The sequence below is a fragment of the Cheilinus undulatus genome, linkage group 10 (genome assembly GCF_018320785.1).
Source record: "Cheilinus undulatus linkage group 10, ASM1832078v1, whole genome shotgun sequence".
Classification (NCBI taxonomy): Eukaryota; Metazoa; Chordata; class Actinopteri; order Labriformes; family Labridae; genus Cheilinus; species Cheilinus undulatus.
This window is the reverse complement of record NC_054874.1, coordinates 37,687,532-38,248,564: the sequence shown is the minus strand read 5'-3', so window position 1 is coordinate 38,248,564 and position 561,033 is coordinate 37,687,532. Positions and strand designations below refer to the sequence as shown.

Genomic DNA, 561,033 nt, shown 5'->3' with positions numbered 1-561,033 from the left:
TTGTAACAATGCTTCTTGTGATAAATCTTATAGCATTGGGAAGCCCCCCCCCCCTTTGAAATGGGGCCACATTTATAAGAAACATGCATTCATGGGATGAGCAGCAGAGCTGAGGATGTGGGTTCATCCATGAAAAAATTTGCCAAATCTTCTCTGCCAGTGGCAAACATTTTATTCTGCAGTTGACTCTTGTTTTGATCTTCTGGTAAATACATGATTTTTACTGCAAAGAACATAAAAAAGGAACAAACACATTAAAGAAACAACAGTGAAGTTGAAAATTAAGCAGTCAGTCCATCTTGGATGTTGTGATGATGAAGGAGCGGATGATGAAAAAAAAATTAGGTTAGCTCCAACTTGTTTTGGAAAAAGGGGTTTAAGATATCAAACTTACTCATTTAACAATTTTAATAGTTTTTTATGTTGTGTATTATTTTATGATAATGATTTTGGTGGAATGTGGGTTTTAAGAAGCTGCTGATTTTGAACTACAAAAATCACCAAATGGTAGAACAAATATCTCACATAAAATTCCCAATTTAAAGCAGCTGTGAGGTTCTCTGTGTGGACTTTGGCACTTCCAATCATCCAGACTGAATCTATTTCAACATCAGGTCCTGTTTCTGATCCTTGTGGGGTTTGAAATCTTTATTACCAGTTGTCACTGAAGGACACGTCTAACAGCCGTACTAAAAGCATCACATCCAGAGTTTGATAGTGAAGTCAGATCATCATCAAAACAGCACCTGCTGGGAATACCCAGAGTCCCCTCCTCATATGGGCTGCATTACCAGTTCCTCTAATTGGCTGGCTGCCCTCTGAGGCCTGAAACTTCTGCGCTGTGACTGGTGGAGCTACAGTTTGTCAGGATGCTCTGTTTGCAGGTATGAAACTGTCATAAGTGAGGTCCTGCATTGTGACTGTCCTCCTGCATATTTGCGTGGACATAGCCAATACACAGATGCAAAATGTCCTCTATCATAGATTCTTATGCTGTTACACTAAGAAACAATATTTTACATGAAATGAAAAAAAAAACAGAAAAATGCAAGAAAATCCACTCAAAATCTAACAAATAGACCCTTGGCTACTTCCTCGAGGCTGCAGCCATAAGCTTGTGGCTTTAAAAACATGTAAAATGTTGCTACATCATTTGTTTTTCACAATGAGTTTGCACCCCAGGATGAGGTCTGCGCAGTGTTCTGTGTAATTTCCCCATTCTGCCAGCCTCCATCGTCAATCTCATGATCCTCAGGGAGACATTCTCTTTAGCCCTCAAACAATATTGAGCCCCTCTGGTACATATTTTACAACCAAATGGTGTCATGTCCATGAAACAATGCCAGAACACATTGTGCAGGAGAAATTAAAAAAAAAAAGTAAAATGCATGTTTTCACTTGGTACGGGCAAACACACTCCCATTCACACAACGACAAACACACAATAAATGTCAATAAAAGTGTTTTAGGATGCTCAGGAGAGCCATGTTTTAAGACTTTCTTCCTGCTTTCACTCCTGGATACCCAACACTTAGGATTTCAATTACTATCACTCTGCCCTGTGTGTGTGTGTGTGTGTGTGTGTGAGTGTGGATGTGTGCGTTTACTTCAGGGTGTACGGCTAGAGCACAATTAACGACTTCTGTTCAGTGGTAGCCGGCAGCCAAGGTGGAATGGTTCGAGTTAGGAGGAAAAATGGCGTGAAAAGAAAGCTGAAAGAAAAAACTGTAAATGCACTCTGGCTCCATGCAGGTCTCCTGTGACAGCAGAGGCTGAAGCTTTCGTAAGCCTCATTTCCACCAGGCTTACACACTGAATTTAATAAAACACTTGTGGAATAAAGTGATTCTTTCTCCTTCACCTACTTGAACTTTTGTAGCTTACTATATTTCAACACTGCAAGAAGCTCAGAGGCCTATATGAGTCTTGTTTGATTTATCATTGTATATGAGCCAAAATGGAGCATTTATATGGTACATATGCTGATGATTGACACTTAGAGGCTGCCAGTGTAATGCAGGATACTAACACACCCTTTATACCTCACCTACAATATCGGATATATGAGGCAGAATGGAGCAAAGTCATTCCCCTCCTGATTTGCCGTTAAAGGTAATAGCAGAGGTGTAATGTTGGGAACACAGTGGCAATGTGTGACTTTTGGGAAGGATTCTGACTATGTGTGTGTGAATGATGAACTCCTGCTGTGTGTTTGCCTCACACACTTTTGCAACACCGTAATGTAAGGGTGGGTGAAATGGAAAAAACTATAATACCACAATTTATATATAGTAAGATCTAAATCTTAGTTTTATCATGGTTCTTTGTCATCCAGATTTTTAAGACTAATTTGTAACTTACTGGCCAAAACAACCAACTGCACAAAAACTTAAATCATCTTTAAAATGTACTAACTGCATATTGTGTTTACAAATCAAGTCTGTTTCATTTTTTGTCTTTATATCTGAATGGTTCCAAGTAATTTCAGCACAAAGCATGAATTTCCCTACATTCTGGTGTATTTTTATTGAACCTATTAGTGTATTTTCTGGATTATTCTAAAATTGTGATGTACAGTGCCAATAAAAGTTGGCAGGAATTTCCTATATGTTGCTGCATTCATAATACCCTCTACCTTTACAAGCCTTCCAGGGCCAGCTGCCTAGAAGTAATCCCACAGCATGATGGTGCCACAACCGTGCCTGAAAGTGGGAATGGCCAAAAAGCATCATTTTGGTCACATCAGGCTTAAAAACTTTCTTCCCCTTGACATGGAGTCTCCCACACATCTTTTAGCAAACTCTAGTGCACATTTAATGAGGTTAATTCAACAGTGGCTTTCTCTTTGCCACTCTCCCATAAAGCTCTGACTGGTGAAGAACCTGAGTCTCTCCCATCTCAGCTGCTGAAGCTCATAACTCCCTCAGAGTGGTCACAGGTGTCTTGGTTGCATCTCTCACCTGTTTCCTTCTTGCACAGTCACTCAGTTTGTGAGGACAGCCTGATCTAGGCAGATTTACTCATGTGCCATATTCCTTCCATTTCTTGATGAGATCAGGCCAGGTCAGATCCCTTAATGCAGGACGAATGTAAATAAATCAAATAAAATCAATGTTAATATGGTCCATACCTCAATGTATTGTGAAAATAATGTGCAACTGATGGTCACTACTGAGCCATGGGTTTTGAAGCCTCTAGTGGACACTTGAGCAACTGCAGCCCTTTCACACTGGTGTCATCTTTTTGTCTCTGGGGGATAGCGGGTTTAATGTTTTCAGGGTTTCCATTTGTACGTACATCCTCGCAGGCCAGTCTTGTGAATGTGGTATTTCAAGAGCATACCAGAAAATGCCCACTCTGACTTGAAAATCATCCTGATTAGATTTTGAAGGTCACAGAACAAGGTTAAAGGTCATTGAGCCTCATGCTCACCCCTTGCTCATGAACATTGTTTATCAAGGAAGCTGTCCACTCTTCCTGAAGGATGAACTAATTTTGGAAGTCTGGGCAAATTAAGCCCAAACCTGCACTTTTACTTAAGGAGACCTGTTTAGATTTTGTAGGTCAGAGGTCACTGTGACCTTACAGATTATGAGGCTGCAGTGACCTTGTATCATACTGCAGCTTCTAAGCAGTTATGCCTTCTTTAAAGAACTGTCTATTGAAGTGGCTACAGATTCATGCATATTTTAGATGGCTGTTCGTTAAATATAAAACACACAGAAGCAATTTCTTGACCTCACAGAGGCTTACAGCCACCAAGCTGTAGTTCCACATCAACACTGCAGGTTGCTGCATGGTAAAAACAGATAATAATGTCAGTTATAGACAACGGTGATGAAAGAAAAAGGAAACATTTGATCAACATTTGAAAATAAAATCCTGAGGAGAAATAATCTTCTCCTGTTAGAATCTACATTTTGCTTGCAGCTGTTACTCTTTAACCCACATCCAGATTTCTGCCTGTAATTCTGTGACCCTGAGTTGAGTTTACTGCTGCTGAAGCACAGTCAGACTCCAACCACACTCCACTGCGCTCTAACTTAATCACACTTTATATTTACTTTTATGGCTTACACAAGTAATGATATTTAATTGAGTAGAATGTGAACAGTTTAAGGCTATTTTTCAGAGTGTTTTTCTTTATTTGGATCATGTCCATTATTGTTTTAAAATATGTGGCAGGAAAAAGAACATGAATGAAGCTACACAAACAAAAACAGTTTATAGCAGTAGTAAATTGTGTAAGACTAATTATGTGAGACAAGGGAGGTGTATTCTTACTTCATTACTGCTCCATAGGAGCTCAATGAAAGAGAATAATGACAGAACATGTTTGAGACGCTTTTTTCCATCTTATTTAACAGGAAACATGCACAAAAAATATTTGGCCTTATTCTTTTATCATGTGGAGACAGTCCAACCAAAAAATAATTCAACTAGAACTAACACCTGGCAATTATATGCTCCACAAGGTATACAAGTGCTGCATGATAAAAGTACGGTAGTGTGTCAAGAAAATGGGCTGGGCTGGTTTTTGTTGATGTGGGATTTGTAGAAAACTTACTTCTTTAATGGTGCAGGTGCATACAGTATTGTGCAGAACTTTTAGGCATGCTTTAGCCAAAAATTGAGGCTGAAGTAAGGCGTGTAATGGTGGGTAAGTCCTCAGAGCACAATTGACACAGCACATGTCGTACTGTGAATGTCCTTGCATATCAAAAGGGGCATGGGAAAATAATCTGCATGAAAAATAACAAATTCCAGACCTTTAGGGTAAGTAAGGGGTTGATGTGGCGAGTAAGCATGGCCTAATGTACCGTCCAGGCAGGCAGTAAGGTTGCCATGAGCCCCTGGTTTTGCTGTGGATGTCCCAAGGGCCCTAAGGCCCCATCCACACAGAAACAAATTCAGGGTCCCAGAGTAAACAAATCGCTTACCATATCATCTCTGTGTGGACAGCCAACCGCGTCTTTCTAGGAACGATTACGTCATAGATAGCATAGTCCACTTAAGCCGCATGCACGGGTCAAGCCAAAACAACAATGGCAGCTTACAGGGTTGTGTTCGTGCTGCAGAAGCTACTAAGCTTATTATGGCTTTTACAACAAAATCTGATGCTCCTGTACCAACATTGCGAAGAGCAAATGGTCATGGAGAACAGCAGACACCAGATGTTCTCAGATCTGAAGTGGAGAACAATCAGAAGGGCAACAGTGTTTTCAGTGGTTTCATGCTTACGAAGATATTTCCTCTGTGACTGTTGAGTGGCCATCAGAGTAACTCTGTGACTGTTGAGTGGTCATCAGAGTAACTCTGTGACTGTTAAGTGGCCATCAGGGTCATTGCACAGTTGTTTAGTGGTCTGTATAAATTTGTCTAATATGAGAGGGATTTTCTCTATGTTTACTGTCAACAGTTTTTGCAGTAAGAAAAGAGGAAGTAATAGCATACACTCACTGAGTCAGTAGCATCCAAGCTTTTGCTGTAAGTGCTTCTGTGACGTCAAACCAATCAGTTGGTGTTGTGGGCAGTTCATTAGGTCAGACTGTTGGGAATAAAAACAGACAGCAGGGGAGACACACCTTACAGTGGAGTCAGAGACACTTTTGAATTAAATTATTTTACCAGCAGTACTGCAACAAGTACACTACTAGCATGCAATAAAAGATCTGCACTTTTACTGCTATTTTTGCCAGCACTGCGGATAAAACGTTATAGAGCTGGATTTTCTATCTTTGAAACTCCTTTATTTAGGTTACAGAGGTCTATAAATTAGCCAGTCAGTAATATGAAGGCTTGATTCCTGTGTCTGTTCTTTACATTTCATGAAATCAGCAGTAAGTTAAAGGCCAGCAGAAAGTAAATCCAACAGAGAGAAAGGAGAATGGAGGACTGTGAGGTCTTTTAAGGTTATAAGTAAAGATTAATGATGAGGTGAGAACAAAAGAAAAACAGAGAGGAAGTCTCAAACGAGCCCACTGAGGGGATGATTGTATTTCTGTGAGACTATAATTTTGAAATTAGTCTAAATCATACCAGTGTTGCATAAACATAATCCAGGACACACAAGTTTTGTTTCTGAGGTACAAATACTCTGTATCACTAAATTACCAGCTGGATGGAGGAAATAGATTATATCTTCCACCCACTATTTTATGAAACCAACATCAGTGCAGATATTTGTGAATAAAAAACTTAGAGATTGCAATCTTTTAGTTAAGATTTAATGCGTTCACCTTTTTAACTTTATTATTTTGAAGATAAGAAATGACAGGTCAGATAAAGTTATATTCTGCACAGAGAACACCTGTTTCTCATGACTTTAGTTGTTTCATTTAGTGATCTCTTTGCTCTGTCCAGCTCTTGCATTACTGAAAATGGGCCAGTTCATGTTGTGGCTGGATTGTGTCAGTACCAGAAAGTCGGATTACTTCCAAATTGGGTGTGGAGTGAACTCTGTTTGGGATAAGTCAGGCTATTAATCTCTGTCTGCCTAGACCCTCATCAGTGGACGTTTCTGAAACAGCTTTTGCCTGCGGTTCATTGAGCTTTCTGAACAGAGAGGCATTACAAAACATTTTCACCCCCAAGGGCACAGAAAAACTGTAGATTTCAAAGTCATACAGCTGCCAAATCCCAAACTTTTATTGCAAGGAATAACAAAGAGGTTATTATTTTTTCTCTTTGCCAATAGTCTCATATTGTTAGTTTTGCAAGGGCGTGACAACTTCAAATAAAAGCCTGCTTTCAGAAGATGAAGCTGTTTACAATAATTCTCCCATGTCAAAAAGACATAATGAAACCCAAATAGTGAAGTGCTCTCCAGGTTTATTTCCACTATCAACCTACATCTCATAGCGCCTATAAAAGTATTCACACCCTTGTTATAGATTTTATAAATCAATCATGGTCAATATAATAGGACAAAAAATACAAAAAAACTCTTTGATGTCTATGAAGTAATGTCAATAGTGATTGTGTAATAGTTACCCCCTTTAAAGTGATGGACCTAATACAACAGATGTCCAGCCAATTAGTGCTAGTAGTCTCACAATAAGTGAAATCAGGATCCCCTGAGGGCAGTGAATGTGTCTCAAGTGATTTAAGTATAAAGAAACCTGTGTCTGGTAATAACCAGTCACTGGTTATCAGTTGCTACCATTACACCATGAAGACAAAAGAACACTCCAAGCAACTCAGAGATAAGGTAATTGAAAAGTATGAGACAGGGAATGGATACAAAAAAAAAATCCAAGGTACTGAACATTCCCCGGAGTACAGTTAAATCCATCGTCCAAAAAAATGGAAGAAATACGGCACATGTGTAAGTCTGCCTGGATCAGGCCGTCCTCACAAAGTGAGTGACCATGCAAGAAGGAGACTGGCCACTAAGACACCTGTGACTACTCTGAAGGAGTTTCAAGCTTCTGCAGCTGAGATGGGAGAGACTCTCCATACAACAACTGTTGGCTGGGTTCTTTACCAGTCAAAGCTTTTGGGAGAGTGGCAAAGAGAAAACCACTGTTGAAGAAAACTGATATCAAATCTTAACTTTCGTCCTTTAGTGGAACAGGACCAAGATGGTGCTTTTTGGCCATCAGACAAGACGATATTTTTGACAGACACCAAACTGCATGTCATCACAAACACACCATCCCCACTGTGAAGCATGGTGGTGGCAGCATCAGGCTGTGGGGATGCTTCTCAGCAGCTAGCCCTGGAAGGCTCATAAAGGTTGAGGGTAAAAAGAAGGTGGCAAATACAGGAAAATTCTGGAGGACAACGGTATTCAGTCTGCAAGAGAGCTACAGTTTGGGGAAAGATTTATTTTCCAGCAAGACAATGACCTGAAGCATACAGTAGAAGCTGCACAAGAATGATTTGCAGACAACAAGGTGAATGTTCTGGAGTGGCCAAGTCAAAGCCCAGACCAAAATCCAAAATGTGGTTGGACTTGAAAAGGGCTGTTTACACAATATCCTGGTGGAACCTGACAGGGCTTGACCAGTTTTGCAAAGAAGAATGGAGTAACATTGCAGTATCCAGATGTGCAATCCTGATTAAGACCTATCCACACAGAATCATTGCTTGGATTGCAGCCAAAGGTACATCTACTAAACACTGACTTGAACGGGTAACTATTTATGCAGTTGCTTATTTTACCAAAATTATTGTGTTTAACTGGAATTACTTTGTAGGAATCTGTATTCACTCTGATATTAATGAGGATTTTCTTGTCAAAAAAGCCAAATTATATTGACCAAATAAACAGATCAGGGTTTGTCAAACAGGTCACTACTTTTGCATGACAATACTATACTATAAAATCAACATGAAATTTAACGAGATGCCAGCATTAAACTGATAAAACAAAACAGATAAAAATCTGTTACTGATATTGGTTAATGCAACATTATTTGCCGATGTGCCAATATCTTTAAAAAGGACCAATATTGCAGGTACCAATGTAAACCCGATGGATCGGTGCATCTCTGATGGAACCTGTGCATTACTAAGTTCATAGTTGGCCTAAAAAATACATCATTCCTGCAGCACTGTATTCCAATTCCCTACAAACAGATGTGTCTGGGGCACAAAGATTTGTGCTTGAGGGGAATTTGATACTAACCATGAATATTAAAGCCTCAGGTCACCTGCTTGGCAAAATTTAGGGACGTCTGTACACTTGTTCAGGTATAAAGTAAGTATTTATACAGAAATAAGCCAGTACATTTGTTACCTATTTTTAATGCTGACAGCCACTGACCCACTACCAGTCACACCGTACGCACTACTGTCCATGTTCAAGCAGACTCTCTTATCACCCTAGTATGCATTATTAACAAAGCATGGCTGGTCTTAGTAAAAGCAAAGCTCTAGTTCAGGAATATATGTCTTTGCAATAATGCCCTGAATAATGACAAAGAAAGGTTACTTTTCTGCATGTTAACCAAAAGCAAGATCTCCTTTTGATTAAGTAACCAAAACCAAACAGCACATTGAATTCTAGCCTCTATGGTGCAAACAGTGCACATCAACACACTGGCAGAAACAGTTGAGCAAAGAAAGAGAGCATTTCTTGATTGAGCCTTTGATGGCGGCTGTCCACGGGGAACAGATTCATTCATGCTCAAACTGATTGGAAAAGAGAGGAGTCATTTGCTCCAATCAGACCTGGAGCTGTAATAAAAGCCTCCTGGGGTTCCACTGTGTCGCTCACAATCCTTTACATTCTCTCTCTCTCCATCCATCTCTCTGACTTCTTCTTTTGTGTCTCATTTTCCCTTTACCCAAAAAGCAATTTAAACTCCAGTTGTGGGGGCCACATCAGCATGTCTCTACCATCTTCTCTCCGCGCTAAGATTTTATCTTTTGTTTAATCCTACTTCATCTTTGACTGTTTCTGAGTGTATAAGCTTGTCTCTCGTTATTTCCCTGGACCCCATCGAGCAGGCAATTCCTAGAAAATCAGCCATTGTTTAAACACAGTGGAAGATTGGCTGTCTAACTTTTGCTTCATGGCTGCAGGGTTCGAATGAAACCGCTGACCACATAATGACTTTGAGGGATGCAAACTTTAACAAAAGTCTACACTAAAAAACATAAAAGAGTACCTGACATGGATTCAGTACGTGAGCAGCCTATCTTTTTCTGCTCATCTATGTCACTACCTCTTTATTCCTTCTCTCTTTCATTCCATCTCGCAGCCAGAAAATCTATTGCTGGAAACACTGTTATTTAAAAAAAGCTGTTTGTTTGTCTTTCTCTTTGCCATCTCTCTCTTTACATGATTTATTTGACTGTATTGCGGCTCTCAGCTCCAGTTTCAGGCAGTTCGGCCAACGTAAACCCTGTCACAACTCTGAATTCCTGACCAGACTACAGCTTCCAGGCAGAGCTTCAGTGGATCAGCGCTGGATAAATACACGAGATTAGCTGCGCCAGGGCCATGCATAGCACATGAGTTAGGCAAAGTCCGCTAAACCCAGATGATACTGCACTGGGGGAGGGGGGGGGGGTGTTCATCTGGACTAAAATGGGTGACTTTAAACTGAGCCAATGATTGTTTTTCATGTCAGTCTGTCTGCCACGGCACCTTGGTATGAAGACATTCACAAAAGAATATCTAGCTAATGTTTGCAACATGCTCAGTGTAGCAGCACATTTACACCTTTACATTTCAACATAACAGTAAGTTTTTGACACACTTAAGTAGTACCTTTTTATTTTAGAGTACATTATGTGAGAAAGTGATGGTAAAGTTAGCTTAATTTTTATTCAGTTTGGGGCTCAAATTGCAACATTGTTGCACTTTCCCTTTTCGTCTCTTTTTTTTTTGCCTTTCACATCAAGAAAAAGGCATTCCCAGACCAGACAGGATGTATATGCTCACCAGCCACTTTATTAGGTACACCTGTTCAATTGCTTGTTAACACAAATAGCTAATCAACAAATCACATGGCAGCAAATCAATGTATTTATTCACATAGATGTGGTCAAGACAACTTGGAGAAGACAGGGGATTTAAGTGACTTTGAATGATACAGGGTTGTTGATGCCAGATGGGCTGGTCTGAGTGTTTCAGAAACCATTGGTCTACTGGGATTTTCACCCACAACCATCTCTAGGGTTAACAGAGGATGGTTCGAAAAAAGGGAAAATATCCAGCGAGCGCAGTTGTGTGGATATGCAGAATACCATCTCTGAACGCACAACACGTTGAACCTTGAAGCCAATGGACTACAGCAGACGAAGACCACATTGGGTGCTATTCCTGTCAGCTAAGGAAAGAGAGGCTGTAATTTGCACCAGCTCACCAAAATTGGACAATAGAAGACTGACAAAACATTTCCTGGTCTGATGAGTCTCAATTTCAGCTGTGACTTTCAGATGGTAGGGTCAGAATTCAGTGTAAACAGCATGAAAACATGGATCCATCCTGCCTTGTATCAGTGGTTCGTGCTGCTGCTGGTGGTGTAATGGTGTTGGGAAAAATTTTTGGCACACTCATACCAACTGAGTATTGTTTAAACACCAAAGGCTAGCGGATTATTTTTGCTTCCTTTTAAAACCATAGTGCACCCATCTTCTGATGGCTACTTCCAGCAGGATAATGCACCATGTCACAAAGCTTAAATCTCTCCAACAGGTTTCTTGAACATGACAATGAGTTCACTGTAGTCAAATGGCCTCCAGAATCACCAGATCTCAATCCAACAGAGCACCTTTGGGATGTGGTGGAATGGAAGATTCCAGTATGGACGTGCAGCTGACAAATCTGCAGCAACTGCATGATGCTATCATGTCAATATGGACCAAAATCTCAGGAATGTTTCCAACAACCTTGTTGAAACTATGCCACAAAGAATTAGGGCAGTTCTGAAGGTAAAAGGGGGTTGAACCCAGCCCTAGCAAGGTGTACCTAATAAAGAAGCTGGTAAGCGTAACCCCTCCAGGGTGTAATAGGTCTTCCCCAAGGTGTCCTTGCAAAGAAAAAAAGCACCCTCACTACATTGTTTTCTACCTAAAAGAATGTGTTGTTTTCTCTACAGTCCCTTGACCTTTCCATAGTCAGAAAGTGACCAACTTAGTGGACGACTTCACTTATGGTGCAGGAATGTTCAACACAGAAACAACAATAATTCATCAACAAACATGAGCGAAGGAATCCCAACAATGATCTCTGTACAACGCAAAACATCGAAACACATGTCAGTGCATCTAAAATATCTACACACATCTAAATAACCCACTAAAAGCATCATGGGAAAACTCCACCCCCCAAATTTGAAATGGCAGTGGGCGGAGCTTAGATCAATTGACCCCCTTCTGTTAGATTAACACTGAATGGATTAATGATAGGAATTCCAGGTCTTTTCAGTGATCCGGATAATTTGGCTTGACTCAGCAAAAGGAGACGGCTCTTTCGCCTCCCAAAACAGCTCTTTATTTGGGGATCAGTTTGGCTTCATCTGACCTGCCAAATTTAGCAATGTCATGACAAATGAATGATATTTCGACAGGTATTTTACCCCAACTATACTTTTTTTTTTTTTAATGATGAAAATATCATGCACTTGGTTTTCAAAATGTGCAGTCTCCCCAAAACACCTTTCAGACCAGATTGAATCTGCTTCACAGCTGACATGCTTGATATTAAACATTAATGTTACACGCATGAGCATGAGTCACTAATGCATGGTGTGCCTGTAGTAGAGTAGTATGGAAAAAAGTTCATCACTACAAATCAATCAAACAACACACAGACACACAATATATATAATTACCTCTGCCAAGGAGATAATGTGATCGGCAGGGTTTGTTAGTTTGTTAGTTTGTTTGTATGTAGCAACATAACTCAAAAAGTTATGGACAGATTTTCAGGAAATTTTCAGGAAATGTCAGAAATGGCATAAGGAAGAACTGATTGGATTTTGGGACTGATCCAGATCACCATCTGGATCCAGGAATTTTTAAAGGATTCTGTACTATTGGGAGATAGGGCTAATGGTGCATGTCTGCGCTCTCCGAATGCTTTTCTAGTTATAATAATGATAGTGATAATGATATAAAACGGCTCTCAAACAGGATCCAGTTCTTATCGTTCACATAAAAGAGCCAGCTCTTTGAAAAGGTTCATTCTCAAATGACCCATTACTAGAATGGATAAACTCTGTCAGATCCTGTATCTCCAACACTGAAGCCATTGACCTCTGAAAGGAGTTAAAGCTACACTTGGAGACTTAAAACCAACACCAAAATGTTTAACACTTAAATTTATCTTCACCTTTTTCATTTTGACACTACAATTAAACTAAAATCTAAGAATTATAAAAGGCAAAAAGTACAAAAATAAACAATTTAGATTTAGCCATATGACTAAAGCTGTAACTACATAGGCTGGTTAGTGCACATATTAGGTGTCTTGAACAAGCTGGACTATTTTTACATAAACCCAGGAGCAGTGCTGGCTGGTCAGAGGAGATAAAAACAGTCAAAAAATGAAAATGTTTTGCTTGCAACAGCCAGTTATGGCAGTGTCCCATTCCCCCATCCATTAAGCAACCCATTTTGCTGGGTCACTATTTCTGATCCAACATTTGGTCAAGCCTTCCCAACCCGTGACTCAACAGCCTTGACCCAGCTTTTTTTTTCTTTTTTGTCAAAATAAATAACCCAGCATTTTTAGAGTGAAGGAAAACAACCTCAACCTACACTTGTTCTTTCACTTGTTCTCAGCTGCCACAGCAGCACAAACCAATCTCTTACAATGTCAGTGAACATTGGATCCCTGAATTACAGAGATAGCCTTGTGCCAAACTCAGAATCTGATCAGTCAAAGGTTGAACTGGTTGTGGCTTCACAGAAGAACACCGCTGCCTAACATGATGGATCACAACATTTCAAATCAAATTTCATTTTTCACACTTCAGCCATTGCCCTGTATGAACCACAGCAGGGGATATTTTACTGAGGAGCCAAATCACCACCAAGGTAGCATTGCAGAGTGTGAGAGCAGACAGGGACATTTTATTGTTGAGAATGTGGCCAGATGTAGAAAAACAAGGATCATGTGTCGTTTCACATCACTACTCACACTTTCAGCAACATCCATCAAAATAGCGGGTGAAAGAGAGGAAGCTGGGCTAGCTATGCTGCTGACAAGCAAAGATAAAGTCCAATTTGCTAAACAAAACTGATCTAACAAAAGTTAGGCCAATTATTAACCCTCTCTGTCACACATTCTTTCTTTGAAATTTTTCTTAAAGACAAGTACCTTGTTAGCTTGTTTCACTTTAAAGGGTGAATATTTATGTATCACTTATTTAACCTTACATATTTTGTTCAATTGACATTACTTTGTAGAAATGTGTTTTCACCTTGGCATTAAAAAGGTTTTTTGTATTTTTTCTTTTTGTCAAAAAAAACAAAAAAAAAACAGATATACTGACCATTTTTGATTTGCGCTGAAGTTGTGGGCTGTCTAGATTGTCTTTCACTATGGCATACTCAATGAGCCAAACTACCTTTTTTCAGGGCAGAAGGTCTTGAAAACTTAAGGCTGCCAGATAAGGCAGGCTTTGAAACATGTCATTATACATCAGCACTAATCTTAGGTCCATCCCTTTCAAAACTAATGTCTGCAAAAACCTGGCAGATAGACCTCCTAAAATTCAATCGGAAAAAAGGTCCATTTCCAACTCTAAATCTCCTGTCCCTCACCTATTCATCTGCACAATACAGAGATCACAATAGTATGATTAGGCCAACATTTTTATCAGTTTCAATTATACAGTTTTTAGGTTAAACCAGGACAAGACTTAAAGTTCAGGCCTCAGATGTAGAAAAAAAAACCTTGGAATATGTTTATTATTGTGGTCCTTTGAGACAAATTTACCTAACCTTAACATGAACTATGACTTTGGACTTGTCTAAAGCTCCACAAACACTCCTGAGCTTTTCATTCAGGGGTCAGGCAAACCTACAAAGCCATTTCTGCACCAGTGAAAGATATTAGACAGGAAACAGCAACCAGGGCCAGCGGATTTTGTGTTCATCCGTGCATGTTAACGTGCATGGCTGCTGTGTTTTGAACTAAAAGCAGGCATGCATAAGTAAGAGCATACCTGATATGGGACTAATATGCATTTGTGAGTGTGTGTCTGCCTACTAACTGTGCTGGGTCTGAGCCCGGCTGGAAGGCCTGAAAGCAGCCGCTCTGTTTTCCTACGACTGTTTGATCAGGCTGACAGGACGCCATTGTTTAGGGGCTGGCTGGTTAAATCTTTGTGAGTGCTGCTTGGCAGAAAAATGGGCATTTCTAAGAGTTAGATACACAAATGATGGCTTAAATCAAGCCTTTCAACAATTTTCATTCCAGGACCTGAGCTAGACAAGTCACTGACCCTCAGAGCAAGGATAACAATAATCTCACTGTTTTTGTTATTCAGTGACCCTGAACAAAGTAATCCCAGTGATTCTTGTGACATGTCAGTATCAGTAATGAACCAGGAAAGCACAAACATGTTAAAAGCTAATACCCACCAATTTATAAATCAGTAACTTAACTCTTTTATGTAGCATTCTCTGGATTAAAAGGCATACAATTACAAACAAAAGTCTAAGTGTGGCAGTAATGGGGAAGACAATGGTAACATGATATAAAACATGTCATTAAATCAGTCATGGAGCCCACACCAACACCTCCAGGGCTGAAAAATTATGTCAACAATCAAGTCTCAAAAACTGCAGTTCCCCAAGTGGCCACTTGAGGCTGTCTCTAAAAGTGTGACAATCCCCATTAGATCCCATACTGAAATGCCCAGTTTAACAACAAACTGTAACAGGTTTACAGCTTTGTACAAAAAAGAAAGAAAGGTTTTGTTTTCTTTCGTCCATTTCTCTATCTGTACCAGCTGTAAACCGGGTGAATTCATGGCTTGTCTGTACTTCAAAATCAAATGTCAGCATCAAACTCATACAACACCACTGTAGTGACAATTTAACAAAATTAAGATTAAAATGCCACTGTGTTGGTAGAAGCCAATTCATTACTTTTTCGGATACATGTCTGAAAATAAGTTGTATTACTCACAGATCCATTGATTTCATTTATTTCTTGTCCTTTTTCCACATACAGTATTTTAGGCAACAGCCAAAACGTAGGTAACTAAAAGCACAATCAAGAAACGTTTGGCATGAAGCTCCTACCTACTCTACAACAAACAGAAAACTGATTGTTTTGCCACCTGTGCAACCTGCCCTCTATGAGTACTGAACTCCACCCATGACCGAAACACATACAAAATAAGTTTAAAATTAACTGATAAACAAACAAATTAAGTGAATATATTACATCATTTTATGCTTCTTTTCACGCTGGAAAACCCTCCAATAGGGCTGAGTTAAAACAATTCTGCAAAAAAGACTAGGCCAAAATTCCTCCATAGCGATGAGAAAGACTCATCACCAGTTGCAAATGTTTGATTTCAGTTATTGCTGCCAAGAGTGGCACAACCATTTATTAGAGTCATCATTTAGAAACTGCATTTTGTATTTACTTGGGTCACTGGTAAAAGTCAGCCTTTTTAAGACTTTGTAAGGCCTTAAACTTCAAATATGCAGTGTAAGACAATCTAAGACTTTTCAAGCATCTGCAGGAACCCTTCTTTTTCAATCTTTATTTAAATTTTTTTTTAACAAATTAACACGGACATTTTAAGCTGGAACAATGTACCATGTTTCTGGTTGTTGTGCCACCCAGTGTGGTGGAACACTGACTGTCACGTGCTGTAAAACCACACACTTTATGTTGAGCTCCAGAAATTCTCATGGGAGCCGTCTCTGAGTCTGAGGGACATCTCCCACATGCCTTGGTTAAGCATGAAAGCAGTTCAAAGTCAGACGACTTCCAGGAAGTCCAGATTTTTGGAGTCTTTCCAGAGAGTATGTCTGTGTGAGGCACAACCAAGGCCAGAGTCAAGTGCAGGTTAAAAGGGTTTAAAACTGTTGTGGCGCAGACTGATTTGCAGTGTGAAACTGGTCTTCTGTGATAAAACAAAACAGACGGTTTCTATCACTGGAGAACAAATGGGAGATCAGCGAGGAAGCGTCTGCATGTACACACACAGTGTTGCACAATGGAAGGATCTCCCCAGCGTAATTATCTGTCTGACTCTGGTGTTTGTAGCCAACATGGCCCACTCTGCAGAAACCACTTCCCCTCTGCCACAATGGACAGAAGCACAGAGGAGATAAAGACAAGATGGTAATACCTCAGGGGTGTATTTCTCTTTCCCTGTTTTTCTTACTCCTACCATCAGTAGTGGATCAAAAACCTTATAAATCTGCCGACATACATGAAAAACATGTCCAATAAATGTGTACTACCACAGATGATTTGATTTCTGACATTGTGGCCTTAACAGAAAATGAAAACCACATGGAGAGCTGAGAATGAAGAGGAAAGGAAAAGGGATGTAGCCGCCAAAAATGCTGAATTGTTATCTTTCTGCCCCCTCCTGGTGATAGCAGACAAGCTGACAAGGACGACCGAGGCCAGCAGTGATAAATCAGAGCTGCCAGGTTTGAAAAATTGGGGTTTGCCTTTTCTTTACCTCTTTTTATTTGGGAAAAGTTTGCCAGACATTCAACCTCTTCCCTATTCTTTTCTATATTTAGATCTACTGCAGCTGCTGGGGGTTACTTAACTCATCACAATATCACGGTGTTAATAGACGTGAGAGCGTTACTCATTCTTTCCTGAAGCACATCTAAAAGCACTGCTGTGGTCGTCCACATACAAACCACATGGACTTAACTGTGCAAGAACACTTGTCCTCATAAAGAATATTAAAGGTGCTACCTGTAACTTTTTTGTCGTAAAATGAAGACCACATTTCCCATAAACCCTTTTTCTTCCTGTGAATGTGTTCTAAAACTAAACAGCTGAAATATGGCCCGTTACAACCTGTGAAAACAGCAGAAACCACCATTCTGAATAACACTGGTGGGATTTGTGCTCAATAAAACTGCTTCTTTTAAACACCTTGCAGCCTTTGGTTACGCAAAATATCCCACTTGCACAAACTTTTAAATAGTACTCCCTACTATGCTCTTGCATAATCATTGCAGGTGTGTTTTCTGTTTTTTGGCAACCAGTTTGGCCCAGACTTGAGGGCATAGTGTGGAGCACCTCAGCACCAGTCTGTCATACCAAAATAAAACTTCCCTTAGCACACCGCCTCCCCTCATCACCTACCCCTCCCTCGGTTTCCTACTGACTGCAGTCATTTGTGGGTCTGTTCATTCTCCTTGAATTGTTATCTGGCAAAGAAAACCCTGCTGTTATGCCTAATTTCCACATACATATGTGTGATTGTCCGTCTACCCATAAATATATGAACAATGCTTCCTAGTTTCCAATGGATGGATTAAAAGTAGGGATGTCAAGAGATTTAAATTTTTAATTGCGATTAATCAAAAGTTGCATAGTTAACACAAGATTTATGACAATTCAATCGTGCAATTTTTTTTCTGTTCTAAATGTATCATACAGGAATATTTCTTAAGATTTAAATACCCTTATCAACACGAGTGGACAAAGATGCTTTCTTAATGCAAATGTTTGTTCATTGTAACAACCCAAAACGATGACAGATAATCCCCCCAAAAATGTCCAGTTTAAACTCAAAGACACTGATCGCTACAAAAACATGATGAGAGCATAACATGGTAAACTCAAGCCCAATGACGGATGGGGATACTAACCTTTATGTAACATTAGTGAATAATACCACACTGTAGTGTCCAACTTCTGACTTTAGAAGTGAACACCTTTGTTCTCAGTAGCTCAACACAGAACAACAGATCTCATCGTCACATTTGAACAGAAAGTTAAGTTTAAAATCTCTTAACGATCATTCCCTAGATTCTTCGCACTCAAAGCAAAGAATTTCAACCTTACATGGGGGAAATAAAGGCTCAAAGAAACATCCCTTTACACCAAGATGGCTCAAAACAGGATGATATAAAAAGAGAGAATATAAACAGTTACAGAATTACACCACAGATTACTGGGAGAAGTCTCCAGGGGGAGCATACATGAAGACAAGAGAGCCTTTCAGTATTTTAAATACAACGATGGCACTCACAGAAAGTTCATAAGTGCAGTCGTTGGATGTTAATTATTTCCAGCAGAACCTCTTCCACCATGTTTTCTGAGCATCTCTGTTGTACAATAAACAATCCAGCATGGCCTGCCTTTGGCTGGCACAGCATTGGTGGTGTGCTTGGCCAGCGAGTGGTATGGGGTATTTTAGGGTGCTTTCACATTAAGCCCAGTTGTTTCGAACCACGCCAAGGTTCAGCGGACAGCACTTTCTGTCCCAGAATATCAGGCAGACATCACGCGGGATCCCGCAGAGCTCCAGAATCCTCTAGATGACATCTCTACTCACCACGTCAGATGCCTACTGGAAGTCAACATAGGCTGCTAGCAGCCCTCTATTGAATTTCCCAAAGCCCTCAACGAGGACCGTAAGCGCCAGGACGCAGTCTACCTTAAACGTCTTAGGTGTAAAGCCTGACTGCCTAGGCCGCTTGTGCTGGATCAGTGGATCATGGATCCCTTTCAGCAGTATCAGACCAGATGAAACTGATTGGACACAGCAGATAAACACTGGTAACTGATAACTGTTCATTTCACAACATTTGGCCTGTGGGCAATGTTTTTGAAAAAGGCTGATACTGGCTGTTACCAATGTTAAACTGATGCAATAATAACAATAAAATATACTCCTCTAAATTCTGTGATTTAATGTGATGTCCTGAAAAGTTAAAAATCCCGTCATCATTTATAAACTAGCTGCTTATTCTTTTACAAAACCTACTTTGTGGTATGTTTTGACTCAATGAGATCATCATTGGAATGTCCACTGTAACAGAGAGCATAATCATGTGTTTGTAAGTGAGAATGAGCCTGTGTGTTCTTATGACTCAAGATGTGGTCATAAATTCTCACATTTCTCAGCATTACCTGAGACGATGCCCGTACCCTGATTAAAGGATAGCTGATATCCTTACATCAGTGGTTGCCGTGGCAGCTAATTGGCACAAATTACCCAGAGTGTGGCGGTCATTTCCCTGTTAAGTGCTCAGGGAGGTCACAGAGGCTAATGTTACACCAATCACATGGAGTGTTCTCAGTCAAGTCCTCATATTACAGAGCATTTCAGCACAGCCTGGGAAGGATCAAAAAAGGTTTTCATCTTTTTAATACCTTTTTTTCTATCTCATTGACCCAAAATTCTCTGTATTTTTTTTCTCTGAATAAGACATAGTACTTACCTTTTCTAGTTTCAGTTTATGTGCATCTGATTTTGGATCTCTTATCTTTAAGCCGAGAGAAATCATTGTGTCATCTATCTTCCCAAAATGCGCTTTTTTTCTTTTCTCTTCCTCTGATTCTGAAATTTTAACCTCATCTTCCTGCCCTCCTCTTAAACTATCCATTCTCTGTGTTTCCATTCATCCCCCTCTGTCTTCCTCCCCCTCCTTGATTGAGCATCATAAGGACTGCAGTTAATAACAAATGATTGCAGTTTTATGGTTATCCAAATGGAGATAGGTAGTTGGAGGAGGGCAGGTTTAAAATTCAGAAAAACTGAGGAGGGAGAGAGGGAGAAAGAAGACAAGACAGAAAAAAAGCTGGATCCCATGTAAGGGTGGCATCCTTCATAGTGCACATTGAAGGCTGTCCTTCTTTCTTAGGCCAACAAAAGATTCATCTGGTGCATGGCAGACCCAGCCCCAATATTCACCACTGATTCATATGGGATTGCAGACTCTGAAGGTGTAGCCTTAAATGTTTTAAATTAGTGATGCAAGGAATCCAGTTTTTTCAAAGGTTCATTTACCATCCATTTTTAGATCTTTTTCTCATGTAACTATGCTGATGTTTGAAAGTTTCATTGAAATCCATTATGCTGCAGTGTCCAATCAGTGAGAGAGATCTAATAAGGAGGTTTGACTATCAGTAAAAAGCCTTCTGCAAAGCATGCTCTACAAGTCCTTGCTTGTAGCTCCTTAGGTTTCAATCATCGTTCAGTCCGCGCTCCTCCATTCAGAGCTTTGGGATGATCCCTAACATCACAGGTCAGCGACTACTTCAGATTGGCCTGAACATCTGGTGGACTTTTGGTCCTTCAAAATGCTGCCACTGAATTGAGACACAACTTTGATGTGCCAAAGCTAGAATAGAGAGCAAAAGGAAATTTAAAAGATGGTTGGTAGATACTGGAAAAAAGGAAAACTCCAAAATAGTTGGGATGCTCTGTAAAATGTAAATAAAAACAGAAAGCAATGATTAGCAAATCTCATGAACCAATATTTTATTCACAATTCACAAACATCAGTGTTTCCCACAGGTCCGGAATCTATTTGTGGTGGGGGGGATATTTTTGCTATATCCTGATACACGATATATATCACGATATTTTGAAATGGCCTCTCAGCCGCTGTATTTAATTCAGCCGCAAGTAGCATGAGTTCGGTGATTAAAAATAGACTGTTCTATTGGATTTTTAATAAAATTGTGTGCAAAAAGTAAATATCAATATAAAGTCAAATTTAGCAGTCTTATTTTGAAAAGGACTTCATTCAATCTTTTACTAATAAGTCAAAAATACATAAATCATGAAATACTTGGTCTTTTACAGTGTATGGAAAGTCATTATAAAATGATTATTTTCCTCATTAAGGGTGACGTAAACCTACACAAAACTCACCAATTATGCATGAAGACCAAAACCCTGCAGTCTAGTCCACTATTCAGGCTCACAGCTGTGATTATATTAGTCCACTATCTGTGCTGATGAACGCTGGACCAGTTTCTGACAAGTTCATGAGATGAGAGTGTCTTTAGACCTTATTCAAGAATCTGTCCTGTGTGATCATGGGGGAAAAAGCTTGTCTGGAGGCAGGAACATTTTAACTCCTCGTTGTCGGTGTTTTGAACTGTTAGGCTGAGATAACTCTCCATTGTTGTGGAGATGTGGATCACATTTGTCCGCTGCTGGGCTGTTTTCTCTCTGACATGTATGACTCTGGCAGGGAGTTTTCAGCAAAATGCATCCAGGCAAACCTCGTATTCTGGGTTAAGTGTCTTTATGAGATATTCAAATCCTGGCTTTTCAACAACACTGGGCTCATGTCTTTAGTGACGTGTTGTGTTATTGCCGCCGTTATCTCGGAGTCATCTTGCGGTGTATTTGAACAAATACCACGGGAGTTAGACCTCTTGCTTTTCAAAGGTGAATGACTGCTCGACGCTGCAGATCCAGCGCTGTTTGTTGCTGTCTCAAAAGCTAGCTCCCCGCTAACTAGCCGCGCTGCTGCATTTACCTTCCTCTCCCTTGCTCCTCGCCGCTGATGTGCAGAGGAGTTTTCTGGATGGGCGCAGGCGCAGGAGAGAGAGTGAGCTCTCTGCTGTGAGAGATGCATTCAGGGACAATGGGAGAAGCTAAACCCTGAAGAGAAATGCACACTGGCGGCTCAAAACTTCCACATAATTTATACTTGAAAATTCGCAATATAGTCATTTTAACGACACGCTACATTCACAGAGCGAGGGCGAACAGGTAACAGGTCTATTTGTGGCGGGCCTAATTAATATGTGGCGGTCCACCACAAATAAATGAATGTATGAGAAACACTGAACATCAATGACATAGCAGATGTTGAAACCTAGACTTTATAACGTTTCACAAAAAATATTAGCTCATTTTGAATTTGATGGCAGCAGCAAATCTAAAAAAAAGTAGGGACAGGGCAACAAAAAGCTGGAAAAAGTGTTACTGATGAAAAATAGCTAGAGAAGAATTTTGCAACTAATAAGCAAAAAGGTCAGTAATATGACTGGATATTAAAGGAGTATTTTAGAGAGGCAGATTCAGAAGTCAAGGTGGACAAAGGTTCACCAATCTGCAAAAAAACAGTGTCTAAAAATTGTGGAACAATGTCAGAAAAATGTTCCTCAACATAAAATTGTGAAGATTTTGGATTCAACCATCTGCAGTGCATAACATCATTAAAAGATTCAGAAAATCTGGAGAATTTTCTGTGCACAAGGGACAAGGCAGAGGGTCTATATTGGATGCTCATGATCTTTGGGCCCTCAGGTTGCAATGCATTAAAAACAGCCATGATTCTGTGCTGGAAATCTCTACACAGGCTCAGAAATCATTGTCTGTCAACATGGTTTACAATGCCATCCACAAATGCAAGTAAAAGTTATGTCATGCAAAGATGAAGCCATATGAACACGATCCAGAAATGTCACCATCCCTCTGGGCCAAAGCCTATCTAAAATGGACTGAGGACAAATGGAAAACTATTCTGTGGTCAGATCAATCGAAATTTGAAATTCTTTAAGGAAACCATGGGCACCATGTCCTGCGGACTAAAGAGGAAAGGGACCATCCAGCTTATCAGCTCACAGTGCAAAAGCCTGCATCCCTGATGGTATGGGGTTGCATTAGTGCCTATGGTGTGGGCAGCTTATACATCTGGAAAGGCACTATCAATGCTGAAAAGTATTAAAGAGGCTCTACAGCAGCATCTGCTCTCATCTAGACAATGTCTCTTTAAGGGAAGGCCTTGTATATTTCATCAAGGCAATGCTAAACCACATGCTACAACCATCACAATAGCATGGCTTTGCAGTAGAAGAGTCTGGCAGCTGAACTGGCTTGACTGCTGTCCAGACTTTTTATAAAAACAAAAAATCCAGCAAAGGAGACCTGGTACTGTTGAGGAGCTAGAATCCTACATTAGACAAGAATAGGACAACATTCCTCTCCCAAAACTCCAGTGATAGTGTACTCACTACCCAAACATTTACAGACTGTTGTTAAAAGACGAGGAGATGTTTCATAACTGTAAACAGCCCCGTTCCTACTTTTTTGAGATGTGTTGCTGCCATCAAATTCAAAATGAGCTAACATTTTCCTGAACTGGTAAAATGTCTCAGTTTTAACATCTGGTATGTTGTTCTGTTGTAAATAAAATATTAGTTTAAGAAATTTGAAAATCATTGCGTTCTCTTTTTTTACATTTTACACAGCGCCCCAACATTTTTGGAATTAGGGTTGTAAAATAAGCATTTAAAAACACCAACTGAAAGATAATAATGCTAGAAAGCAATCAAGAAGATGGAGGAGAGCTGAAGTAGGAAAGCTGAACAGGCAGGATTAGAGGTTGCTGTTGTACCTGTTGGCATTCTGTCAAAAACTCAGTCCAACTGATTATTTCCCCCCAGTTGGATAATTTAAAACTCTTTGTGGCATTAAAAATATGTGAAAAACTCAGCTGTTGTCATAACATTAGCTCAGGAAAAATGTTTAAAAGAATGATGGCTCCTGTGCCCGCCCCTCCCAGACTAAGATTTAATGTTCACTGATGTCTGAATGACTAATGATGTTTTCATCACGGCTGAATTTATTTAAAAGAAACCGAGGATTTTTCCCCCTTGATTTTTTTTGGCTGGATTTCAAAGCTTTATCGACATTCTGTATCTCTTCAAACATACAGAATGGGGCATGCACACACTCACATGAACAATATAAGCCTCCAGCTACATAATGCATGCACGCTCATTCAGACATATCTCATACACATAAACAAACGTCAGTGCAGATTCCCAAACATATTTTAGTCAAAGCACGTGTACTAACACATCCTCACACACATTCATGTTCTAAAAATGTAGACATGAAGTTAGGTCTCATTTTCAGTGTGTTGAGTGATACAGACCACATAGGAAGGGAATGTTTCTGCTTTACATCCATTTTAAATAATGAAAAGTCAAACTGAAAGCCCATACGCATACCACCTACTAACACACCACACACATACACACATTGTATGATTTTCTGTACATGCTCATTCATATAAAGCACATGTATCTCCCCCTTTGACTTGATTTTATCATCCTCTTTGGTCTGTTCTACATTTTCTCTCATTCAAGCTGCAGAAGACCTGTAAAATAATATCAATGTAATCCATTCACTTTCTCTCATTATTGTTCCATGTATGTTTCCATCTCTAGACTGCATACAATGAGGTCTGCAATAATTATCCATACTGCCATCACCAGCACTTATGGTGCATGCAGCATTCTGCTTTGGTTCAGAACCCATAGGCACCGTTTCGTACATGAAACCCTGATTTTGCTTAGTGTCTTGCCCAGCTTTCCTCAAAGTGCTGGGAATTCTGGATTATTTGGCTCAGCTCAGCAATCAGAATTACTCTTTCAGCTCCCAAACAACTCTTTATTTGGTAAAAGTTTGGCCTTTTTATGTCTGTTCAACAAACCAAAAAAGTTTTAAAGGAAACCTGTCTTTCACATGGAAGACCCAGGTCATAGAACTGACCTGTTGGCAAATGACACAACACTACATCTCATAACTTGGTGTCTTGAATTGATTTGTCATTTTAATCTTAGCAATACCATATTAGACTTACAACCCCAATTCCAAAAAGTTGGGACGCTGGCTCATTTTGAATTTGATGGCAGCAATATACCTCTAAAAAGTTGAAACAAACCCTATTCAACACGGTATAACATCCCCTATTCTTTAAACAACCCCCCGTAAAATTCTTGGAAGTAAGCAGCCCAGTTGCTGGAGTTTAAGGAGAGGAATGTTGTCCCTTTCTTGTCTCATGTTGGATTTTTGCTGCCCAACAGTACTGGACCTTCTCTGCCAGATGTTTGGTTTTATGGTTCGGCAAACATTTTCTGTTTGGGAATGGTCTGGACTGCAGGCAGGCCAGTTATTCATCAGACTGAAAAACCATGCTTTTCTGATAGATGTAGTATGTAGTTTAACATTGTCTTGCAGCCTGACAGTCAATTTAACCCTCTGAGCCCAAAGCTATTTTTTTAACAATTTTGTCTCGCCTGGACTTATTATCTAAAAAGCTTGTAGAACAAGCTTTTCTGAACTGTCAAGCTCTGAATATCTTTTTTTCCAGGACAACCTGGGCTTTAAGAATATGCTGCAGTTACATCACCTGAGGACTTTTTTTTTAAGTTATAGGACTAAAAAGACACAAGGAAAAACTAAATGGAAATGAAAACTCAAAAATCTTTATGCTTGACAAACAGTAAGCAATAATGACTAAGACGTTTTTTTTTCATAAACTTGGTCTCCCATCTCTTTGGGACCAAGAAGTTAAAAAAAAAAAAAACATTCTGTGACAAAAGGTCTTTACAATATTCACATTTCAACAAAAACATAATCATTGCATTTTTTGTATTGGCGTCATTATTCAAAGCAGTTCCCGTCTGCAGTGACACAGAGGGCCACATCACAGGCCTGCATGAGCTAAGTGTGATGACATGTAGTTTGGCGAAGTGTTACATAACGATTGGTTCTCAAAGCCCGTCACAAATCATTGTGGGAAAGCAATATTGTGGGTTGCGGCAGAAACTATTCAAAATGTATCCCAGAAAATCTCCAGGCTTGCTAGAAAAGCTTCTGTAAGGGTTAGTTAGGCATGAAAGCATCGTTAGAATGGCTCAATGGCAGGCTGCAAGAGAGAAGAACAAAGTGGCAAAGATTTATGGTTCAGTTATTGAACTTTTTGTAACCCGTCTCTTCTTGTATACAACTTTGGTCTCAGACGGTCAATGCTGGTATACCTAACCACTGAATCAAACAAGAAACTTTCTTCTAGGCAGAGAAAGTCACATACTGGACAACCATTGATCTGTTTTATGGTCAATTATGAGAGAAAATGCTGGCATATTAAGAGTCTTGCACCAAAAGACGTGATGAAAAAAAATCATCTGTATGAGCAAAAGGGATTAGCTTAATTGTTCTTCTAAACATCAGTATCAGTCAGGCATAAGCCCTGGTTTTCAAATATGGTACTTCTCTGCGAGTACCTCAAAAGAAAGTTGCCAAAGAAAGGTCTGACAGCACACATCAGTTTTTTGGTACCCAGATTCTGACAGTGGAAGTACAAATTATTGTGTGGCACACAGAACTGATCTGAACCTGACAGTTTGGTGGAAACAGCTTTTATCTTTGCCTCTAGAGGGCCAGTGTGTCTGAATGTTGCTATTTTATGGACTTTTTCTCTGCATTGTGCAGACTTCTCTTCCAGTGAGAGCAGTACTGAAGGCAGAAAAAGACAGACTCACAAGGAAGAGAAATTAATGTGAAACAAAACACATTTAATCATGCAGTGCAAGGCCAATGAAATAACAGACATACCTCTCTATTTATCAAACATCTGATACAAGCTGCAGGGAGTTCTCTGACCACCCTGCAGATGAGTTTACACAAATACAGGTACTTAAGCTTTGAGTTTACAGCAGTATCTCTGAGATGATCACGTATATCAAAGAACTGATCAGTCTATACACAAAAACCAAAATCTGTAGAGAAGTTACAGCTGCCTGACCTCATTCTGTCTTTGAGGATCAGATGGAGAAGAACATGTTGACTTTCAGACTTTTCCACTCATCTCTCAGCTTGTAAATACTCTATTAAGGCTTGTGTGCAGCTATTTTTAATACAAAACCAATGTATTCAAGTGTTTTCAGCTCCGTTTTCTGAGTGCAAAAGTACTCTTGTGTCAGCTGTTTATTGTTGCTGAACCTTTCAAAACCAATCAAAACCAAAAGAAGGCAGGACCTTGCATATGGTCAAAACAACAATGGTAAAAGAGCAGTAGTGTCACATCCTGCAAAGGATGAAGAGTTCTTACAGACTTTTGTGTATTTTTTACACTTAAAAATAGGTAATTTGTAACTGCATATTGACTTTCAACTTCTGCCACTTGACCTAAGGTAGTAAAGATAATGATGAGGGAAGCTGGCTGATGGTTTGAACGATCTGCCAACATACTACGTGCTTCTATTATGTTGGGATGGATGTTAAAAAATTATTCCTCCAGCAGCCACTGTCTGACATGGACCACCACAACTCCTTTGTTGCTGCTGCGTCCGTCCTCCATACAGCTGTAGTGTTGTAGTCTGTCTCATTCTCAGCTAACATCGTATACATGTTTGAAGTTTCTAACTCACAAAGTAATCAACTGTATTTCCTCGCAAAGTTTGAGTAATGTTGCACCAATTTTCAAATGAATATTTTTCATTGTATTTAACTGCTCTGGTTTGAACTGTCAGCTAAATTGCTCGACACTGCTGCCATGATTGTCTGTGGTATTCCAATGTTTAGTCTGCATAAGCTTTGAGAGAACATGCAGAAATAAGGACAAAATGAATGTGGAGTAACAGACAGAAAATGCCATCCTTGTTTGTAAGTATAGGAGTTCAAACAAATAAATGAGCCTTAACTTTTCAGGGTAAAATTTCCAGGTCCAGTGGTGTTTCTCACAAGGAAGAAACCCTCAGGCCAGACCCGGAGCTGGCTGGCTGGATTTTATATCTCTTTAGGCATTGGAGCACCTGACCAGGAGGAGCTGGAAAAAGTTGCTGGGGAGAGAAATGCATGGATTGACATGCTTACCTGCTGCCTCCACACCTCAGCCCTAGATGAGCAGAAGATGAACGGTTCTTTTACATTACTTTGAATAATTAAAATATGAAGCACACAGGCTTATTTAAATAAGGGCATTATTCTGCTTATAAATACACTGTGTTTCAAATTATTATGCAAATGTGATCCCAATTAACCAAATATTACATTTTATTACAGTTTTTCAGTTTCAGTTTTCAGTTGTGCTGCTTCACCTGTCAGTTTCCATCACTGACATCAGTCTCATACAGGATTGGTCATTAGTTTGCCAGATGAGCTGAGTTAAAGGGAAACTACTTAAAGAAGTTTTTCCATATTATTAAGCAAGTCACAAATTTCATGCAATATAAGGAAAAAGAAAATTCTTTCTGCAGATGAAAGGTGTAAAATACTGCAGCATCTTCCAAAAGGTTTGAAAACGCTGGATATTTCACAGAGATCATTGTGTTGTGATCAAATTTGTGTGTGATTAAGAGTGTAGATGGGTTTGTTCAGATAAAGGCGTATTAGGGAAAGTTTAAATTCTCTGTATTAAGACATAAACTGTAAAAAAATCCGCTGATAAGTAGCAAACAGGTATTTGAGGCTGCTGGTGCCCCTGGAGTCTCAAGAACCTCTGAATGCAGGATCCCCCAGAGGCTTTCTGATGTGCGTAAAGCTGTGTGTCAGCCACCCTTAGCCAATGCACACAAGGTGAAATGATTGCAGTGGTCTCAGAAATACATGAAGACCAATTTTCAAACAGTTTTATTTACTGGTGAATGCTGTGCTACACTGGATGGTCCAGATGGATGGAGTTCTGGGTGGTTGGTGGATGGCCACCATGGCCCAACAAGGCTGCAACGTCAGTATGGAGGTGGTGGAGTCATGTTTTGGGCTGGAATCATAGGACGTGACTCGGTAAGCCCCTTTAAGGTGCCTGAAGGTGTCGAAATGACCTCTGCGAAATTTGTGGAGTCCCTAACTGCCCAATTCCTGCCATGGTATAAAAAGAAGAACTGTGCATTCTGGAGTAAAATCATTTGCATGTAAGACAACGCACCATCCCATGCTGCAAAAAAACCCACTGAGGCCTCGGCTGCTATGGGAATAAAGAGAGAAAACATCATGGTGTGACGACCATCATCCCCTGACCTCAACCCTACTAAGATGAGGGTGGACGGCAGTTTACCTCCAAACAGCAGCTCTGAGCGGCAATTCTGGCATCCTGAAAGGAAATACAGGCAGAAACTATACATGAACTTACAAGTTCAATGGATAGCGGAGTTGTTAAGGTGACATCAAAGAATGTTAATATGGAACTTGATCTTGAAGATGTTTTTGATTGAATTAGCTTTGATTTGAGAAAAATTACCTGCTAATACAAAAAAATTACAACAGATTCCTGTTTTCAATCCTTTAGAAACTATTGAGAGTTTTGAATCTTTATGTTGTTTAATAATGTGGAACCCTGCATTTTAAGTTATTTTGCAAAAAAAAAAATCAATTGTCATCATTGGTGATTTTGTCAATAGAATCCAGATTTCAATAGAAATGGTGGGGAATGAAAAATCCTATTAACTGCCAATTATATAGACTATTTAGGAGAAAATAAACAATACAAGGAAACACATAATAATTTTGAACACAGTGTGATCAATCTATTTAAAATTCAGCTCATCACACCTGCAAAAAAATGTGTAATGATAAATACCACTATACTGTATATTGATAGGACAGAAGCATTAAATGTGCCAGAAATCATCAGATTTGGGCGTTTATGTGCAAAAAAATGTATTTGTCATTGAATATTTCATAGTAGTATATCAAATCAGAAAAATCAGCCCTGGTCCAGTGTACCCAGAAATCTACCATGCCTTTTATTTTTGACCTTTTGCTGTGAAAAATGTTGAATTCATTTCTCTCATCTCAGGGTGTGAAAAGGTCTTTAAAAGTCTTAAAACTGATTTTCAGAAGAGTGTAGGAACCCTGTTGAAGGGTTTTCGCTGTGTTTTTCTTATGTGAGACTGATTGCTGCCATTAAAGAAAAATACTCTTTAGATATTGGGTTCCTAAACTACATGGAAGGAAATAAATGGTGTAACACACAAACTCATTTCCTTTGTTTTCTCTTCTCTCTTTTTCATATAATCAATCTGCATTTAGGTATTTTATTTTCTCATTACCCCACTCTATTTCTCTTTAAACCTTTCTTAAATTCCCCCATTTTTCTTGTCTTTTATGCCTTTTGTCTGGTTTTCCCTGCTTCTTCTCCTCTGATTTCATCGTTCCCCTGATTATTGCCATCAAAGAAACAATAACAGATTACACACAGATGTTAGCACTTAAGGGTTCAAGCGGCAGGGTGGGTACACGTTTAAAGATTTTGACCAGATTTATTCCCAATTAGAGAAACACAAATAACGTACATCCAAGAGTATGTCATAGTTTTCCCCTAGAGGCTCTACTAATCCAGAAATGTCTTGCCGAAGGGAACATTTGGTCCAATTAGTTCAGGGAATCTTGCGGGCCAAGTTTATGCTTTTGTCGGTGTTGAGGTAATATAAACAAATGGCTCATGAAGTACCTCTCCATTAAAGTTCACATCATAATCTGGTTTGATTACACGGCTGCCAGCGCTGAAACATCACTGACTCTGAATGTTAATGAAGCAGCAGCAGTAAACAAAAAGCTGCAGGAGGATAAACGCATTTATAAAGAGCATGAAATATCATGGAAACATGATCAAAGAGGCCAGAACGCTTACGTACATGTGTGAAATATGAAGAATGTCAAAACAAAAAACAGATGACACAATGACAGAAAACTGTGACCTTTACAGAGGAATAAGGTGTCACTAGTGTGTATGTAAGGCCTCTAAACTATGACACAGTATTAGTATTTTGATAATGGTAGAAAAAGTGGTAAATGCACAAAAATTAAACAGTGCATTTGAGCTTTAACCCACAGTTTTTATGTTTATCTGCTGTTTTTCAAGATACAACACTCTCTCCTGAATCCAGAAGAGAATTTTTCTTCACTGGCACCTAAACTGGCATCAGTAAGCAAAAGCTTTATTTTACCACACCAAAATGATGAAAACTTCTTCTGTAAAAGAAGAACAAAGAACAGCACTGAGCTGTTTTCCTTTCAAAAACAAATAAAGTCTTGTATTGACATGTCTACAGTCGCCATGATTCGCATTATGCGGCTCTCTATGGAGTTTATTCCTCGGAAGGGGCTACGGCGTCAGGTGTTTTGTTGCTCTGATTGGCCCTTGAAGACGTGACAGACAGAACGTTAATCCAGTCACCCTCAGAGTTCTTTTGCAAAGGCTCTGTCGTTTCCCAAACACCATCTATGCGAGGTTTTCCAGATGGATGTATGAAAGAAATCCATCTGGTGTGTCAGGTTAGCACTGAACACCCCCAATCCTGCCATCATTTATTGTGTTGCCAAATACATTGGCCATTGAACTAACATTACTGCCCCAGGACACTGGTTGAAAGTTGCAACTGACAATAATCATGCCATCATAAGGTAGTGTTACCCTGACTAGTAAATTTTTACTCATTTGCACTCATTTTATTTTAATAGTGGAACTTTACTGACCAAAAAACAAAATACACAAAAAACTGTCCTGTATCCTGCTCTCTGTGTAGTGGAAGGATTCCTCACCACTCTAGATATATCAGTACATAAACACCACTGAAGCAGAGGACTTTGCTTGTCCTAGGACCAATCCCATTTCTACCCCTTAACCCTTCCCCTTCATCTACCCCTTCCCCTTGCCCCAATAAACAGTGTGTTATCAGAGGTGACAATAAAGCTTTGACCATCTCGTTCATCCGATGGATCTCGATGTTGATCTTCTCCATATATTTGTACAGTTAATAGCCCTGGTTTACACATTTACATACCAAAATAACAGTAGAACCCCATCCCGTGTAGCTTAAGATTTAATATGTGAGAAAACACAACTGTTGTATTTTCTATAATCATTTATAAATGATGAAAATATTTACATTTATGTGCCTTCTTCGTAGTCCGTTGCGCCATTTTGCAAGTGAAAGCAGTGTGTGGTGGGAAATTCATCATACTCCTTGGTTTCAGGTGTGGTCCTTAAATATTGTCGTTTCAAGGGCTATGTAGCCCTTGGCCCTCCGTCCTAGCCCTCGATTCAAGAGAGAATTGGAATACTCCTTCACCTGACATTAACGCGCAAAACCAAGTGGAAGGGCTAAGATGAGGGCTAAGGGGTAGAAATGGGATAGACCCTAAAATTGTGCCCCTGGGCTGTTAAAGGGTTCACAGTGGCCAAAACTTTATCTGCTGTTGTTGGGACGTAAACGTCTCAGCTTAAGAGTTGGAGAATTAAAATACCAGTGTTGCAGCTCCACATAGTGGTCAACAATAGCTGACACTTAATCTTTTTCAGCCCTAAGCCTCTGCAACACATCACTGAAAGCTTTGAATACTGAGTGAGAAACTGTTGCCTGTTTAGACTGAATTATTTGTTAATCAGTGCAAGTTTAAACTTTTGCCATGTGTTTGAGGTGGATGCACAATAAATTGCGATAGTGATGAAATGGCAATATATTGTGCTGTCCTAGAGAATAAAAACAAAACATTTACACAATAGGTTAAATATACAATGGATTAACTGAGGGATTGGAAAAACAACAATGTCAACAGCAACAAAGCCTGGAGGCAAACACTGTCACCAAAACTAATGGGTTTAAGTTGAATAAAATAAATATGCTGAGTAGAAAGTGAATGGCAGAAGGAGGGGGAGAATAAGACAAACAGACAAAAGGAACAAAAAAAAAGAAACTAAAAGACTGAAGACTAAGACAGGAGCCGCATTTCAAAGTGTCAGATATTTTTCTTGCACATTTCAACACATATTATCCTTGTTATATTTTACAGTGACTATAAAAAGTATTAATCCCCTTGGGTGTTAAATTCTTTTCATGATTTTATGAATCCATCACAGTCAATATAATTTGGCTTTTTTGACAAAAAAAAATTGTAAAAAAAAAACTCTTAAATGTCAAAGTGAAAACAGATTTCTATAAAGTAATGTCAATTAAGCAAAAATATGTAGAGGAAATAAGTGATTGCACCACTACCCTCTTTAAAGTGACTGACCTAACTCATAGAGGTCCTCAGAACAAACCTAACACTGCCTGCTGACATTTAACCTGCACCTTTAGTAGAGACTTGTCCGGTTTGGCTCCTTGAACAAGGAGATTGCCATCAAAAAGATACCAGGTATGTTTGAGTAACATTCTGGATGGTCTAAAAGTAAGGGACTGAAATTACAGTACACATGGATGAGACTGAGTTTACAGTAATGTGCCAACTCTCTTACATCTTTCACAGTGGGAGGTCGAAAAAGCTCCATGACGGCCACGCCAAAGGATGGATCCAGGAAACTGCTGATTCCAGATGTCTCATGGGCACACGGCCTTACCTACAGCACACACGCAGGTTAGTTCATGCTTCTCGGTCTCGTCTTCCATCCTGTCGTCTCAGATGATGAGAAATGTGACTCTCGCTGTTTACTGCGGAAGTTTATACTTGGCAGGATGGAGAAGCCTTTGAAGCTGTGTTTAGACCAACCAAAAACATTTTAAAAACTCTGCTATCTTTTAAGGTTTTTAGTTTGAAAGGATGCTGCTGCAGTTTCCAAACGTACTTCCATGCTGCACAGGATAAAGCACTCAAAATCAGGTTTTTAGAGGGAAAAAGATGAAGTTTAGTTATAATGCTGGCTCAGGCACTATCCAGGAAGACAGCAGCACATAGAGAAATATGAAACACACCAAATGATTATAGTTGCACATAATATTACAGCTCCTCTCTAAGACTAATCAACTTATAATTGTTTGTAGATGTAAACAACAGTGCTGCGTTCAGCATCTGCAGACATGCTGCAAACAACCAGGCATGTCTGCATGTTTGAACCTTCATGGGTAAGTTAAACAGGCATGTGCAGGTGCAAGTAGTGCCCATCAGTCTTTTGAATGCACATGAGATGACAGTTTGTGTTTGTTTGTATGTATTACCTGTTGTCTGCTTTAATGAGAGCTGATGCAAGCATTTCTACCTGTTACTTAGGTTTTTTTCCCTGTTTCCCCTCTGAAGTATGAATAAATGCAGAGTAACAGCTGTTCAGCAGCATGTTGTCCTGCTATTAAATGACCTAATCAGTTTTTCTGTCCCAGAGAAGTCTATCAGACCTTTTTTTAAACAGCTCTCTGATGGTCTGTTTAGTTTTCGTAAGTTATTATTCAGCCAGAAGTGACGTAAATGTGATGCAAATGGGAGTAGGCACTAGTTGCACCTATAAATGTCATGGCTCTCATTTGTAATCAATTATATTTTGTTTTTGAGAAATTTTGTTTTGTTTTTTGTAGTTTTGATAGCTTGAAATGTCTGTAAATGCTACAGTGGACATGAATCAAAGCTTTCATTGCTTTAGAAAAGAAACCACTCAGAAGGCATAAATGAACACTGTAGAAAATTTAGAATGTGTTTTTTTTTTAAGTGTGCCAAAGAGACTAAATCTGCAAATAAGAAAAATTAAAACTGTCCTGTGAAGTTAGGTCAATATATCATTTTAGGTAGCCATAAGCCATACAATACCTGAACTTAAATCTCAGTGATCATTTCTTAAAATTGTATTTGTGGATTAGATTTTTTGCTGTACTTAGGGATGTTTCACATTAGAAACATGGGCTCAGATCGGTGCACATTTGACCCCAGATTTCGGTTGCTTTGATTGGTGTGAACACAAGTGAGCCGCACTTGGGCACCATACCTGAGTCCGCTTGTAGAAGTGGTCTCAGGCCTTGTTTGCAGAAGATGTGAATACAACCATACCTGAGAACAGGGTACTCGACAGCAAGTTAGGGCAGTATTAAAAACATTTCCTGTGTCTTCAACAAAACCCTGTATCGATCAAGTTCCTACTCTGAGATGCACAGTATAGATCTATTGGGCAGTCTAAAGTTGGAAGAGGGTCATTATTGGCATCTCAGAAACAATTAAATCATGAATAGTAGGCCACAAGATGGACTTTGTTATCTGCATGGAGCAAAAAAAATGCTGACCTTGAATGATTGTGTCTTCTTCTTTTCCTGGTGGATTTGCAGACCTGTGACACCACCACCTACTGTAGCTACAGTCTATAGCACTGATCATCAACTAGCAGCCCGAGGGCCATACCAGGCCCCCAGAAACTTCCTATCCGGCCCCCAGAAGATCATTAAATTCAGAAAAGGAGGAAAAGAAGATGTTGTGATTTTAAGAGTTTTGGCTTAAATGACTGAAGCTGTAAATCCACCCCAAACAATTAATATTTAAATAGTTTTAGAATGGCTAACATTTGTTCTGTTTTTACGGAAATTCACTTGTCAGCCATTATTTTTAAAAATTTTGAAAAAAAAATGGGTTAAGACTGATAGAAATGTTGCAAAAATGGCCAGATTAAGTGGTGAAAAAGGGTTAGAGAGTGGCAAAAATGGGTGATAAGTGTCAAAATGAGTAGGAATGGCACAAAGGGACAACAATTAGCAGGAAAAGGGGTGAAAAATGGTTAAAATGTGGACAAAATTGGTTAAGGAGAAAAAAGTATCAAAAAATTGGTTAAAAGTGGCAAAAACTCAGCAAAAAATGTATTGAAAAGGGGACAAAAGGTGGCAAAAATAGATGACAAGTGGCAAAAATTGATGTAAGAGAGGCATAAAGGGATCAAACATGCAAGAAAAGTGGTTTTAAAGTTGGGTTAGAGAGGCAAAAATATCTTGGCAAAGTAGTGAAAAGAGGTTAGAGTGGCTCACAGGGGCAATAATTGACAGGAAGGTTGCAAATAGGGGTTGAATATAGTGGCAAAATGGGTAAAAAGTGGCACAAATGATCAAAATGTGTTAAGAGTGGCAAAAAATGTTGCAGACATGGCCAAATGAAGTATTGAAAAGGGGTTAAAAAGGGTTAATATTGGTTCTAAATCACAATTGGAGAGGGACTAGTTTCTGGGATTTTCAGCAATGCTGTGAGCAGGCCTGTCTCCATGTGGCCTGCTGCATTATAGAAAATAGGGATAGATCTCACTGGTAATTCCTAAAAATTTCCTGCATTTTGAAAGAAAATACAAATATTAATACAATAATATGTTAATCAGACCAAAATGTTTTTTTAATATTTGAAAGTCCGGCCATGAGAGTCCCTCTTAAGACTAAATCTAGCCTTTGTGCAAATGTACTTGATGACCCCTGGTCTGTGGTCTAACCTTTCTCTCAGGATAACACCAGGTTGTATTTTGCATTGAGCACTCAATGCATCAACAACACACCTCTATGTTTGTGCACATGCTTACAACTTTATCCCTGGGGTCACCACGCTTTAAAATCAGAGAGAGAGGATGTTTTCTCTGCAGTTGCTAGGAAACTATCACTGTAGAGATGGCCCATCAGGGAAAAGACAGAGTTGTATTGTGAGAGGTGTGGCGTTAAGGAAGCCGATCTTTCCAAAATAAGGATGATATCAGTCAACAGATGGCCATCTCCCCACAGAGCAGAGCTTTTACGCAGGTGAAACACAGAAGAGCAATGGGTCTTTGTTGACCTTGAGAATGACAATGAGAAGTATTGTTTGGTGTTTGTGTGATTATGTGCAAAGATTAAGACCCAAAAGCAGATCAGGGTTGTGCAGGGTTGTATCATTTCAGTGTTTCCTAGTGTTTTCTTGGTTACCAGAACAAACAGGTAAGACATAACAACATGATCATGTTAAATCATAAAACTGCAATCTAAAAAACCTGAATATCGATGACAATTTTATTATCAAGTTCTGGGGGGGACATTTATCCAGCCTAAAAACGCAAAACTGAGGCTAACTGCATGAAAGAATTTAATTAGAGAAGTCTATTTAATACACCCACATACAGTTACAACTTGTCAAATACATTTCTCAATGTGTGAACTCAGATTAAAATTGCAACTATGGCTCAAACAAAAATGGTAAGCTGTTGATATACATTAACTATTGAAGTTTTAAAGTGACATTAACTCCGCTAAAGTTATTATCTATATAGAACACCAAATAGTTCTCTATCCTATCGACTACTATCTCTCCACTCAATATTCCATATCAAAGGGGCCTGACCCAAGGGGGCAGGTGATGTTATGGATAATCAACTTTAAGACAATCACCTGTGGTGGCTGACAACAGTATGCTTCTGTCACTGATCATTTTGATTCCACAAGAGTTGTGGTTGGTGTTCGTGTGTATTTAAGGTGTTTGAAAGTAGAAAGTAGTAGCCATTCCTTGTGGTGGTGATGTCTCATTTGAAGAATACATGGTTCACCTTATCTTATGAGGCTGGTGCTGCCATGCCTCCATGCCCCATGGGGGGTGTCTTACAGAGCAGAGACATATGATAAAGAATGTTTAATTACAGAATTTAACCATGGTGCAGGCTGTCTCTTCAGTCCACTCAGGGATTCATTACAATTTTTATCAGTGACAGTGAGGAATACAGCTGCTCTAATGCTGTCATCAGGCACCACAGGTGGATTGTTTTAAAGTTAATTCATGATGTCACCTGTGGGTCAGGCCCGTACATATGGAATATGTAACGGAGTGAAGACATACTCTCTTCAGTTAGAGAACCATGGTTCAATTCTATAACCGAAGGTTCTTGTGTCGTCAGAAGGAAAGGAAAACGTTTCATTAAAACAAACTTTATAACACATGTTGAAGCCTTAATAGAAGGCAGCTCACTGGTTCTAAATTAGCCCATAAAAACAAAGAAAAATGTAACAGAAACCTGAATCCAATACAAAAGCAGAAAGCTTAAATACATAGAGAGTGAAGGAGCCTGTAAATCAAATGATTAGGCCTTTACAGGAATGGTAAACAGTGTAAAAATTAATAGCTCTCTGCGTGGGCTCATGTGTGACTTCACCTACATTCATATCATGTGCGAACGCTCATGTGTCGGTGTGTAGGTAGTAATAGGCAGTAAGTCATACTTTGGGTAACTCTGTGGAATTCCTGTGGACCCGTAGAGCTGCACACAGCCAATAAATACTGCCTATTAACTCACCCGATAACTTCAGACTATGATGCTGATTTACAGTTGGACAAACACAAGGTAATCTGGAGCTCAGTGTTAGGGTAGAAAAAATACAGAACAAGATAAGGAAAATGTTACATATGTTAGGTTTGTCAAAAGAAGGAAAGGGTGTAGGTACTTGGATTTATGGGGACCTGATGCTGCTTTGATAAGTAAATTTAAATAATCAGTATAATGTGTTTAAAATGTGCCTTTTTTCAGGATTATTTTGGGGGGTTTTGCCTTTAGTAAACAGGACAACAGAAGAGACTGGAAATATGGGGAGAGAGTGTGCAGAAAGGCGTGCACCAAACATGCACTATGATTGGGATTTAAACCTACAACCAGTGTGTCGAGGACTGCAGCTACAGGAGCCAAATGACCTAAACTCACCAACTTTATTTTTGTCTAACTTCTTAAACAAGAGCACCATAATGATTAGTTTACCATAAATAACATCTAGTCAAGACCTGGATTATGAAATCTTGAAAGTTACTCTGGACATTGTTTTTGATTGATTGATTGGTTTGATAGTTTTCTGTTTTGATTTGTTCTTCGTAATATTTTGTATTTAATGATGGAATTTGTTAAAAGTTTTCTAATACCTTATAGGATGCACACATGTCACAATCAGGGCCAGTGCTGATACCAGTTTATAAAATAATAATTTAGCAGATGGCTAATTATGCAGATTTTTTTAATCATTCTTTTTATTATTCCTTTTACTGCAACACTACAACAAAGCCATCATTTCCTCTCCTGTTTGACCAAGAAAACAGATCAGAGTTTGTCAAACAGTTCACATCTTCTGCTGAATTATAAAGCTTTTCTTTAAATCAGCTTCTAGAACTGTCCGCCTTAAATTGATACAACTCAACAGATGAACATTACGAGCATGGCTGATGTTTGCTGCCTGACACGTGATTGCACTATTTCAGAACACCTTTTTCATTTACAAGTTACATGGCAAAGCACCTTAGCCAGCATGCAATCCATTACGGTTAAACTGTGACGTGTATTTCATTACTTCAGCGTGGTGCAAAGGTGTGCTGGTGTGTGTCCGCAACAGTGAATGAGAACATCCAGATCATTATCTGAGAATATTTTTTTTCTCTTTCATGTAAACAAGGCTGCCCCTATTAAACAAGGGGATTAATAGTAGCTTTCTATGGCCTAGTCAAACTGGGGTCCAATGAAGGTCAACAAATAATTTTAGTAATTTATGTTTTAGTCTTCTTTAAAATATAACTCCCATTGCTCAAAACAGAATTTAAATTTGCCAAAACTGGAAAGAAAGGTGGTGGAAAGGTTTTATAAAAGTGCCAAAAATTGATACAAAGTGGCTAAACTGGGCAGAAAAATGGGATGAAATAGGGTTAAAAGTTGCAACTGTAGGTTTTAATTGGGGAAAAAATGGGCAGAACGGTGGGAAGGGTTCATAGAGTGACAAAAATGCAAAAATAGGTCAAAAAGCGGTAAAATAGGGCTAAATAGTGGCCAAAATTGGTTTAAAGAGGCAAGAATGGTTGAAAGGGACAAAATGGGTTAAAGGTGATTTAAAATGGGTGATTTAAAGTGATGAAAATGCATTAAAAAGATGTCAAAAATGAGTAAAAATTGGCAAAACTAGGCAGATAGGGTTATGAAATCAAATTAATACTGGCTTAAATGGGTAAAAATGGGCAAAAATGCATTAAAAGAGGTAAAACACAGGCTGACTGTAGCAAAAATTGGGTCAAATGTGGTTAAAAAGGCAGAAAAAGTTGTTAAAAAAATGGGTTTAAAGTAGAGAAAAGGTAACCTTCCAAAGCAGATAGGTTTGCCAGATTCCATCTCTGTCACTTGGTGAATCCATCTTGAAAGGCTCGAATCTAAAATGTTTGTGCCGGACACCTTTCCGACCAACAAGAGGAGAACAAGGTGGTAGCTAGTTGTACTCGAAGCCGCTTTGTATGACTGCCTCCGCTGCGCTGATAGCTTGGATGTAGCTGTAGTATAGCACCAGTTTACCAGAACTGGACCACTTTTCTGTGTAAAATTAAGAGTAAAAACATCATTAAAAGCTCTTCATGATGGAAAAGATTTTTTTACTGAGAGCAAAGAGCCACGCCAAAAGCTTGTGTTGGTAGAGAAGACGTTTTTGTACGCCTCTCGACTTGCATTGGCATTCATTTTTAACAGTCTATGGCAGCTGTTGCCTGTCTACTCAAAAGTAGCGCATGTGTACAACATCATTTTGTCTTGTCACTCTGATTGGCCCATCATGAATGTGCCAGACAAACTGTCCTTCAGTCACCTTCCGAAAATGTTTTGAAAAATCCTGCCTTTACCAAATGCTGAATGTTAAATATATTCATGCAATGGATAGATTAACAATGTAGCTCGCATGTCAGGTTAGAAAAAAATGTGTGTAGAAAGCAAGAGATTAACAGTGGTTAGAATGTGGCAAAAATTGATAAATAAAAACAAGACGCACAAACGGTTAAAGAGTGTGCAAAAAAGATGAGAGGGCCCATTCTCTGGGTTTGTCAGAGGCCCAGCAAAATCTGTGGGTAGACCTGCATGGAAATATCTCAAAAACACTTTAAGTGTTTTCTGCAAACTTTTCACAAAAATTTTTCCAATTCAAATATGAACTGCTTTGATTTTGGAGGTCATGGGTCAAAGGTCAAGGTCACTGGCCATCATGTTCATTCCTTGCGTGTGAATGTGATAACCAAAAAAAGCCCTGAAGGATTTACTTAAAACTATTCACAACTTTCCACTGTGGCCAGTTCTTGTGTTTCAAATACGTGGCCAGACGTGGCCATCGAACAGGCCGGGTGGATCTGGCACCGTGTAGTTACTAGAGCAGAGGAAAGACAGTTTAACTTAAAATTAACAGGAAATAAAAGAAATATAACACGTCTTCTGTAATACACTGAAAATACTGTGTGAAAAGCAATAAACATGATCAGCTCTATCTGGACTTGGAGGAAACTAAATAGTCAATATTGTCACAAAGTACATCACCTTTAGCAGGGAAAGAAAGTGTAATGCTTATGAACTGAGTTTGAAAGATGGGGGGGGCAACATGAGCTCATTATGGCAGTTTTCATGTAACATTAGTGTTAAGTACTCATAAAAACCTTTTCTTTCCCAGCATTACCTCAGAGTGTGGGGGAGTTGGAGTGAAGTTAATAATATAACAGCTATGAAAAATGTTTATATGAAAAAAAATCTTAACACAGAGCTGGAATAAGTTCAAAACCAACACGTCAGAATGTCACCCGCTCCTGCTCACACCTACTCACACACAGACACGGACTATTTCCAGCAGCTCTGCAGATACTTAATGCTGTTCGCTGGGCTGTCAGTGGGCCACACAGGAGCAACTGGCATGATAATATTAAACTGTACATGCAGTCAGAGCTTCTCTCCCTCTCCTCATGTTTAATTTGCAGCCCTTCAATGTTAATAAATGTGACAGAATTACTTCAGTGAGTTAGTTTAAGAGAGGATGAACGCTAAATACTTGCCAGGAAGCTGTCTACATGGGTTTACTGATTCTTCTGCAGATTATTTTAACTTCATCTCCTGCCATCCTTTAAACTTTAAAGTTTCTATGGGGACTTTTAACTGCTTATAAAACAGTCTAAATTATGCATTAATGCTTCTATGGTCAAAATGATGAATACGTATTGATATTTTGTCCTTCTGTGTTCATATGAGTCTTATTATGAAAGAAATGTTTGCAACATGCAGACTGAAGGAGCATTTGTTTACATTTAAAGGTCACACTTCTTACCCCTTTAAGACAAGTTTTGGTCTCAGAGGTCCCCAAAGCATACCTGTGAGGTTTGTTGGTGAAAAATACTCCAGTATTGGATTTTTGCATGTCTAAAAACTTGTCTGTTTCAGCCCTGCTCAGAACAAGCTGTTTCTGCACCTGTGGCTTTAAATGTTAATGAGCTGTCTGACTCCGCCCCTCTCAGGAAATAGATGTGGCTTAATAGATGTGGCTCTCCTGACCTGAGAGGAGGGCCAGGAGAGGAGGGTGGAACTCTCTTCCAAGCAATAAGGGCCAACCAAACCTGGGGGCGGTGCTAACTCCTCACATGACATCATGAGGGGAAAATCCAAGCCGCAACCTCTGGTCCTGAAAAATGAAGCCAATGCGGAAGTGCGAAAAAATGCAATACAGTGAGTGTCCACTTGAGACTGGCTGCAGGAATACGGGAAAAAGCCATTTTTTTTACACAAGAAATAAACTGGTTTACAGCTTATTAGCTAATGTCCTCGTGTGCTCTCACTGTATGGGGGTGATTTTTTTGTACCACAATGGTTCAGATCATATTTAGAAAAAACTTCACTGCGGACTGGCTCATCTCATTTGATTGACAGATAGCTCAACAGGCAGAAGCCACGTTTCTGTCAACCAGAATGCTAGCTAGCTAGCTGACAGGAAGTCGAACTTAGTGGGTGGGCCGTTAGGTTAATGCAAAGTTCGGTTGAGATAGTGATTTTCAATATGAAAGCAGCCGCTAATTGGCTACAAGAGCTGTTTGTCATGGGGGGGGGGGGGGGATTTTTCTCATTCTTGGGGAGATTGTGGAAAGGCCAGGGGCACATATTTTTGTTGTCCTGAAGCATGAAAAGAGGCCTTTAGACAAAAGGATCTGCAAAGAAGCATGGGTCCACACTACCAAAGGTGCAGCAAACTGGTGCTGGATAGTCCAAAAATATTATTAGGGGATTTCGCACAGAAAAATGGCAATCAGAGGGACCACAAGTTGTACACAAGAGTAACTCTGGTGACCACTCAACAGTCACAGTTACTTTGCTTTAAAAAGCACCTTGGCTCTGTTAATGTAGAATATTCTGCACTGTCTCTTAGTGTTTTACTGTATCTCAAATACTGTAAGAAAGCTCACTATTGTAAAAGCCTCACCTAATATGCAAATTTGCACTGAATAATCAATTAACTGTACCTGCCAATTTTTTTTTCAAACATTTATGATTTTGCTCTGAATCTTATTAATGGTCAAATTTCAAGTTAATAAAATTAATGTAAAAAAAAAAAAAAAAAAGCAATAGACGTGGATGCCTGTTTGGCTCAGTTGGTAGAATATGCACCAATATGTAGAGGTTACAGTCCTTCACTCACTAGTTGTAATCTCAATCAATCAATCAATCCAGAAGTCTGATGCAGGTCCTCGCCTTCTCTCTCAGCCCATTTTTCCTGTATCTTTCAGCTGTTCTATTAAAATAAAGGCCAAGAGCCCAAAAAGATATTTAAACACACAGACCCTTAGTTATCACTTACGCTTATTGCAGTTTGGCACTAATTCCTTACTCCCTCCCCTTTTTATAACTCACTGTCCTACCGCTACACTTCAGGCACCAAAGCCCATAATGTGATTTTTAGTTTAAAAAAACCTTTATGTAACATTATGCATGTTGCAATCAAAAAATTAATGAAGATAAAATCAGCAGCTTTAACTCCAAATATAAATTTATTTTTAAAAAGACCCATGGGTAGCTGCCTTTGAAAACCAGAACATTCACATAGGGACTCCCAAAAGTTTTTTTGTTTCATCCTGCTTTAATCCTTAATGTGATGTAATTTCTGGCAAGTCTTAAGCCAGCGCTGACCCTGAATCAGTCACTTTACAGGTTTTGTTACAAAAAGTCTCTCTAGGTTAGGGAATGTCCTCTTTTATTCCTGTCTGCACAGTTCTGTGCTTTTGCAGCTGGTTCCATTACATTAGACTTTTTATTTCCACTGTCTGGAGGCGAAATATCTCCTGTTAGATTAACAGGCCCCCATGGTCACTTGTACCAATGTGTGAGTAGATATGTGTAAATGTCTGTTTCGAAGTATGCGTTAAAGTGAAGCAGGGGCTCAGGCTACCTGGCATCCAGATGTGGCTGAAATACAACTACTGTTTCCACAGGAAGTTGCAATGTGTTGATTCAGGAAATTCAATCAATGCCTGTCCCTTTATCATGGCCCTCTAGTTTTGGCAGATCTTCACTGCTTTTTTGCAGATTTCAGTAATCACCCTATCTCCATCACAGGGTTCACATTGTTAGTCAACATACAATTCAGTTCATTTGATAATTAATGATCTTCCATGAACATGTAAAACTCTTTAACTTCAAAGAAAAAAAAGATTTATATAAAGAAAAGTCAATTAAATGAAAATATTTACTGTAAAATAAGTGCATAAATATTCATCCCCTTTAAAGTGACTGACCTAAGCCAACGGAGGTCCAGCCAATTGGTGCTACTAATCTCACGATTAGTGAAATGAGGATCACCTGAGCTCAGTGATTGTGTCTCAAGTTGTTGTAGTACAAAGACACCTGTGCCTGGAAGGTTCAGTCAATGGTTAATCATTATTCCTGGCTACCATTACACCATGAAGACAAAAACACACTCACTGTCTCAATCAGGTCATCCTCACAAAGTGAGTGACCATACAAGAAGGAAACTATTGGGAGAGGCCACCAAGACACCTATGACTACTCTAAAAAAGTTACACACTTCAGCAGCTAAGACGAGAGAGACTCTGTTTACAACTGTTGCCCGGGTTCTTCACCACTCAAAGCTTTATGGAGAGTGGCAAGGAAAGAGAAAGCCGCTGTTGAAGAAAACGTAGGCTATATCTAATCTTGACAAGAGTTTGCAAGAAGGCATTTGAGATACCCTGTGGTCAAGTGGAAGAAAGGTCTTTGTTCTGATGTTGCTTTTTGGCCATCAGACAAGACGTTATGTTTGGTGGACACCAAACACTGCACATCACCACAAACACACAATCCCCACTGTGAAGCACGGTGATGGCAGCATCATGTAGTGGGGATGCTTCTTGGCAGCTGGCCCTTGAGGCTTGTAAAGGTAGAGGGTGATATGAATGTAGCAAAAAATAGAAAAATCCTGAAGGACAATCTTATTCTATCTGCAAGAGAATCATGGCTTTGGAGAAGAATTATTTTCCAGCAGAACAATGACTCAAAGTAAACATTGAAATCTACACCGAAATGGTTTAAAGACAACATGGTAAAGGTTCTGGAGTGGCCAAGTCAAAGCCCAGACCACAGTCCAAAAGAGAATTTGTTGCTTGACTTGAAAAGGGGTGTTCACGCCTGATTTCTGTGCAGAGCTTGAGCGGTTTTGCAAAGGATAATGCAGTGTCCAGATGTGCAAGCCTGGTTATGAATATTTATGCAGTCACTTATTTTATATTTCATATTTTTATTTAATTGACATTACTTTGTGGAAATCTGTTTTCACTTTGAAATAATTATTACTATTATTTTGCATTTTCTATTGCCATAACAGCCAAATTAAACTGACATGATTGATTTATAAATTCAATATAAGGGTAAAACATCTAAGGAGTGAATACTTTTTATATGCACTGTATATACCTTTGTATTGCCAAGGGAATACATAATTTCTTAAATTTATTTTAGCACAAAAGGATCCAAAATCTGCAAGCCTGCTGATGGAAATTTTCATTACATGTTAGCATCAAATTAACAAACTTACAGTACATGGTAGTCCATTTCTCAGAATATTGGAATTTTCTTTGAATAATTGCTAGTTACTTTAAAAGGGTAATTCATTTTATTCATTGATAAAGTTTTGAACTTTCTAACCTTTGGAGAATAAGAAGTAAGGGGAATTTCACTCTAGATACAAATATATAGTGTGTCCTTGAGAATCAGATTAAGGTTTACTGCCATGTTGGTAAATCTTATTTGTGTTTCTGACAGTGCACATGGTTTTGAAAAGAATGCACATACCTTCTTTAAAAGGTAGCTTTTTTGTTCACAATCCACAACAGTAAATCTAATACTGAATGTCTTTATATCCATTTTCAATCCCTTTTTGATTGTTCATGCCACTAGCAGCCAATGCCAAATGCCATTTTGTATCCCACAATCCTATGTGATAGGCTGTGACAACCAATGACAGGCTATTCCATCACAGTGTCATGTTTTGTCAAACTGTGCATGCCTTAACCCTTAGCTGATGCAGGAGACGGCCTGAATATCTCATAATGGAGAGAAAGAGAGCCTGTAATGTGACCCTCTGTGTCACTGCAGACAGGAACTGCTTTGAATAATAGCACAAATAGACCAAATACAAAGAAGCGCAAGGACTATTTTTGAAAATATGTCAGGTAATATAAAATAGACACCTATAAAAGTTCATGCTCTAACAGAATGTCGGTGTAAGAATCATTCTGCTGCGTGTTATTGTTAATTTAGCATGAAGTGTGTCATAAATACTTCCTGGTGAGCAGATAAAGGATAAACACATTTATAAAGCCTGAGTTTGAAGATTGTCCAAAATGACAGGACCACTAGAAGGTCAACAGTATAAAGCTGCCAACATGGAATGGATATTCCAACTCCAATCCTGTTTTCAGATCCCTGAGCAACAAAACAGCATAGAAGTTTTTAAATTACACCCTGAGTCATTCCTGCTCCTGCTTTTGGGGCCAAGACACTGTGTTCATGACCCCCATTAAGATTGATGGGTTCCACTTATGAACTTTAGTGTATCTCCTGCCCACTTTAACATCCGGTTTTCCAACTTTTTCCATTGCAATCCACAGTTTATCTACTTTTAAAATGACAATACAAAAAGTCTCAAAAAGAGCAAACATATTTGAGAAATCCAATGGCTGCCAAGTCTCTCTCTCGCTCTCTCTCTCTCTCTCTCTCTCTCTTTCTCTCTCTCTCTCTCTCCTGCAGCCGTTTTCCATTATCAGTGCCCAAACCAGCTTGTTAAAAGAGTGAAACTCAAACCACAGTTTTGAAAATTACAGAATTCCTTCATAAATGCCCGACCCTCCCCGCGGCTACGCTGGGTTCAGGCTTGAGGTGAAGCTGCCATGCTGCAAAACACTCATAAACACACACGCATTTTAGACGCATGAACACACATTTACACAATGCATACAAATACACACATAGATAAGTATACATGCATACAACGCAGTGCATTAAATAAAACTTTCATTCTTTTTCAAACTTTAACCAGAGCCTTACTGATGTAGCAGTTTGTCAGACATCTCCAGCAGCAGAAACACCACCTCTCTTCTTACTAATTCAAGTTCTTGTTTCTTACTTAACACTGTTTTTTTTTAATCAACACAGAAAATTTCAGAGGGAGTCAAAAACTAAATTTTCTTCCACTTGTGTGCAAAAATATCAAAGCATAAAAGTGAATTTGGCAACTTTGCGCTCGTTTCTTGATAGATTGCTTTCCAAATCATCAGTCTGGTACAGGTGGTAAATTGGTACAGGTATGATGCTGCAGAATAAATCACACTTTCCTGTCTCTCCACAGCTGCTGTTTAATTTCCCTCGTGTGCATGAGTGTGTGCCCTCCTATCACCAAACTCCCCCAACCTGGCTAATAAATAATAATTATTCTCAGCTGCTCCTGCATGTAAAAGTGTTCAAGTGCTTCAGTCAAACAGCATTCCTGATAAGTTAAATAAGGGTTTCATTGAAATTATGTGGAAAGCCAGTAATTTTACATAAGACTGTGTTTGCAGCTGATACAGACACAGAGCAGATAATATTGGACTTAGGAGTAAGAAAAACACCAAACCACAACCGCTTCACACATCCATGCCGTTCAGTTCGCTCCTCATGAGTAATTCTATGTTTTGCTTCTGAGGAAATTGGTGCACTTTGGCTGTAATTGTTTCAAAACTGCAAGCTGATTATGACCCTTTGAAAACAAAGTGTACAGATTAAATGTGACATTTCGCTACGCCTGCAGAATATAAACGCCCTCTCAGACTGGCTGAAGCCCAGTTAAAGCTAATAATGAAAATAACTGTGTCCCTACTTTGCTTTACTGATCTTGAAGGCTCTATTTACATGTTCCTGCCCACTGACCTCTAGTTGAAGAATGATACTGGCAGACTGGTGCTAGATGGCATAGCCTGTGGGCTTAACTTTGTGTAGAATTTTGAAGTTATGTTTGTGCAGCAATGGAGACATCATTCAAAGCACTTATTATCAGCTGAACCCCCCCCTCGACTCAGACGCATGCACTAAGCTGCTGCAGCCACTGATGCACAATTAATCAATATAAGAGTGAAATTTATGGTTAATGATATTGCCTGCAATGATTTTCAAAGTCAACCCTGCAAGTCCACATGCACAGAAAGGCAGGCAAATAGTCAGTGTTTGATCCACAGTTCTTATCAAAGTCAGCCTGAAACCTGGGCTGCAAGCAGAACTGAACAGCCCTTGCACACTGGTGAATGTCGGTTTGAGTCACAACTGCAGCTGCATAACATCAGCTGGATGTTAGCAACTCATGCAGTGTGACAAAGCACAGCAGAGAAACCTTTAAGATCCTACCAGACCTGTCATTTAATCCAAAATAATTGCACTTTATATGTGAGGTAGTACTGGTCATCAACAGTAGGTGGCAGTATGACAAAGCAAGATGCTAATAGATAAATGTGATCAGACCAGGACTGAGGTTTATCATGTCAAATCAAAAAAAAGACAGGATATACTGGCTTCTTACAATAGGTGGCATTACAGCAAAACCATGAACTCAACATTTAAATGTAAAGCAGAGCAGACCCTGATCATACATGTAAGATTTGAAGCCAATCAGATGTTTCATATGAGAGTTACACCAACTTCCTGTGAAATGGCGAGGAATGGAAATTCTGAAATTCTAGTTGGTTCACCAATAATGGATGTGAAGCTGAATTTATGTCAGAGTTTTGTAATTACGAAGCTTTAGATCAGTTGTTGCAGTGATTCATTACTGATTATTACTGGTTACCTGGGAAAAGATGGCTCAGTGGTTGTAAAGTCTTGGCTGTCTATCTTAATATTCTGTTTATCACCTATTAAACCTTCATTTTATGACCTGCCCAGTTCAGGCTGAACTATAAAGGGACTAATGAATGACACACACTAAACAAACAGACACAGGACAAGACGTAAATAAATAAATAAATAAAATACATTTAATTAAATAACACAAAATAAGATAATAATTGTAGGAGAAGAGTAAAAAGAGTGGGAGCAAGGTTAATTACTCATCACCAGAATCAGGAGTTAGATTAAGGGATTTTGGAGATGTCAGAATAGGATTCCATATATTTTGGAATGTTGTAGAAGAGTTTCTCAGCCAGAATCTGAGTTTTTCAAGCTTAAGGTTACAGAGGACTTCTCTGATCTGTCGATCATGTGACTGGGGGCGAGCTAGTTTCCAGTCAAGCAGGATCAACCAGGCAAGAGCTTGTTTCGGAGGCCGGCATCAGGAGGTATACCAAAAATGGCAAAGAGTGAGTTTGGGGGGGATATCCTGACTGTAAGCTTTGCTCAATGTACCAAAAATTTTGCCCCAAAAGGGTGTTAATCTTGAGCAAAACCAGAACATATTGCATGGTTGGCAGGGGATAATTTACATCTTTTACAGGCATCCTTAACAGTAGGGTATATCCTGGCTAATATTGTGTTGGTATAATGGACTTTGTGAAGGGTTTCGCATTGAATTAGACCGTGGCGAGCACAAATGGAGGATGAGTGAACAAGGTTTAAAACAGAATTCCATTTCTGGTCAGTAAAATCTGTATTTAGGTCCTTCTCCTAAGAAGTCCTCATTGTGGAGGAAGGCTTTGAAGTGGCTGACTTTAAAGTATACCGTTTTTTTTTCTATGTCAACTTTAAAAAGCTTATCTATCAGAGTTTCAGGGGGGCAACTGGGGAAATGGGGGGAAAATCTTCTTTACATAGTCCCTACTTTGTAAAAAAAAAAAAAAAAAAAAAAAAAAAGATAATTGGGTAAATGGTGTTTAGTTGCAAGTTCAATAAAAAAGAAATGTGGGGTGGTTCATCCCCCCCACAAGAATTTAGTAATGTTGGAAAAGATACAAAAATTTGGGGAGGATAACCGTTTTGATCAGATTAATCTGACCTATGTGAGATAGGGGTAAGGCTGACCAGCGCTCAAAATTTCAGGGACCTTCTTGTGAGGCAACAGCGCTAACCCCTGCGCCGCTGTGCAGCCCATCCCTATATTATTTTGTTATTATTGTTTAGATAGTTATTTGTAAATTTAACATCAAAATACGTTTCATCTGCTCTGACTATCAACAAGGGCTGAACAAAATTAATAAAAAATGCCAGTTTTCGCCATTTATTTTGTGATACACACAACATAAACAGGAAGTTATTCCAAATGAATGCAGTGAGTTTCTATCAGCCCTTAATATGAGCAGCTAACATGTGAGACATGCAAACAAAATTTCATTATTACATAGTGAGTTTATTTTTATCTTCAGCCTGCAACGTATGACAAGATTAAGTGAAGCACAATATCCTATTTTGATGCTGTGATATTAAGATGAAATGTGAAAAATAAACAAATATGAAATAATTTTCATTTGATTTAGCTTTGCTATTTGCAGCATGTTTCTCTTGCATCCTAAATAATGTTATCATTAGATCTGCAGCAGTTATTCTAAGGAAAGCTGATAGCTAGCTTGAGTTTCATCTTACTGCATGAAAATGGTGTAAAAGTGTATAAAATCTACCCAAACTAAGTGATACTATATTGCTTGTGTGCCAAAAATATGTTTTCCTATTTACTCTGCTAGATTTGGGCCTCAGTGATGTGTTTATTGGAAATGCTTTCAATGCAGTAACAGTGAAATTGCAGCTCTGTGCAGCCTATGTCATAAATGAAGTCCCCCACCAGGAGAGATAAATGGTTACCTTTACCATCTTGACCTTGCCTATGTGAAGACTGTCCAGTAACAATAGACTTTTAAAATCTGAATGTAGTTACTGAAACAATGTGAAGGGAACTAAGAAGTGGTCAGTCCTCGCTTTTTATTTATCTCTTTTTTTTGTTCTGATAAAAAAAGTCTGACTCCCAGCTGCAGAGTGACAAAAGTCACTGTGAGAGAAAGGAGGGAAGGGTTTTTGAAAGTTTGATCTAACTCTCTGAGCGCTGCTCAAAGTGTCCATTAAAGAAAACATACTGACTTGCTGCTTGTGATGATCTTTGTCTTTGCAACAAAGAAAATCTTACAGTACTGCAAAGATTGATCGAATAATAGAATGTAGTGAGAACCAAATTTGCCTCCTATGCAACTCAACTTCATCAGATAACATTTTCAAACATGTTATTGATATTTGTAGTTTGGAATATCTTTTTCCTGGCTGGCGAAAACTTTGGATAAAATTATGACACACACAAAAAAATGCCATAGTCCTCTCTTTCCCAATCTCTCTTAAACACACACACGCATACTCCCATACAATAGTCTTTACCAGAAAAAGTTCCAGCCTACTGCCTGTCACAGTGCATGGATTTCAATGGAGCACACTCAACCATATTCCCACCATCTGTCAAGATGATTTGAGAAGAAAAGCAAGTCCTCACTATTGCTGCACTTTAAGCAGAACACTGTGTTTTCATGTGTGTGTGTTTGCTGCTTTTACTCAGACCTCTGCTACCATCTGCTGAAAAAAACATGGAATCAAACTGCTCTCAAGACAATAATGCCTCAAATAGCCTGCTGTTTACTAAAAGTTTAAACGTATGACTAAATCCACAAAATGTTGGTATTACAGCATATTTAATAGATATTTGTTGTCAATAAATTGAGTCTGTTCCATTTAAATCAAAATAAGCATATCAAATGTATTCAAGATAAAACAAGCTAAAGTTGAAAACTGCTATACTCGGTGTGTGCTTGTTAAATCCCATTAGGGTTATTTTTCCCTCTTTACATATTTACCGGTGACATAACCATTCATATAAAGAAATATATTCTAAATATATAGAGAGTTAAAAAGCATTTTCAAAGGGTACAAAGCTTAATCTGTACCCAGACCAGCTGCATCATCACCTACTCAGACCACTCCTGAATCAGACAGGTCATTTTAGGTGCTTCCTGCAGAGCTTTCGACATTTGGTCCAGCACTACTAAGATGTTTGCATGAACCCTCAGCGTCCATCTGTTATAAGACAAGCTGGAATACTGATGGAACAATCCAGTTCCATCTGTACCTTCTCTGTGCCAATGATCAGAAGGACAGTTATAGCTTCAAGGTCGTCCATGGAACAGTACTAAGTGCTGACCTTATTTTTAAAATACAGAAACAGCCCTGTAATTGCTCTCTCTAAATCTAATGAATATTTCAACAGGGCAGATTCTATGTTTGTGATGAAATGGTGAATCTTTCAGCCAGTCAATAGAACAGAAGAGTGTCAATAAGTGAGACAGTAAGGAACTGTTACTTTGGGACCTCTCAGAAATAAATGTGTATGATACCTAACTAAACCAGAGCGTTTGGTGCAAATGCACCAAAAGGGGCTTTGTTTATTAAAATGGACCTCCTTTAATGATCCTATGATCAGTTAAACATGAAAAGGTTTCTTTAAGTGGCGATAACATGATAATGTGCCATAAAGGCCACACATGTTTAAGTAAACCTGGTGCCCTTGTCTTTTTTCAACTTTGTTCTCTTCTTCACAGTTTGAAGTTTCAAAACTTTTTAATAGCATTTATCTGGGGTGGTTTATCTTAGATTAATGTCTCTGCTATTTGATTTGGTCTCCTTTATTTTCTGGTAGCACAAAACTGTAATTAAGAAGTGTGTTTCTTCTCTTTTTCCCAGCTGCTCAGACAACCTAAGAGACTCCCAGGGGTGTACTCTACCTACCTCAAAGTTGGATTAAAACACAGTGGTTCAAGTCATGAAGCTGGAGCCCAGCCATGGGCAATACTCTGCAATGTTTCACCTTTTTACCATATCATGGCTTTAAAAACACTCTTTGAATGACTGTTTAACTCACATAACATACTGGATGGCCTTTTTGTTGTTTCAGATTAACCTGGGATTGTTTTGAGCTCAATAAGATATCCATATCTCAATAAGAAGTCTATTTCTGACAGTTTACCAAGAGATAAATAAAAGAGTGAATGAGGTGGAATTGCACTCCCAGTTTAATCTATTTATTACTTATTTAATCCATTTACAGTACCAACGACTATTTAAATCTATTCACCACAGAAGTCACAGATTTCATCTTTGCCGTACTTAAATGCTGTCAGTGATCAATCTAAAACTGTATCTTAAATACTGTAAAGAGGCTCTCTGTGGTAATAATCACCTATCTTAAATCATCCTATTTACCTCTAGTAAATTTGCCCACATCTATGCAGACTTTATACTTCTGATCATGTCTAGTTAGCATTCTTGCACATCTTGCAACCATACTCTCAATGCTTTGTTGCTTTGTTATAGTATATTTTTAAATTTTAGATTTAAGTATATTTCCATTTTCTATTGGCTCTTGATTATAGTATATTTTTAGATCTTAGATTGGTGTATTTTTTGTTAATTTGGTAAGGTTTTCAGTTCTGTGTAGAAGTTTATGTAAATTTTGTTATAGTTTATTTGGAGGGTAAATGTCAGATTTTTTATGTCATGTGTCTGTCAGCTGCTACTGGATCACTTCGGGATTATTAAAGATCTATCATCCGTCTGTCTATCTGTCTGTCTGTCCATCTACTCAACTTCATTTGCATTCCTGTTACAGGACTGAAATGATTACTCAAGTTATCAGTCAGGCCCTGATGGAAAACACATACAATTAAAGCTGCAAGCAGCGATGACGGGCGCTCGCAACCCGTTGCACGTCGGGATGTGCTGCGACCACGGGTGGATGGCGACCGTCGAGTGCCAGCAACAGAGCGTGCTGCCACATGGGGTACGTGGGTTTTGCAACACTCACAGTTTCACCGAAAAGGAAGGTGATCCCCCTCATTAATTTCCAGAGCTTGCCATTACTTTGGCAGCAAAACCAAATGAGCATGAGGCATGAGCCCTGAAAGTTTGGAAAGCAGCTCCAAAAAATGAACAAATCATTGGATTGTCAGCTCACAGCTCCTCTGTCTGCTCTACTTGGCTCAGTTGTTCTCTCTCTCTTTCTCTTTTGCATGCTTGCAGCCTCACTCCCTCTCCCTCTTGTTCATGCTCACTCCACAGGAGAAAAATGACTGAGTGGCTGAAAGTATTAACTGTTCTTAGATTGTTGCAATCATCAGTGTGGAAGATAGAGGAGAAAATACAGAGATACAGATGTGTAAAATTTCTTTCATTATTATCTTCAAAGCTTTGATATCTCCTCTCAGATTGTTGTTGTTGTTATTTTACCATGTATTTATGGTAAACAGACAGATACAAACGATACTCTACTGCAAATCAAGCACCCTCAGTATTTTATATTTCATGCCTGCGACACAAGCCGAGACTCCTCAGATTCCAACAGTATCCTTCTCCTCACTCTATGATCAAAACTCAAGGAGTATACAGCAGACAACCAGACCAAGCAAAAATCCCATTTGATAATCAGAACAATAAATTACATCCTAAGTTTAAAGTTTTTTTTTTAAATCAAAGGTTGTCCCAGTCAAATACATCCACCTGTAGCTGATACCCCAGTGTCTTCCCATCACTTTGACCCTTTAGAAGGTTTTGACCTTTATATTATACAATCCTGTAGCTGTAAAAAGAGGGTTTGGATTGACATGATGACACAATTGAAACGCAGGATTCAGAATTGTCTATGCATACATGGAACTATTGATCACAGTCTAAAAGATCTTGACTACAGACACTTTATAATAAACCCAATTCTTTTATATCCAGACTGTTGCTCTCTCTACATCATTTACTTTTGAAGATATTTTTCCAGTTCTTTTAGTTCCCCCCACCTTTTTTTCATGACTTTTAATGTTTTGCCATGATGACAGATGTGTAAAATAAACAGATATAGATGCATAAAATACAGAGGTACAGATGTGTACATGTTTGTTTCATTATTTTATTCAGTGCTTTTATATCTTATCTCACTTTGGCAATATACCTTATGCAATGCTGTGAATCATCAAAAGATGGCAGCAAAGCCTTAATTTCGGTTCCATTAAGAGAGGACAGAGTTTTGAACATTTCAACATGGAAAATGACAAAAATAGACTTGCTTTTGTTTTACAATTTGGGTCCAAGAGATCCTGAGATGACAGATATGCCGAAGCATTTTCAAACACCTAGGTAATATGCACTATAGGGGCTGATTTTTTGAACTATTGTAGGGGGCACCACTGAGCCAAATAGCCACGCCCACCAACAATCATCCTATCAATCTTCTCATTTCCTAATTTGGTATTTTTCTGCCAAGTTTCATGGCTTCGTAAGTTTTGTAAGCCTAGGATAATTCTACTTCCTTTTCATTGGGAAGAAAAATTCTCCATGGCCACACCCCTTTGAGTAATGAAAAATTTCTAATGAAATTTTCAACTTTGACATGTCTTCCTTACAATATCCCTAACATGATGGTGTTTGGATGAATTCCTCATGAGGAATTTTGAAAATTGTGAAGACTGCAATGTGCTACGTTTTGACCACAAATATCAAAATGGCGGACTTACTGTTTGTTTTGCGGTATGGGTCCAAGAGGCTTTTTTGTAGAACTTAAAATGATGTATAAGCTCAAGAATTTTCAAAATCCTAGGTTAAACCTGCTGCAGGGGCTGAATTTTCACAAAATTGTAGGGGGCGCCACTGAGCATAAAAGCCACACCCACCAACATTTATATTATCAATCATCTCGTGTTGCTACTGAGTATTTTCCTGCCAAGTTTCATTTACAAGTTTTGTAAGCCCTAGATAATTCTACATCCTGTTACATGGCGAATGAAAAATTGTCACCGCCACACCATTTTAGGTAATGAGTCTTGATCTTCGAGTTTCAATAATACCAACCTTGAGGGATGTCCCTGGGGTAATTTCAGCAGGATTTGGCCAATCTTGTAATAAATGGAAATTTTTTAGTGAGCACCAGCCACTTTTATCACATGATGAGGCATTTAAATTTAAGGGGCGGCCATGGCCATGCCTTTCGACTAATGAGAAAACCCCGAATAACTTTTGACCAAAGACATCTCTTCTTGCTCTCCACCAAAGATGAAGTAGTTTGGATAAACGCCCTAGGACAAGTTCGTTCAAATAGGACCCCTAAAATATGGCTCGTTTTACCAAAAAATTCAACATGGCCGACTTCCTGTTTGACTTAGATATGGCTCCAAGAGGTTTTTTTGTGTGTACTGACATGACGCATCTGCCCACACATGTTTTGAAATCCTAGGTCAAACCTGCTGGGGGGGCTGAATTTTTTGAAATTTTCTAGGGGGCGCCATTGAGCCAAAAGGCCACGCCCACCTAAAAACATCACATCAATTATCTCAGCATGCTCATGAGAATGTTTTTGCCAAGTTTTTTTTTTTGCTCTACACATATCACAAGCCCCTGAGAATTCTACTTCTTGTTTCATCCAATGAAGCTAGTGGACTTCCTGTTGAGATTTCGGCATGGGTCCAAATAGCTTTTTTGTAGGACTGATGATGACATATATGCACACCAAAATTCAAAGGCCTTGGTTAAACCAGCTGGGGTGGCTAAATATTTGAAAGTTTGTAGGGGGCACCATTGAGCCAATAGGCCGCGCCCACCTACAAAATGAATATCAATCTTCTTAGCAATCCAATGAGATTTTTTGTGGCCAGTTTCATTGCTCTACATGTCTTATAACCATTTAAAAAAATCTACTTCCTCTTTCATGGCAAACAAAAAATCACCATGGCCACGCCTTTTAACATAGACGTTTGACCATTATATATGTGTAAGGCCAACTCCTTGGGAACAGCCTGAGTGAATTTTCAGAATGATCTGCCCAACCATGTAGGTTCTGCTACGTGAAATTCAGGAGTAGTGACTTTCTGTTGCCAGAGGGTGGCGCTGTACAATTTTTCAAAATTTCAAGTATGGATGTGTTCTGGCCTGGAATGTTATCAAGCACATGAAATCTGTCTCAAATATGACCATGTATACAAGAGTTATGACTGTTTAAATCTTTTTGATGAGACAAAATGGCGACTCTTGACTTTGTTGCCCCGCCGAGGCCACGCCCTCTGATGAAAAGTCAATTTTATTTTTCACAAAGCTAAATGCACTTCTTTAGTCCATCCTGACACAAATTTGAAGTGGATATCTTGGATAGTTTTTAAACTGTAGCTTGCACCATAAGCCTTGACATTTCCTGTCACCACTAGGAGGCGCTTTGATCTGTATAAAATCTGATCATATAAATGGATGCAGGCCATGACCATCAATATACCTGAGCAATATGAGTCCAATCGAGCAATGCACGGCTGAGTTTTAAACTACTTCCTGTTTACCAGAATCTTATGCAAATTTGAGGGCTCGCCATGGCCACACCTTTCAACTTATGAGAAAACCCTGAATAACTTTTCATCAGCCATGTCTCCTCTAGCTCTGTGCCAAAGTACAAGTCCATCGGATGAAATCCCTCGAAATAGTTCGTTCAGTTATGACCCCTGGAAAAGGCCAAAAACAGCCCCTTTTTTGCTTATTTATTCAAAATGGCGGATTTCCTGTTGGAGATAGAGTGTCAGCCCAACAGGCTTTTTTGTAGATCTCCCCAGGCCACACCTGCACACAAAATTGCTGAATCTAGGACAAAGTCAAAGGAGGGGGCTTTAACTTTGAAAACTGTTAGGGGGCGCTATTTTTGCAATTCTGAATTTTCATGTTGGAGACCCAAAAAATATCTGAATTTTGGCGAGACTGGATGTACCTGCAAAGTTTCCTGCGAATTCATAAATGTTAAGGGCCTCAAAATGCCATGCAATGACGGCAAATGATATGTTGAATAATCCTAGCAGATACAATTAGGTCCTCGCACCACTCGGTGCTCGGGCCCTAATTATACATATATTAGTGTATTATCAGTTATTTGACTTTGGCAAGTGACCATGGTGTCCAATTATCAGGGATAAATAGATTTGAATGGGTTTGACCCCTCTTTGTCCATTTTCCCTGATAATTGCACATCTCCTCATCATTAACCCTTACATATACCTTGACACAATTTTAACTTTGGGGAAATGCACCATTTTCTCACACGAATGCATGTGAGAAGGAGCATGTGGAAGTTAATGTTTTTATTACAATTACTTCTTCTATTTGTAGCGTACCTGTTTAAGTAAGTTTGTATTTTATGTAAAATCCCCATATACTGTATAAAACAAGTAAATATCCTTTCATCACCTCATTTTAGAGCTCTTTCAATGTTAAAATATTATTATTCTGTTATTATTATGCTATTATTTGAATATGAATATGAACCTTTTTGCATTATTTGCAGACTGAAGTAGCCTTTGTTTTTTCCCTTTTTTTCAAATAAAACATAAAATGGGACTGCTTCTTCCAACACAATCCTAAAACTTCTAGAAGTAGAGTCAAATGTGATGCTCTTCTGCTGTTTTTATCCACAGAGTTCTTTTTTGTTATTTCAGTAAGAACAAAAGCAGTGACTGACTATCAGGACCAACTTTAGAAACTTTGATTTAAAACTATCATTCCCATGTTAAAGCAGATTTTTCTTCTTTACAGTGTGAGATCCATTTTCAAAGAGGACTTGTTGATGTCAGTGTAACCTTTTCAGTTATTACTATATCAGTGATTTTAGTTAACTTCATTGAAACCAATATCGAGGTGTGTATGCACATTAAGTTCTGTAGATTCTTAAGGAGACGGATTTCAAATGTGACAGCTGGATGGATAAACAAATATTCAATCATCCTTTCATGAGATTAAACCTTGTATTTTAAACCATGGAATGATATTTCTTATTGTATTTAAGAATGCAAATAAACAAACTTCTAGTAAATAAAGAAACTCAAACACACAAGACTCAGTTCTGCATCAGTGTATTACTAACTCACTGCTTTTTTTTTTTTCGCAGTGTTTGCTGGGAGGGACGGGTGAAAGATGGAGGAGATTGACAGGGCGGTTGGTAGGGGGCTGAAGGGTGGTGAGGATCACAGTGAGAGGGATATCCTTGGAGGGGTCTTGGCCTCATTGGGTTCCTTTGCCTCTCTGGCTCTCTCATTCCTGCCCGACGCTGATTCACTGCATTTTGTTGCAGTGTTTGCTGGTTGGGACAGGTGAAAGATGGAGGGGACTTACGGGGCGGTTGGTAGGGGGCTGAAGAATGGTGAGGATCACAGTGAGAGGGATACCCTTGGAGGGGGCTTGGCCTCATTGGATTCCTCTGCCTCTCTGGCTCTCTCATTCCTGTCCGACGCTGATTCACTGCATTTTGCTGCAGTGTTTGCTGGGAGGGACGGGTGAAAGATGGAGGGGATTGACAGGGCGGTTGGTAGGGGGCTGAAGGGTGGTGAGGAATACAGTGAGAGGGATATCCTTGGAGGGGTCTTGGCCTCATTGGGTTCCTTTGCCTCTCTGGCTCTCTCATTCCTGCCCGACGCTGATTCACTGCATTTTGTTGCAGTGTTCGCTGGTTGGGACGGGTGAAAGATGGAGGGGACTGACGGGATGGTTGATATGGGGCTGAAGGGCGGTGAGGAGCACAGTGAGAGGGATACCCTTGGAGGGGGCTTGACCTCATCGGGTTCCTCTGCCTCTCTGGCTCTCTCATTCCTGCCCGACGCTCTCCCTCTTCTTTCGGCAGTTTCTGCCATGGCATATCACACTGAAAAACAGTTTGTTAAATCGTGAATAAAAAAGCAAATTCAGCTGTTATCTGAAACATAACAAATACAACATTCTGTAGTCTTGAACATGTTCATTATGACATACCACCGTCTCTTTGGGGTCACTGACACGCCTCACTATATCACCCTGGTCAGAGTTGATCTCCTGCCTCAGAGCTTTGTTTTGCCCCAGATCTCTGATTGCTCTGAATGTCCAATGATGGCGATCAATGAGGTTCTGCAAAACACAAAATATGTTGATGTGAGTCACAGAGGGGAAATCAGTTATTTAACAACAGCAGCGGTCAGTATTGTTCATGAACACTCTCAAAGAGCAGCTTCACTGAGCATGCTCATAGTTTTTAGTGAACTGATTGAGTCCATTTGCAGCTCAGAATCAAGACGAGAGGATAGTCTCTACTATAGTTCCCTCTGAAGACAGTGAACAGCTACTCATGGTCTGAAGCCCGTTGCTGTGTTAAAGATCATGCATGTTTTCCAGTAAATTTTGCTGTTAAATCTCCACAAATGAACACAGTTTCAAAGGAAAAGCACAGACCAGAGTGAAACAGCTTTTTAAGCATGAGTACCACACACTTACCCCTTTTCTCCTCTCTCTCTCCATCCTTTCTTCTTTTTTCTCCTCCTCTTTCTCTCTCTTCCTCTCATCATTTTGGGCTGCTTGGGTCAGCAGCTCCCTCTCCTCTTGTCTATCTATTTCTTCAGCCCAACTCAGCTCCCTCTCTTCTTCACCCTCAGTTCTCAGCTCTCTTATCTCCTCCTCCATCTCTGGCTTCTTCTCCTCTTTCTTCTCCTCTTGGACCTTTCCGTCCTGGAGTTTTGGCTGCTCTGCTGTTTTACAGCCCAGTGTCGGTGGAGGGAACTGACAAACAGAAAAAGTTTATTTTAAATCAGCTGCTTCCTGAAACTTTTTTCTTTTAAAGTCTTAAACATGTTCTTTCCCTACATACCTCTTTGTTTTTAGTCAGAGCCTCAATCTCCAGCTCTTTTTTTGTCAGCTGGTCCAGGATGTCCATGTAGGCCCTGGTCCTGTCCTGCTTGTGCTTGACGGCCCTTTTTATGTCACGGTCTTTGGCTTGGAGCTCTTCTTGGAGTTTCTTTCTGGACTCTTTGAGCTCAACATTCTCTTCTCTGAGAGTGTTGTTTTGCTCTCTCAGAGAGTTGATCTCATCTGTGGCTCTTTGTTGAGGCTTTCTAAGGCTCTCATTGAGCTCACTGTATGTGAGCAGTGGGTTCATGCCATGAACGGCACCAAAACAGACTGGCACACGTGCCTGAAAGACAGAAAGAAGTGTGATGTTGGCAGCAGGGAATACAGAATGTATTTACATACACACAAAGAAACTAAAACCGTGATTTCAGCTTTTTCCTAAGGAATGTTTTAGCAACAAACAGAACCTTTGAAATAAAATCTAATTATTGGAGTGCCCAGTCATATAATGAGTGTTTTTTCAGTAACTTTTATTTAAATGAGGGTGCCAGTTTAAATGGTGAACAGCTACTCATGGTCTGAGGCCCTTTAATGTGTTAAAGATTGTGCATGTGTTCCAGTAAATTTTGCTGTTAAATCTCCACAAATGAACACAGTTTCAAAGGAAAAGCACGGACCAGAGAGCAACATCTTCACTTTAAGCATGAGTGTCACACACTGATCATAAAATCTCCAGTTGTTCTGAATCTTTACCTCCATCATTTCCTTCTTTTTCTCCTCCTCATCATTTTGGGCTGTTTGGGTCAGCAGCTGCTTCTCCTCTTCCTTCTCCATTTCTTCACCCCAACTCAGCTTCCTCTCTTCTTCACCCTCAGTTCTCAGCTCTCTTTTCTCCTCCTCCATCTCTGGCTTCTTCTCCTCTTTCTTCTCCTCTTGGACCTTTTCGTCCTGGAGTTTCAGCTGCTCTGCTGTTTTACAGCCGAGTGTCGGAGGAGGGAACTGACAAACAGAAACAGTTCATTTTAAATCAGCTGCTTCCTGAAACTTTTTTCTTTTAAAGTCTTAAACATGTTCTTTCCCTACATACCTCTTTGTTTTTAGTCAGAGCCTCAATCTCCAGCTCTTTTTTTGTCAGCAGGTCCAGGATGTCTATATAGGACTTGGTCCTGGCCTGCTTCTGCTTGACGGCCCTTTTTAAGACACCATCTTTGGCTTGTAGCTCCTCTTGGAGCTTCTTCCTGGACTCTTTGAGCTCAACATTCTCTTCTCTGAGAGAGTTGTTTTGCTCTCTCAGAGAGTTGATCTCGTCCGTGAGCTCACTGTCTGTGAGCGGTGCGTTCACGTCATGAACGGCACCAAAACAGACTGGCACACATTCCTAAAAGACAGAAAGAAGTGTGATGATGGCAGCAGGGAATACAGAATGTATTTACATACACATAAACTAAAACTGCATTTTCAGCTTTGTTCTTAGGAATGTTTTAGCAATAAACAGAACCTTCAAAATAAAATATAAATATTGGAGTGTTCTGTCATTTTCAGTAACTTTCATTTAAATTAAGGTTGCCATCTTAACTTTTCTAGAAAAATTCAGTAGATATCACAAAAAGTCAGAGGTGATTCATGTTGATTCATGTTTTCATACTGAGGAAACCACAACTATATAATCACAGCTACGGTGGCTCTGAAGTTCAAAGCATGACAATACTAAACATCACAGCAAAATATTGCCAGATGTGGAAAAAAGTGCACAAATATTGTACTTAAGCAGAAGTAGAGTTCCTCTGGTTCAAATTTACTTAAGTAAAAGTAAAAACGTTTTAAAGTGCCACACTGCTTATAAATTAACTGCACTTTAAAAGTCTCCAATATTTAACAATATGGTGGAGCTGCAGTAACTCTTGATAATTTTGGCAAGGTGGGTCACTTCGCAAGAGCAATGCACAGTCAACCTCATAGCACAGCAATGCATACTATCAAAAATAATATGCGCTCTGAAGGAACATTTTCAGTCACTAAATGGAACTCTAACTCAGTGGATAACTTCACTTATGATGCAAATGTGTCTCAAATCAAAAACAACAATCTACCAGAAACATGAGCAAAAGAACCCAAGAACACTGTACAACAGGCAACATCCAAGTACAACTAAACACGTACAAAACACAACTTAACATTCAGGGCATGATGGGAACTCAGCCCACACATCCCCACCAGCATCATTTCACTCACAATGGAGTTAAAATAGCATTTTGGGAGTTAAAATCAACCCTGAAATGTTGACCCCTGGGATATCAACACTCCAGTTTTGCTGTTTTGGGATGTGGAATCATCCTCTAACAATGTGCTACTGTGTAGCCAACACAAGCGGAAAGGTAAAAGAGTATTATACTCAAGTAAAAGCTCAGTTACTCTGGTTAAAACTTGCTTCAGCAGAAGTTTTTACATCAGCAACTTTATAAATTTACTGATTTCAAAATGTACTCAAAAATGCACAAGTAAAAAAAAAGCCTCTTAATTACAATAATCCTAGTAAATGTAATTAGTTACCTTCCACCCCTTAACACTACACACTTTAAAAAAAAATACAATAGGTCACAAGGCAAACTGTGCACAAATATTTTAATTCGGGATACACAATATTATTGGTATGATATCAGTTTTGGCAGATAAACTTACTGCTGATATTTGCAATCAGTGCTTTTTGGCTCTAAGAATCTGCTTGTATCAGCTGTAAGTATTGGCTATATGAACAAATAGTTAGTGGAGTCTTAGGCTGGACCAACAGACCTATAGCAGCTGAAGTCTTTTTCTTTATTCATCATAATTCCTTACACTTTAAAGTGATTTTAAAGGACTAACGTTTTAGGTGTGAACAACATCAGAATATTGGTATCAATATCAGTATTGGCACAAATTAATAAGTAAATATTGACAAATCAGATATCCTCAAAAATCCAGTATCATGTTTCCCTAATTTTAGCTTTTAACATGAGTTTTTGTGATCCTGTGTTGTCTTTTTAAGATTTTGTAGACAGCACTATCAAACAGAGAGCAACAACTTCAACATTTGACTATTTAACCTTACATTTAGATTGTAAATGCAGCTGAGTTATAAGAATGTTTAGTGAAAAAAAGTTCAAGTTTTTATGTCTTACCATGTTTCCCACAGGAAATCTCCGGTTCATGCCGACACAGAGGAAACAACAGTGAAGAAATCAAATGTGTTGACTGGAGCAGAACTGTCTGCACAATTAACTCAAAGCTGAAACTTTGTTTCTGAGTCGTAGACGTTGGACGTCGTTCACTAGTTGTTTTTCGTGAAGGTGAAGTTGAATTTCTTGTACACTGTTTCGAGAGAGTTGAAAATGTCTTTCCAAGTCACAAATGCAGCTGTCAGGTTCGAAGTTCAGAGGTTTCTGAGTGAGACAGAGGTTTCTGAGAAAGACAGTGGTCTGTAGAACATTCTTTAAACCACTGTGATGTAGTTTCTAGAATGTGATGAATGATATTTTCTAACTGAACATTCTAACATTCTAACATTAATTTGAATATTTATTTATTTACCTCTAATAATAATGCTGTTGTCATGACATCACACTTTCATAAATATACGTTTTATCTTTAAATAAATTCGTTTCCATTGAATCTACTGAAGCAGAGTGAACAGATTCAGGCTCTATAAGAAACAGTCCAGCATGTTTAAAGTCCTCTCAGTCTGAGTCTTTGTCCTAATAAATTAATGGTACAGCCAAGACCACACCTTTAACCCCATCAATAATAACTCATATTTTATACACAATTTTGGACCTCTACATTTATACTTTTGCATTAAAACCCTGAAAATTACTGCTAGATGCACTCTCAGAAAAATAGTGCTCAGCTAGTACCTTTAAAGGTACAAAAGCTTGTCACTGTGGCAGCACCCTAAAGGTACAAGTATAGGGTACAATTTTAGGGGGTACAATTTTGTACCTTTACATTTTGTACCCAAAGGTACATATACTGTACCCATACCCTTGGATTTTGTACCTTATGGGGACCAAATGATCTAGGTACAAAAATGTACCTTTAAGAAAAGGTAAGAATTTGTTCTTCTAAAGGTACCACCACAGTGACAAGGTATTTGTACCTTTAATGTGGCAAATTTGAACCCATTACAAGAAACAGTCAAAAAAAGTTTCATAATATTTATTAACATAAAAATTATTACATTACACACTTTGACAAACAATAGCAATATTTTGGCTATTGCAATATCACTTCAATTATTTACTGTAGAACTTCAACATAACTCACATTTAAATTAGCATTTCAAAAACAGTTTTTAAGAATAGTGCAAAGGCACACAAACAATTGATTAATCTTTTTTAAAGTCTCTGTTGTTAAAGGATTTCCCAGGCAGCATCAATGAGATCACTCATAAAAATCACATATAATATATTTTCCATTTTAAATCACACGCAACAATGCCATTAGGAGCAATGTAAAATAGAACAATGCACCATTAAGTTTAAACAAAGATAGAAGTGGGTCCATACTCTCCTACTGTGTTATATGTATGCTTCAGTACAGCAGACAAAATCCCAGCAATGGTCAGTGAAGTCCTTTAAAGAAGGTGTGTAATCTTCATGTAAGGTGTTTAAACCTAGGTGAAAACAATGAAGGTGCAGAGTGCTGCAGTTACCCAATCTTCAACTCCTGCTCCTCAGCACAGATCCATACAGTCCACCTTGACATAAACTGTAACATTCCTGGTATGGACATCTTCTGGACATTGTTGATTGAGGGTAAAAGCTGGGTAGGAACTTCCAGTTCACACTGTAAAAATACAAAAACAAAACAAAGTCAAAATGATGTAGAAGCAAAAGTAGCAAATGTAAATAGCACAGACCCAGATTTATTGTCTAAGTTCCAGATTCTCAAAAACAGAGTGTATTTACATATTAAAAATTTCCAAGTTAGAGACACATAAACATCTTCCCTTTCATTAAAAACTAACTCCATACCTGCTCCACTGTAATGAAATGGTCCTCAGTCCCTCCAGATATGGGGCAGCAGGACTAACACAACACAGAGGTTGATATCTGTAAGAAACAACAAAAAAAAGGTCCTTTGAGACATTCAGACTATGCAACACCTCTGGGGATTCCCAATAAATAACTGGAAGAGTGTTGAGCTACTTGTTGTATCAGCATGCATGAAAAACTTAGGTATAATTTCAGGACTATTATTTAATATACAAACAGACCATATTATCAATATGCTTGAATAATTTACTTATATCCAAAATTAAATAGCAAAATACCTGTTAGACCAAATCCCAGTGTTTCGTTGCCATAGAGTACTTTTGGCCATTGGAGATTTTCATCTTCAGCTTGATCACGTTAAGATGTTTGTGGTTACAGCCCTCTCACTGGCACTGGCACAGGTTCACAGCAAATGGATGGATTACATCAATCTCTCCTTAAAACTGAAAGAAGTGATAGAGGGAAGCTCTAACTTCTTTTCCACATCATCTTAACAAAGAGAGTAGGAACCAGATAATTTCAGAAACATCTTTCTTGCTTTCCTTGCAGCATTATCTTGTACTGTTAAAAGTGCTAAATTTGCTTACATAACACAGACTGTGTGCTTTCAACAGATGGAAGCAGACTGAAGTACCACAACTAGTGTCACTTACATGTGAAGCCAGACTTAGGAAAGGGCATTTCTTCAGTACATCATCAATTGTTATGCCATCCAGGATCTCCTTTTGCCACCATGCAAAGGTCTGCTGCATCTAGCCTTTGACCATGGAGAGGACTGGTTTCATCTTCTTGTATCCCATATGTAGATCATACAACTGCTTCTCAATAGAGGATGCAGTTGTATGATCTGCTAGAATTAACAAATAAATTATCACAATCACCAAATGCTGACTCCAATAAGACTGCTATTATCAGAGGCTGAAATACTATGTTATTTGCCCTGTAATTTTTATTTAGAAAAGATGCAAATGCAACTGATTTGGCCAGGACTCTAAAAAGGCAATACTTATCTTGTTGCAGTATTTTTTTATCATTTTAAAGTGAAAGATTACAAGAACAATTTTTATGATTATTATGGTAATAATCTATATTCATCACAGGGACATTTGTATCACTGACATAATTTCAATTCTTTGTTATTTTTATGTTGGAAGTTTTGTTTTAAGATCAATGTTAGATGTTATGGTAATTATTTAATGCCAACGTAACCACATGATAAACTGACTAATTAGAAAACAATCAATAGATGAATCTATGAAATAAGCATTGACAACCGAAAGCCCAAAACACACTGGCACTGTCAAATCCACATCCAAATGACCGCCCCATTACTTTCTATCAGCACTGAAGCATTTTAAGCCACTGCTCTATTCCCGGGTGCAGCCAGCTGCAGCTGGCAAAGTGTTTACCTGAGAGAACTGCTTTCGGTTACTGTTGTTGAAGGGTACAATTGATGGCATGGCAATTGAGGTGTGTCATATCATATAACACAATGCAGTGGTCTGGTGTTGGTGTTTTGGGCTTTAGCCTTGTCCCAGAAACATACAGTTACATGTAATTGTGCAAAATCATATCTACTAAATACATGCAGCTATATCAATCCACTCACCCCTGGCACATATCTGCAACAAGTTCTTGCAGCACGAGGAAACTCTTGGTGTTTGGTACCCAAATTTCTTTTCACTTCCTTCCACTTTGTCAAGAGTTCAAGGTATCTAAAACAAAATGGTAAAGCAGAATAAACATTCATTATCAAATGATAAAATAAATATATGCAATAAGTTATTCATGATGTTTTGAAATCACAATATCAAAAGATACCCATATATAGTTATACTGATCCAATAAAATATTATGCATTGCTGTGGGTTAAGTTACCCAGCAGTGTATAAAAAGTGCTAAAAGTATGTGAATTTTTTACTTTCTATAACATCAACTAAGAATGAAAATTAATGACACAGTATAATGGCTCTAGAATATCATTTTTACAAATACACCAGGAACCATTACAACTTATTTGTACATGTACTTTTCAGTGTTTTGCTGATGTTACCCCTACATCAGTGAGTTTTTTTTTTTTTAAGTAGACATGTACTTGCAGTGGAGTAGTTTAATTGTGTGGTGTAAATTCAGGGTTTGAATACTTACATATTTTAATTAGTAGTTAAAACAACAATAAATCCACCTTCTATTAAGATGAGACGATATCTTTCAATATATATAAAATATAGACAATATCTTTCCAGACACATAAGGATTTTTTTTGCATTACAAAACTTACCCTTCTCAAGCCAAACGCTTCATGAAGAATTCCCCAGGATCTGGTCATACTGTCCTACAAATACTGTTGGCCTGAACTTGGCTTGCTTCTTGAATGAACCAGTAAAAGAGTTGTGACACCAAGTGTTTTGTGATGCCAGACTGTTGTTTGCCATCTACTCTATGACCTACAAGAATGATCACACAGAGAGGGAGAGAGAATTGTAATTTTTACAACACACATTAAAGGTTAATTTATCACTTCTTTCAAAAACGTAGGGTTAAACTGCCATGTACTAGTATGTGTAATATATTTTCTTGATTTACTAAACACCTAACAGACTTTACTGATTGGAACACTGTTGATCTGGCCAATAAATCAAAAATGTGGGATATGGCAGCTTGCATTTGTAGCTGCTGTTGTGGTGTAACTGGTGACAGTGTTAACCAGTGACTTACTTGCTTTACATAAATGCATCACGGACTTTCAGCTGGTGTAAACGACTAAATCTGTCCCCACCGGTATAGTTTAGCGTGGGGAAAGTTTCCGTTATTAACATCCGTTTGGCTAAAAGTCACTGATTAACACGGTCGCTATTTACAACGTAACATCAGTCCGTGCAAATGCTACGTTTAATAATATTAGAAAGAATCTGCGACCAATAAACAAACACTGCATGAGCGCGGAATGGCAGGAAATTAAAAGACAAACGGCAACGGGTCCTTTTCTTCTGACACAGTCTCCTGTGGGAGGCGGAGAGGGAAACACATGGGAGCTTCACTCATATCAGTGATGTTAGCCTACAAGCAAACAAACACGTCAACTGATAGCATGCAAACGGTCCGATGGTCGACAAAACACTCCGATAAGACTCATATGTTTAACAACTGAACCATTAGTGCAGCAAAGAAGCGTTACATTTTATCAGTCATTTTATCAGTGTAGTTTTTAGCAAAGGGCAGAGTCAGCTCACCTGTCTGCATACACCTCTGTAAACAGTAACTGGATACCACTGCGATGACGCTATCACAACTACGTAAAATAACGTCACAAAAGATCCAGATAAACTACAGTTTTATTAATTTTAAGACGTGAGAAACTTTTAACAACCGATTTAAAACAGTAACAACATGAAAGGGGATATTTTAAATAACATGTGAACCCCTTTACTCATCAGTTCTCTACAATCTAACACAGTAAGTTAAAGCTCTCAGTTACTCTACACCAACTAACCAACGGTCGTTATAAACTGTCGGGACTTTAGAGGTACAGAAGTGTACCCTGAGAGGACACCTTCTGTCACACAGACACAAAGGTACAGAAATGTACCCTGGGGTAACATTTTAGTTAGTCAGGCTATGAGTTGGCATTTTTTTAGCTTGCTAGCTAGTTACTATTAAACCAAGCTACGCAAAGAAAAAAACTGAAAACCTGTAGATAAAACTTTAAACCTACTGATAACTGTCACAAAAATCACACCTGCTGCCATGGCCATAACTTATTCCTTTTCACAGCCTGAAGCTTAAGGACTGACTTAAGCTAATATCTAGACAATGCTAGCAAGCTCTTCAGTCATTCGGTTTATTCAGTTTAGATTAAAAAATGGGCTGCATGGAACATTTAAAGAATTAAATTCACAACTTTAAGTTTAAACTGACATTACCTCTGAATCTTGATGTCTTCCTCCATCAAGTTTATTCCAGACTCCTCTAGTTCTTCAGACAGACTCCTCCAGAAAAGTCTCCGTTTTCCAAATTGCGCGCCAGTGAGGGAGAGGATGCGCAGGCGCGTGCTTGTGCTGAACCAATGCGCATGTGTGAATTCCCTGGTTCAAAAGACCTTTCTAAATTTATCATTGCAGTTTCTCATTAAATTTTCTTTATCAAATATATTTTTTTAAAATAATGCTTGTGTCCACGAGCAATCTTATAACACAGACCATTAAAATTATTCAAAGCTGTCGGAAAATATGGACAAGGAAAATATAAAACATGGATTTATGGTTCTGATCAAAATTTCTGATCAAAATCCAGTCAAATTAAAGACAGTTTTTCTGCTACTGCAAGAATATAAGCTAAATGATTATATACTTTTTTTTCAGCCTTTTACATTTTAGACTATTGATTTTTCTCTGAGGTTAATACCAGATTTTCAGTCTTTGGCTTAATGAATATGAACTAATCACATTAAATTTAACAAGTTAAGATACATCACACACAATCCATTATTCATTGTCATTGTACCCCTAGTTGTATGTTGTACCCTGATTTGCTGATAAAAAGGTGCAAAAATGGACCCTTGATCTTTTGGCCCTCAGATGTACCCTTTATACCCAGAAAAGGGTACATATAAGTACCAAAAGGACACAAAAAGAACCTTGAGGGTACATAATCAGCGTTTTTGTACCCAAGGTAACATAAATGGACCCTAACTGTACCCTTATTTCTGAGAGTGTGCCCACAGTACACAAATAATTCACCAGAGAACTGAGAGCATGCCCCATGTTATTGTACAGTCAAATGAAACGGCACCAGTAAGGCCTTTGTGATTTTCATGAATGTTTTATCCACTGGTGGTGGACTCAGAGGGGAGCTAAGGGGGTGATAGTCTTCCCTGGTGCCCTAGTATTAAAAAAAGCCACAAAAGTGTCCTCTTGGACAGTCCTAGGCAGAGGTGTCCAAAGTATTCACATTTATTACTCAGATAGAAGTATAGATACTAGGGTTTAAACTGACTTCTGTAGAAGCTGAAGTATCAATTCAAGCTTTTTACTCAAGTAAAATTGTTAAAGTACTGGTTTCAAAACTACTTAAAGCATAAAAGTAAAAGTAATGTAAGGGGGAAAAAATGCCGTTAAGGACAAAAGCTTAGGCCACACCACAGGGGCCTTTAGTGCACTACCCCAGCTCCCAAAAAAAAAAACATTTTTCTAAAGGCCATAATGACTATAATGTTATATTAAAATGTTAATGTTGAAAACTTTGGGATGCACCTGTTTCAGCTGCATGTATGCCCATTGAAAATGAACACAATTTAGTACAATGCAAATACATTGTGTACTACTGAGCATTAACGTGTTTCATGGAGCAGAAGATATGATGACTAGTTGCCTGTAAGTATTGGTCTTCCTCACCTCCTCGCTGGTGCTTGGTTGGGACATTTCGCTCAAGTTCTCGAGTCTCTGCCACAGACATCTTCGTACTAAGCTACATACGTTTGCTATTTCCTTGCTGGAGTGTGACATGATTTGTGTCATGTGAGCAGGTGCAATAGATCGTGTACAAACCAATAGGGTGTCAGAATTGTATTATGTTTATACTTCTCATCCAACCACAATCAAATTCACGCATTTATCTGGATAGGGTTTTTTTTGTGTGTGTGTGTTTTGTTGAACGATGACAAGCCTGAATGAAAAAAAGCTGAAATGAAATAGGAGTAACGAGGCTATTTTTAAAATGTGGACTAGTAATCAAAGCTTTGATATTGTCTCATCTGGATTATTGTCCAGCAGTTTGGTCCAGTGTTGGATAAAATCAGGAAATTACAGATAGTACAAAACAGGGCGGCACAGATTGTACTTCAATGTGGGCACAGAACAAATGTTGTTTCTATGCATCATCGATTATCTTGGTTATTGGTAAAAAAAACAGGTTAATATACTCTTTACTGGCATTCCTCAGAAATATAATTGTAACAAGAATTCCGACTATATTGTTTAAAAAATTTGATGTTTAGCTCAAAAATACACACTTACTCAACTAGGCATGCAACAGGAGCAAATTTTATTTTACCCAAAACAAGAACTATTAAATGAACAGTTATAGAGCAATGTATGAATGGAATCTCCTCCCCAGACATATCGCACAAGAAAATAATAAAACTAAAGTCAAGCTTTTATTGAAGCAGTATCTTTTGACAGACCAGTGCGAATAACTGGACAAAATTGGTGGGTATTGATCAATACTGCAACTAATGAACTAGGTTAATGCAAATAATTAAAGGTTGTTGACGTAGCTGGGGAGTTCAGTCTGTATCTGTGCTCACAGTAACACCAAGATTTGGTTGTGTGTGCATCTACTTAAGTGTGTATTTGTATATGGTTGCATATACACATATACATATCTAGTACAAATATACTATGTGTGTACAAGAAGTTTAAAAACTAGAAATGAAACTGGAATTGAGGTCCATAGATACATTAAATGTTTGAATAGGATTTTCTCTTCAGGAGCTGTCCTTGGTTTTGTTTTGTTCTTGGTATTATTTTTGTTTTGTCTTGTCTTATTGTAGTTACATCTTTGATGTCTGTTAGTGCCGTAATGTCAATTGTGAAGGCAAAAGATGTCATTGAATGTTCTGTATTTAAATGTTATGTTGATCATAAGTACTAAATGTTTTGACGCAGTCACACTGTAAAACTGTTGTGGACCCCAGTAAGAATAGCTGCAGCAAAGCAGCAGCTAATGGGGATCCTCATAAACTAAACTAAACTAAACTAAACTAAAATGTAAGGAGTAGAAAGTACAGATAATTGCATGAAAATGTAAGGAGTAGAAGTAAAAAGTAGGCTGAAAAATAATTACTCCAGTAAAGTATAGATACCCAAAATTTCTACTTAGTTAAGGTAACAAAGTGTTTTTACTTCTTTACTTGATACCTCTGGCCCTAGGGTAGGTAAAATTGATATGGTGTGCTTCTCTTCCCTAACCAAGCTGTCCAAATACTGCCTATTGTGCATCACCAGTGACAGCTACTTCTCCCCATTAAATCTTTTCAAGACCCCGCTCAAGAATGTAAAAACCCACTGAACTTACACTGCTACCCACTGAGAAGGACATCCCAACAGACCCAAGCATGTCACTGATATCTTCAAGCACAAGGCCAAAAGAAAACTTGCAAGCCCAAAACCCACCACTGCCAAATTACTTACTCACTCAGTTACATAACCCACTGTTGAGGTAAAGGCCATCGACAAGGGCCCTCAAGTGGGTTCAGTCCTGAGCCTTACGTCTAGTTGGTTCCAAGTGAGGCCCATTCTTTTGGTGTCAGCTGGCAAGTCTCATTCCCAGGTGTTTTTCCTCTGGTCTCAGTTTCTCTTCCTTGTGGATTTCAGGAAAGGGCCAGTCTGGTGGTGTTTGTTGCTGGTTTTTCAGAGCGTGTGTGGCGTCACGTCCAGATTTGTCTTGCCACCACCAGTTTGGTTTTCTTCAGGGCTACCGTTTAGGTCCCAAATGTGGGCCACATCTTTGCTGTTCATTTGGCCTATGTCTGAATCAGGGGAGTTTTGCTATCAGGGTAGGTCTCAATCAGGCTTGTGTAACCACTACTTATACTGAAATGGATTAGATGCCAATTTAAATAGCAATACACGAACATCTATTAAGTCCACAGGAGGAGGTAAGTAAAACCATAACAATGACTTTATATGAAAAACAAGAAATGTTTATTAACAGAAAATTTACCCAGTGTACACTTTTAAAGTGGGTTTTTCTTTTAAAAGGTCATATAAATGAAATAAAATACAATAAACCTTTTCAGAGCTCTGTATTTTTTTTTACAACCAAATAAAGACAAAATGAAATGAACTGTCCAATCTATCTTTTCCTTATTGTACCCAGGTACTAGTTAGTTTTAGTTGTAGAAGTAAGTTCTTGTAAATAGTTCAAAGCTCAGGTCAGTCAAGTCAAACAGTTCAATGAAAGTCTTTTTCTGTTTAGTTGGTTAGTCCGGGGCCCCATATATCTGTTGTTACATCTCTTATCTGTGATCTGAGCGGAGAAGTGAATGAAGACTCTGGGTAAGGATCCTCGACCTCCCTCCCTGCAGCCGCCATGATGGTTGGAGTACCGCTCGAATTCTTCTTTAATGTCTCAGAAATCGACCATGATAAAAACAACCTGCATGCAAACAAAACTTAAATTAATGGCCACAATTTCTTCTTTAAGTATGCAAATGATTTGCACTAGTTTTCTCTCATTAAGTGTGTTCACTCAGAAAATAAACCTGTATGTGCTTGTAAATATTCAATTCACAAAAGCAACAGAATTTCACATTTTGCATTACCATTTTTACAATATACAATGTTGAATTCTTTTGGCAAAGAAAACAGTCCTCTGATTGTTTTTTTTTACCTTTTCATGGTCACCGAGTGAGCACATGGTAACATCAATTTAAGTTAGCAGTAGACAAAAACAGACACTCATCGGAGAAACGTCATCAAAACACATGGAAAAGCTGTCCTCCATAATCCCTTAGTGACAAAAAAGTATCAAGCAACTTCAACATTCTTCTTCAAAATAACTTTTCCTACCGGAACAACTTTGTATTTCTTCTTTCTAAGTCTGTCTTCAGCTAGCTGCTCTCTGCTCTCTCTGCCCCTCCTGACCTGTTTTTCCTCATCAGAGAGACTAGCATCCTTCCTCTTACTAAAGTAGCCTGGCGACACCCAGTGGACATTTTTACAAACTACATTGGTAAACTCTTACCAGTAACTGCTTAATTTATGGGGGTTACACTTGCAAATGTGGACACTGCAATTTTACTCTATTCTTCATTGCAAAACTGCTCACAGGGTTGCACAGGGATTGGGCATGAACAGCTCTTTTCTGGTCCAGCCCCAAATTCTCTATTGGACTGAGGTGTGTGCTTCAATTGGGCCACTCCAGAATATTCAGCTTGTTGTCTTTGAACCATTCCTGTTAGCTTTTGCTGTTGCTTTGGGCCACTGTCTAGTTGGAATATAAATCCTCTCCAAATTTCTCTTGCACTGAGTAAGTTTTTTCTGTAATTTTCCTATATTTTGCTGCATTTATTTTACCCTCTACCTTTACAAACCTTCCAGGGCCAGCTGCTGAGAAGCATCCCACGGCATGATGTTGCCACTACTGTGCTCTATGGTGGGGAGTGTGTGTTTGTGGTGTTGTGCAGTGTTTGGTGTCTGCCAAAGATAGCGTCTTGTCTGATGGCCAAAAAAAAGTACCATTTTTGTTTTATCAGACCAAAGAACTTTCTTCCCCTTGACCATAGAGTCTCCCATGCCTTTTTGCGAAATCTAGTTGATATTTAATTCTGAGTTTTCTTCAACAGCCTTTGCCATTCTCCATAAAGCTTTGACTGGTGGTTTTCCCTGAGCTGAAGCTTGTAACTCCTTCAGAGTGGTCTTTAGTGTCTTGGTTGCCTCTCTCGCTAGTCTCCTTCTTGCACGGTTACTCAGTTTGTGAGGACTGCCTGATCTAGGCAGATTCACACATGTCCCATGTTCCTCCCATTTCTTGATAATGGATTTAACTGAACTCTGGGGAATGTTCAGTGCCTTGGATTTTTTTTAGATTCATCCCCTGATTCATACTTTCAATAACCTTTTCTCTGAGTTGATTGTAGTGTTCTTTTGTCTTCATGGTGTAGTGGTAGCCAGGGATACTGATTAACTGGTGACTGCACCTTCCAGACACAGGTGTCTTCGTACTACAATCACTTGAGACACATTCACTGCACTCAGCTGATCCCAATTTCACTTATTGTGAGCACCATCAAATTGGTTGCACCTCTGTTGAATTAGGTCAGTCACTTTATCTATGCAATCACTTATTTAACTTTACATATTTCTGTCCATCTGACATTACTTTGAAGACATCTGTTTTTACTTTAACATTAAATTTTTTTTGTATTATTTTTGGTCAGAAAAGTCAAATAACATAGACCATGACTGATTAATAAAATTAATAACAATAAAGTAAATTATCCAAGAGGGTGGATACTTCTACAGGTACTCTAACTATAGGGAGAGTTATAGAGCTATGTTGCTTTCATCACTTTGCATCAATCATTACATATGATTATCATTTATCAAAGTGTGTTTACACCTGAGACTAAATCAGTCAATTTATGCAATAAGTAAGGCTTTGTAGTTTGATTTTTCTCCGAAAAATCAGAATCTCATCATGGTTGAATGACAGAAGTGCTCTGCTGAATGGAATAAAAATAGCAGGATAAAACAATAAGCTGCTGTTTCTCTTATTACCAGCAGATGGCATTAATGTGTCAGTTTTTGATAAAGTACGCTAATTGTGGTCAACTTTCTTTAAATTAAAAGGTTTTTTTACTATATACTATTTTAGAAGAGTTTTTCTTTATTTTTCATGTTAATCATTGAGTTGGTAGGTTAGTATTTATTGAGAGCTGTATTTGCAGGAGTACAAGATCGTCCAAAGTGGCTCAGAGAAATACTGTAGTAATCAACATTTATATCAGTATGGGCAATATGTTCAGTCATCAGCTTATTTATTTATTTATTTTGCGGTGTTTTATAGGCTATCAATGCTTTAGAGCAGCCTCTGAAACTTAATTTACTGTCACATCCAGTATGTGCAAACTCTAAAAGCAAACTGTTGTAATGCCCTATAATTACCATGAGGGGGCAGCGTTGATCATAACGTAACACTGGGCAGCCTCTCAGGGTTCACAGGTTCATGCATTTGGCTGCTTATTTATGATGGTTTATATGATATAATATATAAAAGATACTGATGATATAGAACAAATCTTCAATTTAAAAAAAACTTAGATTCTAAGTGTGAGAATATTTCCTTACACCGTCCGTTACTAATAAAATTATCCTTTTTGAAGTATTGATGCCATCAAAAGGCGTAATCATTATGTTGTTAATAGCGGTATTAATTGTGCGAATTACGGCAGCCAGGCTGATAGAAAGGCTCATATAAACCATCATTGTTCATGTTGACTCGTGTAGTCATTTGTAGATTGTCTTGGGAACAGTACACTCAATGTCATACCCAATTTCTGTCACTAACAAATGATTTACATTGATTTGAGTTAATGCTGTTCTCCTCCTCCCCCATAAACCGCTCCAAATTTGTCCAGCGCGGTCCTGCTCGTTGATTGGTCGGCTCTCTGATTGGCCTGCGCTCTGATTGGATGAAAGTTCTGTACTCCGACAGTCGTTCACCGCAGTTTGTTTTCTCGCCTGCGGCTGAAGTTTTGGACGGCGAACCGCTGGAGGCAATGTGGATATAGTATTGCGGTTATCATTGTGAAGAGTACAGGTATTGTAGCTTCGTAAACTGGCGGAAAATGTAGGTAACGTGTTGTCTTTGACTCTTACATTCTCGTCCCGGTGCTGTTAGACGTCTCCCTCGAGCGTTTTACATGCGGACTGTCATTCAGAAATACTACAGCCTGCATTTTCAGCGCTCACGTGTTTGACCTTACCGTCTATATTTCTTATTTTTGTCCCATTCTCTGTCACTTTTTGTTTTCATTTCCTCATGACTAAGCTTTTACACATTGTCAACGTCCACTTAATTTGATACAAGTAGACGTTGTCGTGACAGACGCGATTCTTCACATTTTTGTGTTTGGATTAAATCACGAAGTTCAGATAAATAACTCGAAAGGAGCTGAAACCCCCCCTTTTTGCTGGATAAAGGCATGTGAACGGGCTGCTGCCAGTAAGTATGAGTGGTTAAGGTCACGACAGTACTTAATATTAATGTATTATAAAAACGAGGTAAATGTTTGTCACATCTTATTGCGAAATATAGTTAACTTGTATTGACTTCCTGTTATCGTTCATGTCATGTCTTTTTGGTGCATTTTCCAGCAAGAGTTTTGCCCTAGGTTGCTTTAAAAGTTAGATTTGGGTTCAGTTTTGTTCCATAATTGAGAATTTTAGCAACTGCATTAATGAACAAACGGTTTAGCCAAAAGAACAGTGTGAATAACGGAGATTTTATTGTGTTAAAGCAATTAGAAGTTCACATTTACTCCATTAATCCTGTGCAATGTCATGCAATGATGGCAAACTGCAAGAATTTGTATCCTTACATAAAATTTTAGACTATTCATACAATTAAGTGGGTTCTTTCTATTGTACCATCATGCAATCAAAGTTTGTAGGCTGTACCCTCCTCAGAGAAACTTCTGCTCAGTACCATTGTAAATTATTCAATGTTGTGTGCATTAAAGTCAGAGATTTCTCTCCTGTGATAATTGCACCACTGCTCTGAATTCTTTTTGTAGTAATCCTAAAATTGGAAGGATTCAAATCCTAATATGATTGCCACAAATCAATTATCCCGCCTTTCAAGTGTTAACTGAGCCTCTAAGGTTGACAGATGCTGATCAAAGATGCAGCATGTGGAGTGCTGAAATAAGATCTCATAAGGTTCATGGAAGAATTCATGTGTCGGAAAGATTAAAACCAATGTAAGGAGAGACATGTAGACAGGTGGACATGCATAAATCTTTACAGAAACTAGTTCCAGGAGATTTTTTTCCTCTTGTGCAGTGAGTACTGTACTTTTCCTCTTAGCAAAGAGGACTTTTTGATCCAAGTAATGTTAAGAGGACTATACACTAATCCGTTTAATTCCTATTATTAAGGAGTTTTTTCTATCAGGCTATTACCACTTCTGCCTGTTCTCAAATCCTAGAATTTTGAATCAGTGTTCAGCAGCTGTCAGCGACTTGGTTATAAATGATGTTGTTATTCCAGCGCGCCAGCAGCGATTTTGGCAACAACTAATCAAAGAACCTCATCAGATGGTGAAATAATGAGTGTGGTTTGTGGATTTTGGAAAGATTTTTATAGTGTAGAACCCAGCCGCTTTGACAACTTGATGATTTGTATACGGCTATGTACTTTAAAGATTAAAATACACTTCAGTGGTGATAAGAAACCTAAATGTTTTTCTCTCATTTTAAGATCAAAGAGGCTGTTCATTTTGCTTCCTGAGTAATTCAACCAAAATGAAGCTTCAGTGGGTCTTTCTACTGCTGGAGATGGTGCTGGTGTCCACTGCTGCAAGGGGTAAGTAACAGAAGCCTTTATTTAATAAAGATTTACAGAAGTAGATAATGTCAGTGCAGTAAATCACTACATCTGATTTCACTATCTAGCATGGTATGCGTAAATGGTATAAGTAAATTTGCTGCTCTGTAGGATTTCCTGTTTTGGGGGTTGTCAGAAACATTGTTCTGTTGCCTGATGTAATTGCACACGTTTGGGACTTTAAAACTGCAAATTCAATATGAAGATGGTGTTTTCTGTCTTTGAACAGTTCTCACTTAAATTCGTCTTAATTTCTGCCCTATATAAATCTTGCTGCTGTTAAAATGTTCGTTCCCTTAACTAGCTCATTTTAACCTGTTGCGTTGGCTCAGAATTTGGAGTATCTGCAGAGACCTGTCCTTGCTTAAGCCTCATTTGTTAAACTTGTACTTTCTTCATAGTTGCTGAACCTCCAGCCTTCCTATGCTACTCTTAGATCATCTTGCACTGGCAGGGCAGGAGTCTGGGTTTCACCCCCAGTTATGTAGTAAATTGAATTTTAGCACAAGATCTAAATTAAACAACCCCTCAGGGAGGTCGGTCATCAGGGTCAGATACAGAATGGTCCCCTCAGTAGTTTGCACGCTACCTTGTTTCTTCCAGTGAATCTAATCATGATAAAAACAAAGAACAACAACTACATGGATCCCCATCCTGCAGGCATTGTAGGCAGACAGTCGTGGAATTGGCGCCCGTTCCCAAGATCACACCAATGATGAGTTTTCATGGGGAACAAAGCTGCATTCAGTGAGGCGAGGCCGGGCCAGCATGCAGACACGGGGCAGAAAGTAAACATAGGGCTGTAGACCGCAAAGAGATGAGATTAGATTAGCCTATTAGGGATGTTTGCTGTGCAACGCCACAGCGTTTCCTCCCCTTCACTGCCTGCAGTCTGTCAGTGAAACCAAGGCAGGCGGCACAGAAGGACAGGAGGTGGAGGAGAAGATGGCAGGGAGAAAAGAGGAGAGATACGGAGGGAAAGAAAGATTGTAAAGAAGGGAATAAAAGGAGAGAGCAATAAAGGTGAAAGAGAGGAAGTTGGGAAAGGAGAAGAGGGTGAGGAAGAAATGTGGAGGGGAAGGAAACAGATTACAGGAGAGGATGTGAGAGAGAGGGCAGGAGAGCATGAAGAGGACAACAGGGACAAAATGCTTTTATGCACCAATTAGAAACTTAAGTAGTCCTTACCTTGTGATGGGCTGGACTTACAAGTCTATATAGTTCTTTTCTCCTAAAGTTACAGTACGGGCACGGGAGAAATCCAACCAAAGCTTGTGTCAGCCAGTGTCGGAGGATATTGTGTTTTTGTTATCGTGGTTATTGTGATAATGCAGCATGCATTCATATAACAAATCAGAAGATCCATCCCAAACATGGAGAAAGTAATATAGTTGAATATTTAAATTAGGACTTTAAAACTCTTGTAAACTGTAGAGGTGAACTGTTGTGATTTCTACACACTGTTTCAGTCTCTAGATTATTTTAGAATCTTTTTTAAACAGCTGGTTTTTCCACACAAAGCTGTTTTAGAATAATCTTGAGTGCCTTAATATTAGCTGTAATGTTATAACATCTCTGTCAGGGCTCACATTCTTCTCTGAATTTCACCCTCTACAACTTCACTAATCCAGTGTGCTCTTGTATTTGTTTAAAGCTGTATCATTTTTTAAATTTTCAAGGCATTTTGCCACAATTGTTTTACAAAAATGTGTTGGGTCTTGCTAATGCTGTCAAAGTTGCAGATGTAGAGGAAGTTTCCAAGAACAAAAAATAAAGCATTGGTCACTAAGCTTCCGTTTCAGGCCTTGAACCAGATGGAGGAGGTGGTCTTTGGCACGGTGTGATTGCTTATTTGTGTGCAAAACCACAGGTGCTTCTCTCGCCAATCACATTAACCAATGGCTAAGTGTTAGAAGGTACATCTGACTAAATAAGCCACAAAATTAGTCAAGTTACCGTCATGTAGTTTGTGTATTTCTCCTTTGGGCTGACTGCAACTGAGTGTGTCATATAATGAGATGATGGATCCATGCTCAGATCTGTTGGGCCTGGAGCATTATGATGCAGACCAGCAGAGGTTAAGAGAAGAGGGAGCAAAGGGTGTTTCAGCACAAAATGGGGCAGCTGGTCCTAGTGTAAGTGCACTCCTAGGGCTTTTCTCAGTGACTCATTAGCTTCACATTCTGATTGATTTAACTCTGATCAGAGCTTTAAATTTCTCTGTTCACACTAAAAGATAAGATCCTATTCAGATGGCATTCTCATGCATCATACAGTTGATCTGAATGCAACTGCTCTGACACATGCAGTATTATCCCACTGGTCAAATCCACTGAAAATTTGCTGTAGAAGAAATTCTTCTTCTGTGCCTTTTTGTGCACGTCAGATCGCTGATTTTGTCAACTTCTCCCCACATGAAAATATTGGATTGTTCTCAGCAGCAGACCAGTTTTGTTTTGCCTCTGCTATGTTTCTGTATGTTTGGGAATTATGAAGTGAAAAGACTTAATGTCACATTGGGCAGGCACACACACTAAGACAAAAATCACTCCAAACAGGGAGAGACAGTCAGATCAGGTGGTTTCATGGACGCTGATCTGAATGAAAAATTAGCACCGATCAGAATAAAATTTCCTTCTAAATGAGCCGGATCAGAGATTTTTATTCCGGAGGAAGTTGTTTAATGAAGCGTTTTTATTTGGATCATGCATTTGTTCCAATTTAAAGTGGTCCATGTTAGCATAGCTATTGATAGTAGGTGTTGAGAAACCAAACATAAAACCTTTACCTTCAGGCCCAAAGTTTCTCAGTTTAGTCTGACAAGTCAGTAACTGTCCAAGGTACTCATCATTACTTGAGCAAAGTGGAACCATGCAATAGCGCTGCACAATTAATCTCATTTAATCATAGTCCTAATGTCAGGTTGTGCAATTATATAACTGCATAAAAGGCTGCAATTATTTATGTGTTGACTAGTACTTCTACAAAAAATCCTGCAGAAAAGCTGTTAAGTTTGCGATAGTGCCACTGCATGTGCATTTTGTAGAAGCCCCTTTATTTCTAAAAAAGGAAAACAATTTATGTTTTGTTATTTTGAAAGCAGTAGCATACAAATTTCAGTTTTTTAATGCTTCTTAATAAATTTATGTTTTGAGTAAAGAAATACACACTTCAAAACTATCACTATTCGTTTTCCTTATCAAGCAAGCAGACGCATGGTATCTGTCATGTAGCTATTATATTGTAATCACATTCATAAATTAAAAACAAGACAGATCACAATCGCAAATTGCAATATTGTCAAGTGCAATTGCAATCTCATGCTACTTTTATTCAGAAAGAAGACACTTAAGCCACTCTAATCGGTAAACTGTAAGCACATGGAGAGTATCAACTCTGACAAAAAAAATCTTGCTGTTGAAGCATTAAATGAACCATTCACAGAAGCTGTACTTGATCATATGTAACAATATTGTTGCACCATTAGTTAAAATCTATTAGGTGTACAGCAAAGTTGAACAAGCTCATAATTACAATTTCCAGTCTTAAGCACAAAACTAAATTAAAGAAAATTGGAAAATTCAATAGAAAGAAGAGTGTGCTTCTTGTGTTTGCTATGGCACTCTAGAAAACCATAACAGTGATGCATTTGAGGAAGTAGCATGGGGACTGCTGAAACATTTCAGAGAAATATGCATCCCAGACATGGTAACAAATGAAGCTTAATATCATACGAGACATTATGACATTAGAAATTGAAAACATTCTTTCTTTTATGACCCAACTACATGGAAATCCCCTTCAGTGGTACTGAATGTAAGGCAGCTATTGTGTATAAGCAGGAAGTTATGACAAACACCGCCTTTACAGCCAGACCTATGTCCCTGATGCAGTATAGTAGTACGGCTTATTATATGAAAAAATAGCTCATATTAAACATGGCCCTTTGTTAAAAGAGTAGAAGAAAGGTTTCCCAGTGCGTCAAATTTGATTGCATGACTGTCATTACTTTATGGTAGATGAAAAAGTATAAGGATTGGGGTATTCTAACAGGAAACAAGAGTGTAAGAAAGGGAGATAAAATACAGATAAGGAGGCAAAACATAAGGAAAGAGGAAGAATGGGACAAAGACAGATAAGCCCTGAGAAACAGACAGGGGAAGATAAAGATGTAACATTTATGCTCTTATTGCACCTCATTTAGATTCACCTAAACTGCACGCCAGAGGCTTACACAACCCCGCTGTTTGAACCACTGCCTGGGCCTCTAAGTGTGTGCATGTGCATGTTTGTGTGTGTAGTTGAGCATGAGACTGAGCAGCTGAGAGATTAGCATTCTCCCTGTGTTAGCTGAACAACACTGAGCTTGATTACTGGGGCCAGAGGCTGCTAGTGGGTCAGTGCACTCCGGTCCACTTTCAGCTCAGACAGAGCGAGATTCAAGTTTGAACAGTGTGATTGGAAAAAAATCATCCTGAAGTACTTTTTACACTGTTTAAAGAAAGCTTGACGTTTTAGGACTTTTTTTCCTGACAACTTGTAAGGAGCTACAGAACCAAGCAGAATAATATCAAGTCTTGACAACTTTATGTGAGCAGTAACAGGTTTTAGATGTTACCAGCAACACATTTTGGATTGCAATCACTGTTAACTATATTTTTTAACTAGATAATGGATTTGAGTATCTGAATATATAGTCCCTGGATTTTTGGCACCAAAGAAATAGCCTGAAGTGATTTAGCTAAGCCTATATCTTTCCTCTGCTTCATGTTTTCTCAAAGGTAGGAATGCATTTGACTAGCCAGCTGAACAATTAAACATCCAATTCCTATTCATTTAACTGATTCTTAATATTCTTATTGTTTCAGGCCTGAAATCCCAGTCAAATGCTCCATCGTATCTGTAACACAGCCACCCGCCACTCATAACCACTATGGTTAATGGCCTTACCTACTTTGCTGCCCTACTGCTGTTTAAACTCAGACGTGAACAACAGCGAATTAATTGCATTGGTCGCATCTCATTACAACAGCACGGCTAAGCACTAGTTTGATTTAGAAAATAGCAATAAAGTTGCCTGCTGGCTTGCACTCACAGCTCAATGTTCCATAATGACAATAACTGTACTGATTCTGATTTATCTCATGTCGTTTAGTTCAGATGCAGTTCTCTGACATGCTGCCAGTCAAAATGATTTTCAAGGGGAATGGTCATATCGATTGGACATTACATGCATGCTGCACACCTGTGCTTGTGCACATACATGCACAATCATACCATACCAAAGCCCACCTCTTCTATACATGCCAGGGGCAGGAAAGTTCACCCTGCTTGAGCTCAGTACGGAGCACTCCCACTGGTCAAACAATCTGGACTTTGGGGTCCAGTATGGCCCTGAAACTGTGCCCAACTGTGCTTATTATATTAATATATTATTGATATATTTACTAGCCATGCAAGTATAAAACATTTATTTTAGTTCATTGTACTGCAAATATTTAAAAAGAAAAGAGCAAACCTTTTGCGTTATAAATAAATGATTAGACTTTGTCTTCAGTGTAAAATCTCGCTAAAACTTTTGCTGCTTCCTCGAGGTAGGGCTGAGAGATTTGACTTGAAACACCTCTGATGGGCTGAACACATCAAGCGTGTGTTTATTGGTTGTGCGTGCCTGTTCCACACATACCTCCGCGCACACACACACACATACATACATTAATTGTGCATGTGATGTGAAGCGCCACGTGTGTGTCAGATGGCTATCAGCATGTCAGATGGTATTTATGTGATCCAGCTGTGAAACGCTTCACAGTCAATTGAAGCAGAACATGGAGGACAGGGATATTAAGACTGATCCTAATTTATTCTGACACATACCTGTGATGTTGGGTGTTTCAGAGATCCCCAACATGCATCATCAAATCACGTTTTTGTCTGATTTGCCCTTTTTTCTTTGAAGAAGACTCAGAATTGAAAATTGATACAAGTAATTGGCATGATGAGCAAGGTTATTGTTTCCTGATGCACAGGCCTGTCCAAACAATTGGATGTTTCCCGTGTGATTGTGGCGCATCGACCACCCATTATCAAAAAAGGAGACAGAGATGAGAGGACCCATTTGTTTTCTAAAGAACCACAAACACGTTTAAAAAGCATCTTTATTTTACTGAAGCTGCCAAAACAGAGACAAACATTTAACAAAAGAAAAACAAAGGCGATCATCTCCACTGCAATCAAAGAAAGGCTGACAGTGCAGAGAGTAAACAATGTTATACACAGATGCTGAAAACGTATACAAAAAGAAGATGTTGCCTATAAATATAACTTAACACATGTGAGCACACATAGAACCACACATGGCAGTCCCTTAACCACCTCTTGTCCCGCACTCTCATTACAGAGGAATGTAATTAGCATGCTAACACTAACAGTGATATGTAGGAGAGAATTGTGGTCGGGTTTAAAGGACGGGAGGAGGAGGCACAAAGCCACAACAGAGAGAAGTGATGGATAATTAGCAGAGCTTTAAAGTTTTAATGAGAAACAACCAAAAGTAGAACGACCAAACAGAATTAAAAGGTGTGGTTAAAAATACAGGATTGCTTAAATTACATTTCCCTATGAATTTAGATAAAATAGAAGATTCGTGTGGGAGCCATACAAATAGAAAGGAATGAAACACTAAACATGCCCTTTAAGTTTGACCTTGTGTCCACCAACTCTGGTCTTTAAAAATTATTTGGTGTTTGCTTCCTTTAAATGCAGGCGGTGCATGGTTTAGGGCTGTGACCCACTGTTATTTATATACTATTTAACAGTCTTTATAATTTAGTCCATATATAGTTTGAAAATTGAGAAAATGTGCATTCAAGTTTGACTAAGTCTATGTTTTCTCTCTCTCAAACCCAGAGATAATCAGAATTTAGCCAAATTATCACAGATAAGATAAGATAATCCTTTATTGATCCCCAGAGGGGAAACTGGTGATGCAGCAACACCTAAAGCAAATGGGTATACAAACTGAAAAAAAGAAAATATATATGATAAATCAATTAAAAGAAGGCACATACTGTATAAATGGTCAAAAGTGAACCACAGGATACTGAGATGAAATGTGTAGCAATAGTCAAAATGACACTATATCAGCATTTATTTGTATTTAATCTTGCATATCAAAATAATTTTGCACAAATGAGTTTACATTTTAAAGAACAAATAGAATATTTGTGTATGTGTATAAACAGTGCATTCACAAAGTATTCAGAACCCCTTCAATTTTTTTCATGTTGCAGCCTGATGCTACTGTTGAAAATAAACATTTTTATTCTCATGAATCTACACTCAGTACCCTATCGTGACAAAGTGAAAACAGAGTTTTAGAAATTTTTTGCAAATTTATGAAGAATAAAAACAGAAATATCACATTGACATTAGTATTCAGACAATTTGCAAAAACACTTGAAGTTTAGCCCAGGTACCTCCCATTTCTCTTGATCTTTGCTGAGATGTTTCTACACCTTGATGGGAGTCTACCTGTGGTAAATTAAAGTTATTGGACATGATTTTAAAAGGCACACCCCTCTCTATGGAAGGCCTCAATGCTGACAATCCATATCAGAACAAAAACCCAAGCCATGAGGTCAAAGGAAATGGTTGCAGAGCTCAGAGACAGGATTGTTGTCAGGCACAGATCTTCACATTCACTGAAGGTTACAAAGAACACAGTAGCCTGCATAATTCAACACTGGAAGAAGTTTCTTGGGAACGTACATTGCAGTGTCTAAGCGGTGCACTTAGATTTACAGTTGGTGACACACAGTAACATGATCATTCTCAGATACAGTAACAGTGCAAAAGCAGGTCAAATGAAGGACTGGCAAATAAGTAAAAGAGGGTTTGATATAGTGCTTCAAATCAGTTGTGTTTTTTTTCTTCACAAAGTTCTGAATGGAAGCTAGAATAATCCCTAATTAACTGCTGCATTAGAGCACATTGTGTTAGTTGTGGTGGGCATCTGGCTGTGTTTCCCTATGAGGAGTGAAGGAGGAGGAAGAGAGCATCTTGATTTCTCGTTGAGTAAACAGCTGCATACCACAGACAGATGCTTCAAACACAAGACTTTACCTCATTGTAAACAGACACACTCATAGTCTCACATCAGTAAATCCCCTCCACCCCACTTCTGGTTTTTAAGCATGAAACGCATCCTGAGTCACAGCTCACTATCGTAAATACCATTTGACATGCTGATAACCATTATACAGCCTGATGCTGGTGGAGGGCATCTGCTTGCCATCCTGTGTTTGAACTGAGAAAGCGAGATCCAGAATTCCATAGACGGATCTATAGACGGATCATATTTTAATCAATAAGAACAGAAACCTGCAGGTTCTTCAGCATGGGCTCAAAGCCTGATGTTACTACAAATGTTCAGGTTTAAAAGGACATTCTTCACGCTTGTGACCTACAGTTAAATTCTGTGTACAAGCAGCACTTTTAATACGTATTTTAAGGATGCATCTTATAAATAGGTAGGTCATTATACCTGTATGAAATGCTGAGATTGCAGTACCATTATTATGTAAAGGTTTAACATCTCTTTAGATTTAAACTCTTGAAATGAGCCACACTTAATCCTTTTCACGCATTGGAATGAGCTGATTTAAAATGTAAGGCCTTAAATGTATTTCTGGTGTCTTTTATTTTTAATTACAGTGTTCAATTTCCTTCATGTAAGAAATAACGCAGACACATGCAGTGTGTGTTTAGGTTGATTACATGGTGATTAGCTGACAAAGGGCAGCTTCAAAGGCCTTCGATGGCTCCTTCAGTTCCTCTTGTTAAAGCCTAATGTCAGGGCCAAATGTTGTCTCAGCAGCTGTGTGGACAAATAAAGTTCAGCTACACGAAATAATATTTTTTAAATTTGAAATCTGTAGAGAGAGGATTATTTAAATAGTCTCAGCAAGTCATGAATTCTGTAACTTTATTCTTGTTTCAGATGATTTGTTCAAATACATGAAAGCTTCATCTGCACAAGTCTCTCACCATGTAAGAGGCGCGTCAGTGGAGCCTCAGCCTAAAATAACATCACACATACTCGTCACTTTCTGTCCTTTGTGCTTTTTAGGTCATTAACAGCACTGACATTTGCTGGAAATGGAATGAGGACCTTTGGTTCTTCCCCCACACTTCTGCAACACCCCTGTTCTCCTTCCTAAAGTTTTACTGGGCCTGTTAATGTTAAAGGCTATTAGCCCACATTTAGATAAAGTCAATGTTTGCTTTGACTTTGCTAATGGTGGGGTATAATGGGGCCGTCTGGATGTTGTCAGCAGGGGCTGATTATCTGCCACAATGATGTGAAGATGTGATGTGTGTTTGTGGAGTTTAGGGGGAGGGGGCAGAGAGGGGCAACAGTAGAAGATAAGATAGCATTGTGGGAAGAAATTAAGAGGAACAAAGGCTCCTAGCTTATTGTCTTCTCTCTTTTCCCATGTAGTCAACATTTCACTAAGGTTAGATGATATTTACACGTAGTCAAATATTGAACCCTCTGACCTGATACCTTTACAGATGCATAATCACTAGAACAGAATGGCTCAAAGCACTTTTTACACTCTTGGTCACACTTACTCATTCATACACATTTAGCATTAACTATTCATATTCATATATTTTTAAACACAAAGCTGGTTAAACATTGGGAGCAATTTGGGGTTAAGTTTCTTGCCCCAGTACACTTTGAAAAGTGACTGTAGGTGTTGGGGATCGAACCCCCAACCTTCAGTTGAGAGACTGCTGAGCCATAAAATTCTACACAGTCCATGTCTGCAGCATTTTATACATGTCAGGGTTTTGTTCTGACAGAGAGCACACCCTCATCTTCTGGTTCTGTTCCAGAGGCTCAGTAGAGCCCTGAGCAGCTCAAGACAAGAGATCACAAGAACTTACAGTTTAATGGAGAATTGCCAGATCACACAATAACAACCAGATCCTAAAGTAACATGTAAACAAGTTACTCTTCCTTTCTGAGGTTTAGTTTTCTTTTCATTGTGATATTATTCTAATTTTTTTTGCCTCTACACTGGGTGATCACATTTAGAAATTCAAAGATTGATGTTCTATACAAAGTATGTGCTAACCTTGCAAAGCAGATGGCTTGGCCAGATTCTGCATCTGTCATCAGGCTGATCTATCTTATAATGTCTGAATCTGAATTAATGTGCCATGTCTGAGTATGAATCAGACCAATGAGTATCATTTAGGAGAGCTAGGTGGTAGCTATTGCTGGGGTTGCATTGTTGCAAGCCATTCTGCAGCCAGTGTAGCAATCAGCTGGGATATACAGCGGCAGTTTTATCAGAACGTGATCACATTTGTTTATCAAAACAAGAGCAAAGAACCGCACTGAAAGTTTTTTTGTTGTGAAAAGATGTTCTGCTCTTCTGCTGAGCTGCTTCAGCATGAGTTTGCAATATTTACTGGCAGGTTTAGTTGTACTGCAAGCCAGTACCAATGACTGCTGCTGTTGGAGTTATTAGCTCAAGCAAACAGCAGTTTTTATCAGATCTGGACCTCATTTCTTTATTGAAAGAGGAGCAAAGAACCACACTGAAAGCTTTACTTGTGGATAAAGATGTTTTTTTTCTTCTCCTGACCAGCCGACATGACTTAAATCCACCAACTGTTCATGAACTAAGACAGCGCCTTCCTGCAAAGTTTGTGTTTCTTACTGGACCTGCACATGGCTGCTACCTTGTTTTGTGTTGCTGTGATTGGTCGTAGTGAATTAACAAACACAAAATATATCCAATCATTCTACAAGAACTTTTTAAAGTCCTGCCCTTCCCAAACACTTTTCCATATGGATGTAAAATATGTCCAATCTAATATACAGTATACGAAACCATCTTTTTGGTGTCGGGTTACGGATGTGGGCCGTCATAAAAAATCTTTTGGTATTCCCCTTCCAAGTTGCGACATACTGCTGATACAGAGAGGAGATATACGATTGGGAGTCTGTGCATTGTGTTGTATTTCGAAACTGATGGAACGCTCATTGCATTCTCATTCCTTTTCTGCTCTACATGGATGCTGGCAGCATGATCCACTAAGAATAAACTAGATGTGAATCACGAGTGGAGCAAATCAGAGTGGCACTTCTGGACACGAATTGCGGCACATGCTGTGGAATTGTAAAAACCGTCTGGAAGGGAGCTATTTCTGCAGCACAGGGGAAACGCTGCACAGAGTACATGTAATTCAAGGCCGACTACTTCTGAGTCACAGCCGCCACAAATATGGAGACTATTTACTCTTTACAAATGTTACATTTTTTATATTTTTCCTCAAGATTATTATTAAGCTTTTGCCATATCTGGAAACTAGGGATGCGTGGATGCATCAGTTTAACATGGGTGCCGCCTATCTCAACCCAGGGGACAAACACCCGCCAAATGATGTGGCATGCAATGCTGTGTGTACTTAAGTGTTGCATGAATAAAGTAGCAATACACCATACCACTTTCTAGAAATAAAGGGGGTTTTATCGGTCAGGAGAAGTCATTCAGATTTATTTGTATAATCATGTGAAAGACGATGTCAGCAGTGTGAGAGCCTTTCACCATCCGTGGGAAAGATCAGTGACATGCAGTTTGTTGAACTTGTGTAACAGTTCCAGAAGGAGGACAACCAACATTAATTTAAATACATTAAATGTCGCAAGTCATATGAAAAGCAGCATAGAAAAAAAATAGGAATCAGAGTCAGCTATTGGAGTTAAATTATGTTGAACATCATATGTGCCTTGATTTTAACATTGGTGCCTACAATTAATAAGGTTTTCTATGCTGGGTTAGTGTTTTTCTATCAATTCAAGTTTATGCTAACAATGCTGGAAGGGGTTAACAATTTTTGAAAAAGACAGATTGAAAGAACCAGTTGTATTCACTACACTGCGAACACAGGACTGATGCTTACTGCAGTAGATGTGTGTAGGAAATGGAAAGAGCTCAGGGGGCGGATTGTCAGCAGCAGAGCACATGAGAGTTTGCTCTTTAAAGGAATTAGGAATATTTCCACTTCTTCAGTTTCTGTGTTTTAAATGTTCAAGCATGGTATGACATTCTTTTACAACAGCATCACGGCATATCTTTGTGACTTCTGTTAAACTGGAGCCCATTTACTTGAATTTGAATGAGGTAAATTTGGATTTGTAGTCTTGAATTTTGTTTAGTAGAAATGTGCCTCTGCATCCATTCCAGTGTGGTTTCCTTCTGTGTTCCTCATTGACTATGACCTTAACTTCATTTCAAAGTTCCTTCCCCTGTTCTCTCGTTCTGTCTTTCCCAGCTCCTCCGTCTGTCTGTCTCTCTCCTACATAGTGGGGTATTGTGTAGGTCGTGGCGCCACAGTGCTGTATTGTGGTCTCAGTGGGGTTGGGGTATGTTTGGTCAACGCTACAGCAGTGCAGGTCAGAGGTCAGCCAGCGAATCAGGGAGGGGTGACAGAGAGTGTGTGTGTGTGTGCCTGTGTGGGGTAGGGTGAGCTTGGTTTGTGTGTGTGTGTGTGTGTATGTGTGTGAGGGTCAAAGAAAGCACATGCCTGCACCAGAGGAGACTGTAATAACACACCAGGATCCCCACAGGAAAACACACACTCTGCTTTCACTGTTTTATCTCTGTGAGCCTCCCTGTGTCACTCTTCAATAACATCATTGACAAACAAAAACAGACTGACTTAAATAAATATGATCTGATAATGGAAGAAATCAGGTAATAATCAAGACAATAAAAGTAAAATATTTACTGTCTTTATTGTGCTTTTAAACATTGAAAATCTTTGTTTTCTGGATCTGAAATGGATTCAAATCAAGCCATTAAGAATTCAACGAGATAGAATAGAAAACACATCAGTGTGCTCTGCATGTGTCTGAGAATTGTATGTGAATATATGATAATGATTTATACTTTATGTATGATATCACTGGTATCAGGCAACAACCTCATATCTCCTAAATCAACATTTTTCAGAAACAGAAAAAAATGCTTCACTTTTCAAATGAATGAACACTACATGGTCCCAGTCAGCAATTTTTTTGACACTTTTTATTGATTTGAAATTTGTTGAAACCCACTGACACATGTAAAGGTTGACCAATAGCACTGATTTATGAAAAAATCAACTATAAAAAATGGAGATAGAAGGTTTTGGCCCCACTAGTGATAAAATACTTTTTGTTATTAAAACACAAGACAAAATAGCAAATGGCAAACAAGGGATGAAAATACTGAACACATTAAAAAACAACATAATCCTGATTTGTTTTGACTCTGTCAGATTTTAACAGATTTTTACATATAATTCTTACTTATTTGTGGAAAATAATTTTGTTAACAGTAAAAATATATACATATTTTTTACCATTAACATTAATACTGAGTAAGTATTATCTATGGAGGTAGGTATAAAAGCTGAAGCTTACATTTTCGCCAATCTTTGGATGTTCCCTGATGTTTATACTCCTTTAATAACATTTTAATCCAGTGTTTTGTTTATTCAGAGCTTTGATACTACAAATCCACAAAGATTAATCCATGATAATGTGATGATTTATTATGTTTTTTGCTATGAAAGCATTAGCAGTGTTGCTATCAGTCCACCCTTTAGGTACCAGAAGGAAAAGCTCCTGTTCCTGTTAGCCTATTGGTCAATCTTGAAGCTCCAGTTTCTTCTATTATTCTATTAGAGACCAATCAGGGCCAGCCAAAGATCAATAAGAAACAAAAGAGTTATCTGCCAGTTTGAAAAATTAAGAAAGAAAGAGTCCTCGAAATAAGAAAAAGAGGACGTTTGCGCTCCTAAAATAGGATTTGGGTATTTTACACACTGGAAGAATGTGCGCAAAATGTGATTTGTTTTGGTTGAATTTGTTTTACAGGGATAAATAGTGACCGTTTCTGTTGTGTGTTTGTTTTAAATTGTGGTTTTGTCTCCTGATCGATAAGACCTGTAAAAGCTAAATGCAGATGTGAAAAGGCTTGGTCATGATTGATCTGGGTGTGATTTGTGTAAAGTTCTGAGATCCAATCTCTGTTTTTTTCGTTAACTCGGTCTTTGTGGTCATTTAACTTTTGATACATTCATCTGAAATCCTTGCAGCACACATATTCTGACGGTCCAGGCTGTCCTGAAAAAAAAACAGATGTTTCTAACTTGATTTTGCTGAAAAGGGTTGAGATTCTACAGGCAATTTTGCATAAAAAATAGAGGCCGACCCAAAACAGCAAAAAAAGGATTGGGTTTCCAATGGCTACTTATGTTGTTGAGTCTGACTTAATTTCAAGAGTCATGAATAGTGTGCATTTGCTTTAAAGGGCTAATTCATACAACTTGTGAAACACAGGGGACATTAACAATATAATCCTAGCAATATGAGATTTTTAAGCACACAGTAACAGTTTAAATAGTGAATTTAAACAAAAAGCATCTTGGGTGGTCCTTTTTTGTATAACAAGATAACTTTACATTTATTTCTTCAGTTATTTTATTAAGGAAGATGCTGAAGGATGAAGAGTGATTTTGGTGCTCCCTTTGCCATGGTGGTTGGTGTGCTGGTTTGATTTTGAGTTTCATTTTGTTACTTGACATGAGCAAATCCCCGTTTCAGGTTCCATCGTTTGGCTCCTAAAAAACAAAAGTTGTTGATTTAATCTCAGACTCCCAGCAAACTAAACAAGTATATTCGTTTTTTTTAATGAACAGATCTTAACACTAAGTGTCACTGCCGTAGAGAGCTCTTTAGAGTGCATCAACTTCTACTACAACATTGAAATTAACTATTCTTTTAAAGATGAAAAATAATAACCAGCTCAGTCTACATGGAGGTCCATGTGAGTCACTTACCTAAATACTTGTTCTCTGCAGATTATCGTCATCTCTCTCTGATCTGCCTTTGCTCTCTGTCACTTTCTATCTCTCTCTGACATTTTAATTCCTCTGCCACTTTCTTTGTCTCTGCTGGTTTCTCCCTCCCTCAACTGCCCTTCAATCAAACCCTTTCCAAGCCCTTTAACCCCCCACCCACCACCCACACACGGTCTCCAGCTGTTATTCCTGATGGGATACAAATGAGACGCTGAAAGGTGATGGCTGGGACAGCAGACACAGACTCTTGTTTTCTTTGGGCTTTAGGCTGTCAGATCGGGTCTGATGGGGAACACTGCAGCACTCAGGGCAGCGCAGTGTGTGTCTATGTGTGTGCGTTGAGCTGTGTTATTAAATGTGATAAAGTGAACACAAGGTGACCCCACAAAAACAAAAATACCCCCATAATGACCTCTGTAAAACCATGATTGACATGTTATTGGCACTCTGTGTCCTTGGCTGTTTGTTAGACGTACAGATGAGCTTTGACCCCAGGAAGAGCAGGCTGATCAGGGGCAGGATGTTAAGGCGGGCAGCTTTAGGAAATACTTTGTGTAAGCTTTTGCCGCTGCTTCATGCTATGGCATGATGACCTTGCTCTGCTGAGCTCTTGTTCAAGTCAATTCAAAGATGTAGAGTGTTAAAAGTTTTGTAAGGAGCAGGTTGCATTCATCAATTTAAAATTAAGGGACAATTTTGTGCCTCAGTCTTGTTTTTCACTGCTGTGTCCTTTTTACAAAAGCAGGAAATGCACTTAGGTTCTTTCTTTAGATGATCGCAAGTCTTTATTTAAAGCATCACAAATGGAAGAAGAAATAGATCCAGGCTGTTGTTTTTTTTTGTTGTGGCTTCTTTTTCACAAAAGCCAAAACCTAAAACTAAAACATGGCACTAAGTTAGAAACCACAACACTCACAAGGGGACTCAATCACACTCGTCTTTTTCCTCTGTGCCAGCTGTCGATGTGGAATCTATACCGCAGGGGGAATGTGAGAGGAGTGTGAGAGAGGTAGGGGTGGGTTCACAAAGAAGGGGACTCCTAAGAGAGCAAATACTCTGGTGAATGTGGCTGTAAGGCCAAGAAGGCATTTCCATCATCTTCATTTTTATACTGTAATGTCAAAATCAAAGTAATTTATATGAATGTAATTTTAACATTTTGGCTGTGATGATTGCAGTCAGTGAGGCAACAAGTCAGTATAATTAGCTGTCTTTAAAGTGTGAAAGCTTTTAAAACCTGCAAGTGTCAGATTATGCTGAAAAATAAGAGTTGAAATTTAGCAGTTTGCATCCCCCTCTTTGGAAGTTACCTCCTACACCAGCCTGTAAATAGGGTGTAGATGTGTTCAAACCATCACTCTTTAAACAAGGAAAACCAACAGTGCGTACTTGGCGATATGTGCACTGTTTCTGCACAAAGAAGGTTAAAAAGAAAAGAGAAATAAGTGCTTTAAGGTAGACTGAACATTAAATTTACATGTTTGAAGAAATGGTCATACTAAGCATATGGAAAGTGGGGATGGTGGGGGGGACTTGTAGCAATATCAAGCACTTTTGGTGAGATAAACTCGTCATTTAGCTGCTTTCCCATGCATACTCATGGAAATACCTAGAAAACATCAGGCAGACTGAAACCTCCCTGAGTTGCTTGATCTTGCATACCCCTCACAGTGGGAGACTGTCCCTGTCAGAGAGGAGTGGGGGTAGGAGGGTGGTCTCCTGAGGCAAAACATGATGTTAAAACAACAACACAGAAGAGGCCGACAAAGCAACTCTGAGACACTCTAACGACAATATTTGCCTCTATAACGAAGCTGTGTGTATTTCTACAGAATCACAATATCAACAGAGAGCAAAGAAGTGTACTGGTGAACAGAAAACATAATGCATTTTCATTACAAGCTCTGAGCTAGCGCCTCTCACCTGCACACAATCTATGCTCACTCACTGATTACAGGCTACAAAGTCAATCATGGAAATTATCCTAAGTGTATCCTACTGCATTCTCATACCACTTGTGGGCTAGAAAGAGAAATTCCAGAGTCGGAGTGAAAATTCATCTGTTTGGCTTCACACATGCAGCTCACCTGAAGTTAAAAGGTGTGAAAGCAGCTTCTGTTGTTCTTTTTTATCTGCAACTTGAGCAAGAGAATTTCTCTGGATGCGACAAATAACTGTCTTTAAAAAGTGGCTGAGCCTTTTAACTTGTGAAATCTGTCTATGGAGGCTGTGAATAGCTACCAAAAATGATCCATGGAATTCTGATGGCAACAGATGTTGCATACATAGAGGATCTCTTGTTTGTACTTATTTGTTTGTGCACCTTTTGTTAGTCTTTCATAGATGCACATGTGGTAAGATTGTGAGAACACTGCCAACGGTGTGTGATTTTGAGTTCTTTGATATTTTTGATGGCATTAAAAGGAACCGTACATGATTAGACAAGTTTGCCTCAATAGATGGATATTTGTATCTCTTATATTCACCAAAACTCACTAGATGCCTGCATTTTGAGAAATTTTAGTTATTAACTCACCAGGAGGCTGCCATGTTTTAGTCCAATGGGTAGTGTGACAGCATGAGGCTTCAGCCTGTAGTATTTCTGTGCATTAGTCGCTCATCAAATCTTTATATTATGAACATGATCGCACTGTTAGTGAATTAAATCAGTACATGAAAATCATGAGGACATTACTCTGTTAATCAGAGAGGCAAGGGGGGCTGATATTATGGTGTCCATAGAAGTGCCTACAGAGAGAGAGCCTATATCAGTGAGCAGTCCTGACCATTGACACCCCTATGGCTTTAAGTCCTGCTATTCACATCTGATCTGATCCTCATCATATCCCAATGTCTCAGTGATCACCTGAACGCTTTCCTATATCTGCAAATAAAAACAGACCTCCATTAACCTTCATCGGCCTTTGGGAGTAGGAAATAACTAGCTTTATGAAAAAGCTTTCATCATGCAAATGCAAATAGTAATGCTGAATTTATTCAGCTTGATACAGAATTTAAACCAGTATGAAGTGTTTCATAGCACAATAAACTTATTTGGACTGCAGATTTAGGTTTTTATACAAATTATCATAATAATGCATACCTATTTTTTCAAGACACTTCAGGCTAATTGTATCACTACTTTTACTAACATATACTAGTAATCAAAAATAATTCTGGAAATGTGTATATTTTTCATGTTTTCCTCACAGACTGTATCATGTTTAACTCCTTCATATTTGAAATTAACTTGAGGGTCACACTGAGTGAGGGGGAGGGCCCCACATGTGGCCCCCCGGCAGCCAGATTTACTCTGCGGTCAAAGTCTCCATGATCTTCTCTGTGCAATCGTGTCCATACTATCAATTTGATGGGCAACTAGTGCATAGAAATAGTACAGGCAGAAGACCGCTGAAGCCCCATGACATCACACTACCCAGAGTGCAATGTGGACTAAAACATGGTGGCATCTCCCTGAGTTAATTTGAATTTTTTATATAAAACTTACTTAAAATGCAGATATATATAGTGAGGCTTTTTGTTCAATAAACATATAAGAGATACAAATATCCATCCAACATGGTGAATTAGTCTGATCATGCAGAGTTCCTCTAATAAATAAATTGACATATCAGACGTGAACATTTTTCAGCCTATGTTGTTTTTGTTGAGTGAAAATGATTTTTGGTCAGACACCTTCTGTGTTTCTTGATTTTTGAATTTAGTAAACTTGTTTTTAAATGAGTGGACTGGGTACATAATTTTATATTAGTCTTGGATATTATTTTGTATAACAATTATCATGTCCATCCTTGATTAATGTATAAGTTAGTTTTGGCTTTAGAACTTAAAATTTAACATGTTTTGAACTTCACTGTTGTGCCAGGCCTCAAGCTCACTAACAAATACCAGAAGTTTACAACCTTGGGACCAAGACAGTTTGTCTGACATTGCATTAGTCAAATATTTCTTGCCGTCATATGTTGCCAAAGTAGACAGTGCATCCCATGTTGATTATTGATGATCATTTGAGAAGCAGAAGAGAATGGCATGACTGGTATTTTTGTATTTTCCCAGAGAAGCAGGCCAAATATTGACTCAGTCTGTGAAAGATTAAAAAAATACACAGTATCCCCACATATTGGTTACAGCAACTGTGAAATAACCCATGACAAGAATCCCCTGCAGTCAGCACACACTGTGCTGATGACTAGCTGAAAGGTTCCAGACCAGTTAGCCGTGTTAATGATTTCCCACTGCATGGCCCTGTATCACACCGGTCAGATCAGCGTAGGTTTTATCCTGAGGTAATCCCTCTGTTGTGCTGGCACCATTATCACACAGGGACACAACAGGCCTATTCTTCCACGTGTAATTAACAAAGGTACTTATGGGCTGCTTTCTGGGATTTAACTGTTATGTTGTCAGAGCTTTAGGGAATGTGGCGGAAAGTTGGGGGGGGGGGGGGTCAGGGGATAGAAAGCTCTCAGATCAGCTGTGTGGTAGAGTTAAGGAGTGGAGCTCCAACCAGACTGGATTTGTATGAGTAAAATCCTGTCTACAGTTTAAGTTTTCAGCAGGGTGAATATACTTGGCTCACAAGACGAGAGACTACCTGAGACTGGGTTTGTGAGAATAAGCTGAGACAGGATTTAAACACAATTTTGAAGAAGAATAATATATGACTCTAAAAAGTTTTATTAAACTCCAGTTTTGAAATTTAACAGCCTGTTTTCAATGTTAAATCCATGCCATAGCTATGTCCTAGTGGTCCATGCTGTTATGTGTACTACATACCTGTGCTTTTGTGTGTCTGTATTGCTCTGCATTACTGTTCCAAAAACCTACTCGACAGTGTGACTTTCAAACCTGTTCCCTCTCACTCCATGACTATTCTTGCTTGTTTGTGTACAGGAAATCATGGCAGCTGAAAGTGAGTGGTTGATAGCAGTTAGATTTTATAAATATCGAGCAGCAGTAACCTCAGTTATTGCAACGAAAAGAAGAGAGGAAACACTGGAGGGGATGGAAAATACAGCTGTTGAATCAGCTGAGGCAGGTGATGGGTAATTTTGTGGGTTTTTTTAAACACTGAGACATTTGGAGAAGACAATGCACATTTGATGTTTACAAGTGAATTTGACTTGCCATATAGCCATCTGTAGTGATTTATTTTAGGGATGCACTTTATTGGATTTTTGCTGATAATAAATATACCAGTATTTACAAATTCATTTTAGCTGATATTGATTTTAACACCAACGTGGAATGGACGAAGAAAGAACATTACAGAGTGCCATTTTTAACTCTTTTTGAGATGTATTCATCGGCTACTTTGCAGATTTAGAAAATACAAGAGAAGCAGACACAGAGATTGTTCCACACTGACAGCTAAAAGTGACACGATGAGTGACTGATTTCAGCTGTAATATCCCGTGTGAGTGAGCAGTTGTGCGGAGGCAGAGTGTACATCATCATTCAGCACGTCTCAAACTGTGTTCCTGCTCACCCTGTGCGTCATGCCAGATGCTGTTGTTACCTGAGCACTTCTAATGACCAGTACTGATGAATAAGAACAACTCCACACTGAGAGTTTTTTATTGTGCACTGTGTGTTTTTTTTAAAAGGTTATCTGGGTAAGAGAGACAAGCTTTTTGATGGTGAGATAAAGGAGAGTCTTCTTTTTGTTCCTCCACAAGTCATTTCTGTACGCTTTCACAACTAAAGTTGACTACACCTTGTAATTTCCCCTTGCATTTATGCAAGAATTTTTAACCTTTCAACTAAATGAGGTGGTATAAAATAAATTTCAGCATTTTTTTGTTTTACCAATAACTGCAAAAACATACAATTTTAGAGCAAAACAATGCTTTTAGGTCCTTGAATACTCTCCCTAGCCATAGTTTCCTATCAGACTGAATGAAATTGTCCATCCAGAACTTTCCTATATTTTGCTGCATTCATTTTATCCTCTACCTTTACAAGCCTTCCAGGGCCAGCTGCCAAGAAGCATCCCCACAGCAAGATGCTGCCACCATTGTGCTTCACATTGGGGATTGTGGGGATTGTGTACTTGTGTCGATCTGCAGTGTTTGGTGTCTTGTCTTGTCCAAAAAGCACCTCTTTGGTCTCATCAGACCAAAGAACTTTCTTCCACTTGACCATGAAGTATTCCACATGCCTTTAACCTTAAATTTATTGAAAAGGGCCCCTGTTGACCCAGGTGCCGTTGTTTGAATAACCCTGAGATGAAATACTTATAACCAGTGTAACAGTCAGATATTTCCAACATTTTAAGACATATCCACATGTATAATCACATCCTAACTGATGTTTATAATGTAAATGAAGAAATCCTTCTGTTCTCTCAAACACAGAGTGATAGTAACTTAATAAGAAAGTAACATTAAAGTTAAATGGTTAAAAGAAAACCTGTTACCTAAACTTTTCTTTACTCTCAGTCTGCAACAGTCCATGCAGTTTGATGCTGCATTGTTCTACTCCTGACTGTAACGGTTCTCTCATCATCTCCCTCCATCCTCGCCGTCTTTCCATCTGCTCATGTAAGACTGGTATGTTAATGCAGACACATGTTGGCTCATTGAGCAACCAAAGGGAATGACAGCATCTACGGGAGGAATTATTAAGCTAATTGATACTCGAATGTAACATCATTTAGACTGCAGGACTTCATAAAACCTCAAGTCCGTCTGACTCGAGTTTGAAGCCTCCGAGGGGTGAGGAGGTCTTTAAGTTGTAAATTGTGCCTCACGCAGAGACACGCCTCACTCCCTCTCTGTAACTCTCTGGTGTGGTGAGGTAAAATAACTCGAAGCATGGATCAGTTTTCTTGAAGGTGCAATATATTGTCCCACTGTACCGCCCCATGTTAAGATGCATGATGTTTGCGGTGTTCTGTGCAGCTGCTTTGACATGCTTTTATTGTTTAGGAGGGGGCGGGGGGAGTGTTTGTGAAGTGAGGCACAAGTTCTGCCACACTTTAGTGACCCCCCGGAACATATTCCTCAGATATATGTTCCTCTTTCTAAAAAAACACAGCATTTTCAGTCAATTCCGCGATTACATCCATGATTACGTTAATGCAGAAATCATAGGTCCCTACATTAGGTCAGTCACTTTAAAGGGGTGAATATTTATGCAGTCACTTACACACCTATTACAATACATTACAACATGTAATAATTACATATTTATATTTTATTGACGTTACTTTGGAGAAACCTGTTTTCATTTTGAAACTCAATGTTTTTTCTGTAAATAAAGCCATACTAAGTGACCATGATTGATTTTATAAAATCAAATAGAGTGTAAAACACCCAAGGGGGTGAGTACTCTTTATTGGCCCCATATGTTCTCACCCTCCTCACACAACAATAGAAACTCTGCTCAGGCTCTGTCTTTTCTTAATGTGCCCATTATGTAACTTTAAAGGTTTGGTCCCATGTTAATGTCCAATGAAACCATCAGAGTGTAACTGAGATGTAGATGAAGCACAGTCCTCGAGGCTGAGGAAACCACCATTGTTCCAGCAGGTCAAAGGTGATGGTGTTGAGGTTCATGGAAGATGCTGAGGATGGTTTCATTCCCATTCCTTCAATCTGTAGTTTTCTTTCTTTTTGAGGCTTTGGAGGACATTTAGATGTCAATCAACATGGGTGGATCAGATTAAAGAGATGCAGGTTAAGCACATGCAATCAGTCACACACACACCTAATCCCCTCTGATACACACTCACAGGAGGCTAAGATGAGACAGAGACCTGAGCAGAACAAATGGACTTAGTCACGGCTGATGATTGGTGTGGAATGTGGGAGGGGGGCACGAGTGTGTTTGTGTGTGTCATAGTGTGTTATATGTGTGTGTGTGTGTGTTGTGTGCATGCTTGGAATGTCCGACTCCCCTCCCAATGAAGCAGAAAATACACAGGTGGAGAAGGAGGAGGAAATGTGGGGGAGAGGAGGAAATACAGGCAAAAGGAGGAGCACTGAGTTATCACATGATACTAGAGGTCATCATATGTTTAGATCAAGTTAAATCTCGGTTGTTGTTTTGATTCTTTGTCCTTAAATACAGAATCTTTTGACGGTTATTAGCAGTGGCTGGCAACATATGGTTCCTCTTTTTGTTTCTCTTCTGTCTTGTAAATTATTTGGGGTGGTTTTCATGCAGGCAAATAAACAGTGGGTTTAAGCTGTTTTCAAACATCCCTGGGCTGTCTGATAGCTCTCAATGCACCATTCCTATAAATAGGGTATAGTGTCATTTTTAAATTATGTATCAAGACTTATGTGAATGGTTGTCACTGAGAAGACAGGACTTGCAGACTCAGCAGTCCACACACACCCATGAACTTAAATTAAGCTAGTCATGAACATTTTATTAAAACCCAACTGAACTAAAAAGAAGCCTGGACTTGCTGCTCACTGCAATGCTGTCCAGAGCGAACAAGAGAGGCCCAGCTGACTTGCTTGCAGCTGAGCTTAATGGGGTTGTGTCTCCTGTTGTTTATTTATATTGCTAGGGCTTAGCTTATAATGTAGTGCACACTAGGGCTGGGAAATAATCAAAAATTACATTAAATTGCAATATAGCCTGCTGCAATTTTTTAAATCGCAGAAGGTGCAATGTTTCTTTAACCTGAAATCCATATCAAAATACCAGTTTAACACTTTTTTTTTATGCAGATATGTTATGCATTACATATCATGCTATCATCCACGGGTATTTTTTTTAGAAAAGTCTACAAAAATCCTACATTTTTTGTAATTTTTTTTTTATTATTAAATATGAGAATGACATAAACATTATAACTCTCTACAACTATTCCTATCCAAGTTGCAGTACGAGTGAAAATCATCACAGTTAGATATTTTTTTTTTTACTGTTCAGCCCTTGTTTTATCAAATATAGTGTTGCCTATAATATAGAATGATTTATTGCTTGTGTTTGTTGGAAAAAACACAAGATAAGATAACTTAAGAAAATATCACGTATTAAATTCCAATTGCAATACTGGGGTAAAAAATTGCAACTAGATTATTTTCCCAAATCGTTCAGCCCTTGTGCAGACCCACTGACACCCCTTTTCCATCAAGCCAGTTCCAGTGATGGCTAGAGCGGGAACTCGTTCAGAGTTGGTTCAATTTGAGAACCGGCAGAGAACCGTTTGCTTATCCACAGGCTAGAGCTGGCACCACCAGCTATGTTATTCCCACACAGAAATAAAAACTCACAGTGCTCTGTGAAAGTTTGCAACTGTGTAAAATCCTCCACCATGGTCACCATGGTCTCCAAGTTGCTGTAGCCTCCTCCTTAAGGCTCCTGTTGTTTAACAAGACCACCAGACTCAGAGCACAGCGCTGATCATATCATAATGTGCATTCAGCTTGTCACCTTCTCAGACCACTTTTTTTTTTTTTTTGTTTTTATGTCCATTTTAACCATAGTTTCTAAGTCTCCTGCAAAACCATTCACCAGTTTAAGGTGTTCAGCAGGTCAGTTTTGTTTCCAAGGTATTGAAACATGGTGTTTGATTTTTTCTAGTATTGTACAGAAATTCAAAATCCTGGTGTCATGACAGCTCTAGCGTAGTATATAGTCCTAAAGCACAGAGTTACTCATCCAGGAATCCCCCATGCCTGTGTTTGATGACTGTCCAGGACTGTCTACTGTAATAAAACCCTCTTTTATTTTTCATTTGCAATTATACTGTGAGGAATCCAAGTGCGTTTAATGGGGCAATCTCAGTGTGTCTCCTTTTTATATTTGTTATGTCAACATAAAAGGCTCCTTCACAGCAAATATACACCTCTTTATAACTAAAGAGCACTACAACAGGTGTGTGTGGTGTGTGTGTGTGTGCTATCACTGCCGTTAATGAGTAACGGTGTCTGCCTCTGAAAGGCTGATAAGAGTCAGGTCGAGGACGTTGGTTTGCTTCGCACACACTCGTACACACATGCACTGAAGCACTAACACACACTCAGGAGTGTTAACTGTTTCTTATCTTGCACCAGCTATGTCTTGCTTTATCTGTAAGGCACGAGTCACTCTGCAGACACACAAAAGACTCACTTACCCATACACTTAATATTTACGCTGGCTGGATGATTGTAGCAGCCGGTAGATGTTTACCACACAGAGTATGTTGAGCGGTTCTTCAGTTCAGAGGGTCATTGCTAAGCCGTGTCCACCGTTGCCCGACTGTAACCTGACAGTGACTGAACAACCACGCTGACCTGACCTCAGATTCCTCACATTCAAACACAACACCTGCTACTGCTGCACTTTTAGTCGAGACTTTTCAGTCTAACAAGTGTTCATAGAAGTCATTGTTGAAGGTTATTGCAGTCAAATGTTGAAGCTGTTTGCATTCCACAATTTTCTATTTAAAAATGGTTCTACATCCTCTTATGGTTATAATACTTATAGATTAGTTATTACATGTAAGAGCACACTCAGATAGTGCTCTTCACAAGCTCCCTCTTTATTGCTTTGTACATTTTAATGTTCTAGCATAGCTAAAAAGATAAAATATTTGCATTTTTTAAAAGATTTTTCTTAAACTAGAACTAGTCTGGAGCACCAATATGTGGTTATTAAGACGTACTAGTATGTCTACAAATATTTGAATATAATGGAAAAATATTAGAATATTACAAAACACCAATGGAGAAAATGCTGGTCATCTGTAAAATTATGCTCATTTTTCCACTCAGCACTTGGTCATGGCTCCTTTTTGCCAGTCAGGCCGTGGCACTGCTGGGGTGTTATGAAGCACACGTATTTCAGTACCCAATGTAAATTTTGTCCATATATACTAATAAAATGGTGTGGGGTTTTAGGCTGAACCAAAAGGTCCATGTCAGTTGAGGTCTTTTTCTTTATTTCTCCTCATTTTTTAAACTTTAAAGTGTTTTTTAAGGACTAAAGTTTGTTTCCTTGGTCATCCTCAAACCTTAAAGTGTGTCCAAAAGGATTGAAATGTCTTGTCCAAAAAGCATATTCAAATATCGGTATCGATATCTGCTAAAATGAATCTGTAAATATCGGCATATCGGATAATGGCAAAAAAAAAAAAACAATACCATGCATCCCTAATGTTAAAGACTAATTCAGTTCAAAATTGCATTGCAAACCTTGCACAACAGCCAGACACAAACTATATGAGTGATAGAAGGCGAGGAAAACTTGAGACTAAATGACATTGGTGTAAATGCTCTAGGTCTAGTTACTTATGTTGCTTAGAAAAAAAAGTAAAGGATCTTTAATTCACAGGACAAGACGCAGTATACAGGAGGACATGACAGCAGATCACAGCCAGCTGCTCCTGACCAGTCAGATGGATTTCTGGCATGTTTGATGATTCAGGCATGCCTTTTTGATGTGCCTTCCCTATAATAGAGGAAAGAAATGAACAGGAGATAGGCCTACCTGCTGGCCTCCAACTGAATTGATATCTTATACTTCAGTATTTACAGCTTTTCAAACCAGTTGCAACAATTTAATGCATAGGGCCATCATGATCAAAAAGTGACTCAGCAACCAATGAAAATGTGTAAATCTTCTGTGCATGCAAAATATAAATTTAACATTTGCTTCTTTTCTTTCTCAATCATAATAGTTTGATAAGATGTTTTATTGTGTGGGTAGAAAAAGGACTAATTTTGAGGACATCACTGGAACCTCCTGTGGACATTTTTACAACTGTATGACACATTTGAGACCGGAAGAAGACATTTACCTTGTAAATAAAATGTAAAATTGTCAACAATTTAAAGATTCCTAAACTGCTTTATTTCCCTTGTTGGAGCTTATGCAAGAAGAAGGAACGCTGAGTATACTGTCCCGCCTCCTGCTCCTTTTTCTGTCTGTATGTCTGGGCTCTTATTTTGCCTTAAAATGAAACCCAGTCCCCAGCCTCCATACATACTGACCAGCCAGGAATAATACTCACATACAAGCACTGCACTGGAATAGTACTTGTGTCCTTTGACCTACTTTCAGTCTCAGCTGGCCAGAGTAATCTGTTTATTCAGACTTTTTCCTGCTCACCTTTCTTTTTCCTTCCACTTTCTTTCCCTCCTTCTTTGTCCATTTGGTCTAAATTTAACTGCTGTAAGCTCTAGTTTAGCCAAACATGATTTGTTGATTCACAAAAGTGACACTGAAGCTTGCATTAAAAAGATACCCTCTTAAAAGAAGTGTGAAATAATCAGACAGTTCTTTCTGTAATCATATATATTCATTATTCACTTTATTAGAACACCTGTTCAACCATTCATAAATGCAAATGTCTAATCAGCCAATTACATAACAGCAAACAATGCAGTTAGGTGCATAGATAGGGTCCAGAGGATGTGTTGAAGCATCAGAATGGGAAGGAAAGGTGGTTTGAAGTGAGCTTGACGGTGCCGTGGTTGATGGTCTGGCTGGCTAACTGAGCAGCTGAAAAGTATACCTAATGAAGTGATCAATGGGGTGTTTATTGCTTTTGATGTTTGCTGGAATGGAAGGGTTGAGGTACAAAAGTGATTGAATATCTTGGCCTTTAATGTGAAAGAGAATTTCTCATCAATTGACATGGCTGTCTTGGAGACAGTCATAGCAGGAGAAAGGGGTGATGTTTCAATGTGCCCAATGTCAAACTGAGTAAAACCTAAATTACCCCTCGTCTCCATCTGTAGAAAACAGAAGACAGCGGAAAACATCCACCTCATGTGACAGCCTACCATATCAGTTTTCAACAAGTCATGACTGCAGGATGTTAATAGCCTACTAAGGAAGTGTCTAACTCTGTCAGTGTCTTTTTATTTCATCCACAGGATGTTAAACAAGGTTACATTCTTTCATTGTTTTTTAGCAAAGTAGTCATTAAAGTGTCACCTTCTTGTCCGTTCAGCAGTTTACCTGCAAACCCTCAAATGTAAGGAGGTAGTTGTTTGTGTGGATTAATTCCTCCCTTCCTGTCTCCATCCTTTAACTCTCTGCATAGGTGTGTGAGTGCATGTCTGCTGTCTTTCACACATTATTTTCCTCCCTTTTCTTCCCTCGCTCTACTTTCTTCACTTCCCTTAATCTGCATTTATATAATGGGTCCACACTGTTATTACACACGCACATAAGTGCGTACTGTGCATGATGTGGTTTCCATAAAAGCCTTTATAAGCTTTTAAAGAATGTTCTAGGTTCAAAACCGCCCTCAGGTTCCTAGGTGGTTTACAGAAACTTTTTTTTGTTCATTTTCTCAGTTTCTTGAAAAGCCTTTTTCCCACTTTTTCCCATGTTTGAGAATCCTCCATCTTTCCAGAGTTTATTTGTGGAGCTTAGAGTGAAAGATTCACAGGTTAGATTGGCATTTTGTAAGAATCTGGTTTTGGAAAATTAGATTATTGCAATTTAAAGACTTGAAAACCATGTGCCTGGCGTGAACAAACCTTGGTCTTTGAAAGAAGTAGCATTTTTGCTTCTTCCCACAAGACTGAGACCAGTTTTCTAGTCCTTGTGTTGTGTAAAGCTATGCTCAACACTTGCTGCTTCCAACTATAATACAAGCAACATTTTCTCAAAACAATTAGCTAGCTCATAGTCAATGGCTAACATTACAATCAGCTAGAACTTAGCTGATTTCTTTGATTTAGATTACTATTTGATTATACTATCTTTAATAAAAATCATAAAAGAAAGGAAATCCAAGGAAAGAGAGGGAGTGACATGCCAAAAAGGGCTCAAGGTTTTAGCTAATCGTAGCAAGTCCTTCTTGGGTTATCTGTTAGTTATACTGATCTATAGTATTAGCTTAGTTAGTCCAGTTACTGTACATAACCGGGGAGAAAATGCTTTTTTGACAGAATTATGTCTTAATGCCATGATTATCCGTAGTAATATACTTTTGCTGCTCAAGAACCTTCTCTTGTTGAAATATTAATTCTATTTTTGAAATGGACAACTTTGAAGCTCTGTAAGTTTCAGCAAACACAACATACTGTGTCTCACAATCTATCAACAAACTGTGGGTCTCACTCTAGTACTTTGCCATGTCAATAATCTTGTCATGTTTACTTCCCAGCTTTTTTCTACCCATTTATTTGATCAAATTTCTGTTTTAAAGTCCAGTGCTAGAACTGAGGAGCATCAAGTAATGCCTATGTTAGTTTGGGGCTGACTGAGATATATGCATGCAAAAGTTAATTGATGCACAACCACCTTATTTAGTTGTGCTAGTTCAGCTAGTAAATTCAGCTTAGCATGACATTAACCTAAAATGCCTTTGGAATATTTGATGCCTTTCGATGCCTTCAAATGAAACAGCAGTCTAAAAACAATAACAGTGGCTGATGATGTCACCACACACCAAATGTTGTAACTAGGTTTCAACCTGTAAAGGGCAGTCACTATGCACATTTCTTTCACAAATGTAGAATTTAATTACTTTGTATTCAATTAAGTTGGACCAGAATTGTTTACTACTACTAAATACTGATTTACATCACTTTACAGCTGAATAAAAGGTGGTCAGAGGTCTAGTTACACTACAGTTAAATTCAATGAGTATATTTTATTTAAACAACTTAGGAAGAACATGGAAATGAGCTACAGATACCAATCTAATTATTTTACCTGACTGTAAAACTATTTCAGTCTGCAGTAAAGCTGATCATTAATAAGAGCCTTTATGGGAATTGAAACTCTTTAAGTACAACCCTCAAGTGGACACCTCAAAGAACTGCAGTTTTTAATATTTTTCCACTGGCTTCATTTTAGCCTTGGAGGTTGCCTCCTGACACAAACGCTCTTACACTTTTCTTTGGCCTAGAGCTGAAGGGTACACATTAAGTTGTCTTCTTTAGACACAGTTACACACACTTTCTCATTCTGACCCAATCACTTCCACCTCAGCCAAAGGTTAACTGCTTCTTGTTACTCTTTCCTGACAGTTAACACTCGGCCTGAGGCTGGGGAGGATGTACCAACATCATTACGGAGCTACATGACAGACACACACTCTTACGCACATTTTACCTCAGGATTACACTTGTCTCACACGCTCACATATAAGAAAAACACACAGCGGCCACAAAAACTTTGAAGAATCTGCTGAGTGGTTGGTACAGCAACCTGATCCGCTGAACAACTCATATCATGGACTTTTAGAAAACATGCACATGTAGAGTATGAGAGAAGTGTAAAACCTTCAGTTATCCTATTTTCAAATTACTAAATCTATACTGTTATGATCTGATCATAATCTTCCTTGCTCTTAATTTCTACCTTTGCTTACTTTCCCCATCTTTACCTTTCTTCCCATCTCTTTTTCTCCCTTTTTCCTTTTATCGTGGCTTTTCTACACACTTGTCATTTTGTTTCACTTTTTCATCTGCCTTCTGCACCTTTCGTGTTTCCACAGAGGGACAAACTTTCTACAAATGGGATTAAATCAAGACTTAATGCTGTCGCTGAGAAAACCTCACCAAAGAAGTTGTGGTGTTAGAAATAGTTGAGGAAGTTTTATGCTTTAATACCGTGACAAAAAATGTAAGGTCATGTTGAGATTTTCCACAAGCGTCATCTAACTAGTAGAAATTATATAGAATTGCTATACAGTCATGCTTGTCCTTCCAAAAACACAGACCAGGGTTTAAATTTCATTTTAATGTTGTGAAAGTGGAAGGATTTAGGTACAAAATCTACCACTGATCTTTTCCTTGTGCGCTAATATCTTGTCAAGAGTAATAAATATGCCGGACTGACAGCACCATGAATCATTTTAATGACATACCCCTCCCAAATAAATACAGGGGAGAAGATTTATGGAAACGATTAATTCCACTAACTGAGAGAAAAGGAAAAGGCAATTACAGGAACATTTTACTACTTTTATTTTTCAACCAAGACTTGTTGCTTGTCCTAGCACAATTCAATGCAGCAGTTTTGCACCATCTAAAGCACCATTTTTACAGGATTAGTGTTACACTGAACCTCTGATCATATGTGAAATACCACCTGACGTCAGTGTTTGCTGCAGTGCATTTGCATGGAAAACGCACAGTGAGTTTTTATTTGTAACTTTGATACAAAAGTGCAATCTCATGCACACATTTGCAGGTGATGTTTTTTTTTTTCATGTAGCCTATCCTACACACTAACCAGAGTTTATAATAGATAACATGTGGCAAAGTGTTTTTGCATTTTTTATAATTTGTAGCAAGCATATTAATTTGGGATCAGTATGCACCAACTACAACCTTCCTCGTGCAAATCAGCTGTTGAAGCCTAACCACTGAATGTTCAGCGCAGTGTTGATTTTGGCAGCTATTTTTAATTTTAGTCTTAGTTTTAGTCTTTAGATGAAATACCTTTTATTTTTGATCCCATTTTAGTCATTTCAACCCTTTTTCGTTTCAGTCTAGTTTAAGTCGACAAAATCTCAAAAACATTTTAGTCTAGTTTTAGTCCATAAAAGGTCCTCACATTTTAGTCTGTACTTTTTGTCCATGCATTTATTTTCTTACAGCTGGATTGTTTTTCAACAAATTTACCCACGGCGGAGAAGTTTAATGGATTTTGAATGTCTGGCGAAAACTAAATTACATTTTAGTCCAGTTTTAGTCATCTTGACGAAAACCAAACTTACTTTTTGTCAGTTTTAGTCATCACAGATCTATTTTTGTTAGTCTTAGTCTAGTTTTTGTCATGGAATAAAGGCTGTCAATGAACATTTTTAGTTATAGTTTTAGTCGACAAAATTAACACTGGCTCAGCAACACATTTCAAAATGTAAATTGTGTTATTTATGAAATGTGTGGCTAAATAATACTGATTTAAGGTCAGGCATGGTAAAAACGAGGCTGACAGAGGCAGTGAAGGAGTGCTGTGTCTATTAGGAGAACAGCAGTGTGCATACATGCACTGGGAAATTAGTTTGAATTATTAAATTAAGCAAAATCAAGTCATTTGTTAACATAGTATTAAATTCACTGAAAGAAAAACACTATAATAGTACATACTGTATGTGCCCACACTTTGTAGATAATCCATGCAGCTATTTTTTTTTTATCAAAAAAGGAGCAGAAAAAGCTGCAGGTACCATTTTAAAAAAAAATACAAATACCAACTTATATTATGGAGATGCTGATTTGCACAGGATTAGTATCTTTTGTCGACCTTTGGTCGAGCTGAAATATGGTCAGTAATTTGGCCTGCAAGTTTTACTCCAGAATTTACAGACATGGTTGATTAGCATGTTGTCCCTGTGCTAATCAACCAGACGTCCCCCAAATTATTAGGTAATACTAATCCCATGTGAATAGGGCTTTATAGTATATAATACATTACTCTATAACTCTTCTAATTTAGCTTAAGCTAACCTCTGGCATTGCTCAAACTGCATCATCACAAAAGACTGAATTAGGCAGTGGTGGTTTAGTGGATATGGCCGACTGTCAGCTTAAATAATCGTTGAGCTAGCTAACTGTACACATTGTGCTGCGCCATACAGTGTTATATCATATCATACCCTGTCCTATTAAATCCTTTACATTAAAGTGTACCATTCTGTTCTGTTTGCTACTCTAGTGTTGTATGGAATCATATCATATTGTATTATATTGCAAGTAACCTTATGATTCATACACCTAGTCTGAGGGGTGTGTGTAAAGGAAAGGCAATCAGTGAGGTTTTTATTGGGTAAAATCCATCTGCATCAGCAGAATGAGTGAAGAAAGTACAATTAGGTTAAGCAAATGCGGTGTTACCCAACAAGCAGTCCCAGTGGTCAAAATCAATTCAGAGTTTTGATGTGATAACAGGATTCAGGCTGAAACAGAGAATTTAGATACAAAAGAAAAACAGCAGGGAATTACAGGGTTTCACCAAAAGCATTGCATAAATAGCCAACTTTCGGGTATTGAGGTAATTTGAGACGTGCACACACAAATACCAGAGGAAGCACAATGCAGGAGGATAAACCTTGAACCTTTTTTAAAACCTTTGAGCCTATCTGTAATCACAGGAGAGAAAGCAGGGGTAAATGTTACTTTTATAACAGATCCAGCAGTAATAATGATGACCTTCTGAAGGCCCAGTTGTCTTTCAGAGCTCTGAGAGAAATACGCTCATATTCATAGACACACATACACACCTATACCTTCTCAGTACATCAACGCTGCGTCCCGCTGTTAAGTGCTCTCCATCAAAAGCATTCCTCGGCTCTCCCTTCTCACTCCAGTCTCACTTTGCTGCCAACAACAACGTTGTGTTGGACTCAGCAGACTCATCTGACTCTAAGACCAGAGGAACGTTAAGGGCACTAAAAACCCGAACTCTAGATCCAAAAGGAAAACACAAAGGGCAGTCCCGGCCGCCACGCTCTGCCAAAATATGCATCTGAGAAATTGAGTAAATTAATGGATATATTTGCAGCACTTACCTCAGTGTTTGGATGCTAAAACAGTTTTGCCTTCAAGAAACCTCAGTTGTGTACTTATGATGGAGACTGGACATTTATAGTTCTCCCCTGTCAGCCAGTAATGGCGTTATTTTTTTCTCTTAGCAGAGATGGAAATGTCATTAGTGAGTCAGATTTGAACAAACAACTGTGACAGGCATTAACTGGCAGCAATATTTGAATTTCAGGGAAGTATGTAGAAAGACAACCCAAAGAAAACATACTAAAATGAGTTTATGCTGACCCAAAGTATATCTGCTGTTGGTAGCATGGGAAAGGGCAGAGCTGGACGAGATTGTCTGCAGTTTGGTATTATGGCTTTAGAATTTCCTTGATGAGAAAAACAGAAAAAATGTGAAAACTTTTACTGCTTGGCATGGATGTTTTAGGGTTAGAGTAAGCTGCTTTAAGAAATCAACACAAATAAGTAACCCATAATTTCCTTGTCTTCTGTGCCAGCAGCATTAAGTTCTGTCATAGCCGTATTGTTTGCAGGCAGATAATGTCACATATGGACAAGCTCAGTGTGCTATCTTCTGTCGCCAATCTTTTATATCAGATAGAGATGACAGTCATGTCAACGTTGCCATTGGATTCTCAGGAAGGGCATTTTTAGATGATGTCAAATTCAATAATTGAAGAACTTGCAGTTGTTTTAAGATTAAGCAGTGGTGCTGCACAGATGGTCACGTTTTGATTTCAGTTCAGTTAAGGGGACATATGCAAAAATCACTTTTGCAGGCTTTTCTGACAAGTATGTGCCCTTGGCCTGTCCAAAATCTCCCCAAGTACCAGAAAAATCCATTCCCTCCCCCTGCTCTTTCTCCACCTCAAATTCCCCCCCCCATGACCTGATGTGGGGAGTTAGCCCCGCCCCTAGGTTCAGTTGGTCCTCTCTGCTTGGAAGAAAGTTCCGCCCTCCTCTCCTGATCATCCTCTCAGCTGCCAGCTGAGAGGATGATCAGGAGAGCCACATCCACAAACCACAAACCACAAACCACAAACCACAAACCACATCCATTTCCTGAGAGGGGCGTAAAACTAAACCTACTGATAAAATTTTCAGTTAAGGCTCACCATCCTGGTCAGACCCTTCGTTTTAGCTGCAACAGCCGCCTGCCATTAGTAGTTAAAGGTTAAAAGCCACTCACTGCTATAGCAACAATTGTGCAGTACAAGCTAATCACTCCACTAGCCGCCATTGTGTACAACCACTCACACTTCAACTCACTCCTTCCCCAGTAACTCTCGCAAACTCATGCCAAAGCAGGTAGACAGAAGAGTGAAAACATCTTCTACTAATGAAGGTGAGCGCTTGTAGTGTTGTTTTTACTCTGTTGCTATAGCAACATCTGGGCTAATCACCACATTGGCAGTGGCCATTGCAAACAGCTTTACAACTTAGCCCCGCCCATAGCTGCTATCCCATTCTCCTTTATTGATGATTGGTACAAACGTTGCTTGGTTCAGCACAAACATTGTGGATTGGAGCATTTCAAGATGAATCTGCCTGATGACAGACAAGGCAAATCCATCAGCTTTGCAAGGATAATATTACACCTAATAGATAAAGTTCAAGGTCATAGGGCCTCATCTTCATACTTATTTGTAAATGCAAAATCTTAAGAGTGCTTTGAGGGACTGTCTTCAACCTTGTACAAATGTCCACTCTGACTCGAGGATGAACTGATCAGATTTAAGGGGACAAGGTCGTTGGGCCTCATCTTCATGCATTGCTTTCCAGGGAATGCTTGTGATTTCAAGAATTGTTTGAGCAACTTCTTTAAACTTTGTACAAATTGTCTATCCTGACTCACTGATGAACTGACTTCATTTTGGAGGTTATATCAAGGTCACCCGACCTTATGTCAATCCTTTGCTTGTAAATGCTATTTAAAGAATGCTTTGAGGGATTTTTCCTGAAATGTGATCCAACATCCACAGTGACTCAAGAACAAAGTGTTCAGATTTTAGATGTACAAGTTCAAGGTCATTGGGCTTTTTGTTCATCCCTGTCCTGTGAGTTTGTTATCTTGTAGATGCTTTTAGGGAATTTCTCCAAAAATTGCACAGATGTCCATTTTCACTCATGAATGTTGGGACCTTGAGTTCAAGAGTTATTAGGCCTCATGGTTAGTCCTTGACTTTAACTTTTCTACAAATCACATTATAACAGAAAACACCATGGCCTTTCATCTTAACACACTGCTGTATTTTCACTGAAGGATACCTTGTGGAGGCATAAAAGTTTTCTGTTTAATGTTTTTACATTACAATATTGTCATGTTTTTTTTCAGTTATGTATTTTTTATTCATTGCTTTGTTTCAGCGTGTTCATAATGTTAATGATGATAATCTTGGACATACTCAAGCAGCCCTTGTATCCAGTCAGAGAACACGATGTCTGCTCTGCTATATTTGGCCCTCACACCCTCCCACTGCCACCTTCCATGCAGGAGACTGCCCTGGGATTCTGCCTCTGAGGGGGTCACATGTCTCAACAGTGGAATATGTTTTCCTGTCATTAGGCACAACACTACATGCACATCAAACGTACCTACACATTTCATCTTTAAAATGAGGCAGGGCTGGAGGCTGTGTTTGTACTGAGGCAGGCAAACAATCTTCAAGGTTCTTAAGCCCCAAAAGGACTAAACAGACCGAGGCATTGAAGGACTGAAAAGACGTAGGTTTCCGTTACAGTGAGGGACAAAGATGATCAAACACAATCAGACAAAGACCCTGGTTAGTAATTTAGACTTTATGCTTCATGTGTATACTTCTACGAGCACATGAATGACACACAGAAAAACTGGCACATACGCACTGACCTCATGTCTCGTGAAAGAGAAGAATAGATTTTTTACTTGCTTCAGTTTCACCCCTAGAGACAGATTTAAAAGGACTTGACTTCGGTCATGGACCATGAAAGAGGAGGGGGAGAAACATGATTAGGAGGGGAAGGAAGGGAGGAAAAGAGGGGAGAAGAGGGGGAAGGCAGAGGAGAGGTTCACTGTTGAAAGTTAAGAGGTTCAGTTCGAGGTCTTGCTCCTGTCATTCTCAGGGGAAAGAAGCTGGAGAAGTTGAAGTAAATCACCAAGGGGAGGAAGAAAAAGATGAGATACTGCATTGAAGGAAGAGGATGGTGTGAATGAGGGTGATGAAAGAGAAAAGAGAGAGCGGGGAGTAAGAGAAAAATAGAGAGAGTGATGAAAAGGAAAGGAAAGGGGAGGTCTGGGGGGGGAAATGAGGGGTTAAGGGCTAAAGAGAAATAGGTAGCAAGGGAGTGGTTAGAGTTCAGGAAGATGAGATTTCAATCTGTTAGAGGAGGAAAAGAGAAAAGGAAACAGAGAAAGAAAGAATAAACTACACTAAAAGAAAATGCAAAAAAGGTAAAAGTGTGATGGAAGTAAGATTGAGTTAAGGTAGAAAAAGAAAAGTGGGCATTATAGAAGAAAGAGGGCAAAGAAAGAGAGACAGACCTGGAGGTGTAGAGCAGAGAAAACAGACGGAGTGAGCTGTCGGGCCCCTGATGAGAAAGCCATGCAGCTGAATGAACACGTTCCCCCATCCAGGAACGAGCAGGATGGAGGGAGAGAGGAGGAGGAGAAGCAGGAGGCTGTTGTGAATCCGTCTGTGTGACTAATGTCTTTTTCACACATTTCACCTCCATCCATCCATCATTGTGTCCACCTCCTGCTCTCCTGTTAAAACAACGGCCCATCCTGACAGAAAGCACTAGAAGGCTACTGTAACTGTTCTCCGTTTTTATAATCAGCTTAGTGTACATTGCTCTAACTCCCCATATTCATCTTCCACATCTACAGACGCACACTGGAGGAATTTATCAAGATCTTAGTTTTACTTTGGTGACAGTTGACAGCTGGCCATGACTGGCCTCTTTTATGAGGTCTGAGCCAGCATAGGAAGGCTGCAGCATTTTATGTGAAGCCATTGAGCTCACGCTGACTCCCTGCATCTTTGTTAAGAAATAACAAGGACATGAAATAAATGCATATGCATAAGACAAAAACACTATTGGAGGTACTTTTCTTTGAAAACTGAAAATTTGTGGGAAACCTTGCAAACATTGCAAAACCATAAAATCACGCCATTGCCAGTGCTTACGCCCATGTTACAAGTGCAAAAGAACTAGCGCACATTTAAGTATGTCACTGTTGATTTTGGCATCGTTTTAGATTTAGTCTAAAGCACTATGTTCACGGGACTACGATTACCTGTGGACCTCACCTGCAGGTGACGTTTCCTTCATGTGTCCTATTTAAACTGTTAACCAGAGTTTCTAATAGACAACATGCGCTCAAGTCTTTTTTCCCTCTCGCTGTATATTTTAACACTTTTTAGGTCTGTAGCACGCTGCCATGACTGATAAACTAGTGAAAAATCTCTGCTAACTACCATTAGGCATCGAGGTCGCATAAGTCTTCTGTGCTGAGGACAGAGGAAGTAAGAAAAAGTTGATTATCCCTCCAGTCAATGCATGGTAAAAGGAGACATCTAATGTAAAATATGAACCTTCTCTGTTTCTTTTAACAGGTAATGCAGGTGATGCTGTAAATATTATTCTGCACTCTTTAGATTTGGGATCATTACACATCCAAAACAGCCCTCCTCATGCAGATCAGCTGTTGCAGCCTCACAACTTAATGTTGAGGGACACATTTCAAACTGTAAATTGTGTTATGCATACAATATACGGCTGGTATACTGATACAAAGATCAGGCACTTGCAAAGAGAAACTGTAGGAAGCAGAGCAGCAGTATGTAGTAAGAGAACAGCTGTGCATGCACACGTATTTGGACTGCAGAGTTGAAATTAAAAAGTTAAATAAAATACACATTTTTACGCATAAGCTGGTATTAACTGAAAGAGAAATGTTATTTTAACCTATAAGGATTCAAACTTTGTTAACAATCTCCTACCCTGCCTCTGTTATTTTTAATCAATCAGAAAGAGGAGCAGAAAATCCTGCATGGAACATAAAAAAAAACATAATCACCACCCTAAATAACAGAGATGTACATTCGTACGGGGTAGGTATTAATTGTCGACTTCTGTGTGTGCTGAAATATGGTTGGTAATCTGCCCTGGAATTTTTACTCTGCAAATTAAAAACATGGTCAATTCGCACAGATTAAAAACACAAATGTCCTGTGCAATTATTACAAATGACCAGAGGTCCCTAGGTAGTTTGCCCCATGTGAATAGGGCATAGTCTTACATTTTCACAAGCTTTTGTCACATTTTAGTCTCACTTCTATTGTGATCTGTCGTATTTTTCTAGTTAAGCTGACAATAACTCGAAAACCTTTTGCCGACCAGTTTTGGTCAGCAGGAAGTCTTAACGTTTTAGTCTTATGTCAAAATGTGTTTTCTCTTTACCAAATAAGCTAAACTGTAAAGTTAGTGTTTAACACTCATATTAATACACAGTCACTTAGGAATGCAAATTACACTGCTACAGGTTGAACCTTCCTAAAAGCTTGTGCCTTCTCTTTCACTGCTTCACATTGGGACACACAGACAGACACGCCCTCTCCCTGATTTTGAATGTTTGACAGTTCAGCACAGACATTTTAGTCTCGTATTGTCCCCTTCACAAAAACAGAACTTACTTTCATCAGAATTTATCCTCAAAGATCTGTTTTTAGCTCGTTGTCTGCCTCACTGAAAAAAACAGCTGTCAATGAACATTTAAGTCAAACTTTGGATGACAAAGTTAACACAGTAAAGCATTGTCTCGTACATAAAAACTCAGTTTTGGAATGTATTTTATTTGTTAAATTGTAGTCAATCCTGTAATTTAACATTCACTCTGAGATTGAGTTTTAGTGTGGAGGGACCAGTTTGAGGAAGGCTCAGTGTTCGATACAGTGAGGGACTTTATTTGGAGCACTTTTGTTTTGAACAATCTTGCCAACATTTTTCTCAACTCTCCTGTTTCTCCCTGATAGTTTTCTATGTAATTTTGTAGCCGTGTGTCCGGAATGAAACATAATTTGGATAGTCAAATGTTTTCCCTTTGAGAACTGAATGACTGCCAACACTATTTGATGGGATAAAAAAAAAACGTAACAAGCTTGAATTACCTTCAAACTTTTTACGAAGTTGTTCAGGAGATGGAGTTGGCTGTTAGAACCATCTCTAAGCTGTCCATATATGGAAGTGTCTTTGAGAAAAGCACTAAATAGTTTTTCTCTTCATAATGAGGCCGAAAGGTTTGCAGCCATTCTCGTCATTATTGTGTGCACGCATGAATGAAAGGTTCATCATAAAGAGCACTGCATAAAGACATCAGTGCATTTATTGTTCCATGAAGTATCCCTGGTTTTTATTTTTAATTTGGTTGTAAAACTCTTTTATTACTATTAAAAAAAACATGCCACACATTTATTGCAGATTTATGCAGTCATTAAAAATACTATGAAAACTAGTCTCAAACTTTATCACACAACTCAGTGTTATTACTTTCTATCTATGTCTCATTTGCCTTCAGCTTAACTTCTAACTCCTTTATTCACAACATGAAGATCTGTATTTATAACTTGCATTAAGCAGTTTAAGTGCTCTGTGTTAGGTATTAGAGAGGAGGGAAGCGCTGCTCAAATGTGTATGCTTTAGGTTTGTTTACATGTTTTTAACTCTTATCAGACGTTGTGTGTATTTAGTTAAGCCTCTATCAGGTATATTGTTAGTCTCAAACCACCCTTTGTTTCCTTGAAATCCTCTTTAAACAGGAAATAACCTGAAGATTCTGGTGTTCTTATTGTTCTCTATACAATTGTCTTTTACAGTCTGTTAGGACACTTTGTTGACTTCATGGTGGCCTTGTATGTGTTCTGAGTTCTACATTAGGAGGGTGTTGTTTTAACCCAAAAGAAGATCTACAGTAAGCCCTGAACTTTGTTAACTCCTACACCCCTTCTGATTTTATCTCTCTACCGTCCTGTTTGACTTTCTTTGTTCCATTCTCCTCTTCACCCATATTTCATTTGCTTTCTTCCCTCAGACTTACTCCCTTAAATTCCATCCTCCCTTCGTTTTTTCCATTGTTTTCTTCGTTTTGTTCCTCCTCCTCATCTCCATTTGTTCTCTCCCTCACCCCCTACTCCTCTTCATCACTCTCATTTCCTCCCACCTTTTCCCAGCCAGCTCTTTCACCTCCTCCTGTTTTTCTAGTGTGCAGTTTCACAGCCGGGCGGCTACCGAGCGGTCAAGGTCACGCCTGATTTTATGTCTCAACACGACATCTCAGTTGACTTTGGCTGGCTCTGTGTTTACTCCCTGAGGGTTCTATTGTTGTCAGTGTTAAATGCCAGCATCTAAGCCAAGCCATTATAAACTCCTTACAGGTTAAAGGATAATTCCTGTGGGTTAGATGCTACATTTGGAGGCGTCTTTGGTTGTAGGAGTGGAGGGGGAAGGACGTGAGGCTGCAAACATAGAGATCACAAGAGGTCATCTTAACCTTCTCTCAAATGTCTCTATCCGTCAAACAATTGATTGTAGGAGGATGTGGCCTAGTAAAAGAGATGATTCCATTTTTTCTCTTTTTCATAAGCAAATAACTAAAGTACACAAGTCAACTAATGAAGGTGCAAAGACTAACTTTTTGATGCATGCTGTGACTTATCAGAGTTTTGATTGTGATGACGATGGAGCGTACGTAGGGAGGAGTCCATTCAATCATCTTTAGAGTGTCTCAGGTCCTTTCTGACAGCACCAGCCTCCATTTCTGAAGGGACTGAAGCTTGAGAAACTCTTGTTTTAGGATGGAGCCTTTCTCTGTCACATTTTCTGAATCCACAAATTGAAGTCTTATCTGAAATTAGTGGTTAAAAGACAAAACAACCAACCTAAAAATACTTTTATATAACACTTGATCATTGTGATTATCTATCTGATTAATATTGGTATTAGTAGTTTATTCAGTCATAACACAAATTCCAGACATCTTACACAGTAAAGACTTTTTTAACAAAGTCAATAGTCGTATATTGAGTTATGACTAAAGAGGCATAAGCAGAAGTAAACTGTTTGCCTCTCCTATATTCTTATCATATTGAGCTACCAACTTTGTGAGATGCAAAGAATACAGAAATAACTGAGCAATCAGTCAAACTTGTAAGCTCCATAAATAGCTTTACAAACCATTTAAATTTATACCGGCATCATTCCACAGTTTATTCCCACAATAGAAGCACATCTCCTTTTCATACCTTTTCAGCTTTTTGTTCTATAAATTAACGAAACCTCCAAAGTTTTATTGACATTCCTGAATTGAAAAGAACTTTTGTACAGAATCAGGGAGTATCTTTGATTTTGCTCTGGATATTATTTGCATTGTTTTGTGGTAAAACAAGTCATGGAATTTCATGATTACATTGTTAAATGGAAAAATACAGTGCGTTTTCTCCATGGTGATTTTGGAGGTACGAGGTTTTGGCCTGATACTAGCAATATGTTGTTTGTTTCCATGGTTATTAGATTTTGGGAGTGATCTGGATCACCATCTGGATCCAGGAAATTTTTTAAAGGGTTCTTTACTATTGGGAGATAGGGCTAATGGCAGAGGTCTGCGGTCTCCGAGTGCTTTCCTAGTTTGTTTAATATAACCATAAATTTTACTTTTGGCTCCCAAAAACTATAAATTTAGTTTTCTTAATATTTAGAGAGAATTTATGGACATCAAACCAAATTTTGAGATTTCCCAACTCCCTTTCTACACTGCACAAAAGTTCCTTTAAATCCTTAACAGAGCAAAATAAATTTGTACCATCTGCAAATATTACATATTTGAAAAAATCAGAAACACTGCAGATGTCATTGATATGAACAGTTTTCGACCAATGGCTGATCCCTCTGGTTCTCCACAGGTAATCTCTCTAAAAGTTGTCACAGTTTCATTAATTTGTACACACTGCTGTCTGTTTTCTAAATAGCTTTCCAGCCAAGAATACACAATCCCTCTATCCATACATCTTTTATTTCTTTATTAACAGTCTTTGATTTAATGTACAAACCAGTAAACACTTATCATGTTCATTAGAATTCAGTATTTTTTCCACTGTTTGGATTACAGCATAGTCAGTGGTTCTCCTTTCTCTGAATCCACATTGATTTTCTCCTAATAGTTTATTCTTACTAATGGAAAGATTTAGTTGTTTTTAATGAATACAGTAAGTACAATTTTAGAAAACTGTGGAGGAAGTGATATTGGTCTGTAATTTTCCATGCAGTGCTTATTTATGTGAACACTTAGTTTTGGAAAGTGTTATTGGTCTTTTTTTCCCATTATGACTTTTCATTCATTTAAATACTACAAAGGAAGAGCTTTTGGAGGTTAAAGGAAAATTAAAATAATCATAGTTAGGGGTTTTACTAAACCTACAGACATAAACTCAACACAGTGGAGTCAAAAGCAAGACTCCATGGGGGCAAAGTAAAAAGCAGGTACATCTGTATTTTGTCTGGTTCGGTACACAAAAATCCAGTTATCAGTAAACAAATCCAGAGGAGTAGAAGGAGGCAGGGTCAGCAGGCAGGCAGGGATCATACACAACAGTGAACCATGAGAAACATGCTAGGGCAGGGCACGAGAGAATACACAAGAAAAGAGCAACATCATAGATTAAATTTACCATCAGGAAAACAGGAAGTGGAACTAACTGAAAGGCTCGTCAGTGTTTGTTAGTGTAGCACATTTAAAGTGACCTCAGTGGACCAAAGTGCTTTACAGACTTAAAAGACCTCAGTATATATAAATGAAATGAACATGTAAAAGCACAAACCCTCTGTCAGCTCGGGTTTTCAGACTGTATCTTCAAACATCTAAAAGAATCTGGTGTGTTGACTGCAGTGCTCTGATTAGAGCTTGTTATTGCAAAAACTCAGACGGATAAGGAAGAAAATATGAACCAACAGAAAGTCTGTTAAATACAGGCTGGTACCCAGAATAACATGGTTATAACAACAACATTTTTTCTGTGTCAATGATGTTATTCAGTGATTGGATGTAACTCGATTAACATCACTTTATAACATTCCCTCCTTTCCCTATCATATATTTTCAGAGCTCCTACAATTGCAAGTACTCTGTGCTAGGCTCACCTAGTATTACCATCTTGCTTTTGCCCACAGAAATATCACATTTAGCCTTATTCACTCAGTCTGAATTTATGTGAATACAGCCTAAATTTCCTCGAGTAGAATCCCTTCCCTCTCTGTATTGCATTCCTTGCCAGGAAGACATTATCTCATTTCCAAAGAGCATGAATACTGGGGCAAGGATTGTCTTGCAGTTAGGTGGCGCATGGACTGTATAAAGTATCAGAATCAGCTTTACTGGCCGAGTTTGCTTACGTAACAAGGAATTTGACTCCAGTTAGCTTTGCTCTCAGTGTACAGGAATTAAACATTTAATAAAAAATAAATAAACAAACTGTAAAATTATAAGATTTGAGTATGTACAAGTTCTTGAAGGTATTATTTATAATATATACAAGTCTGTGTACATTGATAGTATGGTTGCAAGATGTGCAGAGGTTGGAAGAATGCTGACTAGACATGATCAGAAGTATAACATATGCACGGATGTGGGCAGACTTACATCTGGCAAATGTCCGCTCCCTGGCTATTAAGATGGATGAATTGCTGCTTCTCAACTCGAACATGAACCAATCCAAAATGACACTTGGTATCGGACTAAGTGTCACCCATTTGGCTACTGAGGCCATTTGAAGGACAATCCATGGTGGTCACTGTATAAAAAGTGCTGTCTTTAACTTATTGTAGGCCAACCTAGAAAAGAGAGTCAGAAAAGAAAGACTTCTTCCAACAGCTACAACACAGTGGCTTTAATACCTGGAACCAAAAGCCAGTTTTTTCTATTTTTTGTCTGCCTGTATTTTTTAACAAAAATGCCTGTAGAATCTTAACTCTTTTAAGCACAGTCAAGCTATAGACATGATGTGAAATAGTTGCCTATTTGATTATCTGAACAAACTCTATTTCCATCCTTCAGGTCCACCTAGGGTGTCTGAGCGAGTGGCCCACCGGCAGAGCATCCGTCTGGGTCGCACCATGAAGCTGCCCTGCCCCGTTGAGGGTGACCCCCCACCACTCATCATGTGGACCAAAGATGGACGCAACATCCACAGCGGCTGGACGAGGTTCAGGGTGTTACAGCACGCTCTGCGCATCAAAGAGGTGGAGACAGATGATGCAGGGACCTACATCTGTAAGGCTACCAACGGCTTTGGCAGCGTCAACATCAACTACACACTCATCGTCATAGGCAAGTTTTTATTTTTGATCAATGTCAGTGTGACAGGAGAGACAACACAGACAGTAGACCAAGTAAACAATGGTATAAGCTGGAAAAGGATGCTATCACTTTTCTTATGTTCTTGGTTATATTTTAAAATTCTTTTGTGGTCAACTTGTTGTCACTCAGGCAAGTTTGTCTTGATGTAGAAGTAAAGGGCTTTTTGGTGTGTGTTTTTAAAGTAGAACAATGTTATGGGTGTTTTATAACAGAAGAACAAAACTTAACCATCTTAGAGAAAAGCACCTGATTTTGTTCTTTTATTTCTCTAATCTTCCTGAATTTCCTCCCCTTTATTCAGCCCAAGTTTAGTCTACATTTCTCCTGTTATCTTTGATTATTTCTGACTTTTTAGTCCTCATTCTTATTTTTTGCATTTCATGCCTCCATTCACTCTTTGTTGTGAGTTTCTGGACTGTAATTAGCTTAGAGTTCAAATGGTAGAGACTCCATGCAGTAACCACTACACAGTAACTGTGTATTTCTTCTCCAGACAATGAAACCTTACATCTTTATGCCTGTGTGTTCATGTGACCACAGTTGTTGTGCATGTGTGTTTCTCTGTGATTATGAAGAAGACTTTGTTAAAGAAGAGGCTTTTGTTTCCCTCCATGGTTGTGTTTGTGTGTAGGACGTTGCATCACAGTGGTATGGAATTTCACGTCTGTGTGTGCATCCGAGTTTTAAAGTCCTTATGAGAGGTTCATTGTTGTGTCTTTTTCTTTTTTTATACGCCATAATTGTTTTCCAGATTTGCATCCAGAAAGCATAGGTTGTCAGTGTGTCTGGTTGTGTGTGTGTGTGTGTTCTCATCCCAACACTTCAATAATGGAAGCATTGCCCAAAATATGATGCTATAGGTCCCACTATGTAGCCATTCTGGATTCTGTCCTTTGTCTGATGGTTTTAATCTGCCAGGAAAATCAGTATGAAAGAGTAGCAATAAAGGGCTATGGAGTGGTCAAACGAACACAGGACATTCACTTTTTCAGGAGCTGGGCTTGGCCCCTTAGTTCAAGTAAGAGGAACTCTGAATGCTTCAGCAAACTAAGAGATTTTGGACAATTCCATGCTCCCAACTTTGTGGGAACAGTTTGGTTGATGAAGAGTTTGGTGTGGATGAATTTGACTGGCCTACACAGAGTCCTGACCTCAACCCAATAGAACATCTTTGGGATGAATTAGAGTAAAGACTGAGAGCCAGGCCTTCTCATCCAACATCAGTGTGTGACTTCACAAATGCGCTTCTGGAAGAATGGTCAAAAATTCCCATAAACACACTCTTAAACCTTGTGGAAAGCCTTCCCGGAAGGGTTGAAGCTGCTATAGCTGCAAAGGGTGGACCGACATCATATTAAACCTATGGATTAAGAATGGGGTGTCACTAAAATTCATATGCGAGTCAAGGCAGGTGAGGGAATACTTTTGGAAAAATAGTGTATAGCCGTTTTGACACAGAGATTCTGCAATAAAGGCGAAAAGGAATGCCCGTCTCTGTTCCGCAACGAGCAATTCACACAAAGGTGTACCAGAGCCATGCACACCCGAGATTACACACACACCCTGGCGTCCCATAATCAGACGGCAGCCACTGCCCGAGGTGCTGCTTTCAATGAAACTCGAAGCTCTGGTTTTCTCGGTTCAAAACTTTGTATTTTCTAAATAAAATACAGGGAAAATAACATGAACATTCATTTTGATTGATTATATCTTATAGACTTTTTTTCTCCATGTTTCTGAGTTGAAGGTCCAACTATAAGCAGTGTCACAGCGCACTATTTACGTTGGAGGTCAGAAACTTCAGAGTACTGAGCTCATTTGAACACATCATGCAACTTTTCAGACCCTGCTGTGAGCAGAGATGCGTCTGCTCTCTCCTCTCCTGTACAGAGTGTGATCAGCTTTCTAACCTCGCAGTCTCTTCAGTTAATCCACATTGTTCTTTGTTTTATCCCCCTGTTGTTTTCTCAGATGAAATTCCGCTCAATTAAACCTTGCTGGTTTTTAAATCTCCCATTTATAGAGACAGCAGCGCACACTCACCGTTGCGGAATGCCGTGACGTCCTTTCAGACTCGTTGCGGAAAAGTCTGTTGCGGCTCTGATACTTGGAACAGTCGCTTTCATACAGAACGGCGTTGCAGAATGAAGGCGTAACAGACACAGAAAAGAGAGGCAGTGTGAAAGTACCTTATGTGTACAAACAGCAAAGCTTTATGTAATAGCTAGGCATATTTTCTCCACATGTTATCACAATCATACCTCAAGTTCTACTTGATGGATAGCCAGTCCATATCGTCCCCTTCTTGATACTGTGGGACAAGTCCATAATTGTTTCTTGTTTCACAGTTGCAGAGACATTAGTGATGACAGCATACAATGAGCAGTCAGGATCACACTTGTAGAGTGGCCAGTCTGTCGGCCAAGACTGGAAAAGGTTTTTTTTTTTTTTTTTTTTTTTTTAAGATTTATTTTCTGGCTTTTTTGTGCCTTTATTAGAGAGAGAAGACAGTGGACAAGGTCGGACACAGGGAGGAGAGCGGGGAGAGACATGCAGGAAATATTTCCATGGTCCGGATTCAAACCCAGGTCGCCTGCGTACATGGTGCGCGCCTTAACCAATCGACTACTGGCGCGCCCCCGGAAAAGTTTTTTGTTGCATAGTCTGACATGTTGCAACTGTGAAAAACAGGAGGAAAAAAAAAAGCCATGAAGTCTGAGCCGGCCTTTAAAATACATTCCCCAACTTTAAAACTGTACATACCTCAGTGACAAGATGACATGACTAGGTCCATATGTTTATATCTGAAATATCTATTCTAATCTTAAATGAATTGGTTTGGTGCCTGAACCTAAGCCGGTTATGATAATAATGGCTAAACCTGGCTAATCCCATGCATGCACATAGATTTTTTGGTTTCAGATCTTTTTACTCAGGTGGCAGGTATACACCTTTTGCATTTGACATCACACAGTCAGTTCTTTCTAGACCCATTTTAATGAAACACTAAACAAAGAATTATTTACGAGGACAGCTATATGGACATTAAGGCTTTTGTATGCCTTAAGATCACTGCCTGTGTTTGGAGGAACACCTCTCACAGTCCACTCTTTACAAGTTTCCCTCTGAGTCCCCTTTAAGATAAATGACTTATCTTGACTTCAGCTGAGTCTCTGACATTTTGCTAAGTATTCTGTTGTATAACTTTATATCTCTCAAGCTCTCTGAACCATTTCATCTCTAGTATACACGTCATAATAGTGACACATCTGCAAAAGATCTGCACACCTCAGTCAGACCTAAACTGGACAAGGTGTTCTGTGCATACGTAACAGTTTCCCTCATGCATAGTTTTCCACCTTCAGATATAACCATAAGTGAGAGGGTTTGGTTGCATTGAATTTGTGCCAAAAGTAAGGTGTTGTGCATGTTTGTAATGGACAGAGTTGGAAGTGTTGTCTGTTTTTACCTGTTGTTATACAACAGGCTAACTGCTTATTAACCTCAACAGGAATAATTTTCAAAATAACTTGCTTAAAGGGGATGCATGGCCACCTATTGAAGCGGAATCAGACTTTTCCAATCAGTAAAGTGATACTTCTACTGTGCATGTATACTGGGAGGAGGATAGTAGACAAATAAAATGGCCTAATAAAACTGTAACTGTAGCTCAACCTTACTATGCATGTACACATACTGACTGTTTAATAATACATGTCTTAACTGCTTTATTTTAAATTTCTTAACAGACATTGCATTTTTTACTATTGCTGATGTCAGAGCTCTGAGCATTCACAGCTGACTCTGGAAAGGAACTTTATTGCCATGTTTTAATGCTTGAAGTTACTTAACAAGCTGCTACTGCTGATGAGTTTTAAGTGAGAACCTGTTGTATAAACTTTGAGTCGTCATCTGGTGGCTACTGCAGAGACCCTCTGCACTCTGACAACTTCACTGTTCAAATACAGAATATGTGTTTCCTTCTTCGCTGGGACTCAAATAGCTGCTTTCCTCAACTCCTATCCATGTAAACAAAATACCTCCAGGAAACGCAGTGTGTCAGTGTGCATATGTACACATGCCGGTCAGCGGGTGTGTGTTTGCTGTGTCTAGTGTATGCGTGTGTGTCAGGTTTGAGCCCTCCGGAGAATCTGACCGAAGCATCTCACTCGGCATGGCACCAGCAGTTCAAAAGCAGGCTCAAGTTAAATGCTTCCATACACATATCAGCAACCAGTACTTTTTACAGATGGCCTATGTTACGTGGTATGGTTTTCATGTAACAGTGAATTTATAAATCAAATCCTTAGATTTAAGTAAAATGTGTAAAGCTAAAAAATTTTGGCAAATGTTGCACATAATTGGGAATCTTTGATGATTAACTGTTGTTACTTATGTAATCGGATACAAATGATTCTTGCAAAATTATGCAAGAATTGCAAAAACACCCACTTATTGAGGGATTTTATAGTCTAGGTGTCAAATTTCTATCTTTGTTCATATCTCTGTTGTAGTTCCAAGAGTATTTTTTGTCTAGTTTATACACTAATTGGGCTTATAGGTCATAAATATATTTTTCATACCCCACTAATCATTATCAGTGTGTGATCAAAGCCTCTTCGGTCCTGACCTGAACTTCAAAGTGGAGCTGGCACACAGGGGGCAGCTGGGTGGTTGTGGTGGGTGTCGGGTGAGGGGTGCGGCAGCTGCTGCTGAGGTCACCCAGGCAGACAGCTGCTCTCTACCTCTCTCTCTCTCTCTTACCCCCTCTCTAGTTTTTTCACTCTAATTCACTGTTCGTTCATTCTCTTTCACATATTTGCACATGCATGCTTTAGGAGCAGTGGATTCGTCTCCCTCAGTCCTCCTCTTTCAGTCTGCCAACAAAGTCCATTAATCAAGGGTTCTATGGCACGCTAGTAAATGCAACCTCCAAAAAAGAATTATTGATGCAGCTGATCCAAAGATGATATTCTTAAGGAAAGATCGCTCACAATGGAGGGTCTAATTACTTACCAAAAATTTTAGATAAACATTTTAGGTAAAGTTCTCAACAATCCCATGAACTTGACTCAAAAATTAACCTTAAGCAAACTCCTGCACAAGCAGAATCATTAAATATGCAAATTACAGAAATGCTATCCAGAGATATTTAGCTGCTGCACCAGGTCGACCTTCAAAGACGACCCCTCCCTGAAATTTAACCCAGGAATCATGCCACAGCATCTCCTTTGAGAGGCAGTTAGCGAGGACAGCAGTGTTTTCATAGCTGGAACAATTTGCATAGGCAATGATGTTTAAGGCATGGCAGGAATGGATGTATGATTGAGTGCAGTTCTTTCTGCATAAGAGGTTACAGCCTGTTTCTGTCACTTTATACATAGGTCAAAATGATGACACTGTTTAAGGCTGCAAGAATAGATAAACAAAGAAGTTTAAAATTTTGGTTATTGATCTGTTTTGTCAAATTGTTATTATGCCGCTCATCATGGCGCTGAGTCATTAGATCACATGCGGACAGCTGAGTTGAGTGTTGGTTGATTGGTTGCTCCTTTCCTACATGTAATTCCCTACCATTACTCCACAGTTCTGACACTATTGTGGAAGGTCCGGTCACTGGTTGATCAGTATCCCTGGCTACCATTACATCATGAAGACAAAAGAACACTCCAAGCAACTCGGAGAAAAGGTTACACAAACTTAGTGACCATGCTAGGAGACTAGTGAGAGAGGCCACCAAGACACCTATGACTTCTCTGAAGGAGTTACAATCTTCAGCAGCTGAAATTACAGAGCCTCTGCATACAACTGTTGCCCGGGTTCTTCATTAGTCAAAGCTTTATCAGAAATTGGCAAAAAGAAAGCCACTGATGAAGAAAACTTGATAAGACACCATGGTCATGGTCAACGTCCTTTGGTTTGATGAGACCAAAGTGGTGCTTTTTGGCCATCAGACAAGATGCTGTTTGACAGATATTAAATTCTGCACATTGCCACAAACACACCATCCCCACTGTGAAGCACAGGGGTGGCAGCATTATGTTGTGGGGATGCTTCTCAGCAGCCATCCCTGGAAGGCTTGTAAAGGTAGAGGGTAACACAAATGCCACAATTTATAGGAAAATCCTCACCGCTTTCTTGCGAAATTTAAATACGAGGAAAGGGACAGTAGTCCCATTAAATAACAGAATTAAGCCTAACTCTGAAATACCTCACCACATGCAAAATGTGCATAATTTATGAGTTTGGAGTGTTGATAGTGCAGTAAAATGTGTCCTTGTCAAGGTCAAAGATACAGATGTGTGTTAGAGAAGAGTGTGGTAAAGGAAATATCTCATACAACTTGTTGTGTGGTATAGGTTTGAAATGCTGTATTATTCCATAGCTTCTTCTATTTCATGTACAAAACCTTAGCTTCGACATTTATTGTTTTTTGAATTATCATATATAATTTCAGATTATTTTCACACTCAAGGATGTCATTTGAACATCTTTGCTCTGTGAAAAAAGTAATGGAAGTAATTTATTTTACTCAATTTATGGTTGGAGCAGAAAAAAACAACACAGTAATAAATAGATTATTAAAATGATTACTAACTGCTGGCTGACATGACTTGCTTTGATTTCTCTGCTTCTCCCAGTCTCCTCCTTTCTTGTGTGGTCCTCCTTTAAATTTTCTCCGTTCCACTATAATGAGACCACACCTGTGTCTTATTGTCCTCCCCTCTCAATTTCTAACCCAACGTAACTTAAACACCTTTTTCACATTAACACTCAGCCTTCCTCAGTGGGCCGCCTTACTTTTCACCAGTCTGCATTCTTGATTTGTATCAATATTTTCGTAGTTTCCTATTTTTCCAGGATGTAATAAGGTTTGGTTGCCATAAAACACTCTTTCTCCATCGCTGTGGTTGGAAGCGATGGAGAGAGGGTTTTTTTCTTTGTGAAGGCAGGCAGGCTTTTGTTGGTGGTTGAAATTAGGAGATTCCTTCAAGTGTTTGTTCTTTTATTGTGTGTAAGTTGGCAAATGTTGGCAGGAGTAAATAGCCTGTTTGCGTGAATGTATGTGCTTATTTATCATATGCGTGCATGCATTGGTGTGCGCAGATTTATGGGACCACCGGTAAGGTGAAACTGAAAAATGTATATTTTTTCTGCTCCATAAACCTCGGTGTCCTTCAGAAAGCGAGTGCCAGGAGAGCTCTGGTTTCTCGCTCCAACTTTCATTCCCTTTTCTCTCTTCCCCTCCACGGTCTGTCCTTTCTACTTGCTTTATGAAATTATGAAATAGTTTCGCTCCTCCCAGAAGAGTGAATGATGAAAAATTTATAGTTCAAACCAGATGTGATGACAATGGGAGCGTGTCTGGAGCAGAGTTTGGAGGCCGTGCGTAACAAGGAAGGAAGTGGTTTGGATTTGTGTGTGAGTGTGTGGAGGTAGGTGTGTAAGAGGGATTTTTGGTGCATTTAAGTGTAGTTTTGAGTTGTAATGAAGGTGTTCTACAGCACTTTGAGTGTAAATAAGAGAGCGGTGTGATGATTTTTGGTGATTGAAGAGTTCGGCTGTAGCAGCCAACATCTGGTCATAATCTGAAAGTAAAGAAAGGCTGAGAAAGATATCAAATGTTAAACCTGTTTGAACATGTTTGATAAATGGGCACATAGATGATTCCTACCCTCATAAAGATGCAGTTACGTAATTAATGCTGGAATAAGATGAATGTTCGCCCTAGGTGAAGCTTGACAAAGTGAAATATACAATCAAAACAGGACTTTTGTTGAAGGGAAAGTGTTTAATTCTGTATTTTCTCAAATGGATCTCTGCGGTTTTACATCAGGATTATTGAGCTAACAGTGCCAAACTTCACTAAAATATACAATCGTTTTCTACAGGCTGACATCACTGACATCACGCGGCTCAGTTAAGTTTGTCAGAATGATTTAAAATGATACTGCACGCAGACTAAATTATTTCATATTTTGGCTTCAGTCTATTTTAATTTCACAAACCATCCAGTTCTTTAAAACAAACAGCACTCCATTCATGTTCATCCTCTCTGCATTGAGCTGTACTCCATGTGTGAGACTGCAGCTGTCCTCCAGCCAAAAACTAACACATGAGCTCAAGTTTCAAACCAACTTCATCTCCTTTCCCTCTGCTCCTCTGTCCTGATACCGCTCTCTGTTTTTGTGCTCTCAAATTACGTCGTTTTTAATTGAGATATCTGGTGCCTCGTCTGGAGAGGATGTAGAGGTGGCCAAGGTTTGCAGCCTAATTGGTGTGAGTCATCCACAGACTCACATTCACGCACACTCAGTTATTGTGTGTGTGATTGTACCGGGCCTCAAAACAATCTCAAATAACCCCGATCTCCTCCACACACACCCTCACCCTCCCACTTTCACACACCGGAGCAGCTGTGCCTGCCTGCTGTATTTTTTCAGAGTGTGTGTGTACATATATGTGTGTGTTGTGGACCCAGTGTTTTTACCGCCTCATTCTGCTGCTCAGGTTACACACACAGCACTTTCTTACTAATGGTAGAAAAATGCATGGAGAGAACCTGGAGGTTTGCAGGAACCACTTAGTTTGTGTTGAGTTGAAGGTCTGAGGCCTTACAAACGGATATTTTTTGGGGGGTCTTGATCTTGATTTACAGAACATGAACAAGATGCAATTTCAAAATCATCGAGTGGTTTAACCCTTTGGTTTTGAATTATATAGCTGCATGTAGTGGCCTAGATTCCTGTCCAAGTCTCTAAATTGTTCTTACTCTTTTTTTCTTTCTTCCTGGCAGTCTATAGTGAATGGTAAACTTGGACTTGGTATTTAGCACTTTTGTAGTCTTCTCACTAAAGTCACATTCACCCATTCACATACTGCTGGCAGAGGGTCCCATGTTCAGTGCCCAACTACTCAGCACTACTATTTCATTCACACTCATTCACACAGCACTGGCTATACTCTAGTCAAGATATAAGTTTTCTTCAACAGTGGCTTTCTCTTTGCTGCGCTCCCATAAAGGTTTGACTGTTAATGAACCCAAGCAATAGTTGTTGTGTGCAGAGTCTCTCTCATCTCAGCTGCTAAAGCTTGTAACTCCTTCAGAGTTGTCATAGGTGTCTTGGTGGCCTCTCTCACTAGTCTCCTCCCACGATCACTCAGTTTATGAGGACGGCCTGATTGAGGCAGATTTACACATGTTCGTTATTCTGTGTTCTTTTGTCTTCATGGTGTAATGGTAGCCAGGATACTGATTAACCAGTCATAGGACCTTCCAGACACAGGTGTCTGAGACACATTCACTGCACTCAGGTGATCCCCATTTCACTTACTTGAGAAATTCTGTGCTTACCCTTACCCTGCAGAAAACAAATAAAAAACAGCACAGCTTTTGAAGACATAAATGTTACACCTTGTGAAAGTATGAAAAACTGTCCATGACTGACTTTTTCACAGTTGAAAAAAGTCTAAATAGAGTTCAGAGATTTCAGAGGATGCAGTACCATTTGTCTTTTAACCATCACAGTCTTTCTGGGTATCAGATTTGTTCAGTTCATGCCGGTCGTCCTGTCAGAACATCACACCACCCGCACAGAGAGGTAGACAAAGCTGCTCCCCCGGAAATCAGGGTGGCATGGTGCAGAACAGAGACATAAACATGCTGGTGTCTGTGTATGTGCTCATACGGCTTGGAGGATGTGAGACACAAAGATTGGAATCAAGTTTCTTAATCTTTTCTTTGCCTTGTTGTTGAGCCCAGTTGAGAAAAACAAACTCAGATGCAAAAAGATACACAGTATGTGCTGCTGATCTTTGCAGGTATCTACAAGATGGGACAGGAAACATTGAGTTATTTTCCATAAACACCCAACAGACAGATGTGAACAAAGTACAGATGTGCACACACACACTTGATCACACAACCCTCAGGAGGGGCTCTGGCCTCCATTTCACGGCTGTCTGTCCCACATCCTCTTGTTCTGCCTCGTTTGACTTTCAGCAAAGACAGAAAGTAGATCGACGGCATGCACAAGCAGATGAAGAGAAGAATAAAGCTTCTGTTTTCAAAGAGATTTAGGTTTGAAGACCCAAAAAAGTTTAGAAAACACAAAAACACTGATGATTGAAGTATTAAACACCCATGCCCAGGATAGGTTGAGGAGTAATACCTAAATCCAAAACACTGTGGAGATTTAGCAAAGTGTATGTCCCAGATCCATGAAAAAGCATCACTAAAAGAAAAGAAAGGTGGAATGTGTACTTTCTTCACTTTGATAAAGAGGTTGGAATACCTTCCATTAAACACCTCTTATTTAGCATCAAATCAAATAACACAATATTGGGGCTGCAGCAAAGCTTAGTTGGTGAAGCATCACATGTATGAGGGCCACAACGCTTTTTATGCAGGTTGCAGGTTTGATCCACAATCCTCCTGCTCTTGGTGTACGGTGAACATCATGGAAGCATAAAGGAAGTGATCCCTCCTCTGCTGTCTCCAGAGGTAAAGTAACAGAGGCAATAACAGGGGCGATATAAAACGTGATTTGTGAAGCCTGCAGGAAAGCACAGTGCTCTGTGTATATAGTATCTATAAAAAAGGTATTCATCCTCTTGGATGTTGAACCCTTTAATTGATTTTATAAATCATCCATGGTCAATATAATCTGTTCTGACAAAAAATACAAATAAACCTATTTAATGTCAAATTGAAAACAGATTTCTGCAAAGTAATGTCAATTAAATGAAGTAAGTAATGTAAAATAAGTCAATGCATACTGTATATTAAACCCCTTTAAAGTGACTGACGTTACTGATCCAAAGTCCAGCCAATTGGTGCTAGTAGTCTCACAATTAGTGAAATGGAGTCACTTGAGTGCAGGGAATGTGTTTTAGGAGACTGTAGTATAAACACACCTGTGTCTGGAAAATCCAGTCACTGGAAAAAGAAGAGTATAAGTCAGGGAATCAATACAAAAACAAATTCCAAGACACTGAACATCCCCCAGAGTAAAATCCATCACCAAGAAATGGAAGGACTATGGCACATATGTAAATCTGTCAAGATCAGGCCGGTGTGATGAGACCAAAGTGGTGCCTTTTGGCCATCAGACAAGACGCTATGTTTGGCACATCACCACCATTCCCACTGTGAAGCACGGTGGTGGCAGCATCATGCTGTGGATATGCTTCTAGGCAGCTGGCCCTTGAAGACTTGTAGAGGTAGAGGGTAAAATGAATGCAGCAAAATATGAGAAAGTACTGGAGGACAATCTTGTTCAGTCTGCAAGAGAACTGTGGCTTGGTGGAAGATTTATTTTCTAGCAAAACAATGACCTGAAGTGTACAGTGAAAGCTACACAGAAATGGTTTACCGTTGTTACAACAATGAAATAATTGACCTGACCAACATTTTCTTACCTTTGGTGCTATTTATTATCATTTTAGCAGGCCTTTTAGTTATTATATTGTGTGATGTTTTCCCAAACCTTGTAAAGTACTTTTGCTGCCTAAACTTGACTTGTCATCATTGTTTGGTTTTATGATAGTCACTTTTGGGTAAAGCACAAGTATTTGAACTTCTGTAAATTTGGAAAAAGATCCCAGTTTTGTGTTGAATTGACATGTAAAAGTTGTAATATAGTTTCACATGAAACAGAGCAGTTGAAGTGTGCACTTATAGTCCTTAAAGTCTCACCTATCCTTGTTAAAAAGCTTATTAGGAAGGCTAGAGTTGTATGTTTTCTTTAGGTTATTTAGGTGTAATGATTTACACAAGTACATCTTATGTACATGTTTTTCACTTCTCTCATACCAGTCCCCTTTTTTGTTCCCCCTTTTACCTACTTTAGCTTTTCATTTCTCTGACATGAGCCTCCTGCAGTGGTATTCCTTGTGCTCCTCCAACCGATGGAAAAGGTCTTTTCTCTCCATCGTCTTTCAGCTCCTCATTGTTCCCTCGCCTGTTTGCCTTCATGCTCCATTTACAGATGCGTGTGTGCATCTGTGTGTGTGTGAGTGAGTAAGTATGACTTGCATCCACTGATTGTTAGCCAAGTCAACCTCTCACAGACCCCTAATGGCTCTTAAATACCTTCTGCTAGCTTTAACTTCAATTCTGTGTACGAGATGCAATCTGTCCATCAGCAGGCCTTTTTTTCTTGGTTTGAATTGTGAGTCATTCTGAATAAGAAATTCACGCTTAAACAGAAGTAATGGAGAAATTTTCTGTGATTTAGGAGACTTTAATGCTAATGAGTCTCACTGAAGCTTGAAATCTCTTTAATTTCACTTGCTGAGTTCAATCCTTCATGTAAATCTTTCATCTCCTCTCATATCAGTGTGAGAGTAAGCAGCAATTCTTTATGATAAAAAGATGTTAGTTAGTTTCTGTATGCTTCCATGCATTTTCATAGTCTTTTTTTTTTTTATTTTGGTTTAAAATTTCCTTAAATTTCCTCTAACAGTGATTTCCAAAATGTAAAGTAAACCTATTTTCTCTCAGTGTATCCAAGGCAACTCTCCCATAGCCAATCTGAGGTGCAGCTTTACTTCAGTGTGTGTGTTTTGGCACAGCAAGCATCCTCTGAGGGAAAAAATATAAGCGCAATAAGTAACAAATGAAGCAGATTTAACACGGCTCATTTGCAGCTCTGTTAGGGATATGAAGAACGCTCTGTCCTCAAGTAACTGAATATGTGAGGATGTGGGCTGTGTTAAAGTATCCCAGTTCTTCAGTTTGTTTAATGTAATTAAGACCGAACGCCTCAGTGTGAGTCCAACAGCAACAAAGACTGAAGAAGGGAGGAGGGTAAGAAAGGGGGAGGCAGAAACAGGAGAGGATGAGGACAAAACAGAAGATAATCAATGGTGATAATTAGAGAAAGTGTGCAGAAAAGAGGAGAGAAAGCAGAGCTACAGGATTTGAGTTCAGGTCAGAATTTAGCGTTCACTTCAAATAAAGTATACAGAAATATTTTATAATTTTTATTTTTTTTTAAATTTTGTGATTCAGAAAGGAGCTGTTAAAGCACCCTTCATTTGCATTTACACTCACCGGCCACTTTGTTAGGTACGCTTTGTTAGTACCGGGTTGGACCCCCTTTTGCTTTCAGAACTGCCTTAGTTCTTCGTGGCATAGTTTCAACAAAGTGTTGGAAACATTCCTCAGAGACTTTGGATCATATTGACATGATAACTTTACTGAGTTGCTGCAGATTTGTCAGCTGCACATCCATGATGCTAATCTCCCATTCCACCACATCCCAAAGCTGCTCTATCAGATTGAGACCTGGTGATTGCGGAGGCCACTGGACTACAGTGAACTAATTGTCATGTTCAAGAAACCATTTTGAGATGATTTGAGCTTTGTGACATGGTGCATTATCCTGCTGGAAGTAGCCATCAGAAGAGAAGTACACTGGTGATGGAGGGATGGACATGGTCAGCAACAAAACTCAGGTAGTCTGTGACGTTGGCATTTAAATGATGCTGGTTGGTACCAGGGGCCCAAAGTGTGCCAAGAATATATCCCCCACAGCATTACACTACCACCAGCCTGACGGTTGATACAAGGCAGGATGGATCCATGTTTTCATGTTTTTTACGCCAACTTCTGGCCCTATCGTCTAAATGTCACAGCTGAAATCAAGGCTTATAAGACCAGGCAACATTTTCCAATCTTCTATTATCCAATTCTGGTGAGCCTGTGTGAAATGTAGCCTCAGTTTCCAGTTCTTGGCTGGGAGGAGTGGCCTTAAGCTCATAAGGAAATTTTGCAGGGGACTGGCAGAAAAATGTCTGGTTTTGTGAGTGTATAAAGGCCTGAGAACAACTCTTTTACTTTCAAGTATATTTCTTAGGAAAATAAACTTCAAACACATATTCATTTTTCAATGATGAACATTTTTTATCTAACTAAAATGATCCCAGCCAAATGTTTTTAACATGAGAAAAATAGAACTAAGACCCAGAGATTGGATAATTTGGAATTTTACTCAACACCTAACAAGCTTCAGAAAGGGCATAAAACAGAGAGAGCTACAACATGTGAAAGGCTTCAACAAATCCTCTCAAGGAGACACTCATTGCTCTGAGTGGTGCTTAAAGGAGATGTGTCCTGCAGCCTGAAACTTAACAACCACCCACCACCAAGTCAAAAACCCACAATCACCACCCCACCCCCTACTACATCTGAAAGGACAGGAGGTGCTCCAGCATCCTCGCATGCCAGCTGCATAACTCCCTCACATCGCTCACACGCAGAAACGACCACATCACATTCTCACGGCAGAGGGGTTAACCTCTCCAAAACCTCATCAGTGCAAACACACACATGCACTCACTCAGACTGTGAACAACAAAAAGAGGGAGGAAAGAGGAGAAGATGCAAGAGGAGGAGAGGAATTACGGGAGAGGAGGGGAAGGCAGGGAGTGCAGCAGATCGAGGAATGAGTCAGAACTTTACTAAAGTAAAGAGATGCATGAATCCATATATCAAACTAACTTAAGGATCAAAATTTTGGTAGTCAGCGTTTGACAGATAATGACATATTATACACCTTTTTTGACACATACATCAGCTTACCTCTCTCTGATTCTCTCACCATGTCTGCTCCATCCATCATATGTTTAAAAATACAGCTAAAACCCAGCTTTGGTATTGTTTGTTGTTGTTTTATTTACACAACAGCAGGTAAGCTGGCATACCAAAAGAACCCGCTCTTGGAACTGGTCCAAAAATGACACATATAGGGATGGGTACCTTTCGCATTTGTCGGTACACAATGGTACCCATTTTAGGTACTTTTGAGTGTGAGCAATATGCAATAATAAATGTTATGTAACCTCAAAACTTCTGAATTTTCAATATTGAAACACTATCAAATATGAGTGTTTACAAAAAGTGTTTTTAAAAAATTATTCCAACATGGAAAACCTAAACTACTATAACTACCCAGTGTTTTTTCTTTATATTGCACAAACAAAAACCCAGCCCACTACATCCAATTCCTCTAATTTCCCCTCTTGGAAAAATGTGTGTTGTGGTCCATGGAGGGAGAATAAGTTTTAAACAAATGAACAATAGGGTATAGAGTCAAAACAAATAAATAAATTAAAGGTATAAAATTTTACTGATTAAAGTATTACAAATGAAAGTACACAAACTACTTCTTCTACCATGAACTACGTGTACTGCACATCTTCTTTCCTTTTGCAGTTCTTTTTCCAACAAAACTAAGATGTCATCTTTCCCTGGTAAGAGCAGAGTCTGCTCCTTACTCATCAATCAATCATGTGACCGTCCATGCAGAAGCATAAACATCACGCACAGGGTCCGTTACATTATATTTGGATACTGCATAACGTTAACAGAAAGTGCTTAAGTGATTCATTCTGCGATGAAATAAGCAGTGAGGATGAGCCTGTGGCTCTGAATCCATCCTGACAGAGCGCTTCAGACATCGCCAGCTGCGCCAAGTTAGAGAGATGGAGAGCAAGTTTTAGGACGCAGTCACACTGGGCAACCACACTGTGCCTTAATTCAGTGTCTGTGAGGTGACTGAGAGAACAAACATATCCCTTTATCTACTATATTTCCATGGTTGATATCCACATGATAAACGGACGAATCACAGTGTTTAAAGTGAGGATTCGCTTACAGAGAGCGAAAAGGAGGGAGGGAGGCACACAAGCAGTAAATAGCAGGAGCCGATCAGCCATGCTTGTTTTGTTGATTCAGGTAGCTGCTACCGATGTCATTACTCACATGCATGCAATGCTGTGTTTGTGTCCAGCATGGAAAATTGTCTATTCTTCTACTCTCTTGCAGTCACAAGGATGCATTTAGGTACTGAAACATGGTACTGTTTGAAATTTACGTGAATCGGTACTCGGTAGTACCGACGGAATTCAGTCGGCGCCTATAAAAGTACCGAATTCGGTACCTATCCCTAGACACGTAACATGAATTGTCATTTTGCTCCAAGCAGACTGAGAGCAGAAGAGGGAAAGGAAGATTTCTTCTGGTCATTAAGTCCCAACCTGCTGAATTTTTATCCACTTCTGCTAAATAGTTATCATGCTGTGATCACAGAAATTATATGATTAAAGGAGGGTTCACTCTAATAGTCCCTGAGTCAGTTTTTATTTTAGTACAACATAATGAGGTTAAAAATAACTGATAATGCCTCTTAAAGCTTGTGATGTTAATTTTTGATATCATTTAGACCAGTGGCTCTCAACTGGTCAGGCATCAGGACCAACCACCACCCCATTGTGTGAAATTGCAACACACATTTTCAAAAAGTTTAACCGCTCAAATGTATTAAATGAAAATGCCCAATATTGTAAATGGACATGCATGCATATATTTAATTCACTCAATTTTCTCAAGACAACTGGTTTAGACAACCAGACAGGTGCAGCGAGGAATCTGTCACACATTAAACTGATGCTAAGATAAAAGGAAGGTTCCCTTTTTTTCTGAACAACCAATTGATTCTTCGGTGTGTGGGTGTAATTTGGGTTGACATAGTTATTCTTTGGTTGACTAAACTTACACATTGTACCTTCAAGTCATATTGTTATAACAGAGCATGCATGCATGTTCTAAAGTGCACTCCCTTGATACAAGAATACCAGCAACACATAATGGAAGCTTGCAGCTAAGCATATGCACTTAGCACATGCATTTACTATTATAATAATTACACAGATATTTAAGTTATTTAATTTACTTAATGCAATGATACCTTATAGTATGGTACATACGATAACATGCATTACAATAAGACAGAAAACAACAGGATACAAAACAATACACTACAAAATGATACGATGAAATAGGAAACGATACAATATAATGCAATAAAAAGAAAGAGTTAATGGAACAAAAAATAGCAAATAATAAAAAAAAACTGACAAACGGAGAAGACTGAAAAGCGGGTTAAAAATACAGGAGTGGCAGAGGGGAAGTCAGTAGAGACAGTCAGTAGGAAAAGAACAAATCTGATTGAGCGAATAATGGAGCGAAGGGCGGAAAGGAGAGTGAATGGGAGAGCGTGGGGATTCGTGTCTGATCAGAGCGGTTAGCAGGGGAGCTGTGTACCTCTGAATAGACAGCTTAGTGGCCATTATTCGGTCTGGAGGATTTGTCCTGTTCACTATTGTTAGCCTCAGGAGGGAGCAGCACACACATGCACACCCGCACAGACACAGAACACAAACTTTCACATCCTCTCTTGAACTTTCTTTCTTTAATTTCCCTCCATTTTTACACTAGTTTACTTGTATTTTTTGTATATTAAGTGACATTTAAGAAAGGGTTCACCTACAACCAAAATGCCTAAAAACACACACACAGACTCTACTCCCCCAGCTGAGTCCCACCCCCCAGCTTGAAGCTCCATAATGGACCCATCTATTGACAGACCTGCTTGTTCACTGAAGGAGTCTTTTCTCATTAGTGCTGGGATTTTGTCGCGGGCCCTGCAGGCTCCATTGTCCCACTTCGGGGCAGGTTATTAGGGCCTTCCCGCTGTAACTACCCCCTCCTCTTTCCTCGTGAATAGACCTGAGAGGAGTGGAGAGCATACTGAGGGGCAGAGAAAGTTCTGGCAATTAGCAAAGACATGTTTGAAGAGAGGAGGGAGAGGAAAGAATGGAAGAATAAGAGAAAAAGAGAGCGGACCTGCGCTACAAAAAGGCTTCTTTTGAAGTTTTAGAAACTTTTGTCTGCTTTTTTTATGGCATCATCAAAGCCAAAAGCTGGTTCTTCAACATGCAACAGCCCTCCTCCTCCTCCTCTTCCCTCTCGTCTCTTTTTTTTCCCTCTCAAACGTTACTCCTCTCTCTGAGAATGCGTTTGTGTCAGCGTTGAAAAGCTCTATATCTTCTGCAGCCTCTTTGATGTCTTAATGACGACATGAAGAGCAAGTTTTCTCAGAGATTTCCTCCTTTAGTCTAATTTTGATGCTCTTTAGATTCCAGCAGTTACACCTGGCTTTTTCAATCACACTCTACCGGCAACAAGGAGGCAGGATGCAACGGAAAAATGCAGGAAAAAACAGGCTTAGATGGACTTTTCTGATTACCAAAATGTGTATCACAGGTTCATCTGTGTATCCCAAAGCTTGTTCTTTTCCTGATTTGATAGTCTTCTTATCTTGTCAAGCAGGCAGACTAGACTTGTTTTTAAAGTTGCCTCCGTTTCATCATAGCTCCAGGATGTTTGATAAAATGCTTCATTCCCCAGCGTTCTGGATATCACAGAGGTGAAAAGGCAGATAAAATAAACTATGATTACAGACAATGACTGCTGAATGAATTATCTCATAAAATTATGTGCAATTTGAAACAGACAATGTCGCTGTAAAACTAGAAACAAGCTCTGACAGACTGCCTTTGTTTGGGTCTGCCTGTGCTTACTTGCATGGTGTTGTTGCATTCCTCTGCATTATATTTCACACAAATGCATGTATAATATGTTTCCCCCTTGTCTCTGCTTGGATAAGGAGTCTGTGCTGTGTATAAGCATGCATGGGAGTGTGTCTGCAGTTTTTCTCCTTAGCTCTAATGCAAACCCAGCAGTGCTGGTGAGCAGCCTTTGCTATGAGCCTCATGTTTGATCATTGTGACAGCATACTGAAAGTAATATGCACACATATTTGGGCCATAACTTTTACCTCTGCTCTTAGGTGCATTTATGTGTCCAATCTAAGAATTTTCAGCCAAAATCTCAAATTTTTTAGGTAATTTTCTTCTTTCTGCATACATACACCCCTTTTTGCTCAGTTGCATGGAGTGCAACTTCTTTAATTGTTTTGCAGAGCTACAACAACATTGCCCAGGCTTCTGTATGCAGCTGCTTGGTGAACTTCATGGGGAAAAAATGGTGAGATTTAAGCCAAATGCACTCATTACACTTCTCTACTGTCTCTCCACTCTACCAGATGAACGAAATCTGAAGAATTTTGAGCTCAAAGGAAGTGAATATGCAGCCAGACATTACTGTTGGAGCTCAGTTAAGTCATTTAAACGGAGGAGTGTCTTTGCCACAGTATTAAAAGTTCTGGAAGAGAATTGATTTATTGATGAAGTCCAGCCCCAGTATAGGTGGAAATATGCTATGTAAATTTTTTTGGCTGAATGTCCTCAAAAGTGAACTTTGGCTTGTCAATGGTGCCGTCGTAGCTCTGTGACCGACTGACCTCTTAGTGACCCTTCGCTCTCGCTGCAGGATGAGACATAATGTTAATATAGTGATGTTTTACGATCATAGTCCTTACATTGTGTTGTATTTTGAAAGAACCAGATATTCTATGCTTGTGACTTCCTGTTTGGAGCTTTCTGTTCGACGGGAATTAACGTGGTTTGCCAGCAGCCTGCACTGAAAATAGACCTGCTGCGTATCTCTGACGAAGTGGAGTGGAGTGGCGCTCCAGGGACGTGCCGCTGCCGGACTGGAGCGCGGGGAGTGGAACTGCTATGACAGACAAGAAAGGGAGCGATGTGTTCCACAGTACGATACGCCGGCGGACCGTGGCACAGTCGCTGCATGTGGAAATTGGGGGTTGGAGCCCTGTATGTTTCTTACATAACCTACATTTTGTTTTTGGTAACATTCTTCATTGTGCCTTCCATTACATCTGAAGGTGCTTTGCATTTGTGTTGTTCCTGGTTAAAGCCTGACACAGAAAGTGTGGAACATGCTCAGAATGCCAGGGTAGTTTGGGTTTGATTGAGGTGTATATGTGCAAGAGTAAATCCAACCTGAACCACATCATCTGTCTGTTTGAAGAAGTTCAGCTTAGTCAGACTAACATGTTTACACGTGTATTAAAAGTCCAGTTTTAACCTGGCAAATCAACCTTTTTTAACTGCATGTTAACTCACTATAACACAATGCAGAATTAAGCCTCCAGTAATCAGTGTGACCTTTCTCTGTTACTCTACTAGTAATGCATGTCTTTTTTTGTTCATCTGACATTTAAAGCATTTAATAGACCACTGTGTGATATTTAGAGAATTATGGGACTTTTATTAAAGTGTGCGTTTCCAAAAGAGACCTAAATATTGTCTAAGCTTTAAATCCATGAAATTCTTCGAACCTGTAGGTGACCTTTTAAAGAGACTTTCAGACTGAAATAATGTGTGTTGCTTTAGGATTACTTCCAACCACTTATGCATACTCAAACACCTCCTTGTCACATTTTGCTACTCATCTTCAAACCATTGTTCTTCAACAAGGCCAGATATCTCCAAAAATGTGACCTCTACTTTGACTGAAGACTGACTATTCCAGGAAGGAGAGCGTCCCACTGTGTAGATAAAAAGTAGCTTTGTAATTACACCACAAACAGCCCTGAGTAACTCAAATGAGTGCTGAACAAAGCAGGCATCGGGGTGAGTCATGTGGAAACGTGGCCCAGCAGTACATCATGATGAGCAGGTTGGTTTTACATTGTAAAATAGTTCTTCATCAAAGGCAGCCTGTCAGCGTGTAGCCTCACACTGCAGAGCGTGCCAGCATCTTTGAAGTATAACAACACTGCCGCGTTTCTCAGTACACGCACTCACACACAACACATACAGGAGGGCGGGTAAACACATGCATGCACAGTTGTGAGCATGTATGCAAATCTGTATTGTATACACACACATAAGAGGCTCAGTAGTGGCTTTGATGTGTGGTTTCCTCTAAGGCTTCTCAGACATTCCTGCAGGGATCACAGTAAGCAGAGCATGGTCACAGAGAGACCACCAATAATCTATGTGTAGATTTTTGTAATATTACAGGGTGGGTAAAGTATGAAGATGCTTTAAGAGAAGCTGACAAATACTGAGAAATAAAAACTGTAAAACCTGCCTGTTGCATTAAGTTAATCAAAATCCGTCAATGGTTAAAAGTCAACACTCAAAGACAATTCTGTCCTGCAATTTACAGTATTCATAAAGTAGTGACAGCTTAGATTCTTTTCCGTCTATGAGACCCCTGAAGGCAGACTGTAGAGCAATTCACAGCCATTTAAAGCTGTAACATTATACCTCTGTGATTCTTCATTTTCATCATAAACTTCTCAGAGGCGTAAAGGAGGGACGGTATGATCTCTCCTCTGTGCTGTCTTTGGATTTGGTCAGAATCAGCAGAGCCAATGGGAGAGTACAGCACAGTGTTTGCAAGTCTGACTGTGGATGTGGAGCTCTTGCTGCGCCATGGTCTCTCACCAACACTGGACCACAAAATGATAGACGGGGACACATAATGTCACGCTATCATGTCTTTGTCAAGGGGGAAACTGAACTTGATTGAGGTTCTTGACAACATTTCACCTCTCCTCATAAGGGCTTCTTAGGACCTCAGTCAAGTCCAAGTGCCCCGTTAATGAAGATTTGGAAAACCATGACCTGGATGATTGAGAGTCTACACAGACACAATGCTGTCATGGTTTCAGTATGAATGTCTCAAGGCATATAAACATAACACAAAAAGGGAGGAAATTTGTGTTTGGTAGATTATTTCTTTGTTGTTACAATGCTTATCGGTAATTAATCTTGTACTGTTGAAAAGTCTGTTTATTTCCCTTTTAAATGGTGCCACATTTGTAAGGATCATGCATTTGTGGGACGAGCACACATTTTCTTAATCCATACTTGCAAACTCAGCCAATTTCATTGACTTTATCTACTAATAGAGTAACTGAAACAGTCTACATATAAGTATTATTGTTGTTTTTTACTGACTTTACTGACTTTACTGACTTCACTCTTGGCTTATGATCAAACATTTTGTGTCTTATAGTAATGGATCGTGTGATTTAACTGATGATGCATCTGATAAGAGATTTTATTTCATAGACTTGATTTGAATATGATTATTAAGCCCTTAACAGCACCAGGATTCATGGATGTAAAGTCAGAAACAAAAATAAGATGAGTCACAAAAGTAAGATATGTAATTGTTGAGAAGGAGGGCTTGTGAACTCTAGCAAACTGTCCTTTTCGTGTCAAAAATTGTGATTTCACCTCCAACACATAGTGCTGTGAAATTGAAATCAAGAATGTAAGATGAGACAAAAGGTCAAATGGGGGGAAAACCACTAAAGTACTAATGAGAAGATATTTAACTGGAGTATAATTTGATACCAGCGGAGCAGGGTGGGCGATGGAGAGAATGATTGAGAGTTCAAAGGCCCCATCCGAGGCCGGTGGTGTGTGTTTCAAAGGCAGCACGTGGTGGTGGATGTGAGAGATTTGTTAATTCAGTAAAGCGGAGTGCTGCCTTGATGTTTACTAGAGTTACACAGGCGGCAGCTGGATGAGCACACACACATGGATACACACACATATGAACTTTAGAGTTGTACGTTCAGACTTTAATTTGTTTTATAGAAAGGATGTCCTTCACTTCAAGCAGACACAAGGCAGATACACTCATTTAAAGTTAAACTTTAAACATTTAATAACAATTACACATAAAATACACATGTTTAAACTTTGTCTTGCATTCAACAGTGGACAAGAGAGGGAGTACACATTTACTGAAGGGGACATCATATATTCTGGGAATGTCACAACTTCTCATAAGTTCAGATGGTTTGAGGTTGGAGCGAATAACTAAATATATCTGACTCACTGCATCTTAAACAGACAGTGCCCCCTCTATAAAGTAGCTTGAGTCTGATCTACAGGAGCTGTTTGAAAAGCTTTTTGGCTTTCAATCACTGTAAATTCAGAGTGGAGGCGGAAGATGTACAGTGAATATTGAACGTCATACTTAAATTTGGAACAAGGATTATAGCATCTCCACAGGGTGCATGCTAAGCTGAAACAGGGCTAAACTAGACAGTTTTTTGAGTGGGACAGGCTAAGATTAGGAGGAGTTTTAGAAATAATTGTAGTTTTGTGCAACTCTTGCACTTTGGGCCTCATTCACCCTACCTTTTTAAGAATGATCTTAAATTTGATCTTAAGTTTCTAAGCGAAACCTACCTCTAATTTATGGAATGTTCTTAAACTGCTGAATTGTCGTTGTGTTACTAAATGAATGAATGCCATGTGCTCATAAGCTGGAATCTTGTGCATGTCACCTAATTAGCATAGAGAAATGCCCCGTTTATGCCCATATTAGGGCATAAGACTGCTAGTAAGACATCAGTAATGTCCAAATTAAAATTAACCATAAAACCACACACTGGACTTCAAGTATAGAAATGCTTAGATAGTTCTTAAACCTTCATTAATTTCAACAACTGATGCTGTTAAAAGATATGTGAGGGAGAAGGACATTTTTTATAGTTTCAAAAATGTGTAATCAAATAATTCTTTGTAGTGTGCTAAGTTTATATTCGTAATTTACCATTTTGCAATGAAGATCAAACATGGTAAAAATGAAAAGCTGACCATATGTAAGTTATTTGTGCCTATTACATTATTATATGAAAGTCCTAAATCGGCAGAAACGCATAGATTAATGTGGCATTTTTATGTCCTGTGCAATTTGGGTATCATCAGGAAACGGAAATAGCTGAACACATACAATTTCGGGAGTGTTAGTGTAAAAATATAACAGGTCATCAACTTATCATCATTGGTTTCATGAAAGGTTCCACTAGTTGACATGTTGAAGTATCTTTGGGCAAAAACTGGGCTACATTGTTCTATAAAGTAGCCAATTGTGTGTGCTTGTGTAACTGAGATGTATTTGAACCAGATGGTCAGGATTGCACCTGGTATGTCAGCCTCTAATTGTGATAGCAGTAGCAGCTATACAAACTCACCTGACAATCGATGTTGGCAAGTGAACTAAAGAAATAGCCAGTTAGATAGTGAGGAGCTTGTTAGTTCAGCTTGAACACTGTCTTATAGTCTCTGGCACATGGTAAATCCAAAGATGCAGCCATTTTGGGACTCCTTGGGTGTTGTTGGATGCAGTGTGACATTTCCAGTATCTGAGCATGCGGAAGAAAGTCAGAGTCTTTGGTCCTCCTGGTCTTACTATACTCTTGTGAGGCCTGGATGTTGACTGATGGCCAGAGGCACCGGCTTGACTCCTTTGTGACAACTTCTCTTCAGCACACTTTTGTGCATCATTGGTAAGACGATGTTACTAATGCTGTCATGCTCAGGAGAGCAGGGATGGGTCAGCTGCTTGATATGGGAATGGCAGCTGTGGTTTTGCGGGCACCAGATGTGCTTTTGTGGGCCTGATCCAGCTCACCACATACTGGGTGTCCAGGATCAGGTGGGCTAGTCCAGACGCCAGAGGCGGCCACGTGCATCATGGAGGAGCCAGCTGGGACTGTACCTGTAAAGATGGAGCATGGGCCTGGTGCAGGCCTGGATGATGGCCATCAGGAGGCCGTAGCAGTAGAGGACCAAGGTTGATGCATGGAAATACAAAAATACCTGACCTGACTTGACATACTATGTCATGGAGATTCCTATTTGAACGAATGGACTTCTCATTGACTTGCAGATGCACGCATGTGTAAAGTGTGAAAAGGTATAGTTGAATGTCATCATGTCATTATCAGTCGTCTTGTGTCTTTCAGATGCTGCGATTCTTTGCTCTGTTTCATCTTATTTTGGAGATCCATGTCTGTTTAGTTACTTTAGAACTACTTGCAGCCCCATCTGCAGCTCTTCAGACATACATTTGTGTTTAAATGTCCCTGACTTTACATATTAGCCGTGTGTCCAGAGAGTACTGTATGAGACACACAATGTTTCCATTCCTGTGATCTCAGAGGCCTCCTGTGAGCAGCGGACATGAAGTAATTCTTTATTTCCACTGAATCATTCCTGTCCTTGACGGCATCGCCTCCATCATGTTACTTTAGAGGGGACGAGGGTCAAGGTTTTCAGCTGTGGCTATTGATTTGACAGATTTCTGTGTGGTGTCCATACTGTCTCCATTAAAGGCAAATTTCAATCCGTGTTCCACACTTAACCCTGATGCTCCGTCAGTGAAGTGTGAACAGTGATGTAAAACAGCAACGGGAGTGAGCACTAGCCTGCACATGCATGTAGAAAATACCAATCAGGAGAGCAAGAAAGAAAAGAGAGAGAGGAAAAATTAAATGAATTTTAATCAGAGGCTTTTTGTTTTTCAAACACACATTCAGAAAACTAGATCCCTTACTCTGTTTTCAGACCTATAAACCCCATCACTGTGTGACTTTTATGAGTGTGTGTGGCCTTGTGGCACCACTTGTGCCTTTGAGTTATTTCCTCACTGTGTTGATATTTAACGCTCTGACACAGTCCATGTTCAGCCTACAAGTAGACCTAACTGCTCTGTATATTTTTTCACTGTCGATTTTTCTCAGCATTTTCCATGTCATAACCAAACGCAGGCCTTGTTGATAACCTAATCCTGACCGCCAAGGCTAAATGGCCTGTGCCTGGACACAGCATCTGAAAGCATACCAGAGCTGGTTCTGGGAGAAACTGCTGGAAAAATGATCTTGACTTACTAACGCTCAGTAAAAATGTGGCATGTTAATCACACATTGTGTATTTGGATAATATCAGATGAAGATGGAAAGGGGCAGAATTTGTGCTTTGTCAGCTGGAAACAACACAGATGAACTCTTTCTTCCTTCCCCTCAGGTCAGGGTTACTAAAAGATTATGTGGAGTCAGAAGTAGTTTTAAATGTGATATTTTTCTGATACCGTCTGGAAAAATGGGGGTTTTTTTTGCCTCTTTGCAGTGAAGATGGTCAGGGTTTGGCAGAAGGTTGATAAAAATTCGATTTCCTTCTCAATTTTACTTGAATGAAAATGTAATCCTGGAAGTTGAAATATTTCTTTAACTTGAAATTTGTCAAAATATTAGTTTAATACATTCATTTTTTGCAGCAGCAGAGATTTTATGTGCATTATGCAATAATTCAAGTTTTCATTTTTTAAAATGGTTTACGAGAATCCTCTTTTTTGTGTTGTATGTAAGTTTTGTTTAAATCAAAATGAGTGACATAAAAATGATAATCCCCTTCAATAATGCAATTGGTATCAAATTTGCAATATGAGCAAAAATAACTACTGTAGTTCATTTTAATATTGATGAAGCTTAGCATTAGTTCATACCCCAGCTGCACTTCCCCCACCCTAGATGCCTCCTTTACGCTTGTTGCATCCTCATATTCAGATTAATGCTACTGTGGATTAATTGCTTCTGAAATAATTTCTTTGTTTTCAATGTACATTGTCATTTATTTACAATCATGGACAAGAGTATTGGCAACCCTGGAATTTTTTTTACAGAAAATGCACCGTTCTTCCCGAAATTGTTGCAATTACAAATGTTTTTGGTATATATGTGTTTATTGCCATTATGTGCATTGGAACAACACAAAAACATCTGAAGAAAACACACAAAACTGACATAATTTTACACAGAACTCAAAAACTGGTCTGGACAAAATTGTTGGCACCCTCAACTTAATATTTGGTTGCACACCCTTGGAAAAAAAAATAACTGAAACCAGTCACTTCCTATAACCATCAACAAGGTTCTTACACCTCTCAATTAGAATTTTGGACCACTCTTTCAAACTGCTCCAGGTCTCTCAGATTTGAAGGGTGCTTCTTGCAACAGCAGTTTTGAGATCTCTACATAGGTGTTCAATGGGATTTAGATCCGGACTCATTGCTGGCCACTTCAGAACTCTCCAGCGCCTTGTCTCCAACCATTTCTTGGTGTTTTTGAGATTTGTTTCGGGTCGTTATCCTGCTGGAACACCCATGACCTCTGACTCAGACCCAAAATCTTTCATACCATTAGCAATTAGACTCTATAATTCTGAAGTCAACAGATGAGACTCCCAGATGATTGAATTTCCCTTCGGGGATAAATAAAGTTCTTGTATTGTATTGTATTGTATTGTTTTAAAAGGGTGCCAATAATTTTGTCCGGACCATTTTTTGAGTTCTGTGTAAAATTATGTCAATTTTGTTTTTATTTCTTCAGATTTTTTGTGTTGTTCCAATGCACATAAAGGCAATAAATACTTGTATACCAAAAACATTTGTAATTGCAACAATTTCTTGGAGAAATCATGTATTTTCTAGAAAAATTCCAGGGTTGCCAATACTTTCGTCTGTGACTGTATCTATTCATATGGGGGTTTCTAGCCATGCACTCCCTGGGTAGTCAAAGCGTGCTGCTTGGCTAAACCAGGGAGCATCTTTACAGCAGAGACTTCTCCACCAAGTTTAAGTGTATATCCATTTTTCAATAAACTGGTTAAATGTATGAGTGTTCCTGACAGAATGTAGATTTATAGTTCAAAGTTGTTGGAAAATGCATAAGTTGAGGAATATAATAAGAATTGCATATTACATTGCAATATCGGTGGGGGCCTTGTTAGATCCTTATCAGTTTAAAACAGTGGTTTTCAAACTCTGTTTGCCCAAGGCACACCTAAGATTAAGCCAAAATCTCAAGGCACACCATGTACATATAACCTCTATAACAGGTGTTACAGTAGCTCTCGATTTATCATTGTAGCAATAACATATGGTGGTGCAAATTTCCATGGCACACCTACAGTAAACTTGCCTCAGGGAACACCAGTGTGCCTTGCCACACCATTTGAAACACTGATTCAGAAGCACATGGAACATCACTTCAGTATTATATGGATTATTATTTTTATATTTCATCGTGACGATGGGGGAAAAGACTTTTGCACAGAGAGAGGAGAAGGGAAATGGAGGATCATTTCACCCTGATGTAACTCTGCTAACCTGTAAGGTGTGGAAACAACGCTTCAACTACAAATTAATTCCAGCACCCCTGAAATCAGCACTGTTTACTTTTTTTAACTAGAAGCATTTTGTTAAAGGATTAAATAAAGTGCCTGCAGAGGCACGCGGGCAAGTGCTTGTAAAACGTGTTTTTCAGCAGTTACATCGTATACCCTGGTAAAATTTGGGGAAGGTTGGACAGCATTATAAAAAGTGGATATCGTCCAATCCTAAGTTAAACTTGTGCATAGCTGGTGCAATGCAGTATAGTTGGAAATGTCTTTTCTATACACTAATCAGATTGCTGTTAGTTCCTAAAGAGATATTTCATGAATAAACATGTTACCTTGAGTGACTTGATTGGCATCAATTTGAGAAACAAATGCCTGACTATGTTCTGCTGTTCATCCTATTTCAGTGTGGACAATAATGGCATGCAGGTACTGCTGAGTTTAAAATGAACTAACACAGGAAAGGGTCATGGTTAGGCTCACAATGTAATGCAGCTGTGTAGTGGATCTATAAAAGAGGGCTCTGGAATTATTCCCAGCCTGCAGGGTGGTAGATTTTACTTTCTCGAACAGGATTTTATTGCTAAAAGTTTTATTCAACACTTGGTGTCCTGGCTTAAATTAGTTACCTGGAAGCATTTTCTTATCGAGGATTTTGTCAAAAGAACTGGAACTTTAGGGGCTTTACTATTCTTGATGGCATTCTTTATTATTACTCAACACTTTGACTACTGCCTGCCCTTCATCCCAAGCCAGCTGCACTCAGTTCTAGTCTGAGGAAGAAACTTTACAGTTTCATTGTTGAAGCAATAAAGTCACCAGACGTTTGATCCGGTTAATAATCACGTTGTGATAAAACTGCCTGTTTTATCTACAAGGACATGGTGTCCCTGTAGTTTGTGACTCCCTGATCGTGTGCCTCCTCATGTCAGCCTTGAGCTATACCATCACACAAGCTGACTCCATGACTGACAAAAAGTACAATTTATGGCTGAGATTTAACCAAATTATTTTCAAACAATAAGGGACACAAGGGGATGCACATGCACTTTCATACTTAAGGTTATCCTAAGACCTAAATGTGAGATGCTACATCTTTTTTTCCTCTAAATGTGAGTATACTGAACATTTTTGTGAGTGGAAACACACATGGGCATACAGTTATTCTCCAACACACATACTCTTAAGCACACACACTCACACAGGTGGTTGTAATTAGTGTGTTGAGCCTATTCATGGCTCAGGATCAAACTGCGGTGTGCTTGGCTTCAGGAAATACAGAGCTCTGCTTTGAGTTGGACACACAGACACACAAGTACACACATACACCTTCACACATTATTCCTCTTTTTCTCTCACTATCATGATGCCGGCATACAAAAGGTTTCCCCTGAAACTGTTAGTGTTTAGTCTGCAGGTGATTTACACTTCTGTTTGACTTCACTGGAGAAACTCTCACACTTGCTTTGTCAGTGTTTGTTTCAGCAAAGAGAGAATGCAGACAGTCAGAGTGGAGAGCAAGGGATTATGGGTAAAATAAGCTTCAAATGTTCGACATCTCCGATCTAACTGAAGATTATACACATTAGGTTTCAGGGTGCAGCAGTAAGCAGAACTTACAGATCCAGACCAGGTGGGTACAAGGTTATAAAAGCAGAAATAATGCCGCTACTTATGAGTCTCAGTACTCAGCTCTTCATACTGATGATCAGGCAGGTTTCTCCCCTCATCCCCTTGACTTATATGTACATATTTAAATACAAAAGACTGGATTATGGTTTTGGCTTTAGCATGTGTTTGAAGAAGAGAGGTAGTCTGCATTATCAAAACTGGTTATGCAATCTAGGTATGGGCAGGTTTTTGTCTGGAGACTGAACCCTACTGAGATTTGATGTGCTTGGAATTGGTGCTGCTATTTTATTTTGCTGTCTTATCATAATGTAATCACTAGCTCTTACCCAGACTTAAATGTGTATGTAATGTACAGTGCCTCTTGCAGACTGGATAAGATTGTCCCCTAGGATTTTCCTATATTTTGCAGCATTCGTTTTACACTTTACCTTACAAGCCTCCTGGGCTGCCGAGAAGCATCCCCACAGCATGATGCTGCCACCACCTTGCTTTACAGTGGGGATCCTGTGTTTGTGGTGATCTGCAGTGTTTGGTGTTTGCCAAAAATAGCATCTTGCCTGATAGCCTAAAAGCACCGTTTTGGTCTCATCAGACAAAAGAACTTTTGTCTTCTTGTACATGGAGTCTCCCACATGCCTTTAGGTGAACTCTTGTCACGATTTAATCTGAGTTTTCTTCCAATTAGCTTTCTTTTTGCCACTCACCCATACAGCTTTGACTAGGGAATAACCCAGGTAACAGTTGTTGTATGTAGAGTCTTGCCCGTTTGTTTACACTTTGACATTAAAGAGGTTTTTATTTTTGTAAAAAAAAAAAAAAAAAAAAAAAGTGAAAAAGCCAATTATATCAACCATGATTGATTTCTAAAATCAAAAAAAAAGGTAAAACATCCAAGGGGATTAATACTTTGTATAGGCACTGTATACCTTTCTCCCTTCCAGCCCGGTCCATGAAGGCCTCAAGGATTTTTTACTTTTTTGTATATTCCAGTTTAGATTCGCCTCTGAAGAAATGCTAAGACTTAGTTACTCTTGAAGTGTTCCTTATGCCATCCTTCTTCAGCTCTGAGTACATGGAACGACCACAAACAAAGCTTTTTAATTCCCTCTCACTTCAGCTTGATTCTTTGGATGCTTTGGCCCCCTAAATAAAGTTTTAGGCCTGATATGAATCAATGATGAAAGCATTTTTGGATCCAGTGACTTTGGCACTTTGGAAAAACTTAAAGTGCTTCCTCTCAAGTTTCAAACCATGTCAAGTGCAATTCTGATCAAAATGTTCAGCCACATACAGATTCCAATCAAAGAAACAAAACAGGAATGGTAGGTTTTTGGAATTCACAATCTTTAAAACCTCTTTATTGTGACATTTTTCTTACCTGAAACTGGAAGAAAGGGATAAGACCTGTTTTGTAATGCACACACTTTTATACTCACCTTGAGTCTCTTTAAATCTGCCTTTGGTCTGAATCTCTCGCCAGCAGAAACCTGTCTTTAATCAACCACCTACCCAGATTACTACATAAAACCATTCCATCATAAATGTCTATTTTTGTAGGGCTGTGTGAGTTTAAATGTGATTGGCTTACACTCACATTTTGTACCAAATAGGTCAAAGCTTGAAGCAATTCCAAACACAACACTGACACGTTTTAGTCATTTTTTCAGAGAGCCTGAGCCCTGAATGGGACAACTTGTAATCACATTTGTAGATAGCATCGTAAATGTTCTCTTGTAAAATGTTTGTTGTGTCTTGGCTGGGTCCACTGAGGCCAAGGAGAGAGGTTGTATATCTGGAGAAGAAAACTGTCAGGTGTTGGTGCATGAGATGAAATGTGCCAGAAACACTTTGAAGCAAAGGAAATTTACCTTATGAAGATATACTGATCTCTAAACTTGGTCATTAAATGTAATATTCATGTTTGAATATTTCATCATCTCAAAAACACATAACAAATGATGATCGCTCCCTGCTAAATGCACACAGACAGACACACAGGTTGTTAATCTGTCATGTAAGGCGGTGATGTTGCTCTCCAAGAGTAGCAGTTAACTGTAATGTACGATTGTCTGTTCTGTTGTTACACTTAATAAATCTCCCTCTGCACTGACGCCTTTCCCTTTCCAGCGCTGTCGTTTCATCTTTCTCCCGCTGCCTCCTGACCTCCTCTTAAAGTCAGTCAGTTCCCGTCTTGTTCCCTCTCTTTCTCCGTCTCAGGCCCTTTCAGCGTCTCTTTCTCATGCTGTTAATGGAGGACGGTGTAGCAACAACAGTTATAATGATTTCCATATGGCTACACAGCTTCTCCTCAGGCCAGAGTGTAAATCACAGTGACGTGTGTGTATATGTGTGTGCAGTTTTGTGTGTGTACAACAAGCCTTTCACAAAAATGTGTGCATACGTGGATGCTTGTGTGTAATGCACTCATTCTGCGTCATCCACTTGAGATTGTGACATAGTTAGGGATAAAAAATGATGATTATGATGTGAAAAGGAAACTAAAAAAAATTACGTTCTCTGTGTTGCGATAATAAAATGCAATTTTAATACAATGGTGTGCTGCAGTTACCTTAAATCTGAAGTATAAGTCGCACCAGTGTTTTGGAAACAGTCCGTCTTGGTCCTCCTGCTTGAAAAGAATCACTGGGGACTGAGGAAGATGATAGGAGGAAAAGGGAGGAAACTTGGTCTAATAATGTACAGCTATCTTCAGCTTTATAATAAAGGTGGTTATTTACAAAAGGGGTTCTGCAGGTTAGGCAGATACTCAATCAATGAAGCTTAGCGTTACTTCATGCAGGACACTTTGGTCATACAAGCCAGTCAAGATCAGCTGATGGCCAGCTGATCCCACAGCCAATCACAGCTCTTTCTCTCAACACAGCAGTGTATTTAAATATGACCTATTCTCACTAATCCATGCTTGCATTAATGCTGAATCGCCACACTGCTGCTGCTGCTGCTGCTGCTGCTGGCAAAGCTTAACCTCCTCCACCCCAGCCTCCCCATTTATAGCATAAAGCTTGTTGCACCCACATAGTTAGATTCATGCTGCTATGGATTATTTACAAAAAGGAGCAACCATGACTTGCCACAGTACTTGCAAATAAAGTCAGTGTTGTAAATAGCAGTTGAACCTGAAAATCCAAGGCGCTCTAATGTAAATGTGTTTTACATTAGAGTGCCTCGGGTGAGTTTATGCAAAAGTGACAAAGTTAGCTGAAAAGCATAAATCGTGATTTATATGTAGAATCTAAATGAGAGATCAACCGGAAAAAGTATTTTCTATCTGAAAACCAAAAGAATAGTCAAAGGTTTCTGCAATCTAGGATTGAATAACACCAGGATTTCTAAGGTCACTGGGAAATGTAAGAGGCTGGATGGAAACCAAAGGATTTGCAAACTCTGTTGAGTGTACAGGTGATGAGAACTGGATTTTTGAGTGTGAAGTAGGTCTGAATCCATGACAACACCCAGATTTCTTGCCTGTTCAGTGGTTTTTAACCATGATGACTGGAGCTGCTTGCTAACTTTTAAACATTCCTCCTTGGGTCCAAAAACAACTACCTCAGTTGGTCTCTGTTTAATAGAAGAGAATTATGGCATATCTTCTTGTTAATTTGTTCAGTGCATTTACCTAGTGCTTTTATGGGTCCATGGTCACCTGGGGACATTGAAATGTAGAGCTGTGTGTCATCTGCATTGTTTTGGTAATTTATTTTTTTTGTTTTCTATGATCTGAGTAAGTGGAAGCATGTAGATAAACAGAAGAGGCCCCAGGATGGAGCCCTGGAGGAGAAGCTAATCAAGGTTTGGTGTTTCCCCAACGATTTATTTGGATTGGCAGCCCACCACCTAATGCAATCTCTGGACCCTCCAAAAAACAGCGTGAAATACTTTTTTTTTTTTTTTTTTAATTGAAGTAATTTCTGAACACTGGTTTAAGTTTGGCATAGAAATTGCACTAAATATTGCTTTCCAAACTCCTTTAAACTTAATTAAAAGAAGGAGTGGCAGTGCAATAAACTGTCTGAATCTGCTTCATTTAGTTATCGTGTCAGGTTTAAAAATAAAGTGAATATGAAGCCCAAAAATGAATATTTAGGAGGATATCTTTCCATTTGTATTGACTGCAGTCAAAAAGAACAGTAACTTTGCTGAAAACTGTGCACACTTGTGGTTTTAACAAGAACATTGTTTCTGAATCAAAAATAAACCCTCCTGGGACTCCGGTTTAACTGAACAATGTGTCTTCTTCCAGGCTTTTGTAAAATCTGTTTACTTGCGGTAGCTCTCCTCTGAAATATGAAGCAAAACATTAAGTCTGGCTGAAATCTGAGGCAAGCTGCACTGAGCCTGAAGCTGTCAGTCAGTCCGTTTTAGAGGAATAACAGCGGTTTACTGGTTTGTCAGAAACACAAACTCACGTCAGGCTGGTTTTGGCCTCGATAATGTAACAACGAGCGGTCAGTCAGAGCTGACACAGAAACATTTCTCTATCCTTACGCACACACCCTTCACACATGCGGTTCTGTCCACATATCCAGTGTCTCTATATTAAAACCTGGAAGGACATGACCCTTTAGGAAAACACTGGCCCCCTGGACACGCTCACACATAGAAACACACACTTTCAAACACACGCATACACCCAGGACTGTTGGGACTCATATTTCTGAGCAAGCTGTCATCCGATTGCTTCCTTTTCTCCACAGACCTTAAAGTACATACATGAAGGGGTTAGACAAACACTCGCTCAAATAGGGGTACCCGGCCAGTGAATGTGTGAAATGTAGCACGCTGTTGAACCATTTCCCCCTTGTAGATTAAAAGAAAGCTGAATGAAAAGAAACACAGAAAAGAGGCTGAAAATGAAATATAAAGCACAAGTGTGAGGAGAAGAGAGTGAGTGAAGGCTGGCATGAGAGAGGTAAAGAAAAATAAAGAACAATCATTAAAGTTAGAAACAGCAGATATGCACAATTCCCTTTATGGTATTGTGCAGGGACCAGAGTGTAGCCAAAAAAATAAGCTAATATGCAATTGTACTGCCATGACACACAAGGCAAGGACCCAGAGCATCATAGATGGACTATAGGGGGACATCTACCACCTTTTAAATTTAGTTTTCGCATGGCAACATCAACAAAAGAAAGTCCACAAGGTCCTCTCAAAGTTAAACACCAAGTGATAAAGCTGTAATTTAGAGTAGAAAAATACCGTCTTTTGGCAAATATTTAAGCTGTATATGTATTATTTATAGGTCTGCACAATGGCACAGTAGTTAGTGCTGTTGCCTTACAGTAAGACCTGGTTTGAATTCCATTGACTCCAAATTTCCTTTGGATGTGAGTATGAATCTGGTTGCCTCTAAACATCAGCTCTGTGATTGACTAGCAACCAGTCCAGGGTCTACCCCTCTTCTGGTCTTGTGACAGCTGGGCTCAGCTGAAGCCCCTGGCGACCCCTAGCAGAATAAGCAGTATAGATATCAGATGGCTATCGGGATAGCCAAAGAGATAAACATGATTATTTTGATCAATATTGAGATCACAATTATTTTTTATTTAAAGGACATTTTTTATATTACATATTTTATAACCTCTTATACATCTTATATGTATTTTTTTTATTTTGTATCTTAACACCATGCTTTAAAAGGGAGTTTACTTTGATAAGGGATCATGGAGCAGGTGTTTCATCACATCCATGTGTGCCAAATGTTTCCCCATGGGAGTGTCTCAACAAAGTCCAGTTGTTTTCCAGCTCTATCACTTTCTCTCTTGGTTATGAAAAAAAATCATTCTTGAGCCCGCTGTACAGCAGTTTCCTCCTGTCAGCATTGTGGTGGAGTGAGCGTGTTATACTGGGGAGGTGAATTAATGGGGGACAGCATATTTGCAATTTATAGAAAATCTGGACATATTCGTGATTTTTTTATGGCATCAGTTTAAACTCAGCAAACCCTAGAAATCTTCTGAGAGGTATCAGGGACAATTGGAGCAATGGTGTGGCGTGCAAATTGAGGCAGACACACAGACAGACAGGCCGCCAATTATAGTAGTAAAATTTAGCTCTGACCCTGATCCCTTTATTTATTTATTTATTTTTCCAACAGTCATTACTTTTACAAGCATAGTAAGGTGGAGCTACAATAATAGCTTTATTAAGCAGTTCTGCTGTCAACTGATACTATCTTTGTCCTAGTATACATGCACAGAAGTAGAATCGATGTTTTTTTGGCCACCTGTATTACAGTAGGCTAGCTACCTTCTTCCTGTTAACCTTGCTAACAAGTTAGCAAACAGGAACTTGTATGTTCTACATTGTAAATATGGACAAACTTTGTTTGTTTGTTTGTTTTTTGTACATTTTATGCTCATTATTTTAAATTCAGAGACAGTCCTGAAAGGATCTAAATGCTCTCTCTGTTTTCATGCAGCGCTCAACTATTGCCTGCGGTTACGACACACCACTATATCCACCGAGGTGCGAGGGCCCTTCAGTGCTGCTCACAGCTCAAGTGAAATTTGATTTTGTACAGTCTTAGTCGCACAAACATGTTTACATGCATTTTAAAAGTCCATTTTTCATAAGAATAATAGTAATTCTACTTTTTCTAACTGCATGTACATGTGCTGTCTGTGTGAAACAAAATGATGTCGTTCAAATAGTTTCCTCAAAGGTAAATTTGTATTTGGCACATAGGTTAACAGCTACAGCATGTACTTTATTTTTGGACGAGCTCTGCAGACCAAATACTGAAAGCACTGGGGGGTTTTAAAATAGATTTGTAAGCTAGGTCGTTGCCATTATTCAATAAAAGATTCTTAAGGTACAAACAGCTCCATGTACAAACAAATGTAAAAATAGATCTGTTTAATGCTTAACTAAAATTAAGTGATCTCAGGAACATAAGTACATTTGTTTTTCATTTTTGGCAATGTGTGTGCACTTCTCATTCAGTTACTGTCTTTAAAAATATAATAACTCAATGTGTAGTTCTGGCTGTGTGAGAGCAAGGATTAGTTGTAAAGGAATAAAAAAGTCGAAGTATCTGGCTGAACATTAGAAGGTGGAACACGATCAGAAGAAAACACTTTTGTTTATTAAAGACAGCTGAAACATGGAGGGAAAAAGTTTCTGCTCTGTGTGTGTTCAGTTTGAAACAACCTGTGAAACATTCACTCTGCCCCCAACATGACATTATGAATACCCCAGCTTTGGAAAAGTCAGGTTATAGACACAGTCCAAGTCTGTGTACTTAATTGTGTTTTCAACATGAAAGCAGACATGCATGACTAAAGGCCAGAGCTGCTGAGAAAACTAGAGAGAGAGTAGTGGTGGGCGATCAACATAGATGTTAAGCAGAGAGAGAGAGTAACAAAGCAGTGATAGAGAGAAATAAGGTGTTAATTTCTGATTGTTTCTAAGTGGCTCGAACAAGTGTAGAAACACATGGACATAATTGTTTAGAAAGGTTAAGAGGTTTTTTTTTTATTTACTGTTGAAATTCTTCCTCCTTCTTTGTGTGTGTCTCTGTTCTGCTCTTCATCAGATAATTTCCATAAAATTGTTTACATTTTTAATACCTGGGCTTTTTATTCACTTAAATGATTGGGAAGCACTGCTTTAGTTGACTCTTTAGGTCAGGATTTTCCTACATTAGTCCTGATGATGCTCAACAGCCACAGTGTTTAATTAGCAAAGATGTACAAGAAAATGGCAGCATAAGGCTGTGTAAACCCTGCACAAAGTCTAGTGACCAAACCGGACAGGAGGTAAAAGGAATTTTGGTCACTGAAGGTAACTCAGACATTTAGCGCCAAAAACACTAGGATAGCTTGCAGTACAGATTTTTGTTGCCAACAGTGATGGGAGGTGGAGGCTGATCTGTTGTTAGGTAGCCCTGCATCAGCAGCATGGATGCACACTCATAGTTCCCACTAAAGTAGATCATAAAGCATGATAATCAGGTTGTGTTGGCAATAAGCTCATCACTGGAAATAAATAACTGATTGCCTGGGAAAGATGGATGTTTACAGACAAATGCAGACCAACATATCAAAATTATAAAAAAGTTAAATAATAAAAATGTTTAAAGATGAGACATAAATGTTTGAAGATATGGTTGTTTACATTTTCTATCTTGACTTTATGGGGGTAGGGGTCCACAGAGTAATTTATTTTCTCCTATGTGAGGCTCACTCTCCCACACTTTGAAAACCCCTGTCTTAAACCATTTGGCATTTCATAATCAGTAGATTTAATCAGAAAATTCAGTCATGGTCCCATGTATCAAAAACTCACATGCTTCTCACTTTTGACCATTTGCCATGTAAAAGTTGTTACATTTTTTTCCTCTTTTTAGGTCTTGAAAAGTCTTGAATTAGATTTTTTGAAGGGTGTAGGAACCCTGTGAGTAGAGAAGCAATTATGTCTCCTGGTCCCAAAAACTTTTCCTTTACATCCCATGTGGGATGTAAACACTGTATGCAGTTTGGACTGTGATCAGTCGTACTGTGGTTGTCAAAACCAGTAACCATTTCATCCCTATACAGCTGAAGAAAACATATATGTTTTAAATTTGGTCTAATTTACACTCATTCTCTGGATGTATGGCTGCAGTGTTTGGACAGTGAAAGCAGTCCAGCCCCCCTCTGTGAGCAAATCTGTAGGAGGTCTGCAGAGTAAGGTTTACAGGCTCTCACTAACCCTTGGGGGAGGGTTTGCTTGCTGCTAAGAGCGCTACACCTTGTTCCCTCTTTGCTTCAGACCCCCATGCCGCTGGTCTTCAAACACATCTTAGAACATGCCATGCATGTGGCAGGAGGAGTGGAAGAAGGGAGCAGGAGCGAGGTACAACCACAAAGTCAAGTTACCACTTAGTTAAATAATGTCAGAACACACATGCACTGACACACCCTTACAGGAATTCATATCACACACACAAATAGGGTCTGCCAGCGTGCTATTAATACCAGCCTGAGGATGCAGGTCATGCCTCGTATTAGCATTTCAAATGCGCCGTTCTTTCCATTATCTAAATAGTGATGCTTTAAGACACTTGGCTCTCCATTAAACACTCGGAGCTTTCAGGTGGTCTTCTAAAATCCACCCACACTGATCTGTCTGTGTACCAACAAGCACCATAAACAGATCCATTTACCATTACGCACTCACTCGCATATTTCCCCAGGTGATCCAAAGCTCTTCACTTCTCTGTTCTTTCTCTCCATCACTACCATCAGGTTTTGGTTGAAGTTTCAGGTTCAGGCCAAGTTAACCGCACACCCCCTCACCTTCATGTATTTTGACAGACTCAATATTGCACTGTATCAGGCCTTCCCTCCTCCCTGTGAAAGGGCCCCTCAGATACATTGGCTCCATCTTGAAGCAGTTGCTGGCGTGAAGGTCCAGACAGATGTTTGTATCTTTTTGATAATCAATGTGGGAAGACATGCTGAGGGAGAGAAACCGATACACCAGCAGGAGTTAAAAAGCAATATGATACACATAGATACAGCAAAGAGGAATGCTAAGAAGAGTTTGCTCTTTCTTCCATGGGATTTTTTTCCCCCTGAAGGGCAATTTTCATCGAAGTTTTTTTTTCCTCTAAAGTTTAATTCAAAAGGCAGCTGGTTCTGGTTTAAGTTCTTGAAGACATTTTGCTTTGGATCCAAATGGTCCTTAGTAATTTTCTCTGCTTTAAAATGTTAAGTTCTCACATTTATGGTCATGCTGTCTCAGAAGAGTGAACGGGAACTTTTTCATGACAAATGTTGAAAACAGAAGTATTTCAGGAGACAAGTTGCACTGATTCAAAGCTGTCATCACCAGTGGCTTGCATCGTTAAGTCTTAGCACAAAAATACCAATGGATAGTCACTGGCTCTTTCCTTTCTTTGATTAGAATTGTACGGAACGTTTTTTAAAGCCAGATTGTTGTGTCCTTATTATCACATTGCAATATGGCAGTTTGTCCAGAAAACTCCAGAAAATTTCCCAAAATCTTGTTGGTGAGCTTCATGTGTGAACACAAACCGCAATTGCATTATAACTTGACTTTACCATGACGTTTTTCCAAGCAGCCCTCTAAGTGAGGATTCATGTAAAGTCTGGGACAAGCTTTGTCCTTTCTTGTCCTGCCTCCTTAACTGAGATAGTCTTCCAGTGTGAGATGTATTCATTAACAAGTAAATGAGCAAGATTTCAGGGCGCCCTGTCCTCAGTTTTTGTATTGAAGTTTTCTTGCATATGTGGAAAAGGCAAGTGTTTTCAAATATGAGAGTAAAAGCAGTAATGCCTTAATGTTTGTGTGGTTTATGCTGGGCAAACATGATATATATTGTCTCTAAGCTGAATGGGCAGTATCATGCAAAACATTTATCTGATGATTGAAGAAGGCAAACTCCTCTCTACTCTGGCACACTGACACTTTAACTGGCACTACAGATGGGTTTAGAAACCAAAATTAGTTCAAGCTCATTTGGCAAAGGCAATTTTAAGGACTTGCAAGTGTTTAGTTTTATGTTTTCTCAGGATATGCTTAAAAAAATCTGACTGTTATCAGTTGATTAACGATGTCTTTTGTGGTTCTCTTTCTCCCTCACTAGATGACTCAGGTGCGAGAGGTGGAGCTGCGACGGCCAATGGTGACTCTGAAAATGTCCCGGAGCTGGCAGGGAAACTGGGTAACCCAATTAGAGCTCATTTATCTTATTTTAAATGACAGGAAGCCTAGCTGAGTGTGTGTTACATTTTTAAGTGCGGTAACAGATTGTACAATAAACACCTTGCACACTGTCAGAGGGAGAGGGGGCTCGTTTATGATCACAGACACAAAAACACAGACAGGCACACATCAGGGTGCTTGTTTGCTCAGATAATTGGCTCTGACAGAGTGGAGAGGAGTCTATTTGTGTGAGGTGTGATATGGTGGGACACATTCCTTCCTTTATACCCCCCTCCAAAGTGCCCCTGCTCTCTCCCCCATGTAACAACCCTTCTTTCTTTGCTTGATGTTTTTCTTTTACACACTTTTCTTTCCTCGCTCTGTCATAAACGTCCATGAACACTTACTTTTCAACAACAACAAACACACTTTTTGTATCTCTCCTTCTGTGTTTCCCTTATACATTCTTTCTTTTTATCTGTTTGTCTTCCCCTTTATCCTTCCTGCACTCACACACAAGTGAACACACACTGCTTTGGCTAGTGCTGTTTTCAAACCCACTTTAACCATGCATGATAAAAGAAAATATATTTATTTGAATAAGGCTTGTCCAGTGACACTACAGGGGCAAAAACATCGACAGAAACCCTAATTACCTCCAAAAATATTTATCCAAGTTGAACTTTTGACATATAAGTTGTCAAGACTTTGTGGCGAGAAATTAAATTAGGAATGTGAGAATAACACTTTCTGCCAGTTACCTTTTAATTTTTGCAATAAATGATAGATTTGTAGTGGATGTAAAAGTAGAACAGTGTAAAAATTGATTTATCTAAAAAAGTAGATATTGGACATATTCTAGATATCTGAGACATAAGGTAAGTTTCAATCTTGATGATTATGGTTTTTCGCTTATTTGAATCAAAAGTTGAGTATTTTAGAATTTTGGAAAATGACATCAAGATCAATCAAAAAAGATGTTCTAATACAGAAATGTCAACTTTTGAAAAAGTATTTAGATGTATGCTTTTAATGATTGGTCGATGCCTCATTTGCACACACAGTGCATTCGGAAAGTATCCGACTCCCGACTCTATTTTGTTATGTTGCAGCCTGATGCTGCAGTTGAAAAAAATATTCTCATTAATCTACACCCATCATCACAGAGTGAAAACATAATTGTTAGGATTTCTTACAAATGCATGAAATATAAAAAACTGAAATATCACATTTACAAAAGTATTTAGAACCTTTGCAAAAACACTTCAAATTTAGCTCAGGTGCCTGCCATTTCTCTCAGTCTTTGCTGAGATGTTTCTACACCTTGATTGGAGTCCACCTGTGGTAAATTAAATGATTGGACATGTTTTGAAAAGGCATATACCTCTCTAGAGAAGGCCTCACAGCTGACGATGCATATCAGAGCAACACCCAAGCCATGAAGTCAAAGGAACTGCATACGGAGCTCAGAGACACGATTGTTGCAAGGTATAGATCTGGAGAAGGCTACAGAAAAATTTCTGTCGCAATGAAGGTTCCCAAGAGCACAGTGGCCTCCATGCAATTCATTAAAACCCGTTTTGCTGTCTTTGGGAGATTTTTGCAAACTCCAATTCGGCTTTTATTTGTTTTGCAATGAGGAGAGGATTCCATACAGCCAATCTGCCATAAGTCCAGATCAGTGGAGGGCTGCAGTGATGGTTGATCTCCACAGAGGATATCTGGAGCTCAGTCAGTGACCATACTTTTCCTAATTAAAATTTCATAATGTACTACAAAACTACAAATGAACTAATGAGCAGCATTGCACATTAAAATGCCATGTCATACTTTACAGTATGAAGGGATATACAATGGGCCAGAAATGACTATTGAAGTCCACATTTGTGTAATTGAGTCCAAAAATAAAATCTAAACTTGGAAAAAGAGGCCAAAAGACTTGATCATGGTTATGAAAGGCTGCAGAAAAAGAACATATTGCTTTGGAGTTATCAGAGTATATGAAAGGAAATAAAAATTGCTGGTTCTTAAAATGTTTGCTGTTATAAAATCATGTTTAAAGACAAATATCCATAATTATATTCCTAATTTCAAGATAATTAAGGTCCCCCAATTTTGAGTTATTAAAAAAAATATTTGGAAAATTAAAAAGAATGGTACTTTAACAAAAACATAGGTCTTTATTGAATTTTTTTAACAGATTGTTTTTATAAATATAGCAACTTTGAGAAATGAAACTGCCAGAACTAGCTTTTTCTGTTACTGTGAGAAATTTGTGCATAAAAAAAAATCATCCGTTATTGATCCTAGGTTCCTATATTGAATCCAATTGAAATTGTTTTGTGATAGATTCTGTGATATCGGAAAATATTGTATCTTTGTCCAAAATATTGATGGCCTACCCTACAGTGATGACACACCCCCACAGTACATGTGAAATATATCCAATGCCATGGATATAACATGAAAAAAATCCAACATTGTGTTAATACTAGGGCTGTCAATAGAAATTTTTAATCGCGATTAATCTCACAAATTCCATAGTTAACTCGAGATTAATCGCAAATTAATCACACTTTTTTTCTCTGTTCTAAATTTTCCTTACAGTACTATTTCTCAAGATTTAAATACCCTTATCAATACAAGTGGACAAAAATACTTTCTTTATGCAAATGTTTGTTCATGTCAACAACCTAAAACAACAACAGATAAAGTCCAGAAAATTCTCTAGTCTGAGCTCAAAGATACTGAATGCTCCAAAAATGTGTTGAGAGCATATCATGGTAAACTCAAGCCCAACAAGGACAACAGATGGAGAGACTGACCTTATTGTAACATTACTGAATAATACCACAATAGTGTCCAACTTTAGACTTCTATAAGTTAAATCCTCTGTTCTCAGCTGACCACAGAACAACAGATCTCATCATCACACATGGGCAGAAAGAGCATGGTCAGTGATGTTTAAATCACTCAAAGATCATTCCTGATCCTTCACACTAAAACAGAGAATTTCAACCTTACATGAGGGAAATAAAGGCTTACAGAAACATCCCTTTACATTCCTTTAAGTACACTACAGATCACTAGGAGAAGTCAAGTCTCCTCTGAGAGCTCAGCAGTAAGGCACAGACAAAACTAATGGTGTTTTACTGTTCTGATGTGGTCAGAGGTGAGTAAGGTGGACACATCTGCCCTAATCAAGAGAAAAAGCAAGTAATTACTTAAAAAAATGTCTACTATTATTTATCATATTTTCACTTTCAAACTAAAAAATGCCCAAATTTAAAATAAATGCTGACAGTAAGAAATTACTGTCATCGGTCCAGTAGATTTACTGGAATAATAATAAACACACATGTGAAACTGCTTTTCAAACTCATGAACACACAAAGTAAAAGAAGTCTCAGTTGAGAACCTTTAAGGTGTAGTAAGAGGACTTGACTGTCTTTTCATTCTTCAGATCATAGAAGAGCTATAATTTTAATCTAAAACCATTTTTTTTTCTTCCTAAATAAAGGAGACCCACAGTCTAATCATGCCTTTTAGCTTATATTATGATACTCTACAGAGCTCATTCACTCTCAGGCTCACCTGTAACTTCTGCTCCCCTGTAACACACCAGCCTCTGCTGCTCTGTCTCCTCTTCCTCCTCATGATGCAGCTGTATTATCACCATGTATCAGACCATCTCCTATAGGAACTGCAGTCTTTACTTTTGCAGCATCTGGATTGACTGTTTTTTTAAATTTGGCGTTTATTTACAGTTCCAACCGATCATTTTAATAAGTTTCGTTTTTTTCCGAATACTTTCACTTTCAAGCAGGAGCTGAGTGTGGATGGGAGCGGGGGGTAAACGGACCTTTAGGAGATGTGATCGGACCAGTCAACGGTCAATATAAAGGGTCAGCGCAGCTGTAGTGCTGGTTCATAGCAGATATAAATAAATGAATAAATCATACAGGCCCAAAAGTGCATCAACACACCGGAAAATGCACAGTATGCCAGATAGCGAGTCCATCCCTGCTTGTCTGAGTGTCTCCATAGTAAACAAATCCAGCATGGAGGGGGCGGCTCTCTGCATTAGCGGTGTGCCCGGCTAGCGAATGGTACATGCTCCTGGTAACTCAGTTCATGTCAATTTCAGTCTTATCTGACATATGAAAGCTGAACCTGTCATTCAAAAGTCTCTGTCCTGTATCCATTTCTGCTCGCTTGTACCGCACCACGACGGGCCACTTCCTCATCTGGCAAGCTACAGGATGGGTCGAGGGTCACACAGAACACGCATGCCTTAATCATGCGACAAAAAAATTAGCAGCGTTAAAAGTAATTTGAGTTAACGCGATATTAACGCGTTAACTTTGACAGCCCTAATTAATACATGTTTATCTGAAAAGATGGAAAAGCAAAATCCTTCCTCTTAAATATATTAACATAAAACAGATATCAGTCAACTGGTCTTAATCTGAAGGATTTAAAGCTTCTTAGCCTGAGTGTGGCCTAAACTTGACCTAAACCTTCATCCCTAACTTCATATGACCATAATCCTTATTGTAATGCTAAACCTAAAGTCCTCATTTAAACCTCTCAAGTCAAGATGTGTCAAAGTTACCTCAGTTAGCAAATATCTCCTCAATCTCTGAGTCACATTTGGAAACCACAGGTCTCTCCCTCCCTCTCTCTGTTTCTCTCTCTCTCTCCCTCACTCTGTCTGATCAAAGGCGGTCAGTCAGAGGGTCAGTAGTATTTTTACACTGCGAAGTGTGGCGTTGAAGTGGCCCCTGAGACCCAGAACAAGCCTGCCCTTTTGCCCGCTCTGGCTCTCACCTTCTCCGCTTAACTCCTCTTTGTCTCAATCGTTGCTCTCTCTGCTCACCCTCCCTCCTCCTCTCTCTCCTGTTTTTCTTTCTTTCAACCTCTCCGAGTGGCCTCTCTTACCTAAGCTTTTTTTATCGTGTTAACTCCATCTTTCACTCTCTTTGTTCTCCGTCTGTGTCGTCATTTCAGTTTTATTCGTCTGCTTTAAGCAATCCATCAGCGCCCTGTATGTGCTAACCCTAATTTGAACTTCAATCTGTGTTTTTTCCGTTTGTTTTCTCCTGGACTTCTGTTTGATTTGGTTCACTGTAGACAATATAAATCTGATCATTCTAGTTGCTGTATTTTGTTCACTCTCCAATTTCATCTTCATCCAGTTCAGTTTAGCTGCACTTTGCTTTGGCTCTCTCTCTTTCTTTGCTATTAATTTCAGTGTAAAATCAGACATTGCCATTAATCATTTACGTCTTATTCCCCCTAAATCAACTACCTCCTTGGTCTGTTAAATCTATTGACTTGGTCTGATCACAGGTCAGCTGTAGTCCAATAGCTTTTCATAGTCATGGGGGACAAAATCAGGACTAAAGAGCCTTGGGGGTATGTTTGTTTTGTCATCCTGCCCAGCCTGCTGACGGTCAGCAGAGATCTATATTCTGCTTAGTAATGTAGCCACAGTGAAATCTCCACATTTGGCCACGTTAGCCTGTCACATAACTCTCCCAACTGTTTGTTTACCCAGAGCTGGAATAATAATTGCTTCCAAAGAAAGAGACGCCGCTGCAGTAGTTCCAGGGTGATTTATCTGCCCCAGTTGATGGCTATCTTCTCTGACCAGAACATAAGGGCTGTAAAATCAAGCGCTCCTGCGAATGATTTCCTCTTTTACCTCCTTACCCAGTAGCTTTTCTCCCTCTTTGATGTGCTTGCTGCTTGTTGTAGATGGATATGCGTTTGAATGGTTGCAAAGGTTCATGGTTGGTGGGGACAGCTGTGCAACTGTGTAGAAGTTTAAATGGATGTCTGAAGTTAACTTGCCATTTTATCTTTTGTAAGTATTTGCATGAATGAATGAATGAATGTTTGCTTTGGTGCTAAGTTTGTATGGCTTTTTATGACTTATGCAATAATATGCATTCATGAGTCGATGTTTAAAGTGGTTACATAGCTGTCACGCAGGTTTTGGGTTTCATGAATGCAGAGAAGTGGTTAAAAATGTTTCTCATAGCAGAAGGAACATACAGACCTGTGCCAGAGGTGCTGCATCAGTGGAAAAGAGGGAATGGAGTTTGATTGTGTTTGTTTCCGTACATGCATGTGTTTATGTGTGCAGGTTCCCAGTCATGTGTTTCAGGGAAAAGAGGAAGTGATTCAAACATGTTTCAAAAACAGACCTATTAGCTTCATTACAGCAAATTAGGGCTGTATATACCACAAGGCACACTGCCAAATGTTGTTACAGCACATCATGGAGCTGCCTACGGCCATGACCTCAGCCTAATGCAACCAACACTGCAAAATATAGTGTCCATCTCAATATCTTTACAGGTTTTCAGCTATAAAAAGTACTCTTAAGTATTCTTGACCCCTTTTTTCTTATTGTATACAATGCATGCCTGTTTGTTATGTAAAAATAAAGGATCTTGTGTGTAGATGCTGATTATCATTGACTCCAAATAAATTGATTTCATGGTGAGTAGTGGGAGGTTATGCTCCAGTGCAGCATATTTGTGAGGTAGAAAATTTATTTATAATCATATTAGTTGCTGCAGATGTCAGCATGCATTAAAAAGAGTTAATTCAATTAAACTTCAGAGTGAACAAGAAGGAAACAACAATTACACAGACTATAAAGCTAATCAAACATGCATAGAAAAATATTTGAGGAATGTAGAGGGCTTCAGTCTGTCACATTCTGAGTGAGGCTTCTTCTGCATTTGGATTGTAAAGATATTGAGCACAGACTGGTGACTTTGGTTACTGAGAGAGCTACATTCATTTTCTTCTCACTGCAAAGGGTCAATGTGTTAAAAATTGTAGGCACTCTCGATAAGATAATTACTAATGCTTATAATTCAAAAAAATGGAAAAATATTTGAAGCTTTGGCCAGATTTTTAATCTCAATGAGTACTTTTCCTATGTAAATAAAAGTAAGAAATAATTTATCACACCAACATTTACATTTTTGAACTCAAATGCACAATTCAATAAGCTAAACAGCAAATCCAAGATACTTCTTCAATGTAATGAACAGAATATTTACACATTTTAACCCTTAGAGGTCCACTGGCTATTTTGCCATTTTGTTCATTTTCTTTTGACAACATAAACCACTCAGAAAATGTATACCATGCTCATGTTTGTTATGATCTTTTTCAGCACTACCTCAGCTTTATAAAATGAAAACTATATTTTTTAACTTTAGTTTACTGTATTAGATATAGGGCCTTAAAATAACACCCCACAAAATTGGATTTTTAAAAATTGTTATTTAAGACAATATATTGTCATTTTTAAAAGTAATTATAATTTGCTGAAATCATGAAAAAATACCAGTACCAGTCCTGTGCAGCATGCTCCACTGTCTACTATGTGTAACATTAATTTTGATGTCAAATTAAAATGATCATATTTCCTGTTTTACTCGACCTATTGACATAAAAAAAACTCAAAGAAAGCTTAAAGGACATGCTTTCCACACAAAGTGATTGCAATGCAACATGAGGCTTTGTTTTCATGCTGTCATGTGACAAAAGTAGCGCATGATGAAATCACACCAACGTGATCGTGAACCCCAAAGAGCTACAGTATATTTTACTTAAATGTCCAAATTTTTCAAATGTTTTTCATACTTAGTAGTTTTACAAAAACAATTATTTTCTAAGTAGTTGCAAAGATATGAACAGTAACCAGAAACTGAAGTTTTTATTAGTAGCAGTACACTGCTGGTGCTACACCAAAACAAACAGTGCTTTTATACCAATACCTGTAAATGTATCCAAAGGTTTGACCCAAGGGGCAACTGGACTCGGTTAAGGTTCCAGTAGGCTTCTTGGATGAAACCCTTCGGATAACCATGTCCATGGCCTGGATGAATGAGAACCTACACAGACAATAACTGTAAATAGCTGTTTAAGAAGTTCTTATGGAAAAAAGGATGATAAATTCATGTGTATTTAAGGAAAATAACCATAAGTTACTGTGTGTCAGTTGCATTCAATAGAGTCCACATTGTGCATTTTTGGTGCAGCTGTGTAGCCCTTGTAGTGTTCTGTTTTTTTGCCATCAAGAGTTTGTGCCTCTGCCAGCTATGATATAATAGTGCTCAGCCTGTAGTGATTGTTCTGAAGTTGACAGACACACAATCTGTGACTGCTCAAGTCTGATGATCTTTAATTGTGGAGTCTTTTCAATTTCTCCATGGGTTTATTCAATTATCAGTATATCCCTGTTTATTAGCATGCAGAATTACGAGATAGTGGGGGAGAAAACCTGATTAAAAGTGGTGTCAAACCTTGTTGGTTGTGATCTGTGTGGCTATGATCACAGCTAGTTATGCACACTGAAACAGCTGCTTGTACTTGCAGTCATTGCAGCATGTTTCTAGGCACTTCATACTAGTATATTGTTCACACTGATATTGAGGTTGCAGATAGCTTTTATGATGTGAAAAATGGTATTAAAGGCGTGTCTTGTACACTGAAATTTTACGGTGTATGATTTGCAGTTGCATCAACCACCTTGCGTTCTTAAATGGTAGAACATGAAAGTTATCACAGAAGCTTAGCTGCCAGTATTAAAAAAGTTTAAAAAGTTACTAATAGCATTTTCAAAGTTCTGTTAGTGAAAATGTTTCTTGAATGGTTAAAAAGACATTTCTTTAGAGGCAGGGAGCTCACAAAAACTGTATCTCATGAGCCTTGAAGCTCACAACCTCTCCACATTACCCAGCTTTGATCGCTCTTTATGCCTTATGAAAGTGTCATATAGGACTCTCTTATTATTCCACAATCCATCCTCTTTCATTGGTCTGAGGAGAAGAACACTGCTTGTAAATATAAAACCTCTGTGTAACCCGTTTATCTTACACATGGTAATGTCTTCTGTCTGCTTTTCTTTCCTGTCATTTCCCTTCTGCAGCTGACTTAAATAAAAGATCTTCTCTGTTATTCTCCTCTTTACATTTGAACCAAAGTAACTTTGTATGAAGTTCACATATTCAGAAGGTAGTTTATTGCAGAATTATTTGTGTGTTTGTTTGACCTTGATGTATTTCTAAAGAGACTAAATTTGTCCCTTTCTCTTTCTGTAGTACGTCCACGTTTCACCCAGCCATCAAAGATGAGAAAGCGTGTCATCGCTCGCCCAGTGGGCAGCTCAGTGCGTCTAAAGTGCACAGCGAGCGGTAACCCTCGCCCTGACATTGTCTGGCTGAAGGACAGTCGGCCACTGGTGGACGAGGACAGCGGAGCAGCAGGAAGAGGAGACGGGGAAGGCAAGAAGAAGAAGTGGACTTTGAGTCTGAAAAACCTGACACCAGAGCACAGCGGGAAGTACACGTGCCACGTCTCCAACAGAGCTGGAGAGATCAACGCCACATACAAAGTGGACGTCATACGTAAGTCAGCATCCAGGCCCTGGATGCTTAGTGTCACAAGTACAGATCAGCTGAAATAGATTGTGTAGATGTTGTTTATATAAATCCATGTAAAATCAGAAAAAATAAATGCAGAAAAGATGTTTTTGGTCTTTTAAAGTTGGTTTCACACAGTTTTTTTCCTGCAGAGCGAACTTTTACCGAATGCTTACAGTACTCATAGAGGCAGTGCAGAATAAGAGATTAAGTGACTGTTTCCTCGTCCATTTAGTGACATATACAACTCACACAAACAGTGTTTTTATTCGCTTCAACCACACTGATAAAATGCTACTTGTCCATGAAAACACAGTCAGCTAATCACAGCACTGAACAATAGGGACTGAAAGTAAACAGAATTTATACTGGAATTGTTGTTAAATTTTTCTGTGGTTATTGTTTCCGTTCTGTGTCATAGTACAGTTATTATAGTGAATTATTGGGATCCTATAATCAAGAACACTATAATTATGCTTTCAGTGCTTCAAATGATGTTCTGGCAGACTCTGATAGAAGAGATCAGACTTGGTCTTTATAAGCAAACACTGATTGTTTTGTTTGAAAATGGTCAGGAGTCATACAAGTAGTTTGAAAAAATGACATCATGTAGTCTGCAGAACTCCAGATGGAGTTACTTCAGAGTCCATAAAGGCATGAATTATAAAAAGCTCATAGAGAAATGGCAGATATAGTTCAAAAACCTCCATTTAAATCTGCGCTGTTCATTACAATCAAAGACCATGTACGGAATGTGTGAACTTTTGGTGTGAAGTTTGTAGTCTGTTTAAGTCTGAGCTTCTGTTATTTCTGATGATTATAAAAAACATGAACGTTCCTGAAGGGTAGAATTGGTTAAATTTTGATTTATGTACTATTAAGTGTAACATCCTTCAGAATTTTTTTTTTTATTATTATTATTTTTAAACAGCAGGGCATGGTCAGTGCATTTTTCCTTTCCTCTGAGTCACACATGATCCTCTCATGAGCCAACATGTGTGCATTTCACTGCCTGTCTCTGCAGGAACAAGTTCTTGGTCTGAAAATTGTATTCTTTTTTTTTATTTCTGTCTCATTTTGTCATTGTGGTGTTGGTGCAAAGTCAGCAATGTGCAACTTGGCCTGTGGCAAAACACGTGCTAAATGCACATGTTGGTGGGCGTTTTTGCACCTGCGTACTTGTAGTGCAAATTCTTGGTGGATTCGGTGCAAAAGTGGAGCATATGCAGGTGCAAATCTCGCACTTACGTCAGCGCTATTAGTGCAGCACAAAAAATCATAGTGGAACAACCCCCTACTGTTTTGGACCTTGTGTCATCGAGATCCAGTAACCATAAAGAAGCCATATATAGCATGTTTAAGGTGCACATTTTTAGTTTTTGTGCAGATGTAGATCATTTGAAAACCATGGTGTTGAATGAGGAGCAATTTCTAGCTCAGTTCTCATTCTTGTTAAATCTCCCACCTCTACTTGTATCCAAGAAAAGTTAAGCCTTGAGACCCTTTAATAACCTATATAATTAGCATTGTATCATGATTTTTGTCAATATTTGCTTATCTAATTTTGACAGCCACAGAGTAGACAAAGCCTGAGATCTCTGGTCACAAGTTGGGAACCAGTGTACTAGATAATTTAACATTTTAATAGGATTTACATGTTTTAACTACAGAAAATTATCTACATTTGCTTCACACTGCTGCAAATGGCAACATGTACCATTGTGCCTGATAATGAGCGGCACCACCAAACTTTTTAAGTCTCCTTTACTTCAGTGGCATTTATTAATCAGCAGCAGGCCTGCTAGTAAATATCAGTGAAGCAAGTGAGGAGTGTTCAGCAGAATTTTTTTAAATGTTCCTTTCAGCTGGAAGCCAAAACAGCTGCAGTTAAAGTCTAAAAAAGGACAAGATTAACCGCAGGTTGTGCGTTATAATGAGTTGTGAGTGTTTTCTGATTTATTAGATTTTATCTGAAGGCTAAAGGAGTCTTACTGATGCAGTAAGATTTAAGCTGTTTGCAGATGAGTTTGTGCGTATGTACATACTGAATAGGATACCTCTGTGTTAGACTACCTCCTCTCACTTTACTCTGCACATCTGTTGTACATTAAAGTACAGCTGTAGTCCTTCCTGAAAAAAGACACACACACACACACACGGGAAGTAAATCAAACTGCTGCTAGCTGATGTCAAATGTGACATTTTCGCTATCAGCATGATTCACTCAACTGCCAGTCATTCACAGCTGTTGGAAACAAAACCAGAAAAAGGGAGTCAGTAAAGCTCTCTGATCACAAAGATGTACAAAATACATTAAAATAAACTCTGTATACACAAGCATGTACTTGTAGAGGTCAGATTCTCTGCCTAACAGTAGTGTAGTTCCTGTTAGGACCAGTTGAGTTGATGGACTTAGAGAAGTCATCTATTTTCTGCTCATGAGTGTTATGCATATTGAAGTAATGTCACACTACTGTGATCATCGTTAGCACTCAGCCTGTGGGCTCGTGCTTATGTCCAGATCACATCAGTGCTGATATTCAGAAAAACGTCATTCCTTCTGATATTGCTTAATTGCATAACTGTACATGCTGCATGTCTCCTCCCGAATCCTCCCTGCCTTGCATCCCCTTACCTGTAGTTTATTGCACACGATTTATCTAGAAAAAAAACATTTTCCAGTACATGGGGAAGTCAGAGATATGGAGCAAAAAAATACAGTGAGTCAGTAAGTCATATATATATATATATATATATATATATATATATATATATATATATATACACGTATATGTTTTTTTTTCTGGTTTTCACAGGTTTTTTACTTGTTTGACTGGAGCTCTGTATGTATAATCTGTTTGTTTGGCACTTCTTAGTTTTGCCTGGATGTAAAATGCCTCTGCGCCCTTACTAACTAATGTTGGTGTTCTGAAAGTATTCAGCCCCCCTTTCACTTTTTTTCAGTTTTCTTATGTTGCAGCCTGATGCTAAAGTTGGAAAATTCATTTTTGTTTCCATTATTCTACACTTAGTACCCCATCATGGCAAAGTAACAGCAGAATTTAAAAAAAATGCAGATTTATTAAAAATCAAAACTAAAATATCAAATTGACAAAAGTATTTAGACCCTTTTTGCACAGACTTGAAATTATTTCAGGTTCCTCCCATTTCTCTTGATCTTTGCTGAGATTTTTGTACGCCTTGATTAGAGTCCACCTGTGGTAAATTGAATTAATTGGACATGATTTGGAAAAGAGCACTTCTCTATAGAAGGCCTAACAGAAGACAATGCATATCAGAGCAAAAACCAAGCCATGAGTTCAAAGAAACTGTCTGCAGAGCTCAGAGACACGATTGTTGCAACGCACAGATCTGGAGAAGGTTACAAAAAATGTAATACTGAAGGTACCCAAGAGCACAGTGGCCTCCAAAAAATGAAAAATGGGAAGAGGGTCTTAAAACTTTCTAAATGCATTGGATCTCCTGAGAGGCTACAATATGTTACAAGATCACTGCAGCCTCACAATATTTAATGTCAAAGTAACCTTTGACTTCCCAAATCAAATCACTTCACTCTTATGTCTAAGTGTAAGTTTGTTCAAACTTTTTTGGCAAAAACCTTTCATGCATTTTTGAAATACTGTGCTTATAGGATTTGAGGTCACAGTGGCATTGAACTTGTACCCTCAAAATCCAATGAGTTCATCATTGAGTCAGTGTAAAGATTAATGCAAAGTTTGAAAATAGAGCGTGATATAATGTTCGCAAACAAGGGTTGAAAATGAGCCCTAATGACTTTGATCTTTGACCTATGACATCCAAAATCAAGTTACGTCATCCTTCAGGCAGACTTGACATTTTTGCTGAGCTGTTAGACATCTCTCGAAGTATTCTTGAGATACTACTTTCACAAGAATGGCACATGTACAGAGAGCGCAGATGGCCTAGTGCCTTGTTACTGCTGGGTCGAGACCCAATAATGGGTTGAGACACCATTTTCAGTGGGTTGTGGATCTTCTGGATGTCTGCCTGAAATGGGAGATGGTGGTAGAAGATATTACACTTTTATTTTGAAGGATGTGTTTTAATGCCTTTGTTTTGACAGTTTTTATTCCATTTCAAGTATAAACTGCATCAATTTTCATTAAAAACACTTGGTTATGATTGAAAATGTCCAGAAATTTGGGTCACAATTGTTTGATAAGGAGGTGGTGGTGGGCCCTGACTCCAAGCCAGGTGAGAACCCCTGGCCTAGTGGTGAGGTTGCACCTTACATCCAGCCTGGGGTTCAAGTCTGGCTTGTGGTTCCTCCCCCAGTCTTAAACCCTGTTTCTAACTCTGTCCACTGTCCTACCTTTTTTAACAAAGGCAAAAAAAAAGTTTTTAGAAAAAATGTCCTAGAAACATACTTGCAGCCCTGGCTATTGCTGGCACAGAGGCATAAAAATCCAGTACAAAGTACTTAACATAAACAGAATATTGACAAAAATAACCACAATAATGCAGAGATCATAGTATTCTGGGGGGGGGGCATGTTAAATGCAGCTTTTGGCATTCCTATCAAAAATTCCTTGAACAATAAAAAAAAAGCCTTTCTTAAAATTATCTGATTTTTGTTCTTGTTTTCTCAATGGCTTATAACAGTGTTGTTTTTCATGTTTGATTCCTTGTCTTACTTATTTGGTGTGTGTTCTAACTAGATGCTGCTCTTCTAAATACCTTACTTCTCTAAATGTATTTAATACAACAACATATGAACCTTAGATTTTCCATGTCTGCCTCTCTAAGAGTTAGTTAAAGTTTGGAAACCTCAGTCCTTTCAAACTGCACAAACAAACTTGATAAAAAAGCCAAAACGGAAGATGTCTTTTGAATTCTGCTGAAAAAGAAGTTCTGTAATTATCTTTTGTGAGACTGCAGAACACCACTGAATGAGAGAGCACTGAAAGTCTCACAGGTGTGTTTATTCTGCTGTATAAGCCGGGAAAGAAAAGGCAGGAGCTGAAGATAAGGGATCTGTTAGTGTGTTTTTAGGGGAGAGAGAGGATGTGGTGCTTGAATGCAGACAGTGCTGTGCAAATAACGCTTTAAAAAAAAACAAATTTCATTCCCTCAGGGAATTGTAAAGGTTCATTCAGAACAAACACATTGAATAAAAAGCTGCCTATGTACTCTTTCTCTTTTGTGTTTTTCTTTAATTTGTTACAGTTAGCATGTTACTGAAACACAGTCATACCATTTCTTCTATTTTGTGTTTATGAACTGAAACAGAAGCTTTTATCTAAAATGCTCTCTGTTTGTTTGTATTTTTTTCAGAGCGTACTAACTCTAAACCCATCCTGACTGGGACTCACCCTGTCAACACCACCGTGGACTACGGAGGAACCACGTCTTTCCAGTGTAAAGTCCGCAGCGACGTCAAACCGGTCATACAGTGGCTAAAAAGAGTTGAACCGGGTGACGAGAACAAATTTAACTCCACCATAGAGGTACAGAACATACACTTCTGAATGTAAACAGAATTCTCTAAAGGCAATCTCAGGTGAAATACTGTTACTAATTTATTTATTAATAAATTGTCCTGTGTTTATTTTATTTCAAAGGTTGGAGACCACCGTTTTGTGGTCCTACCTACAGGAGAAGTTTGGTCGCGTCCTGACGGATCATACCTTAACAAACTGTTGATAACTCGAGCGAAAGAGGAGGATGCTGGCATGTACATCTGTCTGGGAGCCAACACTATGGGCTACAGCTTCAGAAGCGCCTATCTCACTGTGCTACCAGGTAAGAGGAGGAAGGAGCTTAAAACCTTCCAAAAAAATCTTGTGTGATTTTCTTCTTGGCTTATTGCACTTGAGAGAAGATAGGACACGTAAAAGGTTTACCTACTGTTCTAGTACCAAGTATAGAAATATTTTCCTGCTGACGCAGTATCACATTACCAGATCATGTTGTTACCTGACAATCTTAAACCTTTTTTAGATTTATTTTGGACTTATGCCTTTATTTAGCTAAGACAGTGTGGATAGAATTGAAACTAAGGATAGAGTTTGGGGATGATGTGTGGGAAAGGATCCACAGACCTAATTGGGACCCTTGCTGCCTACTTTTAGATGTGGCACTCAGAAATAAGCAGGGGGGTTACCTGTGCCTCTCCTTAAGTGTAATCTTAAGAGACAGTGGCAAAACTATCCATGAGCTACTGTAAAGCTCTGCTCTCCATGGTGTTACACTGTCTCCTGAAAGTCCTTTTGAAAAGCTACAATTAAAAACCCTTATCTAGAAACATATACAGATGAGGACAAAATTATTAACCCCCTATTAGATTTCAGTTTTTCCAAGTATTTCTGTAGTGCTTTTTAACAAAGGATTTTTTAACACAGTTTTTCCAAACATCGTATTCTTATTTTGGATGCTTACATTATTTTACTTTGCACACACAAACAAAACAATTTCACAAAACTAAAAAATATACCAGGGTCTAAATTATTATCCCCCTTAAGAACAGACCTTTTTGTTGTGCCATAACACAAACCCCTGTCGCGCAATGATTTTCTTTAACTTTGTAATGCTCAAAGCTCATAAATTCAAGTGAAAACTTAGGCTTGTCCTCCAATTTACACACAATATAAAAACTTCAGTAAGGGTTTGAGCTGTCACTTGAGTGACACAGTGAGACCAAACTAGAGCTCTTTGGCCACAGAGACGTTGCTTATGTTTGGAGAAAGAACGGAGAGATGCATTACCCAAAGAACACCATCCCCACAGTGAAACATGGCAGTAGGAGTATTATTCCGTGGGGATGCTTCAGTGCGTCTGTAACTGGAAATCTTGTAAAAGTGGAATGAATTATGAAGAAAGAAGGATGTGTGAAAATTGTGAAAGATGACTTCAAGCAGTCAGCAGTAAAACTGGGTCTGGGTTGGCACTTTGTCTTCTAACACAACGAACTATAACATGCATCATTCCCGGTGAAGAACTACCTCCAGAAGACCAAAGTAAGAGTTGGGGATGTAACGATTACAGATTTTCTTGGTGCGATTATTGTCAGAAAAAGAATTGCGATTTTAAGATTATCATGATTATTTTTGCATTCATTAATTACACACTACCATGAATAAGTAAAATCACATGAACACTCCTTACAGGTCTTGTATTTTAATTTATTTCCATCCTAGGATGCTCTCATAACAAAATAATATATCAACAATGTAAAGTAACCAAAAATTACAAGAAAAATGATAATGATCCCATTTGGATGGACCGCTCGAGTGGTCTTAGCTGAGTAGTGTTTGAGTTAAAAAGCTATAATTCAGTCACATCTATTTTATATCCTATTCACAACTGTATTTATTAAAGTTATCAAGTTAATTGTCTCCTACTTTTTTGCAGATCTGAAGCTCCAAAACAACTTGGTCCCGACAGCAACATCCCCGAGCCTCCCCTGGCCTGTCATTATTGGGATACCTGCAGGTGTTGCCTTCATCTTAGGCACCGCACTCCTCTGGTTCTGCCAGTCAAAACGCACCTGCTCTTCCTCTTCTTCCTCATCCTCCTCCACCCTTCCTGCTGCTCAGCGTCTGCCAGCAGCCAATCGTGAGCGAGCCTGTGCTGCGGTGCCTCAACAACCAGCCAGTGGAGATAAAGATTGTCTTTCATACGAAGACTACATTGCCCATCAGCAGCTGCTCCTGGCTCAAGGAGGCACTGGACTGGCCCCCAAAGTTTACCCAAAGATCTACACAGATATACACACTCACACGCACTCACACGTGGACGGGAAAGTGCACCAGCATCAGCACATTCACTACCAGTGTTAGCAGAAAGGCTAGCAGAAAATTCAGCTGTTATAAACATGTTCCAGTGCATGGAGACTCTTTTACAACAGTCAAAACTAACTGTTGACATAAGAAGCAAAGAACAAGGAAAGACGCATGCAAGAGACAATGCAGATTCATATAAATGGAAACATGGGATCTGACAACTATTTTTACTCTGCTGCTGCCAGGAAAAGGACTTATAACAGACACAAAAATGAAGAATGTAAAGAAAGAAATAAAACCTTATTTTCAGCTGATCTGGAGGCAAATCCAGTGAAATCTATGAGAGAGAAACACAAAATCTATTTTATTCAAGCCTTTTTTATATAAATCTCTACTTTAGGTTTTTAAATCTCTCTTTTTTGCTTATTTGAAGCCTTGTGGTAATTTTAACCAACAATTTATCCATCTCTGTTCTCTGAGGGCTTTAAACACACAAACCACAACCTCCTCAGCAAAAGTAGAAACAATTCACCTTCGCTTCAAGGCTGCAACCACATGTACTCTTGTAAATAGCCAAAAACTGTTATATAGCATATAGCAGGCTACTTCACCATGGGTAATCTTTAAGAATAATATAGCATGTGTGTAACTTTATAGCTTAATTTCAGATTATGACTCAGGCATCGGCCAAACTGAGCCACGAAACACAAATCAGAGTCACCACAGGATGTGAGGATGAAGGCTGCTGGTGTTTGCTTCTGCCGGGCCGACAGCCATCCTGATAAATGTCCAGCTGCTAACTGGGTGCTATGTGAAAAAAGAGCCGTTTTTAAACCAAGTACGGACAGCGTGCAACTCGATTATGGCAGCAGCTTGAGCGTGATCTCAGCCTCTTTTTAAGAACATCTACTGACAGTTTCTGTTGCTTTATTCTGTGAAGAAAGCTGGCATTTATTGTCTAAATGTTTTAGCTTTGTTTAAAGCTCACTGACTGAAGAAGAAAAGGAAGCCGTTTTTTCATTTCATATTGTCTGCTTTTTTAGCCGACGGTGCAAAGGGATGATCAACAACGCCTCAAAGAATTGTTTCCAGACTTTGTGGATCACTGTGGGATCATTGGATATGTCACAGACTCTCCTTCATCCGTTGTGAGATTTAGTGGGCTTAAACTCTAACTTAAGGATGAGACCTAAAGTCCTCAACTCTTCTTCTTAAAGTGCCTCACTATATGACCTCAAGTGTACTGTAACAGGGTTTGCACGTGCTCCGTTCTCCACACAGCCTTTTGTTGTAAAGCAGAGGGGCTCTTCTTTGGTCTGGGTTTTGGATAAAGGGCTTTCTTCTCACCTGTAGATCCCTATGTCAAGCGCAGTGCTGCCGTAAAGCTTGTCTAAATGCTATAAAGGTAAAAGGACAGGCTGCAGATAAAATAAAATCAGATATCAGTATTTCTATGATAAAATATTGTGCCATATATTCTGCAGACCACTGTACCAGTGCACATTGTGTAGCTTAAAGTACATGCACTGCACACAGTGCTGTCATTTGGTTGTTACACATGAGTTTTGGATATGTTTAACAATATTTAATTGTGTTTGGATTATTCTTTTGCAGATTTGCCACTTCTATATACAAAATAGTTTGAATGCATTTACATTTGGGTTCAAGTTATTTTCTTGCTATTTGATTGTAGTCGTATGTCATTTTAGTGCCACTAAAATACACCACACAAGTTATACCTCCAAAACCACAATATATAAAAGGTCTTAGATTTTCTAACCTTGTTATAAGGATTGTCACAAAACTAGATTTATATACTTTAATTCTTGCAAAATGGAACAACATAGTAGACACAGCCATAGTGTCTTATGGTGTGTTTCCACCAAGTGTTCTTGTTTGTTCCTGTTTTCTGTACAGCCTGGTGTGGTAAATCCTGATTTTGTTTGAACTTTCAAACAGATGTCCATCCAGCCTCTCTCATGCAAATTCCAGCTCTTTTTAGTGATCCAGATCATTTGGCACGGCTCTGTGCTGTGGTAGTGGTATGACTAAGGATGTTCCTATGTGTCTATTTCCCTATTCGGCTACACATCCATTTAAATTGACTGGTCTAACAAGGAGAAAATACCTAGAAAACAGCCAAATTGACTGGGTCTAATGCGAGCCTGATAAACTCCGTACAGCGTGGCTAACATTAGCAGCTAGCTCCGCCAGTCTTCATTCCTCTTTGCAGATTAATGTCATGTTTTGATATGTGGCCTCTTTTCACTTCAGCTGAGAATTTATATGCAAGTTCAACCCTCACCAGTCTAAATACCACTTTATTTCCATTTATCACTAAAAAACTGTCATACTACGCCCTTCCTACTACATGCTAACTGCCAAGCTGCTAGCGGCCACAACTGAAGCTACAGTTAACTTGTAAATTTTGTGCTAATTTAATATTTGAATATAACCATTTAACTGCACACATCCCTAGTTACAACTCCTAAAGAACTCTTCATTTCATAAAATTTTTTGATTTTTATGTATATTAAATGATACAAAAGAAACAACTATGGAACGACTTATGAGTACAGCTTAAAACTTGTCTTTAATGGTCATTTCAGTCTGACCTCTATGCTTCATGGTTTGTTCACTGAATAATATATCCTGGTTTCCTATAAAAGCATGTCTACAGCAAAACAAGAGAGAAAAGCTGTCGAAGAGGCGTCACTACTAGAAACTGACAACAAACATGTTTCAGCACTTGGCCTTCGTCAGCCACTTTGCTTTGAGGACTCAGTTGTGGTCTGTACAAAACATGGAGAGTTTTTGGATTTACCATGATGTCACACAGAAAGTGGAGAATCTTTTGACCAATCAGTGGACTGCCATTTGTCTAGCTCATCTCATTAGAGTCAGACAAGTACACTCGATACCCCAACAGAAGAGAGATTAAAAAAGTAAATAGTTTACTTTTCCCATACTACACAGAGCCTAACTAAACCAGGACGCTTGGTGGAAATGCAGCTACAGGCACCCAACATCAGATAATCTCTTGTTTCCGACTGCCAAAAAATCAAAGTCAGCTCCTGCACAGTGTCTAAGCTTTTAAATATATTGGCAATATTTCGGTTACTTTCTATTTCTACAGTTGCACAAGCGGCAGCTTTTGGATCAAAATATTTTGGATTCTAAAGCTCTGGTACTTTTTTGATACCATTTTTTTTAATCAGAAGAGATTGTTTCACTTTATATGCTATTGAAACTTTTGAATATTGAAAGGTGTGAAAACCTTGCAAAACCATAGCCGTTACTGAAATTAGACGATGAAACACGATTAGTAGTTCAACCTTACATGGGTTCTTGTTGACCAATCATCACATACAGTATATTTTCTTTTAATTTAAAGATTTTCTTCTCTGTTGGAGGAATTCAAACCAAAGTTTACTCAATCTATGCTGTTTTTCTCTGAGAACTATCCTAAAATCAGGTATCTGCTGCCCTCTATTTCCACAAAATGACCCTGTGTATGTTTTATGTCAAAGCTAACGGACTGCCATGAGACTGTATACCTTCATTAGCATGTACATGGGTAAAACCTAGTGTTAGAATCACAACTATTAGATCATTTAGTCAAAATGCTTTGGATCATATAGTAACTATAAACAAACGCATTGGCCCACAGAAACAGATGGAATACATAAATAGTGTGTTTTTAATTTATTTTCATTTAAACGTGTTTGTTCTCTTTCATGTAATTGGGCATTATACTGCATGAGTGGATTGTGTTATAGTAGAAAGGTAAGCTATGTAGCAAATACCATGTTCATGTCATTGTAAGATACTGTATTTATACGTGCCAACTGAATATACGAAATTTATTGATAATCTTTGTATCGACAATCTTGTACAGTCTATTGTCATTTAGGCTAAATTGTTGTTTTCTTTCATTTTAATCATTTGGTGCCATTAAAAAAGTTAAATGAATACATTCATGTCTTGGATCTTATTCTATTCCAAAGAAGTAGTATGCATTGCCTATGAAAAGTGTTCAACCTCCTTGGAAGGATCAGTTGACGTAGTCAATCAAATTTGGCTTATTTGACAAAAATCCTAAATGTTAGCATGAAAACAGATTTCTGCAAAGTAATGTAAATTAAATAAAAATTAATGGTTTATGAAGTGAGGTTAATACTGCTTCATATCTGTTAGGTTTCTAAATAGATGACATATTACACAGTTAAGACTGGCTTCTCTTTTAAAGTAGAGTATTAAGGGAAGGGAAAGATTTTTTTTTCCTGGTGTAAACATTCTGTTACCACACACTTAAAATTAAATCACTTTGTACTTGATATGTAAAAACACCCCTGTGGCTGATGCATTAGCCTTTATTCTCTTAGGATTATTTTTGGCCTTTTACCTTTATTGGATTGTGAAAGCTTAAAAACAAGAAATTCTGAGAGAGAGAGTGGAGGATGACATGAACCAAAGGGTACCAGGCAGCATCAAACCAGTGCATTCAGTACATGGGGGGACTGCTTTACCAGCTGAGCCATACAAGCTCCCTGCATTAGCCATGAGGAAAATACAGTTTCATGAGTTTCTTACAGCATATTTTCATGATTCCCAAAGGACAAGACTCATTGCTAAATCTGTGTCAGCATGTTTGTTGGAAAGTTAAAGAGTAGTAGTGATATTTTGGTGATTCTTTTGCAGCCACAAATGCTCTAAAAATTAAATGTAAAGGGATAAATGACAAAAGCTGTGCTTCATGAGGGTCAAAGGGTGTTTCACACAGTCTCTGAGAAATGTGGTGCAGTATGTAAATCATCAAGGCAGAGCTAAGAAACAACCCCATACAAACCGTGTTTCCTCTTCCTCTCCTCTGCAGTGCCTCATCCTTTCAGCAGTGTTTTCTGTCATCATCTTCCTCTCCTAAATGAGTCACAGAGATACAGAGCCCTCACACCCTCAGTCTGCACGCACTGCTTGTCCATCAGTCATCTCTGCAGACAGACATGCTGACAGATAAAACGCCGGCTGCAGTGCGCACAATTGAAGGGATACAACTGTTTAGAGGATGTTCACTCAGACACAGTCCTATTGTACAGAGAGGTATTGTACTGGACTCTGTGATAAAGGAAGGCAGGGCAGGCATGGGAAAAGAACCAGAACAAGTATTCCAAAGATACACAGTGCCTGTAAAAAGTATTCACCCTCTTGGATGTTTTACACTTTTATTGATTTTATAAATATATTATGGTTAATATAATTTGGCTTTTTTTGACAAAAACAATTAAGAAAACTCTACTACTCTGAAGGAGTTACAAGCTTCAGCAGCTGAAATGGGAGAGACTCTGCACACAACTGTTGCCAGGGTTCTTCACCAGTTAGAGCTTTATGGTAGAGTGAGAAGGAGAAAGCCAATGTTGAAGAAATCTCAGGTTCAATCTTGATTCGAGGTTGGCAAAAGGCATATGTGGGAGACTCCATGGCCAAGTGGAAGAAAGTTCTTTGGTATGATGAGACCAAAATGGTGCTTTTTGGCCATTAGACAAGACACCCAACACTGCACATCACAGCAAACACACATCCCCTCTGTGAGCACTGTTGTGGCAGCATCATGCTGAGGAGATGCTACTCTGCAGCCCTGGAAGACTTATAAAGACTTACAAATACACATTATAAGATAAATCCATGTGATGGATGTTTTGACCGAAGAAGGGAAGAACATATCTTATGGCATTACTTTCAAGAGTAGGAGGTTTTATTTTAAGCAGAGAGGTTTGAGTCAAAGCAAAAGAAAGAGTGGAAATATACAAAGACGTGAATTATCCTTCAGGAATCTGAGGTTTTCAAGTGTTTGCAGAACAACAGTTAGTCATGGATTTCTATGCATCTGGGGAGTTTCAATTGTAATAAAGCAAAAGCAGAGCTGGTGATAAGTGTTAAAGCTATGAAAGACATATCCCACTCTATATTTTTTTGTAATGGAGAGCCTGATTAAAAAAAAAAAAACTTTAGAAGGCAAATATGAGACTTTCCTGGGTTGTTTCCATCCTACACATCCAACTGGCATTCTTCCTTATCTCTTTGATTAGCTTTTTCCTGCTTTTTTGGTCTTCCTGTGAATTTGATTGACTTGTAGGGAGGGAGACAGGGAGGACAGATGGGGGAGGAAAAGATGAAGAGCAGCAGAGAGGAGGAGGAGGATGACACAGAGGCAAGCTGCCGACAGATGTGTTGATCTCACTGCTGCCTTGCCATGATGAGCGGAGATGAGAAGAGGGAGAGATCAGTGTGAAAGAGTCCAGCATGAGAGGAAAGAAACGTGCGGAGCAGGAAGGGAGGAGGAAAAACATCTGTGGAAGAATGAGCTCCTCTTTTTCAAGTTTTCTCAAGGAAAAACAAAAACATAATTCAGCAAAATGAGGTATTAACTTAACCTTTGTTGAAGCAGGTGAACGTCTCTCCGTGGTTAAAGGATTTTCTAAGAGAGGTCAGGCAGAAAGGTCAACATACAGTAAAAGCTTCATAACAGAACATAACAGAGAGAGCAGAGATCGTCCTGTTCAAACATACAGGCTGGTATTCAAGTATCAAGTGACCATTAAAATAAATCAGGAATCATAACAAAAACACTGCTGACCTCTCCACAATTAAACACTGTTTTCTCTGTCTTTGAACCAAATACTTTCGAAGGCTCTAAAGACAACTTCTCCAACTATTTGAGATTCCTATTTTATTCCAAAAAATGAACTTCTATTGTGCAAGATGTCTACACTGCAGATTTGGATATCCCTTAACTGTGAGTTGTAGTTAGGCCTGTTAAGGTTTTTGTCTGCAAATTAAATCAGTGATTAAAGAGGAACTACCAATCATGGTTTTATGCTACTGCAAGGACAGTGATGGTACAGTGATGGGTCAGGAAGAAGGTTTGGCTTCTGTGTCATTGTGCTTCATATAAATCTTGTAAGCAAGACGGGAAATGGGACCTTTGACCTCCAAATCATCCTCGGACAGAGTGGACATTTGCGCAAAGTTTGAAGACAGTCCCTCAAAAGTTCTTGGAATATCGTTACCAAGTATGGCCTGGACAGACAGATGGATGGACAGATGACCTGAAAACATATTGCCTTTTGCCAGAGATGATACACTATTCAGCAAAACAGTATCATTAGATATTCTCATGTTATTAACCATTTCATACTTACAACTCATGTTATTTCATACTGGCTCTATGTTTAGTCTTTAGGCTTTAGTTATCATCTCATCAAAATGCTTTATCATTTTTACATAAACTTTCGATGCTTTTTGAGGGTAAACATCAGTTAGTACAAGGTATTTGCAGCCATTTTAAAGACAATTAGACATGAAGGACAGCACTGCTACAAAAACACTTTTCACCAATTAATTAAGTGGAAACATATCTGCTGCAATATTTCAGGTAGCTTGGATGTTATACTCTTACATCCCGGTGGTGCAACTAAACAATAACAAAAAATACTTTTAGAATTAATAAAAAGTATCCACCCACTTTGATGTGTAATTCTTCTTCTGATTTTATCTATTAATCATTGTCAAAATACTATGGCCTTTTTCTTACAAAAAAAAAAACAACTCAAGATTATTCACCTTAAAACCATTTTTTGTGTAGCTTTTCTGTTATGCTTCTGGTCATTGTCTTGCTGAAAAATAAAGATTCTCCCTCACCGTACTGCTCTTGGAGACTGAATAAGGTTGTCCTCCAGGATTTTCGTTTAAACCTCTACCTTTACAAGCCTTCAGGGCCGGCTGCGTTCAAACATAGTGTTCAAACATAGTATCTTGGCTGATGGCCAAAAAGCACCATTTTGGTCCCATCAGACAAAAGAGCTTTCTCCCACATGCATTTTGGCGAACTCTAGTTGAGATTTACTCTGAGTTTTTTCTTTGCCACTCTTCCATAAAGCTCTGACTGGTGAAGAACCTGGGCAACATACAGAGTCTCTCCCATCTCAGCTGCTGAAGCTTGTAACTCCTTCAGAGTAATCAAAGATGTCTTGATGGCTTCTCTCTCTTCTTGCGCAGTCATTTAGTTTGTGAGGACGGCCTGATCTAGGCAGATGTACACATGTGCCTTCCATTTGTTGATGATGGATTTAACTGAACACAAAGGGATGTTCAGTGCCTTGGATCTTTTTGTATCCATCCCCTGACTTATAGTTTTCAATAGCCTTTTCTCTGAGTTGCTTTGAGTGTTCTTTTGTCCGCATAGTGTAATGGTAGCCAGGAATATTGATTAACCAGTGACTGCACCTTCCAGACACAGGTGTCTTTAAACTACAGTCACTTGAGACACATTCACTGCCTTCAGGTGATCCCCATTTCCCTAGCTGTGAGATTACTAGCACCAATAGGAGGGGCCTCTGCTGAATTAGATCAATCACTTTAAAGGGGGATAATATCTATGAAGTCCATTTATTATCATTTGTATAAATTGGTTTTCACTTTGACATTGAAGAGGTTTTTTTTTGTTTTGTTTTGTTTTTCTGTTTTTGAGGGGGCAAATTGTATTGACAGGGTAAAAAAAATACTGTTCTGTTCATGCTGTCTGAACTATCCCTACATGTAAACCTAATTTTGTCGTCTTCTTCTTCTTCTAACATTTTCTTGACTTTGCAGCACAGTGTTGCTGAATGAGCTGAATGTTCTGTGAGAACTCACTGAGTACATTCCTGAGCTGTCGAAATGTGCAGTGAACCGTTTGTTTAGTTAAGGTCACTGTTTTCTGTTCTACTCATACAAAATTTCTCTTTCTGTGAAGGCTTTGTTTCAGAATCAGGTCTTTTTTTAGTGCTTGATGGCTGAACTGTTTAGAAATGCAATATCATGGAGAGACGGAATATTTGAACAATTCAACATTACAAACCATACACATGATGTTGTATTATATAAGATGACACTAAAATTGTATTTTTTTCTGCAGGTCCAGTTTTCTCTGGCTTTTTGATTGCATCCTTTCTGCTCCAAAGAGCGGTTTACTTTGACCACAATTTATTTTGAGTATGTGATCCATCACAAATTGAGAATGAATCTTCTCCATTACCGCCCCATGTCCTCTTGTTGTCTTTTCACTGAAACATCATCTTTTTCCAGGGCAAATATTTAGCCCTGTAGTCCTTGAGGTCTTCCAGGACGTTTTCTTCACTGGTGGAGGGCTCTTGTGTGTGGTTGGCTGGTTAAAAGGGTGTGAACCCATGGAGGAGATTCCTGGGCGCTTGAGTCAACAGCAGCTGTGGTTGGTGATGAAGAGAAGCTGTCCAAAAGGCTTTTTCACCGTCAACTGGCTTTTCTCTCTGAAAGGATGGCTCAGGTGAATGGAGTCAGTGACCATGAAGGGTTCAGAAACACACCTGGAGGAAAAAAAACATGTCTTGTCATAGAAAAACCTGAAAGGTACACATACAAACACACACTCTCATGGAAAAGTCTGACAGTTTAGTGCACATGCAACATGTGAGCACAGCTGCATATGGAAGTTTGCACACAGATGCACAAGAACAAAAGCACAGATGTTTGCATCACACACATACAGATGGGAACAACACAGACACCTGGCTGGCACTGAGGCAGAGTTCTGTTTGCACACCTCTCCCTCTCTGCACTCATCCTCCACACAGCCACAAAGCCGCCATTAAAACCAAGAAAACAAAAACACAAAAAGAGGCTAAAAGGGGGCAACAGGCAGCTTCCATCCTTCCTACTTTTTCTGCATCTCTCTGTACCAGTTGTTTACCTTCCCCCCTTCTCGTGAAAAGAGAGAGATGCGGACAGACAGGGTGAGAAAAGAAAGAAATCTGGCACAAGGGAAGGGAGCCAAGGCCTTTAAAGTCTGCCACAGAGCCGTGACAAAAGCCTCCTAATCTTGGTGTTGTCTTTCGGCCCCTTTTTCTCCCCGCACATCCTGCCAAGTGTGTGTCGCTATGTGAGTTTGTGTAAGTGTGTAAGAAAGGAAAAGAGAGGAAGAAAGTCAAAGTGTTATGCAAGCAGCAGTGCATGTGTGTATTTGTTTGAGAAAGCAGTAAAAAGGCCAGACAGGTTGGTGTGTGTTTTAGGGTGGGTGATAAGGACCAGAAATCCAGTCTCAATATTTTTTAGCTAAATGGTATCATGCAGTATATATCCTGATTTTGTCTGTAGAGAATGGAGAGATACGACAGTCACTAGCAGAATTATAAAGTTTGGTGTGACTCAGCCACTTGTCTACCACTTGTCCTGGCAGAGCATCATCTGCCCCCTATTCCAGCAGACTCCTGGTCGTCACTCGGGGTCTTTCCTGGTTCTTCATCTAGATGATGTCTTTTGGAAGCCAGGCTGATTAATTCTCCTTGTTCCCTGGTTGCCCCCTGGTTGTCCATCAACAGCCTGGATGACTCTCCAATCTGTGGTCTGTGGACTCCTGGTTCCCCTGCTTCCCTGATAGAAGTCTGGCCCACTCCATCTGTTTGTTCCACATTGTCAGCAATGCTAGCTCGTGGTCCTGGTCCCCTGTTGGAGGCCAGGCTGATTCCTTCTCCTGGTTCTCTGTTGGCAGCCTGGATGACTCCTGTTCTTCATCCCCAATCTATGGACTCCTGGTTCTCCTGCTTCCCTGTTGGTGGTCCTTCCAACTAAAGCCAATTGTTCCCCGTTGACAGCCTTGCCAACACCCGCCCCTGGTTCCCTGTTGGAGGCCAAGACGATTCCTTCTCCAGGGACAGTATACCTGGTTCTCTGTTGGTGGCAAGAATGATCCCCTTCCTTAGGTCTGTTGATTCCTGGTTTTCTTTCTTCCCTGTGGTGGTCCTGCCAACTCCAGCCAATTGTTCCCTGTTGGAGACCAAGCCATTTCCTTTTCCCAGGTCTCTATTGGCACAGAGTCCCTGGTTCTCTGTTAGTGGTAAGAACCATCCCCTTCCTTGTCCTGCCAACTCCAGCCAATTGTTCCCTGATTGCAGCATTGCCAACTCATGCTCTGGTTCCCTGTCAGAGGCTGATTCCTTCTCATGGGTCTCTATTGGCACCTAGCCCCTGGTTCCCCATTCTGCTGATGCCTAATCTTGGCCCCTCTTCAGCAATTGCCAAAACAATGTTGAAACATTTTTGTTACTGTGACTTTCTATAGAGCAAGTCCTTGCCAATTCCACCCACTTTTTTCAAATTAATTTGTGCAATTAAGAAATTATGCAGAAGTTTGCCAGGGAATTTTCAGAAATAAAAACAACATATTTTCCAATACTGGGAGTCCAGGAGTTCATTTTTTGTTGCAGTGGTATCAAACAGATAACAAAATCATTAGATTTCTACCACTGATAAAAATGATCCTATATAAAATCCATCCATCCATCCATTTTCTATACTACTTATCCCGCTAGGGGTCATGAAGGGGCTGGAGCCTATCCCACCTGTCATTGGGGTACACCCTGAACTGGTCGCTAGTCAATCGCAGGACTGACATAAAGACACAGACAACCAGGCCCGCTGACATTCACACCTATGGCCAATTTTAGAGTCACCAATTAACCTAATGAGCATGTCTTTGGTGGTGGGAGAGAACTCATGCATGCATGGGGTGAACATGCAAACTCCGCACAGGAAGGCCCTGACCGGAAAGTGAACCAGGGACCTTCTTGCTGTGAGGCAATAGCGCTGACCCCTGTGCTGCCGTGCGGCCCCCTATATAAAATGAAACCAAAAAATAATTGTAGACTACCCGATTTCAAATATATTATCTTATATTATCCAGCTGTTGGGATGGGACCCAAAAGTGGATTTCAAAGCTCTGTACAGTGGATTGTAAATGTGTACCAGGAAAACAACATGTGGAATAAAGTCTACATACAGAAGTCCTAAGTGGGCATACAGTAAATTCAGACATGTACCGATGCATCTCAAAAGTAAGAATATCATGTAAAAGTTAATTGTTTCCCCATGATTTTTTTTTCAAAGGTTAAAATTCCAAAAATTCTAGATTCCTCTCATAGGAAGCGAAACATTCCAGTACTTTTTTGTTTTAATCTGGATTATGAGAGCTTAAAAGGAACCCTACATGATCAGACGATTTCATCTTGATGGATAGATATTTGCATCTCTCATATACATAATGAACTAAAAAACTCACAAGATACCTGCATTTTGAGTCATTTGAGTTCATAAATTCATCGAGAAACGGCCATATTTTGGTCCCATTTGGTCCGCGCTGGTGCCGTGACGTCACATTTCCGCGGTGATCCTATGCAGTGACCTGTTTCAGACTGGCAGCCAGTGTTAGGGCTGCATATCAGGAACGCAGCACATCTCACGCACGGGGAATTCTAAAATTAGAGGTCTCTTCTATATTATATTTGCACCACGAGCAGTTATCTGTTCATCTAGACAGGAAAATGATAAATGCAGAGCCATATTTACCTTGTTGTAGCAAATATGTATGTCCACACGGGTAGAAAATTTTTGAAATCTGTTTCTTGATGAACCAGATGAAGGCCACGCGCTAAATTGCGTCTGTTTAATAAAGTTGTTCCCAGAACTTCTCTTCTTTATGAGGCTTTCTGTTTCCATACAATTCAGGTACAGATAAACACAATAAGAAAGGACTTCCGGTTTGCGCCTTTCAAAGTAAAAGTCCGCTTTAGCATTTCTTTGGAGAAACTTCGTTCTATGTACATAATACTTTTATTTTGAAAAGCTCCCGGCATGCTTCCACTATACACTCAACTGTAGTCACTTAACGGAGGTTTACTGAGGTAAAACTTTGTAGGAATGACGGAGCTTTGACAGCAGGGAGACAAAACCAACATGCAGCAAACTCATGTCAGCAACAGCTGCAAGCAGAAAAACCGTCTGAAAAACGGTTACTGCTTAGCAATGGAGAGGAGCGCTGCGGAATGTGACGTCATACTCCGTGACGCGGATGAAAACATGGCGGTCTCCTGGTGAATTTATGAGCTGAAATGTACTCAAAATGCAGATATGTGGGATATTTAGTGAGTTTTTTAGTTTAATATACATTTGAGACATATAAATATCTTTCCAACAAGATTAACTTGTCTGATCATGCAGGGTTCCTTTTAAAGCACACATTCTCTGAAGGCTAAGCTCATCCCTGTTGCTTGTGCACCTTTTATTACCACGCCTTTCCCTTCCATTCAAATGTAATGAATATGCTTTGATACAGCCTCTGAGAGCAGCCTATCAGCAGTGACATTCTGTGGCTTACCCTCCTTGTGAAGGGTGTCAATGATTGTCCTCTGGACAGGAGTCAAGTCATCAGTTTTCCCTATGATTGAGGTTGTGTGTACTGAACCAGGATGAGAAAATGAAAGCTCAGGAAACCTTTGCAAACTGGACTTAACCACAATGTTCTACAATTTTGAGAAAGTGGATTTTTGATTCTTATTGTGACACAACACAGATTCAAGAATTTAGGGAAGCTTCACAAGGAGTGGACTGAGGCTGGAGTCAGTGGATTAAGAGCCACTACACACAGACGGGTCCAAGAAATGGACTAAAATTGTCATGTTCTTAATATGGAGCCACTCCTGAACCACAGACTATGTTATAAGCTTCTCACCTGGACTAAGGAGAAAAAGAACTGGACCGTTACTCGAGTCCAGAGGAAGATGAGAGGCACGGAATCCACGGTGCTTGAAGTCCAGTGATTTCAGTTTCTACTGTCAGTGATGGTTTGGGGTGCCATGCCACCTGCTGCTGTTGGTCCACTTTGCTTCAACAAGTCCAGTCATCACTGTCGCTGCTGAGGAGCTTAATGGAAGTGTTGATTTCCTTTTCCAGCAGGACTTTTCACCTGTCCACAGTGAAGCCAAAACTACCAGAAACAGGTTTATTGACCATAATATTAATGTGTGTGACTGGCCTGACCTGAACCCCAAAGAGAATCTGTGGGGAATTGCCAAGAGGAAGATGGGAGACACCAGACTTAACAATACAGGCAAGATGAAGGCTGCTATCAGAGCTTCATAACACCCCAGCAGTGCCATGGACTGATTGGCTCCATGCCATGTAGCACAGATGCAGTTATTTGTGCAAAAAGAGCCCTGACCAAGTACTGAATGCATAGATTAGCATAATTTTCCAGATGATCAACTTTTTTTATATATATATATATCTTTTTTTGTGGACTGGTGTTTTCTGATATTCTAATATTTTGAGATAGTAGATTCTTGATTTTCATGAGCTGTAAGCGATAATCATCAAATTAAAACAACAGAAGTCTCATATTTCATTTATAAATGCCTTTTTTTGATATTTCGCTTGTATTTACCTTTGTCTGAGATGTATATAGAATACGTATATGGAAATTTCAGTGCTTAATTTGAATCACAGGTGGAAAATGAACTTTTTCATGATATTCTTAAAATGTCACTATTTTTTCAGTATTTTATCTCCTTTTATTTGGATAACATGCTGGGTTTACCAAGATAATAAAGAAATTCATTTGAAAAAGACCAAATTTTTATGCTGCCTCATCAAACTTTAGTAAAATTAGATGCTTGTGGGTGATAGTGTGATTTTTTTAACATGTTTGTTTTGTGCTGTCTCTTTGTTCAAAATGTTTTTTTTTTTCCATTTAGGGTCCAAACTGCAACATTTTTCACTGTATAAATTTCAATGGTTGAACATAATTCAAAAATTTGGGTTGCAGTCTCTCTTAAGGAGGTAATGGTGGGCCCTAAACTCTGACCAATTCAGAACCACATCTCTAAATAGTCTTTCTACTGAGAATTGGGCCTGACAGCTTTGTTTCTTTGAATCAGTCAAAGCAGTATTGATAAAAATAGTGTCTTAGCCTATATTTTGATAGAAACTGTATCTCTATATCTTATAAACTTGATATATTGCCCAACCCTAGTGTGCGTGTGTGTGACAGGAAAGGAATCTTTCCACAGCCGTGCTGACATCACTCAAGCATGCATGGGACAGTTGGAGGAGGTCGGGCCCCTTCAAAGGCAGCAGCCTGCCTTCCCATGTGGGATGCATGTTTGTGTGTACTGAAGATAAAACAACGTTCCAGGTCACCCATCCTCACCTGTTCCTCTTTGAATCATAAACCACCTCTATTCTACTCTCTTCCGCTGACATGCAAGAGAAACATGCTCATGGGGGCATGCTTGTGTGTGTCAAACAATTCCTCGATCTCGTCCTATTCACCATCTTCAAATGCGGCAGATGTGAAAAGACGAGAGAGAGAGAGAGAGAGAGAGAGTTCCTTCCTCATCCTTTGGATCTCTATCAGAGGGCAGCTGTAGTCCAAAAGCTTTTACACACAGTAGAGGAATGCACACTATCATGATTTATACAGAGCTGACATAGACTACAGTGCCATCTGCAGTCATAGTAATGTAATATCAGGTCCATTCACCTTTGTTAATACAAATTTCCAATGAATGATTTTGTACTAACACAGGAAATGGATCATACTTCAGAAATGTAAAACATAGTCAATTAAACAGAAATGCCTCCTTGATGAGTTAGGATATTTGTCTGGTGTTTTCCGCATTTGACTCCAAGATATCATGGTGCTATTACATTAAATAGTTTACCTGTGCAACATCATTAATAAAAAGAAGAGGAAATACCCTTTGAAACAACGCTTGTATTGGCATGCACCGAGAGAAGCACACCAAGGGGTCCCATGTACTGACACTTTTTTGCTCATGATGCCTAATGATGAAACTAATATATACCAAAGAGGAAAACGTTGATTAGCAGAGGGTTGGTTTATATCGTTCCAATGTGTTGGTCCCTTATGAATGTAAAATTTATCTAACAACCAGTCTTGGAGCCCCCTCAATTATCTGATGATGATGATTTAGGATCTAGGAATGACATGGCTCCCAGTATAGAAAAATCAATTTCTGGTGCTTTTCCATTTTTTACAGTCAGACTAGCAGAATGAGGAAAGATGGTTGAGTTGACGTTGAGAAAAGACATCCAAACTGTGTCTAAAAATAATGGAAATAATCTCAGCATAAAATTGTGAAAACTTTGAATATCCCACCATCTACAGTGCATAACTTCATTTAAAGATTCAGAGAATCTGGAGAATCCAGAGAAGCCAGAGGTCAGTATTGGATGCTCGTGGTCTTCTGGCCCTCAGGGAGCACTGCATTAAGCTGGCACGCCAAATGGATTTGTTTCACATGGTAAACCACTCATAGACAGCATTTGGGGAAAGTCAGAGCCTTTAAAAAAAAGACTCCGAGGGTGATTGGATCAACGTTCTGTCTGTTACATCTTTACAGGCCAATCAGAGCAACAAAACACGTGATGTAGCCACTACCAAGGTGCGCCCCTACAGTCAATAGAGAACTGCATAACGTGAACCATGGCGACTGTAGACATGTTTTTGTCATTTTTGTTAAGAAAAGAACACAATGCTGTTCTTTGTTCTTCTCTTAACGAAGAAATGTTGTCAAGTTCTGATAAAACTGGCATTTTAGCAGCATCCACGCTAATCTCTTCTGCCATAATTGCACCAGCCTCTTGTTGCTGCTTGCTTACGTCATGATTCCACCGTCCCCAAAAGTGGTCCTGTCACTTTCTAACTGGGCCCAAATGTTTCAGACAGGAGCTTTGCAAGATGGATTCGCCATTGAGAAACACAGAAACTGGAATATCCATCTGCTTTGCAAGGTTAGCACTGCATTAAAAACGGACATGATTCTGTGCTGGAAATCACTGTTTGGGCTCAAGAACACTCCCAGACACCACTGTCTGTCAACACAGCTTGCCATGTCAAAAACAAATGCATGTTAAAGCCGTATCAAGCTGTATGTGAACACAATCCACAAACATGCTGTCTTCTCTGGGCCAAAGCTCATTAAAATGAACTGAGGCAAAATGGAAAACTATTTTGTGGTCAGCTGATATAAAATTTGAAATTATTTTTGGAACTCATGGATCCTGTGTAGAAGGACCATCTAGCTTTTTATCAACCCAGTTCAAAAGCCTGCATCTCTGATTGTATGGGGTTGCATTAGTGCCTATGTTGTGGACAGCTTACACATCTGGAAAGGCACTATCAATGCTGAAAAGTATATAGAGGTTTTAGAGAAACATATGCTCACATCCAGACAAGTCTCTTTAAGGGAAGACCTTGCATATTTCAGCAAGAAAATGCTAAACCACATACAACATCCATCACAACAGCACTGCTTCACAGTAGAATAGTCTGAGTGCTGAACTGGCCTGTCCAGACCTTTCACCTATAGAAAACATTTAGTGCATCATAAAATGACAAATCCCAGCAAAGAAGACCTGAGACTGTTGAGCAGCTGGAATCCTACATCAGCCAAGAATGGAACAACGTCCCTCTTCTAAAACAACTGGTCCCCTCACTTCTCCAGTGTTTACAGACTGTTGTTAGAGAAAAGGATGCACAATGGTTAACATGGCCCTGTCCCTACTTTTTAAAGATGTGTTGCTGTCATCAGTTCAAAATGAACTAATATCTATCACGAAGTTTTAAAATGTCTCAGTATCAACATCTGATATGTTGCTCATGTTTTTTTTTTGTTTGTTTGTTTGTTTGTTTGTTTTTTACATTTTTCACCACGTCCCTACTTTGTAATTATTGGGGCAATGACCATCTCTCTTCCACAAATTACAAATCTTCATTTATTTCTTGCCAATTTACCACATGGTAATCCACCATTTCAGTGTCTGAATATATACAGTGCTTAACAAATTTATAAGACCACCCTAACCCTAACCAAAGTAAGGTTTATGCCACGGCTGCCCTAAATTAACAGCATTGGTGATTACCAAAATCATTTTTATGTTTCTGCAATGGTTAATACACCAATATGTAGAAGCTCTTTAACCCAAATGATATTTTTAATGCTAAAATATAATTATCATTGCTATCCATGAATTTTCAAATTTTCTGATTTACAAATAACTGAAAAAATAGTAAAGTACATTATTATATCTTGATTAATATGTCAAATTATAGCTATTGACTTGGATTCTTGAACAGAAAAATGAGTTTTAGAGGTTGATATATATTTCTGACTTCTCAGAGAAGCCCAGTGAGCCGGCTCAAATTTGGGTGAATTCAGTTTGAAATTCCTCATTCCTGTTCAAAATGGTAAAACGTGGAGAGCTCACTGAAAATGAAAGAGTTCGCATCAAAGCACTTCATGATGCTGGATGGTCTTTGAGACAAATATGACAGGGGGTCTGATAAATTTGTTAAGCACTGTATTTTTAGCAACTTATACCTCAACATATATACATTTACGAATTTATTAACGTTTTTTTTTTTTAACCTTTATTTAACCAGATAAAACCTGTTAAGATGGAGCTCTCTTTTACAAGGGAGACCTGGCCAAGAGGTCAGCAGCATATATCATAATAAATAATACATTACAGTGCCAGATTACAACAATAGGTTAAAACAAACAGTACTTTTGGAAGTGCATAGGTATTTTCATATAAAGTTTTATTTTTTATCTTCTGAAACTTATTATCTTCATTCTCAGGATGCTTTCTTACAGTCTTTTCTGGGGGTCAGAACTGAACCTGGAAAAAGGGTGTTTAAATTTGCTGCTTGGCATGAATGTCAGAAGGATCTGAAACTTAACGGCTTGGTCTCATTCAGAGGATGCTTCAGGTCTTGAAGGCATTTTTTTTTTTTAGATATTCTGCCTAATATATACTTTTATGATTGTGGCAGAGGTTTTACATTTATTTTCTAATTCAATTATGTTGTGTGTCCTATTGCACTCACATGGTTGTGTGTATGACTGCTCCGTGTCTGTCAGTAAGTGTTATGCTGCTGCCTGTCTTGGACCCTGTTGAAAAGAGATTTTTAATCTTAATGAGGTTTTCCTGATTAAATAAAGGTTAAATTAATGATAACTTGTTTGATATGAAGGCATCTGAAGGCTCTTTGAGGGGGTTCGAGCCTTGCTGTTGGGCTAGAGGTTTCTTTTTCTTCAATTTTAGTACCTCATTTACATTTAAAATACCTGTCTCAATTACTGAAAATAATTCTAGACATGTACCTCATATTTGATGCACAACTCTGTTAACCATACCTTGAGGCCCCATAGAGCATGAAGACCCAGGTAGTGCCCACCTTTGTGAATGAGAATATGGGTATAAATTGTTCATTTGGGCTCATCAGTAAGTCTATTCCAAATAGAAAATGTTTACAAGCTTAAAACAATTGCATTTCACATGTGTTGGAAGATAAATAAGTCCTCTGTTGGCTTTTAATCCCACTTTTAAAGAACAACATCTTTACAAGTCTTCTCAAGGTTTAAATGGTAAACAGTAGATCTGATGAGGATAATAGATTAGACATTGCGGTCCCACATCAGAACACTTTCAGTGCTCCTCAGGAAGACAAATATCTCCGGTGTGAAATCATTTACTTCATGTCGTGTCTTGCCCAGAGGGGATTACGCTTCCAGTACCAAAGGTACAAGACTAAAATACTGAGTGACAAAGTGTGAAATCTGGATCAGATTAAGAGAGAAGCTTCCCTCTCTCTCACACACACAGAGAAAGATAGAGATGGAGACACACAGTGAGAGAGGGAGGGAGGGGTGAACAAGCTGTGGGAACACGCTGCTGAATAATTACCACTGACATCAGAATAGTTTTCTTTAGCTCTCTGAAGTGGCAGGGCTCATTTGTACAGCCTGGAGCCATACAGAGGTATGGGTATGTGAGTGTGTGCAGAGGAGAGAGTGAGAGAAAGGAGATGTTGTAGTGCAAGAGATATGATTGAGCTGACTATTTAAAAGTAAAGTCAAACATTACTGTAATTGCTAGAGAAATTGCACAAAAGATGGCCCAGTATGTGAGTGTGTGTTTATGTGTGCACACAAGGGAGAGATTATTCTGAATTAGTCTTCTCCCTGTCAGTGTGTGACACCATGACAGCTTAGTCTCCCCCGGGGAGCCATTTCTCTCTAAGTGGACCTTAAAAAACAGGAAACGACTTCAAATCCCACCGGAGCACAGAGGAGGATCAGGCCTACTGACTCTGTACAACACTTTTTAACTTCACACACACACGCTAGTAGGTGCCTGAATATAGCATGCACAAAGCAAGAACAACACATAGTCACACCTGAGCCCTCTTCAATAGACATCATTCACTGCCTTGACAAGCAGGGACAATAGAGGTAAAAACGCAGGTCGACAAAGAGGGAAGCGACCTGTCTGAACATATCAGGCAATCCTCGCCGCCTGCTTCAACATATCAGCTTCTCCTCGCCGTGATGACCTCAGGTAATATCATGTTTCTGTACACTTTGCTTTGTCTTCACTTGCAAGCTGTTTTGTAACAAAATTTAGTGGATGAAATTACCATTCATGTTACTGAAGACACAGGCAGCAGTCCAGGAGTGTGATAACTATCTTTAAAGAGCTACAGTAGAACTGCCTGAAGGTTTTTTTTTTTTTTTTTTTTTAGTTACTTTGTCAAACTTGGAAGTCCAAACATGTAGAATACGGTGGAGGGGATGTTTTTCCTTGCACATAATCCTAGTTCATCTTTGTAAATTGAACAGGTGCTGGAAAAGCAGAGTGGGCATAATATGAAGTTGTGCCTTTGGCTAGAAGCTTTTAAGACTGTGTGGTGGTGAAAGGCAGATCACAGCTTTTTGACCAGGTTGGCTGATTGAGGTACTGACTTAGAGTACAGTAAGACAGTATTCAGACCCTCTTTACTTTTTTTTTTTTGTTTGTTTTATGTTGCAGCCTGATGCTACAGTCTATAAAACTGCATTTCATTCTCATTAATCTTCACTTACCACCCTCTAATAACAAAGTGAAAACAGAACTTCAGAAACTATTGTAAAGTTATATAAAAATTAAAAAAACCTGAAATATCACATTGACATAAGTATTCAGAACTTTTACAAAAACACTTTAAATTTAGCTCAGATTTGTCCCATTATTTTGGATCTTTGCTGAGATGTTTCTACACCTTGATTGGAGTTCACTTGAGGTAAAATAAACTGGTTAAACATGATTTAGAAAGGCACACACCTCTCTATAGAAGGCCTCACAGCTAACAATGCATATCAAAGCAAAAACCAAGCCATGAGGTCAAACAAACTGCCTGCAGATCCCAGAGACAGGATTGTTGCAAGGCACATATCTAGGGACGGCTACAAAAAAAATCTGCTGCCCTGAAGGTTCCCAAGAGCACAGTGGCCGCCATAATAAAATCAAAAATTAAGTCAAATGGAAGAAGTTTGGCACAACCAGGACTTTTCCAAGAGCTGGTATCTCAGCCAAACTAAGCAATCAAGGGAGAAGGACCTTCGTAAGAGAAATGACCAAGAACCCAACAGTCACCCTGCCTGAGCTCCAGAGATCCTGTGTGGAGGTAGGACAAAGTTCCAGAAGGACAGCCATCACTGCAGCCCTCCACTGATCTAGGTTTAATGGCAGAGGGGCTAGACAGAAGCCCCTCTTCAGTGCTGAACACATAAAAGCCCACAGTTTTTTTGTGAACTCCAAGTGGGCTTCCGCATGTTTTACACTGAGGAGAATCTTCTAAAAAAAAAGGAAAAAAAAAAAGAAATGTGCAAGACTGAACTGAAAAAAAAAAAAAGAAAAAAATCCAACCAGCCTATTGCAACACAGTCCAAAAAGCTATTTCAACATCAGTCTTGCCTTGAACAAGGTAACAGGCCAATAAAAGTTTAACATTTTTGGGAGGCACTTGATGTGGCTAATATGGTTTCAAAAGCAGCCAAGACCACTCCTTTGATCCATCCCTGGAATGGTTGGGGCCTGTTGGTCCCTTTGCTTGATCAGTTACTGATCTAAATTAAATAAATCAATGAATAACACAGCTGCACAACTCTAACTTGATGATTTTTATGTGTACTAGATATGGTGCCAAGCCACAATTAAACAAGGCTTCTGCCAATATTTTAGCACTTTAATTTCAAGAAATAAACATTCCAATTCAACAGCACAGGCTAGGGGTAAATCACAGTCTGCAAATACAACTGGGGATTTGAATTTGTTAAGATACAGCAGATAAACAGGCTAAAAAGTCAGTTTTAGTCAATGAAAGACATAAATACCATTGAACATGTCAGTGGCCAGGTGTATTCCCTTTTAAGGCTCCATGACAACATTCTGTTTATATGTGTGGATGTATTGGTGTTTGAGTAAGTGTTATGGAAGTGGGGAGACCAGGGAGGTCATAGAGTGTCTAAAAGGGGAAGGAGGTTTGAAGATGGAAGATGTCCATCCTGATCCCTGGCTGTAAGACACATCTGGAGTTGCTGGTGCTCCATGAAGACGGCTGAGAGAAAAGGAGAAGAAGGATTACCAACACTTTAGCTGTATTTTGTTATTTTAAATAGGTCTATTTTTGCTGTTTGGTGTGATGTAATGCTGCAACCGGACAGTCTACAAACATGGACACAATTGTTGGAACGCTTCCATTAAAGAAAGAAAAACCCACAAAAGTCACTGAAATAACTTGAAACTGACAAAAGTAATAATAAATAAAAATTTACTGAAAATGTACTAATCAAAATCAGACATTGAATCATTTAAAAAACTAACAAGTGAAACTGGCCTGGACAAAATTGATGGTACCCTAGAAAGATTGAAAATAATTTGATCATAGGGACATGTTAAACTAAGGTGTGTCCTGTCATAAGCATCACAGGTGTCTTCAAACTTGTAATCACTCAGTCTGTCTATTTGAAAAGTAGTAGTCACCACAGACAGCTAAGGAGACAGTTGTCCCATGACATTAGAAAGAAGATCATAGACAAGCATGTTAAAGGTAAAGACTACCACCTTCAAGCAGCCTGATGTTCCTGTAACTACTGTTAACCATATTATTGAGCTTGACATTTAAAAATTGGGATGTTTGATATTATTGATATGCATTAATCTACACTTAATACGATGCCTTTAAAGTAATAAGTCACCTGGCTGTGGCTGAGAAAACCGAGTGGTTTGCCAACGTGATCTGATCAGAGGATCGATGAGATACAGTGCCTAAACACAGCAACAGAGGAATCAAACTTTAACCTTTGACATATTTTAAACATAGATGATGGTATTAAAACATGCACAAGATAATCATGGAACATCACAGGTGGAGGCTTTTTGTCTCCTTCCAGAGCACAGAAGCTTTCATATGGAAAATCTCCCATACACACAAGATAATCTTACACTTATCACAGGGTAAATCATGCCAAACTCTACTTGAGGTTCCTGTGTGGAACAATAAATGTGACTGCAATGAATCAAATCTGATGCTTGTCAGTCATTATGATTTAAATACAACTGCTTAATCATACATACTAGATGACGTTTTAATAAGATGTGGAGGCTGTCACTAGATTTATCAACATGAATAAAGGTTAAAATGATTTAAGGACTAAATGACATTTTAGAAGAGAAGAAATTCAGTGGGTATAATCCTCAGGAAAACAAAAGCCAACACCTGCATTTGTTAAATCTCTGTGGGTGGCCAACCGAAGAGTCTGTAATCCCTTAACAAGGCTGCACTACACAGGATGGTTTTGTCAGGTTATTATAGTGCAGAAATGTCTTTGTCAGTCTGACACTTCGTTTTGAAATATGCAACTTTAGCATGCATACCTCATGCAGACAAAGACCCCTGCTGCATCTGAAACTGCATCCAACAAACTTCTACTACATACTTTAATACAGTGAATTCAGAAAGTATTCAGACCCCTCCATTTTTTTTTTAATTTGTTATGTTGCAGCATGATGCTACAGTTGAAAAAATGCATTTTTATTCTCATTAATCTACACTGAGCTCCCCAACTTGAAAAAGTGAAAACAGAATTTTAGACATTTTTATAAAAAATAAAAAAAATAAAACGACTGAAAAATCACATTGACTTAAGCATTTAGACCCTCTGCAAAAACACAGAATTTAGCTCAGGTTCCTCCCATTTCTCTTCATCTTTACTGAGGCGTTGCTACATAGCAAGATTAAGCAAGGGTGTCAGACCACTAACCTTGAAGTAACTAGTATGGCTGGTATGTACAGATAAAGCACTTACCGATTCGTCCGTCTTTTGGTGGGCTGATTAATGACAGTCTGGGGGCAGTGTTAGGCTGAAAAACAAAGAATTTCAAAAATATCGCAAATCTTGTTTGTTGCCTTGCTTACTTATCAGGTATTTCAATATTAAATAATGTCAAGATGCTGTATTGTCAATACAAGGCTAAAATGTGACATTATTTAAGCCTGTTTCAGAACTGGATTCAGATAGTAGGTAATATAATGAAACTCACTTTTCTAAACACATTATCCACCTCCATGTTTTCAGTGCTGCTGGAGGAGAGCACACTTCATCAGTTAATTTCAGGTTTAAATAGCCAAGTATTTAGGTGACGACATAACATTTAACAACCAAACCACACTCTATACCCCACGTACACAGTTCAAGGTTAGAATATGCTATGCTAGGAAAATGTTCCCTCATATGTTTTAACCTTTTATTGACTTTATAAATCAATCATGGTTAATATAATTTGGCTTTTCTGACCAAAAAAAAAAAACCCACAAAAAATCTCTTTAGTGTCAAACTGAAAACAGTTTTCTATAAAGTAACATCAATTGAATAAAAATATCTATGTACAATAAGTGACTGCATAAATATTCACCAAATTAAAAGTGACAGACCTTATTCAACAGAGGTCCAGCCAATTGAGGCTGGTAGTCTCAGAGTTAGTGAAATGGGGATCACCTGAGTGCATTGACTGTTTCAAATTACTGTAGTATAAAGACACCTGTGCCTGGAATGTCCAGTCAAAGGTTAATCACTATTCCTGACTACCATTACACCATAAAGACAAAAGAATACTCCAAGCAATTCGGAGAAGAAGTTATTGAAATGTATGACAGGATGGATACTAAATAATATGGTGGTATGAGAGCCAACCAAGACACTTACAGTATGACTAAAGGAGTTACAAGCTTCAGCAGCTGAGATGGGAGAGACTCTGTATACAACAACTGTGGCACAGGATTGTTTTTAAAGTCAAACTTTATGGGAGAGTGGCAAAGAGAAAGCCACTGTTGAAGTAAACTCAGATTAAATCTTGACTAACTTGTGACGCCCAAACAGGATAAGCGGGATAGAAAATGGATGGATGGATGGAATCTTGACTAGAGTTCATCTAAAGGCATGTGGGAGACTCCATGGTCAAGTGGAAGAAAGCTGTTTGGTCTGATTAGACCAAAATAGTGCTTTTTGGATATCAGACAAGAAGCTACAATATGCTTGGTGGACACCAAACCCTGCACATCGCCACAAACATACCATCCTAATGTGAAGCAAGGTGTTGACACCATCATGCAGTGGGGGTGCTTCTTGGCAGATGGCCTTGGAAGGCTTGTAAAGGTAGAGGGTAAAATGAACGTGGCAAAATATAGGAAAATCCTGGAGGACAATCTTATTCAGTCTGCAAGACAACTACGGCTTGGGAGAAAATTTATTTTCCAACAAGACAATGACTCTCAACATACAGGGAAAGCTATACAGAAATAGTTAAAGACAACAAGGTTAAAGTTCTGGACTGGCTGAGAAGAAGCCAAGACCTCAATCTAAGAGAGAATTTGTATCTAGACTTGAAAAAGGGTGTTCACGCATAATCCCTGTGCAACCTGACGGAGGTGTAGCAGTTTTGCAAAGAAGAATGAAGTAAAAATGATGTGTCCAGATGTGCAAGCCTGATTGAGACCTACCCACACAGGTGCATCTACTAAATACTGACTTGAAGGGGTCGAATATAAAAGTAGTCACCTGTTTCACCTAAAATATTTTTTTCAGTTGGTATTACTTTGTAGAAAACTGTTTTCACTTTGACAGCTAAAAGGTTTTTTGAACTTTAATTAGCAAAAAAGCCAAAAGATATTGCCCATGACTGATTTATAGAATCCATGAAAGGGTAAAACATCCATCCTTTATATAGGTACTATATACTCACTATGGCATATACTTTTGAGAAGAATACTAAACCCATTACAGGAATACACACAATGTAAAAGTATCAGATTCGGTTAAGATATTTTCACGATTTAGAATGGATTTTAACGTTATGATTTTAAAATAGCGAGTATAATTTCAGTCGACCTCTATAAATACATACATTTAAACCAGACTAAGACACTGTTTCAAAGGACAGTACTTTAAAGGTATAGTAAAAGCAAATTATAAACAAATTTGCTCTTCACGTTACAAACAAAACAGTCTTTCTCCAAACATAATGTGTTGTATCTACTGTTGCTTTGCCCAGTAAATGCACAAAATACTTGAATTCATTAAGTTATTCAGTGACTTATCGCATTTCTCATTGTGAAGACCTGTTTTTTTTTTATGTGCAACTTTTTTGACCAGGATTACTATACCATAACACATTTACATCTCAGTGGGAATGTGCAGGTTAAAAAAAGGTTGAACAAATTAAGAGAAAACTAGTAGAATTCCTTGAATTGCCTTTGCTTAAACAAATAGAATCAATTCACTTAAGACCAAATTAAATCAAAACTAAATTGACCCTGCAGGCATGGCGGTAATATAGCAAATGGGGTTAATATCCGCTTTCCATCTATACTGCTTTCACTTTGTAAAAGAGGCAAAAGTCTCAGTGGATGAAACAACATTTGTACTATTTAACTTCAGCAGCCAATCAGTCCTGTGTCAACGCTGTCTGGGAAACCCAACCAGGGAATCCTGACTAAACATCAGTGAGACAGAGCTTATTCAGGTGTGTGAGTGTGTGTAAAAAGCCGCAGGGCAGGGCAAAGCTATACAGCAGCTAAAGCTAACATAAGACACAGAGGCTGAACCTGGGATATAGTGTGTTTGCTCTGTAAAATACCTCCTACATTCTCTCTCTGCCTCACTGTTGTGGATCAGGGCAAAGAGGTGAAAAATACAGACTGAAGGGGGATGAAAGGAGTGCAAATCAAACATTCATATAGAAGATAAATAGTGTACAAGCTCAATCCCTGGAGAATCATTTCTATATATTAGAATAATGTGCAGACTTACACATTAACCACTGAAGAGTGTCTTGAGAGAGACATGGGGGAGTTATATGGAATCTGCAGGACTGACACCAAACAACAAACACAAACAAAAACAATAAAACAAAACTCACTATATGCAACTACACAACTGTAAGTGGTGTCTGGTCTTAAATTATTTCCTTCTTAAGTCAATTGCTAATACTACCCCTACTTGACTGTGAGTTGTCTTACTATTTCTGCAAACATGTTAAAGGAACAGATATTATGAACTAAAAAGCAGTCTTGACCACTCGGCATTAAAGATTTATAACATCTCTTAATGTTGCATCATGATGCATCTAACTTTGATACGGCCTTTAAGCCTAATTTGGGTTTATATGCAATTGCATTTCAAAAACTTAGAGTATCATGTAAAAGTTCATTTTTCCTATGATTTACTTTAGAAAGTTTATTCCATAAAGATTCATTGCATGATAAGCGAAATATTTCAGGACATTTTAGTTTGAAGGTTGATGATTACAGCTTACAGCTCATGAAAATCAAAAATCCACTATCTCAAAATATAAGAAAATTAACAATTAACATCAAAAAAGTATTTATAATACAGAAATATCAACCTTTTGGAAAATTCTGATCATTTTTGCTCTCAGTAATTGGTTGGAGCTCCTTTTAAATTACTGCATCCATGCAATTTGGCATGGAGCCAATCAGTCTGTGGCACTGATGGCAGCGTTCAGCTTGCCTGTATTGTTAAGTCTGGTGTCCCTCATCTTCCTCTTGGCAATCCCCCACAGATTCTCTGTGGGGTTCAGCTCAGGCCAGTTGGCTGGCCAAAACACAATTATACCATGGTCAGCAAACCAGACTTGGTAGTTTTGGCTTCACTGTGGACAGGTGCCAAGTCCTGCTGGAAAAAGAAATCAGTATCTCAACAAAGCTTCTCAGCAGATGGAAGTATGAAGTTCTCTAAAATCTCCTGATAGACAGCTGACAGCGTTGACTCTGGACTTGATGAAGTACAATGAACCAACACCATGGCATCTCACACCATCACTGACAGAGATAACTTCGCACTGTACTTCAAGCACCTTGGATTCTGTACCTCTCAGATCTTGCCCCAGACTCTGGGACCTTGATTTCCAAATGAAATCAAAATGTAATTTCATCTAAAAACAGGACGTTGGACTACTGAGCAACGGTTACGCCCTTTTTCTCTTTAGCCCAGGAGAGACGCTGATGATGAAGTCTGTGGTTTAGGAGTGGCTCCACACTAGGAACAAAAACACTTGTAGCCCATTTCCTGGACCCGTTTGTGTTTGGTGGCTCTTGATACACTGACTCCAACCCTCTGAAGGTTGTACTCATCTCTGTTGCTTGTGCTCCTTTTCTTACCACACTTTTCCCTTCAGTCACCTTTCCATGAATATGCTTTCATACAGTCTCTGAGAACATCCTTGTCTTTCAGCAATGACCTTCTGTGGCTTACCCTCCTTATGAAGAGTGTCAATAATTGTCCTCTGGACAAGAGTCAATAATTGTGTGTACTGAACCAGAGTGAGAGGATAAAGACTCAGGAAACTTTTGCAAATTGGACTTTTCCTCAATATTTTAAAATTTTGAGAAAGTAGATTTGGACTTTTATGAGCCGTAATTGTTTTTATCTTGCAACCTTTTTAGTCACATGTTGTAATGTCCATACTGGATAATTTTTCACTTAATAAATTTGAGTGGTTGATTTTTTTTTTAAACTGTGTTCACAGTTTCTTTGGGTCTTTGGCTGGACCACTTAAGAAAAATGGACTTCTCCCAGATCTTTCATATTTTAATAATAGTTAGAATGTAATATTTTAAGCCAATCTCTATTTATTCATTTTTCACATCATATTTTTCTGTCTGTTTTTCTCCGAATGACTGCATTGAGGTCTCTTATAATTCTTATTATAAACATTAATTTAAAATTATGATTAGTGCTCTGATCAAAGCAATAATATTAGTGAAAGTGAATGATATTCCAGGGTGTTGTACAATACAGGTTTTATCTGCTGTGGAAGAGACTTATGAGCAACACAACAGGACCATGAAGACATTAGGAGATTGCTTTTTACCTGGTTTATGTCTCTGTGGAGTTTGTGCACTGTGGCTCATCTGTGGCACTGATGAAACTTTGGCCCTGCATGAGAACACCAAAAAGTAAATTCAGTTTAAACACAACAGACAGAACTGCATATGACATGCATATTAGTTTTGTAAGAACTTATGCTGAGTTTTGTCTTTTGTATTCTGTAGGCATGTACTTTACAATTAAAAGAAATTCAGATATTTCATAAGGTAAGGGAGAATAATAGCTGTGGGAGGATGGCAAAAATATTGGCTGTAATATTTGCCAAAACAGTTTTAAGACACTTTATTTGTTTCAGTTTGTTAAGTTGTTCTGCTTTGAAAATGGTGTTAAAATATCCTGTAAAAATTGTATTTCAGACACAAGCCCTGTGTGGAGGTTACTGGTTAAGAAATAAAAGTATCTGGAGGTGATCGTTGCTGTCTGTTACTACTATAAGCAAAAGGGAATGACCACAGCTATTGTTATTTATAAAGTTGATGTACACCTGAAATCCCCTTTAAATAAATGCCAAAAAGGGTTTGTGTAAAGGAAAAAAGCATTTTTGTGGATGCTATGTGAGGATCCTATTTGATATAATAATATTTTAAACAAAAATAAATGGCAAATCTACCCCCCCTCCAAAATAATAAATAAATAAATAAATAAATAAATAAATAAATAAATAAATAAATAAATAAATGCCAAAAAGGAAAGAAGTTCAGCCCACAAACTCCCTCAAGTCTATGTTGGTTGTGGTTTTAGCAGGTCAAGAGTACAAGTCAGTAGTGACATCTAGTGACGGGAGGCATAATAGCTCGCTGGATAATTATTAACCAGATGCTGCCAAACTCAAAGAAGCAAACACCATTAACATTTGGTTCCAAATATAAAACAAGATTCAGAACCTCCAAACACCCTTGGTAAGCCTTATTTACTGCTCATTTATGCAAATATCAAAACAGCCAATCCCACAGCAGCAACCAGTGCATTTAAGCATGTAGACAAGATCAAAACAATCTGCTGAAGTTCAAACTGAGCATCCGAAGGAGGAAGACATATGATCAAAATGACTTTCAACATGCTAAGGTTATTGGTTGTTTGGCATACTTTTGTGTTTTTACCCCAAATCCTAAACCTACTATTTGAAGGTCACAGCAGAAATCTAGACTCATCAGATCAGGCAACTTTTTTCCTTTTGTTGCCCAGTTTCTGTGAGACTGTATACATTTTAGCCTCAGTTTCCTGTTTTCAGCTGATAGGCACCCTGTGCTTTCTGCAGCTGCTGCCCATCTGCCTCAAGGTCTGATGTGTTGTGTGTTCAGAGATGCTTTTTTTTAGATACCTCAGTTTAAAATGGCGATTTAAGTTATTGTTGTCTTTATATTAACTCAAACCAATCTGATCCTTCTCTTCAAATCTCTACCATCAACAGGGCATTTTGGACCAGAGAACTGCTGCCACTAGATAATTTCTCTTTTTCTCATCATCCTCATAAATCATAGAGATGCTTGTGCATGAAAATCCCAGTAGATCAGCAATTTGGAAATACACAGACCAGTCTCTCTGGCACCAACAACCATGGCACGTTCAAAGGCATTTAAAACAGCTTTCTTACCTCATCTGATGCTCAGTTTAAACTTCAGAAGATCTTCTTGATTCTGTCTACATGCCTAAGTGCACTGGTTGATGCTATGTGGTTTGCTAGTCAGATATTTATGATAATAAACAGTTGAATAGGTATACCAAATCAAGTGATTGGTCAGTATATATTTCTAGAAGTATCAAGTCTACCTTTTACCTGTGATGCTGAAGGGAGTTTTCCAGCTTGGCAATGTAGGCGCTCTGTTCATTCAGTTTCCTTTAAAAGGATAAACATTTACAATTTAAGGTCATCCAACAACTCAGAACCTGGAGTTTGCAGATAGGCTGATGCGTTATTTAAAAAAAGCCAGCTTACTTTGCCATCTGTTGCATTTCTTGCTTCATCTTGACATAAACTCCCTCTAATTTCTCATTCTGTATTAAATAAAACAGTTCATGATGAACATGTTCAGCAGGTGGGACTACACCATGGTGTAAGGAGTGTTAATATCTATTTACGAAGAAACAGAAAACTCACTGGGCCATACAGTAAACATTTCTACATAAAAAACATGTTGCTCTGAAAATATGCCCCATTACCTGCCAAATGAAGAGAGGCAAACCCTAAAATACACAAATCATACACACACTCACACACCCCCTCAAGGAATATCCAGTAGCTTTCTCTCACCCTTTGCTTGTAATGAGTCAGCAGTCTCTTTTGATGTCTTGTCTGGAATGTCATAACCTGAGAAAAAGGCAAAGACAGTTCCAGATAAAGTAAGTAAACTAAATGCAACTACATTTACTCTATTTGTAACACTACCAGACAGCTTTAGGAGTGAAACAGTTTTTGCTGACAGTCTTAACTCTGAACTGATAAAAGAGAAATTGCTAGAGATGCATGATATTGTTATCGGCAGATAGCAAAATTTCTGCCAAAATCTACAACCAATATTTTTGCTGTGAAATCGGCTTATGTTAGCTGTAAATATAAGCCATATGCACAGAAAAGTTTGTGAAGTTTTAGGCAAGACCAACAGACCTACATCAGCTTGAGTTTTGTTCTCTATTCATCCACATTCCTTAAACTTTAAAGGGATACTTCAGCATTTCGGCAAATTTGCCCATTGCCATAATTCCTATAGTCTTAATAATAGGTTTGTTTCCTTTAGTTGCCAGTGCAAGCTGTTTCTAGATCTGGGGGGACCGATATACTAGCTGCACAGCTAACGCTATGGAAGCAGACGGTATTTCTTGCTTTCCCTTATCAAACTCAATAAATACACAATCCAACAACTCCAAAATGCTCTTGTGGACAAGTTGTGACCTGTACATTCGTCACGCTATGAAATAATCATGGAACATTACGAGACGGAGATGTTTTAAAGTTAAATGCAAAGCCGGAACTACACTCCAGACATGGCTGCTGCACTGTGTCACTCAGCCCCGTGGTTTACTCAAGAAATAGTTCCGAGTATTTGCTTCATGTGTGGTAATGTTACATAATTATACGTTATTATTTCATAGCGTGGTGAATGTGCAGGTCACAACTTGTCCACGAGAGCGTTTTGGAGTTGTTGGATTGTGTATTTGATGAGTTTGATGAGGGAAAGCAAAAAATACTGTCTGCTAACATAGCGTTAGCTGTGCAGCTGGTATATCGGTCCCCCCAGATCTAGAAACAGCTTGCACTGACAACTAAAGGAAACAAACCTATTACTAAGACTATAGGAATTATGGCAATGGGCAAATTTGCCAAAATGTTGAAGTATTCCTTTAAAGGACTTAAGATTTAGGTCTGACATACACATTTGTATACTGGCACCTACAACCATATTGGCTACAATAAATCAGTGACTATTGCCGAAAATCCACCATCATGCATCCCTTGAAACTGTTTTTAACATGTTGTACTGTAAAGATCAGGCTAATGAGCAAACCTTGCCAATTTCACCCAAGTGTTTGGTTGCAACAGCACTGATGTCAGAGAACAAGGCCTTCACTTCTGAGCTGCTCTGAAACAAAGACATTTCATATGACTATAAATTCTGCAGGATAAAGAAATTATAAATCTGTATTAGGGTTGTCATAATACCAGAATGTTAACTTTATTTTTTACTAAGAAAAAATAAACCACTTGGCCACCTATTTTGATCCACACCAACAGAAATAAATGTCCTTGGCATCCAATATTTGGTAATGTCTTGTTTTCAATAATCAGCATTAGGTAAACTCCAGCACACTCTCTCTGTTGCACAAACGGTGGGGCCATTAGCTCAATGGGGCAGCAAAAGCATCTCGGTCTGAAGGAACTGGGGTTGAGAACCAGAGAGTTGCTGGCTGGACTACTGGTCTGATCAAGTCTGGATATTGGTCTGGTGGGTGGAGAGGTAACAGTTAATGTCCTGGTCATTCCTGATGTGCCCTAGAGCCAGGCAACATTCCCCCAACAACTCAAGTAGCACTCCTTTGTGGGCTGTAGCACTTACTCTGATATTTGCATGTTGTTGTATGTATTTCAACCAATACATTGGTAAATTTAGACAGTGTGGAGGAGTTTCCCTGCAATTATTTATGGATTAAGTCCTCTCATCTATCTTATGTAAAATATTTATTTTTTTAAATTTAGTTTTGGTACTTTTAATGATCTCAATCATTGAAATAACAGGTATTGTATCATTCTAAAACAAATGGAATTGAAAAATGATCAAAGGATCCAAAATTTCAGCATCCATTAATTAGTATATTAAGTTAAAACAAATGATAAAGAAAAGATGCTTACTTTGTCTGACAGAGGGGATATTTGGCACTTGGCATTGCATATCAAACACTTGCCTTGGCTTGCTGAAAGGAAAGTGGCAGTTATATACAGACAAAATTACAAGGCAAAGAACGAGGTGTCTTATCTGTTTTGATTCATACTGAATAGAGAACATGTAGACTTATTTCAGAAGGTTTCTGCAAAGTGTTTGTGAGAAATGTAAATTAATTAAGTGTGACTCTTGGGTTTAACCTGGGAAACCAGAGCAAATTAAAATATAATCAGAGGTTGATTGAGGGGAAACCTACAAGGAAGATCAGGGCTTGTGAATATTATACGTGGCTCCCAAAGTGGGACCAAGGGATCCCCAGGAATACTCTCATAATCAGTGCTGAATGGTATAATGTCACTCTAATTTCATCTGAGGGTTTGAGAAGAAGTACCAGCCAACTAGATCAGAGATTTCCCTCTCTCCAATGTAATACTAACAACGACCAACACAACACGTAACCTGGTAAGACATCTATTAGTGTGTTTTAGAGGAGGGAAAATCTCAGTGAGCAGTCTTTAAGTACAAACTAAGAAATCATCTCTGCGATGCCACTTCCAATCCAGTAGATGTCCCTGTTTTATCAGGCTTTTACATGCAATGGGAGCAGGCCATGCATAAAAGAAGTAAGGTGCTGATTTTGAGACGTCAAATCCAAACGTTACCAACTATGATTGTTTTCCCCGTTCAAACATAGGGAACTTCATTACCTTTTTGAAAACAGACGCTACAGATGATATGACCACATGTTGTGACAGCCAGTTTTCGCTCAGCACTGGGGGGAAGGAAGCAGGAGTTGCAGCAAATCCAGTAAGACATTTCAGAACCACCTGTAAAAAGAAAAAAGTGGCAATAATTTCAAAAGCTAACATTTCTAACGTTACCTTGTTTGCTCTTAGCTGCTATGAGTTAGTTTGTTGATTCAACAAACAGTTTTTACATATGCCACTTTAACTGTGGTCTTTTAACATGTTATTTATCTCTGTTAACTAAAACAGAGCTTAGTAGCAGCATCATTCTTCAGTTTAGGCTGGGACAAAGAGATTTAGTGCATTACCGAAGTCATCCCGTTAGTCAGTTAAACTAGCTAACCTGGCTAACATTGCGTTCATTTTAAGTTGGAAAAATGAATTTCCGAATAATACATGCTCAAACTCCCTCAGATCTGAACAGAAATGTTTAAGATTTTTTTGCCTGTCATGTCCAGTTGACAGGATGGGATTAAATTCAATTTACACACATACGAGACGCGAAAAGTCAACGTTGGCTAGATGTGCTGATTTTTTATTTTAATTCACACTATGCGCCATATGCAAAATTGTAAACAGACATTTAAGTCTTGCTGTAACGTAGGTTGTAACTGTTTGTCCATGTCTAAAAAAAAGTTACACTGGAGAGCCTACTTTTAAAAAAATGAGATACAAAATCATTGTATTGCTTCATTGTTGTTTTGATTTTATCATGGGAGCTGCACTTTCAACATTTGAGTTCCGAATATTCGAGGAGCACGTGAAGGCAGCATATTTCAAGTTTAGAAAGGAAAAGCGGACCGTCAGAGCCAAATTTGGAGAGAAACGTCAGTTGAGTTTATTAGCTTGAAATTTAATGTATGGGCAAACTGCCTGTTTAAACAAAATGTTAACTAGTTTTGTAAGTTAAGGTAATTACATGAAGTAATCCTACTTTAGTGAAGATGACCGTGTTTTCGAAGGTTCATGTTAGAAAACGATAGCGGCAGAGGCTCCCCAGCCAGCTAGCTTATCTTACTAGGCATTTAGCTGACTAGCTAGCTAACTGACACAAAGTTAAGCCACTTGTGAAATGAAATACTGAAACAACCTACAAATATTCATAAGTTTGTTTTTTTTTTGCCTAGAGGTGAGTTGTGCACAAACAGCTCATTTTTTGTATTTAAATAAACAACAAACAGCCCTCTTCCTAGAGTCTTTTTATTATATTGCCTTTGTATCTTGTTTTTAAAATGTATTTTCAGTCATCAAAATCAAGTTTATTTTGGGGTAGAAAGTATCTAAGTATAAACATGATCATTTAACCAAGCACTTTAGTCTAGTATGGTATTGTAAGGATAATGCATGGCAACAGAATTGGAAAAAAAAGAAATGAAGAAGGCAAAACAGAATTAGAAATAGGATACACTGGTTTTTCAAGGATTAGCCATACTAACACAACACAATTTCAAAGCAGTGCCATATCCTTGCAGCTCTTTTTAAGCATAATTTTTCTATCCATTCCATACATTTCACATCTCACGAACATTGTAATTGCTGTTTGCCATTAAGAGAGAAGACCATTTATTTCACTGATGTCACAACTAGTAGTAGTAGTAGTAGTAGTTGTATTTGGGCAGTTTTAGAGCAGTTGTAGAGCTGACTGGTCACAGGTCATCATCAGACTAATTTCTTTGCAATGAAGAAGTCTTTTAGTCGTTTCATTTGCCAGAAGCCAACTGAAAGCAGAATTGAGGTCTGCACCACGGCCCACCACAACACTTTACTGTTGGTCTCCTCGCTGATTTGACGAAATACCTCCTCTTTTTCCTGGATGGGAAAGGGAAATATAAAACATAGTAGAAACAAAAACTTAATCATAAAGGTGTTGTTGGGAGGTTTTTCAAAGATTTACACTTTCAACACTGTGACATGATCCTGTCATGTTGAAAAAGGTCATTTACCCTCTGGTACTCCTGCTGCCTGATGATGTATGTCATCTGCTCTTTGAGGTGTCTGAGGCTGTTCTCCAAAAGCTCCATATTATCTTTGGTATTTGCAGTGTTGTGCCCAATTGTATGCTCTCCCATCTGAACATCCAAATGTAGCTTCTGTACCATAGACAAAGGGGAGTTAGTTGCTGTTTTAGGAAATCAGTTAGTTTAAGCTTGTCCTTTACTAGCTTGATTTTGTTTTAATATGTAATATTGTTATATTTTGATACTGTATGGGTTGCTGCATTTTTCCCTCTGTGTCCATTTTATTTTTGTGTCTGTAGATCTCACCAGTTTCTCTCCAGCGAAGACAGAGAATCGTGTTGAGTTGGTTTGGAAGCAGAGATAGTGCTGACCTGAGGCATGAGCTGTAAATGTGAGTTTACCAAATTTACCGAAGCGTTTGGTCATCAGAACCTAGAGAGCAGAAGATTTACTGTTAGGGAAACATGTCTTTGTGCTAAAAGATGACAACATTGAGAGGGTTTTATCATGCTGGTGCCTTATCAGTGAGCAAAACAGGAACTCTACATGGGTGAGATATATATATATAAAATGATAAAAGAAGGACGACAAGGGCTTAAAATGAAAGTCTTGTCACTGCAAAACCAGTGCAGTGAGACAATCTTTATAAACACTGGTAAACACCTTTTGTCCTTGTTTGTTATGAAATGGCAAACCAGCAAGCACATGTTAGTGAGACTCTGGTTTTTGTGATGAAGACCTCCTCTGGGTGCAGTACCTCATGGTTTGGGTCTCTAACTGTCACAGTGACGCCAAGGTGAGGGGATGAGGTGAACTTCTTTATATCCCAGGGCTCCAACAAGAAGTATCCTGAAGGTAAAACACAGTCTCACGTGAAGGCATACACGAACAAACACACACCGTGTTGTCAAGAAAAGGATCAAACATGAAATATTTTTGGCAAGGATAAGACTGAGTTTGACAAAGGTTTCAAAAACAACTTTTAAAAGGATTGCTATTTAAAAATGTCCATACTCAATGTTTTTACATGTTGTAGTATTGAAAATACATTCCTTGACATATTGTTGCTTTGACAGATATTACCAAAGTACGTCAATGCTCATAATTCTCCTATTGAAGGACTAAATTAACTAAATGTTTGGAACTTGTTTGCACTATTAAGAAATTGCTTTTTTGTATGTTAATATCTACTTTTTGATATGAAAAACACAAAATGGGCAGTTTGTTCATTCATAGCTGACTTTTGCTCCTTTATAATATGAGATGTGCTACCATTAAAATATATTTAACTTAACTGAGTGACTCACCGATCAAGTGTAATTCACAGTCATAATTTCTTACCCATTTGAGGTCAGGAACTACACTCAAGAGAGTTAATCTCTCTCTAGGACTCACCGGTAACCAATGTGTCTTCAGGAACCTCTTCAATGATGCATTTTTCCTCCTGCTCTCCAAGATCCAAATACATGGCTGCTGCCAACATCAGGTAACACTGCAGGAGAAAGCCAATGCCTCGAAAACCCATTTTTCAGTTAACAATGAGCCTGAAAATTAAGTTACAATACACCTGATGATGACCCAATTTTTGGCTGGTAGTTTTAGATGACTCCAGAGATCTACAAGTTCTAACTCAAGATTTAGTTGTGTTTTACTGATCACATTTAAAATCACCAGTCCTTTAGCACATATTTGAAGAATAACGCTGTGAGAGAGATAGTTTCAGCCTGAGAAACTCACAGGTGCTGCTTTGTGTGACGAGACATTCTGGTTGTTTTGTCACTGGCTGACTTGGGAGCCAATCAGAAGGCTGCTAAGAACGGTGATAAACTGGGACTGACAATTTGCAGTGGATACATAATATCCTATGATTTGTTCATGATATTCCATTGCACATTGTAGAACCTCGCAAACCCATTGCTCACATGCAGTATTTCTAATTTCTATGGAACAGAAACATACTGCTGTTGAGTTTGATAATGTAAGGGCTGTGGGTCAAATATTAGGATGTTCATGTTTATATTGCTCTTGACTTGAATCCGCTGTAGGGCTAAGTGTATGCTCTACATTTTTCTCCACTGAAAGTAATGGATTTTGAGCCATGCCTTAAGGGGTAAATCACTAGTAATCTGCAAGATGCATACATCTCTTAAAAAGTATTAATCCTATCTGGTGGTCTCTCAGGGGCACTCCAGGGTAAGAGCAGTTAACTGCAATGTGGTGATAGGCTAATATCTTGAAAATTACACCAATGCACTTCTTATCCCTGGGCTGCTTACAAATTTACCATTTCTTGGGGATGTTTTAGCCCTACTTAAATACTGTTTTATCATTTAAAGCAATTAGATTTATCTGTTACACAGTTTATGTTACCACAGTGTAAATAGGAGTCAGGAGTTCCTTAGATGTTAAAATCAAAAATGTTACATACAGAAGTTGCCGTATGCCTTCCCTAGTTGAGGTTACTTAAAAAGTAAACCCCCACATACAGCATCTGGGTAGGTTAAGGGTAGTATCTCAGAGTAAGCAAATGTTTTGATTTTCATCCCCTTCTACACTTCACTATTTTTACACCAAGTGTGACTACTGAATCACTATGTCACCTTTCTTTCAAATGGTGTATCCCGCCTGGGCTTATGATGCCAGCATCAATTACCTCTGTTTAGCTAGGAAACAAATGCAGTCATTTGTCATCTGAAATTCATAGTGAATTGCACATAGAGGGATTTCCTCTACAAGTACAACCCCAATTCCAAAATAGTTGGGATGCTGTGTAAAATGTTAATTGAAACATAATGCAATGATTTGCATAAATCCATATTTTATTCACAACAAAACATAAACAACATATCAGATGTTGAAACTGAGACATTATGCAAAATATTAGCTTGTTTGGAATTTGATGGCAGGGAAACATCTCAAAAAATAGGGATGGGGCAACAAGAGGCTGAAAAAGTGTTGTACTAATGAAATACAGCTAGAGCATTCTGCAACTAATATGGTTAGTTGGCAAGAGGTCAGTCATATGACTGGGTATAATAGAAATTTTAGACTGGCCACGTGTTTTGCTGTGCGCATATGCAGTGTGTGTCCACTCCAGCTTCTGCAGGCACCTGCAGGTGTTGTTTCATACCAGACACGAGTATGTAGTGTGCTGGCTGTCTCCCTGCTGCCAAAGCCCTGTCATTCATCTGAAGTTTTAATTCAATAAACCTCCCTACAAGTGACTTGATTCATTTCATATTGGAACTGTGTAGGGAACTATTGAAATTTAAATCATTTTCCACTATTGAATGGACTGTCTCTAAAGAAATACTAAATTTGGCTTTTATTTTGGATGCACAAACCAGAAGTGTACTTGTACTGTATTAAGCCTTCCTGTGATTTATTGTACTGGTGTTTAAACAGAAAGCTTTTTAGTAATTTCTAAATAATCTTGTGTTTATTCAGAAACTGATGAATTTTAGCTTGTTGCCTTCATCAGGGTTGTCAAGAAACAGATTCCAAACATGTTCTACCAATGTGGACTTACATATTTGCTACAACAAGGTTATTATGGCTCTCCATATATCATTTTCCTGTCCGTTTCGGTTGATGCACATGGCATTTGGAAAAACTGGACAAGAAGTCTTGTCTCTAGATTCTCCACGTGCAAGATGTGCATATAAGGCGCTTGAGACAAGGCGCTCATGCGGGAAGCCTGAAAGCCCTGACTTGTTAACATGCAAACAAACCCTTCTTCCAGGGTAAAGATTTTTAGAAACGTTGCTTACTGGGTTAATGTGTAGACGAGGGAAACCGAGATTGGGCCTTGTAACACCACACCCTGTGCCGGATTCTCCTCTGTTTGATGGCACTGTTGTGCGACGTTATCACTTGTTTCCATAACAAAGGCCAAACTTTTGCTAATTGGACTTTTTACATGCCTTTGCATACACACAATTGCTCTCCCACTACAGCAAATGGACTGAGGCAAAATGGAAAACTGTTCTGTGGTCAGATGGATCAAAATTGGAAATTCTACTTGGAAACCCATGGACACTGTGTCCTGTGGATTCAAGAAGAGGGGGTCCATTCAGCTCGTTATCAGCCCACAGTTCAAAAGCCTGCATCACTGATGGTATGGGGTTACTTTAGTGCTTATGGTATGGACAGCTTACAGATCCAGAGAGGTACTATCAATGCTGAAAAGTAGATAGAGGTTTTAGATCAACATATGCTCCCATCTAGACATTGTCTCCTTCAGGGAAGGCCTTGTATACTGTATTTCAACAAGACCATGCTTAAACACATACTGCATCCGTCACAACAGCGCGGCTTTCCAGTAGAAGAGTCTCAGTGCTGAACTGGCCTGCCTGCAGTCAAGTTCTTACACCAATAGAAAACATTTAGCACAACATGAAATGAAGGACTGTTGAGCATCTAAAATCCTACGTCAGACAAGAATGGGACAACATTCCTCGCCCAGAAGTCCAGCAACTAGTCTACTCACTTCCCAGACATTTACAGACTATTGTTAGAAGGACACACACACACACCCACACACACACCCCTGCACACTCACACACTATGATATATTCTTCATCACATGGTACTGTTAGCTGGGCCCTGTACCTTACTTTACCTTTCTGTTGCTTAGCTGATGAAAGTTCTGTTGACGTAGGTCGGAGACTCAATCTGTTCTTCTCCTGTTTCTCCTGATCCCCTGTCTCAGTAATTTTCCTCTCTGTCGTCATTCTAAAAACCAGGATCTCCCTTACACACCAGATGTTAAACTCTTATTCTGTTCAATCTGTCAGCTGTAGGATGGCTTCTGTGTTTTTTTGTCTGTTTTATATATTTACACCCATATCCAGTCTCTAAAGAAGCAATTTATTTCAATCTCACATTGTGTTGTTTTCATCCTGCCAAGAACCTTTTTATAAATAAGGGTTCACTTTAAGATTCATTCATTTCTGTTCTTTTGATTAAATGGGATCCCTGCTTTGCACTGGGTCATGCTGCACTGGACATCACAGCTAGAAGTGAGCTCTGTGAGATTTTGATGCCTTTTAATCCAAGTCAACATTTGGTGATGTGTTTTAAATAGTTGATGAGAACATTCATCCATTTTATGGCTGACACTTCATCAGGGAAAATCCCAGCCAACGTCCTAGCTTCACCTCAGGTCATCTGGTTGAGAGCATGTCTCTTTGCACTCAATTTGATCCTGCAGATCTAGTGTTACTAATATCACCTTGGGAGCACAAAGCAAGACATACTGTGTGTTTCAAATTTAAAAGACAACTGCAGTGAACAGAGTCAGTAGAGGATTTTTAACCCATATGTTTATACTTCAGTGGGTAAATAATATGTGATGTAAAGCCAGGCATTAAAATAACATAATGTAGTATTTTTTGCTGAAAATACCTACTGAAAAAGTTATCACTTAGGCAATAATATCAATAGACATATTTACACTTTATTAAACACAAAGACAACATACAGTTTTTTATACATTTTTGTATTTTTTTCTTACAAAACACTTGTTTCCCATATTGAAATTATATCTTCATAGCATAAAAGAATACAAATTACTTTCAGACTTGATATGAACTGTACACTACAGGTTAAAATCCTGTCAATAAATATACTCTTCATCTCCAGGACAACAACCATAATGCCTCTGTGAACATTATGTTTTGAATGTGACATCACTTGTAGGACTGTACATTATTTTCTTTCTTACAAAAGTATACTACTGAGACATCTTTAGTGGAAATGGGGGTATTTGGTTCAGTATTTCTTGGATACAAGGATTTTATATCTTAAGTGTTGTTCAGATGGATTTTTACCCTTATATTTAGTTGAAAGTTACTGGGAGTCATAATCCACTGCATGGAAACAAATGTCAGTGATTGTCACAACAGTCTAATTGAACCCAAATAAAATGTGAAAATACTTTCACTTAATGTTCAAAACAGTGTTGTTCAAACCTCAGACAAATTATATAATCTGACAAAACTGACTAAGTGTCTATCGCTGTTTTGCCAAACTACACCTCTCTAGTGCTGTCAGATCTGTCTGAGTGGTTTGTGAATGAGACTGTTTTTGTAGACCGAGTCTCAGAACTGTAACTGACGGACTATCAATCAGTCATTTCCACAGAGAGAGAGCATGGCCAAGGAGGAAAGGAAGCCTGGCTGTCATATTTACATGTCATGTGATTTCACCACAGATCTTTTACTGTTGTTCCTCCGTCTTCTTCCTTTCCTCCCTTTCCTGTCTTTCTTCTCCTTCTTCTCTCTCCTCTCCTTCCTCTCCTTCTTCTCTCTCCTGTCCCGGCCTAGTCATAAACAGTTGTCTGGGAAGCACTTTCTCTCCTCCTCCAGTAGGGGGCAGGCTGCGCCATTGTTGGCTGGGTGCATTAGGATGTAGCGTGTGCGGTGCTGCACACCTGAATCTCCACACTTGCCTTTACACAAACCCCAAGGAGACCAAACTGACACCTCGCAGTCTAGTGGGGTATCTGCAGAGAGAGCTGGCATTAGAAACACATTTCACTTTTATAGGCCATCTACAGAGGTATTTGTTTGTAGCTCTTGCCTAGAAATCCCTTTCCAACTTTATGAGTATACTGTATTTTTGTTTGGAGATGGGGAATAGCTTTACTTGACTTTTATAGATTTAAATGGAAAACAGAGGAATTAGTTGTATTGGGGAAACTCACTGCTCTTCCACTGTTTAAAGCTCTTTAAATGAATTTACAAGAAATGCTAGCTTGCTTTGTGTGAAGAAAAGTTTGTTGTTATAGATTTTGGCAGTGGCTGTGCTGCTGCATTTTTATTTTATGATCATTTATTGAGTGAGTTTTTGCTGAGTGAGCTTGCCTTTTACAGTAAAGAGTGGTGTAACAGTTAATACTACTACCATTTAATGAGTAAACTGCATTATATATGGCTAAGCAGAATCACCCATGTAATTCAATGAGAAGAAACAGCATTTAAAAATGTTATAGCTTCTTTTCTCTGTTTTCTGCAGTTCGCTATGCTACCTCTGTGAACCTTGTTGTGTGCTTGTGTGCAGCTGATAAGTATTGCAGACTTGGTTGTCATTTGAAGAGTAGAAATGCAGAAGGATGGGAGTCTGTGAGTAAGCTGTGTGGATGCACCGCCGGATGGAGTAATGGAACAAGAAAGTCAAATCTCCCTCAAACTAATGTGCCCATTAAGTTCAAGTGAAGCATGCGACATATGAAACCAAGCAGATCTGTATTATTTTATACCAGTGTTGCGTTTACTGACACAGTCAAGAGCAGGTGATTATCTGTTATGAAAGTTGCAACTTAAGTGTAAAAGAGAAGACATCATAAAGATGGAAGGATCTCTAGAGGGAGGGGAACATAAACAGATTGGAGGGGTTGGATGGAGCATTGGGATCAAGGCAGGAAACCCCAGCAGATTTTTGGCCCCTTGCTACTGTTTGTTGGGTGAGTTGTCATGGGAATGGACCTGTATTCTGTGATGTGACTCAAACCTTTACAGTCACTGCAAACACTGAACCTAATTACCGCTATGTCAGCTCTACTGCCAGGCTGACACGCTATCTGTTCACTCCAAAGAAAACCATTCCTAGTCAAGTCATCTGTTAGGACATTTTGTGGTAAATTGTGTTTTTATGAGGTCATTTTCCACTGCTTGTCATATTGAAGATAATCAGTCACCCAGACAAGTTATTTATATTCTTTATTATTGGCTTTTTAGTGCAGTTTTACAAGCTGTTCATCCCTTTTCCAAACTGTCTTTGTAAAAGTCTATGTAGTAGGGCAGGTTACCACCATTATGGACAAAAGGGAGTCTTAAATTTTGACAGTCTGGGCACCAACATTACGGGAAGCCAGGTTCACCTCATGGATCAGGATCTTGTTAAAACATGCATGTCTTAAATGCTTTTTGGCTAATAACCTAAAAAAAAGCTGTACATAATTACTTTGAAGCTTTCTTGAAATGCTTCTGCAGTGTCAAAGATAGTGTTTTTTATTCCACTGGATAGCAGAGGGGCCCCTGGCATTTTCTGATGCCCTTCTCTCTTGGTTGCTCTTGTGTCTGGCTGGAAGTAATTGAGTTTGTGTGTGGCTGCTCTTTTATGTGTATCAGTGGCAGTTAAGGGGGGCGGGTGGCTAAGGGAATGAATGATGGGTGTAAATCTGCTGTTTAGAAAATAAATTATGTATGTATTTTATACTACTTGTCTACAAGGTACTGTATGCTAAAAACACTTGAATGCTAAAACTTGGCTGGATTATTTTAAGTGGATTGTGTTTATCTGATTTCAACAATATTATTACAAAATATCTCATTCATTAATCTTTCCACAGTTTTTCTATTCTGTCTGTAAGTGAACTTTTGTTACATTTTTATAGCTGTTTTCAGCATTGAAAACAACAATTTCTTCCTGAAACTGGATACCAAATCTTTTGTCACCTATTATATGTGTTTTTCAGACTTACTTATTGGAGAGTCCTCAATCTCATTTCCTGTAAGCAATAGGTTGGAGAGGGTGGGCTCCACAGGAAGGCTGATGATCTGATTGGTCTTGTTTATCTTGGTCAGCACTACCTTGGCCATGGGGGGCAGGTGCTTTAGGCGGGGGTAGAAAAAGGAGTTGGCAGGGTGGCTAGGGAAGGAAGATGTGATCTGTGGGAGGGAAATGACCAGAGATTACAGATAAATACATGGTAATTCATTGATTGGGATAGTAGGCATAAACTACATAGTGACACACTTTTAATTATGGCAAAGGAAAACATGATTTGAGTCAAAAAAGATGTTGGCGTGTTAAGCTATTTGGACACTAGACTGTCCATGGAGATCCAAACAGAGCCTTGAAGGGGTTGTTGTATCTCCTGCTGTACTATTGATACAACCTAAATGATGTAAAACAATTATGCACTGCCTTGCTTAATGAGGCAAGTCATTGCCAAAGACTCAATCTGTTTTTTGTTTTGACAAATGGCTGTTGCCATTTGCTCGGCTGACCCACCTGTGTGATTTTGTCCTGTGGGATGGTCTCAAAGTTGGGGGAAGAGAAAGTGAATCCACTGTCAGTTCCTGCATCATAAGGGAAAAGCTCCAGGGAGACGTTCTCTTTCCAGTGGTCGCCATCACACAAGTCAAGAGAGTCCACACCCACAAACCAGTCTGGACTTGGAACAATACGTACGATAAATGACAGCTGCAGATAGAAGGGAAGGAAGGAGGGTGTAGGGAGGGAGAGGAATTAAGAGGAAATGAAAAGACGGAAATGAAAAGATGGTTTGGAGAGAGAGGTGGAGATAAGGATAAAGATGTGAATGGATAGATAAACTTGACAAAGTTATTATTTTAGTCAACTATGGTTTGTTTTGCATAGGGATCATTTTCTGTATTCAGCTGGCCTCCGGATTACACTGGGGTGGCACTTCTCCTTTACCTCACTGTCTCATCTCTTGGAAGTTTAACAGCTAACTAATGCAGAGTTTTACATAAGTTGTAAAGATACTATGTGGGACATGATTTGTGCTTGCATATGAAAAAAGGTCTGGAGCTGGTTTTATCATTGTGTAGTGTTTCACAGTATCCTAGCTGATAATATTTTATGCAGTTTTTTCAAATCAGTCTGTGGTTTCCATGATTCACAATAGCAGTAGAATGACAACCTATGGTTCTTCTAACATCAAACTTTGGCTATGGAGTTCAAAATTTTAGGTAACAGCTTTCTGTTTATTCAAAATCTCTGATCTCTAAAATATGTTCTTGTATGGATTCCCTCAAAAATGTGTCCCTAGCAAAGAGGTTGGGCTGGTGGGCTGGGAGAGTGAACTAGGGGAGGTCATGGATGAAGATTTTTGGAGTTGGGGTTTACAAAGACTAAATGATAGTACTTCCTTGGATATTATACAAATTAAAGATCTCCATCGTGCTCATTTCTCCAAAGAAAAACTTGCTAAAATATATCCCAAATTAAATGCTAGCTGTGATAGGTGTACAACACCTCTGCTAATATAACCCACATGTTCTTGTCATGCCCTGCCCTAGTAACTTTTTGACGGTGATCTTAAAGATGCTTCTAGGGGTATTCGGAGTAAACCTCCAGCCTATTGAAGCAGCAGCTTTATTCTGTATCACAGACAAAAAGCATTCTACTCTAAGGAAAAGACATAAAACATAATTGCCCAGAAGAATATAATTACTCCACGTGGCTTAGTGATTTGATGAATTTCATTGAATAGAAAAAATAAAATATTCATTGAGAGGGACTAAGAACAAATTTCATTAAATGTGGGACCCAATTCTAGCTTATGTAGGTGGACAAGGTGTCTTGCCTGGAAGTGTTTAGTTGGCTTCTCCTATTTGGATATCTGCCCTCCACTCATTCCACTCTATCTCGGCAACTCATCTTTATCTACATTTTTACTTTTCTTTCATTTCAGTACCATTTCCTAAATATTCAATGTACTACTTTTGCCCTTACTTGTATTGTCTTATGTTAGTCTATTTTTAAATTAGACTATGGATTGGGCTGGCTGGCCTGTTTTCCCCAACATCGCACCTCAAATATTAGAATTGATTTTGCATGTATGCCTTCTGTGTTATGATTCAGTTATTTGGATGTTTATTTATTTATTTGGCACACTTTACAATTAAACCCCATATGTACCTACATATGTTAAAACAAGGTACAATGTATCTTCACCTGAAAATGCCTCTTCAACTTTATTGTGGATCTTATACTGCATGGAGTTATGTGTATTTTGTTCAGATGGGGAGGGGTTGGTAGGGCTTTTTTCCTTAGTTCAGTTTAAAAATAATAATAAAAAAGATTAAGTACATTTTTGCTGATAGTGCAATTATAGGGTTAGGACATGCAACAATCTCTGTAGAAGTAATATGGTAGCATCTCTGCAGTAGATGTGCAGAGAATTGGTTTTAAGTAGACCACATTGGCTTTAAATCAGTCTCATTACTATACTATTACACTGTCCAGAGAAATATGTATCATCTTTGCACATTGTTGTCTTGCTATTCTGTTGGTAGAAAAATGGAAGTGTAGATAGCCCTGTGACCTCGGCTAAGGTTAGGATCACACCTCCTCAATGACCCAGAAAAAGTATCTGATAAACTCAAAAGTCCAGAACCCCATATGGGAGAAAACCAGGTGTTGAGTGACTTACATAGGAGTGCCTGGCGAAGACCTCAAACTCAGTGTTCATCTGGCCTGAGCCTCCCACAACAGCAGGAGCGGACAGGATCCCATAAACGCTCTGGATGCGTTCGCCGGCCTCCTCAACCTCCTTCATGATGGTCCAGGCCTCGCCTTTCTCTGCGAACTCCCTCACTCCATTGCTGGCAAACTCATTACGCTGCCAGATGTGGTAATCAGAGCTGTGAGTCACCCCTAACAGCAGAGAGAGAAGGAAGGCATGTCAGTTGATGCAACAGATACTTGAAGATCTATAAGTTATGTACAGTTTATTAACTACACTGGCCATTTTGTTGACTCTAAATACAATACAATATCATTTTCTTTTCTAGTTGTAGAAAAGAGCTGACTTGCATAGTGTACAGTGAGAATACAGTTTGATGCCAGTTGCACTTACCAATAAGGTTTGACCACTGTGCAGGAGGGCGGTAGACAGGATACTGTTTAGGGAAAGCAGCCTGGGTCCACTTGCCAGTAAAAGTTAGCATGTACTGGGCAGTGTCTGTTGCTGTGCACATGGGAACATCAGTAGGAACAGGCATTGAATGAACTCCTCCGCTCAGTGTCAGCATCATGAGGAGCAGGTGGTAGAGTGCCTCAGAGATGGAGAGGATGCTTCTTGTAGAGTCCATTCTAACAAGTATTGATTTGAAAGAGGATGAAGGACCTGCACAAGGTCAGTTAGGAAGAGGAGAATAGTCACTAATAATGTTGCTCAAGCTGTCATCCAAATGTAAATGTTGAGAGATGGCATCACCACAAACAACATACTTTTTGTGCTCTCAGCTGTCCCCTTGCAACACACAAGATTTACCAACTAAACAGAAGTATCTTTGATCTATGGATAAGTTTTTTTCTGCTCAAGAGGAATTTTCTGTTTGTAAAATCTTGATTGCCTGTTAGTTTTTATTCGTACTACATGACTTAGCGATTTTGACTGTTATTCTTGCAGTTGTCATTTTCCCTCCCAGATCCTGTATTATGATATAATGGGCAGGGAGAATTGTTTAAAGGCTTGAGCATTTGTTTGAACCACTGATGTTGGGCATATGAGTCAGAGAGAAAAGTCTTCACTTAAACATACTTTTTTCCACTGTTTACACTTGTAAACTCAGTTAAGGACTGAGGGAGTGGCATTAATTAAGAAGCAAATACTCAAAGTTTTGTCTCTGTTGTTGCTGTAGTTACAGTCTGGGAGGTTTAAATTCCTGGCTTAGTAAAACTATGCAGGCTGACTTGTATTGCTGTGGATACCTCATCATATCATCTACTATTCTGTATTAAGAGCAGCATTGCATCCACAAAGCAACCTGTTTAAAAGTCTTTTGCTGTGGTCTTCTCTTTTTATAGTATGATTTAAATGAGATCAGTTCTTTAATGTTCCTCCATGGGACATGCATACAAACTACAATTGAAGTCCACACTTTTGTGATATGCAGTACTTTTACTTTATTGCTTAGTGAAGTAGATCATATGATATCAGTTTCTCCTGAGTGCAAGTTAATAAATGTGTTTACTTCCAACATTTTAAAATTTAAATCGAATCACACTGGTTGCTAATATAATTTACTTATTTCACTAAGATAAAGCAGAGTGTGCTATGTGTTTGTCTGCAGATATCTACATTTCACTGCACAACTTATTCCTACTGTATATAATTAAATGAACCTATGAAATTTCAGCAACATACTCCCTTTTCACGTGTTTGCTTCTGTATCTGTTTGATTTTGCTTCATTATGAGTATACAATTCCAATACACAATTAGATGTCAGTAATTTAACAGACACACTCTGCATCCTTCTATGACACAGCTGTCATTTCTCTTGATTACTGTAGGCTACCAAATATAAATCTCTGTGCTGCTCTGTGATGACAGGATGTAAATGTGGTGCAGAAACTACTCACTGATTTTGCTCAGGGTTCCGGATGAATGAGGGATTGCAGCAGATGAGTGGAGAGGAGGGCTGGAAATGAAGAGAAGGGGAGGAGAGCGATGGATGTGGCTGTCGAGAAGAATGACTGCAAGGCTTCAAGTCCTCTTTCGCCTATTTATGTCCTCCATGAGGTTCACCCCTCCTCCTCCTCTACCTCATTTCTTTCTTTTCTTCCATCTCCTTCCCCCTCTCTCCACTCCCCTTCAAATTTTTTCACTTTTCTTTCAATACTTTCTATCTGCTTGTCAATGACTTCCCTGCCCCCTTCGTGCCCTTTGACTTTGGCTCTTCCTTATCCTTTCCTCCTCCTCGCTCCCTTACACTTTAAGAAGCCCATTAACTGACTAATGTGTTCAGCAGTTGTCAGTGCTCAGCCAGGGGTCCTGTGCAGCTCAGTGGGTAGGGTGTCATTTCACAGTGTGAAACTGTAGCTCTCTGCATCTACAAATATGACTAATGAGGCTGTTAATGTGTTTCTAGAGCTCTTAAATGTCTCTTTGTCCATTTTTTTAGTTGTTCTTGAGCTGCTAGATCCAATCCTACTACTGTTTTTTAACTCATGTAGGAGGTTATATGGCCTGTGTCACAGTCAATTTGCATAACTGCTGTGATACGTTTTTCAGAGTCTCATAAAGTCGCAATCTGAGGCATCATTCGCTGAACTGCTGGAGAGTCAAAGGTTTCAAAATTACAACGTGACAATGCATTTATTGGTGCTTTTTGAGGTTGAACAGAAACTCTACACGCCATAAATTTTCAGTAGTTGATTTTCTGCAAGCTTTTTTATGTGTGTGGTGCGAAGCGCTTGGAAGTTTAAAAGACAGAGTCAGTTCAAATTGTGTTTGCCTCAGCATTTTTTTAACTGGATCACAGATTTTTACATTTTCCTCCATCCAGCAAGCAGATATAATAATTCAGTTATTGTTTGGGAACATTTTCAGACTTACATAATACATGCATGTAAGGGCTGAAGTCAGTAATATTTCCCTCTTGTAATGCTGTTCTAATCAACTAGTAACATCTTGAAGGGATTGAGAGTTGACGTTTTTTTTCCAGAAAAAAAAGGTGTTTTAATTCTGAGCTGCAGACAGAAACTTTAAGCAGTACTTGAAAAGTATGGTACTAACATGGATATGAATTAAATGTTTTTTTTTTCTTATTGTGTTTTATTTTATCTGGGTTTTTATATACTGAAGGTTGCATATCGGTTGCTGACTCTAAAGCATGACTTTTTAGTCCAAATTTTGCTTTATGGAGCATTCAAACTGACGACATATCAGCATTATTGTGTAAAGCCTGGAATTATCCTTCCATTGGCAATACTTAATGGGAAATTATTTTATTATATATGGGCCAGATCCGATCCAGTATCGATATTGAGTCCGGTATTTATGTTTTCACTTGGCCGTGAACGCATCACACCGTAGTAACACTGCCATTGGCTTGGCAGAGAGCTATGAGACTGCAGTTTGGTCTGGGTCCACTCATAATGATATTTCACTCTGACGCTAAAGAGCAGTCAGATAACAACCCAAACATCGTCTGTTTGTGTCCATGTGATTATTATGAAGCACAGTAATGAGGTAGAAGGGATGTTCTCTCCTCTCTAAGTTTAAAGTCTGTAATAACGCAGCATGAAGAAGTCCACTCTGTCTGTCTGACTGTCGCTTTGACACAAGCTGCAGCAACTCATATAAAAACAGCTTAAAGGACAGGTTAAAGGTGATTTTACTCACCATTTGCTGATTTTAAGTCCTAGATGATTCATGGAAGGGGGCTGTGGCATTACGCAAGTACAGAGGAGCAGCCATAAAGAGTGGCTATTTGTTGTTTTTTCATACTTATGATTTTTTTCCTTTTTATAAAGTTTTAAGACTTTTATTTAAGAAAGTCAGTTTGCTTCAGCAGCCCTGTGCTGCTGTTGGCTGTCTACAGTTGTAGCTGTCATTTTTTTTCAGTGTACTGCAGTTTAAAGTGTTTGACTTAAAATCATGAAATTTGCTGCTGCTAATTGTGAAGCTAGTACAAAGTTTAAATGACATGCTTTTGTTGTTTCGATGGGGCGGATGAGTGTTTGCGAAATGGCAGGAGTTGTGCCACACTTTAGTGATTACCTGAAATAAAGTCCCCAGATATGCGTTCTCTTTAAAGAAACTGCACTTCAGCCAAATTCATTCAATCTCTGAGATTTCCGTATTAAATAGTAGATCCCGTTTTTATTGGCCAATGCCTTGATTCCATCTGTGATTCTGTTAATGTGGAAATTATTATTGTTATTAATTATAAATCAACATTTAAAATACTACCATTTACTTTTATTTTTGTTTGAGATTAATTAGTATATGCATGGCGTTTAAAAGAAGAAATACTAAACAAACTAGAAATTTAAAACTTATTTGTGGTTTGTAAATCAGAGTGTCTTAATTCACTGAGCAGTAATATTTATAAACTGCAAACGAGCCCAGAAGTCAAACACATCAGGTACAAAATAACCTCTGCTGTAAAGTGAATGGTCAGGTGTGCTGTTACCCCGAGGTAGCTGTTGTTGCTGACTGATTTCCATTTGTCTCTTGTCAGTGTAATAAAAGTAACTTGGGCCAGTTGCTCCACTGTAGTTGCCTTTTTAGTTGTCATACAGTTCACAGATTCTTGTGATAGTAGTTCTCGTAGGTGTTCTGTGGTACGGGTCATCCGAGGCGACCTGGATGATGTCTCGAAGCCCCTTGTCGTCAGTGATGTCGCTGGTTTTCAGTCTCTGGCAACCATTAGTGATCGCATTAGTTAGCTTAGATGTTGTTGTTTAGGAAACAACTCCAGGTCTGCTGGACTGCGCCGGTGTAGCTTTGCATTATGGCTTGATCCTGTGTTGTTGTTAGCATCTTTGCTAGCATTAGCAACATTAGCTATCCTAGCTTGATCCCATGTTGTTGTAAGCCTTTTTGCTAACATTAGAAAAGATGTGTTTTGCCTGGAGGTGGTACTTCAGACTTGTTGTACTTCGGATTAAAGACAGTTCATCACCGCAGTATGTACACACAACTTTTGTTTCATCCAGATTTCCATAAGGCAGCTTTTTAAATTGAAATTTGCCGTGAAGCAGACCTGGGTCTGTCTCTCCACTCATCACTGCTGGCTGTGTTTGACCTGCCTTTAACCTTTTCACCCAAGGTACATAAACATCTGCGCAGAAGGACTACAGGAGGAGGTTGTGGTCAAACTAAGTCATATAATTAAATTGCGTTATTATTTTTTTTAAATGCGTTAAGCTTTCCAGATTAATCAGGAGTGTTAATGCGTTTATATTAACAGGCCTAATATATATATGCCATAACAAAATGTCAAACCCATCCTCATTATTTTAGTGACATATCGGTCATTTAAATTAGTGCATAATCAAGCAATCATCCTTATCAAAACTGATATTTCTTGCTGTCATCAAGCATTTCCTGCAAATAAACATAAGGAAGGCTGACTCCCAAAAATAAACATCAAGTGTTTGTGGTCCTATTTGGAGGAAAAAAGCTCACTCTGGTTAGTCCTAGACACGAAACAGACGATACATTGTCTCTGTGAGTGTTTACTGTGTGTAACGTGTGACTTCCACACCTACCAGCCATGATAACAGCTGCTGTTTTTCCCTGGATCCTGTGTTGTGTGTCTTTAGTCTCTCTGCCAGGTTTAAGAAGATATGTGTGTGTCATGTGTGTATGTAGATATGGGGTGAGGTTCCTTACTTACTTGCTTACTGAATTGAAGGTGGCAGACAGCTCTCCACATGCTCACGTGCAAACACAAAATTGTGCCAGGATGCTGAATCAGCCCACATCTAATAATTTCCACATGGCCATGTTCCTTTTAAACACAACCTAAAACACCTTCACACTCACACACAGAAACCAGTTACCCTCAACCTCTCTCAATTTCAAGGATGTAGTGTCTTGGTCTTAGAGTCCAGTCTGCTTTCAGTCATTGGGAAATGGAGAGGGAAAGTCAACTCATCACCACCCTGCAGCTCTTAAACAGTGAACAGAGCTGCACTGTACTCACTTTTTATTGAGGGTAGTGGAGCAGGATGAGAGAAGGGAAAAAACGTGAAGTGTAGAACTATGAAAACTAGGTTAGGCTTAATTTTGTTCACTGGGCTAAAAAATATACTGGCCTAATACATGAAGTTAATTCTAATGATTATAGCATCGTCACTGTGAAAAGACCCTCCTTTGTGTTCTGATCCCAGCAGATATTCTGGTATTCTGATATGCTACCGTGTTGTGCATGCAATCCTCTGAGTCCCAAATACATCTTAGTCTAGAAGAGGACAGAGGATAGAGTTGGAAACAGGGATGAGAGCGGGGGAAAGACATGCGGTAAAGGGCCTCAGGCCGGATTCGAACCTGGGCCGTCCGCGTACATGGGGCGCGTGCCTTAACCACTCGGCCACCTGCGCCCCAACTTGCAAAATTTTGACTTAAAGGTACCGTATGTAATATTTTCCAAGTGACATCTTTTGGAACAAGCTTGGTAACAACGAAACATAATATTTGTATGTAGACCTATAAATTGGTGTCAAATCTCCTGAATATATATATATATATATATATATATACATAATTTTAATTAACTTAGAATAGGCCTTTCATTCATACAGTCATGGACAGAAGTATTGGCACCCCTGGAATTTTTCCAGGAAATACACCATTTCTCCAGAAAAGCAAAAGCACCAAGAAATGGTTGGAGACAAGGCGCTAGAGCGTTCTAAAGTGGCCAACAATGAGTCCGGATCTAAATCCCATTGAACACTTTTGAGAAATCTCAAAATTGCTGTGGTAAGAAGTAGGGCTGCAACGATTAGTCACTATAATTGATTTTGTCGACTATGAAAATTGGTCGGCATGGAAATTCACGTGCTGACTAATCTTATTATTGTTTTTGATATTGGTAAAATCAAATACCAGCCTGTAAAAAGTCACCTGTACTTGCAGTTCACTACTCAAAGAAGAGAGCCAGCGTCACACCATAACATGTTAACATGTTGTTCCTCAGTCACTTGGGCTGGAAGTTTGATTTGTTTACATGAAGCTTTATGTGTACTTTTGGACTTTGGATGGGCAATTTGCTTTATATACTTTTATGGACATACCAGTCAATTTCAAGAAAGCCATCCTTTAGTTATTTGTAACCTGCAAGGCAGGTGAACTGCTACCATTTAAATTGCTACTATTTACGTAAAATGGAGATCCAAAAGAGTATGTCAAGCAACCAATCTTGATCAATCGACTAATCAGGAAATTTATTGAAAGATTAGTGGACATAAAAAATAATCATTGGTTGCAGCCCTAGTAAGAAGGCCCCTTTCAAATCTGAGAGACCTTGAGCAGTTTGCAAAAGGAGAGTGGTCCAAAATTTCAGTTAAGAGGTGTAAGACGCTTGTTGATGGTTGTAGGAAGCGATTGGTTTCAATTATTTTTTCCTAAGGGTGTGCAACCAAATAATAAGTTGGTGCCAGTAATTTTGTCCGGCCCATTTTTTGAGTTTTGTGTAAAATTACGTCAATTTTGTCTTTTTTCTTTGGATATTTAGTCTATACGTATTAAATACCATGAATATTCCCAATTTTACACACTGTTGATAGTCAGAGTACACATTTTTCTATTTTAAATATGAAATAACAGAAATAGAGAATGACAGGATCGATGATATGGAGTGACTTTCAGACTTTTTTTTGACACCATCTAATTGTGTTCTTTACTTCTGCAATGGTTAAGAACCTGTGCCACCAAATGTTTGTCATGATATAGTCACATTCTTATTCCAATTTCAGTAATCTGTTGAAATGGTAAGCCTTAAGTAAAAAATGAGCAGATTTTCAACCATATTTTTAACTATTTGAGTTTTGTATGTACTGTAAAAAGCCTTGATTTTCTACCAGGCAATCACATGACACAGTTAACAACTGGGAGAAACTACTATGGGCTATTTAAGCTTGGATTTCTGTGATGTGGTGCACCTGCTATCTGCAAGCTCAAACGTAGCCCAGTTTGTTAGCAAATGCTAGCTGCTGAGGAAGTTCCTCCATAGGTTTAAGTTACAGATTAATTATAGATTAAATTTTACTATGGCCTCTCGGTAGATCTGGAGTCTTCCATGATTCAGATGTTGTGGTGTGTTATGATGCATCATTCTGAACGTAGGAATAACTTGAAGGATGAGAGGGAGCAGAGGATTTTAGGATTTTTTTGGTGTCAGCAGTGCATTTCATGATAGATTACATCTTTCGGAAATGAAGAATGACTTTTCTGGGACTCACACTTTTAGATTTCATTAGCTAAGATGTTTTCAGGAGTCCAGCAATGAAGTACCATTAATTTACCTCATATTATTGGTTTATATTATTAAATATCAAGATGAAATGAAAATTTAATACTTGCGACAGTATTATGGTCATTTGGACAGTATGCTATACTAGTTAAGATGAACCTAGTTTCTTTGTGGGGCTGAAATGCTGAATTATTTTTTGATGCACACAATAGATGCTAGTACAGAAGACACTGCTAGTACTCAGCTTTCTAAGTCAGTCTGGAATGCTAGAGGAATAGTGTTGCAGTTATCTAACTCTACCATTAACCTGTTGGCCATCCGTACAAAATGTGACCATAATCCTCTTCATTTACAGTCTAAACTAAGAAATATACTGGTGACCAGTCCAGGGTGTACCCCTGCTTCTCGCCCAATGACAGCTGGGATAGGTTCCAGCCCCTTCTGCGCCCCCCAACGTGGTAAGCAGTAGAAAATGGTGGATGGATGGATAAAGAAATATTTTATACCTTGCTCTTAGGGCTGGGTGAAATGGTCAAAAATGTAATCTCCGATTTTTTTCACACCAAACTCACTTCATGATTTTAATCGATTTTAATCATTTTTTGTTTTGTTTTGTTTTCAAGTGAAAAAAAATTCCTCGAACAGGTTTCTTTTATTTTTATTAACAATATGTAACAAAATTAAACTGAATGTTCCTTTAAAGGTCAAAGCAGTAGCCGTGAACTTCCCTTTTTAACGTGCACAATGGAGGATTATTTACAGTAACACTCTGGCTTTGAACGTTTTTCAGGGTACAGGGTTGCCAGAATTAACAAAAACATAAAGCTTCTTACATTATGTTGCACTTGTGGTATTACTGCAGTAAAGTTGATAGAAAATTTCAATTTTCAGGATCTTGATTTTCCAAAAACCCACTTTATCCATTTAATAGATTCGTTGCCCAACCCTACTTGCTCTGCATGGGGTCAGCTTATACTAGCTTATTGCATTATTGTCTTGTCTGTTGCTGTGGCAGTTGACATCTTCTCAGGTGCTTTAGGTTTCAGCACATGACTGGAAAAATAACCACAAACCTTGATGTAAAAACGTGATGGCATAATAGTGTTTTTGTTCTGGAAGAAGGTGCTGCTGTTTGAAAGGAAGCTGTTAATGGCTAAGGAAGGGAAAATCAAGGAGAATATAGGTCAGAAAACACCACCAGGGCCTGGAGCCAAAGAGTCATGTCTGGCACGTGTCTGCTGCAGCTGTGCTGGGAGTTGAGCATGTAGCTATAGTCTGTGGTGGGGGGGTGGGAGTACTGTCAGCAGCAGTAATTATTCTTTATCAAATACTTTATAGGTATATTTTACAAACTGTAAAAAAAGGTTGAAAATGGAAAAGCAACATTCTCTACTGTTCTTTCTGTTGCACCTGGACAATGTTAAAAAGAAAAGGATCTGGATTACAGTATGTTGAGGCGCTATAGGGTTGGGCCTGCAGTATATGTGTCTGGTATTCACAGTTAAATTCAGCACACTGCCATCTTTTTTCAAGAGTTCGACAAATCTAAGATATTATATGGATCAGTAAAATGTATACAACTTAGAAAAAATTGCTATAGTTTAAGTTGCACGTGATGTCCAGTGCTGCTTATTGCATCACAGATAATTCAAAACCTAATTCAGCTATTATGATCAATACTTACCCTTGGCTGCACCCATTAGCCTCTCTGCTGTTTCATAACAGTTAAGGTTGTGAAACAGATTTAGTTCCCTTTATATGTAAGCAAAAAAAAAAATCACTGCTAAGAAATATTATCCAAAAATGGTTTGCAAGCTGGAATCGGTGTCTTAGCCAAGTAACATCATTGAACTTTGTAACAGAGAGCAGAAAGTAATGCTGAACACATTGATTTCAGTGACCGGGTGGATGTCAAAACACTGAAGGCCGCTGAGGGGTTTGTTTACAGGCTTTCCAGTTCAACCAAGTGAACTGGAAAGCCTGTAAACAAACAGGCCTGTTTGTTGTCATTGGGGTAATATACATTGTTGCTGTGGTGACAGAATATGAGGTCATTGTTTTGACCCTGGCTTCATTTAGGAGATTTGTTTTGACCACAATGAATCTCGAAAAACTGTTAAACAAAACTGTTCAAATGTGCTCAAAGTAGCAGATTTGTTTGTATTAGGGAACTCACAAACACATACGTGTGATTCATAAACACTCCCATACAATAAAAAAACAGAGATGTTGTTCATTATAAATCCATTACTATCCTTGTCTTATCTTAACACACCCAAGCTTAAAATTTGACCAACTGGAAAGCTTTTTAAAGAAAAAAATTATCCCTGTCCAAATAAGCAATTTTTTTTCTCACCATTTCACAAAAAAAAAAAAAAAAATCAATAACCATATGGACCACCAGTGTAAATGCCACACCTGACACTGATTCTTCCTAACTTGCCCTTTTTAAATTGGTTGGCGAGTGAAAGAGAGAATTGTTGCAAATCCTTTTACTATAGATTCCCCCCTTCTGACCGAAGTCAGCAATGGCCCGATTAACTTGTGGTTCTAAAGATTATCTTGATGCATTACCTGTAGTGTGTGGTGTGTTAAGGTAGCTAACAGCTAGCCACATTTAGCGCATTCATTCTAAAGTGTTTTTGAGTTTAAAGGGTGGAGACTCTTGTTAGTGAAATAATCTGTAGGTGTGAAGTGTGCTGCATTGGTCATCTGTCCACACCACAAGCAGGCAATTAATTGAGTTTCAATTACAATCAGACTTCACACAATCATAAAAACAAGATAAACATGACTAAACAATTACTGTGCCACATGCAATGAGGTGCTTGTTTAATTAATGTATTTTTCTTCTCTTTAATGTAAATAAGATTGTTTTCCTGAGATCCATACAGTAACTTAAATCATCAATGTAAGGTATGACATAGAGACAATAAAATGAAGAGTAATTCATACACTTTATTGACATCCAGTAATAATTTAGTTGAGTACACATCTCGTTTTTTTTTCGAAATGTTTGAAACCAAAAAAAATCTAATCATTTTATGTGACAAAGCTGTGGCTGCGTCTCAGTGCAACACGATTTAGGCCTTATCATTTCAAATTCACACACACAGATGCAGATGTAAAATCAGTTTGTAAGCAGATGTTATAATTGTGAGCTCAGTATCAATGAAAATAATCAAGATAATGATTTTTTCATAATTGCATGGCTCTACTGCATGCAGTGCAAAAGTCAGAGAGGGGGGTAAAGAGTGAGATCTTGGATGAATAAATGTCACCCATAATCTGATGATTTGAATAACTAAAATACAGAAAATGCCAATGGACTTTGTGATTTTGAATGGTTTTGTTAAAAACAAGTTTGACAGGGACTTGAAGAAAGGTCTGTACATCTTTGCCAACTGACTTGGTTAAGTTATTGCCTTGAAAACAAATTAATAATGAAGGTATTGACTGAAACCTGGTTAGTCTTATTGCAAAAAAAAAAAAAGCAGATTGGGCTTTACTTTGAATTGCAGTATACTGTACCTTATATTCTTACCAGAAACATATTGATGGGCAGGAAGAGTGCAATGAATCTGTTTTGACACGCATGGATTTTCAACTCTTTGTACCTTACAGAGCATGAACTCTTGTTCAGTGGCTTCAGAAAAATGTTTAATTCACTGTTCACCAAAAAAATTAACATTTGGCACATTCACTGCAAGCACTCACATTAGCTTGTTTCTATGAGCATAGGAGGCTAAATCATAACTAGTAGATGCAAGGTGAAATCTGTCAAAAAAATGTAAGGAAAAAAAGTTTTATGAAAGTATTTACCTCAGAGACAAACAGACACACTCATTATTTAGCGTGTCACTAACACCTGGTCCTAGCATTCAAACTGTTTCACACTGTTTTCCAACCTCCACACACGTATCCTTGGGGCCTTGTTACAGCAATAATCAACCCTGATTTCCGGGAGTAATTTCCTCCATTGAGTGGGAGCAATCTGTGTGCAAGTGTTTTCATTTGCACTTTTCTGGATAAATTGTGTGTGAGCGTGTATGTGTGTGTGTGGGGGTGTGTGTGTGTGTGTGTAACCCCCCCCCCCCCTCTAATGGAAGCTGCAGATAGACATTGATATGATCAGTGCAGCACATGTCTCACTCTGGTTTGGCCGAAGTTCTCCTTCTGTTTACATTGGTTTTAGGTTTCTGTGGTTTCTGCCATGTGTCTCTGTACATTGTTGAGTGAATATTTCATGCCTTAACTTCAAATATACTTCTGGATTCATTCTTACAGTCCTTAAATATTGGCTCCTTACAGTATTGGTTGTAGAGAAATTCAGTCACATAAACTGTCTGACCTTCCTCAACTTTGTGATGGTACTTTTTCTGAGTCTTCCACAGACACAGTCTGCTGAATGTTTGTACCATCAATCATCAAAACCCACCACAATCAGACAAGCCAATATTAGATGTCAAGGGCAAATTTATACCTGAGAATTATGGATAACATCTCTGCTCTGGGGTATTAGATGACCACAGAGTATTAAAACACAAGACATATAAATTCAACTTAAGCATCTCTTGGCTGTCTCTCTTGCCTTCTACTGTTCCTTTCTTTTTTTAATCATTCTTGTGTCTTTCATGATGATTTGTTGAGCAGTTTGCACCTTGATTGCAATGTTGAGTTTTAGCAGCAAGGTTTTAAAAGCAAGACGAAGTAGATTTGCACATTGACCACTCCAAATGGAGGCCATGTGGGGGAGAGAGGTAATGAGTGAGCCATCACTGTCGTTTAGTTTTGTGTGGGCATGACCTTTGCCAGATTTGACTTGGCTCTGGAAAAAGGTCCACTGGAGTAGAAAGGTTAGTAGTTAGCCCATTTTTCCTTCTGCTCTTTAAATTATTTGAGGGGTTTCTTTGTCTGCTTAGAGAGATTGAATGGAGTCTGGAATTTCTAAACACAAATACATACATGGCTTTGGTCAAAAAATAAAAGCAAAGGTCTCAGAGTCAAACTGCTTTAGTACCGCTCATCATCATTTGCTTATTCATTGACTACTTACATTGGATTGACACTGAAGACAGCTTACACTGCTATTGACTTATCAAAGTGATTTATGTACAGTCAATAAGATTCTGTTTTCTACAACATTAATTTGTTTACAGATTTGAGTGGAGGCTTATTCAGAATTATTTAGATGTAAGTTGAAGCATTTGCATGTAAATTGTATTAACAGCTGTTCTTAATCGATGAGAGCTGTTTAAAGTTTGTTGGAATTTATTGCCCAAATCATTGCATATATTCTGTGATGTACAGAAGCCCTACATGGACAAACATCTGTGTATTTTATTTACTCTGGTGTCCTGATAAACTAGTACATTTGGGTTATCTCAAGATTTAAACTTTTATATCTTCTTCTTTGAGGTAGCAAATCTGGTTTTCCCAGGATAACAAAGGATTTACCTGAGATCTCTGAAAAATTGTAAAAATTACGTAAGATGTTGTCATGGGAAAATGGAGCAGAACAAAATGTATGTATGCATTCATGCATTCCGTTTCTGTAATTGCACAATGAAGCATTTTTTGTCCTGTCTCTTTTGTCAGTCCAAACTGAATATTTTAGTTTCATTAATTAAACAGTTGTGACTTCTTGAAGCGAAGACTTACCCAATATTCTTCCCCGTGCTTCTACCTACAGTAAATAAAATAGCGACACAGAGAAGCAGAGTGGAGACATTACTACACAGCACTGAAATGAATAAAAGAGGTTCCTGCTCTGCTGAACTAAAGCGAGTATAGATCTACAAATTACATTGAGTCCAAGACATTTTATGCCTTTCATCTGGATTGGAGGGGTTAAAGTGGCACAACACCAACATCTTTGTTTTGATTCAGACCTGTTGGCACTAGAGCTGTGAAAAAATATCGATACGGCAATATATCACGATACTTTGACATCTGATACAATATCGATACTTCAACTCTTAATATCGATTTTTTGGTAAAAAATTAAAATTCATATTTTAGCTGAGTTGTTAGTAAAATACGACCTGCTCACACATTTGTGTGAGCACAAACAGAGAGTTAAAGAAAGGAAATGCCGTTTGCAAGCTCTGTCCTGCTGCCGTGAAATAGTTGGAACTGTATTTAAGTCCTCATCCCCAAATTTAGTCTTGATCTTTGGATTAAAAGGCCTTTTATTTTCAGTCTCATTACTTTTCAACAGTTTCTATCATCTAAAATCTCATTTTAGCTAATCTAGTCTAGTCTTCCTCATGGAATAAAGGTTGTCGACTCAGAATTTCAATCATAGTTTTAGTTGATGAAATTTAAACTGGTTTTAGTGACCTTAATGTCTTCCATGAGTGTGTCATAAACAGAATAAATTACAGTAACTCCCATGTTTTCTGAACACCCTTGCCTTTGTGTCACCCCCACAACTCTATTCTGGCTGTAGTTCCACAGTGTTAAAGAAACATCTGCTGTGTGCAATTGCATTGTTGTTTTCTGCTCTTTAGATTTGACTAATACATACACTAATTTTCAAGTGTGTAAATAACTTGTATTTCTCATTTCTTCAGCATATTTAAGACAGTACCTTGGTCTTTGTTTCCTGAATCCAGGACATTTCCCAATACAAAAAGACCTCATCAACAACTCCCTTCTCTTTTCCTCCCTCTGCTATCATGTCAGCTGTCTTAATGTCTGATTGACTTATTGGTCTAAATGCAAATCTCAGGTATCATGGGCTGCAGCTGATGGGCCGAGTATCGGAAATGCTGCATGCACGTTCATTTTTGTCATTCATTGCAGTCTGTGGCAATTTCTGTTTGATAAAGTCTCTATGGCAATGAATAAATTATTTGTCAGTTAACAATACTAGGGTGAAGACATCCAATCTACAGTTTGCTACTTGTCCTAGTTTATCGTCATTACATTTAGAAGCTTTACATTGAACTCTTATCTGATACTGCTTCTTTAAATGGATGGGGCCTAAATAGGTCACAGTACTGATGGGCCTCTCAGCTCTCATTAAGTTCAAATGAGGCTTATCTAGCGGTCAAGAAAAAACATTTACTTTTAAGTCTGAGTATTTCAGCCACATGATCCCTGTTACAGGAGGTCAATTTCTTAAATGATTAATTTCCTTTAAGTAGAATTGCTCAACATATCCAACAGCTGCACAGCAACTTTTTACACATTTTAACCTTCTCTTATTCACAGAAAATGAGTCCTGAAACAGTAATGTAAAAGAAAACAGACGTTTGCCAAATGCGGAGACACTGAATCCTTAACTACAGACTAATAGAAGGACAAACAAGCATAAGTACTGATGTAGGTAAAGCTAGAATCATTTCATATTCTGGGACATATTTGTCCAATTGACCTTTTGTTGGCTCTCTTATCAGTCTGATAGCCCATCAATAAGAGAACCCATCTCATAGCAACAGTTCCGGAGCTACTCGGTTAGACAAACCTATATCTGTGCCAACTTGGTTGAAAGATGTGCTTTGGGTGTCTCCAAGAGTGACTCAGGATATCCACATCATAATCGCGGTGCATTTTCCTCTGGTTTCCTAGACTAAAGGAAATTCTGAAAAGTTCCCTCTTTGAATTTAACTCTGGCTGATGACCACAATGGCTATTCAACCCATCAGTAATCACAAAGAGTTCTTGTGTTGTTGAAGGTGTAAGGGAAATCATTTTAAAACTGACAATAGGTGATGCTCTGGAAATGTAGCTGCTGCTATTTTTTACATTTTCAAGTTCTATTAACATTATTTCATAACTCAGCGTTAAAGCAGGTCTTAGGGGCCCAATCAGAATGCATGTCACATCTCATCCAACTCGTTTTGCAAAAAAAAACAACCCCCCCCCCCCCAAAAAAAAAAAAAAACACGAAGCAGATCAACAGTGGGCGGCTAATTTTTTTCAGCCAAGCGTCCGACATTGTGATTATTTGTTTGAGTTTGAGACTGAGTTATCCTTATACATCCTACCTTATCTTTGTCTTTATATTTTCACTGAGGCCAAGGAAAATAATCACATCCAAAAACTGTATGTGAGTAAAAAATGGTCAAATCTCAGGTATTTGTAATTGTCAAAATGAGAAGGACCTTTGTAACTGAGTTACATTTACCAGGGAGAGCAGGGCTTGACAAAGAGTCACTTAGTTGTGAGGGTAGGGATTGACCATCAGTCATTAATTGAATAAAAAGTGTTTTTCAGATAATGTTTGTTTTCTGCAATGGCCCTCTTTAAATCAGAAAAAGATTTAATTAGAATAGGGCCCAACATTTTAACTGGCCAATTGACCTGGAAGAACAGCTGAAAGACTTTAGGCCAGCTGATTGCATGTGGCAGGCCAGTGAAATATGCAACAAATCCCTGTGATACTGTTGTTTATCAGTTAAGTAAATGTGAAGAACCTAAGGAAAAAAACGAAGTGAATGAAAAAATAAAGCATGATAAATTACTTTTGTATCAGAGCACTGTATTTTCTTCATTCCCAGAGTAAATTCTTGGCTGTTATTTTTCAAATCAAAAGTAATGTTACTGGGCTGCTGATCACAATGGTGGGCCAGTAATCTTGAAAATTATTTTAATTTAATGTCAGCTTCTGCATAACCATTTCAACTTAAAGGTTGGGAAAAAACACAGGTAACTGAACAATTAACTTTTTTCTTTCCCCATGCTCTTAAGTGAATACTTGTCACTAATGTTACTTTTTTGTATCATTATTGCTCTGAAAGTTTTCATTAAATGAGGCCCTGACTTAGTCAGCTAGTAAAGATGTTTTGAAATAGGGAGTCTAATTTTTATTGCTTTTACTGTAGTTTTATATCATGTTTTTCTACCTTTATATCTCTTTCTCAGTCTGGCTGTATTTCAATATTTTACCCCCTACAGTTCCATCTTCTGTCCCTCATACAGAGCAGACAGTTCTTCCAACCTCCCTCACAGCCCCTCATACTCTTTGGCCTTTTTCTTCCCCTCAATCTCTCTCTCTGACCCACTAATGTGAGACCCCGTCATGTTTTTCCCATCATGCTTTCCTCCCACCCTGTGGTGAGGCGGTGAACCCCCGGCCGGAGGTATAAAGGACATGATTTACAGGGCCCCTTTCCCAAACAAAAAAAGTTAAAGAAAAAAAACATTAAATGAGAAGTCAGTTTTCCAGCACGGTAGCCTTGTGCTTTTGAGGGTTTCTCTAGGCAAAGTTTTGACTTAAAATATGGTGCTACAGCCCTGACATGGTGTGGTCCAATTCTGTCAGGTTGCAAAAGTGCACATAATTCCATAAACTACATGGAGTTGGTGTTGTGTTGGAGTTGATCTGTCTGCAAGAATCTTGTTGATTTATCAAGCCTTGCAAAAGTTAAAATGCTTTTGATTGCATCACTACCCTTGTAGTGTTCTATTTTGATCAGTTGATTGGCACAGCCAGCTTGATCACATGCAGTACAAAACAATTCTCGAAAAGCAGAAATATCTGGATGTGATTCCAATGTCTCTGCCACACAGATGGATGTTTTGACTGAAAACACACAATTGCTGTTTCAGTCAAAAATATTTTGACTCTCTTAAGCAAGAATCAAAGAAGTATTTGATTTCTTAAAATCTTGAACAGAGCTTTTTCAAACTGTATCTTTTGAAAATATTAGACCATTTTTAAGAAACCATCTGTAATCATGCTTTCCCAGATTTACAGATAGGGGTTATTCTGCATAAATGCAGTCATCTGCTACTAACTGTGATGTCCTATTGAACATCCATCCATTAATTATTTGTGCTACTAGAGCCAGTGCCAACTTTTCAATGGGCGAGAGGCAGAGTACACTCTGGACTGATGGTCAGTCAATCACACAGCTGAGACAGACACAAGCAAGCAGTCACACTAATGCTTACACCTATGGGTAATTTAGCAGCACCTACACCCTAAAAAGCATGTCTTTGGACAGCAGCTGGAGTATCCAGAGAAAACTCATGCATGCAAAGGGTGTCATACAGAACAAAATCAATAAAATAATACCAAAACTATAACTAGGATAGGAAGTTGTAAATGTTTTTGTATGTAAGGGGAAAAACTCAATCCCTGATTAAATAAAGTGGTCTGAAAATGAGAGCATCGGGCTTATGAGTGAAAAGTCAGTGTTTTACATCAAGACAAAAATAATTAGAAAATTGTTCACGAACGATACAGATTTTTTTTCTCCAAATTGTTCAGGTAGCACAAGGCCAGTAGTCAAAAGTAGGGATTGGTGATCTGATTGTGGTATCCAATACTGGTCTGGTACTGATTTAAATAGCTAGACTGGATATTGTGACAGTGCACTGATCCATTGGGCTAGTCAGTAGAGCTCACTTCTGTTCTATTCTGTGTAGGGTTGTCCTGATCAGCACTTTTGGCCTCCGATCCTGATCTGATTTTTTAATATTGAATATCTGCCGATACCGAGTCCCGATCTGATATTCTCTCCGGTAAGCCAGTGTCAGTAATGTAATGTGGAGACGGCAGGGCATAGCGTGGGTATAAAAGCTCAAGAAGATGACAAAAACCCAAATTCTCCACCACGGAGATGGGATGGTTGTCCAAAGCGATGAATTTTACCACTTATTCTGTTATCTTTTTTGCCTTATCCCTCCCTTGAAGGTACTTGTCTTAAAGTCCAGAGGTTGTTGCCTCGGTGGAGCTTCCTGTTGCTGTAGTAAAGTTAACGTATCCCGTTGCATGTTTAGTTTGGAGACGACGGATCAAATTTGTAGTGTTAACTGCTGCTACCACCTCTGGAAATGGTTGTATTACAGATGCTGCAAGTGGCAACTGGACTGTTTTCACTCTTACATTTGAAGTTTTCCACACCCCTGACATTTTAAACATAGGAATGCTAATGTTGCTACTGCTGCTTTGTTGTGTTACTGATGCATTTATGGCCTGTCGTAAATTGTGCTCCGTTTATATCAGCTAACATAAATGATCGGCTGCGCTGATTGGATCAAATTGCCCTTCTCCGATCAATTAAAAATGCTTATATCGGCTTCGATCCGATACATACGATCGGGATTGGGACATCCCTGATTCTGTGTTTATGGTGAGCACCTGCATGTGCTTTGTCAGTTTTCAATGCACAGATAGGCCTCTGCATTTTGCTTGATGGAGTCTGCATTGTGGAAACTAATAACAAAGACTAAGGGGTTTGGATGTATTTCTTTTCAGCTATAGCAACAACTTCCTTGGCTTTAAAGCCATTTCACCATGAACTATTGGGTTCAATATGAGGACAACGAAGCTAAACGGTCATTGTTGGCAGTGGAGTCTAACTCTTCTAATCAGGTTAGCATTGAAGGCTGTAATATACTACTCTCTTCTTCCTCAAAATATGCTAGAGGTGTGATTGTGGTCTCCAGCCTTAAATCTGGGTCCACTTTAGATACTATTTTGGCCAACAAACATTTTCTTTTAGGGCACCACTAGCGGCCAGCCATATTCCATCATTACTGGATTGCACCTTTTCTGTCTGTCTATTCATAGACTTTGCATTTTTTTCTTTCCAACTACTAGTTGAAAAGTTTTCTCTCCCTAAAAAACATTTTTTTAGGTGACCTCAAGCTTGTAATTTTGTTTGCAGCTTGTTCCAGGTTTTTTCTGCTCTTTTTCAGATAGGGATGCATGATATTGGATTTTTGCCGCTATCCAACATGCCGATATATTAAAACTCATTTTGGCCGATACTGATATTTAGTTATATTTTTTCCACTGTAAAAACAAAAACACCAATTCCATCCTGTACTACAAATATATTATTTTAAATATTGGTAGTCTTTTTTTTTAAAAACAGACAAAACATTTGATTTTTACTAGAAATGAAGGATGTATTTTTTTCTTCAAATACAGCCATACACTAATGAAAAACTTACAGTACTGTAAAAAAATAAATGTAGCATGTGCATTACATGCTACATCTATTTTTTTCAGTACAGCCAAGGTCATCTGAATCTTTGAGAGTAATAAGATGCAGCAAAATAACCTGCTGACACTGAGCTCCACAGTCCCAAAAAGAAAGAGCTAATACATTTAGACTGATTCTCCTCATTACTCAGCCAGTTTGCAGGATGGCTCCCTGAGATACTCCTGACAAAGTGCTTTAAATAACAACAACAACAAAAAGACGGATTCTTAAATGCAAAAAAATCTAGCTGTAGTTCAGAGCTTAAATATGATTTAAAATTTTTGAGACTCAGATGAACAAAAGAAGATGAACAAAAGAAATAAAACTTCAACTGAAGTAGTTCTTCTGATTCTGCTTTAAACACCACAAATTAACTAAGCAACCAAGTTTAATGGGCATTTCATTGTAAACAGCTCTGCAACAACACAGTGACACCCACGCCTCCAATGCTGGAGACAGAACACCTTCGTGCACAGCCAGCTGCAGTGTGTGCGCCATACACACACTGCAGCTGCTGATAGCTGCTGATAGAGCACTCCTGTGAGTGCAAGACAGGCTTTTTAAGATTGAAATCCTCATATCCACTGAGGCAGTGAGACTCAACATCACACACTTGATATATATCCATATATCTGTGGTGAAGCTAGTATTTTTACTTTTAACGAGGAGCTTCTCTACGTGACTGGAAACAAAGTTTTGCAGTTCAGGTAAGGTTATAAGTGCCTGCTAGGTATAACATAGCGGAGCTTTAAGTGTGTCAGTAGCCCGCAGAAGCCCGTATATTCCACCACGCTGAAAGGCTAATTATCAAGGGCTACAAATTCAATGATTTTCCTGTTTAGTTCCTTAACTTTAGGTGGTCGCTGCTGTATTTTCTAGATTTGTCAAATGACTTAAGTAGAGGTGGTTGACAAGTTTTCCCTGGCATGAAGTTTTGTCATTCTTTATCATAAGAACATCCTTGTGGTCATCAGGATGTTGGTTTTTAGATGCAAAATTAAAGTAGTGGTGTTAAAGGCATGTTGTGGAGTCCTCCTCGCATCACATGTACTTTACAAACGATGCATACAGCTACTTTCCTGTCTTGTTCCCACACCTCAAACTTCTCCCAGACAGCTGACCTGATGAGTTTGTTTTTAGTGCACATCCGGCGTCATCGCGTGCACTTAATTATGACATCACATTAGCGGCTGTACAGATCGATGTAAATTTTATTATCGCCGATACCGATAATTAACTTTTTAAGCTATATTGGCCAATACCGATATACTGCTGATATTATCACGCATCCCTAGTTTCAGATTTAACTTCTTTTTTTTTTCTCTCTCTTTTAAGACCTCTATCATTACTGAAGGGAGAAATTTCTGTCATTATTCAAAAATCCCCAATTTCATTTCAGGCTCTTCTAGTGCCCTTAAAACTATTTGGGAAATAGATTTGAGAGAGATGATTTCAAATGATGTGTGGGAAGAGATTTTAAGAAGGGAGCACAGGTCATTGATCTGTGCCAAAACTGGTTTCAATCAATGGAGGATTTTACATCGAGCTTGCTACACCAAAGCTCAGCTGACAAAATATTTGATGTAGTGTCTTTTTTCTATGATTGATACCAAAAAGTTCAAACAAATCATAGACATGTTTAGGGGTTGCCTGTCTTTAAATAAATTCTGGTCAATCTTTGATACATTATCAAAGGTAACAGGAAGGAAAATTGTTCCACTTTTTTAATTGTCTTTTGGTGTGGTGCCCTTTCCACATAATTTTTCCTATGCTAATAAGGGCCTGATAGTGTTTACAACTTTACTGTCCAGAAGGCTGAAACTCCACCAACTTATTCAAAGTGCATTAAGGAAGTGTTTTACTTTATCAAATTGGAAAAAATGGACTGACTTTGTCTGGAGCTTCTAAGCCATTTAAAAAGAACTGAACTCCTTTTCTGTCATATGTTAATTGCACAGTATGGCATTTTTCTTTGGCCCTAGCTCTGCATTGTACACCATTGGCGTGCCTTATTAACTTTGACTCTGTAGCTGCGGTTACAGGAGCCTTTTTTTCACGATCAGATTAAATTTATTCGGATCAGTGATGAAAACGTCTCCGTACACATGGACGCTAGAAGATACAATCTGATTCAGATATGTGTGCTCAGGCATCTCAATCTGATCTGAATACAAATGTTCTGACATGCGCCTTAACGTCGTACCGGTTAAATGTACCGACAATTTGCCGTAGAAGAAAAAAATATTCTTCTGCGTCTGTAAACAAACCGCCTGACTTACACTAGCCATCCCCAAATGACAGCCAGCGGGCCAGGTCCCGTGCCAGCAGGTGTCATCTGGCCTGCAAGATGCTTGGGGAAAAAAATTGATATTTTTTAATATTAATTTACAATATTTACGTATTTCAAATACAAATTTCCACTCACTTCACCACGATCCATCTATAATTATAGCAAGGAAAGGTCATAATATGATGCAATAAATGATTTAAATAGCCCACGGTACATTGAACTCTCTTTAGAGCAGAGAGGAACATCATAAAAAGACGCACATTAGAGCGCTCAGCAGCACATCCTCTCAGCTCTGCAAACATGCTGTCCAAAAATAGGCTGATACAGACTGCATGATCTTTTAGACTGAAGGAGATTCATTTATTTTATCTACTTTTTATGTTTTTTGAATTCTTTTTTATTTTATTTGTTTAGATGAAGAATTTAACCACCGTGCACAGCTGCTATTCGCTCTTTAGAGTCCAGTCCTTTCTGCACCTCTGACTAGAGTCTGCATCACTAGGCCTTAACAAATATCAGAGCCAGAGGTTTTTGCCTTTAAAAACCAACCTTCTATCTCTGTGGGGGATTAAAAGAGCTGCTATCAGGATAGCAAATACTTTCCCTGCATAATAGTCCATCAGCCACAAACGCAGACATCGTACCTTACTTTGGTGAGTGATTTAGTTCATTGTCAGCCTGATTTAACCCCTTATTATAAAAATCTTTAATGCCAAACTAATATTAATAATATATTGGTTTGTATACTCACTCGTGTGCGCACTTGATATTATCTTTATTTTTACTTCACAGTACTTAGAAATAGACCTTTTACATGTGCTGCAAACAGTTCTGATGTTTCTGGTGCTTCCCCTGTTAAAGCAGCAAGCTCAGCGGTACATAAGCTTCTGCTGTAGTCCATTCAAAGGAGGAGAACAACGAAGCATGTCATGTGGGGCAGACAGGCACAGTAAGACAAAAACACCCCAAAAGGGGAGAGGTGATCCGAATGAGGATCGACATAAACCACCCCTCTTATTCGGAATGAAATTCCATCCCAAATGAAGTGTATATATGAAGCATTTTCATTCTGATCATGGAATTTATTCTGATTACAAGTGGTCCATGTAAACATGCCTATTATTTTATTTATTTACTTAGTTAGTTGTATTTTTGGTACCATTCAGTGTGGTAATTTTGTACTCCTATATTCCCCTGTATTCTAGAGGGGATATAAGCCAGGGTAGGGGGATTTATTCTGCATGTAGTTGTTTGTCTCTCCCTTTGACTGTTAGAACAAATGATGAAACTTAGTCTTTTTGCAGAAACAAATAAACAGAATGTTTTAAAAAAGTAATCTCACCAAAGATAATGTTGCCGTGGTTGGGGGTTTAATGGCAAGTTTAAACAAAGAAAGAAGTCAGGTGAAATGAAGCAACGCAGCTAACTTTGAGGCTGCATTGCATAGACAAAACTTTCTGGTTTGAACAAACTGTAACAAAACAGTTGGAACCCTGTAACAGTTTGCAAACACCAATATTTCTCTGAAAGTTTTTCTCCCTGACCTTTGCAAGAACATATGAGAACATTTATCTGCAGTTAATGGATGTTCATAGAAAAGGCTTCAGCATAGAGACGTGGAGCTATGATAATACCACATTGCAATGCTGTAGGCTACATCCACCAATCAGTGATTGTTATGATTTTCATCTGTTTGCTATCACATCTTTACTGCTTTAAAAAATTGCTGTAGCGGTGATTGTGAAACTCAGAGCCCCCATTATTTCATTAGTTTGTTGAGTTGGGAAAAGAGACAAGACATATTTGAAATGCTCCTCTCCTCATAAAAATCTAAGCTCTTATTATGTAATATAGAAATGCTAGAACTGGAAAGAGTTTCATTCTTTTTAGAACCAAACCCAATGACAACACAAAATCTATTTCAGAATAAAGTTGTTGGACATTTACCAAAGCTTTGTTTGCTTGTCTGGTCCAGATGTCTTCCCAAATTTAATTGGATCCCCATTGACTTGTGCTACACCCTTTTTCCAAATATTTTTCCCTTAATTCTTCTGAAAAACAAACAACTGAACATCCGTGCAGAGTTTACAGAACAGAAAGATGCCGTGATCTTGAACGTCTTGCTTGCATTACATTTGTTTTTTTCTTTTAATAAGGTTGTATTTTGTTGGGATCTCAAATATGCAACTTGTTGGGTCTATCTGCCAGGCATGTCACCGTGTTGCAGCATAATCAGAAACACACAGCGTCAAGGTCAACATCTCATCCAGCCTGTCAGATGAAAACAGTGCCCAGACAGACACACTCCTCTGAAACCACAACACGGCCAGACAGAGACAGGCTGGGATCATAAATTCCACTGCTGGATACACACCAGTACATCTGTGCTTTAATGTCAAAACAAACCTCATACACTCATAAATAAGCATTTTTACACTTGCATAACCACAAATAAAAGTAAAGCTCCTGTAGGCTTAAAATCTGTTGCACATATGATTCCTTGATTCTTCACACTGCTGTAGATCAGGAGCATTTTCACATTACACGTTGCAGGAGAGGTTGGTATTTGTTATTTTTCATGTGGACAGTCAGTTTTGGTGTGCTTGATATATTACAAGACGACACCCTGCTGCAGTTTTTATATTCTTAATGGTAATGTTAAGCATACACCAGTTTTCCCCTCACATCATTCTGATTATGTAACTGAAGGATTACACTGGTCCTTCTTCTGAAGGTGATGTGGTAAAACAATCAGGGTTTTGCATGTACTGTACACAGCGACCTTGACTGACTGACTGCCTTTACACGATGATTGAGTGCTGGTTTGAGAATTGAGGCTAATTATTAACATCAAGGTCTGAACGAAAGCTAATGGGATAAACACTCGAATGCTATGCAGAAATTTCCATCCTCTATATTTAGAAAGATCCAGTAAGCATCTCAGTCATCTTGTTACTTGCTTTTGCAAAAGTCTGTCAAGTAAAGCTATGCCTATTATATTAGGACCTCTGGATTTGTCAGAGCATCAGTGTGTTTTCACCTGTGGTTTTCTCTGATAATGTCTTAGAAATAAAGAGACAATTAGCCTGAAACTTTGAGTCTTTGTCAAAGTTAAAAGAATACAATAGTGCTTCTACAACAAGCAAGTACTGCAGAGTTTTACAGTTACATGAATAAGTAACAGTTTTTAATTACCAGTAGATGATGCTCTTATTTTGAGATATAAAACAATGAATGTTCATCAATGTGATAGCAGTGCAGTGTTGTGATGAAAAGTCAGGAGAAAAATATAATCGTTTTCCACAGAGAAAAATGTGACCTCACAAGCAGTACTACTCAGATCTCATCGTTTATGCACCGCATGCGCAACTGGCAGGACTCATGAGACAGCAATCAGTTTGTGTCTGCAGACTGCAGAGGATTTTATAAATTCACCAGTTGACCCCAGAGTTATACAAAGCACCAACCAGTTCCATGATTTCATTCATGTTTTGGTGGTTTCTTTCCGTCTGTCCGTCTGTCTCTCCATTCTGGGGTTGCATGTCAGATGATTAATTGAATTATCATTCATTAGAAATTCCTTACATCTTGGTTATGGCACATTTTATAAAAGCTTCAGTGTTCCGAAGAATAAGAGAAGACTACATATTTATAATAAATTGATTCCAGTCAAATAGAAACACATTATCGCCACAAAGGGGCCCATTCTCAATGTCCACATTCACACACTCACTAGGTGCATTTCCATTACAGTTTTTGCAAACTAAAAGCTGTATTTCTTAAATTTCGGTTAGGTACAATTGCGCTTTGTATGTGATTCCATTAAAGGGAGTTCTGGGCATGAGCCTCGTAATTCTCCTAAAATCTCATCTCGCCAGACTCTGCAGGACGGAAGGAAGCTAGACGCTCAAAACGTGTTGTGTGTTGGTACTGTTTAGGCCAGTACCAAATTTAAAACATCGCGCAGTGACCGAGGCAGAGAGGTCAGAATCAAAGAGACAAATTTGAACATAGAAAGAAACTACAATATAGGAAATAAGGTGTTAGCACTTAAAATGTCCTGGTGGAAGATCCTAAACCCCAATTATTGCATGTTTGTGTTTAATTATTCATTGTACTTCCTATTGACTTAAAAAAACATGTTTTTTATCACCCTCTGTAAAATGTATTTTCTTTAGATAACCTGTTAATGTCAATTTTAAAAACACAAGCAGGTCAGGTGTTCATTTCAGAGACCTAGCTTCTTTTCTGATTAGTCAATTACCATTGTTGTTGTATTAATCAAATGTGATTAATTTCAAAAAAGCATAGCATTCAATATTTTTTATTAGAGTACTCAACCAGCTGAATAAGCAACGGATTTCTAAGTTGCAAAAAGAAACAAGTACTGCAGCCCCAATGTCATTACTTCTAACATGAAGTACACATGGTGAGAACATGCTGGTTGCCATTGGGGGTCTGTTTCTCTCCACTAAAGCACAATGTTTTAGAAAATGAAAAGGGTTAATATCAGTAATTGATTACACAAATGTATCAAAAAATGTAGGCTAATGCAAATCAATCACACTGACATCTTATGCCACTTTTTTTTTTACAACCATCCGTATTAGCCTCGTAATAATGATGAACAAAGCATCTTTTTACCTTTTGATTTTAATTGAAACAAACGTCATTCCCTAAAGGCACTTTAAATTTTAAGAAATGAGGATGAAGAAAGTCCACAAACTTGTTCCAGGTGATTGGTTGATTGTTAATAATTTTCTTGTATTTTTTTTTCCAAAACTTGTTTTAGATCAATAACTTTGATTTGCAAGTTTACCTAAACTTAATGAAGAACATAATAGAATTTGCATTAGTTCATGTAATACTCTCTCCAATGATTATGGGTTACTGACTTACCGTAACCTTTAATTTTAGGCTGTAAAGATTCTAGGAACATGAAGCATTTGAAGATAATCCAAGAGGTCAGCTATAAAAACAAACCACTTCATAACCACTTGAGCTGTATTTCTACATAAGTGTTAGGGTTAATGATTTTCCAGACCCACTGTCTAATGGCATCACTCTCAAAGCCGCTGTATTTACAATAGCTAATGTTAAAAACAGTGATGATTAATATGCATTACCTTTTATTGTCTGTCAGCGAAGTTAATGCAAATTGCTAACTTTATTACATAACACATCACGCATTTTAAAGTTTAGAATTACTTTTGACAGGATGTTGGACAGAGGTCATTGCTCAGTATAGGACACACACGCTGATGGATGTTGAATCTCTATTTTTCCACTTATGCTACAGATGGATGGGAGGTTGTTACCCTGTCATGTTGTCATGTACCTGTATTGTAAAACCATCAGGGGTTACATGTATTTGCAGGTCTTATGTTATATTTGCAGATGGAAACCCAGTAAGAGGCTTGAGGATTGGGAGTTGACATCAATAACAAAACAGTACTCAAACAATCTCCTTACTTTGATAAGTCTGGGAAAGGGTAACTGTCAGGTACTCTGTTATGTAACTGTCGATGGATAGCACATGATGTTTGCTTTTGTATCCAAGAAAAATCTAAAAACATAGTACTTCACACGCACCAGGTATGAAAAAGATTAATCCAGCCCTTTTAATGATCTCGTGTCAAATGATTTGAGTTTCAAATATGGGGCTGATACAAACAATAAAACAAAATAATACACCTAGTGGCCAATAGCAGCTCTAATTTAGAGTCCCTGTTAAATGAAATCCAAACTTTGTGTTGGCAGCTGATGTTACTGTCTTCATTGAAAGTAAATTTAGGCCTTGTCCACATGGAGACAAAAACAAAACAACTCCGTTTCATTTTTAAAAAGTTTTCCGCAAACATGAGATCATTTAAGGAAATGACCGCGTGAGCACAGGACCACTGAAAATAACTGAAGACGCTGTAGTATATGACAGACGTTTTCCCTTGAAATGAATTAAAGTATCTTGTCAAGTGGTCAAATCTGACATTTCAATCAACTAAACAAGAATTCAGCTGACTCATGTCAAATCAGACATAAAACCAAATAATAACAGGCTGTCATGCTTAACAAATGGAGATGGTTGGGGGTCTGGGTTTTTTTCTTTTTGCTTTTTGCTTTTTTTCAGGATTAAAGAGAGCTGATGTTTTACATAAAGACTTAGAATATACACTGACAGAAGTCATATCAGAAATAGGTTAAAAATGTAAAGTCTACCATGGTCTGCGGCTAAACTTCTGTTCCTAACGTCGATCAGTGTCAATGAAACCACATCAAACAGAGAGCAGGCAGGGGTATGTCTATAAAGGTAGCGGTGGATCAGGAGACTGTCAGACTGATTTTGTCATTTATTAGCATTGCACCTTTTGGCTCTTGCAAACTTTCTGCGGTTTCCAATGCCTGCTGAATCAACACTCTGCCTAGCTTTGGCTTGGTCCTAATGCCCGCGGCTCGTGACTACTGTTGCTTCTTTTTAACGTTGTTGTGATGAAGACTTTCAAGTGACTTATAAGATCCGTTGTGTTAAATTCTTGTGTCAGGACTTTTTTCCTCTCCTTGGGATCTTCATGGGGCAAGTTTTACAACCACCGTCATATTATCCTCCCCGTAAACACTGAATAATTCCACCGTGTTTTTAGCCTCTTAGTGCTAATGCTGCTTCCGTTTCTTCTCTGGTGCTAACAGTGGGTCTCCTACTACGGCACTACCTACTGTTTCGGAATGTGTAGTTTTGTGAGAAAGAGAACAAATGCCTTTATTATCGGTGGATTTTATCGGTTAATATTTTATTATCAGGATAATAAAAACATGTAAAATATATGCAATATCGGCTGATAATTTATTGGTGCCGATAATTATCGTGCATCCCTAGTATACTGTTCTCCATGACCATTTGTTGTTGGCGGGAGTGGTAAAGGAGCATTAAATTTTGCTTTAAAAGCCATGATAAGCTCATCAGCTTCTGTAGCACGAACACAACCCTGTAACCCACCATTGTTGTTATGGCTGGACACGCACATGTGGGTTAAGTGGTCTATGATATGTATGACATAATTGTTTCAAGAAAGATGCTGTTGGCTGTCCACATGGAGACACTAACGGTAAGCATTTACGGATTTGTTCACTCTGGGATTCAGTTTCAAAAAGTAGCGTTTATGGCCTTAACTGACAGACCCATACCATCCTAGAGGAGGTTTACTTCCTCATTTTCCATGATTTTGAAGCTCAGTTTTATACATTTGGAGATGTTTTTCATGACTTAAATTTGGCCTGGTGGCTCATCACACAGTGGCCTGTCATACAAAAGCCTAAAAAATTTTTTAATCACTTTACACAGACTTTGAATTCATTCAAATTAATATCTCATTGAGATTCTGCAAAACTTCAATGTATGTATGTAACTTTACTTTTTAAAAATTAGAATCATGATCAGTGGAAATCTGTAGGGAATTGGAACACAGAGAGAAATGCTTGTCAATAGAAAATTTACATTCACCGCTTTTAATAAGTAACAATGATCAAATTATGCAATCCTCAAAGTATGATCAGCAGTTTGGAAGGTAGTCCTGTATTTTTAGTATTTTGCAGGAATACAAAAGTTTAATGAAGAAAAATGTTTAAAAAATGGGATAGACTATTTAGATTAGCATCATTAATGATTTGAAATTAGAATTAACTGACTGCCTAGACTGTAAATCTTATTTAGTAAGGCGGTTGGAGTAAAGTTCAAATTATCTATTGGGACGAGCAACACTTAACTAGAAGCCAGAGATGCAATATTGACATTTTTCACTTTGATCTTTCCCCATATTGAGAAATTAAATAAAAAAGGCTATTAAAGACAGTTGAGAGTTAGGCCAATGTTACGTACTCTGTGATTGTTGGAAGAGAAATCAGTTGGACAGAGGGTCAGCCAGCCTGTCAGGCTTTGATGCAGATGAGTTACAAATAGTTTGGAAATGAAGGGACTGGGGAGGATATTAAATTATCTCGACTTTTAAAAAAATCTCCAAATGTCATCTTACAGAACACATTTAGTTTAAACTTTAGTCTTAAAAAAGTCTAAATGTGTAAGACAAGTACTCTGATTCAAATTTAAGGTTTTCTTTTATAGACTATTATATTGTTGTAAAACCAATAACTGAGCTTTATAGAAATGACACTTGAAAATTAGTTAAACAAGCCAGTTTGCTTTAGTAAAAATTACCTCATTCCCTGGGCAGAGTTTCTCTCCTTCACTTTCGCAGAAAAAGATTTTAAGATGCTACTCTACACCTAATGACTTGTCAAGCTGGATGATTTTTGCAGTGTAGGAGAAAGAGAAAACCAAATCTCATCTTCCAGTTGATGCCAACAGATTATTCAAAAAAAATCTACAATCAGCTTTTAATGGTTTCAACAGACACAAAGGTCATAACACTCCCTCGGCATGTTGGAGGATGATGTCAGCTTTAAAGTCCGGATGAAAAAGAAGAAAAAGCCAAAAGTAGAAATCCAAGATTTCCACAAGACTGGGGCATTGCATAACGACACTTGGATGGTGACAAGTCATCCTTAATCCCCTGCTGACGATGAAACTTGGGACAGTTAGTCCTGCAAATCAAAGCCTAATTACAAGCTGCTGAAGTAACAGCAATACACAGGGTCACAGCTGATACTGGACAAAGTCTCATGTATGCAGGAATGTGGATATTACCCAATTTTCATGCACTCAGTGACACTGCTGTGTTTATGAATAAAGAACAGGATCAATAAAAATGCAAGAACACATTCAGGAACCTTCAGAGAAGATGTGGTTGGATATATGACCAGATGTCCTCTCAAAAAAAGTTAAGGCCTTCTGTTTCTGTTATTATGCTGAGGGAAAATTGCACTGTACAGAAAGTACAGGCATATTCAGACACTCCAAAGAAGTCTCATAAAGATGCAGATATTTCTCGTAGACAAGACATGGGAGACTTTAATACAAACAACACGTACACACACCACAGTATACTGGCACACCTTATCATCTTTCTCTAACGCGCGCACTAACACTAGGCATTAGCCAGGAAATTCACCTTGTGCTTCTGTTGTCCTTCTCTGTTCAGGGATTAACTGTCACCCTCTGAGGAACCTTTAATGCTGCAATATTGCCCAGAAATTCTATAATTCTTAAGAACACAGTCATACACCTACTCTCTAAACGCTGCCAAGAGCACCTGCTGTCTCCATGAAGCTGGCTGTCCCGGTGAATCCAAGTGAGACCCTTGATTCTTTACTTAGCTCACCCAATAAATCGCCTAGTACCGGCAAGGATTTGGATCAGTTGAAAGAGCATTTTTGAGACTTGGAATATTTCAAATACATAAAGGGATTCTGTCGAAGGAGATGCAATTCAGTGTCACAACCACCAAAACTACCAGGTCCATTAGATACAACAAGGTGTGTAGCAGGTAGCAGCTATAAAGGGTAGGATAGGTTGTAGCTTGGACTGAATAGTGATAGAGCCCCAGTCACCCTGGAATCTGGAAGTGCTGCACTGCTTTTGAGGATGATCAGGGTGGTGAGACTGGTCTGGGGCCAGCTTGACAACTGGCACAAGATCATCAATTTCCAAGAAGTAGTCTAGCATCAGGAGTGTTGAGAGAGAGGACGACAACATGATTAGTACAATATATTTAAGGTGTGCAGAACCTGAAGCAAGCATGAGGCCAGCAGTAATGGGGGCCAGTGACCATCCTGCGATACCATGTGCTCAGGGCTGGAGTATGGGACAGGACATTTACTGGAGTGCAAGCTGATGTTTGCAGACAGCAAAACTGCCAATCAAGCAAGCAGGCTGAAATTTAGATCAAAAGCTAGGTTGTCTTAAGCGAGCTGACTGGGAAATAGACTGAAATGCAGACTTAAGATTTTGAGGTGGATTTTAGCAGGCTCAATGGCTGGATGGTTTTAGGTATAGCTACTTGGCTTGAGGCTTAAGCACCAGATGCCGGCAGTTTGAGATGCAGACAAGGAAGCCAGGGTGGGGAAAGTGACTCACCACTGTGGATGGATAGCAGGTTTTCAGGAGCGTTAAGAGGGTAATTGCTTGCCCACAGTTATAAAGACATAATAGGAGACAGACAGTAGCAAAGGAAACCCAAAGCAGGGAGAAACCAAGGAAAGCTCTGGGCATTGAAAAAGTAAAATTCATTGATGGACTGTAACATTTGAGGAAGGTCAAAGGGCAAGTGAAGGAATAAAAGTTGTGACTCGAATCCTATAGTTTTTATTGATACTTAAAGGGAAATCTAAATTTGCAGGCTTCTGACATTTACCTGCTTTAGGAGGCTGTTTCTTCCCCAAATGAAATATTAAAATCAAGACTTTACAGCTCAGCTTTTGTTTAATTAAAGACCCATTTTAGCTAATAAACCAAATAAATATAATTTTTTTTCCCCTACCTTGGCCTTCCTATAGCCTTCTTAATGATTCTTTTGGGTGATTTCCAACTCTAGCATCCTCTAAGCATGCCTTTTTCATAGGTTATGAAAAAATTAATTTGATGGTGTTCTCATCATTGACTATTTTAAGTACATGAGATTTATTCATTAAACTCTGGGCAAAACTAGGACTACATAATTGAAGAGGTCTAAATAAGTGCAGTCTTAGATTTCTGTCATCTGACCTTGACCCCCTGTAATTTTGAAGTTTACAGCCGTTATGATTTATTATTTTTTAATGAGATTACTGTAACACCGTAATCTGTTTCTTCCTCTCCTTGGTTTCCTGTGACGTCTTGACACAGTAATGAGAGCCACACTTTGTTTTCATAGGTGTGAGTAGTAACTGTATCATACTTTGTGGATTTCCTTGCCAGCTGTTGTGTCTCTGGTTTCTCTTTAAATGAAATAATGATGATGGATGTGAGAACAGTTTGCCATAAATCTGACTGCTGAGATGGGGCTTTGAGAGGAAGAGTTCCCTGTTTCTATGTCTGTGCCTCTTTCTGCCTAGAGATGTTGGGAGGATAATGAATGCAAAAATAAAAGATTCTGCAGGACCAAACATGGTGGTTATCTTTAAACTGCAGCTGTTTTCTGTCATTGAGGCAACTGTGCACTGACAGTTAGTTTTGATACTAATTTTCCTGAAGGATTTATTTTTATTTGACACTGCTGATTTTGAAGTATCTTAACAGAGCTCTTCCATGAGGTATGTTAATGTGTCTGTGTGAGTTTGTTTGTGTTTAGCAGCAATAGCAAACATGCTTTTCAATTTCCCCCCTGGTGAGTTCATTGCTGATGCAAAAGTAGACCAAATTAATCATTCCTGTCTCTCCCCGCCTAAGACTCTAATTATCTGCACATGACTAAGTGCTGCACATAACCTTCTCAAGGACAATTTTGCTCCTCATTGTTAAACATAAACTGAGATGTTCATAATTTTGCAATTATGATGGCAATAAAAACACTTTAAAATACCCTCATGGCATACATGGACATGCTTTAGTTTTATTTTTTTCCAGATTTTCTTTCAAGTTTCTAAACAGATGTTTAACATCAATGTAGCATCAACTTTCCTTGTTCTTCCATTTATCTCTAAATATTGATTTTGACCTGATAAACATTTACAATTACTAGGGCTCAAACTATTTCCCTTAAAAAAAACACCATTTCACAGATCAAATGTTCCTGGGTAACTAATTTCCAAGCTGTTTAGAGCAAAATTCAGATTAACTGACTGGTTAAGGCAGAAACACTCAGAACAAGACTAGTTTGAACCTAGAATATGGCTGACCACAGCTATCGGGGATGCCTGTTGAAATGCCTGACTGAAATGTGTGGTCTGGCTGAGTGATTATGTCATTATTGTTATTTTTAAAATTATTTTTAGCCAAATTTATTGTAAGTGATTATTAAAATAGTTACATGGTGTCCTCTCGCTCTGTCTCTCTCTCTCCCTCTGTGTGTCTGCGTGTGGAGACGAAGCCCTGAGCAACGTCATACCCCTCCCCTCCTGCTTTTCTTTTATCGCATCTGATTGGTTAAAAGTCTTAGAAAACTAGAAACGCACTCGGAGAGCGAAGCCCTCCGCAATTAGCCCTATCTCCCAAGAGTAAAGAATCCTTTAAAAAAATCCCTGGATCCAGATGGTGATCCGTATCACTCCCAAAATCTAATCAGTTCTTCCTTATGCCATTTCTGCCATTTCCTGAAAATTTAATCAAAATCCATCAGTAACTTTTTGAGTTATGTTGCTAACAAACTAAAAAACAAACAAACTAACAAAACCTTCCAATCACATAACCTCCTTGGCGGAGGTAACAAATGCACTCATACAGACACATTGATTCAGGCACAGCTCTTGAGGAGAACAGTGAGGAAAAAAATAGCCTCCCTTCATATTGTGCTCTTTTGTGCAAGGAGACACATTACTACAAGAAATGCGCAAAAACCTCTTCTCTGCACAAGGCAAGCTGTCAGTGTGGCTCACTGCTCTGGTTTTAACAAGAACAGTGGTACATTTCAGAGTAGACTGCAGCAGTCCTACAGTGACATCCCAGCTAACAGCTAATGCTGAACAATGGCCACCGCCATGATTGGAAAGCCATGCCGAAACAGACCGGGGTTCAAGCAAGAACATTTTTTCATGGAAAGCTTTCAGTGATGCTCCCTGCATTTGTTTGCATTAAGACACATTGTTCAGTTCAGACAAAATGGCCAAAACAGGGCTTATATACAGTCACTCACAACAACAAACCCTTTCCCCGTAACTATCACATACTCATGCCTAAGCAGGTCAGCATAAGAGCAACAACATCGTTTTCTGTCGCAGAAAGCTGTCCGTGCTGCTCAAAGCGCTTACTGTAATGAAGAAATGCTGTGTGTAATGTGTGTTTCTGACAAAAGTGCTGGTCTGGCTACGCTCACTGCTCCACTAGCAGGCCTTGTATACAAGCATTCATACAACAAGTAACACTTTCCTCCTTAACTATCACACACTCATGCCGAAGCGGGTTGGCAGAAGACTGAAAACACCCTTTCTGTGACAGAAAGCTTTTAGTGTTGCTCTCTTTGCTTGTTTTAATAAAAAAATGTCCAGTTTTGGAAAAAAGTGCTGCTGTGACTAATTCTAAGCTAAGCTATCCACTAGCAGCCATTCTATACAGGCATTCACACAAGAAACCCCATCCCCCTTAACTATGAAATACTCATGCTGAAGCAGGTCAGCGGAAGAGTGAAAACATCTTTCCCAACATGAAAAGCTTACAGAGTTGTTTTTATTCTTTATGTCATACAGAAACATGGCCCAGTTCTAGTAAAACAGACGCATTGCTAAAGCTTTATCTGAGGTATTTAGAGCATTGGAGGCAGCCATTAACGACAGCTTTCAGTACAACTAAAGCCAACTCTGTATGGTATGACTCTGAAGGTAAGATCACTCGCTCAGTCAGTCACTCAGTCAGACACAGACGGAGCCATCTGTAGGGTTGACCTCAGCCAATAAAAGGTCAATTTGAGCATGCTTTATTTAGAATTGCACTGGCATTAGAGGTCGACTGATAATTGATCAGGCTGATTATCAGCAACAATGTTTGGTATTTTGCCGTTTATTGGCATCGGCATTTTATTCCACCAATCACTGATATTATTAATTTAGTAAAAGTCTGCTACTTTGACTCTGCTTCATTTGTTTCTTCCCTTCTGGCTCAGCCTTACTCAGTCACACTCTTCCAAAATGTCCTGCCCACACTACCTGATTAGCTACGAGGTCACGTGAGTTCTTGCCAGTCAAGGTGTGTCACATTAAGCACATTTTGTCTGAAATAGTTACATTTACTTCTAGTCAATACTTCTGCATTAACCGCCTAGTAAAATTGGTGCCAGCTAGCAGGGGTGGCGCTTTTAAATGTTTAAAGCACAGCTGCCTCTGTGTTAAAGAAAATAAATGTATTTTGTAGGTATGCCCAATGAATTAAAATTAATCCATTAAAAGAAACAACAATATGCATGGTATTAGCCTCTCATTACATCTGTGTGTATCACATCACCTCCCTGTTAGAAAGATCTCAAACTTTTTCCGTTTGAAGCTCATAAAAATGAAAAGACTAGTCCAGATAGAACTTGGAGAAAGATGGTTTTTGCATAACGCAGTCATCTGTTTGTACAAGAATAAGTGTACATCTGGCCTGCAGAGCAGCCTAGCAGTTAGAAACCTCTCCATAACTCAAAGGTTGCTGATTTCATTGCCTGTTTCACCCTTTACCAACTGCTTACGCCAACATTACATTTGAACTCTTTCTCTTTAAGTAAAAGCAAAATCTGTGCTGGAGCATTTTAACTAAATGTTTGAACTTAAAGGTAATCTGCTTATTGATAAATTAGTTGTACCACTAAATTTAATTTTCTATTAGGATTGAAAAAATATCACACATATGGTATTTTCGTTATAGAAATCTTTATTTGGATCATTCCTGTCACAGTTATTTGGAAACTGTGTTTTTGACATTCAGCAGTAACAGACAGAAACAAGTAAGAATAAAACCAGACTCTAGTACACTGTTCCTCAGGGTGCAGTCTACTGCAACTAAAAAATACACGTAAAAATAAACTACACATAAGCAAGTTAGGAGAACATATTCAAAACATGTTCATAGCACTAAGAAAAGCAGTTTCAAACACTACGAACGAGATAATCCTATATAAAAAATGTTTCAAGGACCAAAGATAACACTTAGAAGGGGTTTTGGGGACATTTGAAAATGCCCTTTGCCACATATCACATATTATTTGACACATAGTCCCTTACTGCTAACTGGAGGCTGGCATCAATAACGTTGAGCCAAAAATGTTGGCAACAACAAAAATATTTTGAACATAATGCCATACCTAACAAAAATGACATCTAAAAGTGAGACAGATCAGATGTTGGTGTTGGGTCCAATATTTACATGTTTTTGTTATCCGACATTGGACTGACTACGCCAATTCATGACACCAATCCAAATTCAGAAGTGTTTGCTGGGCTGTAAACATACGGCACAGTAGCATGCATGTCCATTGCACGTTCATTAAAGCTTTGTGTAGCCTTACACTTTATATCACCCCAAAAAAATTGTATAATTTTGAAAAAAAAAGTATTGGAATCAATATCAGTATCAGTACAAATTTATCAGAAATCAGATTTGAAGAGAAAAAAGTGGATTGGTGTATCTCTAATGCTATGATTCCTTTTTATGTTGACTTTAAAACCAAGGGTTCATAAAGTGCTTTTGCATATAAGCAATGATTTATAAGAAAAACAACCACTAATACCCCAGCACAATAGAAATCAAACAACTATGAAATAACCAAAACAGCAATTTGCATACATACATACATACATACATACATACATACATACATACATACGTACAATATAAAATACAGCAAAAAAAAAAACAATTCAACATAATTAACCTCAAAAATGATATGAACTAGTGATGCACAATAAGCATTTTTTTTGGACCGACACCGATAACCGATAATTTCCTACTCCTGATTTCAGATAACCAATAATAACCGATATATTTTTTTTTCCAGTTGTTGATTTAACAAAAAAAAGTTTATTTGATATATTTATGCACATCTGGGGGTAAGTAGGGGTTAATATGTAGTAAGCAAAGACATGTATAACAAATTCTAACTAACTTCACTCGTGTTTTTCAAAAAACAAACAACTATTCTGACTTTATAACTGTTATTATGGTTAACTTTTTTTTTTAGTTAAACATTTGTGTACCAAGTACATCATACACAAACAGCTGACATAGATTTTCCCCTTTTCCCTCGAAATGAATTAAAGTATCTTGACAAGTGGTCAAATCTGATATTTCAATCAACTAAACAAAAATTCAGCTGACTCACGTCAAATCAGACAAAACCAAATGATAACAGGCTGTCATGCTTAACAAATGGAGATGACTGGGGGTCTGGGTTATTATAGAATTAGAGATAGCTGATGTTTTACATGAAGATTAAACTATACACTGACATAAGTTGTATCAGAGATGTAAAAAGAAGTTAAAAATGTTAAGTACACTGTGGTCTGTGGCTAAACTGCAGTTCCTAATGTCGATCGGACTGAATGAAACTAAGTCAAACAGAGCAGGCAGGGATACGTCTATGAAAGTAGCAGTGGATCAGGAGACAGACTAATTTTGTCATTATTAGCGTTTCACCTTTTGGCTCTGGCAAACTTTCTGCGGTTTCCAATGCCTGCTGAATCAGCACTCTGCTTGATATTAGCGTTTGGCTTGGTCCTAATGCCCGCGGCTGAGGCTAGCGGCTACTGCTGCTTCATTTTAACATCATTAAAGGATGATGACTTTTAAGTGACTTGTAAGATTGGTTGTGTTAAAACTCGAGGACTTCTTTACACTCTGGGATTTTTGCAGGGCAAATTTTATAAACACTGTTGTGTTATCCTCCTGGTAAATACTGAATAACTCCACTGTCTTGTTAGCCTCTTAGCACTGAGGCTGCTCATGTACCAAGGCGCCACCTACTGTTTCGGAATGTGCAGTCTTGTGAGAAAGAAAACAAACACCTTTGTTATCAGTGGATTTTATCGGTCTTTATTTACTTATCGGGATAAAAACATGTAAAATATCTGCAATATCAGGTGATAATTTATTGGTACCGATAATTATCGTACATCCCTAATACGAACCCAAGCAGCAATACCCCAACAACATGAATGTCCAACACATCTACACCTAAAGCCATGGTGAGTTGTGAACATGGCTTATTCATATAATAGATCTGGTTTACAGCAGCAGAATCAACCCATACATGAGGAGGATATAGGCCTTTATTGGCCTAACACGTTATTTTTATATCTAAATGCACTCAGAAGGTCTTTCATAAATAATTTCTGTTGTTGGCTAATGTTCCCCTCAGATGCAGCAACACAAAAAGAATCACCTGTGCAGCTAAAAAGTTCCAATGTGTGAAAAAATGATGACCTTGGATCCATAAAGTTTGGATTTATTAGGCCAGTAAGTGATGCCTGGCTATAAGAACAGTGTGTTGAATGCTGAAATCTTGACCAGTGAGTTGCTCAAACCATCTGAGCTCAAGGATAACTCAAGAATAACTTAAAAACACATGGATGTGCTGGGAATCCAGAAGACTATTACCTGAGACAAAAGAACAAACTCAGATAATAAATACATGTTCATTGTTGTGAGTAAGGGGTTTTTTCCTCATAAAGAATAGACATAGAAATTCTGGAACAATCAGAATCAGGCCTTCCATTTCAAAAGGCTGGGAAACCCTGATGTAGAGATCCCAGTGCAGTGTCAGGATAAATGTATAATCCTGGATCCCTGCAATTACAAGCTCACTACCATTTGTCTTGGCTGCATACATCTTTGTCTGTTTTGTATATCCATGTACATATGATATGTAAGATCATCTGTGTTGGCCTTGACATTTAAGTCAAGTGAAGGAGTCGTCCCTAAAAAAAAGCTTCCTGGATCAACGTTTGGAAAACAGGCTGTTATTAATCTATGACAGAGCTTCACTGTCATGTGATCTAAATTTATTCTCCACTTATTCCTAGAAAAAGATGACTACTGATTTGTTTGAACACATCATCAAACCCTTCTGCAGATGGTTAAATGTTTTCTGGAAATATTTGTGTATGGGTTAAGTTTGGGTGGTTTTACTTTGGAAAGACAAACAAAGTCATAATAATGAGCACTTGTTTAAAGTCATGGTTGAAAATATGATAAATGAGGATTGAAAATTTCTTTAAACCTCATCACCTCTAGTCACTGGCAAGAGCTTTGCTTTCATGTGTTGATAAACTTAAGAAGTCTCTTCAGAGCTCTGGGGTTTTAAAACTTTGGTTTCAAAGTTCAGCAGAATGTTAATGTTAGAAGCAAACGAATCTGATAGGATCAAATGTTTAGAGAATCTTTTATCTTTGCTGAAGTTTGAGGCAAACATTGGCTTCAGTAATTATGCAAACAAGGATTTTTAGTCATAAATCAGCTTCTTTGGCTGTCTCATGTAATACCATTAACTCCTGGGTTTGAAGAATTTGGTAACTTTGCAAAACCTTTCTAAAACTTAGTATCCTACAGGGGATCTGTGGTTGGTGTGGTGGAGGCAGGGGAGAAAAATTAGGGTTTGATCTTTTTTCCTTAATCTGTCATGTACAATTTTTCAAAAAGCTTCTTCCATCTAAACCTAGCACAAAAATTAACGAAAATTGTGTTTGGTAGATTATTTCTTTGATGTAACACTGCCTCTTGGCAATATATATTATACAGCTGTAAAGCCTGTTTATTTCCCCTTTAACTATTTCCCTTTAAGGTGCCACATTTGCAAGGAACATGCATTTGTGGGATGAGCAGCAGAGCTGAGTATGTGGCTTGCGCCCATGAAAAATCTGCTAGATCTTCTCTGCTAATGCCATACAGCTTGTTCTGCCAGAAGCTCAACAAGAGTCAATAGCAACAGTAAAATAAGCTGTTTGGCATTTGCCTGTACTTAGCTCTGCTGCTCATCCTGCAAATGCATGTTCCTTACAAATTACAAATTGTAAAGGTTGGCTTCCAACAGTACATGATTTATTGCAATGAAGAAATGTTACAACAAAGGAATAATCTACCAAACACACATTTCTTTACTTTTTTGGCTAAGTTTAGGTTTTAGGTCTACAAACAATTGAAATATCATTAATGTCTCTGAAACGAAATTGATTAGGACAGTTCATATTTAATTTTAGACCTTTCACTATGCTATGTAGGTTGGCAGTTTTTACTAGCTAGTTATACTTTCATCTTCAAACATCTCTTAAACTACATTATATTTCAGCCCTTTGTTTTCTACCAAATTTACCATAGCAGAATGTGTTGTTTGTTTTGGGGATATTTTACTTTTGATTGTAATGACCTGAGCTAAGATGGCACTCAGTAAAATAATGTGATCATATATTTCAGTTTCTTTAAAATCTTTGTTAGCACACGTGCTTGTCTTGGCAAAAAATAGCACCAACCTTTATTTTCAATTTTCTGAACTGAAAAAGTGAAGAGTTAATCTGATATGTTGAGATGTTAAATTTAGGTCATCTGCTAGGAATTTGTAATACGATGATTGTCTTTCTGAAAAATCTGAAAATGTCAGAAGTAATGCAAGAAAAGGAAAGTTATATTTTTAAGAGAAACCAAAATGAATGACAAACAAAATTTAGTTCCCACATCAGTATTTTGAGTGTGTGTGTAACTGAGGATCTGCATGTGGCATTGCAGCTACCTGTGTGTGTTTTCTGTGTGTGTGTTTATGGGAACCAAATGGAGTCTGTCAAGTGTCAGCCCCTCCCACCTCAGACACATGTGTTACAGAGAAAAACACAGAAAACTCCAGAAACTTGGCTGTAGAAACTGGGTCAGCACCTTCACACATTTGTTTGGCAAACACCACACAAATATACACACTAAACAAACACACACATCACAACACGTTGAGGGAAAATGTGAAAACGTGACTAGCTCCTAGGCTGAAAAATGTTAACAGTCTGATTGAAAAGAGCAGATTTCTGTTTTTTAATGTGACCTTACTCCAGGTGAAGGCCCTTAATCTTTGTAATTCTCCATCATTTTCTTATTTTCACTCTCATGTATCTTCTCTACCTCGTGCCTGTTGTATCTTTATATGTCTTTCTCATAGTATTTTTCCTTTTATTTGAGTCTCTGTGGTTTCTCCTGCAGTGCAGACTCCATCCAACAGTGTATTTACTTTTCCTCCAGTGTTGTATGGTTCAACCAGAACCCATTAAGCTGGAGATAAAAAATGAAATCTATTTTAACAGACTTGGTTTTGGGGTTAAAGACAGCCTTTTTGACCGGTTTAAACCCTACATATTGGCTGAGAGATTCAGAGGCATAGAAACCCTGCATGTTTGCCAGTATGACTGATAGCTGCAGTCAGGGGGTTTAAATCTGTCTTGCACATGGATAATATCTTGCAGGAGCTTTCTATTATCATATTGGTAACAGTTGCTGCAATTGCTACAAAAGGAGCTATTTTTAAGAATATTTCCATCTGTTGTTTACATTCTACAATCCATTTCAATGATGTAGCTTGGCTGCAACATCATAACACATTTTCTGCATGGGTGGCACATGGGCGGCAAATTATTGCAAAAAAATGATAAATAGAGACAATATGTAGCTGACACTTTGGAAGTGTTGGCCATTTTTTTCTTGCCTCTGACAAAATAATTGTGACCAATGAAGCAGCCAATGGAGTTGGCATCTTTCAGGCAGCAGCCAGCATTTACAAGCACGTGTCTGGTGTTTATTACCAGCAGACATTTTTCTTGGCAGGGTGGACGAGCCCTATGAAACAGTATGTGGACTTGTTGGGTTCTGAAACCCGCCATTGAAACAAATATTAATGGAAATCCTGTATTTAGTGAGGAACTCATCTCAGCAGGGTATCTCACCTTCCCAGTGTTAGGGCAGCCACAGCGTTCAACCGCATTTTTGTGGATAATAACCTTTTGTTCGGCTTTGTTTGGACTTTGCCAAGTCGAGGGGAGATGAGAGCAGAATATAAAGCAGAAAAGAGGAAATGTCAGGAGTTGAAACCACAGAGAGGTGTGAGGAGATGTGAGACGAGCACAGGGAGAGGAAAGAGATGCAGAGGGGAAGTGTGAAAACCCACCCGTTTCCTCTGTGTCCATCATCAACCAGTCATCTGTTAAAGCCTGGACCAACCTGGCTCTGGCATACACTCACCTCCTTGTCACTTTACAAAAAACCTCTACAGCAACAAATTAACATGTCATAAGTGATCCAAGTGTGTGGTCATAAAACTGATGCCTTTTCAAAGCATAGTTTTGTATAAAACCCACCAACCCTGTAGTTCTGTATTTAATTTAACAGTGGCTGGCAGGGGAATTGTATCTCAGTCCGTCTGATTTATTGTTCTCTTTAGAAAGAAATCAAGACAACTGAATGTCCCTCATCTTTATCTTTCAGTGAAACAGATGTTTTAAAAACAAACAGCAAAACGCTTCAGAAACAAAACTAGTTTATTTTATACATTAAGCAAAATCTGAAGTAAGAAGTCATTATTAAAATGATTATTTAAAGTGTTGGCAACAAGGGTGATTATTAATTTGTCTTGTTCTATGATAACCATGTTACTGACTGTTTGTGGTGGGTGGTAAACCAGTATCAATACCGCCATCGGTAAAATTTCTGCCACAGAACTGATTTTTGCAACACTGTTAGTCATCATTGGAGTTCCCTAGCACAGTGTTTCCCAAACATTTTTCCTTGAAGCCCCCCCTACATTTACTCAAGAAAATCAGAGCCCCCTCAGGACCCAAGGCTACTCAATAATGCTCACTTTGGTCTTCTGAAGGTAGTTCTTTACCAGGAGTGACTTATGTTTTGGGTTGTTGTCATGTTGGAAGAAAATGCATCAACCCAGACCCAATCTTGTTGCTGACTGCTTCATGTCTTCTTTCAAAATCTCTGCATATCCTTGTTTCTCCATGGTTCCTTCCACTTTGACAAGGTTTCCATTTCCAGATGTACTGAAGCATCCCCACAGCATAAAACTCCCACCACTTTGTTTTACTGTGGAGACAGTGTTCTTGGGATGATGCACCTCTCCCTTCTTTCTCCAATCATAAAAGAGCTCTGGTTTAATTTCATCTGACCAAAGGACACGCTTCCAGTATTCATAATCCTGCTCGAGGTTGTCCTTAGCAGACTTCAGTCTGCCTTGAAGGGGTCTCTTTTGCAGAAGTTGAGTTTTTCTTGGTCTGCAACCTTGCAGTCCATTCTACTGCAGGGCTCTAGTGATGGTCTCTCTTGAGACTACAATTCCTGACTTGGCTAAGTCATTCACTGGTGTCTTGGCAGTTGTTTTGGCCTCTTTAGACACATCTCTCGCTAGTTTTCTTTCCAGGGTCTTTGAAATCTTTCTCTTCCTACCTCTGCCAGGCTAGTTCCGGACTGTGTGGCTCTCATTGAATTTCTTGATTATATTTCTCACTCCAGTTCCTGACACTTGGAAACACTGTGATAACTTTGTAGATTCTTCTCCTGCTTTTTGAGCATCAACAATTCTTTTTCTCAGGTCTTAACTGATTTATTTTGGTTTTGGCATGGTGCCTTCTCAAGTGGCAGCTCAAACTCTCTCTGAGGCTTTTACACTGTGTCTAAACTGGGAAATAACTGTTGGTTTTATCTTGAATTTATAAGCTTTGAGCATTGCAAAGTTGAGACCCGTCATTGACAAACAGTGGTTTGGCTCAACTAAAAGGTCAGTTCTAAGGGGGATAATAACTATCACCCTGGTAGGGTTTGTTTTTAGTGAAGTAGTTTTGTTTCTGTGTGCAAAGTAAAATAATGTAAGCATTCAAAATAAAACTAGGATTTTTGGAAAAGCTGTGTTAAAAACTCTCCACTCTGTTTAACAGCACTTGGGAAATACTTGAGAAAAACTGAAAGGGGGGGCTAATAATTTTGTTCTCAACTGTACATACATTTATATAAGGGGATTTGTAGCTCCATGCACACCAGCATTGTGAATCAATTTAAACTGCAGTGCAGTACCTTTGAATGCCAGCCTACAAAAACACAAACAAAAAAACTACTGCGTGTAGCTGTGTGTTGCATGAAGACTAATAACATTAGCTTAAGTTGTTGCAGAAGAGTTTTTCCTTCTTAGCTGCTCAAAACAGTATAAGTCAAGTGAATAAGAACAACAGAGAAGATGAGCCAACATGCTAACAGGAACAATCTGCTATTGCTCCAGTGTAAAAGATGTTTTCTGTTTTTTAATATGGGGGGAAAAATATATATATATTAGCAGTTACTTTCATTAATTTGATAAAAATCAGCCAGTTTATCAGTTGTTAAAATAATTATCTGCAGCACTAAATTGAAAAGTGAGCATGTACAAGTTGGTCTCCCTAATGAAAGTAAAAGTACAAGCTAAAGAAATTCCATGAACTTTCTCTGGTTAATTATTTGGAAAAGACCTCCTCTATCTCTGTAGTAGGGCTTTTTTCTAAAATGTACATTATTTTTTTCTATCGAGTCCATAATAAGACTTCAAGGAGGATAGAAGTCCTCAGTTCACCCATTGAACCCTATAAAACAAGATTCTGCTGTGACATGGATTATTGTTACATAAGTGCCTTGCCTAAAGGCAGCCTGATTGTATTTCATGGAGAAGTGGAGAGCGTTAGTCATTCACCTGTGCGCTCTCCCAAATTTTCCTCTTCTCCTAATAAGCCAACATCTCTTAAATCTCGAAGCTGAGTCTGTATTCACAGAGGAGGATGTGACTGCTTAAAACATTTATAACTGCATTTTTTTTTTTTTTTTTTTTTTACAGTTTTAGTATTTCTTTGACCTTTAGATTTAATGCTGATGGTCGCTGGTGCAGGTGCTACTTATATCGTCGATAAACAAAACCCTTATTCCCTCCTCTTACTGCAGCTTCATTAAAATGAATCTTCCCCTTTGTCCTATGGAGGTTCCTGAATGAAACACGCCCTGTTGCTGTTTCCTCTTTTTGCTACCATCCTGCTTCCTGAGATTTAGATTGAATCATCGTGAGTTTCGAGCTGCTGGAGATCCCGTTCCTGATTGGATGCACAAGGAGGGAGAGGAAGAGAGAAAGATGGAGAGATTTTGGGGTGCCATAGGGAGAAAAAGAGAGGGACAGAGGAGGGATGTGCGTGGTTAAACGGTTAAATTTGTTTATCAAATTAGCTGGCGCAAGAGTTATGACTCGATAAAAGTCATTACCAAAAAAAAAAATGTATAGATCCAGTCTATAACGCTTTTTAAAACTGTAATGAACCTACTGCCAACAGACGCTATTACTTCAGTTTATGGCCGCTGCCTTCCTGTCAGAGCTTTCCCCCGGCACTTCGCCAGACGTAATGAAAAGCATACCAGTCAGTGTGTAGTAGGAACAATGTGGTGGGAGAGCTTTTTTAAGTGATAAATGGAAATAAAGTGGTTTGTAAGTTGTTGAGGGTTTAAGTCACGTAATGTTAGCCATGCTGAACAGGGTATGTCAGGCTCACATCACACCCACTAACACAATGACCCTGTGATAATTTGACTGTTATCTTAGTATTTTCTTCTCTTTTGATTAGTCGGTTAAATGTAGTTTAACTTGCCGTTTAGCCGAATGGGGGAAACAGACGCCTAGGAACATCCCTAGTAAAGAGAACAAAAGAAGATATGATAGAGGTTTTTCCATGTGTGATAAGTCAGCTACAGCTGGTTCTAATTTGATGAGGTGATTGGGAGGATATAGCCAACAGGGTTTCTGTTTCTTAACAAAAAAAGATGGAACACTTGACCCCTGCTCCTGTTATGAACAAGTTAGATTCAGTATCTTTTTTCTACAGAGGTTTGAGTCAAAAGTGATTTCTAGAATTGTAAATGAAATTCAAATATGTATTTACTGAATTATTTCCTTTGGTTTGATCTCCTGGTTTTGCTTGGAGTGATGATACATCAAACTTTACATTAGACACCACCTGCTTTGTCCATGTTGCTGTTCTTAATCAAAGCATCAGACCAGAAAATTAATTTCCACAGTTCAAATAACTGTACATCCATGTTTAGGTATTTGTGCTTGTTTAAACAATGTTATTATGGATTACATTGATTCATTCAACAGCAGTCCAAACAACAGCAGTGTAATCATTGGTTACAAATATGATTCCATTCCTCAACTATGGGTGTTGTGCATGTTTGTTGATCTCTGTTTTAATGATAGCAGGCTTTATGTTTGAGCAGTTAATAACTTGTAGAAGTGCTGACAACCCCTGTACCAATATGACACAGGCGTGTGATTTATTTCTTGAAAACACACAAAAATGAATATAGATTTATAGGATTGAAATGGAAAACAGATGCAAGTGGTTGAGTCATCGCAGGTCCAGTTGTTGCAGCTGGCTTGTAGTCTCTCTCCATGGTGGTACTGTTGTAGCTGTACTAGTGACATCTGTTGGAATCAACCAGTAACTCTCTCTTTGAGAGCTCACAGCTTGATGAAAACACATTTTATTTAAAATGTAAGAACAGTGATCGATCAGTTTTCCTGCCAAGCTACCTGATTTTTTATGTCCTAATCCATTGACTGTTTTTATTTAACCAGGAAAACCTTGTTGAGATTAATCAGAAATATCAGCAAGATAGGCAGCAGTACAATTACTTGTTGTACAAATGTTGAACCTAATTGTACAATTACATTTCTGGCAAAATATATATAAATAAGATTCATGGTAATAAAAACACTAAAAGACACAACGTTACTAACTAAAGCAGCCAATATTGGTCAGAATCACCCATAAATATATATTAGTAAGGGCATTTAAAGCCAGATATGTCTGCTACTAAGTCATTTAACATCCCCTTAAAAGCATCTAATGAGATCAGCATGTTGAGTTTTAGGTCTTTTTTTAAAGTCATTTTAATTAAAGGAAGAATACAAATGAACGTCCTCTTTGCCAGTTTGGTTTATTAGTTATGTTTAAAGATTTATTTGGGGGCTTTTTGTCTTTATTTCATAAGGACAGGTCTGTGGGTAGAACTGGAAATCAGGGAGAGAGTGGGGAATGACATGCAGGTAAGGGGTCACATGTCTGACAGGAACCCTTGCTGCCTGCTTGAAAACCTAGCTTCTGTATATGGGACACAACATGAATATCAACCTATTATCAGCCTGGCCAATTATCAGGCCAGTATGGTGTTTTTTTGTTTGTTTGTTTGTTTGTTTTTTACTTTCCAAAGCCTGCATATGCATGGACAAAGAAAACCATCTTACACGCATACAGCAAACAGTAATGCAAAAGAGGATTTTTACTCAACTGGATTTTTTTAGATATTATGATTTGCAGGAGAGCTTAAAAAAAACTGCAGAATCCTATCAAAAAATTTACATAAAAGAGAAAATAATCCTACCACATCTGTTTTGCATAATCAGCATTCCCTTCTTTTGCTAACAGTAAAGTGATCAGTAAGGTTGTATTTTTGGACACTACTCAACCAAAAATAGAATGAAAAAGGCACAAACTTCACCTTTCCACAGTTTATTTCCTTTTAAAATAATTCATACAAATGCATACAGTCACAAACATATCTTTGTCCGGTTGTCATGTTTGACCAAAAATAATGATATTTATTGTAGAATATAGAATATGTATACTGTATATTGCTACGCCTACTACTTTACCATAAAGGGGACCAAGGTAGGCAACAGTGGACTGTGTGTTACTACCAGGGATGGAATTTCAAGGAGCACCCTGACCTTTGAAGATTTATATATGTATTATTTTGTTTGCTTTTGGCACCTATTGGTTTGAATGAGGAATGCTTGCAGTTTATATCAGGAAGTATTAGCATTGAGTGTCTCCCTTCCAATAGGCATCTGGTGAGGAAGGTTCAAGAGTTAATTCAAAATTTTCCAGCATTCATGTCAAGATTTTTGAGCTTCAGATGCTGAGATTTAAATGTCTTTTCAGCATCTTCTGCACCAAGTATACCCTCAAAATGTAATCCTAGTCTGTAAAATATTCAGCATTGGCTAGTGAAATTTCCATCCCTGATTGCTACTTTTACTACCTCAACATGAAGAAGACCAGGTAGGCAACAGTGAACTGTTTATACTACTTAGCCACTGGTAGAAGGGGGGTACAAAAAGCACCACCACTTAGCTAATACAAATTTCAGATTTAGGAACAATTTCTGATCACATACATAGCTGATGCAACAATATTAGCATCTTGTTTACATTGTTGGAATGTAGCCAGTAAAAGCAGAGGTTTCTGGCTTGGTTTGCTAGCTAAAAACTTTGGTGTTTTATAAGCAATTTTAGTTTTCCCTGTAGTGATGAGTTGTGAATTTGGATGGCAGTGTTTATAATGATACCTTGTGGAAAGTGCTAGCTGGAACCCCTTCTCCCAGCGCTGCTTTTTTAGACACAGATACAACCAAGTCACATTGACACAGGCAGGCAGAACATCATATGTACACATAGACACAGAGGCCACAGAGGGTGGCTGAACGGTATACCCAGAAAGGACCCATCATGAAATGTTAAAGGGATACTAGACTTGAAAAAAATCAATACATGCTTTGTAAACCCATTGTTCATAGGCTGTTTACTTTTTTTATAAAGTGGGTCAAAATGACATTCCATGTAAATATTTACTGACTTTAACTGGCTGCGACACCTGTACAAGAGTTTAGATTCAAATACTAACCAAAAATGTTTCCAAAGAAAAAACAACTTTTCTGTAGTTTGGTGGTGCAGCTTTCACAAGTCTGTCAACCAGTTTGACAGATGTACAACTTGAAAGACAATTTCTGTGCATCTTTTCATTACTTATTTATCTATTTATTGTTTTTACCTTTGTGTGGTTTCCTGCTTATGCTTTACAGCTTTGCTGATTCATAGTGGAAGTACTGGATCATGACAGGAAGAAGACAAAGATAAATATCTGGTTTTGAAATAGTTTCTTAAACTGTATGCTGCTACAAACTCAGTGCATTGCCTCATCCCAAACCTGCTCTCTCCTTCAAAAGAAGTCCCAATACTCTACTTGTATTTTAAAATTGCAACTAGGAAGTCGTCCCAGCCAGGCATACCATTACACCACCTCCATGCAGCCTTTTCTCCCACTCCTTCCCCTATTTGTGTCAAACATTGAAACAAGTCCCTAGAGCAAAATCACTTTCCCCTTAAACAAAACAAACAAAAACTAACATTAGATGAACTTTAGCTCGTTCCTCTAATGTAGCAGGACACAAAAAGGCAAGCAGGTAGAAAAACAAAAGCACTAAGTGGCATAAAAACTGAAAATTAAAAAAAATTATAATATACCAACCATGGAAAACTGAATTTCCTGAGATGGTGTGCAAAAAGCTGCCTCTTATCGGGGAAGGGGATGGGGGAGGCTTTTGTAAATTTAGGGTCACGCTAATAAAAAAAAACAAAAAACAAAAAAACAGATATTGTGTTCTCAAACCAGTTTGGCTACATAGAGAGATCACATAACCCTTTTTTTCTTAAGACTGGAATACAAATATCAGTATCTTCTTGCGCTAAGTCTTAAAACTGTACACAGACAGGTTACATTCATTTCATAACCTACTACTTGCTTGTACATCAAACTAAGGAAAGGACACAGAAAAGAGAGAAAGACATGAAACAGGCCCCTCTAAATTTAGACACTCTACAGTCTAAAACAGCTGACGTGGATTCAGTTTTTTCTTTGCAAATCAACAGTTATCTTTTTACTTCTAGCAGAGAAAACTGAACTAAACTGCAGTTGTAATGTGATGATAAGCATGTGGATCTCAACGGTCCCTCTCTGGACAACTGTCTTGCCCTCTCTCAGAGCAGGTGATTGATCTCCACTCTTCCTTGTCTCTGCTTTCTTCTTCCTCTTTGGAGTGTGAGCTGGCTGCTGGGAACAAATTGCCAGAGTTGTGAATTGATTGTTATTGGGACCTCAACCTGTCCATCTGACACACTGGAAACCTGACTGATAACTTTTCACAAGGAATCTTATCGCTATATTCCTGGTTGCCATGCCAACCTTCTCCAGTCACTGGACAACATGGGGCGAGTGTATGTGTTTGGGTGTGTAGCTACAGTTGGTCATTTGGATGCTGCTCTCTGTCGCCCTCTGGTGGCTTGACAGTATTTTGTCCAGGTGATGGGGCATGAGGAGGGTGTGTAACAGCAGGCGGGAGGGTGTGTGTGATGGGCACAGCACTTGGCACAATGCCTTCAACAGGTGGCGGAAGACCACCAGCAGGAAGGTTCACCACACCGGGAGGATACCTGAGAAGAGGGAGATGTGAAGTTGAGTCTATAGAGCACAACTGAATTAACAATAAGAACATGATCATATTATAGAACAAAGATAAACAATGAAACATGCTTCGATATCAACAACGGTCAATCACTATTCCAGTGATTGTTTGAAGGAGTCAGACTCTACTGCTCTCTTTATCCTGTAGTCTCTGTTTACCTATAAGCCCCATTGAGCTCAGGATGGACGGTTGCTGGATCGACTCCTGTCCAGTGGTTGTTCTGGGTGAGGAACTCCTTATTCACACAGTTCTTCAGACTGTCAGGGATACGGCCTGGTAAGCAGGTACAGTGTCCAAAAGATGTAAAAAAAATAATGAGAATAAGAAATTTAGAGTGTAAACATAAGGTATGATAAAATAAGCATTTTAGGGCCAAAGGTTTACACTGGGGAACCTGTAGGTTGTACAGTTTACATTTAAATGGGTCGAATTTTTTTATGTCATCTTGGGGTACACAGTGGACAAGAAAATAAAGCAAAACAGTGAAAGAATAGATTAAAAGATTAGGTGGGGGATTCAAAGAAAGCCTTAAATTGCTCTTCTAACAATACAGAAAAGATGATGTATGCCTAGCTGAAGCAGGAGCTCCTAAAAATATCTATTTTATATTTTTTTTCATCAAAGCAGATGCGTGTTTGATTTTAAGTTTGTGTTTGTCTGTGCACACCACCTGTGATGGCCCTTCGGATCTCCCTGGCTGCCTCCTCTCTCATCTCCAGTGATGCCTGTTCACTGTACCAGGCAGCGTGTGGGGTGCAAATCAGGTTTGGAGCATCCTTCAGCGGGCCCTGACTGAAACTGACACAAACACACTGCAATCACTAACAAATGCAACAAAATGATTGTTCTTATAGTCTTATTTCTTTTTTTTCTAATCCATAAAATGCAGTAAAACATGGAAAATACTCAAAGGATAATTTTCCTGATATAAATGTAATGTCTTTAGAGTGGTTTATAGTGGTAACACAAAGTAAAAAAATAAACAAGAAAATTATGAATCCTTACTTTAAAGTGGGGGGCCTCATGCATGTTTCCGTTTTTTAATGAATGACTTAAGATGGTACTAATTCAGTCAAAGTTGTTCGACTTTTATTTTATTCCTTTCAACTTATTCATGTTTTCTACCATCAGTTTTATATTTGGGTTTTATTGCTTATGCTAACCTTAATGTACACATATGTACAAAACCCAGAAATCAGCTGTAATGTGCTGTGGGTGATTTTCATTGTTAAGAATTACTGATAAGTAGCTTTGTCATGTTACCTGAAAGGCTCTGTCTCATGAACATCCAGAGCTGCTCCACGTATCCTCCCTTCCTTCAGGGCCTGAGCAAGGGCCTTCTCATCTACTAGACCACCCCGGGCCGTGTTCACCAGGAACGCCCCCTGACGCATCTTTAACACACATATACACATATAGTCTGTGATTTAATAAAACAAAGCTGAATACAAACATTTTTAGTTAAATAGTTAAGTCTAAACTAGGGCTGCAAAAAATAATGGTATACTATAATAATGATATCAGCAGGTATGAGCTTAAAGAGTTAAATATCAGTATTAGCAGATATGAAAACTTCTGCCAATATTTACAGCTGATATATCGACATTTAAGTTGTACATATCTGCAGTATAAATTACATATCAGCCTTAAATATAGCCAATTTAAGTACAATAAGGTATAGGTGGCGCCACCCACCAGGGGAGCCATTGTGAATCGCTTTCAAGTTTACTTGACTAACGGCCTTTGTAAACTGAGTCCGATTTTTTGTCTGAAATTTTTTCATGTTATAAAAGAAAATTGATCTCATTTTATAATCATGTTTGCACACTGTTGCTGAAACTCGCAACCTTCATTATTTTTTCAAAACAGGTTCAATTTTAAGCAAATTTTTGCTTCAGACCAAGTTTAGACCATTTAGATGGGTGATTCATGATTTGAAACTGCACCTGTTGCTTCCCTCTCTTTCGCTTGCTCATCCCCCTCCCTTTCTCTCTCCCTCCCTCTCTCTCACTGAAACCTTACATTAAACACGAGGATTTGTCCTTGTATTATCAACCATGAAAATATCACAGATAAAGGCATATGTTTTATATCACAGCCACCTAATGCACAATGAATTAAAAGTTGCTTTCCATCTTTCCAACTTGGCACAGCTGTGACATATGAGCTGATACTATATGAAGATTCTGTCAGGAAGGATGGATCCAGAGGGCTTTTTAAGGTGTGACAGAGACATAGACTCATCCGCACTACTTATTTTTTGCTGCAGTTCAACACATTTTGCCACATTGTATGAATTTGAATACTGATAAAATGCAACAGGCTTAGTGTGAAAGGTTCGAGTGCAGGACTTTTTTGCATTTGGAACACATCTGAAAATAACAGACTCAAATTACAAAGATCTTAAGCCTCTCTTTGCACTAGAGGCACTTGGTGTGGTTTGAAATAACAAAAGGTGTTTATGCATTGATATCCGCTAATATAAGTTTCAAGCTATCAGAGAATTGGATATCTGCAAATAGCAAATAACTTGTTACTCTGTAAATCTTGATCAGCCTTCAAGCACAGACACCTAATTAAACTTTATCCTATTAATTAATATCATGCAATATTTTTTAGTCATCAGCCATGTTTCAGCACAGCCAGAAATACAAAAAGAATAGTGCCTTTAGATGAGATCTGGCTTTTGTCTCAGAGCTGTGGAAAGATATTTCCAAGGCGTACATCAGTTGTCATACACTGTACACACTGTAGAGACCCTTACTCATTTATAGGTAGGTGGTGGGCTTCTACAGATTTCTCCCTTTTAAATATTTATGGCTTAGGGAGGCAGGAAGGGATGTTTTCATCAAGAAAAAGAAATCATTCAAGCGTGTTTACCTAAGCTCAGTAAGAGGTGTGTGTGCTGATGCTCTCACCTGTTTGATGGTGAAATCATTGATCAGGTGGTGGTTGTGTTCGTTCAGGCTGCAGTGCAGAGAGACACAGTCAGAGTGGAAGAGCAGGTCCTAAAGAGAAATGTAAGAAGATGTGCCATTGATTAAGCCCAGATGTTTACACTTTAAACATATAGAGTGGCTTAAAACCATAATGAAGATGCTGATTTTCAAGCAAGTTAGTGCAAAAGGGCATCTGTCTGTTATTAAATTTAGAAATACACAATTGTCATGATGGGTTTAGAAGAATTTAGTGTACATTCTGCATAGGGACAAGGATATTTTTAAAGTCAGAAAATGTCGTAAGTACTGCATTTGCATTGGTTAAAATTTCAAATGGTACTTAAGTGGAAAATTGCTCTACATATTATTGCAGTCATTTGAGAAATATTTTGCTGATAATTGGGTTATGTGCAGAGCAAATGAATTAAAGCTGTTGCATCTCATGGCCTCATGAATATTAACTTCTACTAATGTCCACTTAAGCCAGCTTTATGATGATGTAATAAGCAGTGTTTCTTTTATCACTGACTAGATACATAAGCTAAATAAGTGCCTGAAAGTTAAAGAAATTACCATTACAAACCACCTATGAGTCTTTTTTATGGCTTCACCACCAGGTTACTGTGGGAGTTAAACATTGAAATTGGTACTCCACAGTAGACAGTAGGCTGTAAAGGTAAAGAAGGGCTGCCTGGTTTAGAATTGACATTTTCTGTTGTTGTATGAAAATATATGAAGTTAAACTTCAGCTCTTGAAAAAATAGGACAATTACACATTTGTCACATCTAAAATGGCCCCACTCGTACCATCTGTCTGTACTTTTTGATCCGTGTTGTTGTACCTGTAGTGTGGTGACCCTTTGTAGTCCCAGAGATCTCTCTACGCCGTCAGCCAAATATGGGTCATAGAAGATCACATTAAAACCAAAGGCCTTGGCTCGCAGGGCTACAGCCTGGCCAACTCGACCTAGAAACACATGAATGCACACAGACATGGAAGAGGACACGTATTAATTCAAACAGGAACATTATGACAATACACATGAATTCACATTCAAATGGAACATATAAAACCATTATGTCTAATATAACCTTTTTTGTCTTTTTCTTGTAAGGATTACACAACTCTCTGTCTAAACACATCTGTTCATTACTGAAAAGGTTCCACATGGCACAGGGAAGAGATTTACATTCTGCTGCTGGTTAATCCGCTTATATGTTATTGGCAGGAACTTCTTAGAAAGCCAATTTAGCTTAGCTAAGGACAAAACTTCACAAAATGAAAATGGAAAAAGTCCCTTGATTAAAAAAAACACACACACACACACACACACTAGCTCTATTCCTGAATAACAATCTAACCAACAGTGTGTCAGTCCAGCAACGCACACCAAAAAATATAAACAAACAACATTTTAAAAACTTGTTTCTTGTAGAGCAGAGTTGGTTGAAGGATGAGCCAGTCCAAATCTTTGGTCCACACTCAAATACCTGTAAGAATTATTTTTCAAAAATTTCTTTAACAAGGTTAAAGAAAATCTATGTTCTTAGACAATGAATCCTAAGGGCTTTGATCCCTTTACTTTTATTGCAGCATCAAACCTGGCTTTGGTGGACCACCCATCACCTTTTTTTTATTGTTTTTAAAGTTGTGCTATCAAGGGGTTCAGACCAAGAGGCCAACGGCTATGAGTTATATCCTCAGGCTGCTTGGCTAGGTATAAAGTGCACAAATCCACAACTATGGCTTACATTTATTTTAAAACTGTAAAAAAAGAAAAAAAAACAAGAAAAAAGAAAAAATATATATATTTGGCTTGGAATGAATTTGTTACCAGATTTTACCATTTGTTTGTAATGTAAGTTACTATCTAGTTTGTGTAATATAACACAGATATTGGATTGGATTGTTTTAAAATATTCAAGAGCAGGGCTGAATCTGTTCAAATTGTAGTTGGGCAGTTTTGATTGGCTGAGGCTCAGCGAAGATAGAGACCATCTAAATGGATAGCTAGAGCAGTGGATCTCAGCCAATAAACCTCCCAACAAAAGCTGACATGAAACACTTGAAAAATTGGATATGCTGCGAAAAAATTGACCAACATTTGAATTGCTTTCAAATTAGCCTAAATGGTAGATTTAACCTTTTTTTATAATCAACAGGCCTTTGACTTTCAGCTAGACAGTGCATTCAGAAAGTATTCAGTGTCAGTTTACAAAGCACAGGCTGCAGATTTGGTTGGCTAGAACTCATGCAACGTCGTAGCCAATCAGGTAGTGTTGCGGGTGGGACAATAGATGAATGTGAGTGAATGAGAACTGAGACAGCGAGGAAGAAACACGCACAGGAGCCAAAGTAGTAGAAGAGTATTAATAATATTGGTGATCGGTGGAATAAAATGCCGATGCTGATTATTGGGCATATGCCAAATATGGACCCTTAGTTCAGACTCCAGACTAGGAACCAGTGTAGGAAATAAAGCTTGTTGGTTACTAAGCTATCTGATATCAACAGCTCCTTGACATTTTTATCGATAAGTAAAAGTTCTCAAATATAAAAATTGGTGATGATATCAAAGTATCTCATGATGAATTTAATTTCTTTGGATCATCTGATATAAAACAAAATTTTTCCTTATCTTCTTGATTCCCTTATTGCCTTTCAGAAATAGAAGTAGCTAATAGGCAAAACTTAGATTACAAATGTATAAACATGATGATACCCACTACACATTAGCAAGTGTTTTTGCATGTTGACATTTCCCTTAATCATAGACCCAGTGCACATGTCCAGTCCTGTCTGTCTTGAGTCACACCCTCACTTGTATGGAATTTAGGGGACTTTTCATTCAAACAGGCCCCCCATCAGTTCATTTCACTTAACACTGTACCACTGTCTCTTTAAATGCAGGATTGACCTGATGAGGTGGAAATGTTTGAAAAAGTGGCACCACCCACCTGGTCCTCATCACAACAAATCTCAGCACGTTTTGAGCAGTGAAGTTCTCTTGTGCAGCTCTCAATGAATGGGCATGAACTTTCAATAGTGACAGGTTGTGTGCAATTTATGATGGTCGCTTCTGCACTTGCAGCAATGCCAGTGCATGTCTCAGCATTCTTTACTGGCATGTTGGTTGAACCAGTATACAGGATGCAGCCAACTCTTTCTTTCCTTACATATTTGATTAGGACATAATGAGGAAGGAAAGCTTTTCAAAAGTGGCACAGCCTATTTGTTCGGTATCCAGGTATGCTTTACACAACTATGCGGCTGCTTGCAAACACAAATTTTCAGCCTGGATGCCCAATCTTAAGTGTGTACACAGAACTGAAAACAAAGCTGTTGTGGCTCAGACTTGCTACTAAAGAGTGTGACAAGTATGTGACTCTTTTGAAGCAGTAGATATGTGTGTTTTTTCTCACCAAGTCCTATAAGTCCAAGTGTCTCTCCTCTGATCCGTGCAGCCCCTGATGCCACCTCTCGGATCTGCTCCACGCTCTGAACCCTCGTGCCCTCTCGGAGAGCCTAACAAATAATTTTGCAAACATCATACAAGAGAATGTCAGTTTTGTTTAAGTCAAGCCAAGTATATTTTGTAATATCTGCACTTAATGTCTAAAGTCTCTTTCTACATTGATTATTTTTTATGAAATAAAATCCGTATACTGTACCTTATACATCATACATCAACTTCTAAATACAGCAACTATCTAAAGAAAATGAAATGTTTAATTTTGACTGACTTATCAAAAGAAAATATTAGTTATTGTCCAAAGACAATTGTGACAGCTACATAAACTACTCACAGACTGAGTTAATTCAAATACATATATTTCACTCCTTTTCATGAGCTACACAATGTTACAAACCTGGTGCAGCCAGGTGGTGCGTCTGTACAAGGTGAGGATGTGACACAGTGTGGAGTCTGCCGTCTCTTCCACTGAGGCTGCTGGCATATTACACACAGCTATGCCTGTTGGACCAGAGAGCAGATAAGGATTGATAATAGCTTTTGGGGGCATTTTAGGGGCAAAATGCATTTTGTTAAAAAAATTATTTTTTTTAGAGAAGTGCAGACTGAATTCATTAGTAAGCAGTTTTCTCTACAAACACTGCTGGAAACTTTTAAATGACAGAGCCTCTTGTTGAATAGAGATAGGGACATTTAGTTAAGGCCTGGCTGTTACAGGATGGAGTCGTGTTTTAATGAGAAGCTTTAGCGGCTGCAAGTTTTAAATGCTAAATATGGGACTTACTGCAAATATGACAATACCTAACAAAGGCAGAAATAGAGGGTTTTTGCCACCCCAGGGTGAAATTATTACTTGAATAGCACTCTGTTTACTTATTTGAACAATAATTAAGTCTTTATCATAAACAAATACCCTCTGGCTGAAATTTTGTTGTTGTAGTTAATATTGTCCAATAATATCAACTGGGTTCTAAGATTTCTTCTTACTGAAAGCTAAAAAGCTAAAAGGATGTATCTGAGAACTGGCAGCAAAGGTCAATATAAAGGTTCTTGGATAAGTCAAACTCTGTACATGTTAAATCATTGCAGAACTACCTTCAATTTTTAGTTGAATAATAGGCAGTCTATCCAATTACCATGTTTTTGGTGGTTGAGCCATGATTTCTGTCATGTTTTAAGCAAATATGTCAAACATTTGCTTGATCCAGCTTCACAAACTAAAGGTTATGTTGGTTTATTTGCAATTATGGTGGTAAACAAAAAGCTGGGTATTGTAAAATTGGTTTGATAAAAATCACAAATTAGAGATGGGACTTTGGATCAGGGAAATAATTAGGCATAAACAAATAGCTTTTATATGAGCTTTTTTGTACCTTTAATTGGACACTCTAGAGCATTAAATCATAAACTCTTCTAAAATAATTACCCTAAGCCCTAACCAGAATGGCTGTCTATGTGTCCATACAGTTAATGCATGTGTTTAAATGTTTTCTTACCCAATTCCCCGGCAGATTTGATGTCAATGTTATCATAACCACTGCCGATGCGGACAATAATGCGTAGAGCTTTAAACTTTTCCAGATCTTCTCTCATCAGGGTGATGGTGTGATACATCAGAGCTCCTACAGCTTCATTTAACACCTGAAAACACAGACACAGTTCTTCAGACATTATTGCAATAAATCATAACTAATCTGTAAAGCCATAAATATAACACTTAAAGGCCCAGGGATTTTAAAAAAATTCATATTCATGAAAATGGGCCTGTTTGTTGATAATAGATAAAGTGTTACAAATTTAAAGGTCAGGCTATCATCATTGTGGTGTAGGTGTAAACACAAGTAAACTAGACTTATGCAGAAAATCAGTTTCAGTGCCAGAGACTACAATAAGCTCATGGCGTTGGTGTTCCATAAGCTTTTCTTTTTTTTTTTTTTAAGAACAGAGTTTTTATTATTTTCATAACCTTTTTCAAATTACATGGACTGATAACTTTGCCCAAACATTTCTATGGAAACTAAGCCTTTATCACCACAGGGATCACAATAAGGTGTCTCTGCATGTTACAAAATTGCCTCATATCAGCAGGAGTCTTACGGGATTGTTGTTGGCTCCTGATGAGGATGGCAGTTTATTGTCTCTAGTGAAAATGAAATATTCTAAATCAAAAGCAGATAACTCATCTATTGTGGAGAATTTTAATATGTGTCAGTATGAAACCATTTCAGTCACCCTTTAATTGGTTTTCAGTTAATTTTCCTTATGTTGCCAACCCTCATCTTCATGTGTGGAAGAGAGGATGAAAATGACATGTGGTTCAATTACAATAAAGAAGCCCTTTTAATTACACAATGTGGTGGCTGCTTACTAGACAGACAGAAAGAGAGAGAGAGAGAGAGATAGTGAACGAGGGAGAGCCATCTGTTTCTCCAACACTGTGGCCTACTGAGCGCGCTCTCAGAGAGAGTGTGCCTGGCAGACACCCAGAACCAGACGTAACCCTGCCAGACATACAAACCCATTTACACTCCATAGTGTGACTGTAGCAAGATATTAACCTGACCCACATTTAAAGTGTGCTCTCAGCACTCTTCTGTAATTTTCTTTACTTCTTTTTCTGTTTCATGCACATCTCCTTTTCTTTTTTGGATCCTTCATTTCTTTTTTGTCCCCAGTTATTGCAGCATATGTTTAATCCTTAGTAGTGAGCCAATAGCGTTAGTCAAACTTCATATGTAATACTGTGTTAGGGCAACATTAGTAGACAAGAAAAAAGTGAATAGCAGGCTGTAGTTTTCACACAATATGACAAGATTGATTCAACCACTACTACTGTTGTTTCCACACATTTTAAACAGCCTAAATTATTGCTCTTTTTCTCATAGATTTGACTTTAAGGAGGAAAATGAAAACTGTTTTTCAAACTTAAGAAATATAACACAGTCTAATAATTGATAACACATGCAGCATTAATGGCCAGTTAATTCCAAATTAAAGATTATCTTTCATCCACTTAGAAGGTTTAATAAACATAAAGTTAAATCTATGGCAACATACAAATACGATTATTTCTGTATTTTTTAGAGCTGAGTTTGATTTGGTGACTTTCTTACTTAAGTAATTGGATCCCAAAAATGTAAGTTTATTTAAATTTTACATTTAATACCTTATATGCCATTGTATAGTTTAGTGTGATTGGACAGTTGGGAAAGAGATGAATTGGGAATTTAATGCATGCAATGGAAAGGAGCCACAGGAGGAGGTAAAAGGGAGAGAGAAAACAATTGAAGGGAAACCTTCTTCATTCAATTTTTTGCTTGTTGTTTTATTGAAACATGATCAACCATTACAAAGTTACGTTCAGTCAACATGATCAGCCATCTGAGTTTAACTTCTTATACGTCAGTTTATCCATCTAAACTTGCTGTCTTAAGCTCTCACACCCCAACTTTAACATAGATGATCTGCATGTCTGTGCCATTTGCTGACCATATATACAGGTGCATCTAAAAAAATGAATATAACTAATAATGTTGATTTTATTACACCATTAAATCAAATCAAAACGTGAACCTTCCATATATTCTAGGTTCATCACACACAAACAAATATTTCAAGACTAGTTTTTGTGTTAATCTTGATGATTGCAGCTTACAGCTTAAAAATACAAATCCACTTTCTGAGAAAATTGTTGTAGTACTGTTGTTTTGTCTCAGTCTTGAATTTTGAAGTTGGTTCTTTTCTTTTTTTGCTTTGAGGATCATTTCTGCTTATGAAACAAGCAGTTATGTCATGTGTTGTTTCTTTCAAAATGCTGTTGTTCTCATTAGAATGTAAAACAAGTCAATTTTTTGCTCCAGAGAATCTCTATCATCAAGGCTATTTCTTACAGTACAAGGCAGAGCTTTGCTAAACCACTTTTATTTTAAACATGAAGATGAAAATACTCTCAGATCAGGTTTTAAATTGACATAATATGTGCATTTACATGATCTTTAAGTGTGTTACCTTCTCATGGATCTCCTGTGTAGACTGGGCATCACAGAAGGCCACAGTTGCTACGTCTTTCAGGATGGGCATCTCCACAGTGCAGTCACGCCCATCCAGCAGCGCCACCAGGGGGCGCGGATGCATAGGCCCATTCATAATGGGTGGTCTGATGCCTAAACACAAGAAAAGGATAGAATGAAAAACACAGCACACAAATAAGACCCATTTAAAAAAGCCAATAAAAACCTGCCTGCCTGAAAAAAGCTCAGTTTGTCTCTTGCATGAATGTGGACATCCAGACGGGCACAAACTGGGTCATATCTTCAAATTTCTGTCTTTGTCAGTCATGAATCTATAACTAACGATATTTTGTTGTTCCTGAGGCTTCATCCCATAACATTTCTGTTCCACACTGGTACAGTTGCTATGACAACTTTGACAGTAAGTATAGAGGAAAAACAGAACAATTTCACAGCTGTCTATCTGCAACAGAGAAAATTTCCTGTTGTGGGTGTTGTTTTTCAGCAGTTTTTCTCCTTATTACTTGTGACAAAAATACATTGTTTATGTTGAATAGTTACTTCCTTTTTGATCAAATGTGGTGGCTCTTTCACACAGGCTTTATTGAGAGAGACTGGTGAGGAATGTTTAAAACCAGGCTGGTGGAAAATAGATTGTAAAACAATAAAAAAAGAAGCCTTTGGAGGTTCTTGCTGCTTGCTTACATCACGACACCGCTGTGCCCGAAAGTATTGCCCCTGGTTGTTAATTGGTCTTGTCACTTTCTAACTGGGCCCAGACAGTTCAGACGGGAGCTTTGCAAGATGGACCATACAAATACATAGTATAGAGCCTTTATTCTATTTGCTAGGTTATTTTGGTTAAAATTAAACATAAGCTACAAGTAAGCAAGAAAACTACATGTGGGGATTTTAAAACCATCGAAATGCCACAAAAGCTGGTATTATTAGACAGGTAAGTATAAGGGAAATATGTGTCAGAGGACAGGACTGAAGTATTTCTGTATCTGAGTACACATGAAGCTCTCATTTAACCTTTTTTCAGGATTTCTTGAGTGCTGCCTGGCTCTACAGAAGGATAAGTGGAATATAACAAGACAGAAAAAGCCAGGCGACCTCACTAGTGATTCTCTGTTCAGGTAAAGCAGAGCAGTGATCATTTGGAGCTGCACTCATTAGTTATACATGAGTCGGCTCTTCCATTGCAATCAACCATATCCGTTGGTTTGTTTCTCCTTTTTGGTAACTAAAGGGTTAATCTTTGACAGACATACTGACCGAGTTCAGAGTAATCTGAGAGATGTAGATGGATAGATTCAGTGTTTGTAATTGGGTCTGTGTGACATGGAGAGTTTTGCCAGCCATTTGAAGCCCAGTAGATACAGTCAGTGCAGACTGAATCCAGTTTCTGCTGATGCTGACAGTACCCATCACTCACCCCTGACTCTTTTCTATTGCACATGTGCTGACTGACACCTCATCTCTCATGAGCAACAACGTTAGCCTTTTCACTTCAAATATGTTTCAGAAAAAAATGCCTTGTTTAAATTCATGTATTCATCCAGCGTTCTCTAAGTTTGAGACTGTCAAAGTAGTCAGTGTAGAAGTAGCCAAATTATCAGCAATTTACAACCTCAGTGTTACAGTAAATTTTAATTCCAAAGATCTCTAACAGTCAGAGTTTGTATAAAGAAGCTTGGCAGCTTCAAATATGCAAAGTAACAGGGAAATATTGGCAGAAAAATTAACTGGCGTTCTTCCTTCAACAGCTATCATTAATTAGCCCATGAGAAAAATAATGAAAGGAATTTAATTATTGCCAGAATCATAGTTTTACATAGGGTTTCTGTTATTAATCACTTTTTAATGTGCTGTCTAATTGTGTTTAAAAGAAGCATTTTAATAAACAATGAACTAATATGCCATGAATTATTTTGTTATAAGCTAGCAACAGTTTTTGTTGCTGTTTTGCATGTATTAAAACAGTTTTGTTTAAATGCATGCATGCATTTAAACTTGGTTGGAAATCTAGACATAATGTCCATGCTTTCACACCAATACAATGCAGTCAGATGAAGCTTAAGCTAATTCTCAGCTAGCAATTAAGTGGTAAAAATAAACAGCTTTTTAAATTTATTCTGGATTCAGGAGAAGCATGTTGCAAACAGGTATTATTAGAATGGCATACACAGCGTGTACACATAAAAACAGAGTTAAAGTGAGTATGCTCTCTTAAAGCATTAGCTTTTAATGTATTTTACATCATTATTCCGATATAGAACAATGTACTCATTGCACATTGCAATGAGTTTCATTCTCCTTACACCCTGCAGTCTTACTTAATGTTTTCCAAATAGGGCTGAAAAATTTGGGGAAATAATCTAATTGCGATTTTTTTACCCAATACTGCGATTGCGATTTAATACACGATTATTTCTTAAGTTCCTTATCTCGTGTATTTTCCAACAAAAACATACAATAATTCATTCTAAACTATAACCAACACAATATTAGATTAAATGAGGGCTGAAAAATTTAGAAAAAATATCTATTTTTGATGATTTTCACTTCTTTCGCAAATTGGATATGAATTGTTGTATTGAAGGAAATGATCATTTTATATAATTCTCATATTTAACAAGAAAAACATACAAAAATGAAGAGAATAGGACTTTTTGTGTACTATTCTGAAAATATGCCACTTGAAAGATTGCATGATATGTAATGCTTAATGTCTCTGCTGCAAAAAACAATTCAAAATGCTATTTTGACACAGATTTCAGGTAAAACAAATATTGCATTCTCTGCGATTTGAAAATTGCAACAGGCGATATTGCGATTTAATCTAATTTGCGATTAATTGCCCAGCCCTATTTCCAAACACTCATAAAGACATTTTCTGCTTTATTAATCATAAACCACTTCTGCAAATGCAACATGCTTAATGTTTGGATCGCTAGCAAAGTTCATAATCTGGGAGACATTTTTCAGTGATTTATCTTGTCTTGTATGACAGTGAGAATTGGTACTTAACAGCTGAGCACTACAAGTATTTTTTTTCTACTACATTTTGATTTTGGAGACCTGACATTTGGCATCCAAGCCTTAAACTGCAGCATTTTCACTGGTTATAAAAATCATCATTGCATGGAAATATGCTGGCATGATGTCACATCGACACTTGGTTGATTTGTATTTGGCAGTTATTCCTTTGATCTGCTTTGCCTGAAGTGTCTGAGTGACGGGGGTGAGGACAGTGTTGAACTGGGCATTTCCCAGGAGTGAATAAGTGTGACCCCATAAACATAAAAATGCAAAAACCTCACTGGACAATTACAGTTGAAAGGTTGTACTCTTCCCGTGCAAAGCACTACAATAAAAAGTTAATTCCCTTCTTAGAAGATTAAACTCAGGCTTGCAGATGTGGATATTTATTTTAAATGGACTTAGGGTTGAGCGAGCTCATGTGCATGCATGAGGAAATAATGTATACAGAGCTTGCATGCATCTCTGGATCATTCTTCAATGTGGCTGTAAGAGCATTTAGAAAATAAAAATGCTATTTCAGAAATTGAAAGAAGTTTTTTTTTTAATGTTGATGAGAATACTTTCATAACAGTTCAGCAGAACTTGAAAGAAATAAACAACGATGAGCTGTATTGAAACCAGCATGCAAATAATTATTTCTCATGTGTAAAGCAGCAGTAGAGAAGATCATGGGAGAGTGAACCCCAGAGCCATGTAACCGTAGTCGGGAAGTACTCTGTACATTAACCATTTAGAATAGAGAACATTAAACAACAAATGCATTGTTTTCTGTACTCTACCCAGTCCACACATATTGTAAAATCTGGTGTGCAAGATACACTTAAAATACCTATTTTTTATCTGCAAAGTGGGCTGTGTTCTATACATCGGTGTCACCAATTTTCCAATATGAAACACTGAGACATGCAGCATCATTGCCACAAGAGCAGCTGCCACCATCACACATTGCACATGACCTGACCCTATTGAAAATTTGCCATCATTTGGGCCTGAGCAACGACCTGCGGTCAGAGAGGACTGTATTGTATCTGTAGGTGTTTTTTCTGCCAGAAGAATAGCTAATTTGGGGGCTTTAACATGTTTAAAAACTCACCAAACTTTACAGTAAATTGTTGCCCAGAATTTGCTGGCCAGCCAAGCACAGTAACACCATGGTCATTGAGCCAACTTTTGGTAGCTTTGGCAGTGTGGGCAGGTGGCAAGTCCTGCTGGAAAATGAAATCACCATCTCTATAAAGATTGTCAGCAGAGGGAAGCATCAAGTGCTCTAAAATTTCCTGGTAGATGGCTGCGTTGACTGGACTTCAGAAAACACAGTGGACCAACACCAGCAGATGCCATGGCAGCCCAAATTATCACAGACTTTGGAAACTTCACACTGGACTTCAAGCAATGTGGATTCTATGCCTCTCCACTCTTCCTCCAGACTCTGGGACCTTGATTTCCAAATGACATGCAAAATGTACTTTCATCTGAAAAGAGGACTTTGGACCACTGAGCAACAGTCCAGTTGCGGTTCAGGAGTGGCTTGACATGAGGAATGCGACAATGCGCATAGTGGCTCTTGATGCGCTGACTCCAGTCTCAGTCCACTCCTTGTAAAGCTCCCCCAAATTCTTGAATGGATTTTGCCTGACAATCCTCTCAAGGCTGCGGTTATCCCTTATGCTGGTGCACCTTTTCCTACCACACTTTTTCCTTCCACTCAGCTTTCTATGAATATGCTTGGATACAGCACTCTGTGAAAAACCAGCTTCTTTAGCAATGACCTTTTTTGGCTTACCCTCCTTGTGGAGGGTGTCAATGACTGTCTTCTGGACATCTGTCAAGTCTGTGGTCTTCCTCATGATTGTGTAGCCTACTGAGCCAGACTGAGAGACCATTTAAAGGCTCAGGAAACCTTTGCAGGTGTTTGGAGTTAATTAGCTAATGAGAGTGTGACACCTTGACTTTCCAATATTGAACTTTTTCACAATATTCAAATTTTTTGAGACACTGAATTTTAGGGGTTTCATTATCTGTAAGCCATGATCATCAACATTTCAAGAAATAAAGGCTTGAAATATTTCACTCTATGTGTAATGAGTCTATATAATATATAGGTTTCACTTTCTGAAATGAGTGACAAAAAATATTGAACTTTTGCATGATTTTCTAGTTTTTTGAGATGTACCTGCATACTACATACACCTGGTCTCTATTTACTCTTATTGTACAAAAACCAAAAGCTGGTGATGAAATGCATTGCTCATACTCTTGCTGTAGAGAAGCTCACAATTAAGCGTAATCCATCACTCAGCTTCTGTATTCTCTTCTTCTCTACGTTGTCAGGTTACAGCATGAAAGCTGATCTGATGAAGCAGAGCAGTAAGACCAATAAGGTGAAACTGAAATCCTGCTCACAGTGCTTTATGTGAGCTGGTAAAACATTAGCTTTCCATAATAGGATTTGCCTGAAGGCCATTGCACTTTCACATCAATACAAAATCAATGGTGCATAGCTGAGAAATTGGAATTGAACAAGTGCAAAAAGTACTTTCAGGCTTCAACACAGCCTTCATTGTACCTCAGATGTAATCACAAGTAGCATGATTGCCTGTAGTTGCTGCTTCTTGCCAACAGATTCATCTTTCTTTAAGATTTAATTTGAGCAGAAAACCCCTGGGAACAAACTGATTCAGAGATGATATTCTTTTGCACAAAGTAACAAAATCTGGTCAGTGTAATGTGTTGTGTAGCAGAATGGTGTTTTTGGAAAGTAGCAGAGATTCCAGACATTTCTCCGGCTCACACTCGGTCATAGAGTGAAGGAGGAAATAGCTTTCATTCCAGCACTGAGCGTGACCTTGGGAAGACCGGCCCTTCTGACTGCTGAGTAGTACGGTATGATACAACAGTCGTTCATTCTCTGTCTGCCTCTCCTACATACGCAGACAACATCAGTACAACCACTTTAAATAGAAATCGACTCCCTCTCTATGGGAAATCCTCACTCAAACAAACTCAAGTAACTGCTATCTTTTGTAACTATTTTATTTAATGCATTTCTTGCTTTGTAGTCATATTAATCCCTCATTAAATACATCATTATATCAAATTATTGCTTAGACTTTTCCTTCAATCTTCTCAGTCCCTGTATAATAAAACTGGATTTATCTCTTTTATATCTACTCTCCTGTTCTCATTATCTCTATTACTCCAGTATTCTGTCTTCTGTCCCTCTCCCTCCCTCTCTCTCTATCTCTGCCCCCCTGGATGCCTCGGGTGGGGTGACTGCTGGGAGCTTCACAACGCAAATAGGCCTCTTGACAGCCAACGGGGGCCTCAGCTTCAGTTCTCCCCTAACCATCCATCCAGCATTTATCTGCAGCGACACTTCAGTTCAGATTTACTTCTGTGTTTGGTAAACACTCTGAGGCAATGCAGTCGTGCTAGTTTGCTGCCAAGATGAGATCAAAAATGGATTAAAGAAAAAATCAGTTCCACTAAAATTAACAACAATCTGCATGGTAGTAACTCCATTTTTGCAATACCTGCCTAAAGAACCAAGACAGCAAATTACACCTCTTGGTATGAAAACTGGATCCGTTAGGACTACCAAAATGACACTAAAGCCGTTTGACTGGCATGTAGTGGTTGAAAAAGCGTCTGAATCATGAGAGCCAGAGGGAGAGCCCTGCAGCCAGCCTGCATCCAGCTGTCAGTGACCAGTTAACAAGAACAGCTGGATTTTTGCCCCAAAGGGATGAAACATTGTTTTCAGACTGTCTGTCAATCGACACAATGTAAAACATCAGCAATTTTCAAGGCTTTTTTTAAACATGCAGGTCACAGGGAGATCTGCTAACAAGGAAGTATTTGACAAACTGAGCTGTGAGTCCTTGGTTATGATTGACACTCAAGAACCTCAATGGCACTGTATCGCACCCTACAGTTTCAGAACAAGAGGTTTAACTTCCTGTGTATCAGTGGACATTTTACAAAGACATGCAATTGTAATGATGACTCTAATAAAGGTGCGACTTAACACTCATCCACTGAGACACTGATTAGGATGTGTTACTGTTACAGTTGTAAGAGTAAAGGGAGAACAACAGTGCCTCTACATCTTGTGCTCCACCTTTCTACTAAACACAACTTTCCTTACTTCTTGTGCAAGGTTTGGATGATCTAATCCTACTAAATGCCTGAAAAAAATCCTTTCATTAATGAGTTGTACCTTTTTAGGTTACAGTTGAGCTGAAATAGAAATGAGAACATTTCTCCTGCAATTTTATTGATAAGTAAGTGACAGTAATTGAATCCTCTACTATAGTGCTGAAGTTTACATATTCCCGATATTACGTTAGTGTGTCACATAGTGTTTACTAACCAACAAAGTTCATTGCTTACTCCTCACACACGAGAAGAAGCAAGGAAAGCAGTCGCTGTCTGATGACCTGCAGAGGACTGAGAAGTCTTAACTACAGGACGTTGTATTGTCATTTGTTAACATTACACTAAACATCAAACTTTTACCACAATGCTGCTGATTGGGAATGACACGTTTAGATTCAACTTTAGAATATTTCATTTGCAAATTTTTTGGCTAACGTATTTACCCTGTGATGGCATGTAGTGCTGGCTGGTGCTTGACACCATAGCGGCAACTTTATTTCATCTAGTTTTGCAGACAGAGGCTCCTTCATCTTGATTCACTCATTAATTGTTGCTGAGCCCATGATGTCTCAGCTTTCACTTGTTTCTTCTGATACAAGCATTTGCTGCTTCCTTCCTCTGTCATAGTAAAGCTAATGTAGCATAGCCTAAGAAGCTATGCTACTAACCAGCCAGGCTGCTGAAGGCAGCACCATAAGCATCACACTGTTTTGTTTCTATAAAGCTTGCACCAACAATGACATTCTGCCTCCTTGTTGCATGTGAAAAAAAGCACTGGGTGTTTGGGAGACGCTACGATTAACTCACTGTTGCTTTTTACACCACAGTTAACTTTGACGCCGTACTCTCATTTAATCCCTGTTGTCAAGCAAGCACATTATAACTGTCTGTCAAGAAGCTAAAGTCCTCCCTCAGCTCCAGATCTTTGCTTACTCATAGACTGACCAAACGTTTGTTTAAGACATATCCAACATACTACTGACAAGCATCAAAATTCCAAAGTCACAATTAACTGTTGTATGTCCATGTATGCAGTCTATAACTTAGACTCAAGAAGTTTCCTTTGGTTTTCTTTTTGTTTTTCTTCTCTGTTTTTGTAGCCTAGGTAGCTACATAATCAGACAGACCATTTATTAGTATTGCTCACTTTTGATCTGAGTTAAAGGTAGACAAAATAAGATTGTTTTCTCCCTGCTCCTTTTCTGACATGAAATACGATAAAATTGTAAGTTGTAAAAATAATGAATGTTACAATTGGCATAAAAACTAAGAACAGAAACCAAATTAGATCTTTTTTTTTGTGAGTAATTTTGGATGATGGACTACTGGTGCAACAAAACAAGATATCTGAAGACATCACTTTGGATTTCAAGATTGTGTTTTGGGCAATTTAAAAAAAATATGGATCAAAACAGTAATTAATTTTTTTAGTAATGTTTTAATGATACAAAAGAGATACAGATACAAATTAAGACATCAAATCACTCAACATTTATTTGCAATAATTTGGCCAATAATCAATTTTGTAAGATTTTCGTACAAAATTGTGAAGAATGGTAGGTGAAGCTCCTGACTCAAGAGCCTTTGCTTCATTCTTCTGTTAAGTATCTTGGGAACGATATTGAAAACAAATATCCTGAACTCCGCTGGTCAAAAGAAGATGGACATCCATGAACATCACACCCTGACAGACAGCGTGCCATCCCATAAACTGTACATGTGTTGCAAAGCCACCCTTCTCTTTTCAGTCTGCACCAAAATTCAAAAATAGTTCTAGAAACATTTTAGCCATTGCCAAATTATCCCACACAGCTATCTTCAAAATGTCTTCATGCTTTTCACTCCAGAAATACGCTTAGAGATCCTGAATTAAAACTATTTTGGTCTCCTTCTGACTGAACTATGAATGCAAACTGCTGCAAGATGACACATTTCAGCTCCAGTGTTTGTATTTCGCATTTTTCAGGAGAGAGGACAGAAGAGTGCCGTTGTCTGCACCTGTGATCAGTCAGCCGCCTGCGACCATTGTGCAGAGAGCGGGTGATTTATGATGCTGCTGGCTTTGGTGGCATGCAACATCATGGCGTGATTAAAAAGCCCCTATATCCTTGTCTTTCAGCCCCTCACACCTGATCTCGTCGTCTCTTCATCACTCGTTGCCTCATTTTCAGATCTCCATCTCTCATTTCTCTAGGCTCTCTTTATCTCATCCACTATTTGCTTTTTTTCAGCCTGTCCCCGAAAATCTCCCCAACATTAAGAAAAGCAGTGTTTTTATGTTTTACTTTAAATTGCCTAAATATGCAGGTACACAGTGTTCAGACAGCTGATGTTTCTGCAGGCTTTTATTCCTTCCTGTTGTTTTCTGTCTCCCTCTTCTGACACCTCAAACCTCAGGAAGAAAAGAGGAGAAGACAGACATATCTAACACCACCAGTCCTCCATCTCTCTCTTTCTCACACACATACTGCCCCACCCAGATTAACACAAACACAGGTGCATGCTCAGCACACCTATCCATGCAGGTTGACATGACCAGTATGTAGTGATATATGGCACAAACATGTGCTTACACATAAAAATGATAGTTTACAAGGACTCTCAGTCTCCCTCTTTCACACAAAAACACACTGGTACGTTTACACACACATATGGATTTACAAGGTCTTGATTCACACGACAGTATTAGCATACCTGTTCAGGTTTGTCAGCTTTTTGTTCCAGTAGCTTAGATGCACAGGAAAACAGACAGCAACGTTCAACCACAAACCAAGCACAGTCAAACTTTGACTATGCAATTTTATAGCCCAATTGTATAGTTACCAACCTCCTAAACTCAACAGCAGTTTATATTTTTCCTGTTTGTTTAAAAAGATGGTGAAAACAAGATTTGGTTTGTTACTGGGATGCACATCAAGTTGCAACTTGTTTTTGTGATATGAAAATTCTCATTCCAAAACAAATTGTGTCATTCTGAATTTATCTACAACCTGATGATCATACCATATGCCTCTGTCAGGTATACAGTTGTCTAATAGTGAAAGAACAGGGTATGCTTTCTCTGGTAGTGTGATTTGTAGAAATGTTGTTTGCAAGCAGGTTCGGAATTTAACTTTTTGTCTCCCTGCCACTGTGGCTGCCAAGTGGATAGAAAAATCTATATGGTACAAACATTTTTTACCAGCCAGTCTATTTGAACAAGGAGCCTTATTTGATAAGGTATTCTATAATAATCAAGGCTTAAAGTATTCACATTATATCCTATTTAATGAGAGAGTTGGTGCATAAATAATTCAAACAGTCGCTCATATGAAACCTTGTTCTTTGACAAGTTCGTAGGTGTGTAAGAAAATATCGATACACTGATATATCGAGATATTTCGTGGTGCAATACTGTATCCATATTTTAAAATACAGTATCAATATTTTTTAATTAATAATTTACTTTCTTGGTGCCGTAGTTTGTGGTGTTAATTTCACCCCCTGACTGCTTGTTGGCGGTAGGCACCGCCAGCCGGCAGCAAGCAGTTGACTGCTCCCTTTTCTTCTCTGCTTAGACAAGATCATATGAGACTTCCGGTCTGAGCAAGCCGGTTGCTCGCTTCTGCTGCATTCATAGCGGATATGTGGACTTATTTCGGCTTCCAAAACATTAAAGACAATACAAACTTAAAAAGGAGTCAAGTCGTTTGTCAGATATGCCACGGCAGAGTGAAGTACTCAGACAACACGACGGACCTGAGAACATAGCGATAGCTGAACAGCTAACAGCTAACATGAAAGAAGTCTGCTGAAGCTACCGCTGGTTTTTACTCATGCAACCATAAATACAGTCAATACTGGACGGGGGGGATGTGCAGCGGCACACTGACACAAACACTTAAAGGAATCATGGTGTTCATGTGATTCTTTAAAGCTGTCAGTACAACATTCTATCTATCTATCTATCTATCTATCTATAAAACCATAATTGTTTTATCTATGCATGTATGAATGACAGGGTTGGAAATGAACTTTTTTTGCCTTCCTGCCACATCAGGAGTAACTTTAGGACTGTATCATCAATATTTAGTGTGAAGTTTACCTATGCTGTCAAAAAGGCCTTCCCACATGCAAATGAGTCTGACATCTGATAGATTTAACAAATAAATAACCAAAAAAAAATTTTAATATTTATTGTAACATATAACATATTTATAATAAGTAAAATGATGTATCTTGGTAAATGTTCTTTATGATGATTGATTGTCCTCCACTGACTTATCCACTCATTTTCTCTCTCTTCACTATTATTATCCACACACATGCATGTCTCCGTCTCCTCCTGTTGTCTCTATGCCTGTGTGATCTTTTGTCAATACTTCTACGTTTATAAAGGTTGAAGAGGTTCTGTCGTAATCTGCATGTGGACGAGGTTCATTTAAGAGCGTAAATAACGATCATAAATATTTCCAATAGCGTCAGGCACTATGATAAACATTCACACAAGGAATAAAAGGGCAAAAGGGGATGTTCACCAGTTTATTGGTCCCTGATGAATGAATGAATCCTAAAATGATAAAATGATCGTCTGGTGACCCGCAGATCAGTCTGTATAGAAACTGAGCCCTCTCCGATATTCACAGCTCACCTGCCCCCACACACCTGTGAGGGACCGTGCGTATTCCTGCCTGCTGTGGTGAGAAGATCAAGAGGGAGCTGGTGCAGACATGAGCCCAACTGTCGCTGATTTTAACCACGTTTCCCATCAGTTTGTCAGTTTGCAGCGTTTTATATGGGGGATTGAAGGATTTTCCTGCATTACAAGAGTCAGACTTGAATAAATTGTGCGCAATTGCTGCAGTCTCGCATACACAACTTTAGAGGATAAAATCAGTTGCATTGGAGAATGATACTGAGTAATACTCATGATACTGAGTCAAAGCATCCTAGCAAACGTTAGACCCCAGCTCTGACATGGAGAGAAGGGGGCGGGGCTCTCTGATCAGTGAGCATGTGTGTTTGTTCAGCTCTGGTCATGGAGTCAGAGGGAATGAGCAGAAAACCAGGACTCAGAAATTAAATATATTCGTATAGTTAGTTTATTAAAGGGACCAGGTATAGACCTGCTCTATAGGAAAGGTATCCTTACATGACTTCTGTTGTGATCTGGCGCTATATAGATAATACGATTAAATAAAATTGACTCAACGTTCAAGGGGGGCAGGGGGTGCCGTTGTGTGTGTGTGGGGGGGGCTAATGGAATGGTAGAGGAAGCACTGAGCTCTGACACAGAAGTAGGCATCAGAGTTTTTTAGTCAGTGAGCATGTAGGTCTGCTCGACTTTGCTCAGTTGGAACAAGCAGAATAAAGAGGTTAATTTATGCCATTTACAGTAACATAATGACTCTGTAAGGGTCTACATTTATGCTATTTACCTGGCCCAGCAGTAAGTAAATTGAGTAAATTTGATGGACTTTGCTCAAAAGTACTTGCATTTGACTGGTGGTGGGTGCTTATTTCCCACCCTGTTCATAAGGAATAAAAATAAAGCCTAGTGACCTTGACCCTATGACCTATGATGTCCAAAATCTAAGCAAAGTATCCTTTAGTCATAGTGGACAATGGACATTGTGCAAAGTTTAAAGAAGATCCTTTAAAGGGTTCTTAAGGAATCACAGACAGATGGATGGACAACCCAATGCCTCTGGCCTGGGCTATTGCCAGCAAAGAGGCATTATTATTCTATGCAAACAGCAATGTAGTGTGCATGCTGAAAGGAAATCTGGGTTAGTCTGGGTTTTTATCAGGTAAATCTCGGGCTGGTTATCAGCTACCCTTAGATTAACTGGTTCAAATTGAGAGGTTAAAAATGCTTTGGGGATTTATTTTGGATTTAGTTGGAAAATCTTGCAAACACATCATGTAAACACAAAGAACAGCAGATAGTCATAGAAACTTGATCAGATGCTATCCACATGTTTTAAGATTTTATATATTTGTTGAAATTATATGATATTTATCAGTTTTGAAGTTTCCATCCTGTTTACAGCCACTTAATTCACACCAGTATTGGAAGTCAACAGATCAAGAAGGAGATGATACTTCTCATTAAAAAGAGAAAAATACTGTAGCAGAAAAGAGCACAATTCATATATGTAACATTATGGTCTGTGGACCACATGTATCTTTGAAGCTTGTGAATATGCAAGACTGTGTTCTTCATACTACTGTCAAACACAGTATGTGGTAAATACATTTTACTTCATCAGACAGTAGTTTAAGTATGACTGGTTGTCGATCATTATCTTGCAGTGTGCTGGGCATAGCTTAGCTGGAATATGGAGGCTATAGACTCGGCTAAAGGCTAACACCACTACAATGAAGCATCCACTGTGGGTCAGCGGGTAGAGTCTGTTGTCCTGCAATCAGAAGATAGTGGGTTTGATTCCCAGCTCCTGCAGTCACATGTTCAATGGGATCTTGGGCAAGACACTTAACCCCAATTTGCTCCCACCCTCCTGGGTGATGTATAAATAGGTATGGATGTGTATGGATGGGATTAGCTAATACTGATGGCCAATTCTCCATAGTAAACTCTGCAATCAGTGTGTGAATGTGGAGTGAAAGGGTGTTAATGGGTAGGTGTGACCTGTAGGCAGATGAGTAGAAAAGTGCTATACAAGCTCAAGTCCATTCACCATTTACCATCATCCACATATGACAGTAGCATGTAGGACACAGATAAACAAATCAAAAGGAGGATTTCATCTGTGAAAATTTAGTTTTAAATTTAAAATAAAATTTTTAATTTAATTTAAAATTTAATTCTACACCTATATGCTCTTGGAAGAGTTCTAATTACAGTTCATGGTGCCTATGTTAGCTTGTTAATTCAGAGATGCCATCTTTCATCCACAAATAGAAGTCACACTTTTCCTTTTATTGATAAAAGGAACAACTTTTCCACCTTCTCCAAATGCAAAGACTTTCTTGCAATATTTCAAGCCGTTTTTCAAATGTACAACACTTACAATCAGGTTTTTTTTATAGGCAAATTAGAAATGCACATACAAAACTGATGGATTATAACCACACTAGTGCCATTGCACACTGCATGTTTTTTCATCATATAGGCCTACTGCATAGGCCAAGATCAATAAAGCTATAAAGTGGAAGTCACACATACACACCCCTGCACTGCATCAGACTCTAGAGGCTGATTATGAAGCCTGCAGTGGGGGGAAAACATGATTCTTTATTTGAAATGTGCTTACTTTATTAGAATTAATAGCCATTTAAGATAAGCACAATGAAGTTGATTTCAGCCTAGAAGCTTGTAAGGTTTATTCAAATTTAACAGCCTGAGAGAGAAACAGCTCCTTACTCTTCTCCTTTATGTGAATGTGATGGATTGTCACCTATGGGCAAACTGATTTGTAAATTGTCATGAACCTAAGAGGTTAAAAATGTACTAGCTTAAGTAATAGTTGCATTACAGGAAATACTACATTTAAGTACAGGCTGTAATGGGATTACTGTAACATTGGATTAACTGGTAATATGCAGGAGAAAGTCGCTATCACTATGAAGATTCAATTGGATTAGGGTCAGTTTGGAGTACATGTGCTCCATAAATGGAGTATTGAAGATAAAAACAGTTACTGTGTCATAGATGAGGGATTCACTTACTGCCAACCATGGAAAAACAGTAGGTCTGTATCAGAAAAACGCTGTGTTTTTTTTAGGGTGGATTCATTGGTCAATATTTGTTACTTTTACAACATAGCTTCTAAAGTGATTAAATAGTATACAAAGCTGAGAAAACATCCTTTATAACTTTTTTGTTATTAGCATTCATTATTTAAAATCAGATTTAAATAACTATGTTAATTTGAAAATGTTTATCAAAACATTTAACTTCTGTCAAATTAATTAAAATTCAACTCCATTTTTAAAAGCAAGAGCACACGGCCTCCTATTCTTCAGAAAGTTAATGAAGCATTATTGTGAAATCCTTCTGCGCCTGTATGTGCTTCCAGATCTCTGCTTAAACAACTCAAAAAGAAGTTTGTTATTTGTAAATTTGAAGCAATCAGTAGATCTTTGAGGATGTTAGGTGCTAAGATTAAATCTTTTACTGGATTTAGATTGTGAACCTTTCTGAAGCAGTGGGTCTGTTTTTGTTGGGATATTATGATCAAAAGAGTACAGTATATTTTAAAGATAATTCAAAAGACAGTCAAGGGTCATTGGTTTGTCGTGGTCTGATAGATGCCTAGATTGTGGCTGCTGTGTGGTTGAATCTTTTTAGCGATGTATGGTATAAAACTTATACACAGCAAATTTCTTAATAACGGACTTAAAACAGGCTTCTAACATTAATGTTGACTTTCCTTCTATAGCAGATCAGACAGATTAACTGTTATCAAAGTAAATGTCTCTGTTAATGTTTTTTAAACTGTGCCCACATCTGTTAATAAACCTAAATTATATTTCATTTAGATCAAGCTGTTTGAACTTTATGTACCAGCATATTTAGTCCTCCTGTCTTCATAGTTATGATCAAAATGCACTGACCAGACCTGATGATGAAACTCAATAACAAAGTTGTGCCAGCTTGTGTGCTTCTATCTGTGAGTACTGTCTGTAGGAATATAACTGAGTGAGTTGTTGTTGCTGTAGATTGAGCTAAATAAACTCAGCTGACTCTGATAACACATCACATAATTGGTGCTTTTAATCTCGTTCTAGGTTGAATTACAGTCTGAATACTAATTATTATTTTAGATGATACATTGTAGGTCTGTTATTTTGTCTGTCCATGATGATATGCTGTGGCTGTCTAGACGGTGATGCTTCTCAAACCACCTCACTCGAATTCAAGAACTCATGTTGTTTCAAAGTAATGAAATGTAACACAAGAGTGTAGTATAGGCTGTTATTTTTTGTAAATGCAACTTCTTAAGCTGTCTTGAAGTAACAATTAGTAGATCTTTCATTGCTACTGGACTTTAAATGTACGGTGCATTCAGAAAGTATTCAGACCCCCTTCATTTTTTTGTTTTGCTTATTTTGCAGTGTGATGCTATTTATGCTATTCATTTTCATTCTCATAAATCTGCAACCAGTACCCCATCATGACAGAGTAAAAGCGTAATTTTTAGAATATTTGCAGATTTATTAAAAAGAAAAAACTGATATCACATTTATACAAGTATTCAGACCCTTTGCAAAATTACTTGAAATTTAGTTCAGGTTCTTCCCACCTCTTTTCAATGTTTGCTTAGATGTTTCTACACCTTGACAGGAGTCCACTTGTGGTAAATGAAATTGATTAGACATGATTTGGAAAGACACACACCTCTCTATAGAAGACCTCACAGCTACAGAGTTGGGCACAACGAGGACTCTTTCAAACTGAGTAATCGGGGAGAGGGGCCTTGGTAAGAGAGGTGAAGAAACATCTAAGCAAAGATCCAGAGAAATGGAGGGAACCTGAACTAAGTTTCAAGTGCCTTTGCAGAGGGTCTGAATACTTATGTCATTGTGATATTTCAGGTTTTTCTTTTAATACATCTGCTCTCACTTTGTCATTTTGGAGTACTGAATGCAGATTAATTCGAATTTTTATTTTTATTTTTTTTTGACTGTAGGAATAGCTGCAACATAAGAAAAACAAGAAAATGAAGGGGGTCTAAATACTTTCTGAATGCACTGTGAATTCTTTTTATTTTGAAAAATGAAGCAACCTAAATATTTCCAGCTTTGCTAACATTATTCCCCCCCCCCCCCGTCCTGGGCTGTTACTGCCAGTAACAGCAAAAGCTGTGTCCACATGACATTTAGCTGTTGACCACCTGCTTTGTGCGTTGATACACAGCCAGCTGCCAGAACTGACATAGATTGCAGGAAACAAACATTAACATTACAAAAGCAACTTGCAGTTCTCAGGTCCTTGTGTGATTACACCTGTCAGGTGTGCAGCTTAAACCATTAATAAAAGAATCAAAGTGTATCCCTGAACTTTTGTTGTTTTTTTTGTCATCTTTCATGATTATTTGGCTAGTCAAAAGAAAAATGGTTAACACAAATTCTGAGAAGCCAGAGGGAAAGAGATCTTCAATTTACTTATTTTTCCGAAACTCAGCCTCATACGTTTTCCTTTAGTAAAGGTCATTATTAAGAAGAACAATCTGTAAATGCACCATCAAAATACAGCATTACATTGTGTTGTGTTTTTAAAATTGTGAATAAAAATGAATTTTAAAAAACTTAACTTCTGTTTAACATTTTCCAACGGTTTGAACAACCCGACAGTAATCCATTGAAGGAAGCAGAAGCCTTTTCATTCATGTTTCTTGTCCTTTCTTCTGTGTTTCAAGGCCAGGAGAGCTGATATTTCTTTTATATGACATCAGGTTGTAGCTCCCTCTAAGCCAGCAGCATGTCACAACATGAGCAGTCTGCTCTCTTTTGTCCTTTTACATAATCTAAAGTGTCTGAATGGGAGCTCCTGGTGGGAAACTGCCTTAGGCCCTTAAGAACTATCACGTCATACTTTATATTTAAAACGACTCTTTGAATAATTTTGTACATTTGAAAGATATAAATACCCAAACAGGCATTCAGCAGAAAAGTAGAGCCTTTTGGACATAGAATCAGATGTTTCTCAGGCATTCAGGGGTGGATTGACATCTGCTCATGTCACCTTTTCAATCAGATTAGAGTCAGCACTCAGGGATCAGAGGACCCCCGGCTTCTAAACATGAATCAAACATCCATCAGTCACCAGGTGAGACAGCCTGGTTTTACACCTAAAGGTTCAATGATCTCCTAAAACAGATCCAATGACCGGATCATTATTGACTGGTGCTGATTTGTGCATGAGCATCATTAAAAGGGGACACCCCCCACTCCCTCCTGTGAATCATAACTCACAGTCGTTATTCCCATGACCTTGGACTCTGGAGCTGTTGGGGCACAGTTAGCAGCGGATATGAAGATCACTTCTGAAGTGAGGAGGGGAAGAAAAAGAGATCAGAGCTTCAACTCTAATCTTTGATGTCATCAAGAATCAGAGCCCGCAGCGTGTTGATGACATCACAGATTGCAATCTCAGGTTTCTTTTATGGTGGAAATCACCCCTCAAATCCAGAATGTAGGTAAGCACAGATTCAGGGATTCATCTTCAGGGTGGATCATCATTCATCCTCACACCCTCCTCCTCCTACTCCACACCCAAACCTCCACCTACTCCCCCCACCCACTCACACCCCACCGTCCTATTCCTTCACAGCCCCTACCTGCCTGGATCCCATTTTCTAGAATATTCTTTTCCAGCTGCTATCACGAGCTGCATCTGTCACCTGTGTGTGAATCCGGCTGTGTGCATGCTTGAATATGTGTGTCACTTTATTACCCTGTCTGTGTGTGTGTGAAGACCAGCAATCACTGTAAAAGACTCATAATGAAAGAGAAATATGTGTCATGTCCTTGCTAGCCCCTCGAAGGAGAGAGAGGTCTATTTCTGTCGCCACAAATGGAGGTGTTCAAGCAGCCTTCAAAAGCTGAGATATACCTCTTCACATTCACACAGTGGAGGCTAGAGAAAAGACTAACCGTTCTTGTGTGGTGCAAGAGAGGCTGAGCGATGAAAAAGATAATAGAGTGTGAGAGAATTAAGAGACTGAAGAGGAGGAGGAGACAGAAAAAGAGAGGAAGAGAGAGAGACAAGGGGGAGGGGAGGGGAGGGAGAGAGAATAATGTACTCTGAGTTCATAAATATTGGCACCCACACTCACACATAGGCACACATACATCAAAGCAGAGTGCTAGTTGTTTACCTAGAGGCATGCCTTTGTTGAGGAGATGTGAGCTTCCCATGGTGCGTTCTCCAGCCGGCGACCACGCAGCACAAACCTGCAGTCTTCACACAGCAGACATGAACAGGAATCCAGTCAGCATATGGCGGCTGTGGCCAGCTACCTCGCTTCCCTCAGTCCTTCTCCCAGCCCCTCAGTGACAAGCATACACATGTGCTCCCCCTCTTCTCTCTCTCTCTCTCTCCCCTCCCTTCCGTCCCCTTCCGCCCGCTCACTAGCTCTCTCTATCTGCCTTACCCCTCCCTCCCTTGCTGTGCCGTCTCTAGCTACCTCCCCTTTCTCACTTTCTATAACAGCTAATCTCTCTGTCTTTCTGTCTTTCCCTCTTTCTCTGCCACCAAAAAAAGTGCACACACCGAATGCTGCGTTTATAGGAGCAGAAGAGACTGTGTGTGTGTGTGTGGGGGGGGGTTATAGAGTGTGACAGAGAGAGAGAGCAGGAATGGGGAGGAGCCAATGCCGGCCAAATTCATCTTTTGTTTCCTGAAAGACGACAGGGAGGGGAAAAAAGAAAGAATAGTTATGCAATTACAAGGCTGAAGCAAGAGAGGAAAAACTTGTTCTCTGTGCTCTTAGGGAAACTGTTATTAAAGATCAGAAAACTTTTTTTTAATAAGCGAGGACATGTTGTAACTTTAATCAGTGTGTTTTTTAAATACACAAAGACAACCCCAACTTAATTAGTGGTTTTTCAACTATTTACTTATGCATTACCAAGCTGCACAGATGCATTAGTTTACCATCTCCATTGGCTGATTCTGGCCCTATTTGCAAATATCAGCCACTGGCCAAATGATGTGAAATGAACAGGATCAGTTACCAATCTCTATCTGTTGTACCCAATCAGTTTTAATGCTGGCATTTGTTTTATCTAGATGCTAAGAGTTTTGTACAGGACAAAAAGAGTGACCTGTTGAACCAACTTAGATCTGATTTTATGGGCAAATGTGAGAGAAAATGTTGGCATCATGGGAGTGTTAAGGTGTTTGCCCACTTAGTCTTCCTGTAATAAAAAAAAAAATGCACTCAAACCATGCACACTGAGTTCATGGCATTGTATTTTCATTTAGCGAAATTCCTAGAATGTGGGAAATTATTTTGTACTGTGAAGAGAAAAAGAAATGAAGATTATACGGATCTATTCATCCTGACAGAGAGAGCTTTATATAGCACCAACTCAAACGTCATAGTGCTGTTCAAATTTGGAGAGATGGAGAGAAACTTTTTAAATTAGTCTGTTAAAGGGTGTGAGGACAAATGTTGGCATACTTTTGATTACGTTCCCACATTGGTGAATTTTGGACAGAAAAATGGACTGGGTGTGCGAAGGCCTTTAGACAAGAGGTAACACCAGTAACACACTGGTATCAGCATTAACTAAATTCTTATATTAAACATCAGTACTGGCCCTAATTTTCAAAATCAATGCATCTGTAGCAATAACACTAATCAGATATGGTATCAAAAAATGCAGTTTTTACTTTAGGGCAAACTTAGAACAAAATAACACAAATCAATAAAGTTTTGTTGAAGAGGAATTAGAACCATGCAAATTTTTCTCAACAGAGTCAACAGTGCAGACCTTTTATACTGGGATCTATCTCTATGAAGTAACTATATCATTCAAGTTATTAACTACAATTTCTAGCTTTTCTAGCTCCATGTATGGCATTATAGACCAGTGGCCCACCATTTGTCTAGCCTCAGGCAAAAATCGATTATGGCAAAAATCATAATCATGATTATTTTGATTTGCATTGAGATCACTATTATTAAAGACTATAAACCATTGATTTTACCTAGAGATGTTCCAATACATTTTTAAAGATTTAATCTTTAAAGTCCCATAAAGTCAACCGAGTTCCAGGCTACCTAGAAGAGCTCCCATAAAGGCATAAATAGCATCAGTGCGTTGGTACAGCGGCTAGCTTTATGACGATTTATGATTCAGAAGTTGTATAACTTTTAATAAACTGTGTCACTTTTTGTTGTAAACGACAACATTGGTTTGCAGTGTTTTTTTAACAAATACACAGTCTACAAACTTTGCTGCTTTCTGCTCTGAAAACAGTAGCTCATGCAAAGGGGGTCTTCCAGCAGTGAAGAATTGTTATCTGGTTTATAACACATGGCTAAACAAACCAAAACATAAAGTCAGACAAAATGGTATTGGATCGGTGCAGAAACACGTTTACTCACTGATACCAGTACTTGCATTTTAAGCAGTATCAGACACATTTCCGCATTGGAGTCAGAATTTGAACAACTCTAATTTTACCAAATCCACATTCCATACATTTGTTGAAGTTAAACACTTACAGTTCTTTAAAAAACAAGCATGAAAAACAAGACTGAAAAACATTAATTTATGCAAATATTGATATATGTGCACCTGTTAAGCTCAGTTGGTAGAGCAGGTGCCCACATACAGAAGCTAGGCTCTTTTCTCCATCCTGGCACTGTGAGTGTGCATGTCTCCCCCACTCTCTCTTTTCCTGTCTAAATAAAGGCATAAATCCACAAAAATAATCTTTAAAAATATTATATATAATAACAGTGAATGAACAAAAATAATGATCTTTAATTTTACTTTTATGGCCAGATATTACAACAAACACTGAAACATTTACCAAATGACAAAACCTGTAGACAAAACAAGTGTAACATGGCATGTGGCACTAAAATTGTTCAATCAGGATTATCTTGCTTTCATGATTATGGGAAGCCAAAATTGCGATTGAAATTGAAACTCAAGCAAAGCTCTAGGACCCACCACCACCTCCTTAAAGAGAAATTGCAACCCAGATTTCTGAAGATTTTCACAACTCAAATTTGTTCAATGAAAAATGTTGTATTTTGGACCTTTGATGAACATAACATAAGAGTCTTGCTCAATCCTGTTCTACCAGCTGACCTAAACTGGCACCCTTACATTGTTATTTTCAATAAATGATAGGAGTAATCTACATGCTTATCACTAATAATGTTTTTGCTAGGCAGATTTGAAAAACAGGCAGTTGCCCCTCCTCTTGTTGAATATTGAACATATTTAAAATGGCAAGAGGATATGAACCAGACCAAAGAAAACAGAATCCAAATTCATGGTAAAAGATTTTAATTATTAACAGCAGTGCTCTTTTGCTATAAAGTAAATGATCAATCCAATGATAAAAAATATTTCACAAGTAATCTGTATTATTACAAAGGCATTTAAGTGTGGATGTAGCTGCACAAGCAACCTCATTATTTACTCTTTATATCTTCTTGAAGTCCATAACAATAAATTGTATCCATTCACAGATGTTAAAATGTCTTTTTAATGCTGTAGCACTAATGTTGGCAAATAACATAACTTTATCTATATATGGCATTGGTTTGTTGCCTAGTGTTTTGGCTCTTTTGTTGAATAATAGTCCTTATGTGCATAAGGCAGGCAGTGCGTATTTATTATTACTTTAATCCCTTAAACTTTCCATCTCCTTACTTCTGTCTGTTTAACGCCTCCACACCTGCTCAGGCTCTTTCTATTCCTGTAATAGTGATGTTCCTCTCCACTTGGCCACTTGATAATCACAGTGATATAATCAGCCTCAGACACCCTCCCTTAACTGCCAGGCTAACCTAGTTTACCAGCAATGATGGTTACATCACATCCTCACTATTGGTAAATGTCACAGACAGCCGGTGGGCAAGTTGTTCAAGTCCAGAAAAAGAGGCAGAGGGTCAGACGATCTGTTGTTTTCAACACTGTCAGCAGGCTGACTCACACCCATGTCATATGTAATCACCCCTACAAGTCTCTCCAGCAGCTGCTGGATCTATTAAAAACATGTATGAAACACTTGATTTAAAACTGACCAAATTTCATGTTCAAAGGAATATCAGCAGCATGCTCCTCCTTGTCTGCTGCTTTATTTAGACAGTGAGGTAGGGCCATGAATAGGAATTCAGGTTCTCTTTGAAGAATCTGAGCCCTTGTTTTTCTGCTTGATAAAAAAAAAATCCAATTGAATTTAGCAGCTACTCTCAATCTTTCCCTTAAAATTGAGTCATAAAGCAAAAAAATCTGATGGGGATCATGCCAACAGTCAAAAGGAAAAGTAGAATTCAGGCCAAAACAAAACTGCATTTTGCATGTTCAGTGATTGAAACTTACCAGAGAACTGCAGGCGAGTACCATCAACCCCACAAGTCACACATTACACCTACACCTGTACATTTGATCATGATGACAGATGGAGGAATAACTGAGGAGGAAGACATGACTCAGTTATTCCCAAAACAGGCAGAGAGTGCCAAACATGTCACCCACTAACTACACAAACTAACCACACAACATTTTGACCATCTGTTTGCTATACCATGTCGAGAGATGTTAATGTAGCTTCAGTTCAGTTTAGCAATAACAGCCATCCATAGATTGTGTGAAGTTGCAGATAGCTTTCAGGATTAAAGTTAATCCACTGCAGACTTGTTTTAAGCCTGCATCCTTTAAATCCACAGAGGGGGCGACAACTCTGGATGCAAACAGACCTAATTTTGAACAGATCCCAAGAGTTTATTGTCTTGAATCAAGTTTTGAATTTTCTTCATTACAGCACAGTGTTATTTTTTTAGTAGAATGCATAAGAAAGCAGGGTATGCTTTACTTGTGATGTACTTGTTACTACAGTAGTGACCTGTAGTTCTGGATAGAGACATGGAAAGAAATATTTACTATCTGTTACAAATACAATACATTCACTTTATGTCCAAAAAAAAAAACAACAACAAAATTTGATAAACTGGAATAGCAAACAAGGCATTTATATCCTGCAACTGGTGCAGGACCATGAGACCTTTGTGATCTCCAGGGTCATTAAGAAACCGATTCATTATGTTTTAATTTTGTTAAGTTTGATTCTATGAGTATGTTGCATGTAGTGCTGATATACAGTCAAATATCCTCATTAAAGTTTTGAATAGTGGATTTCTTTGCCCATTGTTTTGCCTTTTTTAAAATTTGTTTGTTTTTTGTTTATTTACTGTCATGTCCATCCTCTTGACCCCCAATTCGACCTGTTCACTCATGGGCAAGACGGTAGGAAACAGTAGGACGTAGGGGCAAAGAAGAAACAATCTGTATTTGTGTACCACCAGTTCATAACCAAAGTTATCTCAAGACACTGCACAGAGTCCACTTCAGACAATACTGAATACAGTTTATGTTAACAATAAACTTTAGGGAGTCTGCCTGAATTCTTCTAGAAATTTTCAGGAGTGCAAATGTTAAAAAAAGGCTTAAGATAATTGGTGCCATCACACAAAATACCAACATCCCTTCTGTGGACAAGTCTTAGGCTTATTTGACTCGTCTATCAAGACTAAAGTGTTGTATTCTCTGTCTTTTTTCCTTAATATTTAACTTCCCCCTTTTGGCAGGTAAAGGGGTATTTTGTAGGGCTGGATATTGCCACTGATTTCCTGAATCGATTCAATTTCGATTCGCAAGGTCCCGATTCAATTTGATTTGATTCAATATCGATTCATTGAGGGATATTTCAGCTACAGTATCTGTTTTGCTTGAATATGCAAGTGGGTCTTAGAGAACTAATGGCAGAAATTATACTTTGAGTTGAATTATTAATTAGAAACCTTCTAACTAGGCACAATATATTAAATATTAAAATTCACACTAAAAACTGACCCCAAACTTGTTTCCTGAAAAGACTTTTTATTGACCAACACATTTGATCAATCAACATAATCAAGTGCAACATAGACTTAACAGTCAGTAATAAAAGATCAATCTTTGAATAAAATGAATCGATATCGAAAATTTAAATTAAAAAATCGATCTCAATCAGAAAATTGATTTTTTGAACCCAGCTCTAATATTTTGGTATTTTTGAAGTTGTGTCATTTAAGGCACATGGCAATAGTAGTGGCATTAGCCTCCAGAGATTTTAATGTGCATTGCCCTTTAAGCAGAGCGCAGTGGGGCCACCAACAAGGTAGCTAGGCTTTATAGCACTACAGAAGGGTAAAGTTGCTCCATGGAATTAAGCAAGTATTAAGTAAAATAGGCAAAAAAAGCAGTGTAGGCTTGAGTACATGCTTTAACATTTTCAAGCGTTTTAGTTTTCTCCCAGAAAGCCTCCATTTTTGTGACTATTTTGGGAAGAAACTTTCAGCTACATGTTCTTCCACCTCAGTGTATTCAGAGTTCCTGCAGATCCATACATAGTCTTAAAAAGTCTTACATAGGAATTCTTTAAATTTAAGGCCATTTAATGTCTTAAAAGTCATATTTTCACCAGTGAGTGGCTGTACATTTTGAATGCACTTTGATTTAAACATGTCTTTATCCAATCTTTCTTCTTTGTGCTGTTTTTTTGCTTTTTCTGAGTACATTCTTCTTCGTATGTCTTGGTAAATATCACTGCCACATAATAATCAAATATAGTTGTGTTTGACCAAAAAATCTCTTTGTCCTATATCAGTTGATATTTCATTAACAATGCATTAAACCAGATAATTCAGCTCTGTCCAGTGTACTGAGAAATCTCATGTGCCTTTCCTTTTTGACCACTGGCAGCACAAAAAAATGGTTTTAAACGTGTATAAAGCTGTTGTTAAAAGTGTGTAAGAACCCTGGTAAGAACCCTCAGCTGTTTGGGTCTGCCGGCTTCTCCAGAGACAACAACAAACTAAACTTAACTAATGAGTGATTTTGGCTCGAGTAGCCATGACATGCCATTTATTGTGGACACAAGGGGATACTTTATGACCTGGAGTACACAGAGGAGCAGCTCCTGTAGATGAAAGTGAGAGGAGAGAAACATTAGTGAACATAGAACAGGGCCAAATTGCGCCTGCCCCTCCCTCCAAGTGCCCTCCAGTGATGTCAAAGCGGTTCTCAGGGTCCGATTTGTGGTGGGGAAGGGACCCCCCCCCCCCCTTCTGCTTCTGATACCCTGCCCTCTGATGATAAATTTTCATTTTATGGGAGGATACATTTCATCCCTGCCTCTCCTCAGACTGACTACATCCTACTCTTTAAAAGTGGTGGTCTAATGCCAGCATTCACTCTGTGGCTGAAATGTGTATGACACATGACCAAAACTGGAGATTTATGTGCCCATACTGCAGTCAGATAGTTACACATGGCCAGAGTTCAGACAAGTGAAATCAGGACAGCCCAGACGCAGCACCAGGATTACAACTTTGTCTGTGCCTATTAATAACCCTTTCCCCTTCTTATAAACAACTAAGCTCTAGACTTTTTTAAAAATAAAACGCAGGAGATATTTGAAACATTTAGCCCATGATAAAGACAAATCTTTCCTATACAACACTTAATGAGTATTAATTTAACTGGCTCTAGTAAAGAGTACAGTTCTTATTGCAAAATCCAAATATATGATTGTGCTCATTTTCTGATATCCTAAGTCCCATAAATCAATCATCAGAAGACTGTTCTTTAACTTCTGTGTAGGAAAATGATCTCTTTTTGATGATAAGCGTGAATTATTGTTTGTTTATTGATCATGGGAAGAGAGAGAAGAGAGAGTGGCACATTCAGTCGCACATTACCCACAGCAAGTGCAGTATTAGTGTCTGTGGATGGGATTGATAAGGGCTCAAACCGCCGCACCATCAGCTCTGGAAAAGCAAATCCCTTGCCACACTGAGCTAGTCAAACCAAGTAGGGCCAAGCTGCTCGATGTAATGGAAAAGGCCCATAGGTGTGCAAACTGTTAGCTCAAGCCCATGAACCCAGAGAGCTTAGGTGGGACATTTGGGATCAAAGGATAGCAGCTCACATATGCTTACAGTCTGTATCACTCTCCATCCAGAGTTCCCTGCGTTAATGAACACAGGTGTTTTACGGACCTTCTACACCTTGCTGAAGATGAATTGGAAAAGCGGACCTTGATGGGTAGAGCTGAATTAATATTTCTTATCAGAGTAAGTTTACGGCTGTCGCTTTATTTTTCAAATTGATGATGATTAGACAAGGTACAGTCAGAGTGATATGTTTACTTACGAAAACAATGTGTCAGCTGTTGAAGTGGAAAACTGAGCTGAGTCTGATCCCTGGAAGCTAATGCCATTACGATTGCCAAGTAACTTATACAACCCAACTTCAAAAATAACAAAATACCCCTTCAAATTTCAGTTTGTCAGGAGAGTTATAGAAATTATAGTTCCACGTTGCAATAAGTTTTAGCCACTTGATGAGGCACTTGCTGCTTTCTGAGCTATGAAACATCCTGCCATGACAACTTTGTTAAACGTAACAAATTTTGCTTATTCATCGGGTAGGGTAACTAAACTCTCTAATTTTTGCTTTGACACTATACTTGTGATGATACCAAACCACAACGGTCCCACTGAGAGGTCCGTGTCTTAAAGCATTCACTCAAACACTGACACTGACATGTACAACAAAGACTAGGTGCAGGTCTAGGTTCAGTTCTCATACTAAATCTAAACTGACAACCTGGAGTCAGTAATGTGAGAAGCTTCAGACACGTTTATCATCTCGACAGAGCCGATGGCAACCACCTCCTCTACACAAGAAACAAATATTCCCCAGGAGATAAAGAAAACATGAAACGCCTTCAGTGTGGTTTTAAATAAGGATGGAGAGAGGAGGCGATTGTCAAGGGAGAAAATGTCTAAAGCCCTCTTTCGCTGCACAGGGGAAGAGAATAGAAGAAAAGAACAAGTAATGATGTGCAGATAATTTAATGTTGCTTATGAGGGAGGAGAGGAAAGAAGCATTGAGGGGAGGGGGGAAGAGTCTAACATTGTATTCATTTAAATTCAAACCTCAGTGTTGAATTTATGCAATCCAGGAAAATATTCCCACATATTATGAGAGACTTTTAACAGTTTCACCCTTTCTTCTTCATCACTCCACACCTACTCTCCACTCACACACCCTCACCTTTCCTCTGCCTGCCTCCTTCTCCCTCTCGTCTCTTTACCTCCTGCTTTTCCATCTGCCAATCTTGCTATTTCATCTTCCATCCCTCCCAAATTTCTTTCTCAATCTCATCCTCACTCCATTACACCCAACACACACACACTCCTGCATCTCTTTCACTCTCTTTTTCCATCTCCATCTCACTCACTATACATCTCCACACCCCCACCTCCCAGCCAATCTCTCTCTCTCTCTCTCTCTCTCTCTTCTCTCTCTGTAGTCACTGCAGCGTGTCTAATGGTTCAGCTCCTTCTCAGCAGATCCACCAAGCAGAGGCCAGGCAAGCCGCAACACCGACTAACGCCCCCCAACCGCTGGCCTTATCAAGACTGACAGCCTGCTAGACCTGAAGCTATCGCTATCACACACACGTACACACAAGCACACGTAATTACAAAGATACAAGCTTGTGCACAGAGAAACACATCTACACTCGCACAAGCAGCTGCATGCAAAACTAAAGCACTGACAAACTGTGGTGCAGGTTCAAAAACAATACACAGTACAAAAAAACAGGCTGCAACCAAGCATGTAACAACACAGAGGCTGAACTATAAGAAACGTGGCTGCATGCACACACAGACCAACATATGTACTCTTACCCTACAGCTGGTACAGATGCAGGCACACACACAGACAGCAAATTGGATTTATGGACACTGACAGCGAGCTGCAGAACAATGTGGATGCCACTCCACAGGAGAGAGAGAGAGCAGATACAGGAGGAAATAGAAATCTAATCTACTATAAGAGGAGACAGGTGCTGCTAGCAGGAGGAATCTTACCAATGAGTGAAAGACAACAAAGAGGAGGGAGGAAAAGGAGAGTGAAAAGAGATCAAATAGGTGTGACCAGGATAGAGGCAAAATCGATTAAATGAGAAATTGTTGTCAATAGAAGATAAAAAGCAGGGGGGAGCGAGTAGGAGGAAAAGGCAGGGAATCAGAAAGAAAAGATCAGATAGTTCGATGAACAGAATCAACTGACAGAACTTGATATGTCCTGAAAGAAAATAAGAAGATGTACTGATAATGAGACTGTAACCTCTTTTAACTGGAGGATAACTGCCTTGAAAAATCAGTCTAACCAAGTGGATATTAGACTTTCTCTCATGCCACCTTTGTGCAGGGGGGAGATTTCTGCTCCTGTAATAGTTGGGCTATTACAGGAGCTACCACAAGCATTAAGTTAGTGATAATTATAAGCTAAACCCCAGTCCATTCTCCTCCCTCTCATCGTAAAGTAAAATTGAGACCTTAAATTTCAGATCAACCACAAGTTGAAATAATATCTAAGGTGGCAAGCATCTAATGGCAATGGATTATGTTTAAGAGCTGTACATATAGTCCAGTGATGTCTGACCAACACAGTTGGTTTAATAGGGAAAGACAAAGAAAAAACAAAAACTGATAAGTCCATCGATATTTATCACAAATTAAATAAAGTAGTTTTTCTGAATTAAGCTAATTTCTGTTTGGATAACTACTGAATTTATTTCCATGAATGCTTCATGATGTAAAGCTTTAACAGTTAATACGACATGATATGAAAGTTGAAAGCTGTACCACGTCAATTTTGTCCCATTAAGAATGAAATAAAGGTTTAACTGGGGTTAACTTGGAACTAGATTAAGTAAGACAACTGGGGTATGTTGATCTTGTTTTGAAATTGGCTATACCCCAATTTTTTAATAGATTTAACAACCACAGAGCAATGCTTATACAGATTAGCTAAAGTAAAAAGAGGTAAACAAAACACTAAGCTTCATTTTAACAAAACTTTTCCAGTTTCACATCCATCACGAATGAACGGGGCTGATGTGTGTCTTCAGGCTCTGTTTTGTGTACTTTTAATGAGGTCCATATAAATATCCAGAAATTTTATTTATGACCACACATCAGTGTTAACAGTCCACCGTGTCTTTTGGAAACTGGATGGATCTCTTTCGAGTCAAAACATTACTAATTTACAAGGATAGTAATCTGTTTTCCCCGTTTTCATCTGTTCCCCATTGAGCAGACAACTGTGTTACAGACTTTTTTGCCAGTTAGCCTGACTGAGCAGTCACATCATGTGCTAAAGTGACATCAGTGCCTACCCCATATATCCGCTACATCACCAATGTAACATTCATTGAGGGTGTGAGGTGTCCATCGTTTCACACTCAATTCTTAGATAATTTTGAGTTTGAGTGGTACACTGCATTTGAGAAAACTTCTTTGTGTGAATGCACTGTGCACACTTATGCACTCAAAATGTTTAGTATTTAGTACAGAGGTATGTGATTTGTGACACACTGAATGTTTTGAGGAGTGCTTTAAATGATTTATGGTTGCAGCGTTGTTTCACAATTCACAGAATCAATTGAAGATTTTTTTTTCCTCTATGGCACACACGTGCTCTCTTTACCTCCTTTTCCCTAACTTTTCTCCCAGCTGTAATATGAGAAATAAACATCCAAAACTATTATTTTTACCATCTGGGAATGTGAAGTAATGTTCCATGTGCTTTAAAGCAAATAAAGATTGGTCTTAGACATTATTGATGCCTGCGTTGCACAAGAGTAGTGAGCTCTGTCCAGCTGTGAGTTCACTTTATGGGAAGATTGTAAAAAGTTACATACTACCTTAGTGCCTAGAATGATCAACAAGCATACAGCACATTACTGATTTCTACCCAGAGAGAAGATAAAGTGTTTTTAAACTCACATTGCCATTGAACACATTACAACCAGCAGTACACGTTTAACATTTTGACTATACAGAGGACCAGAGCACTGTGCCAGTGGCGCCGTGCCATGTCACACAAGTATCTGATGCCCAGTATATATGCGTGTGTTTGTGGTTTTCTAAATTGGCCTGGCACTATTAGCAGGATTTCCGTCATCTTTTTAAACCATCTTCACACACAGGCATTTTTGCTGCTGGTAGAAAGGAACACATATTCTTAAGGAATTTATTCTAAACATTTGTTTATTACACAGCACCAGCTACATGGTGTAATGAAAGAAAAACTGTATCACCACCCATTCCTACTTGCCTTCCTCTGCCTGGGCAAGCCCCGGAGTTTGAAAACCACTGCTATAATCATTGTCCTTGTGTCATTAGATAAGTAGCTCTTCAATTGAAACTGACAAATAATAACCTTGAGTATATAGACTTTCATGTGTACAAAGTTTAGTCCCATGGGCTCATAATTGAATGATCCCTTTGTACACACTGCATACTTTAATACCAGCAGCAACAGGAACTGAAAGTTGAGTTTGTTATAAGATATGGTAGTTCCCTGTCAGGCTTGACTGGAAGTTTAATTTGATGGTTTCAGTTTGAGTTCTGCAGAGAGAAGGAGTTTTATTTTTCTTTACAGAATTAAAAAGTACCAACAAAGGTGCAGAATCTACCATTTAGAAAGCAGAAAAATCAGAGCCACCACTTATTTATTCATCTATAAACAATATTTTATCATGCTGACCACCATGTATAACTTGTATTCACACACAAAATATACTTCACAACATGCTCTCATATGGATTCATTTCCTCCTTAGTGACTAGATAGAGTTTCCTTTTCCAAATACACACATATTGTAGAGCTGATATTAAGCACAGCCACTGCCATCACTAACACTCACACACTGTTACACATGAACACATTTACTGCTCAAAATGACACACAGGAAGCACAATAAGGGGACAAAAATATATCCAAAACCTTGCATCACCCTCCTCTCTGTGTGTTCACAGTTCCACTTTTTTCCAAAGCTGTGGGAGGCAGGGGCAGTAGATAATGAACCAATTGTATACTGATATAAGTTGTGCCAGCCAATCAAGACAGTCTAGTACTGGACTGCAGCCAATGGAAATATGTTCAGCACAGCTGGGGGGAGGGGTCTCTCTCTCACACACACAGGAAAAGAGGGGGTGTAGCAGGTGTTTGCTTGTTGTTTGTTTATCTTGTATATCAACAAAGACAAAAAAATGTAGAATATCTTTCTAAAGAGAAAATTTTCTACTACAGGGTTACTGAAACAGGGGGGTTCTGTTTTACAGATGATTTATTTCAATAAATCATGCAAAGCAATAATGTAGTGATAAAATCATACTCGCAAAATATATTTTCCCACTCATTTTCAAGTTGCTTTCTGTCTTCAACCGGGTTGGAAATAAAGATTTTTTTAGGATACCTTTAAACTGATAAATAAGCCTGACCTTCACTTATGTAAGGTCTTTCCCCTCTCTGATATCAGTATCTGTTTTTTTTGGCACAGAGAAGATGGCCGAAAGCCCTGGCTCCTTGTTATTTTTAATTTACATTTTAATTATAACTGCCAGCATGAAGCCAGCAGGAAAAAAAAAAAAAAAAAAAAAAAAAAAAAAAAATATATATATATATATATATATATATATATATATATATATATAAATATATATATGGCAACTCTGAAAAATAATCTGATACATAAGATCTGCTTTGTGATCCTGCATGCCTAGTAAGTGATAAAGCTCAGACTCACCTCTGCTTGGGTCGGATATCCAAACATCAAAGCCCTAAGGACAAAAAAGACAAGACACGTGCTTATTTGTTGATCCCTGCAGTATTTGATTTATAGAAAAGCAAATCAGGGTGGCTTCTTGCAGGACATCATTTGTGTTATGTCATATCCATGTAAAGGTGCAAAATGATCTTCAGTTTATGAATCAGTATGGGCTAGATGTCCTTAAAATGGGCTGAAAAATGTAAATTTGCTGTACTATTAATCCAGTGATGGTAGCTGGATAAATATGTCCTAAAACCTGTTAATGCAGTGAATAGGATATTTACAAAGCCCAAGTATTGCTACTAAATGTGCCTATTGGATTTTGTGCCTGTTTGTCAACAACATTTTGTTGACAATATTATAAAACAACGTACAATGTTTTGCACTGAATCTACAAAAACCCGCTTTTAAAGTCACCAAAGTCAATAAAAACATCTGGAAATCTGAAACAAAGCACACAAGCGCAGTCAATACTGGCACCGTCCCACCAGATGGCGATAGTGAGCAACAAGGCCATTCTGAGTTGATAGAAAAAAAACACAAACAACCACAAGAAAACCACAAAACCAAGATGGCGGTGCAAGAGACAGCATCTCAACTGTCCATGGCTCTCAAAGTCCAAGAATACCCCACATTGAAGGTAAACAAAAACTATAAATTGCATCGATGAATTGTCTAACGATACTTACGTGTCCACACCACATGATGAGTTTGATGCTTTCGGGGAAATGGAGATTATTTGTACTGTAGATAGCGAGACCATCGAACTTGACAGGGAGGCTAGCGTTTGCTGGGCTAGCTTAGCCAGGTAGCAGTGACCATTTAATTACATGATGTGTCATAAAACCGATAATAAAGATCTAGTAGATCGATAAATAACAAATGGCGGGTGGTTGGCCGTGTGTCTATGCCTTAAAAATCTGTTAATTTATGATCAAGTTTGTGGCAGGCCTCAAGGATGCTAGCTTAAGTTTAAGCGTGTTGTTTTTGACAGAATTATCCTTTGACATTTGTTGTGACATGGCCATTAACGCTGACAGTTATCGTGGCATCAATGCATTTTAACGGTCTCGAGCTAATGTGCAACGGTGATTTGAACGTTGAAGCATTGTAACGGCTGCGCTTACCAGTTTACTTAACCGTTTGACAGTTAAAAGGTGATACTGCTGTTAGACTTAACGTCGCTCAGACACGTCTGAGGACGTGTGTGGTAGCTATATCATTAATCAACCCGGTACGGCGATAAAATGAATGTTTATTAAGCGCGATTGGCCTGCTAGCTAGTGGATTTTGTGTAGTAAAACCAGTATCTGCCATTTTTACCGTCGTCAAAAGATGAGTAGCCCACCAGACACGTATCGTCGAGCATGCAAATAGGAGCTGGCTGAAAGGTGGTTGATATCGCGGGGGGTTGAGCCCGTAACGCTACGCTGACAGACAGACAATCAGCCCGGCGAGTTAGCGCAGTGTCATCACATTGCTGCTGCCTCCCTGCACTTCAAAATGGCCAGCCAGAGAAATCACAGCCTGGTGCCGCACACACACGCACTGTTCCTCCATTCCACATAATGTTACTGCGACACCACTGCTAAAAGACGAGCTGAAACAAGCCCGGACTGCTTCCTGTGTTCAGCCGCCTCACACGGCAAGAGAGCGTCGTCATATAAGCACGTTTGTGAGTAGCAATGTGCTGGCAGCTTTTGTGTTATATGGCATGATGCTGTCATGATGAATGTAGCGTGGTGTTTTAGTATTGCTGGCGGTGATCAGACATGTCTGCGTACAGAAAGCATGGCTGTGGTTTGGGGGTATGTCTGCCTTTGCTTGGATGCTGCAGTAAGGATGTTGGGCACCATTTTAAGACGGGACCAGTGATGGTTATAATTGGCATCAAATGGGAGTCAACAACTAGGAGAAAGCAGTGTTGGTTACATGTGGAGCTATATTCAGATGTATTTTAATATGACCAATGTTGGCTTACACTGAGGATTCTTCTAACCTGCATTATCAGTTACAATATGTGTTGATCAAAATGTGATTTAACATGTGAAGGCTATTCACAAGCCTTCTTAAACAAAATTGTAACCTTTATATATTAATATTCATTATGTAGGAACGGCTTGGCTTTTTCCACCATAGCCAGAATCCAGTGATTGGTCTGAGGTTTCATATATTAACTAGCAGAATGGATTTACAGGCCTGATCCAGTTTATGATATTGTTAGGCTGAATATTTAAGCTAAAATCATACCTAGGCAGGTTGGAATGATCATACAGAAACGTTGATGTTACCCACATATTTGAAAATGATGCTTTATGTTACAGTGATTGATGACTAATACTTGCTTTTGGGCATGGGACTGTAGGTGTCTCTTGCAATGAGACCTCCCAACATATCCAGGAAGACAGCCACTCACACAGGATCAGCCTAGCCTTTAATATGGATGTCCGATTTGCATGTCAAGTGTTGAATTAATCAAGATACAGAAAAGATTAATATCAAATTCTTGCTGATTTCAAAGTGTGGAATTAGTTTCTCTTGCAAATGTGTCATATTTATAAATCTATCATTAAAACCATTATTAAAGACAAAAGGCCTTTCAAAGGGTGATATAGCCTAATTTTGTGATGTGTTATGTAAATAAATATTTAAAAATCAAGTAGGGATGGACAATATTATTGATTTAATATTGCCATTGGCAGATATAAAAAACTCTACTTTGTCTTTAAAATTCTGTCAAGATCATCTATAAATGTTGGCCGTACAAACAAATAAGTTGGTGGAGTTTTAGGCTCAACCAACAGACCTGTGTCAGCTGAAGTTTTTTTCTTGCAACATGGTTGTTTAAGGTCTGAAGTTTTAGGCCTGAACTACATTGATATTGGTATCGGCTAAAATTAATTTGTAGATATCGGCATATCAGATATTGGCAAAATTTCACTGTTGGCATCACTAAAATCAAGATGCTCCATTGTCACTTGCTTTTGATTTGAATTATTTCTCTCCATAGCTTCATAAAAGTAGAAATGTATCATATACAGCTACTATAGTAGGTAACATTACTGTACTTCTTTCTGCTTACATAAGCTCTGTGGTTAAAAGGTATTTTCCAACATTTATGTGGACACACTGTGAATTCTGTGCACATTTGATTGATTCATTTGGCTTTCTCCACATCTACATAATTATTGCAATCTATTCTTCTGGCTACTGAAGCCATCTACTATTATTTTGTCACTACTTGGCATTATGAATCTTAGCAGTTAAAATTCTTGCCAATTCACTGTCAGTGGTCAATACTCATTTTAAAGGAGTCATAGTGGGAAAAGGCTTTGGAACAACACATGTTTTGCCTCTCATTCAGTGCCTCACAAATTTACATTCCTGAGCAGAACAGGGCCCCTGCTACTGTCAACAGAACACTTGTTATTTACAAGTATACACAAAACTCCATTGCGGCCCTGTATAAAATATTTGAATCGTGAAATATTTTCCCTTTCTTCATTTTTATTTATTTATTTATTTTTTAGAAATTTACTCTTCCCCACTTTACCTCAGTCCTTCTCTCTCTGGAACGAATCTAGGCATGAGGTCCTTCACAACTGTCTAAAACTAAACTCTAAACCTTTCCATTTTCCAAAGCATATGACTAATTGATCTGTATGTTAATGTAACCCCTTGTGTTGTTGGTCTGTATGTGCAGTGATGTATTTCTAACTTTTTATCTCTATTTATTGTTATATAATGTACACTGCCTAGGCAAAAAAAAAAATCCACCAAAAAAGGGTCACACACTCTAATATTTCGTTGGACCGCCTTTAGCTTTAATGACAGCACGCATTCGCTGTGGCATTGTTTCGATAAGCTTCTGCAATGTCATAAGATTTATTTCCATCCAGTGTTGCAATAATTTTTCACCAAGATCTTGTATTGATGATGGGAGAGTCTGACCACTGCGCAAAGCCTTCTCCTGCACATCCCAAAGATTCTCAATGGGATTAAGGTTTTGACTCTGTGGTGGCCAATCCATGTGTGAAAATGATGTCTCATGCTTGCTGAACCACTCTTTCACAATTTGAGCCAGATGAATCCTGGCATTGTCATCTTGGAATATGCCTGTGCCATTAGGGAAGAAAAAATCCATTGATGGAATAACCTGGTCATTCAGTATATTCAGGTAGTCAGCTGACCTCATTCTTTGGGCACATAATGTTGCTGATCCTAGACCTGACCAACTGCAGCAACCCCAGATCAAAGCACTGCCCCCACAGGCTTGTACAGCAGGCACTAGGCATGATGGGTGCATCACTTCACCTGCCTCTCTTCTTACCCTGATGCGCCCATCACTCTGGAACAGGGTAAATCTGGACTCATCAGACCACATGACCGAACTTCCATTCCTCCAGAGTCCAATCTTTATGCTCCCTAGCATACTGAAGCCTTTTTTTTCCCAGTTAGCCTTACTGATTAGTGGTTTTCTTAAGGCTACACAGCTGTTCAATCCCAATCCCTTGAGTTCCCTTCGCATTGTGCATGTGGAAATGCTCTTACTTTCACTATTAAACATACTCCTGAGTTCTGCTGTTGTTTTTCTTCGATTTGATTTGGCCAAACGTTGAAGTGATCGCCGATCACGATCATTCAGGATTGTTTTCCGACCACATTTCTTCCTGGAAGACGATGGTTCCCCACTATCCTTCCAGTTTTTAATAATGCATTGGACAGTTCTTAACCCAATTTTAGTTAAGTAGTGTTTTGGAGTTGTTGGATTATGTATTTGATGAGTTTGATGAGGGAAAGCCGGAAATACTGTCTGCTTACATTGAGTTGGCACAGCAGGTCCGAACTCGGCAGCGCCGATCTAAACATAGCTTGCACCAACAACTGAAGGTAACGAACCTATTACTAAGACTATAGGAATTATGGCAATGGGCGAGTTTGCCAAAATGTTAAAGTATCCTTTTAAATAATTTGTTGCCAGCTGAAAGATAATCTCCCATGCAGTAATTGTCCATTAGGAGGCTCGTACCTATTTTCTTAGTTAAATCCAGGTGGCGACTATTTTTTTTTTTTGGCCAGGCAGTGTATAAATACACTTAATAATTGTCAAGATGATATAATGCTTAATGTAAAGCATGTTTACCATTAATAATATGTGCTCTATGAATAAAATTGTATTGCTATATCGTGAATATAGCACAGCTGATGTAACAAAAGTAATAATATAGAGACACTAGGGGTGGGCTTCTTTAAAACTCTCTTTTACTTTGTGTAGTTTTGGTTTAGAAAAGGAAAACAGAAAAACATTGGATCTTGAATTGGTTTTGTGACATTTCCTGGTATGTTGATGTTAATATGTTCTCGTGGTTTCAGGTCCCCTACGAAACCTTGAACAAACGTTTCAGGGCAGCTCAGAAGAACATTGACAGAGAGACAAGTCACGTGACAATGGTTGTTGCAGAGCTGGAGAAGACACTGAGCAGCTTCCCGGTGGTAGACTCTGTGGTATCACTGCTGGATGGAGTGGTGGAGAAACTCAGTGCTTTGAAGAGGAAGGTGAGAGAAATGGCAGTACAGATCCAACATTTTGGTACACACAAGAGATGTGATGTGTATGTGCACATAAAATCCCTGGTGAGCTTTTAATGTCTTTGTAGCTAGTTATGTCCAAATTGAAAACTTGTCATTGTAAAACTGTGTTCAATGACAAAACAAACAAGCCTTGTGCAACTCCAAACAAGATAAGCAGTGTAGATAATGGATAGAGGTGTAACGCTTCATCGGTGTATATTGATATATCGATTGGTTGATTAATGACCCAGTCAGATCGATGGAAAATCAGAACATCCATCTAAATTGATGCTTCAAGCTCCGCTTTTATTTTGAAATCTCCCAAATGCCTGTTGACAGTTTCCGCCCCAGGCAGCATCCTCAACAAGCTAGCTGCAAGCTAACTAAGTAGCAGCAGTGGCTTAAAAGTTTGCAGCTGAGAGAAAGAGGATATCCTCTCCTCTCTCGGCTGTGTGGATATATTTCAGACAGACGCTCCTGCAGGGCGGATCTCTCCCCTTAGATTGCCGACTACGTCTACGTCTTTATCTGTATATAACCACCGTATGAGATCGTTCAGGGATAAAAACACTCATTATGGCTGAGGTAGTGCGAGTGCTGCTGCATGTCTCCTTTGATACAGATATTTTATTGTCTCACGCTAGATTTATAATGAAAATATAAGCTGTCCAAACTTAATGTGGCTCAAGCAGGACAGCTGTTCTCTGTATACCCCCCACCCCCTTGCTCGTTATGAAGCTGCACATCACAGGAACACTTTTATAATGAAAATTCGATCTAGTATTCTGTGTAACCTTTCCATTTATTAAAGTCAAGGTTGCAATAAATAAAAAAATGATAAATAAGCATTATATAACATCATATGCCACATATTTTACCTCATTTAAATCTCATAAGGTGAATAAACTACAAAAATGAACTATCTGCCACATTAACAGGCCCCTGTGTAAAGTATGAAAGGCTGATATAGAGCAGAAATATCTGTTGAAGTCCACGTGTGTAAATAAGTTAAAGAAAAAAAATCTACAATGGGAACACAGGCCAAACATTTTGATAATTATTATAAAGGGTTGCCGAAAAAGTCCATATTGGTGCTTTAGAGTGATCTGGGGATATGAGGAAATAAAATGTTTGGTACTGGAAATGTTTGCTGTTTTAAATCAATGTGTTTTAACAACAAATGTGCGTAGTTGTGTTCCTTATTCAAAAGTAATCAGTAATTGGGTCTTTGTTGTTTTTGTTAAAGAGGTATTTTTATTAAATACAGAGACCTGTCAATTTAATTGCAGAAACTGTTTTTTTTTCTGTAACTGAAATTTTTGCATAAAATCACCCAATATCAGTCGTAGGCTCCTACACTGAATCAAAATCATATCGTGGCAGATTTTGTGATATCAGAAAATATCAATATACTGGGACAAAACTGGTGATTTACACCCTTAGCAATGGATAGAGTGTTATTATAAGCCTTAGTTTGTAGATTCACAGTTTGATTTCTTTTCTGTCACTTCTTTCAGCATCTGTCACTGGTGCTCTGGGATTTTAGTCTGGATTATGTGTTTTAACTTTCTTACATTTTTGATATCATAGGTTTCTTTAATCTTGTAAAATATGATGATCTGTTGATGGCAGATTTGATAATGATCTATTGAGCATGGCTTGTCATTTAGCCCCCGTCTCCCACCTCTCCTTACAGTGAAGACCCGTGATGGATGAAGTCAAAGTCGGTTCATTCCAGCCTAACTGGTCAGACAGAGATCATTTTGCAGAAGAGCTGATCTGAATCAGATTTAGATCCACAGTTGAAAGTGGCCCTGATCTAATTAGAAAATATTGGATCCCCTATAATTTGTGCTGTTCATACTGTCATAAGAAATCAGGCCAGAGTCACATATGAGCAAAACTAAAAAATGGATTCAGGTCACTTTTGCTTGCAGTGTGAAAAGGGGAGACTAAAATAATTGCTTATCTCATGTGCATCTAGATAATGGTTTAATTAGAAAATGCAAAATTGTAATGTCATTAAGGCAGGGCTGTACGCTACCTTTTTTTAACCATAGCACTGGTGCTTAAGAGGTTTATAGTCTTATAGCACAATAAATGAAATTTCTTTTACATCTCTAAACCACTCAATAGCCTAATGATATACTTAGTAAGTGAATATATTTTAAAAACTGCCTACATTATAAGCTTTTGTTAAATAGCAACACAGAATGGCCCTGTCATCCACTGGATCTGCATCTAGTCAGGATGAGAAAGACACTGTGCAGAACTGTTCATACACAAAACAAGAGCAAACTGCAGGAAGCTGACAATCTTTATAGGAGTGTTGGTGATGAAGATGATTAGAGCGATATGATTAGTAAATTGGACCTTGAGATGGAGCATATACTGGAGTAAATAGGTGCTATTCATGCCGTTATCTGCTGCTGTAGTCCTTTTGAAGTTTTAGGTCTGAACTACAGTGCAAAGTATTCATAGCACTTCACTTTTTCCACATTTTGTTATGTTACAGCTTTGTTCCAAAATGGATTACATTCCTTTTTACCTAAAAATTCTACACACAATACCCCACAATGACAAAGTGAATAAGGTTTGTTAGAAATGTTTGCAAATTTATTAAAAATACAAAAACAAAAAGTCACATGTACATAAGTATTCACAGCCTTTGCCATAAGTCTCAACATTTGAGCTCAGGTGCATCCTGTTTCCACTGATCATCCTTTAGATGTTTCTACAACCTGATTGGCGTCCACCTGTGGTAAATTCAGCTAAGTGGACATGATTAGAAAGGCACACACCTTTCTATTGATGTCCTATTGTTAACAGTGCATGGCAGAGCACAAACCAAGCCGTGTTTTCAAAGGAATTGTCTGTAAACCCCTGAGACAGGATTGTATCAAGGCACAGATCTAGGGAAGGATACAGGAGAATTTCAGCAGCATTGAAGGTCCCAATGATTACAGTGGCCTCCGTCATCCATAAATGGAAGAAATATGGAACCACCAGAACTCTTCCTAGAGCTGGCTTCCTGGCCAGTCTGAGCGATCGTGAGGAGAGGTTACCAAGAAACCGATGGTCACCCTGACAGAGCTCCAGCATTGCTCCATGGCAAGAGGAGAACCAGGTAACACTCATCACCTGGCCAATACCATCCCTACAGTGAAGCATGGTGGTGGCAGCACCATGCTGTGAGGATGTTTTTCAGCAGCAGGAACTGGGAGACTGGTCAGAGTCAAGGGAAAGATTAATGCAGCAATATACAGAGACATCCTTGATGATAACAACAATCCTAAGTACACAGCCAAGATAACAAATGAGTGGATTCAGGACAACTCCGTGAATGTCCTTGTGTGGCCCAGCCAGAGCCCAGGCTTGAACTGGATTAAACATCTTTAGAGAGCTCTGAAAATGTCTGTGCACCCACACTCCCCATTCAACCTGAGGGAACTTGAGAGGTTCTGCAAAAAAGAATGGGACAAACTGTCCAAAAGTTGGTGTGCCAAGCTTGTGGCATCATACTTAAAAAGACTTGAGGCTGTAATTGCTGTCAGAGGTGCTTCAACAAATTATTGAGCAAAGGTTGTGAATACTTGGGTACATGGTATTTTTTTGTTTTTGATATTTTTTTAACTTTGTCATCATGGGTTATTGTGTGTAGAATTTTGAGGTAAACATTAATTTAATCAATTTTTGAATGAGGCTGTACCATCACAAAATGTGTAAAAAGTGAAGCACTGTGAATGCTTTCCAGATGCACTGTATATTCATCTGTATTGATATCAGTATCAGCTAAAATGAGTTTGTAAATATTGGCATATCATGCATCTCAAGTCAAAACTAAGGGTACAATAGAAAAATACATGTTCATGTTTCAGTTGTGGGCCATATTCAGTTTTTTTTAATTCAAGTATTTCTGACACTGTAAGACATTCAATAAAAACTGTAAGAGAGAACATTTACCATATTTAGCATAATTCCACAGGCTAATATTTATAATGCAAGGGAACAAATCTCTGTTCTCTTAAACACATAGTGATGGTAACTTAATGAGAAGGTAACTTTAAAGTTACAAGGTTCATTATAAACCTGTAATTTATTTGTTTTCACTCTTAATATGCAATATGCAGTTCATGCAATATGGTATGCAATGTGCTGCATTAACACCTGTCACTATCTCTGCTTTATCTCTCTCTCTCCGTCATATATTGCTGTAAGTCCATCGGTCAGTGTCATACAGGACAACAACGTTAGATACAGGGTGTGACGAGATCTCTTGCCTAGGATCTCATGAGATCAAAACGTCACAAGATTTTTCATCAAGGTGAAAACCATCTCACAAGACCAATGTTGCGCAGACACCAGGAGCAGAACCTCTCCTGTCAGAATGCAATACTAAACTGGAAGTTAAAGAAAAGGTCACTTAGATGCCATGGACACTAAAATTGTTGGGTTTGGCAGCTAACGAAGAAACTGGGCTGATCCATGACCCATTCAGATCACCACTCCAACCCCATCCCCTTCTCTGCGTGCGCTACCTTGGGCCGCACATGATCCTCAAATGCATAATGAGTTCATCATCATGGTGCAAAATGATCAAATACTGCTGCTGGAAACCTGTGCAGTCTCTGTGAGGCGAAAATGGTGTTTATTTAGTTTATATATGTGCGCAGACTCGCTTACTGTGTTGCTAATTATGACATTTTAACTTTGATTCAGTTGCTGCTTCATCATGCCTCCTTCTCATCTCATCGGCTGTCACTCATCCACCAGCTGTTGGCGCATATCATCAATCAGAAGCTCAACTTATGTAGCGCAACTGGCCTTTGTAAAGTGCAGCAGTAAAGTAGCAAAACAAACTCTGTTTGGGCGCCTTAGAGTCCATTTTTAGCTTCAAAAAGCTAAGTTCTCGGCCAAGTTAAACATGCCATTCTTATTGTCTGACAGCAGACAGAGCAGAGACACACACTTGCTTAGCAACGCACACTTATTAACAAACATGCTTATCTGTGTGTCATGTCCAACACTGTCAAAGCTTATGTGACAAAAAAAGACAACAAATCAATGAAATAATCTAGTTCTCTAAATCAGGGGTTCTCAACCTTTTCAGCCCACGACCCCAAAAATAAAGGTGCCAGAGACCGTGGACCATCACTGTACCTGAAGGTGGTTGAACAGCCATGCACATTAAAGAATAGTCATGTGCAGATAAGGTTGTCCAAAAGGGGGGATAAAAGGGACCCAGCCAAATTGGGGGACCACTGTAGAGTTAAGCTTTGATATCCATATTTTATATTTAACTTGACAAAAACCCACTCTTATCAAACAAACAACTATATATATTTTAATCATTTGTGTTGTAAGTAGTCTTCTTAAAAATTGAAGTCCCTTAAAAAGAATTAAAATGGGTTAAAAAAAATAGCTAAAATGGGTTAATAATGGCAAAGAAAGTGGTGAAAAGGTGGGGAAATGGGTTTCAAAAGTAGCAAAAACAGGCAGAAATCAAGTGGTGAAAAGGGTTTAAAAATAAATGTTAAATGGCAAAAATATGTGAAAATTGATGAGAAAAAAAAGATGAAAAAGGGGTTAAAATTTGGCAAAGTTGGTGTAAAGTGGCAACAGTGTAATTTAAAAATATGCTTAGTTTTTTTAGGATATCTGGAGACCCCCTCTCAATGTCTCATGACCCCCAAGGGGTCACCTGCGGGGTTATTCATGTTGCAGGGACTGACATTCAGTTTGAATTTATAATGTGCCACATATACAAAATAAAAAGAGTGGGCATGAGTCTCAAATCTCAAGTCCAAAGTCTTTAAGAAGCGTTTTAAAGTTATGTTTAAAGTCACATATGTTCCCCTGACATGCACGTACACACGTACCGCTCCCTCGCTCTCTCTCTCTCTCTTGCACCAATGCAATGAGATGAAATAACCTTGTAACACAGTCCAGTTTTCCTGTAGCACGTGCACACCTACAACCCTGCTTTAGAGAGAACACTATCTAACAGGATTAAGCTCCAAGCTAAAAGTAAATGGGAACCCATAGGAAAATCAACTCTGACTGGTATGAGTAGTGAAGAAGTACAAGTGGAACTATCACCAGCAGCTGTATTGCATCTAAAAAATATATATCCTTTCAGCTAGGATTGGGCAGTGTTAATATGTTGGTACCGTCAAACCCTCTACACAACCACAGGTACCTGTGCAGGCATTTTATTCAATCCTTTATAGATGGGCCTTAAATTTTTTTTTTGTGCAACATGAAGAGCTCTGTCAAGTTATGAGCTCACGTTACAGGAAGCTTATAAAACAGTTACACACTACTAAAGAACCAACAAGCACCGATTAACTTCCTCTATATATTTTTTTAAACTTTTGATGGTTTAATTCAGTTGGGCTGGACATTGCATGCTGCACTTACAGAATTTTATAGCATAATCTTCATCATTTCTCATCACTAATCTACACACAGAAAGAAATATTTCAGTGTCTATAAAGTCACATTGCCATAGATCACATTACAGCCTGCGGTGCATGTTTATCAGGTTGACAGTGGAGAAGACCCAGCACAGTGCTGACCTTGCAAAGCAGATGGATACACCTGTTTCCTTGTTTCTCACTGGCGAATCCATCTTGCAAAGTTCCCGTCTGAACTGTTTGGGCCCGGTTAGAATGTGACAGGACCAATCAATCAGCGATGAAAGGCAGTACTGTCAGGCGAAGCGGAGTCGTGACGTAAGCAAGCAGCAACAAGAGGCTGGTGCAACTATGGTGGAGACAATAGCGTGGATGCTGCTAAAGTGCCAGTTTTATCAGAACTTGATGACATTCCTTTGTTAAAAGAAGAACAAAGAACAGCATTGAGTTGTTTTCTTTTCAAAAAATGACAAAAGTCATGTACTGGCATGTCTGCAGTCACCATGGTTCATGTTATGCAGCTCTAATGGAGTTTAGTCCTTCAGTAGGGGTGCAGCCTGCTGACGGCTATGTCACGTCTTTTGTTGCTCTGATTGGCCCATAAAGATGTGAGAGACAGAACGTCCATCCAATCACCCTCTGATTTTTTTTCCAAAGGCTCTGCCCTTTCCCAGTCACTGGTTTTCCAGATGGATGTGTGAAAGAAATCCATCTGGCGTGCCAAGTTAGCACAATGCCATGGTGTGCGAGTTTCTGTTGGCCGGTATATGTGCGCATTTGTCGTTTGCCAAATTGGCCCGAAATCATTAACAGGAGTTCTGTCATCACTTTTAAACCATCGTGACACACAGGTGTGGTTCTGCTTGTGGAAAGGGGTAGAAACTCTAATGGCATTTATTATTAACATGTGCTCATTAAACGGCACCATCTTCATGACTGTAATTCATGCAGTGTTGTGGCTTTTTTTTTTTTTTTTTAAATACCCTGGGATACGGTATTGCTGTATTACCACCCATTTCTACTTTCAGCTGCAGCAGGCTGTTGAAAGGTGTATCACTTCGCGCTGTTAACACTCATTATCGTGGCTTTGGTAACTTATTACAAGTATACCTGTTACAACTAACTTTTTACTAAAGAATTTTGTTGGCCCAGTTCTTCTGTTAAACTTTTTTGACACAAATCAGACTGCACAGAGGTTATTGTGTCATCTATACTACCAGTCAAAAGTTTGGACACACCTTCTCATTCAATGTTTTTTCTTTATTTTTACTGCTTTCTACATTGTAGATACAGTTGAAACCAGAAGTTTACATACACTATATAAAAAGGCACATAAACTTTTTTTTCTCACCGTCTGACATTAAATCAGATGAAACTTTTCCTGTTTTTGGTCAATTAGGATTACCAAAATTATTTCTATTTGCTAAATGCCAGAATAATGAGAAAAGGATTTTTTAAGACAATTTTATTACATTCTTTAAAGTCAGAAGTTTACATACACTAAGATTACTATGCCTTTAAACAATTTGGGAAAGCCCAGATGATGATGTCATGTCTTAAGAAGCCTCTGATAGGTTTATTGACAACATTTGAGTTAATCAGAGGCACACCTGTGGATGTATTTTAAGGCACACCTGAAACACACTGCTTCTTTGTTTAACATCATGGGAAAATCAAAAGAAATCAGCCAATAAATCAGGAAGAGAATTGTGGACTTGCACAAGTCTGGTTCATCCTTGGGTGCAATTTCCAGATGCCTGAAGGTGCCACGTTCATCTGTTCAAACAATTATACGCAAGTATAAACACCATGGGAATGTCCAGCCATCATACTGCTCAGGAAGGAGATGGGTTCTGTGTCCCAGAGATGAACGTGCTTTGATCCGAAAGGTGCATCTCAACCCAAGAACAAAAGCAAAAGACCTTGTGAAGATGCTGGCTGAAGCTGGTAAGAGTGTGTCATTATCAACAGTCAAACGAGTCCTGTACCGACATGGGCTGAAAGGCCACTCTCCCAGGAAGAAGCCATTACTCTAAAAGAAATCTAAAAAAGCCAGATTACAGTTTGCAAATGCACACAGGGACAAAGACCTTAATTTCTGGAGACATGTTCTGTGGTCTGACGAAACTAAAATTGAACTTTTTGGCCATAATGACCATCGTTACATTTGGAGAAAAAAGGGGGAAGCTTGCAAGCCTGAGAACACCATCCCAACTGTGAAACATGGGGGTGGCAGCATCATGTTGTGGGGTTGTTTTGCTGCAGGAGGGACTGGTGCACTTCACAAAATAGATGGCATCATGAGGAAAGAACATTATGTGGAAATACTGAAGCAACATCTCAAGACATCAGCCAGGAAGTTAAAGCTTGGGCACAAATGGGTTTTCCAAATGGACAATGGCCCTAAGCATACTGCCAATTGGTTACAAAGTGGCTTAAGGATAACAAAGTCAATGTTTTGGAGTGGCCATCACAAAGCCCTGATCTCAATCCCATTGAAAATTTATGGGGAGAGCTGAAAAGGCATGTGCGAGCAAGGCGGCCTACAAACTTGGCTCAGTTACACCAGTTCTACCAGGAGGAATGGGCCAAAATTCCTGCAAACTATTGTGAGAAGCTTGTGGAAGCATATCCAAAACGTTTGACCCAAGTCATACAGTTTAAAGGCAATGCTACCAAATACTAATGAAATGTATGCAAACTTCTGACTCTCAAGAAAATAATTAAAAAAATGTCTAAAAAATGATCTCTCTCATTATTCTGGCATTTAGCCAATAGAAATAATTTTGGTAATCCTAACTGACCAAAAACAGGAAAATTTTAATCTGATTTAATGTTAGACGGTGAGAAAAAAAGTTTATGTGCCTTTTTATATAGTGTATGTAAACTTCTGGTTTCAACTGTACATACTGAAGACATCAAATGTATGAAGCAAGATATATGGAATTATGTAGCAAAGAAAAAAGTGTTCAATAACTCTTAATATGATTTATATTTTAGATTCCTCAAAGAAGCCACCCTTTGCTTTATTGACAGCGTTGCAAACCCTTGGCCTTCTATCAATGAGCTTAATGAGGTAGCCACCTGAAATGGTTTTCACTTTACAGGTGTGCCTTGTCAGGGTTCATTAGTGGAATTTCTTGCCTTCTTAATGGGCTTTGGACCATCAGTTGTGTTGAGCAGAAGTCAGGTTGGTACACAGCTGACAGCCCTATTTGACAACTGTTAGAATTCATATTATGGCAAGAACCAATCAGCTAAGTAAAGAGAAATGACAGTCCATCATTACTTTAAGAAATGAAGGTCAGTCAGTCTGGAAAATTGCAAAAACTTTGAATGTGTCCCCAAGTGCAGTCGCAAAAACCATCAGTGCTACAACGAAACTGGCTCACATGAGGACCGCCCCAGGAAAGGAAGACCAAGAGTCACCTCTGCTGCTGAGGATAAGTTCATCCGAGTCACCAGCCTCAGAAATCGCAAGTCAACAGCACCTCAGATTAGAGCCCAGATAAATGCCACACAGAGTTCTTGTAGCAGACACATCTCTACATCAGCTGTTCAGAGGAGACTGCGCGAATCAGGCCTTTATGTTCAAATAGCTGCTAGGAAACCACTACAGAGGAAAAGCAACAAGCAGAAGACATTTGTTTGGACCAAGAAACACAAGGAATGGACATTAGACCTGTGGAAATCTGTGCTTTGGTCTGACGAGTCCAAATTTGAGATCTTTGGTTCCACCCGCCATGTCTTTGTGTGATGCAGAAAAGATGAACGGATGGTTCCTACATGCATGGTTCCCACCGTGAAGCATGGAGGAGGAGGTGTGATGGTGTTGGCGTGCTTTGCTGGTGACACTGTTGGGGATTTATTCAAAATTGAAGGTACACTGAACCAGCATGGCTACCACAGCATCCTGCAGTGACATGCCATCCCATCCGGTTTGCGTTTAGTTGGGCCTTCATTTATTTTTCAACAAGACAGTGACCCCAAACACACCTTCAGGCTGTGTAAGGGCTATTTGACCAAGAAGGAGAGTGATGGAGTGCTGCGCCAGATGACCTGGCCTCCACAGTCACCTGATCTAAACCCAATCAAGATGGTTTGGGATGAGATGGACCGCAGAGTGAAGGCAAAAGGGCCAACAAGTGCTCAGCATCTTTGGGAACTCCTTCAAGACTGTTGGAAAACCATTTCAGGTGACTACCTCATGAAGCTCGAGAGAATGCCAAGAGTATGCAAATCAGTAATCAAAGCAAGGGTGGCTATTTTGAAGAATCTAAAATATAAAACATGTTTTGAGTTATTTCACCCTTTTTTGTTTACTACATAATTCCATATGTGTTCATTCATAGTTTTGATGCCTTCAGTGAGAATTTACAATGTAAATAGTCATGAAAATAAAGGAAAAACATTGAATGAGAAGGTGTGTCCAAACTTTTGACTGGTAAGTGTATGTGAACATGCAGCTCCACTGGCCTTTTTTAGACAAATACACTCTGGATTTATCAGCTTATTTAGAGAAGTCTTATCCAAAAGAAAAGAGTAAAACCTAAAAGCAAGAGCTTGGTCCAATGCCTTAAAATGAGAGTTTTATTTTTATTTATTGAACTTTTATTTTACCAGGAAAAATTTCAGTGAGATTAAAAATGTCTTTTTCAAGTGTCTAGCCAAGATGGCAGCAGTTAACAGCCTCTCAGACAAAGAGCAGGCTTACACAGCAGACACAATGCAAGATTCAAGTCTAAATTCATCAAGAGGTACAAGATAACACATTTAAAAAGCAAATATTAACCAAAATCAAATTGCCTTTTAGATATGAATTTGCCAGTGTTTCAGTCTACGAGTAAACATTTGGCAAAGAAGACCATCCAAAACACATTGATCAAAATACCAAGAAATCTGTACACAAAACAAATGCAATCTGGGTACCCTGGTTAATGTGGTGATTTTTTAACAAAAACTTAAACAGTCTGTTGAAGGTCTAATCTAAACTGACATCATGCATGGGCCGGTACATAGAGAAATCCTGAATCATGTGATGTACAATTTGAGACTCTAAAATTCTCTTTCCTAACTGCCCTTTTACTTTGGAAAGATCTGTCTTACATTGATGTAATACTTAACTTTGTGTGTATTAATAGTGTGTGATTGATTCCAGTGATAATAAGAACCTCCCACTTTGCACATAACAGTCGTCATTCAAGTAGAAACTGTTTAGCCTGGCTTTCTTCACAAACAACATGTGGTCTGATTTGTGTATGATATCTAATCGTGTCCAAATTTATGTATGAAGCACATTTAAAAACTACATAAAGTGCTTCACACTGAAAAATAGAATTATGAAAACACAATAAAACAAAGGGTACATTTGAAAACAACAGAACATAAAAATAAAAGACCAAAAGAAAAGATGAGACTTTGGAAAATGTTAGACAAATGTAAAAAGAGAAAAAATCAGGGGTAGTACAAAATTACGAAATACTGTTTTAAGATTTATTGTGAACCCAGTATCACAATAGATATTGTATTGTGAGTTGAGTGGATTTTTGTCTAATTTCGGGTTTGTGAATCAGTGAATTAACAACAAGTGTGGTTAGTGATGGCTCTCAATTTGAACTTTTTGTAATTCAGATTTAATATAATGCTTAAAAGCTTCTTGTTAAGAATTTGATCATCATCATGTGTTTGACCTAAAGGCTGCCGAGTCCATCCAGGCCGAAGATGAAAGTGCCAAGCTGTGTAAGCGTCGCATTGAGCACTTGAAAGAGCACAGCAGCGATCAGCCAGCCTCGGTCAACCTGTGGAAGAAAAAAAGGATGGATCGCATGATGGTCGAGCATCTGCTGCGCTGCGGCTACTACAACACAGCCGTTAAACTGGCCAGACAGAGTGGTATAGAGGTAATGGCTCGTTGTAAAGTGTCTCAAAGCCAATTGAAAGACTTAGGAGTCTTTTTTATAACTCAAATTTTATTCTTCAGAAAACATTTGGATACAACCAAAACACACACACTGCTAGTTCAGCTTAGGTTTTATTGTATGACTTTTGTCGTCCTGGGTGCTGAATCATTTGTTACAAACTGTTTTTCTGTTAGTACTTAATTTTAATAATAATAATACTGACTTTCCTCTGTTAGGATCTGGTGAACATTGAGATGTTCCTCACAGCTAAGGAGGTGGAGGAGTCTCTGGAGAGGCAGGAGACAGCCACTTGTCTAGCTTGGTGCCATGACAATAAATCCCGTCTTCGCAAGATGAAGGTATTAAATTTACATGACAAGAATTTTTCCCACACAAATCAATTTGATGATAAAGAAGGTTTTGTGCCAGCTCAAAATCTACCAGTACTCCAGGAGAAGTTTTGAATGGATCAGTTTTTCTGGCTGCTCTGATGAGTCATAGATAGGGCAAAAAGAAACTTTGCAGATTTTCCATAACTTTGTCACTTACTGGCATTCTTGTTTCTTTCTGTTGAAGAGTTGCCTTGAGTTCAGTCTGAGAATCCAGGAGTTCATTGAGCTCATCAGACAGAACAAACGCATGGATGCAGTCAGGTACTGAATATGGAACAACCAGTGCTGTTGTCGAGTCACCAAACCTTGAGTCCGAGTCGAGTCCTGAGTCCCTATTGTTTAAGCCTGAGTCAAGTCTGAGTCACCAAAGAAAAATCACAATCGAGTCCCCTTTACCTGAGTCCGAGTCCAAGTCAAGTCTCTATTATCCATGTTCGAGTCCTAGACGAGTCCCCAGTACCTAAAACCAAGAGCCAAGTTAAATTAAATAAACTATTTATTACTTTTAAGCCATCCCAGCTTTCCAGGTGGGTTATGTCAATGTGTTTTATTAATGTCTGAATTTCTTTAACTTTTTATTTCAAAGGACTAGAGGAGCAGTTTACAGCAGTTGCGCACAAACAAAACCAAACATCCACAACCCAGTGGTTGAGTAGCCTTAGAGACGGTGTTAGTTTTGGCAGACCTTTGTAGTTTTAGTCTTTAGACATTTTAGTCCTGATCACCTTTCATAGTTTTAGTCTAGTTTAAGTCGATGAAAACTCAAAAACTTGCAGTCCAGGATGGGGGTCATTTATTTTTACTGATAATAATAAAATTATTAATACTCCTTAATGGTCACACTCTTTATCAATAATATTAGTTATATTAACAGGATTATTTGTGTGTTTAGGGTGGAAAAATTTGACATTTTTAACTGAACTCATGCTTTACATGTATCTTATACTAACTATCCCTCCTTTAAAATGACTGGTTTTGTTTAGATTTCTCTCTAAAAATTAGAATTCCAGTTTACTCTGAGTGACATTTGAACACATCATTAAAAGATCTTAACTTTGTCCCCCTTTTAATGCTCTAAAGTTTAAGCTGTCTTTAAACACATCATAATGTTACCACATGCCACCTTGTTTAGCTCACTAACCAGCATTATCTCGCCATTGTTGGACATTGGATTGATATTTTTAACTAATGGGACTCACTACAAAGTTGAAGAGTTCATGTCACTCTGTCCAAGATGAGGAGGATTACTGTACAGCAGCAGAAACCAATATGATGAGTCAAAGCTATTCAGCAGCTGATGGAGATTTTCAGCGATTCAAAGGTAGGCTGGAGGCATTTTAGTTTAATTTTTTAAAAAGATTACCGCAGGAATACAGAGAAGAGCCACAGGTTTAAGCTACCTATCAACCTTTCAGCTCCTCTCTCAGTCCCGCTGCTTCACACGCCCAGGCTCGCCACTCCTCCTGCTTTCTCTCCTCTGGTTGTTTTAACAGTCAGCAGGTTAGACACACGTAAAACGCACGTGCCGGGCGCTGCATTAACACCGATCAGTTATGAGGGGTTTTCTCACACAAAAACAACAAATTTATGGAATAAAATAGTCTTAAGAAAAAAGGTTCGGGTCCTCCTCTTCATTCTCAATCCTGACGCAGTTAAAGCTTGAGTTCAAGTCGAGGACTCGAGTCGGACTCAGATCCAAGTCCTGGATTCAAGTACTACAACACTGAGAACAACACACTTGCATAAAAGTGCATCACATAATCACTGTTTCACCTAAATTCTCCCATACCAACTAAACATATACCCTTTAAATATAAATACAGTAAAAACAGACAATTTTTTTTCTTTATTTTTTCTTTTTTTAAATGTGTACAACAGACATGCGAGGAAGCACTTCAGCCAAGCAGAAGGAGGGCAGTTGGATGAGGTTCGGCAGGTGATGGGCATGCTGGCCTTCCCATCAGACACACATATCTCCCCTTACAAGGTAAGACTCAAAGTGTTTCCATAATGGATGGATGGGGTTTAACTTGATGAAAGCCATTTAACATGCACATTTAAGTGCTAATATTATAGAATCACCTGGGTATTACCATTTAGGCTGTGAATTATTGAAAAACTTGACAAATAAGGATGATATCTTTGATTACAGAGCTCAGAGATCCCCTAACTTATCACCTCACAATATGGCATGTTGGATTCTGTGCTAATGAGATGAATATTGTGACTGCATGGACTGTGTATTCGTCATTAACATAACATATCACTATTTTTTCCTGACAGATACTACATATTTTTTTTTATCATACAAGATTACTGAGGGACGTAGCATCTGCATCTTTTAATTCAAGCAGTTAATAGTCAATACATAAGATTGGCCACCAGAGGGCCCCATTGTCTTGCCTTTTCTAAAAAAGAAAATTGGGGAGGACTGAGTTCCTTTTTAAACTAGCTGCTCTGAAAAGATTTTTTTGTAATTTGATTTTTATTTAAAAATCTGCTGAGATAAAAATGTTATCAGTCATCAGTTCATATTTGGTAACAGACACTCAAAACTGACCTCAACTTCCATTTGCCACTAATGATAAAAATCAGTGATATAGCTGTAATTTAATAAAGAAATTTTTTTAAAAGTAGTTTGTAAAGTTTCTCCATTATAAAGGCTGACTGCCCAGACACATCTTTGTTGGGGATGCAGAGAGCTGTTAATCACAGCTTGCATAAATGAAATGAACATGAAGCTCTGGTTTCCTCTCATCATATTTTACTGAAAAATCATGTATTATCCTGATGGTGGGGTTGAATTGGCTACCGTTGGTTTGCCATGTCTAGTGTGACTATGCCTGGACACAGTATGTTTCAGCTCTAGGGATTCAAGTGTGATCCAAATTAAAGGGAGGGGGGCAATTACTTGTGTAGCGGAAAAAAGTAGGTTTGCATCAACTGTATATAGTTAATAATTATAGTGGCTTTGTTTTTGTTTTGAATTGACTTTTATCTCTCTTTTTTTATTTTATTTCCTTGCCTTTAGGATCTTTTGGATCCAGCCCGTTGGAAGATGCTGATCCAGCAGTTCAGATATGACAACTACAGACTGCACCAGCTGGGAAACAACTCTGTGTTCACTATCACCCTACAAGCTGGCCTGTCTGCTATTAAGACACCGTATCCTACCATAATTTCATAATAACAGATACTTCTTGTGTTTTGAATTTGTCCCATCAGCCACATATTCTAAAGTCCAGTTCATGACAAAGATTTATGACAAGGCAAGTTTAAACTCACTACTGCTCAAGCCCAGCAGCTGTGCAACATTCTGAAAGCCTAACCAATCACACCACTGCAAATGAGGGGGACCGTGTGTTGTTGCTGTTGCAAGGAGTCTCACAGTCACTCAGTGTATTGATTTATTTTTAGAGCTACTGTTTCATAAATCTACTAAAAGGAAAGTATCACAAATTCTCTTTATTTGTATTTTTATTGTCATGATCATATATAACATTAGGCTGTATGGGGGTGCATGAGTGTAATTCATTACCAATTCCCCTCTTGTCGTCCTCAAAGTCGCAAGGCAATGCACATGGAAATCCCAAAAAGCTCTGCTAGTTCATTCTTGTTATGATAAAGTATCAGATTTTTTTTTTCTGTGGACAAAAAAATTTGCGGCATGATCCACACATCCACATCACAGCATCCAACCAAATATTCTACTGTAATTAGATATTTTTTGCCATTTAAAGACTATCAAAATTAGATTTCCTGATTTAATTTTTATCAGCTTCCAACATCCAAATACCAGCTGTCGTCAGTTTGACAAACTGAATGGCTTGATTAACTGAGTGAGGCTTGATTCCAGGTTTGCAGCCCGTTCGCACTGCTGCAACTGACCCTTACTGTCTTCTAAAATGGTCTTGTTGCATCAAGAATCTTTGGTCTGAATTGGGCATAAGTGTATCAAAAAGGGAGTTATTTTGAGCTAATTTTTTTAATGTATATAAAAGACACTGGTGGTAAAGGCCACCTGAAGAGAATGTTCCCGAAAATCAGTGTTTGTGGCCATTGTTATGCTTCATTCCTGCTGCACTTTATCGCTTGTTTCAACTTGTTCCTGGTGCCTGGTACCACTCCTGATCTAATTTTAACTGCTGATACAACCCTTCAATGAAAGAGGGATTTAAAGAAACGGCACCACCAACATGGTACTGGTGCCAGCACGTCTGGTACCTACCTAACCGAATCAAAAGACAGATTTTGGTGCCAGCTTTCGGTACCACACCCCTGTAATGCAGCCCCACTAGTCTAGATGAAAGGTACAGTGTTTTGGACTAAGTGATTCATGTAGTCCTACACTTGTTTTAGTTCACCAGAGCTGGAACGTCTTGTGGAATAATGTCTCTGCTCTGCCTGCATGTTATTTACTTCACGAGTTGTCCCTGACGCATGTTTTTAGTGGATGAACATTGGGTGAGTCTTTGATTCCAGAAGTTATTACTGTTTATTTTTCGTATACTGTGCCCAATTGGCATCTTTAAAAATATTTTTCTGAATTATTTAAGCCTATGGTACCGAGGCGGCTTTTTCATGCACCCTGTTCTGTGCTTTAATTGAGCCAGGTGAGCGCATTGGAGCATACCGCTCTTGTAGTGCAGCAATAGTATTTGTTGTGGCAAACATTTGGGCTCTGTTTAAGAGAAATCCCTCTTTTTTTTGATGATTAGGATGGATAATTATTTGTTTATGTTCATAGCGGGAGGGAGGGAGGGAGGGAGAAGTCATCCATGAGCGATGGCCTTAAATGGAGAGCACTCTTGGCTCTATTAGCAAATATAAATGATCAGACGATGCAGGAACCTGAAGCGCTACCTCTTGTTCTTTCTAAGTTTGTTTGTGGTATTTGTCAGTCTCAGTATGAAATGTTTTGATCGGTATGAATGCAGACAGAGATGCATGAAGCAGCAGCATCTCGGTGGATCAGATTGTTGAAGAACAATTAAAAAGTTGTCTGACTTTTACCTGGGTCAAAGTTTAGTCCCTTTCCTTCTGTTGTTGCTGTATCCCATTATAGACCTCTCTGCCCTGCAGTTGTTTGTTAACCTGACCCACGTAATGTGCGTTCATTAGTTTCAGAACAGGGCTGAATCTAGACTTTTTGATTGTTGGGCCCGAGCCCTGATTTGTGCAGTTGGGAAATGAAGTTTGTGTGCACACAAACAACAGATCATCATGTATTTTAATAATATTTAACTTTATGATTTAAATTTACTTAAAAAATAAAATAAATAGAAAAAAGTAGTATTAACAAATAAGTAATTCAATTGTCAAGTGACATTTACAAATTCTAGTAGGACTAACACATTTAAAATACTCTTACTAAGTCATTCAAAAATTTAGTGAAGAGGGTGGAGTCGTTGGTGAGAAGAACAAATTATCGAAGTTGGATATGTTTTTTAATTGTATGAATTTGTTTAAAGTGGATTTTACAATTGCAAATGCCTCTGCAATTAACAAAAGTATTTTTATTGCCATTGATTATTAGCATTTTTTCCCCCCCTAAAAGTATTGATTCAGGCACCGGTATTAGAAAAAACCAAAATTATACCCAACCCTGATGTTGTTGCAGAAAATTCACGTGCTATATTGCCTTCCTTTCTCCACAACTTTTGCTAATGGAAACTACTTAGAATGCTCTCAGTGGAGTTGCGTTGCACCATGCAGTGCAAATAAGACATCACAGCATTTCATCTGTCAAATGCAGGGTAGATCACTCAAAACTGCATTTCTCCTCTTCTACAGTCCTGTGAAAATGTAACCTGATGCAGACATATTTTGTTCCTTAACCTACATGCCTGTTCCAGTCAGTGCTACAAGGAGGATGGTACCTCGAAGAACCCAGACTGTCCAGTCTGCAGTAAATCCCTCAACAAGTTGGCCCAGCCACTACCTATGGCCCACTGTGCTAACTCCAGACTAGTCTGTAAGATCTCCGGGGAAGTCATGAATGAAAACAACCCGCCGATGATGCTTCCTAATGGATATGTTTATGGATACAATGTGAGTACATAACCAGCTTTAATTCAGCTAAGAATATCGGGACTGTGACCTGATCTACCCTCAAAAAAGTTAAAGGCTGGATTTTTTTTCTTTCAAATACATTTTATACTGTCAATTTTCCCTTGCAGTCTCTTCTGTCCATCCGCCAAGATGACAAAGTGGTGTGTCCCAGAACCAAAGAAGTCTTCAACTTCTCTCAGGCTGAGAAGGTCTACATCATGTGATCACTCAGACAACCTGTCTGAGCATTTACATGATTGAGTACAGCCTGTTATTCATCATCTGAGACCAGGCCGACTCAGAGAGCCACCTGTGGAGCTGTGATCCAGTGCCCTTCTGCCCCCTGCTGACACACCCAGCATTTCACACAACCCCCTCCCCTCCTCTGAATACATGATCAACGACGGTTATTCACTCTCGCCTCTCCTATTTATCTCACAGAAACTGGACTACTCTCCGTTCAGACTGTTTTAGATGTGGATAGATAACAAAAGAAGTTGTTCCATTCAAGCACATAGACTATCAAAATGATTATCTTACTGTCCCCACTCCAGGAGAGGGCTGAGGGACTGAAAACGATGCTAGGTAGAGATTTGATTTTATTACAAATAAAACTTGTTGAGGTTACTTTGAGCTTTTCCTTACACAAGTGTTCTTTTTTGTATTTTACTTCAATAACGTGGCAGGCAGTTAACTTGCTTCATTAACCAGATTAACATGTAATATTTGGCCCTTTTTCATACAAACATGGCTGACCTCTTGGTCTTAAAGTAGCATCTTACTCTGTGATGCATGCTGTAGGCATTCCTTGTCTTTTGACCATGTTTTGGGGGAGATGTGTTAAATGTGTCTTTTTAACTGCCTCCCTTTTGCATTTCAACGCTCGTTGGCTGTGAAACTGGAGCCTGGTTTGGTCCCAGTAGGCTCCCTTCAAGTGTAAATATTAGTTAGGAATTAATCATCCTCGTGTAAATTCAGGGGTCCTGAAAAAGACGACGAAGATTAATCTTAAGAAAGATTGGAGTGTAAACTGAGTATTTTCTTGGGTGTTGTAAATCTGATTTAGTCCCTAGTATCCTCAAGCTAACAGGTCGTTCAGTATAACTTTTTTTGAGGAAGCTGTTAGTTTCCCTTATGTGGTTACATTCATTATGGTTTAAATATTACCATAATGACATTAAGGGCAATATTCAAACAAGAATACCATATTTGATATTTTTTTATTATTAAACTGATTGTCTTCCTTTTTTTGTGTGTGAGGTTTACCGTTTTTAGTTCTCTTCAACCATTTTCTGTTTGAAACCTCACATTTCAGTGAGCCTTTGTGATTCACTCAATGTACATCATCCACTTTTCCAACAAATAGGTAGATAATGCAGGACTGTGCTGATATTGTTCATATACTCGGGTAATGCTCCTTGCAGCAGATACTCCAAAGGGTTTGCATAACAGAGAATTATACAGACTGCTAGAAACATTTGTTTTCTTCATTCACATGTCAGCCTTCATATGAAAAATGCATTAAGAGGCAGGGTCAGTGTTCTGAAAAGACATGCTGCCTTTTCTTGCACACCTTTACAGAAAACACCACTCATCCTCTGACTGGAAACTCACTTTGGATGATGAATGGACTGGGAACGTGGGAAAAAGAATAAACTTGACTCTTGAAAGTTGACTTCAATGAAAGCTAACGCACAAATAACTTCTTAATTGTAAACAGTTAACCCCAATACCATCCATCATTTTGTTAATTGACAAACCAAAAGTTGCCTCATTTGTGTCCATCAGTAAGTTGGAACTGTATGTGTAAAGACACAGACTGTCCTGTGTGTTCTTGTTGGTAGAATAGATAAAGGGAATGTTTCATGAGCAAAAATATGTCTTATAAAGATTTCAGTTAACTTTGATTTCAGTGTTTCTTTATTTGCAATGTCTAGTTTGCTCTGTGGTCTCTGAAATCAGCATTACAATAAGCTGTTGGAGGTATCATACGGTTAACAATACACTGTGGTTCTGTTGACATGGGAATACAACCAAGTGTTCTGTCTTTCACCTGAAACTACAGCTTGTCTCAGGTGATCAGCAATTCGTATATAGGGTGCATGTACAGTGTTAAACAAATTTATTAGACCACCCTAACCAAAGTACGGTTTATGCCACAGCTACCCTAAATTAACAGAATTGGTAATTACCAAAATCATTTTTTATGTTTCTGCAATGGTTAATACACCAACATATAGAAGCTCTATATTTTTAATGCTAAAATATAATTATTATTGTTATCCATGAATTTTAAAATTTACTGATTTACAAAAAAAACTAAAAAATAGTAAAGCACATTCATATTTCTTGATTAATATGTCAAATTATAGTTGTTACTTGCATTCCTGAACAGAATAAAATGAGTTTTAGTGGTTGAATGTTATGCCTGATTCATTTCTGACTTCTCAGAGAAGCCCAGTGAGCCAGCTCAAATTTGGGTGAATTCAGTTTGAAATCCCTCATTCCTGTTCAAAATGGAAAAACGTGGAGAGCTCACTGAAAATGAAGGAGTCCGCATTAAGCACTTCAGATGCTGGATGGTATTTGAGACAAATATGTCAGGTGGTCTAATAATTTTGTTAAGCACTGTATGTGTGTGTGTATATACACACACGATTGGCAGTGTTTTTGCGTTTCTTGCTTTAACTTTAAAGACATACAATGAAAGTCTACCTTTATTAAAGTATGTGGACGTAGACGAGTATTAACCATTTTTATACCCAGCCCCTTCGTCGCCAACCAGGCTGCTATGGTACATTTAAAAATATAACCTTTATGTCTTTTATTCTACTTTGAGAGCTCACATGAGCACTGGGGCAGTTGCATCATTCCTCGATCTTGCCGAACAACTTCGTTGTCGCCCTTTCCTTACAATTCATGCCATGCTATTATTTGGTGGCACGTCGACTGATGCAAACACTTGTCGATACATTTGGGTCAGGTCGTATGATAATAATACCCTTTTTGTGGTAGTTTTAAAAAAGATGGGATTTTCTTCTAAAGTTGTTCTTTTTACCGGAATTTAAGGGTTTAACTGTTCGTTTTGAACGCAGCATACCGCGTGTCTCCTGTGGCAAAAAGGGAGGTCCGGACCGGAAGAGCTGTGCGTCACAGTGCGTTGACTATAAAAGCTACTGCGTTCCTCGTCTCCGCCATCTTGGGCTTTGTTCGCTGCTAGTTAGGTTGAGCAATAATCCTCTCACCATCTGCTAAACATGAGCGACCAGCTTTGCAAACTCTTCGTTGGTGGACTCAACGTGGACACCGACGATGAAGCCCTGCGAAAGCACTTCGAGCAGTACGGTACGCTTACCGACTGCGTCGTCGTGGTGAACAAGCAGCTGCAGCGGTCCCGCTGTTTCGGCTTTGTGACTTACTCCACGCCGGAGGAGGCCGACACAGCCATGGCGTCTAGGCCGCATACCGTAGACGGCCGCGACGTCGAGGTAAAGCGGGCCGTGGCGAGGGAAGATGCTAACAAACCAGAGGCCCTCGCAAAGGTGAAGAAGATCTTCGTCGGTGGTTTGAAAGACGACATCGAAGAGTGCCATTTGTCTGATTACTTCTGTCAGTATGGCCAGATCGAAAAGGCCGAAGTCATCTCAGAGAAGGAGACCGGAAAGAAGAGGGGATTCGGCTTTGTCTACTTCAATGATCACGATGCCGCTGACAAAGCGGTCGTTGTGAAATTTCACACAGTTAATGGACACAAAGTTGAGGTGAAGAAAGCTTTGACCAAGCAGGAGATGCAGGCCGCCAACCGAGGCGGAATGCCACCAAGGGGAAGAGGGAGAGGGGCCATGAGGGGGGGTCAAAATGGCTTCGGCAGAGACTACGGCGGAAACTACAACTACGGAAATGGCGGGGGCTACGGTAACTATGGCGGTTATGGCGGACCTTACGGGGGTGGCTACGGAGACCAGTCCGGGTATGGCGGTGGAAACGGCTACAACGACTTCGGCGGCGGCTATGGCCAGCAGGCTTCTGGTTATGGCCCGATGAAAGGGCAGTTCGGCGGCCAGCAGAGGGCTGCTCCCTACGCCAGAGGCGGCAGTGGAGGTGGCTACCCGAGGGGAGGCTACGGCGGCGGCGGCGGCTACTAAATGACACTGCACGATGGAAAACCACACCAGCCCCCATCCCCTGCCATAGGTTACCTCCAGCCAGGATTTGGACGTCAAAACTCAAATTCAGTAACTGGGTGTCTGCCGTGGAATCCAGCTACGGCAGAGATACGAACACAGAGAACCCCTCTGCTCATAATGAAGACCTGAAAACCCAAACAGGTAGGAAGGTCACTTCCCAGAAAGCCCGATAATAACGAGCAGCTGTTGCTGCCGTTCAACTAGGACACGATAAGATGAAGAATAAAACAAACGATTCTTTATTATGTAGTTGTCGTTTAGAGTTGGATATTTTTTATTTGCGTTCACATCTTGATGTAGGATTGTTTTGTTGATGAGTAGGAGTAATACTTGTGTTTTTAATTGGTTTGTTTTCTGAACTAAGTGTGATTTCAATGTATGAGGAGCATGTTTTGTGGTTTTCATTAGCTGTCATACTGATTACTCAAATTTGTATATTATTTTACCTGGGCTCGTTAAGCAAGGCGGGAACGTGACACTGCAGGATCAAGTTTCCTTGTTTACCCAAACTGTTTCAGATTCACCTAGTTCTAGTTTCGACCTAAATATTGTTCATTTTTCATTCCCTGTAGCAATATCCAATGTATATTGTACACTTAAATGTCTGGAGAACAAAACCTACTGTTAAAACACTTTGGTATGCTTATGTATGTTCATTTTAAATAAAACGTTATACCACTTAGCTTAGTTATTTTACTTATTTAACCAGGCTTCCTCAAGTTTATCCACAGGTCTTATAAGTGGCATCATCTTGATCTTTAGTTACAAGGCATCTTTCTTACAGTTTATTCCCTTACTTTCAGGTGGGTGAAATGAATGGTTGTAGTCTACCCACAGCCAATGCATGTAGGCTTTGTAGGGTTTGACCATGTTGTAAATTATTATTGCTGACTACTTTACATCTTTATTTTACATTTATAACTACATATCTTTGTGGACTAAGGGCTCTGTTATTTACCTTTGATTATTCCTATATTTAGGTGTTCTTACTCGTATTCCTGTAGGCTATCCCAGCCAAAATAGCCGTAGCAGTTTGTTTGTAGGCTACATCAGGACCCTGTTGATTACCTGGGGTCGATTGTGATAGGAGTCTGAAATATCTCTTTAGGATATCCACATCCAGCAAACTAGGTATGTAAATCAACCTGTCTTCACTCTGTGTTGGTCAACTATGTATGGTTTACCTATTACGATGGTACACAAATGTGCCATTATTTAATCTTATCTTACTACTTAACTGACACCTTAATCATAGCTCAATGCGTCTTTATATAGCTAATATTAAACTAAAAACCAATTGGGGTGGTTATTGAATTCGGACTTTAATTATGTGGGTGGATGGGGAACCCAAATTTTGTTCCACATTTAAATGAAATTACTGGATCAAGTAAATTGTCTCAGCCCATGGCCATTGTTTGTCCAGTCTCTCATTCTCTTTTTCTCCCATCTCCTCCAGGTTGCTATGGTAACCTGGGCACGAGGACATCACCCTGACAATGAAAGGGTGTGTGTCTCCACGCCGACGGGGGTTACTGGAGATTGGTGGTGTCTTCTCTTCCTCAGGTGAAGCCAGTTTGACATGGCTTAGATAAGTCCAAATATGGTTTAAATAAATAATTCTTTGGGGGAATTTTGATTACACTATATCTGAAGTTCACAGTAATTATGCCAACACTCTGGCTTCTATTAAAGTGAATATTCTTACCCCTCAATAGTGGAGAACAGTTGATTTTGTTTTTAAGCTTTATTGTGAGTCTTAGAAGGGGTCAATTCCCACAGGTAACATTTTTATTGTTTGAGTACCAGAGTATGTGTCCTCGTGTCTCTAGATGTTATATAACTGGTCCTTTATCCTAGCATAACCCTCTATATTATAAAGTACTAAATGGCTGATGCCTCGGAGCAGAGATGCACTTTGTGCACTCTGGATTCCAAATAAAATGTTTGATTATATTTGGCATTATAGTTTACAGTGTCATTTGGCAATATACAATATTTAGTAGCACTGTTGGGAGTCTAATGATGCTTGCAATGGGGTTTTGTCCTGTTTTGAGAATACGCTTTTAGAAGGGTTTTCTCTATCAAAATTTAATGTACCTTTTAAAAATTTTCAACACCCCTACAAAATTGTAGTTGAAAATGAGCATTTCCTTATGTATTGTGTATTAACTGCTAGCTTATGGCTTTGAGTACTTGAACTGAAAGACATACTAGAAACCGCCCTCTCATAATCTGAGGACTAGCAAAGGTGGTTCCTCCTTTTGAAACAAACAGGAAACAGTCAGGATGTTCTGTTTAATTTATGCTTGTGTAGTGTTGGGTGTTAAACTTAAACTTTTTCTCTTACTATCTCTAGGGAATAACGGTTGACCTCAAAGAAAGGACACCCTGTTATGTTCGCTGTTTTTATAAATTTTCAATAAATTATATATTTTTATATCCAAAGAGCCTTGTTATGCTTTTTTTTTTGCATTGTCGGTACAAATGTTTGTATTCCCTGGATGAACCTGATAGAGTAAATGGTGAGGACAGCATAAATGGAATGATAGTTGACACTGGGTCAATAATACCCCTATGGAATAAGAAACCTGAGCATACAGTTGAGTGCTTTAAATATGTGGTGCCACTCATGTGAAATACTTGGCTGGGAGGTGGTAATGTCTTTATGTTAATTAAAACAGGAGCATGTGTCAGAGGTTTTATGCATGGTCTTCAACATATTAAACAATGAATGTAAAATAAAGGCTGTCTTCAATGAAGTTATGAGCCGGTGCGTTTTACCCCTGTCCCCCCCTTTACCCAGTATACCAGCTGTCCTTAAGGTCACCAATCTGACACCTTATGATTAGAGTGAAACCGATGCTGGGTCTGTTTCTGAAAGGCCTAGTGGTGTGACTGCATGGTCCTTGAAATAAGCAGTCTTTTAGGTCAGATGGCCTTACCTGGATGTTTTATCACACAGCTGAAATGCTATCTATTGATGTGATTGGACTCAAAAGTTCAGTCCACTAAAGTTGGGATAAACATGCAGTTGACTGGAAGGCGATATAGATTTCCGACTGGGCATCTTAAAGTATGTTTCTTCAACTGGCCTTATGCAGTAAAGATTTGCAGTTCAGAGAAAGGCGGTGCAATTACAAAATAGTGTGTTTCTTCAAACTATATCACAGTTTGATGGACGTGTTTTTACATGTAGCTTTGAGGTAGGGAGAGGAGGGAGTCACCTGAAATCACCCACAGAAATGAGCCATTGCTTAATGGAGAAAGGTAATAATTTAGGAGGATTTTGTTGGTAAAATGTAATTTCATTTAACATAGTTTTGCTCTCGATTGTTTGAGACGAGTGTGACTTTTCTGCTTGGAGTAGGAAGTAAAGTTAGAAATGATATTGGCTACACTGAAAAAAATACATATATATATAACCATGTCCTTGATAAGCAAAGATATAAGATAACAAACCATCAGTGATAAAGGTATGCTGTAAGAACTGAAAGCCACATAACGACCAAAAACAAATGAAGGGCCATGGATCAAAGTTACCCATAAGACAAAGTTTATATTATAGTGGGACAAAACTAAATAGTTTTAAAGTGTTCATTCCTCGCCCGTGCCTATGGTCGTTCGAGACCTTTGTGACCAGTTTGTTCCTTTTAAAGATACGAATAAATTATACGTAGACACTTCATTTCAGTAAAAGCTCCACTTCTTTTATTCTATATGTTTATTCTACCACATTGTGAAAAGATCATGAATCTTTTATTATGTTATTCAATAAAAAGTCAAAATTATGCGGTATTACAATTGAAAATACAGATTTCTGTTGTATTCAGAGACACGAGGACGTCTGATAAAGCAGACAATAGTGTAATGCCCTTGTGTCCTCTGGTTAGTCTATTCGGTGAGGATTTGTGGAAGAAGTTAACTTGTATGATACCAGATATATGAATAACAATGGGGGAAGCTGGATTTTGTATATTTGTAGTTTCAGAAATGTGCTTTCTACTGTATTTCCGTTAAAAAAAAAAAAAAACCGGCCGGCTAACTACGCGTCTTCTCTGGTCCCCGGTTGAACTTGTGATTTCCGACAACACTTGAATGCAACAGTAGTGTGATTCGCCGAGGAGTCAGTAAGGGTGTTGCTTTTTTTCAAGAGGACCAATCAGCGAGTGATACGTCTTACGACGACAAGCGTGTCTAACGGCCCGCCTTGACGTCGTTCATTGAAGAAGAAGAGGGACGGTCTCGGCATACAATCCTGAGAAGAAATTCAATCATGTCGGCGAATCTTTGTAAGCTTTTCGTCGGGGGGCTGAACGTGGAGACCACAGACCAGGGCCTCCGCGCACATTTCGAACAGTTCGGTAGTCTCACCGACTGCGTTGTTGTCCAGAACCAGCATCTAGGTCGGTCCCGATGTTTCGGCTTTATCACTTACTCCTCACCGGAGGAGGCCGACGCAGCAATGGCGGCTAAGCCACATGTCGTCGACGGCAAAAGCGTGGAGTTGAAAGTGGCCGTCGCCCGGGAGGATGCAAATAACCCCGACATCGTCGCAAATGTGAAGAAAATCTTCGTCGGAGGTGTGAAAGACCACATCGAGGCTGAAAACCTGACCGAGTATTTCTGCCAGTTCGGAGCGGTTGAGAAGGCCGAGATCATCTCCGACAAGCAGACCGGTAGGAGGAGAGGCTTCGGCTTTGTCTTCTTCGAGGACATCAACTCCGCCACTAAAGCTGTGCTGTCCAAATACCACACCATCAACGGGAACAAGGTGGAGGTGAAGAAAGCTCTGACCAAACAGGAGATGACCGCCGGTGGAGGAAGAGGAGGAGGCAGGGGTCGTGGAAGAGGGATGCAGAGCTATGGCGGCGGAAGAGGTGGAGGATACGGAGGCTACGGCGGTAATTACGGGGGAGGCTACGGCTATGGAGGTTCCTACAACGGTGGTGGTGGAGGTGGAGGATACGGGGGCTATGGGGGATACGAAGAGTATGACAACCAGATGGGGGGTGGTTACAGCAATGGTGACTTTGGGGATGGGTACGGACAGCAGTCCTCCGACTATGGTCCAATGAAGGGGGGCAGCTACTCCTTCAGGAGCGGAGCTCCCTACAACAGAGGCGGCGGAGGGGGCTACAACAGGGGGGGTGGAGGTGGTGGATTCGGTAGTGGGTATTAGTTCTCCCCTTAGATTTTTTTTAATGTTCATCGGGGAAAATCTACTTAACTGAAACGTTAATTCTCACACATTTAGGGATGCACCTATACCAAATCTAAGTACTTAAAGCCTTGAAACATTGCCGAAACGTTGCATCTAAATTTATTAGCAGGCAAGTTTGAACCATGTTTGATGTAGATTTAACTAGCACGGCCAGTGCAATAAAATTGCGTATACCTACAGGTTCTTGTGATCTTGATTGATTGCATCAACAATATGATGATAAAGATTACTGAGAAACCTTCCAGGGCAAGTTTTAAAAGCGGCTGCAGTGAGTTATGAACAGAGATACATCTTGTCAAAGTGCAACGAATCCATGTCTGATTTTTTACACATTCTTTTACCTGTGATGAATCAAAATTACTTTGTCACCATTGATTTTCAAGTTACAGAGCTATGCACCGCAAATTTGTCATGGAGAGGGTTAGAGAATATCTGATCAATTTTAGGAAATGTAACATTTCTATTTATTCTCAATAATAAGGCATACCCAAATGTTAGTACTTGGTCTGAGAAAAAGATGGTATTGGTGCATCTCTACATGCATTACACACAAGCCCAGGTGGGGGAGAGGGGTCTTTGTTGAGCTCAGTTAAAAGGAGCAGAGCCCATCACCCACCCTGAATGAATGAGACTGTCCCCTTGCATCATGCCCCCCCCCCCCCATCCATCCAGACCCCATCTGTTCTCCTATTCCACACATTATGGACTTTACTACTAAGACTTGTGAATTATTGGATCGTACTTTTGTTATGTTGGGGAAATATTTGTTTTGAACCATTTGTAAAGCCGTAATTAATGTCAGCCACTGCTTTCTCAGAGTGTTTGTCTTGCAAACCAGCCACATGTGTCTGTTATATTTTTTTTGCATCATGAACTCAGGGTTTTTAGTGAAGTTGTTGGCAGTGTCAGGCAGCATGGGACTAGATTGCTTGAGTTTCTTGATCTCTCAAAAACGTGACAAAGTATTTTTTTCTGGAGAAATGTAGTCCTGTTTTATTTGCTAATAATTGTAAATTTGTTTCTTCCCGTCCCATTACTGGCTTTTGTTCGATTAAAAACGGTAAAGTTGAAATTCATGTTCAGTTCACCCCTATGTTTTATTATGCTTTTATTAAACTTTTTAATGTTTTGAAAAATCAATATAATCTTGCAGTGTTTTCTCTTCAATTTGTGGTTTACTTGGCAGCAGGTATTGAACGCTGTGGTAGATGGTGTACCCAAAGCCACCACCAGGAGGCGGTGTAGGCCGTAAAATCGGGCATTTCCAGTTGATCGGCCATTTTATACCGGCAACCACCAAGTGGTTGAAAGACCGTGATAACGAGAATAACCAGAGCTGGAACTACTAGGGCTGTGATGTATTTGTAGTGAGAAAGCGTATTTCAGCCAACATGCCAGAACGCAGGAGTAGGATGAGAGTGGCACTAAGCAACAGACAATGTTGAGCTTAACATGAGACACAGAGGGGTGTAGATTGTTGTCCCTCTATGCACATATTTTAACTAAGGGACATCAAATCACGGCTGGCCTATGTATTGAACTTGGTGGAGCAAGTATTGTCAGTTTGTGGGAAACACTGCGCCATAATGTAATGAAGATTAGTTTTCCTCCCATGACTAGTCTGTTTCATGAGTATAGTGAGCTTTCTTTGATATAAAGTTTCCCCCAGTTTCAACCAATCCAATGATTTCAGGTGCTGTGGAGGAGACAGACAACCAGATTTGTGAGCAAAATCAAGCTTCAAACTATTAACCCACTGGAAGAGACTGATCCTATGAAGCTGCATATATCAGTGACGTTTTCAGTGAGGCTGAATGTGTTGAGTGAGTGAAAGCAATGTGAGCTCTCACTCCGTTTCTGTTGTTGGCTCTTGGGTTCTACCGCGAGCTTGGCAACTTCGAGTGCTGTATCAGAGAAAAAAAGATTTACATGGTCAATCTTAACATAGATATAGGATAAATACACGTTCGTTGTAAAACTGATGAAAATAATTCATTATGAAAGTGATGAAAATGAAAATAATCCAGAAAATAAATTGCTACAGCTGGTCACTGAAGTTACCTTAATTGCAACAAAAGATTTATTTCAAATGTCGTTTATTTTCCAGTTAAATGCTAACGTCTCCAGTATAGTTTCGGATTTTTCATTAGTTTTTATTTTTATTTAGTTCAAGTTTTTCTTTATTTAAGTTTAGTTTTAATTTTGTAAAATGCCTCGTTTTAGTGTAGTTTATATTAGTTTATTTATTTATTATTTTTATTTTTTAGTTAAAATGGGATACCTGTTCGGGCAAGACCCAAAAGGGCTCTCCAGTCTTCATTTTAATTATTCAATTCTGATACAATCCAAACTTCAGATTTCTATTGAGTGAAGTCTTCTTCAATCAGGCAATTTAACTGTAGTTTTATTTAATTTGAGTTAGATTTTTAAGCACAGTTAGGTGAAGGGCTTTGTTTTTTTGTTGTTGTTGTTGTTGTTGTTGTTTTTTTTACACTTTATTTCAGATAAATAAAAATATTTTTACATTTAGTTTTAGTTGTTTAATTAGTTTTAGTTAATTGTAACAACCTTGAGTTCTACCTCTTAGAAGAAGATAGAAATTTATTTTGAATATGTTAACAGAGTGCAAAATGGTCATACAATAAATAATTCTCTTATATATAATATAAAAAAGAAAAAGCATTGCTATTCAAATGTCACATGCAACAATTTGATTTACATATCCGAAAAGGAATGTGAGGACGTGCACACTTATTTAATCCCACCCCTTATCCATAATTCAATAATTTGCTATAATCTAAAATATAAATTCATCACAGATTTTGTTTCCTTTATCAATTTTACATGTTTTTGAATGTATGCTTATAAACACGTCTATACAAATTAAACTGCCATTTTTTAAATACTAAATCCATAACAATAATATATCATCATAAACTTTTTTCTTTGCCTATTTTTTTACTCTAGAGGCAGATTTGTCCCTGACAACTGGATTGGTGAGTAACTGACAGCAGAAAATCCTGTATCTAGTAATTACCAAAAAAGTTAGTTAAACAATGTATGCATGGTCAGATACTGCACCCCTGTGATTCAGTGACACTGAAGCATGTTAAGGGAAAATATTTATTACAAATACATTTCCTCTGTGTGACATCATCATTATTTTTTCTTGTGAGAACATGCAAACAACATGCTATAATATCATTTAATATGGCATGTCTTGAATAGCTTGAATGTAAGACCTGTATCAAATTATGTTTTACTCAGTGGAACAAAATCAAAGTCTTTTGGTCCTGTGTGTGTCCCACTTAATGGTCATCAGCTTTGTCTGAAAATGCATTGTAACATTTGACAAACCCCAAATATTCATTCTGTTACTCATCCAGCCTCTCTAAAAGATGTCCTTGGTCACCTTGCTTTTTTGTAACTGTTTTGTTTAATATCTGCAAGCTGTTTAAGAAATATACCAACTATTTTTTTTACATTCACACTTTAAACCAAGAATCTGTGTTGCTTTTAGATTCTAGCCTATAATCGTTTCCCTTTATTTGTTAAAATGAAAAGTAAACTGCTCCTATTCTCTCATTAAAACTTGCTATACTTTTCAAATTGGAACTGGCTTCTATGAATTATTTGTTTATGAAATGTATCAGTTTTTTGTTTTCTTTATTTTGTGCTGTTCTACTTGTAGTATTTTTATATAATTATGTTTGGGGATTTTTTTTTTTTCCTTTTTTTAAATTCATTTTGATAACATGATCCACAATAAATTGTCAGGCAGAATATTGTAGTTTTTCTGACATTAACTAACACAATAACAAAAGAATACATTCAACACCCATCCCACCCACCTTCTTTCAGATGTAACATCAGATAATCTTCTTGACCTACTAACTTGCAAAGACGATGATAACTACATATTTTTGTACAAATACACCATGCTTACATGCACATGTACATACAGTATATGCCATGTATTAAACAAAAACTTTTTGGGTTAATTAAGGTAAATCTTCAGTTACCTAATTCTTAGTCTTTCTCTTAGGTAACCATTTCTAATAAAGTTCTCAAAAGGTTTCCAAATTTCCTTTTATTTTGAAGGTTCTATGTTATTCTCTCCATCAACACACAGTTGACCTTATTTCTTATCCAAGCACTGACAGTTTTTTTTCTAGTTAACAGCCATTATTCGTTTTGCCTGAAGTATAGAGAAGTCTATGAATTTATTGAGATTTGATGGCTATAAATTTGGGCTTTCAAAAGATTTAAATTGTTAATTGCCATTAAGCCCAGGATTTCTATAGTTAATCATGATTAATTGCACCTTTTTGTTGCATTCAAAAATTCCACTATTTTGTATTGTAAACTGTTTTTGTTCATTTTAAATCTATCATTTGTCAGTCTTAAGCTAAGGACACCCAGGCCTGATTACCACCAGATTTGTTGAATCAAGAAACAACTTAAACAGAAGCTGTCAAACAAAGTGAAGTAGGCTACAAGATCTCAAAAAGAAATGCATCATGCCACGATCCAAAGAAATTCAAGAACAAACAAGAAACAAAGTGCTTGAAATCTATCAGTCTGGAAAAGGTTACAAAGACATTTTCAAGGCCTTGGGATTCAAGTGAACCCCGATCAGAGCCATCATCCACAAATGGAGAAAACTGGAAACAATAGTGAACCTTCCCAGGAGTGGTCGGCCACCAAAATTACTACAAGAGAGCAACAACGACTAATCCAGGAGGACACTAAAGAACCCAGAACAACATCCAAAGACCTGCAGGCCTCATTGGCCATAATTGTTGACCAGTAGATTTAACTGTAGAGTCCATTATCTTCGTAATTAGTAGTTGACACTACTTTTTCAGTCTGAGGTAATATTTTGATTCCCAAATAAGTAAAGTTGTGTGGAATTTCAAAAGATGTGATAGGATCAGGTCTGTCGTATGCATTAAGCAACAAAAGTAAGAATTTGTAGGTTAGTTATATTTATTTTATAACAAACTATTGTTAGCAAACTTTTCTTTCAAATCCAGAAGTGCAGGAATAGAGGGGTTTTGTAGTTTTAAAAACAAGATAATGTAAAATAGAGCTATTGTATGACCTCTATTACAAATTTTAATTCTGTTTATATGTTTGCTACCTCTCACTGCTATTGCTAATGGTTGGCTAGCTCAAATAAATAGAAGCGAGGGTCCTTGAGGGCAGCCTCTTGTAATGTTAAAATGTTCTGGCACCACTTCATTTGTCAGAACCTCAACCACAGGATTAAGATGTAATAATCTGACCCAGTTACAAGAAGTCTTTCCAATTCTGAATCGATTGGTTTGCCCTTTTTTCCTGCAGAGAACAAGTCAGCCAACTTCATGGACTTTAGGGCATTCAAGAGTAAAATAGCTCGCTCAAAAAATTAAAACGTCATGGTTATATAAGATAATTAAAGGAACTATAACAAAGTAAGAGAGAAACAGCAGATTCAAAGCACTGAAGAGCAGTGTAGGAGACACTTAAAGCAGACAGTTGTATCTTTTACTCACCTTCTACCGTACATTTGTTGAAATATTTTTAAAGGAGGGGGTGTGATTTTGGGAACACCACATATGAAAAATGCATGTGTTGATTATTATATAAAATAAATCTGCATATTTTATACTTCTGATCATGCCTAGTCAGTATTCTTGTATTCTTGCACTCTTTGCTATCTTGCAACCATACTATCAATGCACATGGACCTGTGTATACCAGAAAAAGCACCTGCAAGAGCGCACACGCACATTTCAGTCCTAATTTTTATCTAAGTATATTTATTGATTTGTTTGGTTTTTTTTTACATTTTTACAGTGGACATTTAAGTCATTCAGAAACATTAAAAAAGATCCCCTCCCTATAAAACAACATTCTCTGTAAAAAATACAAAAATAATATAAATTAAATGAATAGTCAACAAAACTGAAAATGATGAGTGGCCATATACTTACAATATGAAAATAAAAAGTTAATAAAATTACTCAAATGTACACTCAAATGTACACTTGTAACATTTGCTCAATCAAAAATAAATAAATAAAAAATAATAGACCCACCGTTCAGCGAAATCATTAATAATGTGGTCATCATCCTGTTTTCTGTCACAGTTCAAACCTTTGTACTTGGGCTGTCAAACAAGTCTTTGATCATTTTGTGGTACATGTGGTATCATCTCTTGCCTGATCCCAGGGGTCTGCTCTGCTCATAGGATTCAAAAAAGGACCTCATAACTCATCAAAATCCTCAGCCTTGCCTCTTATTATATAAGTCATTTTTTCCTAATGCCAGATTGCAAGACATTTCTCTCATCCACTCTCTAGATTTATTCTTCCACTTTGAAGCAATCATGTTTGTAACAGACAAAAATGGATTAATTTATGTTTCTTTACATGTGCTGTAAACTCTCTGGGTATATGTAATAAACAGAGTTTTGTTCCCATGGGAACAGACATTCCTGCCAGTATAGAAATAAGTTCAGGAACCTCTCTCCACAATTTCTGTCGTTTTTAATATCCCACATACAAAGTAAGAAGGTGCCAATTTATCTTCTGTAGCCTATGTAATGTAGAGATCAGGAATAGAGAGGTTGAAACAATGCAGTTAAACTGGAGTGTTGTGGATCCTGAAAGGCTATTTACTCTGAAAACATTTGCATCTAATATTTTTGGGGGGGCCTGAAAACGTATTTTCCCAGCCCTGTACTGAGATATCTAGCTGTAGGTCATTCTTCCATGCAGATGAATATGAAAGGGATTTCTCTTTAGAGCCTGCTATTAATAAACTGTAAAACTTGGCTAACTGGCCTCTGCTGTGAAGAATATTTCCAGTGAAATGTTCAACAGAAAACAGTGAAGGTTTCAAAGCTGTGTTAATGTGAGAAAGTATTGAACTCCCAATCTGTAAATATATGAGAAAAGCTTCCTCTGAAGTTTGTGGGGTTTTTTTAATTGTTCAAATGACACGAAGATGTCTTTATCATAAATGTATTTTATTTTACTGAGTCCTTGGTCGATCTTGTGTTTAGATCCCATATCAAGTCTTCCTGGTCTGAAATGATCATTCCCCCAGATGATGGGAGTGATGAAAACTTGATAACTCCATTTAAAAAGTTGTGCCAGAATAGCAGTGTTTCTAAGGAACAGATTTATGGGTGCGTTTTATGAGAATGTTAAACTGAGCCGAGTAAATATAGGGCCTACAAGTGCAGAGGAAGTTCTAAGGTGTCTATTTCTATCTTTATCCAGACTGGCACCTCTGTAGTATCAAAATAATACATCAGAATAATTCATGGCAGGTCGAAGTTGAGCTGCTCAAAAATAAAGCGTCATATTAGGCTGTGCTACCCCCTCCCCCCACGCTTATATGGTAAACAAAATAAAGATAAAGGAAATGGTGGTGGAGGGTCCTGATGCAAGAGCAACAGAGAACCACTTGTATAAAGTGTATTTTTAAACTACAGAGTGATCCCTCTTGCTCATAGAGCATCTTGGCTAGGCTGGCTGTGCAGCGCTCATGCCTGCTGTAGTGTCTGACTCCGTGAGGATGGACGGTGTGTCGTTGGGGTGAGTTGGCTCAGCAGCGGTAGGGATTATTCTGTAAAGCTGTGATTCACGCTGCTTCTACATCTGTTGGAAAACATTTGACCACACATGATCCAACAGCTATAAAACCCAACACAGATAGCCAAACAGCTTTCTCCTAGCAACGCGAGCTAGCCCTGTTGAGAGTTAGCTTCGGTGACTTAGCTAGCATCTTTGGCTGCTCAGCTGAGACAAACTCCAAGATAACAGATAGACATTGAGGGAATGTCATTTAGTTTCATGATGGAAAGATACTCGGCGAAAAGTCGACTGGACATAGAATTATTTATTTATGTGGTTTGAACGTTATTTTATGACAGTTAAAGATCGTAAGCTTATGTTAGCTGTAAAGTGTAATGACTAGCAATGCTAAGAGCTAGCCAACTTGCCGATAAACTCAAAACAAACGTCTTTTCCTGCTGAAGTCTTTTTGATATTTTGACTGAAAGTTCAAGATATTTGTTAACACTTAGAGTCGTTAAATCGTATCTTTAGTTTGGCTGTTACTCGCTGTTGTGCATTGTGAGAGCTTGTCTTGTAAGGGATGCTTTTATAGTCCATTGAACTGTTTTTTGATTTATGTATGGAAAAAGTCTGGTCATTATCATACGAATTGATGTAAGATAAAATAAGCCCTGGTTGTGTCTACATACAGTCGGCCGTGATAAACGTTGCGAACGAAGTAAATGTGCCTTTTTATCAGCTTTAGCAGATTTCACATGATTATGTTTTCCTTCCTGACACCTGTTCCAGGTGAGCTCATATCATCTTTAGGTAAACTGATTGAAATGTGGTCAAGTTATTTATTTCGGGTGATCGGATTCTGGTTTATAACAGGGATTCTCAAATGATCAAGCCTCAGGACCTTCCACCATCTCCTTAATGAGGTTGTGTGATCCACTCAGATTTATGTAATGAAAATGTTCCATTTAGGACTTAGGATGCAGCAAAATGTATGACTGAACAAAGGAACAGGACAAAACAAGTTCAGGAGACGAGTCATAACAGAAGCCCTGGGAGGACATATAGGTCTGTTTCTTGTGGTAATACTCAAATTTGTAACTAAACTTTGGTATCATAGCCACCCAAAGTCATCAGTTATTTATTTTTTAAATGTGCGTTTGAATGAGGACAACAAAGTGTCCTGTATCCTGATGCCACGAAAGTATTTGGAGTTTGACCTCATGTTCAATGCTCTTGCTGGCTCTTTAAAATGTTTAAAACTCAACACATAGGCTTAATAAAAACACAGGTGCAGTAAGAAAAACGGACTCTCCAAGAAATATGAGCATGAACGACTCCAAGTGCTTTGTTAGACTGTTAAACTTTTACAATTGTAGTGCCCCTACTATAATTTGCCTCCTGAGTTAGCATGGCTTCATAGATCATATATAATGCGTACCACCATACATAAATACAACTGAAATTTAATGTTTTCTTTAGTGCAGCCAGGAAAGGAACATTAATCATATGTGTTAGTTTTACAAATAATGGTTCTAACAGCAGCTGATTTATGTTAAAGCTCTCTTTTAGATAGTAGTTTTGTGTTTCATTTCATTTATGAAACTCTGCGATAGAAATTTAATCTCTAATGCAGGTTACAGTAACCCAACTCAGTGTATTGGCTGTATATTGCATTTTTTCCCAATTTAAGATGTATATCAAATATAGAATAGATAATGTATATCAGTATAGAAATATAATACTTTGATTGAAACAAACTTTTTTCCCTTCAAAATTGAATTACAGAATATTCTGAACATGTTTCATTCCATTTGAATAATCATTAAAATTCCAAAAATTAAAAATTTCTTTTTAAAGCTCTCTTTTTTTGTTACTTTTTCTTTTTAGTTTCTTTTAAAAGTTGAAACCTGTTGAGCCCCAAATTAACCTGAAAAATATCTCTAGGTTTACTGAAGCATTCCTGTTGGAAATAGTTTCCAAAATAAACATATTCTTATCTTCATATCAGGGATGGGTAATATATCAACATTTTTAGCTATAGCAAACACAGACTTGATGGGGTAAGACAGTATATTTTATATCATAATAGTTTATGATGACTTTGGAAAAAAAGATTGCAGAACTACTGCTCAGTAAACACAATATAATCTATTTGAAACATTAAGTCTAAATGGGGGGCCAGCATTTTATTTTTGTTTTACAAATAAGGAAACATTTATTATTTATTAGCAAAATAAATTAAATGTTACACCTGTTTAATACCCTGGCAACAAAAGTAGAAGTAATACACTCTGTTTTGGTTATTTTAATGTTTTTAATTATCAAACTTGTAAGCAGACTCCTGCACAATGTCTAAATTTGGGTTGGAACTGGCCACCTACTTTGAGACGGTGCTGTCTCACTGCTATATGTATGGCTGATCATTAATTAAGTTTATGTAATTATTGATACCACAAACCATCAAAAAATTAATGATTTCATTTCAAAACATGCAGTAAGAGTATACAACATTTTGATAACTGCAATATAATTGACCAATTTTGCGTGTGAAGGATTTATATTTCTGTTGATGAGTATTCAAATGGGTGTCAGTATTGTCTGATATCTACTAGAATCATACCAAAGCATATAACTCTGGTATTTCGATGACCCTTTACTGAAAAAATGGGTTTGATTTTTGGTCCACTATGCCTAGTCCTACTACATATGTTTTTTTTCCACTGAAAATTGTTTTTCTTTTATTATGTTGACTAAACAATTGTTTGATGAAATGAAAATGATGGTTAGTTGCAGGTTTAGGTATAAGCCAATAAACCATGAACATGCACCAGTGTTTAAGGATAATATTTGTGTTATACTTGATTACATCTGCATCAGATTAAATTGATTTTTCAAATCCCAACTCTGGTGTTTTGAGTATGCAGCGTCATCTGAATTCCAGTGCAACCCAAGCAGATTAGCATGAAGAACCAGAGATAATAAGAGAAGGCTGGGTCTGTGATGTCACACAAGTGTTCAGAAATATCTAGCTCAGGCTGACAATAAGGCCCAGAGGCAGACCCTCTGTGGAGACTCATTCACTAGTCTTTTCTGTTTCATAACACAATGACAGCACTGAGCAATCATATGCTTTGAGAAAGTATTTCAGACCCCTTTTCTTTTTTCAATTTAGTTTTTATGTTTTTTTTATGTTGCAGCCTGATGCTGCACTTTTTTTAAATTACTTTTTTCTCTCATTAATCTGCACTCAGTACACCACAATGACAGAGTGAAAACAGAATTTTAGAAAGTTTTACAATTTTTTTTTACCAAGAAAAAAAACATATTGACATAATTATACAGACCCTCTTAGTTGAAGCACCTTTGGCAGCAGTTTTAGCATAGAGTCTTTTTGAATATGATGCAGCAGGCTTTGCATGCCTAGATTATGTATTTTCTGCCATTTCAAATCCTATTAAGCTGAGTCAGGTTGGATGGGGACCCTCAGTGGACAGCAATTTCAGGTCTCTCCAGAGGTGGTTGACAGGATTCAAGTCTTGGCTCTGGCTGGGCCACTCTAGGACATTCACATACTTTTCCCTAAGCTGCCCCTGTGTTATCTTGGCTGTGTTCTTAGGGTCATTATCATGTTGGAAAGTGAACCTCCAGCCCAGTCTCTCAGGTCTCCCAGGTCCTCAGTGCTGCAGAGCAGGTTTTCATTTAGGATATCTCTGTACTTTGCTCCCTTCAGCTCTCCCCCAACCCTGACCAGTCTCCCTTCCCTGCTGCTGAAAAACACCCCCACAGCATGTTGCTGCCACCACTATGCTTCAGTGTAGGGATGGTATTGAGCAGGTGATGAGCGGTGCCTGGTTTCCTTCAGATATAACATTTAGAATTGAGATCATATATTTTAGTGTTGATTTCTTTAGACCAGAGAATCTTGTTTCTTTCAGCCTGAGAGTTCTCCAGGTGCTTTGTTGCAAACTCCAAGTGGCTTTCATGTGTTTTGCACTGAGTAGAGGCTTCTGTCTAGCCACTCTGCCATAAAGCCCATTTTAGTAGAGGGCTGCAGTGATGGTTATCCTTCTGGGACTTTATCCCATCTCCACACTGGATCTCCATAGCTCAGTCAGAGTGACCATCAGGTCCTTGGTCAACTCTCTTACTAAGGCCCTTACTAAGCAGGATTTTTTTTTAGCCTTACCCATATCTGTTCTTTGCACCAATCCTGTCTCTGAGCTCTACAGGCAGTTCCTCAAACCTCATGGCTTGGTTTTTGCTCTGATATACATTGTCAGCTGTGAGGCCTTCTACAGAGAAGTGTGCACCTTTCCAAATCATGCCTAATCAGTTTAATTTACTACAGGTGGACTCAGTGAAAGTGTAGAAACATCTTGGCAATGATCCAGACAAATGAGAGGCGACTCAGGGAAATGCCAAGTGTTGTTGTAAAGGGTCTGAATACTTATATCAATGGGATTTTTCATTTTTTTATGGTTAATGAATTAGCAAGAAAATTCTTGCTCTGTTTTCACTTTGTTATTATGGGATACTGAGTGTAGCGTAATGATGGAAAATATATAGATTTTTATTTCAACTACTGTTGAAAAAAGTGAAAGGGGTCTGCATACTTTCTGAATGCAATGTATTCACTTAATGTAACTTAATCATCCTCCGTATCAGGAGTGTCAAACTCTATTACAGCAGCATATTCAACCTGGAGCCAAATAGGGTCAACATTTAAGAAGAAAATAAAATTTCTTTCCCCACATTCCTGACCTTTTATCTAACTGTTATACTCTTTACTTAACAGGATATTTTAAACCAGAGGCTGAGTTTACATTAAATAATGGAGGAAATCTGCAGACCTCATACTAGTGGGCCAGTTATAATTAAAATATGACACGATCTTGCGGGCTGGGTATAACTGTACCACGGGCTGGATTTGGCCCCCAGGCCTTGATTTGGACACCCCTGCTCTATATATATATGTATTTTGTAATTGTCAGTTCACCATCCATCTTAACTAATCAAGATGCTGCCTCTTGTGTTTCACCAGTCTGGTGGCCACACCGGCCTCGCCACGTCCAAACTGCACCACGGAATCTGAGGAGGACACGGTCAATGGAGGGATGCTCACCTACAACCAGACGCACATGAGGAAGGCTTTCCAGCTCATGAATGACCTGAGGAGGTGAGCTGCTGAAAGTTATGTTTGCTACATTAATTCCTTCCACTTATGAAATTTGCAGATTCAAGGGTCAGTTACATTTATTTAATCTTTAGTTAACAAGTAGATAAATACTTATGACAAAAAGGGAAATCTTAAATGCTTTTCTTCTAAGTGAGGGATTTGGTGGTCTGCCTTACTGTGGGGTATGGGGCATTTTGCTGGAAAAGTTTCAGTGTCCATGCCAGACTTTTACTAGGAAGCTGACGAGTACAAATGCATAGCATAACAGATGGTTTACTGTCCTCTGCCTTCAGATATCACTTTAAGCTACAGGGGAAACATGCACTGCATTTGTTCCAAAAGTAAAGCATAGAATATGCATGAAAATGTATGGAGATGTAAATTTTGTCCATGCCTTTACTGTTTGACATAAAACCAGTATACTGTTTGCTAACTTGCACATGCTCCTGTCAATATATCCTTTTTTCTGCTGTGCATGTATTTATACTGGGACAGGACAGTAGTCTAATTAATGCTATAACCAGAGCTTGACTTTACTATGGATGTAAAGTACTCAGTGTGAGGCACTTACAATGGTGAAAGCCACTGCTTACATGTAGTCCATTTATCATCTTGCTTGGCCGACAGAAAAACATAAATCCTCCCACTGTACCTAAGCTGCAGATTTGAAATAAACTTTCCAGTACTAACACCTACTTTTGCTGGCAGCCATCCTGTCCATGACTGGCTGGAAAGACGTGTCCTTTTACCATGGCTTCTTTTTATTAATTTTTGAAAATCATGTAAACAAGAATAAATGCAGGCATGATTTCTCTCTGTTTCTTTTCATACTTCAGTAAAAAGATGCTCTGTGACGTCAAGCTTGTGGCAGGAAGCATTGAGGTGCCAGCTCACAGGGTGGTCCTTGCATCCTGTAGCCCCTACTTTTGTGCCATGTTTACAGGTACAATTATACAGATCAACACAGATATACAGGTATTTTTTTCCATGATCCATGTGATGTTAATTGGCCAAACTTTTTTTGCTTTTTTAGGTGATATGAGTGAAAGTAAGGCTCATCAGGTGGAGATCAGAGAAGTGGACGGACAGACGTTGAGAAAACTAGTCGACTACATCTACACAGCAGAGATCGAGGTCACAGAGGACAACGTCCAGGTGGGAGCCTGTTTGCATTTATGTGTGTTTATAAAGAGAGACAGGAAAAGAGTAAGAAAGGATTTTCCTGTTTTTTACTTCATGTTCTTTTCTTTCTTTCCTCTTTTATTGGGCTTTTAGCTCTAGTTTTGCTTCAATAGGTGTGTTAATAATAGTAATAAAGAAGTAATATATCAGACTTTATTTAGGATACGCATCATTAAGACAGACCTGTGATCCCTGGAAAGTTTGCGAGTGTGATCTCATAAATACCACAGAGCACTCACCAGCTGCTCTCATCATTTTCCCTGTGCATGAGACAATCATTTTTTTGGAAAAAGGTAAAATGCATATAAAGTGCTCACCGCTTTAACCCTGTACAGAGTTTGAAGCATGCTGACCCGCTGCAGCACAACAGCAGTGACCGACACACTTGGACAGCTCCAGCCCAGCCACTCAGTGCGCTGTCAACATGGAGAGCATTCAGTAATCAAGGGTGTTGAAGTCAGTGATAGTGCCCACAGGCTACGAGAGGAATTAACTTACTACTACCATGACAGGCCATGTGTACCTATCACATAAGGTCTGTGAGGATGAGGTGAAAGTGTGGGTGAAACATGGACACTTGTTCGAATTTGTGAGCAGTACTCTGTACCAGCCGTTACTAACATGCCGCTAAATCCTGTGCATATCAAACTGGAATCGTTAATGAACAAATCAATTGAACATCTGGAGAAGTATATTGATACAATTTACAACAACATGTCAAACATACGGGACAGCAAATGTGGCAGACAGTAACCTATCTCAGGCAAACCTGATAACTCAGACATTTCAGTGTCCTCCGCCACACACACAAATCTGTCTCAGTCATGGTAGCACAACAATGCCTTCACTCAGGGTCAAGGTGAACAACCTCAAGAAATGAACAGCTGAGCCCCAAGAAACTTCAAAACTGCAAACGACATCTTCGTCATGCATTGCAGGTGTTTGAGAGACAATGTAGTTATTCATGGGCTTTCTGAAACTGACAAAGAAACTTACCAGACAATGGAGTTGCTTCTGAAGTCGTTCATGAAGGATAATCTGGAGATGGATGAACAAGAGGTGGAAACCATCCACTTTTCCAGAGTTCACCGGATTGGCAAGATCAAGGCTACCAACAAGAAGGAACGTTGGCTGGTTGTGGAAAAAGTTGTTGACTCAAAGATGAAGCTTGCCGATATGGGGAGAGGCAGAGAGCTGAAGGGATCCAACAGAGGAGACAAAGGCTTCTCCATCCAGGAAAAGTAATAAATAAGTTTGTCTGTCCATTGCCAAACTCTTTATAGATGGCAAACTTTACAGAAATCCTCAAATAACGCATTGGTTGAGTGGAGGAGATAAAAACTTAAATCAGTGTCAGATGTCTGTCGCTGACCATAACAAAGACACATGTTGATGATGCCATTGGAGCGACGGTCATCATGGAAACATGTAAGCAATCATTACAACATCCCTTGAAGTCTGAGCTGCTGATTTGGCATGTTCACGCATCGTTCTCTCCGATTTCTTTTATCTCTTGACACTTAATTTTTTCTCGCCTTTGAATATAAATAATGCAATCAGGGAGCGGCTGGTAGCTCGTGTTTTCCCTATTTTGATTTGATTTTCTTTATTTTAACAGGACCTGTCTTGTTCTTTTCTGTGTTGCATCCTATTTGATCCAGTGTTATCCCAATTTGTTCCTTTGTTTTTGTTCATCAATCTCTGTCCATATTACACTGTGTAAGGCTGGATGTAGACTTATCTATGAACATGCAGGAGTCCGTATGCATATATACACTGAAATAGACACAAACAGGCAGATGCTCCACTGCCGGCATGCACAAGCACACATATACTCACACACACGCTCATACACTCCTACACACAAAATGCAAAATCATGAAAACTATCCAAAGGTATTTTTAGTATGGCTTCACTGGCCCGAAAATGGACAACCCTTCTCTTTTCTGTAATTTTTTCTGCTCACTATCACACGACACACTGTCCAATAATAGTTGGAGATGATTTCAACACAGTAATTGATCCAGTCATACACAAATCATGCAAAAAACAAACAACAAAAAAAACGGACATGGCAGTCAACAGCAAAAATGATCCACTTCATAAGGGAATGTGGTCTTGGCAATAGTTGGCACCTATGACACCCATATGAAAAGCAATACTCTTTCTACTCACCAGTCCATAACTCATATTGAATTGATTTTCTTCCTCACCAGCCAATCAACAATTACAAACATCTCAATTTCACAGATACATCCCAATACCAGCAGCAACCATGCTCTCGTATCACATTGACCAGACCATACTCACAAATACAGAACAAGATGGTGCTTTAACACATCCCTTTTACAAGACCCCGAATTTGAGTTTTATCAAAAGAGAGTGGGCATCCTTCCTAGAGATAAATGAACCTCTAGAGACCTGTATTTTTACACGCCATCCTGTGTTTGCAGCCCAAAACACACCGGTGCTGCAGCGTCACGTCATATGACATGCTTCAATTGTCGCCCCTAGAACACACAAGAAGCAGCGTGTCAACAGTGAAACTCCCACCAACCACTGCTGGGCAAGGCGCTTGATACTAAAGCTGAAAACCGCTCAGAGCTCACCTCTCCGCTAAAGTGAAAAAACATAAGAGCAGTGGGGGTTCATAGAAAGTGGAGTCCTACCCCTTATTCTACTCATGGATGGAAAATGGTACTATATTTCTTCTTCTGTGCTGTAACCACTGCTGAAGTTGGTTGTACATAGAAAATATTGGGGGCAGTCGTTTGGACGTGTGTTGGATGTCGCTGTATTTTGGGTTTTACAGTTGTGAAAATTTTATCAGAAGTGCTGCGGTCACTCAGTTCTAAAACCTATTTATGGTTGAGAGAGAAACATCCTGTTATGCTGTTTTGACCTTTATTTGTTCATAGTTTCTTTTGTTCTAAGCAAAAGTTAAACTAACATAACAAGCTGGCATTAAGAGCTTATGATAAACCTTTCAGAATTTATTCTGGGAAACTGCCAACAATCTTTCGTATCAAGGATTTAAGAGAGGGGAAGCTCTGTGTAAAGCGGCAGAAGCTCTTTAATTCTTGTGATTTTTATCCTGTTAATTCAGATGGCATACATTTGATGTTCTACTCTCATTTCAAGTGGCTGAAAACATTGAAAAGGCTTTACTGCTAATATACTTGCAAACTGTAATAAATTGAAATGTATTACATTATTGTGGAGAAACTCAGCATGTCCTAGACATAAAAAGTATTGAAGTGATGTAGCCTTGTTTGTGATTTTGCTTGTCATAAGGGAACTATTTCACGTAAAGCCTGATGACTTTGTTTTCAATTTCATCTCCTCAGCCAAATTAAACCTGCCCGAGGAGCAGATGTTTATTACCAGGATGTAAGAGCTAGTCATGTTTTTAAGCACTTTGCTGTGACAACTCTGGATTGTGGCCTTGTTTCTCTTGTTGATATCAACTCTTGGTAGTTACATGACTCTGGTGCTGGGTTGAGTAAATGCAGTAAGATCAAGCTGCAGGCAGGAAACTTCCTCTGATTATTAGCACAGGAAGTCTGCATGGAGAGGGGCAGGAAATCCTCCAACTGTTAGCAGTGTGCCCGCCTGATTGGTTCGCTCTTGAATGTGTGTTTTGACTCGGCTCATTTTCAGTAAAAGGGTTATTTTTCTCTTTATTTTTGGTAACAGTGTTTTCTTTGTACAGTTTATGTTGTCTGCCCTGCATGTGTTTGTATGCCAGGGTATCACTGCTGCTGTCAGTAGTTTCCTTGTAGAAGACATAAGATGTCATGGCAGCTGTACACAAGCAAAACAGGAGACAGTGACAATACACTCTCAGAGGATAGCTGAGTGATGACAGAGAGGTGTAGAGGAGGACAGACATCTCACTGACCTAGTTAGAATGCTGCACAGGGAATCTGTCGCTTAGCATTATGTACTCAACAGTACACCGACTGCATGCCTGCTTTGCTAACAAAAATGTTATGTCAGTGCTTGAGGTATCAGATATAACAGAAATGCAAGATTGTTCAGCAGAGAATGTAAACCTGTTTTTACTTTTACTGCATTTCCACTAAGCAGTCTGATTCTGTTTGATTTGGTACTGCTCACATTTACTTTCATTTCCACTGTTAGAAGTTGGGAAAGGTACCAAAAGCACTTCTTGCTTTTTAGCACACTTCTGTTGGGGTACCAAGCTTACCAGCCTACACTTTGGCCCGAATGGTAGAAAAATGAATCATTTCCTGTGCAACAGTGGTAATAATGGACAAACCCGAAACACGTCATGGATTTAAGAGAAAAATGTCAGCAATGCCCTTGTTTTTGGGTATCATTGGTGAAGAGGAGATTCACTGCCTACCAAGTTAGAGATGTGGAAATGCAACCAAGAGAAGGGTTTACCAAACCAAACTGAAACAAATAGGACCGCTTGGTGAAAATGCGTCACATATCCACCATTAACAAAATATGCAACAATTATGATAACACACGAGCTGTTTAAACATTATTTTTCCTCCAGGAAATGCAGATTTTGCTGTTTATAGTTCTCTTGAATTGATAGAAAACGAGGGTCCTTGTGCTTCAAATTAAACGGAATAGCTTTAGGTTTTGGTACAGCAGTTATGTATCAGAGGACATCTTCATAGGCTTGAAGAAACCAGAACAAATATCTTTAGAAACCTTAAGACCAGAGGTGTATTTGAATGATCAACTTTTTGCTTTGCAGTTTGATATATTTGTCAGTCAACACATTTATTTGGCTGATCACAAACATGCAGTCCCCTCTCCTGCCGCACAGACTTTGCATTTATTACTTGCGTACAACCTCACTACTTTTGATGTTCAGGCAATTCAACATTGATTGGATGTAACACATCCTGAATGGCTGACTGTTTGTGAGTACCAAGGTTTAATACAAAAAGGTTTTACCTCTTAAGCCCTAGTGGGACCAACGTTGGTCAGTTTGCCTTGATCCAAACAAACTTGCGCTGTGCACTCTATTTTTGCACAGAAGTAGTCATGTTACACATCAAATTAAACAGAAGAAGCTCAGCTACAAGCCCCATTAAACAATTTTACCTACACCACATCCAACTCAAAGAGAGCTCAAATCAGTGACCACATATCAAAGTGGCCATAGTGCTATGTAGCCAGACACTTTCGCCCCGCTATAGGATGGTGCATGGTACTACAGACATAAATATGGTCTCATTTGAAAGCCCTGCCTATACTGAAGATTCAAGTCATGTTTGTGCATTTTCCATTTGTTTCAACAGTTTCTTTTTGTTTCCTGCACTTTATTGTTGTTGTTTTTTTGTGCCATTGAAAATAAATCTGTTCCTCTTGGTGTCAAACTCTAGTTCCTTTGTAAGGCTATCTTTGAAAGGGAAATACATGGAGGTCTGGGTGATTTGAGGGGTAAAAAAAGAGTTCCATGATGCAGTGACCACCTATAATGGCATACAAGTAAAAAAAAACAGATTGATACCTGAGATTTTTCAAATGGCAGAGATAGTGCCAAATTGGGCCAAACTGGGCCCAAATGGCACAAGAGGGGATTTTGCCTGGATATTTTTTACTAAAATCTCTCTTATTTTGTCCTGATATAACCCTCTTGTGGCATAAAAGTTGAAACAGGTAATGTCAAAATGTGGTGCTTTGGCCTACTGGAGATTTTTGGACTTCAACTGCATTGTGAGATATCTATGCTAAAATAGCAAAAAAAAAAAAATAAATAAAAAAATGCGAAAACGAAATTTTTCATTTGCCAACTTGATTCTCTCTGATCAAGTAACATATATACACATATTTGCACTTCTGAACAAATTTCACAAGTGCCCTCTTCACTATTGTACCTTGATCATTTAAATAGAATTTGTAGTTCAGATTTATACTCATTTAATGATGAACTGTAAATTTCGAGCAGTAGCCTAATACAAGAGGCTAGGGCTTAACAGGTTAAGGCAAACTTTGCCAACCTGTCAGCATGTTTTCATAGCTCCTCAGCATGTTGTTTGAGCAACCTGTTTATTTATCAGCAAACTAGAGATGAGCCCAGTTCACAGTGCTGTTTGAAAGTGTGATATTTACACCCCTGTGATATTTCACCTTCTCTATGAAGGTGTAATGGGGAGACAAAGTGGTACCCCTTCAATGCTGTCTCTCCAGGTAGTAACAGAGGTGCAAAAGAGACAATGAGGGGTCAGAAGAGTCAACAGGGGAGCAAAGTGTATGTGCATGTCTGACTGTATGTACACTATAATTGTCCCATGCTGTAATGACAGCAGAGGCTTGTGTCAAGTCTGCTGTGGAAATGCGATGTGATAACACCCACTGGGAATAGGAAGATACTAAGTTAACAGATGAATAACTTCTCATTACTAATTACTTTTCCTACCATATAACTTGGCCATTTTAAATGTACAAGAACACCAGGTTGTGGATTTTTTTTGCAGGAAAATTCTTCAAGTTAAATAGATTTTAAGTTTCTGTGTATGTGTATGTCATCACTGCAGGTTCTGCTGCCAGCAGCCAGTCTCCTCCAGCTGATGGATGTTCGTCAGGTTTGTTGTGAGTTTCTTCAGTCTCAGCTTCATCCTACCAATTGTCTGGGCATCAGAGCCTTTGCTGACCTGCACACATGCACGCAGCTCCTCAACCAGGCCCACGCTTATGCTGGTAAGCTTCACACTGTTCGCACCACAAATCCTGAGTCATCTTTGCCACTGTGTTAATGTATGTGCGGTGTGGTAGGTGGTGGTTGTGTAACAGTTGGTTCTACTTTGTCCTTTGGTGAAATGCTACATGTCCAGAAAGTTTGAAAGGATCTAAGTGACAGAGATAGATGTCCAGAAATTATATCTACCAGTATGTTTGTGCTGTATGTAACCCTGCATGTTTGTGTTTCTCAGAGCAGCATTTCACTGAGGTGGTGCAGGGTGAGGAGTTTCTGGGCCTTTCTCTGCAGCAGGTTTGCAGCCTCATCGCCAGTGATAAACTCACTGTTTCCACTGAAGAGAAGGTCAGGCACACTTCACTCTTTTCTCTTTAGTTTTGTATGAAAACTATTTATGAGAATAACTTTTATAAAGGATTTCACAGCAAACAAAATACAGAGTTAATAAGTACCAGGAAAAAGTACAAGATTTAGAAATTCTAGTAGTTATTATGGACCTTCATCCTCTTCAAACTGATTGGCCTGCCTTGACAGAGGACATATTCCTAAGGGTGTCAGCTGTTAGTCTGTCAGCGGGGAGAGCCTGCAGGGGCATGTGTGTGTCATCCTGCTGTCAGAGCAAGCGTAGGCTTCAAGGTGACTCCTGGTTCAGTCAGACAGATACAGAGGGAGCCGTCATCTTGTCTGTTCGCTGACAAACTGACTGCTTCTGGATGCATAATCACACTGTAGTGAAACATCTACAAAAATATAAAGGAGGATGTCACAGAGATGTGTGACATTTGTTCACAGTTCTGGTTTGGTTGCTTTAAATGTTGACCCAGTTATGTTGCAAATTTGAGGCTATGAAAAAGTAAAGAATGAAAAAAAATCTTCCTGTTATTCCATCTTTGGGTCTTATCATGCAATTTAAAAAAGGCCACCCTGACAGGAGCCTTAAAGTCCCTCAAGAGACTTAAACATTCAGGATGTATTTTTTTCCATGACATTTTTCACTTTCATAAAGTCAGTAGTAAACTTACTGATACTACTCAGTAGTAAACTTACTGATTTGAGTGACTTAAAGGCTAGTAGCGATCACAGTGAAAACTGAGGCCAAACAATTTGAAGAACAAATCTAACTTTGACAGATGCAAAACTGTTCCATTAAAGGGAATGAGCATTCTTCTATCATTCTCATTCAAAAAAGGAAATTAAGATTTTTTGCAAAGTATTCTGGGAAAATAATTTGCCTCAATGTTTGCAGTTTTTGTAGAGCATAAAATCTCAGCTGCAGATAAATTGTCTGAAACTGTTCTTGGACATTGCATGTCAAGGGAATATTGCAACTACTGCGATTTAAAAATTGCGGTAGGACATACTGCAATATAAGTTAAATTTCGATGAATTGCCCAACCTTAGTACATATTGATACATATAGTTACATTGTGAAATGTCTGGTTTATGAGAAGTAAAAGCTTTGCTGAAATGTAGTATAACAGTAAAGTTAATGAACTCCATGGAAATTTTTTTTTCTGCAAAGATTTTAAAAAGGACACTAGTTTTAGGCATCATTAACCCTAAATTTATAATTTGTTGTGCATTACTCTAAAATGTTGTCCCTCCAAATGACACTAAATAGCAAACAATTTATGATAGAGCTGGGGAATTGATTGAGTCTCAATCTCAGTAACAATTTTGGTTTCCCTGATCAGAGAAACAGGATAATCATGATTAAAACATCACTTTGCTGCGTGTCCTGTTGTGCAGCTTTTGTCCATAGCTTTTGAATTGTTTGGTATATGCACTATGTTTGTTGTTACATTTATTTGTTATTTATTTTTTTAAATCAATGTGCCATAGATGTTAGAAATGCAGTAAGTGTTTATGCTTTAAACTTATCTAATTATCCATCAGAATAAGATTGACTGTGATTTTTTTACTTTAATTTAAGGATGGCACTTTTTTTTATCCCTTTGCTGTCTTGTTACCGTGTTTTACTTTGTGTCTGTGAATCCAATGAGGAAGAAGCATATTAAGTTGGTGTTTGTCTTTTTTGTGTTAAGCAGTCGTTGAGTATGAAACTACCTAGAGAGAAGTCTTTTGAGACATCCAGTATTTGTCCCCTCTCCCTCAAGTGCCTCACTTTCTCATGTTTTTGTGCACAGCAGGGGAGCAGCTCAGTCTCTTGTTTGCCTGAAAGTATCTGCTCCACAGGCCTTTGGAAGGTGACATAAAGTGAAATGTGTCAATGAATCTGAAGCATCAGATTTTGGATTGCAAAACTTTTGCAACAAAGGTCTGCCACCTTTGTATCTACACCCTGCTGGGAGCCAGTGTGATCAATCAGTCATGTATTTGACTACAAAAAGGCAGGGTGTTACTACTTTAACGATGCAGTTCACACCACATGTGAGTGCTATTGACAGAGTAGCAGGGCGTGTGAGAAATCACTGAACTGTGTCTTTTAAAACACATTTACTCGTATTGTTCCTCACAGCTGTTTAACTCTTCCCTCCAGGTGTTTGAAGCAATGATAGCCTGGATCAAGCATGATAAGCCAGCTCGTCTGGAGCACATGCCCAAACTGATGGAGCATGTCCGACTTCCACTGCTGTCCAGGGATTACCTGGTACAGGTACAAGAAAACATCTGTTCTGCTCTGCCTTCCCCGCAGTCTTCAAAATGGTTTCTATTTCAGGATTTAAAAAATGACACTTATGAACAATAGTCAAGTTTTTAGTAAAACGGAAGCGACATTAGGAGTTTCTTGAAATATTGTGGGAAGTTAAGGTATGAATGACATTTGAAAAGCAGTCATTTAAAAAAGAAAAAAGATGTCGGCCACCTTGAAAATGAATGCAAATGAAGGAGAAAGCAAGATTAGACATCTTTGTACCTCCAAACAGAAGAAAGGCATCTGATGTTATGCCATGTCTTATTTTCTTGAATATAAAATCAATCACTGTGGCATTATTATTCAATCTTCACGTGTTTCACTTTTAAAAAGCAAAGCTGGCTAATAACACATATGAATAGAAAGGATATGAAATACTCTGACTATTAGGTATACTTTGTCATTACATGGAAAAGGCAGAAATTTGTCTTTGACTGGCATGTGCAAATACATTTCATTTCAAACACAAAGAAACACTTACGACTCGCTCACACTAGGCCCCTTGTACCATGCCCAAGCACATTTGACCCTCAAAGTTTATAGAGTGCTCCAAACCATACTCGAGCATGGTACACTTCCTTGGCCTTACACAGATGGTAGAGATGGCTTCAGAAGGGTGCGGTTTCTCATGCATGTGCACAAGCATGGGCGTGTGTGCAGTTGTATGACCATAATATCAAACATACCAAAAATCCCTCTGACCATTTTGGGGCATTCAACCGGCTTGTGGTCTGACGTCATATTCCCCTGTAAACCAATGACACACAATCATGCCAAAAGTTGGTCAGACTTTAAATAAGCCGAGTGGCTCAAATTTGTCTGAATCAGCTGAAATTTACTTGGTGCCCAGCATTATAGACCAGGTGTCATTCATAAAAACAATAGGCACTCCAAAAAAAAACCAACATTAACATAATAAAAACATAAACACAACAGAGAGCTTCATTAAAATGGCTATTCTCCTCTAGATCAGTATTGGGGGACTTTTGTGAATAAAAGCTATTGATAACATAAGTTAGCAAGAGGAGAGCCATCCCTGTTTATTGGGCAGATTTCTAATCAGTGGTCTGTTGCATGTAAATGCGGTGGCACAGTGCCCTGATGATCAGCTTTCTTACCTTTTTCATTTTTCCTGTTTCAGATTGTTGAGGAGGAAGCCTTGATAAAAAACAACAACACCTGCAAAGATTTCCTCATAGAAGCAATGAAGTATCACCTGCTGCCAGCTGACCAGCGGCACCTTATAAAGACGGACAGAACCCGACCGAGAACTCCAATCAGCATCCCTAAAGTACAAAAACACACGTACACTCAATATACACACAAGCAATGCAGTTACAATAAATACAGTCAGTGCGTTTACATTCAGTTAGAAAATGCAGAATTATTCCGTTAGTTTGACTAAAACTGGACATTTTAAGAAGTATGTAAAACATCTTAGTCTGACTGAAATCGTACTAAATCTGATGTCTCAAATTCAGACAAATGTATCTAGATTGAAGATCTCAAAGGGCCTCATTCACCAATCTGCTCTGAAAACTTCTTATGCACTTTTTAAGAAAATTCTGACATTTAACAAATTTTTCTCATCCTCGATTTATTCTTAGTTTTTCTTAGTTTTTTACATTTGAAACTTAATTTAAAACAATAAAAACCTGTCCATCACACATGGGGATTTAAATGTTAAATGATGTTCCTTCTTTTTAAAGGGTCAGATTCTATAATTAATGTTTGTTTTAATGAAGTCATAGAAAAAAGAAATAAACACCCTCCAGCCAGTTTTACTATTTTTAATACATCTGGAATGCATATTTTTCATATTAAAACATGAAAGCATCGTCAGAGCCAGAGATAATTTTCAAATAAAGTTTGTCACATATAATTGATATCCACAAATGGTGCAAAGAATAAAATTAAAACTTCCTGTTTTGATGCTATGTGGAGCAGTTCTACATCTACTTCAGAACCATTTAAGTATTTCAAAGTATTACAATTGTTTTTGTGGTTTAATTTAATTTGGACATTACTGACATCTTCCCATGTCTTTTCTTACTCATGTTTGCCTTTAATGTTTCCATGCTGCCTTGAATTCTCATGCCCTTATATATAATTAGGAGAAATATCCACATGCCACTAGCTTACGAGCACCTGGTATTCAAAAACACAGTTGCAAACAATTCAGCAGTTTAAGAACGTTTCTTGAATGCCATGTAGGTTTCTCTTGGAAACTTTCTTAAAAACAAAATTTGAAGAGATCTAAGAGCGATACTGTTGAATGAGGCCCAATTTTCTCTTGCATGTGAACATCTCAATAGAACAAGACAGAATTCTGTGCCACAGTCTCTGTTCCAGACTTTGACCCAGAAGTCAAAAAGCTTAAATGCTAGAATTGTTACAGAAGTTACGTTATCATTGTCTTTAGATAACATTAAAATAACGGTATAGGGTTCATCACATTTGTACCAAAAGTGAAGCATAGATTGGGTACAAAATGCACAGAACTGTAGAATTCTTGCAATTTCATACAACCAGTTTGCTGCTAGCTTACTTCTCAGCAAGATCAGCAGGAAAGGTTCCATAGTAAGTAGCTGAGAGGGGAAACCAGACATGCTCCTGTTAATAAATCCATTCTCCCTTGGTGCATCAGTGTTAATTTTGGCAGCTTCTTAAAATGCACTTTTAGTCTTAGTCCTTAAATTATGATGTTTTTTAGTTTTAATCAAATTTTATTAATTTTTATGTTAAAGGTTTAGTCTAGATTTAATTGACCAAAACTCAAAAACATTTTTGTCCTATCAATAAAAAGTCTTCACATTTTAGTTTTTACTTTTGGCCACAACATTTATTCTCTTTCAGCTGATTCAACTGGCCAAATTATTAAAATAGTATCAATGTAAAACTGTCATATTAATGCACCATCAATACTTTAATTGATTAGAAAATACACTGTTGAAAATACTGGCATATGAACAATGGAGAATTTCATTTGGCACTTGCATTTTACTTTCCTTGATGAAAACCAAACTTATTTTTTTCCAGTTTGTATCACCAAAGATCTTAGTCTAGTCTTCCTCATGAAAAAAGTTAGTCAAGTCACATTTTTAGTTGTAGTTTTAGCCGATGAAATGAACACTGTAGTGTATGTAGCATGTATACTTGGTCAGTGACAACTGTCCAGTTCAATCGTCTAATCAAGCTTTATCTCTAGCTCAACTTTATTGCATGTAAACACACTGAATGTCTGTAATTCTGATTTCTAACACTGGCCGTGTACTTTATCAGGTGATGATTGTTGTGGGCGGTCAGGCTCCTAAGGCAATACGCAGCGTGGAGTGTTATGACTTCCAGGAGGATCGATGGTACCAAGTAGCTGATCTTCCTTCAAGACGCTGCCGGGCAGGTCAGTCTGTGTTTTGTCTGTGACACCTATTGTATTACGTCTAGTCCGACCCTGCTGTTCAGTCCTACAAACTCACTTAAAACATCACAAAATTCTGAATATTTTGATTAAAATTAAACGAACAATTCCCAGCAGACAAAGTCTACCGTACCACTGAGCATTGTGTGTTTTCTATTGATTATAATGTCTCAAATTAGAAGTATAAAACAGCTTTAAGCATGCAGCTCACATCTCAGTGCAGGGAAAATTTCTGATATTAGTAGCCATACCTTGACTAAAGACTTATTAGATAGAGGCTGTCTTTTATTGAAAGTATGGAAAGAACAAATTTCTCACTGAATCTGAGGACAGAAATGTTTTGTAATACACTGTTCTGATATTTTTTCATATTTAAAGCTACAACTGTCTTTAGTTTAGAAACTAGTCTTTAAACAGTCATATAATTCATATTTTTAAGCACAAACAGTGAGAGTTTTCAGAAGATGAATCATGATTACATCCTAAACCACCCTTCTGTCTTTATTACGTTATCCCAAAGCCTTTACATATTTTCTCTCGTGTGTCCAGGTGTGGTTTCCATGGCAGGCCATGTGTATGCGGTCGGGGGGTTTAACAGTTCATTGCGGGAGCGGACGGTGGACGTGTATGATGGAGTAAGAGACCAGTGGAGCGCTGTGGCGAGCATGCAGGAGAGACGCAGCACTCTGGGAGCAGCGGTGTTGGCAGATGTACTGTACGCTGTGGGAGGCTTTAATGGAAGTATAGGTATGTTCTTCAAATTCACAACTACACTTTCTAAAAAGCTGAGTTGTATTTTAAACTTTTTTTTAATCACTGTGAATAACAATGTTGTCTTCATGGGTTTGATGTTTATTTATACATTTTTGAATTTTTTATTTATGTTGTTTGAAATATGATTTGTTTGTGTGCTTGGTTTTCTGTGAGACTAAAATGGGTCAAGCCAAAGACCTTGAAAAAGCTTAGGTTGTACTTTCTGTGATTTGTAGTTATAAACTGCATTCTAATGTTGAGGCACTAAGGTGAATTATTCTGAATAGAAATGACCTTTTGATGGATGTGATTAGCATGCAGATACAGTGCCTATAAAAGGTACTCACCCCTGTATGTTGACCCTTTTATTGGTTTTATAAATCAATGATGGTCAAAATAATTTGGCTTAAAAAAACAAAGAAAAAGAAAAAACCTCTTTAATGTCAAAGTGGCAGCAGATTTCTACTACGTAATCTCATTTAAATAAAAAATATGTAATGTAAAATAAGTGACTGCATAAATTTTCATCCCCTTCAGGGCAGTATTTAGTAGGTCCAACCGTCAGTCAGCCTTGCACGTGTGGACGCTCCAGTTTTACTCAATTTTTCTATGTGATCACATATTTTATCTTACATATTTTTATATAATTGATATGACTTTGTATAATCTGTTTTTACTGTGACATTTAAGATGTTTTTGAAATTTATTTGTAAAAAATCTTGAACATGATTGATTTTTAAAATGAATAAAAGGGTTAAACATCCTAGAGGATAAATACTTTTATAGGCACCATGTCTGCAGTGCTGTGTCCTTATCAGGTTTATACATGGAATGTATTTTGCCTGGCATTATTGAGGCAGAAAATGCACACCGATTTAAAATTAAAAAAAGGAAAGTAGAAAGCTAGTCAACAGTTGTACTCCTACTCTGAATGAGCAGATATACAAGGAGTTTTCCTTGAATGTTTACTTCCTTTAGAACAAAGCATTGTGAAGGTCTCTCAAAAGAAAGAGATGTCTGCACGTTTAGTATAGCTAAATAAATCACAGTAATTCAGGTCAAACCACAAATGATAATTCAATGCACATTTACTTAAGATACTTGTAGTTATTAAAGAAGAGATAGATGTAGAGGTAGGTATAGAGTTTGGAGCCACACATGTAAAATACCTGCTTGTCCACTCAGTTCAAACAAGCCTTTATTCCCTATTGGGGCAATTAGTTTGAAATAGCTGCTTTTACAACAACCATAGACACATACTGACAAGAAATTAAACATAAGAGCTGAAATACAAAACAAAATCTAAGAAGAACACTGATACAGTGTAGACTGATGAATAAATAAACAAAATGACTAAAGCAATAAAGGAATCAGTATTACTAGAAAAGAATAAATATAATTTCCTAGTTCAGGTCTAAACCCTTTCTATATGGTTCATATCATTACCGCATGAAGGTGAGCAGAATTAAAACTGCTTTCTGCAATGTTAACAGTAAAGACCGGAGCCATAGGAGCATTTTTCTGGTCTTCAACCAGCCTGGTAGACTGGTTACACCTCCACATTGATCAACACACACCCTAATCTATTAATATTACTTTCTTATGTATTTTTAATTTAACTGTTCTGTTTCTCCTCCAGGTCTGTCCACAGTGGAAGCCTACAATTATAAAACCAACGAGTGGACGTACGTCGCCTCCATGAACACACGACGCAGCAGTGTGGGTGTCGGGGTGGTTGATGGTAAGGATGAGGTTTTTGTGTGTGGCCTGGGGATCTTTACATGTTAATTACATGATTGCTCTGTGTTTATGCAATATGTGTGTTTTGTATGTGTGTCCCCACAGGTAAACTGTATGCAGTAGGAGGTTATGATGGCGCGTCTCGACAGTGTCTCAGTTCTGTGGAAGAGTACGACCCGATCACGGATCAGTGGTGTTATGTAGCTGACATGAGCACACGGCGCAGTGGAGCAGGTACACACACAATCGCACAAACCTACACAACAGTACACTCACCATACAAGTGCAGAAAAAAATCCAAGTATTCCCACTTGTAAACCTGTAAAAGGGATTTTGCAACTGTTTCCTATAGAGAAACAGCACCACTTGGTGGACCTTGTATGCAATTACACGAGGAAAAAGTTCCCAAAAAATCTACAATTTATAGATGCTCTTACATTGAGTTAAATGTCTACTGAAGAAGAAAATCAGCACATTCTGGCTTGAAAAAGATCATTCTTAAGATGCGATGAAATAAATGTTTATTGATTCCCCATTGGGGAAAATGTAGTTTTCACAACAGCTTACAGTAGAGCACCAAAGTAACGAGTAATATAGTGTCAATATGTAAAATAAAAGGCACATCTACAATCATTAAGTAAAAGTAGACCAAAAAAAAGTAGCATTAATATGTTTATATGCATACATCTTCACTTGTGGAAGGACTAAGTTTAACTGTTAAAAAAGAAAAACACAGTGTATAGCACATTGATGTAATAAAGAGATAAAGAGGTTATATTACCAATATTGCACATCTGAGGATAATGATAATGATATTAGAATTTAAATTGCAGTTAAAAGACAGAAGAAATCGTGTTTTAGAGTCTGACTGTGGTTGAAATGAACGCAGTGTTTTAACAAATGTAAATTTGTCCAGGTGTTGGTGTGTTGGGCGGTCAGCTGTATGCAGCAGGAGGACACGACGGTCCTCTGGTGAGGAAGAGTGTAGAGGTGTTTGAACCACAGAGCAACACCTGGAGACTGGTCTGTGACATGAACATGTGCCGGAGAAATGCAGGTGAGAGGATGACAGTAGACAGATTGTGTTATTGTCTGTGTGATGCTGGAAACCTGCAGAATTGTCTTCCTGCTCAGTGTGTTTTTAAACATACATCTGTCTGTTGATGTGTAGGTATACAACCAGGATGTTTTTTCTGCTGCTTCCATGAGGACCCTTTATATAAGGGTTAAACATTTTTTGTCCTGTTGAGGACATGATGACATGTTGTTGCCTTTTTTTTGTTTTTTTTTAGAAATGGGGGTCAAAAATTGGCTCCAAAAGACCTGAATCTGCAAAGTCAGATAAAACAATAATGACTGAGTTTATAAATACTGCTGTGGAGTCTCATGGGTCCTGGGTCCATGTAATATCCTCTGTCATGTTTTTCAGATCTGATCACTGGTGCAAAAGCAAGTGTCTAATAATGTTTTTGAATGTAATTTAATTCAATGCAGTGATATAATTAGACTGCCAGCCAATGAGTCTCTAGCACATCTGCACTGTGAATCAAACTAAAACAAAAAGCAGCTCTTTGTCTGCCAGGTTGAAATTTTGTCACAGTATCTGCTACTGTGCTGATCAGCCATCCTCCTCTACACAAAGCAGTTGCATTACAGCCTATTTATAATGAAATCAACAGGATAGAAGTGCCAGCAAAGTAAAAGAGGCCACATAACGACACATCATTATGTTCAATTTACAGTCAGTCAGATGACTCAAAGCCATTGGCACATAAAAAATCATCATGATGTGTTCAAATTTAACTTAGATTTTCCATAGTAATAGAAAACCAGACAGGGGCATCTCAAAAAGTTAGAATATCATGAAAAAGGTAATACACTCCTTTATTTAATTCAAAAAGTTAAATTTGCATATAATGTAGACTTAAAAAATAGGAAGTGAAATATTTCAAAAGATGTTTTTTTTTTTATTTTAATCTTGATGAATGCGGCTCACAGCTCTCAAAAATCCACTACATCAAAATATTTGAATATTATGGAAAACTCGTATTTCTTGTCATTTCTTTCTTTCACTTTGATGCTTTTTCTCTGGACAAATGTCAAGACAGCAGTCTTTCCCATGACTGTTGTGTGAACAGAACCATTAACCTGAAACGCCACATGGATGTGTGAAACACATCCATCTGGGAAACCTTCAATATACAGTGTTTGGGAAATGGCAGAGCCTTTGAAAAAAAACTCAGAGGGTGATTGGATGAACCTTCTGTCTGTCACATCTTTACGGGCCAATCTGAGCAAAAAAACACGTGATGTCGCTGCCGCTACCAAGGTGCGCGTGTGCAGCTACCGAGGAATAAATTCCATATAGAACTGCATAACACGAACCATGGCGACTGTAGACATGTCAGTACATGACTTTTGTCATTTTTGAAAAGAAAACAACTCACCGCTGTTCTTTGTTCTTCTTTTAACTAAGAAATGTCGACAAGCTCTGATAAAACTGGCGCTTTAGCAGCATCCACACTAATCTCTTCTGCCGTATCTACACCGTCCTCTTGTTGCTGCTTGCTTATATCATGACTGCGTCACGCCTGAAAGTACTGCCCCTCGTCGCTGATTGGTCTTGTCACTTTCTGGGCCCAAACGGTACAGGCGGGAGCTTTGCAAGATGGATTTGCCAGTAAGAAACAAGGAAACGGGCATATCCATCTGCTTTGAAAGACTTTGACAGCCTGAGTACATTGCACATTTTTTAAAGAATGCATTTTTCTCTCCTCCAGGTGTGTGTGCCATCAACGGGCTGCTGTATGTGATCGGAGGAGACGATGGCTCGTGTAACCTCTCCTCTGTAGAGTTTTACAACCCGGCCACAGACAAGTGGAGCCTCATCCCCACAAACATGAGCAACGGACGCAGCTATGCTGGTCAGTCTGATCGTACCGTCAACTCACAGAACATATTCCCACAAAAGGAACTTTTTCTCACATTTCACCTTTTTGTTTCTGACTCCTGCTTTTCTTTTTCCCCCTCATGCAGGAGTCGCAGTGATTGATAAGCCATTATGACCAGAGGGCTCTTATGTCTCACTGATGTCTGAGGCACATGAACAAAGGGGAACGGTGATGCCTGAGATGGGACACCTTTACTCCTTCCACGTAATAATCAAGGAGTCATCTGGAGAAGTTTAAACACAAACTGCTGCATTGTCAAAACATTTCTACAACATCCTGTCTTTTAATGACATAGCTGCACAGATTCAGAGCAATATCCACAGAGGACAGTGGGTTTATAAGAAACTCGTCTTGGTTTCAAACACCAAGCACAAACATGTGGCTGTATCAGCTGATGTAAGACTGACACAGAAGAACTGAAGACAAAGGGGCCAAATGGAGAGTTCAAATGCTTTCTGGTGTAATGACTCTACTTTGAAACCTGCAGACAACATAGGAGGGGTTATTTTTCAAATGTTAGACTTGTCTCAGCTCCCTTGAATTCAAATCAGCACAAAGCAAACACACAGTGTTGACAGAAGGTCATGATATGAACCTCCAGAGAGTGGTGGCAGTATTTTGAGTGTTTTTGCTCTCATCACAGAGGCCTGGACGTTAAGAGCTTCAAGATCTGTGAAAGAATGTAAAAAATGTCTTTATATGCAAATCAGAAATCATATTTAATATTTTTGAGATGTTTTTAAAGATGTAGAGAACCACTGCTGTGGCTTTATGCTCAGGCCGGTTGATCCGATTCGATGCAGTAGGACTTGATTCTGTCGTCGACACACTACTGATGCACTGATCACTTGCACTGATTGATGAGAGGCCAGCAGAGAAACGTCTGCCCCTCTGGCTGACTAACAAACTAGATAACTAGATTCTGCCTCTCTTACTGATCAAACATGTTGGAGCACTTACTTTGAGGCCAATAATGTCATCAGAAATTGTAAAAAGTGCCAGTTATATGATCAGTACTATGCTGGAGTCACAAAGTGTTTTTGTGACTTGTTTTTTTTTCCTGTTTCTTTTCCAAGGATGGCTACACAGGAGATAATTCTTTAATCTTAACTGATTTTAAAACATGGGGGACCACAGATACAGGGGCAGTTTCAAAAGGTTTTTAACATTATAATCCTCCAAACACTCACACAAGACGACTCAGCCAGACCATGAGACGACTCCCCTGTCGTTTGTTGTAACTTATGGGTGGAGATTCCACCGACACAAGATTTCACAGAGACTCGTGTAATCAAATGATCAAAGAAAATCAAATATGGAGAATGATTGTTGCCATCAGTTGGATTCTGGCGTGCATTCTGTCTCTCAGTGAAAAACAAAACAAGGGAGAGAATGTGGGTGAGATCTTGGCTGACATCAGGTAATGTTACCTGGTCTGATCACTCTCATTAGCTAGTGCTGGTCTTCTCTGACAGCCTGGCCTGGAATCAAAAATATCAAGCTTGCCCGATATCAGGGAGGCTCTGACTCAATAAAAACCACACATTAATGATTATTTAAACAATCTGTATCAAAAAGCCTTAAACTAGGTCATTCTCCCATGATTGTCAAGAAGCAAATCAGGCCTAAAAGTCGTGCTTAAAAACCATCTGGTGTGTAGCCAGCCTAAGAGAGCGTGTCAAAATACACTCCATCAACTCAGCTGTAAATTATAATGTAAAAGAAGCAGGTAGATATTTCCTATTTATTGTAAGTTTATTTCAGATGTATACAAATCAAAATGAGGTTTTCATTTCATCTTCTCATCTTAGTGTTACACTTCTCTCCTCATTCAGATGATAGTGGTTTTTTTAGGTCTAGTTCTTACTGACTGACTGGTGCCATCACTTTGAAGTAAAGAGATTTATCAATGCAGTCTTTTAAAAGATGTCTTCAAACATTTGCTTGTTTTTTTTTGCCTCTGATCTTCCAGAAATCATGGAATAACTTGAAGCTTTTAGCTGGAATAACAAAGTTACATAAAAAAAAAAATTAAGGACCATGGTGTTGTTTTTGTGTTATTCAGTCAAAATTACAAGTCATTTGTTCTGTTTTAGCCTAAACATGTGCATGTTGTCCAGGGTGGTATAAGCTTCATTCAGTTATTGTAATTTACACTCCTGGCCACTTTATTAGGTACACCTGTTAATGTATTTAGACATGTAGTCATGGTCAAGACGACTTGCTGAAGCTCAAACTAAGCATCAGAATGGTAAAATAAGGGAATTTAAGTGGCTTTGAACTATGCATGGTTGCTGGTGCCAGACAGGCTGGTCTGAAAGAGAGAATGGTCAGGAAAAAGCAGGGAGTGGTAGTTGTGTGGACAAAAATGCCAATGTTGCTGCCAATGTCCACCCCTTTTCCATCTTGTAATAGTTACTTCCAGCAGGATAATGCACCATGTCACAAAGCTCAAGCTATCTCAAACTGGTTTCTTGAACATGACTGAGTTCTCTGTACTCCAATGGCCTCCACAGTCACTAGTCACTAGATCTCAGTCCAGTAGAGCAACTTTGGGATGTGGTGGAACGAGAGATATGCATCATGGATGTGCAGCCAACAAATCTGCAGCAACTGTGTGATGCTATCAAGTCAATATGGACCTAAATCTCGGAGGAATGTTTCTAACACCTTGTAAAGCCACATTATGTAATAACCCTAACCATAGGACTTATTGTGGGCTCCAAGGTATGCCCTACCCAACTACCTTGCCCTAACTCTAACCGCTTAGTGGCTTAGAAAATGCGGCGTTATTACATGATGGATGGGAACTGTATTACATTATTACATAATGCGGCACTACACACCTTGCTGAAACTATGCCACGAGTTCTGAAGGCAAAATAGGGTCCAACCCAGTGGTGTACCTAATAAAGTGGCCTGTGACTGTATAAAGACGTTTAATTTTGAATAGTTGAATGAAATGAACTCAAACAGCAGGAAGTCAATGTGGCAAGCTTGTAAATTTTATTTTCATGTGTAAATGGTTGTTACTGATTGTTTTTTTAATCATCCTTTTTGTTAATGAGGAAACAACAGGGCAAAAAGCATTCACAAAGTAAGAAACATTTATAGATACATACAATATACTGATGAGATAAAACAGCATCACATGGAGGAAACAGGTCAAAGGAAGTCAGCAGAATTCAGTAACAAAGATGTCTTTAAGTAACCGTTTCATACAGAAATGTGTATCCAATCAATATAATTTTAAGAACTCAAAAGACTTGATTTAAAAATGACCACTTTGACCAGCTTGTTTTTCTTAAACTTCACCCACGATGAGCCGAGACGTTTCAGACATCTTTGAGAGCGACTTCTGCTGTGAACAATAGCTCAGGTCATGCATGTCGGATGAGTTAGTGAGACATGAAACAGACTGTACAGAGACAGAGACTGATGAATTTACATTTTACAACAAGAAGTTTTCCACTCTGCTGCAGGCACAATGACAAACAGAAACCTAGGCGCCAAACAAACAGACTGCTCTTGTTGTTTGACTAAAGAAACTGAAATAACTGAAAAGAAAAGCCCATCAGACGATGGACTGTTTCCACTTTTTGTATGATTAAAAACTGGAATGTTTTCAGATATGACACATCTGTCATTGGCTTTTCACCTTCCTGTTCAACTGATCTTATTTTGGTTTCAGCAGCGCCAGCATGAACATTACGCTAACAAACTGGTATAAACACTCCATCTGTAGAGAGAGTGTGGATGTGAAATTAGACAAAAGTACCTTAAATATAGACACACAGAGTCTCACCTTGGTTACCCGATACTGTAAAACCTCCAGGCAAACTTTTATTATTGCTGCTTCTTCATGGCACAAACAACAGAAACAACACATCATGTTCAGACTATTATGTTCTCTTTATGCCATGCAAGCTCACTACAGTACTGCTGCTAGATTAGCTTATTATTATTTGACACAGAGCGACAAAATCAAATCAGAGCACGTTCATGTTCGATTAGCCACACAGTGCTCGACTAACTTCTACAGCTGGTTTTACACTTTGTGAGTAGATACAAAAATGGTTATTATCATTGTCATTAACACACAAAATAATGGTTATGATAGTAATAGCAGTATTTATAGTTAATATAATTAAAAAAACACATTCTCAGGGCAGCACAAATGCAATGAACAAACAGGGGCCAAACGTAATGTTTGAAATAATTTAAACATTTCTGACATTCATTCCTTCGGGTGTTCTTTTGTATGTACAGTATATATTTATATTTGTATAGAAGTAGTGCTTCATTTTAAGAAAAATACAAATGAAAAAACACAAAAGGGCTGCATTCAGGGAATGCTGTGCAAATAACTTGTTTTTCTATAGCTCCAAACTTTTACTCACACAAACACGCCCTCCCTCCTTTTCTCCACAAGCATTCAGACACAAAAACTCTCATTCGAAACGTTTCACATCTCCCGCCCTCAGACAGACGACTGACCTCTGTCGACTGGTGAGTAAATGTAAAAGTACAACTCTGTCTCTATGGCCTTAAACATGTGACTTTACCAGCCAAAGATGTTCTGATAATAGAACTTCACTTGCAAAAACAACCAGGAGATTAAAAAACCCACCAGCTAAAGTTGGATATTCTTCGTCCCACATTTTAAATCCCGAAATGACTACCCGTGGCCTCTAGAAAGAAGAAACACACAGGAGGGCAACTTGTTGGCAAACTTTGGCCTCCTCACATGCCCTCATTTTACCTGCCAGCAGGAAATGAAACTTTGCTGGGTGAAAATTCAGCTGAGGATTGTTTTTGTGCCGGCTACTAATCAGACCCTCGGCACCGATACACCAGTTTGGGGAAAAATGTCAGACGAAGCTTCTATGTGTTTAAAATCAGTGCTGGCAGTGTTGGCACCTCATTGATACGACACGGCCTTTAAAGCTACACTCAAAATCCAACCATGAGAGAGAGATCTGTTCAGAAAGCTGCACAGCAACGTCTGAGACTCACGACAACTCTACACACAATTCCTTTTGCTTTAAGAGAAGCAGCAAAAGCAAAGTTGACCAGATACTGGCTCCACTCCTCAGCAATGAACACCCAAAATCCCTCAGAACCCGAAACACCTCAATGCAGCAAAGTGAACGAATGAAAAGACGAATACAAAAAAGAAAGACATTTTCAGATGATTTTTGCAGCAATCAAATCCATCAACATTATAAAATCTCCTCATGTGAGAAAGAAAGAATCTCATGAGCATCTTTAGTCTAATGCTACTTTTAAGTACATTCAGAAATACCAGATTTACCCACAAGAACTTAAAAACCCTTGCTCAGACCTAAGATTGGCATCGAGATGAGTTCTGTGATCGTCACACCTCTGCACCTCCTGGAGATTATTTCTCACTTCCTACACTCTGTTTCGGTTTCCACCTCTGCTCTCATGCCTGTCTAGTAGCTGCATGTAACTTGTATCGCATGTATCTGAATGAGCACAGTGATAGTGAGTTACTTGCTAAGGTTACAAGTCTGCTTTGAGGCAGTCTGTGGGTGCTTTAGAGGAAGGGATATGGCCTACTTCACCAGAGGAGTGGCGAATGGTTATGCTGTTTCTTGTCAACAGGTGATAACCATTGATAAATCATACCATAACATCTCTGGGTTTAGAGGCAATGACTAGCTGCATTCTAAATCTGGTGTGAATCTCTGGTCTGTCCGAGGTTTTAAAAGCAGCATTTTTTCTGGAAGAGGCTCATGGAAAACACAGTTTAGGGTTATTTTGCAAAGGAGAAATGCATCTGACAGCACATATGACGACCTAATGTACATCTGGAGATGAATATCGCCAAAATAGGAGAAAATAATTTGAAGAAAAGATTAAAGAAAAGAAAATCAGTCTCTAGAATCAGCCTCAAGTTCACACTGGGGTTAAATTCAATGTTTGTTTCTTTTTCTTTCTTTTTTTTAACATTTTCCTTTGGAGTACAACACATTTTTTTTTGTCACTGAAGAAACAACGTGAACAGTAGTGTCTCACAAACATGAACGTGTCACTTTTTTAACACTACACACAAACTCAAAATTAGTGAGTTTTAAAACCAGTCAGAAGGTGAGAGCACCCAGAATAAAAGAAAAGTGTCGTCTCGCACCAAGGAGGCTGCCGTAAGAAACTCCTTTAAGTGAGGCGAAACAGGAGCGTCCCAAAGAAAGAACAAGAGTCTTGAATAGCGTCTAAAAGCCAGTCTTCGAGCTGTCCAATAAGAAAAAAATATGAAGACAAAATATGGACAAAAGAAGAGTTAATGAAAGTAAAGGAGTCTGTATGTTTTTTTGTGTTCTTCTTAGAAGTCGAGGAAATGTGAGTGCAAACTCTGATAATGAAGACGAAAACAGTTCAGGTGAAGAGGATTCCTTTTCTTTGTTTTTAGACGATATGAAGTCAGACGAGGCAGCAGAGAGCAGCTGTGGCAGACAGGAGTGATTCATAAAGATACAGTGGTGTCATGCTGCGATCATGTCATGGGGGAAAACTGTAAATAAGCATGTCTTACATGTTCGTAACCTTAAGAAATTTAACTCCAAAGCATGAAATTAAAACCAAAATAAAAATCAGAACAGACTTATATGATTATTTTAACTAGAGAACAATTAGACATTTGCAATTTTGAGCTTTAAAGTGCCAAAACTTTTCTTAGTTTGCACAAAGGCCTGTGGACGTGCTGTGATTTTTGTTTTATTATTTAAGGAAACATCACTAAGAAAAGCTTGAGAGCTGAAATGATCAGATCACTTTTTTTTCAGCAGAGAGCGCTGTTAGTGCTGCAGCAAAAAACAGCTGATGTGGTGGGCCTTCTTACACTCAGGACGTTGACCTCTGAAAATGATCAAATTTTGTCTTCACAAGATTTGGCAAATTAGACCGACATTATGTATCAAAATCATTTGGGAGTCTTTTTTTCCTGCTATGAGATAACATGGGAACATGTCATTCTCATTTTCTGCTCATGAAAAGCTAACTGTTTTATTATGTCTTCAACTATCATGTTTTCTTCAAGGCTCAATGTTTGTGCATAAATGCATTTTTAGTCCCGATATATTTCACTTAGTGGAAGCTTAAACATTTCCTCTGAAATAAAAAAAACAGATTCAAGACCCAGACACACTTTGATTGTAGGTTAAAGTGGAATTATGAGTGTTAAGATGTCATATTGACTGTCGTATTGATTTTTAACCTTCATAAATGCCTCCTCAGTGCTCGGTAACTCTGAACAAGCACGTCACTTTGATTTAATTTTCTCCATGACATGATCGAACCACACGGTGAGGTCTGAATGAACATCTCCTCTCCAATTTGTGACGTTGTGTGAATATTGATGTGACGTCTGATGGGACCGATGAGGGGCGTTTCCTCCCTGCAGTGATGGTTGGTCTCTGAGGAAGGCGTGTCTAGATGGATTTGGAGGAATCCTGTTTGCTGATGAGAACCTCCAGGAGGCGGAGTTTAGCCTTGATCCTCTTGTACTCTCTGTACTCCTCCAGCATTGGCACCCGGTCCTCCTTCTGAACGTTCCTGCAACAGCAGAGGGAGATGGAGGAGAAGTTTTTTTTTTTTTATATACAGTAAAGCAGCTTTGTCCTCAAATTGACGTTTACTTTTCTCATCCTGGCATCTAGGGGTAGTTCTCTTTGAGCTTCAAATACTTTCTAATTGGCTGCTCCTGTGCCAAAGTACTGAAATAAATGCATTGATGAGCCACTAAACAGACAAAAATGCCTTGATCTGACAGAAGTAGGACATGAGACATGAAAATAATCTTCAGTGTATCCTTAAACAGTGAATAAGCATTGTTTCAGATACTGTGGTGACTAGCCTGAGGGGCAGAAATGTTTTTGTCTTACTGTGGGATATATCTATTTTGGTGTTTTCACCACACTGCCTCAAACAACCTTCAGAATGTATGTGTCTACCTGCACCAGTGTGAATTATTTCCTGTCAGTTTTTTGTGTATTCTAGCTGCAGCATCTTCATCCTACCTTCCATTACGCTGGTAAAAATCTTCTTCAAACTCCCGGATGGTCTTCCTCAGTTTCTTCTTCTCTGCTCTGGTTTTCCACAGCTGTTCCAGCAGCTCTGGCCTGAAGCATCATGGGAAACATGAGATGAGTTACACTCTACTTTACACTAATAGTCAAGTGTAGTTCATGACTCATTCTAACAGCGATCATTTGGACTTTAACACACATTTAACACCAGATCAAAAGAAGAAAAGTAGGACAGGAAGTGATGTCACCATGAGCAGGAAGTAAGCTGTGTTGGTGTGAGGAGTCAGCTGTAAGGATTAAAAAACCAGCATGAACGAAGCTGAGCAGGTGTATTGGATTAGCAATGTGTGTGCCTGAGTGTATGTATGTTTGTGTGTGATCTCAGTGACACATTAACCAGATTACTGATTCAGCAGATTAAACCAGTGTCTTTACTCTTCCTCACATTATTTCTGCTGATGTCAGCACAGGCAGCAAAGAGGAATCAGACACTGTAAGAACAATCAGGTTTTATTATGTATTTTTATGCCTTTTTTAAGTTTCATAGTGCAAGTATTGTGCTAAGCTTTAGATCAGTCTGTAGAATAAAAATAGTTGAACTTGTAAATATTGAATCAGTAGATTCTATGTTGTTCTATTTTATTGAGTTTTTTGAGTTATGGAGAATATACCGACACCAAGGCCCATAGACATAAACCACCTGAGACCCTTGGACTGAACAGGCCTGCAGTAATCAACTCGCACATCTTGATTCATAGACCCTCAAGTCAGGTGTCTGCATAAAGGTTTAGATCCACTGAGAGAGGCTCTATTGGAGTCTTATCTCCTTGTCATTTCAGCATGGAGCTAAAGGGGGTCAAAGCTGTGAAAATTGCGCTCAGTATCTTCTATTATCCAACTGTTTTTATTGGATTAGGATTTTTCATTAATTTTTATTTTATTCAACTTTCTGTTTTCAATTTAAGTTTTGTTTGAATTTGTTTTTACTGCTGGTTTGTAAGTTTAGTTTTTATTTTGCAAAAATGGTTTGTTTTAGTTTAGTTTTTATTAGTTTTAGAGTTAGTTTCAGTTTATTTCAGTCATATGGGATATTTGTTAGGGGTGTGACTCAAAAGCACCAGAAGAGTAAACATCATACAATCTAAAAAAAAAAAAATCAGTAAAATAAGCTACTGTTCCCGCGTTATTTTATTAGTTTATTTTTTTTCTTCAAATTTGATCTTTGAATACAACTCAAGACATAAAAAGACCACTGTGTGTAGACTTCAGTTCTATCAGATCTTTTTAAAACCTCCTGGCTTGAGTCAAAGACTAACGATATTTTGTCTCAACTTTTGTGTTATTCTAGTTGCACACTATACCATTTTTGTTCTTTTTTTGTAAGCCCTTATTTCCATTTAAGTTTCAGTTAACTATTTAAAAAAAAATTTTTTTTTTAATTTTAGTTAACTATAATAACCTTGATCAATTTGCTTTTTTTTATCAAACACACTTGGCAGGGAAAAATTTGAGAAAAATGTCACCACGTGTACATGTAAGTCTTCTTCTGAAGTTTTGGTAAAAAGGTCTTTTTCCTGACGCAAAAATACCAAGTCCTTTAAATCCCTTGATATTTTGGAAACATGACAGTCACAAAATTGTTTCTATCCTGATTAAAAGCCAAAGTGCAAAGCTGAACCTTTCAGATGAAATTTAAGACAGCACTGCATAGACATCTACTAACAAGCTTGTCCTTTTAACCCTTTTATTTTACAGTGACCCTCCTCAAAAAGCTAAATGTAACAGCTATTTATTTAAATTATAACGAGCATGTTTTCAGACAGAGGACAAAGATGATCAAAAAACACAAACTGATAAGTTAAAACATCTAGAACATGTTACTCCAATGCAAACTTACCATTATAGTAACTCGTTTACGTCCAATTATGTCTGAATTTTCTGTTTCTTGCTGTGTTTACAAAGGCATCACTGAGCACTTATCCTTTCTGATCTTTTCTTATCTGTTTCTCTTGCTTTATTAAATTTAAGTGACTCTTCTGGATGGTTAGATGGATGGGGTTTGATATATGTTGTTTGTGGTTTTCATTGTTGTATGAGTAACTGTTAAAATGTGGCCAGCTGTTGTGCAGCACAGAAGCCTTATTTACAAGAAAGTGTATCTGATCTCGAGGAGCAGATAGCCCTGTGGTTAGGTCGCACCCCATGTAAGCAGGCGGACCAGGGTCAAGTCCACTGTCCTATCTCTACGATAAAGGCATAAAAATCCCCAAAATTGATCTTTAACAATAAAAAAGTGTGCTGTGTCCTGTCATAAAGGACTGATGGTGAAAACTTTCAAATGAAAGGCAACATATCTCAGATTCCAAGTTAAGGAGTGTAAAACATTTCTTTAGTTCATATGGTTCATATCAAAATTATTAAAACACTTATGAATGTTGGCAAAAGCCTTGCCTTCGGCCAAATAAACCAGCAAAATGTTTTGTCCCTCTAACTTGGAATCATGTGCTGCCTTCCTTTTTTGCTAGAACTGTGGCTAGGGACTCTACTGAGAGTCTCATTGGTGAAACACAACCTCCCACTTCAACAAATGGTGAAGAACATTTTAAATTATTTATACAAAACTGCTTTAAAATGTTGATTTGAATAAATGTTAATTTTTTCCCCGACAGAGGTGATGATCAGAGAATTACACTAACTTTCCTTTTATATTAATGTTCAAACAGAAAAATGGCTGGATTATAGAACATGTTTGTGTGTGTTTCTGTGTGCGTTCGTACATGGACGAGGCGTTGGAGCTGGACAGCCTCAGGTCCAGCGCCAGCCTTCCCGAGCCCTCCTCCATCTTGGCTCTGTCCTGTTGGTTCTGGCTCCTCACAGATCCGTCAGTTGGTGTCACGATGTCGACGGCCATAATGACCTCGGGACTCTGCATCTCCTCCTCCCTCTCCTCCTTCCTTTCCTGTTGCTCTCCTACAGCTTCTTCTTTTTCTTTACGCTCATCCTCCTCCTCTTCCTTGATCTCCTCCCAGAAATGAGCTGTTTCGCCCTCGATGATTGGCTGGAGGGTCTGACTTCGTCTCTTACTGGAGGGGGAAACCTGGGGGGTGATGCAGGACAAATGTGTGTTCAGTGGGTTAATAAGCAGTGAAGCAGAATATGGCTAAAACATTAACTTGTGAGCTGGTAAAATGTAACTAATTCTATTAATAGCAGATTAATTAAATAAACTGTCATGATTAATAGATTTATTTTAGACAAACATTGCATACTCATCTACATGAGAAAACCTGCCTAAAATGCCTAAAAACCTCCATAAAACAGTTTCAACAGAAGTGGTTATTTTGCTGGCAGAGTAATTTTAGGGCTGTTGTGATGGACTGAATATGTTCGTGTGTTTTTCTTGACTTACTGTGATTGGTGTAATGCTAACTCTGGTGAGCATCTGTTTGACCAATCTGTAGCGGTCATAAAGAGGCTTCACCACCAGACGCTCCTCTCTAGTTGCCTAAAGACAGAAATAAGATGAGTGAAATGGTGAGAAATGTTTTGAAAAGCACACACAAAAAACACGTCACAAACATGTCAGACGGTAACTCACTGGTCGACCATGCAGGCCTTCATAGTGCAGCAGGTTCTTCTGTAGAACTGTTTTCTCAGAGGACAGCTGCTCCTTAGTCATCTTCTGCAGAAACACATTCAGTTTTTATTGCCACTGGGACAAAAAATTAAACATACTGTAACCCACAATGCATTGTAAATGCTGCTTACCTTGATGTCATCAGGCCAACCGTCCTCCTGCCTCTTCCCTTTGACTCTGCGCTGGATGATCTCCAGTGTCTCCTCCCTGGTGGGACGCTGTCCCTTCACCTCTGCTGCTGCATCGTAAGCACCCTGATCAAGGGTGGAGCCGAAACTCTTGGGTAAGGTGTTGCTCCGAGGACGAGTGTGGGGACCGAGCTCGCTCTCTGCACGGTGCTTGGCATCTGAGGATGAAGGAGATGAATGGTGGTGAGGACGGAGATGAACGACAGAAATATGGAAAGAGGCAAACAGGATAAAAATGATAGATGTAATTGTGACAAGAGAAGATGTTCCAAGAAAGCAAAACCCTCAGACAGCAAATAAAAAAATCTCTCAAAGGACAACCAGACATGCAGGAGTCTGAAACACAGCGGCAGTGGTCAAAGTCAGCCAGTCACGATATGAAGAGATAGACATGCATGCTTAGACACTAAACTAGATATACACACATACCCTGAACAAAACATATTACCACGCCCAGTCAAAACCAATACACAGCAAGCAAAAAAAATATCCCTAAGAATAAAACGAAGATTATTAAAGCTTACAAGACAATCTGATGTTTATACACGAGGACATACTAGGCTGCTAATAGCTTTATATGTCCATACAGCCCTTTTCTACATGCATAAAGCCTAAACATTTCTGATATTTCAAAAACATGTTCCTCATGACTTTACCCTAACTTCTCATCCAGCTCAAGACTAAAACAGGATGGCTGGGGGAGTGACGTTTATAATCTGCTCCTGCTGCATGATCAGTTGAAGTTTAAGCATGAAATTACATGTACCCTGTGTAAACATGACTGACCTCCATTGCATTTTTTGTACTTTCTGTCTTGCCTGAGACACCTCTCTTATCCAACAGGGAAAATTTCCTGCTGTGCAGGACATGAGTGAGTGAGTGAGCAACTCAGGGAGATTGTTTGAAAAGGGCTTGTGTAAAGCTTTACCTTCTTCTGCACTGATCTTATTAAAGATTATTAAACTGACTTGAAGAAAAACCTACTGAGCTCAGTAAAACATGATTTTATAACATTGAGTAATTGTTCGTATATTTGTCCTTATTATCTCAAGATTAGTGAGAGAATATAGTCCCTTTGTGAATAAACAGAAAAATGTCCACAGTGAAAAAGAACAGCTTTAGTGAAAGTGATCATAAATTTTCAAATACACTCAGCAAATATTCAACATCTTAAATTACATTTAAATGTCAGTAAAAGCAAAATGAACCCACATAAAATTGCTCCTCTCATCTCCTGTCTCTTCACACTTTTGAGGGATACTGGTCCATAAATGTCTCACCCAAACATGCTTTTTATAACAAGACATGCACCAAAGCAAAGAAGCCAGAAGTTCTATTGATGCTGCCTCACTGTGACTGTATGTGGCAGTGTATGTTATGTCTACTTACTGAGGGGTTGGTACTTACTGAGGTGAAACGGTCTAGAGCTCAGGCCTGAGTAGGGGTGGGGTGGGGGGGTAAGTGTGTGATGGGGGGGTGAGCAGATAGAGGAGGATGAGGAGCAGGAGGAGGAAGGGAAGAAGGGAGCATGGTGGCGTCTGTATGAATGCAGCAAAGCCTGGTGCCTCAGCGTGCTTCTGGGTAAAAGGTGGTGCTGGCGTCCTGGTTGGCCGATCAGTCAATCAATCAATCAATCGGGTCGTTGGGCGATTGGAGGAGGGGAAAGGAGAGTGGAGAGCGGGTGCTCGCGTTATTGTTGTTTTCAATTTTGATTTGTAACATTGAGAGAGAGATGTTTCGGCCACTGCGTTCTCCAAGAAGAAGAGCCGCCACCTCACAGGGAGGGTGGACGAGTGTCATGAGGTGCGTTCAGAACCATGAAATGATGTACAAGAGACACGACAAATTGTATAAAGTAACTAAGTATAAAATAATCATATTTTATTTAAAGGCAGGAAAATTCAGATAACATAAGGGAACAAACTCTACTGCTGCAGCGATTTAAAATTGATTATAAATTGGTTTATTCTGAAATACTTTGCAGTCTGTTGATATAACGTCTTATCCAGCATTTCACTTCTCTGATTTCACCTCATGTGTAATGAATGTGGATTCACAAGGACGCACCAGCACACTGGAGGGTGGGAGCCACGCGTGTGAGAGCCACGTCTGTGTGTGTTTGTGTGTTTGCAAGTGTGTGTTAGACCAGCATACATGCAATGTTGTTACAAAAGTCAAAGGGTCGGAATGAGGAGGGTCAAGCTGTTCAGGATGGCTATCCAACAGGATGGCACTGAGACACTCTTACCTCTGTAAACACAGACATGAATGCGCATACTGAAAAAAAAAGAGCCAGTGAATCTACCTTTAATCTGCCTTCGGATCTTGGTGAGGTCAGTCATCCACTTGAGGACTTTGGGGTTAGCTGCCTTGTCACCATGTGAGGGCTGCATAGCAGGAGAGGGAGAGTGTCACTGAACAGGGCGTAAACACTTCAAATTACCAATGCCAATGCCAATGATTTATGGGGATAATTTTTAGGAAGCGTAAATAGTAACTTTCAATATTTCTGCATTTCTTATACCAGATGCAAATTGTGCAGGTATTCTGTATGTTTAATATTGGGTATGTACAATAAACATACTTTAAATACTGTAATTCTTACATCTATTCACATTTCTTCTATTTTTGAATGGTTATATAATGTAGGAGAGTAACTGCAATGCCAAAATTTCAACCCAAAAATACATCAATTAATCAATTTAAGGTGGGAAAAAGTTAAGACTTCATGTCAAGTTTGTAATCTGCTAAGGACATATTAGGAACAGATAAAGAAAATATACAGCATATTAACATACATTCTTAAATTTTAAACTGTTTAATGATTTGCCAGATGGAAGTCACATATCCATGCCATGAGAACTATGAGAGTAGCTGTAGACCGGATATCTTTGATGGCCACTCTTATTGCAGACTGTTTATCTGAGACACCGTCACCGTGGAACGGAAGTGCTGTAATTTGACGGTAAATTTTTTTATTTGCAGTCTACTTTTTTCCTAAACAAAGTCTAGCAGTTACATTCACAAAATAACCACAATGCAAACATTACAGACTAAGCAACATTTCATAAATAAAACAAAGGAGAAGATCAGAGGTTGAATCTGCGATTAAATTGTGTATAGACCCATTTTACAAGTAGTTACAATGACTTTAATTAAGCTCAAGCTAAAGCCAGCATTGCTAACGAGCTTCATAATTAGGTTGACTACCTAAGCCAATGTAGTTAAATTAGCTTATGCAATCTGAGTTTTAGCAAATGTAGATAAAGCTAATGAAGTTTTGCAGGTCAGGTTTTTACTTTTTACTTTTGATATTACCTTAACACTTACTCTAAACAGAAGTTTAATCCAATTTCATTTCCTAAGTATTAGAGTGTATTTCTGTTCCGAAAAAGACAGTGTCTCAGATGAGCGGTCTGTGAGGGTGGCCATTAGGGGTAAACTACTTAACACAAGCTCGACAGCCAGTCTTTGATTGTTCACAATCAGTGGAGCCATTTGGTAACAAAACCCTTGCTGAAGCCAGTGTGGGAAAAAACAAAAACATCTTTGCCACCTGGAAAAGCTTTCAGCATGGATTTTACTCTTCTTTAAAAAAGATAGTTTTGGGGCGCGCTGGTAGTCAAGTGGTTAAGGCGCGCGCCATGTACCCAGGTGACCTGGGCCCAAATCCGGCCCGTGGCACCATCTCCTGCATGTCTCTCCCTGCTCTCCTCCCTGTTTCCGACTCTATCCACTGTCCTATCTAATAAAGGCAAAAAGGCCAAAAATAAATCTAAAAAAGATAGTTTTTTCCAGTTCTGATAAAACTGCCACTATAGATGTATCCAAAACATTGTTTTTGTGGCTTGCAGCCACTTCAACTAAGCTAGCCAGTAGCAATCCCCTCTTTTTCCCTGAATGACGCGGATTGGTCCAGTCATTCTCCAACTGGGTACAAGCTTATACACTGACACTTTGCAAGATGGATCCACCTGATGACAGACATGGAAGCAGTCTACTTCGCAAGGTTAGTTTAATGTTTTTGTTGTTTGATTTCTAGTATTTCATAAGTACAGCTGGAGTTAGGGATGATATTGCTTATTTTGTTTTATTCATTTCATTTTTTAATATATGTCGGGGTGTTTTTAGTGTCTTTATTTACAGAGGAGGACAGTGGATAGAACCAGAAAAAAAACAAAGGTTTGATATGGGCCGTAATATGACACCTAATGAGAGGAAAAATGTGACTTTTCTTTGTGTTCCTTAGTATTTTACCTTATAATTTCTGTCCTTCTCAAACTGCTCTTCAAACTGTTTGATTTTCTTCTTCAGGTGTTGAAGTTTCTTGGTAAGTTGGTGGGTCACTGAATCTCCGCCTCTCATCGCCTCTTTGGAGCCAAACGATGCTCGCCTTGGCCTAGAGGGACAGAGTGTACACAAGTTTCACTAAAAATGAACACATATTTTTTCTCAAGCAAAGACCACAAATTATTTCTGATTGAGCCTACGATGATACTCTAACTGTACCTCTGTGCTTTGGTGGGTGAGGTGGCATCCAGGTCCTGCTGTAGGAACCGCTGAGCTCCGTGCACCCCGAAGTCGAGAAAGCGCCGTGCCAAGAGGTGAGGGTGAGAGCGGGAAGAGGAGGGGGAGGCGACTTGCCCTCCTTCCCCCTCATCCTCCTCACCTTCCTCCTCCAGGGGCAGTGGGGGCAAGGGGACCATGCGTCCAGCAAGTGGGGAGAGTTGCGCCTCTCCACTCTCGCTGTCGTCCTGCCATGATTTGAAAGCCGGGACAGGATCTGGAGAGAAGGGGAGAAGAGTCAGAGAGGGTAAACGGAGGTGAGAAAAGGATGCATAAGAAATAGAAATACAACCCTTTGATTAGAAGATCATGGCACATGAGGTAAGTGCTGTACAAATTAAAAAGATGAACACAAAAGCTGCCAAAGAGGAGGCTTCTTCTTCACTTTTCTGCTGACTCACTTCCTGCCTGATTAGCGTGTCTTGACTGCCAGTGCTACGGTAATAAGCTGAGCGGAGAGGGGGCAGTATAAAGGGGGAATTGTGACAATAACAAGACAGAGATGAAATATAGAGAAAAGTGAAGTAAATGGGGGGAAAAAGCATGTTTAAAGAGGAAATGCATCCTGGTGAAACTGTTCATCAACCCTGCAGGAGGCAATATCAGAGAAAGTCAGCTGTGTTATTACATGTGATAAAGGAAAGTTTCACATGCAGGGATTTTATTCAAAATCCATATTAAACAAGGTGAATTTCATAAGTGCGAATATATTAATAAAGCTTCCCACACTGTGCAGAAACTAAAGAGCGACCACCATAAAAATATCAAAGAGAAAGGATGAAAGGAAGGATGGGTCGACTGGTGGACGCGTGGGCAGACTTTTACTTCTTACCTTGGCCTTCTTTTTGCAGATGCATACATGAGAAGTCTATGGGAGGGAGGTGGAGATGGGAGGGGGGTGATGCTGTTTGGATGGAAGGAGGAGGAAGAGGAGGACCACAAAGAAAGGAGGGACATGGAGAGAGAGAGATAGAAGAGAAGATGAGAGTTGACGTAAATCTCTCACCAGTATTCATTCAGTGTACTAATGCAGGCTTAGCATCAACAAAATGATGCAGAATATCAGCGCTTTCTCCCAGACATGCTGGATATTTGAAATGTTTGTGAGGAAATGAAGGAGAATGAAAGCTTATAAAGATGACATTTTGGATGTAAGGATTAAGTTTCTAAGCTCTGGTAGAAATTAAGGACTTCTATATTTCAAATAGCATCATTACACTAGGAAAAACTAATCTGATGACAAATTGGGGAAATAAATGGATTATCTAGGGGAGGATAATTATCTTTTGGATCATGCTAAAGGAAGTCTACTGTGTTAAAATGTGTTTTCTTTGACTTAAGTGTTTCATAAGGCTATCGTACAAACTGAAAACTGAGTCTGAGGTAATGTAGATCTCCTATTTCTATTATTTACTGTGACACTGTTTTAATGTTTTGAAAATACATCTCAAATCTGAAATCATTTACTTTTGCTGTTACTTCTAGGACAAGAAAGTGCTTACCTTCCCATTGGTCGTCAGGGAAAAGCTGGAGCTGGGGGTTTTGGCCAGATTTTGGTTGGCATGGTGACAGATGGTTCCTATTGGTCTCACTGGTGTTGGCGTTCTGATCACAACCACATGAATCTGAGTCCTAAAGGATCAGTGACGGAGTGAGAAGGATTAAGCAACCACATCAGGGATAGAAAATAGAGTAAGTTAACAGACATAACTGAAGAAAAATTAATCCAAGGTAAGGTAATATTTTTCTATTTTTTTCTAAAAAGCTCCAAAATCACTCTTATTTGTTGGTATTTTAAAAATGGTCATTAAAGAGGTTCCATACAAACATTTTTTTCTGCTAAAAGATGCTAAATATTCCTGCTTAGGATACTTACACAGCACATAGTATCAGTCTGAGTTTGCTCCATGATGACACAGGGTTGATTGTCCTGTCTAAAAACAAAATAACAAAATTAGATAAACCTGAATATATTATAACAACTACAAGTAAAGAACAGCAGCATGTCCAATTGTCTAAGCACAACTGTCCAGTTATAATGAACAAAAATATTTGAGGTAAAGTAAGTGACTACATAAATATTCATCCCGTTTTAAAGTGACTGACCTAGAGGCCCAGCCAGTCGGTGCTAGTAGTCCCATAATTAGTGAAATGGGGATCAACTGTGTGCAGTGAATGTATCTCAAGTGACTGTGGTATTAAGACGCCTGTGGTTGGAAGGTGCACTCACTGGTCAATCAGTATTCCTGGCTACCATCACACAGTGAAGACAAAAGAACACTCCAAGCAAATCAGAGAAAAGGTCACTGAAAAGTATAAGTGGATTGGTAAAAAATTATCTGAGGTGCTGAACATCCCCTGGGAATTATCAAAATCCATCATCAAGAAATGGAAGGAATATGGCACATGTGCAAATCTGCCTAGATCAGGCCGTCCTCACAAACTGAGGGACTGTGCAAGGAGACGTCACCAGTCAAAGCTTTATGGGGAGTGGTAAAGAGAAAGCCACCGTTGAAGAAAACTTCTTTTAAATCTTGACTAGAGTTGAGTGTTCATGCCAAATCCCTGTGCAATCTGACAGAGCTTGAGCAGTTTTACAATGTAGAATGGAGTAAAACTGCAGTGTCCAGATGTTCAGGCCTGATTGAGACCTATCTACACACTCAGTGCTATGATTGAAGCCAAAGCTGTATCTCCAAAATAATAGCTTGAAGGGGGCTAATATTTATGCAGTCATTTATTTTACATTAGATATTTTTATTGAAGTGACATTACTTTGTAGAACTCTGTTTTCACTTTGACATTAGGTTTTTTCCTTGTTTTTTGGGGTAAAAAATAAATATACTGACCATGACTAATAAATAAAATCAATGAAAGGGTAAAGAATCATCAAGGGGGTGAATATTTTTTATAAGCACTGTATTCAAGATATTCTAGCTGTAATATTCAGAACTGATTTTATTTGGTGTATTTCTGTACAGACAAACCAAGAAAATATTCTTTCTCATGTGCTGACCAGCATTTGAACATACCATTTTAACCACTTTCTGTTAACAATCTAGGAAAGTACCTATAGTAATATAGAAACCTTAAAGAAGAACATAAAACACCCATGAGAAACTTTTGGTTTGTGGTCATTGTTTATCGACAGAGTGGTATAACTAATCCCTTTGCTGATTCTGTCATGCACATGTGTAGGTAGTGTTTTCTGACAAAAAATAATCCTGCTTCCTTTTATAGTCAAATTTGTCAGTCATTGTAAAAATTTCTGTGTAAAATGCTGTTACTCACTTCGTCTGACACCTTGGCATTAAAATAACTGTATTTCAGTTCCATAACCAGGAAAAAAGTATTCACAGGAGCTCTAAAGCACAATCTCTTCTGTTTCTGACATGAACAGAGATATTTCACCTATGCAAAATTACCTCTTATCATTGATGATTTCACCACTCACTGTCATTGCTGTTTTATTCCTCTGGCTGGTTTAGGGTTAAGGGTGTAGGTTTGTTGATTAACAGTTGTTAAAAAAATTTATTTTCAGCCAATAGTCTGTTCAGAAGCAATCTAGCAGGACAGGTAGTTCTTTAAGAAATAACACACTCTAAAATGATTTTCACTAATTTGTCAAATGAAGTGAAAAACATCATCTGTTACAACTTGTTTAGTTTGGATGTTATTCTTTACTAGCTCAGATGAACCTTCACACCTTTGTTGTACAACCAAACAATGTCACAACTTAAGTTAAAACTTAACTAGTTAACACCGTAGGGTTTAGAGTGGACTTTACACCTTAACTGAATACATAACTTATCCATAGCTGGTGCAACATGCCTCAGGTCAATAAATTTGTTTGTTTACAATCTCAAGCTGAAGAGGTGACAGTCATAAAATATGAGAGGTGTAAAAGTAAAAGAGTAAGATTCTGAACGTGTGTGAGAGAGACAGTTTATAAAGGTCTGTAGCCTTGAAATGAGCTCTGGCTGAAACAGCATGTCTGAGTGATTTGCAAATGTGAGGTATCGGGTGGTCAAAACCCTCATCTCTACATATTTTCAGGACAACAAATTATTTTCTCTTTCCATCAGGGAAAGAAAGTAAGCCCTCTCAACTTATCACTGACAATGACCAGGCTACATCTGACACACGTTTATCTACTTCAGTCAGAGTTGACCTATATAACCCTTGATTAAGGCTGGATAACAAAAAATTACCATCAGGTTAATAAATCCTAAAAATGACTGGAAATTCAACCTCATTTTCTTTTTTTTTCATCATGCCAGTGAAGCTACATTTGCTGTTTCCCAGGCTTAACAACTTTATAAACACTTTTGTAGATTATACAAATCAGCTAAAATGATCGGGTGGTAAGGTTAAAGCAAGGACAGCTTAGTGGATATCCTCAAGTTGTGAGATTCAATTTAGATTTCATCCAGAAGCTTATGAAATACATTTAGGAAGATTAACTCGCAAATTGCTTATTGTCTGATTCAGATCCTAATCATACTGTATTTGCTACAGTAGCAAATCAGTTGAAACGGGATCCAAAATTTTAGTGGCACAACACACAAACTTTGGTCCTGATACTTAAACTGCTAATATAAAAAGCATCTCACTTTGATAATTTGGCTACTTTACTCTTCAGATATAAATCTGCATTTAAAGACAGCCTTGACATAAATAGATGATAGGCCTAGCCCACCTGGCAGTGTTGATGTTGTTCTCAGCATCTCTGATGGCCTCTGAATCCAAGTCCATTCCTGAATTCTCCTCCACAGGGGTGCGAAAGTCCAAAGTATCCTGAGAGAAAGAAACAATAATTTATATAATATAGGTTTACTGCTGGAAATTTAAGAATTGAGACAAACATAACAGACCAGAATGGGAGGTATGAATGGATGAGAACAGAAACAAAAAGAATCTCACATATACAGGTGGATTCCTGCACTTACAAACTTCTCACATCCCTTCTTTTAATAATCACAGGGAACACTTTCTGTTTTGTCTCAAATGAGAAAAAAATCTCCTCATATTAAGCACAAATAATGGTATGCTTGGAGCTGAGAAAAACTATTTATGATTACTACATTTATGAATTATCCAGAAAACTCTGTCATGCTCATGACAATGTTTTTACATGTTTAACAGTGCAAATAAAAAAAAAAATCCTAAGTGAAGTCAAAGGGGCTTTTATCATTTCATCAGTCTGATAGGTATCCCTGTAATCCTCACAACTACAAGTAACTTGTATTGATCATTAAGGTTTTAAAAATCCACACTGGAGGCCTGACGTTTCTGTTTCTGTTCAGTGAACTGAGCTGAACTCAAATTTAGGAGGGTATAAAAGCTGTGAGTATTTTTTTATTGGTGGCAATCACATGTGTAAGAAATGAGCAGTAATGAGAAGCAGCATCATAATGCAGTGTAAACGTGTCATGGTGAATTTATGAATTGTTGCACAAACAGTAATATGTAGTGAGAGACTAAGTAGTGTAAGTGTTTTAAAGATGAGAGGCCAAGTCATGAACTGCAGTCAGATTTATAGTTTTTGTTTTAAAATCAAAATTACAAAGATTTTCATTAAAGGAGGTCTTCTCAACCATAATAATGCAAAATATGTATGTCTGTTTTTTCTTCCTTCCTTTCTTTTAATTTTGCAATTTGGCCCCTCTGCAGTCTCAGTACATCTGACTCTCCTACCAAAACGTACAAAGCAAAGTCAAAGATTTACTCTTTTATAGCCTCCTGCATGGCATCTCTTTTTTTGTACCTTAAAAAGCTCAGCAAACAAGGCAACGATGGTTTAAACGCGACCCAATTACACAATGAAAGAACAGAGGTTCTGAGCACACAGCTGAAATGAAAAAAGCACCATTCCACCAGTCAATGTACAAAAATGATTAGAGGCTGTGATGCTAGGGTTCTGGTTTAAGCTGCACCAGGCAGCTCAGACACACAAAAAATGTAACAGTACAGAATATAATCCTATGGCTAAAATGAGCGCTAACACAACAAATATACAACAAATCTGATGTTCAAAGAAAGAAAAAACTATCAGTTAAAAAGCTGCTTTGAGGTTTGTTCGACTGAGGTCCACAAAAACACCTGTGCTTCCTCTTCTCACCACAGGAGACACTAAAGAACAGAAACCGAGATCCTCACAGATAACTGTTTCTGACCAAGTGACAGCTCTCACTCTGCCATGCTGTCTGTTCCTCATCTCTCTGATGCTGTCTACAAACTAAAATAGTCCCTGTGACAGAGGTTCCACAGGAACTGTAACATCTAGGGGATTTCCCCTCTGATGAGTCTTGCTTATAGAAAATGTAGAAAAGTCAGCATGACCTCACATTAATGAAGAACTAAATAAGAGTACCTACAGGTTCCTAAAAGTCTGTAGCTGTATCAAAACTTGTTATACGCTTGTACATATGTTCGGTTCTATATCAGATTCATATCCACATTTATATCTGGGTTGTTGTTTTCTCTGTTTGCTACCCTGAGGAATTCCAGCTATTGTACAAACAAAGATGGACTGCGCTGATAAAATCAAAACAATCAGCCCAGGAATGGACCGCCACACTGAAACAGGAAGGAGGTTAGTTATGGAAAATATGCTGGCGGCCCACACAGCGACAGCTCCAGCTCGTGTGTTGTGTGTTTGTGTGTTATCAGAGAAATCTCCACCACTGTTTTTATGTTAGTTGAATTTACTTCCTATTTATCAGCATGAGGGAAACATAATGTGTGTTTGGTGTCTAGTGGCACGTGCAGATATGTTTGTTGTAAGGATTTGTGTGTACCTGTGTGTCATTCTGGCTTTGCTGCATGTTCTGCTCAATTGGTGTGAGTGGGGTTTCCCCGTCAGTGTTGCAGGGACTGTCCTCCGCGTCAGTTTGTTGCTCTTCATCTTCATGGCAGCTCTGGTCTGTGGGATCACTGGGACTTACCCTGAAAAACAAGTTTACTTCATTATTTTTAACATATTCAAAAAATATAATTTACACTTTCCAACTAAGCCCCAACCTTGGCTCCAGCATCAGACCATCTATTTTAGTTTGATGGTAAAACTGGACATCTTTTTATGTCTTGAGGTGACTGACCACTGAACAGCTGCTGCCCCATAGCATATAAAGTTTGCTAATTAATGTCAAAGCTGTCAACATGTTCACTAGTAAACTGAGCCATCAGTCTGGCTTTGTGCCTCTGTACACAATGTTAACTATGACAAATATGTTTCTTTGAAGTCATCCAGTGCCACCTTTAACCACTGGGGAATCTGGGTTATGTATGTTGCCACCAGCAGGTGCATGGAGGAAAAATGTGGCAGTATGTTTCAGCGTTGACACAGGTGCAAAACTCTAAGTGTGTCAATGTTAAAATACCTGATTAAAATGTATTTGTACATGTTTGCTCTCACCCCTGGCTGTCATAGTTGCTGAGGTCTTGGTCGATGGAGGTTTTCAGCTCAAAGAAGTGATGCTCCACTGCAGCTCTAATAGTGCGCTGAATTATCCTGCAGAAACATGAAACATGATTAGCGGGTATTTTGACTGCTTTAATCCAATATTTCACTTTATAGGGCAACATCACTGCACATTAAATGTAAAAAGCTTAACTTTTAAATGTAATGAAATGAGTCAAAACGTTCCTTAGGGGAATTTTAACTTCAATAACACATTTAGTTACTGTTTAATTGCTGTCCATGTTTAAAAATGTGCTTACACTGTGTAATAAACTTGTCCATGTTTTCTACATTATGGTGAATTTATTTCAGCTGTAATGAGGGTAAACTGTAACTTCTCACTTCAACATGGATTACACTTTATCTAAAGGTCTAGTGTGTAATATAGGGGAAAGATTGGCTGAGTTACTGGCAGAAATTGAATCTATGCCTTTCTTATGAGGGCATAATCACCAGAAATACAAGTTTCTGCGCCTTTGCTTTATGCTTTTTGGTTTGGAAAGTGCATTGTTCATCTGTCGATTTTATTAAGATCTCTATGTTTGTTCAAGTGTTTGCACATTAATGATTCACAGGTTAAAACCTTCAAATATATCACTACATTATAAGCCTCCCTGTTTAAACATTTTGCTCCAAAGAAAAATATGACTGTAGATCATAAAAAATGCAGGAGCTTAAGGTGACTAAATAATACATTTACCTCCCCTACAATTAGGAGTATGTAGTAGGTTATGAAGTATATAGAGAAAATGTAAATTTACTATAGGCTCATTCTGAATCAAAACTAACTAAAATGGTTCATTTTTAACTACCTAACCACTCCGTATAAAGTCAGTAACATAGTCCAGCTCTGAAAGGATTAAAACGCCTAAACTAGAGTGAGAGAGAGAGGAGGAGAGGACATCACAGTCTAAAAAAGGCAACATCAGCTCGAAAACACTGACCTCTTCTGTGCTGACGTGCAAAGGTTAATCCAGAGGCTTTTAATGTTCTCAAGCGTGTGTGCCATAATAATTTATCTTTTCACTTATTAACCCTGCATCATGCAGGCAGTTACCTTTGTAGAGGTTAAGACCTGGTATTAAAAAATCTACTACTTATTTCACATCCAATATCTGTTTCTTCCAAAGACTCAGACTTTATGATCACTGTTGGTTTTATCTATGTTCTGCCTACTTGTATCATTAAAAACGTATCAGTTGGCTGTATCCAAATTCAAAGTAATGCTTTGCTTGTTTTACTTGATTTGGAGCTGGAACATTACTGCATTTGGGCTTGATACTGACAGCTATTTAAGGTAAAACTCTCAGGTGTTTGGTCTCGCAGGAAATACTCATGCTTTTGATTTTACAACACATACCCCACACAGCTGTGTACATAAAATTCAGCCCCACACTGTAGACAATTCTAAATTTATTCTTCCACACTTAGGCTGTTGAAGATCAAGGGTAGCCTCTCTTGTTTGTATACTGCTGTTGTCCTCTTAATTTTGTTTAAATCTGTCCTTGGCTCTTTGGTAGCTGGAAGCAAAAAATGATATTGATCTCAATTAGAGAAACCAGGCTGTCTCAGAGAACAAGGCTCTTTCAGCCATTTCTATATTCCTGATAATGGAAACAGTTCATGTACCCTGAGGACACCAAGATGTTAGTCATAAAAGTCCAAGCAGCATGTTTAAGGTTTCAGGATGAATACTTCAACAAAAGAAAACTTTCAGTATAAAAGTTAACTGTTGTTTTCTTGTTTGCTTTTTCCTTCTCATCATGCATGCAACATGGAAAAGCTGCTTTTTTTTTTAGTATTATGGGCATGTACTTGGTAATATGGAGTATCCACTGACCCACAAATTGTGAAAAAAAAAAAAAAAGTCAACGAAAGTCCTTTGTTTGTGGCCTGCCTATGTCCAAAGAAATAAAAAATCTGATTGGTTGTTCTGAATGTTCCTGCCTTGTGACATTACATTGAGTCATTATAATAATACTTGTGATTCACCCGTCAATCTCAGCTCAGAAACACTAAAGCACACCCCACAGTACAGAGGCAGGGTGAGAAGAAGATCATTTGAATATAAAGAGGCACACTAAAAGGAAGCCTTATGAGAAAGCCTTTTTAGAGCTGGTGTACACAGGGTCAAACACCTCCGCTGGTGCTTGATGCCATGTTATATTATGAACAAAGCATGGCACAGGTCTTTCATTTAGACCACCAGGGACTGTGCTGAAAGGTGGAAAAAAAGCTATGATATGTCATCTTTAAGACACCAAGATGTTAGTCTTTATGTAGGAAAATGAAAGTAAATAGGATATATTTTGATTTTGGGGTGTGTTAGTTGAACAAAAAAAAATTGTGACTTTAGGATTCAGAAGAAAACTAAAAACATATTTTGCTATTTCTAAAAGACTAATTGAAATAATTAGGATTATAATAGGTCACTGTAAAATCTGGGAAGTAAGCCCCATCAGTATATGAGAAACCACCTTTTATGGGGGTTATCTGGAGGGAAAAATGATTTAGCTGTCTTCCTCTGTGCAGCTCTTTTAGTGCCATCTGTTATTGCTGTGTGTAGGTTGCACAAGTTCATCTCATACACTGAATTTTATTGTATGTTAGCCCCTACAAACACATCACCACACAAAGACAATTTAGGTCGGAGTAAGTCTGCCATTTTGCTGTCTTTAGCTTTTGGTACATCCCACACAGCTGAGTTTTAGTTTTCGTGTTTTCCCTGCGACATTTTGTGTTTTTGCCCTCTGGCCTTCAGGTCAGTAATCACACTTTTATGCATAGCAGCATGGAAATCTATTTTAACATGTTTTCATGCCATGCAGTGAAGAGGCAAAGGCCTGACTGTCAGGTGATGGCTAAGTTTATGTCCTTGGGGTGACATGCCATGCAAAATGCTTTAGTGTAGGTTCATGATCAAAACTCATGACTGACTGTACTCCTCATCACTTCTGTTAACTTCTTACCTTTCTCACAACCAGACTCTTCACTGATATTCATGCACATTTTGATTTCTGTTGTATTACCTGCATCCAACACATATGTGGCTTTTCTAGTGATGTTGAAAATAATCATTTCTACAATGCATTGTGATGCAGACATAGATGATTCTGCATCACGATGCAGAGCCAGCACATCGCCCATGCATACTGGCGTCGCTTGTATATTGTGGTTAAACCTACCATAAATACACAAATAATGACGTGTTTCCCATTCAAACAGGGCTGCTTTTATTCATTTACTTTGATAAACAAAATAAATGAATTGACTTTGACATAGGGTAATATTTATCTGACAGCTTGTCTCCATTGATCAAAAGTGTTAATGTACAGTGATATAGAAAATTGAGGATGCAAGCCATTTTGATGAACTGAGATGCATCATATCAAATCAAATCACTGGCATGACAAAATTATGAGGCCAGTCAAGATGCACATCTCTAGGCTTTACCTCAGCTAACCTGGTGATTCATCTCTCATTTCTTCATTGCAAGTTTCAGTCTCGATGTTATCTCTGCTTATGTAATGAGTTTGTCTTCCAGTTGCTGGAGTTGCATATAAAGTGAATTGTCGGATTACAATTTCTGAGTGTAGCTGGAATGTGTGAACATAAAGAAGTGCCTGTGTATGTTGTTGAGTGGATGAAATTTCTGCAGTGTGTATGTGTACTTACTCAGCAGAGTCAGCAGGCAGGATGGATATAGAGGAGAGATGGGAGCTGTAAAAGAGAGAGAGAGAGAGAGAGAGAGAGAGAGAGGACAACATAGTTAGAACATCACGTACTCCCCGACTCCCATACTGACAAGAAATGACCTTGGAGCGCGTCTGCGTCGGGCAAAACAGGGAAGTCAAAACAGGGAAGAACAATAACATGAATTCACTGTTTGAGAAAGAGACAGAAATGAAAGATAAATGAGTGAAATTAAAAGTATGTGAAAATCAGAATAATGAGTTTTGTCTAGTTGCAGTTGTCTTCAAATTAAAGATCTTTTCTGCCAAGTATGAATCTCAAGAAATGCTACACACACAAAAAGTTTCAGTTGCTGGCGCCACTCTGGGTGGACAGATTGTTATTTAGGCTTCAGAGCTCTTCTGAATCCTGCTAATCAGATAGAAGGACGCGTGCATGTTTGGTCATATTTGCTCTCCAATGTTCCTCCAAAGGGAAGGAAGCATATCTGTGAGTGTGTGGTGCATGAAGCAGGGAGGCAACTGAGTTGTGTTCGTTGATTCAGAAGCCTGCGGCTGGCCTCACACACCCCGTCAGGCATGCCAGTACTCCAGATTTATATAACACACCACAAGGACGCTAACATTATGCCCAAGTTCATGGGTACATCTCATACAGACTCTGTGTGTGTTTTTGTGTGACTTAAGCGTTCAAACTCATCTCATTAGACAAACAGCAGCTGACGTTATGCAAGCTATTCTTGTGGATGTGTGTGTGAACACACACACATACATACACATACAAGTACACCCACACACACTCAACATAACAGCAAGGAGTCTTCAGTAGGATCGATACAGACTGAATTATTAATGGCAGATAGGACAAGATATCCCTAGATCTTTATTCTCCACCTCTTTCCTCATTATTGAACTCTTTTGGTTTCAATTTTGCAATTGTCTTTATCTTACTAACTTTTATTTGAGCCCTCCTTTATCTTTTCTTCATTGATCATCCATTTAAAAAAAAATCCAATTTAACATCCCCCATACTGCCTACTTATCACTTCATTGATTAGTCATACCTTATTCCATCTTTGTGCCGTTTTTCAATTTGCAAACTTTGTACAATAATCCTCCTTTTACTCTCTTCTTATAATAGAGCTTCTTTCTCTGTTATCTATTTCCTCTGCCCTTGAATCTTGTTACCTTACCTTTGCATACATCATGCTTCTCACTTTCCCTTTCTGACACTGTAACCTTGATCACAAGTGTGTCATGAAAAAAAGACAGAACTGCTGCAAATAAAAGTAACCCAAAAAAAGCATTTACGATTCTATTTTTGTTCTCTTTTCCTTTAAAGATTACTGAATAATTTTGCTTATCTACCTTAATTTGATCTTATGTTAAACCTAACATCTTTAGTTGACCTCTTTTCAAAATTTGACTAATGTTTATAGCTATCTTAACTTAAACTACATCAGCTCCTTTCTCATTCAAACAACTTCTTTATCATCTTGACAGTCAACAAAGCAAGCTGCCCTTAAAACAGGTCCACACCCTGCAGGCACCCTCTCTGGTGACTGTCCCTTAGACGCTCTGATGACATTTGACATCAGGCTCTCCTGCTGAGTTGCACCCTAAGGGGGTCCCTCTTAGTGGCTGCATCACTAACAATAGATCCCAGATAAGGTCCTCAAGGACATTACATAACCTCCATGCGCCTTAAGTAGCAAAGATAATATCTGACTTCACAGCATTTTGCCTCTGAAGACATGAACTGAAATCACTGATGTGCCTTTGGGTGTTGCTGCTTCCCTTGAGCTCACAGATTAACTTTTGCATCAGTGTCAGTGAAGTCTTTGACGACAAAACATTTTGGAGTCCTTTTGGGCATTTCCTTGTCACAGAGGGCATCATGAGGGCTAGACAGGACAGAGTCATCATGGTTCTGATATGGGAGAAAGTGATCATGACGAGGTTTGATTATCCCTCAAGATGGAAAATGTCTTGCAATTGTCTCTTCCAAATTACAAAGAGAAGTATCTATACTATAAACAGTTCTACAATTCTGTTTTGTTCTTTGGTGGCACCAGTCCAATAAATGCTTTAACGGATTTTAACAAAAATGGGACACATTTTTTGAAATAAGCAATATTTACTAGGGGTAGACCGATTATTGGCCTGGTCAGTTATAGAGGCCAATATTTGGCATTTACCCGATAATCGATATTGGCATTTTATTTTCCTACTGTGCTACTTTTACTTTGCTGAAAGGTGTGTCTTCCCCTTTGGCTTTGTTTTCCCTCTCCACAGTCTTCCCTAATGTCTGCCCACAACACTACCTGATGGGTTGATGTTACACAACTACCAGCCAATCAACACTGAGGCCTGGTGGCATTGACACAGGGAGTGTTTGGCATCACTTCCTATTTCCTGCAACTCATGTTGACAGAGCTAATGCTAAACTGTTTATTTTCCTTAAATCTTTAGCATGCAAGTTTACTATTGCCAAATTAAGTAAATTATGTTTGTTGTAACAAAAGCAAATTGGTTCAGAACGTCGGTCACTTGCACCACTAATAATCAGTAACGGTATTGGTCCTGGAAAAAAAAAAAAAAACAATATCAGTCAACCTTTAATGTTTACTGGTACTGACAAACTGCTTTTTCTAAAACTATATATTAATCAATTTAAAATGAAAATCCGCTGGCTATTACTCTGATAAAACATGAACTGTATGCACTTCTTTTTCTTGAAATAGTATTGGAACACCTGCTGAAAATCTTGTTGCAACAATGTTCACCATACTTATGGGGTGATGGTGTGAATAATTCTGATTGTGGTCTAATCAAATCAGATATTATAGATAGCACATTTGAACTTAAAGTGGAAAAAAGTACAACAGTACAATGGTTACTAATACAACAAAACAGATTTTGACCAGAAAAAAATAAATGCAATGGACTTAAAAAAGAAACAATCTTTTTATCTGAGTAGTAAGGCACCTCTTTATTTTGATTCCAAGGAGTACTTTTTGTTTAATCATTTGGCATTTACAGTTGCAAGAGAAAGTATGTGAACCCTTTGGGATTTCTTGGATTTCTGCATAAATTTGTCATAAAATGTGTTCTGATCTTCATCTAAGTCATAACAATAGACAAACACAGTCTGCTTAAACTAATACCGCACAAAAATGATATGTTTTCATGTTTTTATTGAACTAACATTTAAACATTCACAGTGCAGGGTGAAAAAAGTATGTGAACCTTTGGATTTGATAACTGGTTGATCCTCCTTTGGCAGCAATAACCTCAACCAAACGATTCCTGTAGTTGCAGATCAGACCTGCACGGTCAGGAGGAATTTTGGACCTTTCCTTTTTACAAAACTGTTTCAGTTCAGCAATATTCTTTGGATGTCTGATGTGAATCGCTCTCTTGAGGTCATGCCACAGCATCTCAATCAGGTTGAGGTCAGGACTCTGACTGGGCCACTCCAGAAAGTGTATTTTCTTCTGTTGAAGCCATTCTGTTGTTGATTTACTTCTATGCTTTGGGTCGTTGCCCTGTTGCATCACCCATCCTCTGTTGAGCTTCAGTTGGCGGACAGATGGTCTTAAGCTTTCCTGCAAAATGTCTTGATAAACTTGAGAATTCATTTTTCTGTCAATGACAGCAATCGGTCTGTTCCCTGAGGCAGCAACCCAGCCCCAAACCATGATGGCCCCTCCACCATATTTCACAGTTGGGATGAGGTTTTGATGTTGGTGTGCTGTGCCTTTTTTTCTCCACAAATAGCGTTGTCTGTTCCTTCCAAACAACTCAATTTTGGTTTCATCTGTCCACAGAATATTTTGCCAGTAGTGCTGTGGAACATCCAGGTGCTCTTTTGCAAACTTCAAACGTGCAGCAATGTGTTTTTTTGGACAGCAGTGGCTTCCTCTGTGGTGTCCTCCCATGAACTCCATTCTTGTTTAATGTTTTACTTACTGTAGATTTGTCAACACAAATGTTGGCATGTGCCAGAGATTTCTGTAAGTCTTTAGCTGACACTCTAGGATTCTTCTTCACTACAGTGAGCATTCTGCGCTGTGCTCTTGCAGTCATCTTTACAGGAAGCCCACGCCAAGGGAGAGTAGCAGCAGTGCTGAACTTTCTCCATTTGTAGACAGTCTGTCTTACCGTGGACACATGAACATCAAGGCCTTTAGAGATACTTTTGTAACCCTTTCCAGCTTCATGCAAGTCAACGATTCTTGATCGTAGGTCTTCTAAGAGCTCTATTGTGCCAGGCATGGTTCACAGCAGGCAATGCTTCTTGAGTACAACAAACTCAAAACTGGTGTGTGTTTTTTATAGGGCAAGGCAGCTTTAACCAACACATCCAGTCTCATCACATTGACTGGACTCCAGGTTGACTGACTTCTGGCTCCAATTAGCTCTTGGAGAAGTCATTAGCCTAGGGGTTCACATACTTTTTCCACCCTGCACTGTGAATGTTTACATGGTTTGCTCAATAAAAACAAATCATTTTTGTGCAGTATTAGTTTAAGCAGACTGTGTTTGTCTATTGTTGTGACTTAGATGAAGATCAGAACACATTTTATGACAAATTTATGCAGAAATCCAAGAAATCCCAAAGGGTTCACATACTTTTTCTTGCAACTGTATTTAAAGGGATACTTCAACATTTTGGCAAATTTGCCTATTGCCATAATTCCTATCGTCTTAGTAATAGGTTTGTTACCTTTAGTTGTTGGTGCAAGCTGTTTTTAGATCGGCGCTGCCGAGTTCGGACCTGCTGTGCCATCTCAATATAAGCAGATGGTATTCCAGCTTTCCCTCATCAAACTCATCAAATACACAATCCGACAACTCCAAAACACTCTTATGGACAAGTTGTGACCTGTACATTCACCACGCTATGAAATATTAACGTGTAATTATGTAACATTACGACACATGAAGCAAATACTCAGAACTATTTCTTGAGTAAACCACTGGGCGGAGTGACAGTGCAGCAACCATGTCTGGAGTGTAGTTCTGGCTTTGCATTTAGCTTCAAAACACCTCCATCTCGTAATGTTCCATGATTATTTCATGGCGTGGTGAATGTACATGTCACAACTTGTCCATGAGAGCGTTTTGGAGTTGTTGGATTGTGTATTTGATGAGTTTGATGAGGGAAAGCTGGAATACCGTCTGCTTACATTTAGCTGGCACAGCAGGTCCGAACTCGGCAGCGCCGATCTAAAAAACAGCTTGTACCAACATCTGAAGGCAATGAACCTATTACTAAGACTATAGAAACTATGGCAATGGGCAAATTTGCCAAAATGTTTAAGTATCCCTTTAAGTCATGTATCTAGTAGGTTGGGGCAAGTACAAAAAATAAATGTATTTTATGGTGTATGCATGAATCTTTGAAAACATAAAAGCAGCTAGGTTTTCTCTAAAACCTCCACAGATAGATGAAGATTGCACATTTATTTCATTTTGCTGGTCGTAGCCTGAATTTACTGATGTGCACAAGTGTCAAAGAGGTACAAGCTGGCAACAAAAGATCTGGCTCTAAGTGCTCCTAGTAGGTCAAATGAGATCATCTCCTGCCCTACAGCAGTGACTACAGCAGTAGCCAAAGACAGAGATAAGACCTTGATAACATCTTAAGGAGTTGCACCTTTAGCTAACTGTTTCTTGGCAGTGATGTTGTAAAACCCTTTAAAGTGATCTCAGGCAGAAGTCAGGTTGTCTCTGATAAAGCCTCAGAAGCAAACAAAAGGTCTGCTTGTTTTCAAATTTGGTTTTAGCAGCAGTTTATGATACTGTTTATGCCTTGCCTTTCCATGAAAAACACCCATTGTCAACACTTTACAGTCACCCTCTTAAATTATGATTTTTTTAAAGTTAATTAATTTAACTCTTTTATTATTACCCTTGTTATTATTATTGGGTGTTATTCAGTACTTTATCAACTGAATCCTAAAAGGCATCTGAGATTAACAAAATTGTTGCCAAATTCAATCAGATCACATTTGGCTAATCTGCCATACGATAACCAGATCTCTGAGTGCCACTACAGCAGACAAATCTCTGCAGGCAGATTAGTGAAATTAAGTGGACAGGTGTGTATCAACAAAAGCCCAACTAATGCACCTATGATCTCATTATTAGAAAGTAAGCACATTAACAGACTATGTTTTAAAATTACAAATCTATTTTTCCATCAACTCTTTTTTCATATTCTGGTACAAAGAGAACCCTCATTTTACTGTTTTATTTATTTCCGATACCATTATTTTATGATTCCATTTCTTTTATGTATTTGAGTACTGAAACACCCTTTCTTAGGCTTTCTGTTTGTCCCTTAGGGGTTTCAGTATCTGATCCAAATTTGTGTCCAAGTTGTATACTATTTGCACACAGGATTAGGGCCTGTGTCCATTAATGGCCTTCTTCGTGCTGGCAGCATTCATGACATTAATTTCAGAGCGTCTCTGGTTGGTGCTTACTGTTGCTAGGTTCTGATGGTTCGCTTATGGCACTGAGCCAACAAGTGTTGGCATTGACTGTGTCCCTAGTATTGACTGTTAGGTCTGTTTCACATCCCTCCATAAGCTCAAATTTTGCTTTAGTTCAAGGAAATATGCATAGAAAATGTAAAAACAAAAAAAAAAAGAAGGAAAAGAACCTTATTGGGCATTAGCAGCAGCCATGAACCTAGCAATGGTACCCTTAAGAAGACAAGTGTTGCTCATCTGGGGTTGTTGTAGACAAAGAACCTAGATATCCTATGGCAAATGTCCCAATGTCCACTGAGAGCACTGTTTTTAGATTTGACATGACGCAGACCCTACAAAAATGTAGGAATCCGTAACCGCATACCATCTGCCAATTACCCTTTTTGATTAACCCCTGAAGTTAAACAGTTAATTACATTTTTTGGGATACGAGTATAGAAGAAGCACATTTAGTGTTTATAGAACTGTGTTTTGAACACACAGTAATGGGGCAGACAAATACAGCATCTAAGGCTTCCTAAGATAATGTTATCTAGTATTTTGTAATTCCAGATGGTTTTTCACCTTCATGTATAATACGAAAATCCTAGAGAAACATTGTTGTTCCTTCCCCTCCTGTATGTATACTACAGCAACATTTAGAAAGAATCTGCTGCTTATCTTCATATTCCTTTGGGCCAAGCTGCTGATCTTATTTAAACGCTGAGTCAGTATTTTAACATTTTGCGGTAGATCTTCTCAAGTTATTTGTTTAATCATCAACTACTAAATTAACTAAAAATTTTTGTAATTGCTCTGTGGGCCTATGCTTTTAAAATGTAGATATTATTTTGTTTCTTTCCTCCTTTAAACTCAATGTACATGGGCTGTTGGCAACCCCAGATAAAGCTGCATTTCCACCAAGTGGTCTGATTCAGTTATGTTAGATACAATACAGCTCACTGTTACTTTGCATTTCCACATTCAATAGGTACACTTCTTTAGCATCCTTCTGTTAGTGTACCAAGCATACCCAAGCAAAGTGTGGAGCTAAACACACTACAGTCCATTGATTAAACGAAATAATTTTCACCTCATGTACAGCAGTGGTTATTATGGGCAAACATAAAACATTGCATGATTTATACAGCTTCTCTCCCTCTCTTGGTCAAAAATTACTTTGAAAGTGATAAACTTTTTCTAGCTTTGTGGGGTAATGGTTAGATTGAAAAAGACAACTTAATTAAAGAGCCAAACCGATGTTGCTCCACGTCTGCTGATGTAAAACAGAAAAGAAAAAAAAAAACAAAGCCAAAATCATACCAAACAGACATTTGTTAGATAGTTAAAAGACAACGTCTTATTACTGAGCTGAAGATCAGGATCATTGAAAAGACAGAATTACCATCATTATGAGCCAGGGTGCTACTTGGTATCTAATGACAAACTTCAATGTCCCTAAATACCAAATACCAGGGTGCTACTTGGTATTTAGGGACATTGAAGTTTGTAATTAGATAAGTCAGAAAAACAATTTAGGCAACACTAACAGTTGGATCAATATTACAGTGGGATAATAGTTGTAGGCCTAATGAAGGCTTTTGACCAGGTTCCACAGTTCTTTTTAATTGTTGTGCAAGCAAATAACCTATGCATGTACCACATGTTGCATACACTATTGTATCAGTTTCACAAAACTAAATGTAAATACTACAGAGCTGAAGTGGCCTTGTCTCAACTGACTGAGTGGGTAAGCTACAAAAACAGCTAATGATAACGAATGTGGTTTTCTCTGCTGTATAAACAGTATCAAATGAAGACGCAGGATCTTCATATTCTTAGTTTGAATAGTAATGAGGTAAAACCAAGGCTGTCTGCACATGATATAAAACAGTGTCTCTGATAGTGGAAAGAAGGAAACAAAGACTGTGTGCGTGTGAATGAGTGTGTGTGTGTAAGGTGAGTTCGAGGTTAGTTGTGATTCCATAGAGGTGCTTTTGTCAGCAAACCTGACTCGGCTCTGTTCAGGTGAGGAGGTACTACACACTGCTGCAGTCTATGCTTCCACCCCCACACATACAGATTTATACCACATATCTATATCAGCATGCGTGAGAGCACATATTTCACTTTGGCAGGTAACCTCCTTTAACTACACACTTTGTATCTGTAAGCCTTTTACACACACCAGCACTCACTCAGAGAATTATAAGCATCGTCTTACACCTCATATACAGATCTTCTTGCTGCCTCTGAATCAGTAAACATTTATAGCCCTTCATGTCTGAGCCAAGAAACTCTCACAGAGCCTTACAACAGATGTTAGCATTCAAACAATCCACACACAAGGTCAAAGATTTAAAATCTGGGTTTGTTTCTGCATGGATTCTGCTTGTTTGTTGCCTTGCACTTGGGACTGTAAATGACCAGTGCAGCTCACCTCCATTCATTGTTCTGTAAACATCCCACAGACCTTTTTGCTATCCGAGAATAACAATCGGTTTTGTTTAGCTGACTCTAAAAATCTTACACAGCCTCTATCTCTGCTGCCTCTACCCTTACTTAATTAATCATTCTTCTTGCAGAGTCAGGCGATGCTGATGCAACACTATTGAAAGCTTCCACTAAAACAAGGCAGGGGTGTCTCGGGAGGTAAAGTCAGTTGTTCAGGAACTGACTGAACAATTGCAAATCAAAGTATCCTTGGGTAAGATCTTGAATTCCAAGTTAAGCATTACAATTGACCCAGGTTGAGATCTAGCATGAAAGCCTCCACCATAAGCATGTGTAAAAGGGCTAGAAAGACTATGAGTCCATTTATACTGAAAATTTTACTTTTTTTCAGGCATATAAAAAATGTGTGTGCATAGTTGTGTGTCAAAGTGTTTTATTTTTTTAGATGAAGGGGCATCCAAGGACCCCAAAAAATTCAAATTCTATCTGAGGAAACAGACACCTTAAAATCTGGAATAAAAGCTGCACTGTTATGTAAGACAGTCTGTTTGGGGGGTCTCTCAGAGTGGGAAAGGTTTAATCACTCCTCCTGTGTGATGATTTCTATTGCATACAGCAAAGTCAACAACATGCAGATTCTGTGAAGTTGTGTTTTCACAATGTGGAGTCTGCGCTCCTGCTAGCCTTCAGGATGGCAGTTGAGCTCTCAGTAGTGTGATGGAATTACAGCCCAAGTTGCACTGCCTGCCTCTGCTTGACTCTTGTTGTCTTTAAATGAGGAGTCTCGTCATTCAAACCATCACTTCATACAATGTTTTAATATTATGGATTATGACTTAAAGGGAACCCTGCATATTCAGACATATTGACCTACCAAATTATCATAAGCATCTTCCATATGAACGTTGCACGAAGAAACTACATTTTGGAGAAAATATATAAGATACAGTACATTCATGTGTATACTTTCATTTTTGTTTAATGCACTTTGGGTTGTGATGTCATATGGCTGCCTTATTCTTCGTCCCAGATCTTTGGGACTGTACTCATCATGATCTACATCATGCTATCTTTTTTCTTATAGCCCTCTTTACTAAAACTGCACTTGGGTTACAATAAAAAGTTTTAAAGGGTGATAATTTATAGAAAAACGTGATCAATTTAATCGAATAAAATCAAAATGTCTTAATATTAGAAATGTAATGGTATTGTAAATACCACGGTAACACGATGACAAAAGTGCCTTGGTGCCATTGTGGACATGTGATGTTTCAAACCAGAGGTCTTATGAGCAAAAAGAGTAGATTTTAGTGAAGTAGAGTGAAGGAGAGTGGGAACTACAGTACCCATCGGCCCGTGTGTACCCGTCACCCTTTGCACTCCACTCGGCTTGATCCAACGTTGTGAAAATGGTGGAAACTATGAGTGGCATGGAAGAGGAGACCCAAGCGACCTAAGTTTATGAGATTGTGGAGGCTCCAGTGACTTTTAAATCTGATGTGTGGGAGCATTTTGATTTCCTGGTGTCAAGAAATGAGAAAGGAGAAAAGGTGACAAACAAAAAACAGTATGCAGACATTGCCAGACAGTGGTGACACATCTGGTGGGGATTACGAGTAACATGAAGAGTAACTTGGCAAATTGTCAGACTAAAAAGATTCGCCAAGATGTGAGGAGCAGAATCTGGCCAGGCTAAAAGACTCTTAAGAAAGTGTTCACAATCCCACTTCCCCACAACAGCACCAGGGCCCAACAAATCAAAAGGTGTATAAGTGAATATATCTGCAAGGACCTATAGCTGTTTTCAGTGGTGGACAATGAGGGTTTAGAAGGTTAGTGAACACTGGAGCCAAAGTATAAGTTTAGGTTTTCAAGCCTAATGCATATCTGTGGCACTTTGTTGGCATATTGTTATATTTTAAGTGCAAATGAAAGTCTTCATTTGTTGTTTTGTTTTCTTAATATCACGATAACTACCTTACTGTGGACTTGTTAGAAAGGTACAACCGTACTGTGAGACTGTGATACCATTACATTCCCACTTAATATGTAGGGTTCCTTTATATGAGGAAGAAAGATGTTAAAACGAGTTGTCTTCATTCTGGTTCTTGCTATATACATGGGCATTTTGAACGTTGAAGCAGCCGCTTGCAATTCACAAAAATGGAGGTGAATTTTCAATTGTGTCAAGTACAATGTGTAATAGAAGAGGCTGTAGTTATAGTAATGAAGGCCCATGCGTGAGCATTTTCTCCTATTAAAGTGAGTCTAATATATTGTATTTTATGGTTAGAAGAGCAATGGGGTGGCTTAACTCAACATTCTTCTCCTCTGCAAATACCAGAGAATGAATAAAGCCTTTACACATTATCTAAAGTAAAAAAGAAAAAAATGTATTCTGGTTTCAAGAAGGGGTTGACCAGTTCTTGGCCTAAATGATTTTTCAATTCTGTCATATCTAGTATGCATTGTCATCATAAATGCATATTGAATCCTAATATGATTATTGTTGTCATGATTTACTAACACTTGGTATTAGTCCTGTAAAGTGATAAAAAAAAAAATCTTTATATTAGGTTTGTTGTATGACAGGCCACTATGTTATGAACCACCAGTTCAAATTTCAGTCATGAAAAACATCTCCAACTTTATAAAATTAAGCTTTTGGTGTAGGTGTGTCAGCTGAATAAGCTAAAGTCACACCCATTCATGAGAAATACGATATTCTCAAATAAAAAAAACAAGCTTCTGATCAGAGAGCACCTTCCTGTCTCTGTGCCAGCGCAGCGAAACAGAAATTGGGGATTAAATTGACCGTTTTCTGATACAAATCTCTCCTTTACGAAACTTCTATTTACCTGTAGGCAACTGTAGCAGACAGATTTGGAAAATGTACCTCATAATGAACAAAACACGGCATGTATCAGGCTGTTACCTTTCAATGAAGGCAGCCAACAACAGACTGTACTGAGATGAACTGCTTGGTGATTATATATCACTGTAGCATTAGGGGGGCCAGGTAATCCCACATCATTACCAGTGATGTCAAGAGCACCTATATTTGCTCTGCTCAAATCAAACCAAGCCAGGAAAGAGGTGAACAACTTTCTGATGGTGTAAATCAAAAATTCAGTCACACATTCATGTACATTCTAACATATCTAGTGTGTTAAAACACACTGTTTGGATTTCCCTTCACAGGACCTTTAATTTTCTGTATTTTTGGTGCTTTTGGATGGACTGAAAAAATGTGATCTTCAATGTTGTTGTTTTTTTTTTTTTTTTTAAATACAAGCAAAGTACGCAAAAAATAAAATAAGTTTTAGAAAATACTAACCTTTCCTTGATAACATTAATGTTTGTGGTTCTCCATAAATTGATTTTACGCAAACCAATAATGAAATATTAACCATTTGTTTTGGCTATGCTCGAAGTTGACTTCTCCTTGTATCAGCACTTATCTAATTAATGGACAAACATTTTACTAAATACTTCCAGTGCTGTTTTTATTCTTGTTAATGCTTGATCATTTAATTCTGCATTTTCCTCAAATTATGACTACCACTAATTGGCTAAAGATGCTCATCCTAGAAGGTAGGAAAAAAAGGTGGAATTTAAGACTGTATTTTCTATTTCTATTTATAGCTCAGCTTTGTCACAAAATGCTGACACATTCTCAGACAGTCCTCCCTTGCTGTCTTTATTCTTTGATTGCATAACACAATACCAGCTGTTAAGTAATGCTATATGCTGACCCCTTTCTCTTCATCATCTTCTGTTGTTTTCTATTCTTGTTTGAGACAAGTCACTTCCTCTGCTCTCTCGTTTCTTTCATCCTTCTCTGGTAACTTAAACAATGAGGAAGAAACACAATCCAACCTCATTTCCCTCCATTCTTTCATTCATACTAAAAGCTCATTTTGAACGTTTCCTCTTATTCATTCCAGCACTCGCACTTTGGTCTTTTCTTCAATGTTTCCACTTTTTTGTTTAGTTAATTAAACAAAATACTTTCTCCTATCTTTCTCCTCCACCCTTTTAAGCTCAATCCCATTAATTCATCTCTCATCCAACCACATTTTCTCTTTTCCCCTCCATTCATTTATTCATTCATCCATCAAATCTTGCATTCCAGCCAGAAGAGAGAAGTTACATAACCTCTGATGTTTACCTCTGCAGCAGAATGTCACAGGCCATTCTCATTTTTGCAGCTGTTTTTTCTCCGTAATCTGTCCTTTTGTTGTTTTTGCGGCTGTTTTATGCCAGTGAATCCAGCTTGCAGGTGCTTCACTGTGACCGCTGTCTTGAATGCGTGATTGGCTGTTTTCTTCAAACCAAGTGTGGTCAGCAAGCTAACACAAGGGTCTGGTCTGTTTTCTTGTATCTTCAAATCCTTCAGAGTGGTCGGCTTGACTTTGACTTCAAACTCAGCACGATTTCTGTCTCAGTCTTCTTTTTTCACTGTTAACTACTTGACACATCCCCTGTAGCAGTATCCAGCTGTTTAAGCTTTCTCAGTCTCTTCTCTCTTTAGATTTAGTCTCTTTCAGAAACAAATCGGAGTCTGGGGGACTGGTCAGTCTTGTTTTTTCCAGTGTGCAGGTTATCCCAGTTGAGCACTTTGAGGTGTCAGCGTCAGTACGAGCAGATCGAGCAGCAGGGCAAGGGTATTGCCTGGGTGCATTCTGTGGCGTCCTCTGAACCGATGAGTGTGTGAGTGTATCCTTGAATTAGTGTGTGTGTGTGTGAGTGAGGTTGTCTCACTCTGCACTGTCTGTAAAAGTGCTGCAGTAAACATCCAGAGCTCTGCTCAAATATATGAGCTTCTGATGTAACCAGGCAACAACCCCGGGAGGACCAATAGAATGGGAGGGGCTGAAGTCTGGAGCCAATTGTTAGGAGGGAATGACTTCTGTGGGCCAATCAGAGTGCAGAAAGTGGGAGGGGGGGTTGATTTTTTTGGTCCAGTCAATTGTGACTATAAACTCAGCAGTTATTACAGCTGGCCCAGTGGGCTGTGTACTGATGTGCACACGCATGCCAACACACAACATGCACATTATCACAAAAACACACCTGTGCCATCTTTATGAGACTACTATGATGGCAGCCTTTTCTCAGCTTCTCAGACACTAATTGATACATTTCACACATTAGTGATCTCAAAAAGGAGAGGGGAAGGGGCACAGAGGAGGTTATGAAAGAGCTAACAAAAGTAAATAAAGTGGGAGGAGAAGTACAACAGAGGGAGGGCATTAGAGAGGAGGGAGGGAGTTATCAAATCTTTCATTTCACAGTTATATCTGAGTGTGTTCTGATGTCAGAGAACACTGATAACCATCTAAACACTCACATAATACCTCCAAGGGAGCAGAGCAAGTTCCTTCTGTCCTCAGAGTGTGTTTTAACCGGACATTGAAGTGAAAAAGCTTACAATGCAGTAGAGAAGGAAGCTAACAAAAGGGAAATTCTCTGACACACCAGTTAAACTACGGACCTGGCTGAGTGATTTGGGAAAATAATAAAATTGTTATTTTATTTTCCAATACTGTGATTGCAAACAAACAGGCAATTAGTTCAGAAGATTGAGTCTTGTATTTTTTAAAAACAAACACAAGCAATAAATCATTTCATATATAATCAACACAATATTAGATAAATCAAACAAGGGCTGAATGATCTTGCAAAAATATCTGATTGTGATTATTCTGACTCATTAAAAATGGGATGTGAATTGTTTTGAAGGTAACATTCATCTTTAAGGAATTCTCATCTTGATTAAGTTAAAAATGTACAAAACCAACACAGAAATGTATTAGTCTTAGGATGCATGATATTGGATTTTTGTTGATATGCCGATATTTTCTGATTCATTTTAGCCGATACTGACATTGATACCGATATTTAAATATGCATTTCAGACCAGAAATTTCAGTCCTTCTGGACACATTTTAAGGTTTGAGGGTGACCAAGGAAACAAACTTAAGTCCTTATAAAACACTTAAAAGTTTAAAGAATGAGGATAAATAAAGAAAAAGATCTCAACTTACACAGGTCTGTTGGTTCAGCCTAAAACTCAACTCATTTATTAGTTTATATGGACAAAATTTACAGTCAATACATGCTGCAATACACAGGCAAATTATTGGATGTAAATATCAGCCTTTTTAAGCTAATATCTGCCGATACCGATACCAGACTGATAACATCGTGCATCCCTAGCTAAACTGGTATTTGAACAATAAACACAAAATTGTACAAGCGGAACAAGCACTCAAGACAACATGGCTCTTCATTAAGTAACCCATACCAAGATAAATGATTGTGTAATCTATCAATTCTGGATGTCTGAATGAAAATAGAAATCTCAGTGGGACAAGACAGAATGAGTTATTGAATTATATTTATTTTTAAACTGTAATATAATACAATTGTTATGTTGGTACGCTATGTTAAAGTGGAACTAATACCTGGGATGGATATACTCACAACTTTCCATGAAATTAAAAGCCTGTTTCTGTTAAAAAAATCTATTCATGGAAAAATAATTAGTGTTTTTAAAAGGCTATAATACACAAAAAGGTGTTTTATACACACATGTACACATTTGAAAACATTGTAACTCACGTCAGCTCCATCTTACCCTTAACACACATTTTAGACTGCCCGCGTGTTTTGGTGCGTGCAGCTGCCTTGTGTCCCCTCCAGCACGCATTGTCATGCTTTCATACCAGGCGCATGTGTGCTTTGTGCTGGCTGTGTCTCCCTGCTGTCAAAGCCCTCTCTTCTTCATGAGTTACCCTCAATAAATCTTCCCACAAGTGACTTAATTCGTTGTATAGCCGAACAGAACTGGTTAAAATTCAGAATAAAAGCATTCTGTACAAAAGAGGGGATTTTCTCCACGGCAATACTAAACCAGACTTTTAGTTTGAATAACAAACCAGAGGTGTACTTGTACTGTTTCTACCTCTTCTCATTATGGAAACTAATCTTCATCAGTAGTAGAAGTTTAGAGAAGTACTTGATTAGACCAGTGCATTTCAGCTTGTGGCCTTCATCAGGGACATCAAGAAACTCTTTGCAGACTAGGGTTGGGTACTGTCTGGGTTTTTTGAAAGCTATGACTTGTTAACATGCAAACCAAAGTGAAAATCAAGCTGGGTTGGGGTCAAAAGGTGCATCCCACACACCCAGTCTGAAATGGACTTTAAATCTAGATTTAATGTGAGGAAGAAAAGATGCTGAAGTTATTAGTTCCCCTTGGTACAGAGAATTAATACATTAAAATATCCTGATTGCTCCACTCTTTGGGTCATTTATGAAACTAAAACTGACAACACTTTGCTAGTTCCAGCAAATATCAGTTTTATCAACATTTGAATTGTCAACGGAACAGAAAACATACAATTAAAGCATATCACTTCACTTACTTCAGTGATGTAAAAAGTATTTGCTGGCTACATATTTCATATTTCACTAAAAAAAAAAAAAATCTGAAGCACAGGTGAACCTTTGAATAGCTTTGGTTACAGTTACAAACTTTTGACTAAGGTACCTTTAACATAAAATACAATAAATAAATGAAGCATACTAAGATAAACCAAGTCTGGTAAACAAAAAGCTTGCAGAAAATCTAACAGTTGCCCTTGCGGAGTAAAGGGTGAATTCTGCTGTTCTTAAGTCGAGAGCCTATTTCAAGAAATTCCTCGAGGAAAGAAAAAAACAAAAAAAACAAAAAAGGGTTTGCATGAATCATTAACTGGATTTGGCTTAAGTCCAGGTTATTCAAACCTCTTTGTATTTTTATTGATTTTTGCTGAACTCTAATCTCCAACGTGAACTACAACATCTGTGTCTCACAAAAGGCAACTGCAGAGAACGTGTTGACACAAAGAAGCTTGAGCAGCAGCCTGTGGGGTGACAATTTAAAAAAATGTTTTTCCGTGACGATTAAGGACCGTGAATGTTGCTCAGACAGCCAGATAGGACAGCTGTACTAGAACTATGGGGGAGAACTGATAGCACAAGTGGTAAGTGGTGCTATCTAGTTCATTTAGTATATCAAATTACATATTGTGCCCAGTGGTGACACCCAGGCCTTGAGAGGGAGGAGTGAGGAAAGCGGAGAAATGAGGGCATGAAGTGAGATTAACTGAAGGAAGGAAGGCTTCTTTAATTGTATTGACTAATTTGTAATTATTTTTCAGTGCTTAATAAGAATTAATACTTGAGTTTTATATAAATAAAGCAATTATTTACAATAATTGTTAACTTTCTGAGTGTCCAGTGTTTTAAGTGTTGCATACATTACAATGCTTATACTCTGTAAAGTAGACAGTGCCCACTGTAAATACCAACCTTAGGGTTCACTCAGGGACACTATGAATGAGATTGATCAATGAGCTGCCAAAAAACATTCATTTTTAATACAACAATCCAGAAAACCAATTAACCTTAAGCAGCTGCTGTGAGGTTTGTGCAAATGTGATTGAGTTTCATCAATCATTTTTAATATCTGTATTAATCATATCTTTAATTAATGACTTTCTGTGTGCAGACAGCTATGACAGAAGAGATTTTAAATTGGTCTAATGGAGTGGCTACACTGGGTATTTGGGCTTATTGCTGTTCATATTATATTTCCAGTCAAAATGTTACATTGTGCAAAGTTTAAAGGTTTCTTTCCCAAGCCTGTATACAAATCTTTAAGCTTAGGTGCCATTTAAGAAACCAGTATGTCCTATATAGCAGGTCAAAACACAAATGGCACATACGATACTCCAGTCACCTGTCATTGATATTTACAGTGAGATGATGAGACAGGACACTACTTAGCTGCATGCTTGAGAGGGAACTAACTTGTGCCTATACTAAGAAAAGAGCTTGAAGGCCCATGAAACTGTCCTATGAAGTTGGTGGTCATTTTACATAAACGACTATAGTACTATTTAGTAATCTCCTTTAACAGACGACAAGTAGGTTAGTTTGTGCGCCTCATTTTTTGACATCTACAAACCACTCTCAGACTTCATTTTGGACAGTTGTCATGGCAAAGGTTGCTCATGAACAAATCTGAGCTACCATATGCCTGAATATCTGGACTCTTAAAAATATTTGGGACTCATACAGTGTTTCAATCTTTCTTTCTTTGTTTGTTATGCGCCAATTCATAATTTAAAGTTTTTGCGAGACACTTTTTAAGAGGACTGGTCTACTCTCATCATGAGCTCAGCACTAGCAGTATTAAGCCTTGTTATGGTGGACAGGAAAACCTTTCCCTTAATGGGCAGGAACCTCAAGCAGAACCAGACTTATGTTAACAGCCATCTTTCTGTGCCTATTTACAAGGGGACTCCCTTAACCCAGAGTACTTCTGAACCCTGAAATGGAAGTTGACAGTAAGGCAGTCGTAATGAATTTTGTGGTTTGAATATAATTTGAATATTTAAAAACTCATTAATATTTGAAGGCTGAATTTACTATCCGAAAAAATAAAAATATTTTTGCTGTTTATAATTGTTCTCAAGCCTCTCCCGTCTCTCCTTGGCCTCTACTTCACCCATATGCAGGTGTAAGAACCAAATGTTTCATCACATGACACATGACATGATGAACAATAAAGTTTTCGCACCAAAACACAGAGGCACCAATCGGGATGTTTATCGTCAAGTTGGTGCACACGTTGGTGGTGATTTGGCAAGTGAGGCTTCGCTACATCAAGAGATGCTGATGTACGAGAGTAAAACCACAAAGCCCACCAACAGAAACCTGCTGTCATGGTGGAAAGCCATATCCTCACCTGTCCCAGCTGGCATGCCATTACCTGTGCATCCCGGGCACATCCGTCAGGGCGGAGAGGGTTTTCTCCATGGCTGGGATGAGAGTGAACAAAAAACGCTCTGTTCTTGTTTCAGAAAACATTGGATCGCCCGTGTTTTTAGGTAAAAACATGAAGGAACAAGATAGTACCAACATCTTTTTGATGTTTTGTTCATTATAAACGTGATGTCATCACTGCCGTAAGCGGCGCAATTTAATTCATTTTTGTTTGCCGTTTATTTTTTCTTACCCGTTTGTTCGTTTTAAAGTTGACCATCAGTACCAAAAATACCTGTTAAATGGCTCTACATGGTGCAGGTGGCTGTGTTTGCAATTAAAAAAGTACATTAAAGTTAACATTAACTACTTTTGCTTTTAGCTCATTATTTCTTCATTGCAATCTGTAATGTAATAGTTGAGGTTCCTCTTGTGGAAAAATGTGTAACTAGATGGTGATTTAAGCAACTAAACGATTTACATACATATTAAACTAGAAAAGCACTCGGAGAGCGCAGACCTCCACCATTAGCCCTATCTCCCAATAGTAGAGAATCCTTTAATAAATTCCTGGATCCAGGCGGTGATCCAAATCACTCCCAAAATCTAATCAGTTCTTCCTTATGCCATTTCTGACATTTCCTGAAAATTTCATTGAAATCTGTCCATAACTTTTTGAGTTATGTTGCAAACAAACTAACAAACACTGCCGATCACATAACCTTCTTGGCGGAGGTAAAAATATGCATGAATATTCAAATATAATTCGAAATCTGTAAAAAATAATAAATGAAATTTGAATAGGACTGTATATAAATATTGACAGTCCTAGCTGACAGTTGTGAGAAACACAAGGTCAAATCTTTGGTAAGGACGCAATGGTTTAGCTCAGTGGTTGCATATCCAGATGCTCAAGAACCCTCAAAGCAGGGGCTCAATTTAGAATGCCATTTACTACATGTAATCACATACTAATTCTCTCACATTGTTTGACTTTCTTCGTTATCCTGTCCTCTCAATAAAGTCCTCAAAGCCCCCAAAATAATCTTAAAATAGACAAGTAAATCAACGTTGGTTTTCCAGCCAGTGGAAGAACTGTGGCTCCCAGGTAGCAAATCATTATTACCTGCATGTCGCCCATCCTAAAGTATACCATTTCTAGTGCAAGATCCACAAAAAAAACAAAAAAACAAATGATACTTTAATAGGGGTCAAATTCTTGTTGGAATCTTTAATTCATCTACAAAAAAACCCTACAAAAATACCTATTTGGAATATTGAGCATTACTGCCAGGAAGATGATATAAGAATGGCTGGAGCCAGCTCCATCTGCAGGACTGGTATTTTTCTCTTTCATTTCTTTTTAAACAAAAAAAAAAAAAAAATGATACTGAAAGAAAAATACAGTTTTGTTTAGCTATTACTCTGTGGAGATTTATTGATCTATCAAGGTATCAGCACTGCAGCTAAAGTTTCATTTATTTTGCCATTAATTTAAAATGATTAAGTGCTTGAACTCAAAGTGCCACTAAAATATCTTAGTGTCTGGCAGCAGTTGCAACCAAGATTTTATTAGTCTCAGCTTACACAGTGTGACAGTCCTACAGCTTAATGTCTTCTTTAAATAAAGAAAGTGTTTATGTGGTTGTGTGTATATGAATAATCAGCTGCTCTTATGAAAAAAGTGCTTAACCTATGTGAGATGAGATGTGTGCATGTATTTAAATTTGTGTTTGTATCATTGTGCCTGTAACATGTGCATTGTTGCCAAATAAAGAAAGAACAGTGCACTCCTGCATGGTGTGGTGTCACATTGAGATATAAATCATTTCAACAACCACATAAAAATAACGTGGAGAATCTCATAGGAGAATTATCAAGAGGGGCTTTAAGAATGACAAGACTGGTAATCTGCAACATTAGATTATATATACGTCATGCATGCTAGGATAGCTGTGACTGTAAGGAACAACCAGAGAGAATGAAAGCTCTAACTCGAGAACACGAAGACAAGTGTTTCATAACAAGTTTAAATGACATCTTCTGTCCTGACCTTTTCCCTTCCGAGGTCTGAGATTGCGTTTACACTCGGACTGCAAATCAATAAATCGTTTACAAGTAGGGACGCTTTCCAATTCTCTCGCCCTCCTTCTGCTCCCAAATGGCCTTCTCTGCCCTCTGATTCTCTGTTCCCTCCATTAATCCAACCCTCCCTCTTACTTTGCTCTTCCTCACTGGGGCCAGGAGTGCATCCCAGGAGCCTTCGTCTTCAACCTGCCAGGATATTTCAGAAGCCACATGAAAAAACTCTTTACAGAGAGAGAGAGAGGCAGAGAGGAGGAGGACCACAGTGACAGGGTAAGAAGGGAGATCAGAAGAGAAATACCAGGGATTATATATAGATTTGAAATGAGCAGAGGCTGTCAGCATGTAAGGTGTGTGTATGAGAGTGTGTGTTGGCTGTCAGAGTCTATTAAGGGTGCACTGCAACAGCCACAGAGGACAGACTTCCCTGTCTGTCAAGAGCTAGACAAACAAGTCAGCCACAGTTAATGTTGAGTCACAGGATGGGAACTTTCTCTCGCTCAGAGCTGTCACAAACAGTTATGCGTTGAAGAATAACTGATGAACACAGCCACAAAGCGACGCTATCAAAACAGTCAAGCCATTCTGGCTTCAAAAAATGCACATGCACACTGACTCATCAGCGTTAACAATACTATTATATCAGGTGTGAAGAGGTGAGAGCCAAGGGACAAATTCTTTAAATTTGTTTGGCTTTGGGTTTCATAAGATGTTACTTAATCATATCTTAAATATGACAGTGAAAAAAAGATCAAATAACTACAGAAGTAACCACTAATACAGCTGAACTAATACGTCTACCGAATGACCTGAATAAAATAAATCAATTACAGTTTAGATGATTACATCAAAAATATTCACCTAAATAATTCAGTCAAAAGTAAATAAATTCATGGGTTCCCCAGATGGAAATACTAGGGCTGTAAAGGTACAAATATTTGTGCCAAACTGTTTTGAGAAAAGTCTTTCATTAAACACACAACATGTTTATAGCGTCATAGCAACCTATCAAACAAGAAGCAAGGTGAACCCCCACTATCATGAAGGTCTCCTGTTTGGGAACACTTTGATTTCACAGTGAAATACAACAACGGACAAAGACAAGCGGACAAGGCCAAATTAGTGTGCCAACATATTTCAGTGTGAATCAGGTATGTTGCTAACACCTCCAACTTCTTAACCCATTCAAACAGCACCACACAAATCTTATCAAGACAACTGGGGAAAAAAGCACCATAGAGCAAACACAACCTCCTTTGGGATTTTTGCTGGCAATTCTTGAGACTCATTTACACTCTATGCATGAAATGCATAAGGATGCAGACAGAACTCTCTGTATTCTCTCCTCATTTTGTATGGATTTCTACATGTCCACTCAGAGCTTATACGACACATTACCTTGCAATACCACCTGTAATTGGGGAGGCAGTGTGGAGCAATGTAACCAACAGCCCAGCCAGAGCAACAAAATACTACAACAAAGAAAATTTTGTGAAAAGGCAGAACTTTTTCACTGAGCAGTCTGGTCCAGTTTGGTACAACATGGTACACGCTTATTTGTGTTTCCATTATGAAAAATTGGAAAGGGTCCCAAATAACTGACCCATCCTACTTTTTTGGCACCCTTCTGTAGGGGTACCTAGCTTACCATCCATCCCCAAAGGGGACACACACAATATAGGGTTTCAGTGAGCGATACAGCTGCTCCTCTGGGCTCAGAGACAAAACACTGCTGTTTGCTTTATAACGAGTGGGTGAAAATGGGAGAAAAATAGACAAACATCTGCATGATTTTTGCACTCGACAGAGATCCATACCTTTTCCTGGACATCAATGCGGGTTTCCTGACATTTATGCAGACCTGATTTCAAGAGCAAAAAGCAGAACTTGCAGGTACATATCAGCCTTTTTCATCAGTGATGGATGTAAAACTGAATTAATGTCAGTTATTCAATAATGAAGCCTTAGTTTATTGGTTTTCAACCATTGTTAGCCCAAGGCACATCCAAGATCGGGCCAAACTCTAAAGGAACACCATATTCATGTCCATAAAAAATAGCCCTATCAAAACATGTGCCTTATCCTAAGTTGTTGTATAACTGTAGTATCAAGGTGAGGTTGTAAAAATTCCCCTGGCACACCTAGACTTGCCTCAAGGCACACCAGTGTTCCTTGCCACAACATTTGAGAACCATCGCTTTATATTAGCTGTTTCTCTGTATTATACATCCATACCCTCTACAGTCCACCTGCCAAGTGAGGGTACAGTTGCCAATGGAAACGCACACTATTTTGGTTTTTACGTTACCGAAGTAAAGTAATACTGATTGTATACTATACAATCAAACTGGACCACCTGGTGGAAACACAGCTTTTATGGGCAGCAACAGTTGTACTGCTTAAAATGCACATATCTATTTTTATACGTAAGGGAGCATAGATAAGCCTCTAGCTTGCCAAAGCAGGAAAAGAATGCCCTTTGCGTTCTTATAGCAGCGAATTTATGCCATTATCAGTTGTGGAGTTGGAGCTACACTGGTCAAACACTAAAAGGAATTCAGATGAAATATGAAATCCTATCAGCCTCTTTTGAAGAACAAATGCTGCTGTTTACCTGTTGTGTTCTTATGTTTATTCTGTGGTTAGAAGGCATTCAACAAAAGGTAATAGTTCAATAAGCCCAAAGTTGTTGGTGTCAGCCATTTGAAATAAGATTGATTTCTTTAAGAACTTATATTTAGTTCAATTTATTTAAAAATCTCATATATTGACTCCGTGGGTTTCCTCATAACATAGATAAAGCTGACATAGTCTAGGTTAGGTGAGCAAAAACACTTAATGCCTTTCAGCTGTACTTGATATTTTTACCTTTTAAAACAGATGCATTCTGTAAAGCCCAAGGTCTGATGTTTAAAAGGCTCTGTGGTGGGTTGTGAATTCAGGGGTCCACAATTAAACCAATAATCCCCCAGACAAGACACCAAGGTCAGCCAGGGCTAAAAGTGAATTAATAAGAACTAAAACAATCACATGAGACAGTCTGGCTAGCATTCCCTTCATCAGTAATGATTAAAGCTTTGCGTGCACTCTAAGTGCTGATGGACAACAGCTGCCACTTACTGTAAAGCTTTCCTCCAGTAAAACACACTCAATCCTTCTGTGTTGCTCCACAAACGGTCTGTTAACAAGTAAACCATTTATCTACATCTATGTAGACATGACACACAATAGCACAGATTAAACACAATAAACGTATCTATGATCATAGTTTGCTGGACTCTGGGACAAAAAGGATTAAAAACAGCTTCACTGCAGTTTATTTTTAAAAAATATTTCAATGCTTCAGTCAACATTTGAGTCCTTCACTGTGATGCTTTGACTGACAGAAACTTAGTGAATGTGCTGCCGAATGGTCTAAATCATGTGAGCATGAGTGTGTATACTGTAAGAAACTGTGAGTGTGTGTGAGTGGATTATGGATTACTGTCAGTAATCATCTTAAAGGCCAGTAGGACAAGGCTAACAGCATGACGCTGACCATGACACACACAAACACACACACATATGCAGCATACAGAAGCAGAGCATAGTGAGCATTGTAAAAAATGACAGACGATTGATTTATTGTCCTACACACTGGCCTGACAACTTCATCCAACAGGTAGCGAGCTACTGCTTGACTACAGCAACCTAGTGCATACGGTGCTGTACTAACAGATTTTAAGATACCTCATATGAACGATGAAATGTTACAAACTTAAAAACTGAGGTGTCCACATCAGCATTGGATCTGTTTGTGGATTACAGATGAATTTAACTTGCAAGAATAAAAAAAGAATTGTAACACACCATAACTAAGGTAAATGACACAGTAAACGAAGTTGAATTTACTTCAATCTGTGTACTTCAAAAAGACATACAGAATAAAAAACTGAATTGGTTTCATACACCACTCTCCTTTCAAGGAAAATGGCAACTATGTTGAATTGCGTTTCAAATTAAATGTAGTAAGGATTTGGGAGTTAATGAGCTCATTCACAAAATGAATAAGCATGTTATTTTCTGTCCTTGATACTTTGAAAATTAAGCTGTTTTTTTTAAGATTTATTTTGGGCTTTTTGTGCATTTATTATATAGAGGAGGACAGTGGATAGAGTCGGAACAGGGACAAGAGAAGGGGAGAGACGTGCAGGAAAGGGCCATAGGCTGGACTCAAACCCAGGCCACCCGCGTATATGGGGCGCACCTTAAACAACTAGGCCATCTGCTCTCCTCAATTTTTTTTTTAATATATCATATCATTGACATTAGAAATGTAATCTGTCATGGTTTTTTCCATTTTTTGGGAAATGTGTTTCTGCTTTTTAATGACTATCCTTTTGACTTTCCTAATAATAAATCCTAATTCCATCCGTGTCTTTGAGTTATGTTTTTACTTCTCTGTACTGCAAACCCTTAAAAAGATTTGGTCAAAATAAGACATAGTGTTGCTCTGTGCCGTGAACTAAAGACTTTTTAAGGCAATTTTAGCAGGACTTTCAGTGAGTTAAGCAGGATGCCGTAAAGACTGTATGTCTATTTGTTCCTTAGCATTTCTACTCTCATTACATACAACTTACAGAAAATATAAGCAATTCTTTATGTTTTTATCATCAGCTTTATCATCAAATCTGTGCACTGGCTTCAGTTTAGATGTTACCTAGAGGTAAAGGGTGTTAGGTGTAAATAGAGTAGAGCAGTCTAGGTTCTGTGCTCAGTAATTAACTTAGCAGGAGATCATCAGATCAGAAGAACCTGAGAAGATCTCCATGTTCCTGCCGGGGGATTGAACTCTGGTCCTTCAGTCTGCTGGTAGTGGGGGGGTGGGGGGTGGGGGGTCATTATCCTGTGTACGTGAGGGTCAGCATGTTTGGTGGCCAGATACAAAACACAGACAGGCCAGAGCATACAAGTGGCCTCATGACTGTACCTCTGATTGTAAAAAGAGATGTAAAATCTGTTTGAAAATGATGCAAATCGTTTTTTTATTCTGTCGGTCTCTTGGGTGTAATTTCAGGAAACTGAGCAGCTGAAACAGGATTCATATATGCTGTTTATTTTTCTTTTTGAGAAATTCATAAAAGTATGATGCTGAAATGTACCAAAAATAAACATATTCAAATGCACCATTAAAATAATTGTTAAACTGCAGTAGCTACTAAACATCTTTATGTGATTTGGGAATTTTTTTCTCTAATGGCTTTTTAAACAGCTGAAGATTGCATTTTGGCAGACACTGATATTTAAGGTGATCTGTATCTGTTTTCCTGCAAATACAAACCCATTTCAAACAAGCTGAAAAAAGCCCCATGTCTAAACAAAAATACGATTTGTAGGCTTTAAATACAACATAAGTGCATATTAATAAATAAGTACAAGCTTTTCACTCTGAATATGGTTTGACTTTGCTGTGCTTTACATTAAAATATGTTGCTGTGTAAAGCAACAAAAAAAGGAAAAAAAGCTCTGAATAGACCTAAAGCTGGGCGTACATTGTCTGATTTTCAGAAAATTCAGACACAATTTTTGAGTCCCACAGCTCTACTAGAAGTCATGGCAACGTTCAGTCTGATTGTGCATCCTTTGTCATGCAGTGGGGCAAGACATCCAGCCACGGCCTGACAACAACCTGTAAGGCTGCTTCTGACTGGTTAGATGGACCGGCATGTTTGATATTTTGGTCATACGCATGCACAGATTTGCACAGTGAGTGCTGAGCCATGAGCAGATTCTCCAACTGCAGGCATTTTTTTTCCTTTGTAAACTGTTGGACAATATCTGAAATCACAATAAAAGCAGATGGAACTCCTCTTTGGTGCATCTTCCTTACAATAAAGGAAATAAACGAGAGGGACATTTGTCACAGTCTTTCCAGACTTCAGATGCACAGTGTGAGCTGACATTCTACCACGACTACTGGAAAGTTGGCTTGAAATTGCACAGTTGTGCCCGGCTTTGATCAAGAGGAGCATGGAGAGCTTGGAGCTTCATCACAAGTAAACAACAAAAAATATGAATAAGATGCATAAATAGAGCAGTAGCTTACAGCAGCATTTCCTGCTTCCTTTTGTGAAAGTCTTTGCTGTAACATGCATTGTTTCATTGCAACAGTGAACATGTTATGTCTGTTATGTCAGACATGTCCCATCCAAGCACGTCAGTACTAATAAAAATATAAATATACATATATATAAAATATATCACAAAAGTTTAGTCATTTCAAAATTACCATAGAAATTTCAGTGCAAATATCAACATACTGTGCCTTAAAGAGAGATACTAAAAAAGAGAACTTAATGAGTACCAAAGGACTTTGAATGATGCTTTCATAACTAAGAGGTATATATATCAAACTAAATGAAAGAGTAACTCTTAAAAGCAAGCAAACAGCGGCTCTCAGTGGCAGATTGCCCTGATGGATTGTTGGTCAATATTTAAACTCCAGTGTTGTTTTCTTAATCCAGTTTTAGGGCCTTGTCACAAGTCACAACCGCTGTCAGTGTTAAATCCACATTCTGTTACAATCAAATATAAAATTGTAATGTCTCACCTGGTAGCGGGGCCTTCATCAGAGTGTGTATGTTGTGGTGAGTCAGAGGAGGCAGGACCCTCCTCTCCATCCTGAGGCAGCTCTTCACACTCAGCTTCACACCTCTCGTCATCCAGCAGCTCTGTGATCTGAAGACAGGAAAATACCAAGGATACAAAGGTTACTATTAAAAACTAATTTAGTTTGGTCATTTTATACAGGGTAAAACTATGTTTGTGATATCTTGCAATGAATGTAATAAGAAAGTTTAATGGCATATTTGTCAGCAGCTTTCTGTTAACCTATGCCTTATGTGATTTAAAGTATATCCATGTGCCCAGAGTGTGTGTGTGTGTGTGTGTTTTATATGGCTTCCACTGCACTGGGAGTGGAAGTCCAGCAAGGGGAATAATAGTGTCTATTCCAGGGCCTCATTTAACAAGAGCAAGGCTTATGTAGTCACTCTGGTAAAACTTTATTGAACTAATTTAACACAAACCAATATCATGAGTAATGATAATAATGACTACCTATGAAGTCTTTGAGTAAAGCTGCAACCAGAGTCCAACCTTCTAAATGTGTGGGGATTATATGTAATTTAAGGACGGATGTTACTTTTTTCCCACCAAAGATCATGTTCTTTAAAAATAATCCCTTCCTTCTTCATTTCTATCTCCTTAAGATTATCTTAAGGTGATTGGAGACTGTCCTGTACAGCAATAAGCAGGAAAGATATCCTGTGAGAGAAATTCAAAGACAGCTATTGATATGCTTGCATATGCACAGTGTGTGTTCAGGTCAGGAACAAGATATGTTTGTTTCATCACACATCTTAATTTAGATGGAGCTAATGTGTTACACTGTGACACCACAGATACCGTACACTAGTCAGTAGACAGATAAGGGTTGGGGAAAAAAGGGCATGGAAAGGGAGGGCAAGAAGAGTTTAGAAGAGAGAATGGAATTGACTCAACATGAAAATGAATGGGTTTAACATGAAAATGAATGGGTTTCGCTTGACAATCCTCTCAAGGCTGCGGTTTTCTGTTGCTTGTGCATTTTTTTCTGCACACTTTTTCCTTTCACTCAACTTTCTATAAATATGCTTGAAAGCAGCACTCTGTGAACAGCCAGCTCCTATAGCAATAATCTTCTGTGGCTTACCCTCCTTCAGGAGTGTGTCAATGACTGTCTTCTGGAAAACTGTCAAGTCAGCAGTCTTCCCCATAACTGTGTAACCTACTGAAACACACTAAAAGACTATTTAATGGCTCAGGAAACCTTTCAGGTGATTCGAGTTAATTGGCTGATTAGAGTGTGACACCACTGGTTTAGGGGTGATTGTGGCTCAGTAGTTGGAGTTGTTGGTCTCACGTTCAGAAAGTGGTGGGTTTGATCCTGCTCCTGCAGTCACATGTCCATGTGCAAGAGACGTAACCCTATTTGGGGTGTGCAAATGGGTGTGAATGTGTATGAATGGGGTTAGCTAATACTGATGACCAACCCTCCATAGCAAACTCTGCCATCAGTTTACGAATGTTGGGTATTAATGGGTAGGTGTGATCTGCAGTGTAAAAGCACTATACAAGCCCAAGTCCATTTACCATTATCATTTACAATCATGATACTTATTCACAATATTTAAATTTTATAGATACTGATTTTTTTTGTTTTTATTAGCTGTAAGCCATGACCATTACAATTAAAAGAAAGAAACACTTTAAATACTTCACCCTTTGTTTACTGAATGTGTATATAAAAGTTTGATTTTTTATATTTAACTACTGAAATAAATGAACTTTTCCACAATATTCTAATTTATTGAGATCGACCTGTATATGCTAAAACAAGGCAAATCAACAAAGGGTTCGAGCACACCACCATTTATAACAGAGGCACAAAGTGGAGTACAAAGTGTGTGTAAAACCCTGTGCTGCAACCCAGAACCCAAAGCCTCTGCAGCAATCTGCACAAAGACAATCATCGCTGCAATCATTAAGCAGCGCAGCGCCATATGACAAAAATGTTGAAAAGTGCGCTGACAATGCCAGAGCTGTGGCCAACAATATGGCTGCAGACCCTGTTGACAACTGTGGTGCAGGATGGTTTTTCAAAGGGTGCTTTCACACTAGAGGCCCAGGCCCGGATCCGAGTGCACTTGAGCCCAAAGTCCGGTTCATTTTGGTAGTGTGAATGCAAACTAACAAATTTATTAGACCACCCTAACCCTAACCAAAGTAAGGTTTATGCCACAGCTGCCCTAAATTAACAGCATTGGTATTTACTAAAGTCATTTTTTATGTTTCTGCAATGGTTAATACACCAATATGTAGAAGCTCTTCAACCCAAATGATATTTTTAATGTTAAAATATAACTATTATTGTTATCAATGAATTTTCAAATTTACTGATTTATAAAAAAACTGAGAAAAATATAAAAACACATTATTATTTCTTGATTAATATGTCAAATTATAGTTATTTACCTGCATTCCTGAACAGAAAAATTCGTTTTAGTGGTTGAATGTTATGCTTGATTAATTTCTGACTTCTCAGAGAAGCCCAGTGAGCTGGCTAAAATTTGGGTTTATTCAGTTTGAAATCCCTCATTCCTGCTCAAAATGGTAAAACTTGGAGAGCTTACTGAAAATGAAAGAGTCCGCATTAAAGCACTTCATGATGCTGGATGGTCTTTGAGACAAATATGACGCACTGTATATATTCATATATATATACATATCTCCACTCCCTTACCTATATTTTCTTATGCATCAGTTTACCAAGCTACACCCGGTTTATGTCAATTTGACTGAAAGCTGACTGTTTTTGTTATTTTCTTCCAGAATAGATATATCAAAATAGATATTGAGCTTAAATATATAAATCAGTTTTTTTTTTCTTAAAATATGATTTTTTTTTAAATCCATATCACCCACCCCTAATGTACGCTGCATTGAAGATTCAATAAAGGAAAATGGATCAACGATAAAATTCCCTTTTTTTGTGGAACTTTGGTTACTTTTACTTCATTTGTAAGTCAGTAATGCTGGGAGGAGTACAGACATTGAAACAACTCTGTTGCTGGTAAATAATGGTTTTAGAGGGCTTTTATGCAACATCAAATGTTAATCCTGCTTTATAATTAAAGATGCAGAGGTTAAGACCTAAATAATTTGCAATAAATTTATGTAATTATAATACAAGTTATTATGCAAGAACTCAATATAAGAATGCTGTATTTACAGTGGGCCCAAGCCTTAGTTGAAACTTGTAGGTCAAAGCAATAAAAAGAGGCAGTGAAGAAACCTAGAGAGCGCCAGAGGGGGAGGAGGGAGTGATAGAGGGCAGAGTGTAATGAATCTGACTGTAAACCAGAGATGGGAGACAGGAAAAAGAAAAGGGGAGGGGTAGTAGGCAGAAGGAGAGGGTAATAAATATGTAGACAGGAAAAAGTCATTATAATACTGGGAGCTGACAGCATGTGAACAAGCCACAAACAGGCATCCTTAAACATGGATGGAGTGGTCTGAGAGCTGAGTGAGTAGAGCAAATACCAAATAAACCTAAACACAGGGAAATGTGCAGAAAACATAAGGGCATCAAATCAGGAATGAAATAATAATAAATAAAGAAGTCATGGTGCAGTAGTTTACAGATCATAGATTACCCATTTTTGTACGTTATTGACTTTAATATGTTTAGAGTAATATATGACTTAACTAAACAGATGCCATTGTGGACTAAAAAGGCATGAATGACTGGTGTTATACCTGGGTTATAAGCATGTTTTGAAGTCAAAACTTGATCATTCCCAGGAATAATCTGGGCTAATAGGTGAAGAAACAGATTTGTCATCATGAGACTGTGTTTTCCTCTCTGTCTATTGTTTGTCCTCGTTTAGAGTCTCCTTCCTTCTTTGCTTCCTTCTCAGCAGCCGCCCCATCTGCTGCTGTCACTACGTCGTTGCTATGGTAATACCTCTGTTCCACCAGCTCTGATTGGCTGTGAGGGAATTCTTGCACCGTCACATGTGTAGATCAGGGAGGATGACTCATACTTACTCGTGTGTGTGTGTGTGGGTGTGTGTGTGTGTGTGTGATTAGGTGAAGAAGCATCCATTCAGGCAACCTAAGTCCCATTTTATCTCTTAACATTACGACTAAAGCTTCTCAAATTTAATTTAGCTGTTAAAATGATTCCTTGTGGTGGGCAGCCAAGCAAGCTGCACGGTGATTTGCATTTTACTGTGTAGGTGTGTGTTAAATGGTAACTTAATTACTAAATGGTGTGAAAAGCTGAGAAATGATTTAACACCACACCCTCTCGCTCTGCCTCACACAGTCCTTTCACACCTCTTCTACTGTAAGGGTATATGAAGGAGAAAAAAAAAAACAAGAAACAAGTGGGCTTGATGCTGCATTATCACACTTACAAAAATGTCCCTGTTTTGCTGTGCTAGTGGATGCAACTGCAACTAAATGGCTCCCTTTCTATTGTACAAACTTGGGAGATGTGTCATGAAAACATGGGCTGTGTCCAAACATACTACATACATACTACTAAACTTAGCACCAAAAGTAAGGAAATTTGTGTTTGGCAGATTATTTCTTTGTTGTAACAATGCTTCTTGGCAATAAATCTTATACCGTGGGAAAGCCTGTTTAGTTCCCTTTTAAATGGTGCCACATTTGTAAGGAACATGCATTTGTGGGATGAGCAGCAGAGCTGAGTATGTGGGTTGTGCCCATGAAAAATTTGCCAAATCTTCTCTGCCAATGCCAAATAGTTTATTCTGCCGTTGACTCTTGTTTGGTGTTTGGTGGATTGGATGATTGAAGTTTAAAGAAACAAGACATATTAGCAACAATCAATTCATTTAACAAACAGGAGCCTCAGCAGCATGTGGAAGAACCATACACAGCCACAACAGCCTGGCACCTCCTCCTCATGCTGGTCACCAGCCTGGTCACACACTGCTGTGAGATTGCATCCCATTCTTTAACCAGCATTTGTCGCAAGTCAGCCAACGTGGTTGTGTTGGTCAGTCTGGCACAAACAGCACACCCAAGCTGATCCCACAAGTGTTCAATGGGGTTGAGGTCAGGACTGCTGGCAGGTCAATCCATTCTCTCCACTCCCAAATTCTGGAGCTAGTCTCTGATAAACCCTGCTCTGTGGGGGCGAGCATTGTCATCTTGGAGGACAGAGTTCAGTCCCAAACTGTGGAGATATGGGATTGCCACTGGCTGTAGAATCTCATCTCGATATCATTTGCATTGAGATTGCCTCCAATGATGGCAAGCCTTGTTTTTCCAGAGAGGGAGATGGCGTCCCACACCATTACGTTACCTCCACCAAAAGATATCAGCATAGCGTTCTCCCTGTCTTCTCCACACTGTGGCCCTATGATTCAACTGCCATAGGCAGAATCTGGACTCATCACTTAGCATAACGTTCCTCCACATGTTCAGGTTCCAGTGCACATGTTGCCGACACCAGCACAAATGGGCCTGATGGTGAAGGGCAGTCATGGCAGGCTTCCTGGCAGCCCTATGAGACCAGAGATTGGCTGTGTGCAGTCTGTTCTGGATTGTCTGGGCGCCCACTTCACCGTTAGGCCCGTCTCTGACATCCCCCGATACACAGAACTTGGCCTTCAGTTTGGAGATTGTACGAGGGCTCACTCCAAACAATGCTGCTACTTGGTTTTGCGGTACACCAGCTTTAAGTTGCCTTATCGCACGGGCCCTCTCCAGATCAGTCAAACGTGGCATGCCAGTTCTTGTAGCAGACACATATTGACCACTGTAGCAGGGCCCATGTTCACAGGTGCTACCAATCAGGCACCTGATTGGCAGCACCAGGGGGTACCAGAAGCTAAAAACAAGAGTCAATAGCAACAGCAAAATAAGCAGTTTGGCACTGGCAGAGAAGATTTGGCAAATTTTTCATGGGCACAACCCACATACTCAGCTCTGCTGCTCATCCCACAAATGCATGTTCCTTACAAATGTGGCACCATTTAAAAGGGAACTAAACAGGCTTTCCAACGGTATAAGGTTTATTGCCAAGAAGCATTGTTAAAACAAAGAAATAATCTACCAAACACAAATTTCCTTACTTTTTGTGCTAAGTTTAAATACTCAAACATGCATGGAGCATATCCAGTCTTATTTCTTGAAGCTACACAAAGAACTCAGACACTTGACTTGAGAGTACAACTCCATAGAAAAGCATGAAAAATCAAGTTTTAATGAAATGATGAATGATTAGAAACGTTATAGGTAAATGGGGGATGACATGGGGTAAAGCCAATACTGATACACAACACCCAGAGAGGCTGGAGAAAGAGGGGTATCTTATCCCTTTTTCTAAACATAATAAACACATTAACACAGAAAAAAGTCTCCAGGTAAACGTAAAGTAAATCACCAAGTATGTAGACATTTTTTCAAGTGTTGGCGAAGAGTGCAGCAAAGTGACAAGTAAGTACAACCTCATACACATGTCGATAACACCAAGTCTAGTATCACCTTGTAGTAAGCTTTGCTGCATATCATTGCCGAAAGTTAAGTAACTGCCACCAGCTTTATGACAAACTTTAACTTTGTTGCGTTAGCTCATCATGTCATCATTTCAATTTAGTCCTTGTATTGTTGTTCTTTGACAGTCAGACAGTGTTGACTGTGGGGAGAAGTTGTAGTTAAAGTCCACACAACTGGAGACATTAATGTTAACCTTGACAGCGCCTTGTTTTTACAAGTGAATGAAGGAGTCGGGGGCTCAGTGATAGGTCAATTCTGGTCTGAGCTTTGTTGTCTTAGTTAGCAACAAGCTAGTGTGAATGTTAGTCCATAAAAGGAATTTCTTTAGAAGTAGTTAAAGTCACAGGAAGGTGCTCTAACTCAGTGGATAACTTCGCTCATGGTGAAAATGTGTCCAACAACAGATACAACAACAATCAGGGATGTGTGCGGTTAGCCGGCTAAACAGTTGAATTCGTATATTGACTCCTGGTCCTGAATCCTAAAATCCTGGTCAACTGTTGTTTATAAACTGTAAATGAAGCCTCCTGCCACTATTAGCTGCTGTGGCTTCAGCTAATAACTGTTGCCTTCCTGTTAGAGCTTTCCCCAGCACTTCGCCTGACATAAACATGAGAGGCTTAGCGATTAGAGTATTGTATTAAAGGAAAATTCCTCAGTGTAAAACTCACAGCAGTAGAAGTAAAAGAAGTGATTTCAAAATGTACTCGAAAAGGTATTAATACACAAAAACTACTCAATTACAGCAATCTGAGTATAAGTAATTAGTGCCCCCCCCACTGTAAAGCCCTCCCTGGACAATGGGTGCTCATTAAAATGGAGTGAATAGTGTCATGGATACGATCAAGGCTCAAGATATAATCAAGATTCAATAAAAATGGTCACTTATAGAGCTGAAAACACAATCCCACTTTTGACTCATGTTTACTAAATCAGTTTTATATAAAAGAATTTGCTTTTGGCTTTTGTGTACATCTTTGAGTGTGTGTTTGTGTCAGTGTGGGTGAAAAGGCAGGGCAGAGAGACGCCCTGGAACAAAAGGTCTTGGCCTTGGCTCTGGTTTGAGCGGTTTGGTCCAGAGTTTCAGGATGGAAAAGGGAGAAAACAACAAGCCCTGCTGACATCATTAGTTGGACAGATAGTGGGCCAAGAACACAGAACAATGACGACTGAGTGGGACTGACATTACAAGTCTCAAACCAAGGCCTACATTGGCGATTTCTAAGATTCCTTTGTATGTCTCTATTGTGATGTGACATTTTTAAACCTTGACGCACTTGCAGATCTGTTCTAAATAAAAAAAGTGTCTGATGCGTTTATTTGGGAAAAATTTGCAGCATCTTATCAAATGGAGTTATCAAGAAGAATTTGTGGTTTCTTCACTCTTTGTAATGAGAAAAAAGAAAAGGCTGGGCCCATCCATCCAGGCAGAGCCCTTTATAAGTTTTGGTTATTAGCACAGGCCGGTGTATCACAGCACTGTGCCAAGTAATAAAAAGCCTACTGCAAAGATAAAAGCATCTTTTCAGTTCAAGATTTCTAGTTTTATTGTGGTTGTGAGAAGAAATTTTGACCACAATTTTGACCACAATCTATTACATGTTCTTTGGTTGAAATCCCCATAATGGGTTCAAAACAGAGTTCAAGGTCAAGTTTCAGTAAGATGGGGAAAGAGAGCGAAAGAGAGCTGTAGCCGCTGCTCTTAATAGTCACACAAGTCTCTTAACAAGTTGGATGGATGCACAAAAATGCGGAAAATCAAACCTGCTCCAGGAAAAAGGAACAACAGAAAAAATGTGATACTAGGATTGACAGAAGATCGGATTTCTTTTTTAAACATGCAACAATTTTAGAGAGGAAAAAAAAGACTTGTACAAATGTTCTGCTATACTGTTAAGAATTTTGTAAAGTATAAGAGTTTCAATGTTGTTTACACAAAATCTCAGCCTTGGTGTCTGTTGTGTGACACAGTTTTGTTAATTTGCCAACAAGGGAAAAACCACAGAACAAGCAGCGTATTCACTGCCAGTTTTACAATCTAATCACTGTGACTAACAAGTTTATTGTCAACTGATTGACTTTTGCCATCTGCTGCAGAAATACTGACCTACTGTTGTTTTGGATGTCAGCCAGTCAGTCAACAAGCCTGTCCTCACACCCATTACTGAAAATCACATCCAATGACTCATGTCTAAAATATCTAATCACTACCTGTCCTGTTTCACCAGTAAACACACCATGTTCGGCTCATGAAGGGAAGGCACAAAAATGGCAAAGAAGTAAAACTATAATTAACATCTGATAACATTTTTGTCAGAGGAGAATTAGGAGACGGTAATGCTGCAGAACAAACCAGGAAATGTTTTTAAAATAAACTCTAAAAGTGGCCAGTTTTAAGCTCCAGAAAAAGAACTCTCCAAATCAAAGGTCCAAACTGCTGAAGATCTTCTTCTTCTCTTTGTGTTCTCGCTCATCCTGCCTGTGTGACTGCACTGTTTATTCCAGCAGCACCTCTGAAGAAAAGCCCTGTGGCCTAATGTTCCTGCAGTGAGTGGGCTGTGCGATCCAGCTCTCGTCCTCACTGTCAAATGTGTGAAAACATGATTTTCAGATACTTACATTCTCTCCAATCACAAGATACTGACAAAGTAAACAAATCAACAGCACTTCTGCATATTTATTTGAAAAAAATGCGTGGGAGTGAGTGTTCAGACTACACATGCTCTTACAGAGATATTGTACCTCTCAGGACTGTCCAACTAGACATTACCTCCTAGTTAAATAACCGTGCTCCAACTTAAATAGGTTATTGCTCCAGAGCATGTCACTGTGTCACAGGATTACGTAAGTGTATAGTTCCAATGTATATATGCTGTTCTCTGCTGCTGAACATTGTGATATCTTCTGGTACATCCAACATTGCTCCTGTCACCCAGATCTAATTAATGTTCTTAGTCAAATGTATGGCTTCTGTACATACACTGTGGTATCAGAGAAATGGCTCAGATCCAGGAGCACTTAAAATAAGCTGTCAGAGATGGAGTAATACGACACATCCTAGTTCATGCATCTGCTGATGTACACTTACAGACCTGGATAAATAAGGCTCTTACTGAGTGGGTTGACATACACCTAAGTATCCCAGTTATGAGCCTTTTCATGGTTTTGATCCCAATATGAATATAGCGTTGTCATGCACACCAACACACACACACACACACACCCCCCCCCCCACACACACACACACAAGAAAAAGAAAAACAAAAAACACACCAATTAACCTAACGTCTAATTTTAGGGATTGTGGGAGGTAGCCAGAGTAGAGTGTTAAGAGAATTTTTTGAAAACCCTTGTGTTTTTACTGGTTCACATGTTTTATCTTTTGGCATCAGGGGTGGACAGCTCAGTGGGTCACACCACTGACTTGGTTTAATTTAACTCAAATCAAACCTTAAAGATGTTAGCGAAAGTACATGAATAACCATTAATCAGAATTCTTATATTACTATTAAGAATGTTTAAAAATAGAAAGCCAAAATTACTTTCCTCATCACAGCCTTAGGGCCCTCTTAAAATAATCTTAAAAATCTTAACACAGGAGTTTGCGATACATTGAGTATACTCAATGTATTGTGGCTATTGGCACTTGAGATATGTAAAATGACTATACTGGGACCATCGAGTATAATTATTTGGAAGTTTGAAGCGTGCATTTCTCTCCAGAGTTCCACTTTTCTCACAGACTCCCAAATGCCTCTCTCACAACAAGCAGTGCACCGGGGCAATTGTAGCACACAATCAGAGGGTTGTGGGTTCCATCCCCAGCTCCTGCTGTTACATGTTGATGTGTCCTTGGGCAAGACACTGAACCCCAATTTGCTCCCACTGCTTCATCTGTGGCGTGTAAATGCGCATAGATGCGTATCAATGGGATTGGCTTATACTGATGGCCAATTCTCCAGCCTCTGCCATCATTGTATCAGTGTGGAGTGAAGGGAGTGAATGGGTGTGAATGGGTAGTTGTGGCCTGCGGTGTTAAAGTGCTTTGAGTCGTCAGGCGACTAGAAAAGTGCTATACAAGCTCAAGTCCATTTGCTGTTTAGTCCCCTACCCATCCACAAAGCTCTCTTCAAAAGAGAGAGAGCAAAGCATGTGACAGCAGAAAAGTGTAAACACAGAACCAAGGAGAGTTATGGAGTATAGGAGAAGGTAGTTGGAGATGGAGACAAAGAATTTGATTCTGAAGTAAAGCAGTGCTGAGTCTGCCATATCTTTGGATTTCAAAGGGAAGAGGATGAACAAAAATGCAGTAATCTGTAAAATATGCCAAAGACTATTACTACAAAAGGTAGCAATAGCACACTTTTTTCCCCACCTGAAATGCCTGCTACAAAACAAAGAATACCGTAAACTTCACATGTCCACATCTCCACCCACACCAAATAAAATGTCCAAGGATCCAGCCTTGAAGACAAACACCCTGGCTTCCTCGTTTGCCAAATTGATCTCATACGACAAAAAGATCCTAATGAAAAAAAGAGTAACGCATTGCCAAAGACATTTCCCAGTAAGTGTTTTTAAAAAAGAAAGGATTTAAAAATCTCATAAAGACACTGGACCAAAAGTATGATTTGCCCAGACACACGTCTTTATTTGTTGAACTCTCCCTGCCAGAGTTGCACATGTTGGTAAGAGACAAAGTGGCCCAGCAGCTAACAAATATGACCCACAAATACTGAGCCTTATCTCAGCCTAACTGTACATTACATCAATAACTGGGAGTTGAAAAGTCTCTGCTTCCAATTTGAGTTTTTTTTTTTTCCTAATGATTACACATGAGAACTCCTTGCACAAGGAGTGAACACAGATAACAGACTAATATAATCAAGGCTGTGAGCCTAAATGGGTGGACTAGTCTGCAGTGTTTTGGCCATTGGCTTTATCTTCTGATAGGGGAGTTTTTGTGCAGGTTTGCTGAATTCTTCATGAGGAAAAAAATAATCCCTTTATATTTAACAATAGTAAACATAACAGAGAAAACATTTCATAACTTTCTATACACAATAAAAGACTGAGAGAATTCCATGCTTTTGTTTTAAGCTGAAGGCCTGATATGGTGTTATTTTTATTTGTAAAAGTTTATACATGAAGTCTTTTTCAAAATTAAAAAAGTGCTGAATTCAACTTCATAATGATTTTTTCCCCGTTCTGCATACAAATTTTAAAAAATCCTATAGAAGGGTCTGTCTTTATCACCATACTAGTGCCATTTCAAAGATCTGAATTGAACATACTGTAATGCAGAGGAGGTGATAAAATATTGCGATATATATACAGTGCTTAACAAATTTACTAGACCACCTGTCTCAGAGACCATCCAGCATCATGAAGTGCTTTAATGGGGACTCTTTCATTTAAAGTGAGCTCTCAGCATTTTTCCATTTTGAGCAGGAATGAGGAATTTCAAACTGAATTCACCTTTTTATACCCAAATTCAAGCTGGCTCACTGGGCTTCTCTGAGAAGTCAGAAATTAATCAAGCATAACATTCAACCACTAAAATGAATTTTTCTGTTCAGGAATGCAAGTAAATAACTATAATTTGACATATTAATCAAGAAATAATAATGTGTTTTACTATTTTTTTCAGTTTTTTTTTTTAATCAGTAAATTTGAAAATTCATGGATAACAATAATAATTATATCTTAACATTAAAAATATCATTTGGGTTAAAGAGCTTCTACATATTGGTGTATTAACCATTGCAGAAACATAAAAAATGACTTTAGTAAATACCAATGCTGTTAATTTAGGGCAACTGTGGCATAAACCTTACTTTGGGTGGTGGTCTAATAAATTTTTTAAGCACTGTATGTGCATGGCAGTACAGCCCTAAAATATCTCAGTATCATTTTTAGGCTATATCACAAAGCTCTATCTCAGTCGCAGTGAAAAACTACAAAGTTGGATGCTGTTAAGGAGCACTGAGCATGGTTTTAGTGAGGGAGCATATGGAGAAGAGACAGATGTCAGATCCATGTGAAGTAGACAAAACACTTGTTTTTAATTAGACTTCATGTGTGCTGGACAGGCTCAATGGGTAGACATGCAACTGCATAAGAAACATCTCTAACAGCACAGCAGGTTAAAGAAGCGGATTTATAAAATCTTAGAGTTTCTATTTATTCAGCTGAAAGCATGTAAAATCAGTATAGTGAAATCATTTAGCATCCCTTTAAGTGTCGAAAGGTCCAGTTCCTGATCAGAATAAGCTTCTCATACTCATTTATGTATGTTTGAACTGCCGTTGGAAAAAAAATCTGAATTCTTCTCACAGGTCTGACTCGTGTAGATTTCTAAATTATTTCGCTGTTTGAGGCCTAAGTCAATGACAAGATTCAGCATGTAGGACAGAGTCCATTTTAACAATCAATTATCTTCTAATTTTCTCACCAGTTTTAATGTTTAAAATTTAAAATTTAACATTGCTGCAGCATTTTTAATGTTCAGATAACACAAGAATTAGTGAATGTCATGGTTGGCTGAAGGCATGTCACGAATGCACAGCATTCAAAAATAACTGAAAGAAATAGAATAAGATTTGTCCACACACTTGTTCAATACTTCAAACAGTGTTGTATTTGACAGATGATGATCCAGGTGTTTCTTGGGCAAAAAAGTTTGAAAAGCACTGGGGAAGAACAGAGGACAATCATTTAATATTTCTTTGTGCAATTTGTCCATCTGTGTACTTTACATGTTTGAAGTTTTACAGGGATGTCACTTGATCTGTACAAGTCAGATTATTATTGTGACATTTACATAGCAACGACTCTGGGTCTCAATCAAAAATGGGATAAAAGGTTGAAATTCTATCACATTTATGTAATATCTAAAAGAGGCTTAAGAAGCAAAGGCCTTTGATCAAGGCTGTAAGTCACGTTTTCTCTGCAGCAAATCCCCAAAACACAGAGCTTATTATGACTGGACAATCTGCTTATTTTTCATGTTCATTACATGCTGGTACAGCCCTCTTGTTCCATTTCTAAAGGCTAGGAGTCAAACAGAACATGTTACTTTCTAAAGCCATACAACACATGAGGTTTACAATAACTACCATTCTTTATGCAACTCTAAGGACTATGTGATAAGGAATTAATGATGTCTCTCCAGTACAAAATGTCATAAGCTGTGTGAACACACAAATGTGATAAAATATTGTGTTCTGATTTCCTGATTTTAATTATTTTTCCCTTTTCTGCCCAGGTTCTCTGGCTCTAAAACACTTCTTCAAACACTGAATCCAAACAAATACACCCACAGGTTTCATCTTAGCAGCAACATGTCTCAGCACAGTCTTGCTCTCACCTTAAGTCTAACTGAGCTGACTCTGTTTCACCAACAAACAAACCAAAATCCAGCTCTGTACAACTGGTACTTGCTACATCCATGCAATTCTGATGGAAGTTTTGCCCCAACATGCCAGGACAAAATTGTCTCCTTTTCTCACTGCCTCCACTTTTAATCCAACTATGTTATGCTACCCTCCCAATACGAACAATACATCTCAATGTCTCAAGATTTGTATTGCTTATTGTATCTGTAGTTTAATCAAATTAGTGTAAGTTCTGTGAGAATTCAGAAAAATAAATCAAGTTATTGCCAAGGGAAGTTTTAACTTTTTTTTTATCAAAGTGTTCAGGGCTCAATATAACTTCTAACTTTTACCCCTGCCTCTCTTTTTCAAGTGACCCCTGAATTGGAGTAAATGGGAAGTGGTGAGATCTTGCCTTATAAAAAGGACTGACTCTTCAAGTTCCCAATGCAGCATTTACGTGAACAACAAATGTACCAATTCATGTAAAATCAAGCAGTATATTATGTGGATATCAACCATGGAAATATACCAGATAAAGGCATACGTTTATTCTCAGCCACCTAACAGAGACTCAAGGCGCGATACAGATTGCTTGGTGTGAGTGCATCTAAAATGTTGCTCTCCATCTCTCCAACTTGGTGCTGTGCGAAGCTCTCTGTCAGGATGGATGGATTCAGAGTGATTCTGAAGGAGAGACATGGCCACAGGCTCGTCCTCACTGCTTATTTTCATCGCAGAATGAAACAATTTGCCACATTTTATGAATTTTTGCAATGAAAACAAATAGAATGTAACATTATAAGTGTACAATGTTCTGGTGCGTGATGTTTTTTTGAATAAGGGCTCAGTTATACTTCTGCATGGATGGCCGCATGATTGATTGATGTGAGGAGCTCTGCTCCTACCAGAGAAAGCTGACGTGTTAGTTTGATTTAAAAAGAACTGCATGAGGAAAGAAGACGTGCAGTACATGTAGTTCATGGAAGAAGAAGTAGTTTCTTTTACTTTCATTTGTACTTTGTAATATTTTATTTTGTAAAATATTATACCTTTATTTATCTATTTATTCATTTTGACTCCATCATCTATTATTCATTTTTTTTAACTTATTCGCCCTCCATGGACCCAATACACATTTTTCATAGAAGGGAAAGGAGAGGAATAGGAGGTAGTGGGCTGGGTTTTAATTTGTGCACTATAAAGAAAAATCACTGGGTAGTTACAGTAGTTCAGATTTTCCATGTTGGAGTTATTTGTAAAAACACTTGTGATGTTACATTACAAACGGTGTTTAATGTTAAAGGTACCCATCCCTACCCTTGGACTTCACCCTACCCCTACATAACAAGAAGCAAGCATGCCCTACTCCTGTAAGTGCAAACTGTAGGAAAAGGGTTAAGTGGTAGAGGCAGGGGATGAATTGGATTGAGTGTTGGTGTAGAACAAAATAAAACTTGTAAAAGCTGATAAAGTACTCAAAATTTTAAAAATATAAAAAGTAAACATGATGCAATACGTTGGATGTCTAAAAGGAATGAACATTGTTCGAACATTGTTCATGAACATTGTTCAATCTGTACAGGAAAGAATCTGCTTAATATTTACTGACATTCTGAACTTTTGGCATTTTTAACCTTCTCTTAAGTCTGTTAGCAGGCTTACCTCAAGTGTGGAGCATGTTTGTCTCCTGTGTGAAAGCGTATGTGTGTGTGTGTGTGTGTGTGTGGGAGATTATCCCCTTTATGAGGGTATGTTCAGAGAGAGCCTTGCCCAGCGTGGTGCAGGGGCTGGAGGTGTGAGTTACATGGTTACATCATCACCAGCTTCTTTTCTTATCCTTCCCCTCCCTCGCTATCTCCCCCTCCCTGTGTTTTCTTTCTCTTTCTTCTTCTCCCTGCTCTCCCGCCATCTTGTCGCCCCATCTTCCTGGCTGCTTCTTCTCCCTCTACCTCTGTAAACCACCCACCTTTTGTGCCCTCTCTCTTACATAAGACACATGGATTAGTGCAGAGATGATTTGTCTAAACACATTTTTCTCACCGTCTCTGTCTGCTCGTTGCTCTCTGGCAGCTCTCCCTCACTCCGTCTCTAAGTAATGTTATATTCTGATTCATAAAGCACTGCAGCCAATAAATTTGAGAACAATGGCAGATTACAAAATCTATGAAAGTTATAGAAACTGATTTTCAAAGATTTTTATGGAATCATAATTTCCACTCCTGCTAACTGCTGCACTAAATTTCAATCTAGTAAACTCTCTCTCACAAGCCAGAGGTTTTAGATTTCACTAAAAGGAACAGTATTAATACTTATGACTGCTCAGGATCAAGGTTACAAGACAAACTGGAACTGAGTTTCCTTCAAAGGCATCAGTTAAAAAAGCATTTAAGTAGGGATTAAAAACTAAACCATAAAAGAAGTGAGAAATAGGGAATTGGCAAAACCAAAAAGACCCAAAGCAGACAGTTGAGCGCAACTGAATGGGTGACCACCTATAGAGACTGCACTTACTTTTTCATGTAAGGCTGGACTAGCCTTTAACTTTAACATTTATATGTAATCTTTGCAGAGCGGCTGCTCTTTAGGAGAACATAATCAGAAATGTGATATGAATTATAGCAGAACGGCTTTGTGAGATAGAAATCAAGGGTTGTATCATTATAGTTTTTTAAGCATATGCTATCTTGTAACAAAATTCCATTGTGACTTAAATGTTGACTGTGTGATTGTTGGCCCAGTGTTGAGGCTGTGTTGCCTGGCAACAGGGGAAAAGCCTTTGAGTTTGTTTAGTCTGCCAGTCATATTGGCATTCCCAGAACATATGAAAAGAATGTAGAGTTCAACACAGTATGGGAAAAACTGGGTATGCAAATGTTTAAGTTAGAGTCAGATTCAATGCTCAACATTCTACAGATTTAGGAGATATTTTTGCTCTGTGTTTGACATGCATGTGTGCGGGTCTTTGGACGTGTTTAGGTGGGGTTCTTCTAGATTCATCTAAAAAAATATTTTGCTGTGACAAGAACTTTCTGTTCAGTAGTATCAAGCATTTTACAACATTAGCTAAAGGATATAAGAGCTGTTGATGATTATTGTGAAAATTATGCCTTGTTATGCCTGACCTGCTGCAGTTTGATTGGAATTCTCAGCTTGGAAAGATTCAGTGCTGATTGAGTCCTACTTTCTAACTCATTTGCTATTTTTATGCCACCAGAGCAGACACAGATAAAAAGGAAAGTGATAGGTATAAGGTAGAATTAAAGAGTTTTGGCAGTACCTGTTCATTGATGGAGCTATAGTCATTGGTTGTGGAGACGTCGTCATCTTCAGAGTCAAACAGGCCCTCTTGATTGTCCAACAGCTCAGCCAGGACTCTGCTAACAGACTCTTGGTCCCGAAGGTCTTCTGCTTCTGTTGACAGACTGTGCGCAGAAAAAAAGGTCATGTTATAGTGGTTGTACATTGCTTCAAGTCAATATTCAGTAATTGCAATAGCAGAATAAATACACATGCAAGTGTCCAAGAGTGCCTCGGAGTGTATATTTATGCCAAAATCATTAATTTCCTTAAGTAGGGTGATACTGTTTTAATGGCACCACTCCACTTTCTCCCCAATACATATGTAACTTAAATGCATATTATTACACATAAGCATTAATATATCTTATTATGACATTACTAAACTGTCATTATATCATGCCTGTAAAAAGCCCCCCCACCGTGTTTTATCCTTTTATTGATTAATGATCAAAATAATATGGTTTTTCTGACCACAAACAAAAAACCTTTTTAATGCAACAGTGAAAACTGATTTCTAATAAGTAATGCCAATTGAACAAAGACATTTAAGGTAAAATAACAGCATAAATATTCATCCCCACATGTCAGCGTGTCCTAGGGCAAGACACTTAACCATGCCACCGCTGCGTCAGTGGCATTTTAATGGGTTGCAACTGAATGTGATCAACAAATACTGATGTCCAATTCTCTATCGCAACCTCTGCCATCAGTGTATGAATGTTGAGTGAATGGTGTGAAAGGGTATGAATGGGTAGTTGGGACCTGCAGTGTGAAAGCGCTTTGAGTAGTATGATGCCTAGGAAAGCGCTACACAAGCTCAAGTCCATTTAGACAACCACAAATTTATGAGCAACACCTAGCCTGTCCATTCCTTAGCTTTTACCACCAGCACAAAGTGCACACAGAGGAAATTTGAGAATTTTTTGCACTTTTGCATTGGTGTCTTTTTGCAATGCCAGACATTTCTGCTTAGAAATAGTGCAACTAAAAATTCACAGCATCTAATGCTTAAGATGCAGAACCAGTACTATAATGAAAACAATGCAAAGGATGAAACTATAAGGGAAGGATATCTACTGATCAATCATCAAAATTAACAGGTAGGTTACTTACTGGAAGATGTCTGGACCAAAGACGGCAGCCAGTGTCCCGATGTTCCAGCTCTCCTGTTGAAGTGATGCCACGCTGGCCAAGAAGCGGCACAAGAAGCGCAGTAGGCCGTAGTTGAGCTGAGGAAGTTGCTGCAGGAGGTACTTCAAGTTTCTACATAGCTCCTCTTCATTGCTGTAATCTGAAGAAGTCAAAGATGACAGTAGGGTTTCTGATTAGAGTTTTTAATTTAATAGGCTTGATCGCACCTAACAACTCTTACAAACTGTTCTTTATAAAGGAAGAAAAGGTGTTGGTCTGTAGTCGTCTTAGCCATTACAACTTGTAAACCTTTTCTATGCCTCAATGTTGCTACAAAGATGATTTTTATTCATGTATTGTGAGATACTGTGGAGAGAATTTTGGGTTATCAAGTAAGTCACAGCTAAACTATTTTTTTTTAATCTGTGGTAAACATGCACACACACATAAGATTAATAAACAATCCACTGAAATGAGTAAAATGAAGTGGATTGGGAGATGGCATTAGGAGAAAATGTGCCAAATGGTTATTATTCTATTCTGTAATACAGCTGTGCCATTTTTGGTTTTAATACATTTAAAATGAATGACAGGACAGACAAACCCCCCACTGCTGTAATATGCATGACAACAAGAACAAGTATTATAATGACAGGAGATTAGAGTAGATTATCTGTGATAGAAACAGAGGCAAAAGAGTACAAGGCAAACACAGGAAAGAGAGAAAAATATTAAAGCAGAAAAATGACTACATTATCTTTTCAACGTGTTTGACTCCAATCTCTTTATTTGTTGACTGGATTGGTCTGACTTGGCTCAAAAATCATACATCAAATATTCAAAGACTGAACGTTGCTATCTATTTTCTCATGAAATAATATCCATAACTGTCTTCATAACGAGTGCATTTTGTTAACCGATAAGATTAAAAGATTCCGAAATGTAAGATGATGTTGAGACAAATGGTAGGGTATAATAGGTGGTTAAAAAAAAAAAAAAAAAGGAAAAATGTGAGTAGTGGAGCAGCAGTAGTTGTCACACACCTTGGTGCAGCTGTAGAATGTGTCCCTGTATGGACGTCGGGATAACAGGCTCAGGAAGCTCCTGCAGGAAGAGTCGCAGCAGACTGACAGCTGATGCCAGATCTGCCTCCTTTTCTAGCTCCACCTCTTCTCCGCTGTCATAACGCTGGCGCAGCCAATCCACGCGCTCTGCGTTGCCATTTACCAGGAAGAGCCCCTCCAGATCCAGATGACCTGTTGACACAGATCAGATAAAGTCAAAGTTATAAAGATTTTAGCTGCTGACTCACCACAAAACATTTGTTTTTTCATTATAAATTGTTTTTAGGCTTTTTGTTTTGCTATTGTACAAAAAGTCTAGTGTTAATACCACATATCTCCATTTGAACATTCTCCATCCAACTAACAATTATTTCTCAGTCAATGGAAAGATAACCATTTCCGGGCACATTCTGTTAACAAACCCCCTTCTGCAGATCTCTGAAAAGGATTGGATTAGCAGGAGTTGGCTATAAATAGCAGACTCAGGATTGTTAGAATCTCTTGAGAATCAATGAACTAGTGGTTTATTAGCTAGGATCCTGAAAATGTCCTTTAGTTGCAAATGTATTTCTGATGTACATCCATTCAATAACTGCTTCATGGTAAACCATAGCATCTTACTCACATTCATGACTAGGTTTGATATGTGATTTAAATCACATACATTTTTTAACTACCACCTTGTTCAAGTTCAAACAGAAACTAGTCATTGGCTTTTATTTTCTGTTTGCATGAGCCTTTTTCTTTTCTCTACCCTACCAAAAACAACTTAAATCCTCTGACACCTGCTGGATTGCTAACAATACCAAGCAATAGCGCTTGTGTTGTTTACAATATCTCAGGAACCATAAGACCGATCTCTATGGAGTAAACTGTGATCAGAAGCTCACCTTTTTGCCAGTCTACAGATTGCTCCTGGTGTTTTGTATGCCTTCCAGAACATTTTTAATCCAGATGTTTAATCCTGTGTTTATTTCAGAAATTTGATACTACAAATCCACATTGCTAAATCTGTGATAATGTTATTACATTTCCATGATGAAGAACACAGCAGTGTTGCGATCAGTCTTCCATTTTGACACTGGAAGCTGAAGACAGCAGCTTCCTGTCAGCCTTCTGGCAGATCACAATGCTCCAATCTCTTCTTCTTTTGATTTTGTGGCTGTAGTGACCAATCAGTGCCAGTGAAAGATCAACAAGACACAAGATAGCTATTAGCCAGGTTAGGAAGGTACGAAAATTGTCTTTTATGGCCCAAATAATAAAAAGAGGATGTTTGTGCTCCTTAAATGCAATTCATGCACATTTTACACAGTTGAAAACCACCTGTGTGCAAAAATGTAAGTTGGTTTTATGGAGATAGATGACTGTAATAGTTTCTGTTGTGTGTTTGTCAGCAAGTTATGTTTTTCTCCTGATAGACAAGGCCTGAAGAAACTAAAGCAGATGTGAATAGACTCGTTCATTGTTGATATAGCTATGGTTTGTACAGAGCTAACTGAGATTCCATTTCTGTTTTGTTCTTTAAATTGTTCTTTCTGGTCATGTAGCTTTTGATACACTCATCTGGCATCCTTACAGCACGCACATTCTGATAGTCCAGGTTGTCCTAAAAATGGATGCCTATAACTTGATTGTGCTTAAAGGGTTGAGATTCTACAGGCATTTTTGCATTTGAAAATACAGGCGGAGCACAAACTGGGAAAACAAAGACAGATAAATGGTTAAATGATATATGGTGATGCTATATTCTAGATTTGGGTATTAAGGACAAAAACATCTGAACACAGCCTTGTGGGGTAAATCATTTGTATCCTTCAACAAACTAGCGTGAAGGTCTACAATGCAGACTTAATCCTCATACAAAGCTTACATGAGGTCAACACAAGAAAAAAACACAAGACCTACAAGCTTAAGTGTTTAAAAATGCATATGTGTACTAAACTTGCATGAAAACATTGGCTGCTGTCATCTCTATGCCTGACAACATCACAGAGTTTGTTTGCGATTCAAAGGATAAACTGACAGCATCAGAGGGTCTTGAGGTTAAGCCGGTTTTTACACTTTGCTCCACTTTACATACCAAACTATCTGTTTATCTTGTGTATTGGTATGTTCCTGTATGGTTTTGTCACATGATATCATGCAAGGAATTTTGCGTGCATGTTCTCTGCAGCTCCAGCTACTACCGCTGGTAGCTCCTATAACAACTACAAGTCAATCAGAACTGTTTGTATATGCAGAACAGATCAGTATGAGTAGCATGTGATAGTTTTGGAAATAACAGTTGTGCAAATCACTCAAAGATATTTAATGTAATTGTGTATATTTGACATTCTGCCATATGAGAGGGCAATGAATCATAGAAAAGTAATCACACTCCATCTAAGGTTTCAGTCAACATGCTGACAGTAGTGCAGCAGGACCTCTTTCCATTTTAAAGAAAAACTGCAAAAATACAGGACAAAAATGTGGATGCAAAAGTGTCTGTGAACAAAGTAATGCCATCAACAAAACAGCTTTTTACATGAGGGCTTCAGCACCCAGCTAAAGCCCTTACTCATCAATGTTTAATGACTGTAATAAAACACTAGTCATCCCTATATTGCACTGTGATTTGTCAACCAAAGAAGTCAATCCCAAAATTATATGAACAACTAATGTCACAGATACCATAGCTTATGTCTGCCATATTTTAAATTTTCATCTGAACTTCTGATTATCTTCAGAATTTATATTTAAAACAGACTGCTCTTGCTAAAACCCCAGACATCAAACACAAATTAGATAAGAGGGATTATGGTCTTTTCACTGGCTGAATAACTTCTGAACTGGCAGCAACACTCTAAGCACAGGCATGGTTGGATTAGGGTGTTGTTACATAACCTCATATGGTCAAGCAGCCCCCAGGACACACAAACCCTCATCCTGCTTCATTGGTCACTTGAGGGGACCTGAGGTGAAGCTTAAAATCCACTGGCCTGACTGGTTTAACAGGAAAAAGACAGTTTCTTGATAATGTGCTTAAGCAACAATGGAAGAGAGAGACAAATTACTAGATACAACACTTTCCTGTTTGTAAATATGCTCCTAAATTTGTGTTTAGAATCTTTTCTTGATATACTATTGAAACTACAAGAGCATAAAATGTCCCATTTCTAAATCTCCTATACTCCTTTCCAGAAAATGAAAACAGCTTATGTTTGTTGTGTTCCCCCCCTGGAATAGTTAAACATGAACATTAATTCTCAAATGATTTTTTGCCATTCCCCTTTATTTATTCATAACTGAAAATTGGTTGATGCGGTTTATATTACATGGTTGGTATTTAAGAAGCATTCCAATTACTTCAGTTATAGCACACCAACTAAATCAGTCATATTTACCTTTTAATTTCCTGTCTATTTATACATGATCTTTTCACATACTCACTTATGTTCAATAAAAATCAATTTATCTGCCCATTTACAGTGTAGCTGCCTATTTATTTACTCATTTAACTCAACAATAGTCCACTTGTTTGATTTACCTATTTAATGACGCTATTGTATGTATTGTAGATTGTACTAAAGCCTGTTTTATGTTTAATGCATCCACGGAGTTGTGAGTCCGTGTCAAACATGAAATCAAATCTTCAGACATGCACCTTTGCGTGGGTTTGTTGCAATTTTTCAGCTGGCCATGCACATCTCCAAAATTGTAACAAACACAGACATGCAAGATGCCAAGATGGCTGATTTTAAATAATTTTTAGTTATGGAGGTCAGAATTATAAACATCTGTATGATTCCTCCTGAAGGATCACAGAGACAGCTAGATGATTAAACATCCCTGGCTTGAAGTAACAAACAGTGGGAACAGATCATCTCCTCTCCTTTTGTTATTTTAGAAAGAAGAGCACAGCAACTCCTCTTCGTGGTTCTCTTTATTGTAAACAACAATTTTTCCTCTATACCCTCCATTACAATATGCTACAGACCAGATTTTTGAAGACACCTTTTGAGAATTTTTTTCAAAAGTCCTGTCCCTCCAATGCACTTTGTATGGGAGGTTTTACAAATGAATGTGACATATATTACATGTAATGGATATATGAAACAATCTATCTGTAGTAACAGGCCTCTTTGAAAGTGCCATAATGGTAAAATGAAACCCAGCAAATTTTTTTTTTGTTTTATATGCACATAGCAATAGATATATCATTATTTTAATATGTATTTCCACTTACTTTTGACAAGATGTGACCATTTCTGTACAGTACTGTTGTAAAACTGTTTTTTTTTCATATCCCTGCACACAAAGTTAATCAAATGCCTATCCTATCCTATCTATACTATCCTATCTATTCATTTACAAACTGAGTAACAAATGGTGTGTTATTGTGCAAAGTGATGGTCTGATTATCAAAGTATAAAATATGTGTTCAGCTTCTTGCCTAAGAACAATAGGGCATGTGAACAGGAATGACTAGATTTGCCTATTTCCTCATAAATCAAATTAACACTATGTCTTTGGCACAAAATGATTTAATGGTTTTGTTTTTGGCTGAATGGGACATATGAACAATACCATCACCAGCTAAACCCATATATTTTTTAGACTCCTTAGTGTAAAGAATTTAGCTGGTAGAAGTGCCTCATTGTGATCTTCTCACCCTCCAGAACAACAAGTCCAAGTGCCAACCAGCTCTTATGAAGATACAATGATGTAAGAGTAAAGTTTCTGCTCTGTGAGGCTTGAAGAAAATGTTTTAAGGGGGCGGTTGTGGGAAAGACCCAGGTCCAGATCTTTTGGTAGGTTTTCTCTATTCACTAAGCTCTTCTGTTTTCACAAGTGGAGCCATAGTTGACAGAACTGTTATGTAACAGAGAAGGAAGCAGACCATGGAGCTGTCTCCCAGTGCATCCAGAGTTCATCTTATCACATAAACTGGATCTCCACAACCAACATATTTTGGTTTATCATGATGCAAGAGCAGTCACGGCAGGGCAACAGCAGCCGGGCGTGCATGGGAAACTGAAACATTACAGCGTGCTATCAGATGTAACACAGCACTCAGAAGAAGCTTAGGCATGATAAATGGGACACTCACGGTGGAATTCAAATAATTAATGTGCACAAGTGCAATAGAAGTGGGCTAAAAATGATATCTGTGACCTTATTAATATAAAGTAATGCAACTTTTGGTGGGAATGGCCCACAGTAACAATATGATTACATTATAACTATTCTGCAACTATCAGCATGTAATCCCCTTTGGAAAATAATGTTCTATTTACATATCATCCTTGTTCAAGTCATAAGTACAACCATGAGGAGTCATGAAGCAGTGACAGAGTGAGTCACACTGGGAGGGAAATCTATTCGGAGCACTATAGGTTTTTATTTAGAATATCATTATTTCTCTCAGTGATTCAATAACCAAATCACACAAGTCAATATCATGGCATATTTTCATATACACGTCTGCCCCACCCCGACTTTTTACTGAAAAAAATCAAAACTAAATGGTACTGCTTTACACTACTCTTTATCCAAAATAAGAAAACAGTCTTGCTAAATAAAAATACCCATTTATCTTGATTCAAGAGCTTCCCATTTTTACAATGAATGGAAGCTTCTTAAAGTGTGCACAAAATTACCTGTACATATATAATACAGAATACAGCATTGTAACCCAAGAAAAACTAAGGCAAACCAGAACAACTACAAGATAATGTAAACTCCTTACCCTGGATGTGAACTGACTTTAAGCATTATATAACAACAAATTAACTTAATTATTAGTACAAAAATGTGTTAGATTTTTTGGGGGGCTTTTATGCCGTCATTGTAAAGACAGGCAGTGGATAGAGTTGAACACTGGGGAGAGAGGGGGTAATGACAAGCAGGATGGAAGCATTGACATTAAAAAATTGTTTTCTTTTTACTTTTCTTTGGGCTAATTGATGTTTAATTTTATGTCCATAGTGACTCACTATCACCTTTTAATTTAAAAAATCTTCAAAAGTGCACCCGTTAACATTCTTCCATGTCATTCCCCACTTTCTTTTATCCTATCTACAATAAACATATCAAATAAACATTACTAAATTTCATTGCCTTTGGATTGTGCATCTGATGAAGTTTTCTGTCATTAATTTACATATAATTCCTTACAGTTTAATTTTCTGTGCATTTTCAGAGTATACATATTATAATATTTAAATGACTGCCAGTTTACCAGTCAAATTCATGAAAACGAATGCACCAACATACTTGTGGGTTTGTATGAGTCATGGAAATACACTCTGTCAGATACTGATTTCATAACCCTGATATCCTACCTTCATGATTTGGCTTATGAAAACTTTTCTTTTGATAATCAGATTTAATCTCTTTTTTTCACTCACCATGCTCCTCGATGTATTCGACGATGTTTTTCACCAGTGCAGGAACCTCGTGGCCACTGATTGTGTGCGTGTGTGTCACCTCCTCCAACGGAACGCCGAAAACCCGCGTGGTGCTGGCTGAGCTCCTGCCCTCATTGCCTGGCAACGGAGACACACTCTTCCTCATGGCCTCCTCCTCCTCCTCACCACAACCCCGCCAAGACCTCACGTCTTCAGGAGAAAAAATACAAGAGGAGCAGAGCTTAGAACAAAAAGTGAGATGGAATGATTTTACAAAATAATCACCTGCAGAGACTGATGAGTGATAAGCAGACATCCGTGCATGCTCTACCTCTGTCACAAACAAAGATGACATGAAGGGAGAGGAATGGCTGGTTAAGACTATGTTGCACGGTTTTAGCCTTCCCTTCAGAAATGAAGGAGGAGTCGAACGGACAGCAGCAACAGGCCACAGGTCAGCGATGACCTGTCACCTTGTCCTTCATGGAGGGAGAACAAATGGAGGTGGAGTATATGGTTAAGTACATTCTGAGTCAATTGCCCTGTGATGCACTGCAAATATTCTGTATATATGGACTGTTGGTGTTTCCTAAATGGTATATTCAGAAAATAAGGCTCAAATCAACTATCTTCAATGGCTGTATGTATATTTGCATTCAGAAGACCAATCTGCTTCATTAACATGCATCTGGGTGGCCATAGCACAAAGACAAGGAGACAGATTTAAGATGAAGAGACAACTTATGATTATTCTTTCACACAGGGGATGTCTTTTTAAATTCCATAAACATGATTCAGTGTGGGACAAGTATTTTTCTCTTTCATTTATCTAGTTATCCGTTGCATAATCATCATTTAAAGGTCACTACTTAAATTAAATTCCCATCCCTGCAGTGTTTTTGCTGGTTTCTTTGTCGTCATCTCGCCTCAGCTCCCATGCAAAGGGGACCATGTCACTGTCAGAGCCTGGCTGTCGAATGGAAATTAATGCAAAGCAAAGAAAATTGAGAATTTGCAACAATGATTTGTGTTAAACCTTGGACTCTGCTGATGTTGGTCGGATGGTGAGTCATCTGGATTCAAACAGTGGCAGATGGTGTTTATTTCACTCAAAAGAGGAGGGTGGACATCCCCAAATGTTTATCAGAAGAAGGATATCTTATTCTGTTTCAAAATGATTAAAGCTTCAGTATATCTCACCTAGAAGTGCAGGAGACATGGTATTGGTCAACAGAAGCCACATAGATAGACAGAGAGAGTGTAACAGTGTGGTCAGACAGGATTCTTCTGCCAAGAACGAAGCTTTACTTGTTTGAAGTGGTCAGCTGTCCGTCTTCCCCTCACACCTCTGATAACAGGTTTTAAACCAGTTTGTTATTATATAAGAAACCTGCTTTTTCTCAGCCGTTTGACTGTCTGATTGATGTTAAACTTTTTATGCATGAGGACATGAAGCAACATGCTTACTAGGAATTAGAAAAAGGTATTAGTTTTTATAGGTGATTTGTTGGAGTTGGTGAGCATGCTGTGTGTTTTTAAGAGTGTAACAATTCACAGAGGCCACAGTTTCAGTTCATACCTCAGTTTTGGGATCACGGTTCAGTACTGGATCAGTTCATGAGGAAAGGCAACATACAGTTCTAGATTTAATCATCAAGGTTTCTGTCATTTATTACTTAAAACTGACTTCAAACGATACATTTTTCTAAGCTTGTCACCACCTTTATCATTGCTATCTGCACAGACACCTAAATTTTCTTTCCAAATATTTATCTTTCAAACTTTATGAAGGTGGAAACAATTCCTTGTGATGTTAATATCTCACCTGGCATTAAAAGATTTCTATAACAGCAAGTAAGAATATTATAAGGTAATATTATGGTATGCTGACTCATCCTGTAAGGTGACAGTGTCTCATTCATTGGAAAACTAAACTTATGTGAGTCAGTTTGTGTTCACTGTATTGGGGATTTTCGAGTGGTAGCAGGGAGTAACTGGTAATTCCCCAACACCCTCAACATCATCTTTTGTTATTGTTTTTATTGATAGCCCCCTGGCAGCAGAATTGACATTCTGTGCGTCTAATAGGCCTTGAAAATGTCTGATTCCTTGATTAATTATTCAATATTCTTATTAAATTAAGATTTCAAAATTGTGAGAGTTGCAAATATTGTAGTAGAATTAGTTCCTCTAGAAATATGAGATCTTTTTCACAGGAAGTACAAACATCACTTTTGGTTTTATCAGTATCTTTACAAAATGTGAGAAGGTCTTAGTCAGAGGCTCTGTGTGCCTGAGTGTGCCCTTCAAAAGTAGATCATTTTGTCAAAGAGGAAGTGCCACTCTTTTTTTCCCTTTAATTTTCAAATAATAATTGTCCACATTTATCCTTCTAGAAAATGTTTCATCTCTCTTTAACAACCCAACTTGCTGTCAAGGCTGGATGATGGAACACAAAATTTGAATAACAACCTTGAACCCAAGATGGTTATATCAGCTAGAAATCAAACTGGGGGTAAGTTGAAACATGAAGTTCTGTCATTGAATTTTAATGTCAAGTTTTTGTTGTTGTTTTTTGTTTTGAGGCAACAGCGACTTCATTACTAAATTTTGATCAGTTTCTCCTTGAAGCCATGAGCATGACTGTGCCAAATTTGAAGAAGTGAGTACCCTGCAGGCATATGAGAGTTATTAAATTCACAAGAACGGAGACAGAGACACAGACGGACAGAGAATAAAAACATGATGCTGCTGAAAGAAGCATATGAATGTCAGTGGCATTCAAACATGTAGTTTATGCTTGTTTTTCTTATTACAACCTACATCACATAACAATAAACATGTTGTCCAGTATCAAGTGAAGGAAATGCTATCTCCGATTACAGAGAGTCATTCTGCCTGCTTGAGGCAGCTCAAATGATAAAGACACTTTCTGTGAACTTAAATCAGTTGTGCTATTAAGCGATACAGTTTAATTCATGCTGATGTATCTGAAGTTTCTCAGTTTACAACACAAGTTAATTCAAATAAATATAAAAGTGTGCATATGGTGTCTATCATGTTTTCAGTGTTTTAAGTTATAGTTGTTTTGTGTATACTCACCGTGTAGCAGTGAAAGTGTGTCCTATCCTCTCCTCCCCTGACCAGTGAACCACTGAACCATCTATGGCTGCTTCAGGTTGTGGCAGAAGATGAGCCGGTAGTTCCTCATTGACAGACCGCTAATCCCTCTTGCAGGATTCCCTTCTAGCTACACTGAGAAGAAACAAAAAGAAGAGATATACTTGATTATAATTCATCTGTGTTTAAGGTTTCATCATAGCTGTTAGTTTTAAATGTGCTGTTTTCAGCACCAATATCAAGAGTCAACAGCAATTTCCTGTTAAGAATGATTGTCATCTTGATTTTATCAGCCTGGTACACAAGGAGACACTAATTATTACAGAAGAAATAACTTAAGCGTAGCTGAGACAGGAGTTGGGAAGTAGACAGTCTAATGGTTATTGTATGTTCTGGGCTTAATTCAAAATGTCCAGTGCTCATAATGGGTTTCCTTGAGTGTGTGGTAACCTAGGCAACCACTAATACCTGATGGTATATTGGTGCATGTTGCGGATATTTATGGATGATGTCTGATTTACATAGCCAATACCTGCTAATTTCTGGGAGTTTAAGTGCATATAAGCCACAGAAGTGAAAAATTAAAATTCCAAATCTATCATATTAAATACACACCATTTAAGAAAGTCAACATATTTACTTGATGCAAATATATAACACCAAGTGTGATAAATTAAAGTAATATGTCAAAGAAAGGCTACTACACCATTTGCAAAAAAAAGAAAAAAAAAAAAAACACCAGAAACATTTTAGACCCAGATGACCACAGAGACACAGATTGATAGAAATAATTATATGACTAAGATAATAAACTCTACAGGCTACATCACATCAGAGGAAAAAAACACTTTCAACCATGTTTAATCCTGGTCTTTTTCACAACAATATTAGTTTCTGTTTTTATTTTGTTTTCTATTTTGAGAAAAAAAAAAAATAAAAGCTGAAACTGTCAGTACTGTCATGATAAAATCAATTACTGTGTATGCGTATATCCCCTCTGTTTAAAGCTCTGCCTGCCACATCTGTCATCTTCCCCCTTCCCTTTCCCTCCTTCATCCTTTTTAACCTCATCTTCTAGATCTGAGGCATGTGATGTACAGCTGTCTAAAAGTCTGCTGGAGGCAAGGACTGAACATCATAATCAAGATGCTGGTTCGGCAAAGAAGCTGTGCCAGCGAGTATTTGTTTTTTCTGGGTGTGTGTCCTGCATGTCTGTGCATGCCCATGTGAAGTTTGATGTGAGCAAACTGTCACTATGAATCCATGTCAAGTGTGTGTCTGCAGCCACCTCAGAACTGGTTTTAGTGTACATGCTCATTTGTGCGTGAATGCTCATTTTGTGATCACTCTACATGTGACAGTGTGTGTGTGGCAAAGGTGCAAGGACAACACTGTGTGTGTGTTTATGAGATGGAGCAAGGATAAATGTGTGTTGGTGTATTCAAGAGTGGATGGAGATAGAAACTGTCCTCTGGGGTTGCTCCTGTCCACTTAGTCTGTCTGTATGGGAATATGTCTACGCGGTAAAATATTTAAAGCAGCTCTACTTTTAAAGGGTGGAGTCAGAAATTCACAGAAGGTAGGCAGCAAGAAAGAAGGGCAATTGCATTTGCTTGAGCTACAGAGTACTTTTTAAGTTGTTAAATATGCCAATGTAGGTTATTTAGAGAGCATACACTATAAATAAAGAGGGTAATAAGTTGGTTGATACATTATTATAATATATTGGTTTTAACAGAAAAATAATTAAATGCCCTCTGAACCTTTGTGCTTTTGAATCTTTTAGAAGTTAATTTTGCTCAGTGTTAATTTCATTGCCTATAACCATACCTAAAGATGTTTGTCTACTACCCTTTTCCCATGAAGAAGACAAGACTAAGACTAGCTAAAAGCAGGTCTTGATGATAAAAATTCTGATGAAAAGTAAGTTTAGCTTTTGTAAAGGAGACAAAAACATCTAAATGTTAAGGCTGGATTTTTGGACTTATAAAACCCACTGTCCACTGTAATAAAAGGTATGACAGCATTTTCCTCAGCATTTTTAAAGTAAAAAAGTATCATGAGTGCATAAACAGGAGTGTTTCACATGCATATTAATGTTACAATACAGATTATTGCAAGCAGAAAATAAATGCTTGACTAAAAGTAAAGGCTAAAATGTGAGGACTTTTTATTGACTAAAACTTGTAAGGTTAAAATGACTAAAAAGGGACTGAAAACTAAACTAATTTTAATGTAAAGACTTAATACAATATAACAACTAAAATAAAAAATAGCTGCCCAAATTACTACTGATTCAGCTTTTTTTGGGCACTGTTAAGTTAACCATGACAAAGGCAAATTCTATATTTTCAGTGTAAGTAAAGAAGTTTAATGAGTGACTAAAAATGACATAAAAATTTCAAGATGCATTTATTTTCATTCATTGCTGTAGAACAATAAACCCATCTGTGAGAGTTTGACTCTAAAGCATCAGGGGTGCAGATAGCCTACCAGTTAGGCTGCACCCACTCTGTAAAACTCAATCAATAAATCTTACATTTAAAAAAATCATGCAACCCAACTGCCTTAAAAAAACTAAGTATTCAAAAATTGACCTCAGTAAATCAAACTAGATATTGTGTTTTGCAGTCACAAAAACATTTTTAGTGTTGTGCACAACTTTACTTATAAATTTATGTTGGTCTAACTTACTTTTCTCATCCATTTCAATTTTCACATAAATCTTTCACATATACTGTAACTTCAAACATTTATGCCACTCAGCAGTCTAACATTTGTGAATTCAAATAGCAATGAATGAAAGATGCACACCGAAACAAAAAGTGCTTTTTCATCATGTTCAGTACATCGGCCATGTAGTATCAGTGTTCCTCCACGCTGGCGGGACTTCACTTATTGAGTGGATAACTTCAGTCATGGAACAAAAGTGTTTACTGTCCAAAGGCATTCTAGGAGAACTCTGATTATCTTTCACAAAATTCAGCAGAATGCAAAAAATTCTTGAAGTGATCACGTACTATTTACTAAAAAACTTAAAGTGTGTACTACTAACTGTGAGAAACAGGGCTGGTGTGGCTGTTTTAGTTATTTAAGCTTTCTTACATCATCTTTTTTAACAACCTTCCACTTGTCAGTTTTAAAGGGTGCAATAATGATTGAAAAGTGCCCTCTGAACCAGGATGAGCTCTTCCATCATGCTTAGCACCCATACATAAAACTCAAGCATGGAGTACTATAGGCAAGACGCAATTCACTTAGGTAGTAACTTCACTCATGGTGCAAAAGTGTCTAATGCCCAAAGGTATTCTGGGAAAACTCTGCAGATTAAGGGATGATTGTCAAAAATTTCAATCAAAATGATCAAGTACCTAGGCCTTACCTACGTTGTAGTTGAGAGTTGCAGTTGTAGTTGAATTTATTTGAAATTACAATAAAATGGTTTCTTCACCCTGCAATTACACATTACTTGTGAAACCTATAATTAATTACTTATACTTGATAATCAAGTAAAGTTAATTTATATGAATTTGGATAGCCATCAGGGTTTACAGTGCTATGTGAAAAGGCTTTCGTTGGCCTGAGTTCAAGAACAACCTTTGAACTGTACTAAAACATCAAACATTTGATCCTTCGGCTGCTCACAGTAACAACACACACTAATACTGAATAAAACAATGTAATGCTTGGGATTTCTTCTATCAACTAATTGTTAAATCCTTTCAAAAGCAGTGTTGCACTTAGCGTTTTTTCCAGTAGATATGATTTATTTCAAAAAAATCATCAGCCTATGTTGTTGATCTCTGCAACACAATGTCTTTAATTTCCTAACAAGTTAACCATGATTATTGAAACACATGCACCTTGTATCACATTGCTAGTCTTTTTGCCCTTTCCCCTTCTTAATGCTCTTATTCTATCCATCTCTGCAAGAATCTGTGAGTCTTGTTACATCTCCTTTTTTTTCCTCTGCTTTTCTTTCATTCATCCTCTCACCGAACGTTACACAACAAGCCACCCAACTCGTTAAGCATTTGGCATCACTTCCACATCGAAAGCATTGACTCTACGTCAAAGAGGAGCAGAGGAGCACAGACAGGAGCATGAACAGAAGAAAAATACTGAGTTAAGAGAATATCTTTTAGTCGGAATTCTCTGTATGTATTGTAGCATCTCTGCAGGTGCCTTTCTCAGCACAAACAACTTCTTACCTCAAAGAATTACAGCTCTGCTACAATACTTTGGAAACATTTTATCTTTATAACACTTCATTCTCACAGGATCCAAGGATTTTCAATTCCTACAAAGGCCCTGTAGGCTTACAGTAAATTGTTAAATTATCTTTTTTGTATTGAGCTGATTTGCAGATGTAATTCTTTGAAAAATACTCTAAAAATGAGTTACATTTAAGAAGGATCATCCCAGTTGGCAATGAATTACAGCCAACTTTAAGTGAAAAGCACATGGAATAAAAATCATCAGAGTAGGTAGAATATGCTGCCTTACATGGGCCTAACACTACCCTCCAGCTCCGTTTTCAACGAACATTAGAGTAAGCCTCCATTTGTTTCCACACGCAAGTACGCTCTTCTGCAAGGTCTTCTTGGCAGAGTTCACTTTAATAAATGTTATGACTCACTTGTACTCTAAAATGATAATATGTAGGCAGAAGAGGCTGTTCTGCTAGTATGGAGGAAGCTTCCACTTAAGCTGAGTTACAGCATCACAGTATTTCATCAGCATGATAGCTGCTAAGTAAACTTCTTTTTGGCATGAGTCGTTATAAAATAATGGATTGAAGTCAAAGCTATCTTCTGCTTTTCAGCTTACTAGCAGGTGAGTCCTGGCTGCCATTCTACAACTGTCCTTGTAGAGATAAAATGTCTGTTAATAGCTTAAAATCAGCAGAATTATTCACTCCCAAGCATGCAGATAAAGGTTATTGTCTTCTACCAAAAAAGGCAACTGAAGATGACTTCATTTTGCCTATTTAGCTAATAATTCAGTAAAATATTTTATCTAATATTCATGGCAAGTGAAACATTTTAAACAGCTTTAATAGGACATAAAGTCTTTTATTTTTAACATTTCAATATGGGTTTTAACATCCAGGCATGTGCAATCTGCTTTTCCTCTTTATAATCAGTTCAAAATTTGCCCCCCTATTTCTACAAAAGCCCAAATACAAACCATCATCTTCAACCATTTTTGGAGTTTTTGCTTCTTCTTAGGGTCATTAAACAGGGCTTTCAAGAGGCTTGTTTTTGCAAATAAAGATGTTTATTCCTCTAAAGGCATTCCTCAGCCTCTATTTTCCCCCCAAACCAAATGAACTGGCACTGCTTGGTCCTAAGCCTCTTTAAAAGCTAGATAAAATCCCACTTTTGGCTCTGAAATTCCTGTATTGGTTCTGACTATTGAAACAGAAGGGAAAGAGAAAAAACCACACTGCCACAAGTTACCTGATAGTTTTGTTTTCAGGAAACTGAATGGAAATAAAACCAGAGTGAGACATAACACACAAGCTTCAACTGACAGATGAGGACAATGACACATGGAGATTAGGGAACTCAATGTTCCCAAACCAGTGGCTTGTATGCCATGAAAACTGACCCTAAAAGGCCTCTGTAGTGGATATGGTCAGTGATGGAATGGTCTAGAATAGCTCCGTCTGTCTGTAAGTGTGTCTTAATCCCAGATATCATGCTTGACAACTTTCTGCCAACAATGAGGGACATTGTTAAGAGTGGAAACAGAGAAAGTCAAGACACAAAGTGTGTGAAAGGAGAAGTTAGTGAAGGGGAGAAAGGAAAAAAAACTAAAGGAACAGAAGAGAACTGTGCTGACAGACATAGACCCGGAGAAAGTCAGGAAAACAAAATGATAGCAGAAGAGTTTAATATGATGTTAACAGTAGAGGTGGGCAGTTTACCAGTATTAATACTGTCACCATTAATTTTTTTGCCAGTAGTGGATTTCTGCAACACCGTCATCACCAGTTTAAATGCCTACGTTGTGCTGCGATGCACGCGCCAGGCATATGTGCTCCCACAGCTGGCGGAGAGAGTGATTTGTGATTTGTGACACACAGCACAGGCTGAGTCTACTCAATAGCACGTTTACCTCTAGCATTACGTGTAGCCAGGTAACTAGCCAACTATGACTTTCTTTTCTAAGTCCACAGTGAGTCAAACATCAGGCTGCGATGTTAAACGAGGTCAGAAAAGCTCCTTTAAAGTAGCTGTATTCTTCAGTAACCAAAATTTCAGTCCTTTGAAGATGATTTAAGGTTTAAGGATGAAAAAGAACAAAACTTCTTTTCCTAAAACCCACTTCAAAGTTTAAAGAATGAGGATGAAGAAAGAAAAAGATCATTACTTACATAAGACTGTTGGTCCAGCCTAAAACTCCACTAATTTATTTGTATATATGGCCAATTTTTACAGTTGATATTTGCTGATATTCACAGCCAGAATATCTTATGTAAATATTGGCAGAAATATTGATATCTACCGATACCGATATTTACCTCTTTTAGCTAGTATCTGTCGATACCGATATCAGACTGATAATATCATGCATCCCTAAAAATACATTTATAAAACCATTTTTTTCTTCATCAGCAGAGATGGGGAAACAAAGCTTTTTGGAAATCTGGACCTTTGAGCAATGGCTGATCAGCCGTAGACTTAAACAAGGTTACAGTAGATGAGGTCTCAATTTTTTTCTGAAAGTGGAACCTGATCCTGCACACATCTAAAGATAACGTCTCTTCTGTGGTCTGCGGGGTAGCAGCCGTTAAAGCAAATGTCCTTTAACAGAAAGGTCACAGCTTCCTGAAATACTGTCTGATCTGGTGAAGACAATTTATCTACAGTATACAGAAAGTAGTCATCACCCCCTCACTTTTTAAAATTTTATGCTGGCATATCCTGGACTTCAAAGAGCTGACTGCCCTGCCAAACTGAGTAATCAGGGGAGAAGGGTCTTAGTAAAAGAGGTGAGGTGACAAGAACCTGATGGTTTATTTGTTAATTTAATTTGGATCATTATTAGCTGTACCCTGGAGCTATGAACCTGATGGCCACTCAGACGGAGCTCCAATGTGCCTTTGTAGAGATGGGAAAACTTTACAGAGGGACAACCATCACTGCAGCCCTCCAGTGATATGGGCTTGTGGCATAGGGGCTGGACCAAGACTGAAGCCTCTCCTCAGTGCAAAACACATGAAAGTCAGCTTGGAGTTTGCAAAAAACTCCAAATGAAAGCCAAGCAGAAAAGTCTGTGTTTCACCTGAAACGTTTCAAAGCTCTGTCTCTGCTAGCTTATGTGTGTCTGAAGCTTACACACAGTGCAAAGCATTCCCCCGCACCACACACTCTGGAGCTGTTTGCTGTGTGCATTGCACAGTTCATGTGTGCATATGGGATCACTGCCAAGCAGACCAACCGGATGTCTGCACAACAAAAATGTAACATTGGTGGGGAAATTAGACTATGCTGGTAAAGATTTGACTATAGCAGGCTGCCATAATCTATGTAATTAATGGGAAACACACCTCTCTTACTAAGGCCCTTTCCTTCAGCCCTGTTTTGCTGGGTGACCAGCTCTTCCATTTAAGAATAATGGAGGCCACTGGGGCTCTTGGGAACCTTCAGTGCAGCAGAATTTTTTGTAGCCTTCCTCAGATCCGTCAACCTGGCATGCCAAATAGACTGGTTCATATGTCTACTGCATGGATATATTTCATACATCCTGGAAACACTCCCATAGAGAACCCTTGGGAAGGGGCAGGACTTTCTAAAAAGTTCCCAGAAGGTGACTGGAGGAATGTTCTGTCTGTCACATTCAAGATAGGCCAATCAGAGCAACAAGACACACATGAGCTGACAGGTTGCCGCTGCCGTAGTTGTGAATGGCTGAGCTCCTCAGTGAATAAATTCATGCTAAGGCTGGTTGGGAGACATCATGCTTGAAACATTTACTTTGCCAAGACAAGCTTTTAGTGCGACTCTTGTTTTGAAAGACAATGTGTCCATTTCCAGTTAAACTGCCACTTTCCTACAGCTATATCCAAGCTAATAGCTACCACAGTAGCAGCCATGGACACACCAACAGACCCCACCCACAACTATTAGGGGCGAAATACACTAGTGTCCCCATGATATGATATTATCACAATAATATACCATAATTCGATATTGTTGCTATTTTAAACATTTTGCAATACACAGAACACCATATATTGCGATATATTGCTATCGATACCATTTTTTCAACTATTTAGCTGATTTAGCATTAGCCTTGCCTTCATTTTTATCGTATCACCACAGCATTTTATTTTCATGTGGCACTCCTTGCAAACCCCATGTGTCATAACCATGTTGTTTGTGCCCTGCTTGCATTTCTAATGTCCTTTCCTTGGTGCTACCAAATTGGTTGTACTAACTTTCTCCTGCTGTATGACCATCACCACTGCTGACCTCAGTGGACAAAGGGTGCAACAGCATCAAGTGGACAGAAAAGCAACTGATGCTATTTATCCAGTATCAGAGGCTTCAGTTCATATTAGCAATTAATTTGAAAAAATACATACTTGGCGGAAGATACGATACTATATACTGCTGTGAAAAACATCGCGATACTATGTTGTATCATTTTGTTCCCTCGCCCCTAGTAACTATTGCAAACCAATGCCGAAACAGGCCATCTTTTCCGTCATGAAAAGCTTTCAGTGTGGCTCTTTGCTGGTGTTTTAAAAAAAGGAAAATGGCCCAGTTCTGACAAAACCGCTGCCGTGGCTAAGTCTGAGCTAATCATTCCACTCACAGCCATTGTATACAACCATTCAGAGTACAACTTACCACAACCCCACAAGGATGATGTACTATAGGCCTCATTCTCTTCAAATGACGCTTTTTGGTCTGAACTGTGTTTGGTGCAGCACAAACATTGTAGATTGTAGCTTTTCAAGATGGATTTGCCGGCCATAGAGTCTGGTAAATCCATCTGCTTTGCAAGGTTACAGATCTGTGTCTTGCAAAAATCCTGTCTCTAAACTCTGTATACAGTTCCTCAGACCTCATGACTTGGTTTTGCTCTGATGTGTATTTTTTTCAGCTGTGAGGCCTTCTATGGAGAGAAGTGTGCCTTTTCAAATCATGTCCAATCATCTTCATTTACCACAGGTGGACTCCAATCGAGGCGTAGAAACATATCAGCAAAGATCAAGAGAAAGGAACCTGGGATAAATTTCAAGTGTTTTGCAAAGGGTCTGAATACTTATGCCAATGTGATATTTCAGTTTATCTAATTAATTTGCAAAAAAAAAAGAAAAAAATTCAGTTTTCACTTTGTCATGATGGGGTACTGAGTGTAGATTGACAAAAATTCAGAATATCTGTTGTCCACTGTAGCATCAGGCTGCAACATAACAACACTGAAAAAAGTGAAGAGAATTTGAATACTTTCTGAATGCACTGTAAATGTGCTGAGTTTTATTGATTTTAGACCCATTTTCTTGGTATATTAAGTAGTTTACAAGGAATTAAATCCATATCATGTAGCAAACCCCTACTCATTAACAAATTCAAGATTACATTTATAATGCTTCAAGAAAATTTGATACACATCACATATGAGAAAAAAAAAATCGTTTTATGATTTAACTTTGATCTGCCTAAAAGCCTCAGTTCCTTCAAAACAAAGTGCACAACCAAAAAAGAGATTAAATATTCACAAGTGGTCATAAATAATCCAGCAAATTTCCTCCAACTTGCATCACGTTGTGAGAAACCAAAAAAATAAGACAGATCAAAGCAGTGAAAGGCAGAAACGACTATCATCAGTGGCTATGATGAAAAAATAATCAGGGAGGTATAAAGTCACCAACAGAAAGAGCAGCCAGCAGGATTCAAAAGTTTAAATCAATGAGATTTGAGCATCAAAGTCTACAAACCACAGGGAAGGGGTTGAAAAAATTCATCTAGGAACATTACATTTTCATCTGTTGCTAAAGTTAGCTACCAAAAGTAGAACTACTCTACAACAAATCACTGGGTTAATGCATCCACTGATTTAAAGTCTTGCAGGTAAATCGAGAAAGGAACTTAATGAACACAGATACCTGACCTCCACAAAACAATGAGCCTGAAGTACCAAAGCCTTGCGTTTTTTAAACACACCTCATGACCCTGACACAGTGTGAAACTTCCTGGTATTCTCTGGTATGAGCATGACTTGTCACACCGATGAACCTGCATGAGACAAACAGATAGAGATCTTTCCCATCAATCACTGAACATATGACTGAGATGTTTAGCTGCTTTTCCTCAGAAGGAATTACATATGGCCTGTTGCACTGTGGCCTTTTAAACTCTGCTGATCTTCTAATAAGGTTCAAAGAGGAATAGTTTATGATGTCAGACATTTTTGGCTCACCAGGTTTCTCAAACAACAGGAAATATAAAAAAAGCCAAGAAGAACAAGTATGTTTTTAGTTAATGTTTTGTCCTGAAATTGTGATATACTGACAATAAAACATACATTTCTTCAGAATTTTGTTAACAAGCTGCAACCCTTAGTTTTGAAAAGTGCTTTTCTGAAAGGGTGGAGATTTTTTTGAAGTACACCTAGGCCTACTTCTATACTCATACAAGTCTGCTGTGTACAACACACTCATAGGGGGATGGTTCAATGAATAGAAAGTGTGCAAATGAATATCTGTGGTCTTCAGTTAACCCCAAAGTAGAGGAAATGTAAGTCATGTTTAAAACCCACAAACACACAAAACACACTCACACACCCTGTACACTCCAAGGTTATGTGCTGTAAATGTTGACCTAAAACCTGCTTGTGCACATTTTAAGTGTCTCTCTTTATAGCCCAGTACTTCTGTTTGACTTGGGGCGGCAAGCCTGAGGTGAGGAGTCATTACCAACATGACACTACGGTCAACAGTCAACACATGCCGTATGTTATCAATTTGCAAAGAATGAAGAGATTAAGTACGAGTCTTTTAAGGTAGTGAAGATAAAAATAATTTTCCTTGTGATCTGGCACAGACTTCTTTTAAAATGACACCACAGTGCTGGAATAATAACTCCTATGTCTCTATGTAACTGTCTTTAAATTCTTCTTAATCACATTTTATGTGATTGGTTAGACAACAGTTTTATGCATTTCAGCCACGCTAGAAAAATTTCACTCATGACTCTCTTCAAAGTCATTTTGCCTAACAACTCTTAAAAACTGGCCTTCAGAGGTAAAAAAAAGTACACAACTATGGTACACAAGTAAAAGTGAGTTACTCAGGTAAAATATTAAGTTACTTGAGTAAAAGTAAAAGTACTAGTCTATAAGTCTACTCAGGTAAAAGTACAAAAGTATTTATTTAAGGTTTACCTAAAGTACTGAGTATTTACTGGGAAGTTGTACATTAAAATATGATCATTCTTTATTGGCAAAGACAACAAGAGAAAAGATCTCAAACCAGGTTGATCAGGTAAAGTCACACCTCTATAACAAAGAAAAATACACAAAAAACAGACTCATATAAAGTTAAATGTTACACTTTACATGTGTGTTTATGGTGAACACTATATTCAGTTAAACTACACTTTAAAGTGTAAATAATTTTACAATATGACAGAACTTCATTGACTTAAAAATCTGAGATAATGTGGGAATCCCCTGGTAATAACAAAGCAAAGAGTCAACCAGAGGTGGGCAGTAAACCAATGTTAATACCGTCACTGCTAAAATTTCTGCCATGGAATAGATTTTGCAACACAGTCATCACTGGTTTAAACGCCTATGTTCTGACATTCTACTTAAAAGGTTATTGGCACGCAGAATATTGCCAGACAAAGTGCCTATTTAGCAGGCATTTGAAACTGCAGAAAGTTTGTCGGAGACAGCCAAAAGGTACATCTATTAATGACAAAATCAGTCTCTCTGTCTCCTGATATGCCACTAGTCTTCAGACATGGTCCTACCTGCTCTGTGTGATGTGGTTCCATTCAAAGTCTGATCAACAATATCAGTAACATCATTTAACCAGCACTTTACATTATTTACCTCCCCTTGTTAGGATTTCAGTCAGTACATATTTTGAATTTTTGTGAAAGACATCAGCTCTCATTAAATTCTGACTAAAAGTAACCCAGCTGTCCCCCAAACCTTTCCATTCATTAGGCATGACAGTGTTGTCATCTACCCTGATGTGTTCTATCTGGAGAAAAACAAGCAACAGGCTTAAGGTTCTTCATTTTAAAACAAGGAATGTTCTCTACTTATTATATTGTTGGGGAGGGACAAAATATCGATACACTCAAATATCGCGGTATTTCCTGGCCCGAGACTGTATCAATATTTTAAAATGCAGTATCGATATTTTATTAATTAATAATTTACTTTCTTGGAGCAGTAGTTTGTGTTGCAATTTTACCCTGATCGCTAGTTGGCAGCAGGCCATTGACTCTTCCCTCCTCTCTTTAGACAACGAGATCACGCTAGACTTCTGGTCTGAGCAAGCCAGTTGCTCGTGCCTACCCAGCAGAGACTTCTGCTGCATTCATAGCGGATATATGGACTTATTTTGGCTTCCAAAACATTAAAGACAGTACAGACTTAGACAGGAGTTAGACCATCGCGTTAGCATTACAGCTAACAGCTTACATTAACAAACAAGCCTGTTGAAGCTACCACTGGTCTCTACTCGTGCAACCATAATCACACAGTCAATACTTGGTTTAATTCGCAAGGACCTCCGCTGTCTTAGTGTCGTTAAGAATGAAGCCTTCCCTTAATATGATTAAAAAAGACTGGCCTGTCATGTCATGCCCTCCACAAAACACAGTCCATCAGTCCTTAAAGCTGGGCGTGACAATCAGCTCGTCTCTCATATTCTCCCTTCACAAACACCTGGTCATTACGTGATGACACTAAAAGTGATATGACATGAAATATAAAAGACTGAAGTAAATTCACTCTATTGATTTATTTTCTTAAAAAAAAAAAAAAAAATCCCGACAGCATTTCAGTTCAGTGCAGCAAATGGAGAAAATCCTACACTACATTTTTTTAAAATAGCTTAATTCTGACTTTGTTATATTGACATATTAACCTAAAATTACATAGTAAGTACTCTGTATAGACTTTATGTTCAGTCTTCGGCTCAGTCTGTGTCAAATTCTGTAAAATTGACACTAAATTGCAGTGAATAAATTGAGAAATCCTGCACTTGGCCATTTTACAACTAGCTTATTCTGTATTCTCTAGTTAGACATATTTTGTGATATCATATTGTTAAACAATTTTCTTGCAACATATCAAATATTGCCGTATCATGATAATATCAGTATTGTGGACCAAGAAGTGTGTATCAGAACTGTTCTTTGATTTATTTTTTTTTTTTTTATGTAAATGTGAGTGATGGGTTCTAAATATCTCTGCTCACTACATATTAAGCCTTCTTACCCACAGGTAAGAGGTTGACAGTCTGTATTTTTTTTAAGTTTAGGGCCTCATTAAAAAGCTTCAGGGTTCAGCCTCCTTTAGAGTGGTAATCAACTATATCTAATAATACAGTTTTACATTTTAAAGATATGTAAGGTCCAAAGACATGTGCCGCTGATATGTATGGCTGTAATATTGGCAGAAATGTTCGTAGTGGCTGACACGATATTTAACTTTTTAAGCTAATCTCTGCCAATACCAATATTAATGCAGATAATTTCATGCATCTCTAAATTAAAGTGCAGTAAACTATTAATTTGAGGCTACAAAATCTTAATTTGAGGGCCTGACTTTCCCTCTGATTCCCTCCAGTTTCATAGGATTTATATGTTCCCACTTTAAAGATCCTGATTTCATGTCTTACAGACGTACACCAGCAGGTCAAGTTCGGGTGGGAGGCGTGGATGCAGATGGATGAAAGGAAAAATAAAAGAGGAGCGGCAGCATTATGGAGAATAAAAGAGAATCAGAAAGAGACTGGCAGAGGGACATTAGAGGGAAGGCGGTAGCGGGGAGAAAGGAAGTGACAGGTTAAAAAAAAGTATGGCAGTAAAGAGTAGGAGCAGGAAAAAATAGAGACAGTAAAGCCAGTGTTCGCCCTTGAATCAGAAGCAGCAGTTCACAGCTCTCGCCTAGTTTAGCTGTTCCTCCCCGCCAGCCTGGTCCTGCCAGTGATAAATTAATAAGCACATGTCTTCAGGGGGAACATGGGCTTTTTCAGGACTTGTTATCTCTGGCGGAAGCTTCCCCATATTTGTTTATAAGACCAAGGGACCATCAAAAAAAGAATCTTTTAAAAGACATTCTTCTTTAATACGTTATGGAGGTGAAACTTTAGGCTTAAATTAGGGATGCAGAGATGCATCGGTGGCCCATCAGTATCAGTTGATATTGGCCCTGTTTACAAACATTAGGCATCAGCCAAAAATGTGGAATGAACAGATTTTGGCTACCAGTGTTTCTCTGTTGTGTCAAATCAGTTTCCATGCTGGTATCTGGCATATTTAGCTGCTAAATCAGAGGAGATCTTTTACAAGACAGAAGAAGTGGCCAGTCAGACAAACTCTTATCATTTCTTCATGGTCAGCATGACAGAATAAGTTGCCACACTAGGAGTCTAACATATAAAGAAGTGATGAACATAAGATGTGTATCAGCAGCAACATTGTTACAGTTAACATCAGTATCAGCCCTTACTTTTCAGTCTGTGCATCTCTACCTAAAATAATCAGTGAAACTACTGTTTCACTCAAAATCTTCAAATGGAATTTATTTAAAGCTTGAAAATGAGATGAAACAACTGAGGGGATAAAAGCTTGTTCTCTGTATTGATCTGGCCTATCATCTGTTATAATAATGTATAGACTTATATATATAAAAATTAGCCAACTTAATATGCATAAAACTAATTAATGCCCTCTTTTACAGGAAACTTTGCTACCCAGGGGTCATTTAAGTAATTTTTTTAAATTTCTTTTTTACTGAACTAAATGTGGTTTGTTCTGTATGGAATTTAATACATGGGTCCCTATTGGATGTTTTACATCGCTGAACTTTGTTTAAAGTATCAAAAAATCAACTCCAGATAAGCTGACCCCTAGTGACCCCTAGTTGTAGTCCTAATTTGTTGCATATTAGTTCCATTACTGAGGTAATATTGTATTTACCTTAAAACAAGTTGCTCTGATCAGGAACATTGCACTTTCTGCGTACTTGACATTTTCAGTGGGATAAAGCCCTCTGTAGCAGGGGTTAATTGCCACTTTGCACTTCTACTGCTGGAGTTAAGTGCCCCACTTAATAAGACTGACTGAAGGAGGAAGGAGTTTCTGTGAATTAATGATTTGAAGTCTCAATCCTGCCTCACAGTTATACTCCATATAAATACAGTCTCAACAGTTAGCATTGCTCCTCACTTCATTTTACAGAAGGCCAAACATGTCATACAAGATCTCTTTAGGGAAAACGGTAACATAAGATCCATTCTTTGCCGCCCTGAGGGGCTGTGACACTGCAGAAAGCCTCGACGCCTACAGTGGAAACAAGCGAAGCACTGTGTTAAAGACTGTGGGAGGGGAGCATTTTGTTCAGTACATTTGCATAAAGTTGCCTGGTTGCCATCTGGGTGAACAGTCATACAGGTTCTTTTCTTTAAGAGTTGATCTGCTTATTGGCTCTTCAAAATAAACAAACTTGTTTTTCTGGTAAACCAAAGAGCAGCTGCTTATACTGTACGACAACTTTAAATCCTGGCTCTATTTTCTAATTTACTTATTTAAGACATTTTATAAACCCCAGTGTTTATGCAGGGGAGTGAAGCTCACAGTCAATATTACAAATGAACCAGGTGACATCACTAGCCCTCTCCACTGTTCTCTATGTGTTAATAACAGTGATTAACATAAGTGTGTGCATCTTTATGAAACACTAAAGGGACTTATAAAAGTTTTAACTGTGGTGTGTAAAAACGTTTGTGGTGTTGTGGCTGTAACTGAGGACAGAGTAGACATGCACACTGCAGGCAGGAAGGAGCACGACTTATGCAGGAGTCAAACAAAATCCTGCACCCTTCTGCACATTTGTGAGGTGGTGTTGATTAGTGTAGGCGGTAAACCAGTATCAATACCGTCACCGATAAAATTTCGGCCATGGAATGGATTTTTGCTACACTGTCATGACCTGTTTAAATGTGTGCGTTGCTATGTAGTAACACGCAAGGCATAACTGATGCCTCTGCTGGTGTAGCAAAGTGACAGGAAACAGTCTGAGTCCAGTGCTAGGCATGTTTTGCTCCAACATTATAAGCAGCTGGGTAAGGTCACTTACTCGTGCCGCTATACTCAACGTGCAATAGGGATGGATAAAAATATCGATTAATCGATGCATCACAATATTTCCTCCCCCAATTCAATATTGATTCAGCAAATCCTCTGAATCGATTCACCTCCTGGCCAGTGGGGGTCGCTGTGCATGTGATTGGCATTGTATGAACAGAGGCCGCACTCCACCAAACAACAACAACCAACCATAACCATGTTATGTGAGGTTTATTACAATTTCCAAGAGGAAAGAAATATTATTTAAGTTTACATGCACTTTACTTTTTCAGTGTTTATACAGAACTGTCATGTTTTTTATTTTTGTAATCCATATGCACAAATAAGTTATTATTGTGCAAATTTTTATTTTCAGATGTTTTATTGCTCAAAAATGTGAGGTGACTTACCAAATATGTTCACATGGGCATGAAAATAATTATTAAAAAATTGTCAACAGTTTATTTGTGTATTTCTGCTTCTTACTGAATCGACATTGAAGCATTTAAATCAATATCGAATTGAAATCGAATTGAATCGTGAGGTTCTTAACAATACCCAGCCCTAACGTGCAATGCAGTAAACAGGTAAAACCTGTGTTTTTTTCCTCTTAAAGTTGGATGTCTATAATGATGATAGAGTGACTGTATTTGCTTCAAAGAGTGAATTGGTCTGTCTGTGGCTTTAACGCAAGCTGGGTCGTCTCTGTTTGATTTTAGCCTGGTGCTGTAATGATTCAGCTTAAACAGCTGTTTAAAGGTGAGTTTAAACTTCCGACTCTCTTGATGTTAGCCCATGTTGAGTCCAAGAAGCAGGCTGTGGTGGTAAATAAAGTCAAAGATGCAGCTGTAAACAATGCTGCTGCTTAAAGTTTCAAATTATTATTTTTTTGACATAATAGTAAATTTCCCTTATTTCTCCTCGAATACAAAATGAGCATTAATGGTTTTACTGTGACATCTAGAACTACACTTTACAGCCATATCAGCAAACCGCAGCTCAAGTGTGATCCAAACCTTTTCAAAGCTCCCTGGAGCCACTGGGCCTTGCCTTGCTTCAGACAATGACATTGAGCTTTATTGATTTAGTATTGATCTATATCACCTCACTCCCTTGCTGTGTCTCATACTGATGGAAATTTCCAGACCACTGTGCACTAAAACGTCAGCCAGCGAGCTTCTGCATTTGCTGCATTAAAAAAAGATCCCTCTCCATCTGTTGTCTTCTGTTCTGTACATGCCTGACAACTCTATGTGAGCTGTGATGGTACAATGAGGAAGTGAGACTCTAGTGAACAAATGCGGCAATCTTGAGCCTGTAGTTAAAAAATCAGTGAATAAACCCTCTTTGCTCTATTGTTCGTGAACTGAATGAGAATCAATTAACACAGAACAAACAGCTCATGCAGGATAGTACAAGTGTTGTCATTTCCATCTGTGTGTGCGTCTTTGTGTGTAAACAATAGATCAAAACACCAGCTGTGACAGCACACTGACAAATGAGCAGGCAAACAATGACCAAGCAAACTGACGGAGCAATTTGAAGCATCTTCTCACACAGCAGACAAGAAGTAGAAACCAATGAAAAGAGTCAAATTGGATGCTTTCCAAGCACCTTTTAAAAGATCTTTAAACAGCATTCTCATTCAGGCTCCTTGATCTGATCCAACATCTCCAGTCCATCCTGGGTTTAAATGGTGTTAAAGGTTAGACAGGGGCTATGACAGCTGTGTTTCCAGTCATGTGACTTTGACCACTATCCGGTTCTCCCACAACATTAAGAGATGCTACACAGTCATTGCCCTTAAACCTACTTAGGATATATTTGGAACATCACATTATTTTGGTCAGCACTTGGCTCTGGGAAGATGCTTTTTTGGATACTTAAGCTTTTCATGTCTTTGTTGAGATGTGGAACAAATAATCAAAAATGTTTACTAACTGCTTCTGGCAGGTGGAGTCTTTTTTTCTTAAAACAGTACTGCATTTTACTTTAATTTGATGCAAAGAGCTGATGTAGGTTTAGCTTATGTTCCCTTGAAAGAACCAGTGCATGTTTTTACACCAGAAATAGCTTTCTTGACAAAAATGGTAAAGTCACATCTCAACTAGTTGACAAATCTCAGACAAAAAGTCTTTACTTATCCAGTGGATGTTTGACAACTGGGCATAATTTCATAAAATGCCAGGCTCTTGTAAATAATTACTCTTATTTCCAATTATTTCACAGAAATGTTTTAAATTGATTAATTTCTGGGTTTACTGCATGCCGGTCATAATTTGTTAAACTGAATGTTTGTCTAGCCAACAACCCAAACCATGAAGTACTCTGTTAAAAATCACAGACAACAAAGTGTTATGATGTGGAAATAAACAATTTTAAAACTAATTTCAATTATTTTGAACTATGTTGAAAATGTAATATGAGTATTGGTATTGAAGGGAATAATCTTTTTTACGTCACTCTCATTTTTCACTAAATAAATAGATTGACATTTGAATGTTTTTATGATGAATAGAGCATAAAATCTCTGCAGTGAGAAAACAAATGTATTAAACTGGTATTTGACATGAATTATATTGTGCCTCCTGCGATTTAAAGATTGCAGTAGGACATGTTGTCATTTAATGTAAATTTCAACTAAGTGCCTTGTCTTACTTGAAAGTCACTGAAAATTCTTCAAATAAAGTTCATACAACCATACTAGCAACCTTCTCCTCATTTTCTGGCTTTGTGCACAAATTAACACAAAGCCTACTTCAACTACATTAGCTTTAGAAGATGTTGATAACAGACCATGATGCAGAAGAGAGAAGGAGGATTGCACTTATGTGCTCCAGTTTTTCATGTTGTGGACAACAGCATGAAGAGATAAGTCTAATAGTCCATGCAATCAAGACTGATCCAAGTTATGTGTCGTATCTTAACTGTGCTGCACAGCTCATATCCTGGTCCACAGATGGACTGGGATTCACGTCTTAGTTTATTTGCTTTGTGCTGACACATAATAGAAATTTCCACTAACAGATTAGAAGATTTAGCACTGGCTGGCGCCTTTCTTAGCATAAGAAACTACTATACTATAATAGATTGCTTAACTTATCATTTACTTAATTATAAGTAGAATTGATTGTTAAGGGGTACCAAAGTAGTTTTTCAGCCTCTACTGTTTTCAGTAGCAGTTAGTAAACAGCATTTAGCTACCCTCTGGCGACAGTAACACATTACACCCAGGCACCAGTGAAAATCACAGAAAAAAATATTTTTTTTTTGTGATTAAACACTTGTGAAACCTTTTAATACTTGCTTAAAACATTGACTATTTGGATCTTTGAAAACAGGCATGGCTGCAAAGATGTAGATCTGTCTGATCAGTTTAGCTGTTCAGTCAACAAACACACTCCTGAATCAACAGAAATCAAGTATGTACATTTTCATGAACTCATCAAAGAAAGGGAACATTTTCACACATAGATGCACAGAAAAATGACAGACTTCAATACCAGGAGAAAAAATCATCTTCCCCTCTACATTTGATTTCAAATTACTTCTCAAAGCTTATCAAATTCTCTCCAAAATGTGTTTGTCTCCACAATGCAAAGAAAAACAAAACAAAGATTAATAAAAAATAACTGTATGCACAGGAGGTTGCTTTCTACATTTCAGCTGTCAAATCGAGCTTACATCCTCTAGTCTTTTATAACTTTATGTTCAAATGAATTTGCATGTGAATTATAGATAACAGATTTTTTTAGGTAAAGTTATAGTCAAGGGTATGAAGGAAAAGTCTCCTCAGAGCCTTTCTCTGGAGAGACAACAACACATCAATAAAAGATGTTTTCCCCTGCAGAAGCCTCTGTTATTTCAGCTGTCTAATGGAAGATCTGTATTTGCACAATCTTTGGGCCAGGTCAGTGCCACACTGTGTGAAAGTGCCTCTGGCCATTTTGGTGTAATATACACCAGGAGATAATCTTCCAAGGCTTCTTGTTAGATTATAAGATTCCCCTTCAAGTCATGGTAATTTTATCCTGCTTCACTGCTTTGATTACTGTTTAAGATTACAGAAGATATGCCATGTCAGATTATTCCGTAAAACCATCCTGCAAAAGAGGAAAAGGCTCAATTAGGAACGCAAATTATCTCTTAACCAACAACAAGTTAGGTTTAGAAGCATTTTTCTACACAGGTGTGAACATATGCAGCAGGATTAGATGTGGTGAATTTCCGGCAGAGTGGATCCAGCTTTAGAGAGATTTGGACCACACTTGGTTTAGCTTGGCTCCTGTCCACACAGTCTAAAACAACCACTCACTGACCTGGCAACAACAATCCCACACTGCAGGCAGCTGTGAGCTTATGACACTGCTGTGACTGCTGTGTGTGTGTGTTTTCCTTCCATATAAAAACTATGGGTCATCTTACGTACGCAGTCTTATCTCACACAGCGGGAGGCTGGAGGGTTTTGACACCGTCGGTATGTGCATACGTGAGCTCTTTCACGCAAAGGGCTCAAGGTTGAGCTGAGGTACTAGCCATGAGAATTCATGATCAATAGAGCATTGCCTTGATGTTTGGCAGTGCATTTTATTACTACTGTCAATGAGTTAGGACAACATTAACAAAAACGCAAATCTTATGAACTGCTTTTCTTTTTATCGTAGGCTCTCATTTAAAGAGAAGTTGAGCCGTTTGAAAAAAAAAATTGACTTGTCATAAAATTACCAGGTACTCTGTGAACTAACCAATCAGCAATTTCTCAGTGCAGAATGCTAAATAGCTCTGATTGTGTAATGATTTGCTTTTATTGACCATCATTAAAGTGGGAGTAATATAGTTTTCCAATTTTTAAAACATCAATATAAAGTCACAATGTTAGGTGTCCATACTCCACGTATGCAAATTTTCAAACCGCAAGACAGACGTATGTGGCAGTAATCTTGGAATTAGCATGTGGACTGATGAAAACGGTTCGTTGAAAATCTCGCCGAGATTCTACCGAGACGAGATTTCGATGGACCAAACTGATGAGGTCATCACCATAGGATCTCTTGACTGGTTCGTGGTTGGTCCGTACTGCCAGCAAAGCAGAACAGACCGCCCCCACAAGGCCTTCTAGCCATTAGCCACTTAGCAACAGAGTAATTAAACACTTACCAAACAGATACGTCCTGCTCTGTCCTTCGCTGCTGCTGCTCCCCCCCCAAACTATCAGGATCAAACTCCGGGTCTAGGGCGTAGGGGTGTATATCAAAATTCGCCATATTTTACTCAGTCAGACCAGTTCATTCAAAGTTTTCAACTACTAGGATAATAACATTAGCCACATTGGAGGGGCGGGCACAAAACATTGAGTCCTGCCGCCGGGCAGCCTCCGGAAAATGGGCCAATCAGAGGAAAGCAGGTCCGTGGAGCCAGGGGAGTTAAAGAGACAGCAGTGAAAACGAAGCGTTTCAGACGGAGGTTAAAATAAGGGTTTTTCAGGACGCCAGTGTGAGAAACATGAGGAGTTTTTTGAGCTGTAAACCATGTAAAGCTACTACGTGGGTATCAGAGAGATGGTGTAAAGCCTTGAAAAAAGTTAAAATACCCCCACTTTAACACATGTTGAACACCTTTGAAAACTGACTGCAACTTTATGGGTATGAGTCACTTATAGGTCGTTTCCACCGAGCAGTCCAGTTCAGTTTAGTTCAGTTCAGTTCGGTGAGGCAGGGCACGCATTTTTTTTTGCATTTCCATATAGCAAAAGTTGTAAAGGGTCCAAAGTACCATCCCACTTTTTTGGCACCCTTCCACAGGGGTACCAATCTTACCTATCCATCCCAAAAAAGTGGAGCTACACACACAACAATAGAGGTTTGCACTGACATCCTGTCAGCGTGTGACATGACTGCTCGGCTCCAGGCTGTAAAACAAGGAAGTTTGCTCTGTGAGGAGTGGGTGAATACAGGAGAAAAACAGACCAATATCTGCTTAAATATGGGATATTTAGACTCAACAGAGATCCACACTGTTGTCTAGTCTGTGGAGTTACATGTGGGCGCAAATCGAGTTCCCTGACGTTCACTGGGACCAGATTTTAGGTACACAAAGCAGAGCCTGCATACATCAGCCTGGTTTAATAACGATGGATGTGAAACTGAATCAATGCTGAAGTTTACAAATAAGAAGCTTTAGATCAGTTGATTCTCTGTATTAGAGATAGTTGCTCATGTACGTCTTACTTTAGGTAACCTGTGAAAAGATCGCTCAGTGGTTGCTGAGTGTGCTTGTAAAACTACAGGATGCAGCCTATTTTAAAACAAGATCACTGCATCCCAGGATATTTTCTGAATGTAGTTTGATTTTAACACCAGTAAAACCTTTAGTTCCTTTTCAGTGTGATCAATTCTCATGGTACAGCTCTATACCTTTATATTGTGTCGTATAAACTGTTATAGACTAGATATATTTGCATATTAACGTACCATTACTCAAACGTTTGTGTACATGTATTTCATGAGCTGAGGATCTGTACTGACCACGGTTATCATAATTCAGATGTAGTTGTTCAAAAAAAGCACTTTCAGCTTAAATAAACCTGCTTAATGCTTATTCCCTACTGATTTCTGTCACTCATTCTTTCTAAAACTCTGATGTTGGACCGGCAGACTCGCGCTGCATGTGACTTCACATGCATGTCTTCATAGCCCACCCACCAAGTGAGGGTACGGGTGCCTGTGGAAACACAAACTATTTTGGTGTTTAGCACACCGAACCATACTAAACAGTACTCAATCAAACCGGACCACCTGATGGAAATGCAGCTTTAGGCTGCATTCACATTGCAGGCCAGAGTGACATAATTTCAATTTTTCAGTCAGATGTGTTTTTATTTCATAACAGTTTGAAGTGCATAAGTCACATTAAAATCTGATCTCTTTAAATCAGATTTGGGCTTCTTTTAAATGTGATTCCATCGAGCAAAATGCAGCGTTTGATACAAGCCATATTTTAACAACTAATATGGAAACACAAACAAAAAAATCTGAATTGAGCACAAAGGCTTACAGTATGCATGCAGCTTTATTGTTCCTGATAATGAACAATAAGTAATGCAAATGTATGATTGTTCATGTTTTAGAGGGCTTTCTAATCTTTACTTGATGGAACACTATAAAGGCAGACAAGAAACAAGAGGAAAGACAAGAGTACAGCACACATCAGGTTCCTGGCTGGAGAAAGACCAGAAGCATACTGCAGACAGCTATGAGGATGTGGCTAGTTAATTATCCAATTGATTAATAATAAAACAAACAGTAAAATGCAGCTCTACGTTGAGCTCTGCTTCATTCAGTTTAATAGCACAGCCATGCATTACATTTTACCTAAATGAACTGTAGGTTTGTGTGACCGCTAAACTGTACAACATAATACTAATGTAGCATTAAGCTTGACCTATTGCAAATAAAGGGTGGAGAATATTCATAGAATACAATCTAATTTGAAACCAGCACAAACTACAAACGTCAAAGTGACTGTTTAATTGGATAAATACTTCCTCAACATAGTCCCTACAACAAGTGAAATTTTGAACATCTATCCAATGTAGACTGCACGGATGTAACATAATCTTGCAGCTGAGTATTTAACATTAACCATCCAAAGTGTACTCCACTTGTAAACATGACAGTTTTGCCAACACTTTTCCAACATCAGCACCAAAGCACTGCTGACCTTTGCTCCTATTTGACTATGGACATATCTACTCTGCCTTACCCAATAACCTGCTTGTTTTTGTTGTACAGGTTAAACTTCTATGAGCTAAAACGGCAGATTTTGCATGAGTCCATTAGATAAGACCACAGATCATGTTCATTTTGAAAAGTAGCTTTCAACATATTTACATTCTGCAGAAACACTGAACCTGACAATATGAAGCATATGAATACAGCCAGACGAAACATTTTTATATGAAAAGCAGTTTATCTTTGAATCTTATTCTCATAACTTCACCGTTTAATCTATCAAAAAAAACGTGAATGTTCCAACCACTTCATGAGCTTGACTAGTATCATCATGCTCACTCTTGATTACAATTCTAAGGTATACCTAGCCTATATCAGAAAAGTATATTTCTCAAAGCTTCATGCTTTAGCTCAAAAACATACACAGTCTATACTTGGTTAATCACTTTTTCTTCATGATAGTCATCTTATTTATAATAATACTGTTAAATGTTATTTGTTTTTGCTTGTCACTACAAATGCATGTCATTATCATTCAATTTAGGGTATGTATCCACAGCCATCTTTATTTGCGCTGGCAGCACTCCTTTTCTATTCAAAACCAACGTAGTACTCAGCATCCTAGACAGAAAACACCCCCTCAGCATCAGCTGTTTTTGTCACTGTGCTTCAATTGCTCTGAAGCCTGTTTTCTGTTTAAAACATCGACAGAGTTGCTAGTGTCTTTAAACATGACCTAAAATCTTCAGACAGGCCCCACACAGTGATTTTTCAACATACAAGGATGCGCCAGATGTCAAAATGGCAGATTTTAGACAGCTTTTAGTTACAGAGGGCAGAAAATATAAACATCTGTATGATTCTTTCCTGAAGGAACACAGAGACAGGTGTACTTCCTAATCTATCTCATGCATTGTCTGCATCCCGCCTCTCTTGATTGGGTGGCGGTACGGACGACTCCTTTTCCCCTTTTATTTTAGCAACAAGAGTAAACATAGCAGCTCTTCTTTTGGGTTCTCTTTTTTGTAAAGAATAATTCTTCCTCTAAAACATCCATTAAAACATGCAACTGACTTGATCTTTGAAGACACGTTGCCCCTAGCTTGTGGGTAGATATCAGCTTGCATAAAGAAAGCATAATCAAGCCTTCAGCTGAAAACCATCCAACTTTTGGAACAGCACTGTGCTTGTTAATGTTATTTCTCCCTTAGATGCCAATCAAAATCAAGAAGAGGCAGGACATCTGACAATGGCAGAAATAAAAACGATCTCACTCATCCTTTTTCGAGGGCCCCATGTCAGGACAGGATTCTTCTACACTGTCTACGTGTTTTCTGTGTGATATGTCATTGAAATATGAAAATACAAAAAAGACAAGCATTCTGAAATGACATTTATGACACAAGAAAATAAGTCACCACAGTCCAACATTTGAAATAGTTCCAAGTCATCAGAAAGGTGCAAGAGCATTATAAGACTTGGTCTTGCATGTTGAATTCTGCTTTTTTCCCCAGACTTTGCAGATAAAATCTGACACAAAAATACCCTTCTTTTACAGCACCACTCAAAGTTTTCATTGTCATCCAACCAAAAGAAATAAACATAAATGGAAGCTACTTTCCTAACAAAAAGAACAGCCCTGTCATTATCATATTTGGGCCAGTAAAACAGAATATGAATCTTGTTCTCAATTTCACCTAACGCACTCAACAAACTCACCCTGACCTCTGGAGACCCAATGCAACACAACTGTACAGCACACACCTACTATTACCCCAATAATAAAGATAAAGTAGAAATGTGAACTTCCAGATGGAGTTCAGACATAAAAGTCAATCCTAAAAAAACTAGTCAGTTCAAGGACTGAATGCAGAACAAACATGAGTCCCCAGAACTTACTTTAAAGTTTAAGGAAAGAGGATGAACAATGAAGAAGACTTCCGCTGATGTAGGTCTGTTAGTCTTGCCTAAAACTCCACAAACTTTTTGGTGCACATGGTTGATATTTACAGTCAATATAGGTCGATATCATTTGTAAAATCTGCAGAAATGTTCATATGTGCTACTACTTATGATAACTTTTAAAGCTATTATCTGCTGATATGGATATCATGGATAATATTGTGCAACCCTTCATTAAACAACTGTTTTTTTTTTATTATATATGCATTATGAGCAAAAGGTATTTTTAACAGTAGGAATCCATCCAAGCCTCATGTGCCTTTTAGGCTGCCCACACACAGGAATTAAAGCCTATTGTGTGGCAAGATTTGCGGGGCCTATCCTGAGTGGAGCACACTTTTAAGTTTAAGGATAGAGGATGAAAAAACAATTGAGGCATGGCTGTTGGCTCTCAAAATGGCTCAACAAACCTATTAATACATTCTGGTGATATCACCTGGCAATATACTGGTAGTAAATATCAGCATTAACTTTTTGAGCTATTACCTGCCAATACCAATACCATGCTGATAATGTTATGCATCCCTACTTTTAGAGAGTGTCAACAAAATCTGAAGATTGATTTCAATTTAAGAGTAGAATTTACATTTTATGTTTGTAAAACTGCAACAAATCAAGGTGTCAGTGATGAGGAATAGCAAAACCATAAAGCAAGTGTAAGCTCTGTACTCTACAATGTACATTTGTAGTACTAGGCTGTTCCTTCTCTCGTGTCTATAGAACACCATATGGAGAGCCCAATCCTCTTTTAATTCAGGCCAATGGCCGGATAAGATTATGCAATGTGCAGAGGATTTTGGGGAGCCCAGAAATGAAAGTCAAACCTAAATCCACGTCGAAGAATCATTTCACACACACACGAAATCTATGGACAAGGAACAGCGATGGCTAAAAATACAGTAGTGCCAGAAAACACCAGAACATTCCAGCACAGACAGTATACAGAGGAATCAAGTACAACAGGAAGATAACGCTTCCCAGAAACAATCAGGGCAGAAAGCGAAACTACCGGCTCCAACCAAACAGGACAAGAAGTTAGACAAAAGATACACCGAATATACAATATTTATAATTCGGTAACGGCTGCATTGATTAACGGTCAAAACCAGATTCTTCTTCCTCATTTCAGTAACATGTAACTGTCGACTTTTGACTGCTAGGGGATTAATTTTCAGCTTTTTTTAAAAAAAACAGGCGGCCAACTTCTTCTGTTTGAGACACCCTCAAAGTATGAGACATTAAATTAGTTCGGAAAACATGTCTCTCTCTGTGTCAGAGTTAACCAGCCTTGTCCGTACGAAGGAGCCACAGATGTGATGGAACTGCCTCCGCTGCTAACCGTTAGCCTTTAGCTCCCCATGAACAACAACTGAAACCGTTAATGTTTCTTAACACCCTCTGTGCAATTCAGCGTTAGCCTCCAAACAAAGGCACAACTTCAGGAGGAAAATTCGTCATTTACTAATAAAAATAATTTAACAATAGGACTACACAGCGTTGGACACAGCTTAGCTTAGCTGACTAGCATTAGCTCCTAAGATGCTGAGGGAAGCATAAGAAGAAGAGCTGTTAGCAAAGCGAGCTAATCGGGGTACCTTACCAGGTCAAAACAAACAGGAACGCGCAGCAAGATGCATCAATTTCTGGTTCGTTTTCTGAAGCCGACGCCTGGAGAGACGGCAACTTCGATGTGATCAAAGCAGACGGCGTAAAAATATTGTCGGGAACATTGCAAATACACTCGTAAATAATATGGTTCCTGTTTTTTTTATGCTCGAACTGAGTCGGATGCCCGTTTGCAGGTCGTTGCTTAGCGAGTCAGTAGCTCCATAGTGTCTCACTCTCTCTCACACATACACACACCCTCGAGGGACGAACCTGCCAAACACTGACCCCGCCCTCCAGACGGCAGACATGCTCAGACTGCCAAGTTAAAACACACATACTCTAATTTTTTTAATTTGTTTTATTGTGTGCCTCAACTGACGGCATTTTAACCAGCGCAGCAGTGTTGCAAGTTATGTAGGTCAGATATTCAGAGGGTAGACATGTATATTGCATCAAGCTACTTGTTAAGCCTACCTTGAGGAGTGTTTTTTCTAGCTCATTATAAAAAAAATACCCACTGAATATATAAATGCTGATACCCGTTTATGGATGACAAAAGCAGACAAGACCATCAGTTTGAAGACTGACTTGTTCTATGGTGTTATTAGCCCATTAACGTCCCTGGAAAGTCATTATTTTTTATTCTATTTTAGGTATGTTTTATGACAGGCCACCAATTAACCACCAAGCCATATTTCAGTCATGAAAACGTTCTCTTATTTTATAAAATTAAGTTTAAAAATCATGAAAAATGAGGAAGTGAATTCTGTTCTAGGCTGGTATGGGTTTGTCAATTGAATGAGCTGAAGCCACACCCACTCATGAGAAATAAGATAGCCTACTTCCAAATTTTACAAAAAAATGCTTTTGATAAGAGTGCAGCTGCTTGTCTCTGTGCCAGAGCACAGAGACAGAAGTTGGGGGTTAAATTTACTGTTTTCTGGTACAAATTTCACTATTTTGATGCTTTTAATCACCCATAAGCCACCGTGGCCAATAGATTTGGGAAATTCACCTCATAATGAATAAAAACAGAGCATGAAGTCAGCTGTTAACTTTCAGTGAAGACAGTGACCTCGGCTAACAACAAAATAAATAAAACCAAGCCAGGAAAGAGGTGAACAACTTTCTAACGCTCTATATCCAAAATTCAGTCCCACATAGATCTCAGTGTTTTCACATGTTTACAGCAGCCTTATTCCAACATATGTAGCAGGGTTATGATACTTTTTGTGTTTTTCATTGTTTTTGATTTCGTTTTTGCCTTTGGTTTTACATTTCAGTTTAGTTTAAATTAGTTTTTGCTGCTGGGTTGCTAGTTTTGTTTAGTTTTTATTTGCAACAATGCTTCGTTTTTGTTTAGTTTTTATTAGTTTTTGTGTTAGTTTTAGTTTTATCGGCATTATCTGATACCTGTCAGGAGCAAGACCCAAAATGGCTCATCACTTTTCACTTCTTTTATTCAATTTTGATGTTTGTTAACAGTTTAAGACCAAAATCCACTGTGTGAAGTCCTCTCCCATCAAATCAGATTTTACTTTTTCTAGGCTTGGGCATCCATGCCAGTCATTATGCTGCTGTCAAAGACTAAAACTGAGGAGATATTGTCTTTAGTCTTATTTTATTTTGTTAGTTTTCTAACCACAGAATCTAGTTTAGCTAGGTTTTTTTTGAGCATTTAGTTTTTAAATGATTTTTACATTGTTGTTTTAGTTATTTAGTTAGTTTTAGTTATTTAGTTAGTTTTATTTATCTATGGTAACTTTGATGTGTACTGTGTTAAGACAGTTTGAATTTCACTTTACAGGGACTTTAAGGCCTGTTAGACGCTGTCTTACTGACGTCACCTGTTTATTACTGAAACTTGTTTAAAGTCAAATAGCAGTCAGTCAGCCTACTCAAAACTTTGTCTTAAACAAAGGCAACAATTTTATTTGAAAGCCATGACCTTGTGTAATGATTCAGCTGTTTGTTTTTTGCTATTTCTCAAACTGAACTTGTATTGTTGAACCTGTTAAAATGAACAAATATGATAATACAATTTAATAGCAAAGAACACGAGCTTTTAATAGAAGCATCAATTATATCAATTAGATTTTTCAAAATCAATTGATGTCAGTCTTGAACTTCATCCTGCTGCTTTTCATATTCCACATCACTGATTGACCATAACATTTTCTTTTTTCCCTATATGCCACTGAAATATACTTGTTAGTCCAGTGTGATATCATTTCATTTGAATACTCAACATATTTATCATTAGGTTTCTGTAGGTCTGTGTCTTACACACAGATGAGGACAAAATTATTATCCATTGTATGAAAATGTAATATATTTAAACCTTTTTCCCAAATGCTGTCAAACAGAGCAAGGAATTTCTAACACGCCTTTTCCAAACATCTTAGTTGTATTTTGGATGCTTACATGATTTTACTTTGCACACAGAAAGTGTCTTCATGTTGAAAGACAAAGAGATGACCTAGACACAGTTTTGCTGCTGACTGCTTGAGGTTTTCGTTCAAAATCCTCTCATATCCTTCTTTCTTGATGGTTCCTTCCACCTTTATGAGATTCCCTATTCCAGACACACTGAAGCATCCCCACAGCGTAATACTCCCACTGCCGTGTTTCGCTGTGGGGACGGTGTTCTTTGGGTTATATGTCTCCCTTCTTTCTCCAAACATAAGCAACATCTTAATGGCCATAGAGCTCTATTTGGTCTCATCTGACCAGATGACGTATTTCCAGTATGCGTAATCTTCCTCCATGTTATCCTTAGCATACTTCAGACTGGCTTGAGCGTGTGTCTTCTGCAGAAGTTTTTCTTGGGCTGCAACCTCTCAGTCCATTCCTGTACAGGGCACTAGTATTTTATTGTTCAAGACTACAATTCCTGACTTGGCTTAGGGTCAGTCCTGTCCTGTTACCCCTTAGCACTTATCTTGGCCCTTCCCCTTGGTTTTGCACATCACCTCTGATGATGCAACTATTTATAGGCAATGTATGATGATGAGCAGCAATAAAGTGGCGTCTCATTTCTTAAGGGAAGGTTTTCACCACTCTGTTTTGAGGGGCCAGGGGAAGGGTAGATGAAGGGCTAGGGGGTAGAAATGGGATTGGCCCTAAGTCATTCACCAGTGTCTTGGCGGTTGTTCTGGGGTCTTAGACACATCTCATACTAGTGTTCTTTCAACAGTTTTTGAAATCTTTTTCTTCCTAACTCTGCCAGGCTTGTTCTGGACTGTGTGGCTGTCTTTCATCTGTGTTGAATTTCCCTTGGGTTCTACCTACCTACCTACCTACCTACCTACCTACCTACCTACCTACCTATCTATCTATCTATCTATCTATCTATCTATCTATCTATCTATCTATCTATCTATCTATCTATCTATCTATCTATCTATCTATCTATCTATCTATCTATCTATCTAATGCTTTAATTACCTTTCGATTTACGCATAAGTATTTGTCCATGCATATCTAAATAACTTTCTCTTATCAATGGCAACACACTCTTTATGCATTGGCTATCCATTATATTACTCTCCTGCACACAGCCAAACTATCAGTTGAGCTACACCACCACCTAGTGGAATAACTGTGTCAAAGCATTTGGAGTTCTCCCTTTCCTTTACCCACCTGCAGCTGCATTGATTTGTTGTATTGTTATGCTTATGATTACAGCAGTAAAGTCAAGCAGCCTGTGTACCATATGACCAGTGGCTCCTTTCCTGCATGTCATTTGCCCCTCTCTCGTTCCATTATTTCTTTGTTTCAGCATTAATTTGTCATCAAATGTGATCTGATCTGTATCTAAGTCACAAGTATAGACAAACACACATTAAACCTTCACAGTCCTGCTGGAAAAAGTAAGTGAACCCTGGATATAATAACTGGTTGAACCTCCTTTGGCAGCAATTACCTCAACCAAGCTAGCTGGTAGCTGCTGAGCAGACCTGCACAACATTCAGGAGGAATTTTGGACCTTTCACAGAACTGCTTCAGCTCACCCATATTCTTAGTCTAGGCTCTGACTGGGCCACTCCAACATGTGGATTTTCTTTTTTGAATCATGTAGTAGATTTACTTGGATGTTAAGGCTAATTGTCTTGTTGCATTACCCAACTTCTTCTGAACTTCAGCTGGTGGACAGCCATCCTGACATTATCCTGTCAGATACCTTGGTGAACAACTCCGCCTTAGTTTCTTTCTTTTTATACTTTATTTTTGTTTTGTTTTTGTATAACAACTTTACACAAGTAACAACAACAAAAGCGAACATGGGTTCTGGATTGTCTTGTCTCTAAAATGTTTGTTACTGTGACTTGTTAAGTAACTCAGTCTTTATCATGTCATTGTGATGTAAACATCGTCCATTTCCTCCATTTCTCTTGACATTGTTCCTCTTGTGTCCTCAGTTTATAGGTCAACTGCTCACTGTAAATAGTTCCTTAACAATGTTTAATCATTCTTCTTGTGGGACAGATTTATACCATCTCCTTGTGATGGCTTTCTTACGAGCTGCCAACAGGATTTTCAACAGATATCTATCCTGTCTTAAAACAATATCTCCTGTAGTGATACCAAAGTAGAGTACCTTACATGTCATAGGTAAAACAGAATTATCTTTATAAACAAATGAACACTTTCTCAAAACCCCCAAATTCTTGGACAAAGCCAGTGTGAATGGTTCACATCCATAGCCCCACAAAATCTCCACCATGGTCGTGGTACAGACAAATATTTGCTCCTAATCTTAGGTGTGACAAAGAACCTTATGACATTCTTCTAGCAATGCTCTCTCCAGGTGTGTGAGGATGTAGAAGATTGTGTTCTCCATATATCTAACTATTCTTCCTCTGAAATATTCACATTGAACTCTTTATCCCATTTCTGTTTAATGCACAGCGTATTTCCTCTTCTCCCTATTAGGTGCTGATATAATGTAGATATTATTCTAAATTTCTTTGAATTATACACACCTATCATGGTTTGAATGATTCCGTACTCAACCTTAGTTTCACCAGTCCACTAAACATTTTCCCAGTAGTGTTGTAGAGTGTCAAGGTGCTTCTTAGGAAACTTCAGGCATGCTTTGATTTTTTTTGTGGAAAGCAGTAACTGCCTCATGGTGTCTTTTCACACCATACCTGTTCGATCTGTATCATTTGGTAGATTCGTGAACACAGATACTGACTTGTTCCAATGATTTCTTGAAGCTTTTAGCTGTTACTCTAGGGTTCTTTTTTACATCTCTGAGCACTCTGCGGTGTGCCCTTGGAGTCAACATGGCTGCACGCCCACTTCTAAGGAGAGGAGCCACGCCACTGTATTGTCTCCATTTGTCCAACTGTAGACTGTTGAAAACCTGAAGTCCTTGTAACCCCTACAAGTCAAACTATTCAACAGCTCTTGATTAAAGGTTGTCTGAGATCTCTTTTTTATGAGGCATGGTTCACATTAGCCGATGCTTCTTGTGAAGAGTCACAGTAGCTCTACACTTGGCACAAATCTGGTTTGATTGATTGAACATCAGGTGATCTCACTGCTGTCTCCATTTAAAGGGGACACATTATCCAAAATACACTTTTTTCAGGTTTTTCTAATAAAAATATGTGCCCCCCCCCTCCAAGAATAAGAAAAATCCATTCCCTCCCCCCTCTCTTTCTCAACCTTTCAGAAAATGTGTGCTGAAACAAGCTGTCAGAATTTCCCCTCATGACACACACATGTGGGAAGTTAGCACCACCCCAAAGTTTGCTTGGCCCTCCCTGCTTGGAAGAAAGTTCCACCCTCTTCTCCTGATCCTCCTCTCAGCTGCCAGCTGAAGGGAGAATCAGGAGAGTCATATCCATTAATTAATTAATTAATTAATTTTCTGAGAGGGGTGGAGTCAGGGGCGGAGTCACACAGCTCCACAGATGCAGGAAACAGCTCGTTCTGAGCAGGGCTGTGACAGAGGGTTTTTTTAGACATATAAAAATCATAAACTTGAGTGTTTTTTGCAGCAACAATTTTCACAGGACTATTTTTGGGACCTTTGAAACCAATATAAACTTGTGTAAAAAGGATAAAATATGTCCCCTTTAACTCTTTTTTGAGCCATTAGCCTAAAGTTCACTTACTTTTTCCAACAGGATTGTGAATGTTTAATGGCTGTGCTCAATAAAGACTTCAAATAATTATTATTTGTGTGGTATTAGGCTCAATACATTGTGTTTGTCTATACTTGTGACTTAGATGCACATCAGATCCCACCTGATGATCAATTCATGCAGAAACTAGATAATTTCAAAAGGCTCACATACTTTCTTCTTGCCACTGTATAAATCCCAAAAATACATCTTGAAATAATAAAGAACAGTTAACTCAATGAATAAAAACCAAACATGGGCTGCTGTATAGACACTTTATTGCTTTTTTTTAATTCTTTACACTCACTGGAATGTTTCGTTGTGTGTTTGTTGGGCATTTTCAAACACTCACTCTCCAAATATCTGTGATCAAACCAAGATTTAAATAGCAAAAACCACTAGAATGCAGTAATTCAAAATACATGACACTATAAAGTCTTAAGGTGAATTCATCCTGGCTAACACACAGGCTACACTGGTCCATTTACAAAATGCTTCTCTTTATATATTTATATATAAGATATAAAACAAGAGTAATGCACATTCTTCAAAAGATAGAGGGTATGTTGTGCTTCTGTGTAGTCGTATCTTTGAGTGAATCCCATTGCTGGCAACAGAAAATGTCATTGTTAAAAGTGTATCAACAACACTACATGAGACATTTGACTGCATTGTTCTAGAAATCTACACAAGAAGGGGTATTATTGCAGAGGAGCAGTTTATGAATTTATGGTCAAAATAGGTACAAATGAAATGCCTTACATGTTTCTAATGGGCTGAAATGAGAAAAATATATAGTTCCTTTTATGTGCAAGAACTAACAGTTTAAGTAGCAGTCCCATCTCAATCCTAAAAAAACCCAACTTTTTTCTGGTCAGATTAGGATTTCAAGGCTATGCCTGGTAATATTGTGTATTTTGTTATTGTCAACAAATTCCATAACAGCCAACAATTAATTGATTTTACTATCTTATATGTTCTCAAGGTATGATGGAACTTATTCCTGTGTTCTTTGCTACTTGAGTGTTGCTTTACGTCTTCTCTAAGACACATGACTGCACATTTCCCACTGTGATATAGCTCTTTACAACCATAAATATTTTCAGTGTAGTATATACCAACAAACATCTTTTTTTGTGTTTATCCACAGCTGTTATAATCCCCAAAAAATACACACCTGAATGCCAGGGAGGGAAACAAATGCACAATTACATTTACCCCAAAATAGTTGTAATGTGGGTTTGTGTTTTTTTAAGATATTGCTCAATACACACTTATTTAATTTTATGCCTAAATGGTCTATCAACCTGTGAAAATATATAATCTATCTATAATATTTGTTGTTTTTCACCCGTTGACTGTATAAAAGAAGTTAAAGTTGTCTCTGGGTTTTCCAAGTCTATTTCAATACAGCATAATTTATTTTGTAAATATTGGTCCCATTTTGAGATTATAGACTACAAAAAGAGAATGACTTCACCCTCAGTGATAGAGATCCAGCTTTGTGAATCTGAAGTGTTCTCTAAATAACACCACTATCACATCACAGAGTACCAAGCAGCTGTTGCAGAAGTGCCAAACTTGATGCCACAAATAGACAGGTGACCTCACAATGGCTACTTTCACTTCTCATATACAGTCTGTAAACCTCTTGGTCTCGCTTTATATGTATTTTTATATGCTAACTGGCCAGATCATTAGGTACACCTGTTCAACTGCTTTTTAACACAAATATCTAATTGGCCATCGCAGCAACCAAAGGATTAAGGCACCCAGACATGGTCAAGACGATGTGCTGAGGTTCAAGACAGGCATCAGAACAGGGAAGAAAGGTGATTTAACTTTGTTCCAATCTTCTTCTGTCCATTGTGGCTTAAGTTTTCAGTTCTTAGCTGACAGGAGAGGTTCCCAGTGTGTTCTTCTCCAGCTGTAGCTCATCTGCTCTAAAGTTTGATATATTATGCGTTCACAGATGCTCTTCTGCATACCTCACTTATAACAAGTGGTTATTTGAGTCATTGTTGCCTCTGTCAGCTTGAACAGTGTTTGTTGTTTGTTTCTCTGCTACCAGAGATGGTTGTGTATGCATACCACCAGTAGATCAGCAGTTTCTAAAATACTCACATCAGCCCATCTGGCACGCTCAAGTCAATTAAATCAACTTTTCCCCCATCCTGATGCTCATGATCCATCAGCAGATCATATTGACTGTGTCTACATACCTAAATGCACTCGTTGCTGCCATGTGATTGGCTGATTAGATACATAATTTCACTCATGAGCTGTTAAACAGGTGTACCTCAAGAAGTGGCAAGTGGGTGTCAATCCACAAAATGCAGTGTATGTAGAAATGGCACAAATGAACTATTTTCATTCTTTAAAATCTACTGAAACTACACCCTGACAATTACTGAGACCATATTTTACAAGATGAGTGCTGCAGAATAGTTTCTTTGACACATACAGGTATCATAGTAATGTGGTAAACACATACATGGTGGTAGACTTCCTCTCTCTGGCTGAAAGATAGCAACTGTTGAACTGTTTATCCTTATTTTTGCATCTGTAACACATCTTATTAATCCAAGGTAAACAGATCAGAAATGTTGGCATAGTACATATGTATATTCTGCCTGTAATATGAATACAGAGAACTGAAAATCTGAACAAGTGAAACATCCGTACTGCATTTTTTTCAAAGCAAAGTCTGCCTGTTGCTTCAAAGAGTCAACATAAGAGTTCTTTTAAGAAAAAACTGAAACAATCTTAAACTGTCTGATCACAGATGGTGATGTCTTGTCCTCTATTTGAAAAATTTAACTACAGTTGTATTGATAGAAGTAGTGAGCGACTGTATCTAGATAGATGGCTGACTAAAACGAGCCCACCAGCATTTTACAAACTAAAGATATCCTGTGATGTGCTTGACAGATTTCAGGCAGAAGAAGATGAAGCACAGTTTGATTGTAGATTACACCTTTAACTTTGCAAAAAACAGTCCCAGTGGATCTTTTTGTCCCACTTGAGCCACGCATGCTGAGTATCCAAGTATTAGGCCTCATACACCCTGTGGATAAAAAACACAAAATAAACTAGAGTTAATTCCTCCAACATTTCAAACATTTTATTACCTTCACAAATGATATTTAGCTGTCACCATATTGTTTCACCTAAGCCTTGACACTTTGACAGAAAGTATGAGCCAGAAGGCCAGAGGAAATGGTCTTTTGTACTCAGCACTATCAGGGCTAAATCTCTGCGTCCTCCTCCACTGGGCTTTTGTTTGTGGCTGACCCTGACCTCTGTAGTGGAGGCAAGGTTGGACGGCCAGTTTATAAAAAAGGAACACTACAGAGAAACCATTGGAGATGATTTACTAGTCAGAGTCTGAATAACACAGGTTGTGTGTGTAATAGGCACACTGTGAAGAGCAAACCAACCAACCAATAACAACTCTGACAAAGATCTGATCATTCTTAATGAGGGCCTGTGCTCACTAAGAGTGTCTAATCTACCAATAAATCAAATGATATTTTTATAGCACTTTTTATACAAAGTGACTTTATATACAAAAAGCACCCCCCAATCCATACACAAGGTAAGAAAATAAACGTAAACGTAAAAAAAGTAAAGAAGTTTGTGTTTGGCAGATTATTTCTTTCTTGTAACAATGCTTTTTAGCAATAAATCTTATACCATTGGAAAGCCTGTTTATAAGGAACATGCATTTGTGGGAGGAGCAATAGAGCTAGCGAGCAGGTTGTGGCCATGAAAAATGTCAAGTCAAGTCAAACTTTATTTCTATAGCACATTTCATACACGAGGCAACGCAATGTGCTTCACAATCACAGGCAAATTAGAAACAAAATCGAAGGTACAGAAGAGAAATTAAGGCAGAAAGTCAAATAAGTACAACACACCCATCACCCATTAGCCACACAGATTGAAGCACGCAAACACACACCCACACAATACACACAACCACACACACCCACACACACACACACATACCCACACACACACAAAACCCCACACAGAAAAACAAGCAATGAGATCTAGCCATAAACTGATGCAAGGAGTAAAGTTTTCTACCTGCTTTTAAAAGTGTTTACTGTTGGAGATGCTCTTAGGTCTGCAGGCAGGGCATTTCATTTATTCGGGGCATAGAAGTCAAAAGCAGCCTCCCCTGCTTTGGAATTAATACGTGGAGTGGTCAAGAGACCGCTGCCTGTAGACCTGAGAGTTCTGGCTGGTGCATAGCTAATTAGCATATCTTTAATGTACTGAGGCACCAGGCCATTCAGTGCTTTGTAAACAAGTAATAAAATCTCAAAATTGATCCTAGTTTGAACCTGGAGCCAGTGAAGAGTTTGAGGACTGGAGTGATATGTTGAAATTTTTTGGTTCCTGTAAGAACTCTTGCGGTGGCATTTTGAATGAGTTGTAATCTCTGGACAGACGATAGGAAGGCCAGTGAGCAGTCTAATCTGCTTGTAATAAATACATGCACTAATTTCTCTGCCAAAACTTCTCTGCCACTGCCAAACAGCTCATTTTGTTCTTGCTATTGACTCTTGTTTTTAGCTCCTAGTACTCCCACCTTGAAGAGACTGTTATTTTTCTTTTTATGGTTTATCTTAAATACCCAGGCTTGCTTTTCCAGGGTGATTTTTTTCTAATTTTAAATTCCTACAAATGCCAGAAGATGATTCATTTGTTTAGTGTTTTCTATTTTAAATTTCCTTGAATAAAAACACTAAAACAGACCCAGTGGTCACTGCCAAGGCAAAATAGTGCCACAAGACAACTTTTGTAACCTAGCAACAATAAGTGCTTTCATTGAGTCTACAGGTGGACTCCAAACAAGATGTAGAAATATTTCAGCAAAGACTGGGAGAAATAGGAGGAACCTGAGCTGGATTCCAAGCATTTTTTTCAAAGGGTCTGAATACTTAGATTTGATATTTAATTTTTATTTATATTAAACTTACAAACATTTCTAAAATTCTGTTTTTACTTTGTAATGATGGGGTTAAGAGCGTAGATTAATGAGAATGAAAACGATTTTCTTTGGCTGTTGCATCAGGCTGCAACATTACAAAATAAAAAAATATGTTGGAGGCCTGAATACTTCCTGAATGCACTGTGGAGAGTGCTGACACAATGGCATGCACGCCATATGTTCATGCATGCCATAATATATGAATGTATGTGCAGGGATAAGAGCAAGAGCAATTTTATGAATCACATTTTATTATAGGTAAGCTCAATGTGCCTGGACTGTTACCTGTGCTTGTCCTTCCAGATACGGAACCATTTGACCAGATTCTTGGTGCTCTGAAGTTTGGGATGAAGACAGTACTCCTGACCTTTGAATCGAGCCACGTTCTCCATCGTCACGCTGACAGGAAACACAGAAATAGACATACAAGTTTAAGACTTCAAATAGCAATATAAACTCTAAAGCCATATCAAGGTTTTAATGTTTGACAAGAAGTTGTTTATTTATGTCAGCTGACTACTAAACCAGTTTTAGAGCTGCTAAGGTTTACTTCACATGATAAGTTTCAGATCTTAAGTGATTTAAAAAAAATTAAAAGACAGCAGACTATATGACAGGTGTAACACAATTTTACCATGTAAAAATTTAAAGGATTTTTTCAAATCGCTTTTCTTCCTGAGTGCGTCTGTTCTGGTTTTTTAATGTTTTGATGAGTAAAACTAACTTTATAGGGCAAAATAAAGTTGAAACCCCTTTTTAAAAGGGTCTGAGAAACACCAATTTGAGGTCTAAATACCAGCCGGAGTCATTTCGATAGAAATGGTTCATTTTTGCCCCACTTCATAGCTGCCATTGTTATGGAGTGGAAAAACATTTCCACAGTTAAATGCCCCCTTTTTTCCACAAAAGACCAGCATGCTTCAGAAAGTGACTTGGCAAAGAAATAATAATATGGAGCTGCCATTTAAATATGTGACATGTGAGCTCTTGAATCAATCGGTCTGTCTGTTACCCTCGGCGTAAGGCCGCAGTGGAGACAGTCTGCCTGCATGTGGCATATTCAGGCCAAACAAGAGAAATGTGGGAAAAAACTCCCACAGTGCCATGGGGCCTCTCCAGTCACTGACACGCTCAAAGACTCACCAAACCATGAATGTTAAATGAGTTGACTGGAAGAGAAAAGACTCGACTCTCAATAAAAAAATCTCCTCTTTCAGTGTTAATAAAGTTCAGAATGGAGAGTTTTGCATCTATTTTCCTGCTCATTCATTCCTCATTTTGTTTGGACAGCTGTAACGGCTTTGTTAGTGAAGAACTGAGCTTTGAATGTGATAGCAGGAATCATGAAAGTGCCTTTTGTATGCATGCAATTGGCCTCTGTATGGCTGAAATAACACACCCTGAGTTATTATCCATGGCTGCTCAGCTGAAGTCAAATTTAACCTAGTTAATGTTTTAATTTGGACATTAGTTCCTCCTCATTGTGATTCACCTGGGCTGCCTTGGTGCAGCCACTGGCTCTAAAGGCTAATATTGTAAGCAAAATGTTACATAAGCGCAGGCAAAGGAAGGAAAGAAAAGGCTGTGAGGGGTATAAAAAAGAAGAATGTAGCAGCAAGACCGAAAAGGCAGAAAGAAAGAGAGTCCTTCTAATTTCCTGCTGCCTCAAACATTTACCCTGGAACATTTACGATGAAGCATTTGAGGTTTTCGTTCACTTGGAAAATTACAAGTTACTTTCGTACAGATTCATATAAAAGACAATATAATTATCATATGAATTAAACTGAAAAAAGAAAAAGTGGCTGTAATGTGCTTCATAATTCCAAGCAATGTTTTGAAAATGCTTCTGAATACGGGCTCATAAATTAAATTGTTTCCGCTTATAATCTGCATTTTTAAAATACTTTCAAGATCTTACTGAATTTTTTGATAATATACATCCTATGGTCGAAAATTAAAAAAATAGGACGTGACTTCCAAATGTAAAACAGCATTCCTTCAGTGTTGCAGAACTATAACTTACACTTTTACATTTGCATACATAACCAGACACAAGACACTGAAAAACACACAACAAAATAAGTATATACAGATAAATCAAATGAGGCTTCTCTTTTTGTAGTTTTTCCACAACAAAGCAGTTTTTGGCACAAGCTAAGATCAATAAATGCGTGTTCTATTTTGCAATCCATATGTTTCTTCAATTATAATCCCGACAATTAAAATTTTAGGATCAAGAATGATTGTTTTTGAAAAGATCTGCACCATCATAAACCTCCTCCCAAACATTTAAATGTCCTACAACGCCATATAATGAAATAAATGAAATAAAGTTTCTGTACTTTTCGTAAATTTTATGCACACATCTGGTGTGTTTTTGTTTCTGTGTAGATCAGCTGATGTCAAATAAGTCTGCACAACCATTTTAGATGGATAAATAGACCTAGTGTGAACACCAGCACAATATCCCCAAAGGACATCACTGAGTCTGAGTTTGTAAGATAAATGTCTTTGATCATTTTAAAGATCACATATTCTGCACTTTTTCTATCAAAAATATGTGCTCCTGGCCCGTCCACAATCCCCCAAGAATCAGAAAAATCCACTCCCCCCTCTCTTTGTCCACCTTTCAGAAATTGTGTGCTGAAACAAGCCGTCCTAAGATTTTCCCCTCATGATGTCATGTGGGGAGTTAGCATCGCCCCCAGGTTTGATTGGTTGAGTGGTTAAGGCGCGCGCATCATGTACGTGGGCAGCCCGGGTTCGAGTCCAGCCTGTAGCACCATTTACCGCATGTCTCTCCCTGCTCTCTTCCATGTTTACGAGTTTATCCACTGTCTTCCTCTATCTAATAAAGGCACAAAAAGGCCCAAAAATAAATTTTACAAAAAAAAAAAAAAAAAAAAAAACCAAGGTAAAATATGTAGCATTTAAGACCTTTAGATTCTTTAGATTCTAAATGTGGCATATGCCCTTCCTGGTTTAAAGAACTGATCATCAGGGGGGCAAAGTAACAAATCTGATTTACTGAAATTACTGTAGTTGAGCAGTTTTTTGGGTACTTGTATTTATTTGATAAAATTTTGGAATCAGCACCTTTATGTCTACCTAAGAAAGTTTAACTAGAGGGACTTTACTTTTATTTAAGTACAAATAAAAGTACAGTCAGTACTCTTGTACTCTTCTACCTCTGTGACTACACAGTAGCACAAAGAGAGAGAATGATTCCACATCACATCCCAAAACAGCAGTTTGGAGGGCCGACATATCAGAATTTAAACATGTCAGAGTTGATTTTAACTCACAGAGAGTAATTTTTACTCTATTCTGAGTGAAATGGTCTTCAGAGTTATAGTTATTTGTTATTTGATCCCCCAGTGTTAGAATCAATCTCTCTAAGCTCAGCCCACTGCGATTTTAAATCTGGGGGGATGTGTGGGAGGAGTTCCTCTTCATGCCCTTGAGTAGAGTGTTCAGATGCGTTTTATATGTGTTTAGATGTGTTTGGATGTGTCTTCTTGTACAGTGATTCCTGCTGGAGTTCTTCCGGTTATGTTTCTGGTGGATGGTTGTTGTTTTTGATGCAAGACACATTTGCAACAATGGGGAAAGTTATCCACTGAGTAAATGTTCCCTCCTGTGACTAAAGGCGCTCCTATAGGACACATAGAGCATCTTCTTTATCAGTACACATTGCCTTGCTATGAAGCTGACTCTCTGCTTTGTTTCTGCCAGAGGAGACCCACCTTGCCACAGATTCTCAAGAGTTACAGCAGCAGTTATATTGTTAAATATTTAACACTTTCAAAAGTGTAATTTAACTATATGTAGTGTGAACAAATAAAGACTCCTTTAAAGTGTTAAATTTAACTCGATATGAGTTTAATTAACGGTGTACTTTTTTTATTATAGAGGCGTGACTGAACCTGAACAACCTGATTGGAGCTCTATCCTCTTGTTCTTGTTGAAAATGAGGAAAAATTCTATTTCACTGTAAAGCTGCTCAGTATCAACCAAGAGCTCAGTTAAACTTAAAGTAAACTTTAAATGAAATACTTTATACTTTTACATGAGTAGATTTATAGACCAGAACTTTTACAAAAGTTAAATGTCACCAGAGCAACTGAACTTTTACTTGAGTATAACACTCATGTACTTTTTCCACCTCTGTTGACTACCTCATGTTGGGCTGTAATGTGACAGTGATTAAGGTTCTTTAATTTTACATTACATATTTTCATTATTTATTTCACATTATTTTGTAGAAATCTGTTTTCATTTTGACATTAAAGAATTTATTTTGATATTTTTTGTCACATTAGCCAAATTACATGACCATGATTGATTCATCCACATCCAAGGAGGTTAATACTTTTTATAGGTATTGTATGTCAGTGTTCATTTTGGCATCTATTTTTTTATTTTAGTCTTAGTTTTAGTCTTTAGATGAAATGCATTTTAGTTTTAGTCACATTTTAGTCATTTCTATCCTTTTTAGTTTTAGTCAATGAAAACTCAAAACATTTTAGTCTAGTTTTAGTCATCTTGACAAAAACTAAACTTAGTTTTAGTCAGTTTTAGTCATCACAGATTTATTTTTGTTAGTCTTAGTCTAGTTTTTGTCATGGAAAAAAAAAGGCTGCCGATGAACAATTATTGTTTTTGTCGACGAAATTAACACTGCTATATGTGCATGGGAAGTGGTACTTAAACACTCCGTGTTTCCATTTTAGTCCAGTGAGGAAGATCATTTGTTACAAAACTAGATCTCAGCTGTGCAGCCCAGTAGTACCACATCAAGTCTGGACATTTAAAACTCTCACTTAAATGGCAAATACATTAAAAATAGATAAAGTTGTGCCATTCTGTTGTTCCATACACATTTTTAAAACACTGCTTCTATTTTTGAGAATGAATCTGGAGGTGGTGGCAGAGGTAGCAAATGAAAAAAAGACATTTCGTAACCACATTCATCTTTAAAATATGAATTCTGCTGATGATGGATACAGGAAGTGACATCCATCTTTCATTAGACTTGGTAATTTCTTTTAGTAAGGGTTTTAAGCTATCACTATTGGAATTTTAAACTTCAGTATGATACTAGGTCTGCATGGAAGCACAAGGGTTAACACTGTTGGCTCACAGCAGGCCTTTCTGTGTGGAGTTTGCATGTTCTCCACATGCATTTCGTTGGTTTTCTCTGGGTAGTCTGGCTTCCTCCCACCATCAAAGACATGCTCGTTAGGTTAATTGATGACTTTAAATTGGCTGTAGGTGTGAGTGTGAGTTTGCCTGGTTGTTTGTCTCTATATGTCAGCCCCGTGAATGACTGGCGACCAGACCACAGTGTACCCTGCCTCTCACCCAATGGCAGCTGGGATAGGCTCCAGCCCCCATGCAACCCTGAATGGGATTAATGGATCCAGTACCCATTTAAGGGTGTGCATGTCATTATTTGACCTTTCCTATAGCTCCTGTCAGGCCATAAACACAGTATTTATGACTCTTTTTACTGGTTTAAAATGTGTCAAATTCACTGAAGTATGTAAAAGGTGACCATTAGCACTGACTTTTTGAAGAAAATTAAAATAATTGAAACTGGAGCAATGAGCTCCAAGTTTTATTGCAATTTTTGATACATTTATTTATCTCCTATAAAAAAGATCTACTTTGGTAGACACATCAGCACTTAATCAACCATGAAAATAATATATCATTTTAAAATACCCTGCTTCAGAAAGTACCACATAATCTTACCAAGACTAAGATAGCGAATGATTTAGATTAGCAATGAACTGATACAAAAGCCCAAGGGCTACCAGTAAGAATAGCATGAGTGATACAAATGATGGGTGAGGATGACAATGATGGGCTGAGGGATGATAATAAGAGAAAGAAATAAGTAGTAAACAGGAACACTATGAGGCTTGTATTTGTACTCTGTAGTGGTCGCTCTGAATGCCAAACTGAGCGACGTTAGCCAAACGGTCACAACAAAGGCCGGGGGGGGGGACTCTCTCGCTCATTTCTCTACTCTCTTTTCTTTCTGTGGCTTTCCGGAGCCCGCTGAGACTCATTTTTCACTGGGCACCAGCGGCTGGTGGCCCCCATCTCATGCTAATAGAGCTGGCTTAAATAACAGCTGTCTGCAGGCAACACAAACACATGCACCAGACAGACCTGTTGATGTAAACAAAGTGTTTCTGAGTGGTCACACGGTGTGTTTGGATGTTCATTTCCTTTGCACATTGGTCGACCAACGCTGTACATAGATAAAAATTAGTTCAAAAAATATATAAATGTCTAAAAGTATAAAAGAGCAAGGATGAATATCATGTTAAGTAAAATGTAGAATCTGCAGCAAAAATGAACATTAAAAATGTTCTACATTTCTGAAGTTACTGATTGATCGTGTTTCTGTGCTCCCGGATACATTAGACACCTTAAAATCAAAAGTGAGCAGGAGAAAGTCAGTCCCATGAGTTAAGACATAAAGAGAAAGACAGTGCCACAGGATCAGAGTAAAAACTTTCTGTAAAGATGAGTCAGAGCAGCCGAACAGTCTAGTATGATAGGTCAGCAGTTTTTTTAAAGTTCCTTTCCACAGAGTTACAGAAATAGAAGCTTGTAAGTGAGCAAGTGTATGTGGTATTTGTCAAGAATATTGAGTATTTTTTTTCCCTCGGTTGAATTACTGCACATTTTCCATCACATATTAGCATTAAGCTAAAAACTTAGATGGTCCATGTGTGAGTAACTGTGACCCCCTCAGGAGAATCGTGCAACAGCCACCACTGTTTTCAAGAGATTAAATGTATGATTTTTATCCAAATACCTCTGATCAGTATGTGAGATGTAGATCTCCTAATCCTCTTATGCACTCGTTTTGGTCTTGTTTTAAAGTGTGTGGAATGAAATTCAAGAAAGGATACAGTGCCTATAAAAAGTCTTCATCCCCTCGGATGTTTGATGCATTTACTGAGTTTATAAATCACTCATAGTCAATATAATTTGAATTTTCTGACCAAAAAAACTCTTTAATGTCTTACAATTAGTGAAATGGGCATCACCGGTGTGCAGTGAATGTGTCTCAAGTGATTGTAGTATAAAGACACCTGTGTCTGGAAGGTCCGGCCACTGGTTAATCAGTATTCCTGGCTACCATTACACCATGAAGGCAAAAGAACACTCCAAGCAACTTAAAGAAAAGATTATTGAAAAGTATAAGTCAGGTGATGGACACAATTTTTTTTGAAGGCACTGAATATGCCCCAGAGTTCAGTTAAATCCATCATTAAGAAATGGAAGGAATATGGCACATGTGTAAACCTGCCTAGATCAGGCCATCCTCACAAACTGGGTGAGGGGGACACCAAGACACCTATGACTACTCAGAGGGAGTTACAAGCTTCAGCACCTGAGATGGGAGACCGGTCAAAGCTTTATGTGAGAGTGGAAAAGAGAAAGCCACTGTTGAAGAAAACTCTGATTGAAGTTTGGTAAAAGGCATGTAGGAGACTCCACGGTCAAGGGGAAAAAACGTTTTGGTCGGATGAGACCAAAATGGTGTTTTTTGGCCATCAGACAAGGCACCATGTTTGGCAAACACCAAACACTGCACATCACCATAAAGACACCATCCCCACTGTGGAGCACGGTGGTGGCAGCATCATACTGTGGGGCTGCTTCCCTGCAGCCACCCCCTGGAAGGCTTGTAAAGGTAGGGGGTAAAATGAATGTGGAAAAATACAGGAAAATCCCGGAGGACAATCTTATTCAGTCTGCAAGAGAACTATAGGTTAAGAGAAGTTTTATTTTTCTAGAGAACAAGGTGAATGTTCTCTAGAGACCAAGTCAAAGCCCAGACCTCAATCAAATACAAAATTTGTGACTGGACTTGGAAAGGGCTGTTCACACCTGATCCCCATCCAACCTGATGGAGTTTGAGCAGTTTTGCAAAGAAGAATGGAGTAATACTGATGTTTCTGGATGTGCAAGCCTGATTGAGACCTATCCACACAGACTCAGTGCTGTTACTGCAGCCAGAAGTGCATCTACTAAAAACTGACTTGAAGGGGTTGAATGTTTATGCAGTCACTTATTTTACAATACACATTTTTTTTATTTAAGTGACATTATTTGGTAGAAATCTTGACAATAGGGAGTTTTTTGGGGTAAATTTTCCCTTCTCAATACTTAGATGACGTATATGGAGGCATATTGATGAAGCATCGTGAAATCTATGAAACAAGCTGCGACATGGCTGGTAGAGGAGAGAGGGGAGTCAGCAGAGAACACAGGACGTAGACTTATAAAGTATGTGTGCGTGGAGATGTTTGTAGAAGGTGGGAATGGGATATGAAGGACATGATTTGTATAAGATAAATAAACCAAATATGAGCTTGCATGTCAACAGCACAATCTGGGCCAGTCTTGCACTGGGGGTCAGTGCTATTCTCGGTCAGGGCACCCCACCCTTTCTCTGCTTCTCCCATCCTCTTTCCAAGCTCTCTTCTAAACTTTTCTCTTTGTTTCCTATTTTCTGTTGTCTTCTCTTTGCTGTTCTTTTTCCAAGTGTAATGCTGGCACCAGAAATAGCTGTGTTTTGTTTACTAGGGCCTATATGGCCCTCTTGATGGGGTAGTTATTTAAGGCTTTGTCATTACGTGGATTGTGCATGTACAGAGTCTGGATCTGCTGAAAGTAGTGGTGTTGTTTGGGCTGTAGGCACCATGTGCTAGAAAATGTGAGAGCTAGCACAGAGGGGGTAGCTCTGAGGCACCGGAGGTGTTCTGCAACAACTTGAGCAAATCATTAGTAAGGAGAGGTTCCTATTTGACAACCTGGGGTTCTTGCTACCCATCATTGGAGGTAAGGGGAAAAAGGCATAGTTGGGTTTAGGGGTCTCTTCACTGAATGCTCATCCTTTTATAAGGGCACAAGTATCTTGTGTCTATTTTATAGTCTTCTTATTCTATTGGTCATCTTTTTGTGTCTTTCCATGTCTTGGGGTATAAACATATGACTGTTAATGTAACACTGATATCATTCTTTAATAGTGTAAACAAACCTACACGTAATGTTACAAAATGTTCTATTATTATAATATCAGCTGGTCTACAGATTGTAAGCCAGATATTGTGATGAAAACTATTTAAATGAATAAAGATAATTCTAAATAATAATCATAATAAAGAAAAGGATTAAAAAAATATTTTTCTCTTTTAAAGGAACAAATGTGACCAGGCAAATACATTGATGCCTATTTTCAGTATCCAAGCTCTCACGTCAGCTGCTTTCATGTCTCATATTAAACTATAAACTACCAGCAGGTGGCAGCAGAGTTTGAACAGCACACTGACTCCTAGGAGGCTGACATAACAGCCCCATCTGTTGTCCCCTCTTGACATGAAACTTCCAATGATCACACCCTGAAACCCCAGCGTACATTCCTGACTTAATGTGAGTCTACAATAAAAATACTCTACATGCTGTCTATAGAAAGTCAGTTTATTTATTTAAGTTGTGTTAAATATCTGAGCACCACAGGCAACTTTAGAGTGTGTTTGAGCCCCTCTAGAGTGAGAGGCCCCAGTTAACATCACAGAACTTTGTGCTGCATTCCCTGATAGCTCAAAATGGACTTAATATAATCCTGTCTTCTTGAGTTGTGATTCTATAAGGCAAAATCCAGATAGCAGTGAGAGAAAGAATTAAACAGACCTAGAGATAAAACAAGGGATTACTCTATTTTCAAGCTTTGACACTAATTTCGGGATGAACCACTCCCTTTCTTGTATAACTTTTTCACAGACGCATATGATGCATACAGTGCACAAAAACTATATTTCCTTGTGTATATGTACAACAGGTTCTTAATAACTTAATAAAATGAATAAACTCTTAAAAGTTCTAGAAAGTTCTTTCCAACTAGCAAATCTCTTCCTCAGCCTTTAATGTGGGCTGTGTAAACTGAGTTGAAGGTGTTGTCCCATCTATCAGCAAGGCATGATAAAATCCATGCCAGGACTTTTATGTCATCTAGTGCAAATGCTCCCAACCTTTTTTTCTTGGAGCCCCCAGTATTTGGACCCTCATGAATAAATAAAACGTAAAACATTGCTGTCAAAAATCCACGATTTTAACTATCTCATTGATAAAACACTATCCCTTCACACATGATTTTCTTACCAAAAACCATTATAAACTATTTAATAAGGGCTGAAAAAGTCTCATATCCCCCCTGCCTCCCCCTAAGATATTTGGTGCCCCCTTTGGTGGTCCCCAAATTGAAAACCAATGATCTAACGGAATGACATAAAGAGCTGGGTATCATCAGCATAGCAATGATATGAGAAACAGTTGGAATCAGTGATTGCACCAAGGAAGCTGGAATATATTCAGAAAAGTACAGGACTGAACACTGAACCTTGAGGCATCCCTGTGGATAAGTTGTATCATTTAAGCACTTCTCACTTACAAAATACTCCAAAAGATCTTTAAATACTCAACAATTCACCCACCAACAGGTTGTATGGGGGACTGAAATTGTTTTAAACGTTCCTGAAATGTAAACATGGACGGTTGTTTAAAGCCCCTGAATAGTGAAATCCAAACTTTGTGTCCAAACACACTAGATATGTTGGAAGAAAGTTGCTGTTAACATGTGAAAACACTATATGTGACAGTATTGTTATATAGACCATTACAAAGTTGACCACCTCTTTCCTGGCTTGGTTTTATTTGAGCAGGGCAAATATAGGAGCCCATGACATCACCAGTCTTGATGGGGAACTATCCTGCCTCCCTAAAGCCATGATGATATAAAAGCACCGAGTAGTCAGTCTGTTGTTAGCTGATGTCAATTGTCTGCACCGAAAGTTAACAGGCAGCTAAATACTGTGTTTTTGTTCACTGAGAGGTAAATTTCCCAAATCTATCAGCCACAGTGGCCTACAGGTGGGTAAACTTATCATAACAGAGAGATTTGTGCCAGAAAACAGTAAATTGAATCCCCAACTTCTTGTCTCGTGTTTTTTTGGCACAGAACCAGGCAGCTGCACTCTGATCAGAAGTATTTTTTAAAACCTGAGAGGATCGTATTTCTTGTGAGTGGGCTTGGCTTCAGCTCATTCAACTGACACGCCCACATCATCCTAGAGCAGATTTTATTGAGCAGATATGAATTTGAAGTTTAATTTAATAAACTTCGCGATGTTTTTCATGGCTAATAATTGTCCTGGTGGCTCATAACACAGTGGCCTGTCATGCAAAAAACCTAAAATAAAGACTTTTTAAAAATCACTTTACAGGGACTTTAATACCCAACCAAAAAGCTCAGTTGGGCTCACCATCTTCCTACATATGAATCCTCAAAGAATGAGACTAACATGATCAGATTGCAAAAGAAGTTTTTACTGTATGCTTCTAATTTAACATGATCTGACATCATGTGACCTGACATAAAGTAATGTAATGTAAAGAAATGTAACCTCACGTAGCGTAACATAAAATAATGAAATGTAATGTGCAATTCCCAGCCTTGTATATTATCATTCTGTAAATACTTCTTGGTGCTTTGAGTAAACATGACAGGATGTTTTGATGGTGACAGTAGAGCTGATAATCATCTTTATAGTATATTGGTCATGCCATTTAGACTTTTGTACATCTGTGTCAAGCTGATCACTAACTGTAGTTTTATGACTTCTCCAAGTACTGGAAATAAGCAGAGAAGGGGCAGAAAATAAAAGTAAAGAGATTAAAGAAGAGGTAAGACTCACAAGATCATCTTCTCTTGGCAGTACGGGTGTTTGGGTTTGATCTCCAGCTTCTGTACATCCATATATCTGATCTTTGGTCCTTTTCTGGTGCACCTGCACTTGTAGGCTGTTCAAACACACACAAATCAGAGTGACTTTACTCATCACACAGAAACATTCTCATCTTCTTAGGCTGGCGGTTAAAAAGCAATGGAAATGTATGCTGTGGAAACTGAACTGTGGGTCAGATTATTCAAGTTTTCATCTGAATTCACCTCCAGGGAGAAAATTCACCTCCAGGGAGAAAATGCATGCAGAGATTGAAGTGATAGAAATGTTAATACTTCATGATCTGACAGCAAATTGGCTCCAAATCAGCCTCTGTGTTTATCTTTAGAGCACACACTGACACGAGCGGATTACCAGTGCCAGAATTTAAGTCTGGTGTCTGACTGCTGAGACATCACATGCTTTAAAAACAAGGTTTCAGTTACATCACATATAAACATACTAAAAATAACCTGTAATAAATTATTCTCTAGGATGAGTGAAGAGAGATTTTTTTAATCACAGGCAGTGATAACTTCAAATGAGTTTGAAAACTGGCTCCATTTCCAAATCTGCCGTGACTTTGTTTTCCAGTGCATGCACTTTTATGCCATTACACACATTTCCTGCACTCTTAGCATGTGTGACAAATTTATGTTTTGATGGGCTGAAGATGCATGCACACCTTAAATAATCTTTCATACAAGAACCTTCTGAGTTCTAATGTTCTACTTCTTGCAGCTCAGTGCAGCTGCACAGACAGAAAATGACTTTTTGCTGGGTTGTTTATATTTGTGATGGGAGGTGATGACCCGGAGAGTCCAAGGTTTACTTCATCCATCACCAGGTATCTGTCCACACTGCCACAGGCCACTAAATCTGTCATTATCCACACACTGGTGCCAGCTCTCAGCACGAACAAGGGCCAATGAAAGTGTGGACTCAGAGGTTGATATCCATATATACCAATGCTTCCATGGGGTATTTATAAGGCTGTAACACAAACCACTTTATAAAATCTTACTAAAGGCATGCACCTGTTCATATTTTGAAAAACTTCCTCTGTTTTGTGCCATTGTTGTGTTCTGACGCCTGGTGTGAACCACTTTAAATTGCCTTCTTCTTCTTCTTGCTGAAATGTGATATACAAATAAATCTTCCCTGCCCTAAGCACAACTTCATCAACACTAAAGAGTTAATACTTTGAGGTTTCTCCATGAGATTTCCTGTTATTTCATTATGAAATGTATTAAAGTTAATTCTCTGCTTTAAAGATTTTGTTGTTTTGGTCTCCTCTCATGCACATGTTATGTAACGGAATAGAAAAAAATGTTGAACGTGTTTTTGGACACCATATTATAAGTCTACATGAAGGTAACGAGTTAGAAATCATTCCCAATATCATTTAACAACACACGTTTAGTTTTCAATGCTATCAAAACTTTGATTTTACCTTCTGCATTTTGGAAGTATAAGGCCACCACAAACAAAAGTAGCACCGCTGTGCACCGATGCATGTCTTCACAGGTAAAAAGACGTTTGTCCTCAAAATGTAAGCTCTCCAAACAGCCTCTGCATACAAAAACAAGAAACTGACAAAAAAAAGAAAATCTTTCGAAAGTGTAAGTTAGATCCACTTGCAGATGACAGTAGTGAGGGAGCGCTGAGGTTTCCCTGTGTTTGGAGTCCCTTTGGAGCGCTGATTGTGCAACTCCGTCTGTGCGTCCTGAGCGCTCGGATGAATCTCCAATCACTCGTTTAGGGCTCTCTGCTTCTCTCCCTCTCCGTCTTTCTGGCTGCTTTTCCGCGGACAGGCTGGCAGCAGCTCTTTTTAAAAGCAGCCCGCTGTCTCTCTCTCATTAATATGCATGGCCAGACAGCGAATCAAACACTTGTGGCCTGCGAAGGAGTAGGAGAGAGCATGGAAAAGGAGGGAGGAGAGGAGAAGGGAAAAACACTTATTGACGGCCAGAGATGAGGATAGAGTGACGTTTGTTATGGAGGACGGTGTTTGGTGGTTCATTTGTAGTTCCAGCCCGCAACATGTTGTCTTCTTTTGTTGACAGTAAACGACTGAATGAAAATTTAGCGGGAAAGGAAACGTCATGAGGAGAGGTACTGAAACGGTTGCGCACATTAAATAGGATTAAAACAGTGATTTTTAACCCCTGTTTCCATAAAAGTTGAACTGATTTCTCATTATCTAACAACTAAAGGTAGGTTTAATCAAATTGCAAACACCAGGTTATTGAGAAAATGAAGTCAATGTGGAATAGGAGAAAAAAACTGCAGTTCCAGGCAAGGCTGCCCATAAGGGGGGGATAAAGGGGAGAGCTGTCTGGGGCCCACCCAAGTTAACTGTGTTAACAATATTTTATTTTTAACCTGAATAAAAACCACTCTTATCAAAGCAAGAAAACATAAATTTTATTCTTTTATGCTGCAGTACAAATATATTTTTATTAGAGTTAATGCCTTTCTTAGAACAAAATTACCTTTTTTTTGGTAAAGTTAATGATGTGGATGGGCACACACAACTAAGCCATTCGGAAAGTAATGTCAGACTTCAAAGTAAGGCCATGCTGTGAACAAATGTCAGGATGCCAGAAAATAAAACTTAAAAAAACAGACAACTTTAATGGGAAATACTTACATAATGGGAGAAAAAGGCAAAGATGTGGGCAAAAAGAGGTGGCCAAAATGGCCAAAAAGCAGAAAAAATGGTAAAAAAAAGAGTGTCAAAAAGAAGAGGAAAAAAAGATCGCAAAGAAACTCAAATGGGTGAAAGCAGCAAATGTGGGGGTATGAATGCATAAATGAAGTGGCAAAATGGGTGTAGAGTGGCAAAATAATGGACAAAAGGGCAGAAAGTGGCAACAAAGGGCAAAAAAAAAACAAAAAAAATGGGTTAAAAGTGGTTAGAGGGTGAAAACAACCAAAATGGATTAGAAATGGCAAAAAAAAAAAAAAAAAAGAAAAAAGACTGAAAAATGGGTGTAAAATGGTCAAAGACTCACAGTGAAAGCTGAAAAACAGCAAAAATTGATTAAAAAAATGCAAAAATATATAAAAAAATCAAAGACTGGCCAAAATTTATCTAAGGGGCAAAAATCGGTTAGAAGTGTTAAAACGGGGAAAACAGCCCAACAGAGTTAGAGATCGCAACAAGAAATTACAAAAAAAAAAAAAAAAACAGAAAAGTTTTGACAAGAGGTTAAAAGAAGCAAATAATTCCAACACGAGAACCCAGTAATAGTTCCACACATTTTTCAGGTTCAAAATGAGCTAACTTAGCCAGGATGCTAACACCGATGCAACACACACACTATGATATCATCATTAAATCACAACCGGGGGGGCCCATGGGTTTTTTCATGGGCCCTGCTGACTCTGTGGGGTGCCAAGAGTGTCCAGCTGAGGCTAGCTGGCTACAGAAGGACAGGAAGTTGCATAACAGTCAGTGTTTAAACAGCAATATTTTCTCAAAGCCCAAATAATCCTGTTTACATCCTGTTTAAAACAAAAAAAAAAAGCTTTCAGTCCGAATAGTTAATGTCTCTATGTACATCCAGTGTACAGGGACGAAAATTTTTTGCCACTTTTTGGAGACAGTGCGTTCATATGGCAACGTCAGGTGGAAAAAATACACAACTATTGTACTCTAGTAAAAATACAGCTACTTTAGTTGAAGGACCCACTGGAGCAGCAAAGAATGGTGGCTGCATGACATTTTTCTCTGAATGTGATCATTAAAATGCCTTCCAGACCGGCGCTGTCGTAACTTTTGAACCAGAAATCGTTGCTTCTTACTTGTTTTTTCTCTTGAATCTAGCTGTTGTGCCTTCTTATTGGCGCTATAGATAACCTTTGAATCCCGTGGGCAGCATTTTCAGCGAGCCTGGAACTCTTGTAAATTTTGGGGACTTTAATGATTAAGTCCACACCAGTAAACCTGGTACTGAACATATTTTTAACTTTTTTAATCAAATGACAATCATTTATTACTGCTATCTTGCATGCTAACTGGAATGCTAACCTCCATATTGTTTTTCCTTTGTGAGGGTCTGTCAGCCAGATGCAAGCTGGTCCATAAACACGTGATGCTGCCCGAATAGAGCACAATGGAGAGAGAGATAGAGAGAGCATGTGATGTGGTCCCCTGTATTATTGTTATACTAATACTTAGCATTAAAACTCAATAACCAGCAGGAAAACAGTTTTAGGGTCACAGAGATGCTATACATTCTTATTCTATTTGTTGAGCTATGTTCTGAGTCAAATAGGTCTAAAATAATTAGCTAGTCCGCACAGTCAGTCCAGAAAGTTCACACTGGTATTGGATCAGTACTCGGTATTGGCCGATACCCAACACCTTGGTATCGAAAAAATGGCATAAGAACATTCCTATATAAAACTACATTTTACTCTAATCCTGCTGCCTTTAGTTTTTTTGCCTATGTGTAGGTTATAGACTTGATGTTCTAATATTAAATAAACTGTTGTGATGAACATATTATAAGGAGCTAAGCGCAGAGCACAAGACGAGATTTTAAGGTTGAAGAAGTTTACTTAATGACAACAGTGCAAACACCAGTGAATGTACTGGCTGGTGGTTGGCAGAAGCCCTGGCAGAGTCACTGCAAAAAAAAAGAGGACCAACTGGAGTAAAACAAGGCAAAAAACACACTGAAAAATAACACTCAAAGGCTGAAGAGGAGCAAGGTTACCTGAAGCTGTAGTACACTGGTGTATAAAAGTTCATCACCAGGTGTGTTGATCTTGATTGCCAAGGATTAGCTGCAGCTGGGACTCCTAACGAGCTGCAGCTGTGAGTGATGGCAGCTGAATTAAAACCTAAGCAAGTGTGTTTAAAGTTTTACTCCAGCAGAATTTCTTCTGTGTTTTTACTCTAACTCTGTTAGTGGCTGGTAATACATGCACTCAAAAAAGATTAAATGTGACTATTTTTGGGTGAAATATTTGTAACTGGAAAAATTGCTCCTCAGATTTCCCGAGTACAACAAGAAACATCCAAACACAAGTAAGCAATTATAAAACACATCGAAATACTCTGCTCAAGGGCATGATGGGGAACTCTGCCCACACATCAGTTGACTCTTTTCAGAGTTGAACACTGTTGTATCAATGCTGTGTAACAACTCCAACTTTGAAGACCATTTCATTCAGAATGGAGTTAAAATCACACTAACCCTGAGATATCAACACTCCTGATTTTACTGTTCTGGGATGTTTTGTGGAATTATTCTGTCTCTGTGTACTACTGTGTGGCCTACAGAGGTGGAAAAAGTCCAGTGGTATTACACTCAAAAGTACAGTTACTCTGGTAAAAACTTGCTGAAGTAAAAGTGTGCTATAACACTGTACCATTCATTGATTTGACTCATAAACTTGGATGCTGGTTTGCATGATTTATGTTGTGTTATCTGGCACTGCTAGTTTACCTCTGTCATCTTTTCACCCACTCCTCACAGAGCAGATTTCTATGTTTTGTTTTGTAGCCCAGCTGAGCAGTTGAATCGTGTGCTGAAAGTGACGTCCGTGCAAACCTCTAACATGTGTGTGCAGCTCCATCTTTTTGGGACAGATAGGTAAAATTGGTACAACTACAGAAGGGTGCCAAAAAAGTGGGATTTACAATTCAGTTTTTTTGGACCCTTTCTGACTTCTGACACAAAAAAAAATGCATGCCGTTGCCATACTGAGCCGAACCAGACTGCTTGGTGGAAACAACCCATAAGTGTGCTGGCTAATGTGAAAGAATTTCTGGATCTCCTTCCTCAGCTTGATATCTAAGGAAGATCACTGTTGTGTGAATACTGTGTATCACTAATATTGGTATTTTATTATATTCAATCCTACTGGATTAAATGATATTGCTGACACCACTGAAAGATGGTTCTGATCTGTTCATCATTTGGGTAAAGAGTTGGCCCCTTTTCATAAATGTAGAGTCAGATGTGAGATTACATTTTGCTTTGCTATTTATTAAATTTATTCCCATTGCTCAAAAATCAACAACCGGTATGTGCTAAAGCATCAAACACCGATCCAGTCTGTTCTTAATCAGTGAAAACATATCAAAAGCAGCTGTACTGGCTGCTTGTGTTACCTGATAATACTTGTTGACTTTTTATGAGATGAACAATCAAGTATGACTACAAAACAACTTTAAAACAAGAGAAATGTAAACAGTTCTTTCTGCCTCTTAATTAACAGAGCAGCAGCACACAGAATGTTCTAAACAGTCATTATACAAATGCATCAAAAGCCACAAAACTGAGCAGTGTAATTTCCTCAGCTGACCCTGTTATCTTCCTGAGGCCTGCAAGGACAGGTCGAGGAGAATACTATGACGTTAACTGAAGAAAGAAGCAAACCACTGTGGGAATCCTTGAAAGCCAAAAAAATAAATCAAGCTCATTTCTGTCTCTACTAAATTATTATTTTTTGCCTAGCTGTCTGCACTCTAACTGAATGAACAACAGAGGATTATCCAATCTAAACAATTTTTAAAAGCATGAGAGACTGCAGACATAAGGACAGTTTTGAATGATTTTACATCTTATGATCTGAATGCACACACTAGATGATTTGACCTGATACCACACGCCTGCTGTCTGTAGGAACATTTTTATAGTGAAGGTGTGAGATCTTACAGGAACTCTCATAATCAAAGGTCAGACTTCAGAAGAAAAACAAACACAGAGGACGATTGAAATTCTCAACTAGCTGTCTAGTGTGCAGTATAGTTGCTGCAAAAATCAACAACATGGGGAAAAGTATGGGTGCATACACCTGGAACCTGCACATGTGGAGGAACATTATCTTTAGCCATGAGTCCAGATTCTGCCCAAGGCAGTTGGATTGTTGGGTCAAAGTGTAGAGAAGATTGGGGAACGCTATGCTGATTGCTGCACTGATAGAGTAACATCTTTTGGTTGAGGCAATGTGATGGTGTGGGGCGCCATCTCCCTCACTGGAAAAACAAGGCTTGTCATCATTGGAGGCAATTCTCAATGCAGAGATACCGAGATGAGATTCTACAACCAGTGGCAATCCCATATCTCCACAGTCTGGGATGGAACTCTGTCCTCCAAGATGACAACGCTCGCCCCAACAGTTTATCAGAGACTAGCTCCACAATAAGGAAGTGGAGAGGATGGAATGGCCTGCCAGCATTCCTGATCTCAATCCTACAGAACACTTGTGGGATCAGCTTGGACATGCCACAGTGACCAACACAATCCCACTGACTGACCTGCGACAAAAACAGGTTGAAGAATGCTGTAGGATGGCAGTGTGTGACCAGGCTGGTGACCAGCATGAGGAGGAGATGCCAGGCTGTTGTAGCTTCATATGGTTCTGTCCACATTCTATTGAGGCTCCTGTTTGTTAAATGAATTGATTGTTAAATTTCCAATATGTTTTGTTTCTTCAGACCAAACAACATCAAACAAGTGTCAGTGGCAGAAAAGACTGTTTGGCATCCGCAGAGAAGACCTGTCAAATTTTTCATGGGCGTAACCCACATACTCAGCTCGGCTGCTCATCTCACAAATTCATGTTCCTTACAAATGTGGCTCCATTAAAAAGAGAAATTAACAGGCTTTCCAACAGTATAAGATTCATTGCCAAGATGCATAGTTACATCAAAGAAATAATCTACCAAACACAAATTTCCTTATTTTTGTGCTAGGTTTATTTCTAGTATAAGTTCTTTATTGGTCCTTAAAAGAGCAATAAATCAGACACAAATAAACCAGAATAAGTCAGATTATCATCTTCATCTCTCTGATCTTTATAAAACCATACATCACAAACTATGGGTTTATGTTGTCCACTTTGGTGAACAGATATAACCACCATAAGAAAATTAATCAACTTTTAGTATACATTTCCAGACACTGAGTCAGAAGAATTTTTTTGCAACTTATATATGAACTTATATTGCATGCATCTACCACATTTTATCCCAACTTTATAGCTTTGGAGCAGTGGTATGATCCTTTTTTAACTAAAAGTTTATCCTTTTCTGGTTTATTCTGTGGGGATGAATAAATGCAGCTATTGTACCTGATGATGTCATTGGACTGAACCACTGACCTGTAAGAGATAGCCCTGAGAAGAAGGTCTGACCCCGCCCACCTGGGACACTCTGACCAGAGGATTAAACAGAATTTATCACCATCCTGCATCATGAGGGATTTGTGTGTGTGTCTTCACCCTGCTCCCTTTTTATGCGAGTGTGTGTTTGCGTTCACCTCCTTGCCCTGGACACTGATGCAATCAGCTGCTGTCATCACTCAGACCAGTAGCCTTGAAATGTCCGTCTGCACCCTGATCCTGCATGTGTTTGTGTGTGTCATCATGGCTACTAGCATGTGCTTTGGTAAAACGCTGCTCAAATAAAGTCAGGCGCACAGACTGTATTAAAAGATGGATGACGGAACTGCTCCAGTAAGGTGAAGCCTGTGTGCTCTCACTGTTGACTACATTATAGGTCATAACCCTCTCAATGTTAACAGATGGGACATGGACCAAACTTTGACAGTGCCTGTAATGGAAAAATTTGGCTTCATTTTTGAATGAGGAAAAGAGTTGGAGATGAGCCATTCATCCTTACATACAGTCAATGGTCTTTTCAAGTTAAAAAGTAAAAATCTACGTCTTTCTTTACATCCAGGTATTCAGTAAATGACAGCAGAACATAATGTCAGCTACTATGTACTGTACACTGTGACAGATTGAGACGTATGCGACTGCTGCAGGACACGCTGATGCTGTGTGAATCCATCTCGACTCTTCTTGATCTCAGGATAAAAGACATCTGTGAGCCTGTCTGTTCCAATCCTCTGCTGAAGGGACGACTAATCAATTGGACATCTGTTGTCTTCATCCATTAGATCGCTCCAGCCTCACTGGATGAAAAGGAAAAGAAGAAATGAAGGAACTAATGGGAGTTGTAAGAAAAGTACAAAGAATATCAGTCAAGAAGATATAATCCTGACGTGACAGCATTAGTCATCATTTCTGATCAGATAAAATGGTGGGGGTTTAGAGAAGGTTTTTATTTGAAAGACTTCATTTAATAGAGAGTACCCAGAATCTCATCAAGATTTCTTCACAGGCACATTTTTGTTTAAATATCTATTTGACAGGATTGGCAAATTTTTGCAGTAATTGCCAAAAAAAAAAAAAAAAAAAAAAAACATAACTTCTTAACCCCCTGACACCTAAGCAATTTTTTTAACCATTGTGTCTCACCTGGACTCTCTATCTTTAAAAGCTTGTAAAACATCAACGCTGTGGTGCACAGTCAAGCTCTAGACATCCCTTTTTAAGGACAACCTGGGCTTGAAGAAAGTGTGTGCTGCAGTAATGTCACTGGAATTTTAAAAAAGTTATGGGACTTTAAAGACAAAAAACTAAACAGAAGTTAAAACTCAAAGATTTTCATGTATTACACACGGTAAACAACGATGACTAAGACTTGTTTGCACAAACTTTTTCTTTCATCTCATGGGGACTAAAAAATGAAAAGAACCTCATTCTGTGACAAAAAGTCTTCGAAATATTCACAAATTTATGAAAAAATCCTTCCACTGTTTGGAGTTGTCTTCTTTTGAGTCATTATTCAAAGCATTTCCTCTCTGCAGTGACAAGTAAGACACATCACTGCCTTTCTGTGTCTTTTTCTCTCCATTATAAACTTCTCAGGCTGTTTCATCCAGGTTCAAAGTTTTGAAAGATGTGCAGTTTGGAAAAGCATGATGTAATGATTGCAACAGTTGGCCATTGGTTGTCACAGCCTGTCACAGTGGATTGTGGGAAACATTATGGTTGCTATGGAAGCCAAACAAGTTCCAGGCTCACTAGAAAAGCAACCTTAAGGGCTATGAAGGCATGGCTAATGTCATTAGATCAGCAGATGGAGGGCTTCCTGAGGAAAAAAGTAGGTAGCTACGATTTATGGGTCAAAAGTCATTTAACTTCGAAAAACCTGTCACTTCTTACAACAATGTTGGTCTCATAGTACTGGCTTTTGAAGCTTCTAAGTATTTTTCTTTTATCGGATTCATTTTCCCCCTTCTTTTGGTTTTGTTAAGCATGCAACCACAAGCAAGCGATTTGCACGGTTTCATATTTCTCTATTAAACTATATAATATATGTTAAGTATATTCATCAGTTTGACCCCCCACACACTTGTAATGCACAGTTTATCATAAAACCTGCACCTAGACCATTAATGAAAAAAGATTTCTACTGACTAGAAAAACTCCACAGACTCTCATAGAGGGCTTTCAAATTACAGAAGTACCTCAGGTTTAAAATTGCTGCTTTGAAGTTTTTAAGTTTCTGCTTAAAATAGACTCTTCAGATGTGGCAGTGCCAACTCATGACCCTCATAAGAGGCTATGCAGAGTGGTGAACAGTTCAGTGGTAACTTTCTCCTTTCATGCTGTTTCTTCAATCGTTAAAGTGCTTTTAGAAGAATAAAAAACGTATAACCAAGGTAACCAATATAAGAGCAGGTTAAAATAATTACCTTGGGCAATGTTAACAGATCATTCCAGTATTCAAAATGATCTAAACAATGATTGTCATTTTGGCAGTAAACATGTCATAACTGGAAACTCTGCAGAATAACAGGACTGTTCCTTTACTTGATCATGGCAGACAGCTGTTTTGAAAATATATCCCTCAGAGAACTTGACGCCCCTCCGACCACCTCTTTAACTGTTTATTCATGACTGAAAACATCACAAAGAGAAGGAGAACATCTAGTTACACCAACCAGGACTCTTTTCCCAATCAAAAGCTCTATTTATCTCTGCCTAAGCTGCACTTTTATATAACTTAGCTGTTGCACAAGTGTGGAACTGTGCATGGAAATTGTGCATTTTACCTTAAAGTCAAATGTTACAGGATGTGTGAGGTTTTCTTAGACTGTTTAGCTTAAAATCATATGTGGTGACAGTCAGTGTAAGAAAAGACAGATAGGAGTGACACTGTGACTGTGAAAGATCCTTGTTGGCATCAAAAATGAATGTCTTCATACTTTAAATACAGACTGCAACTGGTGACCAAAACACACAAAACCTTGGTTGCAACCATCAGAGTATAAACACTCCACAAATCGGCACTAGTGCTTGAGATGGCTCAATACAGCCTCCAAACTCAGCAAAATATGTTTAATGAAGATTTCTGAATGCCCCCGATCCCCAACAGGGTAAGAAGTATAGAAAAAGGAGGGATGGATGGACAAGCTGAGGTCCAGTTGTATCACTGGCAAACTTTTTAAAGTTCAAACATAAATACAAAACTAGTGGATGTATTGTTAATCTTATGTAACATTACAAAGTAACCTGACATAAGTTCCCCAGCAAACAAGCATGTTAATACCATTCTTAGTTTAGAATTTATTCTAAACAGCGCTACTATTCATTGTTTGTGGTTACATATCAAATGTGCTTTTCAGTGAGTTAGGAGGTGTGTACTGGATTTAGTCACAGTTTATTTGTTTACTTGAGAATGTAGAAGGATCCAAACATTGCTCTAGGATGGTTAGATTGTTTATCAGACAAACTAAGCAAAAGCAAACCTCTTCCTGTTCTTTAGAGAGTTTATGGAATAACCAGCAAAATGTCTATCTCTGGCCTTTGCACTTCTGTTGTGAAATGCTGCTTGAGAGTTGGTGCCTCTTTTGCAGCTGTAAAAGCTTCCATTCTTCTTGGAAGGCTTTCCACAAGATTTTGAAGTTTTTATGTGGGAATTTGTGCTTATTTCTTCTGCAGATCGTTTAAGAGGTCAGGGACTGATGTTGGATGAGAAGGCCTGGCTTGCAATCTCTGTTCCACTTCATCCCAAAGGTGCTCAGTGGGGTTGAAGTCAGGGCTCTGTGAGGGCAAGTCAAGTTCTTCCACACTGAACTCATCAAATCATCTTTTTATAGACCTTGCTTTGTGCACTGGAGCACAGTCATGTTGGAATAGAAGAGGTCTTCCCCAAACTGTTGCCACAAGAGAGAATTGCATTGTCCAAAATTTGTCTTGTCTTGTTATGCTGAGGTATTAAGATTATCCTTAACAGAGAAGTCTGATTTGTCACTTGAAGATCATGTCTCCACTGCTCCATGGTCAGTGCGATTTACACCACTCCATCCGACACTTGGCATTGGATTTGGTGATGTGAGGCTTGCATGCAGCTGCCAGGCTATGGAAACCAATTCCATGAAGCTTCAGCTGCACAATTTTAGCACTTACATTAATGCCAGTGGAAGTTCAGATTAACCAGCAGGGATAAAGTTTGCCAAACTGTCCTATTACAAAGTCGACATCCATCACAGTACCACACTTGAAGTGACTGTGACTCTTCAGAATGACACATTTTGCATCACAAATGTCTGCATGGCTAGCTGCTTGATTTTATATACTGTACCTGTGGCAACTTGTCTGATTGAAACACCTGAATTCTGTAATTAACAGGTGTAGTGTACATACTTCTAGAGCACTACTACACACTGCAGACATTGGAAAAGCTGACATTTTGATGAAAGTACCAGTTAATGTTAATTGAAATTATTTATTAATTATTTATTAGAAGAAATGCTAGAAACCCATGTCCTTTATTGATTTATGATTTTGATTGCACATGATTACAATAAACTATATGTGCTCATTTCAACTAAGTTTTATAATTCACTCAAAGTTTTACTTTGATTGATAACTCGAGGTTTAATCCAAACTGATAACTAGACTTAGTCAAAGTTCTTCCAATAATTTAGCCTCCCATCCAAAAGACCTCTTCAGTTTCAAAGTGATGAAAAAAGGTAAAAAGCCAAAGACTGCCCATATGTCCTACTAGTGCTAACAGACCTTTGTCAGTGACAGGCAGAAAATTTAAGGTTTGCAGACAGTCAGGATAACCATCAGGTGGACTTGTGGACAGACAGGTGCTGAAGTTAACCTCAGGAAATAATGGTGCTTTCTCCATGTTTTGGTTCTGCAAGCATGTACAGACATACAGACAAAGACAGGTGTGCATAGGAAGCAATTTCTGGTAATAATGAAGTTGTAAGAAAGGTTTATGTTTTGTTGTTTTCCTGAAAAACACAGAACAAGCAGAAATAAACCAGAGCATTCCTTGATCTTAAGTTATGCTATCTGGTTTACTGATGCCCTGAATGCACATGAGCACCTAAATACAGAGAGAAAACCCACGGACACATAGAAAGGTTTTCACAGGGTGCACAGAGGCAGAGAAGCAGGCAGGCGTGAGAGGATAATTGGTCACCGGTAAATGAGGTGAGGTGGAGGGCGAGGGAGACTGCCCTGGGCAGAGATGTAATTGCTATGTTAACTGTTGTGTTCACATCAGTGGGTTTTCATAAGTTTACAGCCATCAGGCTAAACAGCAGTGACAGGAGAGCTTTGTAGAGTGGAGATTACTGGAGGCTGAACTTTTTTTTTTCTCTCCTGAGAGAGCAGTTTTCCTGGCAATCACTTCCTGCTACTATTTCACTGTACTGGGAGGAGATTCAAACAGCTTTGAAAACAGACAGTTCTGATGCCTTCAAGTGGTTGACAAAATCCGACCTGATCATAAGTAAGATAAACAATGTGAATAATACTAGAATGGTTTACCAAATGTAGCTAATGTTAGCAGTGCAAGAAACACCAACCATTGCAGTTTAACACCCCCTGACTGTGCTGGATGTGGTTAGTATTGCTCTGGTCGATATGCCAGTTTAACCAGCCTACATACATTTTTATCTCAATCTTCTGGACTAAAATATGACCAAATCCTGTTGCTTGTATGATATGTAATATTCTGTTCAGTGTGTTTGTTTACATCCTGGTAGTAGAGCTCATTGATCAGACCTGCAACCAGTTTATGGCAACAGCCCCAACTAATGAAGCTAAATAACAATTCAAGCAGAAAAATGGTTTTATGGGTATTAATGCTAGTTACTTTCTATCCCTCTAAGTTTTGTCCTGCAGCAGTGATCAGCTGTTTTTGGGTTTTGTGTCCAGGTTAAGCTCATTTGCATCTAGACCTTCATGTCTACCCTGCATCACATCCTGCATCCCTCTTTATCATACCAACCATCAATGTCTGGACTGCATAAGAGGATTTTCCTAGCCTGTATTCAGCCTCACTGCCCCTTTGATTTCACAAAGACATCACAGAGTCTGTTCACATATACACTATAAAGACAAAAGTATTTGGCCACACCTGTTTATCATTGAATTCAAGTGTTTCAATCAGACCTGTTTCTATTAAAATCACAGCCATGCAGTCTCGATTTGCAAACATTTGTGATACAAAATGGGTCAATCTGAAGAGCTCAGTAACTTCAAGCATGGTTCTGTGATTGGATGCCACCTTTGCAGTAAGACAGTTTGTGAAATTTCATCCCTGCTGGATATTTCACAGTCAACTATAAGTAATATCAACAAAAAGTGGAAGTGTTTAGGAACAACAGCAACTCATCCACAAAGCAAAAGACCTGCAAGAAAGCCTGACAACACCAGGTCTAATTCTAAGTGTCTGATGGGGTGGTGTAAACACATGAAGCTGGACTGTGGAGTAGTGGAAACGTGTTCTTTGGAGTGGTGAGTCAGGCTTCTCTCTGCTTGGAGAACGTTACCTGCCTGACTGCAGTGTGCCAGCTGTGAAGTTTGGTGAAAGAGGGATAATGGTATGGGGATACTTTTCAAGGTTAGGTATCTCCAGTGAAGGACAATGTTAATACCTCAACCTTAAGATCAACCAAACCGCAGGACAATGCTATGCTTCTAATGTTGTGGCAGCAGTTTGGGGCAGGCTCTTTCTATTCCAACATGACTGTACCCCAGTGCACAAAGCACGGACTATAAAGACCTGATTTGATGAGTTCAGCATAGAGGAACTTGACTGGCCCACACAGAGCCCTGACCTCAACCTCACTGAGCACCTTGGGTGGAAATTGTGAGTCAGGCCTTCTCGTCCAACATCAGTGCCTGACCTCATAAATGCTCTACAGAATGAATGGGCACAAATTCCAATGGAAACAAGCCCAACATCTTATGGAAAGCCTTCCAAGATGAGTGGAGGCTGAAAAGAAAATACTTGTAAATGATTTTGCATTCTAGCACTCAGTCAGGCCTCTCATTTAAATACCTCTGGTTAATGCATTTCACATTCAGAGCCTTTCAAAATAAAATCCTTTTGTTGAAATAATGAGCCCCCAGACGATCCTGCCTTATACAGTCTTGAGTCTGACTGAGTGTTGTACATGGGCCACAGTCATACAGGGACATTAACATCACCTGCTGAGGCATGAAAAGAACAGAAAAGACAAACACGCCATTAGTCGTGGTCTGTTTGGATTAACAGGACTGCAGCAAGAGGGACTTTTTGTAAACTTAACCTGATGTAGAGACACTCCACAGGTTCACACAAAGATAGAGAGAACATATATGTGCATGTGTGCAGAGACTCCTACATGAAATCCTTTATATGCATGCCAGTTAGCACATAAACAGACAAGCCTTTAGAGAGATGAACTGTCCTCGTGTTTTGATGTATTTCTCTATAGAAAAGCATGTTTGGACATAATGTCCACAGGATGGATAGTACAAGAGAGTGCAACAAAAACAGTGAGACAACTTAAGAGTGAATTTATGAAAATATGTAAGAATATAGACAAATACAGATGGGGGCTGTAAATGCTATAACTGGCAACAGTAAATATAAACCACCTGTAATGATAAATACTGGTTAGGGGTTAGAGGGTCAGACTATCAGAACATAAAGAAAGATGATCAGAGAAGCAAGATTCATATATGGTCTGAAATCTCAGTAACTTTGGTTGCTTATAACTGCATATCTGTTAGAAGTAGGGTAGGAAGTGGTGATGTTGGTTGGGGTGGGTTGGGTGTCCATTCTGTTATAGCTTGAGCAGACCTCACACACCCTCTGATTTATTTAACTTTGGGTTAACAGAACATTTCTATCTTTATGCAATAGCTTAGTTCTCTTAAAGTAAAGGTTAGGCAGAGTCAAATGGAGTTCACAACTGAACAAGCAGCCTATGTCTGCATGACAATACACCATCCTTCTCTGATGTGTTCAGGTAGAATGAGAATATTTGCCTTTATACCAGTTCTGTGAGCTGTTTGACATTCACAGCAATAGGTAATTGCAAACTGAATGCTGTGAATGTGACTCAGGTGATTTTGATACAAAGACATCTGTGTCTGGAAAGTCCAATCACTGGTTGATCAGTATTCCTGGCTACCATTACACCATGAAGACAAAGTAACACTGCAGGAAACTCAGAGATAAGGTTATTAAAAAGTATAAGTCAGAGGATGGATACAAAAAAAATTCCAAGGCAATTTACATCCCCGGAGTTCAGTTAAATACATCATCAAGAAATGGAAGGAATACAGCACATTCGTAAATTTGTCTAGATCAGGCTGAGAGACCATGCAAGAAGGAGACTAGTGAGAGAGGCCATGAAGACACCTATGACTACTCTGAGGGAGTTACAAGCTTCAGCAGCTGAGGGGGGAGAGACTGTGGATACATCGACTGTTGCACTGGTTCTTCACCAGTAAAGCCACTGCTGAAGAAAACTTAGATTAAATCTCAACTAGAGTTCACCTAAAGGCATGTGGGAGACTCCATGGTCTGAGTGGTCTGATGACATCAAAATGTTTCCTTTTGGCCATCAGACAACTTGCAATGTTTGGGGGACATCATACACTGCATATCACCACAAACACACCTGCTATGAAGCACAATGGTGGCAGCATCATGCTGTGGGGATGCTTCTCAGCAGCCAGCCCTGACTGACTTGTAAAGGTAGAGCGTAAAATACATTCTGCAAAACAGAGGAAGGTCCTGGAGGATAATCTTAATCAGTCTGCAAGAGAAATACAGCTGGCGTCTAATCCCCTTGAAACCTGACGGAGCTCGAGCAGTTTTGCAAGGAAGAATGCAGCAAAGTTACGGTGTCCAGATGTGCAAGCCTGACTGAGACCTATCCACACAGACTCAGTGCTGTGATTGCAGTCAAAGAAGCATCTAAGTCCCAATAAAGGATTTGTCTCTTTGCTGTCATATGCAGCTTAACCTAAAGCTTTCTGTGAGTTTCAGGAGTTTTGTGTGATTGTGTGTGATAAGGGCTTAATTATTCATGGTGCCCCTAGAGATTTAAAGTTCAGATAAGGGGTTTAAGGCTGGAGAAAAATGCATAAATTTAGTCTGATTTTGACCTGATTGGGCCATCATCGCCTACCTTTGGGAACAACAAATGCTCTTGTAGTGAGGCATACTCAATCATGCATCCAAAATACCCCGCAACTGTTTGACAAGACTGGCATGTCCACACTGTTCTTGCATCTTCAGTCTAGTTTGACACCTTGACAACATGTCTCCAATATTAATAGTATACCAATAGGATAACACACATAACTTTACTTAGCTTGAAATTAAAAACACGAAGAAGAGGGTAAAATAAAAAGGTTACTGAAAAGCATATTATTTTGAATTGTTTGATTTGCTCAGTGAGGGTGACATGAAAAATGTAATCCCATTCAAATGTCTGTCCATCAAATAAGAAACTATGCAGGTAGCAGCAAGTCAGCTAAGCAAAGAGCGACACTGAAACAGAGAGATTTTCCTTGTCAAAATAATAAAATCTTTCTTCTTACACCTTGAAAGTACACTTACTAAATGATTTATCTCATTTGCTCAGTCAGTTCATAAATCTACACCAAACTCTAAGCAAGTTTAAAACTGTTCTTCCCAAGATGAGAAGTATTGCTTTAAAAAATAATCCTTTGTCTGAATGATGGTAAATCCAGTTATGCAATTCAGACCTCAAAAACGAGTCTGTAGGTGTGTACGTGTGTACGGAGGCCCCAGATGACGGGAGAAGTCAGGTCAACAGGAAAAACAAGCTGAACCATCATGCTCACTAAATTCACTATGAAAGCAGCATATGTTCAGTCTCAGGATGTGTCCTATTTTAAGGTTCTCTATGACATTGATCCTGGCTTATGTCCATGTTATGTAATTTTTTTTTTGCATCATATTTAGGCTTACTCTAAAAACTGACTGCTCATTTCCTCTCAAATCAATGGGCACAGCTGATGGAGCAGAGAGGATAAAATAGAGCAGTAACACATTACATTGAGGGGGTGAGGATAGAAAACAGCTCAGTAGGAACAATTAAGTCTTTTTAAAATAACATTTGCTTATACAGGTGTAACAAAATGCAAGACATGCAGAGTGGTCCACACTGTTTCTTAAAACCAGTGAAATGAGTGTTGAGGAAATGATACGTAACTGATTTTCTTTTTAATACACCAAAATCAGTATTTTGAATCCCTCCTTATTCCACTCATGCCTCTACAACAGGAAACAGCCCAGTCAGCCATGGTGTCCCCTAAGGCTCTGTCCTCGGTCCCCTCATGCCACCATCTATATGCTTCACCATGGTCAGATCAACTGCCACTCCGCTCTTAGTTTCCATGACATTCTATGCTGATGACACCCAGCTGTATCTCAGAACTAACCCCCCAGCCAGCTATGCCTCAGTGAATTATCAAAAGTCAACATAAAGATTCAAAAATATTCATAAAATATGAATTTCATCAAACCTACATAAGCTCATGGCTGTGGTCTCTGAAGTGCATCTCTGCAAGGTTGGTGACCTTCTCCTTGACACTGTCGGCTGTTACATCTACCCAAGTCCACAACCTGGGTGTTATTTTAGACTCCACGCTATCACTCCAATTACACATCAAATACATCATCAAATCTGCATTCTACTATCTCAAAACCATCTCCTGACTCCAGCCATCACTCATTGATTCTGCAGCAAAATCTTTTATACAGTCACTTCCTGTCTGGAAAATTGCATCGGAGTCCTGTCTGTGGCACCTAGCAAAGCCTATGAAAGGCTCCAGAAAGGCTCAACCCTCTCAATTGCCTCACGGTCAAGTTCTGCATCACATACAAAATCCTCCTCCTCATTTACAAATATTTACATGGCTTTGCTTACCCTTCCGGTCAGATCTCCTCCATATCCACACACTGTCCTGTAACCTTCGGCCCTTGGATTCTTGTCTACTCTTCATTTGCCCAAACCAACCAAAGACTTTCAAGGACAGAGCCTTCACTGTGGCAGCCCCCAACCTCTGGAACTCTCTCCATGTAGATACAGTGCATATTTACCCTTTTATTGATTATATAAATTAGGGATGTTTAATATAATTTGACTGTCTTGACAAAAAATCTCTTTAATGTCAAAGTGAAAAAAGATTTCTACAAAATAATGTCAGTTAAATGAAAATATGTACGGTGAATTAAGTGACCTCATAAATATTCACCTCCTTCAAGTCACTATTTAGTAGATACTCCTTTGGCTGAAATCAAAGCACTGAGTCTGTGTGGATAGGTCTCAAGCAGGCTTCCACATATGGACACTGCAATCTTACTCCATTCTTACTCCATGTCAGGTTGCAGGGGGATTGGACGTGAAGAGCCCTTTGAAGTTGAGCCACAAATTCTCTATTGGATCGAGGTCTGGGCTTTGACGCGGCCACTCCAGAATTTTCACCTTGTTGTCTTTAAATCATTTCTGTGTAGCTTTCGCTGTATGCTGCGGGCCATTTTCTTGCTTGAAAATAAATCTTCAAAGACGTAGTTCTCTTGCAGACTGCATAAGATTGTCCTACAGGATTTCCCTATATTTTGCCACATTTATTTTACCCTCCGCCTTTAAAAACTTTCCTGAGCCAGCTGCTAAGAAGCATTCCCACATCAAGATGCTGCCCACACCATGCTTCACAGTGGGGATGGTGTGTTTGTGTTTGTCTGACAAATAAAGTGTATTGTCTGATAGACAGAAAAAACTATTTTGGTCTCATCAGGCCAAAGAATTTTCTTTCACTTGACCATGGAGTCTCCCACATGCCTTTTGGCGAACTCTAGTCAAGATCAATGAGTTTTCCTCAGCAGTGGCTTTACTCTTTGCAACTCTCCCATAAATCTTTGACTGGTGAAGAACCCAGGCATACAAAGTGGTTGTATGCAGAGTCCCACCCATGTCAGCTGCAGAAGCTTGTAACTCCTTCAGAGTAGTCATGGGTGTCTTGGTGGTCTCTCTTGCTCGTCTCCTTGCATGGTCTCATGGCCTGATCTAGGTAGATTTACACATGCACTATATTACTTCCATTTCTTGGTTGCTTGGAGTGTTTTTGTCTTCATGGTGTAATGGTAGCCAGGAATACTGATTAACCAGTGAGTGGACTTTCAAGACACAGGTGTCTTCATAACACAATCATGTGAGACACATTCACTGCACTCAGATGATCCCCATTTCACTAAATGTGAGACTATTTGCACCAACTGGCTGGACCTCTGTTAAATTAGGTCAGTCAAGTTAAGGAGGGTGAATATTTATGAAATCACTTATCTAACCATGATTTGGTTGACATTACTTTGTAGAGATCTCTTTTCATGTTGATATTAAAGATTTTTTTTTTTGGTCAAAAAAGCCAAATTATATCGACCTTGACTGACTTACAAAATCAGCAAAAGGCTAAAACATCCAAGAAGGTAAATACTTTAATAGCCACTGTAGCTGTGATTCTACATCCTTGAGCATGTTCAAAACAACTCTTAAAAACCCAGACGATTTTTAAAATCAGCTTCTGGACTCAGTTAAACTGTGTTGTCTTTGTTTGTGTGTTCATTTAATTATAAACTTAATGATGCTAGGATGCTGTGTTCTGAACTGGGCTGAATTTCATATTTAAATGTCAATAAGTCAAGTTAGTCTCTAGAGAGAATGGCATGATGGTCTATACAATTTAGTAAGAATAATTTTGTGGTTTATTCAGGTGCACAGAGACAAAAGAAATATAAAATCCAGCTTGACCCCAGGCTACCTCAGCACTTGAGTTTTTTCCAACTTGTCATGTAGGAAACCAGAGCAGCATTGGTGGTTTGCAAACAACGTACCATATGAGGAAAGACTTTGAAAGAAAGGCGTCTGAAGTTGTCCTTTAACTCTGTAGTTCTGGGCTTACAAAAAATCTGTAACCATAAGAGACAAGTGGTTTAAAAAAAGACATACAATGATGCAGAAAAACAGCTGAACTACTTTAGAGTTACCACTAAAAACATCTTTACCTCAAAAGCTGTACTGTATCCTTTTAAATAGTTGATGCTGCGGTTGAAGTTCATCCATTGTTTGGTTTAGAGTTCAGAACAAATACAGTACATGCAGGCTTTATGTTTTCTCTGCTACAGTACTGACACGATGCAGCCGCTATGATTGTGAAGTGTCTTATAGACTGACACTGATTGAGACTAGTTATTTTCAGCAATGTCACAGAGTTAAGTCCAAAGTTCCTGTTATTCTTTAGAGCTTAAAATCATCTTAACACACAGCTAGATAGATGATGCAACAGATGTCATCATATATGAACTGTTAGTCAAAAACGGGTCACACTCAAATGAAGCCATTTATTCATTTCCATCATGTCATTTTAAACTAATATCTTCACAATATTCAGTCCAAACAAAATGACAGCATTTTGCAAAACTGGTTAAAGATGGTAAGAAAGCACATAAAGATGATACAAACCTTTTACATTTGCAGCTTCCATTACTTTAACCTCACTTTTCTTTCTTTCTGTATTTCCATTTCAATCAGGAGATAATTAATATGAGTTTAACAATAATTTTCTTTTTTTTAATTTTTTTTTTACAAGTTTGGCAGTGTTTGAAATAGTGAAATGTCTTTGGTGAATAGACTCTGTTGTGATGTCTTTATGAACTTGATGGGCCAGTGAGGCCAACAGCAGGATGGTGATGATGGATGGTGAAGGATAACATGAGGAAGGACTTCTGGGGAGCTTGACGCAGACACTGTTGAGATGACTTGGAAGAGCAATGAAGGGATGCAGGATGCATGGAGAAGCTGGACCTGGACACCCATGAGCTGTAATAGAGGTGACTGGGGAGGACGAGGGTTGCAGCTGTTGCACTGAAACAACCAACAGTGGAGGAGAGGAGAACTGATTGTAAAATATTATTTCAGCTGGATGATTGGGTCGACAGAGGTCATGGCAGAAAGTAACCTTGCAAAGCTCCCATCTGAACCGTTTGGGCCCGGTTAGAAAGTGACAGGACCAATCAGTGACCAGGGGCAGTACTTTCAGGCGTAGCAGAGTCGTGATATAAACAAGCAGCAGCAAGAGCTGGTGCAGTTATGGAGGCTGAGATTAGTGTGGATGCTGCTAAAGCGCCAGTTTTATCAGAACTTGACAACATTTCTTTGTTAAAAGAAGAACAAAGAACAGCAGTGAGTTGTTTTCTTTTCAAAAATGACAAAAGTCGAGTACTTACACATCTACAGTCGCCATGTTTCGCGTTATTCCTCAGTAGGTGCACATGCGCAGCTTGCTAGCGGCTACATCACGTGTTTTGTTGCTCTGATTGGCCCGTAGTTTTTTCAAAGCCTCTGCCTTTTCTGAAACGTTTCCTACTGAAGCTTTCCCAGATGGATGTGTGAAACAAATCCATCTGATATGTCAGGTTTGGATTGGCAGAAAGGGATTGGCTCAGAATTTAAGTGAGTGGATGCCCATGACAGCTGATTACCAGAGCAGGAAGGGAGCCACGTGAGTGAATTACTATTAATCAATGAGAAGATGAATAGAAATTAAACAGTCTTCCTACTTGAACTTAGACTAAGCTTCATTTATACATTCTGTGTCTCCCTCTTCTCACTTTCTGCATCTTTATCAATGCACTTTGATTCAGTTCATTTTACTCGGTGTTATTGTCATTGAAAACATCAGTTTTATTGCTAAAACAATGCACAGAATTGTCATAATTTTAATTGCAGAAAAAAAGTATTATCAATAATTGTTATGAATAATCAAAGCCCAACATTAAAATTAAGGTTAAAAAGTGTAGAAATTCCATTAAAGACTTAAAAAAAATCCTTATTGTTATCATTATTATGTCAAAAGTGCAGACAGTCCTGTTTATGGTGGTGTGGTGTTTGAGGTTCTCTTTTGGTTACAACAGCTCACATAAAGTGCTCAAACATTTGCACACTGTTACACTTCACCCAGCAGGTTTGAATACTTCTGTTCGTTGTTTATGCTGGTGAAATCTTTTTGTTTGCTGGTGAAAAGTCAAAAGAAAAAAATTGTATAAAAGGCAGGTGGTTAGAAAGTGCAGCTCTGTTTCCACTGCCTGTTGGCTGCAGTGGGTGCACAGTCTCGCCCTCTCTCGATGGGGAGGCTGTGCTTAGTGACCTTTCCATGGATCAGTCACAGGGCTTAGTATTCTGCATATCCCCTTTTAAGGAACAAATAGCATTCCAGTTTGCTTTGTTTCAATTGATGCAAATGGGTTAAATAGTTTTTCTTTTTTGTTTGTTGAAAAATTTGGTTTAAGCTGGTTGGTTTTGAGTCTGGGGAGTCTGCAGGTGAACAGAGACTCTGTACCAGAGACTGTCTCTTCAGACTTTCTTTTTCTCTAAAGCTCTCTCTTCTATCTTTCTACATCTGCTTCTCTCTTTCTTCATGCATCTCTGTTTCTGCATTTGCATCCCTCTTTTGTAGCTCCCTCTTCTCTATTTCTGCACTTGCCCTTTTTTGTTATGCATCTCTTTTAATTCTTCTGCATCTCCCTCTTCTCTTTCTGAATCTCTCTTTTCTTTTTTTAATCTCCTGTCTGTCTTCTTTCATCTGCCATTCTCTTGCTCTGCATTTCCCCTTTCTCTCATTTGCATCTGCTTGTCTCTCAATATATCCCAATACCAACCCATTCTGGGTGTTGTTCTCTACTCCACATTCACATGCTTTTCTTCTAGTTGGATTGTTAAAGGTGAGCAGCAAACAGAAAGTGAGTAATTGGCCTTTAACTATTTTCACCTCTTTGCTGTCACTCTTGGAGCCTCATTGTTAGATGACAGCCATTAGGTTTTAAAACTGCAGATGATGAAACCTCTAAAACAATCTAAGTATACAAAAAAAAGTTTACATAAAAATAAACAATAAACATAGTCAACGAGGATGCTGTTTCTATATGTTAGACATCATCATACATACTGCAAAACTGAGAATCATGCCAAAATAGTGATTTTTTTTTTTTTGACAGCCCTGCCTTGAAAATGTTAAAATCTTTCACTCTAGCTCACATCTTGTTAGCTTTCATGATAGCTCAATCCCCAGATCAGACATGGCTCCACAGCTACACATTTAGTTGTGTTTTGACAGGCTGAAGAGTTTCCCTGACCATAGAACTGACTGTATGTATGGACAGCATGTTCCCTGTTTAATTCTAGACTGTGGCCAGAGTTTATCTCCATGCAGCCACCTTCGATGATATGACATAAATCTGAAAGTGTTTCATGAAGGAGAGTAAAACAAGTTCATGCAAAGTGTAAACACACAGTATGAACTGAGTTCATGTACTAAGAATGAGATCAGATCACAGCTGAAGATAAAAAATATATAATCTGTGTTTGTGAGGGCGCAGAGCTGTAATGAATGACCTTGAGGTTTGAATTAATCTCAGCTGCAGACACAACTAAAGCTAAAATGAACTTGTTTTGGTTTACCTGTTATGTAAGAGGTGTAAAACATGAAAGATGACCCATTCTGCTACTTATGAAAACAAACTGAAACCCTAAGAGTTTTGAGTTTTCTGAGCTGCTACCTGTGCCCACTGGTGCCCACAGTAATAAGAACTACTGCCTGGTTATATGCATCTATGAGAAACAAAAGCAGGGTTGTTTTAGAGGTAGCATGATTGGTCAGTTTTTTATCATGGTGTCTACATATGACTGTTGCACTATGGGCAAAGAGAAAGCCACTGTTGAAGAAAACTCAGATTAAAAAAAGCTTGACTAGTGTTTGCCAAAAGGCATGCTGGTGACTCCATGATCAAGTGTAAGAAAGATTCGAACCAGGATCGCCTGCGCACACGGGACGTGCCTCAAACCACCAGGCCACCTGCACCCCATATTGACCATGATTGATTTATAAAATCAATAAAGAGGTAAAACATTCAAGGAGGTGAATACTTTTAGTAGGCACTGTATCCATGCCAGGGATATATTTCACATCCTTCTGGGTAACAGCCCATAGTCTGTGTTTGGGAAGGCCAAAACCTTTGAAAAAATCCCCTAGGATAATTGGATGAACAGTCAGCCTGTCAAATTCAGGCCAATCAGAGCAACATATGATGGAGTAGGCATGCACAGCCCTGAGGAAACTACTTAAGGTGAGCTCAACAGGTAGCTGAGGTGAGTCAACTCAGTACTACATTGTGCAAAAGCACTATTAGAATTTCTTATTTTAACCTAGAAATATTGCAATAAAACAAAGTTCAGTAAAAAAATTTTGACACTTCAGATTACATTTTGAAACCTGGTGTCTTTCAGATAATCTTGTTGTCTCTAACGTCCCAGCATCTGTTAACTGTCTTTGTTTTGTACCTGTGTGTTGCCTCTTCCCGTCTTTCCCTCCTCATGATTATCTGTGCTGTTGCCGAGGCAGCTGGGAGCTTTCAGGGAGAACAGATGCGAGAGAGAGATGTTATCCATGTGTTCCCTGGGCAATAAAAAACAGCCGCGAGTCAGACTCTGAAACCTTTGCTGTCCTTACATGAACTTTGTTACTCAACAAAACAAATGGACATGATATTTCATGTTGGAAATGCGGTTTGGATGCTTGTAAAACAGATGAGTTAAGGGTAGAAAAAGACTTGGCAGAAAGAGGCTCATGTTTCAGCTTTTTTGGCCTTCTAACTTGACTGAAATGACAGCTAGGAGATACTAAGCTACCAAAGCTAAGAAAACATACATGAAGGAGTTCATGTAACATAGTGGGAATAACAAATAAACAATAAAACCAGCATGCAGAATATAGATTTCTTCCCTGAACTTTCACGAGAGTTTCAAGAATGTTTCCCAAAATGGTTTCTCTGATAAAATAGGTCACCATTATTCTTGACTTGGCTCTGAAAATGACTGATTAATTGGGTGAGAGAAAATGAACACAGTTCAAAGGCAAGAATTACCAGAAATACTGTCAGATATAAATGCAGCCAACAGACCTAATGTTCCGAAAAATCCAAATTGCATAAACAAGACCAGAAAAAATTATCCAGATTAATAATGATCATTTTAGAGCGATAAAACACACATGCTGGCTAAACACTGCATTTTCCAACTCCTCTTTAAATAAACAGCATTTAGAGTCTGATGTTAATGAAGCTTCAGAGCAGCAGGTCTGCTAATGTTCATTCAAATGATGGATTCTATACATATTGTTTTAACAGGGCAAGATCTAAAACACCTCCTCTCACTCAGCTTTTCATCTCCTCTTTCCTATGTTTTAACCACCTAAATCTGGGTGCTTTCCTCTGATTGGCTGATTTTCTGGAGGCTGGCCGGCGGCAGGACTCAATGTTTTGTGCCCGCCCCTCCAATGTGGCTAATGTTATTATGCTAGTAGTTGAAAACTTTGAATGAACCGGTCTGACTGAGTAAAATATGGTGAATTTTTGATATACGCCCGTATGTGTTAGACCCGGAGTCTGATCCTGATAATTTGGGGAGAGGGGGGGAAGAAAAGCAGCAGCAGCGAAGGATAGAGCAGGACGTATCTGTTTGGTAAGTGTTTAATTACTCTGTTGCTAAGTGGCTAATGGCTAAAAGGCCTTGTGGGGCGGTCTGTTCTGCTTTGCCGGCAGCACGGACCAACCACGAACCAGTCAGGAGATCCTATTGTGATGACCTCATGAGTTTGGTCTATCGAAATCTTGTCTCAGTAGAATCTCAGCGAGATTCTCAAGGAACCGTTTTCATCAGTTCACACGCTAATTCCAACATTACTGCCGCATACGCCTATCTTGCGGTTTGAAAATTTGCATACGTGGAGTATGGACACCTAACATTGTGACTTTATATTTATGTTTTAAAAATCGAAAAAGTATAATAACCCCCACTTGAAGCATCCGGACAGCGTAATACTCCCACCTCCATGATTCACTGTGGGGACGATGCTCTTTGGGTCATATGTCTCTCCCTTCTTTCTCTAAACAGTTTGTTGACCAAAAGACACGCTTCCACTATATATAATCCTTCTCCAGGTTGATCTTAGCAGACTTCAGTCTGGCCTGAAGGCATCTCTTCTGCAGAAGTGGAGTTTTCCTTTGTCTGGAACCTCTCAGTCCATACTTGTGCAGGGCTCTAGTGATGGTCTTCTTTGAGACTACAATTCCTGACTTGGCTAAGTCCTCCATTAGTGTCTTGGCAGTCATTCTGGGGTCTTTAGACACATCTCTCACTTGTTTTCTTTCCAGGGTCTTTGAAATCTTTCTGCCTACCTCTGCCAGGCTTGTTCTGGACTGTGTGGCTCTCTTTAAATTTCTTAAAGTCTTAAGTTTCCAATAATTTAATAATTAATTTCTGTATCAACAAACTGTTATACTGCTCAGATGTTCTCATGTCTGAATTATGTTTTTTTTTTTTCATTTCTAATTACGACCACGTTTTGTATTTGGCTCAACTACAGTGAGTCCAACTGTCACCATAATACTGTGGTTACTGCTGATTATAATGACATTATGTCAGGCAGCCAATTTAAACTAAATTAGCTGACGTATTCTCTGTGAGACAGAGATCATGTAAAGGTGCTTGTCACACAGTAAAATGACAAAACAACAGCTGTGTCAGCAAAGTAATGTCTTCTATCTTTTTTTTTTTATCAAAAACTAATAAACCTGCAGTCAGACTTAAGTTGAATACTCTATACTTTATTGTTTACCTTCATAGCAAATTATTATTCTAGTGAGGCTACTGGCATGGATAAAGAAAGACAGCATAAAACAAGGACATGACCAGGAATCAGAAAAGGAGGTCATAATAACTGTGAAGACTGTGTTCATTGCTGTAACACAGACAATGATCTGGCACCCACTGGGTGAAGAGTCTGGGTTGAAACATAGCCAGGCTGATGAGTGAGCCCAGGACAGATAAGCTAGTCAGGCAGATGTGCGTCATCAGCAGATATCCAGGAGCCAGGCGAGTTGGTGAGGGATTACCGACCACACCAGAGGCACACAGAGCCAAAAAGACGGAGAGGAGATCTTGAAACTTAGAAATACAGAAACATGATGAGAAACTTTACTTTTCTAATAATACAGTTCAGATGTGTTAAAGATTTCAGGTTACTGCATGAAAAGCCTCATAGCTGTTCAGTTCAGCATTCTATTTTTACAAGTAATGGGACGTTAAAGGACTGTGTGAAAGTACAAGAGCCTGGCATGTTTCATTGACCAGTAAGAGCAAGAGAGAGAACTTGAACTGCAATATTTATACTTAACTGGGACCACCACCAAGTGGTTATAATTTTTCATGAAGTGTAGTCCAAGTAAAAATCCACTTTGACCTTATACCTCCTTAATCTAATCAGTCAATCCTTGAGTCAGGATTGAAATTTGTGTAAAGAAAAAAAAAAATTGCTCAATTTTTTTGAGATATCACTTTCATAAGCAAGGTAAACCAGGGCTCTCTGAATAAAAAGTAACAAAAGATGTCATAATTAACACTAATGTTTTAATTGATTTACATTTTACTAACAGCTAGGGGTTACAGGTGACACAGGGGTTAGCGCTGTTGCCTCACAGCAAGAAGGTTCCTGGTTTGCTTCCCGGTCAGGACCTTTCTGTGTGAAGTTTGCATGTTCTCTCCAGGTACTCCAACTTCCTCCTGCCACCAAAAACATGCTAGGGTACCCCTTACCCTAACCCTAGGCTTCTTAGCATGCTTGATTTTACACAAGAAGTCACAATTGTGTGAAATAACCCTTACAAATTAATCTGCTTGTCCTCCCTCATACCTGCAATACTGTAATTTTTGCATTTGTCATTTATTTTACACATTTTTTATGTGTGTGTTTTCCTCATTTGCTTCTCTCTAAGAGTTTTGGAGCAGCCAGTAGAGGATTTTTGTGTTATTACAATCCAAAAACAGAGACAAACTGATGTGGAACATGCGTTTGTGCTTTATTCTTGATGTCAATTTAATGTCAGTTGAGATAATATGTGGAAAAATGTTTCAACTCTGGAAAAATATGCCTCATCAGATCTGAACACTCCTGATTTGTTATTATGAACACAATTCAGTGCCAAAAAGGAAATTGAAGTTTATGAAGCAGCAGCATCAAGCAAAAGTGAACATGGCAAAGGGCTCCTCCTATATTACTACCTATTAACTCTATATAAAAGGATCCACCTCAGAGTACAGAGGCTCAAACTAGTGAATTTAGGAGAATCAAGGCTGGTCCAAAGTCATCGTTAATGAGAGAAACTACCAGAAGAAAAAACTCCACCCATTTTTAAAACGTACAAACAAAGTCTCACTCAATAGACAGTTTTTGTTTGCTTTCAGACCTTAAACCTGTCAAAGGACAACAGTCTGATCCGTGAAGTAATTATGGAGCTTCAATGGCTTAACTTTAAATCCTTGACATTCCTCGCTGCTTTTACCTTCACAAAACTCTCAATGACAGCCTAACGTTAATCCAGAGAGACAGGTGTCATCTTTAGAAATTACACCTCAAACCATTTATTTTGATTTTCTAGAAACAAACAGGAGCTTTAAGATAACTGTCAGTCTGTGAAGTCACAGCTATCTCATCTTAAACTAACAGAGAAGGCCTCTGACAAAAACTACATGTGTACATTTCACCATCTGTGAATATGAGATGAGATAAACCATGAGATAGAGGATAGTCAGTGAGGTTTTGAATGCATATGTTCTTTCTGAGTGTAGGCTCTGCATGTAAACATAAGGGCTGAGATCCAGATATAGGTCACCCAGCTAATGTTGGCACGAGACACGGTGCACGCCCCTGGAAACGTGACCAGACTCCTGAATAATTCACGTGTCCTGTAAAGGGATAGCCAGAAAGGCCTCTTATTCATCCAGAGCTCCAGGACATACATTGGGGTGTTGGCAAGGATGTCGAGGATGAGACCGTAGAAACTTAATGAGTCGAGACCACTCTATAAACAAAGAGGCCTCATTTCATTAGTGGAAGGACACTACAGTTGCAGAATGGGAAAATTCTATATCTAAAAAAGAACATTGATTTCCACAGAACCACATTTAAAATAAACACACACACTGTAAATGTTTTGATTTAAATTTATGGTTGAAATACTGTTTGGATCACTTTAATGGCTTGGGATGAGTCTCTCAAAATCTCCTACCCCATCAAGTTGGCCATCATTACTGTACGAGGTATGGATATTAGAGACTGGCTTGTAAGGACAAAACCATTTGGTTCGGGGCACAGGTGGCCTAGTGGTATAAGGCATGCCCCATGTACGCGAACAGCCCAGGTTTGAATCCGGCCTGATGCCCTTTACCACATGTCTCTTCCCTGCTTCGGTCCCTGTTTCCAACTCTATCCACTGTCCTCCTCTACCAAAATAAAGGCACAAAAATGCCCCAAAATAAATCTGAAAACCATTTGGTTCACAGTCAGTAAAGGTCTGGTATTCACACACAACTCCTGAAAGTTTCCAATAAGTGACGTCTTTAGTTCATTGCTAGCCACTGATTGAAGTGTTTTTATTAAGGCTTCAGAAAATGATTAGCTTAAAAGTTGAGCAGTGCATTAACTTGACATTTTTGGTAAAATTTAACAAAACAGCAGCCTTGTCTTTTCTACATTAACTGAGGAATATGCATGTCACGTTCACGAGTGTTTGAATGACACAAAATATTTCATGAAGGCAGAGAGGATGACAAAGACGATGAACATTCTGAGCACCCATGCACATCAAAAACTTCTGAAAAAATCAGATGAATTAAACTAATCGTTCAAAATGATCAATGACTCAGTATAAGAATGATAGCAGATATGGTCTCCATTGATAAAGAGACAGCTCTGCAGATTTTGCATGAAGATTTGAACATGATAAAGGTGTGTGCCAAAGTTGTCCCAAAACTTCTGACTCCTGATCAAAATGAAAAAAGCAAGCAAATTTGTGGAGACATTTTCGAACAAATTGAAGGAAACCCAAAATTTTAGGAGATATCACATGCACTGAAACTACTGCACTGCTTTGATCAGTGGAAGACCTGAATGCAGCGGAGTGTTGATGCAGAAGTGGAGCATATTAAAGGAAAACGACAAAGAAAAATGTTCAATAAAATTATATCACAAATATCTAGTTTTTAAAATATCCATACCTTGTATGTTTCATCCCCAAATCAACACGTGATTCAACAAAGTTGGCTTCTCTTTCTGTAGTGTCTCTGTTCAGAGGCACTGACCACAGTACATTGAGAAAATATTCAGTCCCCCTACGCTTAAAAAAAAAAAACAAATAAAAATAAAAATTTCATTAAGTTACACTCAGTACTCCATCATGACCAAAGGGAAACAGAATTTTAGAATTTTTTTACAAAGTAATTAAAAATATACAACTGAAATATAACATTTACAAAGAACTCAGACCCTTACAAAAACATTTGACATTTAGCTCAGGTTCCCCCCATTTTCCTCAATCTTTGCTGAGATGTTTCTACACCTTGACTAGAGTCCACCTGAGGTAAATTAAACTGATTTAAAAAGTACACTTCTCTCCATAGAAGGCCTCACAGCAGTCAGCGAAAAAAAAAAAGCCATGAGGTCAAAGGAACCACCTACAGAGATCAGAGACGGGATTTTTGAAAGGCACAGATCTGGGGAAGGCTACAAAAAAAATTGTTGCATTGAAAGTTCCTAAGAGCACAGTGGCCTCCACAATTCACAAATGGAAGAAATTTGGCACAACCAGGACTCTTCAAAGAGCTGGTCACCCCAACAAACTGAGCAACTGGGGAGTTTTGCAAACTCCAATGATAATTATGAGGGAAGTTCAATCCAGAGTGGCAGCATACAAAAAAAAAAAAAATAAAAATAAAAAAGAAGAAGAACCCTTTGGAAAATGGCTGACCTTTCAGAGAATACATTGCTGAAAATTGTCAGAGTTGTAGAAAATATAAACAAAAATATGATGTCAGTGGACAGGCACAAGATAAGACAGCTAGAAAAGAACACATGGGTGGAGATCAGACAAAACAACGGTGAAGGAGAAGTGGAAATCTGTGTGAGATCAGGACCTAGCAGATATACATCTTAATATTCAGCCAATGTAACACATGCATGTAAGTATATGAATTAGGTAATGACAGTTGTATTGCTTAAAACATAGCAATATATTTTTGTGCAAAAGGGAGCAAAAAGAAAAAAACCTTAAAGTGTCTGTCAAGGGGTGCGAGTCCCTGAAATATTAAAGGTTAATTTCGCTCTCAATCCAAAAAGTCAGTATAATAGAGATTAGATTTGAACAGTTTAAAACAGCCTGACATCAACATTTGTTTGGACATTTTTGAAATGGTCAGAGCAGAAGCAACAGGATAATTATGTTTCAGTTCTTGATTTTTATTAAGATTTTTTCAGTGTACTGCAGGTGCAACTCATGTTATTTACTATTCTAGGTGCTTGGATTCTGAGGCTGAGGGGCGTCAGACAGCTTTACATTGTGCTTATTAATTATTAATAAGGTAGCTGATTATTGATATGTTTGTCCTGGTTAACTCTGACCTTTAGGTGTTTGAGTCACTATAAAGAATGATGTCACCCAGGGCCTAACTGTTCACGTGTCTCACACACACTAAAGACAAAGCACGAGAGTCAACTCAAAGATAAGCAGACTCACTCACACACTGACACCTGAGACTTCCTGCTATTGTGGCGGGCCAAAGATAGCTTCCCAACCCTCACAGCGGCACGCGATTTACACAGTCAGCTACCCACAACTTCAACTCTGAACTCCATGAGATAAAGGAATCCCTATGGCCAGTGGAGAAGAGAGGCAGTGTCAAAGCCTCTGAAGGAAAATGATGCTTCTCAGGTACAGCTGAAACCTGCAGTGACATTTAAAACATGAACTGACAGTATCATTTTACACCAGCACACTCAATCACCAGTTTCCATTCACACAATCACACCAAAGAGAGTAAACTGGTTCATCCAGGCCAGACAGGTGGGACACAAATACAAGGGGGAAATAAATCAGCATGTGTGTGATTAGCCTAAGGGATTAAATGCCAGACTCTGCAGTAGTTGGCACCAAAATTAGTACTTGGTTGAACTAATTTGTACTTTTTAAAAATTTCAGCCAACACAGCACTCAAATCCTCTGCCTAAACTGTAACACAGCTGTCTAACACTATAGCTGTGATTAATGGCTCCTGCCATGCTTCTTAGTTCGTGTTCACACCTGATATTCTGGGGACTTGGTCTGTTATGGAACAGAAATGGCAACATTGTTGCACTTTCCTTTGGTTTGGTTTGCATTCACACTGCTCTCTTGGTCAAGCGGACCAAACCATCTGAACACCTACAACCTCTGCCCACTAGGGGTGCTGTCGCCACAAACAAATGGCGACAAAGAAGAAAAGAAGGTGTAGAAGAAGACGAAACTCCTTCCACCTGTCTTTTCTTCCACATAAACAATGAAAAAACACAGAATTTACGCTGTCTTGTGGTTTCTGCTCTTGCATTTCGGCATTATGAACAGCCGGCAAGGTGGTGCGCTGTCCAGCATGTCGTCCTTTACACGAGACGAACAAATCAGCACGGACTACGACTCGTTGCCATGGATACCCAGACACCAAGGGAGGTACCGACATGTATTTGAGCGTATTAAATCACATACAAATCCGTATATCATTACAGTTTATGTCTCATCCTGCCTTTGGTTCACAAGTTGGTCTGCTTTGCGTTCACACCTCCAACGAACCGCACCAGGGTTCGTCAGGGAGCGGACGGAGACCCCTGTTTTAAGTGGTCCAGAGTCCGCTTGTTTGGTCCTCAAGTTTAGTTCGTGTGAGCGTTTACACCACTCGAAATGAACCGGGCTATCCGGGAAAACGGACCAGAGTTCAGTTAAAGCGGACCAAACAGCTCTGGTGTGAACGCACCCTTAGATGCACTTTAACATGATGTAAACAATGGTGGGCGGATAGCATTAATAGCATATCGTAGAAACTTACAGAAGACGACTAGGCCCAGAGGAAAAGGAAAACATGGTGCTGTGCACTTCAACTTTTTAAGTTGAAGTGTCAAGAGCACATTCGAAATTTCGGAAGTTGAAACAAAATTTTAGAAAATAATCAAAATATTAAGAATAAAGTCAGCTGTATGACAGCTGTGTTGTACGAACTATGGAGCTTGTTGGTGGATAAAACTCATGCTGAAGCCAGGCTGGTATGGAGAAGTGCAAAATATCTTCTTTAAATGGAATTGTGACAGACAGATTGAATTTTATTTCAAAATGCAGTCAGTTAAAAATCGACTAATAAGATAAGATAAGATATTCCTTTAGTAGTCCCACAAGGGGAAATTCCAAATAGTGATTAAAAACAGTTGCAGTGACACAGAAATGTGATTTTTATTGTTTATAGGGTCATAAAAGCAATTGTAAATTCATGTAAGGTCAAAAATGGTTAAGAAGACTTTAGTGTTAAAAACAGAATCCTTCTATAAAGGTTTAAAACACTTTACCACTGTTTTCTGGTTGAAAATACTCTAAATGTAAGGATTTTCCTGTCAAGAGTCATTTATCTGTGATCTACCTGCTAAGCCTTTCAGAGAAATGATGCCTGGGATTGATTAATCATGCCTGCTTAGGTCTGAAGGGGGAGCTCTCATTGTTGCTGAAGCTGCTTGAATGGAAGCATCGTGTCAGAGCATCTTCATTCATATGATAATTTCTCAGGTAATAACTCAATATTTCTTTGAGTTTGTCCTTAAAAACATCTGTAAAGGTTTTGTGTTACATTTTTAAGTATTTTCAGATAAAGTTTAGGTTGAGTTATTTGCATTTTATGACTGTAGTGCAAGCGTGTTCTAAGCTAGTTAGTTTTGTTCTGTCTGCTGTCGACGTACCACCACAAGAGGTCAGTGTTGGTACCATTCAGTGTGTTTGTGTGTGTGGAACATGCATCTTAGTAAGACAGATCTAAGGACAGAGAAAGATACTGTTTTTGACGTGTTTTAATGTTTAGTTGGTGTAAGAAGAACTTATGCTTGAGTGTTTACCTAAAAACAAGAATATAACAAACAAGAAGTAAACAAATGTAGGAAAGACATAAAAGTCATAACCATGATACTTTTGTTTATTTACCTGTTTTTATTTTATTTGCTTGTAACGGGGAAAGTGAAACTAAAGTGAATAATTTTTATGAATAATCCAGTGATAAAGGAAATGCAAATGCTTCAAACCAAAAGAAATTTTGTACCTATGTAAACCATTTTGAATTAAATTCTTCCTGAAGCTGCTTGAGGGGAAGCATCATGTCAAAGCATTCCTATTATCATTTCTCAGCCTTTTGTAGGCCGCGACAGAACCCTGCATGATCAGACAAGTCATCTTGTTGGATATATATTTGTATCTCTCATATGTATATTGAACTAAAAAACTTCACTAGATATCCTAGATATATCCTCTACATTTTGAGTAAATTTGAGCTTATAAACTCACCAGGAAGCCGCCGTGTTTTGGTTCGCTCTGGTAGTGTGATGTCACTTAGCCAGAACGCTCCTTGCCATTGCTGTGCAGTAACTGGTTGTTCAGACTGGCAGCATGTTTTGCTGCTTGCATCTGTTGCTGCCATGACAGCTTTAATTCCAGGCATGAGTTTGCTACATGTTGGTTTTGTCTCCCTGCTGTCAAAGCTCTGTCATTCCTTCTAAGTTTTACCTTAATAAACCTCCCTACAAGTGACTTGATTCAGTGTATAGTGGAAGCATGCTGGTAGCTTTTCAAATGAAAGCATTATGTAAAAATGAAGGTAGTTTCTCCAAAGAAATGCTAAAGTGTGCTTTAACTTTGAAAAAGCAAACTGAGGTGTTTTCATACTGTGTTTATCTTTACCAGCAACATTTTATACCATGTAGAAACAGAAAGCTTCATAAAGAGTAAAAGTTTGGGAAACAACTTTATTAAACAGATGCATTTTAGCTTGTGGCCTTCATCTGGTTCATCAAGAAACAGATTTCAAACGTGTTCTACTGATGTGGACTTACATATTTGCTACAACAAGGTACTGTAAATATGGCTCTGTATTTATCATTCTCCTGTCTAGTTTGACCGATAACCACTCATGGTTCAAGAAAAAAATAGAAGACTCCAAGTCTTAAAATTTTCCATACGTGAGACATGCACCATCTCTGAGATGTAGCCCTAACTGGCTGCCAGTCTGAAACAGCGGTTACTGCACAGGAACAGCAAGGAGCGCTAAGTGACGTCACATTCCCAGTGCAGACCAAAACATGACGGTTTTCTTGTGAGTTAATAAACTCAAATTACTCAAAATGCAGATATCCTGTGAGTTTTTTAGTTCAATATACATGTGAGAGATACAGATATCTATGATGAAAGTCAGAGTCTTTCGGTCTTCGGTCTTTCCAGGCTTACTATACTGTACTATGAGGCCTGGACGTAGACTGATGGCCAGATGCGCCAACTGGACTCCTCTGTGACAACTTGTATTTGGCACATTTTTTGGTTATTGTTGACAAGACTTCGTGTCTAATGCTGACATGCTCAGGAGAGTGGGAACAGGAAAGGGCAGCTGCCTGCGGCAACTGCGCTTTTGTAGGCATCACCAGCTTCCAGCTCACCCCATACTGGGTGCCCAGGACGGGGTGCGTCAAATTTTATTTATTTATTTATTTAGCATTTATTTGACATGGACACACAGTAACATTGATGCTGTGATATTTAATCATTCACAGGTCCCAGATGCACTGCTTTAAGTGTTTATAGCAAAGTGCTAATTTTCAACACCAGTCCAGGGGAGGCTTTTAAGGATTAGAGTTGTAAAATAAATGCAACTGCTACGCTGTAGTGTCAGCTGGTAGTACACCTGGGGAGATGGGGCATGGGCCTAGCGCAGACCTGGAGGATGGCCATCAGAAGAAGGAGGATGCGGTGAAAGTGCTGAACCAGCATATACTCCCATATCTGACCTGACCTGAGCTAACTGCCATACTCACAGCAGCCATTGCTACCTTCATCCATTACAACTGAACCCCAGCCATAGCGACCAGCTCCTTCTCCTCAAAGACACTGACCTGGCACAATTGTTTCAGGCTGAAGCTTTGTAAGATGGATTTGCCCTATGACAGAAATGGAAACTAGCCAATCCATTTGCTTTGCAAAGTTACTTTTTACCTAAACACGCATTAAATCATTAAATAATTATCATGGGGATATAAACATTAGGAGGGCCAGTATTTGGGATTCACAAAAAAATTGTTTATCTTTATTACTTTATGCATCACAAAAAGACCCACTTTTTAGAACTAAAAGTGCATGACAAGTGTATGCATGTGTGTGCTGGGGGTAAAAGAGGAAAGGTTAATTTCAAAATTTCAATCAGCCTCTTTAACAAAACATTAAAAATTGCACTGATTCACTGTTAGACATTAGCTGCTTAAGAAAGCCAGTCCATCTGTACTGAGCAGCAGGAGCTTGAAGGATGTTACAAAAGAGACACGGACATTGACCTGCCTCTGACCTGGAGCAGGGAGCTGAATTTGAATATCAAACACACACATGCATAGAGAAAAAAACATTGCTGTTATAAATACACATACATGCATGCAACACTAAAAGAAAATTCAGATTTCATGTTTGCACTAAATCAAATACAAATCAATGTGATGACATGTCTCCATTGGCTTAAAGACACCCTCAGTCTGGGCTATGATGTGTTTGTGTATGTGTG

At 38.6% G+C, this 561,033-nt stretch overlaps 11 protein-coding genes across 23 annotated transcripts; 5 read left to right on the top strand and 6 right to left on the bottom strand.

Moving 5' to 3' along the window:
* Window positions 1-76,998: 76,998 nt before the first annotated feature.
* Window positions 76,999-184,848, top strand: fgfrl1a (fibroblast growth factor receptor like 1a). 2 transcript variants are annotated; one of them, XM_041797880.1, is made up of 8 exons: window positions 76,999-77,090; window positions 78,752-78,856; window positions 123,317-123,589; window positions 163,632-163,709; window positions 172,822-173,127; window positions 178,459-178,631; window positions 178,746-178,926; window positions 180,535-184,848. In XM_041797880.1, the coding sequence occupies exons 2-8, from the start codon at window positions 78,796-78,798 to the stop codon at window positions 180,960-180,962; spliced, it is 1,500 nt and encodes a 499-aa protein (XP_041653814.1). In that variant the 5' UTR covers window positions 76,999-77,090; window positions 78,752-78,795; the 3' UTR covers window positions 180,963-184,848. The 2 variants fall into 2 exon arrangements, with proteins under 2 accessions (XP_041653814.1, XP_041653813.1); XM_041797879.1 differs by having other exon boundaries at window positions 76,999-77,495.
* Window positions 184,849-202,843: 17,995 nt separating this feature from the next.
* On the bottom strand, window positions 202,844-216,195 carry LOC121516600 (probable E3 SUMO-protein ligase RNF212). Of its 4 annotated transcripts, none has more exons than XM_041797964.1 (13): window positions 216,121-216,195; window positions 215,148-215,267; window positions 214,410-214,471; window positions 213,568-213,642; window positions 212,316-212,372; window positions 212,001-212,059; window positions 211,842-211,901; window positions 210,048-210,112; window positions 207,965-208,025; window positions 205,200-205,239; window positions 204,965-205,019; window positions 203,855-203,924; window positions 202,844-203,214 (listed from the first exon to the last, which is right to left on the bottom strand). In XM_041797964.1, the coding sequence occupies exons 2-13, from the start codon at window positions 215,254-215,256 to the stop codon at window positions 203,085-203,087; spliced, it is 843 nt and encodes a 280-aa protein (XP_041653898.1). In that variant the 5' UTR covers window positions 215,257-215,267; window positions 216,121-216,195; the 3' UTR covers window positions 202,844-203,084. The 4 variants fall into 4 exon arrangements, with proteins under 4 accessions (XP_041653898.1, XP_041653897.1, XP_041653899.1 ...); XM_041797963.1 differs by lacking the exon at window positions 216,121-216,195 and adding an exon at window positions 215,495-215,544; XM_041797965.1 differs by lacking the exon at window positions 216,121-216,195 and adding an exon at window positions 215,495-215,544 and having other exon boundaries at window positions 205,200-205,236.
* Window positions 216,196-216,399: 204 nt separating this feature from the next.
* Window positions 216,400-218,830, bottom strand: si:ch211-255i20.3 (transmembrane emp24 domain-containing protein 11). The gene is made up of 5 exons (XM_041797971.1): window positions 218,540-218,830; window positions 217,902-217,993; window positions 217,451-217,576; window positions 217,130-217,276; window positions 216,400-216,995 (listed from the first exon to the last, which is right to left on the bottom strand). Exons 1-5 carry the CDS (start codon window positions 218,667-218,669, stop codon window positions 216,846-216,848), a joined length of 645 nt encoding a protein of 214 aa, XP_041653905.1. The 5' UTR covers window positions 218,670-218,830; the 3' UTR covers window positions 216,400-216,845.
* Window positions 218,569-349,232, top strand: maea (macrophage erythroblast attacher, E3 ubiquitin ligase). Of its 3 annotated transcripts, none has more exons than XM_041797968.1 (9): window positions 218,569-218,630; window positions 328,110-328,292; window positions 340,420-340,623; window positions 340,860-340,982; window positions 341,200-341,276; window positions 342,894-343,002; window positions 344,047-344,180; window positions 346,871-347,066; window positions 347,195-349,232. In XM_041797968.1, exons 2-9 carry the CDS (start codon window positions 328,185-328,187, stop codon window positions 347,288-347,290), a joined length of 1,047 nt encoding a protein of 348 aa, XP_041653902.1. In that variant the 5' UTR covers window positions 218,569-218,630; window positions 328,110-328,184; the 3' UTR covers window positions 347,291-349,232. The 3 variants fall into 3 exon arrangements, with proteins under 3 accessions (XP_041653902.1, XP_041653904.1, XP_041653901.1); XM_041797970.1 differs by lacking the exon at window positions 218,569-218,630 and adding an exon at window positions 323,272-323,376; XM_041797967.1 differs by lacking the exon at window positions 218,569-218,630 and adding an exon at window positions 324,299-324,411.
* Window positions 222,816-230,358, bottom strand: spon2b (spondin 2b, extracellular matrix protein). Of its 2 annotated transcripts, none has more exons than XM_041797961.1 (6): window positions 230,268-230,358; window positions 228,759-229,028; window positions 228,333-228,556; window positions 226,163-226,354; window positions 225,630-225,816; window positions 222,816-223,649 (listed from the first exon to the last, which is right to left on the bottom strand). In XM_041797961.1, exons 2-6 carry the CDS (start codon window positions 228,991-228,993, stop codon window positions 223,471-223,473), a joined length of 1,017 nt encoding a protein of 338 aa, XP_041653895.1. In that variant the 5' UTR covers window positions 228,994-229,028; window positions 230,268-230,358; the 3' UTR covers window positions 222,816-223,470. The 2 variants fall into 2 exon arrangements, with proteins under 2 accessions (XP_041653895.1, XP_041653896.1); XM_041797962.1 differs by having other exon boundaries at window positions 228,759-228,994.
* On the bottom strand, window positions 276,936-309,385 carry LOC121516598 (C-terminal binding protein 1). Its single transcript, XM_041797960.1, has 11 exons — window positions 309,188-309,385; window positions 290,155-290,309; window positions 287,643-287,787; window positions 286,544-286,647; window positions 286,097-286,199; window positions 283,516-283,640; window positions 282,653-282,742; window positions 280,998-281,128; window positions 280,405-280,532; window positions 279,893-280,007; window positions 276,936-279,702 (listed from the first exon to the last, which is right to left on the bottom strand). The coding sequence occupies exons 1-11, from the start codon at window positions 309,225-309,227 to the stop codon at window positions 279,507-279,509; spliced, it is 1,332 nt and encodes a 443-aa protein (XP_041653894.1). The 5' UTR covers window positions 309,228-309,385; the 3' UTR covers window positions 276,936-279,506.
* Window positions 349,233-350,231: 999 nt separating the features above from the next.
* Window positions 350,232-351,935, top strand: LOC121516868 (heterogeneous nuclear ribonucleoprotein A0-like). Its single transcript, XM_041798298.1, has one exon. It carries the CDS (start codon window positions 350,324-350,326, stop codon window positions 351,209-351,211), a length of 888 nt encoding a protein of 295 aa, XP_041654232.1. The 5' UTR covers window positions 350,232-350,323; the 3' UTR covers window positions 351,212-351,935.
* A 154-nt stretch (window positions 351,936-352,089) lies between these two features.
* On the top strand, window positions 352,090-390,645 carry klhl3 (kelch-like family member 3). 3 transcript variants are annotated; one of them, XM_041798295.1, is made up of 17 exons: window positions 352,090-352,384; window positions 352,710-352,816; window positions 359,442-359,470; window positions 369,087-369,221; window positions 370,058-370,164; window positions 370,255-370,376; window positions 376,928-377,090; window positions 377,324-377,433; window positions 379,589-379,705; window positions 380,886-381,035; window positions 383,027-383,144; window positions 383,712-383,909; window positions 385,555-385,656; window positions 385,761-385,889; window positions 386,572-386,712; window positions 388,436-388,579; window positions 388,692-390,645. In XM_041798295.1, exons 4-17 carry the CDS (start codon window positions 369,160-369,162, stop codon window positions 388,718-388,720), a joined length of 1,692 nt encoding a protein of 563 aa, XP_041654229.1. In that variant the 5' UTR covers window positions 352,090-352,384; window positions 352,710-352,816; window positions 359,442-359,470; window positions 369,087-369,159; the 3' UTR covers window positions 388,721-390,645. The 3 variants fall into 3 exon arrangements, with proteins under 3 accessions (XP_041654229.1, XP_041654228.1, XP_041654230.1); XM_041798294.1 differs by lacking the exons at window positions 352,090-352,384; window positions 352,710-352,816; window positions 359,442-359,470 and adding an exon at window positions 364,001-364,063; XM_041798296.1 differs by lacking the exons at window positions 352,090-352,384; window positions 352,710-352,816; window positions 359,442-359,470 and adding an exon at window positions 364,055-364,082.
* LOC121516867 (heterogeneous nuclear ribonucleoprotein A0-like) lies at window positions 355,407-357,614 on the top strand. Its single transcript, XM_041798297.1, has one exon. The coding sequence runs from the start codon at window positions 355,527-355,529 to the stop codon at window positions 356,430-356,432; it is 906 nt and encodes a 301-aa protein (XP_041654231.1). The 5' UTR covers window positions 355,407-355,526; the 3' UTR covers window positions 356,433-357,614.
* Window positions 390,646-391,588: 943 nt separating the features above from the next.
* Window positions 391,589-500,386, bottom strand: fam13b (family with sequence similarity 13 member B). 4 transcript variants are annotated; one of them, XM_041798290.1, is made up of 24 exons: window positions 500,164-500,386; window positions 472,520-472,672; window positions 469,418-469,627; window positions 463,005-463,217; window positions 461,944-462,121; window positions 460,808-460,952; window positions 443,628-443,755; window positions 416,182-416,226; window positions 412,462-412,557; window positions 411,845-411,992; window positions 409,744-409,841; window positions 406,921-406,978; window positions 406,547-406,676; window positions 405,877-405,948; window positions 404,988-405,261; window positions 404,736-404,877; window positions 402,784-402,865; window positions 401,886-402,080; window positions 400,422-400,636; window positions 400,252-400,335; window positions 400,063-400,158; window positions 399,431-399,750; window positions 396,645-396,746; window positions 391,589-396,180 (listed from the first exon to the last, which is right to left on the bottom strand). In XM_041798290.1, exons 3-24 carry the CDS (start codon window positions 469,581-469,583, stop codon window positions 396,057-396,059), a joined length of 3,111 nt encoding a protein of 1,036 aa, XP_041654224.1. In that variant the 5' UTR covers window positions 469,584-469,627; window positions 472,520-472,672; window positions 500,164-500,386; the 3' UTR covers window positions 391,589-396,056. The 4 variants fall into 4 exon arrangements, with proteins under 4 accessions (XP_041654224.1, XP_041654225.1, XP_041654227.1 ...); XM_041798291.1 differs by having other exon boundaries at window positions 472,520-472,667; XM_041798293.1 differs by lacking the exon at window positions 401,886-402,080.
* A 6,183-nt stretch (window positions 500,387-506,569) lies between these two features.
* On the bottom strand, window positions 506,570-525,014 carry cxcl14 (chemokine (C-X-C motif) ligand 14). The gene is made up of 4 exons (XM_041797995.1): window positions 524,577-525,014; window positions 523,097-523,202; window positions 511,596-511,709; window positions 506,570-509,375 (listed from the first exon to the last, which is right to left on the bottom strand). Exons 1-4 carry the CDS (start codon window positions 524,638-524,640, stop codon window positions 509,360-509,362), a joined length of 300 nt encoding a protein of 99 aa, XP_041653929.1. The 5' UTR covers window positions 524,641-525,014; the 3' UTR covers window positions 506,570-509,359.
* Between the last annotated feature and the right edge of the window lie 36,019 nt (window positions 525,015-561,033).

Coding starts and splice junctions, on each gene's coding strand:
- LOC121516867 (XM_041798297.1), top strand. CDS start 355,527: ATGTCGGCGAATCTTTGTAAGCTTTTCGTCGGGGGGCTGAACGTGGAG.
- si:ch211-255i20.3 (XM_041797971.1), bottom strand. CDS start 218,669: ATGGGTTTTCGAGGCATTGGCTTTCTCCTGCAGTGTTACCTGATGTTG. Junction 217,277..217,450: donor TCTTCGCTGGAGAGAAACTG/GTGAGATCTACA, acceptor TCTATGGTACAG/AAGCTACATTTGGATGTTCA. Junction 216,996..217,129: donor GGCAGCAGGAGTACCAGAGG/GTAAATGACCTT, acceptor TTTCCCATCCAG/GAAAAAGAGGAGGTATTTCG.
- maea (XM_041797970.1), top strand. CDS start 323,308: ATGGCGGTGCAAGAGACAGCATCTCAACTGTCCATGGCTCTCAAAGTC. Junction 340,983..341,199: donor CCCGTCTTCGCAAGATGAAG/GTATTAAATTTA, acceptor TTTCTGTTGAAG/AGTTGCCTTGAGTTCAGTCT. Junction 343,003..344,046: donor CACATATCTCCCCTTACAAG/GTAAGACTCAAA, acceptor CCTTGCCTTTAG/GATCTTTTGGATCCAGCCCG.
- klhl3 (XM_041798294.1), top strand. CDS start 364,014: ATGCCTGCTGTAGTGTCTGACTCCGTGAGGATGGACGGTGTGTCGTTG. Junction 377,091..377,323: donor CCAGGCCCACGCTTATGCTG/GTAAGCTTCACA, acceptor TGTGTTTCTCAG/AGCAGCATTTCACTGAGGTG. Junction 385,890..386,571: donor CACACGGCGCAGTGGAGCAG/GTACACACACAA, acceptor AAATTTGTCCAG/GTGTTGGTGTGTTGGGCGGT.
- LOC121516868 (XM_041798298.1), top strand. CDS start 350,324: ATGAGCGACCAGCTTTGCAAACTCTTCGTTGGTGGACTCAACGTGGAC.
- spon2b (XM_041797961.1), bottom strand. CDS start 228,993: ATGGACTCTACAAGAAGCATCCTCTCCATCTCTGAGGCACTCTACCAC. Junction 225,817..226,162: donor CACAGGACAAAATCACACAG/GTGGGTCAGCCG, acceptor TCCCTCCCACAG/ATCACATCTTCCTTCCCTAG. Junction 223,650..225,629: donor GATTGAGGACTCTCCAATAA/GTAAGTCTGAAA, acceptor CTCTCTCTGCAG/ATACCCCACTAGACTGCGAG.
- fam13b (XM_041798290.1), bottom strand. CDS start 469,583: ATGAGGAAGAGTGTGTCTCCGTTGCCAGGCAATGAGGGCAGGAGCTCA. Junction 462,122..463,004: donor CATTCTACAGCTGCACCAAG/GTGTGTGACAAC, acceptor TGACTTCTTCAG/ATTACAGCAATGAAGAGGAG. Junction 443,756..460,807: donor ATAGCTCCATCAATGAACAG/GTACTGCCAAAA, acceptor TCCTGTCTTCAG/ATCACAGAGCTGCTGGATGA.
- LOC121516598 (XM_041797960.1), bottom strand. CDS start 309,227: ATGGGAAGCTCACATCTCCTCAACAAAGGCATGCCTCTAG. Junction 290,310..309,187: donor CAACAAAGGCATGCCTCTAG/GTAAACAACTAG, acceptor TCTTGTGTTTAG/GCATCAGACCACCCATTATG. Junction 286,648..287,642: donor CAAATCTGCCGGGGAATTGG/GTAAGAAAACAT, acceptor CTGGTCCAACAG/GCATAGCTGTGTGTAATATG.
- LOC121516600 (XM_041797964.1), bottom strand. CDS start 215,256: ATGTCTTACTGGATTTGCTGCAACTCCTGCTTCCTTCCCCCCAGTGCT. Junction 213,643..214,409: donor TATCCCCTCTGTCAGACAAA/GTAAGCATCTTT, acceptor TCTTTGTTTCAG/AGCAGCTCAGAAGTGAAGGC. Junction 203,925..204,964: donor ACCAAAAGACGGACGAATCG/GTAAGTGCTTTA, acceptor TGCTGTGTTTAG/GCACTGTATCTCATCGATCC.
- cxcl14 (XM_041797995.1), bottom strand. CDS start 524,640: ATGCATCGGTGCACAGCGGTGCTACTTTTGTTTGTGGTGGCCTTATAC. Junction 523,203..524,576: donor ATACTTCCAAAATGCAGAAG/GTAAAATCAAAG, acceptor GTGTTTGAACAG/CCTACAAGTGCAGGTGCACC. Junction 511,710..523,096: donor TGCCAAGAGAAGATGATCTT/GTGAGTCTTACC, acceptor GTTTCCTGTCAG/CGTGACGATGGAGAACGTGG.
- fgfrl1a (XM_041797880.1), top strand. CDS start 78,796: ATGAAGCTTCAGTGGGTCTTTCTACTGCTGGAGATGGTGCTGGTGTCC. Junction 78,857..123,316: donor GGTGTCCACTGCTGCAAGGG/GTAAGTAACAGA, acceptor TCCATCCTTCAG/GTCCACCTAGGGTGTCTGAG. Junction 178,927..180,534: donor CTATCTCACTGTGCTACCAG/GTAAGAGGAGGA, acceptor ACTTTTTTGCAG/ATCTGAAGCTCCAAAACAAC.